The sequence below is a fragment of the Girardinichthys multiradiatus genome, chromosome 18, assembly GCF_021462225.1.
Source record: "Girardinichthys multiradiatus isolate DD_20200921_A chromosome 18, DD_fGirMul_XY1, whole genome shotgun sequence".
Taxonomy (NCBI): domain Eukaryota; kingdom Metazoa; phylum Chordata; class Actinopteri; order Cyprinodontiformes; family Goodeidae; genus Girardinichthys; species Girardinichthys multiradiatus.
Genome location: NC_061810.1, coordinates 33,399,577 through 33,976,292, shown reverse-complemented (window position 1 = coordinate 33,976,292; position 576,716 = coordinate 33,399,577). Strand labels below are relative to the sequence as shown.

The window sequence follows — 576,716 nt, the reverse complement described above, 5'->3', positions numbered from 1 at the left end:
ACAGATGATGTAGGGTGAAGACAGACACATTGTGGTCTCTGCAGATTCTTTGAGCCACTTATTTTAGGATTAAGTAGTCAAATCTCAAATATCTTGTGATTTCTCTCCAAAAAGAGAGAGAAAAAAAGGTGATTACTTTTCCAGCAGGAGCAGCCAGCATCCTGCTGATGCCTGGATAATCGTTTCTCCAGCAGTGCTCTAGTGATTCCAACGGCTCAGCGGTCGCCATGTAACAGTTCAGTACACACCAATCTAACAGAAACCACAGCCTTTTAGTGGCTCTGCTCTACCATAGCTTACAGCATGTGATGCATGACAACCTTACCACATGACCCAAACCAATATGTTGGCCTCAAAAACACCACATGCTTTAAGAATTATCACAAATTATCTCATTTCTTTGCTTGTTTAAATTAATCAGATTTTCCAGGTGTTTCTTATTAGTAACCCATGATGTTTTAGTTTCCCTAGACTGGAAAAAGAACCTAATTTTTCTTGCCACTGTGCATACTCACCGTGCATTAGGGAACTACAGCAAAGGGTGGCATCTTGGTATCAAAGCTCCATAACTTCTATTAGATGTCATTTAAATGCTAATGAGTTTTTTAGGAGTGATTCAGGAAAAAAACCTGTCTACTCTACCATCATCAACATAAACATGTTGAGGTTGCTAAACTATTAGGACTTTAATTAGAAATGTATTTTTTTAGTCAGATGAGATTAGGATTGAGCTTTCCAGCAAAACAAGAAAAACATTCAAAGTATGTTTGGTATGAAACAAAAGACGAACATGTAAAAAAGTATGGTGGAAGACCTGTGATGTTATGGGCCTGTTTTTCTTCCAAAGGTCCTAGAAGCCTTGTTAGGGTTCATGGCTGCATTGCCTCTTGAGGATACCAGGACTTATTTATTAACACTCTCTACCATAGACCTCAAAATAGTTAATCACTTGGCTTGTCAGTAACATAATGATATGAAACATTTGGCCAAATAAACAGAACATTTTCACGAGACACACGGTCGACTTTCTTTATTGGTTGTCACATGCCTCACACCTACATCTAATAGAAAACCTGTTTTTCCCTGCTGAGTAAATCTACTTAAATAACAGCTGTACTTTTCTTAATTTTTCAGAGTGACATTAGGCCCCAGCAGTAAGATGAATTTACTTGAAGGACTTTACACATCATTATCTGAGTTGCCAACACATATGTCCACATCTGTGAGTATTTTAACCCATTAGTTCCCAAAGTTGAGGTCAGCTGCCCACTGTGGGTCATGAAACACAAATCCAAGGATTGTGAGATGACTTAAAGAAGTCAGACATGTTTTAAAAATAATTACTCATAGAATATTCTTGATATTATTCTTAGAAGACATAAAGAACAGTCGACGTAAACCATTAAAATAACATAATGGCTTTTTCTAAAACAATACAACCTAAAATATGATCATTATAGTGTCTAATGAGATTATATTTTGATAAACAAACTCAAAATAACGAAAAAGTAGAACATTAAATTTAAACTAAAACATAAGGTCATTATACGGAGGCCTTAGTCCTCGACGCGGCTGTTCCGGGTTCGAGTTCCGGACCTGGCAACATTTGCCGCATGTCTTTAGATCTCTCTTCATTCCCATTTCCTGTCTATCTACTGTCAAATAATACTGGAAAAATAAAGGCCACTAGTGCCGCAAAAAAAATCTTAAAAAACAAACAAAACATAAGGTCACTGTAGCACTTCAGTACAGCAATGTTTCTCTGTTACATTCCAGCTGTAGTAATTTCCTATTGTTTTATGAGTATATACCCTTTAAACCTTTAAACCTATGTCACACAGCAAACAGAAGTTAATTACATCAGACTTAAACAACATCTATGATAACTAATTTAAACCATGATCTCTGAGACCTTAACAGGTTGTTATGAATCAACAATAATGGCAACAGTGCAGTATTTTTAAATATTTGGTTCCTTAAAGTGACCCTAGTTTACCAACATCTTCTGTTGGTAGGGAAACTAAAAGCTCCTCCTGAGCAACACATGCTGGACTATGCTGGGAAATAATTTTTATACCTGTGCTTCTGCAAAGAATTAGACACTCACTGCCATTTAGTCACTAACAAGTCTTTCATTTCTTGATAAATTGACGTCTGAGGTGGTCTATGCCTCCATACAGTCGTTCTTTCCTATAAAAAAATGTCAGATTTCCTGACATTTCCTGTGAAGAATAACAACTGTCACGCTGGAAGTTAGGGGTATTTATGTAACTTGCAATTCTGTGTAAGGGGAATCTTTAATCATGGGATGACAGACAGAAACCAATTCATATTCATACTGTGAGATTGGGGTTTGTCCAGCTGTAATGTTCATTGTAGTTTATACTGAATGAAATGTCGGAATTAACATGAGGATTAAAACTTTCCATCTTCCAGAGGTTCGTAACAAGTGCATTCTGAATGTTTCCCCATTTTAATAGTCCATCAAGTACAAAAACTTTGATACAATTTAATAAAGATACGTTTTTAGACATATACCAATTTTCTTTTTTGAATTGAGTTTTAGGGTGTCACGACATAACATGTTAATATGGATGTACAGTAGCAATACTACCAACAACTGAAAACATTTCAATACAATAGGGCCATGGTTCTCAAACTGTGGTGCAAGTGCCACTGGTGGTACTTGGGGTGCCATTTGTGGTACTCTGAGGAAATATTGGAATTAACAATTGACAAGGTAAATAAGAAGCACATTAGCTGTAACATAGATCTAATCAACCACAACAACCAACAGAATGAAATGTCAAGATTATCTTTCCTCCTAATAGATACTGCTCAAAGGGAAAGTGCGGTGGAAAATGGTTTAAGAGCCCTTAACTGCACTAGAAAAATTCAGGAGTCTACTTGTGCTGCCTCCCATTTACCTCTAAAGTCATGATGTATTTATCCACGTTCTACATCCAAGTCCAAAAACCATGAGGATTTGCCATTTGTTGCACTCATTGGCCAGGCTGATTGCCATTAGCAATGCAAGCTAATTACAATGTAGTATTTTTCAGCTTTTTATGCATTCCAACAATAATGGAACATTTTCACAAATAGAGGCTGTATATGTGCTAATGAGTTACAAACTGCCACAATACAACACAACAATGCTTTTTGTCTTATTATTTAATATGGTGCTTTGTATTTGTCCTTGGAAGTCACGATTTTTGAATGTCCAACAAAGTTAAGCTGTTATTCCCGGAGCCACACAGAGTTCAATATCCATTATGGCTGCTACTACATTTAAAGCGTAGTGACAGTCCTAGCAATAAGCTATTTATATCTAACTGTTCATACTGACATAGACATAGAAGCAGACATAGTTCCTTCAGTGTTGTAATTCACAAAATTGAAAGAAATATATGTTGTTGTTATTGGTCTTTTATTAATCACAGACAAACAAGGTTCTACTGTTTTAATTGTAATATCATTGTGCAGCATTTGGCACGATGGACCACAACATTCTTATCTGTCAACTGAAGCATTGTGTTGAGATTAATGAGAACAGTCTGCAATGGTTTATCATTCTTAAATGGCCGGACCCTTTAGTGTTACACCAGGACGCTCTATATCCTCTACAGTTTATCTGTGGAATCCCACAAGGATTCATTCTTGGTTTACTGCTGTTCTTCCTAAACATGTTCCCCTTTGGTTCAATTTTAAAGAAACACTTGATTTTATTGGATGTTTAGCTGATGATTCCCAGATCTGTCTTCCCCTGTAAAAAACACACACTGCAGCCCCGAGAATGCCTTACGACTTTAAACCATAGACACCCCATTACTTTCTAAACCTATATGACCCTCTGACCATGCCTCCCACAGTTATAATCCTCTTCGATGGGAAAAATTAAAACCATAAACGGGAGGAGTCAATTAGAAGAATCAATGAGGCTCAAAATGAGAAATGTCTGAAGCCCAGCAGGTTTCATTGGACAGAACGAAAATAGACGGCAGACTCTATTTCTTCTCAGAAATAGTTTACAGCAACCTTGGTGCCACCACAGATGTGGCATGAAAAAGTATTTGCCCCTGACAGTCACATCTTACTGTTTCAGCTCATAAAACAAATTCTAATATCAGAGAGAGATAATGTGTGTAAAAATAAAAGCAGTTTTCAAATTGTAATCTCATTTATTAAGAGAAACAAAACTTAGTCAGACCAACCTGGCCCTATGTGAAACCTAATAAGTGGCTTCGCCACTTTTGGTGGCAATAATGGCCAAGCATTTCTAATAGCTGACAATGAGTTGTTCACATGTCTTTGGGTGAATTGTGGCCTATTTGTCTTTGCAGAATTGGTTAATTCAGACACACGGTAGGGTTTTTGAGCTTTAACAGCCAGTTTAAGATAGTCTCATTTGGATTTATGTCCAGCCTTTGACTTTACCAAAACATTAATGTTTTTTTTTTTTCTTTCAGAAGTGGTATTGCTGGTGGACTTTGGATCAGTGTTATTTTTTGAAAGGCTGCAGATGTATCAGAATGCATGCCTACCTAAAAATACCACTTTTGTCTCACTAGTCCACAGAATATTTTCCCAAAGGTTTTGGGGTCAGCATTTCACCGTGGAACTCTCCCATAGAAGACATTTTTTTCTTAGTCTCTTTCTTTTGGTTGAGTGATGAAAACCCATCTTGGCTGAGGCAAGTAAGGCCTGCACTACTCTAGATGTTGTTCTTAGTTCTTTTATGACGTCCTGGTTGAGTCAATGATGTGTTGGAGTAATTTTGGTAGGCCTGCCACTCCTGAAAAGTTCACCACAGTTCCATCCTTTTCCCCTCTCCTTTTGAGGATATTATCTTGATATGGTTCTAAATTCTTAATTTCAAATCCTGACAAACTCATAGAAGTGTCTTTTTGTTACCCCTTTCAAAATGATAAATGTCAATGCCTTTGTTTCTTATGTTCTTGAATTACTTAGCATAATAATTGTAGCATAATGTGTTGCTTTTTGATATGCCTTAGCCTACTTCTTGCTGTCTATTTTAAGGATCAAATACACTTTAAAACTGGTGAGATCCCAGTATGTGAGATAAAAGTTAAAGGATTCCTTGAGCACACATAGCTCTCAACACATGTATAACTGTTTACCGTTGTTAGTGATTAACAGTAAGATTAATTAACCTGCAAACGTGTTTCTCTGAGAAGACCACAAGCACTCTTCATCCTTGTCTCTTTGGAGTCTACACCAATCAGAGGTCTAAATCTCTCCCGAAGGCACACTGACGCAAATTGCATTGTTACTTTGCAAATTTGTTCAAGCAATCAACTCAATCTCACTTGAGGTACCAATCTGACAACAGGAATGATTAGAATCCTGGCCGGCTCGGTGCCTGTCGCCAGAGACCAGGATGAGCGAGGAATTACAATGAAGTCTGAAATTGCGTGTTATTGTTACCTCCCTGTGTTCCTGTCCTCTTCTCTCCACCCACTTTTTTTCGTGCCTATGTCTGTCCCCTCTGTTCTGTCCTTACAGATGTGGTAACAAGGTGTGACTGTTAGAGACAGAGCCAAAAGGCCAATTTTCTTGGATGGGAGACCAGAATAGCTCCCATCCCGTCTTTTATTACAGAGCAGCCCTGCCGTCACTCAAATGGGAAAAGTCTTGATTTAAGAGATGAAATAGCCAAACTAAGATCAGGTAGAAAAGAATTAGAGTTGATGGCCTTTTTTAATAACAGATGTGGGCACAGCGTGGTTTAAAAGAGCACATATATGCAAGGAGTTTTGGCAAGACCGGCGGATTTGTCAGATTTTCTTCAGGGTTGGACAAAATACATTAAAATGACCCCAGGAATAGTGGTGAAACTCAGAGGGCAGAGGAAGGCAGCTCTTGGCTTGCTTCATATTTATCAGCCTCTTCTGGCACACCCGCATTCAAGAGAGGGGGTAGTGGGGGTGAAATGACCTGACGGGAGCAGGCGGAGGAGAAGCTGGCTGTTGATTTTCATTTCAGCGCTCCCATCTCCCAGCAGGATTGTCTGAGACGTAGATAAATACTGCCAGCTCTGCGATTTATAAGCTTTGCAATAGACACAATTTCACCCATTACCTGACTGATTCAAAAGTCCAACACGCTTCAGTCCCCTGCATACAGAGTGCCACCATTTCTGCAGTTTTCTTTTTATTCTGGTAACTCTCTAATTCTGTGCTGTCAACATCAACGAAGGGAAAATGACTTTGAAAGATAAAAAAACAATCTTCACATTTCAAAACTGGTGTGCTCAACATTGCTGCACACTTTTAGGAAAATGTGCAATTGCAAGATTATTGTTGAAAATTGCAATAATCATATTGGTTGGGGTTAACCCACATTTTCCACAGTCTTTCTTTCCATCTTCAGGATGTCTTCACTACTCTATGTGAGCTTCAGGATCAGGGCACTAAAATATAATATCCATCCATCCATCCATCCGTCCGACCAACCGACTACTTTGTACAGATTTTTGGATCAAAGCAGATGTTTGCCCAAAAAAGACCCAGTTATACAGGTTATTAACAAAATGCTATTCATAAAAATCTACAAGCTTCCAAGGATGCCTGCGTGGAGCCCTGAATTTTGTGACTGTGTACCTCCTATTTATCAAGTACAAATCAGTTCAAACCATTTAAGTGCCTTGTTTGGAGCCCCTGATTATCTGAGATTGAGATCCCTAATTCTTTATAATAAGATGGAAATGAGTACATATTGTTCCAGGTATAGAAAAGCATTTCCAAACAGAAAGAAAGTCAGGGTGAAGTGAAACAGGTGTCAAGCAGGAGGTGTGCTTTAGTTCAGCATCATTTGTGCAAAACAAATCAAGCTTCAATAATTTCATTCTCTGACAGGAGCTCCATTTTTCTCTCCACAGTTTTGTCCCCACTGTTAAGTTAAAAGGTCATCTCACTAAAATCAAACAAATAATCTTTTCTCGCTTACTTCTAGAGCCCCCCCAAGCAGATGCATTGACTTAAATTTGATAAAATATTAGCTGCTTAGTTATCATCCTCCATCACTACAAAAGTTAAGTAAAAATGTTTTTTTTAAGTTAGTCAAACTTTTAAATTTCTTTCTGAAGCAAAATCCTGGCAAAAGTAGGACAGATTGAGCCCCTGACCTTTATGAATTCATCTATTTTGTTAATCTCTAAATATTTCGTCCATTTTGGGGTTATTGATTGGCTAATCTTTCCCTTTGTGTAGCTGTGTTCTAATCTAAAGCCAACTATAATCTGATAAACACTTTAGCCTGTGTATCCAGATAAAGATGATTTATTCAACCTTATTTTATCTTTTCAGAGTTAGTCTACAAAGAAAAAGCACTTCAAGATTAATTTTGGTTTACAAGACGCAGGCTGTATACTAATATTTAGGCAGGCTGTATATTTGTTGAATTCTGAACAATTCTACATTCCCTCGGAAATATTTTATTTTTATTTTGGGATTGATTATTCAGAACAGGCAGATGAGAAAAATGGGAAAGTAGTTGTCTCACATTAAAAAAGATGCGCTGCACTCTCAATGGTAATTCATAAAATGTGTAAAAAAAAGAACGCTTAAAATAAATTCATCTTTAATTGCAGTAACATAATCTCACATTGAAAAATATAGGTAAATACAGGCATTTAACTGAGATGATTTATTTAGTGGGAAAAAAGTGGCATGAAAGCAGCAACTGAAAGTTTCCTTAACATTATGAGTACCTCAGGTGCAAAAAATTACCACAGCCCCCCACGAGGTTTAACACAATTGCTGCTCCCATAATTAGTGGCACCCCTTATCCTGTAAGACAAATGTAATTGAAATATTTTTAAACTTGTACTTTGCCTTTTAAAGGTAATCTTTGTTAAGGAATTTTAATTGTTAATCCATGAGCTTCTGTCACCCTGGGGTGTAAATAGTAAATATGATATGACACAGATGATCTTTTCTCTAGCTACTCTCCAAACTGGGAAAGTGCAGAGAACATGCTATTTAAATAAAGCAGAAAAGAGTTATTCTAGATGACCAAAACTTTTTCCTCTTTTGCTTTTACACACATATGATCTGAAGTGACACTCCACTCTTTATCTATAGGGTTTATCATGATGCTCTTCTGGGAAGGCCACAACATTGAGGAGAGTGCTTATGGAAATTTGAAATTTTCCAAAATGTCTCGATATGCTGAAAAATGAAGAGGGGCTTTCACTGGAACACCTAACTTTACCAGGAATACTAATGTTGTGGATGCACCAGGTTTTGAATTTGGACACGGATTCCCTCTAATTTTAGCTGAGAATTTGAGCTATGAAGATGAACAGAGATTTAAAGCATGATCATGTTGATTTCATTCTGTATTTTGTGCTAAAGAACAGGAGCCTCCATATTATCTCCAGGCTATTTTGTTTTCGGAAGTATAAAAAAATCCATCTTTGTTTTTATCCAAAGTCAAATTACTCTTTCAAGGCCTGGCAGTCATATAAGTTAATTGTTCTGGATGGTTGGGTCACTTCCACGCAGTCCATCCAATTTCCATTTAAATTGAGCTATCGGAGCGCGACAGAGGCGACACTCTGCTTTGCTCGGTTACAGACAACAGCCGACGCTGCTGGATGTGGAGGAAAACCTGTTTACAGATCATACAGGGGACTCAAGTGGCTCGCAACAAATGAAATGCGAGCACACACCTTGGTGGTTCTCTCAACAGGCCTTTAAAAGGGACAGAAAACAAGCCTTGTATAGCTGAAGCGGTCAAGTGTGTATACATTACTGCCCAGCTGGTCTCCCGGAGGTTGGTGCTGTCACCTGAACAATAGAGGAGGACAGCTCAGGAGGGATGCTCTGAGATTGATCCTAACCTATAAATATGGGTGCCTCAAAAAACAGTCAACAAAATATCCCACTGGAATCTTAGTAAGCCGTTGTTTTTCCTGAATTGGCTTTTTTTTTCTTACTAGAGATTATAAAATCGAAGCGGTGCATTTAATTTCAAAGACAACAAAAAATCAAGCATTCTATTAGAGTCACACAGATACGTCCAAACATTAGAGCCTTTGATTTAAATGTCACAATCAGAGTGCAATAATGAACTCACAAGACCCTTCTCTGTCAAGCTCTTTTCCTATAAATCTGAAGATGACATTTTTGCTCTTTATCTGTGAATTTACATGAGAGGTGGGAGTGTCATGAGACACATTTATTCTGACAAGTGGCAGTTCAAGCTTCATCTTTCCCTGAAACTCTTTTTTTTTTTTGTCATCACACTTAATATTGATGTTAAGGGCTGTCCTCCTCAGTCTGTGAATAAATCACAAAAAGAAAGATGAAAAGTAGGTGAATATAAATGCATTAAATGAGATGAAGAAAGAGAGAAAAGACCAATAATTGGCACTAAGTCATTCACCAACTGGTGCAAGTAATATGTTAGTGACAAAATTCATGAAAATCTCACTAAACAGGATTATTAGTAGTGGAATATGACACATAGCATGTGATTTTAGAATAAAACGCTGCATGGTTCCCATATATAATTTAAACCCTGTTTCTAAAGATGCACTGATCCTAGATTTTGTGGCCGATACTTATTTTGTAAATATTTTAGCTGATTCTAATTTTAAGATCTATGAATGGCGACTTTTTTGTCCTCTCTGGGTGAAATGAAAATAAAACTTACTTTAAGTAATATAATTAAAATTGTCTTTTTAGTTTCTCAAAAAGAGCCAATGGTAACAGAGCTATCTAAAAAAATCACAATATATTCACAATATATATAATCAACTCCTGTACAAGACAGATATACAAGGGTTGGACAATGAAACTGAAACACCTGTCATTTTAGTGTGGGAGGCTTCATGGCTAAATTGGACCAGCCTGGTAGCCAGTCTTCATTGATTGCACATTGCACCAGTAAGAGCAGAGTGTGAAGGTTCAATTAGCACGGTAAGAGCACAGTTTTGCTCAAAATATTGAAATGCACACAACATTATGGGTGACATACCAGAGTTCAAAAGAGGACAAATTGTTGGTGCGCGTCTTGCTGGCGCATCTGTGACCAAGACAGCAAGTCTTTGTGATGTATCAAGAGCCACGGTATCCAGGGTAATGTCAGCATACCACCAAAAAGGACGAACCACATCCAACAGGATTAACTGTGGACGCAAGAGGAAGCTGTCTGAAAGGGATGTTCGGGTGCTAACCCAGATTGTATCCAAAAAACATAAAACCACGGCTGCCCAAATCACTGCAGAATTAAATGTGCACCTGAACTCTCCTGTTTCCACCAGAACTGTCCATTGGGAGCTCCACAGGGTCAATATACACGGCCGGGCTGCTATAGCCAAACCTTTGGTCACTCATGCCAATGCCAAACGTCAGTTTCAATGATGGAAGGAGCGCAAATCTTGGGCTGTGGACAATGTGAAACATGTATTGTTCTCTGATGAGTCCACCTTTACTGTTTTCCCCACATCCGGGAGAGTTACGGTGTGCAGAAGCCCCAAAGAAGCGTACCACCCAGACTGTTGCATGCCCAGAATGAAGCATGGGGGTGGATCAGTGATGGTTTGGGCTGCCATATCATGGCATTCCCTTGGCCCAATCCTTGTGCTAGATGGGCATGTCACTGGCAAGGACTACCGAACCATTCTTGAGGACCATGTGCATCCAATGGTTCAAACATTGTATCCTGAAGGTGGTGCCGTGTATCAGGATGACAATGCACCAATACACACAGCAAGACTGGTGAAAGATTGGTTTGATGAACATGAAAGTGAAGTTGAACATCTCCCATGGCCTGCACAGTCACCAGATCTAAATATTATTGAGCCACTTTGGGGTGTTTTGGAGGAGCGAGTCAGGAAACGTTTTCCTCCACCAGTATCACGTAGTGACCTGGCCACAATCCTGCAAGAAGAATGACTTAAAATCCCTCTGACCACTGTGCAGGACTTGTATATGTCATTCCCAAGACGAATTGATGCTGTATTGGCCGCAAAAGGAGCCCCTACACCATACTAATAAATTATTGTGATTTAAAACCAGGTGTTTCAGTTTCATTGTCCAACCCCTGTAGTTCACCAATTATGTTTTTGCACACCTTAAAATGTAGAAGTTCACCATATCACAAGATTTTCATATTGGCTTAGAAGATTCTTACCTCTATTGTGCTTCACAAAAACACCTCTCTAACATTAAGTGTTCTTCCCTCATTATCAACTTCCAAACTGAAGAGTGATGCTATTATTCACAACCTGTTAGCATTTCGAAGCGTTGTGTTTCTTGATTTGAAAAAGGTCTAATTAAAAGTCTCTGAATGGTTGATCAGAGATCAGCTAATCTTTTGCTTGACCAGCTCTGATTATGGTGAACAGCCTATTTCTTGGTGCATCTATACTATTTCTCAAATGGAAGATTCAAGTGAAAATAGTATACACTTCTAAAAATTTTCATCAGATACAAATTGCTACACAGAATTACCAAAAAAAAAGCATTTTCTCCTTTTTACAGTAAATTGAGTATATTGTTTTTCAAACTTGTAACTGGATGTAAACAAAGTAACAAAGTGATTGTCCCTTCAGATACCAGACACAAACATGTTGTGTTTTTGGCTGAAGCTGGACCAAACCCATCCTAGCCTGCATACTTGAGAGCTCTGTTCAATCAAATCACCTCTGAAGTAGCAAGTTTATCACAGCATGGTGTTAAAAAGTCTCACGCAGAGTGAAAATCAAAAGAAATCACACAAGGCACGAGAAGCATTGTGAGGAGTCACTGACAAAGAAATGGTACTGTACTAAATTTGCTAAACCATTAGATTACAATTGAGACAGAGTTGGGAGTCTGGGCATGCTGATGGTCCCATGTCATTGGTGTATCGCATCCCAATTGTCCTGAATGCAAGAGGAAATTCAGAGCATACAGCTGTTGAGGCTGGTCTTTAAAGTGAAACTAAACCTGATGTGGAAGCATACTCTACCCCCAGACAAATATAACAAAATGTCACCAAAGTGGATATCGCCAAGTCTGGGGATGAGCGGAGAGGGTTAAGCGGGGTTGGGGGGGTTTGGGGGTTGATTTAGCTACTCTTTAATTTGATATATTAAAACATGGAGAGTGACCAGAGAGACGCTGGTAATTTAACCACGGATCGGTCTTTTCAGGTCTGTGGAGGATATTTCACCCCAATCATCACTGGAGGTTTAGGGAGACTTTGTGGAGCCCAGCGGGCCTGAGCCTTATTAGTTCGAGCTGCTGGCTCAAGGCGCTGACTCAGCGATCCCACCTAATTTATAAAACACTTAAGCTAATAACTATGGAATTTGATATGACTAAACAATATAAGAAACTAAATTTAATGCTTTGCTGACTAAAAAGTAATAAAATGCTAACCCGAGAAACGCTATCACTGAATGCTTGTTATTTCAACTCCTGACTCGCCACGGGGCGTCTGAGTGAGATGGTTTCATTCCCAAAAGCGGGGCTGTGGCGTAGACATCGACCAAACTTTACCGTTTGTAACCAACAGGAAAATTCAACTGCAGTAGCCACCCTCCAACCCAAAGAGGTCAGCAATAGTATGGTTTTAGGTCTAATATTCATGAATTAAACAAGTTTAGATGCAAATGTCAAAATTTGCACAGTAACATAAAGATAGCACCCTTAAGGCCCAGTTTCAGGAAGGCTTAGACATGAACCTTGAATTTTGTTGATGGAGTTCAGTTTTATGCATTCTCCCCATGGACCTTTCCAGAGTAGAAGAGAGCCCAGCCTCTCTCGAGGAGATGGGTTCCAGAGCCCACACTGTGCGTGGAGGTGAGCCCGACTATTCCTGGTCGATATCTCTTGACCTCTTGCACAAGCTCAGGCTCCTTCCCCCCCAGCGAGGTGACATTCCATGTCCCTAGAGCCAGCCTGAGCATCCGGAGATCGGGCCGCCGAGGTCTCTACCCCGGTCCGCCGCCCGATCCTCTTTGCACCGTTCCCTCATGGTTCCCCCTGCAGGTGGTGGGCCCACTGGGGGATGGCCTTGCGTCTTTCATTCGAGCTTGGGAATCCGGCCACCAGGCGCTCTCCGACGAGTCCTGCCTCCAGGGTGGGACCCTGGCTCCACCGTACGGGGCGATGTCACATGCCTCAATTGTGAGGTCCTCATGAAGGTGTCTTGGGTCCTCATGAAGGGTTCTTGACCGGAAAAGGATGGCTTGTCCTCTTAAGGTTGGAAGGGAGTTCCTGCCTCAAGTGGAGGAGTTCAAGTATCTTGGGGTCTTGTTCACAAGTGAGGGGAGAATTGAGCGGGAGATTGACAGACGGATCAGTGTGGCTGCCACAGTAATGGGGACGCTGTGCCTGTCCTTTGTGGTGAAGAGAGAGCTGAGCTGAAAAGCAACGCTCTCGATTTACCGGTTGGTCTACGTTCCTACCCTCACCTATGGCCATGAACTTTGGGTCATGACCAAAAGAACGAGATTCCGGATACTAGTGGATGAAATCAGCTTCCTCCGTAGGGTGGCAGGGCACTCCCTCAGAGATAGGGTGAGGAGCTCAGAGTAGAGCCGCTGGTCCTCCACATCGAGAGGAGCCAGTTGAGGTGGCTCGGGCATCTATACCAGATGCCTCCTGGACGCCTTCCTCAGGAGGTGTTCCAGGCACGTCCCACCAGGGGTAGGCACAGGGGACAGCCCAGGACACACTGGAGGGACTATGTCTCTCGGCTGTCTGGGAATGCCTTGGGCTCCCCCCCGGAGGAGCTGGAGGAGGAGTCTGGGAAGAGGGACGTCTGGGTTTCTCTACTGAGTCTGCTGCCCCCGCGACCTGGTCCTGGATGAAGCGGAAGACGATGAGTACGAGTACGAGTTCAGTTCTGTCAGGTTCCATCGAGTCACTGTTATGCTGGAAGTGACTTTGGTTTATCTCCAAAAACATTTATCCATTGTAGGATTTATCAATTTTCACACTATATGTCTTCTACAGGGGATGCACGGTGGCACAGTTGGTAGCACTGTTGCCTTGCAGCAAGACAGTCCTGGGTTCTTTCGGGGGTCTTTCTGCATGGAGTTTGCATGTTCTCCCCGTACATGCGTGGGTTCTCACTGGGTACTCTGGCTTCCTCCCACAGTCCAAAGACATGTTTGTGTGTTGCCCTGCAATGGACTGGCGACCTGTCCAAGGTGTACCCTGCCTCATGCCCATAGACTGCTGGAGATAGGCACCAGCTTCCCCGCGACCCACTATGGAATAAGCGGTAGAAAATGACTGACTGACTGTCTTCTACAGGCATGCAGACTTTAACTCACATTACATAATAACCTGCTCGTCATCAGTCCATGCATCCCGGTTATGTCCCCATCCCAAAGGAAGCCATCTTTATTCTGGTATCGGTCCTATGGCAGAGGTATCCAACCCCAGTCCTCAAGGGCCTGAGTCCTGCATGTTTTAGATGTTTCCTTGCTCTAACACACCTGAATCAAATGACTGAATTACCTGCTCAGCATGTCATCAAGTTCTGAGTGGCATGGTAATTAACCATTCATTCTATTCAGATGTGCCAGACCAAGGAAAGATCTGAAACATGCAGGACAGCGGCCATTGAGGGCTGATTTTGGACATAATTGGACTATGGTGAAACTGGTAATCCAGATGATACCGGTCATTGAAGCAAGAAATATCTGGTGCTAATAGCAGTTTAAAACTTAAGTCTGTCTAGGATGGGGTACTTGTTTTGATTATTTGATTTGAATTATTTTATAGTCTTATTCTGGTTGTGCAGTCTGCTCAGTTCACTTCCTGCTTCCGTTCGTTCACCTGTTTCCAAGATCCCATTTTCTCACCCGTATCTCTTTATTCATTGTCTTTCTCAGTGTATCCTTGTTAGCCGCCACCTTATTGTAGTTCTGGAATTTCAGCATGGATACATTTCTTGTTTCCCGAGTTATTGGTTAGTAGTTTTATTTTTCTATATCTGCTTGTGCAGCAAATATTTCTTTAATTTAATTCAACAAGCACAAACGGAAGCCACTTATATTCAATTCAAATTCAATTCAAAAATACTTTATTAATCCCAAAGGGAAATTAAATGTTGTTGTAGCTCATTATGAAGGTTTCCTGAAAGAGCCGTTGTAGATGCTGATGGCTGTGGGCAGGAAGGATCTCCTGTAGCGCTCCGTCTTACAGCAGATCTGAAGAAGCCTCTGACTGAAGACACTCTGTTGTTGTAGGACAGTCTCATGAAGAGGATGCTCAGGGTTCTCCATAATGGTCTTCATTTTATGAAGAATCTGTCTTTCCACAATGATCTCCAGAGGTTCCAGAGGAGTCCCCAGAACAGAGCCAGCCTTTTTTATCAGCTTGTTGAGCTTTTTTAAGTCCCTGGCTCTGATGCTGCTACCCCAGCAGATGATGGCAGAAGAGATCACACTTTCCACAACAGACTTATAGAAGATATGCAGCATCTTGCTGCATCATATATCATGGTGTTTTGTATATATTAGACTACTCCTTTTAATAAATTTACAATGTTACCCCTATCAAAGTCTGTCTTGTGCTGTCTGATGTATCTATGCAGCATCCTCGGTGGTCAGACACTGACTTACAGGCAACTGCCTGCAACACAGTTGTTGGACATCTGGTGTCCATTCTAGAAGTAACAGTTCCTAGCAAATTAAATCAGCTACATATCTGTTGCTGCTCTCCATGTGGAGGAAATGACTTCCATTTTCCTTCTTATTTATTTATTCTTTTTCCAGTGCAAGACAAAAGTGGTACAGAAGAGACTTGCTGTAGCTTGTTTGGATATAAAAATTGTAATGTAACAGAAAACATCTTTCATGTGATTTTATTTTTGTTAATGAGGAGTTATAAATATATTGTCATAATACATTTCCTAGACAATGCCTGCAAACCTTAAGCCTCTTCTCAAAACAAATTGAGAAAACAGAAAAAATTGTTTTATTTGTGTCTGAATCAGGAGCCCAGGGTACATTTTCGTTTAAAATATTTTGATATGTAAGGCTGTTTTCGTTTTATAATACTGTTGGAATAAGTCAGACATTATACAAAATGCTTCTGAATGATTAAATATGTTTTTTCTGTGTTTAGTTATTTTATCACATTAAATATGAATCATAATAGTTTTTGTTTTCTAAAATTAGCATATTTTACTTCACAGAAGAAAAGGCAGCTTAATGTTTGCTGAAGTCCCCATACTTTGCTCTGTGACATGAGTGACACAGTAATCCATTAGAAAACCAATCTTTAGTTTTATTTACCTCAGCTGGCTGCTTCATTTTTCTTTTAAGATGTCATGTTTGCTGACCATGTGTGCTGTTGATCGGCTTTGGTGACTTGCATCTGTCACACCCCCACACTCAGGCCAGCCCAACTTCTCATAAAACCTGCACCCATCTGGGTCATCGATTTGTTCCCATCTAGAAATGAGCCCCCTGTCACACATATTGTTTCTAGATTGAAAAGGAGTAGGGCAACGTCTATTGTAAATCACAAACTCCTATTAACCAGAGTGATCCCTTCTCTCTTTCTCAATGAGTCAAACCACTATCTTGGTTTTATTTACAGGATTTTCTTTTCTGCCTCAGCAGGAGAGACCCTACATCACTGTTTCTAGCATGAGAGAACAGACATGTGATTACAGAGTCAGGTACAAAAACATTTAACCGATGGGAGGGGTTCAGTGACCCTTGATTCTGGCATCTTCTCCCAGGTCAGGGTGGGAAAATAGGGGTCACAGAACACACAAACACATATATTTTGAAGACACTTAATGATCCAGGAAAGGAAGGAGGGTCACACACTGCTGGGATCATGTTTAATGTTTTTGATGTTTTCTTTTTAATCGATACTCCCAAAACAAATACATGTTTTAATAGAAGCTGGCCAAGCACATGAGCAGCAGATGGAGAATGTTCCAGAGTGGCAGGATGAGGAAACCTGCTTGGCTTAGGATTATTCTTCCAACCAGTTCCAGAGGAATATCCCTTGAAAGGGGGTGCAACAATATTTAAATGAAGTAGTTATATTTCTCTTAATCATCACAATTTACTACAAGTAGTTATGCATGCTTAAAAGCTTATACATTACATTTTTATTCTGCTGAACTGTATATTGCATTACGAAGTATTTTCATTCCTACTTGTTATGTAATAACACACCTATAGCATTAATATTACCAAAGAAAAGAAATTGATGAATTTTAGCCACCAATATACAGTGTATTAAGCAACACATGCAAAATTTCCCAGCACAGCTTTTTTGGATCAATTGCACATTTAAACAGCTCTTGAAACAAAAAAAAGCTGAATCCCATTTCAACCTTCTCCTCAACCTATCAGCCTTACTCCTCATGAGGTTTTGTGTTGAGGTGGGTGTTTGGTTAAAACTATCCAGCCTCTGTCCCAATAGCAGAAACCTGGCTAGCATTTGGGGTAGTTTTCCAGGCTTCACTGCTTGGAATTGTCCACAAACATTTTGGTTTTAAATGGTTTATGCAATCTGTCTCAGATATTTCTGGCTCCCACAAACCTTTTGTAAATTGTGATTTTTCTGGTGCCATTGGCCCAAAATTCAGAGTACATTTTACTAAATTTTGAACATTTCCTTTAATACACCACACTCTGCTGTGGTTTTGTATCATTGCCATTGAGAATTGCAAATGCTTGTGAGAGTAAAATGATTAAGATTCATGGTTTTATACATAAAAAAATGAAATTGGTTTCAGAATATCTTCTCTATATTTCATATTTGCCTGTTTATTCAAATCTATCTTCAAGTCAGCCTGTTACACCTCGATTTGCACAAAACTGAATCAGATCTCGCACATTAACAGTTTCCATTGAGCTGACCTTGACTTAAACACAGAGAGCCTGAGGCGGTGGGCTGAAGGCTGGACTCCCCTAAGCTTCCCCCTCCCCCAAAGACTCCCTGCTGTTTGACTGAAAAGAAAAAAAAAGTACATGCCAGGATGCCTCTTTTGCTTTGTGCTCTGATCTTCACACAGGTTGCTAAAACAAAGCCCTCATTAATATTTACAGCTTCTCTGATGGGACGGGATCAATGGAGAGAGGTGAACGAGATGGGAGAGTGCGCCTGAATAATCACCTGCTACTCTCAGGCCTTTGCCTTCTCTTTTTCTCTAACGTTCAGAGATGTTTAGATTACGAATACAGTAAGGAAGCAACAAATGGAATTCTGATGAAGCATAGAAAGCTGTTCGGATTATGTTATTTAATCAGTTTTCTTTTAGTGTAATGTTTTCATATCCCTTGAACCTTTTCACATTTTGGCTCATTACAACCACCACCATCAATATGTTTCATTGGTATTTTATGTGACCGACCAACAAAAAGAAGAAACTGAGAAATGGAAGTACATTGATACAAACGTGCCACATTAGGTTTGGTTTGGCAATGAATAACTACTAATAAGTGCCAAGGGCAATTATTAACAAAGTTAGTAATTGTAATCAATATTACCAAGTCAAAGCCACCTGATTATCAGGAAATAACAGCCAAACAGCTATCAGTCTCGGTCAGTTATTGCTTTTAAATACCTGCCTGCTGAGGTGTGGTATTATAGAACTATACAAATAAAAAGGGAAAATGAAACATTATTTTGCCAAAATTTATATTTTAACATTAATTTGCAGAGTAAAAAATCAATAACCTTATGGACAACTGACCTTTTAATATTTTGTTGATTAGCCCTCACTGGCTTATTGAATGGAGTTATGGACCCCTAAGATGGTGGCAAGAAACATTTATGGACAAGATGGTGATATGATGAACATAGACTCACAATTTGGCTCACAAATGGACAGATTAGATGATGTCACATCTGGTATAGCAGTTTAGCTAATACAAATAAAATAGCAGTTGCCCCTTTTAAATTTCACATGCACCTTTTTAAATATCATTAATACAAATACGTATGAGGGCTGGTGGCGAGTTAAGGCTGATCGGACTATGCAGGCATGTTATTTTGCAGGTTAGAGAGGAGGAGATTGGAGAACACAGATTAAATGGAACAGGTTCACGTCACCGAACCATCAGTGTTTAAACCACTTATTGAAAACAGTTTGTCTTAACTTTAAAGCACCACCCAAAACAAATTTGTAGCATCAAGTCTAGGTAGCCTGCTAGCGCTCATATAGTTTAGCACCACAAAGCAAAACACAATGAAATAAACAATATTTAAATTGTTTTATAAACTAATGTTCTGGGAGGGGATAAACTAGAGCATGTTGGCAGCATGCCGAGTTGGGATGAGTGTCTGCTCAGAGCTGCGGTTTTTAATCCATCTTCTTCAGGCAGTGGGGAAAAACTAGTCTTATTTTTGGTCGGGGTACAGTCACCAGTAATGCATCCACAGACCGTACTTAACTCTTAAATTCAAGGTTTTTTTCTTCGAAGATCTAGACTTTAACTCAGTCAGCGAGATCAAAGATGTTTATGCACATTTCCCCCCAATGCAACCTGTGGTGGTTGCAGGCAAAGAGAAAGCAATGCTGCCACACATAGTTTTGTAGATCTATGATGGGGATTCCGGCTGTGACTCCTCCTACCTGGGAGCTGTGCAAGAGGATGGATTGATGCTGTGCATTCTGGGATTCAGAGATATTAACAGTCTATTTTGTTCTATGTATTGTAGTCATTTTTCTTCCAATCATGGCTGGACCCCAACCTTCATTTTAAGTATTAAAACAAAAAGAAAGAAAAGGATAGGACAGAATAGAGCTTGTTAGAAATTAGTTATCATCCCTGTACAATGTGGTGTGATAAATGTGAAAGGATCAATTCCAGATTTTAATGGCTCGCTGTGTGTGATTGTCCTGTATGCCATTACGTCAGTGACAACATAGCTGCAGATTATCTGCAACTCCTTTTCTGTGATCACTTCTTCAGAGTGGTTCCAACCTTTATCTTTAATCTTACCTTGGTCTTGCATTGCAGAAAGGTGTTTGTCATTAATCTGGTGGCTTGGGTTTTGGCTGGTTGTCAGAAACCTTGTACCATTTTTCTTCCACTTTACAAATATGCACTACTTGGTGTCAAGCTAACACATAAAATCCCAACAAACTGGTTTTAAGGTAACATATGTAAAAACGTTCAAGGACTATAAAAAGTTTTTTCAATGCACTGTATGTGAAAATAAACTTTTGCAGTTATGTCTGCTTCAGACCTGATTATACTGCTTCTCTTGACTTTCATGTGCCCAAATGTCTTCTATTTTTCCAGCTCAACTGTTTGAGAAGAGTGTTGGGTGTGGATTTGTAACAGGGTACTTGTGTCTTCATTGGCGGGGCCAGCACGGTGGAATTTTAAGCTTCAATTCCAACATTCTGATATGGTCTGCATCTCCTGTAGGTGAGCACACTGCCCTGTGAACTATAAGCAAATCAGATAGGCAGCATGCCTGCTACCCCTCTTGACTGACACAAGCCCTGCAGAGCGATCTTAAACTGCAGGAGTGAGCTATTAATCATTAGTGTTTTTCCTTTTGCTTTTTCCTGCTGTTGAAAAAGTAGAGGGGAGACCTGATCTCGGTGATGAATGCCCTCACTTCTTCACATTTCAAAAGTACAGTTTATCCATGAGGAATGGAGCTACTTGTGCACGGGCGGAAGGGAAATTGCCTTTTTCTTTGACCTGCAGCCAAGGGTGAGAAAGTGAATAGAAAGCGATATGAGAGCGTCTGCCCACTGAAATGATGAATACTGTGCAAATTAGAAGAGGCCTTTCAATCTTGACTGCTTATACTTTTCACATTCACCGCTCTAAATCATTTTCTATCCTTTGCTCCACTGCTCACTCCTCTTTTTTTCTGAGTCATTCTACTCTTTTTGTCAGTTTTTATATCCTCGCTCTATCTGTAGTGTCTGCATACTGCACGGGTGCGCGGGTTGACAGTTTCAGCTCGGGGAGGTCAGGAAGGCGAGGGCAGCATTTGCAGAATGTGGGACAGAAAGCTGAGGCAGCACAGCTTTTAGTGAAAACAGCATGCAGTAGGAATCAGGAGGTCGCAGAGAACCACAGAATCACGACCTTCATTCGTGCATAGGGAAAAAAATGGACTTTTATGCGTTTTTTTTGTGATTCTCTGCATATGTGTGTACACTGTGCCATGTGGTGTAAATAAGATCCCATCATGCATTATTATTAAAAAACAGAGTATTACAGAGAAATGCTAAAAAAGCAAAAACATTCATCATCTTTGCCAATATGTCATGCCAAGTATTTGAAGTAATGATAAAGAGTTAAATAATGATTGTTTATTTCAGCTGCAGACATCCTGTGGACATTGTTTTTGTTTGCATAATTAATCTGAGCACATTTTTTATCTTGCTGCTCATCCTGCTGCTGGTAAATGATGAATGTCTGGCTCATAAAAATGCTCAGAAATGCAGCAAAACCCCCAAACTGCAGAAGAAGCCTAACACAAAGCCAGTGTGACTTAGAAGGGATGTGAGCAGAATAAGAAAACTGAAGACAGACTGGTGGTAAAAATACAAATGCACTTTTTCTAACCAAGCTCATTCTTTTGTCCTGCCGGATTGACGCTGAAATCAATCTGAGAGAAAGGATTAGCCATGTTTTGTAAACCACTGTGGTTTAAAGGATTCCGTGTAACTGTGTCTTAAAAAACTATTCATACCCGTTGAACTTTTTCATAATGTGTCACATCAAAACCACTGACTTTAATATATTTTATTGGAGTTGCGTGCAGTATCCAAACATAGTAATGTATGATTGTGAAAGGACATAGATGATGATGTAGATTATAAAAATCTTGAAAACTTTTTTCACAAATGGAAATTGGCAGTGTTGCATGCATTTTTATTCAGTATCTTTTACTCGGACACCCTGAAATAAATTCCCATGCAACCAATGGGTCTATGAAAGCCTCTGAGGTTTGTTAGAACATTAGCAACATCATGAAGACAAATGCAGATAGGTCCAGCATATAAGCATTGGCTAATAAATCAATGTCCCTGGCTTTAACCAGAGCACTGCCCAAATCATCATCTGAACATGCAAAGAGTATGGCACAACTACAAACCCATCAAAACATGGTCATCCAAGTGCAGCGGTGGTGAAGAGGTTAAATGCGCAACCCAGATTCAGAGGCTTCAGTCTTCGACACAGTTGTTGCAGGTTCGACTCTGGGCCCAGGTGACCTTTGCAGCATGTCTTGCCCCTTCCTCCACCTCTTGCCTGTCCGTTTACTGTTGAAAAAATGAGAAAAAAAGGCCACTAGTGCTGCAAAAACCTAAAAAAGGGGATGTTCATCCACTTAAACTCAAAGGTTGAATAGGCACAGTATTAATCAGAGAAGCAGTCAACAGTCCCGTGGTGACTTTGGAGGAGCTGCAGAGATCCACAGCTCAGGTGGGAGAACTATTAGTCGGTTCCTCCACAAATCTGATCTTTATGGAAAACTGGGACAAAGAAAGTGAATGTTGAAAGAAAGCCAGAAGAAGTCCTCTTTGGACTCTAAAATCCTAAATTAGCGATTACAGTTTTTATTTTGAAACCGGAATATTGCAGCTTTGGATACAGGGTTAGGGTTAGCAGCAAAGAGAGGTGAGTGAGTGACTGAAATATGACAGATTGGCACAATCTTATTCAAATCAAGATTGCCCAACCTGTTGGGGGTTATTCAAGATGTAAAGGGAAAAACCCTGGGGAGACCGGTGAGCAGATGATCCTTAGGAGCTTGTAGAGCAAGCAGTAAAATTTCGCATATGAGTGACTACTCAGGTGGGTAACACTGAATTAAGAAAGATGGAGCCGGTTGAAACTTCTTTGATTGTACAGTAACAGATGAAGCATGGTTGAAGAAATGGTCCTGGTTCGGGTTACATGGGTTCCGTTGTTTGACATGTTCAGAACTCCGTCAGGCAGAGATGAGTCAGATGAGGGTCAAAAATTATTAAAACGGAGTTTGTAAGGATTACCAAGAAGGGGAAGGCAAAGAGCAAGGGTTCAAGTGGCCTAAACCTCGTAGGGTTCTCAGTGACTAGACTAGATTTAAAATGCTGGATTCTGTTTGCATGAAGCTTCAGATAATCTGACACCTGTGCTGTGGCTGGAAGGGGCTTTTATCCTGGAAAGGACAGGCAGAGATACGTAGATAGCCATAAGTGAGCATGTTTAAGCGATTCAGTAGTCATGGGTAAGGAGTGCATTGAGAAATGGAAAACCATTCCCAGAAACAGTCAAAGCATGACATTAAGAATCTAGTACAAGTCTTGAAAGTTGCTCTTCACAGATATTCTCCACCCATTGTGACTGAGCTTGAGCTATTTTGCATTTTGGATCTTGCAAGAATGATGGAAAGAAAATTTGTGTTGGTCTGTCACATAAAATACAATGGAGTTTGTGGTTGTGATGTGACAAAATGTGAAAAAGTTTAAGTGTATGAGTAGTTTTGCACGGCACTTAAAATATAGCTGTTTAAAGCATTAAAGCTTAAAGTTTTATTCTATAATTTTGTGATGACTGACACCAACGTAACCCACGTAGCGTAATTCAAATATTTCCTAAACTCAGTTTTCACACCTAAACGAGTCTTAACCCACATGCTCCATGCCTAACTCCATGCCTTGGAGAGCAAGCATTTATCCCACAGATCATTCAACATTGAATCAGTTTGCCAGCTACAAGTTATCTAACTCTGAATCTTCTTGCTGAGCCAAAACTAATTAGTGCAAATGTTAGACAAGTGTAAAATACTACCTTATCTAAAGAACTAGTAGTTTTAGGGTGCAATTATTTTTCTCTTCTTATGAGAATATTTCAAAATTATGCACAGATCAGAGTTCAGACAAAAACCAACATTAAAGTTAATATAACATTTTTTTATAATGAATCATCTAATCAAAGATTTGCAGTTTGTAGACATTCTGAGCTGGGCTGTCAGCAGATCCCAGAGGCTAAAGTCATGGAAGACTGGTTTGTCTGTAACTAGACAAGAAAAGCAACGTGTACCTGTTTATATTGTCTGCATCTGCTTACTTTCCCTTGAGGTTCATTCCAGTGCCTGTGGGTACATCACTTAATTTGAAGGATGCAATTAAAACAGTGTGAGATGTTTTTTTTTTACAACCGTGGCTTTATTACAGCAACACTAAAAGATAATTTCATACAATAAAAGGACAAATAAAGAGTTTGAGTCTTCTTCACCATGCATGCCAAACAACCTTCTTTGGCACACAAAAAGAGACCTTTAGACCATCGTCTGCATAGTAAAGCGAACCATTGTGGTCCATTTACTGACAAAGCTACCTGAGAAACAAATTAAACATGTAGATGGAATGATCCAATTTAACCATTAGTCGGTTCACATTTGGTACTGATGGATATGTTTAGGATTTGATTTTTGTGGAGCTGGCACATCCAGAAAAGGCACCAGATGGCAGATGTCATATTGAGTTGAACAATTGTGCTTCAGGAAGCTGCTGGATCTGCAGTACCATCCCACAGTCAAAACAGTGAGTGAAGGTCACCGGACCTCTATGTCCAGTAACCTTCACTCACTGTTTTGATGATATGAAGATGCATCAGACATTCCCAGCAAATGGTGGTTTGATAGCAGTCTAATGTAGGTAATTACAGGCACCCATGAGGTGGAGTGGTTGTATTGTTTATTCCCCAGATGTGGTTCATATTCTAGACAACACAGCTAATTATTAGATACTAACAGTGCATTGAATTATTTCCCATACAGATTTCTTCTGTTTGTCACACTTACATGGTTGGGCCACAGCTTAGTCTTTTTACGCCACTGGGAAGGATTGTTTTAATTCATTCACATTCAAGCAGTTCTGATAGCTTTAACACTTAAATAAAATCATCACTTGAAAAATGCTTTTTATATCCATCCAGCTTATCATTGTCTGGTATTACAATTTATATGATAATCTAAGACATTCAAGTTTCATAAAAAACAAAAACTGAAGAAAACTAAAGAGGGAGTCATGCGTTTCAGAGCACTGTATGAGTTGCATCATATATTCTCTGGTTTGAACATTAGGCAACAGTGACATCTGTACACTCCACATGCTGGCTACGGTACAACCATTTGATGTCATGCAAAACCATAATGCAACCCCTATCAAACTCAGACAACGAGACAATGAGTTAGAAATTATGTGGTGTACCACAAATTCACAAAGTCTTGCTTCAATAAAGGTAAATGTATTATTGGTTGGATGTGTTATACTTTTTTGGTTGGCGTTTTTTATTTTTAATGGACATTAGGATAACCTTTAATAATATGTGGATGATAACATGATTTGTTATGGAGAAGAAGCTGAATGGCCAACTACTGTGGTGGCAGCTCTGGACTGAAAGATGAATTCGTTGTTAGAATTATGAATCTGAGAATATTTAATATTAATATTTTATCAAATAATATTTCGGTCTGTTAAGGGTTGTCCTGTGAATACCAGCCCACTGGGCCTTACTGGGCTTTTCAAAATTGAAATGTGTGAGCCAAGCTCTGACATTATTGAACAGCAAAACTCTGCACACACATGGAATGAATTCACACAATTTCTTAAAATACAAGAATTTATTAACAAAAATAAAGTGGAACATATTTCAATCAACAAACTCTTTACTATGCTAAAACAATCCAACTAAACCACCAAGCAGAATTAAAGAATAACGAAGACTAATGGGCTATGTACAATATAAACAAGTTGACCAAAGATGATTGAGAACCATGACCAAAAGAGTGATGCAACATTACCATGCAATGTTTATGTTTGACAATCAAGTATTATCTTGAAAAATCTGGAAATGAAGTTAAGTTAGTCTTGGAACTAACTTAGACAATAATTGGCATACCTTTAGACAATCATTCACAATGCAAGATCAGGTAAAATATTATTTTAATAAAATAATGTTTTAAATAATGATCTGCTGAATAAAACCAACCTTCTGGATGACCATTTCTCAACGGTGTCTAATTAGCTGCCTTTATTTATTGAAATAATATTTGGAGAATTATTAATGGAGTATTTTGGAAAAGAGCCAAATCTTTCTGGAGAAATGGGGCTTAATGGTGTTTACTTAGTTATCAAATCTAGTAAATTATGTTTAGGGACTAGTATTCACTAGCTTGAAAACGAACAACCTTTCTGTTAAATACTCTTTAGTAGCAAGCACATGTTCTTACCAGTTAGCAGTTGAGCTTACAAAAGGAGCCAATAGCTTAGCACCAGAATCAACACTTACCTTTAAAATACCAGGGTTTAATAAAAGGGTTAAAATGCATAAGCGCGAACGGCACGTTATGATCAATGTTCTGTTTAAAATCACCCTTTAAATAAAGTTTGCCTTAACTTTAAAAACATACAAAGAACACAAACAGGGCACGTGTGCTGCAGATAGCCTGCTAGCCCTAAGGTAGCTGAGTTCACACAAACACAAAACTTCATAAAATGAAAAACGTTTAGATCATTTCATCCTAACTGTTAATCTGCCCAAACCTAACCTCATGAACTGTGGTAAGGAATGTTGTCCAAAAGACGATGAAGTTTGAAGAAGGTATCCACAGTGAACAAAGGGTTGGCTCCGGAGCTGTAGCTGGGCTACCCGTCCTGTCCGCTGACCACACTGCACGGTGGTGCGGTCTCTGTAGGGAACTTCTCTGGGACAGTTTGCTTCTGCAGGTCTCAGAGAGAAAGTAAGCAATGCTTACACCTTAATTTCCCCGTTCATGAATGAAAATACCAGATACACAGACAGTATTTCATTCGTACTTATCTTTGCATATGATCGATGATCGTATGGCTTCCTTGGATCCAGTTGAAGAGTTTATGTCTGTTTGCCAGCAAAGAGACATCAGCGCGCTTGTCTCCCCTGTCCGGTCTCTTACGAAGGCCCTGTGGAAGAGGGCGGATGTAGCAACAACTGTGCTTTTATTTGGGTAGTGGCGTCACAGGAAGTCCGCAGTTATCCCGTTTCCTGGCTGTGCCGGAAGAAGGTTAATGCACTTTATTTTGAAAAGTTCCAGAAGAGTTCGTACCGGAGTTTATTGTTGAAATCCATGGCTGTGGGTCCCAACATCATTGATATATTCTAAGCAAGGGAAATTCAGTTTTATCCCGTTATATATTATTTTAATAGGCGCAGTACATCAACTTATAAATAAAATACTTCTTACGTGTTCCTTGTCTATGAAGCATTCTTTCTGTTTGGTTACTGTCTCTGTGTTGACTGATGGTCCACTCTTAATGACACACCTCATGCCCTCTGGTATGAGTCCTGGCAGGTTAATACATTAAGATATACAGGGGTTGGACAATGAAACTGAAACACCTGTCATTTTAGTGTGGGAGGTTTCATGGCTAAATTGGACCAGCCTGGTAGCCAGTCTTCATTGATTGCACATTGCAGCAGTAAGAGCAGAGTGTGAAGGTTCACTTAGCAGGGTAAGGGCACAGTTTTGCTCAAAATATTGAAATGCACACAACATTATGGATGACATACCAGAGTTCTGTTAGGTTTATGATTATTGATTGATTAATCTTGATCAATAATTATAATTACAAATCATAATCTGACAAAATCAATTTCTTAACCAAAAATCCTCATTTATGAATCAAGACCAGAGATGTTTCTGGTGTAGTAATTGTGGCTCAACGCCTCTGACAATTACAACCGTTAAATACTCCGTAATAATTGATAACTATTGCCGGAGATGTCACTGTTTAATCGACCATTTCTGCCGAAACGTGTGGAACTTGAACCTTTTTTTGACCGACACATCACTTTTTGCACACAATGAAACACAAAACGCTCTCTCTTTATCTATGTGAATATTTATTAATTTTCACCTACTCAACATGCAAAATTCTACAAACACAGGGGTAACACATCTAAATAAGCAAAAATCAACAAACGGTAGTGGGTATGTATTGAATCAACCAGCAGTTTATGGCACTACAGACGAAGGAAAAATGAGAATCTGAGTGGTCGTGTGGTGGCGAGTGGTGGGGGTTGGAGCGCAGCTCCGATTGTCCTTTATGATCTTCTGATCATAAAACTTCCCCCTAACTCCTGAGCACAAAGGATTCTAACTTTTGGCGGCAAGCTAGCACAGTGAGATTGAAGACAAAGGGGAAAAATGGAGAATTTTACCATGAGGTCGTTTTAACAGTCCAGTCTTGCAACGCACCCGCGTTGACTCTCAGATAGTAAAACATAAACAGCTCTGGGAACGCGGCGGATCCCGACATCAACATAACACATCAAAGTTTCAATAAACAAGGTTACATGCACATATTATTCAGAACACATGAGATCCTAACCAGCGATTCTGATCGCTTCTACAACCTCTGACCCTGCCCAGACCTTCTAATAAAGAAATAAAAGATTAAATAAAAAAAAAAAAGGGTTTTACTTGGTGTCGTCTTCTTCCTGAGCGAGGGAATTCGAGCGAGGAAAAGTGGGGGTAAGTTAATTGTGCGTCCACAATCAACTTCAGGGAAAGCGGTCAGTCTTCGTCCTTTGGTCTTCTTGACAAAAAGGAAAAATATGATCTGACCATCAAAGTCGACTTGGAAATGAAACACGGTAGCGGTTCGTCTCTCCGAAACTCCGTGTTCTCAGTTACGTGTTTAACTCACGTCTTCGATCGGCAAAGTGAAATCTCTGGCCTTCTTAGTCCAAAAACCTCAGTTATGAATTGTTCATTGTCCAACGAGAGAGAATGAATGAAACTCTGCAAAGAGCTCTTCTCTTGAATTGGCGCACTTCAGTCGCTAGTCCGGTTTCTAGCAGAAGGCAAGTTTTCAAACATGAGCGCCTTCCTATATAGCGTCCTGAGACGTCAGACTTGGGACGCCCAGTCATATCAGTCGCAATGCTCGATGGGATATGTAGGAGCGGGCTGTCCTGGGTACAAAATGGCCGATGCCATTGGAGGGGCACAGTGACGTCCAACAACGTGCAGATAATCCAATACTCAGCAAACAAGTGGTCCAACAGTTCAAAAGAGGACAAATTGTTGGTGCACGTCTTGCTGGCGCATCTGTGACCAAGACAGCAAGACTTTGTGATGTATGGCTTCTCCACACCGTAACTCTCCCGGATGTGGGGAAAACAGTAAAGGCGGACTCATCAGAGAACAATACATGTTTCACATTGTCCGCAGCCCAAGATTTGCGCTCCTTGCACCATTGAAACCGACGTTTGGCATTGGCATGAGTGACCAAAGGTTTGGCTATAGCATCCGGCCGTGTATATTGACCCTGTGGAGCTCCCGACAGACAGTTCTGGTGGAAACAGGAGAGTTGAGGTGCATATTGAATTCTGCCATGATTTGGGCAGCCGTGGTTTTATGTTTTTTGGATACAATCCGGGTTAGCACCCGAACATCCCTTTCAGACAGCTTCCTCTTGCGTCCACAGTTAATCCTGTTGGATGTGGTTCGTCCTTCTTGGTGGTATGCTGACATTACCCTGGACACCGTGGCTCTTGATACATCACAAAGACTTGCTGTCTTGGTCACAGATGCACCAGCAAGACGCGCACCAACAATTTGTCCTCTTTTGAACTCTGGTATGTCACCCATAATGTTGTGTGCATTTCAATATTTTGAGCAAAACTGTGCTCTTACCCTGCTAATTGAACCTTCACACTCTGCTCTTACTGGTGCAATGTGCAATCAATGAAGACTGGCTACCAGGCTGGTCCAATTTAGCCATGAAACCTCCCACACTAAAATGACAGGTGTTTCAGTTTCATTGTCCAACCCCTGTATATGTCATTTCCAAGACAAATTGATGCTGTATTGGCTGCAAAAGGAGGCCCTACACCATACTAATATTCTCTCATAACCCTGTCCTGTCTGACCATTTCTTAATAACCTTTGAGTTTAATTTAACCGAGTACTCCACACCTGAAAGAAAATTTCATTATAGTAGATCATTATCAGGCGATGCTGTAACAACCTTTAAAGAATCTGTTCCACTTTTAATTTCCTCATTATCACTGAAAAGCACAGTGGAGGGCAATAATTCTGTTTCTGCCCCTTCACAAATTGATTCTTTTGTTCATAGTGTTTCTTCATCATTGCGTGATGCATTAGACAATGCAGCCCCCTTGAAAAAGAAGGTAATCATTAATAGGAGGCTAGCTCCTTGGTTTAATTCAGAGCTGCGTACTTTAAAGCACAATGTTAGAAAATTGGAGAGAAAATGGCGCTCTACACACCTAGAGGATTCCTACTTAATCTGGAAAAATAGTCTACTGTTGTACAAAAAGACACTTCGCCAAGCTAGAACAGCTTATTTCTCATCATTAATAGAAGAGAACAAGAATAATCCTAGGTTTCTCTTTAGTACAGTTGCTAAACTTACACAGAGTCATAGCTCTGTTGAGCCATCCATTCCCTTAGCTCTTAGCAGTCATGACTTTATGGGATTCTTCTTAAATAAAATTGATTCTATTTAAAAGAAAATCTTTGACATACTACCGAAGATGATTACTTCATCCTCAGCAAGTGAGACAACATTGGAAATAACTGCAGAACCTGATTTGTGTTTGGACTGTTTTGATCCTGTGGAGCTTCCTAAGTTATCAGAAATATTAGCTTCATCTAAACCTTCAACTTGTATATTAGACCCAATCCCAACCAAATTATTTAAGGAAGTGTTCCCTCTGATTACCAGTCCCATTTTAGATATGATTAATCTATCTTTAGTAAATGGATATGTACCACAGGCTTTTAAGTTAGCTGTAATTAAACCTTTACTTAAGAAACCTTCGCTTGATCGAGATGACTTGAAAAATTACAGACCTATATCCAATCTTCCATTCTTATCTAAAATTCTTGAGAAAATTGTTGCTATTCAAATGTGTGAGCATTTATACAGCAATGACCTGTTTGAAGAGTTTCAGTCAGGTTTCAGAGCTCATCATAGCACTGAAACAGCTCTGCTGAAAGTCACTAATGATATTCTTATGGCCTCAGATAATGGACTTGTGTCTGTTCTGGTTCTGTTAGATCTCAGTGCTGCATTTGATACAGTCAATCACAAAATTCTCTTAGAAAGGCTGGAATATGCTGTAGGGATCAGGGGAACAGCGCTAGGCTGGTTTAAATCTTATCTGTCTGACAGATTCCAGTTTGTTCATGTAAATGATAAATCATCTTTAAACTCCAGGGTTAATTGTGGAGTACCACAGGGCTCAGTACTTGGGCCAATTCTCTTTACTATATATATGCTTCTAATAGGTCAAATTATTAGGCAGCATGGGATACATTTTCACTGTTACGCTGATGATACTCAGCTTTACTTATCCATAAATCCTGATTAGCCCAACCAGTTAGATAGACTACAAGCATGTTTTGAAGATATAAAAACTTGGATGACGTTAAATGTTTTGCTTCTAAATTCAGACAAGACAGAAGTTGTCGTCTTTGGACCGGAGTCTTTAAAAAAGAAACTGCTTAGTCAATCACTTAACCTGGATGGCATTAAATTGACCTCTGATAATAAAGTAAAAAACCTTGGTGTTATTTTTGACCAGGACATGTCATTTAAATCCCATATTAAACAGGTTTCTAGGATTTCCTTCTTTCATCTCCAGAACATTGCCAAAATTAGAAATATCCTATCTAGGAGTGACGCTGAAAAACTAGTCCATGCATTTGTTACTTCAAGGCTGGACTATTGTAATTCGTTACTATCAGAATGTCCACAAAATGCAGTTAAAAGCCTTCAGCTGATTCAAAATGCTGCAGCAAGAGTTCTGATGAAAATTAAAAAGAGAGATCATATTTCTCCTATTTTAGCTTCCCTTCATTGGCTCCCTGTTAAGTCCAGAATATAATTTAAAATTCTCCTCCTCACATATAAAGCCCTTAATGATCTAGCTCCATCATACATCAGAGATCTGATTGGTCCATATGTTCCTAACAGAGCACTTCGTTCTCAGACTGCAGGTTTACTGGTGGTTCCTAGAGTCTCTGGAAGTAGAATGGGAGGCAGATCCTTTAGTTATCAGGCTCCTCTCCTGTGGAACCAGCTCCCAGTTTTAGTCCATGAGTCAGACACCCTGTCTACTTTTAAGGCTAGGCTTAAAACTTTCCTTTTTGATAAAGCTTATAGTTAGAGTGGCTTAGTTTATCCTGAGCTATCTTCCTTATTTTTTTACCTCCGTCTTCTTCCCTCCCTGTTGGTTGGAGTAAAGGGGAGTCAGGTTTAGCCTAAACCGGCTCAGTTATGGTTGGGGTGCAAACACACCCTCCATTTCTGCTACCTGTATGACCCCTTCTCTTTTCCAATGGTTATAATCAGTCTGACAGAGGGAGGTATCCCAAACATTGTGGTTTTTAGTATAACAATGACCATCAGTGGGACCCTTTGTGAGGTGCCTTGAGACAACATTGTTGTAAATAAGCGCCGCTTAACTAAATAATCTGAACTGAAACTATCTGTGTAGTTATGCTGCTATAGGCTTAGGTTGCTGGAGGACATAACGACCACTTTCACCCTCTTCGCTACATTCTCACACTACTCTCCAATTTTGCAATGTTTGCTGTTATTTCAGCTTTTAACCTTGTTCTCTCTTTTCTCTTCCTAGAAGCTACACCTGGCCTGGCTCTGTGTCTGCCTGTGACACCTTTCTGGAGAGGGGAATCGTCCGAGCTTCTGCTGGCAACAACTTAATGCTCACCCTCTACCGATGATCCACATGGCCTGGCCCTGTCTTTCAGTGTTTAACCCTTTCTCTCTCCTAGACATTGAAATTGACTGAGCTTTTACTGTAACTAATTATATGTGCTCTCTTTCAGACTCTAACCTTGAAAACTGGCTCAGAGTTTATCTGTTCTTTCTTTCTAGGTGAAACGACTAAAGGAGCTACATCCATTAACATTTACTTTTCATTCCCATAGAAAGTACTCCTAGATCAGTGCTTCTGTGTTCTCTTTGTGTCTCTGGTCTGTTCTCTCAAACCCCCAGTTGGTCGTGGCAGATGGCCGCTCACACTGAGCCTGGTTCTGCTGGAGGTTTCTTCCTGTTAAAAGGGAGTTTTTCCTCTCCACTGTCGCTACATCAGTATGAGGGATTGCTGCAAAGTCAACGCCAGTGACTGTCCACTGTCTCTACATGCTCATCTGGGAGGAGGGAATGCTGCAAGTCACTGACTGGATGCAATCTGCTGGGTTTCCTTAGATAGAAAAACTTTTTATCCAATTTGAATAAATAACTGAATCCGACTGCACTGTTCAATTGTTAGGATTAATTGGAGTGTATGTACCTGACTGTTGTGAAGTGCCTTGAGACAACATGTGTTGTGAATTGGCGCTATATAAATAAAACTGAATTGAATTGAACTAATAAATTATTGTGGTCTACAACCAGGTGTTTCGGTTTCATTGTCCTACCCCTGTACATTGTTGGTGTTGCTTGGTGCTTTACTATTTGTGTCAGGAGGTATTTTGAAATGCATATCTATTTGAATAAATAATGTTAAATAGCATTCGATTAAAGTGAATTTGTGTTAAAAATATTAAACTATGTTGCAAGATTATATCTGATTTGCATCTCAACCGCTGGTTCTTAAACATGTTAAAAGGTACTTAGAAAATTATTTGATTGGGCCAGACCAGCAAAAATACATTGCAGCTTGCCAGCCATGCTTTGTCTCTCTGCAGATATTTGGATTTGAAGCTGTAGGACTATCTCAGGTGTTTTAACAAGCTCTGCATTCCACCTCTGAATCTGAGCAAACTGGTTGCTTAGCAGAACATCTCCCAAAGCAAAACGTCCTCTATGTGGAATGCAGCTCTAGTTAATTTGAAAAAGGTTTATGTTGTAATATTTTTGTAGCTTTGATTAAGGAGAATTAAATCCTCGTCTGAACAAATGTGAACCAAGATCTAACAGAAGCACTTGACACAACAACAGAGATCATCGCTCAACAGAAGAAACCTGGAGAGTCACTTTTATTCATACTGTCCTTCAAAGGTAAGTAAAGTCTGATTATTTTAGTGTACTTCAGGGTAACTTTTCAAAAAATACATTGATAAGACAGAAAGTTTACAGTCCGAAAGAAATGCTTCCAGCTTTAGAGTTATATCAGGTAGGAGTTTTACTAAGTTATACTTAGTTTTTAATTTCGTTAATGAAAGGAATTGTTCTGGAGATGAAAAGCTGATGTAGGAAGAAGCTGATTTTTCTTGTAATTAACGGCACCATGATGTTCAAACAAAGTAGAACTACCTTTATACTGCCTATTTAAATATATTGCTGTGTTGTCATAAAGAAAAGTCATTTGGGTCACTGTGTGTAAAGCAAAGTTTTTACAGTCTTTGCAAACAGATAACAGAACGACAGATTAGTTGTTAGTGTGTCATTCTAAAACGCTGCACCATCATTGGTCTTGAGGCCCAAGTTAAGCTGAAAAGGCAACAATGACTAATTTGTTTCAGACTGTGCAGAATAAGAATATTGCATCCAGTGACATTTGAAAGGACAGTGTTTTGTGTTCATCTGGCTGTTCTCAACAACAGCAGTGAGAAATGATGCTCAGTCGGACTGTCTGCTGGGTGACCTCTTCCTTGGGAAAAGCTGCTCCTCTTCTGCATTGTATATGATTTGTTCAGGGACAATGAGAGCTTGATGGTGATTTATGGTCAGCCGGGGAGCAACTGTGCTGAAAAAAAATTATTTTAAAAACATATTGCAGAATTACATATATACTATGAACTTAACATGTAGTTTTAGGAGATTTGAAGTCTCACTTTGTGTTTCTTAGTTTCTAAAACAGTTTCATTTATCACCTGAATGAACTTTGTCTCATCTGCAGCTGAGCTTTTCCAATCGTACATTTATGAGATACAGTCCTTATTAAGGACTAGATCCAGACTACCTCAACCTTAACCCCTTCTGTGTTTGCTAAGCACTCTTGTGTTGTGGTTTTGCACGTCTGAGCCCTGTAGTGTAGCGACACACCCGCAGGGACAGCAGACATGAGGTTAATGCAATTCACTGCAGGAAAAAACAAAAATTGGAGCCTGTTTTGGCACTGGTAAAGAATGTGCAGTGACGAGCATGGATAGCAGATGGCGGAGAACCTGTAATTATAATTCTCTGGTGAAAAATGTGCCACTATTGGAATGAGGTGCTGCTGCCGTTACACTGATTGCCAAAGTGTCTGTAGTTTTGGCAAACGGTTCAAAAGTCCTGTGTTTCTTTTAGATTGCAGTTTTTTGTTGTGGATTTCAGCTATTGAGGACAGGCTGTTTAATGTGGCCAGACTGCAGCAGCATTGGTGTCTGCCAGCGTGTCTCTAAAAGGGTAATTACCTGCTCGATCGCAAACAGAATGAATATGGACAAAGAACTGAATTTAAATGGGATGAGTCTGTAATGGATCCCAAATGGGAAGCAGGGGCCTGAGCTCTGCCCTGGAGGGACTCACCTGTGATTTAGCCCCTTTCCCTCTGTATGTGACAAGGGGGCATTTTGGCATCATTCCCCCCTTACCCCATCCCCCACCCCATGCACCTCCATGACCCTGAATGCTCCCTCTTCCGTAGGAGGGTGCATAATTGTCTAATTAAATAGTAAAAAACAGCCCTAGCGTAGCTCATTAAGGACATTGCTCCATCAGCTCCTGCCTGTCTTTTTCTTTTGTGAAGGACTCCTCAACTCATCCTGGCAGCGAAGGTCAAACACAAAAGTATGTTCCCGACAGATTGTTTTGCACCACAAAGAATGGCAAGACAGGTAAGGCAACAAAAAAATATATTTGAATATTTTAAAAAAATCTCTTCCATCTGGGTAAATTGGTCATTTTGATAAAATGACTAACAAACACAGCGAGCAATAGGAGTCAAAGGCAAAGAGAAGATTCAAAGCGGTAAATTATGTTTCTACCCTGAAAATCAAGTAAATCCTGTCATGATTTTGTTTTGATGAGGTGTGATCCTCTGAGTCATTGTAACAGTACCAGGTTTCTGTCGATTTTAAACGAGGATGCTGTTAGGATTATGAATCTGAGAATATTATTTAATATTAATAATTTTATATTTAATATTTTATCAAATAATATTTCGGTCTGTTAAGGGTTGTCCTGTGAATACCAGCCCAGTAAGGCGATGGTATTTGGACAAAATAGAAAGGTGTGAGATGAGCTCTGACATTATCGAACAGCATAAACTCTGCACACACATGGAATGAATTCACACAATTTCTTAAAATACAAGAATTTATTAACAAAAATAAGTCAACTCAAAGTCAAACATATTTCAATCAACAAACTCTTTACTATGCTAAAACAATCCAACTAAACTACCAAGCAGAATTAAAGAATAACGAAGACTCATGGGCTATGTACATTATAAACAAGTTGATTAAATATGATTGAAAACCATGATCGAAAGACTCATGCAATATTACCATGCAATGTTTATGTTTGAGAACCAAGGATTATCTTGAAGAATCTGGAAGTGACGTGAAGTTAGTCTTGGAACTAACTTAGACAACCATTCACAATGCAAGATCAGATAAAATATTATTTTAATAAAATAATGTTTTAAGAATGATCTGCTGAATAAAACCAACCTTCTGGATGACTAATTCTCAATGGGGTCTCATTAGCTGCCATTATTTATTCAAATAATATTTAAAGAAATATTATTAAAGGAAATGGTAAAATATTTAAGGGAATATTTTGGAAAAGAGCCAAATCTTTCGGGAGAAATGGGGCTTAATGGTGTTTACTTAGTTATCAAATTTAGTAAAATGATGTTAGGGACACATTTACTGGATTGAAAACTAAACCTTTCTGGGTAAATATTATTTGGCAGCAAGCACGTGTCCTTCGCTGTTAGCAATTAAGCTAACAAAGGAGGCTGATAGCTTAGCACCAGAATCAAACACACACCTTTAACAATACCATCAATAAAAGGGTTAAAATGCAAAAGCGGGGAGGGCGCATTATGGCCGATCTTCTGTGTTTAAAATCACCCTTTAAATAAAGTTTGTCTTAAGTTTAAAAACCCACAAACACAGAACACAACCTGAGCACGTGGGCTGCAGATATTCTGCTAGCACCAAGATAGCTGAGTTCAACACAAAACCAAACTTCATAACATGGAAAAACATTTAGATTATTTCATTCTAAATCACTTCTATCTCTCTGCCCAAACACTTCACCTCATGAACTGTGGACTGTGGTGAGGAACGTTGTCCAGGGCAGCGAAGTTTGAATAAACTTCCACAGTCTTTAAACGGTTAGCTACAGCTAACCTCCTTAGCTGTGGGGAGTGGCGTCCGTTCTGTCGACCGGCCAAAACTGCACGTTACCACGGTGATGCAGTCTCGGTTGTCCTTCCTTCAGACTGGAAAAACCGCTTCACTTGGCTTGTAGAGACAGCTAGGGTTGCCAACTCCTTGATAAATAAATAAGGGACACCTCCTGGTAGGGCTATCCAACTCCACTGTCTGCACCTCTAGCGGCCTGGTGATTTTTTTCACCCTTTTTTTTTGTGTGAAATTACTTTGGAAACATTGGACTCGAACCCAAGTTTAATTCGATGCATGTTTTTGACTGATACAAATATCCATGGAAAAATAATTATTCAGCAATTTATAAAATAATTTATTCTTTTTGCAAAATAAAATTACTAGACCAAAACAAATATCCTTCTAAAATAAATAAACCACTATTGAAAAGCCCTCCGTCCTGCTTAACTTAAAACAATATAAAAAAGCATAACAGTATAATGCAAAACATTTTCGTAATAGTGCATTTAGTGCAAACAAAAAGTCTGTAGAAAAGTTGTAAACATAAATACTTGTGCCTTAAAGGCCATGACTGTACAGTTGTGGTGAAAAAAATATTGAACTAGTGAACTAAAAAATGCAGTGCTGAATTATGTAGAAACAACCTATTTTTTCCATTTATATTTCATTTGAGCTCTTGCTGCTCCAAGGAGTTGTTTGTTTTTCAGGACTACAGAGTAAAACTCTGAGCAGGACATTTCATAAATTAGACTGACAATTAGCTCACTTCTCATTAATTCAGTAGAACATTTGTTCCTCACATCAGTCCACTTATTTTTCATGATGGAGAAAATATTTTCCACAAACCCACTAGAAGAAGGGATGCTGAGGACAAAGGGTACAATAGCCTGGATGTTGGGGATGTCAGCTGCCCGAAGAACTTGCATCCACCTCTCTGCTGTTCCACTGGACTGACACTTCGCCTTTTCCCGAGAGACTGTAGTGAGGCACTCTAGTAGGCAGTTTGCAGGAACACATTCCTCATAAAGCCTATCTATCTATCTATCTATCTATCTATCTATCTATCTATCTATCTATCTATCTATCTATCTATCTATCTATCTATCTATCTATCTATCTATCTATCTATCTATCTATCTATCTATCTATCTATCTATCTATCTATCTATCTATCTATCTATCTATCTATCTATCTATCTATCTATCTATCTATCTATCTATCTAAATAAATAAATAAATAAATAAATACGGGACGATTCCATTTTTCAAGGGACGGTTGGCAACTCTAGAGACAGCGTCTCTACTGGGACTTCTCTGGGACAGTTTGCTTCTGCAGGCCTCAGAGAGAAAGTAAGCATTGCTTATACCTTAATTTACCCCTTTTTATGAATGAATACAGGATTCTTTCAACAGTAATTCATCAGTACTTAACTTGTGCATATGATCATGTGATCTTATGACACCCTTGGTCCAGTTGAAGAATTTATGTCTGTTTGCCGGCAAAGAGACATTAGCGCGCTCGTCTCTCCGGCCAGCCTCACAGTGGAGTCCCGGGTGGAAGAGAAAGACTTGTGGGGGTTTTATGTGGACAGTGGCATTATGGGAAGTTCGCTGTTACCCCAAATTCCAAAGCTATGCCGGAAGTAGGTTAATGCAATTTATTTTGAAAGTTCCAGAAAAGTCTGTACCGCATTTCCCTTATGTAGCTCATGGCTGTGGGTCCCAACAATGCTAAATGATCTTTGCTTTGTGAACTTTGTGCAGTGTGATGATTACATTGTGGAGGACCAACTCAGATACGGTGATCCAGTTCAGAAGTGTAAATTTGCTCACTACATAAACATCACATTATTTCGAGGTTTTCAATGATTGTTTTAAATCATTGTTTAAATCATTGATTGGTTGCATCAGGATGGAAATATTATACAAATTCAATTAGGAAAATAAGAGTGCATAGGCTTGAATGTATTGTAATTTTCCATCATTTATAGTGATAGACTTATTCACTCATCCACCAATGTTGGGGTTATTTTCAGAGATAGACCTCTTAAACTATAAATAATTGGTTGGTTTTCTGCTGAAGAACTGACTTTTGAGCATAGTCTTTTGATGCGTGTTTGGGTTCATTGTCCTGTTGGAATATCCAGTTGTGTACAAGTTCCAGTCATCTGGCCCAACTTCACGATTAAAGTAAAAGAAACTTATTAGTATGTCCAGAAATGGCCTAGGCTTTGGCCTGTCACACACTGGAAGATGCTGGAACACCAGTCTGTCTGTCCACAGGGATGCACGTTTTACATTGACCTGTACTAATGGAGTGCTGGGAAAACAAAATAAGTGCATGCTCCAAAACAAACCCCTTCTAGGCCAGCTGAAATTTGCAGCTGCTCACAATGACAAGCCACAGTGGTAAGACAAGGCAAATGCTGAGTTATGTGGCCACAACGATCATACGTAAGGAGTCAAGGTGTGGCATAGCAAAGTCAAATCTACTAACACTGCATCAACTGTGCAAGAAGCCAAGTCTGGTATGCAATATTGTTTTAATCTTGATGTGATCAGCATGCATACAGGGAGTTTTTGTAAAAACAAAGCTTTTCTTTTTTTCTTTTTTTTTTCTTGTATGGATAAAATCTTGCATTCTGCAGTTGTTTGTAGTACAATTGCACACAGCTGTGCCCAATCATATGGAAATTGTTTGTGTAATATTGTGGTGTGCATTTAAGATCATGAAGCTCTGTGCATTAGAATAAATATTGTTACCCTCATGCTGCTAAAAAATTTACACCCTGACAAACATCTCACCAGCTGATGGTAATTTAACCTTTCCAGTTCCAATTACATCTCTTCCTGCATCCCTTCCCATAGGCTGTCCTCATATTTATATGAGCCATGAATATTTCATAGGCTTGGTGTTAGAGGTGAACATATGTCTTATCCTAAATATTGGGCCCTGCAGTTGCTTGTGTCAGAAAACCAGTTTGTCAGTTCTTCATGAAAATTGTCCCCCGTGTCTCAAACATCACATGCTCAGCTTGACAACTAATCTTATCATAACTTCAAACTTATAGATTTGGTGTCATGTTCCTTAGTATCTGAGTAGATTTTGCTTGGCTGTCTTTAGAGATATCAAATGTGACAGCTTCATACTATAGATTCTTAACTACACCTGAGTAGTATTGCTGCATTGGATTGTAATATGGTCAAAGAAAGTGTGTCATCTAATCAAGTTAATACATACTCTGCTTTACGAGCTAGAATGTTAAACCCAAAACTTTTATTTACTGACTAAGTTTTTCCTGTTTTTTTTTACCTTAGTTCTTGTCTGGAATTGCTCCCCAGTCTCTCTGGTTGCATGGAAAGATGGACTCCATCTGTGGAGCTGATGGTGTAGGGGTTAAGCGCACGACCACATATGGAGGCTACAGTCCTCGAAGCGGCCGTCCCAGGTTCGAGTCCCAGACCTGGCAACATTTGCCGAATGTCTCCCCCTCTTTCCTGTCTGCCTACTGTCTAAAAATAAAATAAAGGCCACTAGTGCTGAAAAAATATCTTTAAAAAAAATATATATATCTCAAATAGGACATCATGTATAACAAGTTGCACATGGTGCTAATGCAAGCAATCTAGCTTTCTAGGCCTTATGTTAATTATCCTCCAGTTGAAACAATTACAGATAGGAACCAAACACCAACTGGTACATACATTATTCCAGGCTTAAAGACTAAAATTAATGTCATACAAAATACTTGCTACAAAATATCAAATGTAAAGTGTGAAAGCTACATTATGTTTAGAGGTGGTTAAATGAGCCTTTACGTTTTTGTGAATAATGAATAATTATGAATAATTAATAATTTATCGCACAAATGGCAGTATTTAGCTACTTAGAAACAATAACGACAGAGAGCACAGTTCAGGATTCATATTTCTAATTAAACTTGGAAGCTGTGGTTAGTTCATGTGATCCTACAGCAATAATAAGAGTACACTGCTCGAGTTACCGAGCTGGTTCAAAGAGCAGCTCAAGTTAGAGTTGGAAAGATTAAAGAGGTGGTGCCCTGCATATCTTTACAGTATAGTATGTTCATTATTCAACATTTAATCATCTCATTCAACCTGAAGTTGAATAATGAAGTGTAAGGGGAGATCTTTTTTTTTGTTCTTCTTGCAAAGAAAAAAAGCCATGAATTCTGTAGCCTGAGGAGAAAAATCTGCTCTGACGTCTGCTGGGATGGGTTCCTCTGTGTTCCCTGACGAGGGTTTATCATTTTATTATTTAGGATGTGTACAGACACCAAATTTGGCTGATATTACTTACCAAATATGATGCCTAGGGCAGTTGATATTCCCTCTTGCAGAGCCACCTTGTACCTCTTTTTGAGTACTCAAACTATTTAACAAAGTTGTTTTTAAAAATTAGAATTTCAATTTTGAACTTTACCTCAAATATTCAAACCATACCTTTTTGTGTTTATGCTTAGCAAAATACTATCTTGTAGCACATCGGAAAATGCAACCTTATATTTTAATATATGTATTTAGTGGTTGAAAAAACCCTTGTTAAAATATTATTTTGAACAAAATCACTGGTGGCACAGTTGTTGATGCCCCTGCTATCAATACTTGGCACAGCCCCTTCGGCTAATAACACAGTACTCCTATAACATTTACCAGGGTTGTTGCATGCAGGGTGAGGTATATTTGCACAATCTCTGTAAATCATCCAAAGTCCTGGGTCCTCACTGAGAGGGCCCTGGGAAAAGCCTGATTATGTGTCTGAAGCATTTCTGTGCTGATTTAGCCACATGATTTTGGGTTCTGCTGAAAGACCCATTTTCAATTTACTGGTAGAGTCCACCAGATTTTGATTGAAGATGCTCAGGTATTTGATGGAATCCATGATGCAATGCACTCTTACAAGGTTCCCAGGATTTTGGACCTATCAAACTTTTGGTTCATGCCAAATCCCCTTGGAGTAAGGAGAGCCGTTTCATTCAAAATTAAGTTAATAGATAAATACTACTATTGATAAATTATTAATAAATATTCCATGAAATAAATAAATAAATTTCCCCATGAAATAAAACAAAATAATTATGTTAAAAGAAATTTGTATCTTGTTTTATTTAATTTATTTCAATATTTATTTAATTTACTTAAAGATTTATTTATTTCATAATGCAGTTTTATTTTGTGACACTTTTATTTTGTAAAGCTACTTTACATATTTCAGTGACTTTTACTTTTTAACCCCGTTTTTCATTTTAAGCTCTTTTTATTACATGTTCTTATATTCAAATGAGGGGGCAGAGTTTTATCTGTGGGGCAGTGCAGGGACAGCAGGGCCGAGCTCAATTTGTGGCTGTGGTCGGCAGAAGCATGCCGCTGCCTACCTGAAGACAGCATGCCGGAGGGAGCCAGGGGATTCTGCGAGGATGCCAGACCGGCCGTAAAAGCCTGCCACGGCGGTTGCCTCTGTTTTTGTGGAAGCTGTTTGTGCAATAAGTCTTCGTCATCCTTTCAACACGTCATACGCACACATAGTGCTCTTTATTTCCAATCTCAAGTAAATACAGCCACCTCATGCTATGGGTCTAACCCTGTTTATTAAATAAAAACCAATAAAGACATCATTATTTAAAAGTAACAGGCTATAACAATAATGACATCCCATTTGCCGATAATCAGCATTGGATTCCACAAAAACAGCGGTAACTGCCGTGGCAGGCTTCTACGGCCGGTCTCCCTGGCTCCCTCCGGCATGCTGTGGCACTGGCGGCAGCAGCATGCCACTGTCACGAATTGAGCTCGGCCCTGCTGTCCCTGCACCACCCAGCAGATAAAACTCCGCCCCCTCATTTGAATATAAGATCATGAAATAAAAACAGCTTAAAATGAAAAACGGGGTTAAAAAGTAAAAGTCGCCGAAATATGTAAAGTAGCTTTACAAAATACAAGTGTCACAAAATAAAACGACATTATGAAATAAATGAACAAATCTTTAAATAAATTAAATAAATCTTGAAATGGATTAAATAAAATAAGATGAAAAATTATTTTAACATAATTCTTTTGTTTTGTTTCATGGGGATATTTATTAATAATTTATCAATAGAAGTATTTATTTAATTTTGAATGAAACGGCTCTCCATATTGGAGGGCTTGTAGTTCAAAAACTCAATCCTGGTTTCATCTAATCAAAGCATGTGGTGATAGTAGGAACAAAAAAGCTTTTCTTACTCACCCCTTCCAAAATACCAGTAGAAATGATAATATAGTCTAAGGATTGTTATGGAGGCATGGTGACTCCGAGAGGCCACTCTTTGCCGTAGTTCGGTCGGTCGGTCGGTCTGTCTGTCTGTCTGTCTGTCTGTCTGTCTGTCTGTCTGTCTGTCTGTCTGTCTGTCTGTCTGTCTGTCTGTCTGTCTGTCTGTCTGTCTGTCTGTCTGTCTGTCTGTCACCTAGAAGACAGCTTCTACACCTGCAGATATAACAGCAATGTTACCGAAAAGTGCACAGGACTAATGAATGCAAGATGTATTTAGTGATAACCGCGGCTTAATACTCAAAATCTGTATATCTGTTAACATCTGAATCCAAATACCTGTGGGTGTATTGTGAGCATGCTTGTGTATATAAGGTTTCTCCATAAAAATATGCAATAGTGAGTGTGATTAGCTACAGACATCCAAAGGCCCGCCAGAGCACAGGAACCCCAGGAGGAACAACAGCGGGACTACCGCAACCCCCCCCCCCCCTACATGTGTGTGTCATAAAAATCTTATAAGTGAGAGTGTCTAAGTTGTACATTAAAATTGGGGCACAGGCTACCCCACTCCAAAAAAGAGCCGACCAGCTGGCCCAGCACAACAAGAATACACCACACAAAGGAGGGCACATGACCAACATGCCCAACCACCGTTGAACCCACTCTGCAGAGCCAACAGACCGCCCAGTCCTGATGCCCCCAGCCTGGCACCGGATCACAGCCATAAAAAGGCCAGCGGAGCAACAAAACACGCCTCACACCAACACAGAGCCGGCCAATAAGCCACACCCGACCCAAAACGACAGGCCCACCCAAATATAAACCACCAGCCAACATATGCACATTCACCCCTCCATAGACAAACAAACCGAAACCGCCAGCGACAGCCAGGCAACCAAACAGACCCCTCGATGCACCATCCCGCCCACCACTGTGCCCAAGGGAAGGATGCCGACCCAGTAAGCCAAAGGGTGGCACAGAAAGGCCGCAGCCCACACCGCAATGAAGCTGCCCCCCACCCCACCAGCCAAAGAGAAACGATAGAGTCAAGGCAAGCTGTAACTCCCCCTCAGCCAACGCCACAGCGACACCACACATCCTTCCATACATCCGTAGGAACATGGCCAGAGTCCTCTAATGGTGAGCTGTAAGCTTGTATCTCCCTCACCGTCTTCTTCAATGTGTATGATGCCAAGATGAATATGGGACCTCACCTAGTGTATTGGCTAAAACAAGTGGGCCTCTGTGTCATGTCATATTTATACCCCAGAGAGATAAAAAGCTAGAAAATGCAAATAAGAAGTTTGTTGACAGTCTGATGTACTTAGTGAAGTGTAAATAAAAAAAAAATCTGATATTTGAAGGCAATTGTTAGAAGTGAGAATGATTTGTTGAGTTCTATTTTTTTCCTCTCACAGAATAAATATCCTCAAATTAAAGGTTAAAGACCAATGTTATGCTAATGCAGTGAGACATAAATGTAAGGCTGGTGCCATATAATTTGAACTCATTTCTAGGCATCTGTAAAATATGAAAATGTTTTGGAGACTGCACAATGTGATTATAAACTACTTGTACACTTCCAGAGTTAGTTGAATATCCCAAGACTTAACCCTTTTAGCCTGGTCAGGATGCAGATTAATGCATAGAGGCCAATAGAGGGAGCCCAATAGCTATTTGTCTTTCAGCTGAGACACTGCAAGTAGGTTCTACTGTTTGTTGGAAAAACAGCTTTATTAATTAAAGTCAGTTTAGTCAGAAATTGTCCAAGTTAAATGGAGGTGAGCTTTCATAAGAGATCTGCGCTGTCATACACTGTCTAAAATCTGCTTCCTGGCCTTTGCAAGAAGGAGCAAAAACCCCACATGGAGAGCTCTGAGAAGCTGGTCTGTACTGGCAGGTGTGATGAAAGAGGCTCAGAGTACACAGCTGTGATCTGTCACGTTTTGAAGGTGATTTAGGTTTCAGAGGCTTCCAGAGGTTTTTTTTATTTTTTTAAGCTTCCGTGGTAACCTGTCAGCTGCTTCAGCTCCAGAAACTGAGACCACACATCTCTGGGGACCAGCAGGCTTTTCTATTACACTCCAGTGTGAGCTGTGTTTGCAGGAGTAGTTATCCCACCAGGCTGTTATGCTCTGCTGGTGTCCTAGACTCTATGGTACACTCTTGTCATGAGGTGGCTCTTTGAATATTCAGTGAAGATTAATGAGATTGTAAGTAGATTGTGACAGATAATTTAGAGGTAATGAGATTCAGATATTTAATTTGCATTGTGGACAACAGGATTTTTTAGCAGATAGCTACAATGTACACACAGTCTAATGCTTTCAGTTCCCCTCCTGAATATTACAGCTTTATAATGATCTGATCCACATAGCTGGGGATGATGGATGGACTTCATATTTTTTATTAAGTCAAGAATTTGTATTTTTCTTGTAATGACTTGCAGTGTTTCCCCCTCTGCTTGGAGGCCACCGAGGTCTGCAGTAAAACTGCAGAGTTCTTATTTCCCTCTGAAATTGCTCAGGAATATTCTTTAATAAATATTGAATGAAAGAGGAATTCAATCAATTCATTACACTGTAAGTAATATGTGAACGTGTTCATTAGGAGGTCCCTCAGTATCTGTGTTTAATATTCTTTGTTTACAGTGGTGGGTCGCATATGGGGACATTCATGAATATGGAGCAGGTAGCCTCGTCGCACAGTTGCTCATCTTGTATTCTGCACACAAACATGCTAAACAAAACTCCAGTCAGATGCATAACTATAGTTTTTATTTATAAGCATATTATAAACTTCATGTAATTACATAGACAAAGGATATTGGTGTTAAAATGTCTTGCCAGTTGGTGAAATAAAACCTCATTGTCTTTGTGATGCAGGGGCTTGGTTACAGTCTCTGAAGTCACACAAAGACAGTCTCCGGAGGGGGAAAAATGCAGCCTGCAACGCATAGGTGGTGATGAACACATTGGAGGTGAGCATCTTTCTGCATGCTTTTTTCCTCATCCCCAAGTGTAGATATTATGTGTACAGCTGTGGCTTGAAAGAGTGGAAAGGGGGATAAGGAGGAGGTGTCTGAACCAGGAGAAGAGGCATGGGCTCTGCCCCAGAGCATTTGGCACAAAGGGGCCCTCTCCTATTATGCATGCTGACTGCATCTGTGGGAGATAAGGTTTGGTCCAGAGAGATAAGGTCAGGTTTTGCTAATAAAACACATGCTAAATGTTTGCATAGAAACCTCCCCTCTGCTTCATATTTTTTATTCTGAAGCATTTCATTCCCCTCTTAATATCACTTCATTATCAATCCAATCTTATGTCTTTGTACCTATATGATTACACAGAGGAGCATAATTTCCCTATATCAGATTATTCAACTGCAGCTGCAGAGATGCGTGACAGTCAAGATCATCCAAGGACATACAGTGCCTCATATAAAAGGTTATGCCAAGCTCATATCTTTTTGAACCTTTCACATTTTCACTTTACAACCTAAAAGTCAGTGTGGTAAATCAAATGTAATTAGTGAATAATTGTGAAGTGGGAGGATATAGTTTTCATTTTATTTTACAAATTACAATCTGAAAAGTCCAGTGTGCATTTAAATTCACCTCATTCAAGTAAATACCTAGAACCATCTTTGTTGGTTCTAAAGCAGTTTTTAGGTTGGATTTATGTCTAAATCAGGAGTCCCCAAAGAAAATAGCAGGAGGTCCACTCCCTCCCTCATCCAAACTTTTTAGAGTCCGAACATATGTAATCATGAGACAAAAATATTTTCCTTCATCTTTAACATTTATTTAACACAAGAGTTTTTTTAATCTCATATGCCCATGTACAGAGCCCGTGAAGGGGCATAGGATTTTTTGTTTTGTTTTTCTTTTGCGTTCCACACGCAATACTTTTTGCGTGTGGAACGCAAAAATATTGCGAGCAAATGCAAAAGAATTGTGTGGGGATGCAAAAGAAAAAAAAATCCCTCCATGTCTTTTTGTGGGCTCCATGCCGTATAATTGAGCTGGGTTTATGCAACTTGGTATAATTCTGCTCTCCTTGTTGTGCTTGTGCCAGGCAGGGCAATTTGTTTAGCCTTTTCCTCAAGTTGTTGTTCTTTTCCATGTTAAAATGTTTCTGCCACAGCTTCCATGCACTCTATGATCATTTCCCAGTCAGTGAAAGGCTTTTTGTGTTTTCCCAAAATCCATTGTGCTCACAGTGAACACACGTATGCTCGCTGTTGCGCTGTAAGAGACTGTATACTTCTGTCCATTCATCTTTAAATGTATGATTTTCATATTCCACTTTACGTATTTTTGAAGAAGCCATCTTCTTTTATTCACTCATCTGTGCACCACCAGGCTACTGTACTATCAGCAAGCATGAGCTTCCACGCTAGTAACTTAGCAACCCACGTTGAAGGACCCGAATGTCTTCTTTGTCATTTTCTGGCGGTTGGCGCACAACAATGTGACGCATTACCGCCACCAGCTGGCTTGGAGTGTGGACCAGAATGCTGTTGACCCACATAGCTGTCCATCGCACCTGTTCAAAAGTGAGACGTGGCAGCCAGCAGGAATAAAATGTTTATATTTACATAGTAAACAAGAAAATGCTTTGTGGTTAGGGTAGAAGCAGCAGCCCTGACTGAAGCAGCTCATTGCCTGACTTGCATCACGTGCAGCCTGGGGCCAGACACTCTGCAGGGCTATACCATATTAACACGAGATGCAGAGCAAGTGAAGTTAGATAATGTTGGACAACATCCAGTAATATATAAATGTTTATAAACAGGTTGGGTCCGGATTGGACGGCACGTGGGTCTGGATCCAGTCCCTGGTCGGCTAATCCATGACCTCTGGTCTAGACTTTTGACTGGGCCATTCTAACAATATGCTTTGATCTATACCATTCCTTTTTAGCTCAGGCTGTATGTTGAAGGTTGTTGTACGGCTGAAAGACCAGTCTCCTTCCCCAGTTTTAATCCTTTTGCAACCTCTAGACAGTTTTTTGTTAAAAGGTTGCCCCATATTTATCCCTATCCCTGCTAGCAAACAAAAATCTCTACAGCATGAACATCACTGTGTTTCTCTGTGTGGATGGTGTGTTCAGGACCTTATAGATTGCTTGGTTTCCTCCACATGTAGCATTTAGCATATAGGTCAATATCTTCATTGTCTCACATGGCCATAACACCCTCTTCAGTGTATGGCTTGTGGCAAACTGCAAACAGGACTTCTTATGACTTGTTTTTAACAAGGACTTTCTACTTGCCACTCTCCCATAAAAGCCAGATTTGTGGAGTGGTTGGCTAATACCTGTCAAGACAACACATTCTCCCAGGATTCTGCTAGGATCTCTGAAGCTAATTAAGAGTTACCACAGGCCTCTAAGCTACTTCTCTGATAAATGTTCTCCTTGCCTGGTTTGTCAGTTTGAGTGCACCGACGATGTCTTGGTAGGTTTGCAGTTGTAATCATTCCATTTTTGGACGATTTACTGAACAGGTCAGGATATTGTTTTACAATCTAGATATGCTTTAAACTCTACACTTTTATCCCTGACCTGTTTGTTGTGTTCCTTGGTCCTCACGATGAAACCTCTAAGGCTTTCCAAGTATTTATACTGAGAATAAAATACACGCAGGTGGACTCAGTGGCTACTGAAGGCAAGTGGCTGCATTTTATTTTATTTAGGGATTTTGGGGGAACGGGGTCTGAATGTAAATGCATGCCACATCTTTGAGATTTTTTATTATTTAAAACCTTTAAAAAAAAAAAAAGATTTTCCATATGTCACTTAGTGCTGGTCTGTCACCCCTTTGTACTGAGGTATGGATACTTTTTGCTGGACACTATATTACATCATACAGGAGATGCAGCCTTCAGTGTGTGCATGACTGAGATCATCCAAGGACATGTAAAAGGGATCTCAAGTTTATTAGGAACAGTTTTTATGAAATATGGCATCAGAGCTAGTAGTGTTCCCTCTTGGAGCATAGCTGAACCATTGTTTATATCCCAGAGTTTTAAGTGTAGCTGGGAGGCACAGCACCATGAATCTGCTCAGGTGACTGTTTCAGTATGTGCGGATACAAAACGGGATTGTCTCTCCTCCCCGCTGGCTCTCCCAGCCGGCTCTGGACGCAGCTCTGTGCCAGATGACAGCTTGACAGCTGTTTCCAATGACTTGAGGGAAAAAAAAGCCATTGATACACTCCCTTCAGCTGGACTCATTTGGGATGAGATGGAAAGTGGCCAAGTACCCTCTTCACTGGGACAGAGACGTGGACAGTGGAAAAAGGTCATCACCAGAGACAGGGGAAGGAAGAGAAGTGTAGCTTGAAATGACATGGGCAATATTTCAGCTATAAATTAATTTAAACCTTTTACTGTTTCCTAAAATGAACACTCAGGCTTTTTAATATCCTCTACCCAGAAAAGGGAAGCTTCATATTTAATGAAATTGGATTTTAGACCTATATTAAACTAAACTGACTCACTCCACCAATATGGTAAAAAAGCTTAAGTGATTTAGCTTTAGAATGCAAAATAAATGACCTGATTACAGCCATATCTTATACAAGTATGACTCAGATAATTCAAACCATGAATATTGTTTTATATTGATCAAATGTTTGTAGCGCAGGGGCTGGGATTTAACTAGCTGAGCTGTGACACCATGAGTGCAGAGTGTTGCTGAGTCAATAAAGTTGTATATGCAATGCCTGGTGTTGGAGAATTGTCGTTACACCCGTTACGCAAGTAAGGAGCTGCACAACCCATCTCTATTTTCTTAACTGACTGTTCTTGAGAGACCCTTACTGCTTGTCATCACTAATGCATCATCGCTGATGGATAATGAAGTGTTCAGTGAATGAAATGGTGAGGTTATGGATCAGTTATTATTATTGAGCCTTTATTTAACCAGATAAAAAACCCATTGAGACCAAGACCTGTTGACGGTGGACAAGACAGATGGGCAAAAATAACAAAATAAACACTCAAATATGTAAAGTGTAGGCAATGTGACAAAAAAGGTGCAGGTGCTTTTGCAACAGTAACAATATAAAATTTAAAAACAATAACAATCGAGATTTTAAACATGTACTGTTTGAAGGATTTCCATTGTCTGTTTCTTAAGATGGAGTGAAAGGCTTTCAGTGAAACAAGTTCTGACAGTTTAAGTTTAGGTTGGTGGATATTTCAAGCAGGGAGGTCAGAGAAACTGAAAGCTCTCTTAACCGTTTCAGTTTGAACATGAGGATGCAAAATGTAATTTGAGCACAAGGCATATCAATTCAATTCAATTCAATTTTCAATTCAGTTTTATTTATATAGCGCCAATTCACAACACATGCTGTCTCAAGGCACTTCACAACAGTCAGGTACAAATATTCCTATTAATCCTAACCATTGAACAGTGCAGTTGGAGTTAGCTTTTTATTCAAATTGGATAAAAAGTTTTTCTATCTAAGGAAACCCAGCAGATTGCATCCAGTCAGTGACTTGCAGCATTCCCTCCTCCCGGATGAGCATGTAGAGACAGTGGACAGTCACTGGCGTTGACTTTGCAGCAATCCCTCATACTGAGCATGCATGTAGCGACAGCGGAGAGAAAAAACTCCCTTTTAACAGGAAGAAACCTCCAGCAGAACCAGGCTCAGTGTGAGCGGCCATCTGCCACAACCGACTGGGGGTTTGAGAGAACAGAGCAGAGACACAAAAAGAACACAGAAGCACTGATCCAGGAGTACTTTCTATGGGAAGGAAAAGTAAATGTTAATGGATGCTGGGGGAGTGGCCTAGTAGTTAGAGCAGGAGGTTTGTGTTCCAGAGGGGACACAAGGGGCAGGGTTCGTATCCCACAGATTGCCACTCTGGGTCCCTAAGCAAGACCCTTAGCCCCAGAATGCTCCCCGGGCGCTGCACAACGGCAGCCCACTGCTCCCTATAAGGGATGGGTTAAATGCAGAGGGTCTAATTTCCCCTCAGGGATCAATAAAGTATCAATTATTATTATTATGTAGCTCCTTTAGTCGTTTAGCTTTTATCACTGGCGGCTACAACCAGTGATAAACCTCAGAGCACAGTGGTACAGTGGAGTCGAGGACTGAAGACAACTGGTTAAAGCACACGTTAACGCAACATCGCCACAATCATGTACAGGCAATAGAGTAACGTTCAAGCTCTGAAGGAAAAACATGACTTGTTTCTGTAATAGAACCCAAGTTTCAACCATAATAATTTGGAGATAAAATTTTTATTTATGCTGACGATTCTGCAATTTAAAAACATTTGACATGTTTGCACCCAGATCATTAATGTAGACCATGAACAAGATGATTCCTACAATTGAGCCTTGAGGTACACCTTTTCTGACCTCAGAGGTGGAACTAACTTCAGCTATCTGAACACACTGCATCCTACTTGCCAAATATTTTGCAAACCAAGAGGCAGCTTGTTTGGAGATGGTATTGTTGGAAATAATTTACAACAGACTATGAACCACAGTGTAAAATACCTTGAATAGGTCAATAAACAGAGCAGCACAAATCCTATGCCTCTATCTAGATGGATATACAGTATATATACAGGGGTTGGACAATGAAACTGAAACACCTATCATTTTAGTGTGGGAGGTTTCATGGCTAAATTGGACCAACCTGGTAGCCAGTCTTCATTAATTGCACATTGCACCAGTAAGAGCAGAGTGTGAAGGTTCAATTAGCAGGGTAAGAGCACAGTTTTGCTCAAAATATTGAAATGCACACAACATTATGGGTGACATACCAGAGTTCAAAAGAGGACAAATTGTTGGTGCACGTCTTGCTGGTGCATCTGTGACCAAGACAGCAAGTCTTTGTGATGTATCAAGAGCCACGGTATCCAGGGTAATGTCAGCATACCACCAAGAAGGACGAACCACATCCAACAGGATTAACTGTGGACGCAAGAGGAAGCTGTCTGAAAGGGATGTTCGGGTGCTAACCCGGATTGTATCCAAAAAACATAAAACCACAGCTGCCCAAATCATGGCAGAATTCAATGTGCACCTCAACTCTCCTGTTTCCACCAGAACTGTCCGTCGGGAGCTCCACAGGGTCAATATACACGGCCTGGCTGCTATAGCCAAACCATTGGTCACTCGTGCCAGTGCCAAACGTCGGTTTCAATGGTGCAAGGAGCGCAAATCTTGGGCTGCGGACAATGTGAAACATGTATTGTTCTCTTACTGTTTTCCCCACATCCGGGAGAGTTACGGTGTGGAGAAGCCCCAAAGAAGCGTACCACCCAGACTATTGCATGCCCAGAGTGAAGCATGGGGTGGATCAGTGATGGTTTGTGCTGCCATATCATGGCATTCCCTTGGCCCAATACTTGTGCTAGATGGGCGCGTCACTGCCAAGGACTACAGAACCATTCTTGAGGACCATGTGCATCCAATGGTTCAAACATTGTATCCTGAAGGCGGTGCCGTGTATCAGGATGACAATGCACCAATACACACAGCAAGACTGGTGAAATATTGGTTTGATGAACATGAAAGTGAAGTTGAACATCTCCCATGGCCTGCACAGTCACCAGATCTAAATATTATTGAGCCACTTTGGGGTGTTTTGGAGGAGCGAGTCAGGAAACGTTTTCCTCCACCAGTATCACATAGTGACCTGGCCACTATCCTGCAAGAAGAATGGCTTAAAATCCCCTCTGACCACTGTGCAGGACTTGTATATATCATTCCCAAGACGAATTGATGCTGTATTGGCCGCAAAAGGAGGCTCTACACCATACTAATAAATTATTGTGGTCTAAAACCAGGTGTTTCAGTTTCATTGTCCAGCCCCTGTATATATATATATATATATATATATATATATATATATATATATATATATATATATATATACATACACAGTATATATATATATATATATATATATATACAAAACAAATACACACTCCATCATCCCTCTTTTTAATTTCTCAAAAGTTTATATATTTATAGTTGATGTTGGTATGATGTGAGCAATGGAAGCAAAAGTCAAATTCCTTGTTTGTGCACACAAATTTGGTCAATAAAGCTGATTCTGAGTTTGAACATATCTATCATGCTGATAGCCACCTTCCTTCTAGAAGTGCTGCAATTGCTTCTGGATACTCTGCCTTATACCAGTTCAATGCAAATATAATCCCATAGTAAATGGAAGCTGTAAAGAGAGGATGCAATAGATGAAAATTTAGATCCATTTATGTGAGCATTTTGTTAACATATCTATGATAGCTGGAAGGGCAGAGATGACACCCGAAAGCGTTACCTCAGCAGTGAAAGTCATCAAGAAAAATTATTATGCTGAATATACTAATAACAAGACAAGCTCGTAACATGTCATGCAGTTTAAATCACTGGTTCAAGAGATCTGTTGTAGACTACAATCAATAGTTCTCCCATGCTGCTTCAAACATTGATCGTCTCCTTTGAGATTTAATTAGTTCCTGAATATGTTCAGTGTAACATGAGTATTGCGGTATAGCTATCGAATAGTGGGATGACCTATACTGCAGTTGCCCAGGGATCAATTATGAATGTTGTAATTTCCTATTGATGTAATTGATGGATTTGTCCAATTATACTGGAGAAAGTGGTCAGCTTTTTTCTCCCTGCAGCTCAATGGGCAGCCAAACAGTAGAGCCATCATCAGAGGAACAATAAGCAAACTGTATGTACAACAACAAGTTGGCTTTTTGTCTTTGTTTGTTACATATGGACTTAAAATATTAATTATAGTGGCTTATATAGGCTCAACTTATACACAGAATGTGTAAGTGTATAACAAATGCAATACAATGTTGTTTTTACCAAATACAATCAAATATAGTATTCTTAACTCTATCAGAATGTTTCCTTTCCATCCTACCTCTTTAAAGTTGTGGCTTTAAGAAAAAGAAAAAAGACATATATCATCATTATGACAACTATTCCTCATCAGTAGGCATCGGGCTTGTAGTCCTTATTGGTTGAATTTATTTCAAGGTCCTTAATCAAGAAATAAAAACATCTGAAAAAAAATGCCGTGCACAAAGCTGCTATAAGCTACAGAGGACTAATTTATGTTACAGTTGGAAGAACAGTAGACAAAAGTAGAGATGGCAAAATCTCTAGCTAAATTTTAAGTTCATTAAGTGAAGATTTATATGAATTTATCCAGCGAAGACATCAAGAAAACTGTTGTTTAATTCACCAAATTGATGAATAACAATAGATTAATCCAAAACATAAAAATTCTGGTGGCACTCATTGACACGTTGCCATCGCTTCTCCTGTTCTGACCAGCATTGTTACTCTTATGCCCGAAAGCATTCATCTGATTTCTCCAAACTGTCAACAGAATACTTTATTTTAAGAAACAAGAGAGACTGTGCAAGTCTCATTTTTGTCTACATAACCAAAATGTAGTTTTCTTGAGGGTTTAAGTTGAACTTTCAGCTTTCACTTTGCTGTTAGATTTTTTTAGAATGAGAACTTGTTTTTCTATCAAGTCAGTTCAGTTGTAGGGTTATCTTGGCAGGCTGAAAGATAAATTATTATTGTATTTTAATTCTATAGCTTAAATGCTGGTTATTCTCAATAATTTATATTCTTTTATATTCATAATGGAAACCCCAAATAAATGGAGGGCGTAGGAGGTACTATATGAAATATTCTGCTTTAGAATAATGCAGCAACATTATCTGCGCTCTGTACACAGATGCAACAAAAACAAAGACATTAAAGTGTGTCTTGGCATATTGCATTAAGTGGAAGTGACTGCTCTCTTGGAAGCAAACCCATAATCCATGCAGAGTGCAACTTCTCTTTAAAGTCCTTTGGTGTTTGCAGCAAGATGCTGCATATCTTCTATAAGTCTGTTGTGGAAAGTGTGATCTCTTCTGCCATCATCTGCTGGGGAAGCAGCATCAGAGCCAGGGATTTAAAAAAGCTCAACAAGCTGATAAAGAAGGCTGGCTCTGTTATGGGGAGTCCTCTGGAACCTCTGGAGATCATTGTGGAAAGATGGATTCTTCATAAAATGAAGAACATTATGGAGAACCCTGAGCATCCTCTTCATGAGACTGTCCTACAACAACAGAGTGTCTTCAGTCAGAGGCTTCTTCAGATCTGCTGTAAGACGAAGCGCTACAGGAGATCCTTCCTGCCCACAGCCATCAGTATCTACAACGGCTCGTTGAAGAAACCTTCATAATGAGCTACAACATTTAATTTCCCTTTGGGATTGATAAAGTATTTTTGAATTTGAATTGAATTAACTGAGAGAGCCTTGCAAGTCAAAATCTTGACCTGCAAGGCTAGTGAACATATGTCCTTAAGTTTCACCTGCATATTGTTGCAATCTTACTGCTGTAGAGGATTTTTGGGTTAGCCTTTTTGAATACAGTGTTCTCCAGTTATTTTTACCACTGGTAAAAATGTGTAGAGAACCTTAAAATAACGCTATCTTTTAATATAATAACACAACCCTACACTGTCAGAAAATCAAATTTTTTTTAATTTTGGCATATGTGCATTTAGTGTTAGAATAAGTTGCTTTTCTAAAATATTTGTGCCAAACCACTGCAACCTTTATGTCCAATAAAATAAATACATCCACAGCATTTTGGTGGTTTTTACATTTTACTTTAAGTTGATCAGGGTAATAACTTTGAATATACTTTCTGTTTCTCTGAGCTATGAATAAGATATGGCACAGTTGGCCATATCTGTTGGTCACTTTTCAAAGGGTAGAGGCTAAGTAAGGGGAGGTATCACTCAAGGAAGGCAGATGTAAGATAATCTTCATTTAACAGGAAATGGTTTAAAGAAAATAGTAAGAAACCTAAATTTAACTATATCTGCAGTGAGAGCAATAATACAATTTTACTGAAGTGATGTTTTTAACTTTTTGTTATGATGCATTTACTGATGGGGAAAAAAGATGTGATTTTTTTTTTTTTGGCTGGCCAATCACAGAACAGGGATGGTTGAGTTTACATTTTTTTGTTTAAATTTAACCGTTAAAGGTTAATTTTGGCTTGATGATGCCAGATCATTTTAATGGAAAGAAGTCTCCATTATGGTACTGGTCAAATGTTAAAACATATTTAAAATCAACATTTCTAAGTACAGTTTATTATTGCTGCATTTCTTGTATGTTTTGGACACTCTATACCTGCCAGTTTAAACACTTCACACAACTTCATTTCCAAAAGTCTCATCAACATGACCACATGTGCATGCAACAGTATGGTCTTTGTAAATAATTGCATCTATATAAGTAATACTTTGAAAAAAAAAACTTGTACTATTTGTGCGTTCAAGAGTTTGTTCAGCACCAATTAGCAATGATTCCATGGTCAAAGCATATTAGGGGTAAAAAGTAAAATATTTACATAATTTAAATATGTATTTAGTAGAACAGCCACCAGAGGAATGTAAAACCGATGCAGAGTTTTTGGCTTAATTACATTGCGTGAAACTGCTCCCATAACTCTGGCATTATGGAAACCCATTCTGATTGTTGTCCCAGAGCTAATTAAAATCACACTGGGGAGGGGGTTACCTAAAAAGTGATGACAATTCAGTAAATTAAATGAAAGATAAGTTTTACCTTACAATGTGTTCAGACAAATCGTATGAAATGTCTGGCTTAAAACAACTGTGCTGTTAAGTTTTGTTTACTTGTATTTTTGCATAACATCTTTCAGCTAATTAAAATTTCAAAGTGAGAACTTTAAATTAATTTGTAAAAAATTTGTATTTCTCTTTGAAAACCTGTAGCCATTCTTTTCATTACATTATTTAATTAGTTCATTCACTTGTTTATACTATATTTCTTATGGTGAGCCACATCTGTCTTATGCAAGAAAGCTGCTCAGTGCACATTGAGGCTCTTTCTACATCACCACAACTTTGCAGTGAGCAGCAATCTGCTGCTGCAGATCCTCAGATCTATTTTTAGGAACGCCGTCTTTTATATACTGGTTATATCAAAAGGGCGCTCAGACATCCCTCTTATAAATGAAGTCTTATGGCAAAGACTAGTGGGTCATATCTGTACACGTCATTATTTTTAAAGTCTAATTAGTTTAAATGCAAAGTAATATGTAAAATCAAAGTTCCAAAAAGAGAAATTAACATACCCTTTAGTACCTTTTTGGCAATTCATGACAATTGTTGGTGAAGGAGGCATTATGATGCCGTTTGCTGTAGCAAAAATCTTAATGCTGTAACTCACCAATTACATTTTGGATGCAGCTATATCTCCTATTCTCTTGCCTCTTGCTTTGCTTCACAACGAGAGAGATTTTGATTCTGCAAGCAAACCTTGATATGCTGCTCCAACATCTTTTAACAAGCTTAACAAAGTTGTTATGATTAAACAAAACATTAACTAAACTGTAGATATCTTTCATTATTCCTTTATTATTTTCTTAAAATATCTGATATGAACACATAATGCTACAATCTTTGCTGAACTTCAATCTCATTTCTGCTGTTATCATGCCGTGTGGTTTGCTTAGCATGTTTACTCTCATCGTAACATTTTTTAGTGCACTTCAAGTTAATCGTGTGCAGACAGAACTGTCAGAAAACTGTTATTCTGGCTGATGTAATCAGACACACCAATAACAGTTTTTTTTTTAAACAAGATTACATGTGTAGTACAAGTACAGCTTATAAAATTAGAATATTGTTAAAAAGTTCTATATTCTTTCCTCACTCATTTAAACTCATATTATTTATACACTATAAATTAATAATTTAGATGATTATGGCTTATAGATAATAAAAACAAAATGTTATCTCTCAGAAAATTTGAATATTGTGAAGGAGTTTGATATTTAAAACTCATGGTGTCACACCCTCATCTACTAATGAACTCAAAACACCTACAAAACACCTACAAAACACCTGTTTTCTGAGCCTCCAAATTGTCGTAGGCTACACAATCATGTGAAAGACTTCTGACTTGACAGACGTCCAGAAGACAGTCACCCTCCACGAGGAGGTTAAGCCATAAAAGGTCGTTGCTAAAGAAGCTGGTTGTTCAGAGTGCTGTCTCCAAGCATATTCAGACCTCACCAGAGCCACGGGCTGATTTCCTCCATGCCACGCCGCATTGATGCAGTAATTTAGGCAAAAGAAGGCCCAACCAAGTATTAAGTGATGAAAAGAAACATACTTTTCAGAACTTCACATTTCTGTTTAAAATATCCTTTTTTCATTAATTTTGTGTAATATTGTAAATTTCTGACTGCATTTTGAGTTTTCATTATCCGTAAGTTCTAATCATCAAAATTACAAGAAATAAAGGCTTGAAATATTTCATTGTCCAATGAATCTGTGTGAGTTTCACCCTATAAAAAGAGTGACAAAAAATACTTAACTTTTTCTCTGCATATGTATGCAGAGTTGATTGTTTTGAGAATGCCAGTGCTCGAATCGCTCTTTCATCTTGTTCTGCCCAGTGATAAAAGTTGAAAATAGTTCATAACTTAGTAATAAAAAAATTTAATTGTTCATTTGTAATAATTCATGTAAAAAGAAAAAGGATGCATATGCAGCCAGCGTCATGTATTTTATTTTGAAGGTGAATTCTTAGGTTGCAATGCATTATGGGTAGCAGAAGCAGTAGGTAGTTGGGAAGACGCTTTATGGAGAAAATACCTGTCTATCAACGAGCAAACTTCGCCTCCTGTGTCATAAATCTTCATTTACACCTTCGAAAGCAATGGCTGTAAGTTTAATCTATGTTCTGTTTAACATTATATGTGTTATTAGAGCTAACTTAGAGATCGTTTGTGAATGTGTTTGTACCAGGAATTAGCCTTATCCCAAGAGCTAGGTTTGCTTCATTTTGAATAGCAATGAGGTTAACGATCTAATTAGCATATAAAATATCGCTAAAATGACTGTTTCTTATTAGCAACAGCTAAGGTTAATTTTTATGCATGTTTTCTTTCACCAGTAGCTTATTAGGTGCGTTTATTCTACATAACAAAGAACTGATGCATATTTTGCTTTCTGTTTACTTTGTAGTTTAACTCTTCCCTTTTCATGGAGCTCTTTAAGCAACAATTGTAAAGAATTGTAAGCTGTCAAGAAGACGTAATAAAGGAGCAAGACGCTCGGTTTCCTGGCTCATGAAAATTGAGTTTGGCTTGCTGTTAATCTGCGTTAACACACACAGCGTATCCAACACGTGGTGATAACAGTACAGTGAAAAGCCATATCAGCAGTTGGTGGAACATAAAACTCATGCCACAGGGATGGACAACGCTCAAGAAGAAAAGGCAGCAGAAATAGCAAATTCTGAAGCTGAAGCATCATCAAAAGCAAGCTTTAGATCCAAACGTTCTGGCTCCAAGCACTCTTCCTTCAAGTCATCTTCAAAGTCCAGCATAATGGAAGCTGCCGTTTTTGCACGAGCCTCTGCTGAAGCCACAAATGCTAAAGCAGCTTACACTAAAAAACAATTAGAAATTAAAAAGCAACAGGCAAATCTAGAACTGGATTTAAAGATGCTGGAGATAGAAAAGGAAACTGCAGCTGCTGCAGCAAGAGCAGAGGTTTTAGAAGCTGCTGTAGCTGCCAAACAAGACAAGCAAGAAAGTGTAAAGAGTGCAGTCCCGCCACAAGTCATCAGACAACGAACTATGGAGTATGTGCAACACCAAACCCAGCTAAATTCACATTCATCTAAAGGAGAAACACCTCTGGACAAACCAGCACCAAAACCACGATCATTCGCTCCGAGGAAATCTGAGCAAACTCCCTCTCCACCAGCGCTCAGGAAAATGTATGTAAAAGATGAACTTCTTGACACACTCAGAGATAATGTAACAGTTACCATGCTCCCCAGAACAGTTATCATCCTATGATTGACTTTGCTAGGTTCCTTGCACGTAGAGAGTTGATCACAACAGGACTCTTTAAATTTGATGACACTCCTGAAAATTTCAGAGCATGGCAGTCATCATTCTTGAATGCAGCTGAAGACATCGATCTCACATATAACCAGGAGTTGGATCTCCTAGTAAAGTGGCTTGGTAAAAAGTCCTCCAAACATGTCAAAAGAATCAGAGCTGTTTATACCACTAACCCCAAAGCTGCCCTCCAGTTGTCATGGGACAGGTTAGAAGAGTGTTATGCTACACCAGACGTTGTAGAAAATGCTTTGTTTAAAAAACTGGATAGCTTCCCTCGCCTTACAAATAGAGATAATGTAAAACTCAGGGAGCTAGGAGATTTGCTCCTCGAGCTGCAGGTCGTCAAAGGTGAAGCTTATCTCCCAGGCCTCGCTTACCTCGACACACCACGAGGTGTTAAACCCATAGTGGAAAAGTTACCTCCAAGTTTGCAAGAGAAATGGCTTCATACAGGTTCGAAATACAAACAAAAATATCAGATGTCATTTCCTCCCTTCTCATATTTTGTGAAGTTTGTCCAAGAGGAAGCAAAGGCGAGAAATGATCCAAGTTTTGTGATATGCAGCAACCAACCTTTCAACAAAGGTGAGAGACCACCATTTAAACAAAATAGCTACAAAACTCCTCTAACTGTGAACAGAACAGAGGTCAATACAACTGCTCCTTCTAGTGCCAAAGAGGATGATCTGACACGTTACTGCCCCGTTCACAAGAAAACACATCCTCTAGCCAAATGTAGAGCTTTCCGGATCAAACCACTGCAGGAAAGACGTAACATACTCAAGGAACACAGACGGTGTTTTCGCTGTTGTTCTCACACACACACGATAAAGGACTGTGCCATAAAACTCAGTTGCGAGGAGTGCCGAAGCGAAAAACATTGTTCCGCCATGCATCCTGATGAGGTTCAACAACCCCGGCCAGAAAACACACCGGAACCACAGCCCCAGACCCAAGGCAACACACAACCTGAGGTAACGTCACGGTGCACTGAGATCTGCGGTGAAGGCTGTCCCCCACGTTCTTGCTCTAAGGTATGTTTAGTTCGAGTTTTCCCTAAAGGTCAACCAGAACGGGCTGTCAAGATGTATGCGATCCTTGACGATCAGAGTAATTGCTCACTGGCTCGTCCCGAATTCTTCGAACTATTTGGAATAAAGTGAAGTCCTCTGACATACCATATGAGAACATGTGCTGGTTTAACTCAAATGCTCAGCAGGAAAGCAGTGGGATTCCAAATAGAGCCAGCAGGTGGAGGTCCTCAACTAGACCTCCCTCCTCTCATTGAATGTGACAAGATAGTGTTTAATAGAAATGAAATACCGACGCCTGAAGTAGCTTTGGCCCACGCTCATTTGAAAAACCTTGCTCCTCTCATACCGAAGTATGATCCAGATGCTGAAATAGCAGTGTTACTGGGGCGAGACATCATACAAGTCCACAAAGCACGTAAACAAGTAAATGGACCCCCAACGCTCCTTTTGCCCAGTGCCTGGATCTGGGTTGGGTAATTGTGGGGGAAGTATGCCTCAACGCTCATATGCCAACTGTCAATGTCTATAAAACGCACATACTCTCCAACGGACGTCCATCTTGCTTCTCCCCTTGTCCTAACAGCATACACATTAAAGAAAAACCATGCTATGGCGGGGAGCACAAGAACAGCTTTGTTAAATATAGCTCAAAACCTCATGCAGCAGAAGAAAAGCTCGGAGAGAAAGTTTTTGAGTGCACAGAGAATGATAACCAGCGCGCCCTGTCTTTCGAGGATGAGGCATTTCTAAGGATAATGGAAAAGGAAGTTCACCAGGATGAAAGTAACAACTGGATCGCTCCTTTACCTTTCAAGTCCCCTCGCTTGCCACTCCCGAATACCAGAGATCAAGCACTGTCTAGACTCGGTTCACTGAGATGCAACTTAATCAATAAACCTCAAATGAAAGAGCAGTTCTTGGAGTTTATGGACAAGCTGTTTAAGAACAATCATGCAGAGATCACTCCACCCATTGTCAGCAACACTGATTGCTGGTATCTGCCCATTTTTGGGGTATATCACCCCCAGAAGCCTGGTCAGATACGCATAGCTTTTGACTCTAGTGCAGAGCAGTCTGGCGTGTCGCTCAACTCAGTACTGCTAACGGGCCCAGATCTCAATAATACCCTCCTTGGTGTGCTGATTCGGTTTAGGAAAGAGCTCATCGCAGCCACTGCTGACATTCAGCAAATGTTTTATGGGTTCCTAGTCGCACCAGACCACAGAGATTATTTGAGATTTTTGTGGCATAGGAACAACGACTTGTCAAAGGAGGTGCAGGAGTACCGTATGCGAGTGCATATTTTTGGTAACAGCCCATCACCGGCGGTAGCCATCTATTGTCTACGAAGAGCCATCCAGAAAGGCGAGGCAAGGTTTGGAACCGACACGAGACACTTCGTGGAGAGACATTTCTATGTGGATGACGGATTGATTTTGCTTCCCACTGAATCAGCAGCCATTGATCTGCACATGCGCATCCTTAGCTGAGTCCAACCTCAAGCTCCACAAAATCGCCTCAAACAGTGTCTCAGTTATGCAAGCCTTCAAGCCAGAAGATCTGGCCTCTGGCATCAAAGACTTGAGTCTTGATGATGACACTTTACCAGATCAGAGGAGTTTGGGAATGTGCTGGGACATAAACACTGACTCATTTACCTTCAGGGTAGCTGTCAATGACAAACCCTACACCGACCGTGGGGTTCTCTCAGTAATTAACAGCATCTTTGACCCCTTGGGACTAGCATCTCCAGTAACAATAAAAGGCAGATATTTGCTATGTGAAATGTGAAATAGAGTTGAAGACTGGGATGCTCCTCTTCCTCATGACAAAATGGGCGCATGGGAAACATGGAAACTATCCCTCCAAGATCTGAGTAACCTCAGAGTGTCACGCTGCTATGTACCAGCCTCACTTTCCAAATCCACATACACTGAATTTTGTGTCTTTTGTGACGCTTCAAGTTGGGCTATTGCAGCAGTAGCATACTTGAAAACAGTCAATGCAGAGGGACAATGTGAAGTTGGATTTGTGCTTGGGAAAGCAAAGCTTTCACCACAACCAGAACCTACAATACCTCGCATGGAACTCTGTGGAGCAGTTCTAGCTGTGGAGATCGCAGAGCTCATTCTAGAAGAACTTGGCCACAAACCAAACACTGTCAAATTCTACTGTGACAGCAGAGTGGTTCTTGGATATGTTTGCAACAATTCAAAGCGCTTTTATGTCTATGTACATAATCGAGTTCACTGAATACGCCAGTCTACATCCCCTGAACAGTGGCATTATATCACCTCAGAGCAGAACCCAGCCGATCTAGCAACCAGGTCAATACCTGGATCCTAGCTCATAGACACTATGTGGTTTAAGGGACCAGACTTTCTTTACAAACTACCTGAACAGGAGACACATGAATCATATGAGTTGATCGTACCTGAAGTGGATGCTGAAGTCCGACAAGTTGCTACTTTCACTACACAGACTAGGGAGAAAGGACTCACGCCAGAGCGCTTCCAACCCTTCTCAAACTGGAACTCACTGGGTATGTGCCATTGCCTTCTTAATTCATCAAGCTCGTTCTCACTCGTCAGGCAACTCGTCAAACCCTTCATGCAGGGGCTGGCATGAATGTAGAAATCTGCGCACTCCGAAAGAACTGGATGCTGCCAGAAATCTCATTCTCCAGTCTGTTCAGAAGGATGCCTTTCCTGATGAATATGCTGCTTTCCAAGCCAATCAATCTGTCCACAGCTCAAGCTCCATCGTAACTCTTGATCCTTACATGGATGAAGGCCTCATCAAAGTAGGAGGTCGCCTCAAACAGGCTTCATTGGACACAGCATTCAAGAATCCAATCGTTCTCCCAAGCAACCATCACGTGTCAAAGTTGCTTGTCCTGCACTATCATGCTAAGGTCGTGCATCAAGGAAGGCAGTTCACAGAAAGTGCAGTTAGGCAAGCTGGATTGTGGGTTGTAGGATGCAAAAGACTGGTCTCGTCTGTTATCCACCATTGTATAACTTGCAGGAAACTCAGGGGGAAATTAGTGTCTCAAAAAATGGCAGATTTCCCACCTAAGAGACTCAACACATGTCCTCCATTTTCATACGTTGGGTAGGATGTGTTCAGCCCCTGGCCAGTGATCACTCGACGTACACGAGGTGGTGCAGCACAAAGCAAGAGGTGGGCAATACTTTTTACATGTATGACCACAAGAGGTGTACATATTGAAGTTATTGAATCCATGGACGCTTGCGGCTGCATAAATGCAATACGCAGGTTCTTTGCAATACGAGGACCAGCAAAACAACTACGATCAGATAGGGGCACCAACTTCATTGCAGCAAGCGTGGAGCTTGGCATGACACACTCAAGCGAGAACCCTCCAAACATTGTCAAGTATCTTCACGCCAACAGTTGCACCTGGGAGTTCAATCCCCCACATGCCTCCCACATGGGGGGTGTCTGGGAAAGGATGATTGGGGTAACACGCAGAATACTGGATTCTATGCTCTTGCTAAATAAACACATCCGTCTGACACATGAAGTGCTGTGTACCCTAATGGCTGAAGTATCATCTATAATCAATGCAAGGCCCTTGGTTCCTATTTCGACAGATCCTGCCCCACCATTCCTACTATGTCCTGCAATGATATTGACCCAAAAACAACATGTTCCTTCTCCACCAGGAGATTTTTGTGGAAAAGACATGCTCAAAAGCCAGTGGAAATATGTGCAGGCACTCTCCAATGAATTTTGGAATCGCTGGAGGAACGAATACCTCAACACCCTCCAATCAAGACGCAAGTGGCATAGAACACACCGCAATCTTCAGCCAGGTGATATTGTGTTGCTGAAACAAAATCAAGTACACAGAAATCAATGGACAATGGCCATCATCACGACTACTTTTCCAAGCACCGACGGCAAAGTCAGGAAGGTGGAAGTGAGGACATCCTCTCAGCGCATCTCAAATACTTATTTGCGCCCCATTTCAGATGTTGTTATGCTCTTAGAGAATGAAGTGGCTGATAACAGGTAGTGACATTAGCAATGCCAGGCGGGGAGTGTTCTGCCCAGTGATAAAAGTTGGAAATAGTTCATAACTTAGTAATAAAAAAGCAACAATTGTAAAGAATTGTAAGCTGTCAAGAAGATGTAATAAAGGAGCAAGACGCTCGGTTTCCTGGCTCATGAAAATTGAGTTTGGCTTGTTGTTAATCTGCGTTAACATACACAGCGTATCCAACACGTGGTGATAACAGTACACATCTATTGTTTTTATACAAGCGCCATATCGGGATGTTATTCATAGGACAATACTTAACAGATCAAAAGTTAATTAAATGACTTAAGCATATTATTGCACAACAGAGTACAAACCTAGCTCATTCCCAAAGTAACTTGGTGTTACAGTACTAGTGAAAAACATTACTAAAATTCAGACACACTGACAATCACAAAGGAGACTGTGGCAACAGTAAAAAAAAAAGTTTTGAATTGTACAGAAAATAATGATTCTTGTGCTTGACAAAAAAACATTTAGAAATCTGGTTTGTGGAGTTTTTTTGTCAATCAAACCTGATATGTAATAAAACCATAACCAGTCATTATGTGTGATCAGTTATCAGGGTGCAAAGGCTGTTTAAAGATAAATAAAAAACTACTTCCAGTTTGTAGATTTCCTACAAAAATGGCATGCACTTTACACACTTTTTATTTGTATTTTCCAGTTCCGCAAACATTTCCTGTGACGGTAATTGCTCTGAAATTTCTCTACTCTTGTCCTCAAATTGATCACATCAGACTTACCTCTGCTATTGTGGGCTTGCACAATTGTTGTAATTTCAGCCTCTGGAAAACCCATCTTTCCTAAGCCGCTGCTCTTGTTGAATTGCACTTTACGCTGTAGATTGGTGCTTATAGCTGCCTCACAGGCTGGCGTCCACACAAAGCCACCAATGGGGCCCTTTGATGTTTGCCTCAGAGGATCAAAGATGTTAGCGAGCAGACCTGCCAGGTGCATCGCTCTTTCATCTTACTTACATATCAGTCTGCTGCTACCTATTCCCTGTAAAGCGACACAACAATGTGTCCCATTCAGGCAGCATCCATAATTCACACCGAGACTTCCTCGATTTCAAATAGTCCAATCGGGATGCTCTAAGTGATTAGAACAGGGCTGGAAAAGCAGTGGAGGACATTGTCTCTTTGTGCATACTCACTTGTCATTCTGTCCTTAGATTTGATCTTAATCCTTTGACCTCAAAGGAAAAGAAAGGAGAGATCACGGTTTCTTGAAGTCATAAATATTTGAATCCCCGTGACTGTCTTTGATTGCTTGCTCTTTTCTGCAGCAGCAAGTGTAAATGTTAGATTTGTGTGGCTTTCATTTCCAACTCAAGTCCGCTCTGATTGTTCAGACTATATCAGGTTTTAAGCATTTTTTCCCCTTATGTTACCAAGCAGCTTTTGCTGCTCCTATTAACAAAGATTGGTTTAAAACCAAACCACTCCCTCTTTCCTGTTTGCTTTTCAAACATGGAAATTCTCACAGGACACCTAAGTGGGGTAAATATACCATGTCTCTGTTTACATTTCATATTGTAATCCATCCCTATATGTATCTGTCTGCCTCACCGTCATCTTCTCCTCTCCCCACACGGCTTATAGATAGATCCCAAGTTGCTAAGGCTCAGATCCCTGATGCTTTGATCTCTGTGTAAGCGGATGACGTTTTCATGCATAATCACTGTATTGATTTTTGTCCCCTCTCCTCTTCCTTTCGAATTGATCTGGAAACTAATTGTGCCCTTTTCTCTCTCAGCAGCATTTCGCTGGGATCGTTTCAAAACTACCAATCTTGTTAAAGAGAACCTAAGCAATCTTACAGTTTAGCAGGAAAAAGAGAGCCTCTTAAATAGCAATTAAAATCACACATTTTATTTTAAGTGTCCCATTTGTGGCCATTGTAATTGAGTAAACAACAGTGGGTTTTACATTTTCACCAAGAAAAATGAACATCAGCTAAGGGCACTATTACTGTTACAGTATTTGTTTCAGTCGTGTGAATATTGTTAGGCCTGCTAGATTAAGAAGCTTGTTTTTTTTTTTTTGGGGAAAATCTTGATTATTTATTTTGCTGGATAATAGTGGGACATATTCTTCTGGTTTTTACCGATAACGCACAGAATAAATCATTTTGGTCCTGGTATAAATCTTAAACACTGATCATACAGATATTTCCAGGGTTCTAGTTGTATATGTCCCCTCACATGTTTCTTTAGTTTTAGCTTTCTTGTCACACTTAAATGTTTCTAATCAAAAATCTAATTTTAATGTCAGACAAATGTTATCAGGGGAAATACATAAAACAATACAAAACAAGCAGTTTTTAAATGATAATTTAATTTAAAAGGTAAAAAAGCTAACCACCCAGGACCTATGTGAAAAAATAATTGCCTCCCTAAACCTAATAACTGGTTGGGCCTCCTGTAGCTTGTTGGGAGTTATGATTATTGATTGATTAATCTTGATCAATAATTATAATTAAAAATCACAATTTGACAAAATCAATTTCTTAACCAAAATCCTCATTTCTGAATCGAGACCAGAGATGTTTCTGGTGTTGTAATTGTGGCTCAACACCTTTGACAATTACAACCGTTAAATACTCCGTAATAATTAATAACTATTACCAGAGATGTCACTGTTTAATCGACCGTTTCTGCCGAAACGTGTGGAACTTTAACCTTATCTTGACTGACGAATAACTCTTGCACAAAATAAACACAGAACGCCTTCTGTTATCATCTATGTGAATATTTATTAAGTCACCTACTCAACATGCAAAGTTCTACATAAAAGGGGTAAAATATCTAACTAAGCAAAATAAAGCAAAACAGTAGTGGGTGTGTATTGAATCAACCAGCAGTTATGACAAAAATGAGAATATGACGAAGGGGTGTAGGGTGAGTGGAGGGTGGGGTGCAGCTCCAACTGTAACTCAGTTATATTCAGTCATTAAACCTCCCCCAACTCCTGAGCACACAAAGAGTTATAAAACTTTTGGCGGCAAGCTAGCAAGCAGTGAGGTTGAGGACAGAAAAATGGGGAATTTCACCATGAGGTTATTTTAGCAGTCCAGTCTCACAGCGCACCTGCGCTGACTCTCAGGTGGTAAAATACCCCACAAAACACACACAGAGCTGGGAGCACAGCGGCTTCAGACATCAACACAGCACATCAAAGTTTCAATAACAAGGTTACATGCACATATCATTCAGAACACATTAGATTCTAACTAGCGAATCTCATCGCACTAAGACCTCCTACTCTGCCCAGGCTTTCTAAGAAAGAAATAAAATAAAGGATGGGTATTACTTGTTGTCGGCTTTCTTCTGAGCGGGGTCGAGCAAGGAAGGGAAAAAGGGGGGTGAAGCGTTGTTATGCGTCCGCAGTTAAACTCCAAGAAGCGGTCAGTCTTCGTCCTTTGGCCTCCTTGGCGAAAAAGGGAAAAACGTGATCTGACCATCAAAGTCGACTTAGGATGAAACACGGTGGCGGTTTGTCTCCTCGAACTCTGTGTTTTTAGTTACGTGTTAAACTCACGTCTTCGATCGGCAAAGTGAAATTTCTGGCCTTCTTTGTCCAGAAACCTCAGTTATGAATTGTTCGTTGGCCAACAAGAGAGAATAAATGAAATCCACTCGGGACTCTTCTCCAGGTGATGCTTCAGATGTTGGTGATCGGGTCACGATCTCCAGCTGAAGGCGGGGGTTCAAAATGGAGGCCCTGTTATATAGCATCTTGTGACGTCAGACTTGGGACGCCACGTCATATCAGTCGTAGCGTTCGACCGGGTATGTAGGAGCGGACTGTCCTGGATACAAAATGGCTGATGCCGTTGGAAAGGCATAGTGACGTCCGACAACCTGCACATGGTCCAATATTCAGCAAACAAGTGGTCCAACAAGCTGTAACTGCCATCAAGGTTTTGCAACATCTAGCAATGAGTCTATTGCATCACTGTGGGATAATTCATACGATGTAGAGGGCATTTGGAGCATAGATGGCCTGTTTGAGCACATACCAATGCATTTCAATTGGATTTCAGTCCAGACTTTGACTAGGCCAATCCAAAAACCTTAATTTCTTGTTTTATTTTTGAGCCATGTAGAGGTGAACTTGCTGGAGTGCTTCAAAATATTTTTTCTGCTCCATAACCAAACTGTGCTTGAGCGTAACATCACAAACCGATTGCCCATTATTCTCCTTCAGGATTTTATAGAGAGACTAATTTGTGGTTCTATGAGTTGTAGCAAGTTGTCTAGTTCCTGAAGAAGTAAAACAGCCAAGATCATCACACATTCACCACATTTGAATATCGGTATGATGTTTTTTCTGAAATGCCGCGCTAGTTTTACGCCAGATGAAACAGGACACACGTTCCAAACAAATCTGCTTTGGTGCTTTGGTCACAATATTTTTACAAACAGTTGGGGTATTTTCCAAAATGTTTTGTAGATAAATCTGAAACAAGCAATTGTTTTTGGTCAGTAGTGGTTTTGTCCTTGGAACATTTTCATGGATGCTACTTTTGCCCAGTCTCTCTCTTCTTGTTGAATCATCAACACTGATCTTATCTGTGGCCTTCAGTGCTTTAGATGTTGTTCTTTTGTGACTTCCTGGATGAGCCAGTGGTGTGCTTTTGAAGTAATTTTGGTGGGATGGCACTTCTAGGTAGGCTAACTGCAGTTTTATGTTATGTACATTTGTGGATGATGGTTTGCTGGAGTCCCCAAGCTCTTAGAAATGGCCGTTGTCCTTGATTTGTCTTAGTTTTATTATTTACAGGTCAGGTGGTCATCAAACCTCGGTGTGGTTAGTGAAATTAAACTTGGCTTACTAAAAAATGTGGTTAATCAGAGATCAGTGAGGCAGTTACTTTTTCTCAAAGAGCCTGGTTTGTTTTGATAGCTTTTTAATCTAAATAAAAGCAATCATAATTTGAAATGTGCATTTTGTATTGACTGTGGTTATCTTAGTCTTGTATTAAAATGTGTTCTGAAACTTAATTAAGTGTAAGGGGGGCTTTTTTCATATACAATACTGTCAAGAAGCACTGTATGTTTATGGAAAGTTACATCTTCGTAAATAGCTGTTAAAGAAAATTTGGCCTGGTTTGACAAATGCACAAAATTGGTGAACATTTCCTTCTAGTTGAGTGGTGATCACCACCCACTGATCTCAGAGAACTTTTTAAAGACCTTATTACAAATTCTTAATAAATCTTATTAAATTTTACCACCCAACTGCCACAATATTGTAATCAACCTTTTCCTAGATTTGCAGTTACCATTAAGAGTCCACTAGTTTATCTCCTCATCTTAGTATAATAATCAGAATCTGTGCAATAGACTCCCAGATTTATCTGCATGTCACACTGACACATGAAAAAAAAATGTATTCACCGCTGACTGTGACTGATGGCTGCCGTCTGCATAAGAAATCTCAATAATATAAAAAAGACAAGAAAATGAGGTGTGCTTCAAGTCATTTATTTCTGGGGACAGCCTTGCTGCTGTATCCCATCACTGCCCATGAGGCCCTTTCACCCTTAACAAACAGATCCCATTTCAGCAGAGCAGAGATTGATGGAGGGGCCCCTGTCTGCATTTTGTCAGGTGTTTGATGGAGTCTTTGAATGTAAGAAGTATCCAGGATCAGGAGCATGAATTCAGATGGAGAAGGGCAGAACAAAGAGGACTCATCCTCGCCTAAGGGGCACTATAATTCACCACTGTCACCACTTTGATCACTGTTGCAGAAAGAATCACCAGGAATCCCCTTGGTTATTTCACGAAACATAATAACAGTAAAACACAGACTGAGAACTTTGAAGTAGGAGATTACATACAGAGTCAAGAAAGACATAATGCTCTACAACACGTACATCTCACAAGTATTTACAGAACTTAGAAACTAATATTTGAGCTCAGGTATCCAAGGTAACAACGTCCTACATATGCAGAGGGATCGATGGTGTTGTTTTTGAAAAGTGCAAATCACTATGCTCCTCTTTCAGGTGTTGGCAGGTTCTAAAGACAAAGTTGGGAAGATGTGAACACAATGTTTATTTCATTCTGGACAGTTGCTTTTATTGTTGTAGTGGTTGAAAAAAGTCAGAAAGTTGTTGAGCAGTGGTGAGTGAACCTAAATTTTAAACCGTTTTCTGTCATTCAATGAAATGACTTTCAAATGATTTTCATGTTAATCTCTAGAAGATGATTAAAATCTCAAAGAATTCAATTTCATCTTTAAGACTGTGATGCAGCTTTCCTGCTCTTTGCATTTCCAAACTTGATAGCTGCTAATAAAATATAGTTTAGCGTCATTGCAACATGCGACTTACTTTCAATGGTTTTGCGGTCTCCAACATGTTTCAGATTTAATCTAAACTTAAACGGATTCAACCCTGTATCATGATGCAGTTCGGTTCACTTTTTGTAGGTTAAAAACAGTGCAATTTGTTTTGATTTAATGTGGAGAGACAAAACAAAGAAACTATACAATTCAGATGAATATACCTAAATAATTAGCTTAATACTCCAACAACATTTGAACAAACAGGTCTTGTCTATCAATTGTGTAAAACCTGGTTACAATGAACAAAAACAAAGGCTTAGTGCAGAATTATAAAACCTTTTAGGCTGCATATTTGATTAACACTCATTAAGTAACTCAGCAGTGAGCAGTACAATGTATCTTCGATATCATAAACAATAACACAAAAGTTAGTTCAGTTTCTTTTCTAACTTCTTGTTTACAATTTATTAAATATGCAATGCTGCTGCAAATTAGCACCATGAACTTTTATAAAAGTGAACTGTAATGACAGTGAGGCAGTTCAGCTGTGCTCAACATTTTGTCCGTAGACCCTTCTGAAATATGGAGGAGGCAAAAAACAAACAAACAAAAAAACATGTAAGAGGTTTTGACAGCCCCTTTCAGTAACACAATAAGGTTTGGTATCTTTAATAAAGGCGATGGCGTATGAACTATCTTGAAATTCGCTAAGCTGTCACACAGAAGGGCAGGAACAAAGCTGCTCACCACTTTTTAAAATCCTCGTTCAAGACGAGTCTGAAGCTGCGGCAGGTAAAAGTTACCGACAGGCCTCCACATTCATATTGTTGGGACCTACAGCCATGGATTTCAACATTAAACTCCGAAGGGGGAAGGGGAGTAGCAGAGGACTTCCCACAATGACAATGACCGCATATAAGCCCCCACCTTTCCACAAGTCTTTCTCTTCCACACCGATGACCATCGGGATAGGAGGGAACAAAGCGCGCTGATAAATTTGACTGGATCCAAAGCCATATGATCATCGATCATATGCAAAGTTAAGTAGAAAGAAATACTGTATGTGTATCCGGTATTTTCATTCATGAACGGGGAAATTAAGGTGTAAGAGTTGCTTACCTTTCTCTCCGAAGCCCCGCAGAAGCAAAACTGTGTCGCAGAGATCCCCGGCAGAGAAGCTGTTTCTACAAGCCGAGTCTGAAGGAAGTTACTATGGCCTGCACAACCGTGTTACGGTAACGAACAGCTGGTTGACGGACCGAACGAGCCGCCCAGCTCTCCGGAGCTAACTCTTTTGTTCACAGAGCGAACGCAGAGGTTAGCTACCGAACTAACCGCTTGTTGACTGTGGATACCTCCTTCAAACTTCACCCTTGGACAACATTCCCTCACCATGGTCAGAGGTTACGTTTGGGCAGATTAACAGATAGGTTTAGGATGAAATGATCTAAACGTTTACATGTTATGAAGTTTGGTTTTGTGAAACTCGGCTATCTTTGTGCTAGCATGCTATCTGTAGCACACAGGCCGGTTTGTGTTCTTTGTATGTTTTAAAGTTAAGATAAACTTTACTTGAAGGGTGATTTTAAACAGAAGATCGCTCATAGCGCGCCGTCCGCGCATATGCATTTTAACCCTTTTGTTAACCCTGGTATTTTAAAGGGATGTGTTGATTCTGGTGCTAAGCTATCCGCTTCTTTGTTAGCTCAACGGCTAGCCAGTAAGAACACGTGGTAGCACTAAGTAAACACCATTAAGTCCATTTCTCCAGAACGATTTGGCTCTTTTCCAAAATACTCTTTTTTTAAATATTTCTTCGAATATTATTTCAATAACTAAAGGCAGCTAATTAGACACCGTTGTGAAATGGTCATCCAGAAGGTTGGTTTTATTCAACAGATCATTATTTAAAACATTATTTTATTAAAATAATATTTTATCTGATCTTGCAGTGTGAAGGGTTGTCTAGATGTTGCTGATTATTGCCTAAGTTAGTTGAACATAGTCCATTAGTCTTCGTCATTCTTTAATTCTGCTTGGTAGTTTAGTTGGATTGTTTTAGCATAGTAAAGAAATGTGTTTGACTTTGAGTTGACTTATTTTTGTTAATAAATTCTTGTATTTTAAGAAATTGTGTGAATTCATTCTATATATGTTCAGAGTTTATGCTGTTCAATAATGTCAGAGCTCGTCTCACACCTTTCTATTTTGTCCTAATACCATCGCCTTACTGGGCTGGTATTCACAGGACAACCCTTAACAGACCGAAATATTATTTGATAAAATATTAAAATATTAATATTAATTATTAAATAATATTCTCAGATTCATATTTACAACAATATCATGTTGTTATTTTAAGTGTGTCAAAAGGGTAGTTGTGTTAATTTATAGTTGGCTGGCATTTGCATTTTTATCACCTCTTCCATCTTTACCTCGTTTTCTCAGTCTCTGCCTATATATCAAAGGTTTAACCCCCAACATCAAATATTTGGGTAGAGCTTGTTTCTCAATAACAGTGTAGAGTATTTCATTATTGAACAGTTCGAGTTATATCAATGCAAGGATATGAAAACTAATGCATCTAGATTTAATCCTCAATCGTGCACCTTTTCACAGCTGTACTACTGATGCACATCTTGCACACGAGCGTCCACGGTTAAACTTAACTTCCCTACTGGGCACACGTTACTCACCTGACACAGTTTGAATGCCTAGGATTTATAATTAAATGCCTATTTAAATTGAATTACTGTTATTCAATTCCTGGAAGCAAATTTAACAGCCTTAATTACACCAACTACACAACTTTTTGGACATCCGTACAGCCACAACTAGTCCTGTTCTTCTGCCGCAATCAAGCAAATCTTCAGCCTTTTGTACATCATCATTACCAGAGACTGTTGAATTGACTTGGTTTGAAAGGCATGAAGCTCAAGTTGGTCTCAATTGTAGCTCAAGATTCAGAAAACGGCTGAAGCGCAATTTCACCATTTTTCCCTATTTTGATCATATTTAGCTAGCTGTGCTAGTTTAAAAACTACAATACCTAGACTAGAGTATTCTACACTAATAACAAAATCTTTTAAACCCTGTTTGTGATTTTTGAACCCTTTATTTGATTTATGAAAGTTCACTTGGTGCTTAGTACTTTTTTTTGCATCTGGACCACATTAAAACTGGTCCAGCTCAAAAACGTTTCAAAGCTGGACGAGACTATTCTTCACAAATAGCACACACTTGTCTATTTGCTTGTATATTATTGAGCTGTTGAACATGGGATATTCAGACATCTTGGCCTAGTACCAAGGATGAACCTTGCTTATGGAGGGGTAGAATTTAATTGAATTTAAGTGTTTAACCCAAAGTATACCCTTCTGGGTTTTATAGACCTCTAAATTTGTTTAAGCCATGTTTAAGCCTGGCAGTAAAAGTTTGAAATCAGCAATGAGTGTAGAAGCAATTTTTGAAGGTCTCATCTGAAAAAAGAATATCCATACATGTCACTGATTTGTAAAGTGGGTATACATATTTTTCACCATTTTTCTCTGTCTATAAAGTTGCACTGTATGTCATATAAACCATCAATACGAGCCCTCAAATAGGTATTTAGAAATAGCACACTACTTGTTAGTAGTGTGCTACTCGACAATCTCCGAACCCGGTGGTGGACACCGGCAGTAAGGGACGCTGTCAAGCTGAAGAAGGAGTTCTATCGGCTGTGGTTGGCTTGTGGGACTCCTGAGGCGGCTGACGGGTACCAAACTTGGGCCTGGGAGGAGTTCGGTGAGGCCATGGAGAAGGAGTACCGGTTGGCCTCGAAGCGATTCTGGCAAACCGTCCGGCGCCTCAGGAGGGGGAAGCAGTGCTTCGCCAACACTGTTTACAGTGGGGGTGGGAGGCTGCTGACCTCGACTGGGGATATTATCAGCCGGTGGAAGGAGTACTTCGAGGATCTCCTTAATCTTGCCACCACGCATTCCCTGGTGGAAACAGAGGCTGGGGACTCGGGTTTGGACTCTTTCATCACCCAGGCTGAAGTCACCGAGGTGGTTAAAAAGCTCTGTGGTGGCAGGGCTTCGGGGATGGATGAGATCCGCCCTGAGTACCTCAAATCTCTGGCTGTTGTGGGGCTGTCATGGTCGACACGCCTCTTCAACATTGCGTTGCGGTCGGGGACAGTGCCTCTGGACTGGCAGACTGGGGTGGTGGTCCCCCTTCATAAGAAGGGTGACCAGAGGGTGTTTTCCAACTACAGGGGGATCACACTCCTGAGGAGAGTCCGGCCGATAGTTGAACCTCGGCTTTAGGAGGAGCAGTGTGGTTTTCGTCCCGGCCGTGAAACACTGGACCAGCTCTATACCCTCTACAGGGTACTTGAAGGTTCATGGGAGTTTGCCCAACCGGTCCACATGTGTTTTGTGGACCTGGAGAAAGCATTCGACTGTGTCCCTCATGATGCCCCACTGGGGGGTGCTCCAGGAGTATGGAATCGGGGGCCCTTTATTAGGGGAGATCCGGTCCCTGTACAAGTGGAAAAGAAGTTTGGTCCGCATTGCCGGCACTAAGTCGGACCTGTTCCTGGTGCATGTTGGACTCCAGCAGCTCAGCCCTTTGTCACAGGTCCTGTTCATAACTTTTATGGACAAGATTTCTAGGTATAGCCAAGGGCTGGAGGTGTGGTGAAGAGAGAGCTGAGCCGAAGAGCGAAGCTCTCGATTTACCGGACAGTCTACGTTCCTACCCTCACCTATGGCCATGAACTTTGGGTCATGACCGAAAGAACAAGATCCCGGATACAAGTGGCTGAAATGAGCATCCTCCGTAGGGCGGCCGGGCACTCCCTTAGAGATGGGGTGAGGAGCTCGGCAATCTGGGAGGGGTTCGGAATAGAGCCGCTCTCCTCCACATCTAGAGGAGCCAGTTGAGATGGCTTGGGCATCCATACCGGATGGCTCCTGGACGCCTTCCTCGGGAGGTGTTCCAGGCACGTCCCACGTCTCTCGGCTGGCCTAGGAACGCCTTTGGCTTCCCCCAGAGGAGCTGGAGGAGGTGTTTGGGGAGAGGGACGTTTGGGTGTCTGCTGTCTGCTGCCCCCGCGACCCGGTCCTGGATAAAGCGGAAGACGACGAGTACGAGTACACTACTAACAAACAGCTAATTAATTTTACTGATTCTGTGGCAGGTGGGGGCTACCTTCAAGAAGACTTGCACCCCAGCTACAAGAAATATTACACTCTATGGCTAAATACATAAAATATTTAAACATTTCAGTTTCTTTTTTTCCAAATATGATGTTACATGTATGTTTGTCATGCATTTTAGAATAAAATCGAAACTTCCTTTAGTGTCCCACAGTGGGGAAATTCAGGTGTTCCAGCAGCAAAGGGGGAGGCAAATGAAATCATGCATACACACACAAGGTAAAAAATGTAAAAAACAAACACAAAACTAAGACTATGACATTGTACAGTAAGGGAGAGGTTTACAACATAGAAAAAATACTGTACATTTATTAAAATTGTGTACTCAGATTAAGAGAAATGTGCAACTTGGTAGGGTGACTTAAAAATGTACAAAACGTGCATGAATAATTGTGCATAAAAAACAGACAATTTACAATAAATGGAAAAACTGTGCAAATAACACCTGGGATATATAACCTGCTGGGAGGAAGGATCTGCAATAACGCTCCTTTGTTCACCTAGGATGCAGCTGTCTGACACTGAAGGAGCTCTCCCGTTCTGCAACAGCTTTCTGCATGGAGTGGGAGACATTGTCTAACAGTGATGTTATTTTTGCACTCACCACTTTCACTGGGCCAAGGGGGCATCATAGGACACCACTGGCCTTTCTGATGAGCTTATCTAACAACTTCCAGTCAGCTGTAGATAAGCTGCAGCTCCAACAAACTACACCATAGAAGATGGCTGATGCCACCAGAGAGTCAAAAAGGTCTTTAGCAGTGCCCCTTGCACTCCAAAAGATATCAGTCGTAGCAGGTAGTGTGATCTGACCCTTTGTGTAAGTAGCATCAGTGTTGTGACTCCACTCCAGTTTATTGTTCAGGTGAACACCCAGGTACTTATAAGAATACACCTCATACACCACATGTCAATGTTAGTTCCCTGGATATTCTATGGTGTCAGTGTGGTGGGTCTACGCTTCTGGAAATTCACCACCGGCTCCCTGGTTTTCCCTGCGTTGATCGAAAGGTAGTTCTGCTGGCAGTCAATAAAGTACTGTCAACTGTATGGAGTCTGATTCTTCCTCACCAGTGTACTGGTGGCAGTCATCAAAGAACTTTTATAGATGGCAACCTGGGTAATTAATGGAGAACTCAAGGCACTGCAGTGCCTTTGGTGAACAGGAACGGTGCCAGCACAGTTTCCTGTGGGGGCCCCGGTACTGCAGACTAGAGGGTGACACGGGAGTGGATTTTCTCTCCTGTCCCATCCCGCTCCCACAGAACAATGTCTTGTCCCATCCCAATCCCAGGCCAGCATAACGAAAAAAATCCTGTCCCGTCCCACTCCTGGTAAATTGACTCCCACTCCCGTCCCGCTCCCATTCAGAACGACTCCCACTCCTGTGCCACTCCCATTTTTGTTTTCTTCATTTAGTCTTTTGGCAATTTGTTTCTTTGAAGGACCAGTTAGGTCCCTGTTTTTAGCTGTAGTAAAGGCCAGTTAAAGTAAAAAGAATAATAATGAAGAAATAATAAAATATTAAACAAGGAAACAGACCATGCCTATCTTAGTTGAATAAACAAAATGTACATAGTTGTATTTTACTTATTTATTAAGTGACTGTTTCCTTTGAACAATGACATTACTTTTATGTTTCAAGTTGCTGAAATGAAAGAAAAATGCACCTAGCAAGAGAACTGTACTTGTTGAACAAAATTGCAAAAAGGCATTACCTTCACAATTTAGAAACTGTACCTCAATGGTTCACAGCCCTGGTCCTCCCCTTCCCTGCAAGTTTTAGATGTTTGTCTGCTCCAGAACACCTGATTTAAATTCTGACATGACCTCCTGTTGGATGGGTGCAAAAACTTGTTATCACTCATGTAAAAACTTTGTGTTGCAAGGCACCTGCACTATGCCTTCCTCCCTGTGTGTGTGAGATCATTGTTATCTCTGTGTGAACCAGCCTCCTTTCTGTCTCACACACATACACCCTGTCTGAACTGTCTGTTGAACTGTGCATATAAATAAAGAGATAGGGTGTCAAAAACTTGGTAGTTTCACTGCAAAGTGGGCTACCCTTGCTGCAAGTAACTATGACTGTATCGTTCTTGCCTCTGAGTTGACTAAATAATACCTAACATTTATTGGTCCTTCGAAGCCGGATTAATTCAATAACCTTATTTCTCTTTGCTTTAACAGTGACTCTGGGATCCGTGGGGGAAGCCTGACGTCGAGCGAAGCACCGCTGCACAGCCTCCATTAGCCGGAGTGGCTGAAAGTCCCGGTGTGTGTGAATTCACACCTGGCCAGTGGGTTATCGCCTTCCTCGGCGCGGGTGACTCTCACAGGATCCAGAGAGTCACCAAGAAGTCAACTCCGAGGTGAGACAGTTTTAAAATACAGTTCATAGGAAAAGTACTTAACAGTCGTTGGTAGTGCGTCGCCGGTAAGGACGCTGCATTAGGATGGTTTTATTCCACCGTGAAAGGAATAGTGACAAATTTGGTACAATCCCGCCGTGAAGGGGATTAAAGAAAACGACTGAGGATTATTCCCCTGCGAGGGAATAGAGTAAGCGCTATATAAATAAAAGAAGAAAAGTACTTAAAAGTCGTTGGTAGTGCGTCGCCGGTAAGGATGCTGCATTGGGAAGGTTTTATTCCACCGTGAAAGGAATAGTGACAAATTAAGGTAGGGCCCCGCCAAGAAGGGGGCCAAATAAAACGACTAAGGGTTATTCCCCTGCGAGGGAATAGAATAAGCGCTATAAAAGTAAAAAGAACGGAGTAAATTGAGCTCATAAAATAACACCAAGTTAACTTAGAAAAATTACAAGGTACCTGAAACTAACTGTGTGACTGTGTTGTGTGTGTATGGAGGACTAAGCATTTTAATAGAATCATAGCAGGATTCTGCTAGTCCTGTGTTTTCTTTTGCCCAGATTAAAACTACGTACTGGTGACTTTGGAGATTCAGGTCGGATTTCATTCCAGAAAATTAACACCGCTGCGAATTAGTCGCAGTAGAAGGGCGTGTTAATGTCCTCTCCTTAAAGTCTCATGCCAGTGACCTTTTATCTGGGACATTTATACTACAATTAAACTAACATAAAACATAATGGGGAAGAAACAAAGTAAACTAATTGACTTAGAAGGGGAGGTAAAGTTTATGGAGAACTATGTAAAAGGAGCAGGTATGATCTGTCATAGATGGAATAAAAAATAAAAAACATGGGTTTTTGGGCAAATTAGATACAAAGGATGTCTTAAAATTACAAGGGGATCTAAAATTAGAAATAATGAAAACTAAAAAGAGAAAAATAACAAAGAACAATGGGGAAGGGACAGAGAAAAAGCCCTGATTTAACAGAAATATGTACACGATGGCATAAAAATACGGATTTTCAGGTAACTTAATTATCACTGAAATCCTAAAACTACACGGGGATCTTAAACTGGAGATTATGCATTCAAAAGATTCAAGAGACAATAAAAAACCTTGCCAGATTATAATTTCAAAGGGGACCTTTCAGTCCCTGAGTGCACACAGTTGATAAACAGATTAAAACAAAAAGATGAATTAAAAAAACAACAAGAGCAGCTTTTAACTGACATAACCATAATACTGATGCCTTAAGAAAAGCACAGAAAAAAACTTTCAGCTTAACTGAAAACAAATAAAGGGGTGCGGACTGCCACCCATCCCAGGTTAGAATACCAAGGTAGCCCCAAATTATAAAGACTAAGAGGTGGTTTTAGAGGACGTGGTAAAATAAGTTAAAGAGGATGTGACAATGTGGACAACATGGAAACTGTCCAACTGGACAACCCAGTGAACAATGACTAGAGAAGAGAGAACAGAATGTTGTTAAAGACGTAATCTGAGAGTAAAACATTTTGTAGGCAAGCATTAGTGAGAAACAGGTGCTTTAAAAATCATTCTATGGTGTTATACTACCAACAATATCATGATAAAATGCAAAAGATTAATTTTACAGGGAAATAATTCCATATTTGGCTCAGATTGTGTGCATTCTTGATTTTTCCTCTTTGAGAGAAGTTAAATTTCAGCTCTGTGAAACGACCTTGACAAAGAGATGCAGCTGCCTGAAAATAAAAAGATAAAACTTCTGCAAACAGCAGAAGCCTGTCTCTGCTGAAAGGTCTGAAAAACAAAAAACAAAATTGTAACTCTACCCTGCATGTGTCAAACTCAAGGTCCGCGGGCCAAAACCGGACCCCAGAAGTTTAGTGATTCTCTAGAAGTAGAGCCTTTTAATATGGTGATTGTGTGCTTGAATGTTATTTTGTCAATCAATAAGCAGTTTTGTCTACATTCTGCCACAATCTGCCTTTTGAAAATGTTTTGAATCTTGCTCTTTATGTATAAAAAAAAAAAAAAGAAAAGAAAAATTGGCTAAAGTCTGCAGACACAAAATGAACTTGGATTGAAGCTCTAACTATGTTTATTTAATCTGAGATCCTCTCCAAATGCAACAGCATATGTCAGTCTACATGAGATACTAACTTCACCTACTGATATAATATAAAGATCTGATTGAATATGTGAAACAAACAATGATGAAAGTTTTTCAACAGGTGATGCTCATCCAGGAGGAAGACAGTGTTCCTAGGAAATGCAGCTCATTCATTAACAATCAATTTTTCTCCTATAGGTGGAAGTTTTGCTGACTAATCATAGGCTGGATCTATGAAACATTATGTGCACAGACCAAATGACCAAGGTTCAGACTGACTTATGAACCTCACTGACCTGACAGTGATAACATGACACCCAACAGACAACACCTTTAAGGTGGACCCCACTAAGACCACCTTATTGATTCTTGGTGTATAAAAAAGAATTGAAGCGTTCAAAACAGACCTAGTGGAAACAAAAAGGGTTATGAGGAAACAATGTGCATTTTAAGAATAATAGAAGTCAAATTATGTTCAAATTTTTGCAAAGAAAATTACTCTGACAGAGAAACAAGTAAGTAGTGTGTGAATGTGTGTGAATGGGAATGACTGATTTCATTGTAATGCATCTTTGAGGGACGTTAAAAGCGCTAATAAAGGTCTGATGTTCTGATGATCTTTGCCAAATTTATATCTTGATAAGGTTTCCAGAATCTTTTTCGAAAAATTATATGGAGATGGCAAAGGTTCTATCTGTATTGAAAATACTGATAACCATAAGAAAGTTCATAGACCCGTCTTCAATTTTTCACAATTCTTTTACAAACAGGGTATTTAAACTTTCATGTGGCCAAATGTCTGTGTTTGACTTTCTGTTTTTGTGAAATAAATGTCTGTTTCATGTTATGTAAAAATTAGAGTCCTCAACATTACCATAATAATATTAGGTCAGTTCTCTATGGTAAAACGAAAAGATTTTAACAGATGTTTAGACTTTTTCCAGTCAGGTTCAAAATGATTGAATTAGACTCAAACTTAACATAAGATGAAATTAACCTTAACACAATTACTGGACTGGACTGAAATAGAGAAAACTTGAGTTAATTGAAACAAACTTGAGTTACTTGAACTAAATACAAAGCTGACTGAAACTGTATGTTGTATCTATAAAACTGGGTAAGATAAACTAAGATTATAAGATATAATATGCCCTTCATTTTTTGTGTTCATCAGTGAGTGAGTGAGTTTTTATTTTTTATTTTTAATAAGAACTAAACCAAGCATTATTTATAATAATAGCAACTACCAAAAATATTGATCTCATTTTTAAATGTAATAAGGACTTACTTTATAAAATATGATAAAAAAGAATAATAAGAATTTGGAAAAACAGAGGCTTTAAACCTCTGCAGGAACAGCACTGACACTGTCAAAAGTGGATCCTAATACAGGAATCTGGAAGCTCACTCTAGGGTAGACAGTCAAAGTTCATCCAAGGACACATTTACATGAGGAAGAGGGACAAATACAGGGCTTAGCTGAGAGCAAAGAGAGCAACATGCATTCTGCCTTAGCTGCTGTCCCACCTGAATTGTGGTCCCAATCATCAACTGATGTAGGACTTATAAAGGGGTTCCCACCATACAAGGTTAAACTAATATCTGAAAAAAGGCCATTAGTCCGCCAATACCCCTTAAAGCCAGAAGCTGAAGAAGGTATTAAGTCAGTAATACAAGATATGTTGAAGTCAGAAATATTAAGAGAAGCACCTGACGCTACATGCAAGGCATATCACACTGACATCGCTATTATTATCACAGCCAAACATAACTCTAAAAAGATGTGCCCTTTAAATCCAAGTACTCTAATACCTACTGCAGAAGATGGAAAACCACATTCTTATAAAGCAAAAGTTGAAGAAGACACAAAACCCAGACAAGACATTTCTCAAACCCTTATACCAGATTCATGTGTTGTGTTCGTAGATGGCTCAGCATCTAAAGATGAATATGGAAAGAATAGAGTTGGTTATGCATTAACAACCATCGACAGAATAATATAAGCTAAATCTCTACCCAATACATGCTCAGCCCAAACAGCAGAATTATATGCTGTAGTAAGAGCATGTGAATTACATGAGGGACAAATACTTACTATATACACAGACAGCCAATACGTTTTCGGATCAGTACATCACCATGCTAAGATTTGGCAAAATAGAGGTTTTAAAACATCATCAGGGACAGAACTAACTCATTTCAACCTATTAAAGAGAAAATGTCAGATCTGCTATTTATAGACACAGACGTGCTGAAAGACGCCCAACAGTCAGCACCCAAGACAGAAATAAAGGCCTGGCTAAAGAGAGCAGCCCAAAAAAAAGATGACATCTATCAGATAGAAGATAAACCAATCCTCCCAAAAAATGTATAGAACACAGCGGCTACAGTGACACATTGGGAAGACCCACGTGTCAAGGGGGGAATATGTCACATCTGGTAAAGCATTAATGCTACACTATAAAATTTTCTGACTATGCAAATAATTTTTGCAGATCATGCATAATTTGTTGCAAACACGGGGGAAGAAATATTGCCTAGTTGCAATAGATGAACCTAGTGACACATTTCTTCCCCACATATGGTATCCTACAGATTATAAGGTCAGATAATGAAACTCATTTTGTAAATAAATTAATAGAACTAAGTTCTAAAGCATTAGGGTTTCAGTTAAAGATTAAGGAAAACAATGGAAGAAACAGGGAGGCCATGACCCGAATGCCTATCCCTGGTTAATTATGGATGAGAATAACTCCAAATCAAACTGGTCTTACTCCATTTGCCACCTACTGTACATCATTGTATAACTCCACCCACTATGTTCTGAGCCTGAGATCACGTGGCACCAAGTTGCTGATGTGAATTTGTATTCTCAAAGAAATAGTACATGGCAGACCGTTTTCTCTGCCCTCTGACATGAATGAAATAGAGAAAGCACAACAGGAAACTTCATTAGCTGAGTGGATGAATAAAATGTTGCAGACAAAAGACACACAAATGTCCAGTGGTCTGCCGATAATCTCTGCTCCTATCCCACAGAATGACCTGAGGCCTGGAGACCTGGTCCTGATTAAGACACTCCACAGGAAGGATTGGAGCACTCCTCGGTGGAAAGGGCCGTTTCAAATACTCCTGACAACGCCCACAGCTCTGAAAATAGCAGAGAGGCCTTCCTGGATCCATAAAAGCCACTGTAAGCCAGTTTTGCCGTTACAGGAGCCAAACCAACCGACGGGGTAGCAGAGGAAGTCCGGGTTCAAAGGAGTTGGAGGACCCCTATGGCCCAGCGTCTCAAACCGGTGAAGAAAACAGCTGATCTGCGCCCAATTATAAAATGGCTCTCTGTAACATGTGGACAGGACTGATAAGCCTGAGCTTAATTCTGGTAGCAGGACTCTTTCTCTATCTAAAGCAGGATCCACAGGAGGTGATACCGCACCAGAAGAGATGGACATCAAACGGGACCCATCTCAGACCACTGACGGAAGAACATGACGCACATCCATTCCTACAGAATTTCTGGTATTGTTCATGGTGGCATATGCAACACTGAACTAGGTAGAAATGCACGAAAATGAAGGGGACGATTATGATGACATGTTGTAAATAAATCACATCAAAAGCCTGAGTGTACTCATACATTGTATTTCATAAAATGACCTTACAGCAGAAAATCGAAAGAAGTTGTTGCTTAAGTGAAATGAGAAAAAGTACAATGATGACATAAACAGGGCAGATTTTTTAATTCTTTTATTTTTATGATTTCAAGTATTATTCTTTTATTTTTATGATTTCAAGTATTAATCAACATTTAACTTTTAATGGTCGCCGAGGGCGGCGGGGCCGTATGAGTATTTCCCACAAAATATAATCTGTTTACCGTCCGTGGGTTTTCGCTCATACAAAGTATTTTTCTTACTCGTTTTTATATTAAATGTTTTTACTTGTGATAAAAGGAGGGACTGTTGGATGGGTGCAAAAACTTGTTATCACTCATGTAAAAACTTTGTGTTGCAAGGCACCTGCACTATGCCTTCCTCCCTGTGTGTGTGAGATCATTGTTATCTCTGTGTGAACCAGCCTCCTTTCTGTCTCACACACATACACCCTGTCTGAACTGTCTGTTGAACTGTGCATATAAATAAAGAGATAGGGTGTCAAAAACTTTGTAGTTTCACTGCAAAGTGGGCTACCCTTGCTGCAAGTAACTGACTGTATCGTTCTTACCTCTGAGTTGACTAAATAATACCTAACACCTCCTATACAGGCATCAAGAATGGAGGGTCAAACTGGACAAAATTAATACAATAAAATCATCATTAAATAAATAAATGTTGTGAATGTCCCATAAGTGAAGTAAATGTAACATGAAAGAAATGTAACATTAAATGTGCCATTAAATTAAAGGTACCATTTATTTATTTAATACCTCATTAGAAACAATAAATGTACCATTATATCATGAAATGGACTATAATGCAATTAAATATGCCACTGAATAATTAAGTATAATTTTAAAGACGACATGACGTAATTAGTGGTACACTTAATATTTAATGATGTATTAAATAAATTGTACATTTAATGGTACATTCAAATTTTTTTTTTCACAACATATTTATTTAATATCTTCCCTTGATGAAGACTTTCTACGAGGTCCGCGAAGGGGGCAAGGGGGATTTTTTCTCTTTTTTGTGTCCCCACGCAATAGTCTTTGCGTTATTTCGCAATACTTTGTGGGATAGTTTCCAAACCAGATAACTGCAAAAATGAAACAAACACTACACCCGTTTTGAGATTTATTGAGTTTTATTTTGAAATCAACCTTAAATAAAATTATCTTCAATCAGACTAAAAGACAGTTTTTATCCACAAGCTGTCAAACTACTGAACTCTGGACCATAAAACTGCACGAAACCACATCTGTGACACTTTATTTCCTTATTACTGCTGCATGATGTGTACCTTTTTTTTGTACGCCATTAGTGTTTTTGTTTTTATCGTGATTTGAACGGTTCTTCTAATCCTAAGCATTTAATCGCATTGTTTACTGCGTGTTAACCTGCATATGACAAATAAACCATATCAATGACATATCAGTGTTTGTTTTATGAGCAGTTTATCATCTGTGCTGTTGCTCCAAAATGCCGAACGCAAAAGTATTGCGTGGAGACGCAAAAGTAATAAATTTCCCCATGTCCCCTCACGGGCTTCCGTACCTTACCTCTTAAATCTTTAGAGCACATGCAGCAATTTTGTTAGTCAGATGAGACTTGACACATGTGATGGTACTTTTGGTTTGATGAATGAAGAGATGCAGGGCTGATTTAATCCAGAATCTGTCTTACAAGTGTCCCTCAATCACTGGTGAACTTGATTACAACTAAACACGTTTTACAAGCAGCAGACTGCGTGTTAAAACCGCTACATTCAACTCTCCTGAAGTTCGGTCATATTTGTGACTTTCCTGTCAGCTCTATGAGTTTAATAGATACGTCCTTACTTCTGACTTTACGTTACAAATCCAATTTTACCATGTCCAGTTCTCCACCTGCGTTTGCTCCCTCCATCCTGAACGCAGGTGGAAAACATCGAGCAGAAGCACTGTTGGCTTGTGGGTCGTGTAGTTCGTTTGACTCACATTAAAGTATAGGCTTCTTGGAAAAGAACTACACAATGGCGGCGTCGATTCAAGTTTTTTTTTCTTAAAGTTTATAACAAAGTCTCCGTTTTACATTTCCAAAGACAATTGATCCAAGTTTATTTTCCCTCCTATTAGTTAGCTCCCGCTCCCGTCTGCTCCCGTTCATTTTTTATCCTGTACCGTCCCAATCACGGGATCTTTACTGATGCTGTCTCCCGTCCCGCGGGTTTCCCGTGGGAATCCCGTGACCCGTGGGACTCCCGAAAAAATGTCAGCCTCTACTGCAGACCAGCCTGTCAGAGACACAGCCTTGGGTACTCACATACTGCAGATGGCCAATGAGATAATCCATTATCCACTGGGAGAAGTGGTGCTCTACTCCTGATAGCTCCAGCTTGTTCCTCAGAAGTCCTGGGGGATAGTATTAAAAGAACTGGACAAATCAAAGAAGATGATCCTCACAGTGCTTCTCCAGGTGGATCAGAGTGCAGGAGGTAAATAATGGCATCATCCACCCCAAAGCGAGGCTGGTAGGCGAACCTCAGCCGATCCATGAATATCTCATCAGGGGGCAAAGATGGTTGAGGACCAACCTCTCAAGGGTTTTCATCAGATGCAAGGTTATTTCTACCTGCCCTTACCTGCTGTGATTCTACAAATGTGTGGTTTTCGGCACTGGTACCACACAGGAGGTCTTCCAGACTTGTGGTACTTTCCCCAGCATCAGGCTCTGTTAAACATGTACCCTATGATTCCACACAGTTGCTTTACGCAGCCGGTCAGAGGCCTGGAGCTGATGCCATCCAGACCTGCAGCCTTACGCACCAATTTAAAATTTTAAAAACACAGCTGACTGTACAAGTTGAAAAACAGTTTTGTTGCCTTGAATCTCAGAACATGCATTTGTTAGGCTGAGACATCTGGATTTTTCTAACAAATTAATTTATTTACCTGAATCTAACAACTTGTGTAATGCATTAATAGTTACCTAAAAACAGCAGTCTGCTGCAGAAAAGTAGGACTTTATTATTTTTGTCACCTTATGAATTTTATAACCTTGAATGTCTTTGAGGAAGTAATATTTGAAAGTGTGATGCTAACAGCGTCATTGAGTGTTGTCATTCAGACTAGGTACAATAAACACTTGGGTATTATCTTGGCATCCAGTATTTGCTTGCAGACATGGGAAGATAAAATGTATTTTACAGTCCCAGTAAATCAAGGAAAGCAGAGCTTTGAGGGCACTGACGGTGGAGAACTGCATACACTTGCTCTCCAAGTAATGTGGAGATAGATTCAAGCGGATTAATCACTGGTGTTAGAATTCATTTCTAGTTTTGCGAGCAAACGGCACAATCCATACGAGCTCTGCTTTATCTCGACAGGTTCAGTTAGGATTAATAGTTTCTTGTCCTCAATACATCAGCATTATGCAGAATCACTGGATTTTGAGCTTTCTAGAGAGCTGCAAACATGTCAGGTGATAAGAACTTGTGACAGTGTAACTCATTTAGTTTCAACAAACTCCCTGTATTTGTACTTTATAAGCTTCATTTTACTGAAAGATAAAGAATAGTAGAAACTGAGGTTTTAAAAACTAAAGCAGATAACTGGTAACTTGGTAATTAAAGTTTTATACAACTGTACCTAGAAAATATGTATATAAATAAGGCTCCAGATGGTCAATTTGGCTGTCATTTAAGGTTTAAAATTATAGCCCAGTAAAAAGATGATCATTTAAACAACAATGGTGAATAAAACAGCGTATGGTTTGCCAAAAAACCCAAAGAACAAAAGCCCGAAAAAACAATTGTAAGCAGATGGGACATATGAGGCAGGAACAGACATAACTGATGGTTAACAGTGGAAGAAGTAAGTTAACATCTGCCTGAAAGCAGATGGCAGAAGTATTACACACTGATTTAAATTTAAAATGTGTTGAATGTTGTCATAGTAATTGTATGTGGCTTGTTTTTGTATCCAAATGTATTGAGCAATCTTGTTGAGCCACATGTTGAGACTGAAAATAACATTTAATATTTTCCTAAACTTCAGATATACAATGCTGGTCACAGATCATCTTTTAATGTAGGAGTTCAGCTCAGATGATATACGTAATCATAGATCTAGTTTTTATCACAACACTCGAATGCAAAAATGAGTTTTGTCATAATTGCACAACTGGAAATCAAATCCCTACACCTTTGTTTGATAATCCAGGCTAAGGATGTGCCAAATGGACATTTTTTTAGTCCATAGCTTTTGAATTTTAGTAAAACAGCACACTACATTTTGTCAATATTACACTTCTTTCACCAACAATCCTGGAGAGTTTCTATTTTTCTTCCTACTTTTATTGACAGTGACAGCTGGATTTCAGCAAGGCAGTCTCAGTATACTACCCCAACATAGGCACACATAAAGCTTCATTATTTCTTTTGTAAGATACATTTGATTTCAAACACACAGCTACAGCCTTCAATGAACCTGCATCTTGCTAACATTTGTTGTGAGAGGTTGTTTTACTTCACTCCCCATTTGGATACAATTGTTTACCCGTGCTTCAACATGTTTTAAGGCAGTTCCAGTTAATTGTGTATGGACTACTGCTTCAGAAACATAGTGCTTTGTTTTCAAGATTTTAAAACCTCATAGTTGTGGCACTGTCTGTGCAACTTTCTCTTCTACCTCAAGAGCTGTGTGGGGATATCTGTCCACAGAGTGCAAAGCAGGTCACATGACACAGACAGAGATCCCCTGCAACTTCCCATTTTCATTGTGATAGTAATGGGAGAAGAAAAACTTTGTGGAAAACAGATTCAGTTGACATATGAGGTATAATGCAGCTTTGCAATCCTAACATATAAAAATAAGCAATGATTGTTAAAAAATTGGAAATTTAGATAGTGGCTGTGTGTCTTGCAGAGGGTGTGGCTGACAGTTGACCAACAACAGCTTTTAGGAGTTTAGTTCTGTCAGGGACTTCTGATACTGATCATTTATGTACTGTTTGGATTGGGACATCCTTCCAATTAGCTTATTAGGAGCACCGGTAAACAAACATCTGGAATTTTAAACTGAGATTTAGGGACACTGCTAAAGTTGACCATCAAACTGGCTGAATTAAAAAAATCTGCACTATAAGAGATACTACAATGATTTAATATACCCCCCTCCACCCAACAGATGAATAGTGTTAAGTCTAAGTTTCCTTTTGAGATTTTCAAAGTGATAAACTTTGATTAAAACTGTGAATCTGTTGTTGATACTTCACAGCTGTTTTAATGAACAAGTTAATCTTAATGTTCTGGCTAACTGTTGTACATCAAAGTGGGCCTACATTTTTAGTTGAGTTAGTTCCATCCACAGTCAGTCCTTTATTTAATAAATTAAACATGATTTTATTGTTAATTTTAGAAATATCTTTCACAGTGTTTTATTAAGGAGGATCAATAGTCTGTTGTGGCATTCTTGAAAGAGAAAAAAGCTCTGTGGTCTTTTAGAAAAGCAAGCTGCAGTCTTGTTTAAATTATTTATACCTCATTGTAAGAGTCCATTTCTTTGCAACTGGGCAAGTTACCTGCTTTAAGTTTGGATTATTTACAAGTATAGGTATTTGTGATGCATATTAACATACTGCAGTTGGCCCAGAGCTTATTTTAATGGATTTATTTTCAATGCCTGAACAAACAGCATGCCAATTGGTGAGTTACATCAAAAGAAATATAAAGGCTAGCAGTTACCACCAGCAGCTTAGCACAAAAGTTCTCATTTTCTGATGATTTTTCTGCACTTTGAAGCAGGTAAAAATGGGCCGTTATATTTAGTAAATTTAGCATAGTATCAAATTATTTACACAGTTTTTAAAGCAAATATGTTAGACAGTTGCTTTAACTTCAAAGAAAAAATATTTCTACAGCTGTTAAAGTTTCCTTCTTTCTTATTATTTTTAACATCTCTTTATTTTGATTTTGACAAAATAAAACAATTACACAATTATACCTTTTCAATGTTCTCATCTTTTTTAAGTAACACTGGGACCATAACAAGCTAGTATTGGCTGTTTATGCCATCTGCTTTGGGTAGCAAGCCTGCAGTCTGCTGCTTTACACACATGCTGTTCAGTACTGGTCTGCTCTTTTTATTTTTACCATAATTCAATTCAATTCAATTCAATTCAATTCAAAGATACTTTATTGATCCCCGAGGGGAAATTAGAATTCCAGTACAACCCATCCAAACATACATCATGACACAAGACAAGGGAGACGGGTCACCGAGGCTTTGCTGCCGACTCACAGGCACTGCCCTTGTTAGATGAGAAAAGAGGCCACATTAGGTAAGTAGAGGGAAAAAAAAAATCATATTTCACACTTTATCCTTAGCAGGATACAGTTTGAGATTGCAAAAAACCTCAGCACAAAGAAGCAACAAGATTACAAAACAACATCATGCTGGGAACGGTGAAGGTGGTGTGAGGGGTGCATATGTTTATCTTGAGCATGTGTGTGTGTGCGAGTGAGTGTGTGCAAGTAAGTCCATGAAGCTCTGTCACAGAGGCCATTGTCCTTGATGGTTCGTTGGAATGTTCATCAACCGGCCACAAAGTTCTGAGCAGGTCCACAGGTGTCCTCAGGGAAGGGAGGGGGGCAGAGGGAGCAGAGCGTCATGTTTACATAACTTCCAGGAGAGGTTGAAGATAGTCAGCCATCAAGGCCGCGCAGGGGAGCCAGATTCAGAAAAACAATAATTATTTGGGTTAGGCTGACTCTTAATTTTCCGTCAGCCTTGAGAGTCTCACTGGTGCTTCTCAAAGGCAAATCCAAACAGCCAAATTCCTGGTCTTTCTGCCAGATCCAAGCGAACAACTTTCTCCAAGATTTATCCCATTTCCCCCCTGAGTCCAGGAACCGCAACCTGCCTGCGATCCTGTATAGGGATCACATCCAGTCTGCGATTCAGCTCACGTAACATCTCAGTCTGAGTGTTGATCGCTCTGAAGATCCCATCACACATGCCAGGCAGCCTTACAATGGCCAGAACAGCTGCTGACATTCTCCAAATTTCTCGATATGCCAGGTAACCGCTGACCCTAAAAAGCAGAAATCCTGATATCAAACATCCAATTATATACACATCTTCCACATCCTCGACTGACATTATCGACAAACACACAATCCTCCACTTCTGCCAGGAGTCCATCGTGTATCCAGAGAAAAATGTCCCGTCTGGGCAAACGGGCTCTCCGGACCCCTGTCTTCTCGTCGAGAAAATTTGATCAATTGCATTGAGAGACCAGCTGACCAAATCCATATTTTGGAAGAATTTGGAAGATGTGCAAAAAGAGGCTCCAAAAAGACAAGACACAGAGCTGAAGCAGGGCAGATATGGGAGGGGTGCGGAGACAGAGAAAAAGCGTCCACCTCCACCGAGAGCAGGAAATAAGAGATAATGATAATAATGATGGGTGCCATTCTTTAGTTACAACAAAATAAGTTTATTTCCTGAAGGCAAAGAACAAGTGTTGAAGCCTCCATTCTGCCGGCTCACCGGCAGTGTTCACTAACAGAAAACTCCAGTCATTTCAGAACTTTATCTCTAATCTTGTTGAAAGGACATTAAATTGTATGAATGCTTTGAAGCAAAATTTTGGTGGTTGTGAAATGGTAACATTTTAAAACCTTGACATACTTTTTTACTGGTAACTGTTATAGAGGGAATTGACAATCATCGTAGCTGAGCTGATGGGATCTGTACTCAGGAAATAACCCTTCTGTAAGATAATTGGGTATTTTGGAGTTCCAGGGGTTACAGGGTGATATTTTAACATGCACTCAGTTTGCCATTTACTCAGATAATTTGATGAAAATTCCAGGTTCATATTCCTAAAAAACAAGGAAGACTGGATTATTAATCATCTATGTTAATTGTTGGACATGCAACTTGGGTAGTTGCATTGGGAAATTCCACGGCTCTAGCTGATAACTACCATCAGGACTTTCTTCCTTACAACGCTCTAAAATCACAGGCATGGAACCAGTATGTTGAAAAGATGTGAAGTGATGGACAGGAGGCCAAAAAGGATGTTCAAAACACTATAAAGTGTTTTGTACATCTAAATCTTGCGTTTACCTAGTGTGTCTTGCAAAGTATTAGAACTTTTCCACATTTTGTCTGGTCACAACCATTAATGTGAATGTAGTTTATTTGTATTTACCTGAATGTATTTGAATTTTAAATGAGGGTCCAACACAAAGTAGTGTAATTGTTGATCGGGAAACAATGTATGGTTTAAAAAAATCATTTTTTGCAAATAAAAGTTTAAAAACTGTGGTATGAATGTGTATTCAGGCCCTTTTACTCAGATACCCTTAAATAAATTAATAAAAGCAACCAATTACCTTCAGAAGTCACTTATCTGGCAAATGGTCAACCTGTGTGTGATGTAATCTCTGTATAAATACAACTGTTAACAGATTTTATTTGTTAAGATTCCACATAACAACTAGTTTCTACTTTTTGTTGGTGTGTTGCATAGGATTTCAATATAATCAAAAGGTTCAGTTGTACTGAGACAAGAAGGGAAAAAATGAGGGTGTATGAATAATTTTGCAATATATTCCATGTCTGTAGGTCCTTAATAACTCAACTGTTAGTAATTAAGACTGCATTGCAGTTGTTTGTGTTTGCTACCATGCATTTTTAATTTTCTATGAAAAACATAATAGCTTCAAAATACTGTAGACAGGCTGCAGTGAGTAGGATTTCTCTCATTTTGTTTTCTGGCTTGGCTCCCTCTCTCTGCTCTCTTTCCTCAGTTAACCTTTCACACTCTATAAGGCACTATAACATTTGGCTCTCGTTCCACTGTGTCCAGTCTGTCTGCCAGCATGACAATTTTAATGATTTTGTACTTAATCTGTGGGAGAATTCAGTAAACCGTATGCTGACTAGAAAAGGTCACATAAATTCAGTGTTATTGGAAAAGGTTCAGGGGTTTAAGAAATATTGCTTCCCTTCCTCTTTGCTCTTCAGGGCCAAAACCGTACTGTTCTTCTTTCTTCGCCTTCACCGACTCAATGGATGGGGTTTGTGATGACATTAATCATGTTATTTGAGTGCTTGGGTGCTATGCAGTCATTTTTCATATCAAGCAGGTTTAGTCTGTAAAAATCGTACAACTATAGAATATTTTTGGGGAGTCTAGTTGCCAATATACAAACCCTCTACCAGCAAAACAACCCAGGCACTGGGCCCTCCAAACTTGCAGTGTGCATTTCAGATTTTTCATAATGATATAATTTAAAATTTTACAGGCTTTCTATCATTATTTCTCACTCAGGTCAGCAGTTATTAAATCTGGTATTATAAAGCAGATGCCTACTAATGCACTATATTTACTTTTATTATGGTTTCTAACCAGAAAATTCTACTTATTTTGTGTTTTCTCAGATTGCTTTTTATTTTAAAGGTGGAACTACCAAATTACCATTTTCAACAATAAATTGTTTTAGTGTTTTTTTTAATTTAGTTTCAGAAAAACATTTCTCATAGGTTAAAGTTGTTTGTTAGCCTGTTTAAGAAACACAAATTGCAATAATTTCATGCAGCTTGAACTTGTGACATTTTGTCACATTACAACAAATATATTTATTTTATTTGATCTTTGATGATACATGATAATTGTAAAATGGAAAGAGATGCAATGTTTAAAAATATGCAACGTGAAAATCTGAACACTGTAGCATACATTTGTGTTTGGCCATATTTATTCTGATACACATAAAAATGATTCAAACCAATCAAATGCTTTTAGACGTCAATGAATTACTAAAGTCCATGAGTGTAATTTGAAGTCAGTATGAATACAGCTGTTCTGTAAAGGCATTAGATGTTTGTTAGGAAACCACCAAGCAGGTCAGGGATGAAGTTATGAAGAAGTTTAAAGTAAAGTTAGTTTAAAAGCAAAATCCTAAGCTTTGATCACCTCATGGAGCTCTTTGGTTATCTGAAAATGGAAACAAGTTTGACAGAAATACAAACCTACTAGGACATGGATGTCTGCTTAAAAAACAGTCCAGACCACCAAAACATAAATCAGAGAAGCAGCCAAGAAGCACATGGTAACTCTGGAGGACTTGGAGAGATCCAAAGCTCAAGTGGGAGAATGTGGAGTGAACTATCATTGATTATGCACTCTACAGACATTATTGAAAGAGTGGTAAGAAGAAAGCTGTCATTAAAAGACAGCCATAATAAGGTACATTTGCAGTCTGCTTCAAGCCATGCAGGGGGAAAAATGAATATGTGGAAGAAGGTGCTCAAGTCAACTGACACCAAACAAATCATAATTGTTTGTCATATGTGGAAAACAAAATAGGTGGAACAAAACTAATGGAACACATCACTCTGAACACCACAACCCCACCTAAACCAGAGTGTTGGCAGGATCATACAGTGGAAACTTCAAATTCCATTTAAAAAATCATTTTTAATCTTGCAGGGAATTAAATGTTGTTGTAACTCATATTATACATGTTGCTTTAAAGAGTTGTAGATGCTGGTGGCTGTGGGCAGGAAGGTTCTCCTGTAGTGATCTGTCATACAGCTGATCTGAAGAAGCCTCTGAAGATACTGTTGTTGTACCACAGTCTGAGGAAAAGGATGTGCAAAGTTGTCCTTAATGTTTATTTTATGAAGAATCCTTCTTTATAAAATAGATTTCACTCTCCACAACAGACTTGTAGAAGATATGCAGCATCTTGCTGCAAACTGAAGACCTAAACTTCATCAAGAAGTACAGTCTGCTTTGCCCTTTCTTGTAGACAGCTTCACTGTTGCATCTCCAGTCAAATGTGTTGTCTAGGTGAACACTGAGGTATTTATACTCCACCACCTCCATTTTTTCTCCCATGTTGGAAATAATGGTTGACCTATTCCTGTTTTTCCTGAAAACTAAAATAATCTACTTTGTTTTATTCACGCTCAAAATGAGATGATTGTTTCTAAACCATGCCACAACGTCCACCAGCTCCCTATACTCAGCTTCTGAGAGTACAGTCCCCTGTGGTGCTCCTGTGCCGCTGACTGCCTGCTTAGAGAACCCTCCAGTCTCTCTAACTGTGGTCTGTTTGTCAGGTAGTGTTTGAACCAGGAGATTGAGGCCTCCATCTGAGTCTTCTGGAGTTTCTGACAAAGCAAATCAGGTTGAATTATGTTAAATGCACTGGAGAAATCAAAGAGCATGATCCTCACAGTGCTGCTGGCTTTGTCCAGATGACAGTGGGTTTGTTGAAGCAGGTGTATAATGGCATCTTCAACTTCAACTCCACCGCGATAAGTAAATTGAAGGGGGTCCTGATAGTTTATTGTTTGCTTATTCAGGTGGGTCAGCATGAGTCTCTCTAGGACCTTCATAATGTGGGATGTCAGGGCAACAGGTCTATAGTCATTGTGGACTGATGGGTGAGTTTTCTTGGGTATCAGAACTAGACAGGAGGTCTTTCACAAGACTGGTATCTTCTCCTGGGTTAGGCTAAGGTTGAAGAGTTGCTACAGAAGCTCACAGAGCTGATCTGCACAGGCCTTTAGAACTCTAGGGCTGACCTGATCTGGACCTGCAGCCTTACTCCAGTTAGGTCTCTCCAGCTGCCTCTTTACCTGATGTCTAGAGAGACACAAAGATGGAAAGGGTAGCCAAAGGCAGCATCAGCATCCTCTGATTTGGTTGAAGGCAAACATGTAGAAGCAGAAGGGTCCATGGCTGACGTGGAAGAAATACAGCTGAGGTGTTTCAGGACAGCTGTGGGTCCTGTGGGTCAAAGGTGGGTGGGACGTCGGTTTGACTGTGAGCAGGAGAGGAGGATGCTAAGCTTGTTTCTGAACTGAACCTATTGAAGAATGTGTTTAGTTTATTGGTTCTGACCAGACATCCATTGGTCCGATTTTCCTTCTGCTTAAAGCCTGTAATCCTCTTCACCATGACCAAATATCTTTTTGTTTTTACTGGAGCTTGCTCTCCAGCTTCTTCTTGTACACCTCTTTGCTGTCTATTCTCTTGATTTTAAGTTGCTTCTGTAACTCCTCAATAATTCCCTGTCTCCCTCTCTGAAGGCTCTCTTTTCTTGTTTACCAGTTCCTTCAGGTCACTGGTGATCCAGGGTTTGTCAATGGGGAATCATCTCACTGTTTTGGTGGGGATGGTGTTATCCACACAGGCGTTTATATAGTTAGTCACACACTCAGTCATGGCAATTATGTCCTAAGACCATCTCCTCACAGTTCTCTTCATTACTTACAGCTGTAATTGCAGCACAGGTCTACAAAGTATTGACTTAAGGGGACTGAATACACGTGCACATCCGTGTTTAAGACTTTTTGTTATTTCGATAAAAATGTAAAAAAAAAAAAAAAAAAAAATTGTTTGAGGGATGTGATATAAAAAGAAAGTTCAAGGGGTTTGAACAGTTTTGCAAGGCTATCTGTATTTGGTCTAATGCTTCATAACATTTTTACACTGGAATTACCTTGAAGTTTCCAAACAATAGCTGGCTCTGAAGGTTGGAAATTGAGTATGGCTGCCATGTGTGAAAAATAATGTTTAAGTTTATGGAATAAACAGTTTCTTTGCTCTTCTGACAATTTGTATAGTACCATAAAATGCCTGGAAGTAAACCAGTTTGTACAATATTTGAATGCATAAAATGCTGAGAAACACATTCTTTTAAATTTGAGATGCTGTTGAGAACCAGCCTGATCTAGCAACACAATTAGCAAATCATTCTGGTTTTTCAACTTGCAGCTGGAACATGGTTAAGTTTGGAGTGCTGCTTTATCCAATGTTAGCACCAGCTTTTGGGGTCAGGGGAACACAGATAAACACTCTCAGCTTCCCAGGATTCCCTGTCAGTAATATGGTGTTTTTTCTGCCCTATCTGGTGCAGTCTTAGATGGTTTAAAGTCCAGAAACATTAATTGGACTGCTAAGTTTTTTTAGATTAAAGACATTCAGATTTTTACTTCAGACAAAACACACATTGTGGTTTTCTTCATACTGTCTGCAGGTAGGGGTTGTGATGATGCTGTCCTGCATGCATTTAACATCAGATAAAGGCACTTTACTGTTCCCGACTGCTCTTACAATCCCATAATGCATCTATATGATCAATAGGACTCTTGCCTTCACTCTTTCCCTCTGCCTTCCCTAATAATCAGCAGTGTGATTTGATCAGAGCCCCTTGCCTGTCCGGTTCTCCTCTCATGTCATGCAGAAACAAAGTATTTGCTCTGTCATTTCTGACAGTCCTGTGACAGCAGGGCAGAGAAGGGTGGTGGGTGGTGGTGGGGGGGTCCCCACAGTGTTATTAATGTCTGAAACTGAGAACTTAGACCTCCAAACCACTGCTTTGTGCACCTCCCACCCCCTGGCTCTTTTTAGAAAACTCTCAGATAAAGAGGATAGAAGATTAAGTGCCTCAGCTCAGCCTGCCACAGGAGTTTTACAGCCAGATGTCATTTCAGTATCAGCTCTTTTACTATGCACACATTTTTATTTACAAGGATGGCTCTAAAGCCACAGGGCATAAACAAACAGTGCCAATGGTCACCAATCATCATTCAATGGGAGACCCTTCACCCTTGCTTGAAATAATTTTCTGTGCTTTGGTAAGAGCATCTGCAGGCCAGATTTCAGACTGCGTGCATCTATAAAAGTGAATGATGCTTAGTTTTTCTGGAGAAGAAGGGAAGGATCCCTCGGTCAAAAGCGGCTCTTAAAATACTGTCAATCATCCAAGCACGAAGCACGCTGGACTTGGCTGCTCTTCCTCTGACGTCGCCACCAGGGAGCGTTTGTTTGCAGCTCACAGACAGTTCAAGGGTAAATTATGTACATCATCAAATATTAATAACAAAATTATCACTTACTGCTTTTGGCACGGTATTGAGAGGTGCACAGGAGGTTAGTTTTTAAAGAAATATTTATTACATTTGAAAAGGCTATGTGATTAGAAAATAGCAGCTTTACTCCTTTAAGGTAGTCATTTTAGAGCCAAGTTAATGAGAGCTGGTTAATGGAAGAACGTTTCACTTAAGGAGCACAGTGTAATTATTTGATTTGTGAGGAGCTGGAAAACTCTTACCTCCAAAAGGGCTTCATCACAAAGTTTTTTTTAAATCAGCTGAGTTTGTTCTCTAAACTGGAATTTTAAAATTCCAAGTCGGAAACTCCATCTGGAAGATACTCTGAAGTTAGAGGTTTCAAATGGGAAAACTTTGAAATCCAATATAGCTTTCTTGAGTACATAATGTGATGATAGCCAATGTAATAAACAGTTTTTTCAGATGGTACTCTACAAGCTTAGGTATTGAACAGGTTTTGGCTATGCCTTGCATGAATGGCACCCCGAGCAACTATCACTACCAGAGTTGAATTGTATTACAATGACTGTTTGTCATCATGATGTTGCACACACTACATTTGGTTTCTCTCTGAACTTTCCCATCCATACATGTCGGTAAAATGAGCTAACTCCAGCTTCCATGTTTGTCTGTCTTTATTTAAAGCTGCCATCAAGGAAGCACTTGCAGTCCGCAATTCCCAGACCACAGCTCTGACAGAGATGCACATGTTCTTCTGTCAAAGGTTGCTTTTGATTAATTACCCTTTTTTTTAGAGGTTAATAATGTGTTCATGCTAGTGTAGCTTCATAATAATTATCAAACATCTCTCAAGCTGAACTATTGGTCTTTTCAAAACATAAATAAACTTAAATTACTTCCAACATCTCCTTGTCTTACTCTTGAGCTAGCATAAGACATTTCTGATTCTTCAAAATAAAAGCACTTCCTGTTTGATTCATTGAGATATTTGGCATTACTAGGTGTTTAACTATTTCTACTACTTTGAATGTGCAAATTTCAAAGAAAAGAATAATTAAGTTGTCTTGAAGATCCCAAAGCTTGGTTGGTTCTAAATTTGTTGGGCTTCAATGAAAGCAAAACAGAGGTTATTTTATTTAGACCCAATAGTATTTCATGCAACCTGCTTATTAATTTTGGTTGCCTCGGGTCATACATCAAACAGCATGTAAAACATTTAGGAGTAATTAAGGACTCAGATTTGAAATTTAATAAATAAACCAGTTCGGCTGCAAAAACGTTTCTTAGCTTAAGCCAGTTTTGTCAAGGCATAACTTGGAGAGAATAATACATGCCTTTATTTCAACTCCTATCAACTATTGCAATGCACTTTATACTGCTGTCAGTCAAGCCTCCCTTTCATGTCTTTCTGCTAGTTCAAAATGCTGCTTCCCATCTTTTAACTGGTACACACAGACATGGACACATCTCGCTTATCTGTTCCTCCCTTCATTGGCTCCCTGTACATCATGTAATTAATTTTAAAATCCTGATGTTGGCTTATAAATGCCTAAATGGTTTTGCTCCTCTGTACACCCCTTCTTGTTGACAGACTCTTTGTTGTCTCTGTTCTATTTTGTGCATGTTTTTAAATATCTGTTTTTATCTTTTAGGGCTGAAACAATCTATGGAGCCAAATGCATTAACAAAATGTTAATTCATTTAAAATTTCAGATTTAACAGTTTAAAATGAATTTTGGTCACTTTTTGCTGAGACATCTTTTGAAAATGAAATGTTAAACATTATTTTATGAATCATTTTAATTAATATACAAATTGAGCAGTCTTGAAAAAGAAGAAAATGAAAACAGTTTGGATGATTTATTTTTTATTTTATTTATAGAGTCAAAAAATGCAGCTTAATTTTGATAATGAAAAAGCATTTTATTAATACATTTTAATTTGAATATTGGGACACATTTGCTTCTATATTAATCAGATTAATCGTGATTAATCTATTATTGAAATCATCATCAACTTATTTAGTTATCGAATAATCGTTAACTGGAGTACACAGATTTTAAAACCTGTCATTTGCTCAAAGAACAACCCAGCCAGAGCAATAATTTGGCCAAAATTATACAATAAATATACATTTTGCATTTAAGATGCAAAACCTTCTACTATTATTATTAGTACCATTAGCATCTTTTGCTATATGATTATTAATCCAAAAATAAGTCGACAAATTAATCGATTAGCAAAATAATCGTTAGTTGCAGCCCTAACGTCTTTTATCCAACTTATTTTTGTACAGCACTTTGGGCAAGCTTGCTGTTTTTAAATGAGCTTTGTACATAAATTGGATTTGGATAATTGCATTACAGGTAAAGAATATACCTTAATTTTCAAATACATTCACAGCAGGTATTAAAAGCTTTGTCCCATGCTGAATTGAATATTCTGAAAAAAAAAAAAGATGTTAAATGTTCATGTGTTGAATTAGGCTTAAGGATAATGATTTTATCACAGAAACTACAGCAATGGATTGTTATAGGCAGACTAGACGACAAGCAGTCAGTGAGTAAATGTTGATTTTAATCATCAGGATTTTACTTTAAAAAAATGACTTGTGAACATCTCTGCCCTGTCCTGTTTAACCTGCTACCACAACCCTGGATAACGCATTTGCTTAAAAGATCTGTGTTTAACAGTTGACTGTCATTCAGAGGAGACCATAAAATTAGATAAATTAAAACTTTATCCAGAGATTTTCTGTAAAACAAACCAGAACTGTTTCCTGGGTATCAGACTTCATTTTACAATGCAGGTATCCTTTATTTTAGCATGTAAACCAGACAAGTTTAATAATCCGAAATGAAAAGACCACATCTAATCACTGCACATTCAGAGGCATTGTGATAGCTTTGTTTTTGTTCTTGTTGAAGTTTCATGGATAATCTCCTTGAGTCTGTAATCCAGCTTTTGGAGCAGACAGAAATGCCTCTCGGTTCATTCTCATGCTGACGGCATCGAACGCAGAGAGGAGGATTAGCTGTTTGCTACAAGTCTGAAAAATCCCAAAATAGGCTAAAGGGGAAAAGCGCTCTTATTTATAATTTTCTAGCCCTTCAGAAAAAAACTCAAGTGTCTGCGGGACTTTTAGCTGACAAGACGTCCACTGCATGATGGCACAGTTTGTCATTCTTTAATTAAGCTAAGTGAATGTGTTTCATGTCCACAGGCATAATGACATGCAGAGGTAAAAGGTTGAGATGCGGTTTGTCTGTAAGGTTGGGCCAGCAAGTCGTGTCTCCAACTGTGATCATTCACTGGAATAAGGAGTTGAGCTCTTGGGTGCAGAGAGACAGAATAAAACATTTTTGCCACACAAATAAAATAGTTTGCGTGGTTTAATGAGAGACTGTCAGTCAAATAAATTAAATAATTGCTACTGCTTAATTAAAATTATTCGTTGCTGATTTCCTGGGATAGGTTGTTTTTGTTCCTGCCATGTTAAAATAGATTTCCACTCAGAAACGGCCATGCTGTAATCAATCGAATTAACTTAATCATACTAAATGAATAACCCTTTTCATTAAAACACACTGTGTAGCACCCTCTGTAGGAACAGAAAAAAATTATATTTAAGCTTCTACTTCTGCTTTCTAAAACATTTATCAAGGAATGAGTAAATAATAACAAAAAAGTAATAGAGCCAACTATATATTTTAAAACTATACACAGTGCTTTGCAAAAATATTTATCAACATTTTACACATTCTGTCAGAATTCTGTCTTTTATAAAAGAGGGATGTGAAGAAAGCCAAATTTGTAGAGTGCATAACTAATTAGTGTTTTAACAGTGTCCCACCTGAGTTTTGGATTTCTGCAGCTCCACCAGAGTTACCATTGGCAGCCTTTTATAATTAATCCTGTTTGAAGCCTTCTCCAAAGCTTTATCTCTAAACTCTCTGGTGTTTCTTGCTTCTCTTAATGCTTTTAGTTCATTAATGTTCTCTAACAATCCTCTGAGACCCTCTGGGAAAAGCTGCATTTATAAGAGATTATACAAAACTGAGGTGTAAGTCTTTACAATTTATGAAGGTAACTGGTTTCACTGGACTTTATTTTGGGGTATCAGAGTAAAGGGCGGAGGCCACATTTCTTTATTTTGTAAAATATTTTGAATGGTCATTTTCCTTCCATTTCAAAGTTATTCACCACTATTTGTCAGTTTACAACGTAATATCTGGCTAAATTAACCTGAAGTTTGTAGTTGAAATGTGACAAAAGTTTGTGGAGTGAGAATGCTTTTGCAAGCCACTGCATATAAGTAAGTAAGTAAAATTTATTTATATAGCACTTATCACAGATAAAAATCACAAAGTGCTTCACAACAAAAAATAAAAAAATAAAATATAAGTACAACAATACCAAAAAGTAGAATACAATATAACATTTTAATTAAATTAAAAGCTTGACTGTATAAAAATGTCTTCAGCTGCTTTTTAAAAGAGTCAATGGAGTCTGTACAGCGTAAAGACAATGGAAGAGAAATCCACAACCTTGGTGCCACAGCCCCAAAAGCCCGATCCCCAAGAGTTTTGAAACGAGTGCGAGGGACCAACAGTAACCTTTGACCTGATGATCTAAGAGCTCAGGATGAAGATAGAATATGGTTTCAACAGGTCAGAGATATACTGGGGGGCTTGGCCATGTAAGGCCCTAAAGGTTAAAACTAAAATTTTAAAATGAAATCTAAAATTTACTGGCAACCAATGAAGAGAGGCCAAAACTGGAGTGATATGAGATCTTCTATTGGTGCCAGTTAAGAGTCTTGCTGCAGCATTCTGCACTGTTTGAAGGCGATCCAAAGCTGATTTGTTAAAACAAGTAATAAGACCATTACAATAATACAAACGGGAAGAGATAAAAGCATGAATAATCATCTCAAGCTCAGCCTTTGACACCAGTAATCTGAGTTTTGAGATATTCCTTAAATGATAAAAACAATTCCGAACCAACTGTTTGGAGTGATGCTCGAGGAACATTGAACTGTCAAAAATGACAACTAAATTTCTGAGGCTTGATTGCACAGAAGGGCCCAAGAAGCTGATATGTCGCCTAATTTCCAAAACCATGTGGTCAGGAGCAATAATCAGTGTTTTGGTTTTATCAGTAATTAACTGGAGGAAGTTGTCGTTTAACCATTGCTTGATTTCTGTCAGGCAATTACTTAAGCTGGACAATTTATAAAACTCAGAGGCTTTGAAAGGGCAATATAGCTGAATATAATCAGCATAGAGATGATAAAAAATATCATTGTAATGTCTTATAAATTGGCCTAGTGGAAATATATAAAGTGAAAAGAGAATTGGACCCAAAACAGATCCCTGAGGTACCCCACAAGACAAAACTGTTGTTTCAGACATCACTTGATTCATATGAACAGTAAAAGATCTCTCAGATAAATATGACACGAACCATTCTAAAACAACACCAGTAATCCCAAACAGATCCCTAAGCCTGTTCATCATGATACTGTAATCGATAGTATCAAAAGCAGAGGTGAGATCTAATAAAACCAAAACTATGAACTCTCCAGAGTCTGCTGCCATCAAAATGTCACTAGATACTTTAAGTAACGCAGTTTCAGTGGAGTGCAATTTTCGAAAACCAGACTGGAAAGTATCCATAACATAATTTTCTTCCAAGAAATGGTTAAGTTGTTCTGCTACCGTTTTTACCAAAATCTTTGACACAAAAGGCATTTTGGATATTGGTCTGTAACTGTTTGGAAGAGAAGGGACCAAATTAGGTTTCTTTAAAATTGGCTCAACAACAGCTTGTTTAAAGAAGCTGTGAACTGAGCCAGTTTGAATAGAAGTGTTTATCATCTCCACTATACAGAGGCCAATAGAGTCAAACACACTTATAAACAATGAAGTGGGAAGGATATCGAGGTGGCTTGAAGTCAGTTTCATACGATCAAGCAAAGCACTGATGTCCTGTAAGGCAACAGGAGCAAAAGAAGACCAGGTGTCAGAAGTAAGCAAATTGCAAGAATAATACTGAGAACATGATGGAGAAATAGTTGACCTGATGGCAGCAACCTTGTTCACAAAATAATTCAAAAACTTATTGCACTCAGACTTTGTATAGACTGGTGCATGAGGAATATCAGGAGAGACAATTTTCTTAATTGTGTCAAACAAGACTTTTGGATTTTTCTTTTCTGAAACTATAAGCTTTGCAAAGTACTCTATTCTTGCATTTTTCAACATGTCATTTAATAAGAAAATACAGTCCTTAAGATATAACCTGTGAACCTCAAGCTTGTAAGCCTTCCATAACCGTTCTAACTTGCGACAATATCTTCTAAAATTCCGAATATTTTTGTTCATCCAAGGGCAACAATTTGAAGATTGGGCCCTGCTTTGTTTTAAAGGTGCCACGATGTCTAAAATAGAATTACACTGATTGTTAAAGGACAAAACAAGTGAGTCCTCATCACTGTGAGGCATGTTTGCATCAAACAGGGCAGAGAAACTTTCAGGAGTGTCCTGGTGTATAATCCGCCTTTGCATTTTCAATTTAGGAGGCAAAGGATCCAGAAACAACAACAGATTAAAATATATGCAGCTATGGTCGCTCACGTGTACAGATACATCATTTATATTTAAACCCAGGGAAAAAACAAGGTCTAATGTGTGGCCCTTTATATGTGTGGAACCAGAAACATGTTGCCTAAAGTTAAAAGTCTCAGAAATAGTGATGAGATCTGCAGCCGTGTTACAGGATGCATCATCAATATGAAGGTTATAATCTCCCAATACAGGTCCTTCTCAAAATATTAGCATATTGTGATAAAGTTCATTATTTTCCATAATGTCATGATGAAAATTTAACATTCATATATTTTAGATTCATTGCACACTAACTGAAATATTTCAGGTCTTTTATTGTCTTAATACGGATGATTTTGGCATACAGCTCATGAAAACCCAAAATTCCTATCTCACAAAATTAGCATATCATTAAAAGGGTCTCTAAACGAGCTATGAACCTAATCATCTGAATCAACGAGTTAACTCTAAACACCTGCAAAAGACTCCTGAGGCCTTTAAAACTCCCAGCCTGGTTCATCACTCAAAACCCCAATCATGGGTAAGACTGCCGACCTGAATGCTGTCCAGAAGGCCACTATTGACACCCTCAAGCAAGAGAGTAAGACACAGAAAGAAATGTCTGAACGAATAGGCTGTTCCCAGAGTGCTATATCAAGGCACCTCAGTGGGAAGTCTGTGGGAAGGAAAAAGTGTGGCACAAAACGCTGCACAACGAGAAGAGGTGACCGGACCCTGAGGAAGATTGTGGAGAAGGGCCGATTCCAGACCTTGGGGGACCTGCGGAAGCAGTGGACTGAGTCTGGAGTAGAAACATCCAGAGCCACCGTGCACAGGCGTGTGCAGGAAATGGGCTACAGGTGCCACATTCCCCAGGTCAAGCCACTTTTGAACCAGAAACAGCGGCAGAAGCACCTGACCTGGGCTACAGAGAAGCAGCACTGGACTGTTGCTCAGTGGTCCAAAGTACTTTTTTCAGATGAAAGCAAATTCTGCATGTCATTCGGAAATCAAGGTGCCAGAGTCTGGAGGAAGACTGGGGAGAAGGAAATGCCAAAATGCCAGAAGTCCATTGTCGAGTACCCACAGTCAGTGATGGTCTGGGGTGCCGTGTCAGCTGCTGGTGTTGGTCCACTGTGTTTTATCAAGGGCAGGGTCAATGCAGCTAGCTATCAGGAGATTTTGGAGCACTTCATGCTTCCATCTGCTGAAAAGCTTTATGGAGATGAAGATTTCATTTTTCAGCACGACCTGGCACCTGCTCACAGTGCCAAAACCACTGGCAAATGGTTTACGGACCATGGTATCACTGTGCTCAATTGGCCTGCCAACTCTCCTGACCTGAACCCCATAGAGAATCTGTGGGATATTGTGAAGAGAACGTTGAGAGACTCAAGACCCAACACTCTGGATGAGCTAAAGGCCGCTATCGAAGCATCCTGGGCCTCCATAAGACCTCAGCAGTGCCACAGGCTGATTGCCTCCATGCCACGCCGCATTGAAGCAGTCATTTCTGCAAAAGAATTCCCGACCAAGTATTGAGTGCATAACTGTACATGACTATTTGAAGGTTGACGTTTTTTGTATTAAAAACACTTTTCTTTTATTGGTCGGATGAAATATGCTAATTTTGTGAGATAGGAATTTTGGGTTTTCATGAGCTGTATGCCAAAATCATCCGTATTAAGACAATAAAAGACCTGAAATATTTCAGTTAGTGTACAATGAATCTAAAATATATGAATGTTAAATTTTCATCATTACATTATGGAAAATAATGAACTTTATCACAATATGCTAATATTTTGAGAAGGACCTGTATTACAACCTTCTCCAGTTTGATTATGGATGACAGCGGATTGTTAAATTAAAAAGGCTCTGGCAATGCCAGGAGGGCAGTAGATTAAGATACAATAAAAGTTTTTCAATGCCGGGACAGCGCCACCACCAGCAGAATGGAGGACAGACGATGGACACCAGGCGAGCACACCAACGCTGAGCCATGGAACCCGGGCCACAGACGGCGGGGCCGGGTCAACGCCAAATGACTGGAGAGGAACTGGTCGCATGCATCGGGTGTCTCTCCACAGCCAAGAAGCTAGCCTCCGGTATCTACTCCGCTTCACCTGGACGCCGGCCATGGTTCCCCTCCTCCGCTTCTTGGGGCGAAGAGTCCCGTGAGTTGTACACTGTAGCAGGCACTCAGGTGCGGAACACACAAGGGGAGGTGGAAAAACTTTCCTGAAGTTGTCCCAGCTGTCACAGTAGCTGTCCATTGAATCCTTAATATATAGCAGTGTGCCCCGATCACAAATTCGAGCAGCAGACACATTATAGGACAAAATTGTAAAAAGAGCATTGCAAACAACAATGAGCAGCAATGTACGACTGCTCCAACAAGAGACAAGAGTGGCAAGGCCAAACACAGGCGTCATCTTTAGTTTCAGGTGTGGTGTAGAATGTCTAAACCCTGTAAAACGTCTAAACCCTGACTGAGATATCTTTGATACATTAAAACATTTATGTGTGTATGTATTAGTGATTAAGCTGTCTGAAACTGAAAAAGAAAGCTTGAGAAAGATGATATTGTAAAAAGATTACTCAAAACTGAGCCTTGGATGTGACCGTTTTCAAAAGTCAGTCTACTATGCAAACCAACCCAAAATGAAACTTTTTAATTGCTTACATCTTTATTTTAGCCAAACCAGTTTGAGGGAAAATCCTTGCTTGGGGATGAATACAGAAATAGATCGCACAGTGCCTTTTCAGCCAGCTTGAGATGCCAAAGCAAGCACTGTTTAATTTCTGTGTTGCAGCTTTAATTGACATGAAAGTGTCTGCAATTTTTATGTGTTCTCCACTGTGTAAATTTTTTATTATTTGTCCTGACCTTTTTCAGGCACCCAGTGGTTTGTTTTCTTTTGTCAGACGGTATCCAAGGTTGCCTTGTTTTTCTGTAATCCCTCTGCCTATGAAGTTGTTGACCACAAACCCTAATGAAGCTTCATGTCACAGCTGGAGAGAAGAAAAGACTTTGAGGGCTGCATTTTATTTGCCTTGTTATTTTCTTCCATGTTTGACTCCCTTTTGTTAGGAATTTTCAATTTTTTTTGTAGTTTCCCTTCTTTACCACTTTAAGGTGGATAATTAAATACTTTAATTAGGGATGTTCCAATCAAGAGTTTTTCCCTAATATGGGTGTTTATCAGATCGCATTTCTCTATTAAAGCGAACAGCAGTCGGTTCAGATAACATACCTTGTAGGTTATGGCAAAAAGTTTTACCCAGGTCGGGTAACACTATATTGGCTCTTGAGGGGAGGATGTATTGTGGTCCCAGCAGCTGAAACAGGCAACAAAAACTTAGATTCTCCACTACAATGATGTAAACCACAGCGGTCAAGTCAGTCATCTGTTCTTGTTATGTTTTTTGTGATTTTGCAGTCCTTGTTGTGTGTGTTTTCCTACCTCACTTGCTTTCAGACTTAGCTGGGTGAATTTACATATTCAGCCATTTGGCTAAAGAGCGTAATACTGCACACAGTTCAGCACTGCTTTTATCCTAATTACTATTCAATAAGTTGTTTCTTCAGGAATAAAAGGTACTCCATGTAATCAGGGTGAAATAAACTGATTTAGACCGATGAAGTCCTAAAACCACTTTTAATTTTTAATTTGACCCGCTGAACTTCTCTTCCCAAATTAGTAGGAGTCGCTCCAGAGAATTTAACACCACTCCACCGCAGTATTGGCAACAGTAGCCCTCCAGGAGCTCATACTAAATTTTACTTTTATCTCTTATCTGAATGGGCAGAATTTTGGCAATGCAAACATTTTTATATAAATATTTTCTACATATCCTAAACAATGGCAAATGTCAGATAAAACATAAATCACAACTGCTATATTAGTGGAGCATAAAAGTCACCTTTGGAGTGTGTCTGCAGAAACTTTATCCCTTGGGGTCCTCGGACTTGATAAAGCATTATAAGTGCGTGTAATTTACCATTTATTATATGTATCTGATGCATCGGATTATTTGAAGGCAGGGAAAACGGTGTTATGTTATAGTCGGAACAGTTTCCTAAACTGTAACCAAAAATCTCATCTGGAGCGATGAATTGTGCTGGTTGTTTACCAGGCTTAATAACAGCATTTCGTTTTGGAACAAACTGCATGCTACTATGCCTACAGTCTATTCTTTTCTACTTTGAGATAAGAGGGATAAAGACTAAAATATGTTCCTTCACAACCAGTTCTTTCAAGAAATGGATAGACCATAAGTCGCACACTTTCTTCTTTTCTCTATGACTGCCTCGCTGTGTCTTCATCTCTTCGCCAATCCTAGCTTTCTCAGTCTTTCACCCTTTGTCTGGCCTGACTCCAGATGAGTTTGTGCTCCAGGCGCTCAGTCTAAAGTTATTTGAACTTTGCAAAAAAGCAGGAAGTTATCAAAAATAGGTGGTCTGCCAAAAAAAAAAGAAAAAAACACAACTTCAGAGAGAATGTGTGAGCTATGAATTGTCTTCAATCAAGCTGTGACACGGAGCTAGATGAAGGTTTGTGTTGTAGAATTTCCTAAGAAGGAGGGCAAACAGCTACCTACGGCAGAGTTTGACAGCAGAAAAACTGAAAGCCGCAGAGGGGCTCATTTGAAGATGGTGGTCTGTGAGGGTGAATACAACTCAGAGGTTCTGAGAGAAGTTATCTAGTGGAGTCTATATTGAGAGTATCTCAGACACGCCGAGCACTGTCCTACAGATTATTAATATGTGACCCGTGAATCAGGGAATAAAGCTCAGAGGCTATATTGACATTTCTATGGTTCACATCTGCTGGTGAAACCTACTGCAATTCTTAGGCGAGTTTAACTTCTGACATGAAGTTAAAAATAAACTCCCTTCAAGAATTCAACCTTGTCAGCCAGTTTATTGGATGTGGTGAGTCACATTGCATATTTGTAGTTACAAAGGTTTATAAAAACAATTTTTCCTGAATTATTTTTGAGAAATAAACCAGACAGACCTGTCAGATTATGAGTGTTATGGAAATTTTTAGGTGCATTACTTACAGTTCCACAATTTTCAAATGGCAAACGGCCATTTAGGAGAGAGTTAAATATTCAGTAGTTAAACATGTAAGGAAGAAAACATCTACATTTTTGAAAAACAAAATCTATGCAACTTTATAAAACATTAAGTTATTTTTAATAGGAATTCTTTTGAGAAAACACCTAAAACAAACCTTGTTGGTGGAAATTTATTTTAGATATTCTACATTCACTTCAAAATAATTACATTTTCCTCTATAATATGGTATAATCACCATTTGGTTAGTCCAAAACAAAATTGCAAATTTATCACATTATTTGTGTATGCCCAATTTAATTTCTTCTAATAAAATTAGATAGCTGTACCAAACAAGTCTCTCTTTCTGTACAAACAATTAATGAGATGTTATGCATGCATTTGCAGAAATCCACCTCATATTTCGGTATATTTATGTAAATTACAGTCAGAGCAAATGGCACTGCATTCTCAAAGACCACAGCTGTTTACTTTGCACAGATTATGTGGGACAAAATATGGTTTGCTTAAAGCTGATTGGGGATGAAAAAAACCAAATAAAAAAAGAAAAATCTCACAGAAATTAGAAAAAAAAGTCTGAACTGGATGAAGGATGTTATTAAAATAAAACCAAAACAAAGGAAAATAAAGCACTTAAAATGAGACCCAAGTGTTCATTTGACAAACCAACAATCATCCCAACCTCTGACATCATTTCTCTTGTGAAGTCAGAGGTTTGTTGTTCGAAGCAGTTTGTCGAGAAGTACTCAGATTACAACTGACTGTGCTTGTTGGGACCAGCCCATCTGTCCCTCGTCAGTTTTCCAGCTCTGATCCTCTTTGCTTCAGGAAAGCAGTGCAGACTAACGGCTGCTGCTGTAGTATTGCTGCCACCACCAGCAATGCACTGTTTCACCATATTAACGCTGTTTTTAATGCAATTTGGCTTCTACCTGAACCGTTTATCATTGACGCTCACACAAAGAATGACCAGAGGCTTCCCCTTTGACGTCATTTCTGGGTGACTTTGAACTTGCAAAACTTTTTACATCGAAATATGCCTATTCTGTGTCGCAATAGTCTTTTATCACATCCTAATGTCATGTCAATTACTGCCCAATTCTTTCAATATAAGGACGTTTTCTTTCAATTTCTGCATTTGTGGGAAGAGCGTGTCACAGGCACTTTAAAGATACTTTATATTTGAAATGAGCAGGTAATGTGATTCAGATTTTTCTACTTTGAACAAAGATGTCTGGGCAAATGATGTTTTAGTGAACTGGATTTGAACAGTACTACTATAGATCAACTCTGAGTGAATTGATCACATGTGCTGGAGATGATTGGCATGTTTTTTTTTTGTGTATATTTAGTGAAATTTGCTTTGTGTATGCAGTGTAGAAAGAGATTGCACTGATATGTGAGTTTCTTTGCCATTTTTGTAAATCCGTCATTGTAAAGACTTCTCCTTAAGACCTGAATATAACAATATCATTAAGGACTCACATCCAAACACAGTAATTATTTGTAAATGTGATAAATTTACTTCTCACAAGCATTTGTTCATATTTTTCTATGATGTTTCATTTATCCTCTATCCACTAACAGTAGAATAGAGCGTAAGGATTAAAAGTATCTTTGTCTGCGTTTGAGAGTTCTTGCTCAACAACTTTCATAATCACTTGTGTAAAACCCCAATCTCAGCTATGGTTGGTGATTAAAGACTTTTGTGACTATAAAATGAGCTATTTGTGGAGACGACAAATAGGGAACGTGTGCATCAGTGTGTCTCAGTGCTACATTAGGGGGATAATCAGGATTATGCTAGCCCACAAAACAGTAAATAAAGGGAAAAATGTTTTAGCAAATGGAAACATCCAGTTAGTTTAGAATACACATAACTTCAGCATGCATTTCGGGGGCAAGTATCAGTGAAATATATTGTGCTCATTCTGCCTTTTGTGGAGATGCACAGCTTGGAGAAAGATCAGCTGTTGCCTCAGGAGCTGTAGTTATTGCATATTTATTAAACAAATAATTAATATGAATGTGTGAGTGGCTGCTGCCCCGCTTTTTCATTCCACCGCTGCATCTCTGTTTCCTGGCAGCGATCCAAAGGAGTTCGATAAATGCTCAGACTTTAGTGTGATGGCAGACAGAGTGGGATGTAGGCTGGATTTATTAGACAGAATTAACATCCATGGATACATTTAAAGTGCTTGGAGCGTGAAGCTAGAAGTTTGGTTTCATTAAAAAAGGCCTTTATGTGATGGAAGACTAAGGTTACGTCCACGAGAAGGCTGGGAAATATTCAATAAGCCTCAGGCAACTTCAGCATCTCTCTGTCACCTCATTTTGGGTGGTGGCTCCAGGGTATGATTCCTCTCTGCTTTGCTTTTTTGCTGCGCAGGAGCTGCAAATGTATACCGTGACGGGATAGGATATAAATATGCATGCGGGTTAACTGATGTGCAACTGTCTAATTGCAGGGGGAGGGAGCCTGAAAATCTAATGCTTCTTAGGGAAAAAGTAGACACCTAGGCAGCTTCTTGCTTTGTCCAGATTTTTAGACTTTTAATATTGCCAAGCAAACACCTACAAATGACACGATCTGTTAAAAATAGAGTTTTGTGTGAGAGGCGTATCACAGCAGAGTCTTCCTGTTATACATAGCAAGGGACCCGGCTGTGCGTGGATCACTATCCCAACATGAAGGAAGTGGAGGCAGCGCTGGGAGTGCAAGCAGAAGCGGGGATGTAGGGCCAGTGGGTTAGCTTGGCTACGGAAGCGGACACACAAACTACCACTTCCCAGTCTCTCCCATGCCAATATGAGACCCTCACCAATAAAACAGACAAACTGAGGCATCTGGAGGCTTTGGAAACTTCACCAGAGACTGCTGTGTTCTACTACTCACCAAAACATGGCTACACCCATTCATTCCAAACTAGCATGCTATTTAACATGGCTCCTTGATAGAACCAGTGACCCTGGTAAGAAAGAACCTACACCACATATAGGCAAGTCAGACCACATCTCTCTGCAACTTGTACACCTGCATATACCCCCTATGAAAATCTACCCTTACCACCATTAAAATGGTCAAAATTTGGCAAGATGGTGCCTCTCAGCATTTTCAGGCCTGCTTTAACAGCACTGAATTGGACATCTTCGAGGATAAGAACCTGAATGTATTTATGGACACAGTACTGTAGATTGCCTGTTTGCTGCAATCTATCAGATGTTTCGTCTCTACCAGTGAATGTGCCAGAGCCATTTATCGTCATTGGTGGCCCATGGTACCTGAAAGTTTGAACTAGGACACCCTATAGTTCTCTTTCCTTTGCTCTCTGCTGTGCTACAACCCTTCCACCACATCTCCTTCCCCACAGCGGAGCCCGCTGTAAATGCACAGGCTAGTAAGCAGAGTCATCGTTGACGGCGGATAAACAGCTATGGCACATTCACTGGTAGGAATGAAACATAAATGATATGCTTTACATTGACTATGATTTGCCCATACCATTAGCACAGCTACAGCACATCGGCAATCTTGAGCTAGAATGACAGTACATGCTGTGGGGGAGAAGGTGTCAGCAGCTTGTACACGGATGTAATTGACACTGCTAAGACTCCTGGCTCTGATTGGTTGGTTCTGACCGGGAACAGTGTATTTATGCAAATGGGCAGTGGGAAGAGCCAGAGGGTTTTTTTTTTTCACAGATTGTCTGTCCATATTATACTGTCAGGACATAGTTTTAACATATATGTTAAAATACATTTAACAAAAGTTACCTAATGCAGCTTTAAAGCCAGTGATGGGGCTCTCTGCAGCACAGCCTGTGCCAACCTGAACAGAGGCATCAGGAAGGCTAAGGAGGACTTCATGAGGAGCATCGATAACCACCTAAATAGCAACAACAGCAGACAGGGATGGATGGAGGTCCAGCATCTCACCAACAGCAAACCTGGCATCAGAGCTGGTGTGGCTGACGCTGCACTGGCAGAAGAGCTTGAGCTCTTCTTTGCTTGGTTGAAGACTGAGTCACCAGGAAAAGCCACACCAACATCTGCGACCAAGAGCAACTTCATCCTTTTGGTAAGGGAGTACTAGGTGAGGCCCATGCTGAGCCATGTTGACACATGTAACACATCGGGCTCTGATGATGTCTCTGGACGGGTGCTGAAAGACTGTGCGGACCCGCTTGCTGGGATTTTCACTAAAATCTTTAACCTGTCCCTGACACAGTCTGCCGTTCCATCGAGGTGGAACAGCTGATGGTGTGGTGCAGAGAAATTAACTTGCTCCTGAACACGTATAAAACCAAGGAGCTAATCATAGACTTTAGGAGAAACAAAACGATCTTTTAGCCTCATTGGTGTGACCTGTGTGGAAATGGTCAAGGACCTATGTTTCCTGGGGGGTCCACATAGAGGAGGAACTGGTCTGGAAAAGGAATAACACACAGATGGTAAAGAAGACTTTTTGAGAATCCTCAGGAAAAATAACAGCAACCAGAGATCCTTTTACTGCTCCATTAGGAAGAGCATCCTTACATACTGCCTCTGGACATGGTTTGTCAGCTGTACGGTGAAAAACACGAAACAGCTCCAGAGGGTCACCAAGATCACGGAGAACATAACTGGGTAACCTCTAACTTCAATGGAGGACTTTCATGGCTCTAACTGTCTCAGGAGTAAGAAGAACATCCTAAAGAACTGATCCCACCTTCGCCATTCTCTGAGCTACTGGTGTCAAGACAGGTGGTACAGGGCCATCAAGGCAAGAACAAACAGACTGAAAAAAAGTTTTTAACCAGCCGCTCTTAGAGCTATAAAATAAAAAAGCCATGTCATGTGTCACTCTGAAATAATGCGCAACATCTGTTAAGGTGTAATTGTCATCTCCACTGTTACTGTGCAATATCTACTACCACTGGAAATATCCATGGTCTGGTACTCTCTTTTATACATATATTTATGCTGCTACATATTTACGTTTTTCTGGGCTTTCTTTTCTCTTTTTCTAGACTTTGGAGGTCTGCATGATATTAATTCATTAGGTTTTTATATCTGCACTGAAAGGCTTGCACCTTACGTTTTGTTGTACTTGTTACAGTGACAATAACGAGTCAGAATCTTTAAATCTTTCAACATTTATTATTATTTTTTTTTACTTTCTAAATTTTAATGTACTTTTATACCACCCACCTATTTTACCAACATTCATTAAATTACATTTGTAGTAGCTTTTGTTGTCCTTAAATTTATGCATCCCTGCCTCTGCCAATTAGGTTTTAAGCAAATGTGATTATGAAGAATAAATGCTAATGTTTGGCTCCACTAGAGGGTGGCACGTCAGTTTACCTAAGGCAAGTCTTTCAAACTTCGGGGGAGAAAACAGAATAAAACAAATTTTCAAGTATATGCTTTTAATTTTGAATGTTTGCATAAGAACTGGAGCATTTCAGATTGAAAATTCCCTCAAAGTGCAGTAACCATAAAATCCCTTTAATTAGGCCATCTGACAATTTCCTGGTGTCTTCAAATACACCGGACCTAAAAAGCCACTGAGTCACCTTTTTTATACAATTGTTTCGATTTAACTAGTACAGTGCAGCACTGTTAAATGTTTCTTCTGTTTTCACATTTTATACACTTAAAGTGAAATAAATTTTAGGATCAGACAAAGAAAACCCAGGTAAATCAAAAATGTAGTTTTAAAATTCTTTTATTTATTAAAGGATAAAAGACTTCCGTATCACCCTCACCCTAAAGAGAGAGAGTTATCACCCCCCTTTGTAAGTCAAAAACTGTGTGGAATGTTATAAATCCATTTTTAAAGCTTTGGGGCTATAGTAAAACCACGGCCAGAGCCATTATTCAGAAATGAAGAAAACATGGACAACTGCTAACTATCCCAGGAGGGTCACAAAAGAACCCAGAACAACATCTAAACGACTGCAGACTTCAACTGGCTTGATTAAGATCAGTGTTCATGATAAAATAATAGTCGACTGAGTGAAAATGACATACATGGAAGAGTATTAGGGCCGCAAAAAAAAAAAAAAATAAAGAAGTCAGATTTTTTACTAGGGCTGCACGTTGGCGCAGTTGGTAGCACTGTTGCCTTGCAGGAAGAAGGTCCTGGGTTCGATTCCCAGCTGGGGGTCTTTCTGCATGGAGTTTGCATGTTCTCCCTGTGCATGCGTGGGTTCTCCGGGTACTCCGGATTCCTCCCACAGTCCAAAGACATGCCTGTTAGGTTAATTGGTCACTCTAAATTGCCCTTAGGTGTATGAATGAGTGTGTGCATGGTTGTTTGTGTGTTGCCCTGTGATGGACTGGCGACCTGTCCAGGGTGAACCCTGCCTCTCACCCATAGACTGCTGGAAATAGGCACCAGCTTCCCCGCGACCCACTATGGAATAAGCGGTAGAAACTGACTGACTGATGTTTTACTCAGAATTCTGACTTTAATCTCAGAATTCTGACTTTTTTTTCAGAGTTCTGACTTTAATCTCAGAATTCTGACTTTAATCTCAGAATTCTGACTTTTTTCTCAGAGTTCTGACTTTTTTCTCAGAGTTCTACCTTTTTTTCTCAGAATTCTGACTTTAATCTCAGAATTCTGACTTTAATCTTAGAATTCTGACTTATTTCTCAGAGTTCTGACTTTAATCTCAGAATTCTACCTCTTTTCTCAGAATTCTGACTTTAATCTCAGAATTCTGACTTTTTTCTCAGAGTTCTGATTTTAATCTCAGAATTCTGACTTTAATCTCAGAATTCTGACTTTTTTCTCAGAGTTCTGACTTTAATCTCAGAATTCTGACTTTAATCTCAGAATTCTGACATTTTTCTCAGAGTTCTGACTTTAATCTCAGAATTCTACCTTTAATGCAGGTGAGCACCTGGAAGCATCTGGGTGCGACCAGCTTCATCGCCTGAGATGTGAGTTGTGCAGGGGAACGTCCAACAATCTTGGGGAACATGTCAGATTTAAGTGATGTTTTACGTGGCCGAGGCGTTCCCGAAGATGCCATTTCATTATTGGAAGAGCAGAAGGTGAGTAAAACAACAGAGTTAATATAGTGTCCAAAACGGTTGTCATCAGACTATAATAAGTGTTCGAACTCTAAAGAGAATTTGTAAAAGACTTGGGCTGTTCAGAAGGAAGAATCAGTCAGACCTGGAAGAAGTGATGGTCTTTGTCCAACAAGAAATCACGACCAGTGGTCAGATGCAAGGTTATCGTTGGCTACATCTTCGTGCAGTTCAGTGTGGAATTGTGGTGTCACAAGATACTGTAAGACGCATAATTAAATTTGTTGACCCACAAGGTGTGGAACTGAGACGAGCTCAACGATTGAGAAGACGTCAGTACAACTGCAAAGGACCAAATGCACTTTGGCACATGGATGGCTACGATAAACTAAAACTCTATGGCATTGCTATTAGTGGCTGCATAGACGGTTTTAGCCGCTATGTTTTATGGATGGAGGCTTATGTCACAAACAATGACCCTAATTTGATTGCAAGTTATTTTCTGAAAACAGTTTCATGCATCAATGGATGTCCAGAGAGGATACGTACTGACAGAGGCACAGAAAATAGATGTGTCGAACAAATGCAGATGTTTCTGCGGAGGAACCACACAGACAGTTTTGCAGGGGATAAAAGTTTCATTTATGGAAGAAGTACAGCCAACCATCGCATAGAAGGGTGGTGGGCTACCCTCCGCAAACAGAGTGCACAGTTTTGGATGAGCTTATTTCAAACCTTTTAGGATGATGGTCACTTCACCGGAGACTTTTTGGACAAAAATCTTATCCAATTCTACTTTCTTAATCTTATTCAGGTAAAAGGGTGTACACATGCACTGTAATGTCTGTTTCAAAAGTTGAACATGTAAATGTTCTGGTAGTGTTTTTAGAAATATCAAAAGGTCTTTTGTGAATAAAATGAGTTTATTTTCATTTTAATAATTTGATGGAATTTATTTTGTCATTAGACATAACTACACCTTTCTCTTCACATGTGCATGGACCAAATTGGTTTTTATTGCCAAATGTTTTAAATTAGTAGGGAATCTGTTTCCCAGTGCTCCCTTGGGTCTGGTTTCAGAAAGCATTTTTATCAGTAAGTTAATGCTACATATAAAATTAGGGATCATACAGTTTAAAGTGTTGCACCTCTCTGTGTGCATGTGCTGTTTGCTGAAAGTGCTATTTTGTTGTTGTGCTTGGTATTAGAGGTCACTTTCTTTTTGTATTAATTACTTAATAAGCCCCAACCTTGGGAAAAGTTATTGTTTCATTATCTGTTTTATACATTTACACTTTGCTGTTTTTATGCAGGATGAACTTGATGACGTTGTGCACACATGGAACTCACACAAAATCAGGCCAAGTGGTGGTGCATCATCGGGTCGACCAGTAGTGATATAATGTTTTCCAGAGATGCACAGGGCTGAGGATAGACTGAAACCTGTTTTCATGGATGAGATCACTGTGTGCATGGAAGAGTGTACACCAAAAGGCCAATATCCCTGCAATGAAACAATATTTGAACTTTGTTGTCTGCTTATGGTAGAAAATGAATGGAATGCCCCAAGAGATCCACTTGTTGCTGCTGATCTGTATATAAGGTTAAGAGAAAAACTACTCCAAAGTGTTTAAGAAATTTCTGTAGTCAAAAAGAGAAAAAACAGTGTTTCTGTTTATCTTGATTATGTGAGTAGTTGTCATGTCTTACAGGAACCCTATATGCAGGTATTCTTGCTTTGTATCAAATGAAAGACATTTTTGGGGCAAGCAAACATGCAATTCTTTACGTCATTCTGTCAGAATATTAATGGTTATTACTGGTATAATGTAAATGCAGTGTTTTGATATGAGTTCAGCTTAGTCTTTCAGCTACCATTGTACTGATCAAAGTAGAAAAATGTTTGGTTGACATCTTGTCCCAATATATAGTTTTTTTTTTACTTTTACACTCAGTCATTTGAAGTAGCAATGCTCATTTCTTACTTGTCAAAGCTAGATATTGTGATGTGATCATCAGTTATGTAACAAATTCTTCTAACTAGCTATGCTTTCAGCTGCATAAACAAATGTATTTTTTCGTCTAACACAATTCTGTATTGTTAAATGAAATCCAATGACAATGTATATGTGAAATGTGAATGTAATGGCAGTACGAGTACAGCAAAAAGGATATTATAAAATTTGTAAACCTGCCTTCCATTAAATATAAACATCACTGTTTTGTTGCCAAGCATTTGTGAAGTATAAACTCACTAGCTATCCGTTGCATTCTGTTGCCAACTTTTTTTCTTACTATTCATGACTGGCAATCCAGATCGGTATTTGTAAGCCTTGTGTGTATCAGCAAATTACCCATGCATTAACTCGGGGAGGAGGGGCAAGTCCAGCCCTCGAGAGCTACTGTCCTTCATCTTTTAGGTGGATCCCTTCTCCATCATACCTGAATAAAATGAATAGCGTGTTATCAAGCCTCTTCAGGGCTTCCCAGGGCATCCCTGCACCTATGTGACAGAACAGTGCCCAAAAGAAGTTCCAAGTTATTGTCCCATCAAGTCTGAAACCATTTGCAATTATCAAATGTGTATCTAACTATTTCTAATGACATGTTAAAGACAAATAAATGGCATTCAGCACTATTACTGAGTTCTTCTGAATTCCATTCTTTTCATTTTCTCACAAATTATTTACCTTAGGGTTATTCATTATCCTGTAAAGTTAAATATTTCTCTCAATTAAATTAGTTGATCACAGTCTTTAATTTGGTCAATGAAAGCCCAGCCACATGTTAAATTTTTCTTTCCTTTACAGCCAACACATATTAAAAGCTGGAGGTAAGGGGATAGATTTGACGCCTGTTCAAATGGTTAAGGAGCTAGATCAACATATTAAAAACCATGATAGAATTTTATTTTAAAGTAACATTTCATTAGCAAAATTTTACAAGAAACATTTTCTTGCTAATCCCAACAACATGGCAATTAGAATGAGCCAACCTTTAAAAACAGAATCTAGATCTAATACAACCCTGTGTTATACATCAGTGACTTAGTGTAAAAAATTAACACTATTGCTCTTGTGGTATCAAAAATAACAAGAGTCATCTAGGGTGTAGAGATAAAACAAGTGCTAATTGTTGAGGAAATGCAGAAACAAAAATTGGATATCTTCTGTTCACCGATCACTACACTGCATTGTATACTTTCTATTTATAACATTAGAAACCAGTACATTTCTTCAAAAAAGACTGAATCCATTATGCAGTGGATTATTGGTGGATGAGAAACACACATGCTTAGAATCAATATGACATTTAGAAAATACTGGAAAATATATAAATATATTTTCTGTAACTTTCAATTGTACTTTAACAGAAAATACAAACAATTTAAACCTCAGCCTAACTTAGCTAACAATTGCATAAGCTATAAAGAAACACTGTCAGACATGACTAATTCAAATATGTAAAATTGTACAGATAACATTTACAATGTAACAATGTTTGAGTTTTAGTCCAGACCCAATAACAAAATATCTGGATTAATAAGTCTGACTCCTTACTTACAAGAGTATTTGATTTAGCTAAACTGCCACAAAACATGAGGCACTAAAGAAGCTTCATTACATTTTCTTTAGATCTCTTGAAATAATTTTTCTTGTTGCTGCTATAGGTTTCTTTCATGCAGCAGGAGAATTCAGATCTGGTGAAGACAGCTCTGGATATAGTAATAAACAGTGTACTCATTCTTTTTTTTTTAACTTTTTTTTTTTACCACTTCATTTTGTCGTGTGAAACTAGGAATGTTAAAAGAAACTGGAATAATTTCAGTCAAAACTGGTCTTCTGACATAAATGGACAATTACTCAGATTTTTTTTAAACAGGCGTGATTTTCATAAGTTCAAAATACATATTCTTTATGTCTCTTTGCAGCTCTGCTCTAGTCTGCATGAACCATTCAAATGTAGTGGATTGCAGTAGCTGTCTAAACAATGTCCATTACCCAGACATTGCTTTCAAGAATGGCATTAAATTCAGAACGGAAGTCTGGGAAATTTTCATAGCTGTCAGCTATTTACAGAATACTTCCACATGTGTGACCCACTGGTCTTCTTGAGAATGCCGTCATATCTTGAAATTCCACAAAAATACTGTTTGTTACTATAAGATCAGATCCAGTGCAGAATTGCATAAATTTCTGAAGTTTAATGTCATCCAGCTCTTTGATGAATCTTTTGAGATTATTTCCCACATCTTTTTGCTTTGGAGACAAATCCTCAGCAAATTTCAGCAGTTGGCAGACTTTTTTTGATGTTGGTTGCAGGTCTGAGAACAACTTGATCAGTGCCTCTGGACTGAGGGAAATATGTGGATAGATGATCTCTATCCAGCAGTTAATGACGAACATTGGTTTTTGGACAAGCTCTTTGTGTGCTATTTCATCAAGGATTGTAGGAAGAGTCTTGGCAGTTATTCTTTTTCTGCAGCCATAACTGTCAAGAACCTCCACAAGATCATCTTGGTCAACAGCAGAAAAATTATTGACTGCTTCCCTCAAAACCTCACATTCTTGGCTGCTGACAAACTGTAGAAAATGTGCTTTAAGATTGCTGTAAACGCTACTGAAAAGCACTTGCTCAAGAAAAGGGATTGCAAGTTTATTTGGAAAATACTGACAGTCTTGGTAACCTTTCAAAAGTATTCATCTAACTGCCTTCCATTTTTCAGCAGGAAAATCATGGCGAATGAAGGGCACTTTAACTGTTGTACCGAGGGTGCATCGCTCATAGAATTCATTCCAGAAGCAGGTGAGAACATCTCTTAGTATCCCTGAGCCACTGCCTGCTTCTTCTGTGTTGTCTGGAAGTATGCGCTTCACATTCAGTGTTTTTCTCATAATATCTGAATCAGAGAAAGCAGTAATAATGTCATGTAAACTGTTAGTATGATGTACAGTGATTGTTATTACATCATCTGGATTAGCTGGAGTGAGGGGTACAAGAAAACCCTCATAGATTTATGTGTCTTCTGTATCTTCCTCAGCATTAAGAATGGGACCAAAAGTTATTTCTGAATCATCTGAAGGTTCTAAACCAGGGTGGGCCTCAACAGAAGAACTCCTGACTTCCCACGTTTGCAATGGATTAATTTCACTGCTACTGCTTTCCAAGACAAATATGACTTCGGATGTCTCGCTGTCATCTTCTTCAGGAACTTTTGGCTTTGTTGCAATGTAGAAGCGTAACATTATCAGCCTCGCTGCTTCATACATATTGCCAATCGTCAGGCAGGTGTCATCAGTAAGGTGGTTCTGTTTAAAGTCCCAAACCTTAAACTCAAAATCTGTCTCAGGACCCTTAGGAGACATGCCATCAGGAAAAAAAAAGTTTATTTGCTTCATGAAGAATATCTTTTAATTCAGCATCAGTGGCCATTTGAATTTTTCTAGTCCCACCTCCCTGTTTCGCTCTCACCTGTTTGGTTATTTTTCCATCACTATGTATCCCATCCTATCTCAATATTTTGTGTTGCTTTTTGCTTCTTTGTCTGTCTTGTTCTTTCTTGCGAGGTGTTTTCCTTTGGACTTTCCTTTTTGGTTTTCATTTTCTCACGAAGCTTCTGCAGAAATTGAAGAGGGCAATTCGGTCTCCATAGGAAGGGATGTAATTTGCCAGAGTGGCATCATCCATCAGAGCTATGACATCCCAATCAATCTGCACAAAAACAGACAGAAAACACAATAATTTTTTTCAAAGTCTTCCCTGCAAATCAGTGTTAAGATCACCCTTATGCCAATAGGAAAATACTGACTTTAAATAGCATAAAAGCTATATACTGTTTTAGGGAGACATACAATGGTGAAAGAAGGAGCTAAAGCATAGCCTTTCAGTAAATGGACCATCCTCTACTTTATTTAAAAATGAAAGGATTGGATTGATTATCATATCGGTACAATAACACATATTCATTACAGTCTAATAAAGGGTATTATACACATAGAACACACAATGAAACATTGTAAATCATTATTTGGAACAGCAATTGGATCATCCATCCATCCATCCATCCATCCATCCATCCATACATACATACATACATAGCTCAGAGTATAAAATGTAATTTAAGTCTTGAGCAGGCACATAAAACAGAGAGCAGGAAAATTATTTTGTGATTCTGACATTTTAACAGTTTGTATATTTTTCCGACATTGTACCACTAACATAGCCTATGTATAGTTATTTGCACAACATTAGTTGGTGCTAGTGAATGGTTTGAGAGGATCTTTAGTCAACCACAATCAGAACAGCACTCGGGGATCGGCAGCTGTTTATGCAAGCCATCCATTTTCCTGATTAATATATATAAACATGTATTTCACCTTCAATTTCATTCAAGTTTCTTTCTGCTGTATGAAAAGTTACTCAATTGAACGCATCAAATACATTTCTCATGTTGGCAGGTGATTAGCGGCTATAATTCAACTACTGGTTAATTTCCTTGGAAAACATTCAACACAAAGAATAATAAAATAAAACACAACCAACACTTTTGGGATAATTCCAGCAATCAGCAGCTAATAACCCTATATTCAATGCGTGTGATGTAACATTGTGGAACACGTTTATTCCTCCTAATGATGTAAACCAACAAACATGCTAACAGCTGGTTCCGTTTTGGACACTAAACTAACTCTGTTGTTTTACTCACCTTCTGCTCTTCCAATAATGAAATGGCATCTTCGGGAACCCCTCAGCCACGTAAAAAGTCACTTAAATCTGACATGTTCCCCAAGATTGCTGGACATTCCCCTGCACGACTCACATCTCAGGCGATGAAGCTGGTTGCACCCAGATGCTTCCAGGTGCTCACCTGCATTAAAGTTAGAATTCTGAGAAAAAAAGTCAGAATTCTGAGAAAAAAGTGTTGAAGTACCCCTTTAACGGGGTCTTCTGCGCGTTCGTTTTATTCACCGTAACCTAGAGGAATTCACTACACATTAGAATAAATCACACGGAGACAGCTGTATGTCATTCAAATACCTGGACACAGGGAGAAGAGAGAGCTCATGTGGTCAGGACACACCGAGATTTCTTCTACTCTCTCTCACTGGGCTCATTTCTTTTATTAAAACACACACGAAAATGGGCAGCGCCCTTGTTTACAATATTTTCTACACATAGTCACGTACACACTTTTCCGGCTTACCATATTTAGACAGGTATTGTCCCACAGCTGCATCCCGTATCTACTGATATAAGCAGGGAGTAACTCAGTCGGTTGTACTATCTCTAATTTTCATACACATGCAGTTCTCAGTAATTTTCCACTTTCACCATACCCCTGAGAGAAATACTTCCGCAGGCCACACAATGTCTTATACTAACACATGTTACACATTTTATTTCCCACACTGGTTTTGAACATAGTAATGATGCACACACATATATTTCCACAAAAGTCAGAATTCTGAAATTAATGTCAGAATTCTGAGATCAAAGTCAGAATTCAGAAAAAAATCTGAATTTTGTTTTTTTAGTGGCCCTAATACTCTTCCGTAAGAGTTCCAGGTGAAAACGACTGCTAAACAAAAAGATGTTAGCAGCCTGTTTCACCTATGCCAAAGAACATCCACAATCCCCAAGATTTTTGAGAAAATATTCTGACAACTGATCTCAATGAATTTGCCATAAAAACAACACAACACACACACTGAGGCATGATCGGGAGGAATGGCCTCCCCGATCTGAATCCGAGTGGTGTTTTGTTATTGGACTTCTGTGCTAGTCACGGATTGTCCATAACGAACACCATGTTCAAACATAAGGGTGTCCATCAGTGCACTTGGCACCAGGACACCCTAGGCAGGAGGTCGATGATCGACTTTGTTGTTGTATCATCAGACCTCCGGCCGCATGTTTTGGACACTCGGGTGAAGAGAGGGGCTGAGCTGTCCACTGATCATCACCTGGTGGTTGAGCTGGAGGAGGAGAAAGCCGGACAGACTCGGCAGGCCCAAGCGCATAGTGAGGGTCTGCTGGGAACGCCTGGCGGAGCCCTCGGCCAGGGATGTATTCAACTCCCACCTCCGGGAGAGCTTCGACCAGATCCCGGGGGATGTTGGAGACATAGAGTCCGAGTGGACCATGTTCTCTGCATCTATTGTCGATGCTGCTGCCCATAGCTGCGGCCGTAAGGTCTGCGGTGCCTGTCGTGGCGGCAATCCCAGAACCCGGTGGTGGACACCGGCAGTAAGGGATGCTGTTAAGCTGAAGAAGGAGTCCTATCGGCTGTGGTTGGCTTGTGGGACTCCTGAGGCGGCTGACGGGTACCGTGAGGCCAAGCGTGCTGCGGCCCGGGCTGTGGCAGAGGCAAAAACTCGGGCCTGGGAAGAGTTCGGTGAGGCCATGGAGAAGGACTACCGGTTGGCCTCGAAGCGATTCTGGCAAACCGTCCGGCGCCTCAGGAGGGGGAAGCAGTGCTTTGCCAACACTGTTTATAGTGGGGGCGGGAGACTGCTGACCTCGACTGAGGACATTATCGGGCGGTGGAAGGAGTACTTCGAGGATCTCCTCAATCCTGCCATCACGCATTCCGTGGTGGAAACAGAGGCTGGGGACTCGGGGTTGGACTCTTTCATCACCCAGGCTGAAGTCACCGAGGTGGTTAAAAAGCTCCACGGTGGCAAGGCTTCGGGGGTGGATGAGATCCGCCCTGAGTACCTCAAGTGTCTGGATGTTGTAGGGCTGTCATGGTTGACACGCCTCTTCAACATTGCGTGGCGGTCGGGGACAGTGCCTCTGGACTGGCAGACTGGGGTGGTGGTCCCCCTTTATAAGAAGGGGGACCGGAGGGTGTGTTCCAACTACAGGGGGATCACACTCCTCAGCCTCCCTGGTAAGGCCTACGCCAGGGTATTGGAGAGGAGAGTCCGACCGATAGTCGAACCTCGGCTTCAGGAGGAACAGTGTGGTTTTCGTCCCAGCCGTGGAACACTGGACCAGCTCTATACCCTCTACAGGGTGCTCGAGGGTTCATGGGAGTTTGCCCAACCGGTTCACATGTGTATTGTGGACCTGGAGAAGGCATTCGACTGTGTCCCTCGTGATGCCCTGTGGGGGGTGCTCCAGGAGTATGGAATCGGGGGCCCTTTATTAGGGGCCATCCGGTCCCTGTACGAGCGGAGCAGGAGTTTGGTCCGCATTGCCGGCACTAAGTCGGACCTGTTCCCAGTGCATGTTGGACTCCGGCAGGGCTGCCCTTTGTCGCCGGTCCTGTTCATAACTTTTATGGACAGGATTTCTAGACGCAGCCAAGGGCCGGAAGGGGTCTGGTCTGGGGACCAGTGGATTTTGTCTCTTCTTTTTGCGGATGACGTGGTCCTGCTGGCCCCCTCTAGCCAAGACCTACAGCATGCGCTATGGCGGTTCGCAGCCGAGTGTGAAGCGGCTGGGATGAGGATCAGCTCCTCCAAGTCCGAGGCCATGGTACTCGACCGGAAAAGGGTGGCTTGTCCTCTTCAGGTTGGAGGGGAGTTCCTGCCTCAAGTGGAGGAGTTTAAGTATCTCGGGGTCTTGTTCACGAGTGAGGGAAGAATGGAGCGGGAGATCGACAGACGGATTGGTGCAGCTGCCACAGTAATGGGGGCGCTGTGCCGGTCCATTGTGGTGAGGAGAGAGCTGAGCCGAAAAGCAAAGCTCTCAATTTACCGGTCGGTCTACGTTCCTACCCTCACTTATGGCCATGAACTTTGGGTCATGACCGAAAGAACGAGATCACGGATACAACCGGCTGAAATGAGCTTCCTCCGTAGGGTGGCCGGGCACTCCCTTAGAGATAGGATGAGGAGCTAGGCCATCCGGGAGGAGCTCGGAGTAGAGCCGCTGCTCCTCCACATTGAGAGGAGCCAGTTGAGGTGGCTCGGGCATCTATACCGGATGCCTCCTGGACGCCTTCCTCGGGAGGTGTTCCAGGCACGTCCCACCGGGAGGAGGCCCAGGGGACGGCCCAGGACACGCTGGAGGGACTATGTCTCTCGGCTGGCCTGGGAACGCCTTGGGCTCCCCCTGGAGGAGCTGGAGGAGGTGTCTGGAAAGAGGGACGTCTGGGCGTCTCTGCTGAGTCTGCTGCCCCCGCGACCCGGTCCTGGATAAGCGGAAGACGACGAACGAACGAACAACACAACAATCCAGTAAAAAGAGCATCTTGCTGAAAGTCCACTATGGTGGTGTTAGTGTCAGTGTCCTGGGCTGCTTTCCTGCTTCTATAAGAAAATCCTAAAGAATGTCCAACTATCAGTTTAAAACTTTAAATTCAAGTGCACTTGAAATTAAACTAGACTAAATGAAGGTGTTGGAGTGGCCTACTTAAAGTCCAGACTGAAATCTGTTTAAAATCTTTTAGCATGGCTTTAAACAGGCTGCTCATGCTCAAATACCCTCCAGTGTAGTTGGATTAAAACAATTCTGAGAAGATGAGTTGGTAAAGATTCCTCTACAGTTACATAAAATGCATTTTGCCAGTTATTGAAGCAGCCTAATACCAGTTACTGGCAAGGGTGGCACAAACAGTTATTATATTTAGGGGGCATTATTTTATCACTTAGTGTTTGGATTATAATAGTTGACTGAAGCTTTTGAATTCAATAGCTATTTTCTCTTAATAAATGAAATAATAATTTTAAGCTGCATTTTTTTTCCCGTGGGATATCTTCATCTGAAAGTAAAATTTACTTGATATGAAACGTGTTACAAAAAGTGACAACTGAAGAAATCTATAAGGGGCAAATAGTTTTCACATCACATCTGTAATTCTTTTTGACCCATTTTTTATGATTCCTTTTAAAAGGACACTTTCAGGTTAAAAGAGCTGGAAGCAGAGGTCTGCTGATGAGATGACAGGCATCCAGTGAAGGTCAGGTTGTTTCTGATGGACAGGCAGAATGATAGCTGACACTTTTTGAACAAAGGTCAGACTGTCAGATCACTCCATCAGATCCCAGTCCACTGATATCACCTGTAATAATTGCTGACACATAATAGGATGGATGTTCGAATACAAATGTTTAAAGCCATTTTGCTTTGAATAACCTTTATAAAATCCATCAATGTTAGCAGTTTTAAATAAGGCTGTACAAATGTTTACAGGCTTTTATTTGTGCACACAGTCCGACACTCTAAGTTCAGCATGTCAAAATTCAGTTTCGACCTCCAAACATTTTCAATTCAGGTCATCATAGGCAAAATGCAAAAGGAGTTCTTGTTGACACATTTTTCTTTGTATTCCTGCGTGTCATTACAGATTTATTTGTGTACCACCGAAGAATAAAAACATGTTACAGAAATTAATAATTTAAAATTTTTGCTGGAAAGGCTCCACAATATATAAGGAAGCTAGGTTTAGATGTGTGACATTACAGATTAGCATTGCTGGATCCAAAATAGCTCAATTATCAGTCTGCTCCTGTACAGCATCCAAAGCCATAATTTGTCCCAATCCATCAGCACAAAGCTTTCATTAATATTGTGGGTTTCAGAATTACAAAAGGTTTAAATAGATCAGGTTACAGAATTATAAAAGAAAATAAAAAATCATGGCAGCTTTAGATTTTTTGCCTTGTGGAGGTTTTGTTGAGCATTAGGTATAAAATAATAAAAACAGTTTGCTGTCAATGGAAATTAGTCACATAAATTATGTATGTGGCCTGGCAAAATTTACAAAGTTTATTATAGTTTAGTTTAGGAACAGGTCGGTGACCTATTTCAAACGGCGAGGAAGTGCATCCCGCCATCTAGGCGCCACAGATTCAGTGGCTCTATCCCCTAGTTCTGCCTCTGGTATGAGGGGTAACCAGTAAACCCTGATCAGCTGAGCTCAAAGACCTACTGGGATCCCTCAGGTCAGCTGCTAGAGGGGCAAAGATGATGAACCCTCAAAAGGTCTGTGTGAAGAAACAAGAACTTTATACTGGTTTCTGAATCTGGGGGCCAGTAACAGGACTGCATATAGCAGTTATAGCTGTTTGGGGCTTTATCTTCTACATAAACGCTTGTAAGTGTAGGCAGTGAGCCAGTGGAAAACAGAATAGACATATTAATGAAAACATAAATCTTAGGAGTAGCTCCTCCTGTTCAGGATATATTTTGTGTAATAGGCACTTGACTTTTAGTACTAAGTTCAGTAGGTGTCTATTCCATGTTTATTCTATATTTTTGTTTAAATCTGTGTATCTAAATTAAAATACCAACGTTAGGTCTAGCTATGGATTACAACATTTAAAGGCCACTTAGATCTTTTCTGGGATTTTCAGAATAAATCACAGTAACCTACTCCTAACTCACCCCAGGAACAGAAGGACAGTGGACTTCTCGTGATGCCACTTTTAAAAAAAAAACCCTGCGTTACAACAAAAAGACCTCTTCCACACAGGTCCCCAGCTGAGCGTGAAGGAGACACAGCGCATGCCTCTTGCTGGCAAGCAGACATAACTCTTCAACTTGGATCTAGAGTGACTACGATCACATGCAACAAAGTTAAGTAATAATTTGCTGTTTGAGTATCCGGCATTCATTCATATAAAGGGTGCAATAAGACAAGCTTGACCTGGCTTTTCTTCTGAGGCCTCCAGAAGCAGCCCTAATCGAAGCGGATTCCCCCACGGCCTAGAAAAGAAGGCCTGGGCCACATCGCATGCCTTCCTGCGTGTACGTCCAGGCAGCGAGAGCTATACCCTGCCACATTGTGGCCACTCAAGGAGCCAAACGTGCCTTTGTCGTACGGTTCGGCCGGGCCAGCTAAAAGCCCTTCCCCACAGCTATGGAGGTTAGCTGCAAGCTAACTCTTTGTTTACCCACACGTGGATGTTTCCTTCAACCCCCAGGACAACTCCTCTTGAGCACGGTTCACGTAAGAGGTAGTGTTTGGACAGAGAAGATTAGTTTAGAGTTAAATAATCGAAATGTCCGTTTAATGACATTTGTTTTGTTTTGTGTTTTGAGTACTCAGCTACAGTAAGTGCTAGCAGACTAACACTTGGCTAATGATGTATTCTGTATTGTTTTTTTTTTTAATTAAGACAAACTTTATTTAAAGGGTGGTTTTTAAACACAGATCGGCCATAACACGCCGTCCACGCTGATGCATTTCAACCCTTTTATTAGTGGTATTTTAAAGGGATGTGTTTGATTTTGGTAACCAGCTATAAGCTTCTTTTGTTAGCTCCAACCGCTAATGGCTAAGAACATGTGTTCGCCCACTTTATGAGTCAGCTGAAGCTCATTTACCCAGAAAAGTTGTTAGTTTCCAATCTAGGAAATAATATTTCCCCAAATAATATTTTACTAAACGTGATCACTAATTAAACACAAGACCCATTTATCCAAAAGGTTTGTTTATTCTATTCAAAATAATATTTTCATACATATTATTTTAATAAATAAAGGAAGCTAATTAAACACCGTTGAGAATGAGTCATCCAGAAGGTTGGTTTTATTCAGCAAATCATTCTTTAAAATGTTTAATCTGATCTTGCATTGTGGTTCTCAAACATAAATAACATGCATGGTAATGTTGCATCACTCTTTCGGTCTTGGTTTTCAACCATCTTTGATTCACTTGGTATATTGTACATAGCCCATTAGTCTTCCTTATTCTTTCATTTTGCTTGGTAGTTGGGTTGTTTTAGCATAGTAAAGAGTTTGTTGATTGAAATATGTTTGACTTTGAGTTGACTAATTTTTGTTAATAAATTCTTGTATTTTAAGAAATTGTGTGAATTCATTCTGTGTGTGTGCAGAGTTTTGCTGTTCAATAATGTCAGAGCTTGGCTCATCCCTTTCAATTTTGTCCTATTACCACTGCCTTATTGGGCTGGTATTCACAGGACAACCCTTAACATGCCGAATAAAATAATAAAATGTAATAAAATATTAAAGTAGTTATATTAAATATTAAAGATATATTCATATTCACCAAACAATGTCATGCATAGTATTGTAACTATAATAATTTGGGAACAATTGTTGATTTTTTGTTTAAAATAAATTAGATAATGTTAAGTAATTGTTTCAATATTTGAGTTTTTTTTGTTCATGTTGCTGTTAAACAGTTTTTTTTGTTTTTGTTTTTTTTACCTGTTTTTAAATGCTATACTGTGAGAATCTAATACTGGCTCATCCCTTCTGGAGGTGTCCCTATAACATTGAGTGAAAAAAATTCCAGTGGCTCACAACTTGTTCTTCTCAGAAAGTATCACCTCATCTTGCAGAAACTTGTTTAATCACCTATGGGAATAACATGAAAGCAATAAAGCAATAGTATTTGTTTTGCAGTGACTCCTGGGATCTTACGCTTTAAAATTTAATTGAAATCATCCTTCAGTTGTTCAAGACGACAGTTTTAATTCACAGAAATGAGGTAGATTGGCCTTGACCTTGCTTCGCTCTGACGTGAATCACTGCCTTTCAAGGTGCCTTCAATCAACCTGGTTTTCTCCCAACCATACTTATTCCTCTTTCCAGATATTGAAGAGCTTCTTCCTTTACCTTCCTGCTCCCTTTGTCCTTTAAAATCCACAGAGAGAGAAAAGAAAATCTGTGTAAACAGTAGTTCAGTCAACAGATCAGCACCTCTCTGTGTTCCGACTGACCAGTGATATTGATTGCATAATGCTTTGTTCACTGAGCTGTTTCCCTCGCTTTGTTGCCACTAACTGATGTTGAACACAGAGCTAGTCACTTTTATCGTTCACTGGGAAAAAGAAAAAACAGTAAGGTAGTGCAATTATGAGAAGAAGAAGCAGTGGAAGCTGTAAGATGGATTTTTGTGCTGGGACTCTTGACTTAAAAATTCTTCTTTTCACAGGCTTTACTGAAGTGTGAAATAAAGTGCATTTTACTTGATTAGAAACTTATTTCATTTGCTAGAACCGCTGTGGGGTTTATAAAAATATAGACATAGAAACTAAATTCAACAGCCTAAGTCACATTCACACTATTTTCCTCTGTAATTGATATTAATTGCTTGTCAGCTGCCTTGCATTTAATTCTTCATGCTTGATTGCTCTGTGGACTAACTGGAAACTTTACTGCCGAGCGGAGATTCGCCTACTGAAGCAGATTTTATTTTAAGTGCATGCTAAAAAAAAAAATCAGTATGCAGATGACAATCAATAACATTAATATCGATGTATATTTTATCAAGTAAAACTTTAGGCAGCTGCTGCAAAAACACATGCAAGCATTGTTCAATTGTTTGTGTTAAATAGCACAACTGCCTGAATGATAAAACTTTCTGAGCAGTTTAGAAAGCCATTGCTGGCATAAAGTGGCATTAAAATGTTTTGATTAAGTATTTATTTTCCCTGGAGTTCTGTGTGACCGTTTTCATATTAAGCCTGTGGAAGGCCAGATGAGAGTGAGACAGAAAGCAGTTTTTTTTAAAGATAAAAGCCAAAACAGAAGGGGGTGGGGAGAGATCCTTTCTTATGGAGAGGAGGGGCTTTCTGTCAGTCTGAGGGTCCCCTGGCTTCACCTCAGGCAGAGATGCTGCATTAAGGCTTGCCCTTTCTCAGTATTAAACACTGCTGTCAGTAAAAAAATAAAAAATCACTTACCAGTGTGTTCTCTGCTACACTTGAGTCCATGTTTTACCCAATAACTTGTGAAAAAAAAATAAAAGGATAAGAAAATGTAAACAGTATTAGTAAAGCTGAAGTGAGCAGCTTTAGTGCAGACGGCCCTCTTGGAAGGCTTGCAGCCTAATCCAATCTGCTGAACTGCCATCTATGCCTCAGCTTTTGATTCCCAGACTGTAAGACTTATTCCTGCTGGAGCCATGGAGAGGGTCAATGAATTAATTTTAGAGCATGGAGGAATTGGAAAGCTTTAGCTGTTAGTCTTAAACCTTACATTTACAACAAGCTTTATTCAGACATTACATTACCTCTTTTATTACATGTAAAAAAAAGATAGGATACTAAGCATAACAATGTTATGACATTCTACACTTCATGTTTTGTTGTATTTTGATAAATTTCTTCCGGATTATCTAATATAAGTAGTTCCTTATTTTAAAACTGACCAAACTGGATTGATCGCTGAGAGGAAAACCAAAAAAAAGTGTTCCTTGGCATTTACCTGCTAGATTTTACTGTCTTAATGTTATTTGAATGCAGTCTGTTTCTCAATTCTAAAAAACTTGTCTGTGGGGGAGACACTTCTGTCAATGTATCTTTGCATCGTTTAGTTGTGTAATAACAGCTTTTTGTTTACAAGCCACCTCAGTGTTTCCAGTGTCCTATGTAGTCATACAGTTATATAGTGTATTTTAAACCCTGTTGATGTGTATTTCATGTTACTATTACACTGCTTTGCAAAGGTATTTATACCTCTTAAACTTTCTCATGTTCCCAAGTACAGTCAGGCTGAATGAAGAGCATCTGTAAAAATTAATGAAGTCTATGAACTGATTTTCAATTGAGTTTATCTGGACTTCGACTGGAACATTTAAACACATGGATGTTCTTTGATCTAAACCATCCTATTGTAGCGCTGGCTATCTGGTGGTCACTTTAACTAGGTTTTCTTCCAGGATTGCTCTGTATTTAGCTCCTTCCATATTACCATCAACTCTCGCCAGCCTCCCTGTCCCTGTTGGGGAGAAAAGCATCCCCATGGCACAATGTTTCATCATGGGAAAGATATGATCAGTGTAATGTGCCGTATTAGTTTTCTGCCACAAAGCATTTTGCATGTAGGAAACAATGTTGAATTTTACTCTCATCTCACTAGAGAACCTTCTTTAAAAAGATTTGCTGTATCCCCTTGCGGCAAACTTTTATTGCCACTATGACTAGATTTGTAGAGCGCACAAATCTTTATGGATGAATCTCCTCTTCACTAATTCTATCCCTGCAAGCCCTGCAATTATCAAGGGTTTTGCCTAGACTGTTATTTTATGTGGAAAGGGAAGGTCTTGGCAGGTTTGCAATGGGGCCATACTTTTTTCATTTTTTGATAATGGATTTAAAAGTTCTCTGTGACACGTTAGAAACTTGGTATATTGTTTTAGAACCCAAAGGAAGAGCCAGAAGGTTGCTGAAAACCACCTGGTTTACATGGCCCACAAACCTGACATCCCTCCCCGCTGGTGGTGGACTCATGTACTTGGTTCTGTCATATTGTTTAAGGCCAACTTGACCCACATGCAGAAAAACACGATTAAACAGAGAAACGTTTAAGAAAACTTTATTTTCAGGCTCAGGTGCAGGAAACAGAAGTAGCAGAGAGACTGCAAGGGAAAACAGACACATGTAAGAACCACTACTGAAATTCTCAAATATACTCTATAGAGAAAGCTTACATTGGGTAGGGTTAAGTCCGCCAGGGAGAGAGGTTGTGATCTTGGTGAGCGGCGGGCTATGCAACACTGCCCGTTATGGTGGAGGGTGGACAGGGTTCGCTTGAAGCTGTGAGGACAACGTCAGATCTGGCTGCCAGCGGAACAAAACAAGAATCCAGAGTCCTTAAAAACTGTTGGTAAGTTCCTTCTGATATCTCTCATGAACGAGGCTTGATCAACCTGAGACAAAAACAAACATTAGTCAAGGTACAAAACCAGAATCTTCTCAGATAAAAAAACTCCATGAATTGGCCAGGTTAAATACCACGAAGAGGCAAAACACTCAGGCGTCGAAGTACTGGCTCGCCTCCTTCTTATAGTCCTCCAGCTGATGACACTCATGCGAAACACCTGACCACCCAGAACTCAGCTCCTAACGCCCCTACTGGTGGAAGAGGGTTAGTAGCAGGCAAAAATGACCAGGATCTGACAGGTTCTTGTTACTCCTGTCACTCTTTTGGGCCTAGTCTCTACCAATAAGCTCTCGCCAGCGAGCTACCTGCCAGAGCTGGCTCCAGGATGGTACCCCGGTGTCCCCTAAAGGGCTCAGACAATAAAACTTTTGTAGAATAGACATTTGCATGTCATCTTGAACCATGCTAAGCACAGCCTGGAGGAAAATAATGCATACTAGAAGCATGTCACCTGAGACAAAACTAGAGTTCTATTGCCTATAGAGACCATATTTGCCAGTTTGCATTGTGGGAATGTGTTAGTGCACCTGGAACTGGGAATTACTTCAAGGTGGAAGTCAGTATTAAACAAATAAGAATATGCAACGATTCTGAGAGAAAACCAAAAGCAATCAGCAGCAAAACAGGCTGTGGGTCATCACTTTATCTTCCAAAACAACAGCGACCCAAAACATGTTGCTCCCAGTGTAGTACGTTCTCTGGAAAACCAAAGTGTATTGACTGGTCTGCACAATGTTGGACTTGAATCCCATAGAAAATCTGTGGGGTGAACTAAAGACAAACATCCATGCATTATATGTAATAGGCTTGAAAAAAAATAAGCTCTAGATTCCTTGCGAGAATTGTTGAAAAGCACAGTACAAAACTGCAGACAGTTACCCAGCAAATAGACTCTAGCAGGCTTTGCTTTGGTAAAAGACAAAGAAAATAGGACCTGACATGTACAGGGGTTAGACAATGAAACTGAAACACCTGGTTTTAGACCACAATAATTTATTAGTATGGTGTAGGGCCTCCTTTTGCGGCCAATACAGCGTCAATTTGTCTTGGGAATGACATATACAAGTCCTGCACAGTGGTCAGAGGGATTTTAAGCCATTCTTCTTGCAGGATAGTGGCCAGGTCACTACGTGATACTGGTGGAGGAAAACGTTTCCTGACTCGCTCCTCCAAAACACCCCAAAGAGGCTCAATAATATTTAGATCTGGTGACTGTGCAGGCCATGGGAGATGCTCAACTTCACTTTCATGTTCATCAAACCAATCTTTCACCAGTCTTGCTGTGTGTATTGGTGCATTGTCATCTTGATACACAGCACCGCCTTCAGGATACAATGTTTGAACCATTGGATGCACATGGTCCTCAAGAATGGTTCGGTAGTCCTTGGCAAAGGGAATGCCATGATATGGCAGCCCAAACCATCACTGATCCACCCCCATGCTTCACTCTGGGCATGCAACAGTCTGGGTGGTGTGCTTCTTTGGGGCTTCTCCACACCGTAACTCTCCCAGATGTGGGGAAAACAGTAAAGGTGGACTCATCAGAGATCAATACATGTTTCACATTGTCCACAGCCCAAGATTTGTGCTCCTTGCACCATTGAAACCGACATTTGGCATTGGCATGAGTGACCCAAGGTTTGGCTATAGCAGCCTGGCCGTGTATACAGGTCCTTCTCAAAATATTAGCATATTGTGATAAAGTTCATTATTTTCCATAATGTCATGATGAAAATTTAACATTCATATATTTTAGATTAATTGCACACTAACTGAAATATTTCAGGTCTTTTATTGTCTTAATACGGATGATTTTGGTATACAGCTCATGAAAACCCAAAATTCCTATCTCACAAAATTAGCATATCATTAAAAGGGTCTCTAAACAAGCTATGAACCTAATCATCTGAATCAACGAGTTAACTCTAAACACCTGCAAAAGATTCCTGAGGCCTTTAAAACTCCCAGCCTGGTTCATCACTCAAAACCCCAATCATGGGTAAGACTGCCGACCTGACTGCTGTCCAGAAGGCCACTATTAACACCCACAAGCAAGAGGGTAAGACACAGAAAGAAATTTCTGAACGAATAGGCTGTTCCCCGAGTGCTGTATCAAGGCACCTCAGTGGGAAGTCTGTGGGAAGGAAAAAGTGTGGCAGAAAACGCTGCACAACGAGAAGAGGTGACCGGACCCTGAGAAAGATTGTGGAGAAGAGCCGATTCCAGACCTTGGGGGACCTGCGGAAGCAGTGGACTGAGTCTGGAGTAGAAACATCCACAGCCACCGTCCACAGGCGTGTGCAGGAAATGGGCTACAGGTGCCGCATTCCCCAGGTCAAGCCACTTTTGAACCAGAAACAGCAGCAGAAGCGCCTGACATGGGCTACAGAGAAGCAGCACTGGACTGTTGCTCAGTGGTCCAAAGTACTTTTTTCGCATGAAAGCAAATTCTGCATGTCATTCGGAAATCAAGGTGCCAGAGTCTGGAGGAAGACTGGGGAGAAGGAAATGCCAAAATGCAGAAAGTCCAGTGTCAAGTACCCACAGTCAGTGATGGTCTGGGGTGCCGTGTCAGCTGCTGGTGTTGGTCCACTGTGTTTTATCAAGGGCAGGGTCAATGCAGCTAGCTATCAGGAGATTTTGGAGCACTTCATGCTTCCATCTGCTGAAAAGCTTTATGGAGATGAAGATTTCATTTTTCAGCACGACCTGGCACCTGCTCACAGTGCCAAAACCACTGATAAATGGTTTACTGACCATGGTATCACTGTGCTCAATTGGCCTGCCAACTCTCCTGACCTGAACCCCATAGAGAATCTGTGGGATATTGTGAAGAGAACGTTGAGAGACTCAAGACCCAACACTCTGGATGAGCTAAAGGGCGCTATCGAAGCATCCTGGGCCTCCATAAGACCTCAGCAGTGCCACAGGCTGATTGCCTCCATGCCACGCCGCATTGAAGCAGTCATTTCTGCCAAAGGATTCCCGACCAAGTATTGAGTGCATAACTGTACATGATTATTTGAAGGTTGACGTTTTTTGTATTAAAAACACTTTTCTTTTATTGGTCGGATGAAATATGCTAATTTTGTGAGATAGGAATTTTGGGTTTTTATGAGCTGTATGCCAAAATCATCCGTATTAAGACAATAAAAGACCTGAAATATTTCAGTTAGTGTGCAATGAATCTAAAATATATGAATGTTAAATTTTCATCATGACATTATGGAAAATAATGAACTTTATCACAATATGCTAATATTTTGAGAAGGACCTGTATTGACCCTGTGGAGCTCCCGACGGACAGTTCTGGTGGAAACAGGAGAGTTGAGGTGCACATTTAATTCTGCCATGATTTGGGCAGCCGTGGTTTTGTTTTTTGGATACAATCCGGGTTAGCACCCGAACATCCCTTTCAGACAGCTTCTTCTTACGTCCACAGTTAATCCTGTTGGATGTGGTTGGTCCTTCTTGGTGGTATGCTGACATTACCCTGGATACCATGGCTCTTGATACATCACAAAGTCTTGCTGTCTTGGTCACAGATGCGCCAGCAAGACGTGTACCAACAATTTGTCCTCTTTTGAACTCTGGTATTTCACCCATAATGTTGTGTGCATTTCAATATTTTGAGCAAAACTGTGCTCTTACCCTGCTAATTGAACCTTCACACTCTGCTCTTAGTGGTGCAATGTGCAATCAATGAAGACTGGCTACCAGGCTGGTCCAATTTAGCCATGAAACCTCCCACACTAAAATGACAGGTGTTTCAGTTTCATTGTCCAACCCCTGTATTTACCATGCCAGTATTTTGGTGGAAAAACAATTGTCTAAATGTCTTTAGTCTTTTTAGATAAACTGCCATTGGTTTTTGACTACTGTCGATAAGCATTTGAGTATTGTTATCTCTTCAGTAGGCATTTTTCTGCTACTGTGCTCTTGTCTTGGCTCTTGAGGTTTTCGCTGTATTAATTACACAAGATGGATTTTCCTGTCTAACTGTTTTTGCTACAAAGTGTGGTTTTAGTTACAGCTATTTGTTTACTATGCTGTCATGTTCAGAGACCGGAGATTTCTTTGAGTAGATCAAAAAAAAATTTGTAAAACTTTTAAAGTCCAAAATTATTTTCCCTGTCTTCAGCTAGTGATAATGGGGGCAAGAGTGTGAATTAAAGGTTAGCACTGTAGTCAAGCTGCAAAACCTCCTTGTGCTGTTGTACACATATCATTTCCTGTCACCATAAAATAAAACTAAATAAACAAAAATATGACAGATGTTTCTTTAAGTCTTTTGGCACACCAAACCAAGAAAGACACTGTCCAAAGGCTCCTTTTTGAATGGTAGTAACCAGTAGGCAATTTATACATCTACACTGCAGCAAAGGTCATAACTAAAAATACATGACTAAATAAAATGAGCAGAATGACAAATGTGCTTCTTGTTTATAAACTGAGTCATCCTTCTATTTAAGACATCTCTGCGTTTAGAAAAACTCTAAAGTTATAAGTAATATCTGATTCTATTTGTGCTCAGAGGATATTTTAACAAAACAATTAGTGATGTGAGCTTCTTTTACATTAAAAGGAAGAGAAACCATACATTGTTCATCTGACTGATAATCAGCTTCTCTCACAGTCCAGCTGGGGCAGAGTGGTCCCTATAGAGTGGGAGCTTAGTAAACCTTAAGGTCTCTGAAAGCTTTGGTACTACTTCATCTGCAGAAACAAAGTAAAGCCACTTGCTACCGTGTATACAGTTGTGGACCTTACTGGGGCTTCAAATGTACAGGTCCTTCTCAAAAAATTAGCATATTGTGATAAAGTTCATTATTTTCCATAATGTCATGATGAAAATTTAACATTCATATATTTTAGATTCATTGCACACTAACTGAAATATTTCAAGTCTTTTATTGTCTTAATACGGATGATTTTGGCATACAGCTCATGAAAACCCAAAATTCCTATCTCACAAAATTAGCATATTTCATCCGACCAATAAAAGAAAAGTGTTTTTAATACAAAAAACGTCAACCTTCAAATAATCATGTACAGTTATGCACTCAATACTTGGTCGGGAATCCTTTTGCAGAAATGACTGCTTCAATGCGGCGTGGCATGGAGGCAATCAGCCTGTGGCACTGCTGAGGTCTTATGGAGGCCCAGGATGCTTCGATAGCGGCCTTTAGCTCATCCAGAGTGTTGGGTCTTGAGTCTCTCAACGTTCTCTTCACAATATCCCACAGATTCTCTATGGGGTTCAGGTCAGGAGAGTTGGCAGGCCAATTGAGCACAGTGATACCATGGTCAGTAAACCATTTATCAGTGGTTTTGGCACTGTGAGCAGGTGCCAGGTCGTGCTGAAAAATGAAATCTTCATCTCCATAAAGCTTTTCAGCAGATGGAAGCATGAAGTGCTCCAAAATCTCCTGATAGCTAGCTGCATTGACCCTGCCCTTGATAAAACACAGTGGACCAACACCAGCAGCTGACACGGCACCCCAGACCATCACTGACTGTGCGTACTTGACACTGGACTTCTGGCATTTTGGCATTTCCTTCTCCCCAGTCTTCCTCCAGACTCTGGCACCTTGATTTCCGAATGACATGCAGAATTTGCTTTCATCTGAAAAAAGTACTTTGGACCACTGAGCAACAGTCCAGTGCTGCTTCTCTGTAGCCCAGGTCTGGGGAATGCGGCACCTGTAGCCCATTTCCTGCACACGCCTGTGCACGGTGGCTCTGGATGTTTCTACTCCAGACTCAGTCCACTGCTTCCGCAGGTCCCCCAAGGTCTGGAATCGGCCCTTCTCCACAATCTTCCTCAGGGTCCGGTCACCTCTTCTCGTTGTGCAGCGTTTTCTGCCACACTTTTTCCTTCCCACAGACTTCCCACTGAGGTGCCTTGATACAGCACTCTGGGAACAGCCTATTTGTTCAGAAATTTCTTTCTGTGTCTTACCCTCTTGCTTGAGGGTGTCAATAGTGGCCTTCTGGACAGCAGTCAGGTCGGCAGTCTTACCCATGATTGGGGTTTTGAGTGATGAACCAGGCTGGGAGTTTTAAAGGCCTCAGGAATCTTTTGCAGGTGTTTAGAGTTAACTCGTTGATTCAGATGATTAGGTTCATAGCTCGTTTAGAGACCCTTTTAATGATATGCTAATTTTGTGAGATAGGAATTTTGGGTTTTCATGAGCTGTATGCCAAAATCATCCGTATTAAGACAATAAAAGACATGAAATATTTCAGTTAGTGTGCAATGAATCTAAAATATATGAATGTTAAATTTTCATCATGACATTATGGAAAATAATGAACTTTATCACAATATGCTAATTTTTTGAGAAGGACCTGTACATCTTCCATTCAATTATCATCCCATATGGCCATTGGTGTTTAGGCTGCCACTGCAATGAAGAAAAATCTCACTTTTAAGAACTTCAAAGCCAGTTTGAACTGTGCAATCTCCCCATAGCAACCACAGCTCAAAAGACTGGTTGCAGGGACTGCCAATTAGGAGTTCCAACAAGCCCCATTAGATCTAAAAAAAAAAAGAGACTGTTTTAAAAGGGCGACACAGAAGAAAGTGCTGTTTTATGAAGGGTATAAAAACATTTTATGCCATGAGACTATAATGCACTATATCAATGATCTTTTTTGCTTTAGTGTCAGTTTGCAAAGGAGAAACTATTATTTTAAGCAGAGTTACTCACCTGCGAGATCTCAGATGTTGAGGCTTAGTGTCAATTGATGATACCTTATAATGAACTCTTTCAGAGTGCCCTTCAACAATGGTCATTCCAATCATAGCTGCAGAATGTAGTAAGTATTGCCAAGGGGCAACAGCACAAACTACAGGGGTTGGACAATGAAACTGAAACACCTGTCATTTTAGCATGGGAGGTTACATGGCTAAATTGGACCAGCCTAGTAGCCAGTCTTCATTGATTGCACATTGCACCAGTAAGAGCAGAGTGTGAAGGTTCAATTAGCAGGGTAAGAGCACAGTTTTGCTCAAAATATTGAAATGCACACAACATTATGGGTGACATACCAGAGTTCAAAAGAGGACAAATTGTTGGTGCACGTCTTGCTGGCGCATCTATGACCAAGACAGCAAGTCTTTGAGATGTATCAAGAGCCACGATATCCAGGGTAATGTCAGCATACCACCAAGAAGGACGAACCACATCCAACAGGATTAACTGTGGACGCAAGAGGAAGTTGTCTGAAAGGGATGTTCGGGTGCTAACCCGGATTGTATCCAAAAAACATAAAACCACGGCTGCCCAAATCACGGCATAATTAATGTGCACCTCAACTCTCCTGTTTCCACCAGAACGTTCTGTCGGGAGCTCCACAGGGTCAATATACACGGCGGGCTGCTATAGCCAAACCTTTGGTCACTCATGCCAATGCCAAACGTCGGTTTCAATGGTGCAAGGAGTGCAAATCTTGGGCTGTGGACAATGTGAAACATGTATTGTTCTCTGATGAGTCCACCTTTACTGTTTTCCCCACATCCGGGAGAGTTACGGTGTGGAGAAGCCCCAAATAAGCGTACCACCCAGACTGTTGCATGCCCAGAGTGAAGCATGGGTGTGGATCAGTGATGGTTTGGGCTGCCATATCATGGCATTCCCTTGGCCCAATACTTTTGCAAGATGGGCGCGTCACTGCCAAGGACTACCGAACCATTCTTGAGGACCATGTGCATCCAATGGTTCAAACATTGTATCCTGAAGGCAGTGCCGTGTATCAGGATGACAATGCACCAATACACACAGCAAGACTGGTGAAAGATTGGTTTGATGAACATGAAAGTGAAGTTGAACATCTCCCATGGCCTGCACAGTCACCAGATCTAAATATTATTGAGCCACTTTGGGGTGTTTTGGAGGAGCGAGTCAGGAAACGTTTTCCTCCACCAGTATCACGTAGTGACCTGGCCACTATCCTGCAAGAAGAATGGCTTAAAATCCCTCTGACCACTGTGCAGGACTTGTATATGTCATTCCCAAGACGAATTGACGCTGTATTGGCCGCAAAAGGAGCCCCTACACCATACTAATAAATTGTTGTGGTGTAAAACCAGGTGTTTCAGTTTCATTGTCCAACCCCTGTAGATGTGCCATACTTACATAGAAAAAGGTTTAACATCACCTTGGAGTGTTTTACAGCTTTATTGTACCTTTAAGAGGGCATTAAGTTTCTTGTTCTGAAGCACAAATAGTCACAAATCACAAGGTGTTTGGTAAAGTTACAATCATTGACTGAAATTCATATTTTGATTCAGGTCTTAACCCTTTCCCAGTTAATTCAAACTAAAATCTAGTGAAAGTTTAAAGGCACAAAATGAGATGTTTATAGTCTGTGGAAAAAGTTTTTTTTTATGTAGGCTAAGTATGACAACTCTGGGTCAATTTGCGTCTTTGCCAATTAAAACATCTATTTCATGCCAACTCACTCACATATTGTACTTTCCTACTTCCATTTTGTTCATGTAGTAAAAATATTTTCTACCCTTTCTTTAAACTATGGAATTTCAGTTTATTGTGGTATCCATAAAATATACAAATAATTGTAAAAATGTTAACATTTTGCATATAATTTAATTTAATAGTATAATATTTCTGGTACACCTTAATCCAGCTGGGTTATATCCTGACCTAGATTTGAACTACTTGATTCTAATGAACTATGAGAGATTCCATATTTAAATAAAAAGCCAGTCAATACATGAACCGTACAAAATCTTACTTTTGGCGACACAAAAATTTGAATAAGAAAAGTAAAACATTTTGAAAACTACACAAGTACAAAGGCACAACATGATCAGCACTCTGAAAATTCAGTTCATCAATTGATAGAGTTCATTAATAATCTTCCCAAACCAACAAGTAATCAAAAACTATTTTACTGTTTTAAGTATTATAACAGCGATCCTAATTTTAAAGAGACCTGTAGGGGGGTGATAATACTGACAATTCAAGAGAACACTGACTGAAAAATTAAAGGAGACTTATAATTTTGCTCCATTCTCATAGATTCCCTATATATTAATTTGATCAGAAATGTTTAAGAGGCTATTTTTCACCCACCTCTTCCTGAAAAGATGTATGTATTAAAAGTTTCTTAACCTTAGCAATGATTCTTGTTGTCAAGCTCCAGTTAACTGAATCACCTTTTCAGAGTGCTACTAATGACCTAATTATGTGATTCAGGTGTGTTGACGCAGAGATTCATCTAAAGGTTGCAGGACACTGGGCCTCGAGGACTGGAGTTAGACACCAGTGATATAAAATATTATGTAACAATGGGACATTTCAACATAATCTTAGCTATACAAGTAATGGGTTTCTAGATTTGCCTGATAGATAATTATGACGTGCTAAGTAGAACCCGACCACAGAAAGTAAAAATTCATGTACCAGCCACATTACAAGAAGGTTACATCTTATTTCAACACATTCTTACAAAGTAATATTTACAGAGATGGGATAAAAAATAACTTTCTTTCAGTGTTTTTTTTATATTACTTTTTCTGAGTAGTGCAGGAATTGGATAGATGTTCTCATCTTGCTCACTAAAGAATGAAAAACCTCACTGCCTTCCTGTCAATAGTCTGATGGCATTTTGTTTCTTCTCAGCTTTTAATGTTTCTGTCTGGGACTCTTGACTTCTCATTTGATCCCTGGACCAGTGTGGTTATCATATCATTGACTTCACTCTTATTGGATTTTGCTCAACTGACTGTAATATTTTTTTTTTGTCAGAAGTGTCAGAGCACCTTCACAATGGCATGCCATTGGATTCCCATACTTTCTGCAGTGGTCAATTCTGATAAATTATTGGCCTGTACCTGTGACCTGAAAATTTATGTAGTTGAGGAGGCTGAAATTAAAGCAGGATAGTGTTACTTTTCTGGTGTTGGAAACAATCTAATTTACTGCAGACGTATGTAACAAAAATGTCTTTAAAAATTGAGATACACCAATTAGAACTTTGAGATATAATAAAAAATTAAATTAATAATATATTTAGAAATATTTTTTCCTGCCTTTCTGGCATGAGTAGTCATTAACTATTTCAACATAATGATGCATGTGTGAAACAAAATTATCAGAGTTCAGATTTTAGTATATTATATTATCTATTAGCATATTTTTGCAGCTAGCTTTCCTAAAGCCACAGCCTCCTTTTGTATTCCCAAGAGATTGTAGATCTTTATCTTTAATTTTAAAATATCCAAAGGTTTTGCAACCATTCAAAATCCACCATTTTAAATAATTGTGTTTGAGAGCTCAAGAGGATAAACCAAAGCACTTTTGCTGTGCTCAATTCAGCCTCCATGTTATCTGCTGAAAGTAATCCTCTCTCAAGTGCAACCTGAATGAACAACAAACTTGTCTTGACTATTGTTGCCTAGATAACGCCTAGATAAGGAAAGAAGATATTGGTTGTCATGAAAGTCAATTGCAATTACTAAATGACAACATCACCTGAGCTGCATTATGGGTCATGTGCATTTAAATGAAATGATTGCTGTAGGAGAAAGGATAATCACATGGGAGAGAAAAAAAAATGAGTAAAAACATACCAAATACCTACATATGACCTTTGTTGTGTAGGTTTTGTTTATGTGCAATGGTCAGAATTCAAATTTCATTAAAACGTGATCTAAAGTGGGTAAAGTCTGTATATTAAACTTTGTTTAACATAAGAACCAATAAGAAGTCAAGGTAAAAAAATTAACATTTAAAACTTTTTTTTGTAAAAAATAGCTTAGCAGAGATGCGCATACAGTGATCATGGTGGTTAAGTGATTGATGCTATGTGAGATAAACTCACATAGCATGGAGGCTGAATTGAGCACATGTGAGATAGACTCAGTAATTTATTGTAGCATAGCGATTCATTTTAGACAAAAGGTTTCCTGGTTTCCAGGTAGGAGTCAGCCAGCGACAGCTTTATACATCCACAATTCATTGCCAGTTTGGTGTGGGGGTGTGAACATATCCTGCTCTGATTGCTGCCGTGAGAGACTCTTGCATGAGGACTGTGTCAAAGAGAAGTGTTTTGGGAAAGCAAAGATGCCCAGAGTGGTACACACAAATCATTGATAAAGAATGATACATTCTTTCAAGTCAGTTGCCAACGTCTCCAATAACACCAGGAAAAGTGCTACTTTTGCTTATAATCAAAGTTTAAAGGAGATATTCACACAGGGTATGCATGCTTGCATAAAGTAAAAAAAAACATTGCTAACTTGGCAACACTATCTCCCTGTCTTGAAGCCTGAAAGAACGACTTATACAACTTATTTCTGTATTTGTACCTTTACTATCACGTTGTAAGAATTATGCCTGAATTGATTTTCATAAAGATCGCATCAAGCAGCCTCCTCTTTGTTCACAAAAAAAATATAATTTATGTTGATCAAAAGAGGCTGACGTCATTAACAAGAGGTAGCACTCCAAAGTAACTACTTGGCTTTGCCAAAGATGGTTACTTGTTCAGAACATTTGAAAAGATCAACAGTGCATATTTTTACATTGTTAAGGAGTTTTATGTCATGATAAAGAAAAGGCTACATTCTACTGCCAACAGTGATTAGTTCATAAGCCATTCCAACTGTTAAACAATTAAATTTGATACTAAATCAAAGTGCTGTAATAACTTGTCAAAAGAGAGATAACCAAGAAATGTACAAGCATTGTAATATTAATAATTCATTAACATAAAAATGAATCTATTGTATATTATATTTAAAGTACAGTATTACAGACAAAATGGAAAAATTCCATGGTATATCATTCTATCCTCTAAATTTTATTCAGAATGACCCAAGTAAGTTTTAGAATGTGTGAAAAAAATGTGTGTTGGCAAAAGCTGAAGGTTTTTGGGTTGGGAGCATTTAATGATCCCCCTTTTTATAGAACATCAGTTAAAAAATACAATGAAGAACCCAGGACAGAGTAACTTTAAAGGTGAAAGGACTTTAAATATTGTTGAGTTGGATGTAGAAAATTTTAGAAATACTCACTGAAACTATTTTAAAATTAAACAAGTTTTGTTTTTTGACATTTGTCCAACTTGTCTTCTTTAAAGTGTATTGGAAGCCTATTAATTTGGCTACACACAGCCTGTGTAAGGGTTTTATATTTCTCCTTGTGCTAAAGCATTTTACACATCAATTAATAAAATGTTAGAGAGATAACCAGCACTGTGCCTGTTGATTAACTGTCTGATCGGGTTTACATCTGCTCCTGCGGGTGTTCCCAACCACTTTTCTTGAAGCCTCTACTTACATCTAGAAAAAAGGTGGTGCTTCTTTTTTTCCATTAGAACTATGCTGATTCAGATGGATGCGCATATCCTGGTTGACCATCCACGGATAACTTAGTAATTTTCCAGGACATTGTCTAATAGGGATCTTGGTCTTACATCCTTTTGTCCAGTGGTGAGTTGTCAGGATATTTGTGGCATCAAGTTAAAGGCTTCTGTTTAGTTGTGCAAGGTCTTTGAGTCTCCAACAGTTATGCAGAAAGAGTTAAGTGACCGAAAAAAGTTTGATGTGCCTGAGTGCAACAGTGTGTCAGTTGTTGTTCTACAACTTTTTGTTTGTTTTTTTGAAAATGTTTCTTAGACACCCAATCAATCTGAAGGCAGATGAGCTCCTTACACTTACTCACTGGCCATTTCATTGGGTATAACTGTACAACTTCAGCCAATCACAAGTCAATACACTTGGCCATCTAGACATTATAAAAATGATACGAAAGTTTAAACCGAGCTTCAGAATGCAGAAGAAAGGTGAATTAAATGACTTTGAATGTAGCATGGTTGTCAGTGCCAGATGGGCTGGTCTGAAGAGAATGCAAAAGCTGGTTGAAGATGATACAAAGCAACAGTAGCTCAAATAAATACGTGTTACAACCAAGGTGTGCAGGAAACACAACATATTAAACCTTGAAGTAGATGGGCTACAGCAGCAGAAGAGAGCTCCCGGCTGCCACTCCCACTGGCTAAGAAAAACAAACTAAGGCTACAAGCTCACCAATATTGCAGCATCACAGATCTGAAAATGTTGCCTGGTCCGATAATGTTGCTTGGTCCGATAAGTCTATTTAATTTAATTTGGCCAATATAGCATGAAAGCATAGATCTATCCTGCCTTACATCAACAGTTCAGACCACTATTGACATGCGTGGTGTAATGATGTGGGGGAAAATGTTTTTTTGACATACCTTTAAACGTTTAGTACCAACTGAGCAACTGTTAAATGCCTAAGACTACTTGGGTATTTTGGATGACCATGTGCGCTTGATTCTATCATTTCAATATGGACCAAAATCTCTGAGGAATGTTTTCGACACCTTGCTGAAAGTACTGTATACCATGAAGAAGTAAAGCAGTGTTGAAGCCACAAGGGCATCTACCAAAATTCTAGAAAGATGCGCCTTAAAAAGTGACTGATGAATGTATCTTCTTCTGTCTTCTTGGTGGTTGTTGACACTCTGTGGGTAAAGATGCTCAGAGCCACTAGGGTTAAGCTTATTCAGCTTTAATGCAGAGTACGACGGATTCGCATCTGTTATAAATAGTAGTAATTCTATGGCGTTTTGAGTTTTCTCTGAATTACTTCTCATTAAATGGATTCATGTTGCACGTGAACTTTCATCAGTAAGCAATAATGGGAATTAAGCAAAGCCTCAAGTCAGATTTTTTTCTTAAGGAGTTTGTAATAGTTATTGAAGTTGCTAAATTAACACTTTTAGAGCTATTCTAAACACAACTAAACAAATGTTGAAAGTCAATTGAAGTTTATGGAAAAAAGCCTTAGATGCGCAGACTACAAAAATGATCCACAACTAAAAATGATAGTCCAGTGTGAAACAAGAGTGACACTTGTTCAGATTTTATTTTATTTCTGAAGACAGGTGCAATTACATCTTTGACCATTTAAAGATCTAAACCTATTTACATTTGCATGTGAAAACTGTACCTGTATGTCAAGCACTAAAAGGTTTTGTTACAGAAACATTCACCCATATTTCTCTCCACCACTACACCCACCATGATGCATGTACAAAGACTCTGTATGCAACAATGTTTTGATCTCTTTACTGATGCTAATTCAAGTCAAATGCTGTAAAAACAACTATTTGTCAAGAAACAGTCTTTTACTATTGACCCTCTTGCCTTTTTAAAGTTCCTGATAAAGAAATTCTCCACAAAGACAGTATCAGTGATTGATGGGAGGGGGTAATAAGTTGTTGTGGTCACATTCTGCATCCAATTAGCAATGATCTATTTTTGGTGCATGCTGTTTAAATGGCTGCAGTGGGTAGGAGATGATTCGCTCTTATATCATCTGTCTCCCTAATCATGTGTACCTCTCGTGAGCGGTGTATGAAATGATGTTCTGTACCTACCTCACCCAGTTGTTGGGGAAGTCATCATTAACATGCAGAGAGTTTACGAGCGTCCAATTGCAGGGGCAGGTAGTTAGCATGAATCATCATTAAATATGTGTGTATATATATATATATATATATATATATATATATATATATATATATATATATATATATATATGTCACACTGGGTCATGTTTGCCAATCAGATTGTAGCTGGTTACCAAGCAGGCTGAGCAAATTGCCTTCTTTAAGACTGGCATCATGCAGCTCAATAGAGATAAACTATTCTGCAAATACCTTCTTGGGGCATCACTTTTGTAATATTGAACCACTCCATTCTCTGTTAATTGCCTCAGTGTAAGGTTAATTGGGTTGTATTGGAGCCAGGAAATCCAGTTAGCTTGTTTTTTTTTAAATTCCTTCTCCATCAACCCATTGATTCCCTTAGTTTGGATCACAAAGTATTTTTTTTTACAAACAAAATCAAGCAAGACAAAGTGGTTGTGATAGCTGTAATTGGTAGAGACAAGTCTAGAAGACAGTTTCTTTTGCCGCTTGAATTAAGAGCCCTCTTAATGCTACCAGTTTTGAGACAAAGCCCCACTGGGTTAAACCAGGGGTGTTCAAAGGGCGGCCCGGGGAACATTTGAAGTCCTCGAAGTGATTTTGTGCAGCCTTTGGCTGCAATACAAATATGGCTCCAGGTTGTACTCGCAAAATACTCATCTTTTATCGACCATGTTCTATTTGCTTTTAATTCAGTTTCATAGTAAACAGGACTACAAACATCCAGTGACTTTTACTCAAGTCAGCGCTTGGTGCACCAATAGAGTGTCCCATATCCTGTTCTTGCTGCTGAGAATAAACACAAAACATCCAAGGCAAACTTGTGAGATGTTATGTTTCAGATCTACAATGCTTTACAGCTCCCTTTTCTACAGAAATCAGACTTCTTTATTTTATTAAAATATTTTGTTTGTAGTTGTGCAGGCAAAACAGAAACATTTTGCCAAAGAAAATTAGAATTTTGAATTAAAAAAGAAAAACATCAAATTTTGTGGCCCTCAATTACTTTCACCCTGACAGTTTTAGCCCACACGACAAAATGTTTGGACACCACCAGGTTAAACGTTAAGCTGCAGAAAGGCTCTGCATCAAATTGCTGATTGGAATTTCGTAGCCCCATTTCATACCCAAACGTTGCCATTTTGTCCCTTCTTACTCACATTTTGTAACTGTAAACCATGGCTTATATTTTTCATTAGAGTTCAGTATAATCTAAATTATTGCGAAATAATTATATATATACTTAAATATCGAGTGTAATTTAATTCAAATATGTTATCTAAAACCCTTGTATCACTCTATTCTTATTTATTTTTGTTCTTGGGCATTCTTGAGCCAGTTGACTCATATAAAATGAAATGAATTATGACCCTTGATCAAACCCAAATTATTCCAAGCAACCACCTGCTCTGAGTCTTATAACCACATTTAATTACAGTACACTGAATAGAATATAGAAAACTATTACTATTTTTTTTCTAATGATAAGTGTTACATTGAAACAAAAAGTGGTTTGTAAATATTTTTTATTTCCACCATATAAAGCTTAAATTAAATGTGAACGCAAACAGAGATTTCAATGAAATATTCAATTACATCAGTTTCAGCTGTCATTTATCTTTGTACTCTTATACTGCTGTCATTATTTATGTTTTTTTTTCCTGCATAATTTACATGGTGCACCTTTGTTTTTTTGATTTTGTCGTGCTTATTTCTTTTGCAATTCTCATGGAAGAAATGGAGCTGCTGCTTATCTTGGTGAGCCAAACATTTAGCTTGTTTTGCTTTTCTATGGTCTGAGTTCCGATTTCTTTGAAAATCTATTGTTTGAGGGCTTTTTTTTAGGTGGACACTTAATTTGAAAAGACAGATTAGAGCATAAGGATGAATTTATTCTCTCCCAATATATTTCTGTTTGTCTCATCCCTGAACGTCTTGGAGAACGTTGCACAAACATTGTATATCTCAAGCAATCTGAAAAAGGTGAACAGTTCAAATGAGATGTCTGTATATATACAGCGACAGGGCTTTGCAGGGACCCTGACAGATAGATTCAAATGTGGAACAAAGGCCACAAGGGCTGATGGATGGAAAGATGAATGGACTGATAGATGAATGGAGGACTGTGGAAAAGAAGACAGGAGTGATAAATGGGTTGAAGATGGATGTGGTAGCCTTTCAGATACAAAGAGTACCTGACTGTCAAACCTTTTTAAGATGACAAAATCTCTCCCAAGATATTAGGTCAACATTGCAGCATGAAAAAAGCATGTATTTGCACAATATCAATGTCTCACGAAGGATTATGTCTTTATTTGATGGATTTCATTGTTGCTAATATCTGGTGGTTTTCTGGTCCACTGCAGAGGGGGCAAGGCTGAGTTTGCTGTGTGCGGGAAATGTCAGTGATGATTAGCATAAGAAGAGGGAAGGGCAGGTCACCCCATGCATATTCCACACTACATTGGCTGAAAAGTATTAATAATAAAACAACACAATAAGGAGCTTGGTTTCTAACTCACTGCAGAGCCATTGCAAATCAATTGTTTTCTTCTGTATGTGTGAAATATTTATACCTCTCACCTTGCAGTGCCTCATTTAAAGAGCTGTTTTATGTATATTTATTCCTAATGGTGACTCTCTCTACATTGACTTCATAAAGATGCTAAAAGTATTCAGAAGCAGACTTTCCTTTCTACTGTTTCTTCTCAAAGCACCTCCCACCACTCGCTTTTCACCATTTTCTCTCCATATCTGACTGCAGTGTTGTCGCAGTGAGTCTGTGTGTTGGAGAAGCATGCATGTGCATACTAACGCGAGCCGTGCCGTGATATCCCCACTATGCCAACATCGAGCGCCTGCTGCCCGCGCTCCGGATCCGTTTAAAGGAATGAGCGTTGAGTTGTTACTAAAGTTGATAGAGACAGATGGCTGTTGTTGTTTACATGTTTAACTAAATCACCAGTCAATCCGCTGTGACAGCCAGCGGAAAGTTGGTAGAGCTAAGGCAGAAAATAACAGAGTGAAGGTAAACTGATAGCTGTGAAACATCTGCAGCAAACAACTGGTGAGATGATTCATCACTGCCTGGGAGTCTAGAATCATTATGTTTAATGTATCTGAAAGATAAATGGGCTGCTCATTTTCAAGTTTACCTAACAGTCCATCGAAGCTCACATACAGTGAATGGGTTCAGTTCTCTTGTCTGGTTTACGTCACAAAGCAGATACGGACATGACCATTCGTCTTCACTTGGTGACTTATAGGTTCAAAGTAATTGAATGTCAACTTTGAATGCTAATGTATACACCAGACATTGTAGTAATGTAGCAATTCTTTGTCTACAATTCGAAGTGCTCAGGGGTGACGACTTGTTCAGTGCTGGTCATCTTTAGGTGTCTGTCAGTTGTATTATTGTGTATTGATTACAGCGTTTGGTGAAGATAACCTCACTGTCACTAGGATGGCTCTGTGGAGAATATGCAGAGTAGTTTCCCGCTCATGTGGAAGGGGAAAACATTAGGTATGCTCAAAATGAAATATTTTGTCCCAGCGCAGAACTCATAATAAATTGATATTTCCCACTCTCTCGTTCTGCTCTGTCAGAGTTGACATTGATATTCATGCATCACAGCGGGCTCCATGTCAATTTCCAAGAGTTATTCAAATCTGCTCTGAATGGAGCACAAACCCTTCAGTAGCATTGACTGTGAGGATGATTGTGTGTCCTGTTTGAAGAGAAAATTAAAAGAGCAATACACCAGGGGGATCTTTTCTCATTCAGCTGGATGTTTGTGCACATCTTACAGTGATTTCATCCAAATGAGGTATTTTCTTTGTCTTTTCTTTATCTGAGAAAAAATATATGGATTCGTGAACTCACATGGGACACTAAGCATTAAACATAAAAGCACAGACATAGACTTGCAATATCCATTTGAGGGGGATCCTATTACAATCCTTGCCCTTGTGGCCTTAACCTTCACCCTTGTTGCTATACGTAAACTTAACCTTTATCCTGCATGAAGCGATTTGTAATTCTGAACATGTTGAAGTCCTACAGCTTAGAACAACGGTCAAGAAATGCAATATTCAGAATGTTATGACTGATATTTAACTGTGAAAGTTTTGTAAAGATTTCAAATGCTATTACCGATTTTTGCTGATTCTGATTTCTCTTTAAAAATGATTGAAATTATAACTACACTGATATTAGTCCTTCATTGAATTATACTATTGTATAATTTATTAATAGAACATTCTTATATTTATCAATCAATTTATTGATCGGAACCTTTAACCTTCCCAGGAAACAATCACAATAGCACGTTTAAAAAACAGTTAAATTTACTCATCCATTCATTTTGTCCTTGTTTGTAACTAACTCACAAAGAAAGGGTGTAATGAATGAACATTCAGCTATCTAATATATGTTATGTATAATATTATATGTGTTATGCTCTAATTGTCATCCAGACTTCATTAGACTTTAATTAAACTTTTTATGAGAAGATACCCACCTAATCTGATTTCTTAACTCATCTAGGGAAAAGGGTTTATTTCTTCAACATCTGATTTTGTCCAATTCAGGATAAGCAAAGTAACAACAGATCTTCCCACCTCATGTCCATTTGGAAACATCAGTTTGGATCTCAGGCTCTCAGCAGTTAAACAAGTTATGTTGAAGACAGACAAATAGGTCAAGCGGACACTAATGAACTAAGTAAACTAAGTAATATCAGAACTCATTCAGGAATTTTGATTTAAAAGGCTGGTTAACTCTTTGCTGAAAACCTTTGACTAAACTTTGCCAAAGAAGGATTTTTCCACAAAAGTCCTCCGAAAAATTTCTAAAGTCCTCATCTTATGAAAAGAATACTTAAAAATACCTTAGACATCGAAATTACTGTCATATAATCATTAATAATTGAAGCAAGAAAAATAATTACAGAAAGCAATTCAACTATGTAGTTTTTTCAATTTAAAAGTAAACTTAGTATGTGTGCATGGAATAAAGTTCTGGATGACCGTTTAACAGAAATTCAAGGTTTTTAGCATTTTGCTCGACAAATAACATTCTATTCAGGCTAAGACACTGGACTTAACAGTCTGTTTGACCTGAGGGACAAAAGGCTTACAATGTCAAACCATTGAGGGTCATATATGTTACATTGTAGAGACGATGTGACACCACAGTTTCCTTGAGTATTCCCTAGAGAATATAAATTCTTAAATCCTTAAAAGCTTTCCAACCTATCCAAAACCTACATATTTTATGACAGAGGTTAAAGGGTTAAAGGCATAAACAGAGGAATTTTGCTGTATTTCATTCAGCTTTTCTTTTATCAACTGAATTCTTGCTCTTTCTCCTCTCGCACATTGAATAAACCACAGACACGTTTTAACATATTGAAAATTCAGGTGCCTTTTAAATAGCTTCTTAATTTTTTCTGCTTCCTCTGAACGCATTTAACACCTCTCCGATATTAGAAATAGCTAACTTTGAATCTTCTTCACTTAGTAATACTGTTCCCAACGAAGGGTGTTGTTGTGCTTTATGACCTGGTACCTGTAATGCATGATGCATTCACTGATCTAAATAAGATCGAATTTTTGAGTTTGTCACTGGCTAGTAACGGGTTGGGGCTGACAAGGATTTCAGTCAACAGCTGATTTTGCTGTGGTACTCCAGTTTTTCCCCTTGGCAATATAGTTTGATTCTTTGTCATTTCATGAAAGCCAGTGTGCCATACACAAATAAACATACTAGAGCAACAGCAACAAAGAAAACTAAGACCTCTTTAAATATGCTGCTGACGCTTTACCATCCAAAATCATATGAAAACTCCCTTGCTGTTCCATCATCCTTTCTGACCCCAGGTGCCCACCCGATGCCTGACCTTTAAAGAGTCCAGCTGTTACCCCCTCATAGGATGTGACTGAAGAGGCGGGTCTCCCGGACATCGATTAATTGAAGAAGCATTAATCAAACCAAAGGATTATGCCTAACATTAAGAAGGTTTCTTTTCTATAGTAAACCAATTATACTTTTAATGGGATGAGAAGGTTAACTGGTTGCTTAAACCGTTGATGTGTCTGGAGAGGTGAAAAAGAAGAAGAATGGTGGCGGAGGAGTTGGCGAGAATGCTGAAGGCATGGAGGAGTGTAATATGGATTCATGAACGAGTTCAAATAGAGAAAAGGGAGTGAAAAACATAAAATGATATTACAGGCCATTAAAGTTAATTGGGGAAATTGTAGTAAAAGGTCCATGGTAAGATGGGTGTGTGATGCTGCCTTTGCTTCTTCCGTACAATAGCACTTTCCCTTCATGCTGCATTGAGCATTGAAGGAAGAGGAGAGGAGGTGTAAAAAACTAATTCTGATAAAGACATTTTTTCTTTCATGCTTTAATGATTTTGATGATTTTGACCGCTACTCTGATCTCAGACTTAATGACCCTTTCGAGTTTTAGGGGAGGTGTCTAAATTAGACATGTGAAGACAAACATTCATTCTTTTTTTTTTTCACATGTCTTGTCTTGGCATTTCAGGCATACCATATTGAGAAGCTGGATGCCTACACGTGCCAAGGAGATTTGCTCCACAAAACGGATATCCAAAGAAAAAGCATAATTTCGTGATTACCTTTATTAAATCGAGACTGGATCCAGCGTCAAAGTAGACAAGCCACATTAATTTAATATTAACCTGTGTTTGTATGACCTTCAAACATTTGGATTACCTGTGTGTTGGTGAGTTTCTGGATGGGTGAGTGTATGTGTAGAAATAAATATGTTTGTGTTGAGTTGGTGTATGTGAGCAGCCAGAAAGACAGGGAGGGATACCCCAAACAGCCCTAGCGACCCACAGTCAGCCGGACACATCCCCGGGTGCCATGAACCACCTGACAAAAGCCAAACTTTCTGGGACATAGCCATAGCACCCAGACAAACAACACCCCACCACGGAGAGGCAGCCAGATTCATCGTCTTCACATCTCAAGACCCTTCTGATGTGTGGTGTTGCATATGTTTAGGCGAAGGGGATGGGCACCAAGGCACCAGCATGAATCCCCCTGAAGCCAGCTCTCCTAATGGCCCCTTCTCATTCTTTATCGCTACCCCACATCTTAAAATCATAACAGTACTGGGATAACAATTACAGCACATAAAGCTCACCATTTTAATGACACCTTTTGTTTATGGGGCTTAATCTGGAGTTTATGAGCTGTAAACAACATGATCACTGAATTCCTTTCTTATTGATTCACCCTCAATATTACAATGCCAAAGTAGTTTTTCCACATCAATAAAACCATTAGTCTTAAAAGTTGACATTTGACAGTAACACAATCTTGTCATCCTTGTCCAAGACTATAGCATTTCATACTTAAATCTTCAGTTTAAATATAAAATAAAAAGTTGCTGTTGTTCTTTTATCAAAATAATATATTGTATCGTGTCTTTTGAATGCTTGTTTGTCTTTATTTCAAACATATTCACACTCATGTATCAAGATACATATTTACATGAACATTTGTTCAAAAAGAAGGTAGGGATGAGTATAAACTTATTTAACCCTTCTTTTTATATATTACCTACTTTACACATTGTTCTTAACTGAAAAAAAAAAACACTAAAAAAGAAAACAACAATAAAAAACACGTCAATACAGATACCTGAACATAATTTCTAAGAATCAAAAAATCAATAAAATACGTTTATCCAAATAACATGATTTATTTAAAAAAAAGAAAAACAAAATAAAACAAGGCACATTTGTATTTTGTATTTTTAAACACTCCTTTACAGTCCCAGTTTAAACTGCTCCTCTCCATTCTTATATGTATTTAGAATTTGTACTTTATATTTTCTTTTGAACTGGCTTATGTTTTTATTTTGTTTCAGCTCTCCTGTTAGACTGTTCCATAATTTAACCCCTGCTATTGAATTGTTTTTTAAAGTCATTCTATCAGCATGGATTTTTAAATTCGATTTCCCTCTTAAATTATATCCTCTGTCCCTCTATGCGAACAATTTCATAATTTATTTTTAGGAAATAAATTTTTTCTCGCTTTGAACATAATTGTGCTGTTTTAAATTGAACCAAATTATAGTTCCCATTTTTATAAAAAGTTAATTTGTGGTCTTTGTAACCTAACTGATTAATTAATTTAATTGCCCTTTTCTGTATTGCAGTTGTTATTTGGATATTATGTTTGTAGGTGTTTTCACACACTTCTGTACAGTAACTCAAATATATTAAAAGTAATTTACAACACAATGTATAAAGAGATTCCTGATTGAGGATATGCTCAGATTTCCACAGGATGGCTAGTCTTTGAGCCAACTTCCACGAAACATCCTTGATGTCTTGTTTCCAGAAGATTTCATGGTCTAAAGTCACACCAAGAAATTGAATTAACCCTTTTAATATTTACATTATTAATATATATTTGCTTCTATATTTTTCTTATGTTTTCCAAATAGCATATATTTTGTTTAATCTAAATTTAATGATAGTTTGATGATAGTTTAATGTTAGTGATCACCTCCAAAACCTGCTGCAAATCCATTCCAAAACAAAAACCACTTGTCATCTGCAAACAGAACAAACTTTTTTCAGTTGACACCCCACAAATGTCATTAGTATACATTAGAAACACTTTCAGACCTAAAGCTGATCCTTCAGGTACCCCACATGCCATACTTATGAGTCTTGACTTATGTTGATCTTTTGAACAAATAGTTTTCTGTTAGTTATATTGCTCCTTAACCATTCCAACTTCACGCCTCTGAAACCATGCTTATCCAGCTTTCTTAACAGTGTATCATAGTTGACAGTTTCAAATGCTTTTTTTAGATCTAAAAACACTCCCAAGTGCATACCTCTTGTTATCTATAGATTTTTTCTTCTACCAAGTTCATCAGTGCCAAAGCTTTTGATTAATTGGATCAATTATTCTTAAACACATATTGACTGTCTGTCAGCAGCTCGTGTCTCTCAACAAAGTTGTCAAATTGTTTATGAAATAGTTTTTCTGGTATTTTTGAGAAGTGGGAAAATACCGATATCGGCCAATCATTATTAAGTTTATGCTTGTCTCCTGATTTTTAAATGGGAACAACTTTAGCTTTTTTTATTTTATTTGGAAAAACATCTTTTTAAAAGGACAGGTAAAAAATATACATTAAAGGTTTTACAGACCTGATTACAGCTGATGGTAGAGTCATTGGGCCTGGTGGTAGAAGCTCCTGGACCCGGTGGCGGTAACTCCTGACCCTGGTCGTGGCAGCTCCCGAGTCTGGCAGTAGAAGCTCCCAGGCCTGGCAGTGGAAGCAGTTGCTCCCAGGTTTGGTGCGGAAGCACCTGGGCCTGGTGGCGGCAGCCCCCGACCTTTTTCTTTGGTTTAACAGATGTAGCTAAGAGCGTCATAACTTCACTCCTCCTTTCAGCTAGACACAAGTTTTGTATGTATTGTGGCCCAATAAAAGCCTATACAAATAGAAAAGGAGACATCTAGGTAATGACCCCTGTGACATTCCACAATTCAGAGGTGGTAAGAGAAAGCTGGTGTCACCAATTGTGACTGTAAACATTCAGTTGGATAACTGAGATAAACACAGTGTCATGATTCCCCTGTGTTAGGTTTTTGAGTTTCCTTGTCTGTTTCTCTACGCTTCCCTGTTTATTTTCTTTAGTTGCTGTTATTTCAATTTATCCCATTGTTTACTATTTTTTGTATTCATGTACATTTGGAGTTGCATTAGATTCCTTCCAGTGTTTCTGTGTTTCTGCCCAACTGTGTTCATTAGCCTCCCTCCTTCAGGTGGGAGGCTCCTTTTTTTAGATACTTGACTTACCATGTGGCTCCCACATTCTTGTCGGCATGTTGATCCTACAAAACACCACCTAAACATGACACCAAGAAGCAACTACAGAAATCCCAATTCATTTTTCTCAAGGGGTCAGTGATTATGCCATCATTACTACGATCAAAAGCAATGGTCTACCCCGAGGAGCTGTCTGTCCTGTGTACTTGATTACTTGACTTGACTGAAACCTGAATGAAATTTGTCAGATGTTAAGTTGTTTTACACACACACACTCAAGAACAGCTTGTGGCAAGTTGTTCACTGCTGACTAAAACTGAACATCATCCAGCAGAATATAACAACACTGTGTTAGATGTTGGTCTAATGGTGAAATAATTTATTTAGGCAATAACATGTAATCTAAAAGACTAGTGTAGTTTCAGATATCCTCCAATGTTTAAAAAATTTACAATTGGGTCAGTCACATTTAATATTGTTAGGTTCCAATATAAAAAAAAAAAAGTTTTTATTAAGAAGAAAATACTTTTTCTTTAGTTGTTTGAGTTTTTATCTGCAGTCTTCTGAGGATTCTCCTGCTTATTTTTTAGCAGTAAAAGTGGGGCTGAATAACATTGTTTGAGAAAACATTCAGCTACATGAAGGGTCTTTTCTTGCCAAAGATTGATAGGCACTTCTTAAATAAACTATGTGCAGATCTAAGATTATAATTTATGTATGCTTTGCAAAAAAAAAAAAAAAAACTCTTCTCTTTAAGCTGTTTTGCATTTTTTGCCCTTAGACTAACTATATACTTAAGGGAAAGAAACTAAATAATGTTCCTCTAGCATTAAAGATTTTCAGCCTATATCTGTCATTCCACTGTCCTTAAAAATGCACTTTACAGTTGATGGAAACAAACCTAGGAATTTAAACGGACAAATCTAGAAGATGCCAGTTTCTCCTTGCAGGGGCTGTAACTTGTAAGCCAAGATTTTAAAAGATAACAGCCTGAGAATGATGTGTCCCAGCTAGCTAAACCTTTCAGTCGACAAAAGCTATGTCACTGAATAATACATAAATTCATATTACAATAATATATCATGTTTAGTAATAATTGTGTTCTATTTTCCATTTTATGTCCTGGTTCACATGAGAGCAGACCTATTTTAAGGACTGAAAGAACAGCTTCAATCATACCTCCGTATGGAAATAACATCATTACTAAAAGTTAAATTTGGCTCAGTTTTGGAACTATCTCTTAACGTGTCAAGCTACTTGGCTTGACAGGTAAGATTTATTGTTTTAATTTTGACCGTGTGTGTACTTTTAGCTGTAATTAATCCATCATGTTATACGATGGTTGAGATACAGTGGGAGAAAGGTGTGAAGTTGTTTTCTGCAGGTCAGTTTTAAGTCGCCCAGGTAACAGCTCTACTGTCCAGCCTTCTTGTCTAAGCACACTGCATTCCTTATGCTCTCACCCAGCCAAGCTGCCCTCTCTGCAGCTGGGAATGCAGTTCCTTCTTTGCAATGTGCCACCAACTATCCTCCATACAACCCCAAACACCATCCTTATCTCCATCAAAAACTGGAAACAAATCGTAATTTTGGCAAAAATAAACACAGCTTTCTTGGAGCAAGAGAGACTGTTGCAAACATGCATGGAGTCGTATTTTTTTTTAAGTTTCTTGTTACAGTTTGTCACTGTGTACAGCAGATTAACCCCCACTACTAGATGTCCCTTTCTCCACTGGTCACAGCAGAAGATGGCAGGCAATTCACTCAGCAGGTTGCTGTAATGGTGCAAAAAATACTTATAGTTGTTTATTGTTCTTTGCTTGCATTAATCTTTTGGGTTTAGTTGTACTTTATGGGTTTATCATCTAATAAGTAAATATTAATACTGAGGGCTATATACAGTTTGTTTGACATGAAGACTGTGACAGTTATATACTTCCCCACATGGAGATGAGCTACTAAAGGTGGATTCAGAGCAGCAGATTGTCTTGCTTTTTATAACAGAAACCCAGGTCAAAGCGTCTGCCTGATGTTTGAAAGGCTTGTCATCAATTAATGTTACATTTGGTTATTTTCAGCTTGAAGTGATTTTTATTTCTCCAAGCATTAAATGAAATTATAACCAGCAGGTAGTTTGTGCAGCAGTTTAGAGACAGTCACAGCAGAAACGTCTTGTTTTGTTGTTGACATTTAGAAGGTTTATTTTTAACTCCTATGTTCAGTCACAGAAATATGATTGATCATAGTAACAGAGGCATATTGAACAGAGAAAATAATAAAACAGAAAGTGCTCATAAGTTTATCCATTCAACAGTCAAACTCGAAGGCTGAAACTATTTTTGTTTGTGAGACATTTTGATTATTTTTATGACACGATTAAAAATAGTGAAAATTAAAGCCAAACATATTTGGTACTAGGTACTCCTCGAGTACGCAGCCTATTTTGAATCTAAAAAAGCATTTTTTTTAATTGATATTAATATACATCTTGAATTGTTTAAAATATAAATACATTCTGACATTGTTTTTATAGCATTAAAGAACCAACACATTTCTTTTGTCAGATTGTTAGCACATAGAACACAGACAACCTTTACAAGAAACAGATATATGTACAGTAAAGTGTTAAGTGTATTTGCACATTTATTGAAACAAAATAAAGTACAAAATATTGTAAAAGAGCAGAAAGAACCTTTTTAATAGAGATTGCATAAAAAAACACATAGAATAGCTGCTAAAACTACCAAGTCCTACTGACTTTATAATTGAAAAATACACTGATTTCTAAATGGTTTTTGTTCAAAATTGTTAAGAACCCTTATGGAGGAGCTCAGGAACCACATGTGGCTCTGGAGTTATAGGTTGCAGACTGCTGAGCGAGTCCTTGGTGGCATAATCCCCAATTTAAAAAAAATTGCCCAAATCCCCTAATTTAAAGGAATTAGACGCATAGTCTGCTGTAAATTGATTGGGAAGCAGCCAGGGTTGTGAAGGTTGTTGAATCATAGTGGCTTGATATCGTCTTGCTCACCTTGACTCTTAGTCCTCAGACCAAAGTCCTTTTGTAGAATGAGCTAAAAATAAGACAGGATCAAGAGATCTGGATCTCAATCTAGAGAAAGACAAAGACTCAAAGAACCCTCACTCTGTATGCTCTGACATTATGAAATTTAATGGGAGAAAACTGAGTGCTGTTAGTACAGGTTAGTAGTAGTAGTAGGGGCTGTGCTGCCAATGACTGTAGCATCACTGAGTTTATAAAAAAAGAATAAGAGAAAAACAAATTGTACTCAAATTAAAAGTACACGGTTTTACAGAAAGTGTGGTGCACACTAGGGCACACTATATTTATTATTCCTATTCCTATTTAGGGACTATTTTAGAGCTAGACATTAATGATGAAAACTGAACGGGATTTTTTTTTTGTCAAGCAAACTATATTTTAAGCATAAATTATGAAATCAGCTAAGAATTAACTAAATCATCTTTTAACTTAATAGCAAAGGGATTTTAACCTTTTTGTCTTTTGGTACTGAAACTGTAATTGTTTTATGCAGCACAAAGAAGGAAAAAACTGTCCTGCACTAGTGCATTTGTCTGACTTTGATTAAGATGTCAAAAAGTACGAGATATTTTGTTCCCGTGTTGATTTATTTTACTAATTAAAACGTTCAACATACAGTGATGTGCATTATTACATATTGGCATACTAAATCAATTTTACAGCATTTAGTTGATTTTTTTTTACCACTCCTTGTCCATGACTAATGATCAATGGGCTCTAACAACACAATATTCACTTCCTTTGAGACAGTGAGCACTTTCATGTTACAGAAGCAACTGTCACTCTAACAGAGATGTAGAGACGCAGGCTGCCCACACTGACTGACCCCCCACCTTGTTTTGGTCAGGCTCACTGATCTTCTGCATACATTAACCTACAGGCAGATTAAACTCCAACTGTCCCACTGGACCTTTATTATTGCTATGGACAGTTTATTTTGAACCAGAAATAAGTAACACCACAACAACAAACAAAACAAAAATCAGAACAAAAGCAAAGGCAATCACCTTACTGTTGGGTGTTTCAGTAATGATATTCAGGCAGTCTGTTTAGGCAAGAATTCGGAGTCACAGCAGAAATAGTGCAGCAGAGAACTTCACCATGAAATGGTTTTGGAGTAGTAATGTTCCTTGCACAGGCAGTGCAAATCTATTATGTATCTCTGCCCCCAGAGGAGGCTGCATCTGTCCCTGTATGTTTGATAAAACATACAAGGAGAGGTGCGTAAAGCACAAGCCACAGTACACGCTGAACAAACAATGGCACAGCTGGACTCAGATGGACAGCTCTGCTCACATAAAGATAAGGCCACGCTGACCTTGAAGTTGTTGTTTACTTTTGTGTGTTTGCCATCTTCACACAGAGCTGGAGGTTAGTTTCTTAAGTGCCGATTGTCCTCCTGTATGCCTCAGGCTGGTGGAAGTATAGAAATCAGGCAGAAGGCAGAGAGGTGGCTGACTGTGTAACCCCGGGCTTTTCTTGCCACCTGTCTAGACATCGGGGAGATAACATGCACACATTTAATCCACGCTGGAGGAGATGGATTTTAACACCTGAGTCCGACTGTTTATCTGTGCACATGTCTGCCTCCCCCTACTACTAAATGTGTGCATTTAACTCAGGAGCAGTTACAGTTTGCATTAAAAAATAACACATTGCCCCTCTTTGCTGTTTGGCAGTGTTTTGTGACCGCTGGTGAAGGAAAAAAAAACATCTTTTCAAAATGATATGTCCTACAGCCACTGCATTATTTTCACTCGCATCTAACAATTTATACAGAATCACCTCCCTCAGGTGTTAAAGATCTGCTTGTACAAATTTAAGTCATTCTTTCAGTTATTCCACTTTGCTGGAGGGTGTTCAGTTGATAGATTGTCTCAACTGTCAGCAGACAGAAAAGCCTTGCCACTGGTTATTTAGTTTTAAATTGTCAGTGTAAGTTATGGACTCTGGTTTTATTTATTACATTGCAAATATTCATTATAAAGGATTTAAGTTGGAATCATTTGGTATAAGTAAAGTTTTAGATTTGAGCTGTACCTGAATGATGGTGTTGGATTGACAGACAAGATGTCCGGATTTTAATATCTAATTAGGACCCAACCATAATTAGATTATAATAGCATTAGCATTAGTTTTTGTCTGTAGAAATGATCATCCAAGTTATTTAATTTTCATGTCTTAAGATTCCACGGAAAGGTTTTATAAACAAAGAGTAAGGCCAATGACCTCAATATAGCTGTTGGCTTGGATTTGACGTGCATACCACTTTCCTCACCTGTTGGTACTCCTGGTAAATATGTTTGAAAAAGCCTTAATCATTTTGTATTGTAACAGCATAATCAAGCATAGTGATAACACATATATTTCACATTATTGTGACTGACAACTTCTCACACAGAATGTGAAACAGGGAGAACAAAGAGAGCTATTAGTCCATCCATCTCTGTATAGCTAGCCATGGACTAGAGCTGATTTTGTCTGGTAAACCATTGCTGTTTTCTTTTTATTTTAATTTTCCTGCTGGTATTTCAGAGGCTTTTTGAAGCAAGTTAAATTAGTTTTTCAGAGCCTCTAAAATAGAATCAGGCTCACAGCTTTCCAGATTCTCCATATTACTTTAAAGTGGGCATGAGGTACTTTTTCTACATATTTATCTTCTGTTTTATGCCAGTGCTCTTTGCCAAAAAATAAAATGTTGGTTAAAACAAAAAAGGCTTTTCCTGACATCAGCCCCAAACAACTGGTTGACATATAGCAGCACCTAATTGTTGTTATAAAGACTTGGTGACCAAAGATACTATAGTTTGCTGCAATTCTCTGACAATGACCTATTGAGATTTTTTATTTACCTCCCTTACTATCCTTCTCATTTTGCATGGTGCAACTGCGATGCTCATCTAACCTTGTTTTCGGCACCATTCTATTATATTGTTGCTTTGACTGTATAGTATATGATGGTGGTCAGAGGGCTCGGTGGTGCCTGTGTATGGCAGCCTCACTTCTTTCAGTCTATCCCAGGGCAGCTGTGGCTACATTGTAGCCACTGTCATTTATGAATGTGTGTATGAATTGGTGGATTGTAGTGTAAAGTGCTTTGGGGTCTCTGGGGACTTGATAAAGCGCTATACAAGTGCAGGTCATAACCATTTACAATATATAGGCAGGCTTAGGTGAGAAGCTTTTTTCTTTTGGATATTTCTTCTCAAGATTAACATATATCTGCCTATATCTGCTATTGTCTTTCCCATTTTGAAGAGTTCCTAAAAGATATTTGTCTTTGTATCAGATTTTATGTCGGCAAATACCCCAGAGACAAAACACGTCTTTAAAAAACACAAAACATATCCAGAATACAAGAAAAATGCTTCAGTTACATTTATCGAAGAGGTGTTTTTAGGAATGTGGTGATTGTGGGATCAGACATGTTTTATCTCATTAAATAAATGTACTGAAATTTGGGCGTGACCCATATACTGAGGCTGCCGTCCTCGACACAGCTCTCCCTTGCTCCGAGTCCAGACCCCAGCGACCTGTGCTGCATGTCTTCCCCCTCTCTTTGACCCATTTGCTGTGTAGTTACTTTTGAAAAACAAAATGTAAAGGTCATGAGGGCTGCAAACAAAATAAAACAAAAACAAAGAAAAAAAGAATACTGAAAATCAAAGGTTGATTTTTGTTTTTTTTCCTTCAATTTGTAGTTTTAGATTATGCTTCTGCAAATAAAATATAATCTGTAATAATTACTTTAAATCTCAGTGATTTTTACAAGATTGAAATAATGTCTTTATGGTTTGACTCCCTCCAAGGTTGATCACAAAACGGATACCATTTAATAATAAAATATCAAATCTAATCTGTGTTGCTTCTTCAAAGCAATATTCAGCAGGTTTGATGATTGCTTTATGAGCCTAAAGTTGGAGAACCAGACCCTTTATTGGCAATACCAAGAACTATAAAAGGCAAGAATGAGGAAAATTATCCCAAATAATGCATAGCTAAGCATATAATTGTGACAAATTGGTGTTTAAAACCTGACTGTTTTTTTAGTTTGGTAAATGCAACTTAATCTAAAAGCTTTTGTCTTTGAACCAAATAATACAACACTGCAAAATATTAGCAATACCAGGTTCATGTTCCATGCAAAAAGCGAGTGCCTAGGATCTTCAGATTGAATCGTCTTATTTAAATTTATGGGTGACAAAGTGTTTGGAAGTTTGGAAGTTTTAAGAATTCATGCCTTACTGGCAAACATTCCCAAATTGAACAAACACACTTATATTTTACTCAAAGTTTAATAAATAATGTTCAACCTTCACCAAGGCCTTACCTTTACTTTGATGTTTATTTCCCAATCCTGTGGGGTATATCTCTACCAGTTTTGAACATTTAGAGACTGATGTTTGTGCTTATTCTTCTTTGCAAACTAGCTCAAGACCAGTTTCATTAGTGCCAGTGAACACCAGTTATACCACAAATCTCAAAATCAGTTCACTTTTATTGGGCTATTCTAACACATAAATATGCTTTGATCTAAACTATGTTTTTCTCGCTCTGGCAATATGTTTAGGGTTGATGTCCTGTTGAAAGTTGAAGGTCCGCCCCAGCCTAAAGTCCTTTTCAGGTTCTATCAGTTTTTCCTTATGTATCTCCTTATATTTAGCTCCATCAATCTTAGTATTTTCTTACTTCTGGCTTTCGTTTGAAGAAAAGCATCCCCACTGGATGTTCCTGCCACCTCCATGTTTTGCAATGTGGAAGAAGTGATCAGGGTAAAATGCAGTATTGGTTTTACTCACCATTTACCTATACCGTTTTGTATTTAGGCTGAAAGTTGGATTCTGGTCTCATTTGACCAGATCACTATCTTCCACATGTTTGCTGTGTCCTCCATAGAGGCTTGTAGTAAACTTTAAATGCAACTTATTTTGTCTTTCTTTTCCCAATAGCTTTCTTCTTGTGTTTTTGGTTAATAGACAGATACATGTTTCTTAAAGATTTAACTGTTTTTTTTACTTTGTTGGATCCACTTTTGGTATCCATCACTGTGTGGTTCAAGGGGTTCGGGTACTTTTGCAAGACACCGTTTTTATTAAATAAGCAGCAGTGATTTTTTTTCCTATGATCCAATGTTCCGTTCAATTAGAACCAGTAAAACCTAATCAGCTGATACATGCATACCCATCTGGCTTTGAATTGAGTCCCTTGAGTGAAGATGCTCATCCTGTGTGAAGTCTGATGGAGATTTCTGCCACCTGTTTGGCCCTCATCTCTTCAGTGCTCAGTGAGGCACAAGATGAAACGCTTTACATGTTAGTGATCCTCCTACCCCTGCTCATCATTCTTCAAAATACCCCATCCCATCACCCCAGTAATCTGCTAAGCAAAATGAGCAATGCCCTAATCTTTTTCTGTCACCTCCTTAAAAGCCAAGACACGCTTTATTTCAATTTGTTGATGACAGTGATGTGACATGAGACGACCCTCCCCCATCATCCCCACAAGACATCGAAAGAATGGACAAATGAGCTTTGTTTAAGCTAAAAATGTATTCACAACACCGGCAGATGGCTGAGAAGTCCAGCACCAATTTAATGTTCTGTTTAGTTTTCATTAAGTGAGCTCACACAAAGCCTCAGATGATAAATGTCTTAGATAAGTGCTCAAAATCCCAATTAAATATATGCACCATATTGTAAATCGTGTTAGGTCTCACCACCAAATCAATGAATTACGGTGTTACAATCAGTTCCATGGCTGCAGGTGTATAAAGATTGGTGTAGAGAAACTTGACTGGCCTGCACCGAGTCCTGAATTCAACCTTCATGAACACCTTTGGGATGAATTATAGTGGAGGCTGCAATTCCAGTTTTCTCATGTAACTATGAACTCACTCTTAAACCTTGTGGAATATGTTTAAAGAGTTTTAAAAAAATTGTTATTGCTGGCAAAGGTGGATCCATCAACAAAATGCACCTAATAGATTAAGAATAGGATGTAATCAAAGTTCATGTATATGTAAAAGTAGACAAATACTTTTGGCAATATAGTTTATCCTTTGATGTTGTATATGTAACAGCCTAATAAACATTTTGTTTTATAAAATAATCAAATTACAAGAAACAAACAAAACAATAAAACATCTATAAAGTACCATGACTCCAGTGGGACAAAAACAGAGCAAAATGACCACAAGAAGAATCAAGAAGGGACATTGAGGAGCCACAAAAGCAAACCAAACAAACAAACAAGGAAATAATGATGCAAAAAAGGAGGAACAGAGGAGAAAGAATGGCCAAGAGGTTCAGGAAATCATAACAATGACAGAGATAAAATTAAATGTAAATTTAGAACTGAGGAACATGAAAGGACTAAACTGTTGTAAAAAAAGATGCTTATAATATGAGGACGAAAGGTTTGCCACATTTTTTAGGACACATCGATTTGGAAAATATATTTTTATGCAGGATGCATGATTTAGTTATTAGCTTTAAAACTTTTGAAAAGTTAGATGCATAGGGATATGAGGGATCTAAACATTCTATAAATGAAGTAGAGGGGTCTCGTTTTTGTAGCCTCGTAACAACTGTGCGGCTCTCATAGCTAACCTTAAAGTTATCAAATTTTTCCTCTTATTTGTTTTTTTTTTTTTTGTCAGAGACCTGAATTTATCTATAAACACTGTGGAGGTAATATGGTTTTAAATTTCCTTTCTTTGCTTTCTGTCTACTTCTGCAATGTCTTTGGGCATTTGGTGTTACATTCTAGGAATAGCTGAGGTTTTAAAAACCCAAGTCAGCAGCCTCATCCTTTAAATATTTTTTCACATGCAAAGCTGCTTATTATACATGTTAAAAATGAAGTTTTTGTAAAAATTATTTCACCCATATGTCTGGCCCTGAATTAAAAAAAGCAATTGGTTTCATTTATCAGAACTGGATTTTGGTGCAAAAGTGATTGCAAGACAAGTTCGACACATGATTCCTGAACAGTTTGTATGCTGCTCAATTCCAACATAAAAAAAACCCACATTTACATCATTTACATTTTATGTCCCTATTTATTCAAAGTTTCAATGGACTTCCCAACAAAATTACAAATAAATTAATTACGGATAGTAAAAAAGACATCTTGTTAATTTTAAAGTAACAGCATCTCAACAGAGGATTATTGTTTACTAAAGGGGTGGGGAAAAAAAACTAAATCCAAAATATAGTTTTTCTCACAAAGTTTCACACAATGTTTTGTAATATCTTATTTTTATATATTTGCCAAATATAAATAATATACAGTACATTATACACTGCTGTCTGCAATGAGGAACATAGACTCACCTCTGGTTGCTGGATTCTTGAAGATCCAGGTGAAATTGAAGCTTGACCTGCTCACTGATTAATTCGGCTAATAATCATCAGACCATTTGGGAGAACTCTCAGGCAGATGTGGATACTTAAATATGAAATAAATGGAAAAAGGAATGCAAAGTCAGTACAAAAATAACATACCTTGTCCTGACAGTTAAATAATGTGACGTTCACATTCTTGATTCCAACATACATGCACTACTTAGAACTTGATTACATCAAAAGCAACATACTTACTTTAAAGACATAAGAGAACTTGATGTTATCTAAAATCCCTTTCATCTCGCCACTTTAGACCTGCATAACATGTTTTCTTTATTGACCAGTGTACATGGCAAGATAGGAAACGATGGGGCTGGAGCTTAAATTGCGGTTTTATAGTTTAGTATGGTGCCATGATGACATTTCTTTAAATATTAAATCGACTTGATAGCCACTGATCACTCTGAATAAACATTTCCAGGAAAACATCACCTCTTTTGCACAATTGCAGAAGACCGATCATTTAAGTCTTCCTACACTAGTTTTATGATCTTTCTATATTTAATGTTTTTAAATGGTGAGCAATTAATTGCTCAAACAGTTATCATTTATACAGTAAAATCGATTTAAGTACAACAGCAAACCTCCTGAAAGACATTGACAGCTGAGTTAAAAATTAAAAGCTAAAATGTTTTCCTTTTTTCTGTATCTGGTGTTCTGTCAAATCAGTTGGCAAAAATCCAGTTTTAAAAATTTTTGCTTCCCCCAAAAATGTTGTCTATTGCAATGACGATTCACTTGAAATTCTGCGCTGCCGAACGTAATTTTAACGTGGCACAGCTTGATTTATTTTTTGCTGCACCACATGCCCCCACTGACAAAATTGTATACATGATGTGTAGAGCCAGATTGGGAATTGTGTGAATCCTACGCTCCTGTTTAAACAGACACCCCCAAATGAGAATAAAAAATACCTTATACTTATTTTTCTGCCATATGCAGACTTTAAAAGAAAGCCTTTTTGAACATTTAGAATTTAGAGTTTACTGTGTTTTTTTCACTCATTTGGTGATGAGTTTTATAAGATATCATAAAATACTCCTAAGAGTAAATACTCATGCTCCTTAAGAGAGTGTTTGAGATTTTATGTAACAGCAGAAAAAAAATCTATATATATTTGAATCTGAAATTTTCCTCTAGTGTGAATTTGTTGAGATGTGGAACTCTTGGCAATATATACTGTATAAATGCCACTTTTTTGTGACATGTAATTTGAAATAATCCAGTTGGAGCTGCAGAGAGCTCAGAGGATTTGCATTTTAATTATACATTTTGATTCACTTGGCTTGATGACTTTCATTCTCTGGCAGCAGGTTAATTGTCTGAGCTCAGTTCCACAAGAATCTGGACTCATTACTCATGTGAATAATGTAATGAGGTTTTGCCATCTTAGAGCATTGACCACTTTCCCAAGACAACAGATGTTTTACATTATATCAGTACTTTGGGAGATTTCTCAACTTATGTTGTAATCTCTAAATCTGTGACTGTATTGGTAAAATAGAGAAATGTTGATTGTTTAGGAAAGAAACTGTCTGGAGAGTAGGAACATGTAGTCAAGGATTTCACCTTCTGCTCATTGTGGAGGTTTCTCGGTGATTTGCATCCATTGACTTCCATGCATGGCCAGTCAGCTCAGCTAACCCTGCTCTGCTTGGACCTGGTCCACTGGGAACCCTGATGCAGACAGAGAGAGAGTTGGTGTGGGTTTTCAAAGGAAGGATGCTGCAGGGATGGGTTGTGCATTGGAAATCATTGTGGCTTGCAGTTCCCAGCGGAGCAGAGCGGCACTCATTTGTAAACATTGTGGGTGTGAAAGGATGAGGATAGAGCATGACATAAAGATTTGTTGTTGTGATTTGTTTTCAGGAAAAATACCCTTTTTGCAATTCCTCTCTTATCTATACATACTTGGGACAAAATACTGATTAGAAACCTTCAATATTTAGTCAAATCTTCACACATCTTTAACTAAACTACAGTTTAGATCATTTTACTTGCCCCAATCTACAAATGAAAAAACTTGTTGAATTTGTTTAACTTTGTCTACTTAAAATCAAAATTTCCGTCTTAACTAAATAATGTAATGAAAAACTGTTGCTTTTAAAATATGATTCCAGTTAATTAGGCAGTAGCTAAAGTATTGACAAATCAATAACTGATTTTCATTTGACCATGCATTTTTAAACATTATATATTTTTACTTTGTGACTGACATGAGCTCAGCTTTCTTAAGTTAGTGGCAGTTTTTAGTAAACTGAAGGTTATTAATCTGAATCTGAATCTAAACTGATGGACGTCCATCTGCTTTCCCCTAACATTTAAGCTCCCTTTGGATGTCACAGGTTTCTTAAACATTTTTCCTATCCAAAATCCCCTACCTTTCCACAATAAAACTTTCACAGTTGTCAGTTCTTATCCAATTTCAAAACATTAATCGCAGAGTTTTCTACAGTGTTAAGGGAAGATCGAACAAACAGATAAATAGATTGATGCACACAGCAAGGCATGCATGGAGGATATATGGATGGATTGTTGGATGGACAGACAAACGATGGATGGATGGATGGACAAACCATTATTAGCTGGGTGCATGGATGGATGGATTATAGAAAAACCGATTGACAGATGTATGGATAGGTGAATAGACAGATGGATAAATGGATTAAAGTTTTAGACAATTGTTTATGGAATAAAGTTTTTCCATACACAATACTATTTTCTTTCTTCATACTTAACCAGGCCTAAAAATTGCAGACTTTCCCATGCTGCAATGGGACATTGGGTGGTGTGCCTAACCTATTTAATTTGGTTTTGTCATCAGATAATCTGGATGTCAACCAAGCAATTATTTGTTTCAATAGACAATCTGAACCAGCCGATTATAAGATTTGAAATTAAGGAAGAATTGAAGTTATGCTCAAGGAAACTTTGTGTATTAATTATTAAAAAGATAAGCCAAAATATTTATTTTGAATTTCACTCTTCATAACCAAAATCCAGTGTTTCTATAAATAAATCTCTCTCTCTTTTTTTTTTTTTAGGCCAGTGATTTCCATACATTGATATTCTGCTTTTTGCTTCTGGTACTCCTCTGATGTGCAGTTCAGTTTCAAACATCTAAAATGTTTTCTTCACTGGCCATCAGACAAGTTTTAAATGTCACTTTAGAACCTCCTTTCTTCAGATATATCAACATTTCTTCCTCATTTGTTGTCACATAAGAAATAGTCTGTTCCTTGGTTCTCATTGTGTGGTAGTAGCTGATTTGTAACAGGAGGGGTTCACAAAAGGGGCCGGATGAGACCCCATCTGGACAGAGCCTACATCCTGCCAACTCTCACCCCAGTGGCTAGGGACACTCTCCACTCATCAGCTCCCATCAAAGTGTGGCTGCCCACTATCAAACCCTAAGTGGGCTGGCATTTCTTTGAATCCCTCATCTCATTACTGAAATGAGTGATTCAAAGAAATCTAGGAGCTCCTCAGTCATTCAACTGCCCACAGGTCCCAGTCCATCCGCTTTTTATACCCAGTGAGCTTTGTAAATTCAGCTATGATGTGATAAAAATAAGACAGGATAGGCACAAATGGTAGACCAAATGGTTTGGGAAGGCTTCCCAAGGGTTATACAGAATGGGAACTTCCCTGTGGGATGCCATAACGATTTTGTTCTTGTGTCCACAACGTGGATAGGAACCGTGTTGTAATTCCTTAAATCTGTTAAACCATTAATATTTCTGTATTTATAATTGTATTTGGTGTAAATAGTTTAAAAAACACTAATTATCTGCACCAGCTTAATCATCTTTAAAATATATGTAATTTGTATTTTTAATAATTTATTTAGTTTTGACTAAATTCGATACTCATACAGTATCACAAAAATGGATCCCTTGAAATGTTTGTGTATTTTTGTTTTTATCTTTAAGATAGTATTCAGGAGTTGTAAGTCATTTTTAGAATAGGTTCTGTGACATTTCCCACAGTGCTGTTTCCCCTTTTTTTCTGCCTTTTGGCAGTGACCAGATATGAGCTGGCATGAGATCCGCATCATAATCTTGAGTGAAAACACACCAGTTTTCTTGTATCACTGTGTTAACATAAAGATAAAAAAAGCAAACATTTTATTTCCAAGGAAGACACAATTATTCATAGTGTTGCTAAAATGTAACATATTGGTTACTACCATTACAATTTCAGAGCAACCTTAACACTGAAGCATTTATCTGGCATCTCAACTGCAGGAATGTGGTAAAGGAGGATTCTAGAGGGCTTTATTCTGTAAAATTCCAAAACCTTTCATACTTTTGATACCAGTAAAAGGCTTATGTCATAACAAAAGTTGAACGTTCTGCATGGAGTTTGCATGTTCTCCCCATGCATGCGTGGGTTCTCACCGGGTATTCCGGCTTCCTCCCACAGTCCGAAGACATGCCTGTTGGGTTAATTGGTCTCTATAAATTGCCCTTAGGTGTATGAATGAGTGTGTGCATGGTTTTTTGTGTGTTGCCCTGCGATGGACTGGCGACCTGTCCAGGGTTTACCCCGCCTCCCGCCATTAGACTGCTGGAGATAGGCACCAGCTTCTGTGCGACCCACTATGGAAGAAGCAGCATAGAAAATGACTGAAAATTCTACCAAATCAACTACTTCAACTTAGAAGAAATGATACATCAACTAAACTCCTCCTGCTGCTGTTTCAATATTTTACCTACAGCTTTCTCTAAGCTGTGGGTAGCCCATAGCTAAAAGCAAAGTTGTGTTTTAACAGCTGAAAATGTTCTTAACAATGGCCAGCTGCTTTGACATCTTCCAGTAAGGTTTCCATGCTCACCCCAGTACTGAGACTGCCCTTGTCAATGACATCCACATAAATGCAGACCATGGAAGAACCACAGTACTGGTATTTTTGGACCTCAGTGCAGCATTTGACACTGTTGATCACAGTATATATTACTAGAGCGACTAAATAACTTTGTCTGGCTTTCTCTACAGCACTTGGCTGGCTTGAGTCTTACTTGAAGTACAAGGACTTTATTGTGTCAATAGATACATTTACATCAGAGTTGACAAAAATTATCTGTGGGTTTCCCCAAGGTTCCATTTTGGGACCCCTCCTATTCAATGTCTAGATGCCACCCCTAGCTCAGATCATAAAAAACAACAATATAAGTTACCATAACTACACAGATGACACACAGCTCTGCATTACAATGTGACTTACAGATGACTATGAACCTATTCAAGTGTTAGATAGAGGCATAGAACAAATCAATGTGTGGATATGCCATAATTTTCTTAGTTGAATGAAAAACAAAACTGAAGTAATTATTTTTGGAACAAAGGAGAAGCAATCACGAGTCAGCACACAGCTTCAGTTACTACAGCTAGAAACAACTGATCAAGAACGAAATCTGGGTGTAGGGATGGACTCAGACCTGAACCTCCAGAGGCACAATCACTAAGTCCGCCTTCTATCACCTGATTCATCCCAATCTGTGTTCCCCAGAGTAGAAATTTTGAGTATTATTGCATTTCAAAGTCACCAAAATGACTGGAACTCATCATTGGCTTAGATCTATTTTAATAAGTAATCAGCCTACCTTTAATTAAGTCTTATAATTTCATGGACCCAAAATCTATGGCTTACGGGCTTCAGGAGTCCAGGAACCACAAGTTGAATACTACTGCATTGAACAATGGTGTTAACTTTCTGCAGAGATTGAAGGATTGGCTAAATATATTGTTTCTGCTTGGACCATAATCAGATTTAAAATTATTAGTTCACAGCTCCTAATTTACCTCAGATCATATTTGCTTCGAACACAGTTCATAAGAAGCTTCAGACAAACATTATGCTAAAAAACAAAAAACAAAACAAAAACCAGATCTGTTTTAAAATAAAGAAAAAGCATGCTTAAAAAACTTGGTACTGTGGTGGAAAATAACTCCACGGTTCTGAAGGCCTTTTCATGCAGAGTCTTTTAGGAAGCATGAGATTAGTTTAATTTTTGTGTGGTACCACTGTCCAATCAGATTCTTTCTAAATAACCCAATTTTTTCATACTCATTTTAAAGGTTTGTTTTTACCAAGGGAAATGTGTTTAACAAAACCAATTACTCTCAAAAGTTTTAAAAGTTTTAGCTGGTGATATCTTAGAAAACAACAAGTGTTTTAATATTTCTATGCAACACAGAACTGATCAGGTGTCCTTTCCTTCTCCAAAGGGAGAAAAAAGAACCTGCAGAACCAAACCTTTCATAGTTTTTGTCAGGACCTGATATAAGGTACAGTGTAAATCATGAATCAGAAGAGGGAAGCATGAATCAGAAGAGGGAAGAAAAAAACACTAATATAACCTCTTCCCAGCAGCTGCTGTGAAAAACAACGAATTTGTACTTTCCACAAGCGTCAGTTAACACTTGCGGACAAAAACTGCACCAAACTGTAAATACTGTGTCAGAAACTGTATGAAGACCACCTGCAGTAGAACTAAGCCTGTTTTAATGAGGTCTCTACCCATTAGATTTATGGAATACAAAATCTGACAACAGAAAATAATATCTGAAGGAGAAACCCATCAGGTTTTACGCATTCGCTGGGTTTTAAAAATGCTCCTTCATGAGATCTGTCCTGAGAATAACATAGAAACACTTGGTTACTGCTGAGTTTTGGAGATGTTGTAACTTCCTCTGCTTTTTAATAACTTTTAATAACTAGAATAATTGACCCTGAATATTCCACGACGAAAGAGAACTTGTTTCTCTAAAAGAATTAACTGGAAAGTATCAAATGAGTTAAGTTATCACCCTTTTAAAGATACTTTTCTAACCCTAAAATAATATTTTAACCCGCTATATCTGTCAACGTCAAGCAAGCGTCACATGAGCAGCGGTTAATAAGCGTTCTTCATTGCAGAAAATAGGAAAAGATTTATGCAAATGTGTGTGTGTTTGTACATTACCCCCATCAGTTTCTAAATCGCTCCAGAGTCAGACTGTCATGGCACACAGTCCTCTATCAGTCCAAAAAACAACCAGGCCCTTCCCCGGTCTGTTGGTGAGACATTCAATCATTCTTTGTCCACTTTAACTTCTCCAGGAGGGAGAAAGAAGAAACTTTGCTCCGGTTTCTCTTCTGCCCGCATAAGATGCTTTCAATATAAATCCAGTGTATCGCTCTTCTGGCTCTTGCAAACAACATGGATCGTTGTCCATCTCAGTGGGTCCAGACTTCTTCTGAGTTTCGTTTTTTTTTTTTTTCCTTGTAGAAAGTCACACTGCGATTTTCAACATGCAGGAAAGCAGATCTCTCTCTTTCAGGCCTTGCTGGAGAAGCGTCTCTGGTGGAGTAGCCATGGAGAAGGGCAGGTTCCTAAGGTCCAGACTCAAAAACGCAGATGTTGAACTTAAATCCCATATATGTGTGTATTTGTGTGTGAGAGAGACAGAAGAAAAGTTTAGTATAGGTTCAGATTTTGTACAAATACATATTATCAGTCAGTCAGTCAGTTGTCCCCTTGCCTGTCACTTCCTTCCACAACATGAACTATACTCCTTTCTAAAACAACTTTCTTTTCGCATCTCTAATGTCCCTTTTCAATTTTACCTTCTTTTCCGACTGATCGCAATATTTAAGACAAACAAAACTTCCTTCAGGAAAGTTTTAACTCTTTAACCCCTTAATTGATGCACTCTGTGCTTTTTAATATTCTTCTTATGTTTTTTTTATTTATTTTTCCATCAACTGTTTTACTTGAAACTTTTTAAACTATTTAACTTATTTACACTCAAACTTCCACGCTGTGAAAAACCAAACTTATCTTCCAAATTAAAGCACATTTAACACAAGCATCCCCACTTTTTCCTTTCATTATTTTATAAATCAGAGTATGAAGAAGGAGACACCCCTGATGCCTCAAGGTTCCGGAACCATTTTTTTTACCTGTTCAGCGGCACGTCTGCCCACTGGCTTTTCTCCTTTATGAGGTGTAGAAAATTGCTAAAAACCACCCGCAAAACCCTGTGTTTTGCTTTATCTTATTGTTACCAATAAGAACCTCCCTGCAATTCCTTTTGCAGGGTAACCGGGCCCTCAGCTGATGTCCTCCCTCTCGCAACTCTGGAACCTAATTAATTAGTTAGGAGATGATGGTTAATGTGTAATAAAAATAATAATATACATTATATCATACAGAGCAACTTCTCACCCAGATATATTTGAAGACAAATTGTTCGGATCTAATCAGCCAGAAGCCGCAGGCGGACATGAGGACTCCCCTCCGTAAAATGGAAGTGGACTGAGGACAACGTCTCCAGGCTGGCCAGGCGTCCGTGTCCCATCCTGCGGTCTCCTCTGGCACGTTAGATCCTGTTCGTGACGCTAAAATTGTTGTGGAATTTTCTTATCAAAGTGGGTAGAAGTTGACTCATAACAAGAGAAAATCCGGACTTTGTCTTATAAGTTTTATTCAAAGGCATTCAGCGTTTGAAGACCCTGACACTGAGGTTAGTCAGTGAAACAGAGCCCCGATCAACATTTACACACAGTATTTATACCAGAACATGACAGTGTTATCTCAACTGCAAAGAGTTTTAGAAATATGGCCCCTAGACCCTCCCCGGGTCAGAGTTAACAAAGTTATTTATGAGGGCACCCATCTACCTTCCCTTGAAATATACACTTCAGGAAGTGTTAACCATAAAACTCTCCAGCATTTGAATTTAGAGTCCATCTGCTCTAAATAACAGAACACTAAGAAAACACAGAGGTCAGAGGTGAGAGGTAGATGGAAGGTCACCTGTGGGTGATAAAAGACAGAATCAAATGAGAGAGGTGAAGGGAATATCAGAGCACTTTGAAATAATTTTCCATTACAAACGTTTCCAGGATTAAAGGTCTAATTGCCCAACAGGATCTTGAAAAACTCATCCGTGCGTTTATCTTTAGTCAAATTGATTACTGCAACAGTGTCTTCACAGGTCTGCCTAAACATTCGACCAGACATCTGCAGCTGATCTAGAATGCTGGTGCTCATGTTGTCACAAAAAATAAGAAAGATCACATCACCTCAGTCCTTACACAGTATCTGAGAATAGATTTTAAAATACTTCTGTTATTTTATAATTCACTGAATGGCTTAGCACTTAAGTACATAATAGATTTGTAGTTGTATCAACCTTCCAGACCACTTAGGAGAAGCAGCATTCAGTTATTTTGCTTTACTAATCTGGAACAAAAAAAAAAAAAACAGCAAAGATGCTGAATCCCTGAGTTCTATTAAGTCAAAGTTAAAAAGCCATTTGTTTAGATTTGCTGTTGATTGTTCTATGTAAAGCATTAACTAAAACATATTGGTAAAAGTTTCTGCTGGGCATAAAGATTAATTAGGATTTTCTTTGAACAAACAGCATAAAGGACCTCCATGTCCACATTGAAAAGCAGTTCACTGTAAAAGACCTCTCTACGACAGACTGTGGCTGAGCTGGGCTCTCCTAACAGTAGTTAGGGAGAATGTTGCAGATGTAAACAAGTTTTAAAGGAATATTCCCCCATAACCCACACCCGTAATGGGTCGAGAAGAAGTCAAAGGAGTTGCCTTGTCGCATGGGAGAAACATTTGTAAAAATATATGAACCAACAAACACGGCGCATCAGTGATTGACCTAACACATTTGATTTTCTGACAGGGGGCTCATTCAGTCCTAAAAAATTTAAATTCATTAATTATAGTCTGTAGTTCAACTTTTCTTTCCTTTTTTTGGTTTTTTGTCATTGCAAAGTACTTTTTTCATCACGTAAAGCACTTTGAATTGTCTTGTTGCTGAAATGAGCTATATAAATAAAGTTGCTTCGCCTTACAGATATCTATTTGTAGTAATAAGAATAATACTATTCCCTAATTTAATATTTCTAATTTAAGTATTTCTTAAGTGTAGCCTTAACCTGTTAAGCCCTAAGGGTTTTAGAAGCAATTTCCACCTGAAATTACATACCTGAAATAAATCACGTATAGCTCCACAGTTCTAAGGTCTACATGCAAACGTTTGGTGCCTGTGTAAAGGTAAGACATAAAAGCTATATTTAGGTGAAAGCACCATTGCAACTGTTACTATACCTGATTTATTTGTGATTAAACAAAACAAAAAAAGATGAAACACAGTTCACGCAGCTAAGCCCTTTATCTTGTTCTGCTCTTGTTGTTGATGCCATGTAATGGCATTAGTTCAAGTCAAGTCAAGTTTATTTATATAGGACTTTTCAGCAACAAGGCACTCAAAGCGCAAGTTCAGGTTCAAACACTTGATACACTTAGGGCCTGATCCTCAAAAGGTTTGTGTGAACTAAACTGCACACAAACCTGTTTGCGTCAGCAAAGCTGATCTACAGACGCGGTGATAATCGGATTGCGTGTGCAAAATCAACGGACATGCGGCCGCAATATGCAAAACATATTATAATGACCCGAACGCGCAAATTCATAGGAGGAGGATATGCAAATGTCATCCCTTACCACCTTTCAAAGCCTGAAAAGGTATACGGGCTCAATTGTTGCGTGTGGATTTAGCACGTTTGAAATGCAAGTGCTAACTCGGACGCAAAAATGTCTGGTGTCACTTTGGCCAGAAGGAAGCATAGATAGAATGACAGATGCCAGGGAGAGAGAATCGTCTGTACAGGTGCTAACAGATTTGGGTTGTCAAAAATAAAAATATTAAAAATAGATGAGAATATACAATTATATGTAGGATTATCTAAGCTCTGTTTTGGAGCCAATCACAAACAAAAGCCATGATATTTCTTCTATGGTAAAACTCCTTGCAACACTTCATTCAACATCATTCCAGCATAACATCGCTGTCAGTGCTCATCTGCTGAATGTGCACAAACCTGATCATGGCAAAATGCGCACATAACTGATTAACGCGCGCACAGCCTGTAATCGCACATCATGCAAAAGACCCACTGTGCTTTGATGTTGAAAATGTAATTAATATGAAAGAACTAAAGACAATATAAGGCAGATTAAATCCTTCATTTGCAAACTGGACGCTAAAATCACTTCTAAGCAGGTGAAAAATCACCATTTGAAGGCAGCATTATTGACAATAACGTTATGTCATTGCAGGGCAATCGGAGCTGGATCGGTTTGATAACGTTATTTAAATGTGAACATATGCCAGGGGAAGGTTTTATTTATGTAGTAAAAAAAATATTTTCTGTCACCAAAAAACTATTTAAACAATCAAACACTTTGTATATTATTAAAATAATGGCAAAACAAACAAAACGAATTTATTAAAATCATTGGAAAATAATTTATTTTTATGTAAATAAATGTTTGATTTAACTTTTTGCGGGACAGTTATGTGACGCTATGTTTTAAAATTAGCAAAACTATAACATACAGATTGCCAACTCCTAAATAAATCTATTTTTATGTTGCTAATATTTTGTACAAGCTTAAATATTGTCGCTGTTTATGATAAACTCCGAACTCTTCAAACCTACTCTCAAAAAAAAAAAAGAACCCAGTGAGTCTACGAAAAGAATTAATAGATCAAGGGTGAATATTTAATTAACAGACATATTTGTCCTTTATATTAGTGAAGCATGGGGGTGGATCAGTGATGTTTGGGCTGCCATATCATGGCATTCCCTTGGCCCAATACTTGTGTTAGATGGGCGCGTCACTGCCAAGGACTACCGAACCATTCTTGAGGACGATGTGCATCCAATGGTTCAAACATTGTATCCTGAAGGCAGTGCCGTGTATCAGGATGACAATGCACCAATACACACAGCAAGACTGGTGAAAGATTGGTTTGATGAACATGAAAGTGAAGTTGAACACCTCCCATGGCCTGCACAGACACCAGATCTAAATATTATTGAGCCACTTTGGGGTGTTTTGGAGGAGCGAGTCAGGAAACGTTTTCCTCCACCAGTATCACGTAGTGACCTGGCCACTATCCTGCAAGAAGAATGGCTTAAAATCTCTCCGACCACTGTGCAGGACTTGTATATGTCATTCCCAAGACAAATTGACGCTCTATTGGCCGCAAAAGGAGGCCCTACACCATACTAATAAATTATTGTGATCTAAAACCAGGTGTTTCAGTTTCATTGTCCAACTCCTGTAGCACTGTGTGAGGAGTTAGGTTCTTTAGAAGTTACCCTCTTACTGGAAGGTGTCAGTGATGGTCTGCTGAGTTGCAGTGGTTATCATGATTATGTGGGCCATACCATAACATTTATGTATTCAACCATATTTTCATTGGTCTTATAATATTCAGGTTTACTGCGAAACTAAATTTTGGGTTTACATTAACTGTAAACCATAATTCATAGGGAAATGCTTGAAATATGCACTGCTCAAAAAAATAAAGAGAACACTCAAATAACACATCCTAGATCTGAATGAATGAAATATTCTCATTGAATACTGTGTTCTGCACAAAGTTGAATGTGCTGACAACAAAATCGCACAAAAATCAACAAGGGAAGTCACATTTATTAACCAATGGAGGCCTGGATTTGGAGTCACACACAAAATTAAAGTGGAAAAACACACTACAGACTGATCCAACTTTGATGTGATGTCCTTAAAACAAGTCAAAATGAGGCTCAGTATTGTGCGTGGCCTCCATGTGCCTGTATGACCTCCCTACAACGCCTAGGCATGCTCCTCATGGGACGGCGGAAGGTCTCCTGAGGGATCTCCTCCCAGACTGAGGGATCTCCTCCCAGACCTGGACTAAAGCAACTCCTGGACAGTCTGTGGTGCAACGTGACGTTGGTGGATGGAGCGAGACATGATGTCCCAGATGTGCTCAATCAGATTCAGGTCGGGGGAACGGGCGGGCCAGTCCACCGCTTCAATGTCTTCATCTTGCAGGAACTACTGACACACTCCAACCACATTAGGTCTAGCATTGTCCTGCATTAGGAGCAACCCCGGGCCAACAGGACCAGCATATGGTCTCACAAGGGGTCTGAGGATCTCATCTCGGTACCTAATGGCAGTCAAGCTACCATGCGGTCCTCCAAAGAAATGCCACCCCACACCATTACTGACCCACTGTCAAACCGGTCAAGCTGAAGGATGTTGCAGTCAGCAGATTGCTCTCCATGGTGTTTCCAGACTCTGTCACGTCTGTCACATGTGCTCAGTGTGAACCTGCTTTCATCTGTGAAGAGCACAGGGCACATGGATTGGCGAATTTGCCAATCCTGATGTTCTCTGGCAAATGGCAAGCGTCCTGCACGGTGTTGGGCTGTGAGCACAACCTCCATTTGTGGACGTCGGGCCCTCAAACCATCCTCATAGAGTCGGGATAATTTCAAGATGGCGCCGCAGATGGTCGCCTCGGCGTGTTGGTGCGCATTGTTTTGTTTTGTTTTTTGCTTTAAAACGGTCTTCTGTGATGGTACCCGGAGCTCTCTCACCAGAGAAGAACTCATGAACATCAGGGCTACTACACCAGAGGAGTTATTTCCCACTTTTCTGCCTACTGCTCTGGAATTTTTGGACATTCTGGTCAAAGGTGCGCTCACCTTTGTTCACGAGGTGAAACGCCAGAAGAGAGGGAAACGGGCTGGGGTGCTGGTACGTCTTCGCCAGCGTGGACTACGAACACCGTTACCTGGAATATTTCTCTCTAACGTGCGCTCACTTCCCAACAAAATTGAGGACAACTGCTGTTGGGGAAAAACAGGGACTTTTATTCATCGGCAGTTTTGTGCTTCACGGAGACGTGGATGTGTGGATTAATACCGGACTCTGCGCTGCAGCTGGCAGGATTCCAGCTCTACAGAGCGGACAGAGACACGGAACTCTCCGGCAAAGCGAAAGGTGGAGGAATCTGTTTTTACCTCAACAGTGGTTGGTGCAACAACGTGACAGTGATTCAGCAGCACTGTTCTCCAGACCTGGAAGCCTTCATCATAAACTGTAAGCCTTTCTATTCCCCCCGTGAGTTCGCTTCGTTCATCCTGGTCGGCCGCAAGCTAACGTGCAGGTCGCACAGCGCATGCTCGCCAACCAGATACTGAGTGTGGAGCAGACCAACCCGGACTCCTTAGTAATCGTCGTTGGCGACTTTAACAAAGGTAATCTCACCCACGAACTCCCCAAATATAGACAGTTTATTAAATGTCCGACCAGAGAGGACAACATTCTGGATCACTGTTACACCACCATCAGAGACGCTTATCACGCCGTCCCACGTGCTGCACTGGGCCAATCCGATCACATCATGGTCCACCTGATTCCTGCATACAGGCAGAAACTAAAGCTCTGCAAACCTGTTGTGAGGACGACAAGGAAGTGGAGCAGTGAGGCTGTGGAGAATCTCCAGGCGTGTTTAGGCTGTACAGACTGGGATGTGTTCAGGACTACTACCAACAGTCTGGACGAGTACACAGAGGCTGTGACTTCCTACATCAGCTTCTGTGAGGACAGCTGTGTACCATCATGCACCAGGGTGAGTTACAACAATGACAAACCCTGGTTCACAGCTAAACTCAGAAGGTTAAGACTGGATAAGGAAGAGGCCTTCAGGAGTGGGGACAAGGCAGTGAAAGAGGCCAAACGACTGTACTCTGAGAAGCTCCAAAACCAGTTCTCAGCCAACGACTCTGCGTCTGTCTGGAAATGGCTCAAGCAAATCACCAACTACAAGCCGAAAGCCCCCCACTCCATCAACGACCGACGCCTCGCCAACGACCTGAACGAGTTCTACTGCCGCTTTGAAAGACAAAGGGACATTCCTGCAACAATCTCCCACGACGCCCCCCAACAGCTGCAGCCACAATCCACCACCCCCACCTCCACAACCTCAAGGGGGCCTTGGCACCTCCAACCCCCACCCTGAAGTTCCCCCCCACCAGCCCCCTACCCACGCCGAGGACGGCTCTTTCCATCCAGGAGAGGGACGTCAACAAACTCTTCAGGAGACAGAACCCCCGGAAAGCTGCTGGTCCGGATTCTGTCTCACCAGCCAGCCTGAAGCACTGCGCTGATCAGCTGTCTCCAGTCTTCACAGACATTTTTAACACCTCACTGGAGACATGTCATGTGCCAGCCTGCTTCAGGTCCTCCACCATCGTCCCTGTTCCCAAGAAGCCAAGGACCACAGGGCTTAATGACTTCAGACCCGTCGCCCTGACCTCTGTGGTGATGAAGTCCTTTGAGTGCCTTGTGCTCTCACACCTAAAAGACATCACCGACCCCCTCCTGGACCCCCTGCAGTTTGCCTACAGAGCCAACAGGTCTGTAGATGATGCAGTCAACCTAGCCCTTCACTTCATCCTCCGGCACCTGGACTCCACAGGAACCTATGCCAGGATCCTGTTTGTGGATTTCAGCTCTGCCTTCAACACCATCATCCCAGTTCTGCTACAGGAGAAGCTCTCCCAGCTGAGTGTGCCCGACTCCACCTGCAGGTGGATCACTGACTTCCTGTCTGACAGGAAGCAGCGCGTGAGGCTGGGGAAGCACGTCTCTGACTCCCTGACCATCAGCACCGGTTCCCCCCAAGGCTGTGTTCTCTCTCCTCTGCTCTTCTCCCTGTACACCAACAGTTGCACCTCCAGTCACCAGTCTGTCAAGATTCTGAAGTTTGCGGACGACACCACCCTGATCGGACTCATCTCTGATGGTGACGAGTCTGCGTACAGATGGGAGGTGGACCATCTGTTGGACTGGTGCAGCCAGAACAACCTTGAGCTCAACGCTCTAAAGACAGTAGAGATGGTTGTGGACTTCAGGCAGAACCCAGCCCCACCTGCCCCCATCACCCTCTGTGACTCCACAATTGACACTGTGGAATCTTTCCGCTTCCTGGGAACCATCATCTCCCAGGATCTCAAGTGGGAGCCAAACATCAGCTCCCTCATCAAGAAAGCCCAGCAGAGGATGTTCTTCCTGCGGCAGCTGAAGAAATTAAACCTGCCAAAGACTATGATGGTGCACTTCTACACAGCCATCATTGAGTCCATCCTCACCTCCTCCATCACCATCTGGTACGCCGCTGCTACAGCCAAGGATAAGGGCAGGCTGCAATGTGTCATTCGGTCTGCTGAGAAGGTGATTGGCTGCAGTCTACTGTCGCTCCAGGAACTGTACACCTCCAGGACCCTGAAGCGGGAAGGGAAGATTCTGGCCGATCCCTCCCACCCCGGTCACTGACTCTTTGAGACTCTCCCCTCTGGCAGGAGGCTGCGGTCCATCTGGACCAAAACCTCACGCCACAGGAAAAATGTTTTCCCATCTGCCACCAGCCTGGTTAACAAAGCCCGGAAACCACCCTGACACTCTCCTTTTCCCCCACACCCCCCTTTTTTGTTGACAGGACACCTGTAACCTGTAACTCTATGCGTTACATTAACACTCAGCATGGACTCCTGCTTTACTTGCACTGCCATACTTGCACAATGATCACCTGCACTGTTGTATTGCTCTTGCATCTTATACTGCTCTATATTTACTCTCACTCACTTAAAACTGTGCACATATATTTATATTATATTGTAGATATGTTTATACTGTTTAATTTGCACTGTATTGCACCGACTACGCCAAAACAAATTCCTTGTATGTCCAAAAACGTACTTGGCAATAAAGCTTTTCTGATTTCTGATTCTGATTTCTAACCGTTTGTGCAGACACATGCACATTTGTGGCCTGCTGGAGATCATTTTGCAGGGCTCTGGCAGAGCTCCTCCAATTCCTCCTTGCACAAAGGTGGAGGTAGCGGTCCTGCTGCTGGGTTGTTGCCCTCCTACAGCCTCCTCCACATCTCCTGGTGCACTGGCCTGTCAGCGGGTAGCGCCTCCAGGCTTTGGACACTACGATGACAGACACAGAAAACCTTCTTGCCACAGCTCGCATTGATGTGCCATCCTGGAGAAGCTGCACTATCTGAGCCACTTGTGTGGGTTGTAGAGTCCGTCTCATGCTACCACGAGTATGAAAGCACCACCAATATTCAAAAGTGACCAAAACATCAGTCAGAAAGCATAGATACTGAGAAGTCGTCTGTGGTCCCCACCTGCAGAACCACTCCTTTATTGAGTGTTTCTTGCTAATCGCCAAATATGTCCCCCTGTTGTCTATTCCATTTGCACAACAACATGTGAAATTGATTGTCCATCAGTGTTGCTTCCTAAGTGGATAATTTGATTTCACAGAAGTTTGATTTAATTGGAGTTATATTGTGTTGTTTGAGTGTTCCCTTTATTTTTTTGAGCAATGTATACAGGTCCTTCTCAAAACATTAGCATATTGTGATAAAGTTCATTATTTTCCATAATGTCATGATGAAAATTTAACATTCATATATTTTAGATTCATTGCACACTAACTGAAATATTTCAGGTCTTTCATTGTCTTAATACGGATGATTTTGGCATACAGCTCATGAAAACCCAAAATTCCTATCTCACAAAATTAGCATATCATTAAAAGGCTCTCTAAACGAGCTATGAACCTAATCATCTGAATCAACGAGTTAACTCTAAACACCTGCAAAAGATTCCTGAGGCCTTTAAAACTCCCAGCCTGGTTCATCACTCCAAACCCCAATCATGGGTAAGACTGCCGACCTGACTGCTGTCCAGAAGGCCACTATTGACACCCTCAAGCAAGAGGGTAAGACACAGAAAGAAATTTCTGAACGAATAGGCTGTTCCCAGAGTGCTGTATCAAGGCACCTCAGTGGGAAGTCTGTGGGAAGGAAAAAGTGTGGCAGAAAACGCTGCACAACGAGAAGAGGTGACCGGACCCTGAGGAAGATTGTGGAGAAGGGCCGATTCCAGACCTTGGGGGACCTGCGGAACCAGTGGACTGAGTCTGGAGTAGAAACATCCAGAGCCACCATGCACAGGCGTGTGCAGGAAATGGGCTACAGGTGCCACATTCCCCAGTCCTGGGTTACAGAGAAGCAGCACTGGACTGTTGCTCATTGGTCCAAAGTACTTTTTTCGGATGAAAGCAAATTCTGCATGTCATTCGGAAATCAAGGTGCCAGAGTCTGGAGGAAGACTGGGGAGAAGGAAATGCCAAAATGCCAGAAGTCCAGTGTCAAGTACCCACAGTCAGTGATGGTCTGGGGTGCCGTGTCAGCTGCTGGTGTTGGTCCACTGTGTTTTATCAAGGGCAGGGTCAATGCAGCTAGCTATCAGGAGATTTTGGAGCACTTCATGCTTCCATCTGCTGAAAAGCTTTATGGAGATGAAGATTTCATTTTTCAGCACGACCTGGCACCTGCTCACAGTGCCAAAACCACTGGTAAATGGTTTACTGACCATGGTATCACTGTGCTCAATTGGCCTGCCAACTCTCCTGACCTGAACCCCATAGAGAATCTGTGGGATATTGTGAAGAGAACGTTGAGAGACTCAAGACCCAACACTCTGGATGAGCTAAAGGCCGCTATCGAAGCATCCTGGGCCTCCATAAGACCTCAGTGCCACAGGCTGATTGCCTCCATGCCACGCCGCATTGAAGCAGTCATTTCTGCAAAAGGATTCCCGACCAAGTATTGAGTGCATAACTGTACATGATTATTTGAAGGTTGACGTTTTTTGTATTAAAAACACTTTTCTTTTATTGGTCGGATGAAATATGCTAATTTTGTGAGATAGGAATTTTGGGTTTTCATGAGCTGTATGCCACAATCATCCGTATTAAGACAATAAAAGACCTGAAATATTTCAGTTAGTGTGCAATGAATCTAACATATATGAATGTAAAATTTTCATCATGACATTATGGAAAATAATGAACTTTATCACAATATGCTAATATTTTGAGAAGGACCTGTATTACTGTGTGTATAATGAATCTGTATAATCTGAGTTTGTTTTTAATGAAAAAATCTTCATGCTATTCTACTTTATGGAAATACATAAATAATAATATCACATCCTGACATTTTGCTCTTGTGAGCAAAAGCCTTGGTAACTCTTAAAGTTAAGAGTTATGTAGAGGTTATGCCTGAGGTAAAACATTGCAAAACAAATTCAACACACTCTGGTGACACTTTCACTGTGCTGGTTTTTGAATAAAGTCAATATCGGTAATTGCTCATTGAGTTTGAGAGCATCTCTGAGGTTCAGTTTATCTTTCAACTCAAGCACAAAAGGGAGACTGTGGGTAGAGTAGTCATCGTTCAGTTGGTAAGTTTGATTCCAGCTTCCACATGTTGATGTGCCCCTGGGTATGGCACTTAACCCCATGTTGCCTACCAATCTGTGTATCAGTGTATGAGTTCGAGTGTAAAGTGGGTGAGTCTGTTTGACTAAAAAAGTTCTGCATAAATTCAGTGCATTTACCATTTCTACTTATTCTTTCCCAAAGGGACCTGTTTAAAAAAGTTAACAAGAGACAAAGTAATTGGGCTGATGAGACTAGAGAAACATGTAAAACATGACCCTGCTAGAGACTGACTAGAAAGTACTGTTGGAGTACAAAAAAAACCAAAAAACTTTAAAAGGTCTCATATTTCATCCATTTTCCAAAAAAATACATGATGGTAATTTGAGAGCAATGAAGTCACAATAGAAAAGTTTTATCATCCCTGTTATCTCTCAGATATATGACTCTTCTACTGAGAGAAGGTAACCCCAGTCTTTGTTCTTCTCCCTTGAGACTTGTCTTTCAGCACAGTAGGCAGAGACAGACCTATTGTCATCCTGAATAATACGGAAAAGGCAAAAGCTTTGTTTCCAACATAAAAAACTGAAATTTATCAGACTGAATGAACAGCTGAAGTTGACCCAATTGTGCCAATACCACATCTTTCATCATCTCTATTGAAACACACATTTCAAAGAATTATGAGGACCTTATTGATAACTTTATAACAAAGGTTCCAGCCTTTACAATTCCTCATCCAGAAAACTGAGATAAACACGTGTGGAGCTTCTGTTCAGGCTAATCAGCCTCTTCAGCATCTGCTCTAGTGTCATTACCTTCTTCAGATTAATTCAGCTGTCATGAAGTTACCGCTCTGTTATTGGCTATAATTGGACCTTGTCTCCTTCATTCAAACCTCTTATAAAAATATTTTGTTTTATTCATACGCTTGGAGGAAATGAAGTGTCTAAATGGAGTCGTTAGGGCCCATTAAAGCTGAAGTGTGGTGGTACACCTCCTGCACAGGATCAATCTTTTTTGTTTCATCTTCTCAATGTTGAAGCTGATTTTAGGAGAAGAGCCATGTGACTCTGATGTTCTTTTACAACAACAAAAAAAAATCTATGTTTTTGCACAAGACTGGATTACATGAAAACATTTTCAATTCAATTCAGTTTTATTTATATTGCACCAATTCACAACACATGTTGTCTCAAGGCACTTCACAACAGTCAGGTACATACATTCCAATTAATCCTAACCATTGAACGGTGCAGTCAAAGTTAGATATTTATTCAAATTGGATAAAAAGTTTTTCTGTCTAAGGAAATCCAGCAGATTGCATCCAGTCAGAGACTTGCAGCATTCCCTCCTCCCGGATGAGCATGTAGAGACAGTGGACAGTCACTGGCGTTGACTTTGCAGCAATCCCTCATACTGAGCATGCATGTAGCGACAGTGGAGAGGAAAAACTCCCTTTTAACAGGAAGAAACCTCCAGCAGAACCAGGCTCAGTGTGAGCGGCCATCTGCCACGACCGACTGGGGGTTTGAGTGAACAGAGCAGAGACACAAAGAGAACAAAGATGCACTGATCCAGGTGTACTTTCTATGGGAAGGAAAAGTAAATGTTAATGGATGTAGCTCCTTTAGTTGTTTCACCTAGAAAGAAAGAACAGATAAACTCTGAGCCAGTTTTCAAGGTTAGAATCCGAATGAGAGCACATATAATTAGTTACAGTAAAAGCTCAGTCAATCGCCATGTCTAGGAGAGAGAAAGGGTTAAACACTGAAAGACAGCGCCATGTGGATCATCGGTAGAGGGTGAGCATTAAGTTGTTGCCAGCAGAAGCTCGGACGATTCCCCTCTCCAGAAAGGTGCCACTGGTAGACACAGAGCCAGGCCAAGTGTAGCTTCTAGAAAGTGAAAAGAGAGAACAAAGTTAAAAGCTGAAATAACAGTAAATAATGCAAAATTGGAGAGTAGTGTGAGAATGTAGCACAGAGGCTGAAAGTGGTCATTATGTCCTCCAGCAGCCTAAGCCTATAGCAACATAACTACACAGAAAGTTTCAGTTCAGATTATTTAGTTAAACGGCGCTTATTTTCAACAATGTCGTCTCAAGGCACCCCACAAAGGGTTCCAATGATGGTCATTGTTATACTAAAAATCACAATTATAATTATAACCATTGGAAAAGAGAAGGGGTCATACAGGTAGCAGAAATGGAGGGTGTGTTTGCACCTCAACCATAACTGAGCCGGTTTAGGCTAAACCTGACTCCCCCTTACTCCAACCAACAGGGAGGGAGGAAGGCTCCCTATCCCTCCCTGATAACCTAAGCCACTCTAACTATAAGCTTTATCAAAAAGGAAAGTTTTAAGCCTAGCCTTAAAAGTAGACAGGATGTCTGCCTCATGGACTAAAACTGGGAGCTGGTTCCACAGGAGAGGAGCCTGATAACTAAAGGATCTGCCTCCCATTCTACTTCTACAGACTCTAGGAACTACAGTGGCCAGGGGGTGCAAAACACTTTTACAATTACCGAAACAAATTTACATTTCAGAAAACAAATTTACATTTCAGAAATCACTTTTACATTTCAGAAAACAAATTTACATTTCAGAAAATCAACCGGAAAGGGAATGTACCAACGCCGAGGACCCGGAAGTCAGCCTCAGGGGCTGCATCCTTCGAAGGCCGTATTTGTAGGCCGATTACGTTACAGGGCGGCGATGAAGGCTGTCCCAATTCATGAATCATTCCGAGACTCCCTCAAATGCGGCTGACAAATGTGTCCTTATTTTGCACCGATTTGAAGGATGGGTCGTGAGTATCCTTTGCGGCCCATCATTTCCCATCATTCATTGCGGGTCGAAGTGGATTGGTCAAGCAGGGGAAGCCATGGTGGACCATAGCAGCAAAATCTGTGAGTAAATTGTGGAAAATTACACTTTCTTTGACACAAATGAACTTCTACAATGTTTTTAGTGCAGGAATATAACTATGTAGACGTGAAATATCTGCTTGATTTATCTAGACATCGCTTAATTTCAAACGTGCTCCGACGTGTTCGGAGTTTTCTGTTCCCGGCGTTGTAACTGGCTCGCCTCGCCAGCCCTACCGGCGGTGAGGCGAGCTAGCCCGGTAGAGATCTGACCGGACTCCCAGCACTAAGCTCCCGCTGGCAGTCATCACAGTGAACGTTTAACACAAGTGATTTCTAACAGTTTATGTTATTATTTTAATTGTTACTGAAAATCGATTTAACATTTCAGGTGATATTAAGGTTAACCAGAATAAATGGACAGTTTTATGTAATCCAACTGTATCGCTGGACAGTGTGATTGAGAATAAATAAGCTTTTCAATATAAATTTTTAATGAAGAAATGTGCTATATGTTTTAAAAGTTTATTTATAATTCAGTTAGCATTATAATTTCTGATTCCAGGTAAACCCGACGAGGAATACACTTCCAAATGTAAGTGAATCTCAGTAAAGAAGTTAAAAAGCATAGAAATATTTAAATATTTTCTTCAAATTAGAACAAATGTAAAATTAAAAAAGGCTTTATTTTTGCTCTGATATGTTTTTTTTTGGTATTTTCATATTTTCATATTTTTTTTTTAGGTACAAAGGAGCAGACGGGCCAGTTTATTAAGCTCAGAGGTGAGAACCACCACCTTTTTAATGGAGCTAAAAACTCAGCCACCGTGGCTTAGAGGTACAATAACAACATTCTTTGCAGTCAGTTTCTGTCCAGTTTCAATAACTCCTATCTGTCTAACTTTCATAAATATCCATCCAGTGATTAACATACTTCTTTCGGTTTAGGACAATTCTGGAGAAGATGGACCAACAGGGGAAGGTTACCAACTTTGCAGGCCAAAACAATGTGGGAGAATTTGAAAAAAAAAAAGAATTTAGAGTATGTTCAGAAGTTCTCATGTCACACACAAATAAAAAATATTTCTCAACGTCTTATTGGTTTCTCTGTTTAGTCAACTCTTCTTTTATTCCTTCTAACTTTAGGATTGTAAGTATCCAGGGTCAGGAGAGGGAGTCAGTGAAAAGCCCACTGCTGCTACTTGGCCCTGGTTTGGATGAGGTGTTGGGACAGAGGCCTTCCACAACACCTCCTGTCCTGACTGCCTCCATCCCTGAGGACCCTCCAGGGCCAAGCGGAGCGGTGGGCAACCAGATGGAGAAGGAAGACAGTGAGCCAGCAGGAAGGGGTCAGAAAAGAAAGAGGAACAGAGATGATGGATTTGATCAGGGAGGACATGAGGGCACAGAGAATGGACAGACTGTTTTCCAAAGAATGGTACCAAAATAAGGTGCTACATAAGAAATATTAAGTTTTGTTCAGATTGTTTCTTAAAGTTTTAAGGTGTTCTAATAAATTTCAAAATTGTTTTTGTCACTAATGTTATTTACATTTGATCTAACAATACATCAACTTCATTTAAAGTTATAAACAGAATTTATCATGAAAAATACAAACAGCATTTTAAACAGAATGGGGGAAGAAAACATTCAAACAGATCAAGATTACAAGACAAAAGGCATAAAATAAAACTATGTACAAATATTTACAATGGCGACAGCAGGATCAACCTGAGTGACTGGTTCCTGGAAAAACCTCTTCAACATAACAAAGAGGCAGATGTCTTTCTGAACAGAAAGTCTGGTGGTGTGGCTAAATCTTTCACAAGGTCAGAGACTTGGATGGGATGCTGCAACTGAGACCTGTGGTTTGTTTTTCTGGATGGTGAGTAAAGCATCACACAGGTGGTCTGCAGATGTTTGTGATGCCTCTCTCTGCTGTCCACGGTATCGTCCATCAAGTGGGTTTAAAGGGCTGGCTGAATTGATGGCTGCCACATCACTAAGAGGTAATCGGAAAAGTGCAGAATTAGAAGATGGTGCTCACAAAATATTACAATTAGTTATACCCCTCAAAAATTAATCACATCTATAATATTATACTTGGCTGACACAGTAGTCATGTTCTGGTGGTACCTCCTCCAGGGCAGACACCTCAGCTGAAAGCTGGTCCAGCCAGAGAGCAACACTGACTGCCTCAGTCCAAACCTCACCCTCATCTACAGCCTCCTCTGGGTCATCCTCTGGGGCCATGACATCCCCAGCACCAAGGCAGATGTTGTGCAGGATGGCGCATGCTGTTATGACCTGAAAACAATTTAAAAGAGGGTGCATATATGTGTATGTGTATATATTATGTATAATGTATATATAAAATGGATCTAGGTTAAAACGTACGTGAGATACAAAGGTGTCGTGTACCTCCAGCGCTTGCAGGAAGATGGCCCTGAATCTGGTTTTCATCATTCCAAAAACACGCTCTATAATAGAGCGTGTTTTTGGAATGATGGCTGTTAAAGCGCTGGGCTCCCACACCTTGTCTTGTCCTCTTATAGGGAGTGATGAGGGGGAGTGGATATTGGAGGCATGGGTACCCTCCATCAGCAAGGATAAAATGCCCTGGAGGAGGATAAACTGTACAGCGGTCTGTGGCGGAGCACCCTAGAGTCATGCACTGACCCAGGCCAGCCCACATACGTGTCAATAAAATAGCTCTCAGAAACTACTTGCAGGAATATGGAAGGGAAGAGTTTTCTGTTCCTGTAGCACTGACCATCAGGGCTGCTTGGACACCTGAAGCGGATATGGCAGCCGTCACTTGCACCCACAGCTTTAAGAAAAACTCTGTGGCGTCCAGCCCTGCAAACTCACGGGACACTGCCTTAAGTCCTCAGGGGTCTTTAGAAGGTAGATGACCTGGTGACGAATAGCCGCGATCTCCTCTGTAACTCTGTGGACGATGCGATGGACAGTAGAGCGAGGCATCCCAAACACTCTGCAGACCACTCTGTAGGATGTGCCACTTGCCAGCCACAAAAGAAAAACCAAGGTCTCAATAGTAGCACCCCATCCATGTTGCCGATCCTGGTGCAAAAGATTAAGCAGCACTGCCAGAGACTCCCTGCTCAGCCAAAAATCAGGCCTGGTGTCCTCCTGGTTGAAGAAGCAATCAGGACTGGGACACTCAGGTTGATCCTGCAGTAAAGGGGTCTGGTCTAGAAAAGGGAATAATGGAGATGGAAAAACACATTATTTTTAAGGCATGCTTCTGGATATTTTAAGTGATCAAAGCAAGTAGATACTAATACACCAAAAACACTGCATTATTATATAATTATCTAAGAACAGCCAGAGGGGATCAAATACTTTATAATTCCCATCTATCTTAAAATTGAAAGTTGTTGTTTTTATATATATATATATGTATAATATGTGGACATACATTAGCCATAAAGTTGCTATCTCTTTGTTTATTGGCTAGTTAAATTAAACATCTTTTTTACCTGAACATGATTGTCTCTGGATTGTACCTGGAATCAGAAATTATAATGGTAACTGAATTATAAATAAACTTTTAAAACATATAGGACATTTCTTCATTAAAAATTAATATTGAAAAGCTTATTTATTCTCAACCACACTGTCCAGCGATACAGTTGGATTACATAAAACTGTCCATTTATTCTGGTTAACCTTAATATCACCTGAAATGTTAAATCGATTTTCAGTAACAATTAAAATAATAACATAAACTGTTAGAAATCACTTGTGTTAAACGTTCACTGTGATGACTGCCAGCGGGAGCTAAGTGCCGGGAGTCCGGTCAGATCTCTACCGGGCTAGCTCGCCTCACCGCCGGTAGGGCTGGCGAGGCGAGCCAGTTACTACGCCAGGAGCGGAAAACTCTGAACACGTCGGAGCACGTTTGAAATTAAGCGATGTCTAGATAAATCAGGCAGATATTTCACGTCTACATAGTTATATTCCTGCACTAAAAACATTGTAGAAGTTAATTTGTGTCACAGAAAGTGTAATTTTCCACAATTTACTCACAGCTTTTGCTGCTATGGTCCACCATGGCTTCCCCTGCTTGACCAAACCGCTTCGACCCGCAATGAATGATGGGAAATGATGGGCCGCGAAGGATACTCACAACCCATCCTTCAAATCGGGCAAAATAAGGACACATTTGTCAGCCGCATTTGAGGGAGTCTCGGAATGATTCATGAATTGGGACAGCCTTCGTCGCCGCCCTGTAACGTAAACGGCCTACCAATACGGCCTTCGAAGGATGCAGCCTTTGAGGCTGACTTCCGGGTCCTCAGCGTTGGTACATTCCCTTTCCGGTTGATTTTCTGAAATGTAAATTTGTTTTCTGAAATGTAAATTTGTTTTCTGAAATGTAAATTTGTTTTCTGAAATGTAAATTTGTTTTCTGAAATGTAAATTTGTTTTCTGAAATGTAAATTTGTTTTCTGAAATGTAAATTTGTTTTCTGAAATGTAAATTTGTTTCGCATCTTGTTAAATTGTTTTCTGAAATGTAAATTTGTTTTCTGAAATGTAAATTTGTTTCGGTACTTGTAAAAGTGTTATGCAACCCCCGGCCACCGTAGGGAACCACCAGTAAACCTGCAGTCTGAGAACGAAGTGCCCTGTTAGGAACATATGGAACAATCAGATCTCTGATGTATGATGGAGCTAGATCATTAAGGGCTTTATATGTGAGGGGGAAAATTTTAAATTCTATCCTGGATTTAACAGGGAGCCAATGAAGGGAAGCTAAAATAGGAGAAATACGATCTCTCTTTTTAATTTTCATCAGAACTCTTGCTGCAGCATTTTGAATCAGCTGAAGGCCTTTAACAGCATTTTGTGGAGATCCTGATAGTAAAGAATTACAATAGTCCAGCCTTGAAGTAACAAATGCATGGACTAGTTTTTCAGCGTCACTCTTGGATGGGATATTTCTAATTTTGGCAATGTTCCGGAGATGAAAGAAGGAAATCCCAGAAACCTGTTTAATATGGGATTTAAATGACATGTCCTGGTCAAAAGTAACACCAAGGTTTTTTACTTTATTACCGGAGGTCAATTTAATGCCATCTAGGTTAAGTGATTGACTGTGATTTTGTTACTTTTCCTCCAGGTAATTCTTTCTTTGGTGTCCTGGTTAATTGAATTCATCACCATACATGTACTTATACTCCGTTTCCTCTGCCTACTAGCTTTTTCATTTTATAAAAGAAATGTGAAGGATCAAACCTAGCAGAAAAAAAGCATTGTAAAAACTGCCTTTCGCATGATTATTGCATGAGCTATGCCAGAATTTAATCAGAAATGGTCCTGAAGACAACAACTGCTGTGATCTTTTACATTTTTTCTTTTGATAGAGCCTTGAAGAGGAAGCATATTTCTTGTGTGCATAAAATATTACTGAACATGCACATGTAAAAATAAAAAATATATATTTTTTGCATGTATTTGTATTTAATAAATACATCAAAAGAAGGGTCAGACTTTGGCATAAAGAACAGGACAGCATAGATCCGATCCAACTTTGTCTTAACAGTTCAGGCTGGTGGAGGTGGTGTCATGCTGTGAGGAAAATGTTTATTACATTTGGGCCCCTTAGGACCAACTGAGCATTGTTTAAAAACCACAGTTTACAGTATTGTTGCTGAGTATATCCACCCCTTAATGACCACAGTGTACCCATTTTCTGAGTGGTGTTAACTGCAGTAGTTCAAAGTATAAAATGGGAGTGCTATGCAAATGTCACCGCACTGACTCAGTATTAACCTTTATTTGTGCTATACTATGCAGAGGCCCTGTCTGCGCTGATGAAGATTTACTTGCCTCCAAATGCTGAACTCTTGAACTGCTAGTAAGCTATCCTACTTGATACTCTGATTAATTTAGAAAACAAGAATCTGACCTAATGGCAGAACTTTGGTTAACTTTAGTTAACTTTTGTTACTTGATGGTTAAATATGGGAAACAAATAAAATCAGTCCATGAATTCATGGCAAAAGTACATACCCTGTCTTGAAGCCGTAGCATACTGTGATATCCTTCAGCTCAATACACATACACTATGCAAAACACAGGCACATCAAAATTTAAACACTCCAGATGTTACCGGAGTTGATTTTACATTAAAAATACACTTTATTTCCTAATGCTTAAACTGAAATAAAATTAGCTATTTGATATGGAAACATACATGGCAAGATGGGAATACGTGCAACTCAAGGTAATATGGTGATCACCAAATGTATACTGTAATATGTGTGCTGATAGTTTAATACAATATAAACTGTCAGAAGTGCAAAAGAAATTGCAAAAAAAAAAAAAAAAAAGTTTTTTCTTGCAAAAGTTACATTTATGTATGACCTTCAGGCTGTTTCAGGTATTCTAACTTTCCTAGCAGCAATTCTAACTTCATAGCGCATCTACTGCATTTCATGTTTCTAGTGTGGAGCTTGGAAATCTTAACTTCTAAGGACAAATTGAATGCTGCATTAGATCCAGGGTTGTAATGCACAAAATACCAAAATATGTTGAATCCATGTTTACATGGGCTGTGTATAAAACTAAATGCAAAAAAAGTGTTAAAGACAACAAAATAGAGCTAAATTGAGCTGAAAAAAAAAATACCTCAAAAGGCTTAATGAGGGTTTTAGCATTGTGATCTTCTTGTATTTTGATCCATCACAGATGTTTCTTTAGACATTCACTGAACAGTTGTGAGAAAGAGCCATGGCATATTGTATATCTTTTTAAGTTTAGTATTTACAGCATTCTTTTCTGAGAGATCAGCATTCTTTATATAGTACTAATCTGTCAGGTTCAGCTATGGTATTCACTTTGAAGTCAGAGTGTTGACAAGTGACCTAGGTGACTTTACCATTGGCTATTATCAATCACCTTCATCTAGGGTGAATTAATTCCAGATTAGTGCGTGGGTTGGTAATTAGATTTCATGAGCAGGGAGTTAAGAGGCTGTAGCAGAGCTTTGTGAAGCTGCACTGTGCTATGAAGGAAGTGTGATTTAGCTGGAAGATAAGCACCAGGGGGACCTTCAGTTCTAAGGATGGTGACTATGTGCAAAAAAGGTTGTTGAGAGAGTATTGTATTGATTTCTCAGTGGAGAGGAAGAGAGTCAGGTGATAAACTTGGTTTACTTAAGTTAATAATCAATACAAATTTCAACTCTTCCCTAGGAAATACACATCAATTACCTGAAACACAGGGGAAGACTTAGAGTTGATAATTACATCTCACACAAACAGGTCGAGGAATGGACAGACTGACTGCACCATCAACCTGTCAAGTGGGGTTATACCAATCAGCATGTTTAGAAGGCATCTAAATGCTCGTTACTGCAGATACGTGCCAGTGAGTCCGGTCATTTCCCCTTCAGTCAGCTTGACCTTTCCCTGTGTGACTTTAAAAGGCTGTGTAAGCCAAAAGCATCACTCAAATGGGTGAGAGAAGCATGAGCATAGCTTGTTTGTTTCTGGGCTGTATTCTCTGCTTTGATTAGGAAGTTTATGGAGTGATGACCTGTTTCAACTATTGCAGGACTCAGCAGTCTGAAGTCATCTCAAGGTTGCATTTCTGGATAAATTAATGAGCTATCAGTTGCACTGATAAATAAAATCCCCTTCAGCAGTGGGAGTGAGAGTCCTCTGTGCAGACATTTACTGTTGTTAAAGAAAAAAAAATGTAACTGGGAAACAGCTGCAGCTGGTTGTGAAATGAATAGCTGAACTGCATTTCTTGCAATATTCAGAAATATTTCATATGGCCAACAGTATTTGTATTACTGATCATGTGTAACCAGAAATACCTTATCCACTCTGTCAGAAACTTTATCTTCATTTGATTCATGATCAGTATTTGTTACAGTTTCAGCCACATTTATGACACACTTGTTAACTATTTTGGAAAATCCTAACTTTAAATTTAGTACATATAATGTTCAGAAATAGTTTTAAAATGTTCTTGGTGGCACAATTTTTAATTTTTCCAATTGTCATTACAACCTTGTATTTTCAACAACTCTCAAGGTTTAAGCACATGATGCTGGCAATTTTTAATTGTGTTTTGGCACACTCTCTCTAGATCGTCCAGAATTCTGATTGCTCTCCCATGTCCTCTTCTGTTGACCTCACCACACTTTTTTTTATACAATTTGTGTATGTGAACCGACGCTGTTTTCATTCTGATATCCTATTTTTAAAAACTTGAATTGCTCCTTTTGAGTCATGATGTGTGTTGAGGTAGGACCCAAATGCAGAGTGTAGTGGAGTAGATGAAAATAGGTTTAATAATAAACAGACTTACAAGACGACCAGGTACAGGAACAGGGGCAGGTGTGAGACAAGGGCAGGAGGATAACAGGAGTGTGGGATCAAAGGACATGGAGTCAGGCAGCAAACAGGGTAGTTTCCGGAAGGAACCAGTGGAGAGTAATGACAACTAGAGAGTATAAATGCTGAGGAAGAGTGGAGAATGAACGAAGGGAGCTAATCAGAAGGGAATGAGAAGCAGCTAGTGGAAGAGAGACTGCAGGGACTGAGGCAGAGTGACTAATTAACACAGACGAGATGGAGGGAGGTAACAGAAAACATCTAAGTGAAAAGAATAAAGTAAACAATAAAACTACCAAAATAACCTAAACAGGGAGAAAACAGATCAACAAGGAAACACAAACTAAAACATCTAACCTAGGAATCCAGGGAAGTAACAAACAACTAAACAACAGAATTAGTCTAATAAACTTGAATGAACTGAAATAAAGCAAGTGAAGTACATGGCAGTGCAGAGAAATCAAGTAGAAAATAACACAGGCATATTATGACACTTTTGTGGGTGAAGATTTGTGTTTTTGGTAGATTGTTCCCTTTAGTGTTCAATACTGTGCAGCTGGAAGGATTTTTGCTGACACACTTTTACTTTTGGACATTTGTTATGATGCATAACCGTAGCAAGCAGTATTTTTTTTTTACAACCGGGAGCTGTTGATTAACATGTCAAAAGCTCCTATTCATTAATTACAACCCCAAATCTCAGATGAGTTGAAAAGGAGGCGTCATGGATGTGGAGTAGGAACAGAGAGAAGAGGAGGAAGTTGAAACCTTCTTTTCCTCCAGTTATGATGGGCAATATAAGATCATTGGAAAACAAGTTGGATGAACTCCATGCCCTTACAAGTACCCAGCTATAGTATAAGGAATGCAGATCATATTTCCAACTCCAGCATCTTTCTGCCTGGATTTCTGACCATATGAGCAGAAAAGGGGTTTAAAGGGGAGTGGCAAAAGCAAATGAGGTGGATAAGCAGTGCTTGTGAAGAACAGATGGTGTAATCCAGGCCATATTACCATGAAGTGACTCTGGAGCCTAGATATTAAACTGTTAGCAGACATTATTTTTTATATTTACCCAGAAGGTTCACTAGTGTCATTTTGGCAACAGTTTGTTCCACCATCAGCTGTTGCAGAGACTGCATGTGTGCATGTGATATCATCAGCTCAGTTGCTGCTAATCTACAGACACAATACCCCGAATGCATTTGTGGCAATATCTGGTGAATTTAATCGCCCTCACTCTCTGCTACACTTCCAAAATTTCCACAGTTTGTCATCTGCTCTACCAGAGATAACAAAACATTGGATTTGTTTTATGCAAATGTCAAGGACTCGTACATCTCTAAAGCAAGACCTCCTTTAGGCAAATCAGATCACAATCTTGTTTTTGTCTGCTTCAAATATTAACCCCTTGTTTAGAGGCAACCTGTAATAAAGAGAACTGTGAGAAGATGGTCACAGGAAGCTGGAGATGCCCTCTGAGGTTGTTTTGAGGCTACAGACTGGGATGCACCATGCACCTTACATGGAGAGGACATCAGTGCCATGTGTGACCAACTATATAAACTTCTGTGTGGTTAACACCATCCCCACCAGGATGGTGAGATGCTTCCCCAATACCACCAGTGACCTGAAGGAATTGCTCAACAAGACAAATGGAGCCTTTAGAGAGGGAGACAGAGAATTGAGGAATATACACAAGCAACTTAAAGTCAAGATAAGAAACAGCAAGGAGCTGTACAAGAAGACGATGGAGAGCAAGCACCAGCAAAACAATATCCAAGATGTATGGTCAGGGATGAAGAAGATCACAGGCTTCAAGCAGAAGGAAAATTGGACATATGTGCGGTATATATACTGTGGCTCAGTAGGTTGTGGGTTCGATTCCAGCTTCCTCCTGCCATATGTTGATGTGCCCCTGGGCAAGGCACTTAACCTCAAGTTGCTTACCGATCTGCGTATGGGTGTATGAATGTGTGAGCGTTGGTGATTTTGGTGATTGGGTGAATGTGGCTCTAGTGTATGACTGGAAAAGCGCTATATAAGTTCAGTCCATTTACCATTTATATATAAACGCACGATATACACAATTCACTGTATGTTTAATTTGATGCACAGACTTAGGCACAACAATGGAATAAACATGTTAAACAAATTTTAGTATTTAAAACTTTATTTATATAGCACCTTTAAACATAAAAATCACAGACATCAATTTTGTACGGGGGACAATCAGCTGGTCTTACTCACAGGACCTCAGAGCCTTATTAGGAGTGTTGGGAATTAATAGATCAGAGATGTAGATTGGTTTCAGTCTATGCAGCACTCTCCAAGTCAAAAGTAGGATTTTGAAATGCACTCGAAAATAAACCAGAGGTCACTGACGCTGCATTAGCAGTGGAGTCACATGACACAATTTTGATGATCTAGTGAAGAGCCTAGAAGCAGCAGTTTGTACTGCAACCGGTCTGGGGAGGTAAGACATGTAGAGAACATTGCAATAATCCAAATGAGATTAAAGAAAAGCAAAAATTAAGATCTCAGGACAAGACAAAATAAGGTTATGTTTGCTGAAGTTTCGCAAATGATGGAAACAATATTTTAATGTATTGCGAGCAAAAGAAAGTGTAGGAGCCTTCCTTCTAGTGTGCAGCAACAAGTTGGAGAGAGGCAACTCTTAATGACTTTATACTCTAAACAAATGCAAATAGTCTTTGGTCAGTCCATCACTTTCTCCGGCATCTCACTAAAAGGACTTTAAACCGTAAGAATAGTGTGATAATTATTTCTGACTTTTAAGACGATTACCTTTTTAAAACTTAGCTTACTTTGACAACAGTAATCGGCCAATGCCTATCTTTTACCATAAGTCTAGTTCTTAACTCTTTTCTTTTTAAATGTGCTGGGATTCATTTAGCAAAATACCTAGAATTGATTTTGCTGGTAGAGTCCGATTGTGTTTTAAGCCTTTTTTCCAGAATCACACTTGACCTGGACCTTGCAACACCTGAATGAATACTCATTCTCACTGTAAACGGTTTGAGTGGACTCTTCAAACCCATTAGCCGAGGTTGCTTTGTAATTGCAGGCTGATTACTGCCCTCCGAAGCAGATGCCTTGAGCTTCATTGGGATAAACATGGCCCTTACGGGGTTCAGCTAGTCCTATGTAAAAGGACCTGCCTGGCATTGGTAAAACACTTTGAAGAGAGCTAATTAGCCTCTCTGACAACAGCATAATAGGGAAAAATAGACAAAAGGAATTCTTTTCCAATCCATGTCCAATTCTATAGGACATTGAGAGTGCACCACTTAAGTACTGATGTTGACAGCAACATAGCTCAGTATATTATGCTGGTTGTTTTCACAGAAACTTTACCTTTATATTTTACTACTTCATGAAAAAGAAACATTAGAGCCCACTACCTGTTCTGTTCCAAAGCCCACAATAATTACAAATTGACAAGTAGAGAGTAGAATAAAAGAACCATTTCTAACGGATGGAGTGGGACACAGCAAGAGATAGAGACAGCAGGACATAAATGAGTAGCTCGTACCACCGTGCAGCTTTCCCCTCCAGCCACAGCTGCTTTATACACTGAATCTTTTTATGTACAAGTGCCGACAGTCCTCGCCTGAGAGCTGGACTCACAAAAAGCCCTCAGAGCTCCGGGCCTGTGGAGAGGTGACACAATCAATAGCCTCTCTCCGCACAAATTCGTCATGCTGGTTTTGTCGATGTGGATGGCTTTATCTTCTACCTTTACAGTACAGCTCGATGCAACTTTGCAGACATAATTTTCAAAGAACCAGTACCAAAAATAGAGGACAAAAGGACAATGATCAAATGGTTTCAAAGAGATTGTTTTGCCTGTCTGCAGAAATCCATCTCTGAAAGTTCACACCTCAGAGTCTCAACAAAATTAGAAAATACAGCAAGAAACCAGAGAGGACACGGATTCTGATTATTCTCTTTGTATGAGCGTGGTGAAAATTTATTCATGCTTCAGTTACTCTGGAGACTCCAAAGATTTTGAAGATATTTACAGGTTCTAATGGAAAATTTTGATTATCGTTTTTTTTAAATTCACTCTTGCAACTTCTCATAAACACACTAGTTATTCTTACACAAAACCTTCTTCAAGTACGTTTACTACTTAAAATAGCATAACACATATTGTTTCAGCTTGACTCTACTAACCCTAACAGTTGCTCTTAACACAAGCAACAGATGATGGATGATAAACATGGACCGGGAGCTGCATTTTTAGAAAGCAGATGGGTAAATCTTTCTCAACAGGTTTGTCTGTAAAATGTATGAAGGTGTGACAATCTTCTGTTTTCAGTTTTGAACTTCTAATGAATTTATATGGTGCTTTTCTAGTCATACAGACCACTCAAAGCGCTGTGCATCAGTTTGTGCACAAGGCATCACAACAATTAAGCTGTTTTTACATATTTTTTCTTTCCACGTCTGTTTCATTTTAACGGAAAATGAGTCAAAATATACTTCAAATGTAAGATAAAGAAGGTATTAACTATGAAGAAAGAGTAAAAGGTGACATAACTCGAGTTGTAATTGTTTTGAGAAACCTTTCGAGCTTAGCACTGCTCAAACCATGTTCAGGATTTTTTACATTTACATTTCTTTAATGTTGACAGTATTCACCCCTACTGGTACAGCATTTGTATTACATTTTAAATTTGAATCCCAGAGGCCATGTAGATGTGGATTTGTTTTAATGGAGGAACAATTATCCTTTCAAATAAAGATTAGAGGGCCTGCATTTCCATCTTGTCAGATTAAATGCTGCATGACATCACTGTCTAAATGTTAAGGCATGTTTTATAATATGTGTATGTAAACTGTGCTTTGTGTACACTTGGTGTCATGCCGCCTACTTCAGTTAAAGCATTATCTGGTTTTTCAACTTTAACAGAAACAAAAGGATTCATTGTTTGGTTCAGAAAAAAAAAGAATCTGTCTCCATCTCTTGCTGTGTCCTACTCCATCTGTTAGAAATTGTTCTATTGGTAACTTTTATAACTACTTGGTTTGATAATTGAATGCCATAGCACTTATTCTCATATGGTAGCTAAATATTGAATCGGTACCCTCTTTGTGATTTCAGCTGAATACTCAAGAATTTATGCTATATTCGGTATTCAGATCAGGTCTGAATCTTTGCAGGGGGCAACTGGAAGGAGTAAGTATTGTCTTTTAAAATACAATAATATATCACACTTTTTATTCAGTTGCTTTGGTTTTTCATAAGACATTATTGTGGGATGTGATTATGGATCCTTTTTGTAACTATTCATCAAGGGTGTTTTGATACTTGACAAGAAGAATATTATTCTTTTAACAATATTCTTATTTAAAAAGCTTAATTAAGAAGTTTAAATAAGAATATTCCTGTAAATAAGCATGATTCATTAGTCTTAGATGGTGGCCTAGTGATTAGAGACCAGGGCATTTGTGCAGGACCGCAATGGTTGCTGGTTCAGAACTATCACTCTGACCCTTAACCCTATAATGCTTCCTAGGCGCCACTCGCGTGTGCAGCCCACTGCTCCTTGAAAGAAAAAGGCATCATTTAGGATTCAATGTTTTTACAGCCTGAAATTTAGGACTTCAACTTAAGTGGTTAAGTTGAAGTCCTAAACTTTAAAATGCTCTGAAGTTTGATGCCTTAGAGTTTTGACTTCTGCCAACTTTAAAATAATTTTTTTTTTACCTTTTCTTTTTTTTTTTTTTACAGTGTGTTAGGATTTCTCCCACTCTTCTTCACTCAGCTGCAGCTACTGTTGTCTCGTCTTTTGCTGTTCTGTTCATTCATAAAATTTTTGTTTATTTGCATTTGGGTATACTAAAACAACATGCATCCCAGCCGTATTTTTTTACCTGGGCACAGCAAATGTTGACAACACTAGTAACGTTTCGTTCCACAAAGCAAACCTTTGTCACGGCAAGGATCAGCCCAGTCCAAGGAGGTGCGCTTGACTCTTCTACTATTCTCTCTGTAATGTTAACAGCAGCGCGAACAGCTACTGTAACATCTGCTGTTGTGTGTAACATTCCCGGGGGCGTCTGGTCAACCTCTACAAGAAGTTAGCGCCAGGACTGCTAGCTAAATACTAATGTCTACAGACAATCCTTTGAACTGCGAGTGACTAGCTCGGTTATAAAATATCTAATAAGCTAATTATAATGATGTATAAGATTAGCATAACATCAATGATCTGTTTAAATACTCTACTAAATACTTAAATGTATATATATTGTATTTCCTGTCCTCTGAGGAGAACAACACCAACCATGCATACAGGTGAGGTTAATACAGGTAATGAGTGGAGAACAGGAGGGCTTCAGAAGAACTAACAGGCCTGTGAGAGATTCTTACTGGTTGTTATATGATCAAATACTTATGTGATGCAATAAAATGCTAATTAATTACTTAAGAATAACACAATGTGATTTTCTTGTACTTTTTTATTTTATTTAGTTACTTACCTTTAAAGAGCACCTATGATAAAAATTAAAGACTTCTACATGCTTTGCAAGTGGGAAAACCTGCAAAATTGGCAGTGTATCAAATACTTGTTCTCCCCACTGTAAATAAGTGTATGAATTAAACATGGTCTGATCTTTTATTCATAATTTTCTTGTCTTTAAATATATTTTTAAGATTCAGAGATTTGTTTTTATTATTTTATGGTCCAATTACAACTCAAAAAGACAAGTCTAAGGAAAAGGATACTATGAATCTGAAAACAGTCTGTAGAACAGTAAATGCGTCCTTCTGCCACTGACTAATCAATAACTCTCAATTAAACTCTTTACAGGTTTAACTGGATTAATAAAACATCTTACTATATACTGACACAAGTCATTTAATGGAGTGGGCATCAGCATTAAGGGTAGCTCTAACTGAGCTGTCTGGCACCATGAGACCTTATCTCTCTGCCAAACTGAGTACATCAGTGCTGCATGAACTCCAGATATCAGAAAAAGATCCAGCAATTGCAAAAACAAAGAAATGAAAATAGGGGTGTGCGGTAGTCCCGTTGGTAGTCCTCCCGGGGTTCTGTTGTTCTGAGGGGCCTTTGGATGTCTGTGGCTTAGATATCCGTGTCTGTCGTGGGTCCTAGGGGCAGATCTGTGGCTCCTCACACCCGTTATTGAATATTCTTATGGAGAAACCTTGTATACATATGCATGCTTACACTTACACCCATATTTAGATTCAGGTGTTTGCAGATAGTTTGCGAGTGTGAAGCGGCAGGGATGAAAATCAGCTCCTCCAAGTCCGAGGCCATGGTTCTCGACCGGAAAAGGGTGGCTTGTCCTCTTCAGGTTGGAGGGGAGTTCCTGCCTCAAGTGGAGGAGTTTAAGTATCTCGGGGTCTTGTTCACGAGTCAGGGAAGAATGGAGCGGGAGATCGACAGACGGATCGGTGTGGCTGCCGCTGTAATGGGGGCGCTGTGCCGGTCTGCTGTGGTGAAGAGAGAGCTGAGCCGAAAAGCGAAGCTCTCGATTTACCGGTCGGTCTACGTTCCTACCCTCACCTATGGACATGAACTTTGGGTCATGACCGAAAGAACGAGATTCCGGATATAAGCGGCTGAAATCAGCTTCCTCCGTAGGGTGGCCGGGCACTCCTTTAGAGATAGGGAGAGGAGCTCGGCCATCCGGGAGGGGCTCGAAGTAGAGCCGCTGCTCCTCCACATTGAGAGGAGTCAGTTGAGGTGGCTCGGGCATCTATACCGGATGCCTCCTGGACGCTTTCCTTGGGAGGTGTTCCAGGCACGTCCCACCAGGATGAGGCCCAGGGGACGACCCAGGACACGCTGGAGGGACTATGTTTCTCGGCTGGCCTGGGAACGCCTTGGGCTTCCCCCGGAGGAGCTGGAGTAGGTGTCTGGGGAGAGGGACGTCTGGACGTCTCTGCTGAGTTTGCTGCCCCCGCGACCCGGTCCCGGATAAAGCGGAAGACGACGAGTACGAGTACGAGTACGAGTGTTTGCAGATACACAGATATACTCTATATTGAGCTGTGGTTGCCGCTAAATACATATTGCATTCATTAGTACCGTGTACTTTTCAGTAACATTGTTTTTGCTATATATCGGCAGGTGTAGAAGCAGTCCTGTATTCTTTTCTACTTCTCTCCATTTTACGTTTTTGCCCCACCTCTCTCTCTTCCCCGCCTCTTTTTTTCCCTCTTGTTTCTGTCTCAGTCTCTATTGCATTTGAAATAATGTTTCTAATAATGTTTTTTACATATATTTATCAAGTGGAGTATTATAGAGTTAGCCGTAATGCTCGACTTGTGAAAGTAAATCAGTTGGGCTTCTTCTTGGCATTCAAACAACAATTTTGAGTGCTACAAAATTTAACCTTTTCCTAGTATATGAATTTTCTGAGGCACTGAACTTCAGGTGTTCATTTGTAAGGAATGATCATCCAAATTACAACAAAGCCTTGAAAGATTTCACTATATAAATCAATATAACATGAGTTGTACTTTCTGAAATGAGTAACAAAAAATATTGAACTTTTTGATGATATTGTAATCTTTTTTAGATTCACCTATATTTCATGTGAATGGACTGCAAGGGTGATATTGCTTCATCTGTTTTATTTAATATCCACAGATAAAGGCAATCTTAGGTCTCAGGCCTTACATTTTGCATTCATTGCTTGGAATCCTGCAGATGGAAATATAAATGATTATAATACGCTATTCTGTGGTAGAATGTAAAAGATACATAATCCTAACAGTAATGCTTGTAAGTAATTTACTAGCAGCAGGAGAACAGATATAGCCAAAATCTTGAAGGATTATGTTAATGCATAAATGTATAAATGTACAAATCCTTGACTGCATCAGAAATAGTCTTTTTATCAATATTGTTAAAAAAAAATAATCTCCATAAAATTTAGTACCTTTCACTTCCATTCCTGCTTCACAGAATTCAATAATATATAATGTGTTCTCTGTTTTGTTAGATCTTTATGCAATTATGCAAGATAACCATTTAAATTGTATATATATATATATATATATATATATATATATATATATTGTAAGAATTATGATTATTGATTAATTAATATTTATCGAGAATGATGATTTAAAATCTTACTTTGAAATTTTTTTTTATTTCTTAACCAAAAAATCATTACTTACGAAAAGAAATCAGAGATGTCCTCTGGTGTTGTGATTGTGGGCTCAAAGCTCTTTAATAATTACAATTAGCTAATCATCATTAATAATTGATAAATTATTAACCAAAACCACAAAAACTGCTTCCCTGAAGGTGGGGGAACTTCGACCTTGTTTAGACAGATAAATCACTCTTGCGTGAAATAAACACAAACGCTTCTCTTAATTATTTAAAAGAAGATTTTTTTGAAGCCAAATAATTCTGATATACCATTATTCTGGTCCAAAAACCTTCACCTAACAAACAAACATTTTCTACACAAAGGGGATGAAAATGACTACCTAAAAATAACAATAAAAGAAAAATATATGCGCATTTAGTGTCTATGAAGATCAAACCAGCAATTGTATGGACAAAATGTGCAATTTGGGTTAAATGGCAAGAGAAACCCTCCTGGGGTGTTGATGTCTCGATTGCAGTGATCAGCTGGTAAAACGGTAGGGCCACGCCCCTTTAGCCGTACAGCTGATTGCCCCAAATCTCCAACAAAGAGTCATAAAACTCTGAGGTGGAAACTCGTCTCCTTGGAAATAAAACCTCTGTGGGTTTTCACCTGCGCCGGGTATCGGCGTGGTCTTCGATCGGTATATGAATCTTCTGACCTTCTTGTATCAGACAGATTTCCAGCTTTCAAGCTCTTCCGGGAATGGCCATGTGGAGCAAAGTTCGCCTGCAAGCTTTGTCTCACCAGATATGCGCCTCCATTGCGTCGTCCCATGAGACACGCGGGAAATGGCAACAAAACCTTATTTTCGGTGGATTTATAATCCCAGTGATGTCAGAGCTGCGATTTCAGTTGAGCTGCGCACGTCAAACTGTGCGACCAAAATGGATGACTCCAACAATATATATAGAAAGGCAAAACATATAAATATAGTGTGGCCTTTACTGAGCAGTCATTCTTGTCTTTTTGACCAGGATGTCTTTATTGTTGAGCAAACCCTGATTTCTTAGATCTACAAAAGATTATCTGCATGGGTTATAGTACAGATTTCCCCCCCAAAAATAGGAAAAGATCATAAAATTAAACAGTACACCAACAGGTATCGAGGTGCAAGTCTAGTCAAGTCTAGTCAAGGGATCTACTAAAAATGCTGTAATCAGGATACCACTCTGATACTCGGCACTAGATTGGGACTTGGGATCGGATCAATTCAATTCAATTCAATTCAAAATTCAATTCAAAAATACTTTATTAATCCCAAAGGGAAATTAAATGTTGTTATAGCTCATATTATGAAGGTTTCCTCAAAGAGCCGTTGTAGATGCTGATGGCTGTGGGCAGGAAGGATCTCCTGTAGCCCACATGTACTGTATTCCCCAGTATGTCAAACTCGAGTTCAGTTTTCTTTCTCAGTAACTGTTGGCAAAACCTTTATTTGCCATCATTCCACTTGATCCCTTTCAAATTGCAAACAATCCTATATTTGTGCCTGGCAATTTCACAGTTTTCACAGGTAAATAAAAGAATTGATGATGATCTGCATGAGATTATATAATAAAATTATTACTAATTTAAATCATTTAAATTTAATTGAAATCAAAAAACATTTTTATGATTTGCTCCTTTATTTATTTATTTAAATATTTATTTATAATAACCAAAGGTTTATTTATTTGATGCATATCCCATGTCTAGTCTAGTTCCTCAGTAAGTTGACCCTCTATGGAGAACAGTAACTTCATTTTACTAAAGGCCTGCTCCCCTGCACTCACAGGCAGAGAAAATATGCAGCCTGAATCTGTCCCACCAGTCCAGGGCAGGCAGCCACTCCTGCATCACTCTAATATACAAGCCTGGTACGTCCTCCTCCTGTCAGTTAGAGAGACTGTCACCTGAGCAACCATACTCAGGTTCGCCATCCTTCTCTTCTGTCATATTCAGATTGCAGCTGGACCTCTCCTATCTGTGTCCTCTGCTCTGTTTCTATCAGAGGATTGTTTCGCTTTTTTATGCAAGCTAATGGACGTTAAAATTAGAGCTAGTCACTTAGGTAATGTTACAAGGCTTGTAAACTTTAATGACAGTGCTGTTTCTTAATTTGCTCTTAAATGATGTGGAGCTTCCTCACCCTCTGCACTTCTTTAGGCTTTACCGTCACCTTTTCAAGATATGTAATAAAATCCCTCAAGCATTTGCTTTTTGCTTATTTTTTTCTGTACACAAGATTTAAACAGATTGGACATTTTACACTCAACTGGAGTAGGCAGTCAGAAGTTGTCATTGGCAAAATCATTTTGTGTTGGGGGTGAGGGTGTTCCAGACACTATTCCAAGGATAAAAAAAAAAAAAAAAAAAAAACTCAAATGGTTTTTATGTAACTTAAATATTAGGGCAGCATCTCTTTCACAAAAAGTCCTATTTTGAAAAATTATTCTTTTCAATGATTTCATGGTGGGCGAGCCAATCCCCCCACCTATCCCACCATGGGCATGGAACAATCCTAGTGGTCTCTTCCAATATCGACAGACGTGCCTAAAAAAACCTTTTCTTTTTTTTTAGTTCTTTGAAGTTTTTGTTTTGTCTAATCTTTCTGGCCTGGATGCAGGGTTCGTGTCTCACTGGGCTTCTACACAATATTGATGTCGTCCTTTTATTTACCTTTTTCTGACCACTTTGGCTCTGTGTGTCTAATCACTCTGTTGCTGGAAGGTTGGATGCATGCTAAAGTCAACTGGTTACAGAATGACCAATGTTTGTTTTTTTCCAAAAATTTTACATGGTGTAAAAATTGCCTTCTCAGGCCTGGTTTTAAACATCTTATTATAGATCCCCCAAAGGTGAATCGGTCAAAGGTTGCTGCATTGTTCTGGGTTTCCTTAAACCCAAACAAACAGGAGAAAAAACCTTTTGGTCATCAGTTCTATGGCCAGAGAAAATATAAAGTTTTATGACTTGGGTGTGATATTTTTCCTTAATTATATGTAACTGGAAGTTTGAATTATCAAAACCACCCTCTTCAAACTTCTTTGGAATTAAAATAAGTTTATTTAGTTTCATTTTCCTGTAGTTAGAAAATTCATTATCCTCTTTCAACTATGTGGATCTCTACAGGCAGTGACATGTTGATGAGTGTTCTCTTAAATTATCCTTAGGGAAAAAAAAAACTAATAAGTTGAGAAGAGGTGGATGTCTTTAACAAGTGTCAGACTGCTGCAGGTGTGCCTGCTTTTTTCCCCATGGTAAGCTCACAATCCTCTGTCCAGGGAAGATATTGGAAAAATGCAAATGCAAATCATCTGCTTCCAAACAATTCCACTTGGGAGATCTGTCAGTAAATGAATAAGAGGCAGGGAGACTGTGAGGGTCTGTGCATCTACATGGTATACAAAACAGCCAAATTTGATGGAAATAAAACAGAATTAAGGAAATGGACATGGAAAATATGGGCTTTGGTTCACCATAACCTGGTTGACTTTGTTGTGTATGTGTGTCAGCTTTTACAGTGTGTACGTGTTCCCATTGCAAGAACTAAATGCTATTTGAATCAGTCCACCTGGGACCCTGATCCCATTCTGATTCCATGCCGCTGCCATCCACAGCTCAGGTGTTACACGAATGTTATTTATTTCCAAACAGACAGAGATCCAAATCAAGATGAGATGCTGTGAATGAGGGAATACTGAGTGAAAATGCAGTAAATGCTAAAGAGGGCTGCTCCGTATTACCTGCGTGGAATTCAGTAAAACTCTGCTGCTGTAGCACCATATTCAGAAAAACCACAGAATCCTTGGAAAAACATGCCAGACTTTACATGACAAACAGATACAGTTTATATACAAACATATATATTTTGGTCAATGTAATCTTATTGTCATATTAAAGTCTTTTACAAACATTACAATTGGTCTTGGTTATAAAACACTGCAGGCAAGTTCAGTTTAGTATGCCAGTTGGTATAAAGATTTCTATTTAAGGAGACCCAGGTGATTGCTTTGAGTCAATAACTTTGTAGCAGAATCTCGTTCTCAACAAGATTGTAACAACAGTGGACAGTTGACTGGATCGAGTGGTTACTTTTCAGCAATACTACGTACATTCTCAGCATGTGGGATTGCTGCAAAGTTAGCAACACCACAGTGGTAAGGAAAACTTTGTTTTAACAGGTAGAAAGCTCCAGCAGGCTCAGTGTGAGGAGCTAATATCTGCAACTCAGTGGGGTTTGAAAATGCTGGACTAATGTACATATTCATTAATCAAAGGATGCCAATGGCAATGCTGTGCCAGACATTCAAGTATGTAAGATATATATTGGCAGTTGTTTTTAGACCTACTACTAAGGTGGGTAAATCTAAAAGGATCAGAAAATGCACGTCTTTAATAAGAACCCAGAGGAACATCTCTATTCCGGGCTGTCATCATTGCCTTTCTAATTTATGTTTTTCTTTCTGGTTGCTTGTTTTTGCAGTAGGCTTGTAAAAAAAAAAATTTTTACTGTTTTTTTTTATTACTGTTTTTTTTTTTTTTTTTTACAAATTGAATCTTTTGGTTTTCTATAGATTTAAAACATCCAAACTCTACAAAATGAGCAAAATCAAGCAAATCCAATCACTACAGGATACTACTCTGATGTTGGAATGCATCACACTCCCTCAATAGCAATTTATCATTAACCTTATTGAGCGTGATAATCCAGACTTTAACACCATTTCATTAAGATGAATGGCATTCTTAGTGTATATCAGACACATGTCACACATTGCGTACTAGGCAGTATCCCAAATTAAAGCTTATAAAAGCAGAGGTAATCTAACCCCCTGGGGTTAAGAACTGCCTCTTAGGTCTTTCTATCTTACAAGCATTGTTGCATTGAAATGTGCAGCTCAGTGTTTGCAACCTGCAGTCACAGATGTTAAGCTGGCAGGGTGGATGGGGAAACAGGAAAGGAAAGGGAAGTAATTCAGAGGTGTTTTGGAGAATGTTGTAAATATGATGCTACTATGTGAACAACTGTGACATTATATGTCACAAGTCAACCATACATATGCCTATGTGTTAGTATTCAACATCTTCCACTTTCTATTAGTTGAAAAATCTGTGCGTTACTGTAATGCCTCAACAGCCTCCACATCTGTGGACAGATGTATCAGCTGTTAGATTAATGAACCTCACAGTCCTTACAACAAGATCTGTCAAACATAATGACATTAACATGACACAGGAGCGTGTAGCAGTTGCCAGACAGGGTGTACTGCATGGAGCAATTTGATCTTAAAATGTGGTTCCTAGCTGAAGCTGTGTTTACACCTGACCTTTAAACACAAATTCCTCGGAGGTGCTGAAATCACACATTCTTTTGCTTTGTCATGAGTAATTATATAGCTGTAATAATGTGATTTATGATGCTCTGCTTAGCATATGTATAAAAAAATAGTGTCCTGGGTTTATGATTAATTTCAGTATTTGTTACAAATTTATATGTTCCAGATAGGCAGTTAATTGATTAATAAGTGTGTAGATTCAGGCTCAGGTGAATGGTCATGTGTGTGAAATTTGCAGAGGCTGTGAAATGTATTCTTCCAGTTACTGTAAATGAGATGTGCTCCATCACATGTATGACAGAAGAATTATGGAGAATGAATTCGTCTTTGCCCGTATCATCCTTTATTCATCCTCTATAATGCAACTGAGAATAAAAAAGGCTGGCCGCTGAGAAGCTTTGGCCTTCTGCTTGCAGCGTCCCCCTTGTGTGCAAAGCTGCTGACCTTGGGAAAAGTCTGGATGAGAACTGATGGCAAAAAGGATTTTTCCCCCTTTCATTCATTTTCTGTCTCTTTGTTCAGTTTTTGGTGTTTTATAATTGCTGTATAACAATTTTTTTCATTATAAATTTATTGTGTTCTTGCCTTTTGACAAACTTTATATATTTCTGATCCTCAAAAACATTTTAATATTGGACAAAGCTAGCCAGAGTAAATACAAGAAAAGCATTTCAAATTGTGATTTTATTTAAGGTAGAAAAACAGGCCATTAGATCCTTCATTGTTCCTAAATTAAAACAATTCGTCAAAGAAGATTGGGTCAAGGTTCTTTACATTGATGTAAAAGACTCATTGCCAATTACCATCAGCTGTTAATGGCAGTTGTCCCCATGGTGGCACCATAACCTTTCAGGTTTAGTGGTCAATCACTTTTTAGCACAGACCAAGGTTGGTTGGGAATTATTTCTTTCTCTTATTTAATAAAATTGGAAAACTGCCTTTTCTATCTACTCAGGTGATCTTTATTTAACTGTTGTTCAGAGGGAGCACAAACAAATTTAAAGAGCATTAGTTTGACCTGAACATCCTCAGGTTTTGTTTCTAGCAATAAAAAAGTGATGCACACAAAATCAAGAATGACCATATAAACAAAGACAAGAGGACACTATTATTTGAAAGATGCATACAGGACAAATCCACGAATACAAAACCTCTAATAAATTGATACATTTATTTTAGACTTGTGTTTTATGTATAAAGGTAAACCACAGTGCAGCTTCTTAAGAATGCAATGCATCAATTTTTTTATTGGCCTTTAAGTAAAGCCAATCAGGTAGTCATTAAGTTTAGAAATTCCCATTATGCATTTGGTTTCTAATTTGGATAAAATCTGTCAGGAAACACCAGTGAAGTGTCAGAACACCACCTCAGTTTTGGGTAGTTCCTTCTCTTGAGGCCAAGATTAGCATTGTTTGATAATCCCAGGAAATTATTTTAAATAGAAAGAGCTCTATTTTTTTGGTGTGGGAGAAGTTGACTTATTTTTATACTCACATTAACAAATTTTACCCATGGATCTTTGGGGAAAGTAATAGTGCTCATTCCATTCTTTTCTGCATTACTTATAAAGAACTCCACATTATTTCAACATATTCTCAGTAGAAAAGTTTTTTTTCATAAATAACCAAAATATTTTCTGTTTACAGCCATAGGCAGACACCCGGGCAGTAATTAAGTGAATTATTCTACCGCAACGGGCATTTTTGGTATAACAGTACTGTTTAAATTCAAGCTAATTTGTCATCTTTTAAAGCACACATTAAATTTGTTTGGTTGAAATTAGTGAGATCCCTCTGTGCTACATTGTTTCCAATATGATGCTGACTGCTGAAAAGCAATTTGAGCGTAGTAAAAAAAACATCAGGCCTCTTTTACTTCGGCACACAGTAATAAAGTGCTAGGTGGGCAGGTCTGTGTCTTGCTGAGTTAAGATAAAGAAGCTTTGGAGCAGAAGATGTAATTAGCCATATTTACCGCCGCCAGCATTGCAACTAAAGCACACAATCACTGACTTTGTCACAACTCAGTAATTATACCTTACCCCTCATTACACTCCCCTCACTCCAAGTTATTCTTTAGCTCAAAACAAAATGCAGACATGAAGGAAGGTACAGCAGGTGAGTTCTGCCATGCTTTTGAATATCAGACTCATTTGTATTGATAGGAAACTCACCTGCTGCCTCTGTCAATGCTTCTTTACAGAAATGGACTATGGAGATCTGCTTCACCAAAATTATGTTCTGGTGCCTGGAAATTAAGTAGGTTGCATAAAGAGGATTCAGAAAGTGATCTCAGTGAATTTATCACAGCACAATAGAAACTGCACAGTACAGGGAAATGTAAAAAAACAATCAATTTGTGAATGAAAGCTCATTCTAATGTTGCCCAAAACTACTTAGTATGAAGTTATTATTTTTTATACAAAGCAGGTTGCTTTGTCAACTGTTGTCAGGCAAACAGGATGAAAAGTAATTAACATGAATGTGGAGATCAAGATGCTGTGGCCATTTCAATACAAGCAATGAAACATGATATAACTTCAAATGCAAATAAAGAAACTTGGAATAAAGAAAATTGGAAAGGTAAAAACAAAGTTATGTAATCCCTATATCTTAGTGAAATCAGTGAGAATTATTGACACCGTCTCTAAATTACAAAGTAATTATTCACATGATAGTGATGGCTTAGATATGTTCATTGTTAAAAAGAGTATACATTGTGTTTGCAGACCAATTAATTTTATACTTAGTTTGTCTTTCAATACTGGTGTCTTTTCAAATAAAATGAAGGTGGCTAAGATTATCTCTCTTGAAATCTGGTGATAAGCACAGTCTTAACAATTACAGGCCTATATTTTTGTTCTCTCAGTTTTCAAGAAAACGATCAAAAAAGATCCTTGGTAAATGACAATCAGTTTGGTTTTAGAAGCACTCGCTCAACAGCTTTGGCATTAATGAAAATCACATAGGACATTACAACAGAATTTAAAAACAAAAATTATACAGTTGGAGTTTTTACTGTCCTGAAATAGGCTTTCAGTACTACTGATCACAGTATACTGATATCTAAATTGCAAACACATGGAATTACAGGTATAGTTTTAAACTGGTTTATTAGTTATTTAGAAAATAGACAACAATATGTCGGATATATAGGCTGTGAATCCAAATTAAGAACAATTTTATGTGGAATCCCTCAAGACTCTGTCCTGGGGCCTAAACTATTTATGTTCTATATGAACAAAGTCTGTGATGTATAAAATAAATTGTGTTTTGCTCTCTTTGCAGCTGATACAAATTGTTTTGTGTATGGGAGGAACTTAGAATTTTTAATGAACACATTAAATGTAAGTAAAACAAAGTTTATGTTGTTCACATATCAAAAATGCCCTGAAAATATCAACCTCAGTTTAAATGGCAAAAGTATTGAGAGGGTGTCAGAATTAAAATTTTTAGGAGTATTCATAGATGAGAAATTGATATCAAAGTCCCACATATCACATGTAAAAAGAACTTTTGTAAACATTGTGCGGTATTGAGCAAGTCAAATATATGTTATACAATAAAGCAATGAGAATACATAATTTATTTTTTTGATTTTGCCATATTTGGTGTACTGTTAGGAGGTGTGGGGTAATACATATGCTACTAATGTAATGTCTTTATGGCAATAAGAATAAGTAATAACTCGTTTCCAAAAAAGTATACCACAGAATTGTCAGGAATATTAAAATTGAGGTATCTGGTGGTATTACAAACATTATTTGTTCTGCACAGAGCAAAAAATGGCCTGTTACCATTGGGTCTGCAAACCCTTTTTTATTGTGAAAAGTGAGACATGTTGAAGGAAAGGCAACTTTAAACATCCTTTTGCAAAGACCACACTCAAACAAATGCGTGTTTCTGTGGCTGGAGTCAAACAATGGAACTGCCTTCACCAAAATTATGTTCTGGTGCCTGAAAATTAAGTAGGCTGCATAAAGAGGATTCAGAAAGTGGTCTCAGTGAATTTATCACAAATCAATAGAAACTGTAGAGTACAGTGAAATGTAAAAAAAACAATCAATTTGTGAATGAAAGGATTTAAAATGCTGCTCAAATATTCTTCAATTTAAGTACAAACAGGACATTTTTAAATCATATGAAAAGGAATGTGAACATTTATATTGGGTCTCAAGTACTTTTTTGTACACAAGCAAATAGATAAGGCCGTCTGATTTGAATTCTTCATTTTTGAAATATGAATAGAGTAGGAGTTAATAAGAATTGTTCATCTACCTACTAATATACGGTAATCTTCTTGCTCTATTATGAGCAAAAGGGCAAAAAGCTAGATTATTATCTGCAATTAGTATTTAATGAATATGTTTAGGACTCCAAAAAGCCAATAAATAAAGAATAGTTCTTTTATCAAATGTGTTAAAACATTAAATATGGTGAAATACAAGTGTGAATACTGAGTGAGAAAATGGACAAATATAATGTTCTGTAGCCTTAAAAGTTTAGCAAAAATGGGACAGTTTATATGGAGCACACAGATGGATCTGCTGCAGAACTTGTTTGTTCATTTCACCACGTCTACATTGTAATCCAATTCTGAACAGAACACCAGACTCTGTTCTTTTCCACAAACTGCACACTTTTACATCTGTCATTTTGGCAGAGATGTGTTTATGGTGAAGCTTTCATACATTTGGTTCCTTTGGACTTTGTAGTTTACTGCAGATACATTTATTTACACAAAAAAGGAGGAGAAGCTGGAAGATGATCAGAGAAGGGGATGAGCATGTATTGAATATTTTGCAGAATTCTCTAACAATTAATGTAAGTCTGGGCATTTATATAAAAGGGACTTAATACTGTATCAACATCTAAATCATTTGACACTACTAAGTGTTTCTATATTTAATACACTTTAGTCCAGGTCTTGACATTTTAACCTGTACATCAGATACTGGTCTTCATACATTTCTACTCTCAAGTAAGTAATTATCTGCAATATTATGCTAATTATCCACCCAAAACAAGGCATGCAGAGGTACGGTGATTAATTGCTTTTTCGAAGTAAGTGGGTTAGGATAACCTAAGATAACCTTTGTATGTAAATCAGAATCAATTGTCCATCCAAACTGCCCTCTCGTAATACATGTAGGATGTCCAAAGCTCCACAAGACAGAGAAATATGAAATAATAAAGTAAGACATGCTGCTCAGCATTACCATATAGATAACCAGTACTGTTTCACTCAATAGGAGAGTTGGAGATCAATAGGTAAGTGTGTATTCCAAGTGTGAAGCACAGAAAGAGCTGTTTTACTTTGCCAGGAAAAACTGAAAACTGGAAGGAGACAGAAATCACAAGTGAAGGGACACACAAATAAAAATCAAACACTAATTTAATTTTAGCACTGCTCTCTTTCAGGTGGTTGAGTCATTGTTTTCTTCTCCTCACCAACTGGGTTGCATCAGCCAAGGCATTCACTCATTTTGAGAGCCACTTTCCAAAGGGTGATTGGATAACCTTTCTGCAGCACACCTTGGGCTAAATTGTAGTGCATGTTTATGGTAGCAGATCTGCTGTTCAGGCCAAGACCCATAAAACACATAATCCTTTATACTGACACATCCGATTGCAGAGAACTTGTCAAATGTTTCTTCAATCTATAAAATGTGCTCCGAGGGATTTTACGCTGGAGTCAGCATGGATGAATGATTACTATTTACAATAAGCTGACCCACTAGTAGAAAAAGTCATACTGTAAAACCAGGAGAAAAAAAGGATCCTAAACAAGCCACCCTTATCTGGTCGAGAACAATGACCTCGGACTTAGACCAGATAATTGTCATCCCTACCGCCATCGACTATTAACCACCCTAGTGCATGCTGTAGGTCTTGACTGAAGAGAGCCAGCAGAACCTTGTCATACACATAAAGCAGAGACTAAATCTGCTGGTCCCTAAATCGGACGCCCTCCTGCCTTTGGCTGCGCTTAGACATCCTGTCCATGAAAGTTATGAACAGGACAGGTGACAAAGGGCAACCATGCCGAAGTACAACATGCAAAGAGAACAGGTCTGACTTAACTCCGGCAATGTGAATCAGACTCATGCAGCCCCAGCTACAGGTGGCCGCAACGGGTACTCCGCTCCGCTGTTCGGCATGTAGACTGAAACCCCAATCCAAAGTCACAGGAATGTGATCCTCTTATTCACTGGGGTAAACCCCAATACTAAGCTGAGCTAAGGGGCGACAAGCAAACCCACCTAAGCATGCCACCTCTCCCCGCAGCCACTCCAGAGTAGGTGAATCTCAAGGAGCTGGGCTCCAGAGTCCAGGCTGTGCATGGAGCTGCAGCATTGTTAACCTCCAACATGTAAGACCATATTTTCTTACAGTGCACTGAAAACACTTCCAATAGACTTTGCATGCAAGTTTGCAACATTAGGGATTATGACAGAAATCAGGCCATGTTTAAAACATAAGGCATATAACTTTTGGAATTTATTAAACTGCAACAAATAAAACAATGCTACACTGCAACAATTAAACTTATCTGACAGATTGGATGCAGGAGACAGTGTGGCAAAAATGTTTCATGAGTAAAATGTGTCTTGTTATATCCTCATTAACTTTAAACCCTAACCCCACCTCCCTAACCCTAAACCTAACCCTAACCAATCACTACTAGCACATTCAGGTGGATTACAGAGCCAGAGGGGTTGATAGAGAGCCAGTCAAAAACAAAAAACATAACCTTTTCTTATGTGCAGGGGAACATACTGATTGTTTAGTTGCAGCTGTAAATGATCCATCTTAGTTGTTGTTTTATGCATATAGCTCTGCCTAGTTAGTGGCTCTGTTGCCCACCCTCCATCTTCAAGTACAACATAATATATTTGTACTCACCTGATCAGCTGGCTGTCTCTTTGCCCGTTGGCCATGCAGCTCTTTCTTGATGAGAAGATGCTCATAATCTTCAGTACAGAAAAACTGATCCACTCTGAACTTCCCTAAATTCCAACTTTCTTTGTAACATTCAAATAAACTTTCCCTGCGCAGTTATAGACAATTTATGAAATGTATATTAAATTCCATCAGATAAGAAAGTAACCACATTACATAGATTTTTACAGCTCAGCATGCTTCTAAGGAAAGAATATCCCATTTCATGAAGACTCCTAAAGTGCAACATGTGACACACAACACAGCAATCACTTTTGCCTAAACAGACTGGTCTATGCATCTTTCAGCAGCTCAGCAGGGGAGTCACCTTCCTATATCTATGGCTGAAACATGTATGGCTGTGCCCCCTACTGTGTCTAAATAACGTTTTGCGTGTTCATCAGGACAACCTGTGAATTCACTGTTTTAATCCTCATGAATGTCTTAATGATTGCTACTTGTGGGACTCTTCCTTTCTGTCACGATTGCAGGAAGCCATTGTAGAGTTATATACATCAGCTTTGGAAACCTTTAATTTGTGTTAAGCTTAATCTGTAAGATTTTGCTTTCATATTCTCATTAAAAAAAAAATAAATAAATAAAAACTGTTCAACTCTTAACCCTCTACAGAAAATCTTAGAAATTTTTACCTAGGCTTTCCTAGCCAATAATGATTTGTGGTTTGCTTTAAAGTCTGACCCATAATTCCAATTTGTACGTAATAACTATAACTCATAAATAAAAATGTGCCGACATTTTGTTTTGTAAAAGACGTCATCTTCCATTTATCCATTGTCTATACCCGGTTGTCTTTGTAAGGTTGTGGGAGAGCTGGTGCTTATCTGCTTTGTTTAAAACTCAAAGGTAGTAAATCAAAATACATTATGTTAGCAACAAACAGACCCAAAATGGTGCAATAAATGCATCAAACAAGTGTTGATTTTAGTGTTTAATGAATAGGAGAAATACAAATTGACTCTTTCAGTATTTGACCCGCCGATCAATGATCATAAGCAATAAAAGAAAAATTGGCCGACTCTGAACTTCTCTTTTAAAATTAGTTTTCATTCTTTAGTCTTTGGTCAGAAAATAAATTATAAAAAGGATTTATTTTTTATTTCCACAGTTCTGCCTTTATTAAAATGTCACATTTGTAAGTCAGTCAATGTTATCTCGTCCTTTTTAAATAACATAATTTCCTTTTTGTCCTAGCTATCTGTAAAAGAAAGTACCTCCTAGCTTGTTGCTTTCAGTAAGAAAAAGAAAATCCGGATTCCTTTTAAGTCTTTTTATCAGGATATGATCACTATCGCTAATATCGCTAACAGTTTAGTTTTTGGTTAAAACAAATGGCCAAGTCTCCATATATTTTTCTTCTTTCTAATCCATCTGTTAAAAAGGCAGAATGATGAACAATTAGCTGTGTTTGATCTTAAATTAGAAGGTGTTGTCAGTGTTGCTGAAATAACAAAACAAATGTTATGATTTTTTGATTTCAGCATCAGTTTAACTACTCGTACATGTACTCGTCGTCTTCCGCTTTATCCAGGACCTGGTCGTGGGGGCAGCAGACTCAGCAGAGACGCCCAGACGTCCCTCTCCCCAGACACCTCCTCCAGCTCCTCCGGGGGGAGCCCAAGACGCTCCCAGGCCAGCCGAGAGACATAGTCCCTCCAGCGTGTCCTGGGCCGTCCCCTGGGCCTCCTCCCAGTGGGACATGCCTGGAACACCTCCCGACGAAGGCGTCCAGGAGGCATCCAGTATAGATACCCGAGCCTCCTCAACTGGCTCCTCTCGATGTGGAGGAGCAGCGGCTGTACTCTGAGCCCCTCCCGGATGGCCGAGCTCCTCACCCTATCTCTAAGGGAGTGCCCGGCCACCCTACAGAGGAAGATAATTTCAGCCGCTTGTATCTGGGATCTCGTTCTTTCGGTCATGACCCAAAGTTCATGGCCATAGGTGAGGGTAGGAACGTAAACCGACCGGTAAATCGAGTTTAACTAAATATTATTTATTTCTAAATGGACATAAATGTTCAAAATATCCCAGTAAGGTTTTTTGTGTTAGGAAGAGTTATTGTGATATGGACACAAACAATATTTTGATTAATAGTTGCTAAAATATGGGCCGCAAAAGGTAAATCAGACTGAACAAAAAGTTTTTGTTAATGTCTTAAAGGACAGAGCCCTCCGTCTGAGGTTATTTATTCACACACTCGGCCATGTTGATTAGTAGACAAAAGGATGCAGCTCAATTTACCTCTCATTAGGATCCTAATGCTTTCTATTAAATACATCACCATGTCCCAATTAGAAAGCACCGAGACCATACATCATTTTAATTGATATCCACCTCGAGCCACATGGGCTCCCCATATTCCAACAACATTCTCAAAATCATCTTAGCATGCAGGGCGGAGAAGTGGAGCCTCTTTTATTGGAGCACACTCATTGGTGTTGTATTGTGGTGTGTGGGCGGTTTTGATTGTATATATCTTGATTTTTGCATTTGTGAGCTATGGGACGTTGGAGAATAGCAGTGTAGCTTCTCATTATAAACCCTGCATTTCCCATGATACCGATGCTTTCTGTTTATTGAATGGTAATGTATTAGGAGATGCTGATGTATTCTGAACCCTTGCACTTTGCTAAAACAATCACATTTAATAAGCTATTGCAGAGTGCAGCTAGGACATAGGATTGGATACATTTTAAATAATGTAAATCAGGATATTAGTAGTATGCCGTAATATATGATTTTATAGGGTACTGCAACAGAAGAACCAGTATTTGACATATGATTCTAGATGCTTGAATAAAAATTTTATGTTGATTATCAGCCATGCAGAGCTGTTATTAGAGGAAAAATATCCAAACCCTTCAGCTCAACATAATGTCCAAATATCTTTTAACCCTTTTTTTTTTACATCTTACATGATTATTATTACATATTTGGTGATCAATAGTGACCAATGATGCCTAAAAAACATGTTTTTGTTTCATATTAACTGAATCCTTCAAAAACATAAGATTCCCAACATTTATGGACTACAATTGCATTAACCAGCAACATTTAATTCAATTCAAAATTAATCCAAAAGGAAAATTAAATATTGTTGTAGCTTATAATTATACAGGTTATTTAAAGAGCTGTTGTAGATACTTATGTCTTTGGGCAGGAATGTCATTTGATGCACTTTTTTAGTTTAATCAGAATTAGATTAAGGTTAGGGACACAATAAAATAAGCAAGATATTCTTGTAAAATTCAGTAAAAATTGAATTCAGTACAAATCAGAAGAAAAACAGAAACCACTATCGGTCAGGAATAACCTCATCGGTGCATCTCTATAGTAGATCTATGAATTGTTTTCAAAACCAAAATTATCGCTATGCGTTTTAATATTAGCTTTACTTACAATGTAAGAAACAACCTGAAATGAGTTCTTCTAAAGCAAGACAGAAAAATAAAGACAATAAACTCTACAAATAAGTTAGAAAATTTATCAGCATCTTTGCACCTTCCTGGATGGACTCGGATTGCATTGTGTGGTCATCAGGACCGAAACTGATAAAGGGACTGTCGATCAATAACCATTTCTTATCATGATCCTTCATCTTTTCTCTATCGAGGACCAAAAGCTCTTTTCACAAGTGATTCTACCGATAACCACCTGTTCAGGTCCAAACTGGTTGAATCTTTTCCTCTCCTCACTGCTGGCTGGTATTAAAGCTAAGCGACAGTGCATTATATCTCACAAGGCTGCCACGTAAACAGCAGGAGGGGAGATGGTCAGTGTTTATTATCTGCTCTTGCCTTATCACTTCTCTTCCTGTATCTGTATCTTCCTGCAACTGTACTTGTGCATCTGTTCGGAGTTCAGATTCTTTACAGGATTGTAAGTACTTTCCATTGATCGGGTATGAGGGAAATGTTGGAATACTAATGGGCCTGTGCTCAGCAGACAATGATATTTACTTGGAAAATCACAGCAAAGCAGAACAAACATGTCACTTTTGTTTGAAGTAGGGGAACTGAGGAATGAGAAGGACCAAACAAATCATGTAAAGAATGACAAGATGTTTGACTTCATCTCCTCCTATCATTGGATGTTGGCTGCTTCTACATTTTTCCTGCGAACTTCAAAACACACTAATTAGTCAGACAAATTGCTTAAACTCTACAGAGATGGGCATGAGGGAATTTGCATCTCCTTGTTCATTATGTTTTATTTACCTAACAAGCAGTGCTTTGTTCATTATAAAAAATAAAAAATAAACTTGCCCTGACCTTTCCTCATCCACACAAATTATTGTTTCACAAAAATCCTTTTAATGCATTCTTGTGTTTTTTGCTGTTTAGATAAAACCCCTAACCACTGTTTTAAGGCTGGAAGCTGCATGATAACTTAAGCCTGAGTTGGAAATGATGTTATCTGGTATTATGATTCCTTCAGTGACAGGTATTTTTTTCAATAAGTCATACTAAAAATAATTTTTTTCCAAGTAGCATTCAGATAACATTTGAGAGATTCAGTGTAAGTATATATGCAACATTGCTTAGCAACATTTCTTGTAGAACATCCATACAAAACCAGTTTTTTGGTCTCAATTTATGTTGAAATAAGTGACCTTATTGCATTTGACATAAACTGTATTACTGCAATTAACAAACTTAAATAAGTTAAGTATCACCAAGGCAAGGCAAGTTTATTTATAAAGCACACTTCAGCAAAAAGACCATTTATAGTGCTTTACATGATAAAAAAAATTTACATTGCAGTGGCTTGATGAAAGAAAGTAAAAAAAAAAAAAAAGTAAAGAAATGAGAAGTTGCACTACAGACTAAAATCAATGAATGAACTCAATGCTTTAAGGCCCATATTTTTTTTAGTATAAAACCAGTTTCTCCTTGGGGAGGAGGCAACTCCTTAGAACTGTTCTGACCCATTATGGGTGATAATGGGTGAATATTCCTTATAAAACTGGTCCATGTCTGGACCAAGAGTCAGAGACTTCCTGTTGCTCTTTAACTTCCTCCTAACCTCTTCTAGGAGAGCCCAGCTCAACAACACTGTGCTGTGGAGGGGTCTTTTACAGTGAACTGCTTCACACTGTGGACAGTGATGTCCTTCATGCTGTCTGTTCCAAGGTGGAAAATTCTAATTACCATTTATCCCCAGCGGAAACTTGTACCAATATGTTTTAGTTACTAGTTTAAATAGATCAAAAGAGGATCAAATCTATGGGGTTTTAACTTTGATTTAAAAGAAGCAGGGATTGAGCATTTTTGAAGTTTTTTGAAGTTTTTTCCAGATTCATGGAGCATAAGAACTGAATGCTGCTTCTCCATGTTTGGTTCTGACTCTGGGGATGCAGAGTAGACTTGAACCAGAGTGGCACCAGTGGCACCAATTGTATGGCATCCTCACTTATGTCAGTCTGCCCCAGGGCAGCTGTAGCTACAATGTAGCCTACCACTGTCAGTGTGTGAATGGGTGGATGACCGATTGTAGTGTAAAGCGCTTTGGGGCCCTCAGACTTGATAAAGCACTATAGGAGTGTAGGCAATTCACCATTTACCATACAAGGAGCCAGTGTTGCAACTTTAGAATTGAAGTTCTTAGTTGTTTTTTACAGTGCATTGATATTTTTCAAATATAGAACAAACTGAAGAAATCAAACTGTATTTAGGTTATCTTTATTTCCCATCACAGTATTAATTGCTTCTCAATGATGAGAAACTATAATTAAAAGTGAGAATAAATGTTTTATGTTTTAACAGGAAAAGTCTTTGTGAGATGGATTTGGTAATACTTTGCTTCACATTTGGGTTATGGATGGAACCTGTTCTCAGTAGATCCAAACTTAGATGGCATATTAATATACCTTTTTTCTGTGTATTACCTCCTCAACAAAGTGCCGCTACACCACTGGCTTCTGAAATGGGAATTGGTTGGATAAGTGGGAAGGCAGCAGGTGTATTACTTGGGAGCCAGGGGCCAGGAGGTAAGGGAAAAGACGACTCATGCATTAGATTACAAATGCATTGAGCTTGTCAAAAAATGCACCTGCTTATTGCTTGACATTAATTTGTTTGGACATGGGTTATAATTCAATTCCATTTAAGAATTAACTTCCAGGACAAAAAGCTATTAGCTGGCTAGAGGCTGATCAGTAGAAAATTCCCCATTGCTGCTCTGGCCATCCAATGTGAATGGTAAAACCTTCATGCACAACTATGAAATACAACTCCCTATTAATTTTGTGCACCATGGAGCCATAATAATAATCCAATCTATACTTTAAAGAAGATTCTGACACAACAGAATTGAGTCCAATTCCCAATACCTGCTATGCCTTATGCTTTGCTGCCTTTAATGAGAATGGTATGACAACTACAAAGTAATGCATTTAGGACACAGGTGTACCTAATTTTTTCTGCATATAGGATGGAACATCATCACCAAACTTTTGCAAAACCTATTAACCCACATTTTCGGAAACTGGAAAGAATAGGTGAAGTATAAAAACAGGAAAGCACAGCAATTATAGATCCAGTCAAACCAAATTAAAAAAGTAAAAAATATTCAGTTTTTTTTAAGTAAGTTATTAATTGATGCTTACATTTTGTGAAAGAAACTATTGTGATGGCTGCCATCATAAACAACGGGTAGAATCATAGAATACAAGTTAATTGCATCTTTTAACATATTGGATTATTTTATTATAATCGTTTGTTGTAAACTAATGTATAGTATTTTATTTTACTGCATTGCATATTATTGCCATCCCAATATATCGCATCATATGTTGTTTGGTATCAGATTGTATGATACTGTTTCATATTTTTTTATTCTTGTATAGATTATAATTGTGTAGTGTCTCAGATGTACCTTGTATATCTGAGATGGTGATCTGATGAAGAAGACTGTTTCTTGTGAGACAACAAACATCATCCATGCATATATATTGTTCCTGTGTTTTTGCAGAGGTCTGCATTCTCTTCTCTGGACATATTATGCTTGTTTTAATGATCCACCTAAGTGTTTCCAGTGCTAATTCAGGGCTCCTGCTATAGCTAGCTGTTTTTCAAAGTTTTATGAAGGAACAGCAAAATACTGGCTTATTTTTTTACAGACATGAACTAACACAGCAGTATTTTTATTGTTTATTTTACTGCAGTGATGTTGGTTATTAAGAGTGGTGCACTGCTGCCAGTCATGCTTACTGCATGACTTGCCATTCTTATGGGGCATATTTACTATCAGGGGAGTGAAGCACTATCGGAAGTTGTCTGTGGGAGTGTCTGTTTCTGTCTGTGAAATTCTAATTCTGCATGTTCAGTTGATTAAGGTTTGTGCCTTGCTTTGGGGGAAAAATCTGCTTTGGTAGACATTATAATTGGGTATTGTTTCTTTGCCATAAAAATACATGTATATCAAATGGGTGCCATATGTCTTATTCCCGTATATTACTTCATCTCACTCTATGCCACACGTAATGCACTGATGAAGATTCACTTACCTCGGCATGCTCTATGCTTGAAACTGAACGTTAAACAGATGGATTGATGTACTTACTGAATAATTGAGATTATAATTATTTGAGCACTTGGGGACACTCAGTGAGCAATGACATTTCAAAACAAAATGTTTGTTTGTGCTGCTACCATTTTCAAGATAGTGATTAAAGTTACCACAGGTCTTGAAAGGTCAATCATTAAATAAATTGAGAAATAAATATTCTTTGTATAATTTATGGCCTTGAAGATTAATGTTGTTGGCCATTTAACGATAAATGTTTGCAGTTTGGTTAACTGAAAATAAAATAAAAACAATAATAATAATTTCCCATTTTACAAAATAAACAAATCTGGTTAGCATTTCCTCAAGTTTCTGTCATGATATCTTACTGTACCAGTCCTTCCTTAAAGGTAACCTATTATACTATACTTCATTTGAAACATTTGGGACAAGTCTATGGGCTATACAAAACATGTTAATTACATTTTTCGCACAAAGTTATTCTCACATAATGTGATTTGACCTCCTCAGTTCCCCCTGTTTTGAGCTCCTTTCAGAATAAGCTGTTTTAGCCCTCTGTTACTAAACCAGCTGCAAAAGCTGCACAATTATCACTTACAATTGAAAAACATAATCTAAAAACTTTCTTACCTTTGTAATATTCTCTTCAAAAACCTTCCTGGTTCAGGACACATCGTCTTAATTGGACAAAGGTAAAAGTCACTCAGTCTGCGTCACACGTCTTCATCTTTTAACAGCTGGTGACTGGTGGGACTGACGTTGACGTGTTTAGTATAATATGATTCTACTGGCTCTTTGGATTAAAAGGAGGGTCATTTGTGCAATTTGGACCAACCAAACTCGACCTATTGCTCTGCGTAAACCTACTTGTCAGTAAATGTACTTCAGTTGGATTGAAAGAGAATAGTTTCTCCGTGTTATATTAAAAATGGAAATTAAATGTGGGTAATTAAAAAAAAGATTATGCTAAAACAATGTTAGACATTAAGGAAAATTTTTTTTATAGGTTTTGCAAGTTAAAACACCAACTTCTGTAAATGGTGCCAACATGTGCCATACTGTGCCAATGGGCCAAATGCCTAGGTATGTCTTTACTAAAAGCTCCCTAACTTTGCTTTAGTTTTCCTCAGCTTTATGAATCTTTGCACAGGTAAGTGGATTTACGATTTTAAAAAGTTTCTGGTGAGGAAAGAAAATCTTTTTTCTGTGTTCCTTTCTCATTATTTCTGGAACAATAGCAGCTATTGTAATATTTACACTTCTGATGGAATCGTGGAAGTGTTGGATTAATTTGATACTAAGATTATTTAAATAGTTTGCAGTTGCTGTGAAAAACCAAGTTAAATTTGGGCATATTATTTCGAGCACAAACTTCACAAAAACCCCTTGGGGTTTAAGTAGTTGAAGATATTTTATTTAGATGTACTGTTTTGTTATGGAAATACTGGTTTTGTCATATTACTTGCTTTGTTATACTCCCTCTATATTCTCATGTTCTTTATATTTTCAAATTTATCAATGTTAAATCTATAATTTGAATGCATTATGATTTGATAAGATAGACCAATATAAAGGCAAAGTTTAATAGGATTCAATATTTGTTACCAATAAAAAAAAAAAAATGCGACATGTATTTGTGTTGAACCCCTTTCATCTGGTACCCCTAAATAAAATTAAATGTAACCATCAACCTTTCATAATCAGAAAAGCTTTATTGCCAAGTACGTTTTTGGACATACAAGGAATTTGTTTTGGCGTAGTCGGTGCAATACAATACAAATTAAACAGTATAAACATATCTACAATATAATATAAATATATGTGCACAGTTTTAAGTGAGTGAGAGTAAGTGTAGAGCAGTATGTAGAGCAGTATAAGATGCGAGAGCGGTACAACAGTGCAGGTGATCAGTGTGCAAGTATGGCAGTGCGAGTAAAGCAGGAGTCCAAGCTGAGCGTTAATGTAACGCATAGAGTTGCAGGTTACAGGTGTCCTGTCAGCAAAAAAAGAAGGGAGTGTGGGGGAAAGGGAGAGTGTCAGGGTGGTTTCCGGGCTTTGTTAACCAGGCTGGTGGCAGATGGGAAAAAACTGTTCTTGTGGCGTGAGGTTTTGGTCCGGATGGACCGCAGCCTCCTGCCAGAGGGGAGAGTCTCAAAGAGTCTGTGGCTGGGGTGGGAGGGATCAGCCAGAATCTTCCCTGCCTGCTTCAGGGTCCTGGAGGTGTACAGTTCCTGGAGCGACAGTAGACTGCAGCCAATCACCTTCTCAGCAGACCGAATGACACATTGCAGCCTGCCCTTATCCTTGGCTGTAGCAGCGGCGTACCAGATGGTGATGGAGGAGGTGAGGATGGACTCAATGATGGCTGTGTAGAAGTGCACCATCATAGTCTTTGGCAGGTTGAATTTCTTCAGCTGCCGCAGGAAGAACATCCTCTGCTGGGCTTTCTTGATGAGGGAGCTGATGTTTGGCTCCCACTTGAGATCCTGGGAGATGATGGTTCCCAGGAAGCGGAAAGATTCCACAGTGTCAGTTGTGGAATCACAGAGGGGTAATCCATCTAGAGGTAATCCATCTAGAACATGAGCACACCTGTGTGCAACTTAACCTCAGTTTAAACACAGCTCTTCTGTGAAGGTCTCAGAGGTTTGTAAGAAAACAGGTGAACAATGAGCATCAGGAAAACCAAGGAACACAGCAGACAGGTCAGAGATAAAGTTGTAAAGTTTAAAGCAATGTAAGGTTAAAAACATTGGAACTATTCAACTTCTTGTAAGCATTAAACATCTCATGGATTACCTGAAAGGAAAATAAGTATTGGACAATTGCAAACCTAGGACATGGCCATCTGGGCCATGTGTTGGCTTGGCAATGAGAGCATTAATCAGAGAAGCAGCCTAGAGGCAAAGCTCTAGATGAGCTGCAGAGATCCACACCTCAGGTGGGAGAACTTGTCAACAAGGTAATTAATGGTTGTGATGTCCACAAATCTGTCCTATGGAAGACAGGCAAGAAGAAAGCTGTTGTTGAAAGTCAAAAGAAGTTATATCTGCAGTTTGCCACAAGCTATGTAGTGGATACAGCAAACAGGTGGAAGAAAGTGAACTGATCAGATATGATCAAAATTAACAGTGTTAGTTTTCCTAACACTGAACACCATCCTTGAACCTTATCAACCCAAACGTAAAACATGATGGTGGCGATCATACATCGGAAGATGAGTCGAAATATATACAGGGCAATGCTGGAAAAGACTTGACACTTGGATAGAGGTTCACCTTTCAGCATGACATTGACAATAAAATCTCAGTCAGCGCTATGATCAAAGCATATTAATGTGATAAAATGACCCAGTCAAGGTCTAGACATAAAGTCAAGGGAAAATCTTTGGCAAGACTTGACTGAATGACTTAAAACAGCTGTTTACAGTTGCTCTCCATTCAATCTGAATGAGCTTAAGCTATTTTGTAAAGAAGAATCCACAACGATTTCAGTCCCTGGAGGTGCACAGTTGATTGTAATACCCCAAAAGACTTTATTGACTTTTTTAATTTAAAAAAAGAGAACCATGCATTATTTTCCTTCCACTTCACAATTATGTACTGTTGAGCTGCCAAAATCCCAAAACATATACACTGAAATTTGTGATTAATAAGGAATGAAATGGGTTGCTGTTCAGGGTGTGTAAATACTTTAGAAGGCACTGTGTCTGTGCCAGGTTCTCGATATTAAGTATCAGCATGTGGAATTTTTGGGCTTGAATAACAGCACGGTATTTTTGTTTGTTTGTGCTGAACATGTGGCTGTCTTTGTGGACACATGACATGTTGGGCTTTTCTACAAGTTAATATGAAAGTAAGCCGATCCCCTATCTGCTCCTGCTTTCTTCCCATCTGTTGGTTCTCTTGCTAACACACACAAAATATACACACGGAAAACTTCCAAACTCCTGTTGCAAGTTAATTAAACAGAAAAGCCTTTAGTTTTGGATTTATTATGCCATTAAGCATCTTTGAAATTTAGATCTTAATATGCAGGTGGCAGATTGGGTTTATGGATTATCATCCTCATGCAACTTAAAATAACAGATTTTAGTCAGATCTCAGGTAAAGGTTGTGTTTGAATCTGTGAAAAAGGTAATGTTACACACATTGCTTTCTACTAGCTACTTCAGCACTCATTCAGGCGCAGTGGTTTATATTTAGTAGTCACACTATTCCAGCTCTTTCCCAGAATTCCTGAACAGATACTGTATGAATACAATTATTTATGTCTGCAATATTTCTATATTATACTGCAGAAATACCCAAATTACACTGGGATTTTCTCTTCCAGCAACACCTGCATTCTTGAACAAATAATGAATATAAGATTATTAAGTGTTATTCTCGTGTTCAGGATTAATCTGTGACCTCTTTGTGTATCATTGCTTTTTTCTTCTCATATGATTTACAATTTGCAGATGTAGGCGCACATCCTGCATATCAAGCATGGCTGCTGACTCCTCAATTTTCTTCCTCATCCAGGCACTGCAAGTGAATGCAAATGGATATGAACTTCAACTGATTTTCAATGTCATATTGCTTAAACAACAAAAACATGACACTGGTTAAAAAAGTGAGGTTGTATACATGCAAGAATTTAAACATAGGGGTTTGTGATCATTCTACTAATACTATTTTTCTTGATTTCAGGGCTCCACTTTGCAGAGATTTTATATTAGTCTATTGTCTTTGATCTAAACCATGTCACTGTAGCTCTGCCTGTATGTTTAGAGACACTGTATTTCTAGAAGGCATACCTCCGTCCAAGTCCTTTGAGTCCTCTTTTCCAGGATTGCTCTCTATTTAGCCTTATCTAGTATCCTTATAGCATGATGCTGCCACCACTATATGTAGGCCTAACCATGGTGATCATTTCTTTAAGTGTGAAATAAAGTACTTAGACTGTTAAGGTCTAATGTTGTTTATTCCCCACCAAACAAGCACAGAAGTATATTACACCTTTAATTTATTTGTTCAATACAAAAGCAAGTGCAATGCTTTTTTACCATTAGGACCTTCTCTAAATGAGTCAAACATGTAAACCTGAATATGTAGACTGGTTAAACTTCGACTGAAGTTTTTATCCATTGTTCACAGATTCTTTACATCACAGTTTTAATTTAAGCCTTTACCCTGTTTGTAAAAACAAATAAACTAGTAGCAGGTGACAAAAAAGGGTCTTGCCCAAGTCACCTTGGAACTATTAATAAAAAAAATCTTTAGCCATCCAGGTGACCATGCAATTAATTTGGACTATTTTCTTTGTTGAATAAATGCCACTTACCAGCAAGTTATTACACTGTTCATGCTTTAAAAAAATGCAATTGTCTAATTGAATCCTGATGTCCATTTGTCATGTAAACTACCAAACAAAGACCTTGAAATCAATAAGTCTAAAATATGATGAGTTATAAGTATTGGCCTTTAGTTATAAAGCAAACATGTAGTTCTCAATATTGCTTTCTTTGGATGATGAATTTGAGAGTTAAATTAGGATTGATCCTTGTTCTGCACTCCCTCTGGACATGCCCTGTTCCCCTCTCTGGGCCAGAAACCCTTGAAGATGCATGGCAGGATGAGAGGTAATCTGAATATCTGTTCAGCCCCTTTCAAAGAGTCTGCCTGTGCAATAATTGAAAGGAGAAGAGGTCATATTCATATTTACTCTTTTAGAAAAACATGGGATTTTGAAGAAACATGAGAATGAGCAAGTACAAGTACTCCTTTTTCTCTTCAAGCAAAACACAAGCCCAGAATTTCAAGATTCTGGGCTTGTTTTACATCAATGAAAATGTTTAAAATTGACAAGTTGAAAAAAAAAAACAGAAAAAACCCCCCACCACCTGCTGTTTTTGTATTTATCCTATTCAGGACTCAAATACATAAAGGTTGGCTGTTTACTTATTGTATTATTTTTAAGTCTAACATACGGTCTAAACAGTCTAGATTTGATTTACAGAGAATTGAAGAAAGTGGATAGATTAAACTATTTATCTGCATATTGTTAAGGTAAATGCTGCTGCGTTTTAAAGTCCTATTTTCATGGTTTACATTGCTGTATCCAACCATATGAATGGAAAGTTGAGTTATAGGAAGAAGTGCACAGGCAATATACATTTTTCAGCCTTCAGATTGTGAAGCTCATTCAAGAACTTGGGAGATTACCATTGGTGGACTGCAGCTGGTGGCGGAGCTTCAAGAGCCACCACAGCAGAGTTGTACAGGAAAGAGGCTCCAACTGTTGTTTTCCATGTCTTAAGCCACTCCTGAACCAGAGGCAACCGGAAGTGTCTTACTTGGTTAAAGAACTGGGCTATTACTCGGTGCGTTTTTAGATTAAAGTCAATTTTGTCTTTGAATGGTCCCATTGTCTCAAGGAAGACTCCAGAGGCACAGAATAGAAGATTATCATAATAAATAATGCTTATATCACTTTTTTGTATAGTTCATCTTTGTAATACCTATTTATATATTTTTTAATGGGTTACTAAAACAAGTAAACATTTTTATGGAATTCTGATTTATTGAGATGAACAAATATATTCTGTCTAAGACTCTGGCTCTTTTGGACCCCCTCTGGTGATCTGGTGGCAACAGCTGAGCTTGCTTGTGCCTTGGGTCAGCTGTTACAAAGGACTCAATTTTACCAACCCCTGGACTGTTGCGTTATTTTAAGCTATCAAGCTATAGGCAACATGGATCTTCTGCATTTGAGTATCAATGAAGGATAATCATAAAAGAAAGCAAACGATTATTCTTCTCAGTCTTAAATACATCAATTTCTTTATAGGTTTTTATACTGCAATCTAAGAAGTCGAACCGTAAAAACGGGTCACATGTGGCAAAACTGTAATTCGCAAAACGTTGAATGGTTTGTGGCTCATTGAAACCGAATCCTTTATGTGGGCAAAAAGATTGATTCTGGTGCCACAGTTTTCGCGCAGCGTTAGGACCCAGGGAGGCTGACACTGCTGCTCTCTGCAAAAGCAGCATGGACACATTTGTATGCGCCTGGCTCTCCACTCTCCCTCGCTGCACTAACCGCACCGTAGTCCACATTACCGCATAGGATATATTTTATTTTCTACCAAAGGATAAGACTTATCAAATGACTTTGCTTTTGTCTGAATTAACAATGGTGCATCCTTAAAGAGCGGGCATCTAGCATCCGCTCACGCCGCTCTGTCACTAGTTGAAGACTCCTCGTATCTTCTAGCTGGTGTCGTTCTTATCCAAGCGCGCAGCGAACAAAAGTTTTACCGAGCCGCCTGTATGGAGCTGTTCTGCTTTTAGGGAGACTTGTTTGAAGCTTTGCATCATTTTGGAGAGGTAAGTACGATTTCCATTCTCTGTAAGGGAGTACTCTTAGGTGTAGAAGCGCTCACAGCTTGCAGATAAACGGCGTATGCATGTGCAGTTTATTCAGTATGATTCATACACAATGAGCTGCATCTTATCCAACTCCAGATAAAATAAATATGGGATATACGTAAATGTTTGTATCATTGCGCAAAGTACAGCTTCTGCTACATTTATAACTCTTTTTACTTGCTATTAAATCCAAATGTTTCATTTTATGGAGAAATCAAACATGTTTATCCCGTATACATTTTCGCAGCTTTCATGGTTTGCGTGAATGAAAGTGTGCGTTACTTGTCAAAGCAGCCTGTTACTGACAGACTGACAGGACGCTCGCTCTGCTTTCCCAGAGCTGTTCTTTCTCCGTGGTGCTGAAAGTTTCCCAGCTGGCCACATGGCTTGACGCATCCGCATCGAAGAAGAAGGAGAAAGGAACGAGGCTTAGATGTGCACACAAGCTGTCGTTTCTACAGGCAGACATTTGGGCTTTGAATAGCTAAACGTTGCGAGTTTTCTTTTTGTCACTAAATCTGTTAGAAGTGAACAACCCTCTGTTTGCGCGTTGATTTCCAGAACTTATGCGAGATCCCAGCCGGTATCACACGGAGAACAAAATTTGTTGTGTTATGAATTAATAAATTGTCTCTGTGCAGTTTCACCATTTATGCTATCCAAAGTATCATAAAGATACATGTTTCTTAGTTCCCCTGTTGTCTACCTTTGCTTTGATGGATTCCAGAAACAAAGCAGATACGCAATAGTTTTGGTTTTACAAATACATCAACTTAACAAAGCATCCTACATACAACTGATTGTAACTGTCATCCACTTACAGAAAACTTGCTTTATGTAATTATATAAAAATTACATGGTTACTTCGACAATCTGAACGTCGGAAGATATATAGGTAAGGATGTTATAGACAGGTGTCGAGCTGTCCACCTCTCCTCTGTAGCATTGCTTCTTGTTTCCTTTCCTTACTGAGCTAGACCAACTGCTCCTTACAGCAAATGGCAGATGCCATTTGCACAATAAGGCACCTCTCAAAGAAACACAGGTCATTTTTTCTATTTTCTGAAAGTGATGAAAGAGTAAATGTGGCACCACCAAGGGTGAGACAGGAAGGCAAACACTATATATTTGCTGGCAACCCTGCTGCTCCTCAGACCCCACCCCCGCCACACTATTTTTTTTATGCCAAACATCATTTCTCAACATGTTTTTTTTTTCTTTATTTATGCACATATTTATTTATGTATTTTCTTTGTCACAGTGTGCCACTTTTAAATATCAGTCAATCATTCCAAGCTTTGCCACTCACCCCCCTATATATGACTAAGATCTTATTAAACCTCTGAAACTCTATTTTGGTTTAGTGTCTGCCTTGAAGTGACAGCCATGCGGCCACCCCTTTAAAAGGCTTTTTAGAGGCAGATGTATAAAAATGGTGGGATATTCAAGTAAACTGGATCTTACGTGATCCATGTCTGTTTTACATATACATTGTTGGGTTATGTAAGTCTTGCAGATCTATTGTTGTTTGGTTTTACAGAAAAATAACGAAATGCAGATTATTATTCTTAATAATTCTTATGCCTGGTTCTGTCGGCTTTTGCAGATAGATTTGCTCTCAAATAGTCACTGGCCTGTTAGAGTATTCCAAAGTAATAACAAATTAATTTCAAAAACTGATGTAGTGATCAGGGTTTACCCTTATGTATGGAGAACAGAGCAACAAAGCACTGTCCCTCTCTCACTTGTTGCTGCACATTGCTTGTCAGCTTTACATTGCTTGTCAACTGGCAGAAAGGCTTCTTAAAGCCTTCTTGGCTAACCAAGCAGACAGCCTGATCCATTAACCAGCTAATATGAGTTTGTTATAGCTGTGCAACCCTATAAAGACTGGGGCCCGTATTCACAATGATTCTCAGAGAAATCCTATCTTAGCCTAATAATTCCTGACAAGAATCAGAATCAGAATCAGAATCAGAAAATATTTATTGCCAAGTACGTTTTTGGACATACAAGGAATTTGTTTTGGCGTAGTCAGTGCAAAACAATACAAATTAAAAAGTATAAACATATCTACAATATAATATAAATATATGTGCACAGTTTTAAGTGAGTGAGAGTAAGTATAGAGCAGTATAAGATGCAAGAGCAATACAACAGTGCAGATGATCATTGTGCAAGTAAAGCAGTGCAAGTAAAGCAGGAGTCCAAGCTGAGCGTTAATGTAACGCATAGAGTTACAGTTTACAAGTGTCCTGTCAGCAAAAAAAAGGGGGTGGGGGGAAGGGGGGAGGGGTGGGGGAAAGGGGGAGTGTCAGTGTGGTTTCCGGGCTTTGTTAACAAGGCTGGTGGCAGATGGGAAAAAACTGTTCTTGTGGCGTGAGGTTTTGGTCCGGATGGACCGCAGCCTCCTGCCAGAGGGGAGAGTCTCAAAGAGTCAGTGACCGGGGTGGGAGGGATCAGCCAGAATCTTCCCTTCCCGCTTCAGGGTCCTGGAGGTGTACAGTTCCTGGAGCGACAGTAGACTGCAGCCAATCACCTTCTCAGCAGACCGAATGACACATTGCAGCCTGCCCTTATCCTTGGCTGTAGCAGCGGCGTACCAGATGGTGATGGAGGAGGTGAGGATGGACTCAATGATGGCTGTGTAGAAGTGCACCATCGTAGTCTTTGGCAGGTTTAATTTCTTCAGCTGCCGCAGGAAGAACATCCTCTGCTGGGCTTTCTTGATGAGGGAGCTGATGTTTGGCTCCCACTTGAGATCCTGGGAGATGATGGTTCCCAGGAAGCGGAAAGATTCCACAGTGTCAATTGTGGAGTCACAGAGGGTGATGGGGGCAGGTGGGGCTGGGTTCTGCCTGAAGTCCACAACCATCTCTACTGTCTTTAGAGCGTTGAGCTCAAGGTTGTTCTGGCTGCACCAGTCCAACAGATGGTCCACCTCACATCTGTACGCAGACTCGTCACCATCAGAGATGAGTCCGATCAGGGTGGTGTCGTCCGCAAACTTCAGAATCTTGACAGACTGGTGACTGGAGGTGCAGCTGTTGGTGTACAGGGAGAAGAGCAGAGGAGAGAGAACACAGCCTTGGGGGGAACCGGTGCTGATGGTCAGGGAGTCAGAGACGTGCTTCCCCAGCCTCACGCGCTGCTTCCTGTCAGACAGGAAGTCAGTGATCCACCTGCAGGTGGAGTCGGGCACACTCAGCTGGGAGAGCTTCTCCTGTAGCAGAACTGGGACGATGGTGTTGAAGGCAGAGCTGAAATCCACAAACAGGATCCTGGCATAGGTTCCTGTGGAGTCCAGGTGCCGGAAGATGAAGTGAAGGGCTAGGTTGACTGCATCATCTACAGACCTGTTGGCTCTGTAGGCAAACTGCAGGGGGTCCAGGAGGGGGTCGGTGATGTCTTTTAGGTGTGAGAGCACAAGGCGCTCAAAGGACTTCATCACCACAGAGGTCAGGGCGACGGGTCTGAAGTCATTAAGCCCTGTGGTCCTTGGCTTCTTGGGAACAGGGACGATGGTGGAGGACTTGAAGCAGGCTGGCACATGACATGTCTCCAGTGAGGTGTTAAAAATGTCTGTGAAGACTGGAGACAGCTGATCAGCGCAGTGCTTCAGGCTGGCTGGTGAGACAGAATCCGGACCAGCAGCTTTCCGGGGGTTCTGTCTCCTGAAGAGTTTGTTTACGTCCCTCTCCTGGATGGAAAGAGCCGTCCTCGGCGTGGGTAGGGGGCTGGTGGGGGGGAACTTCAGGGTGGGGGTTGGAGGTGCCAAGGCCCCTCTTGAGGTTGGAGAGATGGGGGTGGTGGATTGTGGCTGCAGCTGTTGGGGGGCGTCGTGGGGGATGGTTGCAGGACGGTCCCTTTGTCTTTCAAAGCGGCAGTAGAACTTGTTCAGGTTGTTGGCGAGGCGTCGGTCGTTGATGGAGTGGGGGGCTTTCGGCTTGTAGTTGGTGATTTGCTTGAGCCCTTTCCAGACAGATGCAGAGTCATTGGCTGAGAACTGGTTTTGGAGCTTCTCAGAGTACAGTCGTTTGGCCTCTTTCACTGCCTTGCCAAACTTGTACTTCACCTCTCTGTATATGTCTTTGTCCCCACTCCTGAAGGCCTCTTCCTTATCCAGTCTTAACCTTCTGAGTTTAGCTGTGAACCAGGGTTTGTCGTTGTTGTAACTCACCCTGGTGCATGATGGTACACAGCTGTCCTCACAGAAGCTGATGTAGGAAGTCACAGCCTCTGTGTACTCGTCCAGACTGTTGGTAGTAGTCCTGAACACATCCCAGTCTGTACAGCCTAAACACGCCTGGAGATTCTCCACAGCCTCACTGCTCCACTTCCTTGTCGTCCTCACAACAGGTTTGCAGAGCTTTAGTTTCTGCCTGTATGCAGGAATCAGGTGGACCATGATGTGGTCGGATTGGCCCAGTGCAGCACGTGGGACGGCGTGATAAGCGTCTCTGATGGTGGTGTAACAGTGATTCAGAACGTTGTCCTCTCTGGTCGGACATTTTATAAACTGTCTATATTTGCGGAGTTCGTGGGTGAAATTACCTTTGTTAAAGTCACCAGCGACGATTACTAAGGAGTCCGGGTTGGTCCGCTCCACACTCAGTATCTGGTCGGCGAGCATGCGCTCTGCGACCTGCACGTTAGCTTGCGGCGGGATGTAAACACCGACCAGGATGAACGAAGCGAACTCACGGGGGGAATAGAAAGGCTTACAGTTTATGATGAAGGATTCCAGGTCTGGAGAACAGTGCTGCTGAATCACTGTCACGTCGTTGCACCAACCACTGTTGAGGTAAAAACAGATTCCTCCACCTTTCGCTTTGCCGGAGAGTTCCGTGTCTCTGTCCGCTCTGTAGAGCTGGAATCCTGCCAGCTGCAGCGCAGAGTCCGGTATTAATCCACACAGCCACGTCTCTGTGAAGCACAAAACTGCTGATGAATAAAAGTCCCTGTTTTTCCCCAACAGCAGTTGTAGTTCCTCAATTTTGTTGGGAAGTGAGCGCACGTTAGAGAGAAATATTCCAGGTAACGGTGTTCGTAGTCCACGCTGGCGAAGTCGTACCAGCACCCCAGCCCGTTTCCCTCTCTTCCGGCGTTTCACCGCGTGAACAAAGGTGAGCGCACCTTTGACCAGAATGTCCAAAAATTCCAGAGCAGTAGGCAGAAAAGTGGGAAATAACTCCTCTGGTGTAGTAGCCCTGATGTTCATGAGTTCTTCTCTGGTGAGAGAGCTCCGGGTACCATCACAGAAGACCGTTTTAAAGCAAAAAACAAAACAAAACAATGCGCACCAACACGCCGAGGCGACCATCTGCGGCGCCATCTTGGAAGACTCCTAGCTTAAGAGTGATTCAGTTTGTTGCTGAGGGCGACTCTGAGCGAAGAGACGACAAAACTTATTATCTTATTGAGGAGGTGTGGTTGATCCCGTTGCTAGGTATGATGTTGTCTTCTAAGAGCTGTGATTGGTTCCTGCAAAAAAAGCAAAAACACAAACCCATGCTCTCCTAGTGATCAATGGAGATAAATTACCCAATGATAGAATTTAAACTGGATTCAGAAATGTACAAATCATGATGATAACAAACAAAACGGAGAAAAAAAAAAAAAAAAAAAACTGAGAAAACCAAACTGAACAGAGAAGCAGAGCCTGCTGGTGGAGGAGAAGAGAGGAATGTTGACAGGTAGATTTCTCTCCTTTCAGCAACAGCTTGGAATGTGAGCAGCTCTGGTACTTGCTGCAATCAAAAGATAGAGATGGGATTGCAGCACACCGGAGAACTTCTCCACAGACGGGGAGCGTTGTAGATGACCATTTAGGCTTAGCCTGCTGACATCATCATGTACAATATAGCAAATACTTACTCACTTCATTTACACCTTTGTTTTATGTATATAGTAATTATCTTCTTGTAGTTGTCTAGAGTTTGTGCAACCATATATATATATATATATATATATATATATATATATATATATATATATATTACCTTACTGTGCACCTTTAATCTGTCTTGCCACTGAACACTGAAATTATTTAATTTTGCCCTAGGGGGATAATAAAGTTAATCTTATCTCTATATTAATAATTGTATGGTTGTTATAGAAGGTTTTGTGCTCATTTATTCGACTGTTTAGGGGGTGGATCCCCGCATGATTGAGCCGGTAGCACTTTATTAATTTGCTGTTATTTATAGTTCAGAGAATATCTCTCCTTTCTCTCAGTCTTTCCAGCATCTTGCCTGCTTAAAACACTCTTAGGCTCACTAAAAGTCCTCCTCACCACTTTTAATATTTCCCCATGTTAGGAGCTCTCTTAAGGCCTAAGGTGCTTCATGAATACCTTTTATCTTACCGAGGGAAAATTCTAAGAAAAGTCTTTGAATTCAAGAAAATCAAAGATCTTTCCAGGAATGACGTCACTAGGAGTTACTTTTAGTCTTCTTTTTAGGATTGTTTGTGAATACAGGCCCAGAACTGCAAAGCTTTTGACCTATATTTACATAAAGTAGTTAAGAAAAGCTACTGCTAATTATAGTGGTAGTTTTCATTATTCATCAAAATAAAAAGTATATGTAACATATAATATTTAATAAATATAATAATCTGTGTAATCTTTTCTTTTTAAAAAAAAAATAAACATTAACCTTCATGTAACTGGTGAAAATTAGCTCTAAAAAAGGATCAAATAAAGCTCTGCAGAAATTGAGAAATTCAGTATATGGTCAAGAGGGAAAAAACAAAAGCTCTAAAAAGTGGCTTTATCTGCTTGTTTATTAGTTGAATACATGACTTTGCCCTCTGCAAGCTGCGGGTCACATGTCTGTAGTTGTCTCAGTAAGTCTCTCTAATCCAGCGAAGAAGACCAGATATGCCTTCATGGCAAATATGGGGCTTATCAGCAGACTTGGAAATTTCTGTGTGGCAGTCTAAAGCAGAACATTAATAGATTTCACCTAACAGGATCATTGTGATATTTGGGAAGTGAGAAAACAGAAAACAAGGGAGGACATTAATACCTGGCAAGCTAAACCAACAACACTAACTAATGTGCGAATAATGAATTGTTGAGAGAGACATAGGCTTTGGCACTTGAATCCCTCAGAACTGCATTGCAAAATTAAGGTTGTGCTTACAGTTGCTATTTCTATTTGGAAAATATTCTTGCTTATTTGTATTCACTGGTAAAGAGACCGAAAGAGATCTAAGATAAAAACTGCACTTTTCTAGCACAGGAAGCATTTCTGTCCAGACACTTGAAAAAACATAATAACCTCTTGTCAGGTGAAAATGATAAAGGAAGTTGCCATCCCTCTCCTTCATCTTCCTGCACCCTAAAGCAGCCTGAACGCCCCTAGGCTGATGAGGATTGATTTTCATTTTATTGTTTTTATTTTTCATTCCTCTGTCAAAACTCATGAAAACCAGTGTCCTGCAAGGCTGCTTGATTGAAAAACTCCAGTTACCCCCACGTTATCTGTCTGTGGCATCTCCCCACAGAGCCCTGAGGCTGTGGCTCCTACATCATGGAGATCCTGTTCCTTCTGACACCCGACCTCACATGCAAAAGGTCGAGTCATCATCAGGTCTCATCATTTCCACATGACGCTGTCATTTTGGTGCCCTGTGGATGGCATGTCAGTCACCCATGGTGCCAAGTCAATTAGTCATGTCTAAGGGAAAACAATGAACCTTTTCTCATGGGATTTTTAAATCCATATAAAAGGTACACTGCCAAAGGATAACAGTTTTAAATGTTCCTTTATAGGTCCCTACAAAAATATAATTACAAAATGAACCCTTAAGATTTTTTAAAATTTTTCAAAATTTCCCAAAAGATTTTGGAAGAAAGCAAACAGTTTTATTGATGTGAGTTTGTCTTAATGCCGTGAGAAGGCAAGCAGATTTAGGCATCAACAACTGGGAATGCAACAAAGATGGAATTCAGTCAGCAGCGTGAGAAGGGTAGATGGTATGATATGATTGCCTCTCAAGAAAATCAAGTGTTCTGTAAATAAAACACAGTTTGGAGCACCATGTGGAGTGTGGTGCCGGTAAATACCTGGGGGATGGCTGAACAAAAATCTGTCAGAATGTGCTCGCATCCATGTGCAAAGAACTACTTCCTGGTAGGCTTATTTACAGCGCCTTGCAAAAGTATCTGTACCCTTTTCAAATTCTGTGCTGCAATCTTTTTAGACACCTTATACACATTCAAACTACGCTTCAAGAGGGCTGGGTATAAATATGCACCACATTTTTAAAGACTTTTATGAAAACCATGTATCATTACTTTGTGTTGGTCTTTCACGTAAAATACTGAACAAATGTGTTGAAGTTTGTGGTTGTAAGGTGACAAAATCTGAAAAAAAAGCTCTGCTCACTGACTCTGATTGTGACATTTTACATATACTCTCAGTAGGCACAGTTATGTAGTTGCTCTTTAATTATTTAGGCCCCAGTGCAAATTATGTTATTACCAAAACTAAATTGTGCAGAAGTTTGCAATAAACAAATTACATAAGAATAGTTAATATAGTTCAAAAAAATAAAACCTTTTATCCAAATTCAACAAGAAGTCCTGCTTTCAATTACTACTGCAGTCTTGACATTTTTCAAACCCCTAAATATTATTTTATTATTTTATTTATGAGGAGCAATCATTTGCAAAAAATAAGTGTCATGGGTAAACCTGATGCAACCAGTGGAAGTCTGGATTAGTTGCATCAGATATGCTTGAGATAGAACATCTGAAATACCTGGACTGTTGATGGTGATGTTTCATTGCCTTTCAGAAATAATGTTACATGTAAGTATAGAGAAACGTCTAATACGTTCACAGAAGAGATCATGGCTAAGAAAAGGTATACAAAAAAGCAAACACCCTGAATGTTTCCAGAGCTACAGTTGAAAGCATAGATCAGTTAAAGGAACACTGGCTATCCCAACTGGACAGCGTAGAAAGAGGAAGCTTTCAATGGCTGCCACCAGATTTCTGTAAAGGCAAGTAGTCAAAAACACTCAAAAGACTGCAAGAGATCTGCAGTAAAACTTGGTGGCAACATCTGGTGATATTTCAGTTGCTACAAAAGGGCTCACATTAAAGGGGCTGAAGGGCTCCATGCCCTACCAACAGGATGCAAACAGTTAGTGATCAAAAAGTGCAATGGATCTGTGGTTTGTCTTTTGAAGAAAAAATTAAGCATATAATGAAAGTACACCATGCCTACAGCAAGCATAGTGGTGGCTCACTGGGGCTGCTTTGCTTCCTCTGGCACTGGAAACCTGCAATATGTGGTGGCCAAGATGGATTCATTCAAAAGGAAATCTTTGGGGATGATGTATAGATGTATAGATGTATTAAAATTCTCTTGTGGTACTGTAAAAATAATACAAAATATTTGCAGCAAGTCTTAAGAGAGAAAGGATGCTCTGCTAGATATCAAAGATCCTTGTCATAAAAGTGATTGAAAAATTCTGAGACTGCTGTAGTCATAAAAGTGACATTTTGTTAATAGAAATACTTGTAATATAACTTTTGATAAGCTAATTAAATTGTGTTTTGCAAATAGCTGTAATTTGTTATTTTGGCAGTAAACCTAATACAGGTCCTGCTGAAAATATTAGCATATTGTGATAAAGTTCATTATTTTCCATAATGTCATGATGAAAATTTAACATTCATATATTTTAGATTCATTGCACACTAACTGAAATATTTCAGGTCTTTTATTGTCTTAATACGGATGATTTTGGCATACAGCTCATGAAAACCCAAAATTCCTATCTCACAAAATTAGCATATCATTAAAAGGGTCTCTAAACGAGCTATGAACCTAATCATCTGAATCAACGAGTTAACTCTAAACACCTGCAAAAGATTCCTGAGGCCTTTAAAACTCCCAGTCTGGTTCATCACTCAAAACCCCAATCATGGGTAAGACTGCCGACCTGACTGCTGTCCAGAAGGCCACTATTGACACCCTCAACCAAGAGGGTAAGACACAGAAAGAAATTTCTGAACGAATAGGCTGTTCCCAGAGTTCTGTATCAAGGCACCTCAGTGGGAAGTCTGTGGGAAGGAAAACGTGTGGCAGAAAACACTGCACAACGAGAAGAGGTGACCGGACCCTGAGGAAGATTGTGGAGAAGGGCCGATTCCAGACCTTGGGGGACTTGCGGAAGCAGTGGACTGAGTCTGGTGTAGAAACATCCAGAGCCACTGTGCACAGGCATGTGCAGGAAATGGGCTACAGGTGCCGCATTCCCCAGGTCAAGCCACTTTTGAAGCAGAAACAGCGGCAGAAGTGCCTGACCTGGGCTACAGAGAAGCAGCACTGGACTGTTGCTCAGTGGTCCAAAGTACTTTTTTCAGATGAAAGCAAATTCTGCATGTCATTTGGAAATCAAGGTGCCAGAGTCTAGAGGAAGACTGGGAAGAAGGAAATGCCAAAATGCCAGAAGTCCAGTGTCAAGTACCCACAGTCAGTGATGGTCTGGGGTGCCGTGTCAGCTGCTGGTGTTGGTCCACTGTGTTTTATCAAGGGCAGGGTCAATGCAGCTAGCTATCAGGAGATTTTGGAGCACTTCATGCTTCCATCTGATGAAAAGCTTTATGGAGATGAAGATTTCATTTTTCAGCACGACCTGGCACCTGCTCACAGTGCCAAAACCACTGGTAAATGGTTTACTGACCATGGTCTCACTGTGCTCAATTGGCCTGCCAACTCTCCTGACCTGAACCCCATAGAGAATCTGTGGGATATTGTGAAGAGAACATTGAGAGACTCAAGACCCAACACTCTGGATGAGCTAAAGGCCGCTATCGAAGCATCCTGGGCCTCCATAAGACCTCAGCAGTGCCACAGGCTGATTGCCTCCATGCCACGCCGCATTGAAGCAGTCATTTCTGCCAAAGGATTCCCGACCAAGTATTGAGTGCATAACTGTACATGATTATTTGAAGGTTGACGTCTTTTGTATTAAAAACACTTTTCTTTTATTGGTCGGATGAAATATGCTAATTTTGTGAGATAGGAATTTTGGGTTTTCATGAGCTGTATGCCACAATCATCCGTATTAAGACAATAAAAGACCTGAAATATTTCAGTTAGTGTGCAATGAATCTAAAATATATGAATGTTAAATTTTCATCATTACATTATGGAAAATAATGAACTTTATCACAATATGCTAATATTTTGAGAAGGACCTGTATGTAGGGAGGGTTGACTAATTTGAGGTCCAACTGCACATGAGGGATGTTGTATTTTTTGCTCTCATTTATTTATGGCTGGGCTACTTTGGTTTGTATTTCCTGTTAGAAGTAACTGTCATTTAAGAAGCATTGTGTAATACCAAATTGATGTAAAGCTCCATAAAGTGTGAAATTGAAGAGATAGCAAATGTAGCAGAGAGTGTGCTCAATGATTTGTCTCTAAATGTGTGTACTCCAAAACCACAGTGATGTAACCCACACAAAGCATGATCCCTATTACTGATTGGTGTTCACATTCTCAATTCTGGGTTTCACTGTAGCGGTATTTAAAAAAAAAAAAAGGATCCACACCATTGCTGCTTGCCACTTTGTGTCGGAGGAAATGCCTAAAGGAATACAGATGTTCTCTTCAAAGGTTTATATTGTTCACCTGCTTGAAGTTGCTTTATCCCTCTCCATCAAATGATAAATGCTTGATCTGTCAGTGAGCTCAGCATGAACCAGTCTTACATTGAACTGTTCAGTGTCTAATGTAATTGCTCAGAACACCATTCTGTGGATGCAAAGAGCTTTCATTGCTCACTTTTAGCTTCGGCAGGACCAACATTCGGCTGCCTGCATATTAACAGGGACTAGACAATGTGAGCACATTACATATTGCATTCTACTCACTGGCTGCCTGTTTCTTCTAGAATTGTTTTGCTAATTGGTTTTTAAATGGTCTCGCACCTCCTTATCTTTTTGAGCGCCTACATAGTTACTGTCCTTATAGAGCCCCGAGATCTGAAGATGAAATGCTCTTAGTGGTTCCTGGCACTCGACTTGTGACTAAGGGAGACATAGGCATTGAGCTTGATGACAGAAAAGAAACACTACACATCACCCGTGGTGAAACACAATCAGCATGCTGTGGGGACGTATGCAGGTGCAGAGAACCCAATTAGAGTTGATAGGGAAAAGGATGGAGCTAAATACAGGGCCACCCTGAAGGTAAACCTATTGGAACCTTCAAAAGACTTGAGACTTGGAGTTGAGGTTCACCTTTCAGCAGGAAAACTCTAAACATACACCAGATATACAATAGAATTTAAAACAAGAGATGCAGTCTCTCAATTTTCCTGTAGAATACAGGAAAAATAAAGAAATACTATGAATATAGCTCATACTTGGCTCTTTTTTTAAAAGCATAATTTAGATGAGGTATTACTTTAAGTGTGTATTATCTATACAGCTTTACATGCACGACTTAGTGTAACGTAACGGAAGTATTTCCAAGTGCAGCAGGAGAATTCATCACCCTGCACTGCTCTGTGCCATATCTTGATTTCTCTGGCCCCTAGTGTGCAGCAGCACACTCTTATTGTGATAAACCTCCGCATAAGAACCCAGGCACATTCTAAATCAATGGCACCCACTCTACCCAGCATTTGGCAGGGTTTCTGTGGTCTATTATTTTGTGTTTCCTCTTGTGGTAAAGTGCTGCATTATTTAGCAGGGTTTTAAACTCACATAACAGCTTGGATCCCAGTGGGAGGCACTGGGTTGTTTTTCATATTTGAGGTTCTTAAGGTGTATTTTACACTGAGGTGTCCTGTACTTGAACGGAGTTGGAAATGCTGAGCTGAGATGGCAAAGGGCTGTTGACAAGCAATATTTTTCATCCATAGGATGTCTTCTTTTCTTCCATGGACTCATCCACTAACTCTACTCTCCTTCCTTTTAGTCTGATCAATAGTTGCAATAACTGCTTCAGTTGTGGTTCAGAAAGAGAATCCCTTAATCTCCATTTTAGGCAGCATTTCTCTTATCTGTTATTTCTGTTAAAGTCACAAATCAAAACTGATTTTTTTCTTATTGTTCTTACTGCTTGTCCAAAAAAAGTCACAACCTCGATTTAACAAGGCCTACGCAGTGGCACAGTTGCTAACACTGTTGCCTTGCAGCAAGAATAACCTGAATTCGAATCTCGAATGTAATCAATGCTGTAATCAAAGCAGTCAAACTAAGCCTGTGACTAATTTTGGGACGGGCAATGTAAAACTGTCCATTAACATCACAAAACTAATGTGATATTGTCACTTTTGCTTTGTTTTTCTCAGGCTGTATCTTTAAACATAGGGTCAAAGTTTGTGCACACTCAGCACTAACCTACTGTTTGATGTCAATACCTGGTTCCATAAGGCATCGGGAAGAGTACACACTCAGCTGATTTTTGATTGCCTGTTTGAGCCGCAGATGTGTGATTTGGTTTAATTTTTCACTGGATTTAGATTTACTCTCTAATTGTGCATGTATGCACATCAATTAGCATGGTGTGTTTCTAAACTTCCATCTGTCTTTGTGAGCCTTGCATGTGCGATGTGGTGCAGCATGTAACAGAGGCAGGGTCATCACTATGCAGCACATCATTGTGTCTGGGCCCTCGGCAGAGACAAAGGCAGTATACACCCTCTTTGAGGCAGCTGAGCACAAAGCCTAACATGTGTGTATGTGTGCGTGTGCATCACTTTATTGTTGATGCAAGGTAAAAAAAAAAAAGGTACATGGAATAATCTGTGCAATAGATGCGTTGTTCTTTCTCATGGACCACTCAAAATCAATGGTCATTATGTTTCCTGAATGGATGTGTTAGGACTCCCTTTCTCCTTGTGTGTGTACACATCCTGCAGTAGTTGTGCCTTACTAATGATGGGCTCGGCGTGGCCCTGGGACATCGTTTGTCCCCTTTAATTACCTGGGGGTAGTGATTGTTATTCATGGGAGGGGCAGGGGAATAGTCGTCTACATGCCCCCCTTCCCTGAGGCCCGCATCTCTGACCATTGATGTGGGAGGATGTGCAGAAAACAGATGCTACCCCATGATTTCTGAGTGTTTGTACTAATGATGAGCTCCACTAGGCTATCGTATGAGCCTTTAATGTAGGTTCACCCTGATTTAGAGTCAGATTTTATGGATGCTGTAGCAGTTTCCGGTTCTGTTTATCACCAGTGGGTATGCTAACTCTGCATTGGCTTTATGTTTTTTCATGCCTCCTTGTTAAGTTAAGGAGGGAAGTGGCTTATGTTAAGTTCAGACCACAGAGCTGTGAATACATTGATGTCCATTCTGCCGGAAAACCATTGATCGCTGTTTCTTCTTTGCAATTTAAAGACAAACTTGTGGAGAATTACACTTGTTTTCAATATTTTTTATCATGGTTTAGAGATCTATTTGCCTATGCTTAAATCATGCAATGCATAAGGCAAACAAGTAAACATCCAGTGCTTTAGAAATGCCTCCTGGGATTGCATGGTTGCGTTGATATACAGTATCTAGTACAAGTATTATTGCCCTGTGAAAATGGCTCCTGCTTAGTCAGATTGGATGGAGAGCATCAGTGAACAATTATCAAGTCTTGCTACAAAATCCTGATCGGATCTACGCCTGGACCTTGATCGGGGCATTCTAACACATTACGTTTTGTTCTGAACCATTCCATTGAAGCTCTGGCTGTATGTTTAAAGACATTGACTTGATGGAAGGTGAACCTCCGCTCCGGTGTAAAGTCTTTGCAGTGTTTAACTGGTTTTCTTCCAATATTGCCCTGCATTTAAGGCCCATTAATTGTCACAGCAGGGTGTTTAGGTGGTGTGTTCAAGGTGATCCGCAGTGTTTGCTTTTCTACAACACATAGTGTTTAGGCCAAAATATGTAGGCATGAAGGCTGCAAAATTAAAGAGCACCTTCTTTTCTGTGCTTCCTGTGTTCCCTACCAGGGTTGTATAAGCTACAAATGAGTCAATAAAGACTCTCTGCTGCTTTTCCATTGGCCTCTTGACTACCTTTCTGTTTATTGTTATCCTTGCCAGGCCTGCCAGTTTAGGGGAAAACCCATATTTTGTTAGGTTTGCAAAGGTTTCATACCCTTTTTGTGAATTGAACAGTGCTCTGTGGGATGTTCAAATGTTGGGATATTGTTTTATAACCTAACTCTCCTTTAAACCTCTCCACAAATGTATCCCTAACCTGTTTGGTGTGTTTCTTTGTCATGATGGCGTTTTGAATTAATGTTCTGGTAAACCCCTGAGGGTTTCACAGAACAGCTATGTCTGTACTGAGATTACATTATACACATGTGAGGTGTGTTTATGGATTGGATTTTGTTTAGATTCAGAGTTATTTGGCGAACATCATAAAAATGCATAATTAATTTTGCACTTCAAAAAATAGACTTTTTGTGTGCTTTGCAAGCGCAAAAACATCCTCATATTGCGACCCCTTTTAACTCATTATCACAGAATTGTCACCAAGACACACAGTGACTAATATTGAGAATGACGTGCAGAAGGGGCTGTATTTAAGTGTTGGATGGGATGTGTCCCACAGGCTGGCTTTAATTCCCACAGATGTCCATCAGAGCCCTTGTCCCCTGAAACTCTGACAGAAGGAGCTATTATTTTCTCATCACCCTGGTGGCTAGTGTCTCCCGGGAGTGGCTGCACCATGTTACTGACAGGTCCATAAACACGGTCGGCCCCTGGGTGACTGAGTGAGAGCTCACTGTGGTGACGCCCTTGTCCCACCTTTCTCCCTGCTCTCTTTTCTTGCCACACTTCTCATATCTGTGCATCTTTCTATTGTAACCTGCTTCACCCTTAGCCTCCCCAAATAACAGCGGCTAATATGTAGGGTCAGAGGTCGTCTGTATCAAGGTGAGTTCTGCTCTTGCTTCTGAATTCCATCTGCTGAACAAAAATCAACAGCCCTCCAAAACCATTCTTCTTTCTTCGTCAATTTTCCTTATCAAAACAAATTTTTCTATTATTTTATAAGCTTTTGAGGCATTTAATCACTTTGTTTAATTTAGCATGATAAAACATTGCAGATACTGCATGGGCTGCCACAGTCTGCTTCTATGTCAGCAAGTCTCACTCCAGTATAACTAAGACAGATGACTATGCCCAGTTTGCTCTCCCAGTGGGGTTAGGAAGTGTTTGTGCTCCCAAGATACTTTACTCCGATCCTTATAAAGGTTTTGTCAAGGCTTTGCTGCTTATTGTAATGAACTATTCAGGATGAGCCAAAAGAGACATCTATCTACATCAGGAAGAATCAGACGGAGTGTGATACTGTTTTTTTCTTAGTTATCTTTTAAATTGTCACAAACCGTGGCAGACATTTGGAAAATTGTTCCATTTTCTTGTTAGACAGCTGGAAAAGCCAAAAGATTTGTCAGTGTAATGCTCTTAGTGTAACTAACTGGATGATGGGAGTTGTAAATCCATGATTTGATAAATTTTTCATGTTGCTGTGCTGTGCTCTGGAAATAAAGCTCTCTGTGAAGAACAAACATGCTCAAAACGGAGAGCTTTGATGATGACAGAGCATGAAATATAACACATCAGTCCTAGGTAATCCCATTCAAAAATGATTAGTTGACATACATATACACACTCTAGAGTATTTTTCCCACCATATGAAAATGTTGATTCATACAGTAGTTAAATAATCCTGAGATGTAACAGCTTCTACTTAGAAAGTTGCATTGCATGATGCTGCTAAGCTTCACTGTTAACTGTCAACTCACGAAATTTTACCCTGGTAGCTTTACAAGCTTTAATAACTTAAGAACAGTCATTGCTGATATCAACTCCCACTTTGTTACTAGACTGAAATTAGAGGTGAACACTGTAGAATGTGCGGACAGAACTTACAGGAAGTCGCCCTCCTGCTTTATAAATTTAGTACTTTGCTTTGAACATTGCAATAATGACTTCATCTGTAGAGCAGAACACGACACAGACCGATAACTACTTCAGCTGATCCACTCTCTCTTGCATTGTTAATTATATTTTATGGTATGAAAAACACATGCACACACATAAAAAATATGTAAAAAGCATAAATTCATAGGATACACCGACAACATGAATCTAAAGATGAGTTTTGTTAACTGTGATTAAAATCAATAAAATGCCTTGATCAGGACCTGATTGGGACATCCCAACTGCTAAGTCTAAAAGAGTGTTGTATAAGTTTTAATTGTCTGCTATTCACAGGGAACGTACAAAATATAGCTAATAGATGCTTAAAGAGATGAACACTACTTCTAGTCTAGAGTCTAGTTCTGCTGGAGATTTGTTTGGTAAAACATTTTCATCCTCCCCATTGTCAACCTGAGCTGGCTCAGAATTACGGAGGGCACTGAAGTAAGGATTTAATGCATTCTGGTGGTTCCTGTAGAATAACATATCTTTACTTATTAAATGAATTTAAATTAAGTGGACTGACTTAAACTGAATTTATTTCTAGTTGGTCTAGATGCATTAATAAAGATTAAGCTTTCGATGAGAAATAAAAACTATATTTAGCTGTAATCAATGTGATTTTATTTTGTAGACTGTTTGTGAGAATTTCCTAATCTTCACATTGCAGGAAAATAACTATAGAGCAGAGTTAGACATTGGCTGGCCTTCGGGAAAAAATAAGTTTAAGAAAATCAAAGCTAATCTACCTTATTGATCCATTAAAATTGTTTCCTGTATTTCTTCTCTAATATTGCTTCCATTTAGCCCTGCTGGACCACATTAGACCTCTGTCAGTGTAATTATTCTGTGCTACAAGGCAAACATTATCCTTCTTCTACATGTAATGAGCTCCATAAATAGAAAGACCTGCTGTTCCTTGCTCTATGTTTTTTGAGTGCTTTTTATTAATCTTTTTCATCACTTTATCTTGAAATGTCTTACCGGAAAAACATATTTTATCTATTAGGACCCCAAAATGATAAAAATGCATTAAACAGAAAAGCATTTCAGAAGAATTTGAGAAGATGTCATGCAGAGAATGTGTACTAAGGTACAGGAGTTGGACAATGAAACTGAAACACCTGGTTTTAGACCACAATAATTTATTAGTATGGTGTAGGGCCTCCTTTGCGGCCAATACAACGTCAATTCGTCTTGGGAATGAAATATACAAGTCCTGCACAGTGGTCAGAGGGATTTTAAGCCATTCTTCTTGCTGGATAGTGGCCAGGTCACTACGTGATACTGGTGGAGGAAAACCTTTCCTGACTCGCTCCTCCAAAACACCCCGAAGTGGCTCAATAATATTTAGATCTGGTGACAGTGCAGGCCATGGGAGATGTTCAACTTCACTTTCATGTTCATCAAACCAATCTTTCAACAGTCCTGCTGTGTGTATTGGTGCATTGTCATCCTGATACACGGCACCGCCTTCAGGATACAATGTTTGAACCACTGGATGCACATGGTCCTCAAGAATGGTTCGGTAGTCCTTGGCAGTGACGCGACCATCTAGCACAAGTATTGGGCCAAGGGATTGCCAGGATATGGCAGCCCAAACCATCACTGATCCACCCCCATGCTTCACTCTGGGCATGCAACAGTCTGGGTGGTACGCTTCTTTGGGGCTTCTCCACACCGTAACTCTCCTGGATATGGGGAAAACAGGGGGGGGGGGGGGGGGGGGGGGGTTAAAAAAGGACACACTAAAATAATTAAACTGACTTGTTTATCTACTCACTCCTCCGCTAAAAAGTAGCTATTTTCAGGCTTTAAATGATCAAACATATGCAACAACCAACATGGGGCCTTCTGTACTATTCTACTTTGTTGTTTAAGTGTACAATAGATCATCAGCTTAAGTTAGCATAACTATTTCATGCTTTTTTATCTGGAATTCAAACTAACCTAAACCTAATCTTGTATTAAAAAGTAGTTCAAATGACATAAGTGCTCAGGAGAAAAAAAAGGTCATGTTTTAAAGTCTTCAGAATGGACAATAGGGATTATAATAATCCATTTAAAAGATAGTAATACAGATGCATTTGGAGATTTTTTATCTTTGTTTAAAGAAAACAAATATTAAGTTTAATTTCCCTTTGGGATTAATAAAGTATTTTGAATTGAATTGAATTGAAAGAGAAGGGAAGAGAAAACACTAATACTAAACAGTACAAATAGTAGATTTGCCTTAACAATAAATACATAGTCATTAGAAAGGTGACAAAATTAATGTTGTTATTGTTTGTGGAATATATTATTATTTATTTAATGATTGTAAAAAGTTTAAAAGGTCATTCTTATTTAAATACCTATTAGAAAAAAATGTATAACTATAAATAGGCTCAAGGCATTTAATAACGAGGGGGCTTTGCCTTACTGAACATAAAACTGTTGCAAATACTTAACTTAAACATACGTAAACAAAACAAGGAAAATGTGAAAATAATTATTTTTCCCTTAGTGCTGCTGTCTAAGATTCAAACATCCTGGTTATACATGGGGTGCAGAGTGCAGGGGTTTAAATTCATGACCAGATTATTGTGAAATGCACTGAAAAACCATGCCTGGGTAACTTACACAAGATAAAATGTCAAGACTGGGTCAGAAAGTACTGAGACGGAATTAAAATTTTTTATAGAAAATTTGAGAGGCTCTTCATACAACAGAAGGATGTCTTGATTATTAATGGAAACACGGCATCTCTCTAGGTCAGGTAGTGGAATGGTGGTGAAAGGACACTGGTTTGAGTGTTGTCCTTATCTAGTTTAATGTTTTTGTGCTTGAATTATTGCATGAAAATCATTCACACAATTCTGCAAGATGAATAGGACAGAGGTATAAAAAGGAGCTTGTATTGTTCATTAAAGTTGTGATGTCATGAAGGACAATGCTTCTATATGATTCCACAAATACTTTTGCTCTCATTCACACAATTGCAGCTCACTGGATATTTAAAATATGTCCACTCATTGTTTTTTAAATCCAAGAGAATGTTGTCTGTGAAAATCCCAATACCTCAATAATTTCTAAAACATCCAACAACCATGCCATGTTGGTGTAGCACCAACAATCATACCATGTTGGTGTAGCCCCAACAACCATGCCATGTTCAAAGCTTTTTTAATCCCCTTCTGAAGCTTGGTTTGAACTTCACGAAGTTGTCTTCATCAAGTGATACAATCATGTTCTGATTCTGATTGTGCGATACAGTTTCTCTTAAAATTTGCAAATTACATAGGTCCGCTAATAAGCTATTTTTAAGACGGGAATGTATTGGACACTGAATTGTATGTTCATATGGCACACAGAATATGCACTCAATATTTGTAGGGGTGTCCTTTTGCATAAATTACTGCATCAGTGCAGCGTAGAATGGAGGTGGTCAGTCTGTGGCTGTGCTGAAGTGTAAAGTATGTTACTTTAATTATGGCTCTCAGCTTATCTGCATTATTGGACCATTATTGGTACCCTTTTCTACTACACTTTTTCCATCCACTCAACTCTATTAATGTGCTTGGATAAAGCAGCTAAGTCCTCCTTGTGGAGAATGTCAGTGAGTGTCGGCTGCACCTCTGTCAAGTCAGCAGTCTTTCTAATTGTTGTGAAGATTAAATACAATAACATAACATTTCTATATTTAAAAACAAATTCCTTTTTATTGGTTTTAAGTAATTTTCTGAGAAACTGAATTTTGGGATAGCAGGACATCAGTTACATCTGAATAGTCTGTATTCTATTACCTCAGATTTACACTTTTCCTTTCCGATTTCATTAATGGCATTAATGACAAAGACTCCTTGCTAACTATGCTTTGTTGTAATTGGCCAATTTGTTATTAAACAAGTTTTTTAGAGCTTCTAGGAGAAAAGTATTTGTGTCTTTTATGAACACTTTTTCAGTGGTAAAAAAATAAAAGTTTAACACATTTGTATTCTTCAAGAGACATTTAAAAAGCTAAAAAAACTTTTTTTTCTTGTTTTTTTCTGGGTTTTAATTGGCTGTGGGAGATGGAGGCTGGGATTTCTGGTTGTCAATGTGTGAATACTCTAATTAACTGGAACCTTGCAGCATTGTAATCTCTGGATTTTGGGGTATCATAATGTATTAACTTTAATTAAGCTCATGTGCTACGGTAGGTAATTAGATGAATGTGCTTATTTGTGATCTGGATAATAGGAATACATTTTACACATGCTGAAATCAGGGGCTCTTGCTAATTACAGAGTGTGTGATAGCTGTAATTGGTGATTGGTAGTCTGAATGTGAACCATACACTATAGCTGCTGCTGCTGCTGTTGCTACTATCTGTGCACCCGGCTTTGGCTAATGTGATGAAATCCTCATGGAGAGATGATGTGCTCTGCTGAAGGCTGACAGTCCCAAGGAGAAGGGTTCGCTGTGTCGAAGGCTTGTTGAACCACATACATGTTCAGGACCAGTGCTTCTGTCTGTCAGCAACAAGACACTTCAAACCCACAGTGTTTTCATTATCTACCTGTTTTCTCCCTCACTCTCTCCTTCTCTGCAGAGATTGCTGCTGTGGTTTGTCTTCTCTATAGTTTCATGTCTCATATCACAAATTTGATCTTTGGCTGTTGTGTATGAAAGCATGAAAGTCTACCACAATGGTTTGTTACAGCCAGTGGTTTGGATGCTACTGGGGAGAAGAAGCAGTGTTTTGTTTTCACAGATCAGATTTTAAATAAGAAAGAGATCCAATATTTAAAAGTTTTTCTGGTTACAGATGTTTGTGAAACTGTTAAAGTTTGAAAGTGTGCAATGTTTACAGCAACCTGTTTTCATAAACACAATATAAAAGTTGCGCACTTCTTTAATTTAAAATAATAAGGGGTCCAGGAAAAGTAGAGTATTTGTTTAGATGCATTTTGCAAACCTTCTGCTAGATGTTCTTAAATCCCACACTGATATTAAGAATAAATGGAACAAAATATTCTATGTCTGAAAAACAATTTGCTCCACCATATACCTGTGAGGTGAGTGCAAATGGCAATTCAGAGATCTAAAGTAGGATAGTTGTGGTTATTATTTCTCTGTATCTACAAACAAAAATGGATGAATTAAATACAAAATATGCATAGAATTTAAAAACCAAAAGAAATAAATAATTATTTAAACAAGAAAAGAAGTGTATCCCTGTTAGCAAAAGATCGCTGTGCAAATTATTAACAGCAATTAGGGAAAATAATTGTGCCAACCGGTACAAAAAAAGTGTTTTCCCACTGTGAATAAATTTACTCAAATATCGGATTTTCCAATGTAAGATTAGGCTACTGCTAAAAAAAGGACTCATTTTAAGGCTTTTTTTTTGCATTTTTACAAGGGGGCTCAGACATTTTTACCACACCTGCTCAATTTTCTGCTCGATTTCCTTTGTCCTTAAGCTACTTAGGCTAAATTAAGAAGTTGTATCCAAGGATCTACATGTCCATTGACCTAACCATTCACCCTAACTTGTATTTCTCAATAAAAGTAAAGGGAACAGCTGCTCATAATTATAACCACCCTAAGTCTTATCAATTGTCTACGCTTGTCAGTGTAATAGAAAAATCTTCATGTTAGTCCTTTCTTTACGTACTTTTTCTACTGCTTCCCCATCTCCTTTCAGGGACAGCAGAACACATTTAAAATATCACTGACACTCAGACCACAATGATGCCATATTACAACCTATATATAAATAAGACATAAAGGACACCCTATAGATTAAAAATGACTCAGCCACTGTTCTTCATATACACACTTATTCGTCCTAAAGAACTGGTTGTGCCTACCATGGTGCTAGATGAAATCTTGAGCAATTCTTAGAAGATTATTATTCACATCAAAATGATGATCAAATTGTTGCATCACCAACCTCAAACGTTTTCAGAGGGCCGAGGAATCGGAAGACTTCTCTGACAGGAGAAAGCTTTAACATTTTTGGCATTTTGGAAGTTACCTTATTGTGTTGTGTCACATTTATTACCACTGCTAGAGATGACACCACAATTACAAGGGTCTGAAAAACAAAAACATAAACAGTTTAGGCTAAAATCTTTTTCAAAAGTACAACAGGGAAAGAGTGGGCAGTGTCTGTTTAAAAACAAGGCAAAAATGGTAAACTTTCAAAGCAGCGCTGAAACGGATCTTTTTAGCTGGCTGAGTGACATGAAACTCTCACAGAATCACTCATTAGAAGTAAATAGGCAGACTGGCTGGATGAAGCAGCAGATATGGAGCTTTATGGAAGATTTGCCAAAAACGTCCTAGTTGGCTAAAGTGCCAGTCGTTTGGTTTTCTTCTTTTACTAAAACATCACTGATTTTCTCAACTTCATTGTTATTTAAAGGCTGAATATTAATCAAAGTTATAAATTGTTTATTTGACACCTTGTGAGGAAGCAGTATACAGTGCTTTGTGAAAGTACTTGGCCCCCTTGAACAGGTCAACCTCTTGCCACATTTCAGGCTTCAAACATAAAGATATAAAATTCAAATTGTTTTTGAAGAATCAACAAGTGGGACACAATCGTAAAGTAGAATGAAATTTATTGGATGTGTCAAACTTGTTTACCAAATAAAAAACTGATAAGTGGGGCGTGCAATATTATTCGGCCCCCTTGCGTTAATACTTTGTAGCGCCACCCTTTGCAGAAATTACAGCTACAAGTCTCTTGGGGTTTGTCTCTATCAGTTCTGCACATCGAGAGACTGAAATTCTTGCCCATTCTTCCTTGCAAAACAGCTGGAGCTCAGTGAGGTTGGATGGAGAGCGTTCGTGAACAGCAGTCTTCAGCTCTTTCCACAGATTCTTGATTGGATTCAGGACTGGACTTTGACTTGGCCATTCCAACACCTGGATACGTTTATTTGTGAACCATTCCATTGTAGATTTGGCTTTATGTTTGGATCATTGTCTTGTTGGAAGATAAATCTCCGTCCCAGTCTCAGGTCTCTTGCAGACTCCAACCGGTTTTCTTCCAGAATGGTCATGCATTTGGCCCCATCCATCTTACCATCAATTTTGACCATCTTCCCTGTCCCTGCTGACAAAAAGCCGGCCCAAACCATGATGCTGCCACCACCATGTTTGACAGTGGGGATGGTGTGTTCAGGGCGATGAGCTGTGTTGCTTTTACGCCAAACATATCGTTTTGCATTGTGGCCAAACAGTTCAATTTTGGTTTCATCTGACCAGAGCACCTTCTTCCATGTTTGGTGTGTCTCCCAGGTGGCTTGTGGCAAACTTTAAACGAGACTTTTTATGGATATCATTGAGAAATGGCTTTCTTCTTGCCACTCTTCCATAAAGGCCAGATTTGTGCAGTGTACAACTGATTGTTGTCCTATGGACAGACTCTCCCACCTCAGCTGTAGATCTCTGCAGTTCATCCAGAGTGATCATGGGCCTCTTGGCTGCATCTCTGACCAGTCTTCTCCTTGTTCGAGATGAAAGTTTAGAGGGACGGCCGGGTCTTGGTAGATTTGCAGTGGTCTGATACTCCTTCCATTTCAATATGATTGCTTGCACAGTGCTCATTGGGATGTTTAAAGCTTGGGAAATCTTTTTGTATCCAAATCCGGCTTTAAACTTCTCCACAACAGTATCTCGGACCTGCCTGGTGTGTTCCTTGGTCTTCATGATGCTCTCTGCGCTTTGAACAGAACCCTGAGACTATCACAGAGCAGGTGCATTTATACGGAGACTTGATTACACACAGGTGGATTCTATTTATCATCATCAGTCATTTGGGACAACATTGGATCATTCAGAGATCCTCACTGAACCTCTGGAGTGAGTTTGCTGCACTGAAAGTAAAGTGGCCGAATAATATTGCACGCCCCACTTTTCAGTTTTTTATTAGTTAAAAACGTTTGACACATCCAATAAATTTCATTCCACTTCACGATTGTGTCCCACTTGTTATTGATTCTTCACAAAAAATTTTAATTTTATATGTTTATGTTTGAAGCCTGAAATGTGGCAAAAGGTTTAAAAGTTCTAGGGGGCCGAAAACCTTCGCAAGGCACTGTATATTCAATGGGATGTTGAAACATAACTTATTCCACACAAATATGTAAAATTACTTGTTTTGTCGCTTTCAATAGGCACATTGGCATTTTAGAAATCAATAAATGTGGTTATTAATGTCATTATTATTTATTGTTGCATTACATTGTTGAAAGAGGGGGTAGCCTACAGGGATTACCATATCCATAAAATAATTTATTTAGCCTGCAGTCAAAGTAAGATCCAAATGCACAGCAGAACCCAAGGTTTCCCAGCAGAACATTGCTCAAAGCTTCCAGCTGCCTCTACTGGCTCACTTTCTTTATGTTGTGAATCCTGGTGTCATGTGTTCCCAAAGTGCATGTGGCAAACACAATTTTTACATGATCTAAATCAGACAATTGGAGCTCTTCTACGTTAACCCCACAGTCCTTGTGATAGAAAGGGAATGTGATTCATCAAACCTAGCTACCTTCTTCCTTTGCTCTTTGGTTCATTTCCCAATCTCACAGGTCTATTGTTGGTGTTCTTAGTGGTGGACAGGTCACTCAGCATAGACACCCTAAATGGCTTTTGGCTATGTTCAACAAACTGCAGTGCAGTGTGTATTCTGTCACATTTCTATCAATATATCATAAAATTCTTCATCTACTTCAACTACAGTAGCTTATCGTCTGGTGACCCAGCTTTTACTCTTCATGTGCATCATCGAGCCTTTGCTGCGCATTAAACAAACAAGTAATCTTTTTCTTCCCTGGATCACTTTTGATAGATATTGACCACTGCAAATAAGTAACGTCTCATAAGTGTTGTAGTTTTGGAGATACATTGTCCCTTGTCAAACTCATACAAATACTTATGTTTGCTCATTTTTACAGTTTATAATACATCAACTTTACGAACAAACTGCTCACTCCCTACCTAATATACCCCATACAGTAAAAGGTTGAATGAAGAAGAGATGATCAGTGTTATTCACTTTCCCTGTCAGTAGTCACAATGTTATGCCATATTGCTGTACAGTATTGCTGAGTGTACTGTGCATGTCAAAGATGTTATAGCTTCAGATGTCGCGATTATGAATATGAATTTATTATTTAAGAGCAATACTTTAATATTTATTGAATAATATTTTGGTCGGTTAAGGGTTGTCCTGTAAATACCAGCCCAATAAGGCGATGGTATTAGGACAAAATTGAAAGGGATGAGCCAAGCTCTGGTATTATTGAACAGCAAAACTCCGTACATGCACCGAATGAATTCACACAATTTCTTAAAATACAAGAATTTATTAACAAAAATAAGTCAACTCAGAGTCAAACATATTTCAATCAACAAAATATATGCTATGCTAAAACAACCCAACTAAACCACCAAGCAGAATGACAGAATAAGGAAGACCAATGGGCTATGTACAAAATAAACAAGTGAATCAAAGTTGGTTGAAAACCATGATTGAAAGAGTGATGCAATGTTATCATGCAATGTTCATAGTTAGAACCAATGATTATTTTGAAGAATCTAGAAATGAATTTAAGTTAGTCTTGGAACCAACTTAGGCAATAACTGGAATACCTTTAAACTACCATTCACAATGCAAGATCAGATAAAACTTTATTTCGATAAAATAACATTTTAAAGAATTATTTGCTGAATAAAACCAAGCTCCTGGATGACTAATTCTCAACGGTGTTTAATCAACTGCCTTTGTTTATTAAAATAATGTTTAAGGAAATATTATTTTGAATAAGAGCCAAACCTTTTGGATAAATGGGTCTTAATGGTGTTTAATTAGTGATCACATTTAGTAAAATAATATTTAAGGAAATATTACTTCCTAGAGTGGAAACTAACAACTTTCCTGGGTAAATGATCTTCAGCTGACTCATAAAGTGGGCAAGCACATGTTCTTAGCCGTTAGCGGTTGGAGCTAACAAAAGAAGCTTATAGCTGGTTACCAGAATGAAACACATCTGGCAAGAGACACACTGGTGAGATAGTATAGGTAACCTGTATGTTCATTTTGGTTCAGTTTACTTAAGAACCGTGGAAAAGTGGTTTGGTTTGTTTCTCCTGGAGAGGTGCCAAGGGGTTCTTGGAGTTTCCCAGGATTGTCTCCCCATCCGTGCAGGTAGACTCCGATGGCTGTGGAGACTGGGTCCACGCCTAGTCGTGCTGGCGGGGGTTTTGGATCCGGTTTCACTGGATGGTCAGCTGTCTCTAATAATTGTGGAGGTTGGGCGCAATCTTGCGGAAGGCAACCACCATCTCTCTCCTCGGGTTCCATCCTGCATGTTGACTCCAACCTTTACCATCAGGCTTACCTTTGGGCATCACGTGATGGTCAGGTCGTCTGTTCGACCGGAAGTGGTCCAGCAACTTTGACTGAGGCTGGTACTCAGTACCACCCCCCTGGTCCAGCTGACCACACCTACATTGTTCCCTTAACCTGTTCTTAACATGGGTTCTGTTTGAAGGCATTTCTCTGCCTTCTAACACAAGACTGTCTTCTTCTGTGTGCACCTGTAAAACTCTAGCCTCACCTTCTGATCCATTAGTAGGGCGTGCATCTGAGCGTATTTACGGATCTCTTGCACGATGAGGGTTTTTGTTCTACAGTACATAGTAATGTCGTATCGCACACTTTCATGAAGGTTGTGGAGTAATGATTTAAAAGCATGTTCCTCCTCTATGCTGGGAGCATTACCATCTTGGAAGTAAGCGGCTCTCAGGCGCTGGTAATACTCTCTGGGTGCTTCGCTTTTCTTTTGCTGGATAGCCAAAGCACCAAGTGTTGTGGAGGCCCGGTCCGTGTACACAGAATATTCTTCCCTTAAAGCTTCACAGAGGGTTGAATAACGGTCTCGGACTGCAGGGGGCAGGCTCTCCATGAAAATATGGACGCACCTGGATGTTGTCTTCCAGAAGAGCTTCAGCTTTTCCTGTGCTGATGGGCAGCACAGGTCTAAAAGGCAGCGTTTGACTTCCCTAAGATAATCATCAATGTTTGATTCTTCATTATTAGGGTCAAAACGCTCTATGCCTTGGGCAAGAGACTCAAGTGGGCGTGTGCACGATCCACTCTCAGGGATTGGTGCTGGCCCATCTGAGTCATCATCTGAAGGTTCTCTCAGGGTGTTGCACATGTGGCTCACCTTCAGAGGTTTCAGCCTGTGAGACAGGATTTATCTCAACCCCCCATTCCTCTGGGGATGGGGGTGTGTACTGGCTACACTCAGCTACCTGCAACCTCCTGGCTGCTTCCAACCTATCTTCCACTTCTAACAGTTCACACCTAGTTGCCTCTGCTGTCTGCAAAGTATTATTCAGCATTAACTGTAGTTTAAAACGCTGGTCAACTTCAAACCTGACCCTTCGCTGATATAAAAGAGTGAGCTGTCCTAACACATCGGCCACCTGTGTGTCTTTTGGTGGGTTCTTAATGACCATGAGCAACTCCTGAATCCTTGCTTCGCATTGCTCAATGCTATAATCATTAAGAGCTTTACGCTCCTCTGATGACAATAAAATCAAAGCTCCAATTGCTTCCTGTGTCTGCATTTCTGTGGGGGCCTCCTGACTCACATCTCCAGCTGCAGTCTGGGATGTTTTCTCCATCTTTGGCCTAAATGCACAACAAACAATGGCAACGCAAAACAAACAAAGCTGTTCAGCTATGAATGACCACTAAAATTACCAGTAGTGACAATTAGCAGTAACACAAACAGACTAAGCTGTTTAGTTTTGAATGATCGCTATAAACTCAATTAGCAGCAACACACACAGACTAAGCACTCAGCTAGCTGTATGATTCATATATATTTATATATATCTTGCAAATTAATGGGTTTTGCTTAAAATGGGCACACAGGTTTGACCGTCCAAACTGTGGATTACCCAAGTCTATGCTTTAATGTAATTAATCAAGCAAAACACACACAAAACATTTTGAAACAAAACCCAAATTTTAAAATGAAATTTAAAAGTGGGATAAATAAACTAAAACATTCCAACGCTATTCTTAGCTTCAAATGCATGTTAGTGATGTATACTGTGGGTCATTTACTTTCTTGCAAGACCTACCGAGTTAGACAACTAAAGTTAGTTATGCGAGTCTGGTTAATACATGCTTCACACACACAAGAAAACCCAGCAAAAATGCATACATTTCAGAGAAGAAGTGGCAATGAATAATCAATAACTTGATTTTAGCTCAAGCTATGTCCTTTGATCATCGGTAATGGGATCATCTACCTGTGTTAATAAAACTAATCAAATTAGTTAAATTCTGTGGCAGCAACTGTAATTCTCACTAGTGACCACAAGATGGAACTAAACGCCTGTCTGCAGCGGAGAAAATCCTGCTGCAACTGCAATTCACTCAATGGCCATCAGACGGTAGTGTTGCTTCCTCCCTGACTGGGAGAGGATGCCTCCTACTGTGCCAGGAATTTTTGGTTGTTCTGGCAACAAGCTGACTGCACTACAGCTCTAAGCCAGCAGGGGCTGCTTTGACAAGCTGGCAATTTACGTTGAATTTCACCATAAACTACACAAAACGTCCACCTTGCGTCTCCAAAGCACCTTAGAAAAACTATTATTACTATTAGGAGTATATTATTACTTCTCTGCAGTAGAATTGAGCCAATATTAGTCAAGATACAGGGGTTGGACAATGAAACTGAAACACCTGTCATTTTAGTGTGGGAGGTTTAATGGCTAAATTGGACCAGCCTGGTAGCCAGTCTTCATCGATTGCACATTGCAGCATTAAGAGCAGAGTGGGAAGGTTCAATTAGCAGGGTAAGACCATAGTTTTGCTCAAAATATTGAAATGCACACAACATTATGGGTGACATACCAGAGTTCAAAAGAGGACAAATTGTTGGTGCACGTCTTGCTGGCACATCTGTGACCAAGACAGCAAGTCTTTGTGATGTATCAAGAGCCACGGTATCCAGGGTAATGTCAGCATACCACCAAGGACGAACCACATCCAACAGGATTAACTGTGGATGCAAGAAAAAGCTGTCTGAAAGGGATGTTTGGGTGCTAACCCGGATAGTATCCAAAAAACATAAAACCAAGGCTGCTCAAATCACGGCAGAATTAAATGTGCACCTCTCCTGTTTCCACCAGAACTGTCCGTCGGGAGCCCCACAGGGTCAATATACACGGCCGGGCTGCTATAGCCAAACCTTTGGTCATTCATGCCAATGCCAAACGTCGGTTTCAATGGTGCAAGGAGCGCAAATCTTGGGCTGTGGACAATGTGAAACATGTATTGTTCTCTGATGAGTCCACCTTTACAGTTTTCCCCACATCCGGGAGGGTTACGGTGTGGCGAAGCCCCAAAGAAGCGTACCACCCAGACTGTTGCATGTCCAGAGTGAAGCATGGGGGTGGATCAGTGATGGTTTGGGCTGCCATATCATGGCATTCCCTTGGCCCAATACTTGTGCTAGATGGGCGCGTCACTGCCAAGGACTACCGAACCATTCTTGAGGACCATGTGCACCCAATGGTTCAAACATTGTATCCTGAAGGCGGTGCCGTGTATCATGATGACAATGCACCAATACACACAGCAAGACTGGTGAAAGATTGGTTTGATGAACATGAAAGTGAAGTTGAACATCTCCCATGGCCTGCACAGTCTAAATATTGTTGAGCCACTTTGGGGTGTTTTGGAGGAGCGAGTCAGGAAACGTTTCCTCCACCAGTATCACGTAGTGACCTGGCCACTATCCTGCAAGAAGAATGCCTTAAAATCCCTCTGACCACTGTGCAGGACTTGTATATGTCATTCCCAAGACGAATTGACGTTGTATTGGCCGCAAAAGGAGGCCCTACACCATACTAATAAATTGTTGTGGTGTAAAACCAGGTGTTTCAGTTTCATTGTCCAACCCCTGTACATCCTCCAGCTTACAACTGCAAAATTTTACCAAATCTCACAACAGAGTTTCCAAGATATCACAAATGTGTTACTTCATGCAACAGTGGTATCTGTCATTTTAAGGCCCATCAAGGAACACCAATTACGTAAGGATTAGGATTATTGATTAATTAATATTCATCAAGAATTATAATTTAAAATCTTAATTTGAAAAAAAATTTAATTTCTTAACCAAAAATCATTACTTACGAATAGAAATCAGACATGTCCTCTGGTGTTGTGATTATGGGCTCAAAGCTCTTTAATAATTACAAATTATTAACCAAAACCACCAAATGTCGGTTCATACAACCACTTCACCGAAGGTGGGGGAACTTTGACCTTGTTTTGACAGATAAATCACTCTTGCATGAAATAAACACAAACGCTTCTCTTAATTATATATATGAAAATTTATTGAAGCCGAATAATCCTGATATACCATTATTCTGGTCCAAAACCATCACCTAACTAACAAGCACTATTCTTCACAAAGGGAATAACAATGACTACCTAACAATAATAATAAAACAAAAACATATATGCGCATTTAGTGTCTATGAAGATCAAACCAGCAGTTTTATGGACAAAATGTGTAATTTGGGTAAAATGGAAAGAGAAGTCCTCCTATTGTGCTGATGTATTGATCGCAGCGATCAGTTGATAAAACGGTGGGGCCACGCCCCTTTAGCCACAACCAGCTGATCGCCCCAAATCTTGACAAAGGGTCATAAAACTCTGAGGCGGGAACTCAGTGGAAAATTTCCAGCAATAAAACTGGAACAAAGAGTGGTCGGGCGAGGCCCAGACTGCAGTTGCTTTGAATGAAAAACTTTTAAAAGTCCAACTTCTAACTCCTGGCTTATTTGAGATCAGCCAGACAAAACATGATCACACACAATTCAGCAGCAAATCAAAACACAGCTCAGCATAACATAATTCAATCGGTATTGCATGCAACAAGTTAATACCTGAGATTAACTACTGGTGATCCTACATCACCTTAACTGCCTCATCCTGCCCAGACCTCTAAATGCACCTATCCGGTTTAACATGAAAAGAACGAAATTACTTTGACGATGATTACTGCTCTCCACCGGTCGAGGATGGATCAGGCCTGAAGAAAAATGAGGGGAAGGGGACCACGCGTCCATGATCAAATTAAAGAAAAAAACGTCAATTTCTCATCCGTCCAGGAGGGGAAAAGATAAACCATTAGTCGACTGCATTACACAAGGAGGAAAACTCATCTCCTTGGACATAGAACCTCTGTGGGTTTCCACCTGCGCCGGGTGTCAGCGTGGTCTTCAATCGGTGAATAAATCCTCTGATCTTCTCGTATCAGACAGATTTCCAGCTTTCAAGCTCTTCCGGGAATGGCCTTGTGGAGCAAAAGTTTGCCTGCAAGCTTTTGTCTCTCCAGATATGCGCCTCCGATGCGCTGTCCTGTGAGACAGGCGGGAAATGGCAACGAAACTCTGCATCTCAGCCAGTTTATGCTCCCAGTGACGTCAGAGCTGCGACTTCTGTTGAGCTGCGTGTGTCAAAATGTGCGACCAAAATGGAAGGCCCCAAAAAATGTCTGCCTTATTCCTCACTTGCAGTTATTACCTCTGCCAAAGAGCCTTTGTTTGAGCTATCTTTTTCACTTATTGCGTTGATTGTTCACTGTAAGTAAAAACCAAAGCTAGCTTGAGAAGATGTGGAACATTTTTCCCAAAAATGAGAAAATTTAACATTATACCGCTCTCCAAACCTTGTTGTTTGTCCTCTATCTTGGCCTGATACAAAATCTTTAATATATATTTTTAAATGGTATAACATAAATGAGAGTGTGTGCTGTTTGTTCAATAGAACAGATTGCAGCTCCTACACAGATTTAGCTCCTATATGTGCAAAATCATATGCCTGTTAACACAAACTTGCCAGTTTACTTGAAAAGATAGATAGAACATTATAATGCACTAGTAACACTGAAAAAAGTAAGTCAGATTTACACAAAAAACGAAACACTTAGCACTGAAAAGGCAGCTGATGATGTGCCAGTGGCCCATTTTCAAACCTACTCCCATAGTCATGTTGTCTTCTGTGTGCCTGTGTGGTTGTAAATTCTGTTTATTCAGCTCCAGGCGTTCTCTGACAGCTGTGCTGAAACTAGCTCTACAAAGTGAGAAAAAGGCTTGTGAAGTCTAAAACAGCCCCACACAACCAACATTCAGAAAATTCTTACAGCGCAAAGCAGCAGTCTGACTGCAATTAGACATCACATTTCTAAGATTGAAAACAATATCCTTTTATGATCTTTACACATACTGTAAAGACAGCGGATGCACAAAAGGAACACCAAACCTCTGTGGAAGCCTTGATCCATTTATAAGTTATAACACAGAGCAGATCGAAATTTATGAGGCCATATGGGATTCGAAAGGAAATCGCCAGCCACTGTCACTTACAGTGAATGAAGCTTCTAGCTCTCCTGTCCCCGGGAAAGTGCATCTGAAACACACTATTAACTTTCCCTTTGCTGATGTCACTTTTTATTGCCCTGTGGTTTCAGCTTTTTACAAGTTGGCAGACCATGCTGTGCTGCTTTCTAAAGCCAAAGAGGTGCTTCTTTCAGAGCACAGAAATACAATGACGGAGATGTAGAGACACTATTCTGAGGATTTAATTTGCCAGAGTGAGTTGGTAAAGTGTAGACCTATGATGATTAAAGTAAAAAATATATATATAGTGAAGTAGCTATGGGAAAGTCAAGTTTAAGACTTCTTTTTATGATGTTTTAGGATTTTATTGTTATTCCTGTAACTGTGCTTTTAAGCAAGAGTATGTAAAAATACTTTGTGAAAATGTTTCACCGTTTTGTTATTATGTGTGGTGAAGATAATCATAATACAAATACTTCCCAATAATACTGAGAGTAAACATAAAGAATGACTTCCAATTTACTGTCGCTGTGAATTAGTAACTAATAGGAATAATTGCCTTATGAAGGAAGTTCCTTTATTAAGAATTAACTCACACGTGTGTTTTTGGCATACAGTGTCTTGAAAAAGTATTCATACATTTTTTCAAGTTACAGCTACAAACCTCAGTGTATTTATTATGGTTTTGTGTCATAGACCGATAGAAACTAGTGTAGGAAAAAAAGGACTTGGTTTTTATTTTATTTTTATTTTACAAATAAAGACCTGTGTGGTGTGATTTGATCATAACAGAAATACAAATGTTCTGTGAGGGCCTCAGAGGATTGTTAGACAACATTAGCTAACAAACCTCTTCATGAAGACCAAGAGAAATTCCACACATGTCAAGGATAAAGCCATGGGGTTTGTTTCAGACATGGTTGGGCTTTAAAACAATATCCTAAGCTTTGAACCTGTCAGAGAGGACTAGTCAACACCCTATCTCACAATTATTGCAGCACAACTGTAAACCTACAAGGAGATGGCCAACAATCTAAGCTGGCACCTATTAGAAGAAGCAGCCAAGATACCCATGGAAACTCTGGATGAGTTTCAGAGGTCCACAGCTCAGGTGTGAATATCTGTCAATGGAACTATTATTAGTTGAGAACTCTGCAAATCGGGCCTTTGTGGTAACAGTGACACAAAGAAAACCAAAAGACATTTAGCTTGCCACATATCATGAAAGGAACATGGCAACAAGAAGGTGCTCTGGACAGATGAGACCAATGTTCAGCTTTTGTCTGAACACAATGAAAGCATTGTGTGGTGGAAACCAACACTGCATACCACTCTGAACACACCATCACAATTGTAAAACATGCTGGAGGCAACATCATTCTGTAGGGATGCTTTTCTTCAGCAGGCATTGGGAAGATGATCAGAGTTAATGTGAAGATGGATGTAGCTAAATGCAGTGCAACACTGCAAGAAATAAAATCGTTCTGGTTAAGGTCATTGCTATGTTAGAAAATGAGGAAATGTTTCAGGTATATGAATACTTTTCAAGGGAATGTAATCTGGTGACATATAAAGGTTACACGTCTCACCTCTTGCTAATGAGATATTATTAATGACCAGTGATTGCAGCACGCAGGCTTAAAATCAGCTATCAAGGGACCTGCATGCTTTACATATGGCAGAGTATTAAACTGTGTACAGCTTTTTGTGCCGGGTGCCAAGAAATGGCATTTGAACATGTGCTTGCCCCATTGTGTACGCATAATTAACATTGCATGATCTACCTGCTTACAAAGCAACTTTTGTAATTAGAGTTATGATTGCAGCAAGATAATGACAGCGATTCTACAGCTGATAATGACGATGTTGCTCTTGGCAGTTACTGCTTTGAATCTGTGGCAGACTTGTGACATATGGGACACAAAAGGACACACTAGCCAGGCGGTCAGCCTTTGTTCTCACTCAGGCAGACCCAATCACTGCAGACAATTTGCGTTGTAAGCCTTCAAAATGAAGCTGACACAGGAAAAATGGCCCAGACACATGAGAATGGGAGCTTGATGTAAAAACCTCAGCTTTGTGTACACTCATGGACTGTTCATGTGACCTTCATGGTGCTTTCAGAATGTTTCTTGAAAATTAACAGAAATTTCAGTCATGCTTCTCGTTTTAACAAACCTTGAATATCGTCATTAATCTTCAAAGTTATTTAGAAAACAAAACAATTGGATTCTATTTTATAAAAATCTTTTTTTTTATATATGTCTGGTTTATAAAAGTATGAAACTGTGCTTTATACATACATTGGAGTATTTATACACATACAAGAAGGTTTCAGCAATGTAGCTACTTGTGCAGTCATTGTGGACAGGTCAAACATGCAGCCTATGGCCTAATCCATCATCCCCTCAGCAAAGTAGCTGCAAGCCATGAACTTGGCTTGTGCATAATACATAATCAGCTTTTAATTTATCACAGATCATGTTCATATGAAGATAAATCAGTGTCTGGAGACATCATGTGATCCAGCTTGCCTTCACAGACACATTAAATTGCTTTGAGCTTTAAATATACAGGTTATTGCTGTTTTTATTTTCTTCTTTTATGCAGGGTACTGTGTCAAATTATCCATAGAATTTGATCTTTTTTACATTGTGCAATACGACTTGTGGACGTAACATGACACATGTCGTAAAATGGCCATGTATCCTGTTCCTAGCACTTCGCAGTTACCCACTACTTTATGTTGTATCAAAAGAAATCCCCACAAAACACATTGTTGCTTGGAGTTGTACTGTGACAAAATATGAACATTTAAATAGATATACAGGTATGTATAAGGGACATGGTCATGTAATGTTTCCAACATTACATGAAGAAACATTTATTTTATGTTACATTTCAGCAATTTTCTATCCATAACAAATCATAAAAATATTGGACAAACTTTGCACCATTAAAAACAATTATACTTACCAGTCCGTAGTATGGTAGGGCAGCAATGCTTGTCTTTCCCTGTGGAGTATGATGTTTATTATTTTATTATAATGAAGTTAAGGTCCATCTCAATTTTCAATACTTAATCCAATGTTGGCACTACTATTCTCTTCCTAGAAGCTACACCTGGCCTGACTCTATGTCTGCCTGTGACACCTTTCTGGAGAGGGGAATCGCCCGAGCTTCTGCTGGCAACAACTTAATGCTCACCCTCTACCGATGATCTACATGATTCAGATCCGATCTTGTAATCTTAGTATTTTATTTGATTTAAAGTCATTGTAATGAAATACCAGAGTGCTGGAGAGAGTCGATTTTACTCCAGTTTTACAGAATATAGAGTAATGCAACAATGCATTACTTGAATGATTTATAATCTTTAATATTTAGCATGCCCCTTTAGTCTTTGAATCCACAACATAAAAAGAAATGCATTCTTATGTTCTTGTATTGCAAATTAAAGTTACCCTCGCAACAATTAGCATAACCTACAGATATTCTGACATGCTTCTATAATGCTCTCAACTCAAGTATGAGGACATTTGCAGATAAATTCCAAATTCTGAGAGAAATTAAGTGCGCTATTGGGAGTAACACATATCTGGGCTGTATGACAGACATAAAAATATTCCCTTAATATCTTCTATTAAACAACCCACAGCACCAGCACGTGCTCGCCAGCTGACATTCTGACGGAGGCGGCATGTGATCCTTCTCAAATATGTTCTGTTCAGAGGCATCTGTACTTCTGAAACATTTTTTACAGCAGAAGTCATTAATCTGCTCTGTCTCGCTGCATTTCAGCACGACAAGTCCAATGTGAGCTGAAGGTCCCGACTGAGGTGCATTAATTAAAGTGCCGCATCACTGCACTCCCGATTTGTGTTCCCCTTTAGTTGCCTACTTATCCTTAAATTTCGATTGTCAATGAGGCTGTGTAGTATGCATCGGGGGCAGAGAGCACGCAAAACAGTAAAGTAGGGATTAGAGTGGAGGCTTCAAAGAAATAACAACTCCAATTAAATGTCCCTTAAGTTACCTTCAAACCAGCATTATTTTCAAGCATATGGAGTAAGTTAACTTTTTCATCAGGAAAGAAAAAGTCCTTTGTAGATACGGAATCTTTATTGTGGAACATGTAATATTGCCAGCACTCTTATCTGTGCAGTTTGGTTTAAAAAGCTGGGTCATGTTAAAAAGTCACAATGAAAACCCCGCATTTTTTGAATGGCATTGCTCTGGGTTACTATGTGTTCAGAAATCAATTTGTGGACAGTGACTGTAGTGCTGATGGTCAATTGTGGGACTTGGTCACTGAGCCAGCAGCAATGGTTCTTGTCACCATCTGATTAATTGCCATGAATCCATTCAGCAGTCAGTGAGTCCGATGAAGAGAGACAATGAGGGCCTTTCAGTCCTTTCGAGCTGAATTGGTAGTAAACTCAGAAGAAACAAGTATTTTAAAACATCTCCTTTCTTTCAATGTAAGCGGGCTAAATAATGAGATTCCTGAAATAGTCATTGATTGGATCATGAGGCATCTTCACATAAGTGTTTGGTTTCCTGCAGGAAGGGTAACAATGCATCTTTCTTTATCTCTAATCTGTCTATTCATTAATCAAATGGCATTCTATGATGCTATGAATTATGGATTTAGCTCCATGCTCACGTTAGGGTTGAAAAGGCCATTTCACTGCCATTCATCCCAAATTCCAAAGCCAAAGACCCCTGGCGCCCAGTTGTTTCACCCAGTTCCTGACAAGTAATTGGATATTTTTAAGACTGCCAGAAAATAATGCTGCAGTGTTCATCTGATACAATTATCAGGTAAACCCAGGTAAGCTACTCCACCACATCTCCAGGATAGTCTTTCGAATGAATGTCTTGAAATCTTATGCTATAACAACAGGGACCTTTTTATCAGGCATTACCGAGGAATACGCTCATCATCATTCCATGTAAACTGGGCAAATGCAGCACATAATTCTTCTGTTGTGCTGTGACTCTGAAGGAACAAGGTGATAATGCACATACAGCAATGTGGTCCCCTCAGTTGAGATCTGATTTTGGCTTTTCCAGAGCTCTCCTAATTGTTAAACTAGGAAATGAAAAGGGTTGTAAAGTGGCCACTGTCTATCTATAGATAGATAAAAATGTAGGGAAATGCAAATTGGCATAAACCCGGCTTCTTTTTCCTGCAACGCTATTACAAAAAGGTGTGCAAGATAAGAAGGAAGGATGACACAGAGCCATTGAGCTGGTTGTTAGAAGTCAAACATACAGTACCTTTGAAAAGTATTCGTACCCCTTAAGCTTTTCTAAATTTTTTGTATTACAACAACCAACTTCTTTAAATATTTTTTGATACTATTTGACAAAGAAACACAAAATTGTGCATACTTGTGCAGTGGAAGCAAAATATTACATGACCTCTGAAAAGTATGCCTTGATATTCAGCGATGCTCAAGTCAATTCAATGGAGAACTACCTTTTACTGCAACCACAGTTGCAAGTCTTTTTGGGGTATTTTTCTACCCGTTCTTCTTTGTGCAATAGGTCAGTCTGCTATAGATAGCATCTTGTGAATATCAGATTGTGAATGGGATTTACAGGGGTTGGACAATGAAACTGAAACACCTGGTTTTAGACCACAATAATTTATTAGTATGGTGTAGGTCCTCCTTTTGCGGCCAATACAACGTCAATTCGTCTTGGGAATGACATATACAAGTCCTGTACAGTGGTCAGAGGGATTTTAAGCCATTCTTCTTGCAGGATAGTGGCCAGGTCACTACGTGATACTGGTGGAGGAAAATGTTTCCTGACTCGCTCCTCCAAAACACCCCAAAGGGTAATAATATTTAGATCTGGTGACTGTGCAGGCCATGGGAGATGTTCAACTTCACTTTCATGTTCATCAAACCAATCTTTCACCAGTCTTGCTGTGTGTATTGGTGCATTGTCATCCTGATACAGGGCACTGCCTTCAGGATACAATGTTTGAACCACTGGATGCACATGGTCCTCAAGAATGGTTCGGTAGTCCTTGGCAGTGACGCGCCCATCTAGCACAAGTATTTGGCCAAGGGAATGCCATGATATGGCACCCCAAACCATCACTGATCCACCCCCATGCTTCACTCTGGGCATGCAACAGTCTGGGTGGTACGCTTCTTTGGGGCTTCTCCACACCGTAACTCTCCCGGATGTGGGGAAAACAGTAAAGGTGGACTCATAAGAGAACAATACATGTTTCACATTGTCCACAGCCCAAGATTTGCGCTCCTTGCACCATTGAAACCGACGTTTGGCATTGGCATGAGTGACCAAAGGTTTGGCTATAGTAGCCTGGCCGTGTATATTGACCCTGTGCAGCTCCTGACGGACAGTTCTGGTGGAAACAGGAGAGTTGAGGTGCACATTTAATTCTGCCGTGATTTGGCAGCCTTGGTTTTATGTTTTTTGGATACAATCCGGGTTAGCACCCGAACATCCCTTTCAGACAGCTTCCTCTTGCGTCCACAGTTAATCCTGTTGGATGTGGTTCATCCTTCTTGGTGGTATGCTGACATTACCCTGGATACTGTGGCTCTTGATACATCACAAAGACTTGCTGTCTTGGTCACAGATGCGCCAGCAAGACGTGCACCAACAATTTGTCCTCTTTTGAACTCTGGTATGTCACCATTAATGTTGTGTGCATTTCAATATTTTGAGCAAAACTGTGCTCTTACCCTGCTAATTGAACCTTCACACTCTGCTCTTACTGGTGCAATGTGCAATCAATGAAGACTGGCTACCAGGCTGGTCCAATTTAGCCATGAAACCTCCCACACTAAAATGACAGGTGTTTCAGTTTCATTGTCCAACCCTTGTAGGTCTGCACTTTGACTGGGCATGAATATGCTTTGATCCCCATCATTCCATTGCAAGTTTGGTTTTATCTTTAAAGTCGTCATCCTGCTAGAAGGTAAACGTCCACCTGAAAAAAGCCTCTTTCAGGTTTTTTTCTATTTATCTTCATCTATCTTCCCTTAAACTCTGACTAGCTGCCCTATTTCTGCTGAAGGAAAGCATCCTGTTGTAACCATCATGTTTCACCATGGGTATGGTGTGTTCAGGATGATTTGCAGTGTTAGCTTTTTACTGTCAAAGTGTTTTGCATGTAGACCACAGCCCCTACTTCCACATTTTTGCTGTGTCTCTTTCATGGCTTATGACAAATTGTAAACAAAACATATTATGTTCCCCCTCAGCAGTAGTTTTCTTCTTACATAAAGGCCAGATTTATTGAGTGCATGACTAATAGTTATTGTGTCAATAAATTATCTTACCTGGAGTGTGAATCTCTAGTTTCTCCTCTGTTATTATGGGCATCATTGAATGTCTAAATAATGCTCTTCTTTATTAGGTTTGACATTGTCATACCTAGTCATTTTTGGAGGTGATGGATTAAACCTTATCTTGCTTTAAATTTCACAAATATCTGTCCCCCTTAAATATTTCTTTTGCTTTTTTTTTGTCAAACTTAAATGTTTCATATCATCAAACAAAATGTAATATTGGATAGCCTGAGTGAATGCAAAACCAATTATCAAATGATGATTTCATTCATTAAGGAAAAAATCTTTCCAAACCATCTTGGCCCTATGTGAAAAAGTAGATGTGCCACCCTTAGCAGCAACAACTGACCTCAGTGGTTTGCGATAACTGGAAATTCTTCTGCAGGAGAATGTCAACACAGTACTGAGTCTGCCCTATCAAAAGTGCAAAATTGAATTATTTTATTACTGGACTCTAAAAAACCTTTGCTGCTGGTGATGCTAGATCTCACAGCAGCTTTTGATACTGTCCTCTAGTGGTTAAAGTCTTATTGGACAGAAAGGACATCTAATGTGATGATTAATGAATTTTCATCCTCCATTATTTCTCTGACCACTTGTATGCCTCAAGTCTCAATCCTCGGACCTGTCCTGTTCTCACTGTATATGTTGCCACTGCGTTCAGTCATAGCCAAACACTACCTCCTGTTTCATTTTTCTGCAGATGATCAACAGGTCTATTCCATAATTGTCCACAACAACACAAGTGCATTTGACTCCATATTGAATGGTTTAAAGACATTAGGGAGTGGCTTTCACAATTTGTTTTTGCACCTGAATGAAAGTAAAAAATTTATTTTGTTTGGGTCTAACATATTTCCAAATTTCATTCCAGATCATCTTGATACTTTTGTTCCTTACTGTAGACCTTTGGTGAGGAATTTTGGAGTAATGTTTGACATGTGTTTGAAATTTAACAAATAAATTGATTGTGTTGTAAGAACCAGCTTTTTTCAGCTGACTTCTGGCTAAAGTTGAACCCTTTGAGTCCAGAGGACCTTGAAAAAGATTTTCATGCTTTCATCAGCTTTATGTTGGAATAAGTCAGGGTTCCCTCAATTGGCTCCAATTGGTGCAGAATGTTGCTGCTCACCTGTTGACTATCACTAAGAGACACAGTCACATTACTGTACTTTACTCCCTTTAGTGGCTTCCAGTACATTTATAGTTGATTTTAAGCTTTTAATGTTTGTTTATAAAGTTGTAAGTGGCATTGCACCTTTTTATCTATGTGACCTTTTACAAGCACATTATCCAGCCAGAGTTCATCGGTCCGCCGACCAACATCTCCTGGAAGTCCCCAAGTCAAAGTCCAAACAATACATTTGAATTGCGGACCATCTTTTTTAAAACTAAGCTAAAACGTATTTGTTTAGAACTGCTTTTAGCATATAACAGCATTGTGACAATCTTTTTTGCATGTTTTTAATGATGTTGTCAATGTTGTCAAATTGTTTTTATTTGTCTCTATTCTACTTTGGATTTTTATTCTTGCTATAATGGAAAGCACTTTTGCTCAGTAGTGACTGTTGTAAAGTGCTCTACAAAAAAAATGTGACTGATTGATTTATTGAGGATTATTTGGCAGAGAGCAAAATTTATGATTCCTTCAGTCATGGCAAGTTTTGTCCACAGAATATTTTCGCAAAAGTGTTCCCATTTTTAAAGGAAACTAACTGACAGAAAAAGTAAGCAGAGACTCGCATCTTTTTCACACTTCACAAGTCCACATGAATTAAAAGCTAAAGTAATAAAACTTTTGTCTCTTTTGGACAACAAGAAGATCCAAACTAAAAATAATTTTGGCCCTCATATAGAGTAAAATAAATTTGAGTTTTTTAAACAATTATTAATTCATTTTCAACCTGGTATGGCCTCTCCTTATCCTATTTACAAAGGAAATACTGTCCAATAACCACTCAGCACGTAAATTCACATAAGGCTGTTTTAACATCAGTTTACAGCTGTTTCAAGTGGAAAGCACAAACAGCAAAACTGATCTGACAGAAGCTTCAGATCATGTGCTACCTTTGGCTTATAACAACAACAAAATCAACCTGCTATTGTTATTTATCTCAAGTGTTATTAAAGTCACATGTTAAAAAGGTTAGCAAACATCCTCAGACACTGAAATTTCATTTAAACATTAACTAATTCATTTGAACATTTCTTTATTCTTTTATGTTGGATCAGCTGATTGTGGTGCATCGGTAGAGCGGTCCCATTTTCTTTGCATTTGATTGACAGCAGTGGGAGGTCCCCCACAAGCAGGGAGCAGGGGGCGGGGTTGTTGTTGATATTTTCAGAATTTTTCTTTTGAACACAGCGCATAAGATAAGGGCTGCAGTCAGGATGGCACATTATTGCTATTATTTATTCCTATTCAGTTTTTTTTCTGTGTTTGTAAATTGTCGCGGCAGCACCCCCTTCAGCAGTTGGAGCCCTAGGCAGTCGACTATGTGGCCTATGCCATAAACCGGCCCTACTGCAAAATAGTCATTTCTTTTTTTTTTTATTATTGCATGTGTTGCTCTTTTTAGCCCTGAATGAGCCACATTAAATGTTCTTCATCTGTGCAGATGGAAGAGTCATGTAGACTCAGTCATTGTGCTGTGCCTTGGAATTTATGACAAAGCAAGTCCATCATACTTGTGATGAAGCATAGTCAATTCAAGGAGTGTGTCATGCCTGAGGAAAGGGCTGCAAAGTGAAAATTACATTGCACAGCTGTGTTGGAGGGGAAGTCTGAAAAGAGTGAAACACAGAAAAAGACTGGGAGACGTATAGGTGCAGGGGCTGTCGGTTTTGCTGGATGTAATCAAACAAGGGTGAACAGGTTGCTCCACAGATGGCTGATCCAGAGAATCCTCCAATTTATTTCCCTGCTATAGACAGTCTCTGTCACTGTGTGCAGGTGATGACTGCATGGTGTCATTGTCTTGCACACAACACTAAACACTGATGCTTTTGTCTCCCTTGTCTGATATCAGTTTGAGAGGCGTTTGTTGTGTGCACGTGTCTAATGTTTTAATCTCTGCCAGCTAGAGTTGCAAGTCTAATATCAAACCAGATGATAGTGGTTTTGAAAAAAAAATGCTAATGCTGATGAAAAGAGCTTAGCTAAACAAATAAAACAAATACATTTAAAATTAGAAATATTCCACTCACTCAATTCATAAGACATTATAGTGATGAGGAAGATAGTGACAATAAATGCTGGCACCTAAAACCTCACTAAACAACCAAAACCATTTACAATATTGTTTAAGAAAAGTCGACTTAACTAGAATTTCATTTAACATGTGTATGTAAAGTATTGTTTAACCCTCAGTTTTACTACTTTGTGCAGCCTCCTTTAGCTTTTATAACGTCCAAAATTTCCCTAAATGTTTAAATGCTTTTGACACCTCTCGATTGGAATTGTTGCCAATTCTTTATGTGCAAAAGCCTCTTGCCCAGTTATATTTGATGTGTTTTGTGATAAGCTGCCTTCCTTTAATCCCTAAAGATTTTCAGCCTGAATTAATTCTGCTTACTGAGAACTCCACTGTTGCTGTTCTCTAGGACATTTTAGGATCTTTTTGGTGTGATTGGGTTGTTGTCTTGCTAGGAAATTGAGTGCTCACTGAGGTTTTGTTTTCAATAGAAACCATCATCTTTCTGTTTAAAATAACCTCATTTTCCTGGGAATCCATTAATCTAGTTACCAGTCAAGATTGACAGTTCCTGACGTAGAAGAAACATTACATCATTATTGACCCACCTCAGTGCTGGACAATGGGCTTGTCCTAGTCTTTTACATGCCAGACATAGTGCTGGTCCAAATGTCCAAATATGTTCCAGTGTTGTTTTATCAGTCAACTGAGCTTTCAAAACTGTAGTCTTATCCAGTTTCTCTTGGAATTTTATTCGACTTTTGATCTTCCTCAAATGAATAGCGGAGTGCATCTTGGAGTCCAGTCATGAAGTCCTTGTTTATTCAGGCCATGCCTTAGTGTTGCCACTGAAGTACTTGGACCAGGTCGTATCAGGTAATCCCTGTAGGTGTCTTTCAGTCACATGGGGACTTCTCTTATTCCAGACTTTGTAATTAAATGACTTTAGTTTACCATCAGCACTGGGGGGTTCTCTCTCCATTCCTCTTCCCTCTGTACACAAATGACTGCACCTCAGTGGACCCATCTGTGAAACCCGTGAAGTTTGCAGATGACACCACTGTTATTGGTATGAGCCAGGACAATGACGAGTCTGGATACACAAAGGAGGTGGATCAGCTGGTCTACTGATGTAGTTAGAACCAGCTGTGGAGATGAAGGTGGACTTTTGGAGGACACACCCCACACTCTTTCCCCCCACCATCCTCAACAACACTGTGGATCACTTCTGGCTCCTGGGAACCACACTTTCTGTCCTCACACATAGACACTGTTCGGAAGAAGGCCCAGGAGAGACTGTACATCCTGCTGCAACTCAAAACGTACAACCTTCCACAGGAGCTGCTGATCATCTTCTGCGCTGCCATTATTCAGCCAGTCCTGTGTTTCTGTGGTTTGGCTCATCCACAAAACAGGACAGGTCCAAACTACAATGAACAATTAGGGCTGCAGAGATCATCATCAGGGCTGACCTTCCCTCACAACCTGTAGATATCTAGGGCCAGGAAAAGGGCAGCTAATATATCTACAGACCCCACACATCTTGGATACAAATTGTTTAGGTCTTTAGTTTCAGGCGCCACAGAGAAAGTTTCTTCCCGCATGCTTTCTCATTGATGAACACTTAATAGACAGCATGCCCAGATCAATGTCATCAATATTTACTAATTCAGTCATGTCTTTTTCTTTTCTAAAAATCATGTATATTTACATATTTTCAAAAAACGTTTTTGCTGTTTCCCTATTTACATATTTATATTTAAAATCACTCCATTGAGAGCAAAGTGGGACCATGTCAGATTCCTTGTTCGTGTGCAGAAACCCGGCGAAACAAGTTGATTCTGATTAAAAAAACACGTGCTCTCTTCCACAGTTAGAGAGATTTGCATCTCCCATAAGTTTTTTGATGTGATGAAATAGCCTCCGGTCTACGGTTTTGGTAGAAGCTCCTCCGCCTTCCAATGAATGCAACTCACCTTCAAAAGCTTAATGTTTTGAGCTTTTTCATGCAACACAGCTAAGGATAAGTAGAGGAGCATTACAGAGTCCACAAAGGCTTAAATATGAGTCAACACTACTTTAGGCCATAAAAACTAAGACAGCTTTAAAACCATCAATATTTTATAGGGATTAAAAACCTGTGATATCAGTATCTCTACAAAATATACTGTTACACACAAATACAACACCATACATTTTCTGTGTAATTGTATTTTTCACTCAACTCATAAAATAACTCATCCAAAGTTAAAAAAGATTTTAAAAAAAACTTCTGCATGCAACAATATATCAATGGGTGGTTTGCAAAACATAAAGAAATAAGACCTGAATAAACTCTAATCTTAAGTGTTATGCCTCACCTTAACAAAAGGTGAAAATCAGTAAACAAATACCTGTTTAAGTCATGAGCAAGCATTGTTATATCCCTTACAAGGTTGGACCTATAGAAAGAAACATAATATGGTTATAACAGCTGAATAATGAACTCTTGTGGCATTAAGTTGATCAAATGCCATATTGACAGGTGTGGTAAGGCGTATTCGTCACTTCCTGTTTTCGCTGTTGCACTCGGTAGATTGTTTGGTGTGTGAAGGCTCTCTCATTTGATCTGATTTCTCTCTACTGTGATACCTCTTACTTGTTCTAATACACAATACACAACACATACTTTCTGTTGCTGCTCTTAACGTTTGGGGACTCTGTGTTTTACACGTTTTTTTCTAGTAGTGGTAAGGGGTCGCTAACTTAGCATTAGCTTTAGCTCCACAATGGCTACCCATTCTGCTGTTTCTCTCTCTGAGTCTCCTCCTCTCTTCTGCTCTCTGTGTCAGATGTTCAGTTACTCTTCCGCCTCCTTTAGTGATAATGATACGTGTAATAAATGTAGCATTTTTGTAGCTCTGGAGGCGAGGGTGTCGGAATTGGAGGCCCGGCTCCGCGCTGTTGAAAAACCAGCAGATAGCCGAGGCCCCTTAGCCAGCGCTACCACTGAGGGTAGCTCCCTGTAGCAGTCCTTCAGCAGAGCCCGCGCAGCCGGGGCCTCAGGCCTGCTGGGTGATGGTGCATAGAAAGCATAGTCCTAGATCCCAGCCCACAGGTCACCACCAACCCGTCTGCGTTTCTAACAGATTTTCCCCGCTCAGCGACACACCCGCTGAGAAGCCAACTCTGGTAATTGGCAGCTCCATAGTCAGAAACGTGGCACTAGAGACACCAGCGACCATAGTGAAATGTCTGCCAGGGGCCAGAACAGGCAACATCAAATCCTACCTGAAACTGCTGGCTAAGGATAGGCGTAAATACAGTAAGATTGTAATTCACGCTGGCGGTAATGACACCCGGTTACGTCAATCGGAGGTCACCAAAGTTAGTGTTGCTTCGGTGTGTACGTTTGCCAAAACAATGTCGGACTCCGTAATTTTTTCTGGTCCCCTCCCCGATCTGACCTGTGACGACATGTTTAGCTGCATGCTGTCATTCAACTGCTGGCTGTCTAGGTGGTGTCCAGAAAACAATGTGGGTTACATTGATAACTGGCGAACACTTTGGGGAACACCTGGTCTGATCCGGAGAGATGGCATCCATCCCACTTTGGATGGAGCAGCTCTTCTTTCTAGGAATCTGGCCGAATTCATTAGTTCTCCCAACCTCTGACAACCCAGGGTTCAGACCAGGAAGCAGGGTCGTAGTTTAACACTCCTCTCTGCAGCTTCTGTACTGCTACCCACCCATTACCCTGTTAAGACAGTGTCTCGCCCATGGCCAAAATTGAATAGATTAAAAAATAATCTAAAACAAGGAAATCAGGAAAATCTAATAAAAATAAACACAACTCAGACTAAAAAGAAAAATAAACAATTAAATGTGGCTTACTGCACATAAGATCTCTCTCTTCAAAGACTTTGCTAGTTAGTGACCTGATTTGTGACAATCAGATTGATTTATTTTGCCTCACAGAAACCTGGCTGCAGCAAGAGGATTATGTTACTATAAATGAGTCAACTCCTACTAATTATTAAAATTTTCACATTCCTCGAAATACTGAGCAAAGAGGAGGAGTAGCAACCATCCTTCAGTCCGATTTATTGACTAGTCCCAGACCAATCAATAACTACAACTCTTTTGAATATTTAATCCTTAGTTTTCCTCATCCAAATTGCAAAGCACTAAAGGCACTTCTGTTTGTTGTCTTGTACTGTCCACCAGGCCCTTACTCTCAATTTTTAGATCAGTTTTCAGACCTTTTATCTGATTTATTGTTAAATACAGATAAGGTTATTATAGTGGGGGATTTTAACATTCATGTTGACACTGAAAGTGATAGATTAAATATAGCCTTTAATGCTATTTTAGACTCAATTGGCTTTGCTTAAAACATTAACAAACCTACCCACCTTTGTCTTCATTCTCTGGACCTTGTGCTGAGATATGGCATTGAGTGTAAAGACATAACAATATTTTCTCATAACCCTGTCCTGTCTGACCATTTTTTAATAACTTTTGAGTTTGATTCAACCGAGTACTCCACACCTGAAAGAAAATTTCATTATAGTAGATCATTATCAGACAATGCTGTAACAACCTTTAAAGAATCTGTTCCACTTTTGATTTCCTTTATCACAGAAAAACACAGTGGAGGGCATTAATTTTGTTTCTGCCCCTTCACAAATCGATTCTCTTGTTCATAGTGTTACTTCATCATTGCGTGGTGCATTAGACAATGCAGCCCCCTTGAAAAAGAAGGTAATTATTCATAGGAGGCTAGCTCCCTGGTTTAATTCAGAGCTACATACTTTAAAGCACAATGTTAGAAAATTGGAGAGAAAATGGCGCTCTACACACCAAGAGGATTCCTACTTAATCTGGAAAAATAGCCTACTGTTGTAAAAAAAGACACTTCACCAAGGTAGAACAGCTTATTTCTCATCATTAATAGAAGAGAACAAGAATAATACTAGGTTTCTCTTTCATACTGTTGCTAAACTTACACAGAGTCATAGCTCTGTTGAGCCATCCATTCCCTTATCTCTCAGCAGTCATGACTTTATGGGATTCTTCCAAAATAAAATTGATTCTATTAAAAATATAATCTTTGACATACTCCTGAAGATGATTACTTCATCCTCAGCAAGTGAGACAACATTGGAAGTAACTGTAGAGCCTGATCTGTGTTTGGACTGTTTTGATCCTGTGGAGCTTCCTGAGTTATCAAAAATATTAGCTTCATCTAAACCTTCAACTTTTATGCTAGACCCAATCCCAACCAAATTATTTAAGGAAGTGTTCCCTCTGATTACCAGCCCCATTTTAGGTATGATTAACCTTTCCTTAGTAAATGGATATGTACCACAAGCTTTTAAGGTAGCTGTAATTAAACCTTTGCTTAAGAAACCTTCGCTTGATCGAGATGACTTGAAAAATTACAGACCTATATCCAATCTTTCATTCTTATCTAAAATTCTTGAGAAAATAGTTGCTAATCAAATGTGTGAGCATTTACACAGCAATGACCTGTTTGAAGAGTTTCAGTCAGGCTTCAGAGCTCATCATAGCACTGAAACAGCTCTGCTGAAAGTCACTAATGATATTCTTACGGCCTCAGATAGTGGACTTGTGTCTGTACTTGTCCTGTTAGAGCTCAGTGCTACATTTGATACAGTCGATCACAATATTCTCTTAGAAAGGCTGGAATATGCTGTAGGGATCAGGGGAACAGCACTACGCTGGTTTAAATCTTATTTGTCTGATAGATTCCAGTTTGTTCATGTAAATGATAAATCATCTTTAAACTCCAGGGTTAATTGTGGAGTCCCACAGGGTTTAGTACTTGGGCCAATTCTCTTTACTATGTACAGGTCCTTCTCAAAATATTAGCATATTGTGATAAAGTTCATTATTTTCCATAATGTCATGATGAAAATTTAACATTCATATATTTTAGATTCATTGCACACTAACTGAAATATTTCAGGTCTTTTATTGTCTTAATACGGATGATTTTGTCATACAGCTCATGAAAACCCAAAATTCCTATCTCACAAAATTAGCATATCATTAAAAGGGTCTCTAAACGAGCTATGAACCTGATCATCTGAATCAACGAGTTAACTCTAAACACCTGCAAAAGATTGCTGAGGCCTTTAAAACTCCCAGCCTGGTTCATCACTCAAAACCCCAATCATGGGTAAGACTGCCGACCTGACTGCTGTCCAGAAGGCCACTATTGACACCCTCAACCAAGAGGGTAAGACACAGAAAGAAATTTCTGAACGAATAGGCTGTTCCCAGAGTGCTGTATCAAGGCACCTCAGTGGGAAGTCTGTGGGAAGGAAAAAGTGTGGCAGAAAACGCTGCACAACGAGAAGAGGTGACCGGACCCTGAGGAAGATTGTGGAGAAGGGCCGATTCCAGACCTTGGGGGACCTGCGGAAGCAGTGGACTGAGTCTGGAGTAGAAACATCCAGAGCCACCGTGCACAAGCGTGTGCAGGAAATGGGCTACAGGTTCCGCCTTCCCCAGGTCAAGCCACTTTTGAACCAGAAACAGCAGCAGAAGCGCCTGACCTGGGCTACAGAGAAGCAGCACTGGACTGTTGCTCAGTGGTCCAAAGTACTTTTTTCAGATGAAAGCAAATTCTGCTTGTCATTCAGAAATCAAGGTGCCAGAGTCTGGAGGAAGACTGGGGAGAAGGAAATGCCAAAATGCCAGAAGTCCAGTGTCAAGTACCCACAGTCAGTGATGGTCTGGGGTGCCGTGTCAGCTGCTGGTGTTGGTCCACTGTGTTTTATCAAGGGCAGGGTCAATGCAGCTAGCTATCAGGAGATTTTGGAGCACTTCATGCTTCCATTTGCTGAAAAGCTTTATGGAGATGAAGATTTCATTTTTCAGCACGACCTGGCACCTGCTCACAATGCCAAAACCACTGGTAAATGGTTTACTGACCATGGTATCACTGTGCTCAATTGGCCTGCCAACTCTCCTGACCTGAACCCCATAGAGAATCTGTGGGATATTGTGAAGAGAACATTGAGAGACTCAAGACCCAACACTCTGGATGAGCTAAAGGCCGCTATCGAAGCATCCTGGGCCTCCATAAGACCTCAGCAGTGCCACAGGCTGATTGCCTCCATGCCACGCCGCATTGAAGCAGTCATTTCTGCAAAAGGATTCCCGACCAAGTATTGAGTGCATAACTGTACATGATTATTTGAAGGTTGACGTTTTTTGTATTAAAAACACTTTTCTTTTATTGGTCGGATGAAATATGCTAATTTTGTGAGATAGGAATTTTGGGTTTTCATGAGCTATATGCCAAAATCATCCATATTAAGACAATAAAAGACCTGAAATATTTCAGTTAGTGTGCAATGAATCTAAAATATATGAATGTTAAATTTTCATCATGACATTATGGAAAATAATGAACTTTATCACAATATGCTAATATTTTGAGAAGGACCTGTATATGCTTCCAATATGTCAAATTATCAGGCAGCATAGAATAAATTTTCACTGTTACGCTGATGACACTCAGCTTTACTTATCCATGAATCCTGATGAGCCCAAGTATGATTGAAGACATAAAAACTTGGATGACTTTCAATTTTCTGCTTCTAAATTCAGACAAGACAGAAGTTAAAAAGAGAGATCATATTTCCCCTACTTTAGCTTCCCTTCATTGGCTCCCTGTTAAATCCAGAGTAGAATTTAAAATTCTCCTCTTCACATACAAAGCCCTTAATGATTTAGCTCCATCATACATCAGATATCTGATTGTTCCATATATTCCTAACAGAGCACTTTGTTCTCAGACTGCAGGTTTACTGGTGGTTCCTAGAGTCTCTAGAAGTAGAATGGGCGGCAGATCTTTTAGTTATCAGGCTCCTCTCCTGTGGAACCAGCTCCCAGTTTTAGTCCGTGAGGCCGACACCCTGTCTACTTTTAAGGCTAGGCTTAAAATTTTCCTTTTTGATAAAGCTTATAGTTAGAGTGGCTAAGGTTATCCTGAGCCTCCTGTTAAAAGGGACTTTTTCCTCTCCACTGTCGCTACATGCATGCTCAGTATGAGGGATTGCTGCAAAGTCAACGCCAGTGACTGGCCACTGTCTCTACATGCTCATCTGGGAGGAGGGAATGCTGCAAGTCACTGACTGGATGCAATCTGCTGGGTTTCCTTAGACAGAAAATCTTTTTATCCAATTTGAATAAATAACTGAATCTGATTGCGCTGTTCAATGATTAGGATTAATTGAAATGTATGTACCTGACTTTCATGAAGTGCCTTGAGACGACATGTGTTGTGAATTGGCGCTATATAAATAAACTGAATTGAATTGAATAGATAAAACCTAGGCATGTTGGTGTTATTTTAAACCCCAGCAAAGCCTCACAAGCACTACCTAATTGTTTTCTTTTTCTTTTCCCTAGTTTTACATCAAGTAATGCCAGGACAGTGAGCACCGTAATGCGTGGCGCTTGGCTGGGGTCCACCCCCATCTTAATAATGGTTTTGCTTCAACTGGCTCAGGCCGAAGATGCTCCTTTAGCCCCAGGTAAGATATTTTATGTTCTTTTCTACCCGGCATGTCCTCCCATTAGTGAAGACTGTGCTGTGCTCCATTTTCATGATTTGTCAGTATCTAGCAGCCTGTGTAATTCTCTGGCTATGTTTTAGACCAATGCAGATTGGGACTCATTGTTGAACTGTTAATTGATCAAAGTGTATAAAGCCATTTAACAAAAACTGCAAAATTTTTATGTAGCTCAAAACCGAAGTTTTTGTATTACTATTGACAAAATATTTTCCGGGACATCCAGATTTCTCAAGATGTTCCAGATTATTTGTAAAATATTGTTTATATCCTGAGGCTTTTGACAATAGATAAAAAAAACAAAAAAAAAAACTATATTTTATACTGTTTTTTATATTTGAGACTGCTGCAAGCCCTATGTGGTCTAAACAGAAAGCATGTCGATTATGCTATGTTTTTAACTTTTTGTACAATTTCACCCACCTCCGCCCCTGCTCCCAGCATTTTAAAGGATTTGGCTTATAATACACCAGAAATATTTAGTTTGATCAGAATGGTAAACATAAAAATATAACCGTTAAAATATAACCGTTATTTTTGTACAGATTAGTATTTTTATTCATGCCCCGCCCCCATGATTTTGACAGCTATGTACTCATGGCAGGTGTTTTGTTGTGTTGGGGACTTGGCAATTACTCAAACAAAGAATATATTTTAATAGAAGCCATGTTGTTTTACTAACATCTAGGTTTAGGTTAAAAACTTTCATTAGTTTGCAATATTTAAACTTAAGTTAATACTGTGTAAATCCCCCAAACTGTTATGTAAAATTACTTTAAAGCAGTGGCCTTCGACTCTTTTTTTAAATCCATGGTCCTGATTTAAACCTTTCAATCATAGATGTGACTGTATGTCTAGGATCACTGTTTTTCTCAAATGTGTACGTCCAACCCAGTCTTCTTGTTATTCTGCCTGATTTGCGGAGGCCATGATTCCTGTAAACAATTCTCTCCAATTTAGCTGTGCAACTCTGCTGCTCTTCCACAGTTACAATGGGCTTCTTCGCTGCTACTTCCATGAATTATCTACTTGCCAGGCCTGTCGGTTCAGGTTGATTGCCATTTCCTGGTAGTTTTGCAGTTTTCCCATACTTTTTCCTTTTTCAAATGATCAATTGAACATTGTTCTAAGAAACTTGGTATATTGTTTACGACCATACCAAGCTTTACACTTTGAAGTAAGAAACTTCGCACATCATTCCTGACCTATGTGCTGTGTTCCTTGGTCTTCATGATGCTGTTTGCTCACTAATAGTTTCTAACAAATCTTTGAGGTCTTCACAGAACAGGTGTATTTATACTGAGATTAAATTACATACTATTTACTAATTAGGTGATGTCTGACTGGTATTTGTTGCACTGGATTTTTTTAGGAGTCTGGGTCTGAATACAATTGCAAGCAACTGGTTTGCTTGAAAACATCCATTATACATCATCAACTCCAACATACCAATAAGTTATCTGCTACCTCTTAAAGATGCTGACACATTCCTTGCAGGGTTATCTCACAAAATCTGACGACATTGTTATCAATGTAGTAATAGTTTTGAACCCATTAGGACAAAAAATGTGCCCAACAACAAAGTCTCAAATAAGCGTATTGCATACGTCTTATGCAAATATTTTTGGTTTTAAATATGCAAAAAACTTTATTTTTATCTAGCTTTACCAGCATGCCTGTTGACTGTGATTTGGGGAGTCTAAGTTACATCTCTCCTAATAAACTTAATAAGTAGGGGGGATAATTAAGTCAGTATTCCATAGACATTGTAAGTCTGTTTGTATGTTTAAAAAGTTTTTAATCTTTTCATTTCATTTTGATTCTTTTTTTTTAAATAGCTTTTATTTATGTTTATATTAATTTAATCTTTTTCAGGTCTTAATTACTCATTAAGATTTCAGTTAATTTGCATGACTCCTATCTTTACCTGATAACCTCTCCTTCTACCTGGCTGAAATAACAGAGAGACCTGCACTGTGTTTTTTTATAATAATGCTATTTGACAGTCACCATAGTTACGCCATGTTGCCATCACTCTGTTTCCATCTAGTCCTAATCAGGCAAGAGGAGAGGTTCCTGCAGTACTGCTTAGAGGAGCTGCTTTCTTATTCTAGCTTGTCTGCTTCTTTGTATTACCTTTCACCTTTCATTCAATTTCTTTTCCTGGCATCCATTCATGCCACCAACTCCTTTATTTCTGTATTATTTTCTTGCCAGCACTATCTGCAACGCAATTTACCTGTCAAGCACAAGGTGATTCGTTGCCCCCTATTTTCAGATGTACCAGTATGCTTGTTGTATGTCTGTGTGTGAATACACAATGACTACTCTTGATAACATAATTAGCATCTGTTGATTAGTAATTTCTCTAGCATCTATCATTTAAATAGAAGCAGTTCCTATAACAACACGATACTTGGCATCAACAACCACTAAAGGTCTTTTTTTTCCTAACTCGATCATGTATTGTCAGAACATTTGAATTTCTTCTGTATTTAAGGCACCTGCTGCCTGAAGCAGTATGTTCAGCCTCTGAGAAAATTCAGCCCAACCAGAGAGGGTTGTCAGATCTTAGGTGTGTACTGTACTTTCAGCATGTGTCATCATAGTAAAGAAGGAATTTCATAAATACCTGGATTCAAAGGAGCTGGATTTGAAAAGTGACATTTCTCTTATTGTCTGTCAGAGAAAAACAAATATAAAAGTTTCAGTTTGATTTGCATGTCTTTCTATAAGTCACGACTGACATTTTCTTTTAGATATTCTCTGTTCTAAAAGTAAATGCCTTTTTTCTTTTCTTTTATAAATGCCATTTTATCCTTTTCTTTCTTGACTTTTTATTGCTGGGTGTGGAGGTTGTGGTCTACAAAGTCAATCCTCTCAGAATTATAAGTTATGTGCCACTTTCCTGAGTGCAGATTCACTTACACTCACATTGGTCTATTAGAATTTATGTTTGTAGTAGGTCATTTTTCAGTTAATAAAACATGATCAATACTTGAGAAGGAAGTTGCAATATCTGTTGCAGTATATGTGGCTAATAATAGGAAACTCAGAATGGTGGATTAATATGCCGGGTGCTTCACTCAGTCTTAACTCTTTTAGGAGGCAAAGGATATCTTGAGCAGCTTTTGTGCTCCATCCTTGTCTGTATATAATGTAATTAGGTGAAGTCTTGAGCGGATGCCAACGTTTTGACAGCGCTTAGAGTTTAATATACAGACACATAACAAAGTGAATTTGAACCGGCTCTACTTTTCTGTTAGACAACAAACAACAAACAAGCTTAAGTATAAACAGTGTAGGCATGTCTTAACATTTACAGTATCATACTTACCACGCATTGACTTTTCAAGGTAGTGCCATTTTTCCTGGTTTACAATGTTTAAAAGAGCATATAGTTTTGTTTTGTATAAACTTTGAAAATAAAATCCTGGTTTTTATTTATGGAAACACAGCTGGTATTTTCTTTAACCTGGGGGGTCAATAAAAGTGGGAACCAATACATCCAAGCTTACAAGACAAGGCAATACACAGTATTGATTTGTGGGAATACCAGATTGCAGCAACATTATTTTTACCAGTTATCAATCACAAAACTGTGTTTAAAAAAAAAAATCAGTAATCATTGTAGAATTATTTGTAGTTTTGCTGTGGTTTTCATGTATGTCTCATTCTAAAGTGGTCCTAATGCCAAAAAGGAAACACTGAAAATGCACAATCTTTTTGTTTTCACAAATACAACAAACATTTCATAAATATAGGGCTGGATAAGCAATAGTTCTCAAACTTGTATCACCTCAATAAATGTTTTCCGAGTACTAACAGTATAGATTGTGACATCTCGTTACTCCTCTCGGTAATCCTTTAACCCTCTTTTTTTTTATTCTTCACTATATGTTGAGACTTCCACTGTGTTGGAAATTTTATATTTTTAGCTTTGTCTTGTAAGATGTTAACCTGAAATAAAGTTTAGCTTTTAAATTGAGAGGATGAAATATAATGACATTTCCTGTTTATTTTAACATCAACTAGAATGTACAAATCAGATGCCAACTTTAGCATCAGTATCATCTAATGGTTAGCCAATACTGATATTTTCACGGTCCTTACAAACCACTTATCTTATCTTATTTTGATTTGCCAACTCTGTCAAAACAACAGAGCTACTCAAGAACTACTTCATTGATGATTTGTTGCTATATGTATCAAACCCAGTCTCATCTATTTTGGTTCTAATAATAATAGTAATAATAATAATAATAATAAAATTATTCCATAAAGTGCTGTGTACTTGCCTTTACAACCAGGCGTCTCATTCCATGCTCAACCTCTTTCACATAACAGCTGGCTTAGGGAAGTTTTGACTCACATTAAACTTGAAAAAATACCCTTGCGGGTTCTTGCAAGACATTTAACAAGATCTGGTAACCTTCTTAGAATATTAAGACAGAACAATTATCCATTTAGAAAGTAATTTGAAGCCCCTCAGGTCACACAATTGCCTTTTTTGTCTTGTTTATGCACCACTTTGTTTTTTTTATTTTTTATGTTAGGAAGCCAGGGGGTTACAGCATAGTTCAGGCTTGTATTGCCTGTTAATCCAAAGATATTTTTTACTGATCTAGACTTATTATCTGCAATATGCTTTTTCTTCTGTATGTAAACAAAATGTTAGGAAAATATTTATTTAAAAAAAACTACTTCCTTTCTTACTTTTAAGCATAGATACAACAGGATGTGAAGCTGATATACACTCACCATCATATTTTGGGGCTCATAATAATAGCTTATATTTACTTTGCAACACCAACTCACATGCTGAGAATTGGATAGTGCTACCTGAGACAGTCTTTACTTTGACAAGAAATATTGTGGTGTTTTAATATAGAAAGATCACGTTACACCCATATCAGATAATGCTATAAACGTCATAGATTTTATCCTCTATTATTTGTTGGCACTTTCATTACATCAAAATTTAATATTCATAGCTTTGTTTCATAAAAGATAAATTGTTTTTATCAAACGACCCTTTATTGTTCATTGGCAATACTACCCATTCACTTGATTGTTTTGACAGCTAAACTCCATAACACAAGAATATCTTTGTCACACTGAGACAAATTCAATTTAAAGTGATGGGAAATACTCCTTCTCCATAACATCCAATTTGACTGTGTGTTTTGTTTGAGTGTCTCACTTAAAAAAGTTCATAACACCTTCTCTCTCCACAGTAAAATTGTTCCTCTACGTATGCTGGCTGCCTCAGCTCATGTTTCACTTCTGGCCCCCCTTCTTAACTTTATATTAAGTATTCAGCTTGCATACCACCCTGAGGGTGATTAAATATGTGGTTAATACAGCACCATGAGAGTATTGAATTACACTGGAGCCACACTGACCTTTTTAAATTACAGAACCAATTGTGCAAGACGGCAGTGGAAGTTTATAACAAGTACTGCAAAGATCGAGCCAAGAGGAGAATGGATCTGTTGCTGCTGTCCTGCTGACGCTTTCCTTATTAGTGTTCTGCTATATAAGCAACCTATTTGACACTCAGGCTTCTCTACCGTTCTCTTAGACTAGGGCTCGTTTGAATGCACTTTTTTCCTTATATAGGTTTTGTGTACAAAACCCATTAGGTTATTCTTATAGATGAGCTGACCACCCTGCACACACACACTAATTTGACATTTAATGAAACTCGTATCATTATTGACGCACAGTGGAGCCTCACTCAATAAATCTTGATCAGTGGCCATTTTCTCAAATGCTTCCTAGTAAGCATATTAGGTCTGCTGATATCTGAAGGTCGCCTCCATTCCTTGATATAAGCTGAAGCCAAAAAAATGAAGCAGACTGCTTTAGTATCAAGCACACAGGTCCATGGAGCAATTGCCATTTTTCAGAGATAGTTGTAATCATCTTCAATCCCCATCGAGAGAATTCAAAGCCCGCCTGGCATCAGTGCAGCAATCTTTGCTTGGCAGAGGGCAGGAAAAGCTTTTTGCCAATGAAAAAGTCAGAATGAAATACCAGGACATGAAATACTCAGTATGTGTCTCTCTTGCCAACTTTCAGAAGTGATTCCTGATAGCTTTTTACAGCACTTTGCAGAATCCCCAGTAATTGTATTTTGGTGAAAAATCCTCATTTCACCACTTTTGCTCTTCTTTCTCAGGGGAGAATGTGGTGTTATTGAGGAAGAGAGAAGATTGAAGATGTGGCATTTTATGTAATGAATTTCCCATGACAGAATGTTTATTTTAGGTGGAATGATACAATTTTGTGACATCAGTCTTTCCATTAATACATATTGAACAGCTTTGTCAAAGGAATGCTTTTACCTACCCTGTCCTCTAAGTACTGCTATACTGATTTATCAAAGCAAAACAGTTTTCATCTTGTCAGTTGTAAATACAGTAGTTATTTATGCTTAGTCTGCATTTTCCTAAGTGCTAAATTAAGATTTGACAAAACATGACAGAGCATGTGAGAAGATTCCCTGAACTTGCAACATTTTTTGATGTTTTATAAGGCCAACAGTAGATTTTTTTCTACCTGTTTGATCAGATTGTAAAATGTTGGAATTTTCTGAAACATTGCATGTATTCTTTCCGATTGACCGTGAACAACTGATACCGTAAACACTGATATATATATATATAATGTATTCATATATATATATATATATATATATATATATATATATATATATATACACACACAACCAGAAAAGTGAAGCCATATCTGTAATTCTAGGTGAGGCATTCTGAAAGACTCATTGATTGTTGGATTTATGTCTGTAGTAATTTTCCTTAGATTCTCTATATGTGTGTCCTTGTTGCAGCATTTTGATACATTCTTCCCATTGGACTGCTTCTATTTACCCTCCAGAACTTTCCTCCTTCCTGTGTCCTTACTATTTTTGTGACTGTACGCAAGTACAGTACCTTGCAAATATATGCATTCACCCTGAACACAGATCTCACAGTGTTTTAAGGATTTTATGTGATAAACCAATACCAAGTAAAACATAATTGTTAAGTTTAATAACAATAACGTATAATGTGCATTTGTATTCAGCCCCCTGAATCAATACTTGTTTGCACCACCCTTTTTAGCCAATTATAGCCACAAGTCTCTACCTGCTTTGCACATCTAGAAACTGATATTTCTGTACATTCTTTGTATGTAGGCCAGAAAGGTCAATGTTGGTCTCATTTGGCCAAAGCATTTTCTTCCACTGTTTCCTCTTGATGCCCTTTCATAAAGGCCAGTCTGCAACTAATATGTTCTGTCAAAATACTTTGCTGTTCTGAGGTTCCCTGCAGCTCCTCCAGAGTTACCATGAGCTTCTTGGGCTTTGTGCTTCCCTAACTAAAGCTGTCGTTGCCAGACTTTCAGTTTAGGTGTAAGTTCATGTGTTGATACATTTGCATTTGTTATTTTTTCCATTTTCAGACAATGGTTTAAGCACTGTTCTGTGAGATGTTGAAAAATTAGGGTATTGTTTTACAACATATTACCCCTTTCTCCACACCTTTATGCCTGACCTCTTGAATGTGTCTGTGATTAAATTACACGCATGTGGATTTCATTTACTAATTAGGTGAACTGTGTTGGCAACTGGTTACACTATATTCTATTTAAGGCTATCAGAGTAAATGGGGCTGAATCTGAATCCGTGCCATTTTTTTCAGGTTTTAATTTGTAAAACATTTTTAAAGAATGTTTTATTTTCCTCCCACTTCACAATTATGCGGCACTTTGTGGTGTCTATCTAACAGCCTTATAGGGCTGTTAGATAGACCAGCTAAGGCCAGCTATAGACCAGCTGTTAGATAAGCTAAAGCAGTGATTCTAATGTGACAAAAAATTATTTCAAGAAGCAACATGTTTGTGTTTAATTGAACATGAGTCATGTTAATGTATTCTTATTAAGAATTGTTTTGTTTTTAATACCGGTTTATCAGTTTGGAATCAATCATATTTCCAATCATGCACAGTAAATGTTAAACTTATTGTTGTGCTGTGACATATTTGTCATGTGAATGTATCATTTTCTCCTTTAACTTTGTAAGGTTTCCATTAGGTAAATATAACAGTTTGTGTGTCATCTTAGTTTTTTTCTCATTTTTCTTTGTTTTTTTCCTAACAAAAAAGGACAAACACCAGTTTCTATGAAATATGACCATATTGTTGGAAACATGTGACACACTTCTTTCCTGGGGCACAGATGCCAGTGCTTATCATCTTCCTGTCTCTTGTTCAGTCTAAAGTGTACTAGCTAGTGTTCTCTCATCATATACCACCCTCAGGGTCTTATTTAATGATGAAAAAACAAAATCTGAGCATTTTGTTCATGTTTTTGATGTTGATTTTGTCTTGTTTTGTTTCTTTAGAGGTTTGTGACAGTCTTTTTATGAAGTCAGAACAAATTATTTTAAAAACAAACAATACATATTTTGCTTAAAGGTATGCCATTTGTATGTCCTCATCTTCATTCCTTCATTTCATGCATTGGGCCATATTGTTTAATGTGTGTAGTTTGGTTTCACCTTAAATTTTAAGTCCTTTTAAAGGAAAGTAATTTACATGCACCCCCAAAGCTTTGAAGCTCTAATTCTTCCAGTGACGATTCACTTAGTTGTTAGATTATTATGCAGAATGATTAGATCTGTATAAACAGTGCCTTGAAAAAGTGGAAGGAATATGATATGATTTTCTAAATTTCACAATAGCTATGATAAAACCTGGTAGTATATATATATATATATATATATATATATATATATATATATATATATATATATATATACACTCACACATACATACTTGTACATACAGATGTTCAGCTTTCAGCAGGACTGAATACAAGTGAATCCCACACTTTTCAGACTTTTATGAATAGCATGGTGAATTGCCACCAGTGCAGAACTCAATCAACATAACGGTAGGCATGTTTAAGAGCATTTGCATGCAAGGTTAGTTGAGGACCTTTCGACAAAAGCCTTGTGAGAAGAAGCGCACTAAATAAATGACTTTTATTCACAATCTCAAGGACAGACAAATATTCTTGAGGAATTACAAGGATTAAGTGCAGAAGACAGATGCATTTTCTCTTATGAAACTGTGGTGAGGTCCTAAATTACAACATACAGATGAGAAGAAGGAAACCAGGTGTGATCATCTACAAGCACTCATGAATGACTCAGCATCAATAAGGATTTAAAACGAGACTGAAATCCAGCATGCCAATGCAAACCACAGAGTTTACAAAGAAGGCTCCACACTGCTAATATTGACTTTCTACAGAAACATGTTTTAATTGGTAATAAAAGTCTAATTTGTTTTTGTAGATCACCAACACATGTCTATAGAAAATATAAATTGTTGATTCCAAAAAACATTTTTGTGTCACTTCCAAATCTATTAACTATAATTGTAAAACCCAGATTTCTCATTATCTAAAAAACAAGGGTGAAACCCTGAGCAAAAAACTAACAAAAACACATTTGTTGCATTTCTACAGGTTTAACATTTACATGTACATATCACCAAAAATGTGTAGTTTCAAATCTAAAAATAAGAATTTGTGAGATGGGACAGAAAGTATACATGTGATTATCAATATCTATTTCTAATATGTTTTTCTTGTACAAAGCATAAATATTGAACTCGTGATCATTGCTAATAATGTGAAATCAAGGTAGAAAAGTGAAAACACAATGGAAACCATTCTGCAAGCTGATACAGATTACCTGATTTGTGACCTCTTTGAATGTCACCTAGAGCTGAAATGATTCATAGGCCATTCATGTATTGGGCTCACAAAAAAAAAAAATCCTTAAGGAAGGACTTAATGATTTTTGTAATTCAGACGGGCTGCTCACAGTTTTTTAGTTGGGCAAACTTTACTGTCAAACATCATGCTTGTAGGTGGTCGAAAGGACCAAACAGTTTTTTCTTACTACTAAACCTACCGTTTTTATAAAATGTATTATGAATATCATTTGGATGTATAAAATTGATTGTGAACCTGCAAATATTTGGTAAACAATACATGTATTGATGTAGATGTCTTTGGGGTAGGTACTCGTTCAGAGCTTAATTATATAACTCAGATGAAGGAAACTGACTCTATGTTAAACCTTAAGATGCCTAAAGATTTAAGATATCAGCCACCTCGTTTACTTTTAACTAAAAATAATTCAGCTTCAATTGGTGCAATTGAAGTGATGGCGACAGCACCAGGAGTTAAGCTGCCCTCACGCTGTTTCTCTTGTTGGCACATATAGTATGCTTGCATGTATAAAATTGTGTTTTGTGTAGGTAGAGAAAAATTGGACACTTTTTGGAAAACATCAATCTCAGTTATTTTTATGAAGTATATGAGTGGCCTATGAGGTGCCCCTGTTTTGTATATTTTATATTTTTGATGCAAAATTTAGAGTGTGACAGTGTCATCTACTTTGTTTTCTTTTTCCGTACTTAATGGCACCTAAAAATATTGATGTGAAAGTAGTCAAATAATAATTACGTGAATTAATCAGAAAATAGGTTGTGGTGCCATGCTGTTTAAGTCACTTCAAGCATTCAGCATGCTGGGGTGAGTGGATCTTCATATGTGCAGACAAAACTTTTAAGTAGCATAGCATGAGCTTTAGTAACACAGCTATCATGTCATTACTGCATTATTTGTGTAGCACTTACAAAAATATATTTCCACTTGCACCAATTCAAAATTGTTGCGCTGTTGCCTTGTCTAAAAACATTCGTAGCAACTACTTTGTAAGTGATGGGGGTTTTATGGTGCACATTGTTTTCAGATAGGATCCTGTCAGACCTCATTTTTCCTGCTATGAGTATCGATGTAGGCAAACTTGTATTGCTGTGTGATATGATGAGCTGTGCATGCAGCAGGGTTAAATGATTTCCACAGAGACATGACACAGACACCTCTGCATCTCTTTACCTCTTTCCTCAATCTGGCCATCACACACACACACACACACACACACACACACACACACACACACACACACACACACACGTATCCATCCCCCATTCCATTGAGCCACAGCAAGCCTCTCATGGGGATTGTGCTTTGGGGATGTGAGAGAGTGTCATCTCACAAATGAATTTCTCCTCACATCCCTCTCTCCATTAAAGAACCCGTTTGTACTCCTGCAGCAGCACACCACACTCCCCTGTAGCTTTTGTACTCTCACACAGCACTACTTATTTATAACAGCATCTCACAAAACTGAGTACATCCCTCAAATTTTTGTAAATATTGTATTATATCTTTACACACAACAATAATGCAGATATGATGTAAGGTGGTCGGTGTACAACTTTTATAGCAGTGTAAATTTGCTGTTTCCTCCAACTAACTCAACACACATTAATGCCCACACAGCTGGCAACAAAGTGAGTACACCCCTAAGTGAAAATGTACAAAATGTGCCCAATTAGCCACTTTGCCTCCATGTTGCTTTGCTCTCACACTCTCTGATACTGGTCAAGTTCAACATAGCACCTCATGGCAAAGAACTCTCTGGATCTGAAAAAAAGGAATTGTCACTCCACATAAAGATTGACAGAAGACTGTCAACACCCTGAAACTTAGCTGCAGCATGGTGGCCAAAACCACACAGCAGTTTAACAGGACAGGTTCTACTCAAGACTAGGCCTCACCATGGTAGACTGAAGAAGTTGAGTGCACGTGATCAACGTCATATCCAGAGGTTGTCTTTTGAAAATAGAACTAGGAGTGCTACAAAGCATTGTCGCAGATGTTGAAGGGGTGGGGGGTCACCTTTTTAGTACTCAGACCATATGCCGCACTCTGCAACAAATTCTTCCTAGAAGGAAGCCTCTTCTAAAGATGAGGCACAAGAAAGCTCCTTAAACAGTTTGCTGAAGGCAAGAACACTACGGGAACCATGTCCTGTGGTCTGAAGAGACCAAGATGAACGTATTTGGTTCAGATGGTCTTAAGTGTGTCTGGTAGCAACCAGGTGAGGAGTAAAAAGACAAGTGTGTATTGCCTATTGTCAAGCATAGTGGTGGGAGTGTCATGTTTGGGGCTGCATGAATGCTGTCAGCTGTGGGGAGCTACACTTCATTAAGGGAACCATGAATGCCAACATATTTTGTGACATTCTGAAGCAGAGCCTATTCCCCTAACTTTGGAAACTGGGCTACATGGTAGTATTCCAACATGATGATGACCCAAAACACACCTCCAAGATGACTGCTGCCTTGCTAAGAAAACTGACGGTAAAGGTGCTGGACTGGCCACGCATGTCTCCAGACCTAAACCCTAATGGGCATCTGTGGGACATCCTCAAATGGAAGGTAGAGAAGCTCAAGGCCTCTAACATCCACCAGCTCCATGATATCTTCCTGGAGGAGTAGAAGAGGATTCCAGGGGTAAACTGTGAAGCTCTAGTAAACTCGATGGCCTTACTGGCCTTGGAGTTAAGGCAGTCCTGGAAAATAATGGTGGCCACAAAAAAAATATTGACACTTTGAACATAATTTGGACATTTTTGTTTAGTAGCATAATTACTTTTGTTGCCAGCAGTAATGGCTGTGTGTTGAATTATTTTAAGAGACAGAAAACTATACTTTTATACAGCTGTACTCTGACTGCTTTACATTGTATCAAAGTGTCATATCTTCAGTGTTGTCCCATTAAAAGATATAAAACATTTTTTGCAAAAAAAGTGAGCTGTGTACTTACTTTTGTGAGATACTGTACTTGTGCTGTTTTTTCTGACTACCTGTATCTAATGAACACAACAGTAAGACTTATTATTTCTTGTCATAAAAAGCATTATCTTTTATGTGTTTAGCTTAGTGCATGTAGACATGTTATCCTTCTTAATTTACTCAGGTTTGCAAACAAGATTGTTGATTTTGCTTTATTTTAACCTTTTTTCTGCTGTTGCTTATCCTGAGGAGTACAATAATCTTGAGTAGACAAACCCAAACCTCATTCAGTCCCTATTAGAAATGCAGTGACAAATTGTCCGGTAAATGTAATTGGCAGATTTAACGGTTGACCAACTTTAAATGGTGGTTGGTCTCTCAGTAAACTCAGTATATCTAAGCAACATACGGTCTGCTGACAACACTCTTCAGTGTAGAAGGTGTTATTGCAGGGAGAAGATTCAACTAGTTTTGGAATCCATGTTGTGTTAAAAAAAGATGAAAAGCCAAAGGAAATAGTATCTTCTTTTATTCTATTTAAAAACGGGAAGCAGAACATATTGCAGCAACATTGCTCTGTTTTATCCTTTTATGAATCCAATTCTGTCTGTCATGGAACTCACTGGATTCACAGATGTTTGCAGCCTTTGCACATCTTCCAGTTAAGGTAAAGATCAACTATACCTACAGTGGCTGGAATTACCTTTCGTTGATTTTAACCTTTTCTGAGCAATTCATACTTTTTTCAGCATATAACTTTTTACCTGAGTGGAAAAACAATGAGATGCAACCCACCCCTCCAACCACATAAGGCTTGAGCTCTATCTTTACATTCTATTGAATTTCAGCTTTAAAGGCTCTGCAGTGCAACTGGGTATTCTTTGCATTTAGCCTAAATGGCCTTTGTAAAGTACTGAATTGTTAGCTCAATTTCCCATGCATGCTCATTTTTTCCATTTCCCATTTGAGAAAAGATATTGGAGATGGTCCTCCTGTTCTGGCAAGTAGCCATTTTAAATGAAGGCTATTTCAGCTCTTTCAATTATCAATCAGACTGAAGAGTGACTCTCCAATGGGTGCCTCAATGCAAGCCTGTAATTGTTAGTGTCCCCTTCTGCCCAGTGCAAGCGCCAGTGTTTTGCATGTGAATGGATCTTGAAAGAAGACGTGATAGCTGAATTAATACTCAAACTTTCTTTTGTCTCCATCACTTTGGCTTCTGCTATCAAGAGACATGAAAGCGCAGACGTGCGGACAATCGGTGAGGAAGAGGATGAAGAAGAGTTATTTTTTTTTTGTTTCACTTTTTTAAGTTCTTTCTCAGTAAAAACTGAAATACATGGGCATTTAGGCCCAACTGTTAAAGTCTTCCTTAAGTTATCTGTTCATTGCCTCTTCAAAAAGTCAAACTGATTTTATTATTCTTGCAAAAAGAAGAATATTAAAAAACCCAAATGACAGCTTGATTGTGGGGAAAGTAATATTGTATTTTTTGAGGACCATATGATAACATATGTATTCAATTTAATTTAATTGTACCAAACTGTTACTGGACTCTACTTTGACTCTATGAAATCCGATCGGAATCCAACTATAAGATCGTATAGTGTTGGAAATGATTTGAATTGGATTTCTATTCAACATATAAATATAAATCACACTGGTCTGTTCTATAAAGTGCCTCGAGATCACATTTGTTGTAATTTGGTACCATAAAATAAACTGAATTGAACCAATAACAGGATTTCTTTGATAATCTTAAAGCTTAGAGAAATATTCATGACTGAATAAAATGCATTAAAATGAAATAAAAATGTTTTTTTACTAACTTAAATGCTGGAGATTTAATTGAATCCAAAATACATGTAAAGCAAAATTGAAGACTACATTTAAAACACAAATATGTTGAAAATTTGTTACATGTACTTTTTAATAATCTATTCTTTGGCTTCTGAATACATATAAACACCAGTCGTGTCAATGCATTCAAAAAGCACCAGATCTAGAAATAGTGTGTTGTACCTATGAGTTGAAAACTCAAGTGGGAGGCAAAAAATCATTGGAAGAAATATAAAGATTGCGTAAAATGGATAGCTCTGAAGAGAGATCCTGTGAAAATATCTGTAGTACTGTAGTTACCTTACCTGTAGACTGATGTGAGATAACTATAGGTTTGTAGAAAAATAAATGGATCCTCAAAGATGTGTAAGACAACAGTTGGTCAGACAGATCCACTGTTTTGAGTAGTTACATGGATTTTGTTCAGCTTAGAAGACAGAGAACCAGGCTGAATGTGGTTCTGTAGCAGAGTTAGCAACGGTTTTACTTGAGTGAAGTGGTTGGGTGGTCTCTCAACTTTGATCACACCAAAGTCGAATTGGAGACAAAGAAAAAATGCAGTTAAAGAAAGTCTTGAATGATGCTGAGCACCACGAGGCAAGGAGGAAAACTAAATAAAATATTGCCTGGAATCTAATCGAACTCTAAAGTATAATTTTTTGTTGGAACAGAATCTCAATTTGTCAAATTGGGCTTCTTGTTTCTGTTTGTTTCTCATTCCATCAGTCCATCCCTCTTTGAGTATGGTTTGAGTTAACTCAAAGAAGTCATCACATCGTGATATCTGATGCTGTACTTGTCCCCCCAACAGGGGAGGATGTGTAGAAGTGTTTGCCTTGTTGTATTACATAACACTTAGGAATAGTTTTTATTGAAACTCGTTTTAAGTTTTGAGAGACTGTTTGAAAATGCTAGATGACAATATCTTTTTGCCTGGAAACCAAAGAGAAGAGAAAACCTATAAACCGTGCCGAATTCTAAACTAGCAGAAAAATATCATTACAGTAATATTTGAGTGCTGGCATGCATCTAAATAACCAGGTTATCAAAGTAGCTTCAGGGATTATAACCCTGGATGGATTTGAACAAAATCTGTGTAGTAAAACAAAATGTTAGCCTAATATAAAGTAGCATTTAAGATCTTCTGCAGGAGTCTATTTCAAAGTATGACATGCTTGCAAAACATTTAGATATCTGAAGGTCCTTAGCTGCTACAGTAGGAGCTTCTCCAAGTTTCTGTAAAGAAGTTTGTCAGGATGCTTCATCATTTTAAGGCTCCTTACCTCTCCATTGTCTGAAATGATAGTAGCAGTATGACTGCCAAGCTGATAGTAGCCAGTTATAAAACATTGGCATCCATTGTGTTTTAAGGAAATGAAATGGTACTTTTTATGAGTTTTTCTTATCTCCTCTTAATGTTGTCTGTACGGCCTCCTAGCATGTCCTCTGTAAGGACTCATAGTTCCAACGTGCTATAATCTGTTGTAAACAATATTTTGGATAAGCATACTGAGCCAGCATGGAAAGGCAAGGTTACTCTTTGGAGGTAATGATAAGTGAGCTTGAAGATAAGAAAAAAAGATTCCAATTTTAGTTTAGGGCAGATGGTAGCAAAACAGTGTTTCTATATTACTCTGTGTTTGTCCTGCTGAATGATTACTGTCTGTCCCCGTACTCTAATATGCACTTTATAACATTACACTTTTCTCGCCTGGATGAAAGGATGTACACTGGGCAGGTGGTCGTTGCAGCAGCAACGCCTCTGTTTGATGGGCAACAAGAGATTTCCCTGCACTGATGATCATGTCCCTGCAATAGCGCCTGACACCGTATACAGCCCCATTCTCTCTAATGTTCACGACAGTCGCATGCTGCTTCAATTAACAAAAGTGACGCTGCTGTTGCTCCAGAGTAACGTCTTTTTATCAGTAATTTTCATTTAGAAACCCACACTTTACTGGAAAGCTCACACAGAGAACGACATTAAGGTGCTGAAACTTCTTAATGAGTGCTTAAATGTGGCCACTAGAAATTAGCCCACTGTCAGCACTAAAAGATGTGTACTAAGACTGTGGGAAATTAATTTGGAACAAAAAGCCAGAAGAATGAAGATTACCTTCCCTTATCTCTGATGTGCACTTTGCAGCGAGAAGGTTGACATTGGTTTTATTACTGCGCAGCACTGATGACAAGCCAGATGAGCGAAAGTGCTGACAGGAGGGAACGAGTGGGTGATCAGTCATTGGCTGGTTGCCCATCACAGGCGCTCAAGGATGCTGAGAGGACGTTGGCCTCTGTCATATGAATGCCTGAGTAAGGAGACCTATGACACGGTCCATGGGGGATGAAAGAACACAATCTAAAACATAACAAATAAAGACAACCATCAGTTCAGTAAATATGTTTCCACATCTCAGTCTACACATTCCACAGTCAGCACACATTTGTTTGAACTGACAGCTTGGTGGCGATGATGATGGTGCTGATGTCAGTAGAAGTCTGATTGCATTCAGGTGACTCATGTCAAGTGTCAGTTTTTCAGCTTTTTTCCTTTTCTTTCAGTATCTGCTATTGAGTCCATATGTTGACACCCCCCCCACCACAACCACCACCACCACCCCCAACCCCATGTCAGTGTCTGTGCATGTCTCATATGAATGTCATGAGTCTAAGAACCGTTCTGATAGTAAGAGAGCTCAGAAATAAGTTGTTTTTTGATACATTGTATTACCTATGTCTGTCACACCTTCAGGCTTTGCTGCACAAGCAGCAGTGTGATCAGCATTCACCTTTATCAGCCTTGTGGATTTGCCTGAACGACATGTAGCTTGAAGGTTACAGTAACCCAACAGGAGCGTAATTCAAATAGGTTATATGTATTTTTCACAGCCATTTTATTGCCTTACTGCTACACAGTTTCAAGGCCTCATTGACTTTGATTGCAAACAAATAAAAAATGTTTGAGAATATCTTTTTAAACATTGAGTTATTCTTGGCAAGATTGCTGACATAACTGGCTTTAGGGAAGCTAACACAAATATACAGATTGCCACAAATGTACACAATTTCAGTGCAAAGACATGTAAGATAACTGACTATTCCAGTGCTTTTCCTGATATGTTCACATATCTAAATATGTTTTTTATGCATGTGGGTCCAAACATGAAGCAAGACAGCACCTTTTGTGAAAGTCCTGTCACTTAAAAGAAGTATGCATTTTAAAATATTGTGCCCTACAACATATATAGCAATTAACTTTGTGGTGTTTCTGTTGTTTCACTTGTTAAATTTCCCACTCTTGAAAATCTTCTGACCATCTGGGGATGTAAATTCCATAGCTTGTGCAAGTTCTATGAGTCCCATCTTTATTATCTAAATTACCCCAAACTCAGATCCAAATCATGTCAGCCACTTCAAGCATTTGGTACACAGAAGAATCAGTCTTCTTCGGTGCAAACAGAGCATCTGCATGGCTTGGATTTAGATTAAGTGATTTTGTTATTATTGGGTCTTTGCTCCAACAATTATTTTGAACTCACTTAAACATTGTAGGAGTAGTATGTATGTATGTACAGTACATTCTGTATGTATTGATATTGATTGTGTAAAATTTACAGTAAGCTACTGTGTACAGGTGTCTTTTGCCATCGTGTCACAGTTTTGTCTTTTAATCTTTGCCTTCTTAATAGATTAAAAAGACAGAAAATATTAAAACCTAAAATAAGTAAATACATTTAAAAATAGATCATTAATAAATAAAGTTGAAAATTGTGATGGATAATAAATAAAGAAGCTAATTAAATTAGATATATACATTTATGTCTCATTGAATAATTTAATTACTCTATATATTCTTAATTATTGCAGGATTTGGCCTCCATAGTTTAGTTCTAAGACATGTTTAAAAATACAACTCTCTGGTTTATTTTATTCATCTATCCACCCAACAATTTTTCTTTACTCTTTCAACCCTATTGGAGCTAGTTCCTGTCTCCAGCAGTCATTGGGTTGGAGGGGTATACTCTGACAGGTTGGAACATGTCCAACATGGAGAACATAAGAGGAATTTAGATAATCTAAATAACAGCGTGTGAAGAAAATACCTAGTATTACCTTTCAAGTACCTGTAGTGAACCCACTCAGGTATAGGGAGAACATAAATCCCACACATAAAAGGTCAGGACTATCTATTTTTGAGGCAGCAGTGCTAACCACTGGGGATTCAGACTACTCAATATTTTTTTCACCCATGACTAAAAGAATAAAGTTTCAGCTAGAAGATAATTTAGAAACTTGTGCACTTGTGTGTTTTAAGGAACTACACCTGAATTTATTTTTGTCTAGTTAAGAAAAAAGATTTTTACACAATGTATCATGAACTAAAAGATGTTCTTTAGATAATAACAATTGATAATTGATTGCGCAATCGAGCAAGTCCAGGCTTTTTTTAGTAGGAATAAGCAGTGAACTGGGGACAACATGGGACGACTGTTCTCTGCCAATGGCCCAATGAGGGGCGGAGCCTTTGCTAAGCAACAGCTCCTCTAGCGTATGCTCGACAGAGTATGAAAACAGAACAACATGGCTGCCGAAGTACGAGGGAAGGTAGCGATACCTCCACTGCCTAAAATATAATTTACCCGAGATGTAACCATTTTTATGTCAAAGAAAACTAAGTCCCTCGATGAAGCCTTGTTTCCTCCGGAGGACCGTGCACGAGCTTGAGCCGCATATTTAGTCTCCTGCATGTTGACTGGGAAGAGACCAGGAAGAAGAGAAGGAGGGTTTTTGGGGACGGGGCTTGCATCTAAAAATAAACTGTTCTTCTCACTCATGGTTCAAATGTGCAGCAACTATAGGTTGCTGAGGTCTAAGGTGTCCTGATACATTTGTGTGTAATGACGAGAAGACTTTGACGGTATACATTCATTCATTCATTTATTAATTCATTTATCTTTACTTAGGAAACATAGAAAGTCTTCAAAGGTTACATTGTGCATTGTGTAGTCCTCTTGACAGATTTGTGAGGGCATGAAACTTGAAGGCGGCACAAAGCAGCCTCATCAGTGTCTGCAACATAATTATCTTGGACTTCTGCAATCACTGTTTTGGCAGAAATTAATTACCTTCAGTGTCCTTTATCACTATGACAATGGAGGGAGATTTGAAGTTGACAGTGTAGACTTCATTACTGCTCATTTCCATATGAAAAACAGTGCTGAGGAGATCTTCAACTTGCCTACTTACCTTTAGCCCTCTTATAAATTGCAGTGTGAGACACATGTACAGTCAGTTATGCACAGTTTCCATTTGAGTCACTCAGTCATACTAAAGACCAACACATTACCATAAATGACTGCTCTTGACAGTGTCTCAGTTTTTTTTCTGTCTGCGATTCAGTATCAGATTATATGTATTATGAGCTGAAGGAGGTGGAAAGGGAAAGTATTATTTTTAGGACTGCTTTTCAATGAGATACTTGGAATGAAATAGATAGAACTTCTTGTAAATTGTGGCCAGGTGATGGACCATGTCTTATCAAATGGGCATGCAGAAGACCTTTCTGTGTTGGGTGATTAATTTTGTTGTCAGGAATCAATCATCGACTTATATTTTGCCGTCTCCTCACAGTTCTTATTTCTTTATCATCATCACTCACGCCAGTGAATGGAAATTGTAGCTCATCCTTGTAAGGCATCCATACTTAAATGACTCAACTAATCACTTAATCATTGGTACATTTGGAGATAAGTGTGTCAAGTGTAGTTGAATGTCTTTACCTGTTACTGATTGGAGTTAAAATTAAAAAATAACCTGAGAATGTAGATTTTCTGCCATTATTTTCCTTCTTGATGCTCTTTGAGTATCCTGAGGTGAATAAAATGATGTAAATGCCTGTACAGCCACAGGAAAGCACTGTAGACATTTTAGCATGCTGAGAACATCCACCCTGGTAGAAAGTGTCCTCTTTGTGTGCTGACATGGCCATTCTGTGCATGTCTGAGGGAGAGGCCAAGGTGCTGAGCTCATGTATCCTGACCCAACAAGCAACAGCAACAGCCAGCAGAGCATAGTGATAAGAACAGAACCCTCCAATGCTCACTCAACAGTGTCAGAGTGCCAGTCTGAACTAGGGAGAGCCAAAATGCACATTTAAGCAGATATTTGGTGTGCATTGGTACATATAGGTTTTCACATTTTATCAAATTACAATTTTAAAGCTGAATGTTATTTAGTAAGATTTTGTGTGGTAATTACACAATGTACACGCATGATAGAAAATCCTAAAACTGTGATGGCCCCCCAGAGCTCATGTTGAACTCTGCATTAAAGCTCCAAATCATCTGGGGTATGTCTCTACTAGCTTTGCACATGTAGAAACTGAAACCTGTATTCAACGTTATATACCATATTAAGATTGAGCTTAAATTGCACAGACCTGAACATTTTTAATAATTAGGTGACATCGAAAGGCAATTGGCTTCTTTGGATACTATTTAGTAATTTAGGCTCAATATGAATATGCTCTGTGTTCCGCAAACTAACACCACACCTACCCCTGGTCTCACTTTGGATCTTCATTTAATGAGTCAAATGTTTCTGGTCTAGTTTTGAGTATTGATGTCATGATCTTACACTTTTACTCACTAGTCTTATTTTAAGGCATGTTATCAGTTATTGGCCTTTGGAAGGAGAAAGTTATTGATTACCAGTATTGATTAAAAACAGTTATTGTGCATCTTTAGTGGAATACAAATTCATGACACACTATTCAGATTTGTATTTGGAAAAAAATTGTGAAGTCTCATTTTCTTTTCACTTCTCAATTATAAGTTATTTTGTTTTGATCTATTACACAAAATAACAGTAAAATATGCTTATATATGACTGTAACATGAAAAAAGATGAAAAGTTCAAAGGAAAATGAACACTTTTGCAACAGATTGCAATTTAAAAACAAATTGGAAGTGGGATTTTCTTACTGCGATGAAATCAATTACAAGTGAATTATTTGGAAGGATAAATAAATCTTAAATTGTTCAGTCTTTCATCAGTCTAGATTTGTCATCTGCAAGCAGTGTTTCAGTGAACCTCAATAGCTGCAGGCATAACAAAGGGTCAAAGTTTTGTCCTGACAATGGCATATTCCTCACCGATAAAATAGGGTTTGTTTAAAAGCAATTTTCTCTTGAGATTTCTTTAAGCGTGTAGCAGTGGAAATATCCTGTGACAGCAATAGTGAGGAATGACAGAACAGCATCCAGAGTCGCAATTACACGCTTTAATGAGACCTTTATTTGGTAGATTTAACACCTGTCTTATAATTTGTTTAGGAGCAGTATAAAAAGGTGGTGAAATCTCTTTCAGCAAAGCTCACAGCTTTACCTAAAGAGTAACGTGAAAATCTTTCTCTCGTTTCAAAGGTGTGTGTGTACAGGGTCTAGTAAGTACTGATTGCTCTTGGATGGAGGTGCAGGGTTATGTCAAGGTGACCATGTCAGTGGGTTGTTGGGGGGCACCCTCATGCAGATCATTGCTTATTTATACATCTGATTTCTCTGTTCAATTGGTTTTGGTGCCCCTGTGACATAGGATTAAGGCAAAATTCCCCAAAGAAGCATCTTAATCGATAAAGTGGTAGCTGACACAGCAGTCCCGGGGTGGGGTTTAAGTAAGGAGCTGACAGAGCTCCTGCCTGTTGTTCTCAGCACATCTGACATGCTGTCAAACAGAAGCCCCCTCTGCTTTTACCAAATCCGGACTGAACACATCTGCAGGAAAGATTTACAATAGTTTAACACCATTTCTCCTTTTAAAGAATGATGACTTAAAAGTTTTCTAATCCTTTATTCAACATTTCTTGGTGTATATTTTTACTCACACTTATCTGTAGGAGCTTTCATTGTTTCTTCCACTACTGTGAGTTTGTAAAACCGGTCAGTTTCAAAGTCTGTTTGCTGACTGCATAAAGAGAAGCATGCTACTTTAATATTGATTTGCCATTGCTTTTAGTGCTGACAAATGTTTTCTGGGAGAAAAATGGGTCAATGAGGGGAAATTTGAATCTGTTCAATCATGTGTAGATTTCAGAACAATCTAACATAGTAACTCAAACAGTTATTTTTCTTTTTTATTTTAAGTATATGCCAACCTTCTTCTTGGTGTTTTTACCTGTTCTTTTCAAAGTTGTTACACATACTTTAACATAATCTCTCTTTGTTAAATATTGAAACCTAATTAAAAATGTTGACTGATTATGTCCAATAATATTTATTATGTTCTTATTTTACTTTTAGGTATTATAATTTTAATAAACAATGTGCAATACGCATAGAGAGAAAGTATATATGTATGAATGTTATGTTAATTTTTCTGGACCTTAGATTTAAACAGCACCCAGTGCTTGCATCCAAGATAAATGTCCTTTGGACAATAAATTTAAACTAATCTAATTTCAATACACCACAAAGTTGGTGTTTCTCTTTCATACAATTCCAAATCTATTTAAGAACGTCAGCTGACAAACTTCTAATTCATTATTTAAAGGTTTTTTGTTTTTTACTATACCTAGCTGCCTCATTCGTTTCTTGTCAGTCGTGGAATACTTGCAAACACACCTGGATTCACTTTGTCTTGCAGCAGGCTCTGCATAGTAACAAAAGAAATGGGATGCAAAAAAAAAACTGCAAAACATGAACATTGAGTTTATATTGTTGGGTGTAAAGAAAGGAGGAAGGTACTATATTCATGTTTAAAGTGAGACGATAAATGAACATTATTATTAATGGAGCCCCACCAAGAGAGGTATATATGGCTGGACCTCACCTTCGTTCATACTTTGCAATCAACAAACACCTGCCTTTGAGGGGAAATGTTGCAAATCAGTCCAGATAAGGTTGGAACTAAAAGTTTGTTTACAGCTTTTGTTCAGTCCCAAGTAGATCATTGTTTAATGTCACCAAGCTGAGCTGCACTTTTTGTTCGTTTATGTAAAAGACCGCTTTTTAAGTGTATAGTTCTTGAAAAAAGGTTAGCACTATTCCTGAACACAATTGTGTAAATATGTTTTTGCACAAGACACGAGGCAGGGTTGTCAGTCCATTGCATGGCCAAAACAGAGGCAAACAATCATCTACACTGATGGCAAGCTGCAGTTCCTGGAGTTGGTAGTCCACAAGAGGAAGCCAAAAAAAAAAAAGAGGTCTAAAACTGTGAAATAAGTACAACAATGCTAACCAATTTAGCCAGTGTTTAATTCTGAAATTATTGGTTAGATTGTCAGGTTTCACACTTTTGTATAAGAAGTATTAATCAAGGTTTTTTTTAATCTATAATAAAAAGCCTGCAAAGACTGAAAAGGAAAATCCGCAAAGCAGAAGCATACACTTTGCAGTGCTTTGAAACTGCTTTATTATTGCATGCAAGCTTCAAATGGGCTTCAAACCCGCTCAGTTTTCGTTGCATACCCTGGCCAGGCCCTCTTTAGCTAACTCTGCTGAGTACTGCAGCTGTCACACATACTAATTTAGTAGTGACAATCCATCACCTAAAAAAGGTCCCATGGCTTTTAGTAAATTAACGAATATTAACACTTCTATCCACACTGAGCCCACCCCCACAATACCTTTCCTGCCATCCTCCCTTTGAACAATGATGAAGGAATGGTGAGATGAACGTTTATTGTTCACTACTATTGACCTGCAGATTCAGTGATTTATCTTCCTTTTATATTAGGATTGGTTTTTTTCTGTAAGTGAGGAGGTTTCATGATCACTGGTGCCACTCAAATTGCCCCAGAGTGACTATAGGTTCAGCAGCTTCCAACTTGATTTATCCGTTTGAAGAGGAAATTAAAGAAAGCCAGGAAGAAGTGACGTTCTAGTTCATTCATCAAAATAAAGGCCAGTTTACCCTTGGAACAGAAGTAATTCCACAAAGCCTTAAGTGCATTATTCTAAAAAAACATGTTCATCTGATGTTCCACTCATTTGTACACATCTGAGACAAAGACATGGGCAGATGCTGTCCTTACCTTCCAGGCAAGTAGTTTTAACCTGTGCACCATGTCTAGAGCCCTAACTTAAACATATGATTTGATTTACCTCGAGGTGGAGGGCGTAGGGAAGGCTACATCTCTTTATACCCAATTAAGCTTGCTACAGGAGGTAGATGGTCTCGACTGAAAGCCCCTCTCCCTCTGTGCCCCATTAGAGCACTGAGAAGCCTGGAGAAGCCTGAATCCCTGGTGGACTAAAGCCGTGACCTAGAGCCAAGGAGAGGCACTCCAGCTTCACACCTAAATATACAGACGTGACAACCGTATAAGAAGTTGCAGCAGTCCAAGACAGATAGTAGGGGGTGTTGAAATGGGTTTGTGTGTGTGATTGTGCATTTGTCAGGAGAGCTGAGAGGTTATGGTTTGTTTACTTTAAGAAAAAAAGTGAGTATGTGAGTAAAACAAGGAGACAGGGGCATAACAGCAATTTATAGACAGAAGCATTCCTGAAAATGAAAAAAACAAAAACAAAGCTTAACAGAAAGTTGAATTGCTCTCTTAGTAGTCATCCAGTGTCATCTATTTTTATGTATTACTGCCTACTATAGAAATCAGTCATGGGCACATGCTGTGTGTACAGCTGATTTGTGTATTTGTTGTACTTTTATCAGTGGGTTGGCCAGCACCACCTCTGTTTGGTTGTCACATATATATCCAAATCATGACAAATGCTCCAGCGTGCTTACCCAGTGGTTTTTGCATCGGCCATAATTCATTGTTCCCCAGCTTTCCAGCCATCTGGGATAGGCTATCCCAAACCTGGAACAAAGTTGGTGCTGCTGGCGTGCTTCAGTGGCGCTGACCAATCTGTCCTTGCCTTCAGGCAGGTATTTCGATCCTCAACTGTCTCAGGATCAATGACCATGTAGACAAGAGAGAGGAATATACTTTTACCCACCGTAAACTCTGACAAGTCTGCAGGTTTGTTTGCTCTCTATCAGGCATTGTAATAGGTCTTGATTTCTATATTATTATTTGTTGTTCAAGTGCATAACATCAATTCCCCAGCCCCATTTCACAAAAGGAGCAGGTTTTTGCATTAAGTAGGGCAGAGTGTGGCACAACCTAACACTTTACTGTATGAAAAAATAAGAAATAAATGCAGTTTTTTTATCTGAATAACTTATCTTGTTTGTCATGAACAAACACTAAAAATATTTTAGCAACCTACTGTAGGTGGGGGAAGTTGTAACAGACTTAGTTTGGGCTGTTACGTCTGCTAATATTGTGCCTGAATGTAATCCATCTACAGATGCTATAGAAGGCTCTATGTTCGACCAAGACAAACAAAATCATGAAGGTTATCTATTTTGTTTCCTTTGTATTAAAGTAACTAATCATCATAAGGTTCCATACTAAATGTAATGTTAAAATTATGAATGTTAAACACTTTTTATCCAATGAAATTATTATATGTGTGAAATAGCTGGAATGTGCAGAACAGTGCTCAGGAGATTTCTTGTTTTACTTGAAAATGAAATTGCACATCTGTAAAACATTTTGGTGTCAAAGAAGAAGGAACTCCCTTTAACTCATTGGCTGTATAAAAGCTCTTATGTTACTTCAAAATTAGCTCTCGCATGGCTTACTGGTTTATTTGACATGAAAAGTTAGTTTCTGAGTACGAGACTGGACCTTACTGTAGAAAAAAAGCTTCCATCAGAGCTAGAAACTGGACCCCAAATGTTACGAGGACCTGGACAGAGTCTGAAACTGCGTTTTTGATCATGTTGGGGTTTTTTTGTATTGTAGGCTATACCCAAGATGGTCTATTTTTTATGCGAAGTTTCTGCAATGAGTTGTTTTCCATGCAAGCCTCTGACATGCTCAACATCACTTCGAATTGAACAAAGTGAGGAACCTATGGATATCCTAAAGGACAACACTAGGATAGACCAGGTCTGCTTGCCTTTTATGATTGCCCTTCTGGCGGACCACTCTTGGAGTTGAAGTGATTATCGCTCTAGCCGAGAGAGGGGCTAATGTGGCAGAACCCCTTGTTGTGACCAACAGTAGACACAATCTTTTCATGTTTTATCCTTGAAGATTTGATACAGTTAGCTTGAGTCTTTGGGACCATCTAATTAGACTTCCTTTTGACATCTGAGATTCAAACAAATAAATAAGACATTTTTGGGATTTAATCAGCTATATGGAAAAATAGCTTATTTTTATATCTCTCAGTTAAGTGTGTAGTTTATATTTAGTTGTTTTTGTTGTTTGTTTGCTTTGTTTATTAGTAAAATACTAGAGGTTTTTTTGTTTTGTTATTTTTAGTTTAGTCCATCATTAATAAGCAGAGGTCAAGTCTTGGCTGATCGAAGTCATTCATTGAGAAATGACTATGTTTGGCTCCTACCAGGGTGCAGATATACCCTGTAATTATGCAGAACTAACCAGATCAGAAAGTCACTCATACAGCACTATCAGTTATAAGTTTTGTTTTACGTTTAATTATTATGTAACTGTGTGTATGTTGTGAGTGTTACTCTTTTCATTTGCTGTATTTTGATATTCTACTGCTTGCTGAAAAACTATTTGCTGCTCAGCTATAATAACACTTTAAACCTTCTTCCTTATGACTGCAGTTGTCAAGAACTAAATGAGACGGTATAATTCATGCTTCAGATTAAATGTAATTCATTAAAGCTATGACACTGATTTGAATTTGATAACCAATGAAGATGGTCGAGTTTTAGACATTAGTCATTTGAAGTAGCTAACACTCATGTTTGTTTTTTTTTTTTTTTTCAGCCATCTCTAGCTATATTTATCCATTGATGTGTATTAATATCCATGATTATGTTCTTTCAGTTTTATTCATAGGAATTATTCTATTCCTTCATTTTCCTCCAGCTCACTTTTTTTTTTTGATTTTGATCTTATTTAGTTAAAAAACAATTGTTAGAAATAATTTATGCTTTAATTGTTCAACACTTTAGACACTAGGTTGTAACACCATGTATAACGATCCACAGAGTGATAAATCTTCATCAAGTTCTAGCTTGCATTTAATGTGATGGATATGTTCAATTTTTGAGGCAATGAGAGTTCTTAACATAGCACGAAACCCGATCAAACATAAAGCTTGGTTTTTGAGACAAAATATACTTTAGCTATGCTAAAAGACTCTTTCCCTATAATCTCCATAGGTGGAAGTGTAAACTGTCTGAAAATGTGCAGAGCTTTTATTCAGGCACTGTTTCAACACCACAAGAGGTACACTCCATGTCACCCTCAACTTCATAAATGGCCACTGTTTAAGTCTACTATCCTCTTCTTTTCATCAATAAGGGCTCTTCATTACAGTTGAATCTTTCAAACTTGCCAAGAAATATCCCCTTTAAAGAATTTAGAATCTCCTCAATTTTTGGGGGCGACATTTCAGAGCATAAAATTAAGTGTGAGGTTTTAAATGTCAAGCAAATGGTTCAGCAGTTGTACTTTGGAGGCTTGAATTTACTGTCTCCCCGGGACACATTTAATTCATGGTGAGTGCTGGATTACAAGAGCTCACTTTTTAAATTAGGTCAGTGATACTTTTAAGTGCAGGAGAGGCAGGTAATTCATTAAGATACATGCACATATTTGCTAGTAAACACTGAAAATGTGGTTTGAAGATATTTTCTAATTACGAAGAGAAGATTCTGTCATGTGGTATACCAGTAATATGCTTCATGTATCCATCAGTGTTTTACTACATTGTGGCAAAAAGTGTTCAGTGATTCATCTGCTCTTCAGATTGAAACTGAATGACTCAGTATCCCTTCTTGAGTTTTATCTTAGTCTCTTTAAAGACAGATAATTGGAAGGGTTGAAACCTGTTTGGAAATTACCTTTCAAAAAAGATATAAGCTACAAGCACTACTGAAGAACAACTCAAGAGCACACTACATAAAGCTGGGGACATTTTAGTCGCTTTCAGAAGACATTATCAATCATAGATCTTGATGTGTTGATCATGCCTTGGTGTTATTGTCTTATGTAAGGTCTAATTCAGAATGAGGGGATTCAAGTTGAACCACCGCTGCTACACATGTGAACTTTAAAGGGAGAGAGTGACAGAACCAAGTTTGGGAGTTGGTTCAGAATTAGGGGAAGAAGCAACACTCCTGTTGGGACCCAGCCATGGGGTTACAAAATGAAAGGCCAGTATGAACTTTTCTGGAACTTTCAAAATAAATCGCATTAACCTACTTCCAGCACAACCAGGAAAAGTGGTAACATCGGACTTCCTGTGACGTCACTGTCCAAATAAAAACACCGCTTTTGCAACAAGCTAACCCTCTTCCACATGGGTCCCCAGAAGAACTGGACGGAGGGACACAGCGCGCTAATGTCTCTTTGCTGGCAAACAAACATAACTCTTCAAACTGGATCCAAGAGTGTCATACGATCACGCGATCATATGCACTAAGTTAAGTAGAAATGAATTGCTGTTTGTGTATCCGGTATTCATTCATGAACGGGGTAATTAAGGTACAAGCGTTGCCTGACTTTTCTCTCTGAGGTCTACAGAAGCAAACTGTGTTCCAGAGACTTCCCAGCAGAGACCCTGTCTCTACAACGTCGAGTGGAGCAGTTTTACCGGTCTGAAGGAAGGACAACGGGACCGCATCACCGTGGTCACAGCTGTAATGTGCAGTTTGGCCGGCCGACAGAGTGAGCCGCCCTTCCCCACAGCTACGGAGGTTAGCTACAACTAACCCTTTGTTCACTGTGGAGGCTTTCTTCAAACTTCGTCGCCCTGGACAACTTTTCCTCAGCACGGTTCATGTAAGAGGTTAGATTTGGGCAGAGAGAAGTAATTTAGAATGAAATAATCTAAACATTTTTCGTTTTATGACGTTTGGTTTTGTTAGTGTTGAAAACTCAGCACATGTGCTCAGGTTGTGTGTTCTGTGTTTGTGTTTTTAAAGTTAAGACAAACTTTATTTAAAGGGTGATTTTAAACACAGAAGATCGGCCATAACGCGTCGTCCACATTTATGCATTTTAACCCTTTTCTTAATGGTATTTTAAAGGTATGTGTTTGATTTTGATGATAAGCTATAAGCTTCTTTTGTTAGCTTTAACCGCTAACAGCTAAGAACACGTGCTTGCCTGCTAAAGATTATTTACCAAAAAAGGTTGTTAGTTTTCAATCTAGAAAATAATATTTCCCTAAATATTATTTTACTAAACTTGAAAACTAATTAAACACCATTAAGCCCAATTTCTCCAGAAAGATTTGGTTCTTATTCAAAATATTTCCTTAAATATTATTTTACTATTTCCTTAATATTTCTTTAAACATTATTTTAATAAATAAAGACAACTAATTAAACACCATTGAGAATTGGTCATCCAGAAGGTTGGTTGTATTCAGCAAATCATTCTTAAAATGTTATTTTATAAAAATAATATTTTATCTGTGGCAATTGCTCTAAGACTGCAAAGGAAGCTCAGCTTCCCCTAAAATGTCAAAAAATAAGTGATCAAATATATACTGTTGTGTGTACATGTGATTGACTAAATATGCGCTACAACGCGCTCAACTTTTGTTCAGAATCAGCTTCTTATCACTGGTAACAACGCGGCTTTCCTCTTACTTATTCCCGCAACTTCACAGTGCTTTAAACAGTGAGTTCAATAGCGAAGCAAAATGCTGGGCTTTGTCCCGCCCATTGGACGCTCAGCGTCTCTGAGGGTCTATGGGGCAGTGGGCTGGCCTCGACTAGCCCGGACGCTCAGCTTCTGCATGATGATTGGATGATCTGTCTGAGGCTGAATCCCTTTTTCATTGACAATTAAATCAGCAAATCAGCGATCTTGAAATTGAGCTTCCCCCTACTTGAAAGACCAGCAACCGCCACTGGTCTGAACGTATGCCAATTATTGCTTAAGTTAGTTCCAAGACTAACTTAACTTCACTTTAAGATTCTTCAAGATAATCCTTTGTTCTCAAATATAAATAAAATTGTATGGTAATGTTGTATCACTCTTTTGGTCATGGTTTTCAATCATATTTAATCAACTTGTTTATATTGTACATAGCCCATTAGTCTTCCTTATTATGTAATTCTGCCTGGTAGTTTAGTTGGATTGTTACCCTGGTAAAGAGTTTGTTGATTGAAATATCTTTGACTTTGAGTTTACTTATTTTTGTTAATAAATTCTTGTATTTTAAGAAATTGTGTGAATTAATTTCCTTAGATATTATTTTACTAAACGTGATCACTAATTAAACACCATTAAGACCCATTTATCCAAAAGGTTTGGTTCTTATTCAAAATAATATTTCCTTAAATATTATTTTAATAAACAAAGGCAGCTAATTAAACACCGATGAGAATTAGTCATCCAGGAGCTTGGTTTTATTCAGCCAATAATTCTTTAAAATGTTGTTTTATCAAAATAATGTTTTATCTGATCTTGCATTGTGAATGGTAGTTTAAAGGTACACCAATTATTGCCTAAGTTGGTTCCAAGACTAACTTAAATTCATTTCTACATTCTTCAAGATAATCCTTGGTTCTAACTATGAACATTGTATCACTCTTTCGGTCATGGTTTTCAACCATCTTTGATTCAATTGTTTATATTGTACATAGTCCATTAGTCTTCTTTCTTCTTTCATTCTGCTTGGTAGTTTAGTTGGGTTGTTTTAGCATAGTAAATAGTTAGTTGATTGAAATACGTTTGACTCTGAGTTGACTTGTTTTTGTTAATAAATTATTGTATTATAACAAATTGTGTGAATTCATTCTGTGTATGTACGGAGTTTTGCTGTTCAATAATGTCAGAGCTTGGCTCATCCTTTTCGATTTTGTCCTAATGCCACCGCCTTATTGGGCTGGTATTCACAGGACAACCCTTAACACACCAAAATATTATTTAATAACATATACAAATATTAATATTAAATAATATATTCATAATTACAACAGTCCTGTACATTCAACAATGCAGATTTCACAATGCCTGCCTTATTTATGTAAGCATTAGACTGAGTAGAGTACTATATAGAGTAAATGTTTCACAAAGTACAAACTGTGCTCTATTGAATATCAGTGTAAAGCATGTGTTTATGCTCGTCTATTTCTATAGCAGCTATTGTCAAACATTAAAAATACTCCCTTCTGAGTTTGCATAAATACAATAAAGGTTTTATAAATCTGAATCTGTTTTAAGTGTAGAATTAGACAGTTCAGGTTTGTGATTTTGACTAACAGTTGAACCTTGTTAGCAGCTAAAGCTTAGCCAGTCATGGTATTCTGACAGCATTCAACCAGATAGCACTTCAGGAGACAGACTATATTTTGATTAGAAGTAAGGTGAGATTTCATGCAGTAAGATCGACCAGTAAGCACACTGTCATAAGATGAGGTCAACTCAAGTGTTTGTCTGTGTACAGCATAATTGGAAATCAGGCCTGCAGCTTGTAACAATGAATACCTTAATAAATTGGGTAGCTAGAGTCTGATATGTGTGAAAGGAAGTTGAGGAAATTCATGAAGCAGAGTCACAAAGACAAGTGAACAGACCTAGGAACAAAAAGATAAAGAGAAAGAAATGGTCATTTTAAAAGTGAGTGACAGTAACATGGAGGAAGAAACTTTGGACGTATCTGATACTTTAAGAGCAATTAAGATATTGTGAATTGGAGAAACTCCCAGAACATCCAAAGTGCTTTTCTTTGCATTATTGCTTGCCCTAATGTAAGTGTGAAAAAGAGGCAGAGGAAAAACAAAGAGAGCAATGTGGGTGCGTGGGTAGGTTGTGTGGGTGAGTGAATCTGAAGCTTTATTACCAGCCTATATTGCAGCCCAAATTACGAATCTTGGTGCATTTATTCCTGCCTCTAGACATTAGTTCAACCCCACGTTTGAGGCAAATCGTCCTGTAATGATATTGCTTATTGCAAATAAGGAAAGTGATGGAAGGTAATGAATGAGGCGGAGGTACAATCCGATAAGGCGGCATCTAACTAAGTGGGTCTCTCCTCAACCTTCAGCTCGTCGACCCCGTCTCCCACTGCTTAGACCATTATTCAAACCGTAACAAGGCGATTCATTTAGCCTGTCAGAGAGCAAAATTAGATTGTCGCTTGAGCGACCATTGAGCAAAACATAAAGATGTTTTTCACACCAAACATACAGCATTTACATAATTTTAACTCGGGGTTGGGATAGCAATAATAACTTATGATAAAAGTGTCATTAGGGGCAAGAATGTGCAGGAAACAGGAGATGCTCCACTCAAGATTGGTATGGGAGCTCTCTGTGGTGCTTAAAATGTCAGGGGACACAGAATAATGAGACTAACTGTGTGATAGCGACATACCTGAATGACTATGTACTTACTGGTGTGTGCGCCTGCATTCTCCAGTGTCAGTACATTTATGAGTCTATGTTTACTATTTTGAAGGTCGAAATCTCTGGTCTTTATCGGCCATCAACCATGTTTCCTTACAACACTATGCTTAGTGTTGAGATAAAATTGATGTGGGAATATCAACAGATTGATCAGTGAAATTGTACTCAAACTTCATACATATTTGAAGTTATTTTACCAATAGGATTTGTATCACAAAGTCATTGGATAATATGGCATATACTATTAGGAGAGTTACTTTTATCATGGTGAATAGATTTGGAAGCAGATTGTCCTTTTTAAAGTTTATATGTAGAAAAAGAGAAATGGCTGATAAAATCTCTTTATAATTTTTATTTTTAAATATTGCATTTCTTTTAATATACTTTTTACAACGTTTCCTTTTTCAATTGTCTTCCAGCTTGCAGATCACAATAATTACATCCTAGGTTTATGACTCTAATTGAAAAACATATACAAAAGAAGCACAAAGTAGGCGAATGCTACTTTTGGAACAAGGACATCAACACATAACATGATGTCCAACCAAGACAAGTAGTGGTACCAAAATTCTCTGCTCAAATTTTTATTTTAATTGTAAGGGCTTAACTATGTTATGGCAACGTTGCTATTACAGTTACATTTCTCACTACAATATGTTGTTACTTTAAGATAATCCTGCACATGTGGTGGATGAAACAAAACTTAAAATACCGACACACAGTACAATCAGACAGCAGAAGTAGTCAAAAACTCTCATTCATTTGGCTAAAACACTAAGAAAAAAAAGTTTCAACTGAATGTGATCATCATGGGAAAATACACCAGACTATTATTTTAAGAGAGCGTTATTGATTTAACAACATCAATACATGTTTTGTAGAAAATCCTCAATTTCGTTGTACCCCCCAGTACAATGACAATAAAGATTATTCTATTCTAGATACAGAGGACATAAAAAATGTTAAAACCACTATAAGACAAAGCATTTGCTTACCTGATGAGCTGTATGCTCACAGACAGCTGCTGTCAACTCAATAGTTGGCTGTTTACTCCCTGTTCAAGCTGTCATAGTAGTAGCCATAGTATTGTGTTGTGTTCCCATAATAGGACCTAGGGTTATTCCTTCCATTAAAATTTAGGATTCCATTTGCCTAAGCCTAAGGAAAACAGTGTTTTCAACAAAGCTTCTGATGGGCCCCCTTTCACCTGTTTACTTCAACAGAGCTCGTGCTGCATAGATGACTGTCTAGAGCATGTGAATCTGCTCCTTTTTTTCATTCTTTAAAAAGGTCTTCTTTTGTCAGGTAAATTGCCATTTGATGACCGTGATGATTACTTGATGATGTTTTTAGAGAGGTTACGTCACCTATATATATATATATGGTGTGTATATAATATACATATAAGCACTAACTGGCCAATTTATTAGGTACACTTTGCTAGTACCGGGTTGGACCCCTTTTGTCTTCAGAACTGCCTTAATCCTTCGTGGCATAGATTCAACAAGGTACTGGTAACATTCCTTAGAGAGTTTGGTCCATATTGACAAGATAGCATCACACAGATGCTGCAGATTTGTCAGCTGCATATCCATGATACGAATATCTTGTTCCACCACATCCCAAAGGTGCTCTATTGGATTGGGATCTGGTGACTGTTGAGGCCATTTGAGTCCAGTGAACTCATTGTCATGTTCAAGAAACCAGTCTGAGATGATTCGTGCTTTATGACATGGCGCATTATCCTGATGGAAGTAACCATCCGAAAATGGGTACACTGTGGTCATAAAGGGATGGACATGGTCAGCAACAATACTCAGGTAGGCTGTGGCGTTGAACGATGATTGGTACTAAAGGGCCGAAAACACACCACTCCCCCACACCATTACACCACCACCACCAGCCTGAACCGTTGAAAGAAGGCGGGATGGATCCATGCTTTCATGTTCTTGATGCCAAATTCTGACCCTACCATCTAAATGTCGCAGCAGAAATTGAGACTCATCAGATCAGGCAGCGTTTTTCCAATCTTCTATTGTCCTATTTAGTGAGCCTGTGCAAATTGTAGTCTCAGTTTCCTGTTCTAAGCTGACAGGAGTGGGACCCGGTGTGGTCTTCTGCTGCTGTAGCCCATCCGCTTCAAGATTGGACATGTTTGGCGTTCAGAGATGCTCTTCCGCATACCTTGGTTATCACGAGTGGTTATTTGAGTTATTGTTGCTATTCTATCAGCTCAAACTAGTCTGGCCATTTTTGTTTGACCTCTGGCATCAACAAGGCATTTGCACCCACAGAACCACCGCTCACTGGATATTTTCTCTTTTTCGGACCATTCTCTGTAAACCCTAGAGATGGTAGTGCGGGAAAATCCCAGTAGATCAGCAGTTTCTGAAATACTCAGACCAGCCTGTCTGGCACCAACGACCATGTCACGTTCAAAGTCACTTAAATCACCTTTCTTCCCCTTTCTGGTGCTCGGTTTGAACTGCAGCAAATTGTCTTGACCATGTCTACATGCCTAAATGCATTGAGTTGCTGTCATGTGATTGGCTGATTAACGAGCAGTTGGACAAGTGTACCTAATAAAGTGGCCGGATTCAGATTTGTTCTACTGGAAAATATGGCATGTAGAGAGGTAGAAGAAATTAGCTGCCAACTATGTAACCATTAAAGAAGTAATTGTCCCATCTGACCTACAGTCCCTGATAACCATTCCCAGATTGAAAAGACTGCACGGTGGTCGAGAGGTGCAAACGCACAGCAAATGGCTAAACACGCAACAAACCCATAAATGCACTGCAAACACATAAATGATGAAAACTCCAAAACACAGAAACACAAAAAACAAATGCAACAGAGAAACGTTGCAAAAGCAATATGCTCCAATCACTGTAAATAGAGAAGCAAAAACCTACAACCAATAAAATAAATGCAAAAGAAAAATAGAATAGAAAACAAATAGCAAGTTAAGAAAATGGAGTGCACCAAACCACTGGGGGGAGTCGACCACTAATTTTACTAATATGCTTCTGTTGTATAATACTGAAAAAATTACAACCATTTGTTTAAAAAAGAAATAAAGGAAAACGTACCTTGTCTTTCTTCCATCCGGGTTTCTTCTGGGCATCCCATTAATGTCTTTACTAAGGGTCTGGTCTGTTGGTTGTTAAATCCCCCTTTTAGTCGGGCATCCTTCTGTTTTCTGTGGAGACTTTGCAGCTTTTCTGAACTTTTTGCTGTTTATACTATTTGCAGCATTTTTGCTGTGCATTTGTTTTGTTGGTTATAGGTCTTTGGCTTGTCTCTGTTTCCTGTGATTGCAACATTTTTCTTTTGAATTATCACCTAATCTTTTGCTCAGGTCCCTCCACAGATTCTCTATCAGATTCATGTTGGGGCTATGGCTGGGCCACTTCAAAACACTAATATTACCACCAGTCCTGTAATTTTAATAATAATTTAAGATTATTTAAAATTTAAATCTATCTGGGGTATAAATAATGTTGGACTGAATGGTCAGGAATGCTACAACTTTTTGTACCTACAGCTTTCGCAGGCTCAGAATCTGAGGGGAAAAACCCAGATTCAATCTGCAAAATAATGTGAATGAGCTATTATAGTTTTCCAAGCAGTGTACAAGAAGACAAAATAGGCCGTGATTTGGCAAAAGTGGCCTTGCCAGATGCAAAGTCAGAATAAAATATTAAATTTTGTAAGTTGTAGACCAACAACAAACTCAGGAGGCTGAGATTAGTATGGACTACTGATATATTTTAAATGCTGTCATTATGTTGATACGAAGGAACCAGGGAACAATTGTCAGAAGAAACATGTTGATAACAGACTGGGACCACTCTAACCTAATGGTCACTCCTCTTATTTCAGTTATTGTATTTTGTTCCAAAATACAGTGTTAAATAGTGGTATTTAGAAATGTCATTGCTTTTTAAAATATGAACTTCTAACACACTTTTCCCCCTCCTAAAAATATCTTTTACCTTTGCATTTTCAAGACATTTAACTAGCAACTGTTGCCCAACACCAGATGCAATGGATCAGAAATGACTCAGAGAGCATTGGGATCAGGTTTTAAATCTTTTATATGTCTGTATGTATGCAGGTATATGTCTGCAATTATGTATATTTTACCAAGACAGTAAAGGTTGCAGGTGTTCTTGCAAAGATTTTCCACTCCTTCACTCTTCCTTGCTGTTCAACCTAAAAGCTTCAGTGTGGGATTGACTTGGTGCAACTGAACCCAATCAAACACAGTCTCGAGCTGTGTCAGACTGATCTTTCGTCTGAAACGAGGCTTTATTGGAAAAGTCACAGCTTTTTGTAGAGAGGGTGTCAATTTTAATACAAAGTCAAGATGGCAGTTGTGCAGAATCCATATTTAATAGTGGCAAACGGAGCAAACACAATTGAGGAAAATCAATAGTGCTTTCGTGTTTGATCATACATCACCTTTCTCTGAAGTACTGCTTACCTCTGTCCTTTTGTCTCCTTGACAAAAGGCCGTCGATCTCTAGCCATGAATTATAAACAAATACACAAACAATTCCACTTCTCTTCGTTGTTTGTGGACAAACACTTATCTGAAGCTGTGTGCACATACAGTAAATAACTCCAAATGTGTGGCATTAAGTCTGATAGTCCGAAGGCAAGGAAAAAGTCTGCTTCTACACCATTGTGAATGCTCTCTTCCTCTATGTCATTACAAACGAAACAAGCAGCTGTGAAAGAAGGTAGAAAATAGGTTGCCTTGCAGAAGTATTCACACCCCTCTTTTACTTTTTGTCATGTTACAGTCATAAACTTCTGCATAGTTTATTGGAACTGTAATGTGATAAACAAACACAAAGTAGTGCATCATTGTGAAATGAAGCTCTGAGTGCACGGTTTTCAACTATTTAATACTTTATAGAACTACCTTTCACTGCAAGTCTACAAGTTGGGCTATAACTCCTCCAGGTTTGCATATCTTGAGACTGAAATATCTGCCCATTCTTCTTTGCAAAATAGCTTCATTTCAGGCAGATTGGATGGAGATTATTTGTGAACATCCATTTTGAAGCCTTGCCACACATTCAGAATTAGATTTACGCCTGAAGTTTGACCGGGTCATTGTAACATTATGGTTTGATCTACACCATTCTATTGTAGCTCAAGTTGTATTTGATGTATTATTGAGTCTTTTGCTTCCTTTGGCAGGTTTCCTCTTTACATCCTCAGACCAGCCTCTTTGTTCCTACATGAAAAACATCATTCCCACAGCATTATGCTGCTGCCACCATTTATCTCCGTGAATATGGTGTTTTCAGGATATGCAGTGTTAATCTTCTGCCACACATGGCGTTTTGCCCGCAGAATAAAATATTTAATTTTAATTTCATCTGATCGAAGCACCTTCTTCCACGTTTGCTGTGAATCTCTGCAGCTACTCCCGGGTTACCATAGGCTGCCTTTGTGACCAGTGCTCTCCTCATTCAGCATGTCCAGTTTAGTGAATGACCATGTCTTGAAAGATTTGCAGTAGTATTATTATTTCTAATTTCAAATGAACAGTGCTCCGTGATATATCCAAAGCTTAGAAAATAGTTTTAGGCTTGCTGTTTAATGCATGATGCTGTTTTTTCACTAATGTTGTCAATGTTGTACAGAACAGCTGGATTTATAAGATATTACATTTCCTGCAGGTAGACTCTACCTGCTAATTAGGCGATGTCTGAAGGCAGTTGGTTGCACTTAGATTTTATTGCGTTGTACTAGAGGAAAGGGGGATGAATACAAATAAACACTACGTTTTAGATTTTTAGTTGTAAAACTTAAAAAATATATAGTTTATTTCTGTGTTCGTCCATGACACAAATGGCTTGACATTTTTGTTTTAACTTATTAATGTGTAAATATAATATGATACCATATTGTTATACTGTTGACTTGTTTTGAGTGGAAGCACTTGACTGCTGAGGCCAAGATGACATAGACTCGGTACTTGTTTGTCAGGCAACTTGTTCAGCAGATGGGCCTTTCGCACTGACAGCTATGGCACAGAGCGAAGGTGAAGGATGGCTGAAAAAGGACGTAGGAAGGGCACTCACATGATGACCTGTCGAATCCTGTCACCTGCCTTTTTCTGTCTTTCTTTTTATTCCCTATTCCACTCTCGTGTTCTGCTGCAAAGACCCGCAGGTTTTATGCATCATTTGGTAATTAAGGGTCTTAATAATGGATCTTTTGTATATCCAAGCCTATGTTCAGAGTACAGGTAACTGGTGTGAGCACTCCTCATGAGACAGATTTTGGACAAAGGAGTTTTGTCTCAGATTGTGTTTTCCTTTACCCCTTGCGTCTTTGACAGTACCATGCACAAGTATTTATTCCCCTTTAGCATTTTTATTCTAAAACCTCAAACGTCATTTAATTGGGATTTTGTGCAACAGATTAACTCAAAGTCAAACAGTACATACTCGTGAAGTGAATGGAAGGGGTTTTATATTTCTTGTTTTTTCTTTTGGTTATTTTATTTACCAAAAACTCCAAGTCTGCCCAGCTTTCCTGTCCCTGCTGAAAACAACGATCCCCTTAGGTATTTTACATCTTCTGCTTTACTACTTTGTGTGTAACCCTATCAGATAAAATCCCAATGAAATATATTCACATCTGTGGTTGTTGCATGATGCAATGTAAAACAATTTGAGGGTTATGACTACTTTGCAAGACCCTTTATCTAGCCGATGTGTGCACACAGTATACAGTTATTACTAACACCAAAGATATAGAGTGGATCACTCTGTCATTATTACCCTAACAAGCAAATACTGTACTAAAACATTCTACGTAATGCCAGTGTTCATAGATTTGCCGATAGAGGCAACGTGTAGCAAGACTATTTTCTGGGACCCTGCATTAAGATTCAGGCAGGAGAAACACATTCCAGCACTAGCAGGGAGGTGATTGACATGCAGGGCTATATAGTAATGTAAAAAATGTGCTTCTGATCACTGTTCACTCAGGCAGTGAAGCATGCTGGAAAATACCAAGCCTGCAGCGAGCTCCATGCCCCCATCAATGGGCAATGTGTCCCACCACCAACCCCAGTTCTCAATCTGGTGTATGAGTACCCCCCGCTCCTCCGTCCCTCTCCCACTGCCTTGGCACACACACTCTGGTAAGCACTGAAATTCAATCAGATGCTTAATTACATCTTAACATGGGTTCCTACCAGCTGGCTTTATTCCCCTGTTTCTGATTAAAGGGATTAGAAAAATGAAATTTAACAGTGGATTTACATATTTTTCTAAAAGGGGGACCGACACATCTCTGTGCCTGTCAGACCACTGTTTGCCACTTCCCTGTTGTGGATACTAAATAAGAAGGGAAAACAGGCATAACGTCCAGCTCCTCCAGGTCTGCACAGCAGGTTGAAATAATTTTAACAGATAGTAGCTCAGATCTTTATCTGACTCTCATACAAGTATTCATATAGACATTTAGATGAATAGATCACACGAAAAACAAACACAAGAGGTACACACGAATGGGTTCTGTTTTTCATTAAGCACATTTCATGTCGCTGGAGACTAAACACTTTCTGTGGCTCGTCGTGTTTGTCTGATGAATAGTGTACAGCAGAACCGGGTGGCTTTGGGCTCCTTCCTAATGGGGCCAAGTAGACCCACTATCCAAGCTGCGCAAAGAAAATGGGCCCATTAATCACAGAGCCACCACCATCATCTCCATATGATTATTCTCCTCATGTGTTGGCTGACTCCATGCTGAACGGGAATTATTTGTGACATCCTGTGCTATCTTGTGCTCTTTCATCTAATTTTTTTTCTCCTCCTCTCGAAATAACTCGCAGCCTCACTATTCAACTTAATCTCCTGTCTTCTGTCACATTAGATATACCCTGAGAGAAGATAGGGTTATACTTCCACTGTTTATTATTTCACTATTAAGAAATGATTCTGCTTAAAACTTAATCTGTGAAGTAACAAGATAGGAGAGGCTTATTGTGCTGTCAATTTAAAAGAAAAAAGTGCAAAAAGAGATAATGTAAGGCAGATTATGGGATCTGACGAGGAAATGAAGAGTAAAAAGACTATTTAATACATTATAGAGCATGTACTTTAAACATGCATGTGTTTACTTTGACCAGTTATAGAAAAACAATCCTTTGCTGCCGTTTTGCTTTCACTTTGGGAGCAAAATGAATCAAACATTTAACATTTTGCTTTTGATGAAGGCCACTTTTAATTAGTCCCATTGAAACGGTGTGAGGAGGCTCTAAAGTGTAGCGTGAACATTTACAACTGTGTTTTCTGTTGCCCCGTGAGGTTCACAATATGAGGCTCTACTGCCCCCTTTTGGAATCGGAGAGAATATCACTGAAGGCATGGAGGTTATTGACAATACAGGTGCATCTCAATAAGTTGGAATATCGCTGAAAAAATTTACATCAGTAATTTAACTAAGAGTTAAATCAATATATTGTATGGATTCATGACACAAAGTGATATATATCAAGTGTTCAATTCGTTTAATTTTGGTGTTTGTGCCTCATAGCTCTGTAAAACCTAAAATAGCATTCAGAACTTTATAGTATTACATAAAACCATTTTTTACACATAAATCATTAGGAAGACTGCTGACCTGAAAAGAAAGCAGACAGTCAGTCAAGACTATGTGAGGATGATTGTTTGTCAGAGGTATGGATCATCATTGACACGCTCCACAAGGAGGGTAGGCCATGAAAGGTTATTGCCAAGAATCAACCTGTAATAGAGTGCTAAATCCAAGCATATAAATTTAATGTTGAGTGGAAGGAAAAAGTGTGGTAAAAAAGGTGCACAAGCAATAGGGAGAACCTCAGCCTTAAGAAGATTGTGAAGCAAAAGCAAAGCCCTTTTAAATGTGTAGAATAGATTCACATGGCATGAAGCTCCATGTTCATAAAACTATACATTTGAACACACTTCAAAAAAAGTTGTGCTTCAATTGCAGGTGTTATTTTTTGGAATTTCTATTAATTAACTGGAAACATCTAAAACCCTGTAGAGATTTAAAATTGTAAAAAGAAAAAAAATAATCTTACAGAAGTGCTTGGAGTGTTTTGTTGTTTGTTTGCAAATGTAATAATTTCATGCCGTTATCAAGTAATTACATTGGCAAACAAAATTGTGTTTAATTTTTAATAAAATTTAAATTTTGACTGTGCAAATTGCTAACTGATTGCTTTTTGTGCTTAGTGTGTCATGTATAATATTTAAAATGCATTTTTAAAAGATACCCCATAAATAGTGGAAGAAATGCTTTAGCCCACACTTTTTCAGTCACTTCAGGTTTATGTTTGATGATTTGAATGTTTAATTTCTTATATTTTGTAAAATGACCAAAACAAATTAGAGGAAGTGAAATTAAATGAACTTTCTGAACTGAATGGAAACAGTCCTGGAGTTCAGAATTATTCTACAAAATGTGATTTTGAAAGAATAAACTTCCCCAGAAATAAATCATTAATTCAGTCAGTCTCAAGATGTTGTTTGGAGATATAGTTTGGTTCACAGTGCCCCCGTGTGATCATGAAAGGTAGGTACCATTTCCTTTCTGGTTAACAGAACACCAGGTGCTAACGTTTGTTTCAAAAGTACTTGCAGCTGTTTTTTTTTTATTTATTTATTTTTTTTTTTTGGTTTATGTGAAACACAGAACCTTGGTTTACCTAGCAGATGTTGACTAGACAATTTAGGAAACAATTTACATAACACAGGGTGAATTTTAAAATGTTTTTGTAGAAAAATCAGCTTCTCGGTTGCAGTTATTTAATGTACCTATTTGTGCAGCAAAAGGTGATTGAAAGAGAAGACAGACTTATCCTAGTATACACAGTACCAGTCAAAAGTTTAGACAAACCTTCTCTTTCAATGGTCTGTTTTAAAAAAAATTATTAATAACCCCTGGGAACTCTTTCAAGACAGTTGCAAAACCATCTCAGGTGACTTCCTCATGAAGCTCATCGAGAATGCCAAGAGGGAGCACAGCAGTAATCAAATCAAATGGATGCCATAATATAAAAGATGAGAAGCCATTTAATGACAAAAGTGTGTCCAAACCTTTGACTGGCAGTTTATATTATGAATCCACACGTACACATAGAAACATTTGAACATCTTAAATCTAGAGATAGATGTTTAATAGATTTTTTTGCATAGTCATGTCTGTCCTAAAGTGGAAGACTAATACAAAAATAAACCATATACATTTTCTTTTCTATTTTTAAATGAACTGCAATGAGAAAGAGAGGGAGAGAGAAAACTTGATGGGACAAGGAAATCATAAAAACAAACCCTGCAAATTTAAGACATTTAAAGACCCTGCTGCAGCCCTGCCCAATGTTAGCTTTATATTTTAATGACTTATTGAAGAAGCCATAAAAAAATAACTATAAGTAAAAGAAAAAATAAATTATTGATGTCTTCTTGCCTGCAAACAGTACAGTTATTGGATTGCGTCTCAGATATGATATAGACTGTTATTTAGTAGGGCTGCCTTAAAAACTCTTATCTTCTCACCTAATCCTCTGAAGAAACTTCCCAAAGTTTAATCATGTTAAGCTGTATGTAAATGGTTTATTCCATCACTTAGTGAAGAAAGTGATCTTGTTGCAGAAGAGTATCTGATTCACAGATCTAATCTGAAGGGATCTAATTAAAATGTTACTTTAACACATTAACCCTGCTTTTCAGCAGGAGTGTGTTATCCCTGATAAGATACTGAGGTTGCTCAACCTTTCATTTATTAAATCCAACAACGCCTCCTGCTGGATGGTTGGTGACACTGCGAAGACTGACCTCCACAGCACCCTTTAAACATCTGCACCTGTTATGAGGTTTGTATGACTCTGTTCTTAATGTTCTAACACCTTTTATATGACACCAGATGTTTCACCTGGTTCTCATTAGCCAGATCACTGCACAAATACTGCAACATAAGGCTATACAGGGACACATTTAACCAGAGGCACAAGTAATTAAGAAATGCAGCTCTACGTTTATAACACTCCCCATAAACTAGGACAGGGCACATTCACACAGAGATAGGTTTTGGTGTTTAGCGCTGATTTTGTTCAGGGAAAAGCCAGTGCCAGTGTGTTTATATTTAAATGGTGTTGTGTGGAAGGAGCAACTTTAAATTGTTCCATGCAAGGTGTGGATCACACCCTGTAAAATATTCTCAAAACCCTGCAGCCATTTGCCTGAGCTCGGAATCAGAAGAAATTAGTTTGTTGAAACACACACCTACTTTAAGTCAGAAGTTTTTAGCATTTGTTTGCAAGTTTAGTTTAGTTTTTATTTTTTGAAAAGTTATAGGTTGTCTTTTTTCAGAAATCAAATCTGGGGACATTTCGAGCTCAGAGATTAAAAGAATTGAATGTTATCAAGATTTAATGAAAACATTAGTACACAGTTACAGTTTCATTTATTTTAAAATATTTATTCATAATTAAACTATAAAAATCAAGTGTAATAGCAGGAAAGTCTATCCGCACTGCTGAACATTTTCTAAGAATAATAAAACAAGTAATTAGCAGTAGTATTGTCTCTTCTATCCTCTCCTACTTTTTTGAAACAATAACACTCTTCTGCTCTTTCCCTGCTCTTAGCTTTACTCTTGTTTCTGTCAGTCTATTTTCCTTCTTCTCTCTAACTTCCAATTTTCCTCTGCTCTTTCACTCTTTTTTTTTCTAACAGTCTTTCTATTTTCCTCCTTTTTCCTCTCTATCCGACATTCACTATTCTAAAACAGAGATTTAATATGATCACAATCCCGTCCAAAAACATTAGAATGTTTTTGGACATGCTTTTGGAATGTATAATTTGTTTCAAATACCCTTTAGTAGTTGGTCATTTTTAGATGAGAAATTAGGATAATCCTAATATAATTTTATAAATATTAACATTTATTAACATTAACTATTTTCCTCAGTTGATGAAATATCAAAATTGCTATATTTAGCAAAAAAAAAGAAATATATATATATATATATTTATTTTTCCTTTTTTTTTTTACAACAGAAGAAATGCACATTTAACCACCTGATTATCTGTCCCTCCTCATCATTCTCAGTTCTTACCTCATTCAGCTTCCCTGTTTCTGACTCCTGTCACTTTCCGCTTGAGTTCACAAATCACTATAATAAATTAGCAACTCATAATTAACTCAGAAAAATATAAACTAAAGGTCACCAATCAAGTCTAAAACGTCTTACAAATCCTTGTTGATATTATAGCTCAACTGTGCTCTCATCTTGCATCTTGTTGTTCTGCTCGTTCATAAATGCTTGGTTTATTTGCATTTGGGTCCTCATCTTTAGTAAAACAAAACACATCCAAGCCTTTTTTTTTTTTTTACCTGGGCGCAGTGAATTTTGACAACACTAGTAATGTTTCCTACCACGAACCAAACCTTCATCATAGCAAGGATCAGCCCAGTCCAAGGCAGCAAGCTCAGCTCTTTTTCTTCTGTCTGTAACGTCAATAGCAGTGCAACCAACTACCAACAGCTGTTGTTGCACGCAATATGCTCACTAGTGCTTTCTACCCCTGCCTACCACATTAACAGTCTAGACACATTTCCGGGGACAGCTTTAGCCGGGGACAGGTCATCTAAAACAGGGACTGTCCCCGGAAATCGGGGACGTCTGGTAATCTAAAATGCAGTAATATTCAAGTAATCCCAAATTGGACTCTAGCGCTTTATCCCAAGTTTTGCTGACATGACGCTAGGTGTGGCCAGACCGCACAGATGACTTGAATGACGTACCTGTCATCTGCTGGCGTAATGTGGCACAGAAAACACAAAAACAACAACTGGAAGCTAGACGTCCTATTGCATGAGACACACAAATGAAAACTAAGCATATAATCCATATAAATTCAGTAATTTTTGTTAGTTTTGTGAACACTCATTACAGCTACAGTTAGTTTTCCTTTTTTTGTAAAGTCTTGTTTTTATTTTTATTTCAGCTAACAAAAATGTTTTTTCACTTCTAGTTCTCCTTAATGATAAACTTTTTCTCTACAACTGTAGCAAAACATTTCAAATGTATAAGAGATAACTACATGGATTTCAGGAAGATATTTGCAACACTAAATACAATAAGTGGTTTTCTGAAAACTGGCTTGGCCTTGTTTAGTTTTAAATGATCTTTTGTGTTGTAAAAGCCATACAGTGCACTATATTCATATGTTCTTCCTGTCCCGAAGATGTTTCCTGCATAACTGCTGCTTTTTCCACTGTAAATGAGCCCAGTCTTACTAAGTAGCCCCATCATGTCAGTATGTGCAGCACAATCTATGCCATTGCTATTGTGCCAGTCCACATCAGAGGTAAGGGACATATCACCATCTATTGTTCAACATTGTTGGTAAATAATGAATGAAATAAACTATTTGGCACAATTCATCTTGACTTGGAGGTCTTTGGAGTCGAACTTTGGCTCAAGCATTTAAGGTTGAATCTTTTGCTTTTTAAATGCAACTTGAATGCTTCTGAATATGTCAGAATCTGTCAAAACCTGCTTGACTTTTTAAGTCTGTTCTACTGCTTGACTCTTTTGCCTCTCATGGTGCCATGGATCCAAAAACACACAAAGCAGACTGAGCTCTTTTTTTTTCTCCAGTGTGCTTTTCAACCTCTTGGAGCTAATTAGAGCTAATTGGCTAATTGAATACCTTCCCTTTTTAGTTGTATATGATATACTCAGATTAACAATCTACCTAATTTAGAATCTGCTTGGCACACAGACAGACAGACAGACAGACAGACAGACAGACAGACAGACAGACAGACAGACAGACAGACAGACAGACAGACAGACAGACAGACAGACAGACAGACAGACAGACAGACAGGATGTCTTATACAAATAGATAAGATGTCTTATACAGCGGTGAGATGAGAAAGACTGTGTCCTGATAGATTACAGATGCTTTGTGTGCAAACCAGGGTCAGACAAGTGGGAGAGAAAAGTAGACTAAGCAATTTAGAATGAGAGTTTGCTTTTACATGTCTAAGGAATAGGGACTATACAAGGAAAGCCAGTTTACATAGAAAACATGACGCATGTATTGCAAGAAAGATTTAGATCCAAATGCTAAGAGTTCAAGAGTAGCCAAGGTCCAGATGGCCCTGCAGCCCCAGTAGCTGTAAATCACAGGGTGCTGTGCCACCAGGAGCAGGCTGGATACTCTGTGCAAGGTGAGAGCACTGACAGCAGCCATTAGAGAGAATGAAACCAGGAGAGTGGGGTTGAGGGTGCAGAGGCAAATGGCAGTCATCCAGACAGAGATCCAGTACTTATTCAGCTGTTTTTTAATCATCTGTTAATAAATTTATTAAATATTCCCCACCTTTCTCTTAAAGTCGAAGAAACACATAGAATTCTGTTTAGACTGAAAGTTTGTAGCTATAGTGCAATGGCACTACATTTTTACCCAAGTTATTGTAGGTTATTATATTTATTTTTCCCTCCTCACATTAACCTTCAGCTGTGTCCCCTCTGTGGTTTTTCATTGATTGGAGGGTGTGTGTGTGTGTGTGTGTGTGTGTGTGTGTGTGTGTGTGTGTGTGTGTTCTGGGGGTGGGGGGCTGGCAGTAGGCCCTTGGATGGAGAGAAGGCTGGAACTGTGCAGGGTACAGTGGTGTTGATTGAGTGGAACACCATAACCCAGCCCTGCCATGAATCCAGGGTCTGGTTCAGTTTATCATCCTCCATACATGCTGAACATAACTCACTCAGAAACAAGAGGAAAAATAACTGTAACTCTGCTCTTTACACCTGGGTAGAAAAGAAAAATTCTTCATTGCGTTTACAGCCTAAGATGTCACTGTGCTATAGGATTTACTTTGGGTGGACACCCCCAGAACTTTGAATGGATTCTGATTTCTGTTTGCATACTTGAGGTTAAAGTGGTCATGACATATGAATTTCTCAGAACCCTGGTGAGCAGGTTGAAGAGAATCTGTCATCACACTGTACAGCCAGACTCACTCCTGATGGCAGATTTATGCCCCGTCTGCCTTCTGCCAAAGCATTATCATTAAAATTCCTACTAATCACACTGACAGGGTGATTTGTGCATTACAAAATTTTAATAAACATAGCAACAGTTATCCTTCCTGAAATTCAGCTTACAGGAAGTCTCTGCATTGGCTTAGGAATTGATTTTAGGGTGCTTTAATGATTTTGAAAGTCATTAATGGTCTTAGACCCACTTATTTGTCAGATCTGCTTTTCCTTTATATGCCATCCAGATTCCATAGATTCTTTGAAAAAGGTATTTTGGTAATAACCATGGTGAAAATGAAAATCCATTGTGTGACACGATTTTCCTCTTAAAGCCCTTGCCCAAGGTAAAACCTTTCTACAGATCTGGGGGATTTGTAGCAAAGAGCACCGATGTTTTGAAAACAGTTATTAGATGTACAGTTAGGACTAAAGGTATTTAGGCCATTTAGGTTTAAAGTACTCTTTATTTTTTCAACAAGCTTCTCTGACCTGAAGTAGTAATAATATTTTTTAGTGGCCTAGCCAGAGTCCTGCCTTGAAACTGATAAAGAATCGTTTGTCCTTCTCTCCCTTGTTCATTTATGCCCGACCTCTCCCTCCTTCCTGCTTTTTTAATTTTTTTATTTTCGTATCCGTCTCTGCATCCAATGCGGTTGAAATGATACCAAAGCACTTTCTAAAAAAGTTTATTTGTATTTCAAGCAGAGCATCATAGCCTTAGCCATAATGCTCCACTTGTGAAAGTAAATCTGTTGGGCTTCCTCTTGGCACTCAGACAACTATTCTGACTGCTACTCTGCCAGATAGAGCAAAGTTAATTTTTTTTTATTAATTAATAAAAAATTATTTTGACATGCTACAAACTGTACACTGCTTTACATGAATTTATCATATTTTGAAAAATATCAGTAATTTCCTATCAGAAAGAAACTTCTTGGCTGAGTGAAAATAATTAATTTACCAGGGGTTTGAATACTTTTGCCTTAATTGTATCTTTTTGGCTGTGTGCGAATATCTATATGAATGGGTGGATGACTGAATGTAGTGTGAAGTGTTTTGGGATCTCTGGGGACTTGATAAAGACTTGATACAAGTACAGGCCAATGACCGTTAATGCCATTTATTCCTAAATTCCTTGTTTTATCTGTAGTTTTATTGCAATTTAATAATCTTCTTCAATATCCTTTGTTTTTTTTTAGTTTACTTCTATTTATCTATTTATTCTATTAGATTATCTCTATTTTTTGTTGTTTTTTTTTTTTTTGCTGTTCTTTATGAACATTGTGCTAAAAGATAACCTGAGACTAAAGCCAATAGTTGATTTGCTGTTGCTGTATGTTTGAGTGCATGTTTGAGGGGCTCAAAGTTGGACAGAGCCCCCCACTTACTCCTGAATCTCTTGTTGTGCTCCAAACTGGGTAGTCATGTCCAGTTCCCTCGCCTGTTTCTCTCTGCTGGATGTCTTTGTACCATCCATCTACCATGCTGTCACTTCCAACTGGCAGAATGATGAGAGGTCAGAACAGAAGCAGCATAAGCACCATACTGACTTGGAAGAGAAAGATGAACAAAATATAACTGGTTATTCAATTGTCAGAAAAAAACATTTTACAGTGGCAAAATATTTTGCATGCTAACAATAAAGAAACAATAAATAAAATTATCAAACATCTCTGGTAAAGGTGTATAAACAGCCTTAAAATAACTTTGTAGTATAATCACACTGAAAAAACAAAAAACAAATCATCAGTGGCACACTTTTTGACAACTACTGTTAATACTTTGTTCCAGTTCCATTTGCCCATACGCACAGCACTTAGTCTTCTCTGACATTTCACAGGGCTGGATTATACAGTGAAAGGAAGCTTTGACCATTTCTCTTTGTTGGATGTTTTATAGTGTCAATAGGTGGCCATGCAAGAAGGTGCATTTTGTCTCTGGTGAATCAGCCCCACTAAATCTTTATTTAAACCCAAATTGTATTTGTAGGAGTACATAATATACCCCACTTAAACAAGGTTCTCTGAAGTGTACAAAAGAGGCCAACAACATCACAAATCTTCCACTATACTAAACACTGGACATGAGTTGTTCTTTTAAATACCCATATGGAGCTCATCTTAGTCTCATCTGACCAAAGCAAATGGTTCCAGTAAGTCCTGGTAAAGTTTAGCAGGCTTCACATGTTATGTGATCAACATAAAAATTAACAGACAGTGTTTGTCTTTTTAACAAATTTTTAATAGATTCTTAGGAGTACCAATAATTGTGCCACTGGTGATTTTTGTTGTTTTGTATATTAACAAAGTTATTTATTAATGCAGAATTGTATTTCTTAAAGGGTAAGTTTAAATGTTTTTCTCCTACATGTAAGGGAGTGTTTATCAATACTAACTGAACAGAACCTCAACCCAAAAAATCTGAACTAACTCTTTAATGTACTCAAATTCAATTCAATTCAATTCAGTTTATTTATATAGCGCTAATTCACAACAAATGTTGTCTCAAGGCACTTCACAACAGTCAGGTACATACATTCCAATTAATCCAAATCATTGAACAGTGCAGTCAGAGTTAGTTATTTATTCAAATTGGATAAAAAGTTTTTCTCTCTAAGGAAACCCAGCAGATTGCATCCAGTCAGTGACTTGCAGCATTCCCTCCTCCTGGATGAGCATGTAGAGACAGTGGACAGTCACTGGCGTTGACTTTGCGGCAATCCCTCATACTGAACATGCATGTAGCGACAGTGGAGAGGAAAAACTCCCTTTTAACAGGAAGAATCCTGCAGCAGAACCAGAACCAGGCTCAGTGTGAGCGGCCATCTGCCACAACTGACTGGGGGTTTGAGAGAACAGAGCAGAGACACAAAAAGAACACAGAAGCACTGATCCAGAAGTACTTTCTATGGGAAGGAAAAGTAAATGTTAATGGATGTAGCTCCTTTAGTCGTTTCACCTAGAAAGAAAGAACAGTTAAACTCTGAGCCAGTTTTCAAGGTTAGAGTCTGAAAGAGAGCACATAAGAGTTTGTTATAGTTAAGCTCAGTTAATTTCCATGTCTAGGAGAGAGAAAGGGTTAAACACTAAAAACAGGGCTATGTGGATCATCGGTAGATGGTGAGCATTAAGCCAGCAGAAGCTCGGACGATTCCCCTCTCCAGAAAAGTGTCACAGGTAGACACAGAGCCAGGCCAGGTGTAGCTTCTAGGAAGAGAACAGATAGAACAAAGTTAAAAGCTGAAATAACAGCAAATAATGCAAAATTGGAGAGTAGTGTGAGAATGTAGCGAAGAGGGTGAAAGTGGTCATTATGTCCTCCAGCAGCCTAAGCCTATAGCAGCATAACTACAGAGATAGTTTCAGTTCAGATTATTTAGTTAAACGGCGCTTATTTACAACAATGTCGTCTCAAGGCACCCCACAAAGGGTCCCACTGATGGTCATTGTTATACTAAAAACCACAACGATTGGGATACCTCTCTCTGTCAGACTAATTATAACCACTGGAAAAGAGAGGAGGTCATACAGGTAGCAGAAATGGAGGGTGTACAGAAATGAAGGCCCTAAGGTTTTTTCCACTTCAGGGCCTTTTGTTAGAGACATTGTCAGAACCAATCTATTGTCAGGTGTTGTCCCTGAAAATTGTAAACATGCAGTTTTCCAACTTCTAATTAAAAAAACATTCTCTTTTGATATTATATTTCTAGCTACTGACTCTGGTGATTGTGTTGTTATTGAGCTTTTAGATTTACACAACAGCTGCATTTGATAAAGTGGATCACAAATTCTGCCCCAGAGGGCTCAATTTTAGCCCCCCTTCTCTTTTTTTGCTCCCACTTGGTTCCATACTAAAAAAACATGGTTTGTCTTACCACTGACAATTAGACGACACTCAGATCTAACAAAGAAAAATGTGTTTTGTGTTACATCACTGGTAGAATGTCTTGACCTGCCTAAAGCTCAATGAAAGGAAAACTCAAGTAAAGGTTTTTGGAAGCACAGCTGAAACACTTCGCATAGATATTGGATCCTTGGGCTGACTATACTAAGACAACCATCACTAATCTTGGGGTTAGAGTGGACAAGGAGCTTCAGTTTGATTTTCAGAACAGGGCAGTTGGAAGAAAATGTTTAGGCAGTTGGCTAAAAAGCTCTGTGGTACTTAACATTATCTACCTAAAGATCTTGAGCATCAATATTGTCTGAATAGACAACTCACACGTTTGGATATCTAAACAAACACTATTGAATCTAAAAGTCCCTTTAAGGTGCAAGAGTGGGAATGGATGACATGATTCACTAGGCTGCTATGGTGTGAAGCTAAATACATGGATTTTATATTGCAGCTGTGATATACTGAATGTTGTGTTGCTAGTTGCCTCATAACCAGATGTATTTCTTGCTGTTGCAAACTTAAGGTTTATATCTTGTTTACAGGCTGCAAAACAACAAAGATGTACAGAGCCTTGCAAAAACCTTAAAGGTTTTTTAACAAATTACAACCAAAACTTTAATGTTTTTTTTTAAATAATATTTCATGTGAAACACCAACATATAATTGTGAAGTGGAAAGAAACGATGCCTGGTTTTCAGAATATATTAGTGGTGGCAGCATCATGCTGTGGGGATGATTTTCTTTAGTAGGGACAGGGAAGCTAGGAAGATGGATGGAGCTAAATACAGGGCATTCGTGGAGCAAGACCTATTAGAGGCTGAAAAAGACCAGACTGGGGGAGAGCTTCAACTTCCAGCAGGACAACAGCCCAAGGTGTAGAACTATAGCTCTACGTTTTGGGTTGTGGCCCAGTCAAAGTCAAGACTTCAATTCAGTTCAGATGCTATGGCAAGAATTGATGTTCACAGATGCTTTTTGTCTAATCCGACCAAGTTTGAGCTATTTTAAATGTTTTTGATATTCAGTTATTGAAAACTACATAATTTCCTTCCACGCCTTTATGCTCTACTTTGTGGAGGTATACTGCTTCACATCACTACAAAATTGTTAGTTTGTGGGTGTAAAGGGACAAAATGTGAGAAATTCAACAGGGATAAATAATCATGCAATGCACTATATTATGTTTTGAAAATTGATTTCCATGCATATCCATTATTATGTTTATATTTTGCAACAGATATACTGTATATGTTATCCTGAAGAATCAAAGATGAGGCTACCTGTGGACAGTTTCAAAATTCTGTCATCCGGCATGCAATTTGCATTACATTGTCTAAAAGTCTTTGCAGCTGGCATTTGCAGTGACATTTAGTATGTAGTAAGATTGTTACATTGGCATCCTGAGGGTCTGAAGTAGCTTGTCCTTTCTGCTGTGGTTATTAATCCAGAGGCCTAATCACCAGAGAGCTCTTTTAATCAGATTTCCATCAGTGGCTAACGTAACACAATTAATTACATCTCCGGTTGCAACGTCGTTAAAAACTACTTCGTCAGGTTTACATAATTGAGAAATAGGCATCCTTTTGTAAGTCATTTTTCACATATTTAAATAAAATAAGAACAATAGGGTGAATGGACCTAATCCAAAATATGAGACAGCAAGAAAATTACAAATTTTTGAGGTTATTCCAAAAACGTATAAATAGCCAAGACTTAAACCCGTCAAGGAGGTCTGCCAACAGCAACACCGATGGATCTGGAGAAATATCCGCCAAATAATGGTTGTGTTATAGATTCAGCAAAAATCTCCTGTTGCCTCTGCATGTGTATTTTTCAGATGATAAAAAGGTTTTTATAGTCTACAATGGGAAATTATTTTCAAGTTAAGGTGAGGAATGCTGAGAGTATCTTACCAAGGAGTACTGAATTGTGAAATCGAATCTAGTTTTACTAGTTTGAATGTGCAGACCTACGCGACCTATGCAACAATTTGTATTTCTGTTGAATTTTAAAGAACATATGTCAAATATATTTGCTTCGTAAAATAAGCATGTACACTTTAAAGAGCCACTGTTAATTATCATAGCTTACGTAATCTGTGCCTTGTAAAATTGCCTAGACTGTAAAATGAATGTTCACAGACGCTCTCTATTTGATCTTACTAAGCTTGAGCTATTTTGCAAAGAATTAACAAAAATATTCTGTTTTTAGTCTAATATTGAGTTTGGATCATGACAAAACGTGAAATGCTGAAGCTGTGTAAACACTCGAATGTGTATGTTTGGACAACATTTCCCACCTTGTGATTGCATTTCACTTAACAACCACGAAGGACACATGAAAGAGACATTAGGAGTGTGCAGAGAGGGAGAGGTGCTGCTGACACCCTCAGTTTCCCACGTTAACCTGCACTCACCTGCCTCCTGACAGCTGGGGCAGCTTGAGGAAACGAGCTGTGTAACTCAAAACCCAGACTTGCTGAGCTTGTTTTTTTTACAAAAATAGTCTTTGTGTGGTGTGTTAGATTTTGTGTACCTGTGAGCATTGTGGGTTTAAGCACTGCAGGAAGTGAATATGATAGGGTACAATACCTTAATTACAGAAATCTAATGACAAGATAGCTGATTATTTATCTTTTGTTACAGATTTTCTACAATGTGAGTCTTGAATGAGAGTTTTACCTAACTTTTTGTGAAAAATTAAAAGCTTTGTTAAATTTAACTGCGTCCAAATCAACTTAGCTTCCTAACTGTAAATGCTTTGTCTGTCTCCTTAGATTTGGTTTATTCCATTGCGGGTAATACTTTTTGATGTGTGACACACATTTCACACACCTAGCTAAGGTGCTGATTATACTTGCCCATACAGGATGTGGCAGTTGGTGTTTTGCATGCAGGTACATCAGTTGATGTACATCAGTTTTAAAATCTGTTATTACCAGGCATTAGAACACTGGAACACCGAAATATGTCAGCAACAAGCAAAACACATGTTACAACTAGCTCAGATATACTAGAAATCATGGAGCACTATATACATTTTATTAGGTACACCTTGTTAGTACCAGGTTGGACCTCATTTTGTTTTCAGAGCTCTCTTAATTCTTTATGGAATAGGTCCAACAAGGAGTCAGAAATATTTCTAAAACTCGTACTCGTCGTCTTCCGCTTTATCCGGGACCGGGTTGCGGTGCTGGATAAAACTCAAAAACATTTTGAGTTATATTGATATGATAGAATTTGCTGCATATTATTTGACTGCACATCCATGAAGCACTTTTTGGGGGACCAATTCAGTAGAGTGAACTCATTCTTATGTTCAAGAAACCAGTTTGAAATGATGTAAGCTTTGTGATATTGTGCATTGTTTAGCTAGAAGTAGCCATCAGAACATGGGTACACTATAGTCATAAAGGGATGGACGTGGTCAGCAACAATATCCTACCTCAGTATACCAGCAGCCTAAAGTGTTAGTACAAGGCTAGATGAATCTTATGTTGTTTAGACCAAATTCTCACCCTGTCATCTGAATGCCGCAGCTGAAATTGAAGTTCATTGGACCAGACAACTTTTTAATCTGTTATTGTTCAGTTTTAGTGAGTCTGAGAAATTTGCAGCCATTCGTAGTGGACAGGAGTGGCATCCAGTGGGGTCTTCTGCTGTTTCAGGCAATCTGTTTCAAAGGTGCGTTTAAAGAAGGTATTCCTCATACCTTGGTTGTTCAAACTGCTATTGCCTTTCTAACATCTCAAACCAGTTTACCCATTTTCCTCTGACACTAACGTGACATGTTTATCCACACAGCTGCTGCTTATTGGATATTTTCTCTTTTTAAGATGTAGTTGTGCATGGAAATCATAGTAGATCAGCAGTTTCTCAAAGTCTCTTAAATTATCTTTCCTCCCCCTTCTGATTCTTGGTTTGAACTTCAGCAAGTCATATTCACAACATCTAAATCCTTAAATTCAATGAGTTGCAGCCATGTCATCGGTTGTTTTGCTTAGCATGCAATTGAACTGATTTACCAAAAGTGGCCCACGAGTGCATGTTCAAAAGCACAAGAGCCCTTGCAATTGAGAAATTGCCATTCACACCCCTCCACGGTTCTCTCATTTAGTTTCTCTCTTCATATTCTCCCTACCCCATGCTTTAGTTGCTCTCTTTCTTTCCCTCAGGCACTCTGTTGACAAACTCAAGGCTGCTCTGTCATGAACCATCTCTTTGATTTATGCTGTCTTTTTACATTAACACTGCCTCGTGTCATCTGAGCCATGTGGTAGGTAGAGGAAGTGAGGGAGGGTGGGAGGTGACACACATGCACATATACACTCTTTCTAATTCAGTAACTGCCAAAGCACCAGTGACAAGAGTGACCAGACCAACTTCTGCTTTGCATCAGGGAAAATTACTTATACCTACCTGTGCTGTATCTTTTGCGTGGAGGTTACTTTTCAGTGCAGTTTGAGTCTCTGTCGGATATCAACTGAACTAACTCTGAGAGACACTGAAGACGAGCAAGACTGCAGGAGAAGGGAAAAGATCAATACTTCAGTCTCCCAGAAATCCAAGCTTACTTTTTCCTGAACCAAAGCTGTAATGTTTGCTCCCTCTCACAAGGAGGAGGTGAGTTTGCCTTGAATCAGACCCACGCATGGCCGCCAGACACCTGACCCAGAGCAAACGCTCCGGAGGGAAGCCGACGAGGACATGTTGTTGTTTTGAATCACGCCGGACAGCTGAGTGAGGCATGACCGTGCATGGAACAACTCTCCTTGTGGCCCTCGGCTCTCTTCTGTAGCCCTAAATGGGAGCTTCAGAGGCGGGTATGGCTGGCACGCGAATGCCCCTGCTCCTGCTGGTGGTGGCGGTGGAGGTGCTGACTGGCGGCTGTGTGCCAGGGGATGGCTCAGGGAAGCAGAAGGGAGGGTGGAGGTGGAAAGGTGACAGGAGCAGTGAGTAACTAATCTCTACACCCATATTTTTCTTCTTCTTTTGTTTTTTATTCTTTTATTCTTTATCTTAGATTTTACTTTTCCATGTTTGTCTACACTGTTTCTTTTAATGCTCTGAACCTGAGCCAAGATCCCAGAAGCATTAAACTTTATGTTCTAGTTTGATTATTCCGGTTGCAGTTAAAGTCTTGGCTCATTTCTCTGTGACAGGCACCTGGATATGGGAGTGAGGTAAATCATTTATATGAGACCAACAGCCTTGGCGTGTGTTGGCATTTTAAGGAGGTATCAATATGTGTGTGACTGCAAAATTGCATCTCTGCTTTTAGACATGATGCAGGTTGCATTTTACACTTTATTATCCATTTCCTATGTTGTCTCCTTCCCCCAGCATCGCTAATATGCCTATATGAAAATCTTTCTGGGTCTTACTCGCAGTCATCAACAGATCAGAGCTGGGTTGTAAATAGCTACTTAAGGAGATGGGGCTGCCCATTTCCTCGGTGTAAGAGCTCAGTGTAGCTCTCTCAGTTCATTACATATGCTGACACATGAGTGCATGCATGATGGGAGGAAAAAGCAGCGAGCTGTGGTTGCTTCAGGATATTGCTGCTATCCTCAGTCTTTGGCTGCCGGCTAATGGGATTGTTTGGCATGCCAGAACTGCTTGGAGCTAAGTGATGAAATGGGGGAGGTTGTCCCTTTGTGTCTGTCCCCTCTTTGGAGGTTAACAGGAGATGCTATCTTGATACTGTTCCAAGATTAAATGACTGGGATGGGGTGGAAACGACACTGGGGAACAGCCTCTTTCCTTTCAAAGGAGACACAACCTGCTCTCAGGGTGACATGAAAAGTGATCTGTTGTACAGTATTAGGCAGGAATGTCAACACAGCTTTGGTTCCATGTTTAGCTATAGATTTTAAAAACTGTATCATACAACAGATGTCCCAGGTACAGAGTTTCTGGTATGATATTATTTGAATGTGCAGTGCCTTAAAGAAGTGTTTATAACTGTTTGAACTTTTTACCTTTTTTTACCGTTACAACCAAAAAGATCAATGGATATTTTGGGGATTTTAAGTAATAGACATACACAAATGACATTCAATTGTGAAGTGAAAGGAACATTTTTTTACAAATAAAAGTTGGATTACTGCATTTGTATTTTCCCCTTTTCTCTGATTCCCCTAAGTAAGACCTTTGCCATTAATTGTCATCAGAAATCACCTAATGTGTGAACAAAATCCACCTGTGCATAACTAAAAATTAACATGAGTAAGTGTAAGCCTCAGTTTGTTAGAGACCAAGGAACACAGCAGATAGCTAAAGGATAAAGTTGCGGAAGAATATAAATCCATGTTACACTATAAAACAATATCCAATATCGACGTTACAACTATTAGTTGTGCGACCACAACTGTTTTTCTAATTGAAGAGCAGGAAACGCAGCAAATGTGAGAGAAGATGCTCTGGTTAGATGAGACTAAAATTTTAGTTTTCAGTATACATTGAACCCTGTGGCAGAAAACTAATTCTGCATGTTTTCCTGAAACAACATTCTTATGGTGAAATAAAGTGGCAGTGTCAAGTCTTTCATCAGCTGGAACAGGGAATCTGATCAGATGGCTGGAGATAAACACAGAGTAATCCTGTAAGAAAACATGTTCAAAATAAAAAAATACCTGGGACTGGGGCAGAAGTTGATCTTCCAAGATGAAAACAACCCCAGACATACCTCGAGAGCTAAAGTAGAATGGTTGAAATCAAAGCACATTCATTTGTTAGAACTGTCCAGTCAAATGCAGACCTAAATCCGACTGAAAATGTATGGCATTGTGGATTACCCTCAACCCATTGATTAGATTATTTAATTGTGTCAGCTATATTAATTAGCTTAATCTATGACCCAGGCTTTGTTTCCAGATCCATATTTTATAGTTGGTACATTCCAAACTGAGCTCAGCATTCAATAGGGGGATGAACACACCTCTTTCATGCTCTGTAGTTATTAACATAACTACATGACAGAGAGGTGTATCGCCTCTCTGTCATGTAGTTATATTAATAACTACATGACAGAGAGATGTACCGCCTCTCTCTCAATCAGATTTATTGACTTTCTGTTATTTTACAGTTGGACCTCCTTGTCTCATAAGGAGCTTATAAAGTTGAAATGCTAAAGTACAACCAGAATCGATTTTTGAAGTAGAAATGAGAAGCTTTTCTTTCTACCCTACAGTGTTCTGAAATAAAAATCTGATTACAGTATTAACGTTTAATGTCCAATGAAACAAGTTTCATCTAAACTTTGCTGCTCAGTTTCACTCTTAGAGCAACCAAAACTCTAGTTTTGTGTTGTTTTTTAAAAAACTAATGCTCTTATTCCAGGTACATTATTTAAATAATTTAAACCAAGATAATAATGGTGTTTGAAGATTTCTACTTTCCACTAAGAGAAACTAAGTGTAGGGGTCGCAGTTTGAAAAAGATAAAAGTGTTATGGCAACAAACTTACAAAGATGGACCACATCTGTAACTACTTTGCATCAGTTGAAACAAACTAGAACTGATCCAACACAATAAAACAGATGATAAAATCTTGGCTACCTCAGTGATCTATGCTTGGATAAGCTGATCTGTGCCTGGTGTAGTAGATGAACTACTGAAGTGCAACATTTATAAAAGTTTCATTCAGATTTTAACAGAAGAGTATCAGAAAACAACAAATCATGGTTTGTTGTTTATTCAATTCAATTCAGTTTCAATTCAGTTTATTTATATAACGCCAATTCACAACACATGTTGTCTCAAGGCACTTCACAAAAGTCAGGTACATACATTCCAATTAATCCTAACCATTGAACAGTGCAGTCAGATTCAGTTATTTATTCAAATTGGATAAAAAGTTTTTCTGTCTAAGGAAACCCAGCAGATTGCATCAAGTCAGTGACTTGTAGCATTCACTCCTCTTGGATGAGCTTGTAGCTACAGTGGACAGTCACTGGCGTTGACTTTGCAGCAATCCCTCATACTGAGCATGCATGTAGCGACAGTGGAGAGGAAAAACTCCCTTTTAACAGGAAGAAACCTCCAGCAGAACCAGGCTCAGTGTGAGCCGCCGTCTGCCACAACCGACTGGGGGTTTGAGAGAATAGAGCAGAGACACAAAAAGAACAGTTGTGTGGAAAAATGGCACATCCTGTGTTTTTTTTACTTATTTGGATATAGGTATATTTAATAACAATTAACAATACTGACAAATTCCAATAATAGGTATAGATAAACTATAAAACTGAGTAAAATCCATTTTACAATAACAGAAAATGACATAAAATGCAATTTGATGAGAACATTATTACTGATTACATTTAAGGTTTGCCCTCGTTTAGTCTGTTGTGCTCCTGACTGTTGAAGGGAGAGTGAACACCTTGATGAGATAGAAAAACTTCTAAATAGATCTTCAGAAAGAAGATTGTTGCAGCTTATGAGTCCGGTAAGAAATTTAAAGTCTCAAAACCATCTGAAATCAACCATCTCACTATATCGAAAATTGTCTATAGGTGAAGACAAAACAACTAACAACTGTCAAAAAAAAATCACTCTAAAAACAAACAGCAAGATACCAAAAGAAGTGTCCATAACCTTAAAATATCATCAATGGATCTACAGCAGGCTCTTGCTACTGTTGATATAAACAAATGCATGACTGTAAAGTTAGAAAGAGAATGCACAAGTGTGACCTTCGTGGGAGGTGTGCAAGAAGGAAACCTTTGCTTTCTCAGAAAAAGATGTAGGCCAGAGTTAGGTTTGTCAGAGAGAATGTAGACAAAGACCAGAAGCCTCTGGAACAATGTTGGTTGGACAGACTAGTCTAAAACTGAATTATTTTGACACTAAAACAAATTACATATCTTGCTGAAACCAATTACAGCCTTCCAGGAATATAACCTCCTACAACTCTTTTAGCATAGAAGTGGAAGTTTTATTGTTTGGATTCACTTTCCTTCAGCGGGGCTTGTCAACCTCACCATCCTATAATCCACCACGAATTCTACTCTGTATCAGAAGGTGCTTGCGGAAATGTGAAAGCATTTGTATTAAAATTTAAAGGCAAAACAGAACCATCCCTTGCAACATGACAAATACCCAAAACATACTTGTTAATATAGGAAGCACTGGCTGTGGGTTAAGTAATGGAAAGTCCAGCGATAAGGTAATGCCGGGATATTAATCTCATTAAGATACTGTAGAGTGACATGACTGTTCACACAGAAAACCCCTCAAATATCACAGCTGAAAGTGGGATTTGGGGAAAACGTTCCCCAAACCAATGTCTGGTAGATGGCTGTAAGAGGTATCTCACAAACGTTATTTGAACCAAAGAGAGTAAGACTAGCTTTTAGGAGTTTAGGAGTTTCCTCAGATATAAAACTTATTCTGTTTATATGTTCTGTATAAACTGTAAAAGGAAGTTAAATATTTGTGCTTACCTGTAATTAAATCGCTTTATTTTCCAGAGATTAATTAAAATATATTACACAACAATACAGAACAATAGAATACAGTGAACATTTTGGCAACTGATCATTTCATGGGGTCCCCTACTTTTCTTCTCGTCACTATCTAGATGAATACATGCATAGTACTCAGGATTTTAACTTGGTCTGCTAAATAACATTTTCCTTTGCATCAAGAAGATGACTCCAATTTGTGTCACTTACCATGAAAACAATTTCTAGGTCTTGTGCCCAAGTACAAGCTCAGGGATGACGGCAGGCAGGCAGGCAACTGAAGCTTTTAGGAGGATTTAAATCACAACACTAACTTGTAGTTTATAATTACCACGGTTTTGGTGTGTCTTTAGAAACAAAGACCAGAGTGGAGGATTCTCAAATCTGTTGGCAAACTTAAAGTGGACCATTGTTCCTGTGATGAGTGACACAAATTTGTTAATCTTGGAGACCTGACACAAAACTAAACTTGACTTTATTTAAATATAACAGCCAGTATAACACCAATAAATAACTGATAAACTGGTGTGGATGGAGGCAACAGTCTTAATCTAGAGATTGATGATGTTTCATATGTAACAGGTGCTTCTCGTCAGCATGAAGAGCACACTGATGGCTCCACCTCACACCACCTGTAAACATGTAAACAGACAGAATGAAAGGGAAGACAACACATTGGAGAGAGGGGAGAAAAAGATACCTAATTTCTAAGCAGTAACCCCTTCTCTGATTGTTGAGAATATCCGGTTTCACTTGCGTACGGAAAATGTGGTGGAGTGGCAAAATGATTGGCTTTAGAGAACCTGTCACCAATGGTCGGTATAACAGAGTTACCTTGTGACTTGTTTAGTCCTGTGACAAAATGAAGGGCCACATGACTCCTGGGCATGATGGAAACTGACAGGGGCTGCAACAAACCTGCTGGAGGTTGGCAGGTTGACTTATTCATAGCACAGATCATACAGGCTCTAACAACAGCCTGGATGTCAGCATCAAGTGACAGCCACTAAAAGTGCCTCTTGACAATGGAGAGAGTACGGTTTATACCTGGTTGACGAGCAAGATGTGACAAGTGGCGCCATTGGAGGACCTCTGAGCGGGTAGTTGCAGGCATGAATCGTCAATTGGGGAGGACCAGTGCTAGAATGGGGCTCAGTTTGCTGAGCCTCCCGATTCTTGGACTCTGTTTCTCAAGAGATGGCACCAATAAGACATGATGAGGAAAGAATGGGATCTGCTTACCTGATTACACCCTCAGGAGCATGTTGCCAGGAAAGGGATTCTGGTTCATTGTTCCTTGCACCAGGCCAGAAAGTGACAGTTAAATTGAACCGACTGAAAAATAAGGCACACCTGGCTTGTTGAGGGTTCAATCTCCTTGCTGACAGGATGCCTTAGACCTCTGTAATCTATGCATTGATGGAGGTTACCATCTTTCTTAATAATCAATTATTAATTCATTAATAAAGAAGAACCCTGCTGCTACTGGTAATGAGGAGGGTCGGATTATGCAGGCTGCCGTAGAGTCATTATTGTAACTCGTCATAGTCATAATCAGGGTTCGACAAACTATACAGACAACTCTTAGGAAGTGTGGCACCAGGTAATAGGTCTATATTGCAGTCATATAATCTGTGTGGGGGCATAAACAGAGCTTGCTCTTTACTGAAATGGCTGCAAGATCATGGTATTCAATTGGGACCTTGGAGAAAACTGGGGACTTACGGGTCTCTGTGGCCTTACTGACTTCTAGTGAAGATAATGCAGTTGGTAATACAATAGTTACTGAAAAAAAATTTACAGGAAGCCCAGTCAATATGGGGATCATGCTGGACTAACCAAGGTTGACTGATAATTACTGTGGACTAAAAGGATGAAGTTATTTTGAAACTAATCTCTTTCTGTGATTTCCAGACAGACAAAGGGCGAATGGGGGTCATGCAATATGTGACACGTGTCTAAACATTGCTATTAAGTGCATGGGCGATTAATTGTTCTTTAAGTATGATCTTGGGGATGTTTTAATATATGGCCAAGTCTACATCTATAGAGTAATCCTCTTCAGAGTCCACTAAACCAAAAACGTCCTCTGAGCGGTGTTTTAGACTTTGGAGATTGCACCTGTAACTATTCCCACAGCTAATGATAAACCTTGTCCTTTGGTCTCACTCACAAGCCATCCAGAGGGGTGCCTGTGCTCCTCTGGAGTTAGTTTGGCTTGACCAATAACCATGGGCTCCTCCTTTGCTTCAGCTGATCCACTAGAGGGAATTAATGGATGGGAAAGGGTTTGAGAGAGCAGAGCATACAATTTATTTATGCTCTGCTCTCAATTGCATTCACGCATGTAGCTATCCAACTTGATAGCTACATGCGTGAATGCATTGAGTTGCTGCCATTTGATTGGCTGATTAGAAATTTGCGTTAACGAGCAGTTGGACAGGTCTACCTAATAAAGTGGCCGGTGAGTGTAGCTGTTATATATTTCACATCATCATACATACTCTGGTTGTTTTTGTTACTGCTTTTTACTATATTTCTTTTGCATACACCTTGGCCAGTATATGCACCAAAATCAAAAGTAAACACAAGCATAAGTTTTATGTTGCCATGGACATTTATGGATATGAGATCAGTTATGAATTTCCATTTTCTGTATTTTATTTAAAACTTTTCTCCTCCTGTCCACATGTCATAGGCCTTACTTTTACAAGACCATTTTGACTAAAGTAGACATCTCAGAATTGGTCTAGTTGTATTGTTTCCAGCAGATGCTAACCCCCCACAAAATTACAACATAATTTGTCATTCTTACATTAAAATCATAGTATTCATGCATAAAAAAACAAGATTAGCTGAATGTGAAAATCAATGACTTTGGCCTATTGTCCCAAATTTTTTTTTGTTCTGAACTAACCTTATTTTGGTGATGGATGAGGTGGATTATATGATTTACAGCCAGTGTGCTCAGGCGATTCAAAATGGAAGACACCCATTGCTTCCTAAATTCAAAAGCTTAAGATATTGACAGTGTAGATTTGTGTTTTTGTAAAATATCCATCCATCGTCCATACCCGCTTGTCCGTCTAGGGTCGGGGGGTTGGCTGTGGTGATTGGGGAGGCTGGTGCATATCTCCAGCTGTCATATCCACATTTATTTCAATGGAGGGTACCGTAGTATGTACTTATTGTGTTTGGCCTTTAAAACAATAACTCAAAGCCTATAATTGTTGTCACCACCTTTATGCTCTGTGTTTTAGTGCACTACACCGTAAATAGTAATTTGCTTTGGGGTATTAACTTATATCCTTTAGATGGCAACAGCAGCACAAAACCCTGATGTGGTTTAAGGGAAGGAATGAGTAGTAATGAACATCATGTGGTTTGGGTCAGAGGCCAGAAGGAATCCAGAAAGTCTTAGCCACAGACACACAGTCATCAGAAACCCAGTCCAAACCAGTAGAAGCTCACAAGCATGTAGAACAATTATTATAGATGCCCCGCTGTGTGTCAGGAATGCAAGATATTTTAAATAAGCCTCATGAGTATGACGTCTTAATCTTTTTTCCAGCTTCCACATGTATGATTTTCCCTTATTTACCTTTTTTTTTCTAATTCCAATATTAAACATACTAAAAAATAACCTGTTTTTGTTCTCACTCACCCATTATGAATTAATGGCTAGAAATGGTAATGTGCAGAGGTACAGAGATATTTTATTTGTGTGTGTGTGTGTCTCAAACCTTGGCAGTTTGTCTTTTGAAAGCTCTTGAAGGTAATTTTAATTAGCTGCAAGTCTCAATTACCGCTTGTCACACAAGGTCAGGGATAGGACTAAAGGAAGGTCAGCCAGTTATATAAAGTTAAGAGGTGGAGAAGTCATTTTCAGTAATAATTGAAAATTCATCACCACTGACTGATTTGAAATTAGGGTTCCTAAATTAATCAGTGCTGATGGAAAAACAAGCTTTATTAAGCGATGTTTTTAGTTTCATATTGTGCTAGATCCACTAACGAGCTAAGATTGTTTGGTGTTTTGTTTTGCTCTGTGAGCGCTCATGCACACCAAGTCACTGTGCAAAGCTTTTGTCTTTCTAAAGCTCCTGTCACACTTTTTCTGATCTTGACATGTCAGCATATCTAATAATGCTAAACATAAAATAAATAAAGTGTGATTTTGTCACAACTATTAGATATGTGTGTCACTTTTGATGCACTTGTTTGTAGTGGGATTAAAAGAAGTAAAATTCACAGTAAGAAGGTATGTTACTGTTTTCGTGATGTCAGGGTTTTTTTTTCTCCATAACTGACCGCCTAAAAATCTGAGGATGAAAGAATTTTCTAAGCACAATGTATAAATTCTCCCAGGAGGACATATTATTAGATGAAATAATCATAAAAGGTCAATCTTTTTCATGATTAGTTATATAAATAGTTTGCAGCCGAGTGTGAAGCGGCTGGAAAAAGGATCAGTACCTCCAACCCCGAGGTCAGGGTTCTCCAACGGAAAAGGGTGGTTTGCCCTCTTCAGGTTGGAGGGGAGTTCCTGCCTCAAGTAGAGGAGTTAAAGTATGTTGGGGTCTTGTTCACAAGTGAGGGAAGAATGGAGTTGGAGATTGACAGATGGATCAGTGCGGCTGCCGCGGTAATGAAAACGCTACACCGGTCCGTTGTGGTGAAGAGAGAGCTGAGCCCAAAAGTGAAACTCACGATTTACCGCTTGGTCTATGCTCCTATCCACACCTATGGGCATGAACTTTGGGTCATGACTGAAAGAATGACATCCCGGATACAAGCGGTTGAAATGAGCTTCCTCCGCAGGGTGACCGGGCACTCCCTTGGAGATAGGGTGAGGAGCTCGGCCATCCGGGAGGGGCTTGGAGTAGAGCCGCTGCTCCTCCACATCGAGAGGTCAGTTGAGGTGTCTGGGGCATCTGTATTGGATGTCTCCTGGACGCCTTCTTCGGGAGGTGTTCCATGCATGTCCCACCGGGAGGAGGCCAAGGGGACAACCCAGGACACCCTGGAAGGACTATGTCTCTCGGCTGGCCTGGGAATGCCTTGGGCTCCCCCCAGAAGACCTGGAGGCGGTGTCTGGGGAGAGGGACGTCTGCCCCTGCGACCCGATCCCGGATGAGGTGGAAGACGACGAGTATAAGTGTATAAATAGGTCAGTTATAGCAACTTAAGGTATTCAGCGTGGGAATGTTGGTAAATCTTTATCAGTTCAGAATCAGAATCAGAAAAGCTTTATTGCCAAGTACATTTTTGGACATACAAGGAATTTGTTTTGGCGTAGTCGGTGCAATACAATACAATACAATTTTTATATGAACTTTGGACTTCACACCTGGTATCCATCGCTTTTTCATTTGTGCATGAAAGTGTTTCCTTTTCTATGAACTTTGAATGGATAATATTAATGAGAACTGTTACAAATAGGGGATGCAATGGATGCAAAGTGCAGTAGTGGTCACAAATTCATATACACACGTGATGTACACAAATACCTATTATTACGTATTTTTTTGGGCTGTTAATCATTCATTTAAACTGGTTTCTATCCTTGGTGGAATAATGGAACAACATGAATACATTTAAAATAAAAACATTTGGCGTACACATTTGAATTATGTTTTTTTTTCTGTAATCCAAACACATTAAATATTTCAGGCTCAAATAAATAAATATATAGCCATTAATATTCAGAGAAAGCACACATTTATATGTTGCCATCATTAAGCTGGTCAGGGACAACCAGTAACAAGAGAGACTGAAGAAGATTGAAAAAATATATAATTTAATTCACAAAAAGTGTCAAAAATGTCCATAAATTTTTCATATGGACCCATAGATGAGGTCAACATAACAGACCTCAACTTGGGCAATAACATGACAGTATAAACATATCTACAATATAATATAAATATATGTGCACAGTTTTAAGTGAGTGAGAGTAAATGTAGAGCAGTATAGGATGCGAGAGCAGTACAACAGTGCAGGTGATCAGTGTGCAATTATGGCAGTGCAAGTAAAGCAGGAGTCCAAGCTGAGCGTTAATGTAACGCATAGAATTGCAGGTTACAGTTGTCCTGTCAACAAAAAAAGGGGGGGGGGGTGTGGGGGAACGGGAGAGTGTCAGTGTGGTTTCCAGGCTTTGTTAACAAGGCTGGTGGCAGATGGTAAAAAACTGTTCTTGTGGCGTGAGGTTTTGGTCCGGATGGACCGCAGGCTCCTGCCAGAGGGGAGAGTTTCAGAGTCTGTGACCGGGGTGGGAGGGGTTCAAATGGAATGTCTGCATAGCGTAGCATGAGATTAAGTAATATTATTGGGTCACTGCTGCTATATTTGTGTTTTAAAATTAGGGACAGTCTAAAACACTATTCTGTAATTTTTTTTTCTTTAAATTTGAGATAGGACATTTTCTGTTATTGTTCAGGAAACCCCTGAGGCAAAGCAAGGAAAAATCCCAACACATCAGACAGTCTGCTGTTCTGAAGCAGCAAAGTCTTCCATCCAACCACAGTTAATAGCTTGCAAGCTGTTTACCATCCCTGACAAAAACCTGCTTGGGTCTGTTTTCCCCTTACTTCACTGATGAAGTGGTAATTATAGGAGAGACCACACACCTCTGGAGAGCAGAATAACTTGACGCTGAAGTCACTGTTGTTTTGCCACTTTTCCATATTGTTGCTGAGCTGAGAGCTCATAGCACTTATATAGGTAGACGTTTATGAGCAAAGCTTTGAGTATGGGTGTTAGAACTGCTGTACAGTATGCATCAGCAACATTGTTGCTTTGCTTGTTGAATTTTGATCAATTAAATTTTATTGCACGGAAAAAGTTGTGCTAATGTATTTTTTTATACTTCTCATCCAACTTTAAAACAACAGGGTGAGTTTATTTTTAAATTCCCTCAAAGCTTATTACTGTTCTGCTCTGCTGTCTGGATTGCTGCAATGGAGCCAGTTACACTTCGGTGCGATCACCATCCAGCTGTGTCAGTATTTGGACATCCTTGGTGAGGGTCTGTAAGTCAGCATCCCCTGGCAGCTGAGACAGCTTCACAAAAAGTTTAGTGCTTTGCAAAAGTATTTATATATGGTGGTGTAGTCACTACACCACCAAGCACTTTTGGATATTATTTGGATTTTATGTGACAGACCAACACAAAGTAACACATATTTGTGAAATTAAAGGAAAGGGATCATGATGGGCTTCAAGGTTTTTTTAATAGATAAAAATCTGAACATTATGGCATTGATTTCTTTCTGCAATCTATGCGTGTTGTTTATGCCTCCCTATTGAAAGGTCTAGACATGAAATGGGGTATTAAAAGTCATTCCACTAATATTATGCCCCTGATCCACCTCAGGAGGTAGTAACAAGATCATAACCACTATGAACTGTTAGGGGTAGTACAGGATTGCAGAATGAGTGAGACATAGTGATGTGATACAAAGCAAAGACAGCTGAAGAAGCAGCAGGAGTCTGCAGTTCGCAGTAAGAGCAGACAAACCGCATGATCTTGCAGAGTCCTTCTTTTCTAAGGAATATTGTATTGTGCTCAGCTTTTACTCCACAACCTTATCTTTGACATATTTGCTGTGCTCCTTGCTCTTGATTATTGGACTGTAATTATACTGACACCAAGTTGCACACAGAGTCTGTTTACTAATGACTTCTCAAGGCAATTTGTGCACTATGTTTTATTTAGGGATATCAGAGCAAAGGAGGCTGAATACAAATACATGTTGCATTTTTCAGTTAATCAAAGAAATAGTAAATTGTAAACAGGTTATACTTTTCCTTCTACTTCAGAGTCATGGATTACTTTGTGTTGGTCTGTTAACTAAAATCACATTAAAATACATTGAAGTTTGTGATTGTTGCGTGATAACACTTGAAAAGGCTCAAACGTGTGAATACTTTTGATGGCACAGTAACTGTGGCAGTCCTGTAACATCTTGACTGAATTTTGAAAGGCTACAATTTTTTAATATTATAATGCAGCATGACAAAAAGCAACAACTTTACACTCAACAAGATTTACATTAATCAGTGCTGAAGGGTCTCATCACTTTAAGTGAACATTTTTAATTAATTTGCTAATTGGAAATCTTCAGTGAGGAATGATTGCTATTTTTATTCTTATTTCAAATAGTTTTTGTGTTAATATTACACAGGGTGACACAGATTGATTTTTACAATATCACTGTAAGCAGGATATTGTAAAAGAGCTCAGAAACTGTTGCAGACCACACGAAGGCACTGTTGCACATATTACCACTAAATGTCTGACACTTTGGAAAGCATCCTCGCCCGTGTGAGTCCTCGTGGCTGTGCGGTTCGTTTCATGAATGATTTCCAGAGCTGTGGATTTGTGGCCAGTAATCAGTCTTGTCAGGTATTAGTAATACCTTTAACAGTCTCAACGTTTTGGATGTAAGATTCTCTAAATGTTTTTCCACCTGATTTAAAAATTCTCCATAAGAAATACCAGGCATCAATACATTTTGCTGATTTTGCTTGGTGCAGGGCTGACAGAACAGAGAGCTGTGCAAGAGAGACAGTTTTGAGAGTCACACTTTGTTCCTCACTGCATTTCTCATGTTCGTAGAGTTATGACCTTCTTCTTACAACCTCTGGCCCTCCGGTGTCTCAGCATTCCCATGTGTCATGTGACACTACTTCTTTCCAGCCAGCAAAACCATCAAAAGCTAGGCCTGAGGCATTCCTTCAGGGAGTTTATTTAACACTTACTCTGCACACATATTACGTATTGTAATATAAAGCTAGAAGTTAGAAAAAACTAATAAAAAACAGTTTTCCTGTTAAGATTATGGAGACAGAAAAGTTCATATTTTTCCATTTTGAACAATTTTTGTAGATTGATATCTTGAGAAAATAGCCTAAGTTCTGATGGTCCTACAAGAGGCTTTTCTTGATGCAATTTTCATATGAACTTTGGACTTCACACCTGGTATCCATCGCTTTTTCATTTGTGCATGAAAGTGTTTCCTTTTCTATGAACTTTGAATGGATAATATTAATGAGAACTGTTACAAATAGGGGATGCAATGGATGCAAAGTGCAGTAGTGGTCACAAATTCATATACACACATGATGTACACAAATACCTATTATTACGTATTATTTTGGGCTGTTAATCATTCATTTAAACTGGTTTCTATCCTTGGTGGAATAATGGAACAACATGAATACATTTAAATAAAAAATTTGGCGTACACATTTGAATTATGTTTTTTTTTCTGTAATCCAAACACATTAAATACTTCAGGCTCAAATAAATAAATATATAGCCATTAATATTCAGAGAAAGCACACATTTATATGTTGCCATCATTAAGCTGGTCAGGGACAACCAGTAACAAGAGAGACTGAAGAAGATTGAAAAAATATATAATTTAATTCACAAAAAGTGTCAAAAATGTCCATACATTTTTCATATGGACCCATAGATGGGGTCAACATAACAGACCTCAACTTGGGCAATAACATGACAGAAACATAAATAGTGCCTGTTCAGACCTGTCTCGACATAAAAGGGGAACTGCAAATTACAAATCAAAACTAAACTTTTTACTGAAAGAATATAATGCTTGGAACAGTTCTAAATATGAACCTATGGAAAAGAAACTACATAATTTAAGTGCTTTATGATCAAATGTACATTCAGACGACAAGGTGCAACCCGTTTAAGTAACACTTTTTAAGAAGATCTGACAGGCATCACTTCATGTGCTGGTGAGGATACTTTAAGGTAACTGGTAACTCAGAAAAATTTATCTGTTGCACATCATTAAAGAAAGTTAAGGTGAGGAAGAAGATTTGCCTTGCAAACAAGAGAGATCAGCATCTGTGGGTATGCACCTTCTGAGTCTATGTTGATATTATACTTGCTTCACTCTGGAAGCCGACACTGGTGCTCCAGCATCTTGCAATTTATAATAAACTTGAACCTTTGTGGTTGGTGTGTTGTTCTTAAACATTAGGACCAATTTTTTTTCATCTAAAGGGTAATGACTTGGGTCTTTGACTGGCAGAAACAACTGGGTGTTCCAACAGGTCAATGATCCCAAAAACATATCAAAACTGGTTTTCGAAGAACAAAGCCCTGACCTCAATCTAAATGAAAATTTGTGAACAATCTTTAAAAGTGGGTCTATGCTAGAAAGCAAGACTTAAAGTTCATCCAATTCTGATGAGAAGAGTGGTCAAATATCCAGCTTGAAATATGCCAATATTTAGCTTGTGTCTATAAAAAATGTGTTTTTACTTTGGGACATTTCAGCAAAACTATGTGGGTTTGCAGATATATGTATGTACTTGATCCTTAAACCTATAAAATCTCTGAGCATATTTTTCCACGAAAATTAGCTTTGCAAATGTGTAATGAAATACTGTGAAATGTTTATCATCACAGTAATATGTAATTATGTCGTCATCGGAATACCCTGGGGCAAGTTCTCAGGTGCAAACAAGCTTTGATTTAATGAAGTAATGGTTTGATAAATTGCAGGCAAAGGAATATTGTATTAAAGGTGTTTTTAGGACATAATTTCAGTGATTTTATGTTGCACAATACAGATTAGTTCCCTTTTTTGTGGGAAAATGTTGGACATTTATTCATTTACCAAACTCTTGCGTACACATTTAAAAACAAGAAGAGTTTACTTGAATTCCAGAGGATAAATGTAAGACTAAACTTGTCACATACAGCAGACAGTCTGTTATGACATTATAAATCCTAATCCAGCCTTCTTCTTTAAGTATTTTGACTCAAAACCTGCCTCAGGTAATATGTCTGCATTTTTCTCCTGCAAGGCCGTTTTGCTTTTGACACTTAATGAATTTCTTTTGACATTTTAACCAATTGTTTGTCTTTCTTTTTACACAACATAACCTTCCTGTCAATGCCAAAGGTTCTCAATCAAGTCCATGAATGGGTTTAATCTCAGATGGCTTAAACGCTACTTCTCCTAAATTCCTTTCCAATGACCTATTGGGTGGCTGATACTCTTGAAAACTGCCTGGGTGTTACTATCCAATGTGATGTGGCCCAAAATCAAACCCCTGCCACACTATGCTGACATCTGTAAAATGTTATTACAAAAAGAGCAGGATCTTTCATTTTAGTCATTGTGGTCTTACCAGCTCTTTCTCATAAATCTTGACAAAAACAACTAGAATCCTGACTGCTACAGAAGCTGTTGGTGCTTATCTGATTGTAGATTCTGCAGAGAAGCTGGCTGCACGCGTGCAGTGCTGTTACCACTCATCTTCCCTTCCCAGAGCTCTATTTTCATCTCTTTTAATCAGAACCCAGCCTACTGAGAGCATGAGTTGGTTTATCTGCACTCTCTCATTGGGCTGTGAATGGTTTAGTAAATTAGCATACATGTTTCTGTCTGAGGAGCACCAATCCATGATGGAATGAGTGTTTACGCATACAGACGGGAGGTGAGGCTGCTGACAAGAGATAGTGCTTGTTGTTTGTTCAGTTTGCTTAGCTTTAGATCAGAAGGCGACTAAATTATAACACCAGCAGACAAATTAAAAAAATTTAAAATAATCCTCACTTTCAAGATATTACTAAATATCTATGTGTGAGATAGGCAGTACTACAAGGTACAAGATGAAAAAAAAACCTGCCAAACGATGTTCTTCAACAGTTTTAAAGCATATTACGAACAAGTAAATGCTTGTCAGCATCAGGAGCTATTTGGCAAACATAATCGTAGAGTCTGCTGTTTTATTCTCTTTCCTCACCTTGTTTGCAGAATAACACAGTTTGTGAATACAAACAAATGAATAGGTGTGCTTAGTATGGGCTGAAAGCTTTGTGTCATAACACCAAAGTCTGATATTTTGCTCCTTTTTGATCTTTAATTAAAAAATCCCATCTTTCATCTTGACTTACAGTAATGCCACAAACAACTGTGAGGCATTTCACAGTCTTTGAGGCGAGTGGTGAACAGAGAATTATAAACAGCTATTAAGTCTTCACCTCTCCGTTTACCTGAACCTCCCTGCCATTGACTTTAGAAAATTAAAATTTGAGGTCAAATATTGTGATCGAAAACAGTTATAGTTAGAGATGCACCAAGGAGAGTTTTGTGGCAAGTTTTCCTGGTTTTGTAAAAGCTCTGACTGGCTCATCTGATTTTAGCTGATTCAGATTTTTTGTTAAAAAACTATATGATATAAAACAGCTTTGAAAAAAGATTCAAGCTTTCTTGTTGTGAGCAGTCACTAATTATTTATACTAAGAGCAGAGCTGATGATATTCTGCATGCATGTGTAAGTGAGCAATCACTTGAAAATATTTTACAGCAAAGCCAAAATGATTACATGGTTTATTATCCTATAAAGATTATAAAGGTTTGCACTGCTAGCATTACAAACACAGTAGTCTCGGTGTGTATTCCCAAGAGAATGTACACCCTGACAGAGGTTGAACTCTGAACAAGATAAAATTGAGCTTTGGTGTACTCCGTTTGGCGTTCTCAGTATGTGCTGAAAGGTTTGCTCTCTCTTGCTCTCTTGCAGCTGGAATTAATTACAGACATGTCTCAACATGTCATGCAATGACAGTTGTCTTTTAAATTCCTTCTTGCTTCTTTGTGCTTCTGTAAATTACATTTTTAGACACTCTATTGATCCTAGAAATAGCTTTGGTGCATTTTCTGACTGGAAAAAGATAAAAAATTTTAAGGTGTCTGATTCCATTCAACAGCCTGTTTATCTGTGCATCTCTAGTTATAACTGAATTTGGAAACTTAAGTAAATCCCCATGGTTGGACATTTTTAAGCTTCAAGCATCTTTGGATTATGCTACTGAGTTGAAAAAGTATTTTTTTTTTCCAAGTGTGGTCTTTATGTTTTGAAAAAATATATATGATTTTTGGAGCAAATGGGTATGCACAGATTTTGTGGTCTGTCTTTCACTTAGCATCTTTGTTTATACCACATTCCTAATGAAGCAAATAAAATAGAAGCAAGAGGTAATTCTAATTTGGCATTATTATGCTTGAACATTTTTATAAATGGCTTTCAGTGCTATTATATTGTAGCAGTAGGCATACAGTTTTTTCTTATAGAATTTTGTCAAATTTATAGAATCTGTTTCCTCTTGATTATTGAAAGAATACAAGGTTGAAATGCCATTACTGACTCAATCAGCCCACACATACAAATAAATATCATGATTCTCGTGTGAAGCGTTTGGAAGAAGCAGATTTCAGAGCAAGATGAAATCATAGAGGGTCTGATGGATGCAGTGCTGAGGATTTTGACATGCTGGCTCTGAGTCACAACCATGATCATGGGATACAGGAGCAAATTATAACACAACAAACAAGTAACAAACTAAGTAAGCTAACTACTAATATTACCTGGTTACAACCTTTTAATATAACCTAATATCAGAAATCCTAAACTATTGATTTAGGGAAAATCTATAAATTATTTTCTCTCTTTACCTTAGGTTTTAATTTGTTTTTGTGCTTAGAACAAAACGCATTATACCATTAGCATACTGAGGATTGCCTTTGCCATTAGACTCTTCATATGCTCTAAATTTGATCAGGTTGATTTTCTAATTCCTGTTACATTATTTAAAGGTATAAGAATAAGATGTTAAAGGAAAGCTTCTCAGAAGTTTTTTTTTTAGTTCATAGTGCTCACTGAGCATAAAACTGCACTGAAAGCAGCTGCAGCAGTTATAGTGTGAGCTGCTTACTGGTTGTGTTCCTGCTTGGAAGTGACAGACTGCCCAGAAGTTCACTCTAGCAACCATGCAATATTTAGCACCCTCACTGCCAATCAGTGGAATTTGTCCTGAAGCTGTCTCACTGTTTTTGTTTTTGTGGTTGGCTGCTGATCCCCCTCCAACCAGATCTATCAGCATGCAAATTGACACTTTTTCCCTTGACATTTGCAGTTTTATTTAACCGCAAAAACCAATCAACCAATTAAAAAAATGAATCACATTCCAACTTTGAGGAATGGCGTGCCTATATTTGCTGTGGGTGTTGCAACCAACAAAATAATGTTTGGGAAGAGATAAAGCACACTAAACTGCAGTATAACTGTCAACACCAAAATCTGTTTGCATTCATTTGCTCACAAATTGGCAAGTTAGATCAAATTGGAAGTATGTCTATTATTTCAATGATAATCCCCTAGGTGGAGTTGTGAAACTTTGACTGGAAAAGGACACTGGATGATTATGTGAAGAATATCAGCAACTGAGTACACTTTTTATTTCAGTTCACCAAGGAGAACTGACAGTATAAATTCTGGATTTTGTCAGACAAGGCAAGAATTTAACCAGTCCCTGAAAACATAAAGATTGTGAGAAACAAAAAAGCCCTATCCTGTCCTTTCTTTTTCATCGCAATTTCCCAGCAATGCTTATATAAACTACTGAAAAAATGTCATCAGCAGTCCACAGTGCTCTATGTGTTGTGGCAACCAGTTCAGCTGCATGTGCATGTAGGATAGTGAAAGTAAGCCCCTGCTTTGTGTTGAATCTGCCATGTTTGAACTTTTAAATTTAAATAAATATTTACAGTTTAATGGTGTCACAAACTAGATTTCAAGATTTATCTGTGAGAGGTCTTCATGTTCTTTGGCTCACATTATGCTGACAATCATATGATATAAATTTCAACCTGCAGTATATATAATTTGAAAAATCTAAAATAAAACATACACTTTAATTAAAATGTTTTATCAGGTTCTTTATTTGCTGCCAACCCTAACTGCTTCTAAGAATGAAGTAGAAAAGTAATGATACACAGCAGGGAATTAGGTGGAAAAGTACAAATTCTGCAAAAACTTTGCAAACTGCAGAAAAATTGGATTCAAGAAGCAGATTGAATTAATACATGCCGACACAAACATAACTATCAAGTAAAGCAGATAGGGGCCATTTGCACCATCAGGTTGCAGACATTCTCTCTGCAAAGAAAAAACATATTACCGTTTTAAATCATCATTTCAATTAACCCGGAATTTACAAGGCATGGCGTTGTATTTAGCCAATTACAGCTGACTGAAAGAATCATGTTTGAAATTTTGACGACACATTATAAAGTTGGCAATATGATGCATCCCTTTAATATGCTGACTTCTTTAGATTTAATTTATTAAAGTTTTGTTTAGTATTCTCAACGTTAGATGCATCTGTTTGAATGTTCCAGAATGACAAAGAGATGGAAAACTCCAGAGTTGATCACTTAAGTGAGCTTTGAATTTAGTTTTAGAGTCCATGTGCTTTAGATTGATAATCTGCCTGTTGTTTATAAGGTTGTTCGTGTACCTCAGTAATTCTTGGAATAAAGCTAAAGTTCATAAAAGACTTAACAGGGAGTAAGTATAGGGCTAGGCTGCATGACCTAAAATGTTGCATATATAGAAGTGCTGTAGGGCATTGAATGTCATGATATTTTTGTGATAGAGTATTCTAAGCTTTTTTTGATTTTGAGCTTAAGTGAACAATTTAATCCAACAGTGTTGCATTTATTTGTATTTTCTAAAACACAAACTACTCCTTTAGTCTGTTTTTGTCTATGTGTAACTTGACATAGGCAATGTATATAGATTTCTGTGTTTGAACGCAAGTCTGCACTGCTGTTCCTGTTGAAAAATATCTACTTAAATGATGGATCCACTAAAACTTGTAAGGGATTTCTTATTCAATTCAGCTTTATTCAGTTTATTTATATAGTGCCAATTCACAACACATGTCATCTCAAGGCACTTCACAAAAGTCAGGTAAATACATTTCAATTAATCCTAACCATTGCACAGTACAGTCAGATTCAGTTATTTATTCAAATTGGATAAAAAGTTTTTCTATCTAAGAAAACCCAGCAGATTGCATCGAGTCAGAGACTTGTAGCAGTCACTCCTCCTGGATGAGCATGTAGAGACAGTGGACAGTCACTGGCGTTGACTTTGCAGCAATCCCTCATACTGAGCATGCATGTAGCGACAGTGGAGAGGAAAAACTCCCTTTTAACAGGAAGAAACCTCCAGCAGAACCAGGCTCAGTGTGAGAGGCCATCTGCCACGACCGACTGGGGGTTTGAGAGAACAGAGCAGATACACAAAGAGTACAAAGAAGCACTGATCTAGGAGTCCTTTCTATGGGAAGGAAAAGTAAATGTTAGTGGATGTAGCTCCTTTTGTCGTTTCATCTAGAAAGAAAGAGCAGATAAACTCTGAGCCAGTTTTCAAGGTTAGAGTCTGAAAGAGAGCACATACAATTAGTTACAGTAAAAGCACAGTCAACTGCTATATCTAGGAGAGAAAGGGTTAAAGTGGATCATCAGGGCCAAGTGGATCATCTGTAGAAGGGGAGCATTAAGATGTTGCCCGCAGAAGGTTGGACGATGCCCCTCTCTAGAAAAGTGTCACAGGTAGACACAGAGTCAGGCCAGGTGTAGCTTCTAGGAAGAGAAAAGAGAGAGAACATAAAGTTAGAAGCTGAAATAACAGTAAATAATGCAAAATGGGAGAGTAGTGTGAGAATGTAGCGAAGAGGGTGAAAGTGGTCGTTATATCTTCCAGCAGCCTAAGCCTATAGTAGCATAACTACAGAGATAGTTTCAGTTTATTTATTTATATAGCACTTATTTACAACAATGTAATCTCAAGGCACCCCACAAAGGGTCCGGAACGGCGCGGGGCCGCTGGGTAGGCCAGACCAAACCACCGAGTGCCAGAGCCCGGCCACTCCAGAACGGGCCACGTGTAGGGGCACTAAGTAAAATAATAAACTGATAAAGTTTGTCCATCTAGAGCCCACTGATGGCCATTGTTATACTAAAAATCACAAGGATTGGGGGTACCTCTCTCTGTCAGACTGATTATAACCATTGGAAAAGAGAAGGGGTCACACAGGTAGCAGAAATGGAGGGTGTGTTTGCACCTCAACCATAACTGAGCCGGTTTAGGCTAAACCTGACTACCCCTTACCCCTTAAAAAATAAGGATGATAGCTCAGGATAACCTAAGCAACTCTAACTATATACTTTATCAAAAAGGAAAGTTTTAAACCTAGCCTTAAAAGTAGACAGGGTGTCTGCCTCACGGACCAAAACCGGTAGCTGGTTCCATAGGAGAGGAGCCTGATAACTAAATGATCTGCAGTCTGAGAACGAAGTGCCCTGTTAGGAACATATAGACCAATCAGATTTCTGATGTATGATGGAGCTAGATCATTAAGGGCTTTATATGTGAGGAGGAGAAGTTTAAATTCTATTCTGGATTTAACAGGGAGCCAATGAAGGGAAGCTAAAATAGGAGAAATATGATCTATCTTTTTAATTTCCATCAGAACTCTTGCTGCAGCATTTTGAATCAGCTGAAGGCTTTTAACTGCATTTTGTGGACATCCTGATAGTAAAGAATTACAATAGTCCAGCCTTGACTGGTCCATGCATCAAATGCATGGACTAGTTTTTTAGTGTCACTCCTGGACAGGATATTTCTAATTTTGACAATGTTCCGGAGGTGAAAGAAGGAAATCCTGGAAACCTGTTTAAGTGACATGCAATCATTAAAAAAAAAGGTTTGGCAACTTAGCTTATAGATGCATAACATTTTTCTGTCAGTATATGGACAATAATAGAATTTATAAATATTTCTGACTTATTTGAATGTTAATGTTGAGTAATACACTTTTTCCTTATTTACACAGCAGACACTGTGTGTAAAATGAAATTTAATGACCCTGGATCAATTTGCCGTTAGCATGTGTTTTAAAGATTGTTTTAAAGTTTATAGAGACAGAACGCACTTTGACTCTAAGATGTTCTAAGCTTTGCCTTGGTAAGATTTTTGCCTCATGCACTAAATGCTTACTAAGTAGATAAGTACTTTTAAAAGGAGTGAATATAACTTCATCCAAAAAATAAAAAGAATGCAATCAAAATATATGATATCAGTTGTAAAAATAAATGAAGCAGACGATCAATTCTACATTTGTTTTGTCTGTCCTAGACAGTGTTAAAATTATGTTAAGCATGCAATTTGCCCTGTAAACCTTGCAAGTTCATATGTAAAAGCCAAAACATCAAATAATATATACAGTATGAAATTGTATAAATTGAGGAGGCATTTATGTTAGTTATTATCTTCTTGAGGCCTGACAGAAAACTGATGTTGGAGAACATTTCCCAGGAATATAATTCTTCCTGGATCTATGGAATTGCTTGAGGTCTATGTCTCTTGATCAGAGTGTATAAATCAGAATCAGAAAAGCTTTATTGCCAAGTACGTTTTTGGACATACAAGGATTTTGTTTTGGCGTAGTCGGTGCAATAAAATACAAATTAAACAGTATAAACATATCTACTATATAATATAAATATATGTGCACAGTTTTAAGTGAGTGAGAATAAATGTAGAGCAGTATAGGATGCCAGAGCAGTACAACAGTGCAGGTGATCATTGTGCAAGTATGGCAGTGCAAGTAAAGCAGGAGTCGAAGCTGGGCGTTATTGTAACGCATAGAGTTACAGGTTACAGGTGTCCTGTCAGCAAAAAAAAGAGGGGGCGAAAGGGAGAGTGTCAGGGTGTGTCAGGAAATGACACTAGTCGTACAGCATATAATCAGATATAATTGCTAACAGGCTCCAGCATCATCAATGTCATGATTTCAGACTCATCCACCAATTTGTGCTTCCTGGGTCATGGTGGGCTTGCCAATACCAAGATAACAATGAAAACGACAATAAACATTTTTATTTTCTTCCTTCATATCCTAAACATTAGTCACTACATAAACAATAATTCTGTTTTGTTTTTTTATTTTATGCAAGCTTTTAATTGTTTGCTCAATTTAGACAGTTTCAGTTTCTCCAAACAGCAATTTCAACTTGATTTAACTGTTTTACAGTATACATACAGAACACCAAAGCCTGCAGAGCGCACTTTGATTGTTTTTCCCCAATCATGGGGACCCCCAATCAGGGCCCTCATGATTGGGGAGTTATTTTTCCCCAAATCATGAGTGTCTCTCATGAACAAAAAGACACTCTCTCTGTTTGAGGAAAACTCATGAGGGCACAGGGAAGAAGAATGGGGCCAAGCCTGCTATTGTATCTCTTAATAAGTAGTCAGTTATTTGCACATGTGTCATACTAATTAACCAGCAGGGGACCCTGGTGTTGGGTGAGTTCTTGAGGCTGGAAAGGAAATATTGAGGTAACATTTTGGTCGTGGTTGTCTTGACGCCCCAGGGGCAGCTGGGGACACCACCTGTTAATGAACTCTGAAGTAGTCTCTAATTGGACCTCTGACTGCAGACCACCCAGGGAATCAGACAGAGTCCACAAAAAGACAGAAAGTGCACAGCTGATGAGGCTTGACGGCAAACAGTAACTCATGAACCTGATGAAAAAAGCTGATTATCATGATAAAATTGTCAATTTTCTTTGTACAGTTGTACAACAAAAATGTCATCCAAACATTCATACAATTTCATAAACTGTAACATTTTAGACAATATGATGAAAGTTAAAAACAGAAATGATGTTAAAACAACTAAAGTCTAATCAAACTTTGGCATTTATAACTAAAGACTCTGGAATTTTTCAAAAATATTATCTATTTTCATATAAAATCAGTCATATGGATTGTAAATGTTTTCAGCATTATACACCCTTTTTGTCCCAACAAACTGCAAACACTGGAACCTTTAATATCTGAGTGATTCCAGTGAGCCATCGATGTCAGTGTATCTCAGTGCTGATGTGATTGTCTGTGTTAAAGATGTCAAGCATGATTTCATCTCATGTGTGCATCATCACATTTTGTTTGTGTGTGATGCTCATTAAAGGAATAGTTCACACAAGGTTCTGTTAAAATATTATAAAGTGGTCATATGTATAGTTGTACATAACTCTCAAGGTGGCATAAATTGAGATTAGTTGGTTGTAGAAGCTGCAGCTAATTGACAGAGGTAGAGGGGCTGGCACCAAAGCAGACTACCATGTTAAAAGAACTCCAATCTCATCACGGTTTTCTAATCTAATTATCAATGATCATACCGTCAAATTCTCTGTAAATAACAATTTAATGAAAACATCACACAGTTTAAAGGTTCTTAAAATAGCAATAACCTTAACTACTGCAACATTTTTTAGATTTAAGTTGTTTTATAACAACAGAAGATCCACTTTGGTCTTGACCCCTCTATGACAGCAGTTAGCTTTAGCCTTCAGGACCAACTAATCCTCTGCGTTATTATACAGATCTGTCTAATGCAAATATAATTCTGATTTAAATATTCATGAATAGTGTTTGCATTAAACTCTTATTATGTTTTTAGATTAGATTTGTTTGTTTTGGTCTTGTCTCCTCTCTGATTGATAGTTAGCTTCAGGCTTCAGGACCAACTAATTTGGATTCATACCAAATTTAGATGCCAAGAGAGTTATTTAGTGTGGGCAATATCCTAACTTTTCATTAACCTTCCAACAGAAACTCCTGAAAAATCCTGAACTATTCCTTTAACCTGCATGCATATCTTTGTGTGATTTTTAGTCTCTGGTCTCCTGCAGCGTTGACAGTCAAATGCTGCTCTGTGGGTAAACAGATTAATTGAAAAGAGCTAGATAATAAGTTTTGCTCAACATGAAGCCATTTTATTGTCAATTTAATTGCAGCACCACAAACACACAGACAGCATAATCACTGCATGTGTGATGTTTTTTGCTTTTTACTATTATTAATGTTTTTAATATGTCTTTATGTTTAAAAAAAAAACCTGCTCCACTCTTACTGTTAATTTTCTAACGGAGACAGGAGCCGATAAAATAATGGGTCACCTTCCTCTTTACACTTTAGTAATCTAAAGTATTCTCCAATGAACAATTCTGTCTGGCCGTCTGCTATTTATCCAAAGTGAAGCCAGATCTAATTTGTAAAACAGATCCTTTGGACAGACTGCCAGTCACTCAGCCGAAGGGGCCAGATGATTAAGATTCGTCTTATCTTCCCCACCCTAACCACCCAGCCCCATATTAACCCACTGTCAGCGGTACACAATGAGAATGGGCATGGCTCAGTCTGATTTATTTCACGCAGAGCTCTCATAAGGGCACAGTTGGCCTCCTGTGTCCTCGATGAGCTGCACACGCCCAGACCTTTGTGGCTCTTTCTTTATCCCTCTTCCCCCCTCACTGTCCCACCCTGACACCGCCTGTCTCACATACTCAACCTGTCAATCTGAAGACAGCAAAAGCACAAAGATAAAGCCTGAATCAAAAGGAACTGATTGGCAATTATTGCTGCATCACTATATTAGCATCATGAGTGTGTGCACAGTGTGTGTGTGCAGAAAGGTTGGCATTGTCAATCATGTAGAGTGTGCTCTGGCCCCCCTCCCCCTGTCCTGCCTACATTTGGGGGTTATTTGGGGTGCAGCCACTTCTGGCTATTGATATGGTCGAGATGACTCTGTTTAACACTCAGAGTCCCACACATGATCAACATAGGAGAACCTCACGCTGAGCCCAGAGACAGGATTACATTTACACATTAATCTGGTGGATTTTAATGCATAAACTGATTAAATTAGCCATTTTTTCCCCAAAAAAGTTTAAGGATTGCAGATGCCAGGCTTATTTCTGGAGATGGGTTTGTTTGGATATCTAAGACTTGGGGTACAAAAATGGAGCCTGGTACTCCTGAGCATGTTTGCTTTCTGCCTTGATGGAAACACAGGACTGGAGGTTTGGACCATGGGTGTAGAGAGTGGGCAGAATGTGTCCAGCTTTTCAGTCCCTGTGGTGTTATTGTTGACAGAGACTGGAGTCACTCAGGACGGCGCAAGCGAAGGAGCAACAGAAGCTCCTGCATCCGAAAATGAAGACGACAACTCTTTGGGCTACACAGGTACTTGCCACTGCTTTGCATGTTGCTTGGAGAAAAAAGCAAACTTAAAGAAGCATAGCTTTTTTTCTTGAAAGACATATGCTGAATCCAAACGTTTGTGCTCAACTTATTTAAACTGATGGCGTGTCACATTATTGTTTTTTGTCACATCTGCTTTAACATCTGTCATATGCATTTATATCTACTTTTACATGGAGGTGTATATTTTTCAAGCTAACTTCATTTTACGGACTTCAGTCTTAAGCAAACCTAAACTTGATTTAAATTCCCCCCTAAAAGTCCTGTGAACACTTTTATGTATCAATGTTTGATACAACTTGAATCATTAAATGTAGGTGGTATGATGGATTAAACCATCTGCTTTCATTGTAAACCTTATCTTGCATATTTTTAAAGATGATAAAAAAGCTTTAATGTTATTTTCTTTTTGAATGTTGATGGGTTGTGTGTTTCATTTTAAAACTTAAAGTTTTAGAAGGCAGCCATTTCCTGCATTGTGTTGAAACAAATGGTAAAATAGCAGTAGACAGTATATGATACATCTATTTCCTTCTAGTTCAGCTTTTAAGATTTTCTCTTTTTAGAAAGTTAATTTTGGGAAAGGTTTTAGCAGTTATGTAAATGTTTTTCAAATAGAAAATCTCTGTTGAGAAAAGATTAGCTGAAAACAGGTTTACCCAAAATAATCACTGGTTCAAATGCAGTGTCTTGTGAAAGTATGCTTATGCTTCAAACTTTTCCACATTTTTTCATGTTACAAATGCATTGGGATTTTATCTTACAGGCAAACACAAAGTAGTACATAACTATGAAGTAGGGCGAAAACTATACATTTTCAAATTTATTTAAAAATAAATACTTAGTGTGATTATTATTAGGTTCAGTCCCCCTTATTCTGATTTCTCTAAAATGTATTCCATTGCAAACAACTGACTTCACAAGTCACCAAATTAGTAAATAAAGTCTAGCTGCTCTGTAAAGGCCTCAGAGGTTCATAACATAAGTAAACAAACAGCCCCATGAAAACCAAGGGAAACAGCAAACATGTCTGGAATAAAGCTGTGGATAAGTTTAAAGAATTCAGTTAGAAAATAATAGCCCAAGCTTTGAACATCTCACAGAGTGCTGTTCAATCCATCCTCTGAGAGCACTGAACAGAGATACAGCAAGCAGGCCTATGGAGGTCCTTCAGAGATCCAGAGCTCAGATGGGAGAATCTGTCAACAGGACATGTATAAGTGGTGCAATCCACAAATTTTATGGCCTATGCAAAAGTGGTTGTCGAAAGAAAGATATAAGACATACCATTTGCATGTTGCCAGAAGACACAGCAAACACGTTAAAGAAGGTACTCTACTTAGATGAGACCAAAATTATACTTTTTGGCCTTCATGCAAAAAAATGTTAAAAAAAAACACACCATCCCCAAGGTAAAACATGTTGTGGAGATGATTGTTTTGCTCTACTGCAACAGAGAAGCTGGTCAGTGTTGATGGGAATATGAATGGAGAGGCTGCAAAAGATTTGAGACGGAGTAGAAAGGTACCTCAAAAGGTGCCTTATTTGTAAACAAATTGAAAACCATGTATTTTCATTCCCTTTCATAATTATGCATTGCTTTGTGTTGGTCTATCACATATAATTACCACAACATACATTGAAATCTGTGGTTGTGAAGTAACAAAGAATTTAGTTGGTATGGATATCTTCGGAAACACTGACGATGTTTCATTCTAGACTTGAAAGGTCTAGATTGCTCCCATTTTTTGCATGAGATAACAGTGAATGATAAATATGGAAAGCATAAAAATGCAGTATTTGGGTTTTCATTTCTAAGAATTTCTCACTTTTGAAAGTTAATTTTGAGAAAGGCTTAGCAATTCTGAAGATGTGTCTTTGTGGATAAGTGTCTATAGGAAAAAGATGAGCTGAAAATAGGCTATCACCCTAAAGAAACAATGGCACACATTCATGTGCACACAAAGGAACTAAGCCTGGAGATGACTGCTGATGACGTTTTTTTTATTGAGAGTTTCTGGCCTCTTTCCATGACAATAAAAGGGGAAGGTATTTTATCACAATGAGGAAGTCTACATCACAGTGTGATTTACTGGACCTCACACCGCCCCTGAAAGAAAGGAGCAATTTAAATGAACACAAAACACTTATGAGGGCCAGTTATTTGTAATTGCTTGAGTGCGTTAAGTTGTTGTTGAAACTTTGAAGATAACCAACGAAACAGCTCCCTTTCCTATTATCTCACATTTGTTAGCAATACTTAAAATGTTTTTTAAAGGTTTTAGCTACCAAAAAAACCCTGATCACATTAACCATTTAAATTTAAACCCTTAAAAATGAAAAATATTTATAAATTCAATCAAATTTGATTCAGCAAAACCTGGCATGTGGACTATGAATTCCACAACAAAATTATTTAATTTCATTAGCCTCAAAAGTTTCTAAACATGTCTGTTCAAAATATTTGAACGTTCTTTCTTTCTGCAGTAGTACATCTAACAAATGTGCTGCTGCATTTGAAAGCTTTGCATCATTAGCCCACTTCCTTGCTTCCTTGTATCACTATTAACTGACAAGAAATACAGCTTCTAAGTCATGAGACTCTTTTGTAAAAATATTTTTTTTGTGTGTGTGGTCATTTTTAATTTTTAGATTTCCTTGTAGATATTAGCTCTTATTATTTTTTTTACAATCTTGAATAAGGTTCTCAAAGAAAAAAACATAATTTCTGCCTTACTGCCTGTTCATTTTAAGAACCATAAATTTGTCCACTGGATATTGCCAGGAGTGTATTTTTAATCTGACCATTTAATCCCATCTGTGCATGAAAATGAAGGCAAACGACCCGCCCTTTTCAGTGAATTGGAAATGAGACTAATGTGCCCTAATACATTTGGCCTGCATTTGTTAGGCTGATATGGGCTGCAGCCAAAGGCTCCGTTTTAAACCAGCATGATTTGCTTGTTGGAATGTGAGGGTAATCTTTACAGCTGATAGTTAAATCATTTAGGTTTCTTAATTATTATTCAGTTTGTGTCCATGGTTAAAGATATACATCTCTTTATAAAAAGGCATTATGTATCTCATTCCACTCTCCTGCATGACTTTTTGTTGTGTTCTTTTTGGGCATCATTTTCATTCTGAAACTAAAAACATTCGGCTCAGTTTTGGGAATAATCTTGTAATTACTTTATACCCCTTGCCTGGGACTAATACTGCCCACAGTGAATGTTATAAGGTATCAAATGCTGACCTAACGTTTACACCACATTAAAAGGGTTTTTATTGGTCCCTCTACATACTGACTCTGAGCAAGTTCTTAATTGTTTCCCGATATCAAAGAACTCTGCACAGAATTTCCCATTCATAATAAATGAGAGTGACCCATGTGAGCATGGTAGATTAGCGAGGCATGCGCACATTTTTACACTTACACTTTGCCTGCTGCCTCTTGGCACGCAGACACACAGAGAGGAGACAGCTCTCTGGTTCTTCTGCCTCAACATGAAAGGCTAAGTATGACTTCAGAGAGCACATCAGCACCCATATCCTCCCTCTTCCCTGACAGCTACCATCGCGCTTGTGACAGATCACAAAGGTTGGTAACTTCAGAGAGCTGCTGTATTTGTCAGGTTATGGAAATAACGATATAGGGAGGAAGAGAGAGAACCGAAGGTTGCCGTGCTGTCATTACTGATTGGCTCCAGAATGGAGGGGTCCAGGCTGCTGTATTACAGTGTTTTATCCTCTCTAAAAGCAGTTACCCCAGAATGTCTGAACAAACCATTCACTGAGAAGAAGGACGGTCAAAGAAGGGATGTGAGAAAATCAAGATTTATTGTAAGGCCACATATGTATATAGGTCATTTTGGAAGTATGTATAACCTTTCTCAGAACTTTTCATGTTTTCTCATGTTACAACAACAGCTATTGTATTGAAATTTTATGGGATTAACCCACAAGTTCTACCAAGTCCTTTACTAATAAAACTTAGAAAGCAAGTATGGCTTGCATTTGAATTCATATCCTGAGTCTATACTTTTTATGGCCAACTTTTATTATAATTATAGGTAAAAGTCTTTTTGGATATATCTATATTTTCTGTGACAACTAGAGCCTGCAATTATAGCCAGTTTCTCTTTGCAAAATACCTTAAGCTCAGTCTGATTGAACATAAATTGTTTGTAAACATCAGTTTCTAAGTTTTATTAATGGGTGCTCAAGTGGATTTAGGTCTGGACCTTGACTGGTCCATGCTAACACATGAATGTGCTATGATCTTTACATCGTAGCCCTGGCTGCAGGTTTAGGGGTATTGACCCGCTGAAAAGTGGACCTCCGTCGTAGTCTTTTGCAGCCTCTGACAAGTTTTCCTCTGGTATGGCACGTTTATTCCAACAGCTTAGCACTGATACCTGTGAACAAGCCTCTTCTGTTCAAAACCCCACTGGAAGATGTTTTCTGGCATATTTTCATGATGTTCTTTGTTTATATCTAATATTGATCTCTGACCTCATTCTACTTCGATTCCTGCAGGCCAAAACAGCTTAATTCTAACCACTGCAAAATCCTGTGCAGTCATGTTCTCAAGTTGTGCAAACAACTGTTTTACGTTCACTTTTCATGTCTACTCATCATTTCAGAAGCTGCAACAGTTAAACCATAGCCGGGGATTTACAGCCGACTGTATAACAACAACAGCTATTGTATTGAAATTTTATGGGATTAACCCACAAGTTCTACCAAGTCCTTTACTGATAAAACTTAGAAAGCAAGTATGGCTTGCATGTGGATTCATATCCTGAGTCCATACTTTTTATGGCCAACTTTTATACTTTTATTATAATTATAGGTAAACGTATTTTTGGATATATATATATATTATAATTTACTGAGTTTCTTTGTCTGATCAAGTTTCAAGAGGCAATTAAACTAAACATTAAATAGATTTTGTCTTTCTCATAGTATCCACTATCCAGTATATGCACAAAAACAACAAAGATTTATTTTATATGTTGTTTAAAATTCCAGTCAGTTTTGCTTGCTATAACCTGATTACTGTAGCAAAGGTCAAATGGTGATGCGACAGTTTAGTGTGCAGCATTTTATATTGTTTATACAGTTTACTTTGTCCTCTGATGTTTTATGCACCAAATATTTCAGAATTAAAGAGATGTTAAACAGAGGCTTTTCAAAGGAGTCATGAAGAATTAGATATTCACTTTATGAGAGATACAAAGAGTTGCAAGTTCTCATTGTTTCTTCCTGACTCCTTGATGCTTCTAGTGTTAACTATGCAATTATTTACTGACTCCAGGTGTTAACGGACCAGAAATGTACCTTGAGCATGACCTTTTTAATAAATTCTTGTCTTTATATTATTGGGCTTTATTGTGTGAAGGTGTGGTGAATACACTATGGTCTTTGTCTGGATTTTTAGCACTGACAGCTTTACCATAAATGAGATTGAGAGCTCTGTTCTCCCGTCACTATTTGCTATCATTGCAAGGCTCTTACATGTGGCCTTGAGCTTCCATGGTGAATACCAATTTCCTTGACAGTGTCACCCTTATTTATATCGCCTAGTAGACAGAGTACCAGAAGTGTCACATCTCCATGTGACTCATTTCATTTGCTTTGTCTTAGTGCTGAGGTAGGAAAAAAATCATGATTCAAGAAGCAAAAAGATTCCTGCAGTTTTAGCCAGATGCGCTCTCACAGATAATCTCTGTGTAGCTACAGAATTCATTTCCCACATCAACAGCAGAGACAGATCTGAAGCAGTGCCTCCAGGAGAGATTCACTGGAGATACAATTAGATATAACTATGCCCTACATGCAGCTTTTTTTTAGCTTCAGCATTGCAGAGGTCAGTGGAGGATTTTTTCACCATCCAATCTCTTTTCATCTCTCTAATCTGCCCCACTTTATCGTAGCCATATCCAAGGGAGTTGGTCTGTTCACCATTCTTGTCAGGGCAGCAAATGGAGTAATGTGGTCAAGAGCCACTGGAGCATGGTGTATGGCTTGTGATCGTCAAAATTACAAAGACTGTGTTCTGAGAATTAAGTTAGAATGTTCAGACTCACATCTCCAGTGTCTTAGTGATAATGGAGAAAACTATCGGATAGGGTTGAATTATTAAGGGAAATTAATCAGCTGCCTTTTAAAACACGCTTAATTTCCTAGAAAAAGGGTAGGTTTTTCAATGTAAATGGATTATATACACTGCTCAAAAAAATAAAGGGAACACTTAAACAACACAATATAACTCCAAGTAAATCAAACGTCTGTGAAATCAAACTGTCCACTTAGGAAGCAACACTGATTGACAATCAATTTCACATGTTGTTGTGCAAATGGAATAGACAACAGGGGGAAATCTTTGGCGATTAGCAAGACACACTCAATAAAGGAGTGGTTCTGCAGGTGGGGACCACAGACCACTTCTCAGTACCTATGCCTTCTGGCTGATGTTTTGGTCACTTTTGAATGTTGGTGGTGCTTTCACACTCGTGGCAGCATGAGACGGACTCTACAACCCACACAAGTGGCTCAGGTAGTGCAGCTCATCCAGGATGGCACATCAATGCGAGCTGTCGCAAGAAGGTTTGCTGTGTCTGTCAGCGTAGTGTCCAGAGCCTGGAGGCGCTACCAGGAGACAGGCCAGTACACCAGGAGACGTGGAAGAGGCCGTAGGAGGGCAACAACCCAGCAGCAGGACCACTACCTCTGCCTTTGTGCAAGGAGGAACAGGAGGAGCACTGGCAGAGCCCTGCAAAATTATCTCCAGCAGGCCACAAATGTGCATGTGTCTGCACAAACGGTTAGAAACCGCCTCCATGACAATGGTATGAGGGCCTGACGTCCACAAATGGGGGTTGTGCTCACAACCCAACACCGTGCAGGACGCTTGGCATTTGCCAGAGAACACCAGGATTGGCAAATTCGCCACTGGTGCTCTGTTCTTTTCACAGATGAAAACAGGTTCTCACTGAGCACATGTGACAGACGTGACAGAGTCTGGAGACACTGTGGAGAGCGATCTGCTGCCTGCAACATCCTTCAGCATGACCGGTTTGGCAGTGGGTCAGTAATGGTGTGGGGTGGCATTTCTTTGGAGGGCCGCACGGCCAGAGGTAGCTTGACTGCCATTAGGTACCGAGATGATATCCTCAGACCCCTTGTGAGACCATATGCTGGTCCTGTTGGCCCTGGGTTGCTCCTATTGCAGGACAATGCTAGACCTCATGTGGCTGGAGTGTGTCAGCAGTTCCTGCAAGATGAAGACATTGAAGCTATGGACTGGCCCGCCCATTCCCCTGACCTGAATCTGATTGAGCACATATGGGACATCATGTCTTGCTCCGTCCACCAATGTCACGTTGCTCCACTGACTGTCCAGGAGTTGGGGGATGCTTTAGTCCAGGTCTGGGAGGAGATCCCTCAGGAGACCATCCACCATCTCATCAGGAGCATGCCCAGGCATTGTAGGGAGGTCATACAGGCACGTGGAGGCCACACACAATACTGAGCCTCATTTTGACTTGTTTTAAGGAAATTACATCAAAGTTGGATCAGCCTGTAGTGTGTTTTTCCACTTTAATTTTGTGTGTGACTCCAAATCCAGACCTCCATTGGTGAATAAATTTTATTTCCATTAATGATTTTTGTGTGATTTTGTTGTCAGCACATTCAACCTTGTACAGAACAAAGTATTCAATGAGAATATTTCATTCATTCAGATCTAGGATGTGTTATTTGAGTGTTCCCTTTATTTTTTTGAGCAGTGTAGTTTGTTAAGTAACATATGAGGAAGTGCAGAACAGAAGGATAAGAAAAGCATACCTGTTACGAGCTGTAGCAAATTGGCATTCTTCTTTAAACTATATTGATATACTTTAATAATCAGTTTTATTACATATCAGAAGTCTATCAACAATCTGTTCTGATAAATGTTTCTCAGGGAAAAATTGCATCACACATTTAAAGAAGCAAAGTGGTTAAGTTATCAAAAATAAACTTTATTGCATCATTCTATTTAATTATACAAAATAACACCTGTGAATGTGATAATTTGAGTTTGAGCACATTACTATAGTTACTGTTAGTAGAGCTGCACAGCTGTTTAGGGTTTACATGAGGTCTTGCTTTATACAAGCTGTAAGAATTTCTCTGCAATCTCATTATCTCATCAAGACCATATTTTTCCCTATAACTCTGAAGTTCTCTAAACAAAAAATGTCTTCATTTATATTTCTTTTAACTGATGATTTAAATGGTAAATGGACTGAACTTATATAGCGCTTTTCCAGTCATACAGACCGCTCAAACACTAGAGCCACATTCACCCAATCGCACTCACGCTCACACATTCATACACCGATATGCAGATTGGTAGGCAACTTGAGGTTAAGTGCCTTGCCCAGGGGCACATCAACATATGGCAGGAGGAAGCTGGAATCAAACCCACAACCTTCTGATAGCAAGACAACTACTCTTCCCACTGAGCCACAGTCGTTCACTTGCACAGATGCCCTCGCCTTCAGATCATTTAGCTATCTTTATGAGCAAACATAAAAATCCCCTGTAACCTCACTAACAAACCTTACCTGTTCAAATGACTGTAATAACTGTCAGCCAGAACTGATGGCTCGATGATCTGTGAAACTATTGCTTGTTTTATTACTGATAATGTGATTCATGCACAGACATGTTTTATATATAAGTTCTGCCTGAGCCAGTGTTAGGTCTGTTTGTCTAAGTTTCTGTGCTGAAAAGAGGGGGACTGTGTGGGGACTCAACAACGTCTCAGCAGGGCTCAACATCTGAGGGTGAAAAAGGAAATATCATGAGGTGGGGGAATATAAATCTGGGCAGCACCTGCTCTCTTGACTCTGGCACGTGGTGTGAGGTCAGCAGCGCTAGATATCCCATCGATCATATTTATTTTATTCATCGCAGCACCCATTTGTTTTAGCAGCTGATGGTTCTGGGAAAAGAAAAGGAAAAAAGAGTTTAGTTTTCTTTGTATCTGAGACAGAGAATATTTGGCCTGTCGTTGACTTTTTTTCTTCTCAGGATCATCAAACAGAATAGTCACTGATGTTGGCTTTGAAGTGCCACTCGACTACAACTATGATGTTGTATAGTTTTATATTCACTGAAGTGTTAATAGTGTTCAATTATTTCTTATGGTAATGGTAAATGGACTGACCAATAAAGTGCTTTTACACTAAAGCCACTTTTATCCAGCTGCAACCACAGCACACACACATTCATACACCGATAGCCATTTTGACAGGCAACTTGGGGCTAAGTGCCTTGCACAAAGGCACATTGACATGTGGCAGGGAGAAATCTGGAATAGAACTTTCCAGTCACAAGACGTCGACTCTATCCATTGAGCTATAATCACCCTAAAATAACTTTAATTGGCTTTTTGTTGGTCATAAATGTTAATGTCTATTCTGTCCTTTTATGTTTTAGATTGATTTCTGATTCAACTAATAGCAAAATATCCACCAATAAAAAGATTGAGTAAGCAGAAAGAATGGTGCTAGTGAAATTATTTTCTAAAGTTTTTCTAACAAAACAACAATTTGATCAGGGAAGTACCTTGATTTGTTTAGCCACTATAGCATTGGGATTTTAGTGATTATTTGGCCTATTATCACTTTGTTTCAGTGTTAATTATTTCCCTTCTTGACAGATAAAAAATTACACTGAAAACAAAAAAGTGCAATTCTAGAACATGAGTCATAATTATTTTGGTTTTCTCCAAATAGTATCAGATAATTCCCAATGGCTTTCTTGTCTGTATACTATACAGAGAATTTATAAATCATTTTTTGTGTTTCCTTTAAATGCTAATTAGAATAGAATGCAAAGAATAGAATAGAAAAGAACAATAATATATTTGCATAGTGAGAGGTAGAAGTATATACATTCACCTAAAGATAAGTACGTAAAATAATTTTATTTACAATCTGTGCTTTTATATAGTTCTTCAAATAACCAACTATTTACAAGAATGTGGAAAATTGTGCAAACAATGTCAGAGATGTTAACAACCTTTTGGGTTTGTTGGGTGCAGTGATGTTTATAGTCTTACAACTGATGGGACTGATGGCACTCCTGACTGATATGATAGCACTCCTTTGTGCACTTAGGATGCAGCAGCCTGTCACTAAAAGGAGCTCTCCACTTCTGCAACAGTGACAAGCATGGTGTGGGAGACATTGTCCTAGAGTGAAGTTATATTTTCTAGATTTTGTTTCATCTTAAATTGCCTGCACAGGATTAAGGGGCCATCAAATGATAAACCTGGCCTTCCTGATCAGCTTAACCAACCAATAAAAATTTGTTGTTTTCGATCCAACTAAGAAAACGTAAACTAAAAAATATATTTTCTTAGAATTTGTTAGGTTATATTTCTCATTGTGGGTATGTTAGCAGTAATAGTTTGTAGAGGGCATTGCCAAAAGGCCAATCACAGGCCCAGAGAGATTTTTTATGCTTCATAGTTTGTTGGAGTCTGATTATGCACAGTGTGTTGTTGATTAAAACAACCACAACATCTGGTTTGAACACAAACACCCTGAGAAAGTTGCAAAACTTTCCATGGTGATGCTCCACTCCTTAGAACTTTGTTGCTTCCTTTAGATGATCACTTGCAGTATGTAAAAGTTTTTTTTACTCTAGTTGCATTGTCCATCTTGTGTGTTGCTTAATAACTGACCAGTAATCGATGATTGACTGTCAAGATTCAATTGTAGTTTTTAGTTTTATATGGTTTAAATTAAAAACTTAGTTTATACTTAAAGAAAATTCAGACTGTACATCTTAAAATCTACTCTTTCTCTTGAATTTAATTGCCATGTTACTGTCTGAGGTCCAGCAGTAAGTGGAACAAAAGGAACTCTTGGCTTAATTGCACTGAGCCCTATTGTCAGTTAAAGCAAAATAGGTCACAGTAAAACTGATAAAGCTTGGAATACATCGCTGTTTGTCTTATATCTATTGTGTCTTATAAGCATGACGAGGAGAGACGTTGGGCATTTCACTAAAGCTGCTACAATAATACGATCTTTGCTGAAATCTTAGTTGTGTGTTAGCTATACCTTAAAACTGCACTTTATTCCTCATGTTAAATGCTTGTGGCTTTCTGCAGAATTTGTTCTATCTTTCCATATGGTGCAAACCTCCATGTGGAATTGTTTGAACAGAAGCAACAAATAAACATCTTTTCTGCAAAAGTAGAGAACATTGATATGAACCTCCTGACTGTCTGTTGGAGCATGCATTCCAACATCTGACTGCATTTTGATGTTTCTGCCAGGATGTTATGTGAAAGAAGGGTTATTTTAATCAGCCTCCACAGGCCATGTCCGGGCTGACGCTAAACAGATGCTAATGTGAGGCCCATTAAAAGACACAGGGAAAGAGAGATTCAGTATGTGCAAGCAGGCGGAACAGCAACAGCCTGTTTATTACTGCTTGAGGCATCCTGCAAAGCACCCCAGCTTTCTTTATTTTTGTACCCCTCTTCACCCACTCTCCCGTGAACGCTCCATCTTTACAGCAGTTTTGAGATGCAACAGGGCGTTCCCTAAAGAGTTTGGTGAATTGTCTTTCACTTTATTGTTTATCATGAGAACTAAACAGAAAGGTTATTTTAAGAAAAAATATTCTCACACTCATGTTTATGTTTTGTCACATATTGCTTTGCATCCTGCTCTGTATTGTGCCCTCTGGCATATTCTGTTTAATAGCACCAACCCCATTTTATGAATACCTATTTGGGATGTTTAAGTAGGTATTTAAACTTTATAAAGTAATTTTAACAGAAACATGGTTACAAAGAACAGTACAAGAACAGAACAAAAAAATATAAGACAAATTAAAAGACTGGCACCTCAAGGAAAATGTTTTAACTGCTTTTAAAAGGCATCCACAGAATACAAAAACCCTTCCTGAGTTTTTAATTTAGTACAAGAAACCACAAACAGATTTTGACACTGTGATAACAGTCATCTGGCTGCAGAAGGTTGAGTCATGTTTAAATGTCACCGCCTAACTGAAATGATATTCATCCCTTTATGACTCAGGGAACACTGAGGTGATATTTTCCTAATTAACTTGAGGAAATGCAGATTAGAAATCTTAAGTAAAAGAAAACACAGTTGAAAAAATATTTAGTTTGTGGATCAAAGCCCAATCAGTGGGAATGGGGAATCAGATATTACACCAAGATTAGGCTTTTGAGCAAAAAGAATATGTGTTTTAGATTGGAGTAAAAAGTATTGTCCTAGTTAAAACAATTCCATGTTTTTCTGCTATTTAAAGGTTAACTTTGACCTTCAACAGAACAGAAGTGGAGTTTTTAGAAATTGGCAAATTGTTGTTTTTAAATAGGCCAAATATTGCCAGTGAAGCTCACAACATGATTATTTATATGAAAGTTTATGTTTGCAAAGCTGTTTTGCTTGAGTCTTTGATTTTTCTGAGTTTGAATGGTTCATATTTTCTGGATACGGGTCCCTCACTGATACATTTTTGGGTTGCAATGTACAGCTGAAGAGGAAAACTAATTGTCCATCGTGGAAAGGAACTGTCTGACAGCTACTGAGGTTTATGTCATAGATGCTCCAAAAATATGGCAAGACTCCACTTAGTGTCCACTGAAATGTGTCAGGGTCCAGATATGGCAGGCTTTAGTTAGACAGCAGTTTATTGGATTTAGCTCCCTATATTTTTGTCAGTGGTTAGATTTTAGATGTCATATTCATGGCAGTTATTTATTAACCTTACCCATCACTGAGGTATTAGTATTCTTGATGCTTACAAAAGACAAAACACTTTAGACATTATACACTGAGTGTGCACCTTGAGTGTAAATTCTGTGACTCTTTCTCCAATATCCAAAGATTTCCCTCTAAAAAACACAGCGTAAATCTAAATTGGAACTACAAACTCAGAGAGTGCAGGTGTCACTGTCAGAGTGAGAAGTAAATGATTTTGGTGTATTCTCTTCTTTCTTTTTAGCCTTCTAAATCTTGGCAAAGCTTCCATTAAGGGATTTTAACTAATACATTTGGTTTTAACCAAATGTATTACCTCTGTTAGCATAATGAGCATTCCAGACACTAGCAGCAGTTTCTCTGTGCATTCATTTGATTGCAATAATTCTGACCTAGTTTCAATGTCTTTTAACCAGCTAAAAATATTATCAGATTATAAATGCTGCATAGCAGATAAAAGTTGGAAGCTCTTCACTTTGACTCTGGAAGCTCCTTAGTGTTCCTCTGTAGAGCTCCAAGTTTTCACCTTAGTTATTATTGCTGATGCGTCAGATTGAAGATGGTAATTTAACTGGTAATTTAATCTTAATCCGTTATGAAGATGTGATAACAATTGCGCTAAGTGCAAAGCTGGATCCCAGCTTAGAACTCAAACATACAGTACCTGGTTCTACCTCTCTATCCAAGGTGACTCAAACATAAATGTCTGTTTCCAACTTGTATATTCTTGAGAGAAAAATTGTTAAATCACAAATTGCAACACTTTTCTGAGGTTAGAAAATTTGTTTCTGTTTACTGGGAATGGGATAGTGGTATTTTCTTTTAATAGATAGCATATTTTTCTGAGGAAATGTTTTGTTTCATGCCATCCTGCTAAGTAGGATGGAAATGAAAGCCATGAAATAGACTTAGTGGAGGAAAAAAGGTAATGTGAACTGCTTTGCCTTACCCCTGCTTGGCTTTCACCCCATCACCTCTACACCAAGGGGGCTGAGGTATTGTGAGTATGCCAGTATGTCTGAAAGGAGGCCCAGCATGTTGTCTGCTGGAACCCCACCCTCCCCCTATCCTTTTGTGTGCACACAAACATCATAAGAAAAGACTGAACATCCACAAACTCCCTTCGAATTTTAAAAAGAGACTTATCACCAATAAATAGGCCGGGAAGATGAGAGGCAGTCACTCCATTGAGTGATAGGATGGTGGAGAGGCGAGGAGATTGAACTTCAGCATCCTTGTGTGTAGGACTGCCCCTACTACAATCCCACTGGGCAACATGGAACAAACGGTACCAGTGGTTTTAAGAGGATGGTGAAATCTGCGGGCGTTTATCTACTTAGTAGATCTCAAGAGCATTGGAGAGAAGAACTGGTGGGAAATGCAGCAATATTTGCTTTTTGAAAAGATCTTCTGGTTAAGTTGTTCTTATTTTCCACTTTTAAAGGAATACTTTAACTAGAACTGTGGAACTGTGGAATCTACTTTACCCTTCTTTGCGTTAGGAGTTACTGAACTGGAAAAAAAAACTGTTTTCTTTATATGCACATCTAAACAGCTCTGACTGTGTAGTACACACACATCACCATGCAGGTTGTGTGTTTGCTAGTGGTGCTGTTTGCAATGCTTGTTATGCTCGGAGTTCCTAAAGATCATAAAGATCCCCACAGGCACCACAGTCTCAACGGCTCACAGAAGACTCAGTGGTGTAAGTGGCTGCATAATCAACTTCACCAAAACCACCAAACCTTGAGGCATTCCCATAAATGCAGCCAGGTCTTCCTCAGTAAGTACAGACGCATTGTATTACCTTACAATCATCAAAATTGTGAGAGAAAAAAAACTTCCTTGGAGCAGTTTTCTTTTAATTCTTATACATTCTAAATTCATGGAAGTTGTTTCGCACTCAAATTCATTGGAGGTGATGTTACGAGCTTGCTTCCCCATTGTTGGGTGTCATTTCTCTTGTAACTGTTGGTCTGTTCAAGGTTGCAGAGGGAAGATCAGGACAGAGAGTTCACTGTTTGCAGAACTTAGTAAGGGCTACATAAGCAGCCTAGAGATTCCTGGGAAAGTATGGAATTTGATTTGAATATTTGTATTTCAAGATTTTATCTTATCTTGTTCTCTAAATGTTCCATCCATCCATCATCTGTCCATTACTCCATCATTCATCCATCCACTTAATATCATCTCTCCATTTGTCCGTCAATCCATTTGTCCACTATCGATCGGTCCAAATGAGTAGAATATTTTTTTTTTGTCTGTTTTTTTTTGTTGTTGTTGTGCACTTTAGTTCAGGAAATGCTGCATCACACATTTAAAATGCTATCATATAGCAATAAGCTGCACTTCCACATACCATCCAAGGCTGATAGATCTAAAAGTGGACTTTGCTGATAATTGCTTCAATTGTACCACTTTCAGCTACAGGCTGGAGGAAACACAACTATTCATTTGGTGGTATTGAGCTAAGGACCCACTTTGCAGATCCAGGGCTATAAAGGCTTTCAGGAAAATCAGGTACATGAGCACCAAGTGTGAATAGAGCATGTAGAACTGTATTGTAATGCACATTTGGACGAAAGGGAAATAAAAACGTGCTGAGAATTGAAAGACCTGTTTCTCTCTGTGCTTTGTGTGAGCTGAGCTGCATTTTCTTCTTCAGCCTTCTGCAAGTTAAAAAAGTGGGAGTATTACTTCTTTGTTCTGTTAGGCATTGATGGTAACACTTTAACTTTAAAGCAAATACCATTTAATAATAAGGTAAAAGTTTAATATTTACAGTTCAAAATATCTATATTACATTGATAAAGATATATTATGCACTAAATGATGAATGCCATCTGCAAGGGCTCTAAAACAGATTTCAACATCGTATATTAAGAATAGCGGGGAACACATCATATACACACATTATCTTAATGTATTATTGACACAATCTTTGTTTGTCATTTATATCTCACATTTAAAGACTTGTCTCGAAGATTAAGCTTTAATTAGGTTTCTTTTGCATAAATACATTTTGTTTCTCACTCAAATAGAAGATACACTCGGTTTCTTCAATCTTTTTGGATCTTGGTGATTTGCTCTTTGTGAATACACCCACTCAGTATCTACAAAACGTTGAATATCTGGGAGTGAAATCATGTAGATCACTGTTCTGCTAAATGGTCAGCTTTGTGCTGTGCTTTGCTTTTTTCACATCTCGTCACACTACAATGACAAATTTCATTGTATTTTATGTGATAGACCAACTCAACGTAGAGCATAAATGCGAAGCAGAAGGAAAATGATACATGGTTCTAAAAACGTTTGACGAATAAAAACCTTAAAAGATCATTATGCATAGGTATTCAGCTCCCTTTAATCAGATTGACCCCAAATGAAACATTGAACATTGCCATGAACAATAAATAAACCATGGTAGTGCAGCAATATGCAGGAGCAAAAAATCTGGTCACAGTTAATAGAAAGATTAATGCAGCTAAATAACAGACAATTCTGGAAGGAAACCTATTAGAGGCTGCATAAGACTTGAGACTGGAGTGGAGGTTCACCTTCCATAAATACAAGAACTCAAAACATACAGCTAGAGCTAGAACGGACAAAAGGTCTGCAAAACTGCTAAAGATACACCCCTGCTAGTTAAGCTAAAGGTGGTTCTACAAATTATTGACTTAAGAGAATGAAAATAAATACAAGCCATAGAACTTTGTTTGTCACCAAAAACTTACTTCTACTTTGTCATTGTGCCCCATCATGTGTTGGTTTGTCACATAAAATCTGTAGAAAATTTCTAGAAGTGTGTGACTGTAACAATGACAAAATGAGAAAGGATTAAGGGTATTTAATGTTTTTTTCTGCTTGGTCTGTTACCTTCTTATCTGTTTGTTTATTTGTGCAAATACTACACAGTATGATCTGCACTCTGCAGGGATTTTTACAAATGTTTATCCCAACAGAATTAGATAAAATCTGGTTTAATATGCAGCCCCTATTTTTTGGATTAATTAAAAAAAGACCTGAAACTGACAGAACTGGAGGGCACAGAGAACTCTGATCCCATTTCTGAGATTTAACTCGGCAGCTCTGATACTGAGTGTTACTGCTACTCTGGTTAAGCACATGGCTTGGCTGTTCACATGCATGTGCTGAATATTAGTCCCAGTGATTTTGTGTTGAGTTGAATATTTATACGAATAAATTAATCAATGAATGAACGAATAAAAAGCGTTTGCAGCAAAAAGATTAGTTAATGAATTAGTTCAGCTACCTCCCACTGGAGGGCGCTGTTTAAAAACAAATGCTTAGTGGAGCAGAGACTGCAGCTTTCTGCTGAAACCATTTGGAAGATTTTTTCTTGTTTCCTTTTAGCCACTCCTGTTTTCTCAACAATTTGGCTTAAAACATCACATTCATAAAAAAATATATATACTCTGATTTTAAAAGTGAGTAATTTTCATAAGCTTTGTTATTGCATTACAGTGAAATCCACTTTACTTGGTCTGAGGTGAAACTAACATCAGAGGTTTATTTGTTAGGGGATTTCCAAAAAAAAAAAATAATAATAATAATAATAAATGTCACAAAAACTAATTAAAACAGATTTCTATGGAAATTTGTCACACAAATTATTTTTTTTATTAACCAACTGATTGAAGCTTGAAAATGTAGACTGCAGGGCAATAATGATCATATTTAGTGGGCTCCTCTCAGTGGATTATCCTAAAATACAAGAATACAATCAACATATTTGAAGAAGTTATAAACCAAAAGTCAAAAGTTTTTATCTCTCAAATTGCTTCAAATAAACAAGATTTTGAATGAAAATACATTAATCAAATGTGGTATTTTATTTCTGTCAGATATTTGACATCTAAAGTCAGGTTTAAGATTGTATGGAATTTAAACGTGACTAAAAATACCACAGAGTCACGGTATTTGTATTAAAAACATAAATGTAGATAATCTCATTGCTCTTATTTAAAACAAACATAACACTTCCTACTTCTGCTAAAACAACAAATATGACAGTATCTTAATTTTTTAATTTGTTATCATTTTGATCCAACCAACAAAGTATTTTCTAAAACATAAATGTGATTATGGTGTACAATATTCTCCCTTCTTGACCTGCTCAGTGTAGGATACAGCTAGGGTTGTGATATTAACTAGTCAGGTTATCTGCTCAGGTAGCCAGTTTGCAGTTGGCTTGACAACAGTACCTTTAAAACAGGATCATACTTTGACACAATGATCATCTATGTCTGCAAACTAAAATACGTCAAATGGCCAAGTTTACTATTTTGTAAGAAAGTGTAGAAGCTTCATTCAGCCTGCTAACTGGCAGTGCACAGTAACAGGCTAAGGAAGGGCAGCACAATCTTACTCTCTCCTTAAGTTTAAGAAAACTGATCATTCTGGCACTTTCTTTGGTATCTCATGAAACATGAGTTGAAAATGTAGGAACGGTACAACAGAAGCTTTTTAGTGGTTTTAAAACCACAACTCTCTGAAATCTTTGTACATCTTGATATCGCATAACAGGTCCATACTTAATTGGAAATAACCTAATTTCCAATGTCAAAACACCACTGAACCATAACATCACAAACTATAATGTTTCAATATATTAGTAACTTGTGAGCTCTTAAAAGATAGAAGATCTTAAAAGGTCTTAAAAGATGTTCTCACTGATATTTCAGTGGAAAAGTTCAGAGACGTCGGAAAGTAAAAATAAATAGAGATGTGTAAACAAATAATGAGTCTTTATTGTTGGCACTCTCTGCTTTCCGAGGAATACAGTAGAGTTCCTGGTGCGCAGCTTGTGGTACGCTCTGTGTTCAATGGGATCCAGGCGGGAAGAGGTTAATTTTCCTCTCATACTCTGGTCTACTGAGGGGGTAGAAAGACGCTTTACCAACTGACGGAGCACTCCGCTTTCTCTGAATGAAATGCTGTGAGTGTGAATCCGGATGCCCTCCTCTCTCAGCTGAGGTTCACACCAGGATCCACCCGTCCTCAGCGGTGTAGCAGCGGAGGTGAAACGGGGGAAAGTGATGGAAAAGTTGTGCTGATTCCGCGTCCGGTCCGGTGGATGAGAGAGAAAGAGAGAGAGAAAGAACGGAAAAGTTTCCGATCCAGAAGTGACAGATCCAAAACTGGACTCAAACAATGTGACTGGGGACTATAGATTGCTTTACTCGGTTTGGATTTATAAACTTATGCTTTGGATTTATACGCTTGTTTTGTTCCTGTAGAAAAAAAAAACAAAAAAAAAAAAACAGGTGAATGACCTTAGTGAGATCGCCTGGCTGATCAGCGACGGGATGAATCCAAAGGATACTAGTTCTGCTTAGAAACTCATGCATAGTTATAATTCACTTGGGTTGAACTTTGTGTACAGAACATGCGCTGAAACATCGGATTGTTAAGTGCTTTTGTGTCGTTTTCTAGGTTTGTTGCACTTTTATAAAAGAAAAACTAAAGCAAACTTCGTTTTGCTTTTGGATTCACAGACTCTGCTTGTCATGAAGGAGTGGATGCCTAGCTTGATTTATTAAATCATTTGGATTACTTGAGAGCATTTCTTATAGGAGAGACGCTGAATGATGTCTCCAACTTCAATTGGATTTGTATTTCTCTTAGCTTATCTCCATGTGTGCTCAGGTAAGTAAGTTTTTAAATCCTTCTTAATCACTCGATTTTTCCCGTGATCAGCTTGATTGGTGAGGAGCAGATTTACTGAAATTCTGATAAAAGTTTGGGTCCTACGGTTGAAGCATAAATTATTTTAATGTGGTGTTTGGATTAATAACTATCTTTCAAAGAACTAGCTGCACATTTTCCTCTTCGCTGTGATATGGTCATTTTAAGGGATAAAGCAAAATTGGTCAAAATAAGAATTAAAAAAAGGAAAAATATCAGTACTGGCCAAGAAAAGCCAGCCTGATCCATGCATTTCGGCATTAGATTTTGGTCTTTGCTGTGAAAGTTTGCTACAGATCAAACGTAACACACACAAACAAGACGTGTAATATGTGACTTTTCTTATATGAATATTGTGTTTTTATACCATATCTTACACTTCTGATAAGTTTATAAGTTCTCTGAAAAGAAAACTGCAGATTTGTCTCTTGACTATAAGAGGGTCAACGTTGTGTGTAAAAGGATAGTCCAGTTTAAAGCTGAGTACACTAAAAGTCACACATAAAGTGGTGAGGTCATATGGGATCAGTGACGAGAGTAGCTATCATCGGTCATAAAGACATCATAAGCCCCATTGGGAACTGGTTTTCCAAGTAGGACTTGATTCTTCCCTGGTAAACAATCATAGCTGAATGCATCATTTTTAAAGCTAAAAAAGCTGCAGTATTTCTAATGACAGATTGTAGTTGTTATTTGGCCCTTTTATACAAAATTATTTGCTTTGTCCCAGGTTTATTTGAAAACATGCTATTGAACTCCCTTTAAGTGAACTGCCAGCTTTCTTTTTTTCCTGATGCTGCTTGAACTGTTTCCTCACACATTTTTTCTCTCTCTCACCAATCGCATAGATATCTTTTAAGTGTCCAGACAGAGCTAGCTGGGGTTTTCCAGGTCAGTTGCTTTAGAATTGAGAAATGAACCATCTCAGACATGGTTGAAAAGGTGGTTTATAAACGTATTATTTTGTGCAAAAGTAGCTAGATCAATGGAATATGTTCGGCCTTGAACAATGAACCTAACATAACATCTTAAAATGGTTTATTTCTCAGCATTGCTGTCTTTGCCAGCTTATTGCACTAGACACCGGGGTCCAGGTGTTCTACATTTCTGCTTCAGTACTTTGGCCAACCTGTAATTACCTGAGTAACAGTTTAATTATTTTCAGGTTTAAACCTGAAAGACTGTTTTGTCACACTGTCCCACAGTTGTTGTTTGTTGAATTCCCGTTCACACCTGAATATCCGCTAACAGAATTTAGCAGAACAGCCTTTTATATCCACACCCTGAGGATGCACCGATCGGCTTTGTTTCTGGTTTTTTTGTTTTTGTTTTTCAAAGTCTGATCATTTTCACCAATTCCATTGTTTTCCCTAAAGATTATAAAACATAAAAAAAATTAAAAAAAAGTGCTGCTAGGTCATTGAAAAGCGTACTTTTGAATTCAGCGGAATATTAAGAAATTTGTTTTTGTTTATTTCAAACATATTCATATTCACATTCATACACCTTGATACACATTTACATAACCATTTGTTTGAAAAGGAGGTAGGCAGAAGTATAAACTTAATTATTAAAAAAATTACAAGATTATCACCGTTTATGCGTCAAAGCATGTGCCTATAACCTATATTTAATTTTTAACAAACTCAAAAAACAGCATAAAAGTACATGGGAAAAAATGTATTATATATTTTTTTCAGCATTTTACCTGCAGATCACGAATTAAAGCCGATGGTGGGGAAAATGGCAAATTGCAATCTTTATAAGATCGATGGGTGCACCTCTACATTTTACTTGTTTTGTTTTTTTGACAGTGGAAAATCTGCGTTTGCTTTCTGTACGACAGCAGATAAGTCAAGTTCAAAAAAGCATTTAATCATTGAAATGGTGTAAAGTCTAAACTTGAAACAGGGTCAAAGGTTATTGTTCAGATCTAGATTGTGGTTCCATTTGCTCAACCCTCAGCCAGCTCCTGAACCCAACCTGTTCTAAGGGTTGTTTTATTTTTTTCTTTTCTTTGTTTTTTCTGGAGAGGGAGTGAGATGTTGGTTCTTATAGAGATCAACTAGACAGCAGAGGCCCGCAAAGTCTAGAGATCTCACCAACTGTTGAAAGATAGCATCTGAAAGCAACAGCTGACATGCCTTCATAGAAAATACAGTTTCATTTCTACCGGCTTCTTACACGCCACTAATTCTGAAATCAGCAAAAATAAGTCTTCTTTCTGCTGTAAGAACTTCCACACAGAAGAATGTTGTTAGCACAGCCTGGCCAAACATGAAATTGGTGTATTCCGCTTACCAGCCGCTTCTTTGACGCATCTCTACTAAAAACTGGTCTATAATTACAAAATAGCATCAGAATGATTGTAAAGAGAAGATTTTGATCAAATTTATCCTTTTTACTAGTTTAAAGCCCAACTTTGATGCAAGTATTGACTTTTGAGTAAACTTTAGATTTAGTTATTATTCCCACTCTACTTTCGAGGTTGCAAAAATGAACACTTTATACTATTTTAATCTGTGAAAAAGAGTAAAATAAGATGGCCTTTGCCCTATCAAACTCGGAATAACTTGCTCATTGCTTTGCTCTGTCTGACATGTAAATTGATACCTTCATCTGTCAGGTCTCACCCTGTTATCTTGCATCTGTCCTCCTTCTATACACTAAATGCATGTTATCTCCTCTCTAAGTGCTCATCAAGCCTCACACTCCCCACACAGATACCATTCAGGTAGGAGGTGGCTACAGTCAGCAGGATAACCTGGATTATTCTCAAAAGATAATAGTTGTTAAGATGATAGATAGATATTAACAGGGATTGTAAAACTTTCAAGCAAAAATGGGGATTACAGTTTCCTCTAAAGTTTGACTGAATATAGGCAGCACAACAAAGCATGTAAGGGTGAGTTTGTGCTCAAGCTAATAAAAGCATGGGCAATGGGAGTGGTGCCCTGGTAATCAGCCACAGCCACAGCATTGCAAAGACGTGCAGGTCATGACAAATTGACTCACAAATGGTCTTACATCACACTGACATGACAAGACGCAACTGGCTCCACAGCCAATTAAAGACCATAGCCCACAGGTGAGACCCATCTCTGTCTCGACCTCTCACATCTCTTAATAACAAACTCCTGAAGTCAATTTCATTCCCTCAACCTTGCTATGGCTCCTAATCATAGTGATTTTTGATGTTTGCTCCTCAGACCTGATGCCATCAAGCAAATTCTGTGTCTTCTGAAACACTGAAACATAATGAGCACAACTCTATTGTGCTGTGTCAACTCCTTCCTTTTCCCACTTGTGTGATGTGACAGCTATATCTCCATAACTTCCACTAATGCGCATTAATCAGATCCTAATCCAAATGAAACAGGCTTTCACACCTTAAAATCCAGGATTAGATGGACTTTGGCTTAGTAAAACGACAGGGAGGAATGCAGGAGGGGTAATCAGTGTCTCTTTTTTCCATTCATGAGAACTTCAGCTAAGTTCTTAATGACTGACAAGATAAACATTTCAAGGCAGTTTGTTTGAGGGCAGATAAATTAGGCTGCGATGCTTAATGATCTCCTTTCCTCCAGCTGCTCTTCTCTTAATGACCTAAAAGTGCCGCCTAATTGGATTAATTTACAAATCCAACTGACGTCATTACTTTGTAATTTACCGTTGCTGCCGCTTGGAATGAAATGCCCATCTGCAAGGAGAAGCAGAGGAATAGGATTATTCTATAAAACTGAGGATATCTCCTTGTGTCCTTGGCATATTAGATATTAACTGTTAGATCTCAATGGTATTCAGTGCAGATGACGTAAGTTAAGGGATATTTGTTAAATTGCTTGAGTATGATATTATGATTTGGTATTTTTTGTAACCTATGCAAATACATTCAATGTATTTTATTGGGATTTTACATCACAGACCAAGACATACTGCTTGATTGTTAAGGGGAAGAAAATGAATATATACAGTAGTTTTTAAACTTGTGCAGTGTAGTTTACAGTCTCCTTGAGTCAAAACTTTGTAAAACCACCTTTTTCTGCAATTACATGTGCAAATCCTCTGCAACGAGTTTGAAATTTCTGCCAATTTGTTTGGAGCGTACCTCAGGCATAGTCAGATGGCATGGAGAGGGTTTGTAAACAACAATTTACAACTACAAGTGGTCAACGATTTATGATTCTGTTTAGGTCTGGACTTTGGGTGGGACATTCAGAAACTAGAATATGCATTGACCTTTAGGGTTTAGATTTGTTAATTTTTTTTTTTTTCTAGAATTACCCTGTATTTATCTCCATACATCTTTCTTTCAACTCTAACCAGATTTCCTCCCTTCCCTTTATTCCCACACCATGATGCTGCCACAAACACAACCAGGTTTCAGTGTGTGTGAGGTCTTTCCCTGTATTCCCTGGTTTTCTGAATTTTCACAAATACAAATCTAAAAACTGTGCAGTGTTTTTGTATTTACCGTGCAGCCCATTCCAACTTGAGTTGGAATGGGCTGCACGGTATCAGTGCAGTGCAGTGCTTTGTAATGGCCTATCACATACAATCGGAAGTTTGTTGTTACCATGACAAACATTGAAAAAATTCCAAGGGTATTAATATTTTTGCAAGGCACTGTATCACCAAATAGACTCCAGGAGCTTTGGAGCATATTTTTATTAAATGATTCCATTCTGAGCTTGAAGACTGAAGCCTGGAAGCAGATCCAGAATGTTATTGCCCTCGTGGGCCAATATGGTTAATGAATCTTGTCCTGACAGTTGACATGGAGGACAAACACTCCCTGTTGCCACTTGGTGTTGAAGTGATGAATGGTTGTCACCTCACAGAATGAAAGGTGCTGTCTGGTTTATGTCTCAGATCAAAAATTGGTATGCTTTGGATTCCTGCAGCTATGTTTTAATAAGTGCTAGAAGTTTGATTTTTTTAATCAGAAACCTCTTAATTTGTAAATTATGTCTGCATGCTTGCTTGGATTAGGGTCAGTCAAATTTTAGTTTCCAAATTGACAACAGGGATATAGATGTGATCAAGAAGAAAAGACAGATATGGGGATTTGTCTGTGTAGGCTGGCAAAAATGGCTTAAAGAATCCTCTTACCATCCCCCCTCAGTTTTTTCTTTTTCGGCCCAATTTTTAAGACTTGCCTTTTTTGTGACTGGTCAGTGTGAAGTCTTTCTTAAAGCTAGTGGGGATGGGCATGGGGTAACTGCATTGTGGGCTCTGGAAGGGATGGGATGGAGGAGGGGAGGAGAATGGGTGTGTGTGTGAGGAACATTGCGGGGAGGAGTACGGCTGCACAAAGGCTACCCTGGGGTGTAGGAGGGGGATGGAGGGAGGACGGAGAAGAGGACAGAAGAGTCAAACACACCGTGATACACCAGCTCTGGGAATACTTTTGATCTGCCTTCTGTGCTCGCATTGCATATTCTCAGTGGTCCCTTGTGGCGCTGAATGTGCTGATTAGGATGATAGGGGTGAAAAAAAGTGTGAGGCAGGAGTGCTGGATTTTTTTTCTTTATAAAGGAGGACATCTGGGGATAGGTGATGTTGTGCTGAGTAAATAAAAGATGCTGGAGAGCTATGGTGTGGCATGGAGTTTTGGAGTCATTCGGCCAATACTCCTTGTATCTAAATTTTGCATGCCCAAAATCTCCCAGAGGGCTTTCTTTTGGGTGTGTGGTGGTGGAGTTATGCTACCGATGGGTGTTTGCTCTTGCCATGTGCATTTCAAAAAGGTTCAGACCTCCCTCTCTTTCATTTTCTTCACTGGGGAAACTGAGGGATGGCATTCAGGACAGCCTTTCCCTGCATCCTTCTTTTCATTCTCTCCCCTTGAGCTCAGGCCTCCTCCCTGACTCTCTGACCGTTCTATTACCTTCTCATTTAAAGGCCTGTATACACTTTTGAAATGCTAAACTCCCTTTTTTTCTTATAACCGACAGTGAAAAACACCATTGAAGAGCTCTGAAGAATAAATTAAATTGGTAATTAAAAGAGAGACTGCTAATTAGTTGATTACTTTATTTGGTTCCTCCCACTCTGAGCTGACTGTCACAGTTAAAATTCCGTAAAGCGAAAAAGCTCTCTGGTCCAATCAGACATTACTCCCCGTTTAATTTATTTGTTTTTTATTTTACATAAATTAATGCAATGCAGTTCATGTTTTTGAAATCTAAAGCTGCTTTTATCCAGAACTACATAAGCTACTCAATCTGGCAGTCTGAGTCAATGCCTTTCGCTACAGTTAAAGCTGCAGGTTTTTTGGAGTATGTATATATCTACCAATGTTGTACCTCCAGAGACTGTTATTTTTGTTGATTTCTCTTTGTTAAATAGCTCAAAATGTATTGATTGGAAAGAAAGCTTCATTGAACATCAGTTTTGAAGTCTTCCAATGAATACTCGGTTTGTTTTTGGTCTAGACTATTTTTAGTCAGTGATTTTCTTTATGTAATAAGATCTTTTTGCATGGGCGACCTGGTCAAGGTAGCAGCAGCATATTTAAGAGAGTAGTAAATTACATAAAATGTACCTAGAAAAACCTGCACACAGTCAACTTGTAATCTGGATATTTCACCAGGACTACATTTATTCAAGGTTACCCTGTTTTGCAGGTGCAAGTAAGATTGAAGTTTGCTTCAGGCTTCAAGTGCCAAATAACACAAATGGTTTTCTTTCTAAGTGAAGTTGTTACTCTTGAATCTACAATTTTTAAAATACCCACTGTTTGACAGTTGTGATTTACTTTTCTTTCCCAAAGGAATGACAGGTAGAAAGGAATTTTACCCAGAAAGACTATGTATTAAAATACATACGAGTGACTAACGCAACAAGCGTGGAGTCGAGACTGTTTTACATTAGTGAGTAGCAGACATCGATGAGTGAAAAAAAACTCAGTTATTAAAATTTGTTTGGCATGATTTACACCATTCAACATGCAAAAACAATAAGGAGATGCATTCATATAAAGTATGTCTCCCTAATAATTAACAATGGAGCTTAGTCCATTTAACATTACACTAAAGAAAAGCATCACTTATTTTTCATAAAACCTTAAAAAAAAGCTTGATCTTTTTCATGAGAAAATGAACACTCTCTGTAAAATATGATTTGTTGTCTATTACAAATTCAGAATATTGAAAAGTAGACCCCAACTCTATTTGATGAACATTATTTGCTCCAGGTTTTTCAGATAATGCCAACTTTGTTTTTTATGGAGTGTTTTCATTTTCTCATCGTAACAGTGCTTTTCTTGTGCTTTGTCAAAGGTATGATGGAGACAACACAAAATTTGCAAGAGTAGATCAAAAGCACTAGCTTACTTTGTCATCAGCATAGAAGTAAAAACTGTGTTCTAAATGCATTGTCCTAGGTTATTTATACTCCTGTATAAAGAAAAAAATAATGGATTTTCAATGAGTCAAAGGTAGAATTATCTACCTCAATCATCAATGTGCTATCTACAAGACAATTTGCCTTACTTTTGACTGGGTCATTCTAATACATGTGTGAGGTTTTATTTAAACTATTCCATTGTAGCTATGGCTGCATGTTAGTAGTTGTTCCTGGTCAAGACAATCAATCCCACAACATTAGACGGCCACCACCATGTTTACAGAGAAGGGAGCCTTTAACCGTATCTTTTTATCTTCCCTCTTTGAGCTCATGCCCCCCCCCCCCCCCCTTCCTTTCTGATCGCTGTTTTACCTTCTCAATTAAAGTCCTGCATACACTTTTGAAATGCTAACCCCCATTTTTCTTCTAACTGACAGAGGAAAATGTCATTAAAAAGCTGTGAGGAATAAATTAAATTAGCAATTAAAAGAGACTGCTAATTAGATGATTAATGTATTTGGTTTCTCCCACTCGGAGCTGTGCTGTTGTAGTTATAATCCCATAAAGTGACAAAGTTCTTTGGTTCAGTAAAATACTAGTCCCTGTGTGTTTGTTTTTGCATAAATTATTGAAATGTTGTTTCTTCATTTTTGAAATTCTCGTTTAGAAGCTGTTCTCATCCAGAGCTACATCAGCAACTCAATCTAGCAGTTCTGGGTGTTGCTGCGGTGGAGGGGCTAATTCTGTCACACAAAAGACGGTGATAAAAGTAGGAGGGTTATGCTTCTATTTAAGAAGAAGCACTGAAAAACATAATTAATGAGAAGGTGACCTTGAATTTCACCATTATATGAGTGCTTACAGAGCTAGTCCCACCAATCCACTGTAACCATGGAGAGGAGGGAGGTTTCACTTAACTGGGTGATTTTCCTTTCTTTTTCAGTTTTCAACATGCAAATACATGGCTGCTCTGAGTTTGGAGATCAAGTTTAATCCTGCTGTATTATCAGGTTTACATACTCTGCAAATTGCTGACATGTTAAATCTGGTGTCACAACTGGAACAAACATATGAATGCAGAATGTTTATGATGGTATTTATTGTTGATACATTTCTATTAATTAAACATTAAGAATGGCACAGTTACTGTTTTATCAAAACAATTTAAATATTCATGTATTACAAGCATTTTTAAACTCACTTGATTTTAAAAGGGTTTTCTATCTTTTCTGTAAATTTTTCAGTTTCACCCTGCTATACAGTCCTCCCTCTTCTGCAGTCTCTCTCTTCTTCCATCCACTGTTCTCCCTTGCCACACAGTGAAAGCTCTAATTGAATAACATCTCTAGTCACCGCCTGAAAGACAAGTTCCCCGAGCTCTTAAGACAAGATTGCTTTTGCATTTTGCAGCATCTGTCAGCAAGTCCTAATCATAAGCTTCATATTGCAAACCATTAACATTTCACTTTAGTTCAAATCCTCAGCTCTTTTTTTCTGTACTTTCACTTCTCCGTAATCTTACCTTTGTTAGTTCAGAATACACTGTTACAAAAAGCATCCAGTAATCTTTTTGTTTCCCTACTTCATGTCTTCTTCCTGCTGCATTCAGCCTTGACAGCCCATGTTTATGTTGTCTTGGGCCCTGCCCTGTGCTTTAGTGAATATAACTGTCCTTGACATGTCTAAATGTGTATATGACTTTTTGCAGTACCTTAATAGTATTCATCCTCTTGAACTTTTTCACATTTTGTCTCATTACAACCACAAAGCTCAGCGTATTTTATCGGGCTTTGATATGGCAGACAAACACCAAGGTAGTGCTAATTGTAAAGTGAAAGGTAAATAAAGTTTTTAAAATATTTTATGAATACAAATCTGAAAAGTGTGGCATGCATTTGTATTCCGCCCACTTAGTTATCACATAGGACATTTTAATCTAAATCATCCTACCATAGCTCTGGCTCAGTTTTTATCCTGCTGGAAGATGAACCTGTGCTCCAGACTGAAGATTTATATCACCTTTTTTTCCAGTTTGGTCTTGTATTTAGGTCCATCTAGCTTTTTATTAACTCTGAAGAGAAACATGCTCAAAACCTGTCACCACCATGTTCCAATGCGTGTTTGTTTTCAGCTGCAAATTGCATTTTGTTTGTAGAACAAAAAGTTGACTTCATGTCCCATTAGACCAGAGCACCTTCTTCCACATGTTCACGTCTGGTGTAAAACTACAAACATGACTACCTAACCCTGTTTTAAACTTCTCTGCAACTTTCTGCAACTGGATCCTTTAACCTATTTGATGTGTTCTTTGTCCTTCATGATGCTGAAACCAATGAGGCTTTCATAGAAAAGCGGTATAAACTACACACAGGTGGAATCTATTTACTAATTATGTAACACAGCTAAATTAAATGGATTGGATTTAGTGGTATCAGAGTGAATTAATATTTTTCAGAATTTAATTAGTAAAAGACTGAGAACATTTTACAATTTTTCCCTAAAATTCACAATTCTGCATTGCTTTTTGTGAGTTTATCATATAAAGTATGAGGTTGTAATGTTAGAAACTGTGCTTTTGGAAAGCTTTAAAAAAATATATATATATATATGGCAGTATCATGGTGTGGGAATGGTTTTCTTTAACAGGAATCACAAAGCTGGTCAGACTCACTAAAAAGACAAACTGAGGTAAATACAGAGCAACGCTGAAAGAAAACTTTATGCTCCACTTTGTTGCTCTGTTCTTACATGTTTGTAGCATCACACAATGTGAAAAACTTTAAGGGTATGAACACTTACAAAGCTCTGTATGTCCTTTTGCTGCTGGATATTTTTTATTTCATGTGGGGCTTTTTTTCAGTGTGTTATTTGCCTCTTTTCTAAGAGTGACCTAAGGAATCGGAAAGATTTACTGCAACCCATATGTTCAGCATAAAAATTATAAATCTTTTGGCCACTGCTTAGTTTATCACTTTCAATTGGAGAAGTTAGGTAAAATCAATGGAATTCAGTATCCCTGGAAAGAATAGTTGAGGTTATTTCCACTAATAAAATATTTTGGAAAACAGTTGGAGATCGGAATATTTCCTCTCTTGCATTCATCATCATAATACCCTAATCTTCCTTCCATCTCTGTCTCCTACTCAAATATCCCAAAAGCACTTAGACAGCTATAGGTGTTTCTGCTGTGGCGTGTTGACAACAAGCTTATGGGAAATAAGGGACTCAGATAACTTCACCCCACAGCAAAGCAGTTTGATTTGCACCGTGGAAGGACAGTATTTTTAATATAGTTTTTTTGAAATATTGTGTACCTGCACAGCTGGTATGTGTTAGATGGCAGGATTTAGTAAGTGGCTGCTGGAAAGGAGACAGGCCAGTGAGCTGTTGTCTGCAAAAGGAAATTTCTTTTTGATGCCAGACTGGGCACAGACTTTCTCCCTGTGGATGTCTAGAAAAAGACTTCTTGGCAGACTTTGCCCGGTCATTAATTTTTGACCAAATATTTACCGTGCATCTCATGGCAAGCCTTGCATCCCATTTGTATTTTTCCAAGCCAGGTTTTGAATAGTTTGGGGCAATTTATGTTCCATTTGGCTGAACGTGGGCTGTGCAAACTCAGCAGGCCAATGCTGAAGTCATTTTGCCACATGCCTCCATTGACTCTTAACCTCGATCACTTTAATAATACCTCCATATTTACAACATGTGAGCCCCTCTTGCAATCACTTACTCGGGCTTGCAAATGTTGGCACTGCAATGGTTTGTGATCCATGCTTACCTCTTGTAACCTAAAGGGCACAAGAAGAATACTTGCCAAGTTAGAACTCCCAGACGGTATATAAAACACCCCTCCAACACCCAGCTGTCTAAAGGTTAGCTTTATCATGTATTTGGCAGAGCATTTAGAATACCCTACATAAACATTTAAGGTCATCAGCTCTGCTACGAGACTTTGCAATATAAAGCTGCTCCAACTGTAGACCCATATCATGCCAGCAATCAAATAAATAACATTTAAAAAGCATTAGGTATTTTTTGGCCATGCCTGTCCTATCCATTTTGGCACCCTTTCAGAGTTGTTCTTTCTCTTGGCAGCAAGCCCAAACGTCGCACTCTGTGTGGTTGGACTGTGCCTGCCCAGTGTGCTGCAAATCCCTCTTCCTCCTCACTCCACTCCAGCTCTCACTCCTGCTCAGCATTCCCTCTGCTCCGTGCCACCTAACACAGCCCCTCATAGTCTGTCACAGACAGCCTGTGCAGAAACTTGTCTTGTGCAAAGAATAGAACATCTTATTGTAATACACTCTTACAAAGGTTTTAAGGTGTCTTGAAATGTTTCTGTTTTTTTGTGTTAAAATCACAAACTTTCGTGTGTTTTATTTGAATTTTTTTTTAAAGAATCACACCAAACTATTCATATATGTTAAATAGAAGGAAAAATTACAGGGTTTTCCAATTCTTTCACACATGAGTCTATAAAGGTTGGAGCACATTTGTATTCAGTACCCCTGAGTTAATTGGAATTAGGTATGGGTTATGAGAAGGACACTCTGCCACATGCATGTGCTTTGATCCAAGGCATTTGGTTGTAGCTCATGCTGCATGTTTATGGTCATTGTCTTGCTAGAAAGTCTTTGTTTTTCACACCATACAATATAAGCCAGAATATTCAATTAGGGTCTCAATTTACCAGAGCATCTTCTTGTACATGGTTGTTGTGTCCCCTTCTTGGCGTGTTTCAAACAGTGAAAGGGAGTTCTGATGGCTTTCTTTCAACAATGACTTTTGTTCTTCGTTACTCTTCATTTGGCAGCAGATTTGTGAAATGCACAACTAACAGGAGTCCAGTTGATAGATTCTTCAACCTGAGATGTGGATCTCTGCACCTCTGACAGGGTTACAACATAGGCCTCTTGCCTGCTTCTATGATTAAAGCTGACCTTGTCCAGCCTGCCAGTTCAGATGGATTGCCATACAATGAAATATTTTCACTTGTGCCATTTTCTTTCCAATTTCAAAGCTTTTGACATTGTTTCCTAACACAGTTGTATTTATGCTGAGCCAAAGTTACACACATGGACACTATTTAATAATTATGTAAAATCTGAAGACAATTAGTCAAACTAGACTTTATTTGGAGACTTTATCAGAATAAGGGGGCCTGAATAGAAATGTGTGCCACACTTCATCACCATTACTTAAATTTCTACAAAATCGTGTTAAGGTTTCTTGTTGTTTAATTGGACTAAATATAAAAAAGTTGAAGAGGTAGGAATGCTTTTGCAAGGTAGTGTATTTTTCAAGTTATAAACTGCACAGACATAAGTTTGTAAATTATGGTAGGCATGGTCATATTAAAATCGTATAGATTCCAATTTGTATTAAAAATGCTAAATAATAAAATACCATAAAACCTTCAAAATTCCTGAGGGGAAATAAATCAATGAGATTCACTTTCTCAGATTTAAAAAAAATGTGTTTATGGTCTCCTTCTAAAACATTTATGTATTTTTCACGTCGCACTGGTCAAACCTCATTAAAAAGCAGGAAAGCTGGAAAACAAAAACAAGAGGTAATTGCCGACTCTTACTCCCTTGTGCTTCATTTCTGTAATCCCCACTCTATACAAAAACTCAGTTATTCTATGTGCTGAAGCAAGAAGGTCCCAGCCTGTCATCTGGGCTCTATATTAATTACAGCCCTTTGTCCTACAGTTTCTGCTCCACTAACTGAGTGACATCTTTGACATCGGTGTTCACAAGAAGTCTAGGCAAGGTTTTCTTCCCAGGTTGACACTGGGAATATGCAGGGTCAGCCCGAGGAGTCTTCGAGTCTGTGAAAGTTGCATACAACCCGCATATTGTGAAAAGATTGATAAATAACCGACAGACTGACACACACGCACAGAGACAGATTGACTCTTCACTAGCATCCACCCTGCTCCATTCAGCCCATCTGCAAGATCTCCAGAGCCACTTTGACAGGCAGCAGCTTCCTAACAAGCTTTGCTGTCTTTCCCACCACAGATTCCCTCCGTGTCCCAGAGAACTGATAAGATACAGAGAAGGAATTGGATTTATCCTGCAGGAATGATTCCTGGCCTCATGACCTGCTGCAGAGTTTGACAGATTTTGTTTGTTTCTAATGACACTTACTGCAACAGATTGGTGTCAGGAAAAGCTGCATTTCATCCACAATGGCCCCTTCAGTTTGTGTTAAAACTGTGTAGTATATTTTACTTCTTGCTTATATTTATTTACATATGCTATTTTTCTGCTGGGATTGTGACATTTCTGTCTTTAAAAATAACGTAGAGATTTTAAGGTATTTGTTTGGTTCTTTGAGGAGTAGAGAGTTAGTAGTGCATAATTGTGAAGTGTGGTGTGCAATTCCTTTTACTCTGTTACCCCTTTAATGAAACCCAGTATGACCAGTTGGAGGAACTGCAGAGATACTCAGTCGGAAGATTCTGTTGACAAAATAGCTATTAGTCGTGGTCTCAACAAATCTGACCCTTGTGAAAGAGAGGAATGAAGAAAGACATTGTTCAAAGAATGCGAGAACAGCCAGAAGAAATCCATTTAAATGTTGGTCTCCTCTGATAAGATGAACACACCATTCCCAGCGTGAAACATTGTCGATACAATATCACAAAAAAATGTGGGCATGTTTTTCTTTTTTCTTAACACTTCTTGATAGATGACTCTTTGTGCTGGTCTATCACACAAAATCCCAATAAATTACACTCAAGTTTATGATTGTAATGCAACAGTGTGTGAAAAGGTTGAAGGCGTGTGAATACTATTGAAAGACACTATATATGTTAATAATAGAGTATAACAATTCACCCATTACCAAGATTTGATTAAATATTTACAAGAAATAGGAAAAAAGGATGTCCCTGTTCTTAGGTGTTTATGAGTTTAAATGCCTCTTTATCATGCGACCATGCTGTCTTCCAAATGTACATGTGTTTTGGAAAGGCCTGCAGGAGATCTGCAAATACTGCTTCCATTGTCTTAGATTCCTATTGGAGCTCAATCACAAGATTGGCCCTAGCCTCCAAGAGGAGCCCTCTCCTGCAGTGTCTATTTCCCACCTCTGCCTGTTTTGCCGGGGGAGTGCCAGGGATGTTTTTCCCAGCTGACAGGGTCAGGAACTCATGCTTGTGCTCCAGGCCTAAAGATCTTGCCTGGTGTATGTACTGATGAGCCATTACTGTGAATGTTCCACAGCCTTGGAGCTCTCCGTGTGTTTTTGACCATTGGCCCTAAGTAAAAGAAGGAGAGTCCTTTATGCTATCATCAGCAGAACTGTTGTCTCTTTATTACAGATGACGAATGAGCTGTAGGATGATCAAAGGCAGTAATTGTAATAAAGCAATTCTGACTGATGTCAAGAGTGCATTAGATCCTGTTTGTAAAACTTGAAAACTAGAGCAAGGTTTTTATAAGTAAGCAAGTTATATATTATATGTTGTGCAGCAGTTCTTTTCCTGTTTGGGTTTATGACATTTTTAAAGGGAAGTTAAAGGTGCAGTCAGTTGAATAATAAACTTAATGTCTCACTGTTTTCAGTCTTGACATGTTGTTGTGAATATGTACAGTATGTGTGTATTGGGATGAAGGATGTAAAATTCATAGTTCTTCTGCATCATCTTCTTCTCATAGTTAGATTGCCTGGTGAAAGTTCTGTGACCTGTACACTCTCTACTAGTGCCCCCAAGTGGTCAAATAATTATTATCTAAATAATAAAAATGTTGGTGCAGCTGCTGTCAGAGAAATTCAAAATGCCAAGATGAGTCAGTCTTCATTAGCCCAGACGTAGTGTGTTATTATTTGGTCACTTTGCAAGATTGCTGCTTTTTATGGTGCTCATCACACAGAATGTTTTACATGCCCAAAAATCTGTGGCAGCCTGGTGTTTTTGGAGATTAACTTACATATGTTGCACTACCAGATGTGCAGGAAAGTAACATTATTATAAAAGTAACAACCTGCAGGTGGTGGGCCCCCAGTGGGCCTGAGCTTGTGCGGGAGGTTGAGAGATATCAACTAGAAATAGTCGGGCTTGCCTCCACGCACAGCATGGGCTCTGAAACCCATCTCCTTGAGAGGGGCTGGACTCTCTTCTTTGGAGTGGCCCACGGGGAGAGGCGGCGGGCTGGGGTGGGTTTGCTTGTTGCCCCCCAGCTCAGCCGTCTCGTTTTGGGGTTTACCCCAGTGGATGAGAGGGTCGCATCCCTGCGCCTTCGGGTTGGGGACAGGTCTCTGACTGTCGTTTCGGCCTACGGGCCGAGCAGTAGTGCAGGGTACCCGGTCTTCTCGGCATCCCTGTTGGGGGTGCTGGATAGTGCCCCTCCCAGGGAGGACTTCAAAGCCCACGTGGGAAACGACAGTGACACTCAGAGAGTGAGGGTCTGCTGGGAGGAATGGCCTCCCCCCGATCTGAATCCGAGTGGTGCTTTATTATTGGACTTCTGTGCTAGTCACGGATTGTCCATAATGAACACCATGTTCAAACATAAGGGTGTCCATCAGTGCACTTGGCACCAGGACACCCTAGGCAGGAGGTCAATGATCGACTTTGTTGTCGTATCATCAGACCTTCTGCTGCATGTTTTGGACAGTCGGGTGAAAAGAGGGGCTGAGCTGTCAACTGATCACCACCTGGTGGTGAGTTGGATCCGCTGGAGGAGGAGAAAGCCGGACAGACTTGGCAGGCCCAAGCGCATAGTGAGGGTCTGCTGGGAACGTCTGGCGGAGCCCTTGGCAAGGGATGTATTCAACTCCCACCTCCGGGAGAGCTTTGACCAGATTCCGGGAGATGTTGGAGGCATAGAGTCCGAGTGGACCATGTTCTCTGCATCTATTGTTGATGCTGCTGCCCATAGCTGTGGCCATAAGGTCACGGCGGCACTCTCGGAACCTGGTGGTGGACACCGGCAGTAAGAGACGCTGTCAAGCTGAAGAAGGAGTCCTATTGGCTGCGGTTGGCTTGTGGGACTCCTGAGGCGGCTGACGGGTACCGTGAGCGATTTACCGGTCGGTCTACGTTCCTACCCTCACCTGTGGCCATGAACTTTGGGTCATGACCGAAAGAACGAGATCCCTGATACAAGCGGCTGAAATGAGCTTCCTCCGTAGGGTGGCCGGGCATTCCCTTAGAGATAGGGTGAGGAGCTTGGCCATCCGGGAGGGGCTCGGAGTAGAGCCACTGCTCCTCCACATCGAGTGGAGCCAGTTGAGGTGGCTCGGGCATCTATACCGGATACTTCTTGGACGCCTTCCTTGGGAGGTGTACCAGGCACGTCCCACCGGGAGGGGGCCCAGGGGACGGCCCAGGACACTCTGGAGGGACTAGTCTCTCGGCTGGCCTGGGAACGCTTTGGGCTCCCCCCGGAGGAGCTGGAGGAGGTGTCTGGGGAGAGGGACGTCTGGGTGTCTCTGCTGAGTCTGCTGCCCCCGCGACCCGGTCCCGGATAAGTGGAAGAGAAGACCACGAGTATAATTATTTTTCTAAGGCAGTGTAGCGCTTGGTTTTTCCAAGTTGTTGTTATAAGACAACAATACTTTCTTAATAAATCACACATAAAGTCATTTACCTGTTTGTTTGTTGTTTTTATGGCTGTAACTTGCTCTATGGCATGCAGTCCAACCGCTTAATTTAAAATCCTGCTTTGCTTTACTGGTGTGCTGCTGTTAAAGAAAAACAAGGATTTTAATTTTGTTTGTTTTTGCTATTCACGTTTTTAGTTTTTCTTCGTTTTACAATAATAACAAAAAAAGAAAACAACAACAACTTTGCAGTGCTACTGATAGTAAACTAGACTTAGATATAGATTTGTATGGGATATTATTACAAAAGAAACACATCTTGGTTTTTGAAACATGAGCAAACACTGTATTTATCAGTAGAATTCACATAAATGTGCTTGTTGCACAGAATATTCTGCTTTTTGTCACATTCTGCTCTTTATAGAGTAATACTAATAACCTGATATTAGCTTTTTAGGCAGACTATGTGCTTTGATAGCCAGCTTACAGTCGACCGCTTAAGCTGCTCTTTGTTTGCCTACTGCAGTGGTAGAAAAATGTCATTTTAATTTTGTGACCAGAAATATTTCCAAACAGACAAATTTGTCTTTGTCGTAAACTGGGGAATTTTCAGAGCCTTTTGTTCAACCAGCTGACCAGCAGAAGGCAGCAATAGGTGGGGGAGGGGCAACAAAGAAATTAGCCCACTCGGGCACCTTCTGTGATATCCTTTTGAAAAGACCTTACAGCACAGGAATGCTGTGATGGACAATAGTGGGTTTGAGATGGCAAGTTTTTAAAACTTTGATATACTTTGATACCTCTCATTGTGCCCATGCCTGAGCCCACCCGAATATTCTCAGTTACTATAACAAAAAAGGAGATAAACATTTAAAAAACGTTGAGTCAAGATGCTGTGATGTGTACAAACTTAAAGGTAATAACAGTGTCTTTGACTTGAAAATGCACAAATTTGAACATAGGTACCACTTTAAGTAAGGTGATATCTCTTCTCAAGTATTGCTGTAACATAAGTGAAGATAACAATACACTGATTTGTTTGGTAAATGGAGACAAAGAAATGAGGAGAGAAAGAGGCCATAAAGCTATCCATCACCCCCCTTTATCACCCCACCTCCGCGTCTCCACATACACTCGCACACAGGGCTCTAATCCTGGGTCTTAGGAGTGTAAGCGATAGCCTTGTGTAACATTAAAAACAAGTTTGATCTGATCCAACTGGCAAAGTCATTCATGCACCACATTCCGGGGTGGGATTGTGCAGTTGAACCGCTAAAGATTTGGTCTCGTTTACCTGCTTGTGTCATCTGATCAGCAGTAGTACAGTACTTGCCTTTTCTCTGTGTTTCCATCTCTTCCTGTTATCTTTGCACCCCTCTCGCCGTTATCTTGTGTAATTCAGTAGAAAGGGTTGCCTTTTCTTTTGGATTCAATCATTAAATTGGCCAGCCATGTCCTGAGCAGGCATGGCTCCAGCCTTCGCCTGGCTACCCCGAGTGACACACCCTCTGCTCTTATCTCTGCCATAAATCCGCCTTAATTCCCTAATCACAGATTAATGGGGCTGTAGATAGGGAGTGCCCTTCTGTGCTTGGCCTCCTTTATCACAAATCCATATTCCATATCTGTGCCATTGCGTACCTGGACTTCTGATGTGGGTAGTTTTGATGTGTCATACTCTTGTAACACCTGATAACTATAGACTGTCTCTGGGACCTTGACCACCCTTATTGGAGGAATTAAACTTTATCAGTCTTTAACTCCTAATTAGTATAAAGCTTTGGATTTGTTCTGTTGCAGGAATTATAGTGAACTGTGCAACATTGTGATGCTGTTTTATCATTTAAGGAAACAGACACATTATCTTGTCTGTTTCCCTACCTCAGGGGGCTGCGTTGACAACAGATCTAAATTGCTTTACTGTCCTCTTCCCCTGTGAGTTCTTCTGGATAAAGGGCATGTGCCTGGCTCCCTTCTTCTCCCTCGCACATTGCCAAGATAGTAGCCATGGAAAAAAGCTCTGGGAAACAGTGACACATTTATTTTTAAGTCATGGAAATCACTGGACTGTAACTGATTACTGCTACTAGGTAATTGTTTTTAGTCGGTTTTCTTTATTACTTTCAGCTTCTCTCCAGCTTTACGTCAGTTCTATCTGTATGTCTGTATGCATTGAGTGGACAGTAATTAGGTTTCTAAATTTTGCACACATTTTTCTGCCTGTTTGGGTATATAGGCTTTTAACGGAGTAAGGCAGGAGTGCTGTGTTTAAGGAATGCTTCTGTGTTGGAAAAGTAACCCTGTCTAGCTTTTTGTGGTCCTGAGGCTGCCGAGAGTCAAGGATGCTACAGGGTCATCTTCCCTGCTTTCAGTCAGAGGCGTTGGATTGATTGCAAACTCCCACACATGAAAAAAACAAAACACATATTCTTATACCTAGTTGCCTTTTCTAATGGTTTACTTAGTCTGACAGTAAACATTGCCTGTGAAATTCCATGTGCTCCCAAATTAAATTTACATTAAATATTTCTTATGCACATTAAATGAAGGTCCTCATTTCATGAATGTACTGAGGCCATGTTTCAGTAAAATCCATTCATGCTGTTTGCATTGCAAAATCAGAATATCTATTTTAGCCAATATGGATTATGCTTAAAGAACTATAATTTACTGAATTCAGATGTTTTATTTTAAGCCTTCCTTTCATGAGAGTTCCTTAATTATTTATATTCAGATCAGGGAGAGTGAGTCACTTTAAAAAAATATATATTTAACTATTTTAGAACAAGGACATAATTATTACATACCTTTGTGACTGGCACATGTTGTTCAGCTAGCATTACAAAAACAGATGTCTCTTTGTTTATTTTGTATAGTACATAATTTTAAGCCCTTGGTTTGAAGTGGGAAATTTCCAAAAGGCTGCATCGTTTCCAAATCTAATATGCTCAATGATAGAAGCTGGATGTTCAAAAGAATAAAAAAGTAGCTCTATTTAGCCTTAATGTTACCTGCTGATAGTCTTGGTCTCGCTGTCCCTATCTCGTATATTTTCAGTTTTTGTAAAGCTTTGACATGGTGACACTGATTTTAGGTAATTGTTATTTTAATAAAGCTTTTAATATACAAGAGGATAAAAGAGAAGAGGCGACTATACACTTCTTGAGGAAGAAAGGACGTATACAACAGGATTTTGCTATTTTTAAACAAAGACAAATTAATTGTCTTTTAAATTGTCCTTAGTATTTTAAATTAGCTGTACAAGCCGTTAACGCCGCTAGCGTGGATAGCACTATTAAAACAACTGACTTCATGTATTTTCCTTGGAGACGTTACATCATGGATATCCATCTCCCTCCAGTCCTCATGGGCCAATATGCTGCAACTTTAAGATATATCCCTGGTCCATTGCATCTTAATCAAATGACTGAATTAACCTACTCAGCATACATTCAATATCTCCAGAGTCCTGCTTATGACCTAATTATTTAATTCACGTTTGATAAAGCAGAAACAAACCTAAGGTTTGTAGGACACCAACACTTTAGAAGTTTGAGAGGCCTGTTCTAGATCCTTAACTTTAAAATTGGAAAAAAATTCAAATTGTTAGAACACATTTGATGTTCTGCAATTAGCCTTTGTGTTTTTTGCTGAAAGTCTCTGCCTCTCCAAGCCTGATTGAACTCTCTTGCTACTTTTACTTGGATTTTATTTGTTTAATTTTATTTGTTTTAAAATCTCATGTTTTTGTTCATTTATTTTAATCACTTTTGATATTTTGCCTAATAGCTTCCCCAGCAAATTGTTGTTACTGCAGATACCTGGTAGATTTTAGTATGATTGTTATGATTTGGGGTTGTTTGGTTTTTGGTTGCGGGTTTTCCTCTTAGGTTTCTCACAGTCTTTGTCTTCTAGTCAGTCTTCTAGACAGTTTTTGTCTTCTAGTTCATGTTTTGTCAAATTAGGTTTTTGGATCTGGTTATGCTTTAGTTTCATGTTTTTCTAGTTATGTTTCTATTAGTTTGCATCCTTGAATTCCTATTTTGCTCCAGTCACGTTGTGTTCTCTCCTGTCTGTCAATTAACTTTATTTGGTTCACCTGCACTAAGCAAATCAGCCTCCTTGTTTCACCTTGTTCTTGTTCTATATATACACCTCTGTTATTTTCATTCCTTGCGGAAACATTTCGGATCATATCACCCTGTTTTCAGCCAGTAGTTACGGATCATGCTATGCCTGTCTTGCCTGCCTGTTTATTGTTTTGTCTCTGCCTCCTCTTACGAGCGAGTTTGTGTTTTTCTTATGATTAAAACCTTGTACTTACCGTCATGCTGCCTGTCCGTCTGCATTCCGGGGTCCTCCGCTACACAAGCTGTGACAATGATGATCTTAAAATGTTTGGATATTTGAGTTTATGACCTGCCAGTGATTGATCACTGGTCATTGCAGATCAAGGTGAAAACCTGCCAGTTACATGCACCAGCTGGTTTCTCATTTTATCTCCCAGTTTGCATAGTAAATTAACCTCTTATCTATTTGTGTATCACATTGAGGAAGCATGCTTGTCTTTTAAAGTTTATTGGCAGATCAGGATCTCATGTGGCCAGATGAAAATCAAGTTTGGCACCAAAACACAAATGAAATGATAAAAACTTGATTGCCTTAGTTTTAATATGCAAATAATACCTTCTGATCTGATGGCAAGAGGGTGCCTTTGGCTTGCTATGAACCATCATAAATCTCTTTATAATGATATTTTTATCTGGGTCTGGAGGGTTGTAGGAACCCGGATTTCTGATGTGAACAAAGGCCTGGAGGCCCTCAAGCATTGAACAGGTTGATCAGTGTCTCAGTCTGGACCCTTGGGTGGGTCACAAACATCAACGTTTTTGTGTTATTTGTTACTGTTAGGGCTTGTTCATTCAAAAGATTTGTTTTTTGTAGATGTAAAGTCTATGAGAACTGTTGTTTTTTAATTGCACGAGGCTTTCAAAAGCATAGTTGAAGTTTGTGAATTTTTATGTGTGTCCATGAGTAGGGGAAAAAAGAAACACAGAAGCTCACTGGCAAGTGTGAGGGTTAAGGCAGAAGGAGAATCTGGCCTTAGGCACCAATCGATCAGATCCTTGCAGTAGAAGTCCCAGCTTCCCTTTGGTAAGGCTGTGTGTTGCATTAGCTCATCTCACATTCTCTGTCTGGAAACAAAGGGAGGGGGGGTGAAAATAGGAGAGAGGGTGTTTGAAGGCAGTAGAGGAGAAGGAAGGGCAACGCTTTAAAAAAAGAAAAAGTGCTGGGATGGGTGGGTTAGATGACTCAAAGTAATGAGAGCAAGAGACTGAACAGCTTGATTCAAGAGTGAAGTGTGCACTCCTTTCTTGTTTCAGTTTTAGGTTCGGCCTTCTGTGTGTGCAGTAGTTGAAGGAATGAAATCAGTTATCATCTTAGAGTGCTTTCACCTATAGATTGGAGCATCGGGGTGTTTGTTCTGGGGTGGAATAATCCCTACCTCTGAGTGTGTCTGTTTCCCAATGGTGAGAGGTAATGGAGCTGAAGTAATGGAGCTCATTCCAAGTATCTGTTTGAATCAGCATGGCAAAGGCTCCACACATGCACATATACACAACAGGGATAGGGTTAGGGTTGTATTTACATTGCTGATAATTTATTTCCCACCTATTCTCAGCAGCTTTTCCATAAACAAACATTATTCCACTGTACACTGTATACTAAGTTTGCATGTTAGTCATGCAAATCCACTGTAATCATCTGCAGTGAACACTCAACAAAGCATTTATCATTGATTGCACTGTTGTTCTCTCACTATGCCACATCTAAATAGTAAAATAAAAATGTTTGGCCTGCATGTAAAACCCTATGCATGGTGAAAAACTAATTCTGGAAACCATCCTGAATGCTACAGCCCTATGGTGAAACATGGTGTGGGCAGAATGATACTGTGAGGTTAATTTTCTGCAACAGGGACTGGGATGCTGGTCAGAGTTGATGGGAAGATGGGTAGATCTAAATACATGAGAGAAAATTTTTAGAGGCTGCAAACAACTTGGGACTAGGAGCTCTATATGAGCAATTTATGACCTTAGTCAAACTAAATACAATTTGCTTACAGCTGGAAAAGCTAAATCATCCTTTATTAAGACAGCATATTGTTTTTTTGTAAATATCTACCATAGGATTTTTACATTTTAGTTTTTAAATGACATGGGCTATTAGTTTCATTCTGCTGTGGAAGTTCTATTAAATATTACATGGAAACACAAAGAAAGACTGCCAAAAGTGGAAATATAATTTTTTATGACATTTATATTTCAAAACATTGCTTATTTCTTTATAATTATTACCTTGTAGGGTTTAAAGCGCCACTAGGAGCTCCAGATTTGCAGATGCCTGAACTGGGGTACCACCTCATTTTTCAGCACGTCAGTGACCCTTAACATACAGTCAAAGCTACAACAGAACTCTTGCGGTTTACTTTATAATCTGATTTTGCATGTTAGTCATGCTGATCCAGTGTAATCATCCACAGTAAACACGCTGTGATCAAACACAGCGTTCATCGTTACACAGTTCTCCTGGTGGGTCACATCTAAATAGTTAATGGTTCCACTATAAAAGCCCAAACTTCAAACTGTTTCAAATTAGAGAGGAGCTGTCTAACCCGGGGAGGGTAATGTAGAGCAGATAGAACCCATGCTCTTCATAGTCCTCTTTAATAAAACATTCTAGATGTATTGCTGGGTAAAGGGCAGTGACACTTGGGGTAGTTGTTGCAGTAGTAATGGAGGGTTAACTCAGCTCTGCCTGAACAGTAGGATTAGCCTTGTTAGCATTAAGTCTATTAGTTCAAAGGTTTGCATGATGAGAGCTACAGGATACTTTGTTTAATTGTGCTTGAGGCAGCTCCAAATGCCAGAAAACATGGATGTGTAGTTTGAAAAAACTTTACAAAACAGATGAAATAATTAATCTAACCAGGGGTCTGATATGTTTCTACCTAATTTTCAATCTGTTTCAGATATAATTTTTACCCCTGCCAACTGTTAGTCATGTATTACTTAATTTCAAAAATATAGGGTTCCATGAGCAACATAAAAACCTAAATTTATTTAAAATTAATTTCTTTAAAACAGAGAACTGGGTATGTCCTAGTTTTAAATGCCACCTAAACAACAATGCAACTTAAACATTTTATAACTAGTACCACCTCAGTAAATCCAATTTAAAACTAGAACATGGTTCTATGGGTAATGTAAAAAAAGCATGGCGGCATAAATTCATATTTTTCCAAATGAATAATTTGGAAGAAAAAAAGGCTTTTGAACGCTGAGATTAATTAAAATATCAGAAAAAGGTTTGAGTAGTAGTAAAAATACATTAGGTTGAGAAGATGCATATATTTAATGGAAAAACTGGTAAGAATGAATGTATGTCTTATAATTACATTAATTTATTTTCAAAAAGTATCCCCAGTTTTAGCCTGTTATGACTATGAGCCCACATACTATTAGCCTGACGGTTAAAGGAGTCATGATCAAAATGTCCTCTGCTGGGCTGCTGGATTAATATTTCACCAGCCATAATATACATTTGCATTGCAGTGATTAATCTTCCCACAGAGCTGTCACTAATTATGCTGACTTTACTTAAAAAAATGTAGCGACCAATGGAAGATGCCTTCTCAGCATCTGTTTCTGAAAAAAGTAGGGCGGGGGCTGGGCGGATGGCTCATAAATGAGGTAGTGTGGCAAGTTCACGGGATACTGGGTAAATTAATTGCAGGCCTATGCCTCCAATTAGACCTGACTCCCTTTAATTGGTGCTGAATGGCTTCCAAAGGCCTACGGTGGGCAATATGGTGAGGAGGGATGAGCCCTCTGTCGCTCTCTGACATGCACCGAACTTTTGTGTGGAAGCACAGTGCAAGACCGACCCTTCAGGAATTCACAACAGGAAGCTGATTTACATGTAAATCAGCTTTGATAGCCACAGCTGACTGGTCAGGGAGCAATAGTAATGACCAGAGATGGCACTCGGCTGTTAACTCATTTGACACAGCTGCTGACAATGATTTAGCTTCTCTAGCAATGTGATTTCTGCTCTTGGCTCCCTGTTTGTGAGGAAACTGTGAGGTGTGCCCTTATCTTATCTTATCTTTTGTCTCTTAATTTCCTTTGGCCTTCAAGGTGCATTGTTCTTTTTTCCAGTTCCCTTTCTTGTCTTCTGTTCTTCTTTTGAATCTGAGAAATGACATTTGTTACATAAATTGCACAATTGTTGACCTTTACTGAAGGAACTCGTGCTCTAATTAAAAAGTGATGTTCCAGATTCGTCAGTTGTTATCTCTACTTATTGTATCTTCAAAACCTTCCATTTCACACTACAGATATTTCTCTCTTTGTGTTAACTTAATTACTCAAGATCAGTTCAGTAGACATGCAATAAGTATTGTCCTGTATTTATTCAAACATGCAGTGTATTCCAGGGAAACTGATAGGAAAAAGACACACATACAAGCAGTAAATCTGGAATTGAATGGAGTACTAGTCAAATAGAGCAGAATGTTTACAAATTTTATACTATGCAAAGCCTGAAATAATAATAAGGGCCTTCCAAAAGTATTCATACCAACTGGACTTTTTTCACATTTTGTCACATAACTTTAGACCTCAAGGCATTTGTATTAAGCAGTCTTTACTCCGATACCCCTAAATAAACTACATTGCAACCAGCTGTCTTTAGAAGTTACATAATTAGTAAATAGTCCCTTTGTATGTACTTTAATCAGAGCATAATCACAGCTTTGCAGGACTCAAACGTTTTTCAAAGAATATTTGTGTAGAAACAGCATCATAAAGAACAAGGAACACAGCAGACAAGTCAGGGATGTATGGCACAACTACAGACCTACAAAGACATGGGTGTCCAGCTAAAATTTACAGGTCAGCCAGAGAAAAAATATTTAGACAATGCAGAGCTGCAGACATCGACAGCTCAGGTGGGAGGATCTGTCAATGGGACAGCCATTAGTCATGTACTCCACAAATCTGGCCTTTATGAAAGAGTGGAAAGCAGAAGGGCACGGTTGAAAGAAAACCAAAGTCAGCAAAAGTCTTGTTTGCAGTTTGCCACAAACTATGCAGGAGACACCGCAGACATGTTTCCCCACAGTAAAGTATGGTGGTGACATCTCGTGCTGTGAAAATGCTTTTCTTCAGAAGGCATAGAGAAGCAGGCCAGAGTTGATCAGAAGGTAGATGGAGCTAAATACAGGGTATCCTGGAAGAATATCTTGGAGGCTGCAAAAAAACTTGAGATTTGGCAAAAGCTCACCTTCCAGCAGGACAGCTACCCTAGACATACAGCCAGTGCTACAATGAAATGGTTTTGATCAAAGCATATTCATGTGGTTAGAAAGTTCTAGTCAAAAGTCCAAAACTAAATTCTAAATTGAGAACCTGTCAAAACTGCAAAATCTATATGCAGAGATGCTCTCCATCCAGTCTGACTAAGTTTGAATTATTTTTGCAAAGATGAATGGACAAAAAAGTCAGTCTCTGGATCTGTAAAATTGGTAGCGACATATCTAAAAAGGCTTGCTATGATTGTACTAAAAGTTGCCACTACATAGCATTGACTGAGAGAGGCTGCACAAAAGCAGAAACCATATTTTTGTGATTTTTATTTGTAAACACATTTGAAAATCATGGATCATTTATCTTCTACTTTACACTTCATAGTGTTGTTGTTTTATCACCTAAAACCCCAATAAACTACACTGATGTTTGTCGTTGTAATGTGACAATGTAGAAAAGATAATAGCTATAAATACAGTTGCTAATCCACTGTATGTCTGCTATTGTAAAATGCTAAACTCTCTCTTAAAACCATTCTTCTCAGGCGGGCAAAGCTCCTATTTACAGCAAAATGACCTTGTGAGGATTGTACATTTTTACAGATGTTAGTTTTAACTGTTCCAATTCCTTTTCAGGATCTCGTCTGCGCCAAGAGGACACCCCACCTAGGATTGTAGAGCACCCATCAGACTTGATTGTATCCAAAGGGGAGCCTGCTACTCTCAACTGTAAGGCGGAAGGGCGGCCAGCTCCAACAGTGGAGTGGTACAAAGATGGTGAGCGGGTGGAAACAGACAGGGACAATCCCCGTTCCCAGCGCATGCTGCTGCCCAGCGGCTCTCTTTTCTTTCTTCGCATTGTCCATGGACGACGGAGCAAACCAGATGAAGGTTCCTATGTCTGTGTTGCTCGCAACTACCTGGGAGAAGCAGTGAGCCACAATGCCTCGCTGGAAGTAGCAAGTAAGTGCAGCACGTCTTCTGGTTTCTTTCTCCCTCTCCACTGTGAGTGTGAATAAAGAGTTTGGTTTCAGACAGACCTGAATAGCAGGCTCCAGTTTCTTCCACTGTTCCTGCTCTCAATGTGTTCATTGAGTTGGATAATCTCTCAGGAGATGGGCAGGATGTGTTTGGCCCAGAGGTCTCGACAGGCCTGTGGTGCCTTGGGGGCTAGGTGGTCTGATCATTCCAGGGTGAGTGCTTCTCTAAAGGACCCTTGGTAGGTGGTCAGAAGCTACAATAGGGAACAAAGCCCTTTCTGTTCTGGCACAGCTTCTGTTTTTTGTCCGAGAGATAGATATTAGCTTTTTATTCTGAAGCCATTGCGATTGTTGCATGTGTCTCCAGTCACCTTTGAACACAAAGCTTTGTCACTCATTTTATTGAAGTACCAAAGATGCATATTGTGTCTGATATACTCCACTTCAATGAAAAGTGGATTTAAGCATGTGCACGGTCAACTAGTAAATATTTGATCTTGCACTACATGAATTTTTAAAAATGTCTAAAGTATTGCACAATCTTTGTCTGTTGCATTCAGTGTTGACAAATTTGTTTCAAATGGTTCTTTAGAAGCAGCTTTCATCAGTAAGGTCAGCTCTTTAGACATATTATCTCTTTCTGTCTTGACTGGCTGAGAGTGCGGGCTGAGGAGGACAGCTCAAATATCAACCGCTCCTGAAGCATGCCCAGAGGCTGTCACCAACCCGCTCACTGTAATCTAATCAAGATGGGGAAAGAAAGAGTGGTACGTGTGTGTGTGCTTGACTGCTTTTAGGTGTGAATGACTCTCGAGTGTGGTGGGTGGGGTGGTGTCTTGCTTTTGGACTGTGCAGAGCAAGCCTTCAACGTCCAGGTGCAAGTCGAATGCTTGCTGTACAGTTTGCAATTTCAACTGTAATGGTAAACTCTCTGCTTTCAAATGAGTCAAAACACCTCCACTTGGATTGCTTTTCTGACATTTCCATTTGAGGTGAAGGAATTGTTTGGTTCTTCAGATGATCAGGACAGAGTGGTGTCAACGATGTGTATTGAACTCACAATCTACAGTACCTTAAGCAAAAGCCTTTCTGTCCCTTGAAATGTTCCACGTTTTGTCAGATTTCAACAACAAACTTTAAAACTTTGGTAAATTGAATGATCTTATACAGTGCTTCTCCAGTCACACAGACCACTCAAAGAGCTTTACACTAGAGCTACATTCACTAAATCACACTCACAAACATTCACACATTCATACACAGATACACAGATAAGTAGACAACTTGAAGTTAAGTGCTTTGCCCAGGGGCACATCGACATGTAGCAGGAGGACGCTGAAATCAAACCCACAACATTTGAATTGCAAGACGACTACTTTTCCCACTGAGCCACAGTAGTCTCACTTTAGTGTTTATTCTATGTAACAGAAAAAATAAACCTAAATAGTATATACATTTTTATTGGAAGACAAATTATACATGCATTCCTTTACTTCAAATAAAATTTGGAATAAAATTCTGAAGTCTAATGACTATCCTGTGAAGGCTGGCAAGAAGAAAGCCATTGTAAAAAATAAATAATACAATAAGATGTCTTATTTGTAAATTGGCGCAGGCCATGTAGGCAGATAAGCCAACATGTGAAAGAAGATGCTTTCAATGGACAAGACCAACATGTGTTAGAAAGGTCTAGTCAAAGCACTGGTGTATTGTGGTGGTTGTGGCATCAAAAATGTGTAACTATTTAAAGCACATCATTATAACCACTGTATTTTCCAAGCCAGGGCTAGAATCATGAAAAAATAGTTTTTCACAATGTATTAAAATACAAATTTGGCTTTACACATATTTTATGCTGTTTGTCTATGTGGTGAGATTTTCAGCTTGAAAAAGTTGGCCTTTGGCGGCGCTGGTGGTGTAGGGGCGAAAGCGCAGACCATATACAGAGGCTACAGTCCTCTAATGGCAGCTGTCCCGGGTTCGAGTCCTGGACCCGGCGACATTTACCAAATGTCTACCCCTCTTTCCTGTCTACCTACTGTCAAAATGGAAAAATAAAGGCCCTAGTGCTGAAAAAATATATTTTAAAGAAAAAGTTGACTTTTGGCAAGACTCGGAGCAGAGGACAAAGTACCACTGGCTCAGTCTCAAGTTTGGGCTGCTTATTTTCTGTAAGGTTCAAACATACCAGTAATGACAAACCACTACTCCCTAGCAGTCTCTCTCTCTCCTCTATGCCTAGTGTATGTCTCACACTCACTCACTCTCTGCAGCTTATGCTTAACTACATATAATTATGTTGTCGGAGCAACCAGAATGGAGCCCTGCTCACTAAAAAATAGTAGAAGAAAGGGGAAAAAAATAACAGAAACCCTGAGATTTTTTTTACAAGGCTACACTCAAATCCAGAGTGAGCAAACTACAAGCTATACATCTGTCTTATGAAGCTAGAGGGTTTTGCATTTATCTTAGTTCAAAATGTTTGTCATATAGGTATGCTATGAGAACTTTATAGAGTTCCTTTTAGTTTCAGGTGAAACTCCGAAGAAGTAAATCTTAGGTTTTAAATGGGTTTACTTTGCCTGGCTCTCCCTCTCGGACGTTAACACTTGAAAAGCTAAAAACACAGCTTTTTAAGGAGGTGGTTCTACAGGCCTGGTATTTACAGTTTCACTTACAAGCGATTGTTAATGTAATCCAAGTTTCAACAGGTTCTGTTTTGCAAGGCTACAGAACTAACCCAGTGTGTTTGGTTTATCATTAACTACATGTACAGTTCAGCCCACAATCTCTCTATCTTTGGTCTCTAACCCACAGCCTGGACTAATGCATTAACCATGAATCTTGTTTGCCTTGTTTATTCAAACAATCTTAGGATTGGGTTCTTTTCCTGCTATGTTATTATTATTATTTTTTTAATTAAAGACGTCAACATAATTTAAGGAACTTCCTTTTTACTTGAGGATGTGCAATAAAGAACAAAGAGTAAGACCCAAGAAAGTATGTTTCACAAGTAATGTGTACAAGAGAGAAATTCTAAGGAATGCTTTTGAAGTTTTTATTATAAACACACTTATAAGCCATTTTTAACAACAGTGGGCAAATGTAGGTTCAGTCACTAAAGGCAGCAAAATACATTGCTGCAGGAGACTTTATAAATATTTACAGGACAAATATGGTGGCATAATTATACCAATTTTTTCAACTCTGTTCTGGCTTGTAGGTTATGGTAGTTATATTCAGTTACATGTTCATAATAAAGAAAAATAAAACAGAAGAAATAATAGTGAGCACAAGACCACCAAATGTAGAGCGGTTATAATGTATGGAGTGCCAAACTCACACACACACAATGTCTAACCAAGACAAAAATATTGATCTTTATGTTTCCAGCTTCAATTTGAATTCATAAATGAAGATTTATATGACAATTTATTCAATAAGGAGGTGAGATTTAGGAGAAATGTTATCCAAAGCCTGAAGCTTGGAGGCTTAACAACCCAGAACCCAATGCAGGGATTTAAAAGCGCTTTATATGCATCATAATAGTAAGCGAAGCAGGAGTTATGTAAATCTCACTTTTCTCCACATAATCTGTCAACGATTTTCTCATGAGTTTTTACTGATACTACAGTAATGTAACTGTTAAAATATTATTTTCTCCTGCCAATCAAACTCTATTAGTACCTACTATTTAAGTTTGTTTTACTTCACTGTGTGCTGTTTTGTGTATAAAAACACATTAAAGTTTGTGGTTGTAACTACCCAAAACTGAAAACTTATAAAGGGTGTAAATACTTTACAAGTCATAGCAGATAATAGGAATGTGGCATATTTTTTTAAATCATTCCCAAATTTTTAGCTTTCACGCTAAAGCTCAAAAAAGAGGCCTTTACAGAATTTATTGTTTTGCTTCTCACATTTGTTTAAAGATTACAAACAGTCACACAGGAACAATGTTCTTACTATGCTCTTTACCCAGCAGTCTGCCTGAGGCTCTGAGAGGCTCTATGAATAGCTTGTTTCCCTTTTTCTGGATGTGGAGATAGTAAAGTGAGGTAATGGACGCCACACTGCGCCACTTGAGCATGAGATAACCTCGGAGCTTGATGATGTCTAGTGGCCTGGCTGACTGAACAGTATGGACCACACAAGGTTGGCTGCGGGCCTTCACATCCACACGCAAATGCCTCACACCAGAGGCAGGGTTTACTTTTCACAGCCACTAACAACAGAAGTAAAAGGATGTTTACATGAGTTTGGTCCGCTGCATGTAACTGTCTTCAGCCAAGTTTATATCGGAGTCTCACTGATCTCAATGCCGCTGTAAAATCTCTGTCACCATATGAAGACAGCTGGCTTCAATAACTATGTGACTATTGGAGGGTGGTCGGCATGTCAGATGTCTTGAAGGTGAAGGGGTCTATCCCAGCAGATTTTGTGTCATCAGTTGCGTAGGGAACAGTTGGCCAGCTCAAACCAGTCTCCAGGAAGCATTGCAAGCTCCCACTGCCTGCCAAGCTGTGCATAGTTGGGGTCTTTTTTGCTGAACCCCTTGAGAAATAATAGTTCTCGCCTTCTAGTAGCAGTCTATTTGAAATCATGGAATATTTACAATCCTGACTACTCCAAGGAAGTCTAGCCAAAAGAGTCGAATCTCTGAAAAGAGCTGGAGTTCTCATCACCCATTGACAGCAATGGGGGGTCAGCACTGCATAACTCTACACTTTATCTGACTTCTGGTTAAAATGACTTTAAGCAGTAGGAGTAGTTTAATAGAAAGCTGTAGCAGGGTTTAAAAACCTGCTTACTTTACTTTACTTTAAAACCATATTTTACCCTGATAGTGGTAACTGTCCCCTGCCTACCCAAGAACTGCTAAACTCCAGTAAAAGTGGCATTGACTGCTCTGGCAGCCTTCCAGTTGTGCTCTGTGGCAGTTATTTGTTTCACTGAGGTTCTCAGCAAATTGGTGCAAACAACACACCCAGGGGTCTGCTACATAAGTCAACATCTTGGGCTCCACAGATTCTCCTTGGCCACCACTTCAGCGTGTTTCACATTGGAATGCACACCTCTTCCACAATGTTAAACTCAGGTGGAGTGTGCATGTGTGACTGTTAATGCCATGTTTGTCTCAAGAAGAAGCCTGTGTTTCATTTTGGTGTGAAATGTCTTGCAAGTATGGTGTTGGCTGTAAAACAAATTCCTTTGTGCTAATTTAATATATCATGCTTTATTTTTAGCTATTCTAGTTCTAAAGAGTTATGAGGTGCGTACTATGAGACAAGCCAATTGTAGCCCAGTGTAGTGAACCTTCAAATTACAGTATGTCTGATTAAACTTCCAGAAGCAGCTTTATTTCTTTGAGGAACAAATGCAGGGAAGATTGGTTCAAGACATGCATCTTAATCAGACCACATTTAACACATATGTTTATGCATGCTTTGTGTGGTCTGTTGAACTTAGTATATTTATCAGTTTGGGCTGATTGGTGCAACCCATATAACTATACCAGAGGTGTCTGGGTTAGTTAATGGCCATTTGTTGGGGATAATTTCTATGATAGACCAAAAGTGTAACTATGCAGAACATGTGTTTCTGTTAGCTTGCTGCAAAAGTATGTTGACCATAACTGACCTAAGACATTGCTTTTGTGCCCCACACTCACAGCAGCTCTGCAGAGCAATGTGAAAACATGTTCACATCTCTGTTGGTTGTGTATAAATGTGTGAAATGTCAGAAGATTTTAGAACATGTTTTTGACAAACAGGAAAGCAAAACATCATCCACACACAGCCCTCCCCACCAAAACTAATATTGAGGAAGAAAATACTCACCATAGGAAAGTGTGGAGCATTGCACAAAAGAGCCAGAGCAGAGAAGCAGGGCAGCTCTTTAAGAGTTTTAAGAGCTCTGTGATGTTCTACAGTGAACATTGGCAGTAAGCCTAAAAACAACACATATCCTGTCAAGAAAAAGAAACTAGTTTGAATCGACTGGTTTACATAAGTATGAAGGCTAGAACAGAACACAATGGGTCGGGCATGTCTTCCTATGCTTTGGGAGTGTGTAAGTTATGTATTTTATTCCATCAATCTGTCATTGCATGCACATTGCTTTGCAGAACAATGTCTAATCTAGTGCTTTATGAAAAAAAACCTACCTGAGCAGAATAGGCGGGTGTACAGACTTGGTTAAAGAAGTGCATCAATCACTCTGTGCTCCACCTGTCTCTAATGGATTACATGGCCAGGGGAAACCAGAGGGACCAGCCCTTCAGAGGTACGATAGAGAACTTTTTATCTCTATATATATGAAAACAAGATTAAAGACAAAAAACAGAGCTGTGTACTGTATCATCTACAATGATGAGGTAAAATATCTATTAGTCATCTTACTCAGAATCAGTGCCATGCAAAAGTACTGTATGCATATAACTTTTTGCCATGTTACAACCGTTACAACGTTTGCCCACTCTCCTTTGCAAAATAGCTCAAGCCAAGTCAGATTGGCTGGAGAGCATCTGTGAACAACAATATTCAAGTCTTGGCACAAATTCTCATTGGTAAACTTGCTCTGTCTGTAGCTTCTCTAGAGCTACAATCAGCCTATTAGCTGCTTCTCTGATTAATGCTTTCATGCCTTTCAATAGGACATGGTCATGTTTTGGTAGGTTTGCAGTTGTGCCATACTCTTAACATTTTTGTATAATCGATTGAAGAGTGCTCCATAAAATGTTCAAAGCTTCTTCCTGGTTTTAGCTCTAACCTGTGTAGTGTGTTCCTCGGTCTTTGAGATGCTATTTGTTCACCAATTTTCTGTGACAAACCTTCACACAGCAGTTGTATTTATGTTGAGATTATGCATTGGGTTTGATTTACTGCTGTCAAAATAAAAGTGGGATAGATACTGTGTTTGTAAAAAATTGGCAAACCTTGTATTCTTTTCCTTCCACTTCACAATTTTATCATTTTTTTTTGGTCTATCATATAAAATCCCCAAAAAATACAATGAAATTAGCGGGAATAACATGGCAAAATGTAAAAAACGTTAAGCGAAGTGAATACTTCTGCAAGGCACTGAATGTTTTTTACACTTTGATCTCCACTTTTATGGAACTAGATAATCTAATGTATGTGATCTGGAAAATGCAACTGTTTAACTGTGACATTCTCCTATCCATCTCTGCAGTCATGTAGGAAATGGTTCATCACCATGAACGGGAAAAGAAATGAACTGATTCATGGAGTCCACTTTAACTACTTTGCTGAGCGATTATGCATTACATATTTTAACACTGGCCAGATATCTTAGGACATCTTTGAAAAAGTAGTGCTTTTGCACTCTGCTCTATATCTTTTTGTTGGGAGTTTAGTTTTTTTTTTTTTTCCTTGGTCACATTAGTGAATAGTTTTTTATTTCCCTCCAATCCTTTGAGTGCTTCCAGAGCAGAAAAGGACCATAAGCAGGATGGGTGCTGCATCCTAGGACTGTCAAATATGATATTAATATTATGAAGTGCAGGTCTAGGGCTGATAAGATACACTGTGAGACCTTTATTCGAGTGCTCTAGCCTAGCCACTCAGAATGAGAACTGATAGCAGACTATTTTCCCCTCTCATCCAAAAAAACTTTGTTACAGTGTTTTCTGTACAGAGTCTATGTTCTTCAAATGTTTTAAAATGTTTTGTTTTTGTACTAAATATCTTGGTTTGCTTTGATTGCCTCTTTTAATGCACGTCGTGAGCAGGATGAATGTTGCTCTCTAATCTTCACCTCTTTTGCTGAGAGCTTGATTTTGTTTATGCTGTAAAGTGTAATCTGTTCTGTGCTGTGGCCAAAAAAGACTGCATGAACATGTGTTTATGTGTCTGTGAAGATTGTGCGTGCTGTTCTGGTATCTAGTCATATGACGAGGCTTTCTGCTACATGGGCATACTCTGGTTATTAAAACCCTTGCTTGAAACCTTCCATCGTGCTCCTCCGTCCGAGATGATGGACTTACGGGCATTAACCAGTTTGGTAAGGAGAGTCCAGCACTTCAGAAAAGTAAAACAATTATGTAATTAAGGTGAGTCGATTCATTCCTGAGTGACATACAACAAACTTCTCACCTTTTAGCTACTCTAAATCATAGATGAATGAAGACAGACTCAACAAGTTTGTTCAAAACTTATGTTAAAGTTGCTTTTATATAGCGAAAAAGCTCTAGGTAACAGGATTTCTTAAAATAATCTTAAACCTTAGAACGATTGGAGAGTGTGTGATTGGAGACTGTGTTATATCCTGTGCTAAATGAATCCAACTATCAAAGTAACCTTGGGCAGAATGGAAAAGGTTTAAAAACACGTATTTATTTTATCATTGAAAACTGGAGGTGACAGGAAGGGAAATGACTACGTCTGACATCTAGATCCGAAACAACTCTGATTCCACAGACAATGACATGTCAGTTTTTTTCTCCAAAAGCACAATCATTGTTCAGTATCACAGTATCATAAACATAATATCTAAAGCACCAATACTTCTATCCGGGCTGCAAAAAGAAACTTCCAGCGTCATTCCCCTAGCTTACAATAGGAAAGAACCGTTATTGATTTTAATTTTTGTTTCTCTGCAAAACTGCAATGTGATCAATTGTATGCAGTTAATGTTACGACAACATCAGTCACAATTTGCGCTGCCTTCAAATTATAAACCTTCTGTGATTTCTGCCAAATATATCCAACCTCAGGCTGTTCCATGACAGAGATGGAATTTCAAAACGGTAAAATATAGAACCTTTGCATATTGCCCTCAGCCTTCCTGTTATCTGCTAAAAATCTTGCTCTCGCTTGCTCTCTCACAGCTCAAATGAACAAAAGACATGTATTGACATATTGACATGTTTTGACATGTTTTAAAAATACTTTTTAAGAAAACGAGAGGGTCACCAGCTGATTTTTCGGCACAACCCTTAGTTTGCTTCTGCCTCAACTGGACAGTATATATAACCAGTTTTAGCAGCCAACAAGACTAGAAAAAGTTTTAACAAACAGTCTCCATTTGTTCTATCCCAAATACATATCAGGTAAATTTGTAGGCTACTTTGCTGCTATGTGGGATTTCTTGGGTTATTGAAAGGAAGTCAGGTGTGGCCACAAGCTTATTGTGTTAAAATTGCCTCTCTTGTGTAAAATGTTTCTCAGTGTGTAATATCTTCCAGTGTACAATCGTTATTTTTGTCTTCTCTCTGCTTTTTGTCTACTGCCTTCTTTTTTCAAATGGGTATATTTTCAAAATCTATGCAAATGAGGGAAGAGAAAAGGGAAGAAAGAAACAACTGCAATTCTTTCAGCTTTGTAGCAGGTTACTGAGTGTGCTGCATGACAGGCACCCAGAGATGGTGAAGTAAGCAGTAGACCCAAACAGTAATAATGATCTGCCTTGTGCTTTTAGACTACAAAAGAGACAGTCTTCTTGCTGCTGACTAGGGATAGTCACAACTCTGCCATCAATAGATGACTAACGCAAACAGGGAATTCACCCTGGCATTCCACTAACATTTAATTGTCCTTGGTACCTGAGGTGGTTAATCTGGTCATTAGGGTGCCAATTGGTGGAAAATTAGCTCCTTCTTGATGAGTCACAGAAACAAGGGTGCATCCAAAAATAGGTCAGTATGAGTGAAAATTGATGTCTGCGATTATTTTGTTTTTCTTCTGTAAGCTCCGCATATAATACACTACTCAAAAAAATAAAGGGAACACTCAAATAACACATCCTAGATCTGAATGAATAAAATATTCTCATTGAATACTTTGTTCTGTACAAAGTTGATTGCGCTGACAACAAAATCACACAAAAATCATTAATGGAAATCAAATTTATTAACCAATGAATGCCTGGATTTGGACACACAAAATTAAAGTGGAGACAACACACTACAGGCTGATCCAACTTTGATGTATTGTTCTTAAAACAAGTCAAAATGAGGCTCAGTATTGTGTGTGGCCTCCACGTGCCTGTATGACTTCCCTACAACGCCTGGGCATGCTCCTGACGAGACAGCGGATGGTCCCCTGAGGGATCTCCTCCCAGACAGTCTGTGGTGCAACGTGACGTTGGTGGACGGAGCGAGACATGATGTCCCAGATGGGCTCAATCAGATTCAGGTCTGGGGAACGGGCAGGCCAGTCCATAGCTTCAATGTCTTCATCTTGCAGGAACTGCTGACACATTCCAACCACATTAGGTCTAGCATTGTCCTGCATTAGGAGCATCCCAGGGCCAACAGGACCAGCACATTGTCTCACAAGGGGTCTGAGGATATCATCTCGGTACCTAATGACAGTCAAGCTACCTCTGGCGAGCACATGCGGCCCTCCAAAGAAATGCCACCCCACACCATTGCTGACCCATTGTCAAACCGGTCATGCTGAAGGATGTTGTAGACAGCAGATTGCTCTCCACAGTGTCTCCAGACTCTGTCACGTCTGTCACATGTGCTCAGTGAGAACCTGCTTTAATCTGTGAAGAGCACAGGGCACCAGTGGCGAATTTGCCAATCCTGATGTTCTCTGGCAAATGCCAAGCGTTCTGCACGGTGTTGGGCTGTAAGCACAACCCCCATTTGTGGACGTCGGGCCCTCATACCATCCTCATGGAGTCAGTTTCTAACTGTTTGTGCAGACACATGCACATTTGTGGCCTGCTGGAGGTAATTTTGCAGGACTCCGGCAGTGCTCCTCCTGTTCCTCCTTGCACAAAGGTGGAGGTAGCGATCCTGCTGCTGGGTTGTTGCCTTCCTACGGCCTCCTCCACATCTCCTGGTGTACTGGCCTGTCTCCTGGTAGCGCCTCCAGGCTCTGGACACTACGCTGACAGACACAGCAAACCTTCTTGCCACAGCTCACATTGATGTGCCATCCTGGATGAGCTGCACTACCTGAGCCACTTGTGTGGGTTGTAGAGTCCGTCTCATGCTACCACGAGTGTGAAAGCACCATCAACATTCAAAAGTGACCAAAACATCAGTCAGAAGGCATAGGTACTGAGAAGTGGTCTGTGGTCCCCACCTGCAGAACCACTCCTTTATTGAGTGTGTCTTGCTAATCGCCAAAGATTTCCCCCTGTTGTCTATTCCATTTGCACAACAGCATGTGAAATTGTTTGTCAATCAGTGTTGCTTCCTAAGTGGACAGTTTGATTTCACAGAAGTTTGATTTACTTGGAGTTATATTATGTTGTTTAAGTGTTCCCTTTATTTTTTTGAGCAGTGTATATTCTAACATATTTCTCATTAAACACTTCGATATTCAGGATTCTAGATCATGTTATCTATAGTCGTATAAAGTCATATACTGTTGTGGATGATAAAGCTTACAAAAATTAGAGACACACTGATCAGAATTTTCTAAACAATTTCTGATCTCCAGTTTATGTAAAGCTTTGACATGCTGATACTGATATTCCCAATTCCCCTTTAGGAACTATAACAAGATTTAAGAACAGCACTGAACAACATTTTCTCCTATTCCTCCTGCCATGAGTGGTCAAAAATGATTTAAATCAGGAGCAGAGGATTTGGCATTTTATATTAGCGATTAGCACAGTTAGCATGGCTACTATTATAAAAACAGCAGTCTCTAGCAACATTTCCAAATCCAACATTTTCTGTAAAAAAAGGTTGAGACTTCAAATGTATCCATTTGAGCTCTCTGCTTCTTTCTGTTGCAAAAAATGTTAGAGCATCTTCGCAGAACTCCATTCAGCCTTCCTTTATCTGCTGAAAGTTTTTCTTTCTTGAGACCTGATTGGACTAAATGTTTTGCCATGCCATAGAAAATACAATTTCCAATGATAAATAGGAAAGCAACAAACTTAATTTGATCAGAATTAAAACACCTTATATCTTAAACATGTCTCACTTTATTAGGTCAGCAAATTGTGTTCATGGTTCTCAGGCCCAACTACATGTGTAGTGTAGTAGTACATGTACATCCTCACTGGTGGGTATGTAAACATACACAATACTCTAATAAAGACCATAAGGATACAAGGAGCCAGGCAGAGCAGTGAAAAGAACAGAGACATCCTCACCTCCTCTTTGTTCTTAATTGACCTTTCTAAACAGGGTGTGGCCAGATAACAAAAAGAACTACATGTAACTATATACTGGCAAAGAGCAGGATAAAAGACAGACAGAAGGACATCATGTGTAAAGAAAGAAAAGATGAGGACCCATTCAAAATTCAAGCAGTTCTCTGTGTTGCTGTGGGTAAGTTTGAAATAGCTGACATCTGACTCAGCAGTGAAGTTCTGTATTGGATGGCTATCATGTTGCTGTTAGGCTCGGGGGTGACATCTCTATTCTTCTTTGCAGGACCCTCCCATCCCACCCCCGCCTAGTCTGCTATGGTATCAAATTCTAATCTGTCATGGTTATCCTTCCCCTATTTTGCCGATCAGCTCACAGCAGAAGGTACAAAAAGGCCTCAAGTCTTCTTCAGACTTCCTCACCTCTCTAAATATAGCAAAGGTATTACCCACACTAATGCTGCTTTTCAGCTCCTGTTGACCCACTATTCCTTTTTTGTCCTTGACATACTTATTTAAGAGAGGCCCTTTATGATGTCCTACCTCTTCTTTGGCCTATTACTGATATAACGTGTTTCAATATATGTACCTCAGAACCTGTTTTAGTATCACTCCAAGGATTTTGCTAATAGTAATGATGTGGCAGGTGATTATCTCTGGGGCTGGTCTTTGCACCTAGTTGTTTTTTTCCCTGCCAGTGGAATTAGTTTGGAGTGTCGACTCTGCAGGAGCAGCCCTAAATTAATTTACCCACTGTTTGGAGCTATAATAGCTTATTGATCGTCTTGGGGGATGTAACAAGTAACATGGAAGGGGATAGACAGGCGAGAAAACAAGTTAATCATCTCTCTGTGTGTTGCCTAAGTTTATTAATTATGTTATCCAAGGTTCGCTACTGCCGTTTAGATTTTACTTCAACCCCGAAAGAGTGTGTGCTCTAAAACAGATGGGCCCTTGGTGGACTTGTGAAACCTTTCCTCAGTTGGCCTGTTTTACTCTGCCTGGCACCCTCATAATTCCTCAGGAATGGAAGCTCCCTGGCCGGGGACAAACCTCAATTCACGCTTAACTCCTGGGTTCATTTTAGCTGTTCTGCTCAATGCTGGTCTGCATCTGTTGTCACACTGTTCAGGTAGTCTGAGAAACATCAGCCTGGCCTCCCTGATTCAAACCAAACTCTGACGCAGCTGGTTGAACCATCACACATTCCTTGCACAATTCTTTCCCCTGCTAACTGCTGCTGTGCACTGTGTACAGTATGAACAGGAAGGTTGGCGGGTGTGTTTCTTAGGGGAATTCTGGCCCATTAGCACTGCCCTCATATTCACATGCTCACTACGGCTGGTTACCTGGAAACAGGTCATGTTGTTTTTATTTGACTTGTAGCTGCCTGGTTGCCAAAAAGGATTGAGTTAATGCTCCTTTATTGTAACTCATCCTTGCAAGCCCACCATTAGTTTCAGTTGTTCTAACTGCAATAGTGCTACAACATTTTTTACATTTGTAACTTGACAACCACAAACTTTAATGTATTTTAGTGAGGTTTTATGTCATAAACCAGTTATTTAAAACTTTGTGGCACCTGAGCCAACACTCAAGTGTTATGTAATAGTGGGCCACAGATTTATTTAAATTAATTGTAAAGCATTTAGTTTTTATCTGCTCTTCAATCACATAAACACACAATATTTAATAAAACTAACAAGCAGTCTGGCTTTTTTAGAAAAGGAATACATTCTCCTATGCTTTTTGGGGTCTATTGTTTCTGTCTTGGTCTAGAAAATTGTTGGTCTTTTCTGAGCAACTAGAACTGTCTTTTGAATACGTCACTAGATATTTCTGGTCCTATTACCTAAAAATTACAAAGCATTTGGTTAATAAAACATGAATACATCGTGTTGTATATAACATTTTCCATTTTAAGAAAATTGTAATTTTTCTTCATCTTTTTTAAAAGACCTCGCATCTGTATAAATTTCATCTTAAGAATCATTGTGACCATGGGCCACATAAATATTCTGAGAGCCACAAACGACCTCTGGGCCCACTTTGGGCACCCCATTCCTTGACAAACAAAATTAAGTGGATAACTTTGAGTTTATGGGAAAATGATACATCAGTCTGCATTAATTTTCAAGTCTTGCCACAGCTTCCCAATTGAATTTAGGTTTGGACTTTGTCTAGACAACACAAATATTTTGTAGCTCTGGCTGTATGTTTAGGGTTGTTGTCCTGCTGGGAGGTGAACTTTCGCCACAGATTGTAGCCTTTTTTCAGCCTGTACATTGATTTATTTCAGGATTCCCCTGTATTTAGCTCATTCATCTTCCTATCAAGTCTGATAATTGTTCTTGCCCCCATCCATATAGCATGATGCTGCTACTATACATGATAATGCACTACCATGTTTCACAATGGAAAGAGTGTGTTCAGGGTGATCTAGAGTTTTACATTTTTGCCACACATAACCTTTTGCATGTAAGCCAAAAAGTTCAAGGTTGGTCTCATCTAACCTGAGCATCTTAAGGTGGCGTTAAGGTGGCGGTTCAAGGAGGGGGCCCAGAGTATCTATTTCCATATATTTGCTGAATTGAATACATGGCTTAGGGCAGACTGCAAACAGGACTTCTTATGACTTTCTGGTGTGTTACTTGGCAGTGGTGATGCTGTTTGTTCACTGATATTCCCCAGATCCCCCACATCTGGGGCTCTCATAGAACATCTTTTTTATACTGAGATTAAATTACACACCAGTAGGTTATTTAGAGGTAGCTGAGTAAAGGGGCTAAATACAAATACATAGTACACTTTTTATCTTTGTATCTGTTGAAAAAAACGCTTTACTCAGCATTATGAGGTGACTTGACTATGCTTTATCAGTGTGGTTCACTGGGCCTACAGGGTTGTGTCAACTTATCATGTTGGTTAGTCTTCGGTCAAAAAGTTCCTAAAGCAAAGTTGATCAGTGGGTGGACTTTGCCCCTTTTTTCGCCTGGCTTCCATCAAGGTGACTGCACTGAAATGCTTAAGCAACCAAAAGCAAAATGTGTGCTCAGGGAGAGAAGAGGTGAAGGAGGTAGATCATGTAAACACAGAGACAGAGAAATGTTGACCTCGCACCCTGTCACATACACATGCCATCACTGACCCGATGGCCAAATTCCTAACTGGCAGCAGCCGGAGAAACATCTGGCGAAGCCATCCACTTTAACTACATAAACTGTCTTTAGGTTTCCTCTTCTGCAGATACTGCATTTAAATCACTGTGTTGCCTTGATGAAAGATGAAATGCCTGCACAGAATGTTTTCAGATCAAACGTGCAGACAGACAGATTGGAGGGACAAACAAAGAGATGAATCAGAAAGAAAATTGCGGACAAGCTGCCATTAAGTGTGGGATAAGACAGTTAAAGGAGGAGGCTGCAGTTGGGCAGAGAGACTGTTGGCTCGCAAGGGAAGATAAGGGGACAGGTGGTGTTCTGTTCTCTCTAAGATCTCAGACAGCTGGCAACTTTCTGGCTCTAAGCGTGCTGCAATAGAATGCATATGTGCATGTCTCTGAGAGTGTGTGTGACATTTGTTTATGAGAGCATATGTGTTTATAACTATATGTGCCTGAATTTGATGGTATACCTTTACCAGCTGAAATATTTACAGAAACAAAGTTTTTATCTTGCCTAGTGTTTTCATAGCAGTTAGTGTACTGCATAACCCTAACCCATGAAATTCATGCAAACATGTCGTAAAAAATAAAGTTTCATTTTATTTATATTCTTACATCTGTCTTATTCCTTTAATTTAACTTTTAAGCATGCCACATATACTTAAAATGGCTAACTTTCACTCTTCTTCACTCAGTAGCAGTGTCTTCTCTAGGGAGAGTTATTTTCCGAAAGGTTTGCTAGCAATATGGTGAGTGTACTGGTAAAAAAAACACCAGGAGTTTGAGTTTCTGATCAGCTTGTCACCAGTCAAGGACAATCAAGCTAAAAATCTGCTAGTTCTGGTCCCCAGCTGATGTCTCGATGCATGTCTCCTTGTAATTAGATGCAATCAAATTTAAGTGAATGAAATTTAAATGTTAGTTAACTTGTGCCCTTATTTAGGCTTGAGCTAAAGGATAACTTTTCTAACCCTTCTATTGAATGATGTCAACTGTTATAAGTGACCCTGCTTTGCCAATATTTCTTTGAAGTCATGTGATTCAGTCCATCTTCTCATCTGCAACAGAGCCGTTATCCTGCACCTGATACATGGATGTCTCATCATTCAGTTTATTTCGATTCAGTTTATTTATATAGCGCCAATTCACAACACATGTTGTCTTAAGGAACTTCACAAAAGTCAGGTACATACATTCCAATTAATCCTAATCATTGAACAGTGCAGTCAGATTCAGTTATTTATTCAAATTGGATAAAACGTTTTTCTATCTAAGGAAACCCAGCAGATTGCATCCAGTCAGTGACTTGCAGCATTCAGTCCTCCTGGATGAGCATGTAGAGACAGTGGACAGTCACTGGCGTTGACTTTGCAGCAATCCCTCATACTGAGCATGCATGTAGCGACAGTGGAGAGGAAAAACTCCCTTTTAACAGGAAGAAACCTCCAGGAGAACCAGGCTCAGTGTGAGCGGCCATCTGCCATGACCGACTGGGGGTTTGAGAGAACAGAGCAGAGACACAAAAAGAACACAGAAGCACTGATCCAGCAGTACTTTCTATGGGAAGGAAAAGTAAATGTTAGTAGATGTAGCTCCTTTAGTCGTTTCATCTAGAAAGAAAGAGCAGATAAACTTTGAGGCAGTTTTCAAGGTTAGAGTCTGAAAGAGAGCACATAGAGTTAGTCACAGTAAGAGCTCAGTCAATTGCTATATCTAGGAGAGAGAAAGGGTTAAACACTGAAAGACAGGGCCATGTGGATCATGCCATAGAGGTCTCTCTAAATGGGCTACCTTTTTTATGGTTGGGGTCTTTTCTGTTAGGGTTTACGAGATATTGGACCCCAGAATGCAGACGAGCAGGCATCATGATGGTAAGTGAAAAAAGGTTTAATTACAAAAACTCACACTCAGCAGGAGGCAGGAACAAAACAAACGGGCAGGCAAAACAGGCATGGCATGATCAAAAAGACAAGACTAGGTTTGCGAACAAGACATGAGCATGAGAAATGTTTCTGTGACGACTAACTGAACAGGTGTGTATAAATGGAGCATGGTACAGGTGGAAAACAAAACTGATTAACATGGTGCAGGTGAACTGAATAAACTTAACTGACAGACAGAACAAAACATGGCTGCGGCAAAAACAGAGACTCTAATATACAAACAAAACTTGACAAAACATGAACAAGACTAAAACATGACCAGAAAAATAATAAACAAAAGCATGATTCAAAACATGAGCAGTGAAAAACATATAAGGAAAAAACCTGAAACCAAAAAACCCCAAATCATAACAGAACCCCCCCTCTTAAGGGCAGATACCAGACGCCCTTAAGGGCGTCCAAAATCAACCCAAACAGGGTGGGTGGTTGGAGCCTCGACAGGAGGGATCATAACATTTTTATATGCAAAAAATATGACTGTAATCTAAGTTTAAATGACTTTCTTTCTTCACTTAAATCAACACCTGCCCTTTTCTCAACATATCCATCTTAATTGTAAGTGCATCCCCCCTTCACATTCTACAACTTAAGTTGTTGGGGTCAACAGTTCTTCTAACAAGTTTTTACGTAGTTCAGTAATAGGATCAACTTCTTTTTAAAACAATAACTGTCAGCTTAGTGTGTACAGAAACAGTACCTTGCTAAAGTAATTATCCCCTTTAAACCATTTCACATTTTGTCACGTTACAACTACAGACTTCAACATTCCTGATTGGTATTTTATGTGATAGAGCAACACAAATTGGTACATAACTGTGGAAAGAAATAGTAGAAGGAAAATTAAACATAGGTTTAGCCCCCATTACTGTGATACCACTAATTAAAGTCCAATGCAACGAAATGCTTTCAAACTTCATCTGTTTATTAAATAGAATCCCTCTGTGTATACATGCAGATGTCCTGTGAAGGTCTCAGAGATCAGGTAGAGAACCTGGTAGCCAGGGCATCACAGCATCAACAAACCCAGCATCAACAAACAGCATCATGAAGGCTGAGGAACACACCTGACAGATCAGGGATAAAGTTAAGATTTTTTAAAACGGCACAAATGCAAATCTGCCAATAAATAGAAGTTCCCCCAAACTAGCAAGCCAGGTAATGAAAAAGAGGCAGCTCTGGAGGAGCTGCGGAGATCATCACATCAGGTAAGAAAATATGTTAAAAATATTGTTAGAGAGATATTGGCAAGAAGAGGGCAACAGGTAACAGGTAGTTCCATATTGAAAGAAACTGCCTCTGTGGCAGCTGGGTTTTGCAAATAGCGCTCTGTAGCGGCGACCTGAAGGTGAAAGTCTAAATAGTTTGTTTCCGGGATGTGTGGGTCTGCAGAGATATTAGCTGCCCTTTTCCTGTACAAATCCTGGATGGAGGTAAGGTCAGCCCTGAGTATCCTCTCTGCAGACTTGATTGTTAATTGTAGTTTGGACCTGTACTGTTTTGTGGATGTGCCAAACCACGCAGTAATTGAGGAACACAGGACAGACTGAACAATTGCAGTGTATAAGATGACCAGCGGCTTCTGTGGAAGGTTTTGGACAGCAAACATATGAGAGAAGAGGCTTTGGTCAGATGAGACCAAAACTGAACTCTTTGGCCTGTACTCAGATTGCTGTGTAATAAAAAACTAACACTACCTATCCCCCTAAATACACCACCTTTAAAGCAAAACATTGTGATGGCAGCATCATGCTGTGGGAATGCTTTGCTTCAGCAGGGACAAAGACGCTGGTTGGAGTTCATGGAAATATAAATTAAGCTGCATATTTATGCACTACTTTCTAAACAAAATCCTCATGCAATCATTTTCACGTTGGGCACGTTGCTGGTGGTGTAGGGGTTAAGACAGAGCAGCAATGGTTGTTTAACAAAGACTGAAGGAAAATTAATGTTAGGTCCCCACTTACATTCAGACATAGAAGTTTTTTTTTATAATTCATCTAACCTCAAAGAAGAATTGTGCTGCAGAACTTTTCAAGCTTGAATTGTATTTAAAGAAATATGGTTTCCTTTCATCTCGAACACAATTTCCAAGTATATACATTTTGAAAATCATCTATTATTTGTCCTGACAGTAAAGTTTCAAATAATCCAATAACATTAACTGCAGCATGTAGGGTGCAATGGTGGAGTTTTTCTGACAACAGCATTACAACAGGGTGTGATTGTGTTAAAGATATTGTAGTTATATACAAGTTTCGTTCCAAACTGCTGCCTGGCACACATTTCTTTGAGGTCTTTGCTAATGTGTTTATGTTGCTTCAATTCCTGAGGATTATGTTCAAATTGTTTTTTTTTTTTTGTTTTGCTTGCTTTGTAAAAGCTGACTATGTTTGATGTTGCAAAAATATGAAAAATAACACCATATAATGCAGGATATTCCCAAGAGAGATAAAATGTGTGAAAACATTCAAGGTAAGGGAAAACTAGGCCATGTTCTCACAGACAGCTTGTTTTAGTGTCGTGTTGTCAGAAAAGTGTCATGGGAGAGGAGATCAAGGTGGCTGTCCGCTCATTCCAAACAACCCTCGGAGCCAGTGGCCATTGGCCGCTCATCCCCGAGGACAGGCAAGCAGAGCAAAGAGTAAACCCTTAAAGCAGGTTTTTAAACAAACAGTCTGTTTAGGGGCCTGTGTGTGGCTTTTCTGTTCAGATGCCTCCGTCTCTCTCTCCGCTCCCCTCCGGAGCAGTACCGTTTTGCTGTCTGATTTATCTCTGCAAGTTGAGATAAGACTCTCCCTCAGTCCGTCTGTTAATCCTCTGAGCCACATATGGGAGAGTTGGCACCAGTTTTGCTCGTAGACAAAAGGTTTGCTGGATGGAAATGGTAGACTACACATTAAACTTAAACCCATATTACTTTGACTACCTTTCCAGAGAAATCCACTGAAGCAGAGCAGAAGCATTTTATCCTAACAGGGTTTGTATTGACAAAATCCTTTTAGCAATATTTTGAAGGTACAAAAGTGTGAAGGGTAGGTATTAGCCAGTAAGAGCTGATTTATTATTTTAAATTTGACTCCTAAACTAAAGTAAAAATACAGAAACCTACTACATTTTTAAGTTCTTATTGCTCACTGTTTTATACTTGTATGTCATCGTTTTCTTTATAAAATAGCAAACATATCAGGCTGGTTTTAGCTCTTCAATTAGCTGGACTATCTGCTCAGGTTGCCAACCTGCCTTTGGCCACTTTACTTGCTTGCCGCTGGTGGTTTACACCTGCAGTTAAAAAAGAAGACAACTTTACCTCAGAAAGAGTATTCATCCCCCTTAAGTTTCTGATCCATAACTCTACATTATTTTCAATACAATTACTAGATAATGCCTAGTGAAGCTACTTGATACATTTTGTGAAACTGTTTTGATTAAATGTTTTCCACTTTTTCTTCAAATCAAAGTTTATGAAAGAATGTCTATCTTTGTAAAGCAGTGGTTCTCTAACTTTCCAAAAGCACCACTGTGTATCATTATCTTGACAGACATAAAGCAGCAGTAAAACAGGACTTGGACTTTTAAGTTTGTGTTATGTAATAAAAAGAAAAATTTTACTATCCATTAATGTCACTGCCTGACTGACTGACTGACTGACTGAAGGATGAGGCTTGATTATGTGTTTCTTTGTTATTCAGAAGCTGACATGTTTAAATTAACAATAGGGTCCATGTTTATATTTACCTATTTCTCAGTACCACTAAAGGCAGCCCAAGTATCAATACTGATACTGGTACCACAGTTTGAGAACTATGACTTGAGAGCATTCCTAGGTTGCAACCTTTACAAAACATGACAAAGAATACTTTATCCCTTTTTTTTTAAGAATTGCTATTTATGTTAATTATTGAATATTAAATAACCCTTTGACTGGAGCTGTACCAGACTGTGCAATAAATTACTTTTTTAATACAGTTCCTACTAAAAGATTTGAGGAAAAAAATCAACATATTTTCTTCACAATTTTCTTGCAGTCAATAATTACTGATGTAGGGTACAGAATCAAAGCTGTGTGTGAAAGAGCTGCCCGGTTTGCTATTTAAAATACGAACTTTCACATTTTAAATTGTCCCATCGCATTTTATATTAGCAATCAGAGAAATTAGCATCAGTAAAGCAGTATGTGCATTTCTTCCTTAGAGTACATAGATTATTTTATAATGAAGACAAACAATTACAGTCCCAATGTTAAGCCATGTTAAGACTTAACATCTTATACTGTAATAGGGATTACCACAGTTAGCACAGTTGATGATATTAACTGTTTACATCAGTCTTTTTGGGTATTCCCTAGATAATGTAGACCCTTAAATCTGAGATATCCTGAACGCTACCAGCATTTCCATATCCAGTATTTTTCATGACAGGTTTAAGCTCAAAAGAGTAAAATTAAGAAACTTTGCTGTGCTTCTTTATACCTTCCTGTTATCTGCTGAAGGCTCTCTGTGTCTCTCTCTCCGCTCTCTTGCCGCCTTACTGAAGCACATACATATTGTCAAGTGTTTCCTACAGCTGGGGTATTGTTTTTGAAAAACCTTGCTAATGTTGAAAAATAGCTAACTTTGGATGCTGTTACTTCTTCTCTCAGCAACACCATTTATACTCACCATTCATTCATTTTAAGCTGAAATGATCAATTTCCTGCTCATTTTCTATGTACATTTCTATCAGGAACCTTCATCAGTATCATCATCTGTCGTGTCAGCATTGTTTTAAAACGTTTCGACTTCAGTTGTGTAGATATATATACACTATGAGACAAAAGTTTTAGAAACGCTTTTTACAGTGAATGAACACATATGGAATTATGTAGCAAACAAAAAATTACAAAAGAACTTTACATATGTTTTTTTATTATACATTCCTTGAAGTAACCACCCTATGCTATGTTGACTGAAATATTAAACTTTGGCCATCTCTCATTGCACCTCTGGGAAGTTCTTTCAAGAGTGTTTGGAAAACCATTACAGGTGACCATCTCATGAAGCTCATGGAGGGAATGCCAAGGAACCAAAGCAGTAATCAAAGCAAAGGGTGGCTATTTTCAAGAATCTAAAATATAAAATGTTTTTTCACACTTTTTGACTTCCATATAATTCCATGTTGTTCCATGACAGTTGTGTTGCCTTTGATAAAATCTACAAAGTAATGAAAATAAAGAGACCCATTAAGTGAGAAAGTACAGTATAGATAGATAGATAGATAGATAGATAGATAGATAGATAGATAGATAGATAGATAGATAGATAGATAGATAGATAGATAGATAGATAGATAGATAGATAGATAGATAGATAGATAGATAGATAGATAGATAGATAGATACATACATACATACATACATACATATATATATATATATATATATATATATATATATACAGGGGTTGGACAATGAAACTGAAACACCTGTCATTTTAGTGTGGGAGGTTTCATGGCTAAATTGGACGAGCCTGGTAGCCAGTCTTCATTGATTGCACATTGCACCAGTAAGAGCAGAGTGTGAAGGTTCAATTAGCAGGGTAAGAGCACAGTTTTGCTCAAAATATTGAAATGCACACAACATTATGGGTGACATACCAGTATTCCGAAGAGGACAAATTGTTGGTGCACGTCTTGCTGGTACATCTGTGACCAAGGCATCAAGTCTTTGTGATGTATCAAGAGCCACGGTATCCAGGGTAATGTCAGCATACCACCAAGAAGGATGAACCACATCCAACAGGATTAACTGTGGACGCAAGAGGAAGCTGTCTGAAAGGGATGTTCGGTGCTAACCCGGATTGTATCCAAAAAATATAAAACCACGGCTGCCCAAATCAAGGCATAATTAAATGTGCACCTCAACTCTCCTGTTTCCACCAGAACTGTCCGTCTGGAGCTCCACAGGGTCAATATACACGGCCTGGCTGCTTTAACCTTTGGTCACTCATGCCAATGCCAAACGTCGGTTTCAATGGTGCAAGGAGCGCAAATCTTGGACTGTGGACAATGTGAAACATGTATTGTTCTCTGATGAGTCCACCTTTACTGTTTTCCCCCCATCCGGGAGAGTTACAATGTGGAGAAGCCCCAAAGAAGCGTACCACCCAGACTGTTGCATGCCCAGAGTGAAGCATGGGGGTGGATCAGTGATGGTTTGGGCTGCCATATCATGGCATTCCCTTGGCCCAATACTTGTGCTAGATGGGCGCGTCACTGCTAAGGACTACCGAACCATTCTCGAGGACCATGTGCATCCAATGGTTCAAACATTGTATACTGAAGGCGGTGCCGTGTATCAGGATGACAATGCACCAATACACATAGCAAGACTGGTGAAAGATTGGTTTGATGAACATGAAAGTGAAGTTCAACATCTCCCATGGCCTGCACAGTCACCAGATCTAAATATTATTGAGCCACTTTGGGGTGTTTTGGAGGAACGAGTCAGGAAACGTTTTCCTCCACCAGTATCACGTAGTGACCTGGCCACTATCCTGCAAGAAGAATGGCTTAAAATCCCTCTGACCACTGTGCAGGACTTGTATATGTCATTCCCAAGACGAATTGACGCTGTATTGGCTGCAAAAGGAGGCCCTACACCAGACTAATAAATTATTTTGGTCTAAAACCAGGTATTTCAGTTTTATTGTCCAACCCCTGTAGATATATATAGATAGACAGATATAGTTAAACAAATATTATCTAGCATTAATATTAAGAAACATTTGAATTGGAATGAGAGTCATTTAGCCATCAATTCACTCAGAAAATATGCTGCATCGCCAAACTGCACCAGTTGCCCTCCAGCTGTCCCTTCCCTGTCAGCATTAAACCCTTGATCAGACTCCAACAAAGTGTCGTCACATAACTGACAGAAGTACTGGCATAGAAATAATGAAATTTTGCTTTGCTACGTGAGTCGCTTAGAGTGGAATTTCACATCGGGCAATGAGTGAAAGGTGAAAGAGGTTAATAGTGTTCAGCTGTAGAGCATAAAACTGGTTGGATGTCATCAACCTAATCAAATGATCTGTGCTATCAAGTCAAGATTGAATGAAATACTTAGCCGTCCCAGCTTCACAAAGAAATTGGCACTTTACCAGCCTCTAGTTATTTATAGATGCTAAAAACTAGATAATCATTCATCCTCACAAACATTTGCATCATGCATGCACACAGGACTGCTGTGGAAGAAAGTAATGCATCACTCTAACATACAGAACCCAAAATGCAATTGACGGTTCAGCTGTTTTTCTTTGATGTAATGCAGGAATATAGTCCTCGAGCAGCACTTGTATGTTCTGGATATCTCTGTCACCTTCGCCAAGGCCCAGTTGCCATCATTTGCAAAGCAGGTTATTACTGTACAGTCTTTCTTTTTTCAGGATAATACTCACAGGACATAAGGGCCACTAACACAACCATCTTCCACTATTTCCACCTCGGTCGAAAACATATGTCATTATAACTGAATATTTAATGAGTAGTAGGAAAAAAGTGGGATAGGATCCCATTTCCAGCCACCACTAATCCATTGGTCTTTAGGGACTTTTTTTCACAGAAGGTGGTCTTGGTGATCGGCCTCAGCTTGCTAGCAACTGTTATCCGTCAGGATGTCAACTGGAGGTCTTCAATCCCCCTGTCCCTTCTGTTTGACCCCTCTCCTCGCACTTTTAATCCAGCAGGTCTTTGTTTATAAACTTTATGCATTCCAACAACCGGTGTAGAAGGAAAGGTGGCTCTGTGAGCAAAGATACTTTATTCCATTTTTTTTCTTTCCTGAGCCCCTCTTCCATATTTGTAGCCAGCTTGGAGACACTCTTTAAGGGCTTTAAAATAATAAGTTGAAGGCTGTCTAATTGAGCCCGGATTGACCCCCGAATGTGACCGTGCCTTCTGGTTTCCATCCATGTGTTTGATTGAAATGGGGAAAATAGACAAGGATCCAACCAATTTATTTATGTTCGGCCATGCCGTTTTGCACAGTGCAGCAGTGTATTAACACTCTTTAGATGTATTCGGCGTGGAGACTCAATAGGAGAATGGAATGTGCAGCACACTGTATTACATTATTACAAGATGAATTTAAATGTATCCACTATAAAGATAGAACATTCAAAAATGGATGGATGGATGAATGGATGGGTAAAGGGTGGAAACACTAATATTTACCCATATTCTGGCATACCTTTTCCGTACTTACTGTTGCGGGTTAAACACATCTGACATGACCACAACTCTATCCATTTATTTACAGTTTTACATCCAGCATGATGTCACTGAGCAACAGCTAAATCTGCAGGCTTGTATTAGACCTAAGCCACTGTGTAATTAAATATTAGTAAAATCCTTGCTATACTGCTGAGAGTTGACCTAAAAAAAGATCCAAAAGCAAAAAAAAAAAAAAAAAAGCAAATATATAATTGGAATGCGGAACTACCCTTAGGCAACACAGCTGTCCTAATTTAATTATATCATCATACAGCTTTCGTTGAGGTCTCCTCACCTTAAATCTGGCTCTTGAAACTACAATAGATATTTTCAGTTTAGGTTGTTCTGGCAGTGTTTCACAATGCCTTTGCCTCTATAAAATTGGGGCTGGTATGAAATTTTTGTGCAAAGCATATAACTTCATAAATAAAATGTCACAGTTGGTTTTGTTTTGTTTTTGATTTTGTTTTTAGAAAAGGAAATTGGGTCTCTATTTAGTGTGTGGGGAGTTATATCACCATGTTGGTGCACTCTAAGATGACAGTAAATTATGTCCTGCAAAATATTTTAAAATAAGATTTTCTGATTCTTCTGCTGTTTTTTTCCTAATTATTTTTTATCTGTATTTCCATTTTTCCTGTTGGGTGCAAGGTTAACTGTTAAATTGAAATTTAAATCGACCTTTTTTCTTTCTTATATTTATTTTGGTGTTTTTTTGCTGTAGGGCTTTGCCTCCTTGTCATCAAAGCCTAAAAACTTTCTAGGAAAAAGAAAATAATTCTTTAAACTTCTAGATTTCAACCAGATGTTCCCATGTCCTACTGTTGTTGAATAATGCTCTGGGTCAGTGCCTCCCTTTGTCAATTCCCAAAGTGACTTTATATCCACCTGCTATTCCATCCTCTCTTACTTACAACTAGTACCCTTTCTACCCATGTTCCTAAATCATTGGGTATTGTTTTTTTTATCCTTTCTTAAGCTGCGTTCATACTGTTTCCTATCGTACAATGTGAGTTGGAGTATTGAGAAATGTGTGTTTAAAGGAAATTAAGAGAATTTTGTGGAACATCAAATACTGCCATGTCTTTGCAATATGCGTGTTGCTTTTGATCTACTCCCATTCTGAATAGTGTTTTATTTACAGTTTTTAATTGTGTCAAGACGTGATAAGTTACTTTTGGTGTGACATTAACATTCCATTGTATTTTTATTTCATATGAAAGGATCAACTGCCTCTGTGTCAGATAATTATTAGTTAGTGTTGCTGTCCATTTCACTTTTGTTTTCAAGCATCTAGTATGCCGAGGTGAGTGAAATGTCTATAAAATGCAGTGCGATATTAAGTCATGATATTATTGGGTGGTTGTTTCAATATTTGAGACACAGTTTAGTAATTACTGTAGAATTTGTGCACAAATATCCCAAAAAAAATCTGTTATTACATAACACCTTATGAATGATGGGTTTGAAATGTCCAGAAATACTAAAGTATGCAAAATGGAAAATAAAAATGGCCAGCATCCCCTGAATCTCTATGATGAGTCTCTGCTTGTTGAGGGCATCTGTGCAGTTGCCAACATTTATAGCTAAAGAAATATGTAAATGAATTACAAACATGGAAAAGTCTAATTTCTTTTAATAAATGGAGGTTGTTTTCTTTCTGTTTCAGCATCTCACAGGCCTGCCCCCTCAAGCAGAGGTGGAATTGACATTTACCCCTCCTTTAGACAAAGAGCACTAGGAGACTGAATGGGGAGGGAAAGGACAAAATGGCAACTGCAGGGCACAGACCAGATGGATTAATTTGAAAAGCATGGCATTGTAAACCAAATTTAAATTAATCCCTTTTTTGTGTCCCCGATGGAACAATGCTTCCGTTCCTGGGACTCAGAGAGACTTTCACACCAAGGGAGAGTTGGGCATTCACAGCATCCGACACTCTATTCACATCACTGCTCTCAATTACCTGCCACAGAAATACATCATTTCTGGACTCTGGCAAAATTACCTCACATAATTCAAGGTGGAAACCATGAAGTGAATAAATTTGAATATTCATTAAGCATCTCTCGCTTTATAAAACGTGCACCTCCCTCTCTCTCTCTCTCTCTCTATATATATATATATATATATATATATATATATGTGTGTATATTTTATTTATTTTTTTTTCTACATACATTGACTTGCATTTTCAATGCAAAGCAATTGGAGAATTTCCATATAAAATAGTCCTCCTATTCTGGAGACATTTTCAAATTCTTTGGAAAGGGGGCATGACAGTTTACCCTGTGGGCCTAACACAGCTTAACAAAAAATATTGGGTCGAAATCTTCCCTTCTGCTGAGAAAATCTATGAATCCTTTTGCCCTAGCTTTCACCTAAAGTTTTCTTACATCTCCTTTTTATTTAGCTTTGTAAAAAATGCCTCAGTTTTCATTGTTTCTCAATGGCCAGTGATGTTTTATTAGACTTCCTTTTGGCATTTTTATGAGAACAACTGCCTTTAAATTAATATTAGAATTCTTTTTGAAATGCTTAATTCTTTTTCCCTGGGTGTCTGTATGTCTGTGTGTGTGCGCAGCAGAAGGACCTGAATCCTGCTGCTTTTATAATTTGACACAGCCATTTTTTAATTATCTTACAAGCCTGGTCTGTTTTGTCATTCATTGTTTTTCTCTTTTGTTTTTTCTTCAAGCACTTTGTTCCGCAACATTCTAATCCCTGCCTTTTTTTGAACCATTTTACCTTTCCTATTGGGGCAAGATGAAATAATAGTACACTATGTGAGGTTACAACTCTTTTTTTGTCGTTAAACTGGAAACTGAATGTTTAAAAGCTGTTGTGAGCTAAAACATGATTGCGTTCAGCAGGAGCAAGGACAAGTTGAGTACCTAATAGATTTCTGGCCGTCACTCCTGAATTTTTTTTTTCTCTTTACACATCTGTCCCAGAGGCAGTTTGTTGCTAACTGGCTCAGAGGGAAGATTAATGCTGAGTCGAACTTGAACAGAACCCTTTCTCACCAAAAGCTTTGGTGGAGTTTGTACACTCTGCATTTAAACAAAGCCAAACACATGCACACACACATAGACACCTCCAACTTATGAATGTCACACAAACGCAAACACTGCTGGAGTCCTGCTCTGTTGATGGTAGGCTAAATGATCCATAGCGGTGTATATGGAGTGCAGCTCCTCTCATTGGTCACAGACACTTGCTTTTTATTGAACTTACAACATTAAGTCCATCCAAATGTTGACTCATGTTTTATCATCAACGCTGCTGAGGGCAAGACAACTCATTGCCATTTCATTTTGGCCCGATTACACTACATCAGTTATTGTCTCTCTCTATGTTTGTAAGAAATGTCCCAGTCAAGCTTTTAGGCACTGCTGACTCATGTAGGAATAGAGATTTGCCAAAACAAAGTCTAAGACCAATACTGTAAATGCAGTGAAATACCACACTGCATTTATTCTTTATTACATTGTCTATAATAGTTTGGTAATTTTGCTCTACTTAAATCACTTAGTTATAACTTTCCAGAGGCTGCAGTCTCTCCTCTCGTCCTCTTGACAGCAACAGATATTTTGTCCCAACAGATTTGCCATCTATGCATAGTCTTTGGAATGTGCTGGACAACGAGTCTGATGGAGCAACCATCTCACAACTTACAGGACTTTAAAGGGATCTGGTGTCAGATTCAAAATCTTCAAATACCAACATAGATACAGTAGAAGCGAAAATGTCAGTCATCACTGCTAGTGATCCTCCCAAAACATGGGAAGTAGGCTTATATTTTAATTTAGTCATTTCTCTGAAAATCTTTTTTACTTGCACTTTAATGAAAATGCAGATTGCATTTCAATGAGACACACAAACACCACAAGAAAAAATTTGTTTTAGGTGAGGGGTTGACATATGGTCTCCTTTCTTCGAATAGCTCTCATGTATTTAACCTTACGGATTAATCCCACAGTCCTCAGCTGTGGTCCACCTTCACTCCATGGCCATTTTCCAAAGTTTTATCCTAGAGGTGACACCTTAGGCATCTGTCACCACGGCCTATGTGGCATTACACTAAACCTCAAATGGTTTACTCACAGAGCTATTAATAAATGACAGAAAACTAAGATTCCAGTAAAGTGGAATCCACAGACAAAAGAGTAATAGACTTAAAGTATACTGGAAGTATCTGTTGGTGAAACTGAGTGTTTGGAGAGAGAAATGATATGTGTGCCCTTACTGAGCTCTGGTGCTGTGATGAATGGTTCTGTATGGCCTTTTTTACTGCCCTGGGCATTCCACTTGTCTGGGCTGTTTACTGTTACCACACCTCACTTCTCTGTGTGTAATGGTAACCAGCCTCAGTCACACATGGTGCTGTCAATGCCAAGAACATATGCCCCAGTGTAGTTATTCTGTCCCCATTTCAAACCTAATTCACTCCACTGGCCAGATGATTCACATTCCATCTGCATGGCTTCACGGCACGTAGCTCGGGAGATCTGAAGTGTAAGCAAAGCAGTGTTGCAGCTGCAAAAGGAATCATTTAGAACAATTGTGGACATGACAGAGGAGGATTCAGCTGCATTTTAAACCATTAGCTACTGTCTCAGATTCTCCAAGCAGCACAGCTGTATCTTATTTTTTCTCTATGTCAGATAGATTATATGGCTGGTTAAGGTAAGATTTAGAGTCAGTAAATCCACATTAGCTGCAGAAAGGAGAGGTGACCTTTCTAACTGTAATTAGACAGCAAGCCTGCCCCAGCTCACTGCCTTCAAGCCCAGACGCAGAGAGACGACTCCCTTCACAATGTGTGGACATCAGTTGATTGGCTGGGGACAGGTGAGGACCGCAGCATGACCTTCTGTTTGACCATGTGTGAGGATGCCTGTGTGAGTTTGCATGTGTTTCAGTGCTATAGGAGTCCTCGGGCTTCACAGAGGTTGAAGACTCGTTAGTGAATTGTTGATGGTTCTGATGATCTTTGTGCTCTAGAAATCAGCACCTTGAGCATGGATTGTCTTTCTCACCCACAAAATGTCTTTTATTTTAACTTCCTGATTTGGAAAATTTTAATCACTGTGAGGACAAACATTTTATAGTTTTAGATGCCCCATTTCCCCTTATCAGTTTAGAGTGTCAGAACCATATTGTTGTGAATCCCAGTTAAGGTTTGTAGAAATAAAGAAGTCCAGTTTTCACTCACAACTGTAAAATCACCTGAAGTTGAGGTAAAGTGGAGGATTGTTTTGAGTTCAGGCCAAAGAGAGAGACAGAGGAGTAACATTTCCCAGAAAAAGGAGTTCAGTGGATGGTCAAAGCCTCCATTACTGCTGAAATTACTTACTTTTTTGAGCAAGCTTTGTCTGAATTTTTAACTCCCATTGTTGCTATAATACTTGCTCTTCTTGCTACCACATTTAACTGCCTCTGGCTGTTTTTTTAAATTTATTTTGTTATTTATTCCCTTGACGGCCTTTTTGCAAGTTTCACAGCATTGTGCTAGACAGCAAGCCTGCAAAGCTGCTTCTCTCTCCTTTTACGTTCTTCTTCACTTTTCTTTACAAGCTTTTTTCAAAACTAATTGTTTTTTTTTATAGGATTTATCTCAGACGTTTTTAGCTGCAGTTTGGTTTCCTACATGGTCTGGTACAGTGTCTTGAGAAAGTATTTTAGACATTTCGGCAAGTTACAACCACAAACTTGAGAGTATATATATATTTTATTTCATTAGATAGTTTCACACAAAGAAGTCTGTAAGTACTGTACATTAAAGTGTCTGTTAGTAACATGAACAAATGTGAAAATGTGAATACTTGTAATCCATTTCACATTATTTTTTTATTTTTCTGAACCGTTCAGTCCTTCCACACTGTCTAACGTTTACTGTTTTTCTTCAATGTTAAGGACCTAATACTACATTTCTTGGTTCTTCGTGGCATTTAGCCATGCACAGATCGCAACCTGACTGTGCTGGAAGACTAAAACCCTTGTTGAGGTGTTGTTGTGGTTGTTGGCACAGACTATTTCTCAAGGGGCTCCTTCAACTTGTCTCTCCTTCTTTAAGTGCCCCTGGCCCATGGCCCTAAACTCCCACCCCTCATGCCTTTGCCACAAAGCTGCTGTCAGTTCCCAGTCCACATGTGTGAGGCCCTCATGCCCTTTATTTAAGACTCGGGCTCTGCTTAGGCGTCACTGTTCCAGCAACAGATAGGGCACCATAAAAGAGAGGATGTAGGCCTCTATTCAGCTGCCCAGAAAGGCACGGAGGAAGGCTGGGCAGAAAAAGTGATGGAAATAAAGCAAAAACACTCTCCTTGGAACAATCGCTTCTCAGCCTGCTGGCACTGTGTACTGTGAAAGAGGTACCTTTGTGTAAAGCAGTAGAGGGATTATTCACCCACAGATTGCATCCAGTTCATAAGGCTACATAAAAACCAAAAAAATAAAAACATGTGAATATAGTAGTTTGGCTAGCAGCAACAGGGGAGCTCAGCCAGAACCATACACAACAGTCTTTCCTTAGGTCTGTCTCTCTTGCTCCACAGTGCAGGAGCCCAGACACATTAACAAATACAAGCCTCTAATAAAAAACGCCGCCACTGAACAGTGTTCTGCTGGTTCTGCCAGAGGTCCAATAGGGTTTATATGAGGAACAGAGGAGCTACGCCATTCATTCCATTTGACTCTATTCTGGGTCTGTTTTTCTTTTATATGGCTTTTGTTAAATAGTGATGACTCACCGCATACCTTATTGAATTCTCAAATTTAACCCATTCAGCCATTCCCTATGCTTGTTACCTCTTACTTAGTACCTGCTTATTCAGTCTAACAGAGTTATTGTCTTACACATGTACAGAGGATCAGCAGTCTTTGAATGTTTGAAGGTGAGGTAGTCCCTTAAACTATTGTTCACATGATGTGTAGAAAAAATGGAGGTTGTCTTTGTTGTCACTTTAAGCTTGGGTGATAGATAGGATAACTAATGATGCACAGATAAATCAGCTTATGACCTGAAAGTGCTCTATTTTCAGCTTCATCTGTCCTAACCTTTTATCAGTCTGTCGGTAACTCAAAAATGAGTTTTTACCAAACTGTGAAAGCACCATACATAAGTCCTACCACGTTGTGGTGACTACACCACCCTTCCGTTTGGAAGTTGTTACTGGTAAAATAAGAATGAAAGTTGGCTAGTTGGCCAATGAGGTGTTTAAAAATGACATCAGAGGAAGAACAAAGCCTGTCAGAAGCTTTTAAAGTAATTTTTTGGACACATTCATCAGAGAGCTAGACTTCTTCAAGTAGTGGTTTTTTTGTTCTTTTGCCATTTAGTACTTTTGTGGTTTTGGTTGTTTTGGGTTGTTTTCATAGCCCAAATAAATTGGTATGAAAAGTAGTATCCTTCTGTACATACATACTTATATATCTTAAGGACTTTAATCAAATTGGCAAAAGAGCAAATTTACCTGAAACCAACTACAGCAGATAGCAAGAGGGCAGGTTGCTTCTTTAAACATATGGTGGGAAGTTGCTGCTCCAAAAATATCTATTATATTAATGCATGCTCACAACAGGAAGACTATACAGGAATATTCTGGTGGCTGGCAATTATTGTTCTTAAATGGAAATCAGAATTGATAAAAATTAGACACAGCGAATCACAACTTTAGAAAACCAGAATCGGAAACCAGCCAAAAGACCTCTGAACGGTGGATAAGTAATGGTGGATCTCATTGCTGTAAATAGATGTAGAACAAGCAAGAGTCCATCTTACTTGTGAGAGAAAAAGTAGCAGTATTTTGATGATAAAATCAAGCTTAAAGTAATAGGTGAAGGAGGAGAAATCAACATTTTTGCCAAGGCTCAGTTTAGGCAGTATTTTGTGCAATATAGGGCATGGAAGCCTTAAATTAAAATGTCCATCATAGATCCTGGTAAATGTTTGAACATTATATCTATAATGATCAGAATTCTTCCTGTAGTAGTTTAGAATTTCAAATTTCATTACTTCCTAAATCAAGAACATTAAAATTTAAATTAAGGCCCTTCTTATGTTGCTTTGCTTAAAATGCCAACCTTTTTCTGTAGTTTTTATGGTCTGTAGAATAAACAATCCGTATTCACCACATTGTTTCATGTTAAATGCTTTAGTTTGATCTCCTGTACCAGTAGTTATTTATACAAACTTTCCTTGTTGCTTTGTGTTACTTTTATTTAACTAATGCATCTCTCAGGTCACATAGTGTACAGTAAATTGGAATGTATGACATGTAAGGTTAGGGCATGTATTCATTTATCTGTTTGTTTATTAGGATAATTTGATTTCTGCAGTTGGCATTTATGTTTTTGGTTCCAACCCTTCTTTAAGCTCTTATTCTGTAACTGTGGCTTAGCCCTATGTGTTGACTTCACGTGATAACTTTCATGAGGAGAAGGCTACTGACACATGAATGCATTGCTACTAGTTGGGGCCTTGTTGGCCCATATAAATGAGATAGCTAGTATAGAATATGTAGTCTAGAGCAATGTTTCTCAAACACTTTATACCATGTATCTCCATCTTTACAAACTTTCTAAAACAGCACTAGAACAGGACTTGGACTTGTTAGTTATGTTATGTTATACCAATCAAACAAAAACAAAGAGAAAAGAAAAAAAAAAGTTATTTGCTTGACTGCTTTATGGATAGTGTTTTATTACATGTTCCATTTTCCTCAAAATTTTACATTTACATTTTTTAAGTTGGAAAGTGAGAAAGTTTCTTGCCAACTCAAAATCCAATATGACCACCTTCAATATAAAACTAAATTATACTGATAGTTTTCATTAACATTGTCATTTCTGAGAGCCAGGTTCTGACCAACCAATACAGATTTAAGCCAATTCTGATTTTCCCTGTTGAACTGTAAGAAGACAAAACAGCATTGAAAATAACATTTTACCCTTCCTGCTGTGAGTAGTGATTAATTATTTATTTTAGGACATAGGCAACTTCACCTCATGGGTGTAAAATATCGGATTTTTTTCCGATACGCCAGTTGAAAGTTGTCTGATTTCACTCAGTTTAGGGTTGCTGATGGTGTGTGGTTCTGGTTGACCAAGGTCACTGTCTACACTATTTGCTCACATGATTTGATTGCTTTTCATAGTTATTTATCTCAATGAAAAGATTATTTTGCTATTAGTTTTCAAAAATTGGCAGTCCTCTCTGCTGGCTGTGTTATTGGTGGTTAGTTTTTTGTTGGTCCTATGGTTCTTGTGTATTGCAGTAAAAAGATTTAAGCTGAAATGACCCTTACCTGTTGCCAAACAGATGCTCATTCACATGATCTTATCCCTAAATGAAAAGCTAAACTGCAGCACACAAGCCCTTACATGCCAGCAGTCAACAGGGTTTCTGCTCAGCATGTGTGCAGCAACCCACCTTGGCTGTGTCATGTTTTCCATATAAAAGTACCAGTGTGGTGGGCTCCTGCTGGCGGCAGGTTAGGAGCCATGTCCCTCAGCTGTAGATGAGAGCTTAATCGTCTCATTATCTCAGTTGAGTCTGGGTGCAGATGGCATTTTGGTATTGAAGCTGGATGCAGATCCTCTCTCTTTCAACTGTGGTCACACCCTGAGATCCCTTTGACTGCTGTTATTAGATTCATGTGAGTGTGTTTTTGCATGTGTGTGGTGTGTGCCTGTGATGTTTTGCATTTGGATATATTTTCTATATGTTGCTCTCCAGGTGCATCATCAAGGGCTTTGACTATATGAACTTTAGTTATGTGTTTCAAGAAATCTGATCAGAGTTGTAGTGAAAGTTATTCTTTCATTTTTAATTCACAGGATAGATGTTTGGAAACTAATCATTTCTTGCCCTGTGTTCTCAGAGGTGCCTTTGTTCCCCTGATAGTCCTAGGTCATACAAGATATTTACAAGGCTGTCAACAAAACTGACTCTGCCTGTCCATGAAATAACAAACTGTTAAACACATTCTTGTAAATTTTCTACCAAGAGGCTGGGGGCAAAGGCGAGCAAACTGACAACTGGGGCACAGCCCTTGAATTAGTAGCAGCTATTGCACTGACAAAAATCAGAAGCCCCTTCCTCTATTTTCTGTTCTATATACAGCACGTTTACTAAATGACTTGTAGGACCAACTGACGGCATTTACTTTAATGCACTTTTTTAGAGTTTGATTAAAAAAAATCAGATGAAATCAAATGGAATCAAAACTACTTTCCTTATCAAAAAAGTGCATTTTTATTAACATGTATTTGAATTTACAAAAATTGGAATCGGTAGATCAGACCTGAAAATTGTCTGGAAAAACTGTGATTGGTGCATATCGATCTCAAACCTTTTTCTAATTGTTGTAAAATAAATATTTAGAGGACATGCTGTTGGTTTATTAGTTAATAGACCAAAATGGGCTGGAGTTTTGGTTTTAATGCATTTCCTGAATACCTTAATTTGACCTGCCCATAAGAAATCACAACTGACCATAATAAATTTGTCAGTTTCGTTTACTGGCCAATTGATGCATTTATTTATTTTTTACGTATATTAGCATAGTTTAAATCACAAATGTTGTTACCTTAAGTCTGAACTGGAACTAATCTTGAGAAAAATCTAGCTTTTTCTGAAAGAGAATAGAACACATAAACACTGCTGGCTTTTTGCCAATCATTGACAGATGAAAGACTGGTTTGTGTGTGTGTCTTTGACTCTTTGGGCATGTGTGTATGTCTGTGGAGGTCATTCTGGGCTTCCTGTTGACAGCTGCAGGCTGTGGGCAGATTTACTCTGTAGCAGATGCTGCTTTGGGACACATCTCAGTCTTAGGTTTACGTTATACCATTTGGCTGCATCTATTTATGGAGCCGCTTTATAGAATGTGAATGGGTAAACAAAGTAAAGCTACTTTAAATGTTTGCACTGCTTTCGTTGTATGTTTGTAGCCCTGCGTGTGTGATAATAACAGTTGTTCGCTTTAGCTGGACAACCTAATTACCAGACCTGACCAAAGAAGCACAATCGATCTCCCTCGTTGTGTTAAAAAATTCCACAGATTCATTATGGCATTCATTTTCTGGATTATGCTTTTTCTGTGTTTCAGTTCTGCTCAGTGTCTTTAGAATTTCTTGTCACGTATAATTTGTTTCCCAGTGTGATATTTTGTAAAACAGGATAAACCTGGTTATTCTCAGTGATTAAACATGGACACAGCACCAAATGTAGACATGCACGACAATGATTGGTACCACTTTGTGACCTCTTGGGACTGGAAGAATTGTCTGGCTTTTGTCATGTAAGCTTCAAAGTACATTTTTGCACTGGCTGGCGTTAAACCTCACCCAGAGAACCTTTAAATAGATTCACAGACAAATAAAGTTGTTATTGTGTGCTGCGTTAAGAGCCTCCATCATCTAAGCTCTTTTCTTATTTTGGGTCCTGCAACAAATCCGCTGAGTGACTTTTTCAATTTTCCTGTTATGTGTTGGTAGGTCTAACGGCAAGGAACAAACTGAAACAGAGCGCATGCCTAACCAAAATGTCAAACATAGGTTTATCACCAGAGAAAGAGAAAATGAGATGAATTATAAAGTGTTTTTGTGGTAATAAAAAAAAATCAACAGTGTTTTCAACAAATATTCATACCTATTGAATTGTTTTTTATGTTTTGTTGCATTACAACAAATTTAAACTTGTTTAGGGATTTTATACAATTGACAAACATAATCCACCTGAATTGGCAGGCAGGGCAAGGAGAGCTTCTGGAGAAGCTGCAGAGAACCACAGCTCAGGGGGGTGAATACAAAAACTGTTAAATGTACACTCTACAATTCTGGACTTCATGGAGCAGTGACAAGAAAAAAGTCATGTTTAAAGAAAGCCAGCAGATGTCCTGTTTGCAGTTTTAGCTCCAAGTAAGGGACACAGCAAACATGTGGAAGAAGGTGATCTTGTCAGATGAATTCAAATGTGAACTTTTTAGCCTACATAAAAAATGCTTTGTGAGGTGAAAAACCAACACTGGCCAAGACCCTGAACACACCGACCTCACTGTGAAATATTTTGGTAGCAGCATCATGCTGTGGGCTGATCTTCTTTAGCAGGGAATGTCAAGCAGAGTTGTGATTTTACCATTATGTAAGTAAACAGAAATTAACAAGGATGGACAGTGGAATGTGGCTTAATGCACGACAGTTTTGGAAGTGAAAATGTTAATAGCTAGTTTGCGTTAAGCTATCAAATAAAATCCCAATAAAATTCACTGAAGTTTGTCGTTCTTTGCTCATGAAATGTGTTTAAGGGGTATGAACACATTTGTCCTGACACTGTAGGCTAAATGGAAAGCCTCAGACGGATTGAGTAGCAGGTAAAAGGCAGGACGATGTCAAAATGAATTGTTATTCGTACAACTTCTTAAAATGCTTTTCAGAGCTTCCACCACTTTGCTTTCCTTCCTCTTCCAGCAACACACTGAGTCTGCCAAGGTCTGAGCAGGTCAGACGATGCTTTTGCGAAGCAAACCCGGATTCAGTTTCACTGCTCAAACATTTACCGTTCTGTTTGCTATGTATGAGCCTGCAGTTTGACAAAGGCATCTATTGTACCTGGGGGGACATATTTAGGCTTTTCTTCTCCTTCTCAAAGCTTTGGAGTTTCTTTTGGAAGACAGCTACATGACAGATGAAATTCAGCTTTATGTCTCTGACAATTACAAACTCTGTTGTTCGAATGAAACAGTTTTGTGTGCAAAACCTTGTGAAAAAAGAAAATGTGGGAAAGGGAAAAAAACGCTAGTTGAATGCACATTGCTCCAAACCAGCATGACACATGCCAGTATTTGTTTTTTTTTTTTTGCTACTGTCGAGGTTTAATTTTAATCTCCTGGCTTGTTCAACGTTTCCTTTATTCATAGACTTTAGGTTACGATGGCCATCTAACACATTGGTGGTTTCAAATAGCACTGAATGAAAAGAGGAAATCTGAAACATATTTTGTTCCAGGAAAATGTCAGTAAAATGTGCACAGCATGCTCATGCCTTTCACAGCTCAGCCTTTCTTCAGTCCACCTCTCTTTGGGTGGTTAAAAAAACATTTTTCATCCTTATTACTATTACTTTGCTTATATTCATAATATATACACATATCATTTCATTTGTCAATTTAACTAAAATTAGTTTTTACTGTAGTAAACTTATTTTTCCTTTAGGTTAACAGACATACTTTTGAGCTGATGTTATTAAGTTAAAGGTTTTTGACTGTAATTATCAGAATTATGTTATTTCATTGATATTCATATACATACTGACTATTCAGAAGGTCTATTTGCCTATTATTTCAACATCCAAGAGTAAATTTGACTAACCCAGTCTCTTACCAAATGTCCTTTAGTACACAGTATATACTGAATGCAATACATGCAGCATATCAGTGAATCTCGGTTTTCGTAGAGGCTGATATGTTTGTTGTACTGTCGTTCAACTTGGAATGACAGGGCAGGGTGAAATGAGAATTGCACTGTTTCCTGTAAGCCCTGTGGTGGTCAAGCCCTGTGGTGGCTCCTATGTGCCCCTAGGTTGCATGACCCCCTTCAGCATCACTCTGTCATCATAGTACTTACACAGGTTCCCTGCTATGACAGCTGTCCGTTCATCAAACATAGCCCACTTACATATACAAGACCTTAATAACATCGACATGTCTTTGTTGGTAATCTTCAGGATGATGACATTTGGCTCCCACATTAGGTCGTTCTAGAAGCCTTTGACTAAAGATGCAAGAGTTATGTGGAACATTTTCAATCTCGGGTTTTGTAAAGCTTTGACCTCTTAATTTGGCATATTTGCAATTCTCTTTAACAACTATAATTAAGAGTTTCAAAATATGTTTTGCTAGCTTACTTGTCATGAGTGGTTGCCAATTATTTATTAGGAGCAGAAGCAACATTACACCAGGTACTTGAGAGAGGAGTTGCAGTTACAACAAGGATACAATTTTTTTAAATTTAAATAATAAATAATGGAGTTCACTTTTTTAAGTTGTCTTTTATATTTGTGATTCTTGGAATTAGCATTACTAACTGCTAATAGTGGTGTGGTGATACATCCATCTCACAGGAGAAGAGGACACATTATATTTGGTTTACGAGAGACAAGTTGAGATGTTAACAATATCTTGGGAAAAACTAAGACTCCAATTATTTTTGATTTCACAAAGTGTTAATTTTTTAACAGATCACAAACTGTGTTTTAAAGAATCAGTGCAAGATAACTAAAACCCGGTTCAAATAGTCCATATAGTGCACTTTTTTGTTTTTAATTGTCAAATTGTAAGTTTCTTTTTCCACAGAACTGTCTAATTGTAATTTTAAGAGTATCAACTTTGTAGAATTATGACATCCAACAAATCCTAATATTTTAGATTTTTAATTGCGCAATGCAGTTTAGAATCCTTAACAACAGTCAAATACGTCTAAGATAAAATGCTAAAGCAGATGCCAACTATAGGATTGCTAGTGGCTACCTGTTACCTAGTCATGGTATTCTCACATTGCTTACAAATCATTGCATATGCAAACTCTGAAGGACACAGAAACTCTCTCTCACTCACAGGGCTGCAAAAAATGACATCATTGAGTTATAAGCGCCCTGGTTTGGGAAGTTTTGCAGTTTGTTCTTAAAACATGTTCTGGGCAGAACCTTCTTATTGTTTGGTGTTAGAGAGTAGGGGGGGCCTATGAGAACTTCCTAGGAGTTCTGCACTTGAGTTCTTGTGAAATATTAAATGTCTTAGCCAGAAACAATGTTGTTGTTCTTGCAGCTTCAGGTAAATGAACAAATCTAGAGCTATCTCTTGTCTTACTCCAACATGCAAACTTCAAGCATAGATATAACGGGTAAAGTTTAACGTACTCTCATATTTAGGCCCCATAATTACAGCTTGAATTTTAACAGCAAACAGATAACACTTTGCTAGACAGACTTCACTTTGACCAGAGATGTTGTTTCACTTAATTATTGTAAAATCATAACTTCCCTGGTTAACAGCATTTCCTTTTTTCCCTAAAGAATGTAAAGCCTTACCTTAACTTTGAGATGCCTAAAAGGCTCTCGACATTATCAGCTGAAGTCTTACTGTTTGTTTAAAAATAGCAGCCTGCATGAACAGTTTTGAAAAGCAGTTAATAACTTTCCTGTTTAAACAGGTTTGCTGTTGAATGTTTATTTTTATTGTATGTTCTATGGTATATTATTTTATCTTATTTATGGCACTTATTTTAATTCATTATTTTATTGGTTTTCTGTACAGCATTTTGTGATGTTTTGTCTGAGAAAGGCGCTTAACAAATAAACTTTACTTACTTACTATGTTTAAAATACAGTTTACTTTTATTTAGCTTCTTATAATGTTTGTTCTTCTTCAGACATTATTCATAAATGTGTCAATAATACCAGAAATACTTAACTTTCTTATTTTTTTTCCTTAAGTGAGAAATTGCTCCTCAAAGATTGTTGTTGTTAGTGCAGCCCTGCCAGTGTTAAAGAAAAATATAGAATTTTTGTGTTTTTGACCTGCCGGTCAACAGTTAGGCTGATCAAACTGGAAATGTGCCAATTGCAGTCACAGGCAAACTTCTCATTGCATCTCTACATTGGAAGCAATAAAACTAAAATAGAAAAAAAACCTACCCTAAAACACTTTGAACCAAGGTTAATCATTATTCTTTTTGCTAATATTTGAGACTTTAAAATTGGCAAGCTGGGGAGGAAATGAGGTCATCTTTTTAAATGCTGACTTGAAGGTACCATATTGTCACACACTCTACCCTCATTTTATCTCGCATTGGTCTTTTATCAGGGCCAAGCGGCTCTTTTATTGACCTTGTGGGAGAGGTCTTGGTAATGAGCTCACGGCACTTGTTGTCCATTGTTTGTCAAACTGAAGGAATCGATTGGGCTGTGCTGACTCAGTGAGCAGAGGTTAAATGCCCTATTTGACTAATGTATTCTCTCTTACTGATGGTGGTAAGAGAGAGACCTATTAGAATGAATGGCCAACAAGTTGGCGTATATTCTAGAATTTGTCAGACAACATTGTATTGATGAGATATTCTGCCTACGGTTTTGAATACTTATGAACTATTTAGAAGTGGCTCAGTTTTGTCTCCAAGAGTGATGGTGTTTAATCAGCTACAAGGAGTTTTCATAGTGTTGCATCATCAGGTCTTAGTACATATTCACAAATAAAAAAATTAAAAAAACCTAGTTAAATAAAAGGAAACAATATTTATTGGAAGCTCTATATGTAATGAAACAGGAATATGTACAAAATAATAAAACAGCTGTATAATGTTCTATGTGTGTGTATATGTACCCCGTCTGTCGCTCTCCGTTGTATTTGTGCCAGTGTGTTTGTGCCTGAAGATATAGTTTGCAGTATATTCTTCCAGCAACAGTAAGTTTAAGAGTTTTTTGGTTTTGTGATTTCGGTACTCTGGATAATTCCTCCATTAGAAAGTGATCTCACTTTATACCAGAGAAGGGATTCACATGGCTGGATTATTGATTATCTACTTCCCTACTTCACTCAACCCATCTCAATATCCTTACATTCCTCACTCCTTTAACAACATACAGCCGATGAACCCGGAGCTGCTGCCAGTCACAATCAGAAAGGGATTCTCTCCGTCTATCACTTGGCTTGCTAGGCAGAAGATTTTTCCAAAGGCTAACATGAACAAGACATATTCTGTTACGGCCAGGGCAGGAGAAAGAAAAAAAGGGACTGATACTAGATATGAGTGAAATCAAATCTGTTTGACTTGCCTGGCAGCTATGACAATTTTCCATATAGACAGAGAATATGAAGCATGAGTGGATGGCATGCATTGACTCATGGTGCTCTTGACAGATTTACAGGGCTGTCAGTTTTTAAAGTAGTTCTGATTACAAATTGTTTTATTTCCATAGGGATCAGGTTAGGAAATCTGTCAAACTAACATACACAATTACAAAATATTCAATGCAAATAGATTTGAGTATTTTAGTTCATTCGAAGTTCTCAGTTGGTTGCTGATGTTGTTTGTGTCATAAAAACCAGATAATTGCATTGCAAGACATTTTTAACAAATTGCATGTCCAGGACACCTTGGGGAAGAAAGGCAGATAAAAGCAGCAACATAAATGGAACCTCACAATGAAGCAATTTGATTCTACAGCTCTTCCCCTGGCTTATTTAGGAGAAAGGGTATTGCCAATTTAATATGTAAGATTTAAATTGAAAGACTTATTAAATTGAGCTTTTCATTTAATAAGTTTTAAAACAGTTCTAGTCATCTAAATGGGAATTTATTTACCCGATGTTTCATGAACCTATAAACTGTTGTGATGGTATTTAGTGTGTGCTGGAGCTGTACGCTGCCTGTTGTGATCTGAGTGGGATGAGAGTCAGCTACTCTTAAGTCGGAGGCAGAAGGTTCTTAACTGGAAAAAAGTAGATTGCTACTTCAAGGTTGCGGGTTAGTCTATGCCTCAAGCAAAGTAGTTCAAGTGTCCTAGTATCTTGTTCATGGTAGGACGGAGTGAGAGTTTGATGGATAGAACCTCACCTGAAAAAATGCTGAACTTACCTTTTAACGCCTGTTACCTCAAGGTTTGTTTTTGTTTTTTCCTTTTTCCATTTTTGTTATTTCTTGTTTGTTTCGCATATTTTATATATAAATTTGATATGACAAATTTGTTTGATGTTAGTATAAAAATGACTCATTCAAATTAGACTGATAACATGGTGTTTTCCATTCTTTCTCTCAAACATTCTGAGTATGTCCAATATGTTGCTAAATGTGTGCATTGAACGGGCGTACGGCACACAAAGTGCCCTCTCTTAGGTTGTTCTCAGATGTCTGAACCAACATTCAGGCAAGACTGCAAAGGCCTGTGAGTGTTGCTGCACTGTCCAGCTTTGTGTTAGTGTGTATCTGAGAAAATTGAAATTGCATAGTGAGAGATTGTGTTGAGAAAACAATGGCCATAAACAAACCTCGAGCTGAGCTTTCAGAGCAGCTGGTGGTGTGATGTGAGGCTGCGGCGTTTCCACTACCAGTGTGACAGATGTGTCGTAAAACAAAACATGTCGCTTTTAACTTAGCTCAACTAAAACTGGCTTTATTGTCATTTTTGCACATAAATTGCATACAGAAGTGCAAAGTGTCACTCCTACTGACTTAGTTGGAACAATAAAAAGTCAAGATGAACGCAAAAAATGAATTAAAGCCCGAGAATGTAGACAAAACAGTGTAAAAGTGCACAGATTTAGTGCCGTTTGTGTGTCTGAGAGGTTTGTGGGAAGAGACATGGAAATATTGTGGAGGAATAGTTTAGCTCATCACAGCTTTATATAAACTCTGCATCTTTGGTTCTGTGAGCCAAATTACTCTCTGTCTGTCTAAGACTCCTACTTTATCTAACACATTTTACCAGCACATATAGCACATATACAGTGCTTTGCAAAAGTATTTACACTTTTTGAACTTTTGCGTATTTGACCCATTGCAACCACGGACTTACATTGTATTTTATTTACAAATGCATGCAACATTTTTTTAGATTAAATAAATACACTTGTATGTCAATTGTGCACTAACATGGCACCTTTAATGACTAAAATCATCTAGCACTATGACATCTCCTTTGACTTGGCTGCTTTGACTTTAGTCCTACTCAGGCAATCTCTCCTTTATTCCACCCACCAACATGCTGGAAAGCTGGCTGCGCTGCTAATTGGATGGAAGTGCATGCACATGGAATGCTGTGTCCTGCCATAGGCCCTAAGAGGCTGATGCCATGGCTGTGGTGGCTGTTAATGTGAGATGCTGCAGGCTTTATCATCTGGTATCAGTCACTGTGTAATTGGAAAAGCCCCAGTGGTTCATTTCAACAGTCCCATGCCCTGTTATAACCCCACCCACGCTCTAATGGTGGATGAGGCATTCCTGTCCCTTATCCAGACTAAGATTCTTGAGCAGGAGGAAGAGGGGGGAAAGAAAAGAATCAAATGGAGCCACAGGAGGAGGAGTCTGATCTCTTGCTTCCTGTCCCCGATTTGATAGTACCCATCTGGTTCCTGGGTTGCTTACACTTAATGGGACTGCCACAGTTCTTAACTGCTTCTTCCCATTTATGAGGAGTTGAGTTCAGTCTGTAGCAATTACTTTTTACACCACTGTATAATATTTACGTGGGACTGAATTGATGAGGTTTGTTGTTTGGTTTTAAAATCTAAAACAACTTGTACAAAAAAATATGAAATAAATTAAAATATGTTCAAATCTCGTGTTTATATATAATTTTATATAATTTTCTTATATCAAACCCTCTTTACACTTATAAAGATTTTTGTATAGACTAGTTGGCTCTGGAAATATGATTATTGGATGTTGGTTCAACATTTCTTATCTTGTGATTTGGTTTTTAACATGCTTTACTCTTTTGAATGTAATGGTCCATCTTCTTTGGGATGTTTGGTACTCACAATTCTTTAATTTGTACCTGCATAGTGTTTGGTACCCTCATTTAGTATATTATGTAGTTCCATTTTGCCTGTTAAAATGTTCACATTTCTCCTAGAATTTAATATTAAAAAAAGAGTTTTTAATTTTAAAATGTAAAACTATTTAATTCTTCAACAATCCTTCTATAATCTATAACGTATGCTTCATTTTTTAGTAGCACATTCAGATATTTAACCTACTATTACACTAAAACAAACTATATTAACATGTTGTTTTTATTCTTCAATTTCTATCAGTAATCATGTTTATTATATGCCATAGGTATGTATCAAACATGGCAAATGAAATGTACAAAATCCTGGTTTACGAATATGATAAAAGGAAGAGACAAAATGGCTACGCAGGGTATAAAATGGGGATGGGAAATTCTAAGGGGGAAAACTGACCAGACGCTCAGATTGTCTGATATAACCAAAATATTTCTAGGTGACCTCCTGGTGGAAGATACATTTAATTGTTGTCATAAAAGCACATCTCCTAACATCTCCTAACAGAACAAATTACTCTAAATTACTTGAAATCACAATCATCAAAGCAGGTACGCACCGCCCTCTGGAAGGTACAAATTGGTTGGTATTAAATCTGTGTAGAAAACAACTCCTTTTCACACATGGAAAATTCAGGTACAAAGTGACTAAAATAGCAAGTGTCTGAAATGGTGAAGGGGCCACAAAATTCACCAAAGTGTACTTTGATGTTTGTCTTTTTATGTTCATATGTTTTTTTTTTCTTTAAACATGTGCATAAAGGGTGTGCTAGTGCATTTTCTGCATGTGTGTGCTCTATAAAAGGAAGCTTGTGGAGCTAATTAAAACGCCTTGTGTAGGACAGAACCATTCATCTTGGTGATGGGTCCAAGCTGTCACTCCACAGTCCTGTGGGGGAATGAACTGCTGTTTCAGGGATAAAGGACACAACACACACGGCATTTGTCCTTCTCCTGCATCAAAATGTTCAGGTTGGATGTCAGTCTAGTTTTTTACTTTATTGTGTTATACTAAAATATTCAAAGGAGTTTTTTTTCATCTCTTCATTGCCACTATGATAGAAATAAATTCCCTCCTTCCTTCAACCTTCTCTTATAAACAGTGACAAGAGCAGCTAATGCTGCTCTTTGATGGACAGATTAACATATGCAGAACTCTCCCTCTAGGTTTTCTATGCTCAGCAGGGTTTTTGGATCACAGGGCAATTTTATTATCAGTGATGGACCTGACAAAGGCTGCTAGCAATGGAATTTGTAATTGATTTGACTTTTTAGTATGCATATGCTGCATGCCTATCCTTTGGCCTCTCTTCCATGGCTCTTGCCCCTGCTCAATAGGTGAACCCAGGCTCTCTGTCCTCTTGCCCTCTAATTACCACCACAGGCCCAGCAGTGCTGCCAGAACACTGACAGATAAAACATGTAAATCTCAGCTCAGTGTTTGTACCTGTAGTAATGCCTAAGTTGGTTGAAAATCACCTATAACATTTCAATAAATGAGCACATGGAGCTTTTCTTAACGATAATGGATTATAATTGATCAAGCTCTTCTGACCTGAATAGTATTATCTGGGACTGCAAGATGTACCTGTACTTAAATTAAATGTAATCAGCATTAGAGATCCAGTGATCAAAGTCTTGTTTGCCTTGTTGCTTGTTGATTACCCATCCCTAATTTGGTGAAGTTTTAGCATGCTGACGTCAGTTTTAGCTGATTCTGATTTGTCTTCAAGAATTTCAAATAAAGAACAGTTTTTTTCCTTCTTTCATAATAAACTAAAAATTAAACTGTCTTGACAGTTTATATACTAGGTTTGTAGTAAAATATAATCACTTCTAAAAGCAGCCTAAAGTTACAAAGCTGTCTTTTGCTGTGTCTCTAAAGATATAAAACTACAATCATATCATTCAGGTTATGGTAAAGAGTTATCTATAGAAAAAAAAACAAAAAAAAAAAAAAACAATCTCCTTTGCAAGACGTATCCAAGCTTACCATTTTTTCCCGTTTCTGTGCACTATATCTCAGGATATTCAAATAGTTTTTTTTTTTTACAAGATCCCTTTAAAATAAATAACAGTGATACACAACTTAGTACTTTAGAGGGCAAAGATTTGATTTACTATTGTTAAATTGTCAAATCATTAATTTTATGTACAGGAGCCATGAGAAGCATTTCGGTCATTGCCAATCATTACTTATTTATATTAGAAGATGTGGCAACATCACACCATGTTTGTGTTCAAGAGAGCAGTCTATATTACAGGATTTACCTGGTATTTTATAAACAAAAACAATATTATTACAGAGTCGATATTTTAAACTGTCTCTAAGATCCTGTATTAGTGGTTAGTGTGGTTGGCATTGTTATTACTGATTTTAGCATCACCAAATAAGGAAGTCAGTCAGTCTATAACTGATAACATATATTTTAAAAACAGAAGGTAGAAGTGAATGCTTATTAAGTCCCGTTACTATATAACTTATATACACATCATCATATACAGACTATGCTGTCTTATAAATATTTATCCTGGTATAAAAGTATGGAAAACTTCCAAAAAAAAAAAAAACAAGCAAACATTGTCCAGTGTTAGGTGAGTCTTAACTGTGAAAACCTGCCGGGCATTATCCTTTCCTGTAGGTGGATTAACCTGCACAGAATGACCTGTAACTCATTCCTTTTATTACAAGTGTATAAGTGAGATGTTTGTTTATTTATAGTCACTTCTGTTATGACTTAAAGATTTCACCATGCATGACAAGGTCACCGTATGTCTCTCTGCCCCTCACCCTGAAAGGTGCACCCATCGAGCTGCACTACCGCTTTCTCTTTTGTGTTTCTCCATTCAAGATCAAATTACAGTAATTACCTCTTCTTAAAGGTTCTGGTACAATGACTACTGTCTAAATCCTCCAACTCCACTCATGAACAATGAAGCAAAGAAAGTACCTAGGTTTTGAAAGCCAAGATCTTTTGCATTATTAGGTGTGGTTTTAAAAGATCAGCAATGATGCAGGGTCAAAACGTTTCATGGTTTTATCCATGGATTACAAATAATGCCTGTGTGACCACCGCGGTTTCCCTCTGGAAACAGTTGATTTTCTTGCCGAATGTGTACTTGCGCATGTGCTGCAGAGCACCTGCAGAGCATGTAAACCCAACATGGATGTGATTTTTGTTTGGAAGGTAAGGGGTCAGTCCCTGAGGGGGTATATTCCACCGAGACACACAGGGTGCAAGGGGTCACGGGAGAGGGTGGGGAGGCAGGATCCCTCACCTCCATGTGAACCTTAAACTACTGCCAGGAAAACTGAGAAGGAGATAGGGGGGCGAGACTTGAGCTTGAACATTCGTCTGCAGGGCTTCAAAAAATGATAGGGATTTCCTCTGCCTTTCTGTGCATGTCTCACTCTAAGCCCTTATCTTCTATCTGTCTGGCTGCTGTCTTCAAAAAGGGACATACCTTCCAAGTACCTTTTGCCACATCCATACCTTGTAAAAGTAATAACCAGAAATTGAGAACAAAATCAAGAAGTCAAGAGAAAACATTGGAAGGGAAGAAAGTTGGCAAAGTTTCTCTTCAATTCTTTGTCATTCAAATGGGATTTCTTTTAAATCGGAATTTTATAGGAATTTTAATGCTAAAAATACCTTCCATGAACTTAGAAAGTTTTTTTTTTTTTTTTTTTTGCAATGATATCTTTCCTGTATGACACACTTTCTGTTCCAGCTCTGCAGGTGGAAATCCTTTAAATCAACAAATGTTAAAAAGACGTATTCTTAAACAAATCAGAACCATTTTACAAAAATCTTTATTCTAAATTGAAGAATTTTTGTGTTATGGAATATCTGACTTACAGTTCAGGAAGTGAAATGTGTGTAAGGTTTTAATGGAGTGAAGCAGCATGAATCTCTCCACAGGGTTGACCTGATGTCGACAGCACAGAGATATGGGCCTCAGTGGTGTGTGCAGCTGGGTGATGGATGGACACAGCTAGGGTTAGAGCAGGGTCACCCTGTTTGTTTTGTTGTGTTTAGGTGGAGATGTTTGCTGCACTTCATCACCATGCCTCAAAGTCTGAACGGTGGACCACACAACCCACACACCACCCCACCATCTCACACATTCACAAACACACTTAGAATGGCATACACACACTTAGATAAAATGGGTGTGTTGAAAGATACTTAATCACCATTTAGGTAATGTGTGAAGAGTTGTTGTTCCTAGTAACTAATTGGTTCCTCCTTGTTGCAGTTGGCTGGAAAGCTGTGGTGTTCTGCTGCAATTGTCAGTGTGTTCATTGATCATCACAGAATTCTTGAGAATAATTTTAATCCCTAATGTACTTGTGTTCCTCTGTGCAATAATGTTTTATGAAATCAAGTCTCGAGGGGATAAAAAAATGCATTGCTGAAATTGAAATGAGAGGCTTGTAAGCATAGTAGAATAATCCTTTATTTCTGCCAAGGTTGACTTTGTGGCCTCCTCTTTCTTTATTTGCAGCTTGTGATGATCGGTTATCCTCATTCCATTAAAATTCCTAGATTGTTGAAACTCCTAAAAGATAAACAAAGGAACTTTGCTGTACCACAGATGTCTGCAACTAAGTACCTGTCCTGTTATCTGCAAGAAGTCTTTCTTCGCTCACTCTCCTGTAGCCTGAATGAGCTCTTAACATGTGCATGTCCCAAGATGTCAGAAAATGATGATGTGTTTACTGACTGTAAGAAGTTTAGATTTTTTTATGGAAATCATTGATTTTCTTAGCAATCACAACATTCCAGTAACCTCATGATATTTCCATTAGTCTACTTTCCTTTTCACTTTTGTTCTGCTTCCCCCTAACCACTTTTGTTGTGAAAATGAGATTCTGGAGTGCAATAAAATGTTTTACATTATCTCACAAGCTACGTAAGCAAGTGTCCCTGGTCTCAGTAGCAAGGTTGGGACGCCACATGCATGAAAACATGTTCAAGGCCCAGTTAACAGATTTTATCTGGTGCTTGTGCACCCCACTGCCCTGGGCAACAGCCCAAATGGCCCAAATTAAAACTGCCACTGGCTGTCTTTGAAATGTACCACATATTTAAGCTAAGCAGGTAATTAGTTAGCACTTTTCAGGAGGCACTATGAAGTACTACTTTATTCATTGCAACATGTGTGCCCAGTTACCTTTTCCATGCGTTGCCAACAGTTTTTTTTAACCATTATATTATACTAAAACTTTAAATGGATGACTGATGTGTGCCTCCCTCTTCCTCACCCATGCGGCCCACTCATTTTTACTCTTGCCCCATGGGGAAGGATGTCAGCCACAGTTGTAATAAAACTTAATGTCTTCACCTGGAACAAGGGAGATCATTGGGTATTATTCTCACTTTACTGCCACACAGACCCCGAATTACCTCAAAATATGTTAGTAAAGGTCCCTGCAAGCCCTGTAACATTTATCTTCTCACCTTATGTGGCTTGGCTTGGCTTGGCTCCAGCATGTCAGCCATTGCAAATTATTATATAAAGGGTGTTTAGGAAACATTTGAGATTATAGAGAATATATACTCACAATAATTTTAGATGCCATGGTAAGTGATCTCCTCTAACATCTTGTTCAATAGCTCTAATTAAAACAATAACACTGCTTATTACTATACTAGTACTACTATATAACTCTAGTGCTGCAATACTGTACAAGTTTTACATTTGAAATTTATTTGAAATTTCTAATATTTTGCAAAGCTACTGTAAATACTTGTTTTATTATTTACTTCACCTCTTCAATATTGTTGGTCGCTGAATCTCTGTGTATGTATTCAAGGTGGCAGATGTTATAAAAAAAACAAACATTTTTTATATTATTCGGGAGAATTAAAGCATTGCCATCAGATGTTTCTTTTGGAATTGGGTCCCTCTCAAAGCAACCCTCCTTCTGACAGAGATTTGGGGGATTCTAAAAAATCTTAAAAGTCTGAAAGAAAGAGGGGAGGCATTGAAAATACAACACACAAGGAGATTTCTGCAACTACCGCAAATGTGCTCACATCAAAGCGAATATCTATCCTCTCTCACTCTCTTTCATCTTTTATATATTTTCTCCAACAAAACACCTCTTTGAGGCTTCTTTCTCTGCCAGATACATTGATGATAATTAGGTTTACAATATAAAAGCACCAGACAGTTGAGGATGCCCCCCTTTTGAACATTTATTTTTCAAGGGTAACTTTGAGTAACTTTTTCATTTTCTTGGGGGAAAAAGGTACCTGTCTGTGTGTAATTCATTTCTCTTCTCTCTCCCTTTAACTCGCTTGTCTTTCCACAGCTTGTCTGTGTGCCTACTTATTTTAAAGTTCTGGTATGTCATTACCTAGAACGGAGGCGGGTGTCTGGTGTATTTTGCAATATTTAATTTTTCTTACTTTATCTCATATCTACACTGCATTCAGACACTCTTATACGTAATAGACGTGCACATTTCCTTTTCTGCCTCTGGTCTTATGTTAGCATTCTCTTTACTCTCCAGTGCACCTTCAGTGAGGCAGGAAGACACAGCTGCAAGGGAGTCCTATTTACACCAATCTCTCTGCTGTTCACCATGAACAGTTGCATAGCATAAGCCTCATTACATGAAAAGAAGAAGTTAATGCTCTGCAGACTGGAAGAGCATTCCTTCGCACACTTAAATAAGATCCACACATGATGCAGGCGTGGTTTTCCCACTTTTAGTTGGGCATAATTACTATGTAGATAATGACTACCCCATTAATTACAAGGCACATCCAGCATTCTGTATTTGCAGTTTTGTCTTAAAGTGGGCATTGGAAGTTCACAGTTGTTTCTCAAAAGTTTATGTCCTTGTCTAAATGTAAGAGTTCATTCAGATCACTGTGTAATCTTCTTTTTTACACTTGGTGACCAAAATTCCTCTTGAAAACATGGTTCCTAAAGAAGGCTTTGACATTAGGTCCGTATTCACAACACAAACTGTAAAAACCATAAAAATAAAGATAATCAGCTGTAAACATGAGCATGAACTGATGTATGAGCGTGGTTAATGGTTAGCCAAGTAAGGATTTCTGCATGTAATACAATAACTGTACAATATAACTAGGGTGCATTAGCTTGCTAAACAATATACCGTTGCTTTCTTATGGTACTTTCATCACCTTTAATATGTGTTTGTAAACAGCTGTGCTTCAGAATATTTAACAAGATTCAGGGCTTAGCTTGTACAAAAAAATCCAATCAGCTACTGTGTTTGTTATTACTGTGTTCCCCTGATTCACATCTAATAGATATTGTAGTTTTGCATGGCTTGTTAAAACCTGTAGTAAGTAGGATTGGAAAAAAAAAATTCTCTGAGCACACAAAACTGACAACAAAAAAGCAGCGGAGTAAGTAGGAGTAAGTAGGAGCTTCAGTAGTCTTAATCTCTATTATGAATTTAGTTTGAGTGGCTTAGTATGTTTCCCCACAGCAGGCCTTTAAAGGGTTTGTATCACATTAAAATATACATTATATCATAAATTACATTTACCTGTGTTTAGAGAAATATATATATATATAAAAGCGAGTATAAGACAGCCAAGAACACTACAAAAAGATAGTTTAATCCTTCATCATCAATCAGAATGGTCCCATACTGAGCCCTGTGTGCTTCCAAGTCCACACTTTAGCAAATAGCTGCTTGTGACAAACAATACAACTTCAGTTCTGACCAGCACAGTTACTTTAATGTCAACAGTTGTCATGACACCCATTTCTACAAACAAGTGTATTAGAGGAATATTTATATTAATATATCAGAAAGTCATTCAGTGATTATGAAAGTCTAACTTTTCTTCACACATTTAAACCATGTTTTTACTCATAAGAGTAAAAACTGCACTTAAGTAATGTAACTGTTAAAACATTATTTTGAGGACCCCCGGTTGTCATGCAATGCAAAATCCAAAGTTCCATCTGTGGTGGGTTTTCTCACAACCTTAGTTGACTATAAAAAGTAACTTGGGAGTTAAAATAGCATGATGGTAGCTGCAGTCACATGTTCTTTCCTTCATATGGTACAGGCAGGGTAAGAAATGCTTCTTTTAAGTAAAAGACATTTCCTACATGACAAACTTTATGCTCACAAACAGCACTCACACTCAGCTCTGTGGTTTGACTGTTTTCCCCCTACTTAAGCTATTAGTCAGCCAGGTAACTGAGTTGTGTCCTCATCCCTCAGCTTTGGGCTAATTTGAATGTTTTAACCATAAGACTGTTTTTCCCTGAGTTCACCAATGTTTTTTGCAAAAATATTTTAAAACAAAATGCTCCTTCTATTATCTTTCTGTGTTGCCAGCAAGATCCATGGATGTTTTTGATGCATTTCCATTAAAACATTTTTTTTTCAATCGTTTTTTCAAAATTTTAATAAATAGTTTATGTTTAAAACTGGTGGACAGCGATAAGTAAGAAATACAACTCCTATCACCTTTGATTTATTAGCCAGATGAGTAGCCATGAAGTCATTTTCCCCTCCTTTTAAGGGTGTTAAATGATGCATTGTGTGATTGTGTACACACATGTACACAGACTAAAACACTCCATCAAGAATCATTTCTGTCACCCACTGTTGTCCCCCATTGCTCAAGGAGGACAAAGCATTCATTGATTGTGGTCGCCCACAGATTACAATCAAAAAGACACAATGCCCAAGGTCTTCCTTTACCTGAAGGGTGCACAAGACAGATGCTGGGCTATAGAATTCCTAAATCCTTCTCCATTTGGATGCCAAACCGTAGTTTTCCCCATTCTCCATCTTCTGATAACAAATCTTGTTGATAATATTGTGTCCCTTGGGTTCCAGGGAAGATGCTAGAATTATTATAGGTATTTGTTTCTGCATAAATCAAATGGTGTAAGATGATGAATGGCTGGCGGAATGTTTCATGTGGCTATTTATTATGGCATAGCATCACATTGATTTATACTTAATGAGCTTTCAGACTTTGTATAAATTTGTATTGATGTCTTCCCACATCAACACACTAAATAAACTTTGCTCTGCTAATAATTTAGCAAGGACCCATCTGTGGCCCTGCAATAATTCAAATCTTTACCTGGGTGGTTTAAAAAGGAAAGAGCTCATTAATGGCACTTTCTATTACATTATTAACACTATTTGGAAGAAATACATTCAGTTTTATAGCTCCTGGTGTGTAACAAAGCTCCTTATCTAATTCTAGCACAGCACACAGTCAGTGGATATAGAGGATGTATTAGAAAAGTACCAGAAAAACTACCATCTCACAACGTAATTGTGAGATTTCTTAAATGTCACAAACATTTCCAAATCCAGCATGGTCCATAACAGACACAGAATAAAAATTCAAAAGAATCTTGAATTTTGTCAATTCCAACTGGCCAATCAAGCAGAAAACTTATCCTATTCCAGTCACCTGCTTTTATTTCAGATAGTTCTGGAATTGCTCTTTGCTTTGAAAATGCATTGGTGACCTGGAGTTAATCATGCTTAGTTAGAGAGGTAATAATGCTTTTGCCGTTTGCTTCTTTGGTGGAATCATATAATGTTTCCCAGTGCTTTCTGTAAAAAGATTCTGATTTATGGACTGAATGGAATATTATTTGTTTTAGTCCTAGAATTGACACAGGATGTATTTCTTTTTGCAATGACTGAAACCTTGATACAATCTTAAAAGGTTACAGCAAGGTGGTAAAGAATTCCCATTTTTCTAGATCCTTTTAGTCAAAACTTTGCTTGCAGCTAGGACTGCCCTATATTAGGAAGGTTTGCTAGAGTGACATTCTCTTTGAATATAGCAATGTTGATGTTTGTGCTCAACCCACATTTTTCTCATTTCTGTTTTCCTCCTAGACATTTACCATCTCTGTGACTAAGTTCTAAATCAGCTTAGGGCAATAAGGACAGTGAGAGTCCATCCAACTGGCCAAATATATCATTAGCATGCAGATATGAATTCATAGCACTTGAAACATAATATTAATCAATATTACTTGCAAAAGATTCATTGACAGATTTATACAAGCATTGCACACATTGGTATTCCAATGGTGACTGTGATCTGATATATTTTACAGCTCAAATTTTTGTTGTTTTCTGTTTTACAGCACCGTGGTTGTGACTAGAAAATAATGCAAAGCAGACATCGGTGCTAAAAGACCAATGACCCACACCTTTGCTCATTTATTTCCAAATTAATTTTCCAATGTAAAGTTAATTGCTTTGTTTTGTATGTCACTGATTCTCTGTCACTCTTTTTAGCCAGCACACTGGTGTCTCATTGAAGATTCTTGTTAAAGACTGACCACTGATGAAGCATTATGAGCCCTCCCAGGTCAGCCTTAGTGCCCTTTTGACCTTTGTCTGCTTAACTTCAAATTATGATATATGAAAGCACAAAGAACTACTAATGGCTGTGCAAGTATTAAACATCTGCCGTGCTCCTTGATCAAAGGGCTATTTATAACAGGACGTTAAATATGCTTGCAGGAAGTAGTGGTGAGTAAAAGAGGTCAAAAGTCAAGGCAAGCGTGTGAAGTGGACCTGTGGCTAATTATTGGCTTATGAGGGCCTTTGTACTGGGAGCCAGCTGTAGGGTTGGAGTGCTGAAGTCTTTAATATCCTGCTTGCAGTCCCTAAATGTTTTCCTTGTATCTTACAGAAGCATTCCTGCAACACAGAAATGGAGGCAGCCTCTTTGATGATGATTGCACATGTCCTTTGGTCTTGAAAGCAGATGATAATCTGTGATACAGGTTCCTTATACACAAAATGCCACGCTCTTGATTGCAGCAAAGGCCATTTTCTGTCATTACATCACAGTGTGAAGAACAGCAGTCAGGCTTCCAGGTTTTTGCTATTTTTTTTTAAGCGAGTGATCATTGTCTCAAGTTTGGAGTTTTGGCTCCATTTCTGTGGTGTCAGAAATTATACAGCTAGTCTGAAACGACAGGATCTGCTGGTAGGACCTGACTTGGCCGTTGAGTGCTGTGCAGTTCATTTCAAAACCCTTCAATTTGCTGAAACTTAAATGAGACATTGAGAGGTCACTAGACATTCCTGAAGTGATCATTCTGCATTGTCAGGGCATAAATATGAGAGACAAAGTTACCAAATTAAATTAGTTTAAAGCTAGAGCAAAGGTCTATGGGTTTCTGTAAACATTGTCAGTGATTACTGGAATTTAAGGCCTTCTGAGAACTAAGGTGTTTAAATTTCATGGATTCGGAGGATTTCTTTTGTACGTCTTTTGAATTAAAGCCTAAGTTAGTTAAATTATAATTTATTATACTTCTTAAGACTATAAGTGTTTGGTATGTGGTCACTGAACATTTATCTCTAAGTATATTTAGGTTAAATGTTAGTCTAATGAATGCCAAATTAGCTAATATTTTTTAAGTAATCTGAATCTCAGAATAAAAATCAGAGAAGTTAAAATCTCTAAAACCTGAGGAGCTTTTAAATAGCTTAAATACTGTTTGGTTGAACAACTAGTTATGTTCTGAAAGACAGTGAGTCATCAGTCTCTGTAATTTACAAGTAATGATAGATCATTTTTACTTGTCCTAATTATCTTCCCTTTAGCTGTGTGGGGACGTTTGAACTAAAACTCAATTTCTTCACTTGATTATTTAAATTAAATGTCACCAGGGTGTTTTAGATAATGGCAGTCTTAAAATTTTCTTTTTAACCCTGGATATACCAAGCAATCGGCTTGACCAGCCCTGAGTGACCAGTCTGAAACTCAGACTCTGTTTTTTCCCAATTTGTGAATGCAACATGCTATGTGCTACCTGATTGCACTGCTACAACTCTCTTCATTGTGAAAGCTGTGTGTGTGTGTGTGTGTGTGTGTGTGTGTGTGTGTGTGTGCATGCGTGTGTGTGTGTGTGTGTGTGTGTGTGTGTGTGAAGGCCGTAGTTCAAGTAAACTAATGTAGGGACCCCTAAGGTGTTTAAAAATGAAGTGAAAGGAAACATACAATGTGTGAAACGTTTTTTAAAAGGACAGTATTTTTCAGGAGGTATTTCATCTGTTCAATGAAACTTCTGCTGCAGAAAGGTGGAGTTAGATGGGTGCTGTTCATTCTACTCCTGACATTTTTGAGATGCAGAAATGAGCTGTCCACAGGATGTCCTTTCATCCCTTTCTTGGGGATTTTTTCATCTTTGACTAGAAGGAAAATATTTTGAATACCGTTATTTAAAAGCTTTTAAATGACGAATATGTAATAAAATGTAAGTCTTTACATTATAAAATACCTTTTATTCTTATTTTTTAAACCATTGGAAACATATAAATGTTTTGACTGCATGAATGTATAAATTTAGATAGACAATGACAGTAAAAAAAAGTAATCAGCCTATAAAATGCTTGTTTCCTTTAAGGCCACATTTACACTTATAATCTTGAACTTGTATAATGTAATTTGGCAGAAAAGTTAATGTTCAGTTGTAGGCAATCATCGTATCCTTAACCATTATCGTGAAAAGTTTCTTATCTTGATACGAATTTTGATTTATAGTGACAACGAGAAATTATTATTTGTGTCTAGATAATGAAAATCCTAAAAACTGGCAATATTGTAGCATTGGATTAGATTGTTGCATTAACTATTTTCTTCACTGTTTGTTTCATGAGATCGTCAATATAAATAAATCAGAAAACGTGATAAAATGCAGTTACTGTTTGCAGTTTAGTGATGAAAATCAGAATTGTTTATTTAACTGGTGCCCGAAGAAGCCTACTTTAAAATGTATATGTCACAGCCATAAAGCCATACAGTTACCTAAAAAAGACTGCAAATACATTGTAAATGTGTTTTTATCATCACTTTTATCACAATAAATATCACCAAATACTGTGAAATGTTTTATTTCCATATTGCTCACCTCTGTTAAGTAATTTGCATGCAACAAACGAAGGTCATGATCATGAGTTAAAATGGGACAAAGCTCCAAAGTAGCATTTAAATTTTGGGACATTTTTGCTTGACATAAAGTATGGATGGAAATCTGAACTGCTTCATTTTTTCCCCGGAACAGTAACTTAAGTTTAACAAAATGCTCATACACAAGCAATGATTTCTTCTTTTGTTGCATACGTTAAAGGTTTTCTAGGGTAGTACCAGAAAAGCAGGCATGTCTTTTATTGTGAATAGAGTAAAACACACTACAAATTATTTTTGAAATGTGTTTTATTAAACTTTAGGAGGCCAATCAAGTATTTATTTTAAACTCTTACAGAAAATGTAAACTCTGCCTGACAATGTTTTAAAAATACAGTTTGTCTTATGTCTGTATGGGTTGTGTTTTCTCATTTTGTGGATCCATATACAAAGTCTTTACCAGTTGTCTCTCTCCCTTTTTCTCTAATTGGCTGGCTTCCCTCTTTGCTTGCATGCTAGATAATTGGAGATGCAACCCCAACCTTCACCTCCCAATCATCGCCTCTCTCCAGCCTTCTCAGCAATCCTTATACTTCTCATCCCAGTATGAGATTCTCAGCAGATCCATCTTTGACCAGCGGATCAAAGAGAATATCCAATCCAGCCCCGTCCAAACCCATTTCAGCACAACCTGCTGCCTACCTTGCACACAACACTAAATATTGGTGCGGCGTGAAATGAATTTTTATGTCCAGTACAGTATATTTTCACCCAGCCTTTCTCACTACCACCTGAACCTCTAGAGACAAAGTGTAGCATCTCCTTCTGCAAAGCAGGGAGAAGATGGTAATTTATTTTGGTGGTTGTGGGGAGTTGCTGTAATTATTCATGAGTGGTTCAAAATCAAAATACTCTGCTCTGCTCTGCTCTGCTCTGGACCTTAATAATTCATGGTTAACGCTCGTCTTCATTGATATAGAAGGCAGAAGAGTCATTTGTCATTATAGCATGTCTAGTTCTAACTAGTGCCCAAGCGTATTGTTGGTTGGCAGGGTGTAACAGGAGGTAGGGACCAATATGCAGAGGTGGGTGGTTTTGTCACTCTGATGAAACCCCCTCCCTCATCATCTCTAGGAAGGAGGCAGCTTGACTGAGAGGAAAAAATTGTAGTTCTTGACCTTTTGGAAAAGGATCACTGGCTTCAGACTGAGTGATGGTGTCAGTTGCTAGTGTAAAACACCTCTATTAGGAATGCTAGCAATGCTTCAGTGCTTCTAATTATAAAGAATGCAAAACAACAGTCAAGAGAGAGATGGGTGGTTATCTTTGAGTCAGCTACACCCCAGGCTTCCTCACATAGCTACTCTAATTATTTTTGCTTAAAATTCTTGTATTGCAGTGCGTTTTCCTTATACATATATATACATGCCAACCGCTTAATCTTATTCTCAGGATTCTTTGTTTAGAGTGTTTTCAAGGTGCATGGTATGAACCTGCTGCATAAACTTGACAGCCAAATACTGCAGTTGAAGCATCACTCAATAAGCAGCAGACAACAAGGGTTGTATATTCTCCCCACATTTAGACTCACTGATAGAGAGTTTAGACAAGCCTTTGAGTCTTCCAAAGAAAAACAAGTAAAAAAAAGCGTAGATACTCAAAAATGCTTTACGCAGAGAGATATAACCCAGCAGTCAGTGATGAAAGCCAGATGTTTGCAGCCTGATTTAAGTGTGTTGTTATACCCATTAGGAATCCTTGTGAGGCAAAACCTTTGTAACATTATTAGCTGATGTGCATAGCTACTGTCCAGTCAGCGGTGAACGGAAGTTTGGAAAGGAGAAAGAATAGACAGATTGATAGTGGAGGGGTGCCCCTGGAGATTTTATGTCCAAGAGACAGAGGTGTACAGCAGACACACAAGTAGTTTCTTCTAGAAAAGTCAAACAACAATTTTCTCCTTTATTAACAACTAATTACACAAATCAGAATTTGATGTGTCTTTAGCATCTTATATTAGCAATTAGGGCTATTAGCAACCTAGCTCTTATGAAAAGAGACTGACTTAGAGAAAGCTGCCAACATTTCTGCATTCAGCATATTCCACAAACAAACCTGTTTGTTTGTGGAATTTAAGAAAGTTTTACAGCATTTTTGCTGTACTCTGTTCAGCCTTCATGTTATCTTCTGAAGTCTTGCTCTCTCGCAGCCTGAATGAGCTGCACACGTCTTGACAGATCATAGAAAATATTTTCCTTTTAAAAAGGCTAACTATGATTTCTCTGGCATCACATCACAGTACTAAAAAAGCTATCCTTGAGACTTCTTCCCTCAACAATAGCATCAACACTGAAGAGTGTTGTTGTCAGTGCAATCTGGTAGTCCATAGATCAGGGTTTGTGCTAAAAACTGTCTGAATCTGATCACCAGACCTTTTTTCTTTGCATGTCTAATTACAATGACTTAAAAAAAGAGATTATTGACAGAAGAAGGTTTATTCATTAAAATGCCATCATAACAGGATTAGAATTATGCATTGGAAATGTCTTCCATCTTTGTTTTTAAGGTATAATTAACAGATTTAATTTTACTGAAGCAAAAAAAAAAAGTACAGTAAATGTCATATTTGTTATCTCATTCAGTTTTGTTGTCACAAATAAAATATCTCTGTAATGGCAGTCAATGTTTGCGATTTCTCTCAAATGAATGTCCTTGTTCCCATCCTTGTAACCTTGAGTGTAATGGAGGAGGTTAGTCTGAAGCGGAAGTGGGAGTGTTAATTAATTAAAACAAAATAAATTGGAAAAATAAAAATCTCAGGGTTGCTAATGAAATCAATGTGGAATGAATCATGGGAACCTGATGATTGGTAAGTGTCTTGAAATTTTTCATCTTTTCATTTTCTGGATCTCTTTTTCTCATGCTTTGCTTATTTATGTAAATAAAATGTACAGTATAACCTGCCATTTTGGTCAGGTCAATACAACAGCAGTTTCAGAATCCTGTATTTTTTATTTTTATAATTTCCTCACCCTTGCATCCATAATGCTATTTTCCACTGGAAAACCAGCAGTGACCAACAGGGTGTCACAGGATGGGGAGATTAAAATGTGGCCTCAAATGAGATCCAGGTGTGCCCATAATCAATTTCATGGAGCTTGGTTTTGTAAGGCTGCATGCTGAAGGAGACTGTCGTAATTGGGCCACCATTTCAAACAGGTCATGGGGTTACTGCACTCTTTTTTTAAGGATAAACACACACAGGCATATACATTTATACAGGAACTCATACCACAGGTCGCTGAGCACAAATGAGCTGGATTTTTGTGACATTTCCTCAGTACTCACATGTTTCAAGAGCTCACGGCCTTGTTTGTTTATTGTAAACTAAATGCAGCACAAGAGGACTTTGTTCTTACAAAAGTAACATTTTTTTCATAAAGGAAGGCTTTTAACAGTTGCTAGATGAGCTGTTCAGGGTTCAAAGTGTAGAAAAGCTAGTGAGATAAATCTTAAATTTTAACTGTAAATATTGCAGAGGTGCTGTAGTTATAAGTGCGCTGTTGTAGATTATTCCTTTTTCTTTTTCAACTTTGTGTTTTGCAATTGTTCAATTATAAAGAAAAATCATGCAGATGCTGAGTATTAGGAAGAAAATACAGTAATATTTTTGTATTGTTGTACAATACAAGAGCAAAAGCTGTGGATAGGATCACTGTAGATGCAACAGGAAATTGGCTTGTGACTGGAATCAGATGGTTGTCAGTTTGTGAGTACCTGACTGGTGACCACTTGATCAGAAACTTAAATGTCTGATTTTTTTCTGATCAATGAACTCCCCATACCTTTAGTGGTAGCTGGTGAATCTCAGAACAACAATCTTTGGTGTTGAAGTTGCTACTGAAGGAAGAACACTTAGTTTGCTATATTCAGTATCAGTGAGGTAATGCCAGATCGGTTTAGGCCTGGGTTAACAACCATAGGTGCTGGTGACCAACAGGTAAACAGTGGAAATTGGGGTTTTGATTGTCAGCAAAGAAGAAGAGAAGGAAGACATGTTTGTAGGCAGAGAGACAAAAAGAAAGGCACTGAGAATAGGGGCCTTTCAAATGTTAGGACTTTGACAGGAAAAGCTAGAGTTGGCTGACATGATGCAGAGAAGGAAGGTAGACATACTGTATGTTCAAGAGACCAGGTGAAACGATAGCAAGGCTAGATGCTTAGAGGCAGGGTTCACGCTGTTCTACAATGCTGTGGATGAGTAGAGATATGGTGCAGAATATATCTTGAAGGAGGAGTTTGTCAAGAATGTTTTGGATGTGTGTGGCTATCAAGAGCTCAGAGCTTTACTGAAGACTGGTCATTAGCCACATGTTCCAATAGTGTTTCTCAAGTCATATTTACTTTTTACAAGACTTTCCTCCAGGAGCCTACATTGCCAGAAACATGCAAATGATGAGACTGTCAGAGATCTGTTTTCTATTGTTCATGTCAAACTTGTAATTAAAATGACTTTCAAACCAAATGATGTGCTCCAAAGAATAGTTAATTCAATTATAAAATGCTATCTTAATTGCTTTCAATTTCAGTGAGAGTGGAGGAGGAAGACAGTTAAAAGGAAAAGACCAGTACAAGCTTTTATGCCGACTGCACTCAAAAGAAAATCATACATCTTATAGTCTCTTGTTTATATCTGGCCGTAATGAATCCAATTACTCTTTCAACGACTGCCAACACCAGTTGTTATTGTAATTCAGTTATTTTTAATGGATACACTCTCAATAAAAACCTGGGGGGGGGCGGTTCCAGACAAATTGCTGCTCACATGGTAGTCGTAGATTATGTTAATGTGAGTTCCAGAAGGGTTGTCATGTTTTGTGAGGTAGGGAGGTGTTGTATGTTTTCCTGTATAATTGTGGAACCCTTGTGTACTTGCCCCCACTTTTGCCCTCTAATGTGATGCGAAGGAATGCAGCACTGAAGTATGTCACTGTCTGTTAAAATAGCATAGAATTAGACCCTGCTGTAGGACAAGTATGGAATTTTTACCCATCCTGTTGTCTTATTAGTTATGGTTTTACATCGGAATCTTTTGGTTGGATCCCACAAAAGATGACAGTCTAACAGATGGCTTTGAAAGCTCTGTTCAGCATTAGATTAAAGAGATGTGGCTGATTGCCACTCTCCAGTTTTATCGTTTTCATACAAAGGCAATGATGGTAGAGTTGACATTCTAAACTGTCTTCAACATCATATATTAGCAATTAGCATTGTTGGCACAGCTTACCTAAAAAGAAACAGGCTTCCCTCTGCAAAAACTATAGTGCCCTAAACACTTTCTTACTTTTGTTAGGCTTACTCGGACATACTAAAAATGGTCAACTCTAGACTTCCTTCCTTCCCTGAAGAGAGTTTCAAGTTCTGTGGCAAGACGAAGCTTAAGTAGGGTGTGTTCACTGATTGGAAATAGATTGAATATTTGGGTTTCCATCAGGCCATTCACTGTTAAAAGCTGGGTAAGCTAACAACTATCCGTTTACAGTCACTTGCTGCTTTCAAGGTGCATGTGTAAAACACAGTTAACTCAAAGGCCTGATCTCAGAATGCTGGTCTTGAAAACAAGATAAAAAATTTGAAATAGATACGGAAATGGCCGAACAGGCCTAAGGGTCCTGAATGAGTGGTTGCAAAAATGGAAAAATGACCTGCCTACTGAGCAGTTAATACATGAAGAGAGACCATGCTTGGGTAACTAAGACTGCCATTTATTGTAAAATTTGGTTATTATGAATAATAGATTTTGAACAATGGCATCCAACCATTTTAACGTGATGTTCATAATCAGAGAATAAAATGATGGATTGTTTAACTGCAATTAAGCTTGTAGCATGCTGACCTGTGTAGCGTGGATATGTGGCACATCTCTGAACCAAGACCTGCATTGACACTGAAAGTGGACAGGTTAGTTTTTTCTTATATCAGAGTGACTGATACTACTTAGTTTGTGTTTACTCACACTGTCCTTTGACATACTTCCACAAAAACTGGCAGCACAAAAGTTTAGCATGTTTCTGAAACAAGCAAGCAATCAATAGAATAAAAGACAGTTTTGGCAGATGCTAATGAAAAACATTACAAACCCTCCACACATCACTTTCCACTAGCAAAGTATTTGTTTTCACCTTGCAGCAACATTTTACATATATTGTGATGCATTTTCAACTCAAAATGCAAAAATATATTAAATCAACAGAGAAAGTAAGGAAATTTGTTGTAACAATGCTTCTTCACAATAAATCTTATACCATTGCAAAGTCTGTTTATTTCACCCCAAATAGTGCCATATTTATAAAGAAAATGCATTTGTCAGTTAGGCAGCAGTTAAGTATGTGGGCTGCACCAATAAAAAACTTAACAAATTCCCTCTGCCAATTGGAACACAGCTTTTTGTGGAGGCAGAGTGATGGTGGGGGGTAGCATGTCCCTCACTGGAAAAAAACAAGGCTTGTCATCATTGGAGGCACTCTCAATGCAGAGAGATATCAAGTTGAGATTCTGCACTCAGTGATCCCATAACTGTACTCATAGAGACCAAAATCGACACTGCAAGTTAACAATAATTCCCATCCCCCCATAGTCAATGTTTAGAGACAACCACCAAAATTTGACAGTGGAGAGGATGGAATGGCTTGCCTGGAGTCCTAACCTAAACTCTATGAAAAACTTGCATGATCAGCTTGGGTGTTCTGTTTGTGCCAGAATGACCAACACACCCCACATTGACTTAATTGTGACAAATGCTGGATGAAGAATGGGATGCCATCCCATAGCAGTAAATGATCAAGCTGGTGACCAGCATGAGGAGATGGGTGGCTGTGCACGGTTTTCCCATGTATTACTGAGACCTCTGTTTGTTGAATGACTATATTTTGAATTGCCAAGTACTCATGTTTCTTCAAATGCCAATCATCAAATGAAATGCACAATAACAAAAGTGAAATGCAGAATTAGATCTTTAGGATTGGCAAATTTTCCATGGGCACATACATGTACTAGACTCTGCTGCTCATACACCAAATGCATTTTGTTTTGCAAATGAGGCACCATTAAATTAGGAGATAATTTATTGCCAAGAAGCATTGCAACAGCGAATAAATAATTGAGCAGTATTCTTGGACTCTCCCAGATGGTCATAGAACTCACCCTCCCCCTTTACTCACAAGCTTCTGATTGCTGACATCTATGAGATAGGAGCCAGGGATAAAGACTACTGGACACCGAGGAGGTCACCGTATCCAGTTTCATCAAGGAGGATGAATAGATGTGGGGCAACCAAACCGCACACTGCCCCCCAGACCGGCCTAGGGCACTGTGGTCCAGAGAAAAGAGTGGAAGGAGAGCACAAAAGAATGACTGAAGTGCATTCCTGAAAGGAGGAGTGATAGGATTAGATGACAGTGGAGGACAGGGGTCCAGTGGTGGCAGCCAGCAGGATCAAGTTTTTTCTCTGAAAAGCAGACTTGGATAAACAATGACTTTGGCATCTGTCTGGCAGAGAGAAACAGAGACCAGGACCCTTTACTTTTGAGTGCTTGAGGTTCACTGGAATGCCTTTAATGTAACACTGCCTGGGCTGTCAGCAGATACTTTGTCACTCTTCTTGTAGAATGTAAGATGAATCAAACTCTATTGCCATTTCAATTAAAGTACACTCACCTGCTGTAAAGCTCTTTCTTATTGTTGAAAACACTGCATGACAAATTTACAGTGAGCAGCAGAGTGTTGTATCCCAAGATGACCTGTCTTGTCCTCAGGCCATATTCCACATTAGATAAAGACCATCATTCCTCCATTTAACATATGTGGGGTCATAAACATCCACAGTGGAACAAGCACAATCGATGGGGAAGGGGACGTTTGGTTTTCTCAAATATGTTTCTAAAACCTTGTCTTTTTCTCATCCAATAATGTCTATTGTCTTGCCCTGTGAACTACATGTGTTGTTAAACCTTCCTTGGTGGAAAGTCTCTTAATTTGAAGTAAGAAAGGACGTTTTTGTGTTGACAGATTCGAGGTAAAGACCTATCATCAGACTTATTATCAAAACTTGTTAACATAAGCATTGAAGAAGCCTTTAAAATAGTTTTGTGGCTTTAGAGCTTCCTAAAATAAGTCTTTTTCACGTGTAAAAAAAAATTGTATTACACTGATAATCTCCTGTTCACAAGCTAAAATGATATTTTACACCAGAATGAAGTGATTCATTTTGAAAACCCAAAAAACTTAAAAAAACTTAAAGCATATTTAACATGCTTTAAGTTTTGCAACACAAAATTTAACATAAACACTTTTTTAGCCTTAATGATTACCTTAATTTGCACAAAGCCTGGCTGAATGTCTCGCAAAGAATTGTTCCAAAGCTGTCCAATGATTTACTTGACAAATCTCAATCTTAACATTTCTTTTCACTATTTCTGTTTTTCTGTTCTTTTCATATTTGTAAAAAATTGCAGCTAAAAATGAAACCAGGAATGTATAGAAATAATATTTGGGTCTACATCTACTAGTCAAAGGCATACAACATTCATAAACTAAACCAAAAAAAGTAGACTGGGGGACCAAAATCGGATGTTTAGATAATAACAATTACACCCTTCATATCACATACACACAAACACACACTTAAACACATTCAGAGGAAGTGTAGCAAAATAATGCCAGATATAAATCAAGAATATGGTCTAGGAGACATTGGGGGCCAGCCCTCCTTGAGGAAACTCCTGTGCTTATGTTAGGATGTTTAAATGCCATTCTATGGTGGGAAATATCAGAGACAGAGATGTCTATCTACCCAGCCTGCTGTGAGCAAGCAAACGCAGGTCAACTGGTCCCAGTAGCCCAGTCACAGGCCTCCACACCCTGCAATATGTTCCACTATCATGCTTCCCCATTAACGATTGCTGCTTATTTGTTGGTGGGATTCTGGAAGAGAGGGAGCATTTCCCTGGTGTCCATATTCTGTGGGACCGGAAGAGGTTAAATGGTGACCAATTTACTGTGATTTCTGGCCAATTACTTGTTTTCTTATACTACATTAGAGTCTAAATTATCTTTTGAGTAAGGGAAGTCATTGCATACCTTCCGGGGCCTTACTGGAACTTTATTCTCTGCACTCATATTCTGCAATTATTAAACAAGATGGCATATTTTAGGAAATCTATTTTTCAGGTTGCTTTTTAACAAGGATATTTTTGGCACATTGTTTTGTGTACTAAGGTGGATTTGACACGGCAGAAATGAATGTTTGAGTTCTTCTGGAGAGAGAAAAAAAGTTCCTGAAATATAATCACACAGAAATTGCAGGCAAAAAAAGGGGGTGTAGAGGGCAAGAATGTTTTTTTTTCTTGGCTTAAAAATAAAGACAAAATAAAAAGAATATATCAGGGCCACCACAAATTTGACATTGTGAAGGAAATATTACTTTCACACAGGGTATTTGGAATGAAACATTGCTTTTGTGAAACTGTTATTATAAATTATTATAAACTGAGAGTGAGTGGAAATATGACTTCTAGTTCTTACTTTTGCTGAAGAAAATGTACTTTTTTAAATTTGTCAAGACTTCAAGGGAAGCTTGACATCCTGGATCAGATCCATGTGTTTGTGGCCTTTGTGTTTTATTGTGACCTGCCAAGTTGTCTGTGCCAAACATAGAAGCCAGGTTCAAGCCAGAAACTGCTTTCTTATACCAAGCCTTCGGGCCGTAGGTCAGAATGCTGTGTGCTGCAGTTTTTCCCTTTGTTCTGATACACAGACACTTGCACGAAGCACAAGTGGTCAAGCCGACATAGTAGCATACGAAAACACATCAGCACAATGAGTGCTCTCTTGAATGCTTATGCACACAGTGGAGTGGGAAGTCCATTCGGACTTTAATTGTGTTGTTGTATCCATTAGCCCAGGACTCATTATGGGCTTATGCAGGGCGTGGGTGGATGAAGAATCAGGCATGAAGCAGAGACAGGGGGGCTTTGAGTGGACAGATGAGAAGGAGGAGGGCCTCTTCGGTCTGGGCATTCCTACTCTACCTCCTGTAGTGGCCATGGATTGCTTTTACTATAATATTCAAGTTGATCCCCACCTGTGCTTATGAGCCTTTCTAAATAATGCCTTCTGTTAGTTGTGGTGCAAAATTTCTAGTGGATTAATAAAAGACACAGGCTCAGGTAACCCTTGTAAGTCATGCAGGTCCGCCACATTTTAGGCAGAAGAAAAAAAAGGGATGCCTAACAGCAACTGGCACTAACAGATGATGTTAAAAGCAAAACTTCTGAGCTATCCCTTTAAAGCTGGATCTGAATGAGGGTTAGGATTCTGTAAAACAGAAATAATCATTAAGCCAACATGGTAAAATAATATTGTGATTTGTTTGTTTGCTGGATTCATTCTGCTTTATTTCTCATTGCTGGAAGTCTTTTTTTTTGGTTTCAATATTTTCTTGGATTGTATCTTGCTCTGCGGCTGGCATTCTGCTTGTGTCTGTTGGAGCTGCATACCTGACTCCTGTTTTTGTGCTTCAGATGGGAACAAAGCAGAATGTGGAATTCTTGTACTACAGTCATTTCTGTGAAAACCCCAAACTGCAGCCAGAAATGTGTGAATCAACGTGAATTGAGTGAATATTATATTGTTTTATTAATGTAATTAAATCCGTTTAGTTTGGTTTGTTAATGTATTCTGGCTCTCAAAATACAGTTACTTAAAGCAAATTGTGAAAAAAGGATTTATTTTTTACATTGAACTTCTTCATATAATCTTTAGGAAAATTAAAGCCAAACCATTATACTTCTAAGGTAGTGTTAGAGTTACAGTTGGCAATTTGTGTGTCAGTTTACTATCTGACTGTAACCCTTGATCCTAAATGAGTAATTAACCAAATAATATAATCTCATTATACTTCTGTTACTTTATGAAAAGAAGAATGAAAAAAAAAAAAAAAAAACTAACATCAGTAGGAATAATTGCTGCTTTTTCGTGTTCACTAAAGAACAATTTTGATTTTAATTTTTGTATGAGTAACATCTGAATCTCAAACAGGGCCATGCATAGTACCCAAAAGTTTTTGCATTTATAAAACATGAATTAGGTGAAACTGAATTTTGAATATGTTGGAATTGACATTTTTTTCTGTTACTTTTCTTACTAATGATAGTAAACACCAGAAACTTGTACACAAAAAATTCCCTTGTGCTTGCGTGGAAAGCAAAGAGCTACACAGAGTCTATTACTCATGTCTGACGTCCTTTACGGCCATGTCTGTCATCACAAGAGGATGCGCCTCTTTGACTGCTTCAGTCTCCGATGACTCCAACAGTATCACGCCTGGGCAAGCACAGCAAAACTGAGCAATGTATTATCAGAACCGTGCCAGTGATGTGTCATTAAGGATGGTGGGTGAAAAGAGACGGTGACAGATAGAGGGTCAGGAACCGGGACTGCAAGGTTTTTACCCACATGATGATAGAGATGACTCTGGAACATCATATGGGATCCTTGCAGGGTCTACTCCAGTTTGGCTTTTGTTGTAAGCTTGTAAGAAGTGAGGTGTTCAATCTAACACCTGTCATTCACAGACTAGTTTCAAAGGCTCTACTCCAGTTTTTTTTTTTCTAGTTATATTTACTCTGAAGCAACATTTTTATCACTCTAAATGAAAAAAAGAGAAATACTGATTGCTGGGTAGAACATGTAAAACAAGATTAAATCAATAAGCAGAGAGAGGGAACTCTCTGATAGAGATATGATGGGCTAGATTTGAAGAAAATACATCTATCAGCTGCCAATGAATAATTCATAATCTTAACCACTAGGAAATGCATTGCAATAAATTATGTTTTATTTTGCAGGTAGTTAGCACTGACAATGTTTGTTTAATAGTTGACTAAAGCTAAAGGATAAAGAACATGATGTCAGAAATGTCTGTTGTAAATCTAGTGTCTGTTATGTTTTCAGTTTCACACTGAAACAAGTCTCGTACCACCAAGTAAGAATTAATTACTCCAAAACTTACATAAGAAGTCAGATTACAGTTTACAAATACATTTAGGGGCATAGATCTTGATTTTTGGCAACATGTCTTGGGATCTGTTGGAACTAAGATTAAGGTGTCAGGTCATTAATCATCTAATGGGACCCCTACTAATCAAAAGTGTCAAAAATCTTTCTAACAATTTTGGCTTCATGTGTACCTCATGTGAGCACTCGTGTCTGATTTGGAATTGATGGTCAACCAAACCTTGTCCTTAAAAGCACTAGTCGACTCATCTCAAAGTTGTCTCCCAACACAAAGGCCATACACCGAAACCACAGAACGATGTGTGTGATAAAAGAAGGCCCAGGGTATTGAGCTCTCATCCATCGCCACTTCAAAGACCAGCAGAGCCTAGAGGATGGTTTGCCATTGTCTGCTATGCAGGTGTGCTGTCTTCCAGAGGCTCTGGAGGTCCCGGGAAGCTGCACATAGACATTGCTGAGATGCTATCTCTTACTAGTAGAGACAACAAGGTGGAAACTTAGACAGTAGAGATTCAGGGGTTTATTATTCCAATTAGAATTAGCAGAAAAAAAGTTCTGTTTTTGATAAATGTGTCATACATAATACTTACGTCGTGCACAATACTTAGCTGTGCCACTTTTATTCATCATAGGTATTTCATTTTCTTTTGTCTTATGTTTTCCTTTTTTATGCTCTTTTTTCTTCCACTTTAAGATGTTATAAAAATAAGATGACTTCTAGCTTGTGGTTTAGCAGAGGTGTAGTGTGACTTTACCACTGTCCCGCTTGCATACCACCTGCAACAACACAGATGTATTTTTTGTTGTAAAAGTTAGCAGCCTGTAGCTCTAGAGAACCTTACATATATGATGCTCAGCTGAATATAGCAGTGGTTTGTGTGTTGATGTCCCCCATATGGACCGTGTTTCCCAGCAGGTCTCACCCACATGAAGTGAATTGGTCTGAATTATTTTTCCCACAATCTGAACACCCCATCTGCTTCTCCAGAGGGCAACAAGCCCCGGCGCATCCTGGCCTTGATCTGCTTTTTCTCCTTTGTTGAGCACAATGTAGCTTTTTGGGCTGCGTGTCCTCTTATCATCGGTTTGCTGGCATGTTTTGGTCCTGGCAAAAACTAAACACTGGTTTATTTGATGGTGAGCTCAGAGGGAAGGTGGGGGCAATGTTTTATGATAAACTGACATTCTCTTTTCTCAAAGGATATGCAATGAATGGAGGGGACGTTTATCTGTTCACCAAATCTTGATGTCTGAACAAAGATGTTCACTTTGCTGAGAAGATGCTATGGAATATGATGATGCTTTTGAGAGCTTCATGAGCATATTGCTGAATTTTTTGTTTTTCTTTTTGCCAAGGAACAGTTTTAAGGAAGGCTTGATGTTGGCTTTGTTTTACGTCCTACTGCACTGCTCAGTGACTGCAGTCTACCTATTTGGATCAGCATGTATAAATATGTGCAGTAAAATCAATGATATCTATGTTTATTTTAAATAAAGTCAAATACATTTATTCTCATTTTATTGTTTACTAAATAGCACTTCGAACTCATTTACGCAATAATGTGGAGTGCATAATCTTAACAGTGGTTCTACACAGTGGTACTACAGTGGTAGGTAAATTGCTTATGGCAAGAATCTGTGTAGCAGTCTGGTGGTTAGGCTTTTGATGTCAAATCAAATACTTTATTTCCAATTGAAAACCTCACCTGGAATTTTTTCTAGCTGGAAAATGTAAAGCACACAGAATGCTGGATGCTGCCTTATGGCATAGAGAGGGTGTGTTTAGCTTTGCACTATTTTCAGTTCACATCAGTATCTTCTGCAGGGTCCTCTAATCTGCCATGTTGCATCTGGAGTACCATACTTAGATGCATGCTCTTAACCATAGCACAGCAGATGTTGGAAAGATTTTGGAAAGGAGTGATCTTATTTTCAGTTACATTACAAACCCATTCTTGGGCCTGTGACCTGTTCTTTATACCTATGCAGCCAAACAACACAAACTGATTGGTTCTTCATAGGTCCAAATTACACATCTCAATTTCAAAATAACGGCAGTGCAGAAAGTATGAAAAGGCATCCTTGGTGTCTCTGTAGAAACCTGCTCAGCAGAATGGTGCATTTTTACCCACATTGTTTTGGATAGAAGGCCATATGTTCCTTCTCCCTATAGGAAATGTACTTGCAGGACAAAACCTGTTGCTTATACATTCATAAACATCAGTGTATTGTTTAGGATTTTATTTGATAGACCAAAACATGTATAATTATGAATTAAAATCTATTAAGTGCTGTGTTGTGGGGGCATTTCACTAAACTAAATATTTTGAAATTTATAGTCATTGCATGATAAAATGTGAAAATGTTATGAATACTTTCGGTATCATTATGATAGTTCACACTACAATTACATGGCAGTTTGTCTTATTAAACCAATGTGATATAATGGCATTTTTTAGGACAGCTGTATGAGTGGCAGCCTTTTCGTTAGACTAAGCTTTATTTACCTGGGTATTTCATTAAACTTTTGAAATCTGAACATCATAAAAACGTTACCAAAAGAGATGGAGAAAAAAAACTTTGAGCTGCAACTAAGGATGAAATAAATTTAAGAAGCTTAAATCCCCACTCAAAATATGTTTGCAAAAAAAGCACCTTGATACTCCTTTGAGTTTGCCAGACTGTTTTCATGTTGCCAAAATTGAGTTCTGGGAAGCTAGAACTTTGCAGCAGCTTGAAAGAGTAAAAAAAAATAGATTTGTTTTTCTGCTTCAATAAATCTAGCTGATATTTTGGAGTACCTTTAAAGTCCCCATGCTGCTGGGCTTGGTTTTGGAGCAACATAAATCAGCTCACTAGGATGTTTCAGCATGTTAACAGTAGCAAGGTATCCCATAAAACAAAGTAGTAAAAACTTTAAAATGACATTTCTTTTGTCTGTGCCTCATCAGATAAAGAGAAACGGCAGGAGGCTCTAGGACGTAACGCTGTCTTTAGACCTTTCTCTGCGTCAGTTTCACAGGGATTAGTGTAATTTCTGGCACATTTACAGAACTTTTTTCCTTGGCACAAGCAATGCTTAATTTTGCATGTTGAACAAGTTGACAAGTGTAGTGAAAAGCTATAGCACAAATGTTTTGGTATTGATCTTACAGGAGAATTAATTCACACCTTTGGCAAGTGTTGGACATGAAATTTCAGCTCCGTCTCTTCCGGGTGTACTATATCTGACAGCATTTCCTTGCTCTATTCTTTTGGATATCACTTCCCACTGTAACAGATCCCATCTCGGATAGGGTTATGGGCATCTTTTTATCTTCTCATGCCCCATCTGGGAGAGTTTAAGGTCCATGTGGAAACCATTGAAATGGGTACGGCAGCTGATCAGAGAAATATGTGCCTCCTTACAGAACGGCAGCACATGTTTGGATACCAGTACCGTTATTTGCTTTGTCTCACCCTCTTTAACATTCCTGTGCCCTAGAATTGGGTAAGACCCACAACCTCTCCACTTTTACTTAACCTCTGCAACTTCTTCCCTCTGCGCACCTCATCCTCTTTTCCTTCCCTGCTGTCCCACCGCATCTGGTAAAGTGATTGGAGTGGGATCAGCATGGTGGAAATGAAAGTGGCCATGACGAAAGGCTAAGGGATCGGCTGTAACATTATATTTGGATCCTGTTGTGTTTTTTTTTTTTCCTTCCCTATTTCCCTCTGAGCCAGCCCATTTCCCACATACTAGTTTTAGATGAAAGCAAGACTTACATTCATTTTTTATTAATTAGTTAAACATGTATCATAGAACATCCACACACCACATGTGTACTGGCTCTACTTAAACACAAATCAGTCAAATGTAGCCCAAATAAACTTGTAACAAAGTCACTTGGCAGGGTTATAGAGTGTGGATTCATACCCCTTGAACTTTTTCAAACATTGTCATATTACAACCACAAACATAAATTTTATGCAATAAACTAGGACCATACATGTATCAAATTCCCATTGTCATCACAGTTTCAAAGGGTGTAAAATCACAGCTGGAAAGGACTTCTTGAGTGTAATATCTTTTAGGCTATTATATTTCCTGCACTATTCATTGAAGCTCTGCTTGCCAGTAATGTATTTGGCCATGGACTGTCAACTGTGCTTTTAACCCTACATTGGACGCTGTTCTTGGTGGCTGAGAAACTATTGCTATAGGAAAGTGGTGGAGTCATTGTGATAATAGAAATGAAAAAGGCTAAGGAAAATAGGGGTGTTGCCATTGTCATCGAAATATTCAACAGTATTTACATTTTAAGTAAAGAACGTAAGCCACAAGCCATGTAGGGACATACATGTGTAAGATGAGGCTCTGGGCAAATGACAGCAAAATTAAACGTTTAGGACTACATACAAAACCTTATGTGTGAAGAACAAAGGACACTGCATAACAGCCTGAAAAAGTGATTTCCACATGAAACATGAAATGCAAATGTTTGCTCAAAGCATATGTGTGTCACTGTGTGTGTTTTTGTTTTGGTATTTGTCTGGTATTTTGCTGTCTTAAGTATGGTTAGTTTTGAGTCCTTGTTTCCGGTGTTTTATTTTTCTGCTCTGCTCCGTGTTCATGGGTTTGGTGATTATCTTTAGTTATGAAGTTTGTTTTCTGCCTTGTCCTTTGTGTCTCTGTTCTCTCCCATGTGTTCTGGTTCCCTGGGTGTGTTTGCAGTCTGTTCTTCGTCGAGCCCCTCCATGTCCCCGTGTATCCCTATCTGGTTCACCTGCTCCCTCTGCCTCCATGTCACACCTGTTCCCTGTTTCCCTGATTACCTGCACTATTGACCTTCGTCTGTATTTAAGTTCGTCTTTGTCCTTTGTTCCACGCGGTGTCGTTACGTCTCTTTGATGATTCTCTGGATTTTGTCCGCAGTCGATCCTGTTTTCAAATGCTTTATAAACTGGATTATCCTGTCGCCCTGCAACTCGCCTTCATGTGAGTGAACTCTGTAATAAAGGACGAGTTTTGATCCCACTCTGCTTCCTCCGTGCTTGTCTGCCTTTGGTCCAGCCACAAAATATCGCATTATGACAATGTGTTAGAATGACCCAATCAAAGTGTAGACCTAAGTCCAAATTGGACTCTATGGTAAAAAATTAAATTTACATATGCAGTCTGTCTGAGCTTCAACTGTTTTGCAAAAGACAATTGGTAAAATTTCAGTATCTAGATGCGCAAAGCTGGTAGAGACATACCCCAAAAGATAGCTGTAATTTCAGAACATTGACTAAGTTCATAGCTTGTGAAACCACCCACCCCAACCCAGCTAAGAAAAACTATGTTTCACATTGAGCATGGTGTGTTCATGGCAGTTTACAGTTAACTTTCTGCCAGTTCTATTTTTTTTCTCATCTTAGCCGAGGTACCTTCTCATAAGTGCTTTGTTTCTTATATGGCTTGTGGCAAACTGCTAATGTCACTTGTTATGTTTCTTTGAGCATGGCTTTCTTCTTGCTATTCTAACACAAAGGTCAGATTTGTGGAGTGCATGACTTGTGACTTTTGGATTTTATTTCAGGGTATCAGAGCAATGGGGATAATTACTAGGGCATGCCATATTTTGTAATTTGTATTTGTAAAAAAAGATGAAAAACTATGTTTTATTTTCAATCCAATGCATAATCCTGCATTATTTTGTGTTGGTTTATCATGTAATTTATAATATAAAATACATAGGAGATGGTGGCTGTTACTTGACAAAATGAGATGTTCAAGATGTATGAATGTTTTAGACACTGTAAGTATAGCCTACTATGCTGCAGAAGTGGAAGTGGTTCCATATTATCCAGTGGAAGATCCACTTGACCCGGAGCAAGCAGGGGTAGACTTTAAACATCTCATCCCATCCACACCAGGATTCTGTTCCCTTTTCTCTCCTGCAATTTGCACAGCACTGCTATTTAATACCACTGTATCAGTCTCCACTGTTTGTAGATAATATGGCTTTGTTTTGAGAAGATGAGCTAGAGACTGAGGAATGTCCTGTTATCTGGCTGTAGGATCTCAGAATAATAATGGAGTGGAAAAGACCCACAGCAGATGTTTGTGCTCCAAAATGATCCGAGGAGGGCAAGCAATAGGTCAAATGGCCCTCTGCAGGAAAGTGTGCAGTGTTTATGGATTTAATTTGTCCTACAACCAGCTGAGTTAGCTAGCTGTATGTTCCTGTTGCAGGACACCTTCAGTTATTGTTCTCGCTGCACAAATGAGTCTGTGTCAATGCATGTCGCATTCTCTTGGGAGCATTTACAATGACTGTGCCATTCTGACTGGTGCTAATCCATTTATCCATTATGTATCTGCACCTTCTGTCCCTATTTGTTTTTTTCAAGACACAGTTACACAGATGGGCAGGAAAACAAGCATGCATGTTGAACCAGACAACAACATGGATCTCACTTCTGCAGGAAGGAAAACAAGTTGCCTCACATCTATGTTTTCACTCCTATTTAAGGCTGTCATCACTGCTCTAGGTCCCACACTGCTTCTTTGTCATAATAAAAATGAGAAGAAGGGGGTTGAATCTGAAGGAGCAGCAGTGGAGGAGGTTTCAAGGGGGGAGAGCTGATGGACCTCCAAAAGCCAGGAATGTTAATTGGCTGGATTGTTTTAATAAGGTCCTCATCCTTACAGATGCTGCAGGAAGGTTAGCTAGAGGGGCCACACAGACTGAAGGTCAGCTCCCACTGAGATATTGCCAGAAAACAGCAAGTGACACAATGTGAGCTGAGCTGTTTAAAACCTCACAATTATTACCAGCCACAATAAAGATATTTCAAAATAGATGCTCTTGGATTTTTATGGCTGTTTTTGGGGAGGCAAAGGGCTTTAAAATAATAAATGAGCATTCTGTAGTGACAAATGTCTGCTTTTCCACAATAGTTGTATAACATGATGTTACACTGTGGAGACATGACACATCTAGATAAAGCTAAGGCAGTGAAAAGAAGGCAGCAGTGAGTAAGGAAGGAGGCAAAAGTTCATGAAAGGTTACAAAATATTTTTTCACTTACCTCTAGTAGTATCTGATCACACAGACATTTAGTTTTTGGCATTATTTCAGCTACATCTAAGATTTTCTTCTCAACCCCAAAGGTAACTAGTTTTGTTCAGGTCTGAGGACTTAAACAGTATTATGAATCACATACATCATCTCCACTTACACTAAGCAGAATGCAGAATCAGAAATTGCCATTGAATCAACTACTCTAAAGGATTCAGACTAACAAAGAAATGCTTTTTACTTTTGAGTTTTTTATCCTTTTAACACACAGGATTTTTATAGCATGAGGGTAAATTAATTCATGTACAATAAAATATGATACATTTTTATGTGTTTTGTTGTTTCTGTTTTTTGCAAGCCGGAATTAAATGTTTTTATCATAAATTACGAACCAATCTAAAGTGGATATCCAATCTCCAGTTTTTTTTTTGCAAAACCTATCAGCAGCAAAATACATTTTACCAAGACATTTCTCTCTACCATGAGAGGTCATTAATTATTTATTTCTATAACCTAGACAACATCACACTGTGTTTATAAGAGAGCATCTTATATTAATGATTTGCATGACATATGTAGCTAGCATTAGCAAAACAACAGTCTCTGCGTATTCCCTTAGATAATTTGTATAAATTTGAATAAATAACTGAATCTGACTGCACTGCTCAATGGTTAGGATTAATTGGAATGTATGTACCTGACTTTTGTGAAGTGCCTTGAGATGACATGTGTTGTGAATTGGCGCTATATAAATAAACTGAATTGAATTGAATTAATTTAGATCCTTACCTGAACTGTGAGATTTCAAAAAGGACGGCAACATTTCCAAATCCAGTTTTTTTCTGTTTTCTGCTGAAACTCCTGCTCTCTCTCATTTTTCTTCAGCCCAAATGAAACTGGATCAATCTGGGTCAACTTCCCTCAAGAACAGGATCCACATCAAATTAGAAATTAGTCACATGGTGTGTGCATTAATCGTAAAAATGCTAGATTTTTGAGTTTTGGGCTGGCTGGTTGGTCAAGTAAGATTAAACAGAAAAATGTTTGATTCCTGTCACCAGCTGATTTCTCCGCATCTCTAGTATTTATAGGAAATGTTTATCTTTTATAATCCCTTTCTAAATTTTACATTAGGAGTTTTTTTTGTTAAATATTAGGTTATGCTGAAAAGCTATATCTAAAGGACAACATATGTTAAATACAATATTGATATGTTTACATACCGTTAACATTTTCTGAAAATATGTGAGAACAAAGCCACAATTCTTCTGGCAGTGTTGTTTGAGGGACAGACATTAGTGAGAGAGCATAAAGTACATGTATAACTGATTGCAGGTAAGATAATGTTACATCTGCTCTTTTTTGTGTCTGTAGTTAGTTAGCTAACTGCTAGAGGCTGTACTTGAACCAAGGTTTTTGGTTTCTCCTCATCCTAGGAGATTTGAGGTCAAATTGTAGACCAAATTTAAAACAGTGAAAAGAAAACTTTTTCTGGTCAATTAATCTTTTTTTTTTATCTAAAAACTGAAACCAATCAAACCATTGTGGGCTAGGTTGGAGATATTACAAACATCCCACTTTTATAACAGATATTTATGTGTGGAGTGCCGCTGTGTTGCTGTAGCTGTACCTCTTTTCTTGTGAGAGTGTTGCAAATAAAGGTAATTTTTTTTGCTTGTAAAACATTTATTTACCTCTTTCTCCCAGCAATATCTCCTTCATTGTTATTTTACTGCATTAACTGATGCCAAAGCACTGTTTATAAATGGAAACAAAATGTAATTCCATTAATTATGCTTGTGCCTGAATGTGGATTTTATTTTACTTGGCCCTTTACCTAATTAGAAGAGTGTAGCTTTCCTAGTACATGTTTAAGCCTTTCATGTGTAGTCTGAATCTACATGCTGATATTTGAAAAGCTCCTAAATTCAAAGAGGGGGTGTCTGTGTTTTTTAGTCTCTCAATGTAAATGGGATAATTTCAAGCAGATGTTGTTGCACAGTCTGGATTTAGTTGCTGGGTGTTCCTGTCATGGTTTTATGAGATGCTTATTCCTTTATTTGTTGCAACATTCTTAGAGAGAACACAAGTAAGTTGGTCCCTGCATGTTGTGTTTTGTCTCTTAGATTTTAGCCTTTGCAGCTTGAGCACTCAACTCTCTTTGCTTTAGTCCAACTCCCACTCGGCCAGCACTCCAATCAAACAAACACTGTTTATTGAACTATGAGGTGCCAAGCCAGTCACTCACTCAGTCACCCACATATACCTACCTCCCCACTGCCCTCCGTGCCTTTCACTATGTTCACCAAACGCCATCTCTCTCCTCAGGCCTGACGTGAAGAGTTATGACCATTTAAACAAACACAGGCACTCAATGGTCTCTCTGTCTGTTCGGCTGGGGGCTAAATTTCCTTTTAGGTATGTGTGTGTCCATGAGGAAAAACTTGTCTTCCTGTATTGGATAATTGTTTTTGGATAATAGCACTCATGAGGTCCTATGAGGAAACAATTCAACCCCTCTACTCTCTGTAGCTTTTCAGGGGAACCACAAGTACAAACTTGTCCTCTTCTGTGCCAATGCAGCTTGCAGAGCCCTTATGAGTAGGTATAGTATTCCACAAAGATCGTGCCTCGGTTCCCTCATCACACTCAAACCAGCAGATGCTGACTTTCAACAGTTCCCGGGGTGATGCTGTTTATGTTTATGTTTGTTTGTCCCATTAATTATTAGCACATATTAGCGCTTATTCTTCTGATGCTGGTCAAATGACATTTTCACCATCTGATATGGTTTCCACATAAAGTCTTTCCTTCTCAGTTCAACTGTTCAGGTCACCATTATCAAAAATGTTGGTCTCACAAGAATAAAAATTATTTATATTCTTCTTAATAATCAGTTGAAAAATCTATAATTGCTCACCAGCATTTTGCATGTTTTCATTAGTATTTTGATATTTATCTTTGGTGATGGGTTCCAAGTCTTTGAGGTTGGAAGGCCTCCTTGTCATCACCATAATCTTTAGTTTACTCCACAGACTATCAAATTCAAGTTAGGAATCTGGTTGGGAAACTCAAAATGTCAATATAATACACTATATACTTGAGACCTATGCTCTTCTTAAGCATCTACTGGGCAGACTTTAATGCCAGTGTGAAAAGTAATCCCTCTGTTTTATTGTCATATTAAATGTACCCAAATAAATTATGGATGATCTCTCATCTCCAGTTTTTGTAATGTTTTGACCTGCCGAAGCAGGTTTTTTTACAGCCTCCTGCTGTTAGTGGTCATTCATTATTTACACCTCTCCACCTACCTGTCCTGCTTACTGCTGAGTTACTAAAATGCAAAGATGCACCAATATTGTGAGGCAGAATTTTTAAAGTTTGAGTGCATGTAAATTTTGTAGAGCACCATTGCAAAAAGCAAAGTTTGGAACCCTGCTGCTAACATGATTAAATCCAGCATCTTTTCTGGCAGAAGGAGGTTGTAAGCTCAAAAATATAAAACCTTCTATGAGATGCCTTCTTGTTGTCTGCTGAAAAACTTGTTCTCGGTCGCTGTTTCACAGCCTTAATGGAACTGTAAATGATCTGACATTTCTTAGTTGTTTAGAGTTTCACTTTAAACAATTTCCAACATCTCTGTACCTCCTTCTGATTTCCTTTTAAAAAACTCAATACTAATAACTAGTAAGTTAAAGCCTTCCCCGAGTAACAACATCCACATATATAGTGTTGTTGTAGCAACCTGGTAGTGCTTGGATATGAGGCATTTAGTGAGTGTAAGATCATCCATATTTTTTGAGTCAGGGGCTATTAAGCTGAATGTGGACCGATTAAAGTCACCAGGGAATTTGTTGCGACATCTCTAATGTTTAAGTTTGTGGAATGTTGCCAAACTTGATAGAATGTTGATCATGACCACAAGGTTTGCATAAGCCCACCTTTTCATTCTTAAAAATATTTAGTCGGCTGCTTTGATGGACTGAAGGCATTATCTGTTGACCATTGACTACCGGTTTCTTTACAGTCTGTTGAAAGAAGATAACAATCCATCATGACTGTTGGTATTGATAATTATACCACATTTATTGTAATGCAGCCAAAGCATTAATGGAGGAGTGGTACACAAACTACCAATCAAGCATCAATTCTTAATTTTAACTGAGAAATTCTGCTTATCAAAAAAGGAAAATTTACATTTTACTTGGATTACATCTGTTGTGCCACACAGTTTTAACACAATCCTTGTTGATTTCCTTTTAACACGTTTAAATAGCTATATTTTATTTTTAGATACAAAAAAACCAGGTGTGCAGTCATCTTTATTCTCATAGATCTGTGTGTCATTTATTTATATATACAAATTCAGGTTCCAACATGTATTAACGCAGACATCCTGTCTCTGCTCAGTGACATAACAATGCACTGGAGGCGAACAATGATCTCACAGCATCTGGAGCGTGCAGGTGCAGAACCCTAAAGGCCGTCAGGATGATATCTGACATATTTACAAGTATCCACAAGATATTTGGCGGTCAAACAGGCAACTTAGGCTTTCATGTACTTCAAACCAGTGTGGCCCTGCATATGTGACCTCCTATGGAATGTCACCGATTTACCGAGAGCGTCTATTGTCATTAAAATGATTTATGCATACAATATATTAACATATATCCAAAACCATAAACTTAATGACAAAAGAACAAAAGATTTACAAGTGGAATATATTTGAAGGTTTTATGGTGATGTCAACTTTTATTTCAATTCTCTTACTTGTCAGTTTTATTTCTGTGTTATTGCGTGTAAAGCTCAAAAGTATAATCCTCTGTCCAAGACATTATTACATGTAAAGTGTGTTTGCAAGGTGGCCAAGAGCTCAGAACAAAGGGCTGAGAGCCAGAGAAAGACAAGGGAGTTCACTTCATACAGTTTAATCTCTCTGGTGAAGATGGAGAAGGGGAGTTTTTTTTTCAAAGTACTGTTAGAGTCTCACTATATCTTCACACCCTCCAGGAGAACTACACATGTATGCAGTGCAAACAGACATGCTCACTGTGCATACGCCTATGGCAAATTATCCACCTGCAATAGCCTTGCAATGGGCCACCGAGGGTTAACACACCATCGCCATGAGGCTGTCTTTCATGTAAGCTCTTCAGTCTCTGTGAGCTGAGAAACAGGTAGGCTAACGAGGTCACATGTCCAAGGGGAGGGTGAGAAATTTTAAGACAAAGTGCGAGATGCATTGTGGTTGGAGGAAAGGTCCAAATAGTGGATAGGCTAAAGAGGATCAGGATGGAAAAATACCTACAAATAAGGAAGGCTATTTTTCCTATGGCTTAAAAAAAACAGTCATCAATATTTGTCTTATACATTGTTATGGATATGATAAAAAAATTGGATCGGACTATTTTCAGCATGAACATCTGGGTCTGCTGTGGCATTTGATGTTTTTTCAAGGTTCATTGTACCGTGGCTTTGTCCCAACCTAATATGTTCTCAAATTATTTGATTGTATTTCCGTGATATCCTCAAGTTGTTACAGCAATTCAAAGTTGGGCTTGAGATGCCTTAAGGAAACCTGAAGGAGAGACAGAAAAGAAGAAATTAATAGTTTTTCGTTCTCTTGTTGTTCTTCTCTGTAGTTGATTTTGTGATTTCATCAATTACTTTGCTCCCCCTTTTAGGGGTTAGCCTTGTCTTTCATTATTCAAGGAATAAAGCCAAAAGCGATACACATGCTGTCCTCTGTCTCTCTGCTGAGTTGACTCCATGTGCTTTCTGATAAACCTTTAATTCCTTGATGCGTGTGTTTTTGTATCCTTCCATAGATTTGCAGGGAGCTTGTTTTACTTGGTTTAATTTCCTCAGAACAAAGCTCATCTGGTCTTTCCACTCAGACTTCTGTGTGGCATTAGGTCTTCACTTTCATTAATGTTGGAGAGGCAACACTGGAATCTTATTTTAATTTGACATTTAAACATCTGTTTTCAATTTCCTGTAGAAAAGGCTGCATGTGTGTGTGTGTGTGTGTGTGTGTGTGTGTGGACAGAGGATAGCTATGAAGTTGATCAACCTGTGAATTTCCAGAACCAAAAGCGACCTTTTAGGAGAGGGTTTGAATGTAAGAAATGATGGCATCTGAAGTATGTACACTTCTCACAAAAAATAATGGATATTCAGCTCTCGGATGAATTGTCAGGATGAACCTAAAATGCAATACCAGATGAGTCTTTGGTGGTGGTACGGTGTGGGCAGGTGTGTCTAGTAAATACAGAACTGCCATACACTTTGGTAAAGTGACAAGTCCATGGTACCTGAATAACATTATTATTCCAGTCATTGTGCTTCTTCATAACCAACGCAGGCCTAATTTTATGTGCATGGATGACAATACTCCCGCTCACTGAGAGCGCATTATTAGGGAATGGCTGCTGGGGACTGCGGTACCTCAAATGGATTTGCCTGCACTTTACCCAGACCTGAATTCCAACGAAAACCTATAGAATCAACTAAGTTACCATTGAGAGGCACCTAACTCTGTACCGCAGAACCTCAATGACCTGAGATACGCCCTTCAAGAAGAGTGGGACGCCATGCCTAAGCAGACAATAAGTCGAGTTTTGAACAGCGTTAGATGTGGATGTCAAACTGTAACTGATGCACATAACATGTAATTGAGACATTGACATTTTTTTATGGTGGTAAACTCACTACAATTGTTGGTGTCTGTTTCAATAAATTATTTCAGATGAGGAAATCACCGTTGCATGGGTCTATTTGAATGTCCTACTTTCATGATATAATATCAGTGTAGTGTGAACATTTGACATAAATTTAACCCAAAAGCCAAATATGCCTAACTTTTTGTGAGTATTGTATATTCAGTGCAGCATCAGTTTGCTACTGTATTTTCTCAAAGTAATCTAAGGTGCCTGGGAAGTTTAATTAGAGAATATTAATGGACAAACAGCATCATTAAGACCAAGGGACACACTAGAAACATCAAGGACACTTATATGTATCAGTGGAGAGCTGTATTGTTCAATCTAACACTGAAGGAGTCTCACTCAATTACAAAAATAACAAGACAGGGTCTTTCACCTAAACTGACAGGTTGGGCATAGAGAGCATTAATCAGAGAAGCAACGAAGAGGCCCATGGTAACTTTGGAGAACCTGCAGAGATCCACATGTGGGAGAATCTGTTGACAGGACACCTTTTGCTCATGCATTCCACAGATCAAGTTTTGCTCACACCATCCCCATATTAGATCATGTTGATTGCCGCATTGTGCTGTAAAGATGCCTTTCTTTAGCTGGAGCAAGAAAACCTGTCGAATTTAATGGAAAGATGGATGGAGCTAAATACAGGACATTCCTGGAATGAAAATCATATTCATTTGTTGTGTGGCCCAGTCAAATTCCAGGAAAAAGCAATGAAAACTAGGCAGGAATTTCAGTCTAGATGTGCAATGCTGTTAAAAACATAATCCCAACAACTTGAAATTCTACAAATGGACACCGCATTTGCAAGACTTGCATTATTAAAAGAAATCTGAAACGATGTATCATTTTGTACAATCATCCAGTATTTTCAATAGTGTTGATAAAATCTCGATAAAATACATTGAGGTTTGTAGTTGTACGAAATGTGAATAAACTCAAAGTGTTTGTACTGTACAAGCTGCGTTTTGAAAAATATGTTTTTCTTATACAGAGTCACCAGTCTCACAGCATGCCATGTTGATCATGTGAGACAAGAAGTGTTTTGTTCTGACTAAAGAAAAGAGAAAATGTGGTGCAGAACGGATCCCTTTACCTTGACAAAGCAAATTGATATCTGTCCAGGTCCGGATATCCACCCGGTTCCATCCCATCATCAGCATATTTGAGCAAATCCAGGATGGACAAAGAGCCGTCTTCATGCTGGGACCTGTGGCTGTGGCGCATTTCCACATATTAGACTACAAAATCTAAATCTCTGTGTGCACACACACACTGAGTCTAGCTTTCCTGTTAATAGCCCAGGAAATATTATCTGCTAGGGGACAGCTGCAAACTCACATGAGAGACAGAATAGTGGAGTTGGCTCATTATCCTAAACACAGATACAGACCACACCACACACTCTTAGGACAGCACACAGTGTGAGAGCATTTTTTCTTCTCCTTCTCTGAGTCCAAGAAGGGGAACATAAAGGGTGTGCAGGACTTTATGTATGTAAACAGGATCAGCATTAGACAGAGCCAAGAGGACCAGAAGCAAATTATTCTGTTACAGGTTGGATCTGACTAGCAAATGAGTTCAGACCATCCGGATCTAGACCCGTTTGTCTGTCTGGGAGACCGTCTGGCTGCCTCCATCCCAGAGGAATTTGTTTTCCACTACGCAGATGTTCAGGGCTCTCTGCTGTGTTGTACTCAGCTGTGTTTATAACAAAGAAGTGTTGGTTTGCAGGAGAAGAGAGGGCAGGGAGGTGAGGGAGTGAGTGCTGATGAGAAGGGGTTGGAGGTCACAGTGCTGTTGGTGTAAACACTAAAGGATGCCCACCCCCTCTCCCTCAGCCATTTCCTCCTTACAAGTTATATTTTTTCTTTTCCAAAGGGACATTTGCATGTGAATGTTAGCTTAAAGAACAACAGTGAGCCCAGCAAAATGCATTTATTACACTCTACACTGGACCCTGTTCTTTATTTAAAAATTTTAAGTGGATCTCAATCATTGAATGACTTGAGGCAGCGGCATCTTCAATGTTTGGCTCATTTAGCTCCTCAAGACTGCTGACTTTTTTAGTAATCCTCTCCAGAACAGATTTGTTTTACCGACACAGAGTGTTTCTTTAGATGGAATTGATGCTTTAATGGATCAGATGTTTAGTGTTTACATTTGCGTTCCTGAATGACTCGATCCGTTGGTAACCGCAGAGAATGAACTCACCACACAGCTGTGGCGCTGAATACAGGCCCAAAATCTAGGAAGTCCGTCATGAAACTGCATTTAAACTGGTTTTAAAGCACATTGTGAATAGATGTGTGGACATACAGCGTGACCCCTCTCAGCAGATGAGTCATACCATTCTAGTAGAAATCTTTGTTGAAATCTCGTACTATTCTTATGAATTAGCACCTCTTAGGTAGTGAATTTTATTATGCAATAATAGACGGTTTTTCTTTTTCCAAAACAAAATTCTTGTTGTTGAATTGAAAATTGTTTGGTGCACAAAGCACCAAGCAGTGCTTGAGATGGACACAGTAAAAATCTAAAGATTCTAGTCAGGAAGTCCTTGGCTGTCATTAGGTGAGGGGTCCTTCGCTGGGACTGACTTTAATATTTGACTAAAATGACGTATGAGCAATTGGAGGCAACATATAATAATAGTTTAATTTAGTACATTTCTAGTTGTTGTTCTTCTAATGCGACATTCAGAGTTTTCAAATAAGTTATGTCCATTTTTTATTTTTCTTACATAGATTATTACTCAGGTGGGTTGTACAGGTTAAGAGCTTTCATCCGAGCCTCAGCTGTTTCTTTAGTGGTTGATGCAAATAGTGGAGAAGATATTTAAAATACTCTTAATTAAAACAAGTCTCATAATTTTGTTTTTATGCATCTTTTCACAGAACAAGATGTATAACCCAGGTTTAATGTTTTCATGAGAGAAATATCAAGAAATTGTGTACAGACATAGGTTTACAGGGTTGCATCACTTAAAAGCCTTTGGGGTTCTGGAGGAAATAAAGTGAGTACAGCCAAAAAAAGACACATTGCAAATGGAAGCAAATTCCTTTGTACACACTTTGTCTTGGTAAATCTTAAATTTATTTAACTCTGGAGAGACTGTAAGCTGTGCTACGTCCTCAGAAATTGGATTATGACTCTCAGAAAATGTGATATTAATGTGGCATTCTGATGAGGCAGATTAACTGATGACTTGTAGTCATGTTTGTAATATTTCACTGAGGCCCCAAAATTAACTCCAGAATTGCTCAGTTCATCATGTCAGACCAATACAGTATTAGATTGGTATGAATACAGTAGATCTGACATTAAGAAGATACTGACCGTCTTTAGGTTCATTACACAAATCCAAGGCTATGTCACCATTTTTTTAAGAACTGGGGGTTGAAGGCTAATTTAGATCTTTAAGGTTAAATGAGTGCAGGACATATAAATATACAGCGTCAGGGTTGGGGGGTGAATGAAGAAGTGATGATTGAGAACTGATGAGCATCGTATGCTGTATATATGAGGGTTACTTGATTTGCAAATCTATGTGGTTCAGTCAACAAAAACAAAGGTTATGCGCATAAGAAGTGCTGATGAAATTGTCACGGTTATTATATAGCTGAATGACAGACAAATAGAATTTGGAAAAGGATTGTGAATTTTTTCATCAGCAGAAAATTGTTTTAAAATGTATGTTAAAAAAAATCTATGTACCACTCCATATGTAGTATAATAAAAAAGGCTTAAAATTAATTTTCCCCTGCTAGCTTTTGCTGTAAATATAAGTCATGCTCTTGTACCAGAGTCTGGTCATCTGTTAAACAATGACATTTGTTTTTTTTTTTCCTGTATTTCTCTAAATTGTCTTTTCTCTTTACTGTTTCTCGTAGTTCTACGAGATGACTTCAGGCAAAACCCTGCAGATGTGATTGTTGCAGCAGGAGAACCCGCTGTCCTGGAGTGTCAGCCTCCACGTGGTCATCCGGAACCCACCATATCATGGAAAAAAGATGGAGTAAATATCGATGACAGAGATGAGAGGATCACTGTAAGTACATCACCTGTTGCATTGTAGAAATTGATGTAAAAAATGTTTAATCTATAAAGACTGCTTGTTGTAAAATAAATATATATATTTTAATTAGTTTGGAGTTCATGTAAAGCTTTGATCTGTTGATACCTTCCTGACTGATTTCTATTCAAGATTAAGGTCAATAGCTCAAAAGAATAAAAAAGAGCTAGTTTGTTACCCCTGTCTTAATTGCTTCTTATATCTCTGTGGTTTCTTTGACTTCATTTAACACCTTACTGCTACTGAAAATGGCTAACTTTGAGTCTTCTCCCCTAAATAAGTCCTAAACTGAAATGTTTGAATTTTGAAATGTAATGATGTAGGTCACAGTTAGTTCTGTTTCATTAGTCAGGAGGCTTGTATTGATTTGTGAGTCTATTGATAAGTTGGAAATGGAGGAATGACCTAATCAGGTTCAAAAAAGAGAACGTTTTACTCAGAATCTGCTTCTGCTGCAGAATCCAAGCGGCTATTGACAGTCAGCTTTAATTAAAAGACCAGCAAAGCCAGCACCATTTTATCAATCAGCTCCACATGTGTTCTTACTAAAGATCTGAGCAAAACTTTCTTTTTTAAATCCTCATTTCCAAGAATTCTACCAAGCACAGACATGTGCTCCAAAACAGTGAATGATTGCAGTTTTATTCACTGTCTTTACCAAATAACTGTAAACAGTTTGTTAAATGAGAACAGTTATGTTTAATACAGACTACTATACACAGAGCAGCTATTTTCTTTTTTACAAAGAGCCGCTGCAGAAGATTAAGAGACCATGCTTTGCTGCTAAAGAGCAAAACTGAAAGAAATGAGCAAGTAATCTAGTTAAAGAGAAGTATATATTATGCTTGATCTGTCATTGAGTTTTGTCTGCAGATGTAGCCATAATACAGATAAAAGCATTTTGTCACATGGGTTTCTTCATCTTTTATGTTTTACAGAGTTCAAAAAGAAAATGTATGCTGGATATTTGATAATGTATAATATAAAAGAGCATCATGAATCTGGTTTGTCATTGTTTCGGTTTTATTCATTGCCTGATACCAAGGCACCTTTCAAACTGTAACCTCGCATGTTTTGTATTGCTTTTATAGTTTGCTCACACACTGACTGATATTATTCCGTTTAAACACAACATGCTTTTTCTTTTGTTTGATTTATTTTTATCTCACATTTGAAATGCTTTGAATAAAGATTGTGTATACTGTTGCCACCACTGTGCACAACAAATGACACTGAATTGTGCTTTTGTAGCCTGCAGCAGGTTTCAGAATTCTGTGGAACTGAAAACAGGCTTTGAACAGCTGCTGTTGCTCACTATAAACCTCACATCAAACATGCAGCCTTACAGACTGCGCTCCTTAATGACCTCTTTAATCAGCCTGCTAGAAGTCCTGTTTGACCATCTAAAAATGTGTACTACTGTGGTGATGGATAGGTGCCTGGATACTGTCCTCTGGAGGGCCATGTCAACAGAATTGGGACAATCATGGGGCAATGTCCAGAGTTTGTTTATGATACAGTAAACCTGGTAAGTGGATGTGGAAGGGAGGAGAAGGCACAGAGGTCATAATCTTTTTTAATGGGATGAACAGCTGAGATTGTTATGGGGGTCCTTCTTAGCCAGCTTCCATTTTGTTTGGTTCGGTTAACTCTTTCTTGTTGCAACATGCTGAAACGTCTTAACATGGGTTACCCAGTTAAGACAGCTATTTTAATGGTCTGTCAACCGAAGTGTGCATTGGTTTTTCATATGTTTCAATAAATTCCAATGTTTCTCCTGCATAGTCACATCGAGCACTTTGCTGAAATACTAGACTAAAATTAGCATGTTTACCCTTCATTTTGATACGGCTTGTTGAGCATAAACAATTTTGTTTATTATAAAATTGGCCACACAAAATGCAATTAGTAAACTCCCTGGTGGTGTCGCTGACAGAATCAGAGACTGGAGACAAAAAATAGACACCAGTAGTTGAGTTTAATCAAGAACCTCGTTACCGATCAGTAAAAAAAATCTTTATTAGGATATATACATGAAATCTGTTCAGGACAACAAAAGCACCAAAAAGTCAGAATAAATCATTTGTATAGATATGTCTAAAAGATAGATCTCTATTTTCTGTTTTTCAGTTGGCTGTTTGCAAACACCAGTAGCATGGAATGTAGAATGTGTCTGTCAAATGGACTAGTTTTAAAAGGTTTCCCAAAGAGCTTTTAATGGTGAGGTTGTTTCTCTACATCTAGCTGCAGCTAATCATGGCTGTTGCAAAAGCTAGTCTACCAGGAATAACACAGGGGAAAAAAATAAACAAATGAGGAAAATAATATAATTCAGGCACTTAAACCTTGTCAAATATCTGTTTTGCACTCTAGCTTGCCAGCAGCATTGTAAATGGCAGCTGTGCAGCACGTTGTCCTCTTCCTTTTGTGTTATACTGTAGTTGTGGCTAATAAGCTTAAAAAATGAATTGCTGTGTGAATACGAACAAGCAAGATGCTGAATGTGGCGGGGGGGGGGTTACATTATTAGCAATGCCAAATGATGAGACAAACAGCAGCAGTATAGAGCAGTTTCTGTAATGTAGTGACAATTATCAGATTGTTGGCACTTTCGACAGGCTTGTGTGCTGCGAGAACGTATGTAGAGAACGAGTATATATAGGGAAAAAGGAAGAGATCCACTGCATTCTTCTTCTTTAGCCCAGTCTCAGGGTTCCTGCTGGTCTGGCATTTCACACATGCCAGAGGGGGATATGGAAACTGCTACAGGTATGCAGAGATAAGAAAAAGCATAGAATAGACAGCCTTTAAGTTGATCCTCGTGTCAAAGCTCTTTGGATACAACGGTACACCCCCTTTCTGTGCTGTTTGGGCTGCCCTGACCTTGGGCCTTTGTGATTGTCACAGTATTTTAGCTGTTAAGCCTTTCCTCAAACAAACAGTAACATAATGATACTTCAAACCCCTCCAGCACCACGGGGTGCCCTAAATAAGCAGGTTTTCCACAGCCTCTCTGTCTCCTGCTTTACTATTAATTTTTAACACAGGGTGAAGGGCCAAACAATGTTTTAGGACCATAATGTGTCCAGATTTGTCCAGATTAGTTTTAGGCTTATCATGCCAAACTCATGGACATGTGAAGTGCTCTCATGTAGATTAACTGAGACGTCAAAGAATGTAGGCCATTTGAGGACATGAATATGCTTTGACATTAATCATTGATTTAAACCAAGAAAAGCCTCCACACAGCATGATGCTGCCACAACTATTTTCTGCTGTAGAGATGTTGTGTTTAGGTAGATGTGCAGTGTTGGCCTTCTGCCATACATACCATTTTGCATGTACTAGGTCATTAGGTTCAGTTTTGGTTTCATCTGTACAAAGCACCTTGTTCCACATGTTTGCTGTGTCCCCTTCCTGACCTTCTTTGCAGGTAACTGGTAAGCTGCAGGGTAAACTACAATACATAGGAGATGTTTTTTAAAATCCTAGTTAAGTGGCAAGTTAGGAAACAGTATGTCGTCAGGTTTATCATGTTAACCTCTCATAGATATATTAAGTAGCATATTGTTGTATATTTAGGATCTGTGTACCCATGCCAGGTCTTTTGCAATGCCAGGTTTTTGTTTTGTACTGCCCTATAGTTAAATCCATTCATTTTCCAGTCAACTTTGACTATGTACCTGTGCTGAAGAAAAGAATCTGCCAGATGTTCCTGGCACCTTTTTCTCAAAGGTTTGATCTTGGTCTCATCTGACCAAAGTACCTTCTTCCATAAGGTTGCTGTGTTCTCCATGTGGTTTGTGGCTATGCAAGAATGGCAAAAGCTACCCATTGTTGAAAGTTAGCCAAACTTCATGAACATATGAAGAGCTGTGATGTAGATCAACTGAGACATCACAGAATGTGTGGGATTATCCTGGCAACAGGGTTTAACAAGGTAGTCACGGGCAGATCAGACATTTGTGATATAGTGTGTCAGGTTCTCTGTCAGTGCTTCTCTAATGGGTATATCAATTACAAGCTTGCAGGGGGTAGATCTGGTCCTGAAGGCTGATGTGTGCATTTAAAACCTTAAGCTCAATCTGAGCTGAGAGATCACTAGCGTACCATGCTATTGTCTGTGTCTGTACTGACTGCCATGGTTGTCAGCTCAGAGGGCGGCCAAGGGCCCTGTGCCGGGCCCCACATTGCCTTTCTGACTGCCTGAGAACAAAGCATGTCCTCTGGCCTGTAATCAAAGCCCTGGGAAATAACAGACTTGACATTCACCTGGACAAACACTCATTTACTTGCAGGTTTGTGTGGCATTCACTTGCTCTCACTTGCAATTATTTTGACACAGTGGATATAAGACAATCCAAGATGCTTGTTGTTGAAATTGTTCCAAGGTCAATGATAGACCAAAGTGTCCTCAAGTTGTTTGAGATGACTGTTGAAGTGCTTCCAACCCAAAAGTGCCTCAGGTGTTACTTCAGGGACTGTCCAAAAATCTTCTTTTACATGGCTTACCCTGAGGAGGAACGGGCCCACTGGCTGCTAACAATAGGAACAAACAAAAGAAAATCCAGTTGCTGACTCTACAATGACAAATAAAAACAGCTAATAAATGTGTTTTAATCAAATCTTGAAGGTTTTGATTAACATTGGGATGTTACATTTTTGATTGTCTCATCATACCCTTTAAACTTTTCCACATTTTGTCACACACCATTAGGCTGAAGTTTGTGCTGAATTGGAAATACAATCATGCATGGTTTTAAAATTGAGTTACAAATAACCTGAAACCTGAAAATGTGGTGTTCATTTGTATTCTACCTAGTAGAACCACCTTTCACAGCAATATGTTTTGGCATATGTCACTACCAGCTTTCGACATCTAGAGATTTCAATTTGTGTCCAAAATAGATAAACCCCAGTCAGACTGGATGGAACATGTCTCCACCATTGTTTCATATCTTTTGGTACATTCAATACATTCTCCCCCAAGGTTGCCCTTTATTTAGCTCCATCCATCAGCTTTCCGATCCCTGTTGAACATGACGCTGCCACCAAAAGTTACATTTTGGTTTGATCTAACCAGACCATCATCTTCAACATGTTGGTTTTTGTCCTTTCCATGCCCTGTCAGTTTAGGTGGCTTGGAAGGTTTGTAGATTTGTCATACTCTTTTCATTTTGGGATATTGCACTAGTCTGTCCAAAGCTTGGGGTATTGCTTTATAACCTAACTAATCTATAAGCACTCTATTCATTAACTGGGTGATTAAATTGGGCTAAATACAAATGTCACATGTATTGTTTTATTTTTACTTTTTACTTGTAAATAAAAATAAAACCATCTATATCATCTCTACTTTACAGTTATGCTCTACTTTGTATTGGTCTACACTTACAATGCAATAAATATTAATAAATATAAATATTAGTTTGTAGTTGAAATGTGCTTTATTGTGAATATTTTAAAAGGATGTACTTTTAAAAAGCATTTCAACTGAGAGCAATCTAGATCATTTCAAAGTTAATATTGCTGTTGTTTTGTTTTCTTTGTGTCAGGAAGCCTACAGTGTCTGCCAGCTGTAAACAGTGTATTTTTCTCCTCTATTTAGTTTCAAATTACCTTCTTATATCCACTCAGATACGTGGAGGCAAGTTGATGATCACAAACGCCCGCAAGAGTGATGCTGGAAAGTATGTGTGCGTCGGCACAAACATGGTTGGAGAGCGTGAAAGTGAAATTGCTGAGCTTACAGTGCTGGGTAAATCTTTTTTTTCCTCTCTCTTCATTGTAGTATTTCAGATCATTGTCTGGTTTACTCTTCTTTTCAGTTGTGTTCTGTAAAAACAGAATCCAGATGTTTAGTCTCTGCCTTGCAGGGTAAAATGATATCACTGACCTTAGTAGACAATGTGAGATGACTCACAGTCTCACTGTAAACTGGGTCCTGGGTTGGTTATTGCAGCTTCTTGTCTGTGACCAGCTGTACCATATTTGACTATGAGTCACCTTTGACCCAGATACTCATCTGGACCCCCCAGCAGAGCAGAGGTTCCTACTTTCAGCACCAAATGGACTGATAATATATCAGATGTCTTTAGAGCAGCTATAAGGATATCTTAGCTGTTGTACATAGAATGATGTACATAGAATTAGCAGTACGTTTTCAAGTGGCTGTTGGGATGTGTGGACAAGACAAAGTCCAGATGATGGAAGATTACAAACTGTGTGACGTACTAGTATTTTGTTATTTTTTTCTTGGTTTTATCTGGCTTTGCATTTACAATACATTCTTTACTGTGCTGCTTTTTATTTTATAAAATGTCTTTTGTTAATGAAAAGTAGCCCAACCTCCTCATATTTTGGACAAAATTATTATTTTCCATTTAAATAATTTTGTCAACAAAACATGCCAAAAAGTAATCCATGGAAGACAATTCTAAGACTGCTTAGTTTTATTAAATTCCTGTTAACAATAATGTTTTATTGGTGTAGTTGACACAGCAAAAATATTTTTTTATTTTCATGTTAATTAATTAAGTGCTAACGCTGGTAAATTTACCTCTAAATTAATGTTCTGTTCATTTGGAAGAACATAACTTTAAGCGCAGTCTGTCAAAATATTTTTATGCAAATTATTAGATAAACTTCAAGATAATCAGTAAACTGTGTTTTCTATTTGTATAAAGGGAGTAACAGACAGACAGACAGACAGACAGACAGACAGACAGATCGATCTGTAAATCAAAGCTTCATGTTCACTGCTTAATTGAGTTCTTGTTTAATTTCTGTAGAGCGTCCCAGCTTTGTGCGTCGCCCGAGCAGTACGGTGGTCTTAATTGACCAAAGTGTGGAGTTTAGGTGTGAGGCTCGTGGTGACCCAGTACCCACTGTACGCTGGAGGAAAGACGATGGCGACCTGCCCAAAGGACGGTATGACCTATCCAAACAAAAACTCTTATTTGACGCTTTAGTCTGTGCCTTTGGTCATTTTGATATTTGTCGACATTTGATTCAAATCCAGATATGAGATCCGTGAGGACCACACCCTGAAGATTCGACGTGTGATCTCTGCTGATGTAGGCTCCTACACTTGTGTGGCAGAGAACATGGTGGGCAAGGCGGAGGCATCGGCCACGCTCACCGTCCATGGTAGGCAAGATTAGAGTATAGCTATAAGTCAAACGTTTTACACTGTTCTTTTTGCCACATATTCAATTCACAGCCCCTTAGACAACTCTTTTAAATTCATTTCCATTTTGAGTTTTAGTGCAACTTGAATGAAAAGTAATTTATTTAGCCCAGCTACAAAGCAATAGTAGCCTCCAGCTTGGCTACTATAGGGTCATCACTTTAAACTCTTCTCTTTCAATTAGCTGATTGATTTCTAATGAAAAAAAGAATGCTAAAATCTATAGCAGCTGTAGAGCTGTGCGCAGGGGAGCTCAGCAACAATCGATTTCATTTGCCTTATACAAGTGGCATTTCTCCAGAGGACTGTCTTCTATCATGTTTGCAGACTTACAGTACTGTTTGTAATCCCATGGAATATATGTGTGTGTCTCCTGTGACCCTCTCAATTGGACCTCTTATTAACACGGTCGGACTATAAAGCAGCTGGTCACAGAGTGTGAACTTTCAGAAAGAAACCATTCAGGGAAAATGGGGGGTGGGATAACCCCAAAGGTCTCCGGAGACTTGAAGTAACACAGGGGCAATTTAATGCCAAACTAATGGGAATGTTTGGAGTCTGGTGAGACAAGAGGGGAGGGAAGAAGGAGGAAGATTTGAGCACAAAGACTGAGGATTGGAGGGTGTGGATACACTGGAGCGTATGCTGGTGGTTGAGGGTCGGCTCACAATTGATGCGTAACGGGTAGGGAATTTGGGAGCTGGGGGCCATGGTGGGGGTGGGAGGGCTGGCGAGAAATCTCTGCAGTTAGGTCAGTCATATTAATGCCACCACCAGCAGTGTGAACACCAGAAATTGAAAGACATGAGGAAACTATTCTTCTGCCAACCCTCTATATGAAAACACACCTTATTTTTACATGGCCATCCTTTACAATTAATCCCCACTTTGCACTGTTAGACACCAACCTTTAGGCTGGTTTGAGGCATGGGATTAGGTCCACCTGCCAATACCCTCATCAATATATCGCCGTCTCTTATTGCTCCCCGCCACCCCCCCCACCCATTCTTTCCCTTGATTAAAAGTTAGTTAATGAAAAGGAAATGCATTGATGCAAGGCACAATAAGCTGTTCGCCTGACTTTCATATTTGAAATGGTAACCCCCCATCCCCCCCCACAATCTGCAATCCCCCCCCAACTCGCAATCTGGTGAGAGTTAAATAGTGCAAATCCCTGAACTGGCTTTCCTTCAGCCAATAAATTATGCCACAGTTATGAAGAGGAGTGTTAAAAGAATGATGGCATGACAGGAATCATATTGTTTAAATCAGACACTGACTGATGCCTAGAACAATTTCAACTATCTCCTCAGATTGACGTTTATGCAGCCCAGGATGCACAGAGGCCAGCAAGGCTGTGGGTAGTGAGTAGTCCGGCTAATTAAAGGCAAGCAGGCCACAGTCCCACGCTCGGAAATGACATGCTTCTAATTACAGACACAGGCACAGGGATGGAAAGAAAAGCTGGGTAATTGTAGGTCTAAATGGGCCAAACCAGAAGAGACGATGTATAGGTAGTGGGATGTCGCTGTAGTAGTGAATAAATCTGTGATGTGGGGAGCAACAGTTTAGTCTGTCGGTTTAGTGGGCATAGCCGTCAGCCTGCATCAAATCTTAGAGTTGGGCAATGTTGCTTAGCTTTTGCAGTAGAGTAACTGTGCTGCGGAATAAAATAATTCCAAGGTAAAAATGTCTTGCAAAGAGGCCAATAGACTGGTATTTTGTAGGGGTGTAACAATACTTCCAGCTCACTAGACAAGACTCTGAACAATATTCGGCTTACAAAAAGTCAATATTTCATCAATAATTTTGGAAAAACTAAGATTGCCCATTTTTTTCTGTTTTTGTATGTTGTGTTTTAAAGAATTTTTAAATAGTGTAGAATAATCCAGAACCGTTTTAATTAGCCTTTATTCTGCAGTTCTATGCTTTTCTAATTCTAAAGTGTTCCTAAAGCTACACAAGTATAACAAATGTTTCCTCTGTGTTTTCACAAGGAAGAAAGGACAGTGACAGACAAGATACAAATGATTTTTAAGAACTGTGAGAATACCATGACTAGCATCAACTCATAATGACATTGCAGGGCTGATTCAAAATTTATAATTTCTTTTTTTTTTTATTGAGTCTTGAACTGTATTTGATCAGCTCTAGTTAGAAACCTAAAAAAAAAAAACTAATTGGATACTTCTACACAGAATAAAGATTAATACAATGTTTATCCTATTTGTGAAAAAAAATTGTTTTTATGCTTTAAGGGCGTCAGCTACACCTTAACTTTGTAAAAGTAGGAAAACTGGGAATTATAAATCAGATCAAGCAGAGATCACATGTGGGGTTTCTCAAAGTTCCATTTTAAGCACACAAATATTCAATATCTTTATATTGATTACAGCTTTAAAATTACAGTTTGCAATTTGTGAAAACATTACTGGGCCAAAATAATGGGCATTCTTATTTTTCCTCAACAAAATAGCTAAAATATCACCTTGTCTCATGCTTGCATATCCAATATTGTCTCATCATGTCTTTGGAGTTAATTGTATTATTACACTGCTAAATGTCTTTTAAAAAAATGTCAAGGTGCATAGTAGTACTTAGAGCCTTCAGAGCCACACCATTTAGGGGATTCTCGGTCTCTGCTCCCAGGGGGGATTTCTCTCACCTTCTGTGGTCAGATTCTCAGTGAACAAAGACAACACTGTGGAAGTGGTGCCCTGGGCTATTTTTCTTTCAAAGGGTTCTGCTCCCGTAACTAACTCAATCAGTGAATTATTGTTTTACATGCTTGTTTATCAGCCAGCTACAACTCCTCTGGACTAATAAATATATCAAGAAAAATATTCACCTAATTGATTGAACCAACACATAATCGACCAAGTCACTTGCCATATTTATGGCTTCATTGTGAAATCATTAATCTTAGCCACATGAGAATATGGCAAAGAGTTGTGTAAAGAAAGGTGCACAAAATACTGCACAAGATGGATTTTGTTTCGGTATCCGGTGTGGTCAGATAATGTTTACTCTGTTTTTTTTTATTACAATTTATCAGTATATGGTATGTTTATATTAATCCATTGTTTAGACTGCACTGAAGCTGCAGTCGGAAAATCAATGTGTTATTTTCTTTCTCAGCTGGTTCTTTGCTTTCAGCACTGATTTATGTATAGAAAAAGTCTTGAAAAGAATTGTGGTCCCCAGAGCAGTGTTGCTAATAACCCATGTAAAAAGACTGGATGGCGGCTTGGAGCTGGTGCCAGCAGAGTGTGAATAAGGGGAACTTATTTGTCAGCACATGTTGTGCTGTTATTGTGATGATAAATGTTGAAACCTGTTTCAGAGCAAAATATAGAAAATCTGTTAAAAATATAGTAGAAGCTAAATAACTTTCAGAAGGATAGTACCCTAGCACAGACGTTTCGAGAGTGGGGGAGGCAAATCCACTTGGGGGCATTGCAGAGTGTGTGTGTGTTTGTGTGTGTGTGTGTGTGTGTGTGTGTGTGTGTGTGTATGTGTGTGTGTGTTGGGGATGGTGGGGTGGGGGAGTGCTTGTTGGCACAGTATGAATAAACTAAATAAATTAATACCCCATTTTACACAGAGACACATAGAAATTGATAGCCATGTTGAATATTGTTACACAGTAAAAAAAATCTGTTACACTTTCAAAGGTGTTTTGTTGTTTTGTCAAGAGGTAATAGTTTGTTAATGCAACATGTAACTTAATGCAGTTTACTTTTATTTGTTCAAGTTTTAAAAAGAGGCTGAGGTGTGGAATAAACTCCAGTAGATATTGTGAACACAATATGTAGGGGGAGAGAGAAAACTGTCTTATAAAACAAATGGGGGCCCAGCAGAACTAAGTTAGGGAACCACTGCCCTAGCAGATACCATGAAAACCAGAATCTTTTAAAACCACCCATACGAAGGTTGTGAAATGGCAGGTCACTGAACCCCCTTGACTTCTGCTGCATATTTGCTTATGTATTCATCTGACCTGACAATCACATTATCTTTCATGCTATATTGCTTACAGAATGTTGTGAGAGACGCATTTTGTCTTGAGGGGCAGGGTATTTGAAGTATGCTCTTATAATGATCAATGAATTATTGGTGGCCTTGCATTCGTAGCCTGACTCCTAAAGAACGCTGCTGTGCTTGGGATTTTTATGTGCCAACTAGTCTTGTTATTGATAACAAGGTTCCTCCAAAGTCTGGATAAATTTAAACTTGATTAAAACATTTTTTAGGTGTGGATAAGTATCAGAAAAATAAATATTTGCTTCCAGACTTAAATTACCTGTCCTATTGCCAAAATAGGGCAGGTAATTTCCGTCCCTCCGTTCATCCATCCGTTCATCCATCCGTTCATCCATCCATCCATCCATCCATTTATCAGTTGTCAAAAAGGGACTGGGAGCTCTGAGAATTTGAATTTGGAAATGGAAGGAGTTTGGTCATGAAAGATGTGTAGGAACCCTACAATAGAAAATCTCTCTTCATGCTGAAAAACCAACAGGAAGCAATTTAGCCAGTTCAGATTTAAGGATCTCCTTATGCTCCTGGCCTCACTATAATCAGAGCAACTAGGGTAGTTTACCTAATTAAAGACTGAGACACATATGAATGGTTATAAACAGGGGTGTGGGGTGTGTGAGGGTTGCGTATTTGCAGGTGTCCCATGATCATTCGTATCTAGAAGCTCTTGCTCACAGAGAGTCATGAACGTCTTGTTCTAAAAGTGTTTGATGTGAGTTTTATCTGTATTTTAAAGGCCAGCTATGGGCATGGGGAGGAGGAAAGGTTCAGTCATTATTCTGATTGACAGCATTTATGTTTCCGAGTGAGCCGCTGAAGCAGACAGATTAGATTAGGTGAGTGATTGGCCAGAGGGAGATTTATGACCGGCAAGTGACAGTTAACATTCACCTTGTGTTTTTATGGACCTGGAATAAAAATGCAAAACTGTGTTTCAAGATCTAGCATCCCATTGGGGTCTTCAAGAATTTCATTAAGGGTTCATCTTCAGATAGTGCCTGGGTAAAAAGGAAATAAATAAACCACAACGATGCTTAGCCTGAAGTGCCTTGAACCTTTTGTCACCCTATAACCACAAGCGTTAATGTATTTTATTGGGATGTTATGTGATTGACAAAAATAGCACATACTTTTGAAGGAAAAGATAAAGGATACCTGATTATACAATTTTACAAATTAAAAATCTGAAAAGTGTATCATGAAGACATATGAAGTCAGTCATCAGTCAGTCATTCATTTTCTATACTGCTTCTTCCATACTGGGTCGCGCGAAGCTGGTGCCTATCTCCAGCAGTCTGTGGGCGGGAGGCAGGGTACACCCTGGACAGGTCGCCAGTCCATCGCAAGACAACACACAAACAACCATGCACACACTCATTCACACACTGCTGCAAGCCAGTAGTGCTACCAACTGCTCCACCGTGCATAATGTGACATGATGTGAAATTGTTCACGTTACACGAACACCTTTGAAATGGCTTGAACAACATATGTCTTATCTTTGCTTGTGCTACATATTCTTATCTGTGGAATATTTTAATTTGATCTTCTTTAATTGTGTCTTTTTTACTTGAAATGATCCTAACTCAATAAAAAAATAGAATTATTTTCTTTTGTATATGCATTTTAACTGTGTCCTGATCAGCCAAAGTTATACTTCTATATCATGTGGTCCTTAGGGTTTGAATCAAGGATGAAACATGTCTTTATTTCCACTGGATTAATACAAATTGCTTATTTATATCTATGGACATCACACTGACTTTCCTTTGTTGTCATGCTGTTTTTATTATTTGTTTATTCATCCTGGCATTTTGCATTGTTTTTTGTTTCCTTTTTAGTCATGTCTGGTAAGTTGAAATGTCACCCGTCACCTTTTCACCACCCTGAAAGAGACAGGAAGGTGTCACAACCCCCCCTTCATCCTTCACCCATCACCTCTCCACCGTTCAATCAGCAATCATGTTTCTGTTGTCATGGGCAACAGTAACAAAAGGATATTAGTGGGTAAAAAAAATACGCTCATCTTGTGCCTCCAAGGTAAAGCTGCATCATTTCATTCTTTTGTTTTTTTTTCCCCTTTTAAAGAGCTCCTCTCTCTAAGAAAATCACCTGGCACTTATACATAAATTGTGTCTGTTTCTTAGATGACAGTTTTGAGATTGCATTTGTGTATATAATAAACACCTTCCTTTAAAAAATACAAAATGCTTTTTTAGGTTTAAGTGTTTGAGGACATATTTAGAGTATGCTTACCTGTCTTTTGACCTCTGTTCAGACTGTTTGTCCTTTCCTAGGACCCTATTAAACCTGTGTCACCACAGAACTGCATGGTTGTCATTTGGCTATAACAGCACTCTTTATTTGAGCTAGAATTTGTCATTAAGATGCATGAACACAGCATTCTGGTGATGCCTACACTATTGGAAGTTGTCAGCATGGACAGATGGCTCAAATTTATTCCTCATTTCCATGTAAATTTTAATAGTCTATGGCTTTGCACATGCAAATGAGCAGTATGGGAGTAACTATTGTTTTTTTCTTTCTATTTATTATATTTATCACATGCTTACATTTTGGATTCAAGTGCTATACTGTTTAATCTGCACGGCACTCACCATGTAGACAGAAACTAAGCCACAACAAATTTGAATACAAGCAAATTTCTTTTGTCCTCTATTCAAAAAATTCTGGATGTCTGGGGGTTTTGTTGTTATCATTTTGTACTGTAGTGTGCTATGACGTGTTTGCTTTTTCTGTGGTTAACCATTTACATGGCTGTCCTGCAGTGCCCCCAGCATTTGTGGTGAGACCGAGGAACCAGGTGGTTGGAGTTGGCAGGACAGTCACCTTCCAGTGTGAGGCCACTGGGAACCCACAGCCGGCCATTTTCTGGCAGAGGGAAGGCAGTCAGGTAAAGGGAAGGGACAAAACGGAAGCAATTTAGTTCCAAACTCATTTTGAATTCACACTCAAGTTTTCATATATTTTTCACATTACAACCACAAACCTTACTGGTTTGGTTGCACTGGAATTATTTAGTGGTTTAGAGTAAATTGGGTTTATACACTTTTTTATAATATAAAAAACAAAAAAACCAAAAGCCTTTCGTTCACAATTATGTATTACATTATACTGGTCTGTCAAATAAAATCCAATCAAAATATACTGAAGTTTGTGGATGTAACAGAGCAAAATGGGGAAAAGTGTGAATACTTTTATTCAAAGCACTGTATACAGACTTGTAATAGCAATATTAAGTCACCATGGTTCTGTTTTGATCAAAGCTTCTGTTCTGTTTTCCTTATAGAACCTCCTGTTCTCGTATCAACCACCACAGCCCTCCAGCCGATTTTCTGTATCTCAGTCCGGGGATCTGACCATCACAGACGCTGAACGCTCTGACATGGGATATTACAGCTGTCAGGCTCTGAACATCGCAGGCAGTGTGATCACCAAGGCCCTGCTTGAGGTTACTGATGGTAAGCAACTCTTCTTTTAAAGATACTAGCCAAACCTTTCAGTAAAATCAATAAAACTCATTGGTCTAACATTTCATGATTATTTTCACATGCACACCTGCATATGGCAACATCACAAAAGGCACTGGGCAGCTGGTCCAAGTTCTTTTGGCATCTTTCTTGCTGTTCCCTCTTATATACATGTTTATATACATGATTTTTCACAACATTTTTTTAATATGTTTACTTGTATTTGATTCACTTGTAAAAAAAAAAAACAACAACACTAACACATGGAAGCGGTTTGTAAAGATGACTAGGGCACACTGGAACAGCCAGATTTTATAATTAAAGAAAGTTGGTGGTCATTTGAAGCCACATTGTCTGGTGGATGCCTACCATCCCTCCATCTATCCATTTTGGTTTTTTTTATTGATAAACAAAAGGGATATAAACAGATTTTAGGTTCTGAATGACCATGGTACCTGTCACCATTTACTGTAATTTGGCAATCCATAGCACCTTGCCTCATAATGTGGGGTATTCTCAGTTGAACATGTCAGATTGAACTTTTTCTAACTCAAATACAGCACAAATGCTTTAGAATTTGTCATAAGATGCTAATCTGCTGAAAGGTGTCCTAATGCCACCTGATCAGCTTGCCACCTGTTCCTGTGCTTTTTGTGATGCCATTAACCCAAATACACGCAAAGCAGATTTAGATGATTTTTGAAATTGCAAATTATTACAAAACCTTGTGTTGTAAATTCCTTAAGTGGAAATCCTTACTTTTATTACCCAGCTGTGTTACTTCTGGCAGTTTACATCGTTAGCAAAGAAAAAAAAAAAAAAAACACGACTAGGTAGTATCTTTATAGACCGTTTCTACATGTAACAAAGCCTGGGACAGACTTAATAACACAGAAGTTAATATATTGGATATATTGGAATTTTAGATAATCTAAAGCTTGTGAGTATAATACTGTTCATCTGTAATATTGTGGTTGTGCTCTAAAGCGTATTACAATCCATATTGAGGTTTGTGAGGTTTGGTCTGGCCTGTTCAGAGTGTTCCTGTCGGGAGGTTGAGACTCTCTGGTGCCTGTGCATCCAAACCATGGCTTACTTTCCTGCTGCTCTGGCTTCATGCTGGCTAATGTCTCCTTCAGTATTCCATGCTTGGCTTGCTGTTGTCTAATGTTGGAAGACTGCAGCCATGTGGTGAGGTCTGGACTGGCTCCTGTAATTACGCAGCTTAGCCAATTGCTGTCAGCCGTGTGGACGAACGTTGCTTCGCTTCCACCAGTCCCTCAGATATCTGGGCAACTATTACTCTGTCTATGACACACCTAGATTCATCCCCTCATTCACCAAATGTCCCTCCTCATTAAAGGCCTACAGTGGAATGCTCTATCTCTCTGCCTACTCTTCTGTTTCTCATTCAGTCCTGCTCTCTGGATAATAATAACAGTTATTAAAGTGAGCAGGCCACTCTGAGGCCAACACTTCTCCGCAGGCAGATCTGGTAATAACAGGTCATGCTGACAGTGTTTTAGTAATTGTACCATCCCTTATACAAAAGCGAGACAAAGCAGCCACAGATTACACCGCAACACATTTCCAAAGATCTATGTACACATACATACATCATGATATGTTGCCTTACTCTGTGTTTGCTAATAATTCGAGCTTTCCTCAATGAATGTAATTTGCAAGTAAATCAGAAGGGTAGACAGCAATGGTCATCAGTAGGCCTATAAATAATAATAATGACAAGAGGGACAGAGGCAATGTAGGAACATGATGAATCACACACAGGATAGAGCATATAAAATGAAATAAGTTCCTCCATTACATCTTATATTTTTGTGTGTGCTTGCTGGTATTGTTGTGTAAGCACTAAAGTGTTTAAACAATTGAGATCCTACATAATGTATTTTGACCTGTAACTGCTTCTAGAGTGTTTTTTCTATCATTCAAATATCAAAATGTTTACTTCTTTCAGGACATAATGGCTGTGACTTTTATTATGTATAAACTTTACATATTTAATATTGTCTAAACATTTTCTTCCATAAAAATGAATACCAAAAGCTTTTGAATCAATCCAGTAATTTGTGCTCATGGCTTCCTCTGACGTTCAGCTAGAAAAACAATTGAAATGGGTCAGAAAACATAACCAAATCTTTTACTGTTTTTATAAAGTAGCAGCTTGAAATGTATTGAGTTTTTGGTCACATACTCCTTTTTCCTGCCTAAAGCATATGACTTCACTGACATTATCTCAGTTGTGCTCCTACATTTCTAGAGGGATTTCTTCCTAAAATATACGTGAAAATCTAGGTTCAGACCCATTTTTTTGGTTCGGTTTCACTAGCCTAATCCAGGCAGATAAACTCTAAACGCCAGTTTTCAAGGTTAGAGTCTGAAATAAAGCATATAGAGTTAGTTGCAGTAGAAGCTCAGTCAGTAGCTATGTCTAGGAGAGAGAAAGGGTTAAACACTGAAACACAGGGCCAGGCCATGTGGATCATCGGTAGAGGGTGAGCGTTAAGTTGTTGCCAGCAGAAGCTTGGACGATGCCCCCTCCAGAAAGGTGTCACAGGCAGACACAGAGTCAGGCCAGGTGCAGCTTCTAGGAAGAGAAAAGAGAGAGAACATAAAGTTAGAAACTGACATAACAGCAAATAATGCAAAACTGGAGAGTAGTATGAGAATGTAGCAGATAGAGTGAAAGTGGTCATTATGTCCTCCAGCAGCCTAAGCCTATAGCAGCATAACTACAGAGATAGCTCAGGATGACCTAAGCTGCTCTAACTATAAGCTTTATCAAAAAGGAAAGTTTTAAGCCTAGCCTTAAAAGTAGACAGGGTGTCTGCCTCACGGACTAAAACTGGGAGCTGGTTCCACAGGAGAGGAGCATGATAACTAAAGGATCTGCCTCCCATTATACTTCTAGAGACTCTAGGAACCACCAGTAAACCTGCAGTCTGAGAACAAAGTGCTCTGTTAGGAACATATGGACCAATCAGATCTCTGATGTATGATGGAGCTAGATCATTAAGGGCTTTATATGTGAGGAGGAGAGTTTTAAATTCTATTCTGGATTTAACAGGGAGCCAATGAAGGGAAGCTAAAATAGGAGAAATACGATCTCTCTTTTTAATTTTCATCAGAAATCTTGCTGCAGCATTTTGAATCAGCTGAAGGCTTTTAACTGCATTTTGTGGAAATCCTGATAGTAAATAATTACAATAATCCAGTCTTGAAGTAACAAATGCATGGACTAGTTTTTCAGCGTCACTCCCGGATAGGATATTTCTAATTTTGGCAATGTCCCGGAGGTGAAAGAAGGAAATCCTAGAAACCTGTTTAATATGGGATTTAAATTACATGTCCTGGTCAAAAATAACACTAAGGTTTTTTACTTTATTACCATAGGTCAATTTAATGACAACCAGGTTAAGTGATTGACTAAGCAGTTTCTTTTTTAAAGACTCCGGTCCAAAGACGACAACTTCTGTTTTGTCTGGATAGAAGCAGAAAATTAAAAGACATTCCAAGTTTTTATGTCTTCAAGACATGCTTGTAGTCTGACTAACTGGTTGGGCTCATCAGGATTTATGGATAAGTAAAGCTGAGTATCATCAGCGTAACAGTAAAAATGTATGCTATGCTGCCTGATAATTTGACCTATTGGAAGCATATGTATATATATATAGTGAAGCGAATTGGCCCAAGTACTGAACCCTGTGGTTCAATTACTGTTACAATTAACCCTGGAGTTTGAAGATGATTTATCATTTACAAGAACAAACTGGAATCTGTCAGACAAATACGATTTAAACCAACCTAGCACTGTTCCCCTGATCCCTACAGCATATTCCAGTTTTTCTAAGAGAATATTGTGATCGACTGTATCAAATGCAGCACTGAGATCTAACAGAACCAGTACAGACACAAGTCCATTATGTGAGGCCATAAGAATATTAATGACTTTCAGCAGAGCAGAAAACCTTGAAGAAGAATGTCGTGTTACTTCAGTTTGTCAACTTAAACTCAAGCAAAGTTGGGTTCTGCAGCCAGAAAATGATCCTAAGTACACCAGCAACTCAACCCCTAAATGACCTGAAAAAACAAAAAAAATATGTTTTACAGTGGCCTTGTTAGATCTGAACTTAAATCCAATTGATGTGTTATGACATGGCTTCAAACAGGATGTTGATGCTAAAAAACTCTCCAATGTAACTGAATTAAAAATATATACACACACACATATATATATATATATATATATATATATATATATATATATATATATATATATATACATAAACAGTTATTGTGGTCTACTCTGGATTTTAAGCCTTTTAATTAAATATATGCTTTCAATCTTTGCCTGCTTTTGTATGTGTGCCCAATGGTTGAACACCCGTTGTTCACGCAAGCTGTGAAGCTGGGAACAGTTTCAGCATCCTTCTGTTAATAACGTTGTCTGTTCTGACTACATGTATTTAAGCCTTCTTTTTTTGCTTCTTTGTTGTGGGGAGTGGTGTTCCTGATTTCTTGACTGCTAATACTTCGATGCATACCGCGAGGCGTCAGGTTGAAGAAGAAACAAGGATTTTTTATTTTTTGTTCGCTGCTATTATTTAGCTACCATTAACATCTGCTGCTGAATGATTAGAAAATTGCTTTCAGTTCTTAATAATTGAACTAAATTCCTCTCCTACAATCCACACAGTTTTCACATTTTTATATCGCTGCTCGCTGTTTGTTCAGGTCTCACTTTCCTCTACATTTTGTGTTTGCTTTCTCCCAGCTGGATATAATTGACTGAATCCCAGTTTCCTTTTACCTGGCTACACCACATTAGCAGCTTCCACGGCTTCTTGTAATTGCCCATTTTCCAACCTCTCTTCCCCAGTTGTGTCAGACCGCCCGCCACCAGTTATACGACAGGGGCCCTCCAATCAAACGGTGGCTGTGGACGGAACTGTGGTCCTGAGCTGTGTGACATCTGGTAACCCCACACCCACCATCCTGTGGAGGAAGGACAGCGTTTTAGTGTCTACACATGACTCAAGGGTCAAACAGTTGGACACAGGCACACTACAGATACGATATGCAAAGGTAAGACACATGGTTCCAGGTGATGGGAATATTGCAGTGCCTTGTAAAACTATTCATACACTTTTTACTTTTTCAGATTTTTTTACTTAAGAACCACGAGCTTCATATTGTGTTTTACTGTAATTTTAAGTGTCCAGCCTGCCAGTTTAAGTCAATGGCCATGTCTTGGAAGGTTTACTTTCAGAAAATGGATTAAACAATACTCAGTTAAATGTTAAAAACTTAAGATTCTGTTTAATAACTTAAAGCAGCTCTAAGCATCTCCACAACTTTCTCCCTAATCTGTCTGCTGTGTTTTTTGTTCATCATAATGCTGTTTGTTCACTAACAAACTTCTTAGGCCTTTACAGAACAGCTGTGTTTGTACTGACATTCAATCACACACAGGTGGTTTGTAAATAATTAAATAATTAGATGACTTCTGAAGGTAATTGATTGTGTTAGGTTTAATTTAGCTCTATCAGAATAAGAATAAATCACCACCATTTTTATTTGTAAAAAAAAACGTTAAAATCAATCATCCCTTTCACAGTTATACACTATTTTGTGCTGCTCAGTTATATAAAATAGCAATACAATACACTGAAATTTAAAACTATAACATGACAAAATCTGAAAATGTTAATATAAAGTAATATAGTAATATAAGTAATATAAATGCTTTCGCCAGGTAGAGTATAAGATGTTTTTCAAACTTAGTTTTTCTACTATATTCTACTATATATAAGTTACGTTCCAGTAGACTTCAAAGTTGTCCTAGCTCTATCCATAATGAGCTTGGCAAACCCCTGCTGGTTGGTAAATAAAGCATGTGTTTCTGCCAGCAACCAGCTCTCAGTGGGCTGTCAGTCAGTTGTTGAGGGTTTGAAATGGAGTCTGTGAAGTCGAACACTATGTAGCTCCTGTCAGTCAGCAACAACAGTGGGTTTTGTGTGTCATCCCGAGTGTGACCGTGTGCTCGGGCTTCACAGCAGGCCCTGTGATGCCGAGCGTTCTCAGGCAGAGACGAGCAGGGGGTGCTGATGTGTCTTCCAGATTGAGGCATCAAGGGGTCGGAGTTCATGTCAGTTTACTGTGTTCTGATGAATGCTGGCGTGTCTCATCGTGACAAGATTGCAGCGTGATTGGGACGCTATTGCGAGGCAGGCAGGAGGCGATGCATCTGAATCGTTCTCAAGCTGAGGCAGAGGAAACTCTGCAGGCACTTTACATTAATGAACTTGTCATTTTTCCCAGACAACGTTTTAATTAAGATGTTTCTGACACATTGGGTAATTCATTTTCTTAATATGGTGTCATGAGTGTTGTTTTGATAAAATTTTAATAGATTTCCTTCCACGCAAACCAAAAAATACACACCTTGGGGACATTTGGGAAGACATGATTATATGTTGTTATTCAAACTATTTATCTCTTTCTGTTTTTTGCTGTGTGTTTTGCTCACCAGTGTAGCCTTTAGCAGATTATAAATCACCAACAAAGCACAGCAGAGATATTTGTCTTGGAGGCATTCCTTCAGTTAACAGAGTAGATTTCTTAAAAATGCATCAGTGTGAGAACAGTGTTTTCTACTTTGCTAAATAATGTCTGCCTTTGTTTATCTTTTTAGATTTTAGCAGATTGGATATAACAAAAGCTCATCAGTTATGCATGGCTTTGATCCTTGGTTCTGTACTGTATTAAATAATATTTTTGTCATTTTGTTGTGAATTTCAATTTTATTCCAGGTTTTAAGTCTTTTGAAGCCAGTCATAAAAACAACTGCACATTCCAAAATTACTTGTTGAAATAACTGCACATAAAGGTTATTCGAATGTGTCACTACTTTGCCAAGGAGACCCAAACTGTCAATCTTAGACATTAGGGAAATGATTAGGAAGTCACTGGAAGACCCAGATCCACCAAAGCTGAAACTTTCAATGAACTGGAGATCACACCACTGGAACACCAATGGCGACACCATCAATGTAACGTGAACAAAACAATTCCCTTCAAAAGAAAGGTTCAAGGACAGATGAGAAAAAGATGGAGCTATTAAGCCATAGTGAAAGGAAGTATGTTTGGACGCATTATATCTTAGAGCTTAGAACCCTATGACAAATGTTAAGCAATGTGGCGGCAGCTTCATCCTGTGGGGCCACTCTGCTCCCAGTGGTACTTGTCTATTGCACAAAGTGAACAAAATAATGAATGAATAATACCTTCAAATCATTTGCCTTCACCTCCAATCAGCAGCTACATGGTTGAAACTTGGACACAGTTTGGTGTTCAAATAGGACTATGATCCCAAACACACATCAAAACTGGCTTTAGAACTATAAAACAGGCTGACACAATGCCTCTGGAATCTATTGAAAATATATGGACTATGCTTAAAATCTGGGTTTGTAGCAGTAAATCGCTAATTTAAAGGAACTTGACCAAGACAAGAGGGTTGGTCAAATTAACACAATGTTGAGGCTGCTGAAATGCTCATATAAAATTGTAGTTTTGAATTTCAATATAAATAAATTCCAGTACAATACTATTAAGGCACACATTAAATCAGAAAAGATCTCTATTTCAACTAAACGTAAATTCTAATCATCTGGATGATCAGGGTGTAACCACAGACCTAATTGTCACCACATCAGTTGTTCAAAACAGTTGCCTTTATTTTTTGGAACAAAGTGGTATGACACAGAGAAAAAGCCTCTCATTAGTGTGTAAAGCTCTGAATATCTATTCCATTTGACTGGTAATATGCTATTTGGCCTATCCAGCTGCTTTCCCCTACTTTTGCAATAACAGAGATGATACTGTAGTGGCAGCTGCTTGCGACAGACTTTATTTTAATATCTATAGGCAGAAAGTTGATAGATGGTGTGAAAAGAGGTATAAAGAAACTACCAACAGTTGAAACCATTTGAGTAATTTGCATTTAATCACAAAACCTTTCCCCACTTTTTTTCCAGCTTGGGGACACAGGCACCTACACCTGCATCGCTTCTACTCCCAGTGGAGAGGCTTCATGGAAAGCTTATTTAGAAGTTCAAGGTAAAGCAAATCACTACAAAGATTTTTGGCCAAAAATATGTTGTTTAAGATTATTTATTTAAATTGAGAAACAGGGTTGCTTACAAATTTTACCAGTATTTTTCCTTTAATTTCTGTTCTTCACTCAGAATTTGGATCCCCAGTTCAGCCAAACAGACCGACTGACCCAAACTTGATACCTAGTGCTCCTTCAAAACCCGAGGTTACAGATGTTACACGGACCTCCATAACTTTATCCTGGAAACCAAACCTCAATTCTGGAGCCACACCCACCTCCTATATCATAGAGGCCTTCAGGTGAAGTTTATTGATCATATTATATTATTAGATTTTAATCAAATCTAATTTAAATTAAATTATCTCCATTGTGTGTTCGCAGCCATGCATCAGGGAGCAGCTGGCAGACCTTGGCAGAGCATGTGAAAACTGAGTCATTTGTACTGAAGGGCCTAAAGCCCAGTGCAGTCTACCTCTTCTTAGTGCGAGCAGCCAATGCCTATGGGCTCAGTGATCCCAGTCCTATCTCAGATGCAGTGAAAACACAAGGTAGGAACTATCTTCTTCCTGGAGCCAAGGTATTCATACCCAGAATCAGAATCAGGCTTTATTGGCCTAGGTTGTGTGAACAAACAAGGAATATGACTTCGGTTTCACACAGAGGAAAACCAAACTGCTAAGTCGGTACTTTGTAGAATCACCTTTTTGTGTGATTATGTCTCTACCAGCTTTGCATATCTAGACAATGAAATGATTGCCAACTCTTAGTTGAAGCTCAAGTAAATTGGATAGAGATTTTTGGGAATATCAGTTTTCAAGTCTTGCCACAGATTTTCAATTGGATTTAGATCTGGACTATTCTATTACACATGAAAATGCTTTGATCTAAACCATTCCAATCTAGCTTGTATGTTTTGGGTTTGTTGTCCTACTGGTAGATGAACCTACACCCCATTGTCAGGTTATTTGCTACTTCTAACAAGTTAACTTCTAGGATTGTCCGTTCTGAAGAAAAGCTTTAATGACACTGCCATCACCCTGTTCCCCCAGGGGAATGGTGTTCTCAGGGTATTAATTTTAAGCCACACATAGTGTTTTTCATGTAGGCTAAGAAGTAAAAGTTTGGTCTGATCTTACCAAAGCATGTTCCCTGTTTCTGCCCTCTGCATAATGCAGCCAACACTATATTTCACCATGTGTAGTGTTGCTTTTCCTTCACTCAGTGTGGTTGTCGTAATTCACCCTTAACATGTACATCATAATCAGCATTGTTTACAAGGCTTGTGCACACAAACAAGGAATTTGACTTTGGTTCCATTTTGCTCTCAATGAAGACATTTTAAATATATAAAAGGAGGCCTTCACAGAACAGCTGTATTCATACTGAGACAGAATTACACACACGTAGACTGTTTTTACGCCTTGAATTCATTGACTTCTGAAGGCAGTTGGTTGCAGTGGATTTTATTCAATTCTACTTTTCAGATCTTTATTTGCTGGAAATTTTGTTAAATCATGTTCCCCTTCTTTTCACGTGTAGTGAATATTATATTAGTGTTGGTCTCTCATATAAAATCCTAAGAAAATAAGTTGAAGTTTGTATTCTTAATGTGGCAAATGTGGAAAAATGCAAGGCTCAGGTGTACCGTATGTTGGTAAATGTAATAATAAGTTCAAGTTAATTCTGTTTCTATTTTGTTTTTCCACACAGACATCCCTCCCACCAGTCAGGGTGTGGACCATCGACAGATCCAAAGAGAACTTGCAGATGTTGTCATCCACATTCATAACCCCAGCATCCTCTCATCTTCCTCTGTCAGGGTGCAGTGGACAGTGAGTATAAGCTTTCTGCACTAAAAACATTTTGGGCAGCTGTTTTTTCATATAAAATTTGGGACATGAATGGATTTGACATCTTCTCCCTTAAGGTTCCCAGGTGATACTGATATACAGGTACATCTCAAAAAGTTTGAATATTGTAAAAATGTTCAATTATTTTTTTCTCACTCATTTCAGAAAGTAAAATCATATATAGATACATTACATGTAGAGTGAATTATTACAAGCCTTTATTTCATTGAAATGTTGATGGTTATGGCTTATAGAAAACAAAAACCCAAAATGTCATTTTTTATAAAATGAGAATATCACATAACTCCAATTTTTTTAAATGCATTTTTAATGTATTAATGTTATGTAATGGCCATATTATGGTCTACACAATCACAAGGAAGACTGGTGGAGGAGGACTTGACAAATATGCAGAAGACAATCGTTGACACCCTCCACAAGGAGCAATGACCTTTTGTGGCTCACAGGTCATTGTTAAAGATGCTGGTTGTTCATAGATTGCTGTATCTAAGCATATCCATAAAACAAAGTTAAGTGGAAGGAAAAAGTGTGATAGGTAAAGGTGCACCAGCAAGAGGGATAACTGCAGGCTTTTGACGATTGTCAAGCAAAATCCACAGAAAAATTTGGGTGAGCTTCAAAAGGAGTGTACTGAAAATAGTCAGCACACCAAGGGTCACTACGCACAGACGAATCCTGCACATGTGCTAAAAAATTTAAAATTCCTTCTATCAAGCCACTCCTGAACCAGAGACGACATCAAAAGTACATGACCTAAGGAAAAAAAGAAGGGGATTGTTACTCAGTGGTCCAAAGTCCTGTTTTCAGAGTAACGTAAAGTTTGCATTTCACTTGGAGACCAAGGTCCTGGAGTCTGGAGGTAAAGTGGAGAGGGACAGAATCCACACTGCTTAAAGACTAGTGTAAAGTTTCCAGAGTAAGTGATAATGTAAGGTGTTATGTCATCTGATGGTGTCCATTACGTTTTCTAAGGTCCACAGTCAACACTCATATACCAGGAAATTTTAGAGCACTTCGTGCTTCCTTCTGCTGACAAGCTGTATGGAGATGCTAATTTCATTTAATTTCAGCAGGACTTGGCACCTGCCCACACTGCCAAAGGTACCAAAACCTGGTTCAATGACCATGGTGTTCCTGTTCTTGGCCAAATTAGCAAGCAAACCTGCTGACCTGAACCCAATAGAGAATATACAGTACAGACCAAACGTTTCGACACACCTTCTCATTCAAAGAGTTTTCTTTATTTTCATGACTATGAATATTGTAGCTTCACACTGAAGGCATCAAAACTATGAATTAACACATTATGAATTATATACTGAACAAAAAAGTGTGAAACAACTGAAAATATGTCTTTTATTCTAGATTCTTCAAAGTAGCCACCTTTTGCTTTGATTACTGCTACGCACACTCTTGGCATTCTGACACAACACACCTGAATGCTTCAACAGAATGACACAACAGTGTCACCAGCAAAGCACCCCCACACCATCACAAATGCGGTTGGGTCCATCAGTTGTGTTGTGCAGGAGGTGGATACAGTACACATATGATAGTCCTACTGAATAGACTGTTAGAATTTGTATTATGGCAAGAAAAAAGCAGCTAAGTAAAGAAAAACGAGTGGCCATCATTACTTTAAGAAATGAAGGTCAGTCAGTCTGAACAATTGGGAAAACTTTGAAAGTGTCCCCAAGTGCAGTCGCAAAAACCATCAAGTGCTACAAAGAAACTGGCTCACATGAGGACCGCCCCAGGAAAGGAAGACCAAGAGTCACCTCTGCTGCAGACGATAAGTTCATCCGAGTCACCAGCCTCAGAAATCGCAGGTTAACAGCAGCTCAGATTAGAGAACAGGTCAATGCCACACAGAGTTCTAGCAGCAGACACATCTCTAGAACAACTGTTAAGAGGAGACTGTGTGAATCAGGCCTTCAGGGTAAAATAGCTGCTAGGAAACCACTGCTGAGGACAGGAAACAAGCAGAAGAGACTTGTTTGGGCTAAAGAACACAAGGAATGGACATTAGACCAGTGGAAATCTGTGCTTTGGTCTGATGAGTCCAAGTTTGAGATCTTTGGTTCCAAACACCATGTGTTTGTGCAGCGCAGAAGAGGGGAACGGATGGACTCTACATGCCTGGTTCCCGCCGTGAAGCATGGAGGAGGAGGTGTGATGGTGTGGGGTTGCTTCACTGGTGACACTGTTGGGGAATTATTCAAAATTGAAGGCATACTGAACCAGCATGGCTACCACAGCATCTTGCAGTGGCATGCTATTCCATCCGGTTTGCGTTTAGTTGGACCATCATTTATTTTTCAACAGGACAATGACCCCAAACACACCTCCAGGCTGTGTAAGGGCTATTTGACCAAGAAGGAGAGTGATGGGTTGCTGCGCCAGATGACCTGGCCTCCACAGTCACCGGACCTGAACCCAATCGAGATGGTTTGAGCTGGACCGCAGAGTGAAGGCAAAAGGGCCAACAAGTGCTAAGCATCTCTGGGAACTCCTTCAAGACTTTTGGAAAACCATTTCAGGTGACTACCTCTTGAAGCTCATCAACAGAATGCCAAGAGTGCGTAGCAGTAATCAAAGCAAAAGGTGGCTACTTTGAAGAACCTAAAATATAAGACATATTTTCAGTTGTTTCACACTTTTTTGTTCAGTATATAATTCCACATGTGTTAATTCATAGTTTTGATGCCTTCAGTGTGAAGCTACAATATTCATAGTCATGAAAATAAAGACAACTCTTTGAATGAGAAGGTGTGTCCAAACGTTTGGTCTGTACTGTACGGGATAATGTCAAGAGGAAGACGAGAGACACCAGACCCAACAGTGTAGATGACCTGAGGCTGCTATCAAAGCAACCTGGGCTTCTTGAACACCTCAGCAGAACCACAGGCTAATTACGTCTATGCATTGATGCAGTAATTCATGCAAAATGAGCCCAAACCAACTATCGCGTGCATAGAATGAACAAACTTTTCAGAAGCCTGGCATTGCCGTTCACAATATACTTTTTATTGATCTTTTTTAATATTCTAATTTTATCAGACAAATGAATTTAGAGTTTGTGTTATCTGTTTGAGCACTGGTGGTGTAGGGGGTTCAACGTGCGACCCATGTATGGAGGCCTTAGTTCTCGACCCGGCTGCCCCAGGTTCAAGTCCTGGCCCCAATGACATTTGCTGCATGTCTTCCTCTCTCTCTCTGTCCCCATTTCCTGTTTATCTACTGTCAAAAAATAAGCTTAACAGAGCTAGTGTACCAACATGACTCTGCAGCAAACATTCTGTAACAGAGTCTAAATGCTCCCAGTGTCCATCTGGCATTAGCCTAAACCTAATGTCAGAAAATAAGGATCTTCAGCTTTTTTCCACACTAACCACACTAAATCTCTGGGCTCAGCCGTGTTGTAGTACTGAGTAGCAGTTGTGTAGCGTTCCAGTCTGCCCGGTCATATTGGAAACATTTGACTGTTAAATCAATACAACTAAGAGGGAAGAGATAGCCAGCTCATTCTTTTAGGTGGAAATGGCTACCAGATGTTAAACCGGATAGGTAGTGAAGTACAGCTGGGAGCTTATGGTGGTGTTTCTGCCCTGCTACAAACTGAATATGAGGTACTAATGGGCTTCTGTTACTGATCACATACACAATATCACTAAACATCCCAAAGTATACATTGAACTGTTGGGTGAGTCACTTAATAGTAAAAACAATCTCAGTGGTTCCCTACATTTTGACAAAAGGCCACCCCCTCCATTCGCAGGTATTATTAAGTGCCACAGTGAGTGATGAATGGAGCTGAGGAAATGTGAAAATGATTCTGACATGTCAAGACTGATTTAAAACATCAGTACCGTCAGTTACTTTGTCTCGCTGGAATGTTCCAGTAAAACACGTCATGAGCAGTGCTGACATTATCGTTAAGTGACACAGTTTTCTTCGTCTTGTGGCAATACATTTATTCCCAATGTGAATTTTTTTGGCTTTTATATTTTCCTTTTTGCTGCGGTAAATGCTTGCGCAGTTTTCCAGCTAATGAAGACCACCTAAGCTGGGAGCATTTTTTTTTATAGTGGAGGGATAAAGAAATCAGTAAAACCTTTACAAGCCAGCGCTGCTTCCCTTCAAAAGGGACCCATAGGGATATTATCGCTCTAGATTCATCAATTCTGCTGCAACACAATGCAACATTTATTTTGCATTGATTAAACTAACAAAACAATCCCTCCTAATTATACTTTTACATTTTTTTGCTACGTTAGAAGCAGTTTAATATTTTGCTCTATCACACTGTGTTCTTCGTGAACAAATCCTCCTCGATATTTGACTTCAGAAGTCATTACAGAGCAGGACGGGATAAGACAGGCTGCTCTGAGAGTCTGGGCCCTATTTAACCAGCTCCAGACTTGGAGGAACCTTTGGCCAATGACCTCATAATGCGGTTTGCACAAATCACTGCTGCTCCAAATGGCGCATATATGCAGTCAAAAAGAGGAATCCGGATAAACAGATGGACGATGTGATGAATTAGCATTCTTATCCATCCTCTGTCTGGTATATAAGACACACAAATTCATATTTATTCTGTTATGCCACAGTGTTTTGTAATTTTGACATAATGTTAACATGAAACTTTCTCGAATTTGCTACATTAAGACCACAAACTTGATAATAGTTAATGGGATTTTATGTAGTAGACAAACAAAAATATATGCATAACTGTTAAATGGAACAAAAGGTTTTATTAATTTATGTTTTTTACTAAACAATTTGTAACCCTTGGAGTGCTTTTGGATTCAGCTGGAGTCAATCGTTTTTGGCTCAGACAGGTTTAGAACCAAAGGTTGTTGAACAACAATTTGTTACAATCAAAGCTGCAAGTCTATTGGGGTATGCCTTTATCAGCTTTGCAAATCTAGGCAATCAAAATTCTGCCAATACTTTATTACAAAATAGGACTTTGACTGGACCGTTGTAACACATGAACATGCTCTGATCTTTAAAGTTTTTTGTCCTGCTGGAAGATGAACTTCAGCCCCAGTCTCAAGTCTTTTGTAGCTCCTAACAAGATTTATTTCAGTTTAATCCTGTATTTAACTACATCCAGCATCCATGTTCTGGATTATGAAGTATGCCAAAGCATGATGCTGCCATCAGGATTTTTTATTATGGGCAGGGTGTGCACAGTTGTTAGTTTTTTACCATACATGTGGTTTTGCTTGTAAGCCAAAAAGTTCTCATCTGACAACCTTCTGCATGTTTGCTCTACCCCCTTCATAGCTTGTGTTAAACTTTAGGTGGGATTCTTGACTGTCTTCTTGCTGCTTTTCCATAAAGGCCAGATTAGTGGAGTGCACAACAGATTCTCCCACCTGAGCTCTGGATCTCTGCAGCTTCTCCATGGTTACAATGGGCATCTTTGCTGCTTTTCTAGTTAATTTTCTTCTTCTTCCTTGCCTTTTCAGTTTAAGATTGTGCTGGGTACTGTTGGTGTAGGGGGTTTAAGTGCACGGCCATATACTGAGGCTTTAGTCCCTGGCGACATTTGCTGCATGTCTTCCCCTCTTTCGCTGCCCCCATTTCCTGTCTACCTACTGTCAAAAAATTTTGAAAAATAATAAAGGTCACAAGTGCCGCAAAGAAAATCTTAAAGAGATTGAAGAGTGCTTTGCGAGATGTTCAAGTTGATGATGTAGTATTATAAACTTATTTAAAAGGCATTTGATGTTAATAAATGTTATCCACATAAAAGGGACAGAAATCAAATGCAAGCCAAACTTTTAATATTTTCATTTGTGAAAAAAAATTTAAACCATATATCATTTTCCTTCCTCCTCACAATTATGCTCTTCTTTGTTTTGGTCTGCCAAATAAAATGCTAATAAAATACACTGAAGTTTGTGGCTGTAGCAAGACAAATGTGAATATTTTTGGGTTTGAATACCTCTGCAAGGAACTCCATCTTTGTTATCTTTACTAGGTGGAGCAGCAATCCCAGTATGTTCAGGGCTATAAGGTGATGTACAGGCTGTCACCAGAGGGCCAGCGGCGGAGCGAATGGGCAGTGTTTGAAGTCCGTACCCCCGGAGAGGACAGCGCCGTTGTGACACAGCTGCGGAAGGGCGTCACATATGAATTCAAAGTCCGCCCCTTCTTCAATGAGTTTCAAGGAACAGACAGTGATGTTAAAATTGGCAAGACACTGGAGGAAGGTGGGGGGATTGTAAATGCCTTCATGCGAGTGTGCTTTGGTGTTTTTATTAATGTTTACACCATTTCATATGAACAGCTTGCATGTTTGAAAGCATATTGCATCTATTCATGCAGCAGTGAGTGGTGGCAGTGTTATGTTGTGTTCAAATGTGGTGGATTTAGAGCATGCCTGGTTACTGAAGCCCATACACAACACCCCCATGCATGCATGTGTTGTACTAATTTTTCATTGGGTGTGGTTGTAGCAGTCTCTTGAGGTTTGGTTAAAACCCAACTGCAAATTTTCATTTGTCGCCAACAGTTCAAGAGAAGTGTGAGTGCAGAAGGGTTTACTAGAATGTGTGTGTCTTGCATGAGTGGGTGCGTTCTGATCTTTTTCCACTTTTTCTGTCTTTGTTCTGGCTTTTGTTGATAATTGTATTTGGAGCTCTAGACCTGTTTTTTATTCTCATTAGCATACGTTTATCATTTTGTAGGACTACAGTTTGACCAAAGATTTTTATTCATAAGCCACAATTCAAACCACCATCATTACTCCTGCTTGTTTTGAGTAAACAGTTATTAGTTTTTATCACTTACAAAAACACTTTTCAGATAAAAGCATTGTAATTTTCCTGATTAGTCTTTTGTTCTTAGATCTGCCCTAGGCTCACTCAGAGGTAAACCCTGAAAACTAAATTGTACGTGGGAGTAAGACAGCATGCATTAAAGGTGGAAATGTATCATTTTCTTGTGTATCCCCAAAAGCCCCCAGCGCACCTCCTCGAAAGGTAACAGTGACAGAGAGCGGGAGCAACGGGACTGCTGTTGCAATCTCCTGGCAACCCCCTCCAGAAGAGGAGCAGAATGGGGTGGTTCAGGAATACAAGGTAACACACACACACGCGCACACACACACACACACACACACACACACACACACACACACACACACAAATAAATACAGCAAGCATCTCTCAGGTCTGAGCAAATGGGACTTGTTCTGCTGAAACATAATAGAAATGCAAACATGGCTGCAGACAAAAGACAAAGAGATGATACGCTGACAGAGAATGGTAATGCAATTCCTGGTGGAGGTGTACCTTTGTGCACCCATCAGTGCCTCTTCTCTGTGTGGTGAAAGGGTTTGGTTCAGAGAAAAGAAAGGTAAGAAATGAGACTCTAAGGAGTTAGTGGTAATGGTTGTGAAACAGTGCCATCTGGTGGAAATTGTAGAATCTCACAGTTTGTTGAATTTCAAAGGTTAAATTCTCTAACATTCTGTCATTTCCCTTGTAATATAATAAATGATCCTCAAGCTTTCCAGGCTGAGCTCCCCTTCAGAGAAAAACACCTCATAAGTGGTATCCTCTTAACACCTCTAAAAGACTTAGATTACTCAAAATTTAAACTAAATCAATACCTGTAGAGAACCATAAAGTTAAAATGTGCACATAATGTTTAAGAACTCATTATTTTATATTTCTGTTGACTACACTAAAATAAATTTCACTATGTATTTAAAAAATATATATATTAAAGATCATAGTTCAGTCCAGTTATTTGGCAGGAACATCGTTGCCTTTGGGAGCAGTTGATGTCACATTATCACAGTTAGTGACTTAGGGTTTCATTCTTTAAAGAAGCTAGTTCTTAAATACATTTTCCTGGTTCTGGTAGTTATCAAATGTCTTTAAAAGGAACTGTTAAACCCTGTTAAAAAAATCCCTTGAGTCCCCAGGAGTATGTGTGTAGGTAAAGAAATAAAGGGTGTCTTGGCCGAGTATGTGAAAAAAGTTCATTTTAATTTTACAGGTAATTTTTTTCTGATAATAAAGTTTCGAATGATTTCATGCTTTTTGAATCCAGCTCCAAAGCCTTCCCCCCTGCTCATTACTGAGCCCAGTCTCCAGTGGCACTGCCACCTACTACACTTTTTAAGACACAGAAAGTGCTGAGCCTTTGTGCTTCCATTACACATACAGATGAATATATACAATACACACCAAAGGATGTGAGATTATTAACATAGTAAAGTTGTTGGAGGAGGTGAGGAGTAAAGAAAGCAGAATGTCCGAGTTTCAGTTAGTGGAGGTCTTCAGGCCTCATGCTGAACTGAATACCTGCTTCTGTTTGTAACCCTTTCTCTGTTTGTGAGCAGCAGCAGCTGCTGCTGAAATCGTCTTATGGGTATGATTACCAGCCCTCATTTGTTTTTCATTGGTTTAGGGCTACTCCTAGATGTGTTATGTCTACCTAAAGCTGTGTTCTTGCCTGAGAAATGTAATTCTATATCCACTGCATGCCTACATGATGGTAACATCTAAACACTGTCACAAAGGGCTCATAACAGGCCATCAGTTTGAATTTATGTTTGTCTCCGTTATGGCAGATTTGGTGCTTGGGGAATGAGAGCAAGTATCACATTAACCGAACAGTTGATGGGTCAACATTGTCCGTGGTAATTCCCAGTCTGACCCCTGGGATTCGCTACAGCGTTGAAGTAGCAGCCAGCACCAGTGCCGGTCTTGGGGTCAAGAGCGAAACTACTTTCTTTCAGTTTGGTGAGTAGAAATAACCACATATGGTTCTGTCTGCCTTCTCTTAAATGAATACAATATCTCAATACCCCTGCTCTCTAGAGAAATGCAAGGACAAATTGACTGGTGGACTGTAATAAGGCACGAAAGTTAGGTAACCTAGGTGTAAGAGGACAGGAAATCAAAGTTCAAGTATAAAAAAAAAAAAAAACATAAAGCTGACAATCTAATATTTAACTTGTTTAAGCTGTTAGGTAAGCTGCAGTGTATGTGAATGGTAAAGCTTAAAATAGGTCCACTTATTTTTTGTAATTTATGCCAATTAAATGGTTGTAAAAGGTTATTAAAATCTGACACTTATAACTTGCTGAAACTTTCATGAAGCCTGTGTTATCATATTTTCTCACAGTAAAGAAATTGAAATCGGCTAAAATCGGTATGGGCAAGTCAAACATTTTCAAAAATCGGAATTTTACCCCAAACGTCTGATCTGTGCATCTCTAGTTACATGACAATTCCTGTAAGTAAAATAAGCCCAATCACTTAACAAATAATTATAGCATTAACCCATCCATCTTAAATAAAGAGCTTTCGGTATCATGAACTTCTGTCAAGTAAACAGACATCTCTGTAACTCCATTCTTTGTGGTGTGACATGCTCAAGCCTCTACATGCTTCCCTATTCATCATCAACGCCGATGCTTAAAAACTATAATTTGGGTGATTGCTGTTACTCAAACAACGTCAAACTTGCTAGAGACATTTGAATGACAATGTGGCTTTAGAGTTTCTTGTGTGGTGTAAAATGGTTTAAACTGCAGTAGCTGCCAGCTTAATCAGCAAAGGCGCATGAAATTCCTACATGGCCGAGCTGCAGAGCTGGGTGCCGCACCCTTCTCGCTTCGAAGATGTTTTTGCCTTCGCTCAGCTTTAAACATCAAAGAGTGTAATATAGTCTGCACTTGGACACGACATGTCAGCAATGCTAAGAAACACATCATCTCTTGAAACATAATTGTGTCCAAATTGACCAAATAGTTTTGAGAGATTTTGTCACTATTTATTTTTAAACCGCTAAGCTCTCCTCCTACTTCAACAAACACGGAAAAAAGGTACAAATAGTACCATGAGGCAGCAAGAGAGAGAGAGAGAGAAAAAAGCTCCATCTGGTTTTAAATGTGTGATTGAGTGGGCCGGGATGGGAATGAAGAAGCATTCCCTGTGACGGATACAATTTATCTCACTTGAAGAGTTCCTGTGGCGATTGTTGCCATGTTCCAACACTGAAGTGGAACAATGCGCCTCGGGGACCAGCGCTTCACCCAAACGCATTTGTCACACTCTCAAGCTTGCACGCGTCATCCTAAGCCCGGATACCTGTACAATCCCTTGTGGGCTGCTTAGTCACATTGGCACGCTCTGTTCCCTCAAACAGACAGAGTCACAAATTGAGAAGTCAGGCAGCCAAATAGAGAAGCAGACCCAGCGACTTAGACAAACAGAGGGAGATATGGTGGAGTAAAGACAAGACATTGGTTTTTGTTGGGCTTTCAGTGGTTCTTTAAGAGAATGGGCACAGAGTAGCCATTTGCTTTTGTTGAAAACCAAAGGATTACGACGTAACAAGAGCATAAAAAAAGAAAATCAAATTGCCAGAGGGAGGGGCGAGTCAGAGAAGTCTTTCATGTAACATACATGGGGGAGAAGCACAGACAGATGAGAAAAACAGATCAAGAAAAGGGAGGTTGTTGTAAGCGGCTGTACTGACAGCGTCAGTAGAGTGCGTTTCACAGCTTCAAGGCATTTATGCCTCGGTTTTTCACAGTTGTGCTTCTGTTTGCTAATTATTGTGGTGTCTGTGTTTGAGGGTGATGTTTCTGGATTTGTTTATCTGTTTAGGAAATCACCATTGCTTGGTGTAAATTACGCCTCATGGTGTTTTTCCAACTGGTTCCCTCAGATTGAAGCATGCCTGCATAGGCTCTGTTCACCTGCCGTTGTTGACTTGGATTTGCAATGAAAGTCTTTAATATTATACTCATATTTGTTTTTGACAGTACAGTTTAAAATTACCTGATGGGAGAAAAATAATCTCTTTTATCAAGATACACCGATAAGAGTTTTTTGAAAAGCTTTGACCTGCCATTCCTGAGTTTGGCTAATTCTCATTTCTTCTTAAGAACCAAGAGCTGTAAATGAGACAAAATTATCTCAGAGTCATTATTTTAAATTGTTTTCAGTATGTTTCATTAATGATTGGCATGCTTAGCATGGTTAGCATGAACAACAATTAAAATTCTGTCTGCATTCTGAAAAAGAAGAGAAAACTAGATTTGTATCACAAGTTGGAGCTAGGAACCAAGAATGATATTACAAATGAGTTTAGAATGTAAAACAGTGGCATTTAATGTTTGTTTTGCTACTAACTATTGTAGCACCAACTATTGTATTGCTGATAGGTTTTAGCAATGCAAGCTTTTAACTATATGAGTATTTGATGCAAACCGTCAGAAGGGCAAATAATCTATACCAGCAACTTTAACTACATACTGTGTATGCGCAGCCACATTAGAAACTACACTTAGGACTGGTTGGCAAGTTCCAACTTCCAGTTGGAATTCCAACTTCCAATTCCAATTCTGACAGGGAATTTGAAACAAATGACCAAGAGACTCCAACTACTCACTAAGGAAAGTCGCTATTAGATGTCTTGTCACTAGAATTTGCATGGTTTACCTTATCAGTGTAATTGTAATGGTCTCTGTAGGAGAGAAAAACATCATTGGGCATAAATAATGTCAATGGAAAACACCCTAAATATGTTTAGAATTACAAAAAGTATATATTTTCTTGTTACAATTCCTTTTGTTGAAGCTTAGAGCTGGTAAAAGTGACCTTAATGAGATACCCTGGCGAAGTTCCACAATCAGAATTGTCTTTAAAAAACTTTGTCCAACTTATTTAGTGTCTGATACATGTTCAGTCTTGTGTTTTCCGACCAGCTTGAATTGTCCAATTTTGGTAACGCCCTGATCAGTGCATCTCTACTTTGTCATACATTTCTGTTTTTTATGCATTTAATTTAGCATAAATCTCAGACTCTTCCCGTTTGCAATGAACCATTTACATTATGATCAAATGGACTTTTTGAAAAAGTTTTGTCTTGTTCAAATCTCTTCCAATCTTGCCTCACCTCCAGATTCATCTGGGCGAATGACAGAGACAATGGACCAGGAAAACCCCCTCTCCCAGCAGATCTCTGATGTGGTCAAACAGCCTGCCTTTATCGCTGGAATTGGTGCAGCATGTTGGATCATCCTTATGGTCTTCAGTATCTGGTTATACCGGCACCGAAAGAAAAGGAATGGCCTCTCCAGCAGCTATGCAGGCATACGCAAAGGTAGGTACACAAGGATAAGAGTACACTTAAAACACTTAACACTTAAAACTCGAGGCTATGGGTTAGAAAATGTTGGTGATAAGGCATTATTTACTAAACATTCATGTAGTTGTCTACTTCTATGCTGTTTTGATCCTAAATGCTACCAATCTCTCATATGTTCTGTCACAAAAAAGATTTATTGGTAGAGCACAGAAAGTCATATTTTACAGAGTCTCTTTAGGAAGCAACGTGAGCTCCCGCTGATAGTACAGCATGAAGACATCTTTTCACGATTCTGTCATGCTCATTCTGTGAGAGTGTAAAGTGTTTTTTCAGTCAAGTATATTTTCAAGTTCAAAAACTCCCTTTTTCTTTCCAACTCCCATCTGTCAGTGTTGGGAAATAGTGGATGTTTTTGCTCCAATCTCTGTTTATCAAGGACATACTGACATTTTCACATGCCTTCAGTTTCCTTGTCCTTTAGGGGGAGGCCTTTAGATATGGAGGAGGTGGACATGTAGCAAAAAATTTATGCTACTTATCTTTTAAGAATGCAAGGCGATCCAAGTGTCTTCGGGATGCATGTCAAATCCAGAAAACAACAGAAAACACAATGGCTTTATCTTGTTTCTATGAGGTTTTTACCTGATTTAAGTCAAACTGACAGAATTCATGACATGCCTTGCGCTTGCTCATAGCAGCTAAGGTAAAAAGACAGCCATTAGCCTTTTTATCTTAGTCTCAATTATGTGTGAGGTGGCTTAATGTGTGGCCTTGGGCTGTGCAGCTGCTGCTACCTTCTCTGTCCCTACTCCTTGGCTCAGGTTTAATGCTGAACACTGAGTTAGAGGAGATCCATCCTTCAACCTTGGTGCACAAAAAATAGACTGATTTAGCTGCTAGTCTGAGCCTGCTACACAGAAAGCTTATCTATGTCTTCAATCTGCTGCTGCTGGTTGATGGAAAATGTCAGGAAGGCTACATCTCAGCAAGGATTTTGTGAACTTTAATGCACATGTACAGATACTTGTGTGGGCTGTAATGTTTAGAACTGTCGTGCTTTCACTCCTATCTAAAATTACAGCATGCAGTAATGACCTGCGGTCAAGCATGAAAGGAGAATGGCATGTAGAATGAGGTTACCCTTTGTCCCTTTGTGATTCTATATGTTGATGTTTACTCGGATAAGAAAAAAAGAGCTCGAGGGAACGGAAGGCAGGCATGCTCCCATTCTCATCCTCCTCCTCCCTTCTCGTCTCCTTGTGCAGCCAGACCACAAAAGGCCACAGTTTTTGTTAGAATGGGTAACCAAAAATGTTTTCAAAGAGTATAATTGCAACCACATGAATCAACAATATGAAGTTGGAGTGAAAAAGGTTGAATTAGGATGTGTGTGCTGGTGGGGCTGGTGTAGATAAGCTGTCATGAAAAAATTGTTCATTTTTTTCTAGAGATGCACCATTTAGACATTTTTGCCAAATTCTGATCTCTGTTTTTTTATGAAGCTTTGACCTGCCACACATTTTGGTTGATTACAATTGGATATAGATAAAAACATAATTTACCTGTTTTTGCCTTTCTGCCTCGAAAGGTCATTGAGCATTTATATTAAGGGAAAACACAATATTACACAGTGTGTAAAAGAGAGCAGTCTATGTAAAATGACTGATATTTTACCAGACAGACAAAATGACTGAGGAGTTCTCATTTAAAACCAGTCTTCAGCATCTTACATTAGCAATTAGCAAAATTAGAGCAAAAAACAAAGCAACTTTGTTGTACTCCATATAGCCTTCCTGTTAACTACTTTAAGTCTAGTTTTTCCTCTCTCTCACCCAGCCTGAATGGATTGCAGACATGTCTTCAAACATTCCAGAAAATAGTTTTCTTTTAAGAAGGTTTTTATGATATTGAAAACTTCTAACTTTTAATCTTCTTCACTCAGTAACGTCTCTACTGAGGAGAGCTGTTATCAGCGCAACCAGCAAGCACTTTGTGCGTTCAATGATTTGAACAAGATTGGATTTTTCCCAACTGTCATGATACCAGTCAGGACCAGTAGGCTAAAAATCTGCTGATTTCTTTGTGCCAGAGTCAGTTTTAAAACCTTGTGGTGCTAATGTAATGATGAACATTTATATTTGCAAAACACCAAAAACTACTACAAGTAAATGCAGTCATACCTCACATGCAGGTTCATTTAGTTTTGAGATAAGTTATGAGCCATTCCGGGTTCACAATGAGGACCTGATTTTATGTATTTTGGCCACATTTGCATTTTTCACAGACTGTTTTGGGTTGCCCATGTCTCCTCTTCAAACATATTCATCAAAGAGATAAAAGCCACCTGACAGCCGATATCTTCAGACATGTTTAAGCATCAGAAGGAGAGATCAAACATGATAAGATTATTGTGTTTGGAGGATGTTTGCCAGCACAGGTAATCCATGAAGTCATTATGTGAGGATATACAAAATGTCACTGGAGCAGCATTGTTCCTCTTGGACTTCTTGGACAAAACTAAAGTAGGTAACATTTCAAAATTCCCAGATTTAAGATGGTTTGCTGAATAACAGATCTGTGCACTGTTGCATCAACTTCAGTCCTTATAGCATCATTGTTTGCTCCTTGTTTAAACAGCAAAGCAAAAATGATAGCCATTCTCTAGATTTTGTTTATTATTAATCCTTAGCTGGTATGAGTTTCCTACTTGAACACAGACCGTATTTACACAAAAACCTTTAAACAAAGATCTTTAAAATTGTCTACTTGCTTTCATTCAAACCCTTTCTAAGGACTATATACACATAAGACAAAAAAGTCATGGAGCTTCTTTAAAAGAGGTAGGTGTTTTCAACCAAAAGGAAAGTAAAGGGATTACAAGATTATTCCCATTTATTCATCAAATAACCATACATCCCTAACCTTTACCTGACTTTTACAAAGTATTGGTTTCTTTTAGACGTTCTTATTTTTCATGCATTATAAGACAGGAAAGAGCAATATTTTCTAATCATTATTTGAAGATCACTGATCAGAGCAAATCAAGGGAAAACTGCCTGATTTTGATCTCAGGCCAACTGATTACAGACGCTACCCTTTTAGCTTACCGATTGTAGCTTTAAAACCACATCACATTAACAAGAGCAATAGGTGGCATTATTTTATTTTGCTCGTCATTCCAATAAATATTAATAAACAATTTTTGTTTCTTGTAAGGCCAAAAAAAGTGGATTAGAAGCCAGCTGACTAGCAGTGCAGCAGCAACAGGTGAGGGAGGAGCAGTACTAAATTACTCTATGCTCCATACAGCCAGTCTGAACACTGAGTCACTTATTAAAAAGTACTAAACTGAACAGTAAAAGTTTAGCAATTTTGAAACCAGAACTTGGAAAAACCATGGTATATAAGGGTATTTGCGACCGGTAATGGGGACCATGTCTATAAAAGGGTTATTTACATTCTGAAATGGTTAAAATTTTAGCTAGGAGATGTAAGAAAATAGCGGCATATAGTTCCCTTGTGTCACCTACAACTAGCAGGCTTTTGAGAGTGTAGGTCAGGATCTGAACAAGGATTTATCCACATTGGATCAGACTTGTAAGGCTACAAGGCAGGTTCAAAAACACTCACAAAGACTGAGATTACATTCTGAATATTTTTTTGTGGTTTCAAAGCTTGAAAACTAACATTTCTCATCTTTTTCCAACAGTGCCATCTTTTACATTCACTCCAACAGGTAAGCAATTTTATAATAAAATATGCTAACATCTGACATTTCTAATTAGACTCTATAAAGAATCACTGACTGAATGAAGTCAGCACTCAGGGTAAGCCAATAAAACAAACCGATCATTTTCAGAGTTGCTTATAAGGAAAGGTTCTCCTCAGTATTTAGGTTGTGTCTGAACTCTGTGCCAGAGATCAAGACACCACTCTGCTAAGAGGCTATTAAAGCCAGTAGTAACTTGATCAAAGGGGCTGCTTGCAACATTAGATGGGATTTTAGAGAATGACACAGTACTGACACACCATTTAGACAGGCAGTGGACTTAAGGAAGTTATCTGTGAATCAAAGTGACTTGGTGTGAAGCAGATAAAAAGAAAAGCTTTCATTCTATATGAGTTTGTGCTTGTGGTCCTTGCGCAGACTAAAATCCATTGGAAAAAAGTCTTTGTCCAAGGTGTGGCATGGCTGAGTATAGACTAAAGGACACAACAGGGAGAAATGGAAGAAGAGTAAAGAAACAATGTGATACACTGGTTGATCCTGTCTGTGCATACTTTGCTATCTGTAGCTACTGTTGCATTTTTCACTTTTATCTGCCTTGAGGTTTGCAATCATGCACAATCATTTTGCCGCTGCAGGCTTGTTTGTGATCTGTTGGAACAATTTCAAGTCAGATTCATTTCTCACTTGTTTAATAAGGTTTGTCAGTTTTAGAAAAACTGGAATGCGCAGTGTATTATGCTGATTTCAATCTTAGACCAGACAATTATACCTCTTTTGAATATGAAGAACCCCAGCTATACTTTCTGTTAGAGAAAAAGATGGGGAATTAACTCTTCCACCCCTTCACCTCTCAGGGTAGAGATTGTAATTAAAGTTGGAGGTTTATCTCCCTTTCACACACCGGCAGCTCAGAATTCCTTAAAAGTGTTTAACTTGCAGTGCAAGGAGCTTTAAACACGTAGAACCTGAGCTGGAAAACCAAAGAGCTCCACATTTTTGTTCTTCATAAGCCTCTTATGCTGCAACTTCCTCTCCCTGCTGTTCTGACTGCTTCATGTGTGTGACTCGGCTGAAGCGGCGCAAACATACCCACATCCCATCATTGCTGACACTTTTGGCATTTAAAAAATTTAAACCTAATAATAATGGAGTGTGATACCGGACCGGGCCAAATTATTCATGTTCTTTGATGGTTTTTACATTTAGTCATGGTACAACCACAAACGTTAATGTATTTTATTAGGATTTAATCCAATAGATGTACCCAACTTCTAAATAAGGTATTTGTATTTAGCCCCCTTTAGTCTATCACCACTACATTTATTTCATTGCAACCAATCACCTTTAGTACCTCTGTGTAATTAAATCACAACATAAATACAGATGTTGTTTGAAAGTCATAGAAGTTTGTTTAAACTAATGTTTGAAGGAAATTAGTGAATAAACAGCATCATGAAAAATAAGGAGCCCGGCAGACAGGTCAGGGATAAAGCTGTGAGGGAAATTAAAACAGAAGTAGCTTCGAAAACAATATCCCTAGTTTTGAAAATTTCACAAAGTGCCGTTTAATAAATCACCTTAAAGTGGAATAAATATGGCGCTATTGTAAACCTACCAAGACATGGTTGTTCACCTCAACTTAACAGAGAGGGAATGAGGAGCTATTGAGAGATCTTATGAGGGAGGAAGTCCAGAGACCCATAGTAACTCTGAAGAAGCTGCAGAAATCCAAAGCTAAGGTGATAGAATCTAACAAATCAACTATTGCATCCCACAACTTGTTATGGCTTTATGGAAGAGATGTAGTACTAAAGCCATTGTTGAAAGAAAGTCATATTAATCCCAGTTCACTTTACAGTAGGCTTCAAGCCACATTAGGGGCAAAGTAAACACATGGAAGTATGGGCTCTGGTCAGATGATTCCATAATTGAAATTAGTGGCCTATATGCGAAATGTTATGTTTGGAGAAACAACAAACACTGCATATCACTTCAACACAACATTCCCAATGCGAAACATGGGGATGGAAACATCATGGTGTAGGGATACGATTGTTAGGCAGGGAAGCTGTTCAAAGTTGATGGAAAGATGGATGAAGCTAAATACAGGGCAATCCTGGATGAAAACCTGTTGGAAGCTGCAAATGACTTAGGTGGAAGGTATACCTTCACCTAGGGTACACCTTCCAGCAGGAGGACGACACTACCAATTCAGCCAGAACAAAGCAGATGGTTTTAAACATTTTTCAACTCCAGATGTAAATCCAATTAAGAGTCTGCGGCAAGACTTGAAAATGTATATGTAAAGTTGCAAAGAAGAATTGGCTAAACTAATCTGTTTGTAGATTTCTTAAGTTGATGGAGACATGCACTAAATTATTTGCAGCTGTAATTGCACAGGATTGTTTTTTTTCTAATTTAGGAGACTGAATTCAAATGCATCCCATACTTTTTACATTTTATTTGTGAAAAAAAAAATCAAGTAAACCATGCAGTATTTTCCTCCCACGTCACTACCTTGTGTTGGTCTATCACTTAAAATCCCAATAAAATGCTTTAGTTGCATAAAACAATTTTAAAGAAATAGGTATTTACTTTTAAAAGGCAGGCTTTTCTCTGTGAAGGTGTACTGGAAGCTCATTGTTGTCTCTCTTTTCAGTAGCTTATCAGAGGGGTGGGGAAGGCATCAGCAGTGCTGGAAGGTAAGGGTTCGATTTGTGTGTTTCTTTTAGTAAACTACTGCATGACTATATTGTAATTCTTGTCCATGTTTATATTTTAATAAAAAAATATTTTAGTTTTCAAAAAGGAACTTGTGTGTATAGAAGGGTTAGGCATCTGTACTTTTCTTTTACAAACACTAGGGGGAGAGCTGTGCCTTTTCTAAAGCAGCTCATGGCAGGAGATGTTAGTAGGTGCACAAATTGTGGTGTATTTTTACAGGAACAAAGACTCATGCAGCCTTCCAGGAGCCCATCCCTATCACATATGTTGAACAGCCACATCAAACCAGAAGGCTGTGCCATAGTGTCGCCGAACAACTTTAATGGATATGCATGCACATGCTGCAAAACACACCTTTTCAGCATGTGCATGCATGTGTTTCTCATAGAGTGGAATGGCGTATTGTGCATAAACTCACTGACCTAGCAGAATTAGATCCAGGAAAACTCATTTGTATATCCACTACATGACCTTTGGCATGTCGCCATGTAAGTGGCAAATGGTAAATGCAGACAAAAAGAGAAAAAATGAATTCAATTATTACCCGCTTTCTCCTCAGAGTACTTAATGCTGTGCCAAAAATGTGTGTGTGTTGTTCATGTGTTAATGAATAGTTAGTTTGAAGCCATCAACAGTAAATCTATATTCATTACATTACCCAGTTGTATGATCGAACACCGTATGCAGTGAGGCTGTGTCAGCTCTGCATGAAAACAATGGTTGTTCGATATCAACATAGAACCGCTGGGGTGATTGAGGAGCTATTGTTAGATTGTATTTGGCTGTACAAGACAAATGTGTTCATTACCCAAAATGAATCCAAGAAATGAGTCATTTAGGACAGAGTGAGGAGATGTAATTCATTGCTAATTCAGTGCTGGGATATTCAGATGGGGAATCTTTCTGTACAGATTTGAATACCAAAGCAATATATGGCCCTGCTTAAAGTGGACTGTCTTGTCTTTGTATACTGGAGCGAGTCATTTAATGAGCAATAATAGAAAGACAATATGTTGTGTTCTCTTTGTTGACTCAACATTTGGCTAAAGGCTAGGTTGAACAGTAGAGTACTGTTAAGTGATCTAGTATAGGTACAATTTTCCAATTATTTGAGTTGGAAGGAATTACTTCTATTAATTTGCATGATTAAAAACTGGTTTCAAAACTCAAAATTCTGTTTCTCACAAAATTATATTCTTGTGTAATAAAAAAATATAATATTGTTTATTCCGACAGAAATTGTATGCTATGGCCTAAGCAATCATGAAAAAACTGCTGACTTACTAATTGTTCAGCAGACAGTCACCGATACCTTCCACATGTATAAGCAGCAAAAGGTCGTTGCTAAATATACTGGCTGTTTAGAGTGCTGTATTAAAGCATATTAATGGAAAGCTTAGTGGAAAGAAAAGGTCTGGTAAAAAAAAACAAGTCAGCATGGAGAAGCAAAGCCCATTAAAGACTTTGGCGGAGCTTTACAAGGCATGGGCTGCTGATGGAGTTATTGTTTCAAGAGCAATCACATGCATATGTATTCAGGACAAGGGTTGCATTCCTTGTGTTAAGCCATTAACATGGCCATAACATAATAAGTCTGCATCAAAACCCTTTTTTGAAACTAACTTTAGTTTAATTTATTTTCTCAGAAACGTAGAAAATAATACAATACCAATCAGAGAATGTTTGATACAGTAATAATATGCAGTGACCCAAAGATACAAGTAATCTCACAGAAATATGACAGCTGTAGCTTATGTCCTGAATCCCCAAACTTCTTAATGGGCTTTGCTTCAAAATCGTCTCAAACCTGTGGTTATGCCACTTTTGTTTTAACCACACGTTTTCCTTCCACTTAACTCTCCATTAATATCCTTGGATACAGCACTCCCTGAACATCCAGCTCAGATAGGAATTACCTTCCACGGTTTACCCTTCTTGTGGAGGCTGCCAGTCTTACCCATGATTGGTTTGGCCATAGTATAATTTTACTGTATTAACTATCCTTCTGTTAATTGGTCTTATTCTATTTTAATGATAAGCTACATTTTGGGTTTTTATTAGGTTTAAGCTATAACCATTAAAAAACAGAAGCAATGGCTTGAAATGTATCACATTAATGCACAAAAACTACATGTCAATGATTTCCTAAATTGCTGATATTCATCCATACTGTACATGTTTGGTAGAAGCTGAAAAAAAAAACCCAGAAAGACACAGAAGGAAAAAAAAATGTATTTTGCCTTCTGTTTAGCTAAAAAGAAACTTTTCAAAAGAAAGAGATATTATGTGACACTATAGAATCTATTCAGGGTGTACTTGCGGTTCACTGACTGCTCAGGATGTGCATTTCGCAACACTGGGAGTGAATTTTATCTGGCTGTCTAATCCAAGCGGATCGCTAATGCTCACGGGGGCTCAGAGAAAGTGTTCTCGGCTCTGGGCAACTCAAGCACGCACAATCTATTTTGCTGGGCTTGTGTTTTTCCCCCTAATGTGTTCCCTCGGTGCGTGTTTGGCCAAAAGGCAAAAACTACTAAAGCCGGATTTTTTAGTTTTCCACTTCTCAGCTAGATAAATAAACTCCACCATAATCTTCTTTTTCTGCGGGTACTTCAGTTCTCTCAGATGAATGTCGTTGTGGTGTTGGCTTAGTCTGTCACTATTGTTAAACATTTGGTTTTCTTTTAACAGGCCTGGTTTGCTAAACATGGGTGACTCTGCCACTCAGCCCTGGCTGGCTGACACGTGGCCCAACTCCTGCTCCAACCACAATGACTGCAGCATCAACTGCTGCACTGCAGGCAACGGCAACAGCGACAGCAACCTGGCAACATACAGCCGACCAGGTATGTCAACATCAAGCCTGTTGTGTGCAGGGAGCAACAAAAATAAACACTCCTCTCGAGAGGAAACGGTGCAGTCATTGACAAAATAGTTATGGTGATAAGAAATGTGGGCGCTGGGGGAATCTGCTGTAAAAAAAGGAAGTGCAATCTGATATCTAGGTTAGCTCCCTGGAGAGTCGGTGTGTGCAGCTCTGCCTTCTGTAGGTCTCCACAAGAAATAAAACCAGGATAGCAGTGAGCATGTGCTTTGTGCGTTTGATTTATCTGAGGTTAGGGTAGAGCTGTTTTAGGCAGGAAATAAAAGGAGTACACTGAGCAGGGCTTATAGCTCTACTCTGTTGCTAATCAAATTGCTCTGCTGATTTCCATACAGTTGTTATAGCCGGTAATGTAATTTACCCTAAGTGCTCAGTTGTTTAAGAAATGTGCAGCAGGCGAGGAGGTCAGAACTGTTCTGCAGGATAGTGTCCTGTAGCAGGGAAAGTGGAAATGATGGTGGGAGAAGGGGGCATCTGGATCAGCAGAAAGAAGGGGATAGAATTAGGCTGAATCCCATTTCCTAGGGTCATCGCTTCCCCTATAGTAAGGTGCCCCGGAACCTTAATTTAGGCTGCAATTAAAATACTCATTTGAATAATGGAACACTCCTTTAAGAAGTGGATACAGCATCGGTTCAGACATAATATGGCCTGTATGTGTTGTGTAAGCAGTTATCAATCCCGCATACACTATTGTTTATGCCTTTTTAAGGAAAAACAAAAATTTTATCCCAAATAGACCTTGGTGCAATGGTTCTCAAATGCTATGTAAGAATGTCCACCTCAGTACATAGGAAGGTTTCCAAGTACCAACATATTGACATTAGGGATTAGGGATTTTCTGTTTGCTTTGCTATTTCATCATAACAAAGTTTAAAAACTTTTCTTGTCCATTGGCAATGCATGAGTGGTTAAAATATCTGGTATAATTGTAATATTTGTCTTCCCTCTAAAGTTGAAATTTTCAAGTTTGAAGTTGAAAAATCCACAGAACTGGAATTCTAAGCAGGAAAATCAGAATATTCTCACCAACCCTGACTCAAAGTCCTATAGGGCTGCCTTGCATGCAAAATGCTATTTCTATGAACCTTTAAACTGCCTTCATGTTAACGTTGGACTGTTATTTACACAAAGGCCAGTAGTGCACCACCAGTAATCTTTCTATGTGAAACCTGCGCTCATAAGAGAACATGTAAAAAGTGGAAGTTTCTGTAACATCGTATTCACTTAAACCACTATAATTCTTTTGCTTTTTATATTGCTTTACTTTATTTACATTAGGTACTCTGACTACAAAAGCTTTACATTTTTTGTTTCCAGTCTGTGTTTCACAAAACAAATGTTTCAATTCAATTCATTTTGATTTATATAATGCCAATTCACAACATGTTGTCTCAAGGCACTTTACAAAGTCAATTCAATCGAGTCATACAGATTTCAAGTCCCACGTAGCTCTGGCAACATTTGTCGCATGTCTTACCCCCACTCTCTGCCCCATTTGCTGTCTGCCTACTGTCAAAAAACCCTAAAAAATAAAGGCCACTAGTGCCACAAAAAAAAAGTTTTTCTATCTAAGGAAACCCTGCAGATTGTGTCGAGTCAGTCACTTGCAGCATTCACTCCTCCTGGATGAGGAGTTTTATAAAATACTTTAGTAAAAATCAGTTTTAGTCTTGCCTTCTTTATGACTAACTCCAGCCTATAAGTTCAATTAGTCTGAATTTAAACTAAATCACATCGCCATGAGAGTTACATACCACACTGACTGCCTTTTAACAAACCCTGACTTCAAAAATCCTAAATTATGACTCTAATGCTTAGGAATGAAGGAAACTGGGTAAAATAGGATTTAGCCTCTTTCCAGTGATTGCAAAAAATGTAGCAGAAGCTGAAAGGGTTCTTATAGAATTACAGCTATGTTAGTGCTATTTTACTTTGTGCAGCACTATTCTAAAAAAAGTGAGGCTAATTTTGTTCAGATTGCTTTACAAGGCTGCTTTACACTGTTTGGAGAACAGTGACCTTATGGTATAAGGCAGCCAAGAACTTTGGCCTGGATGACAGGGCTTAATGTTAATAGTTTTCAGCCACAACCAACAACCATGTCAGTGGAAACTTGGACTGCAATAAAATGTTTTATGCTCTAAATTATGCTCTAAATTATGCTTGTCGGGGCTATGGTTTTAATAGCTGCACATAATTCCTGTCCAGCTGTTAGACCCAATATACGTCCAGCCACTCAATTGTTTCTCCTGACGTCCATCCCTCTCCCAGCGAGGACTAATAATTCATTTTGCAGACTTTATAGTCAAGTGTAGTTTTTCTTTGTGCTAATCACCCTTCCGAGGTTGAACAAGGTATGCGATGTTTAACAGGGAATAACAGACAAAAGGCAGCCCTCACTCGCCCACATGACACCCTGCTGTATGACACTAAGGAGCTTGCCAGACGCATGCTTTGTGTTTGTGCCAAAACCAAATTCAGAACATTAAGAGGATCACTGACTAGGTGACAGAGCAAAGAAATCAGTGTTAATGTCCCTTTATCTCAGCCATAGGGGCGCTTTCACATGTCAGCCTTTGAAGTGTTGATCTGCTCTGTGCAGCTGAAATGTGAGGCGCATGGCACGAGCCACGTGTACCTATGGCCGACTCTGGTATTTACCGCAAGGCTGGCTCTCAGATCTGCTGGAGGATTTGAATATTTTATGAGCCAGGGAAAATTGGATCTGTCAGTGAAGCTGTGCTTTTACTGCCTGGCTTGTTCCATGTCTTTGATACAGACATGTCTCTCTGTCCTTCTCAATGAGTGAAGGTGCTTCCACTGTCAGATGGGAAAGAACAGAGATGACACCCACACTGAGCCATTGGTAAAACTGAGACTAAGCAAGAAAAGGGCAGCACCACAGGCATCATCTAACTATGGGTTCATCTCAATAAAATCACAGTTTCTTTGAAAATGTATATATTTTAGTAGTTTAATATTAAAAGTGAAGCTTTAACATAGATTCATTACACACATAATGATGTATTGCAACTATGTAATCCTGTTAATTGTTATGATTCTGACTTACAGCTAGTGAAAAATGAAAATTCAGTTTCATAAAAAAAAATCTAGAAAAATAAAAACAAAAAAAGGACTTTTAATACATTAATTTCTACTGAAGATCATGCCCATGTACTGAATATTAAATGTACACAAACGTAGTCGGGACTCTTTTGCATGAATTACTGCATCAATGCAGCATGTGGCTTAGAGGTAATCAGCTTGTGGCTTTGCTGAGGTGTTAAGGAAGTCCAGACTGTTATTTCAGAGACCTTGAGCTCGTCTGCATTGTTGGCTCTGCTGTGTCTTACTCTCCTCTTTACAATACCCCATAGGTTTTCTACGCTGTTTTGATCAGGCATCTGTGTTGGCCAGTAAAGCATAGGGATTCCATGGTCATCAAAGCAGGTGGCACTACTTTTGGCAGAGTGGGCATGTAACAATTCCTGCTGGAAAATGAAATTAGCATCTGCAGAAAGCTTGAGGTTCTCCCGGATTGTGTGGTAGACAGCCAGGCCTAGTTGGAGAAAACACAAAGAACTAATACTATCAAATAACTTGTCTCCCCAAATCATCACTGACTGTGGAGTCTTGCCATTGGATATCAAGCAATTTGAATTGATTTTCCTCCAAAATCTGGAACCTTCACTTCCAAAGGATATACAAAGTTTACTTTCACCCAAAAAAAGAACTTTGGATGACTGAACAACAGCCAAGTCCTTTTGCTTAGTCCAGATAACATACTTCTGACGTCTCAGGTTCAGGAATGCCTTAACATAAGGAAAGTTACAGTTGTAGCCCATGTCCTGGATATGCCTAGGCTTCAAGAGTGGTCGCTCTTGAAGCACTGATTCCCTTTAACTCTTTGATGGGTTATGCTTCTCATAATTGCAGCTGCTTCTACACTGTTTCCTTTTATTTAACTTTCCATTAATATCCTTGGATACAGCACTCTTCAGCAGTCACAATTTGTGGCACACTCTATTTGTGATGGGTGTTAATGATGGTCTGTTGGGCAACTTTTACATCAGCAGTTTTTCCTATGATTGTGTAGCCCATAAAGTATTACAGCTATTTTTAAACTGGTCTTACTGTATGTATAATTAAAAATTTCTGGGAAACAGAATTTCGGGGTGTTCGTTAGCTGCAAGCCATGATGAAAAAAAAACTAATAAATGCTTAAAATATATCACTCTGCAATTTATCTACATGGAATTACTTAAATAAATTAAACTTTTGGATGGTAAACTAAATTATTGAGATGCACCTGTAAATTTGAGAAATCTTTAGCTAACAAAACCGAAACTTCAAACAGAAGTAGTTAGGGTGGACAGTGATTTTTAAAAGGTTTAAAATGTGAATGTGTTGTCCTTAAGAACGATAGGTCTTTCACCCCTATACTAGATCAGACTGTGTCAAATCTTTACCAAGCTGGTTTACTGCAGCTAAGATGATCAGCAGTATAGAAAAGACTGACTTAAATACCCTCCTCATGTTTCCCAGCCGACTGTATCGCCAATTATAACAGCCAGATGGATAACAAGCAGACCAACCTCATGGTGCCAGAGTCAGGAGTCTATGGCGACGTAGACCTGTCCAACAAGATCAATGAAATGAAGACCTTCAACAGCCCGAACCTAAAAGATGGCCGTTTTGTCGGTCCAGGGGGCCAGCCGACACCTTACGCCACCACGCAGCTCATCCAGTCTGCCATCATGGGCAACAACATGAACTCAGACAGAGGGACCGGAGGGAGCGGAGGTGGACTCGGGGGTGGAGGGGAGGTAAATGAGAAACACTGCTGGAAACCTCCCTCAGTCCAGCAAAAACAGGAAATGGGCTCCCAGCTTCAGTACAACATCTTGGAGCAAAACAAACTGAATAAGGGTGAGTGTGTGGAATATCCAGCAGCCAAGGCTGCAGAAGTCATCTTCGAGCCATGATCTTCCTCCACTTGACTTTCCCTACTGTTCTTACCACCTCTGACTGTTTCAGCCTCACTGTGGATGACTGTAGAACAGATCCATGCTCATTCAACCTTTGGCTTTCTCTCAGTCCTTTTCAGTGACCACAGGCATCATCATCCTTTTCTTCCTCTTTTTCTCAAAATCATTCATGTACTACTCCATCATACTTTGTACCTGTCTTTTGCATCTTAATTGGGGCTAGGCTTGCAATGTTGTTTTCATACAATGTCTTTGTATTTTAATGAGGGCAGCTGTTCAGGATTTATCTCATTTGTTTTTAAAGAAAGGCAAAAGGTAAACCAAAGAAATTTGACTCAAACTAAAATCCAATTATTGTACCTCTCTGACAGTGACACCTGTGGTGTTTTTGTTGCATGTGTTTACATTTGTACCTGGAAATAATCAGATGCATGCCGTTTGTCATGTGTAATTCTTTGTACCAAGCCTAATGCATCATATTTTCATTCAGGAGTTAAATTTTCATTTTGGATTAGTTCACAAGACAAATTAGATTTATTTTTTGTGTCTGAAAAATGATGCTAAACTAACTATAAACTGCATTTTCCCTCACCCACAGACCGTTACAGAGGAGGCGACAGTCCAATGCCCGCCACTATCCCCTACAACCAGACTCATGACACCCACACCGGGGGCTCCTACAATAGCTCTGATCGAGGTAGCAGCAGCACCTCCGGTAAGAAGTTTGGATATTTTAAGAGAAGATTGACTGCAGGATGGGTTTTTAGAGGTCAAACATGCTTAACAACCTTGTCTTAGCGTAGGAGTTGGGCACTACTTCCCTAATTTGATACTACAATAAACTTAATTAAATCAATACCGGGAATATGTTTCAAAACTCAGTAGCTTTAACTAAGCCTATATTTATCAGTGGTACATCCATGCTTGCGTATGTCTATTCACCCATCCCCTAAAAATGGTAAATGCCACTGTTGCAGTGTGCAGAGCAGGCCACATGACACAGACTGACTGTAAGCTGCAGCAACCAATACATTCTCCAGTCTATTTCTCTGTTAATGATGTTGCAAAGTGTGAAGAACTTTTAGCTTGTGAGAAAAATCCAGATTCATTACATTAACAAAATATTTGGCACAGCATGTAATACAGTTTAGCAAGCCAAGTTTTTTTTCTTGTAAAACAATGGCTGAAAAAATCTTCACTTGTTGGGGTTTCAGCTGACAAAGTCACAGACAAAAGGCTTATAGATAATGGCAGATGGGTTTGGTCAGAGACTATTTTATCAATCATTTAAAAGTCATTGATTGAGACACCTGTATTTTAATTTTTGTAGGAGTCATTATACTATAATTACTCAATTTTACCAGTTTAGAACAACTATTTTTGCTTAAAGTTAAAGAGTTCAGACTGTGGCGGAATATATGTCAGGCTTTAAATGTGATTATTTACCTGTAACCTTTTGGAAAAATTGGAATAAAGGGAAAATTGCAGTGTAAAGGAGTGATGAAGTAATGCCAGCTCTTCAAAAACGGACAGTAGCTCCATCACAAATTGGCTTTTTTTGCTTTCTGTTACTCATGGATGTTTAAAGGACAGTATATGCAGGGATGTTTTAATTTAGTATTTCTGAATCTTGTATTCCATTCATATTTAGCATTTGCTTATTTGCGCTTGCTTATTTCGCACTAATTCTGTTAAATGGATTTACTTTCCATTCTGGGGCAGCCTAATTGCATCAAGTTTTCAATGTCTGCCTGTGGACAAGGACAAATGATTACACAGTGCAGACCGCATGCAACACTGCCACCTTAATGCCATGTATCCATTCTGATATTACGTTTGAAGTTCAAACCATTAAAAATAGGCCCTTAGTGCTCCTTGCACATCACAGCTCATTGGTTCACAATTTTAATAGCTTGCCTTTAATTTGACCCGTTTCTGGAGCTTTCTTCATACCTTTTCTCTTAATACCAGCTTAGAATTCTCAGAGGAAACAGCTGGGTTTTACTGTATAGCCAACATTTTATTTATCCTTTCTTTCTGGAATGATGTGAGCAAAATAATTGCTCTCTGTGAGCCATGTTAATGTTCATTTTGTTTACTGTCAGTTTCATTCAATGTGTTTTTCTAACACTGATTTTTAGAAGATTTGTTGTGACTGATTAGGTGTTCTTTTTTTTCCTGAGCAGGAAGTCAGGGTCATAAGAAGGGAGTGCGCACCCCCAAACTACCGAAACAAAGCACAATGAATTGGGCTGACCTTCTCCCCCCTCCTCCTGTAAACCCAGCCCCAATGCGGAACACAGAGGACTACTCGCTCTCTATGGAGGAAAGGTAAAAAGACAATCTGATAAAAACAAGTTTGTCAGTCTTTTTATTAAAGAAGCATCATTTAGAGATTTGTGGCAGGCTTGTAATCTCTGTTTTATACAAAACTTATTCTGATTTCTTTTAAAGAGCTACATTTAACAAAGTTTAATTTATTTTTCAAATCTGGGTGGGTTCACCTGTTTGCCAATTCAACAAAAATATCCCTAAGGCAGGTACAAATGGGTGTTCCGGTGATAAATGGCCCTTTAACACCCTAAAAAGACCTGTACTATGGAAAAGTATGAAATGACAGAGGAGCAAATATGCAGTAAACAATGACAGCTTCCATAGTTGCCTTGTATTTGAACAGGGTTTCCATATAGTGCATAAAAGTCTTAATCATTCCAGCTTTAGGTCTTAAAATGTCCCAAATACCTAAAGATTTTCCACACTTAAGTTAATGTATTGCTTCCATATTCCACTTGCCTACTTTTGAGAAAAAATGCAGCATTCATTCACTCATTTTGTTGTTGTTCTGGCTGAGGACCTGGATATTTTGACAGTGTGACAAATCCACAAAGCTTTTGATTCAGGGAATCAGCCTGGTTGGACAGAATTTATGGAAGTACCTTCAGCATTCCCTGTAAAGTCACAACAAAAATGTCTTCTGACAACAGTTTGTTGTTTGTTTGCAAAAAAGTTTTATTCCATTTCCTTCTATCTCATCACAGGATACTGCATTTTTTACAGTGTTAAATCACCATAATTGCCTCTCCGTTTACAGTGTATTTTTTGTTTATTGATGTAATTCAATTTGTCAGTTATATTTTTTGGCAGTTTATTTTGCTCATTTAAAATATATTAGGTTAGTATTAGGTTTAATGAATGAATGAATTAATCATTTTATTACCCAAATTTGATGTAGTTCAATTTGTCAGTTATATTTTTTGGCAGTTTATTTTGCTCATTTAAAATATATTAGGTTAGTATTAGGTTTAATGAATTAATTAATTAATCATTTTATTACCCAAATTTGAGTCTACTTGTCTCAGTAACAACTTTTACACCAAAAACTTTTGTTGTCAGTACAACTTGATAAGACTTAGCCATGACGCATTTACTGATCAGAAAAAGATCCAATTTGTTTTGTTTTCTGTCACGATTTTTCTGTGCATTTCTTGTCTTTTTTAGAATGTTTAATGCATTCATCTTAGGTATTTGCCCTAGGAGTTTTTATTAGAGCTTCACTTACATCAAGTCTTGAGAGGACAGCATGAATATTTAGTACATCTTTTTTAAGCTGCAGTATATAAAAAAGAGTGTTTTCATTGACTGATATGTAGCTAACAAGCATTATTTATGTCTCCTGGCAGCTGTGATCATGACATGCAGTGCCCCATCCCCCCCTCTCACATGTACCTGCAGCCTGATGAGCTGGAGGAGGAAGAGGAGGTGGAGAGGGGTCCGACTCCTCCGGTACGTGGGGCAGCCTCTTCCCCTGCTGCTGTATCCTACAGCCACCAGTCTACTGCCACACTCACCCCCTCTCCCCAGGAGGAGATGCAGCCAATGCTCCAGGAGGCACCAGACAGCCATGAACGCAGGTATGCCTGCGCACCATAAAGCAGTGTATGACGTGATATGTTCCCAAAAGGGAACAGTCAGACTGTGTGATGGTGTTCAGAAAACATTATTTTAAAGATCCATCCAGTATATTTAAAATTCATAGCTGTTTGTCATGATTTAGTCCATTAACTCCAGATTTTGTATATTGCATTGCACTGTCAGCCATTTTTCAAAAGCACACTTTGGCCTTTGGGATGATTTCTTACCTTCAGGGGAGTCATTTGTTACAATTAATTTCCGAACTGGAAGAAAAGTGTTTAAAATAAGCCAGAAGGCTGTCTAAAATAAATTCAGTTTTTATATGTCATGTAGATATATTTTATTAGCAGACATGAAGTTGTAAGCAGCAGCATTCCTATTATTGATGAGGAACATTATAAATATGGAAGCCCTCGTAAGATAGTCTAGCATTTCTAGTGTAAACAGTCAGGTGTTATGTACAGTTCCTAAACAGTTATGCTAATTAGTTTTATTTTAAAACAAAGGAACTTTAGCATCACAATTAACATGGTTAGCATTGTTAACAATTGAATTCACATCTTAAACAATCTTTAGCATATTAGCGATGAGTGTTGATAGCGTTAGCAAGTATTTTAAAACAAAGTCAAAATCAATACCTGACATTACCTTAATTGATTTCCAGAGATTTCCAAAAGGCCACCAACATTCCCAATTACAAATAGTGGAGTTTCTGGCCGTTCACTGGTCAGGGCCTGTCATAATAAAAATCTGCTGAGTCCTCTCACCAACCAATTTCTGGGTGATTCTCTGTTTGAGAGTTTTGACTTTGCATACATCTCATTTTTAATAAAAAAATTTATAAAATTACTCCATGTCTAAATAATACAAATGTTTAATATATGAAGAAATGCTGAAATGAAGAATGCTTTTTTTCACTTATTGAAGACGCCGTGGTGTGAGCCCTCCACCCCCTCCAAGGCCCCACTCCCCCTCTCACACATATGGCTACATCAGCAGCCCCCTGCCTTTGGATACTGACGGTCTGGAAGAAGAGGATATACTGGAAGAAGAAGAGGAGGATGGAGATGAAACGGACGCAGAAGTTGCCAAAATGCACTACCACCACACCCACCCTCACACACACCCTCACCATCCCCAGATGCACGCACGGAGGTTGCTACTACGAGGCCTCGAACAGACGCCTGCATCCAGCATGGGTGACCTGGAGAGCTCGGTGACAGGCTCCATGATCAACGGATGGGGTTCTGCCTCTGAGGAGGATAATGTCTCGTCAGGAAGGTCGAGCGCAGTCAGTTCGTCAGATGGCTCATTCTTTACAGATGCAGACTTTGCTCAAGCGGTTGCTGCAGCTGCAGAGTATTCAGGGCTCAGGGTGGCAAAGTACCCCAATCCACAAGGCCAGGAAATGGGAGGAGTTTCAGGTAAACTCAGCTACTTCGACCATGGCCATAATCGTACAAAATTTAATTTAAGTCTAAAATGCATTGTTCTGTTTCTGTTCTCAGCGCGAAAATGCCAAATAAACCAGTCAGGCCATCGCCCTGGCAGCCCAGTGTCTACAGATAGTAATATGAGTATGGCAGCTATTCACAGGAGGCCTCCTAAAAAGCAAAAACAGCATCCTACAGGATATCCAGGGAGCCAGCGACGTGAGGCCTTTAATGAAGGTACCACAACACAAAACACTTATATTTACCTTGGATAAAAACATAATCCTGGTGCAGTATTTGTTGTTTAAAACAGATTCCTGTCTAAATATTGTATCCTACATAAGTCGCAGAAACATGTATATTGCAGTGCCGGCCACATTTGTTTTATAACTAATCTTCAAATTAATCTAAATTTTTTTGCAGTAGTATAACTTCACGGTCAAAAAATTGGAAAACTCGAACCTTCAATCTAAGTATATTTATTCAGCTAAGGAAGAAAAACCGAATGTTATAAATTGTTGTTACACTTGCTGTCAGTACTTTGTTTAAAACCATTTTGCCAACAGTACAGCACATAATCATCTCTTACAATTTCACCAGTGTTCAGTAGCCAGAGTAAAATAAAACTTATTTCACTGGTTTCCAACAATTGTGACCAGGGGGCATCTATGAGGGACCAAAAATGACAAAATGAAAAAAAAATATTTAAATAAATAAATACACATATAAATGTATAAATAAATAAATAAATAAATAAACATACATATAAATGTATAAATAAATACATACATAAATAAAAATGCATATAAATGTATAAATAAATAAATAAATAAATATGAGAAATAAATACACATAAATATATAAATGAATAAATATAAAAATAAATAAATAGACATATAAATGTATTTATCTATTTATTCATTTATTTTCTCCTTTTTGTGCATTTATACATTTCTGTATTTATTTATTCATTTATTTATACATTTTTTCATATATACATTTATTTATTCATACATTCATTTATTTCTATTTTCATTTATTTCTTCCTACATTTATTTCTGTATTTCTACATTTCCACATTTATTTACTTCTGCTTTTCTGTCTCCGTATGTTAATGAGGTGGGTGGTTCTAACATTTGTCTTCAGCACCATTGGTTAGAATTGTGTGTATGATCCCGATCCTGCTGCTACTGCCTAGACTCCGGTACCGAAGTTCTTTTGGTAGGCACGATGGAGGGTTCTCTTACAGCCATTGCCAATGATTTAAGGTCATTGGCAAATGATATTGACCAAAATGACTATGTCCATTTTCGTTTTGCACGGGTCATGGAGGATTTCAATCAGCTCCAACCTGAGATGGATGTGGAGGTTGACTCCACTATATTGGACAGTCTGGAGGAAGTTGGCCGCCAACTTACTTCGGTAAAGTTAGAAAGATATTCACAGATTCCGCTTTTCCAGATCAATAACTCATCAGCGGAACATTACCTCTACAAAACCAACATCTTTCTGCAACCACAGCAAGGCAGACAGTGAGCATCAATTGTATTTTCCTCCAAACGAGCCTAACACGGCGCTGGGAGACTTGCATTGGCCTCTATGCAGAGATCGCTGCTCTTCAAATGAGCAGGGACTGTCTGCAAATTGCAACACCAGAAAAATATGATGAAGAAATATTCAATAGTCACCAAGGAGAGGTGTATTGTCATTACAATCATTGTATGTGTATGTGATGTCACGTTTTTCATACTACATTTCTTGGATTGGAAATTAATACTTAAAAAAAATTGGAATTTCCCAAAGACTATAGCCTAAATAGCCAAATATTCAGTAAAATATGCATAAAATGGTCACCTGCGAGCTTTTGTCTCTCCAGATATGCGCCTCCATTGCGCGGTCCTGTGAGACACCCGGGAAATGGCCACAAAACTTTCCCCCTGAGCCAATTTTAACTCTCGGTGACGTCAGAGCTGCGACGTCTGTTGAGCTGCACGTCAAAATGTGCAACCAAAATGGATGGTCCCAACACAATACTATTATTAAGGGTATTATTAAGGGTATCCATGAGCAAGAGTTTGTATCTGCTTCTACATGTGCAGTTCTGGTTTTCTCATCCAACTATGAACACACTCCTAAACCTTGTGGAAGATGTTTACAGAATAATTAAAGTTGCTATTGTTGGCAATGGTGGATCCATCAACAAATTGGACCTTATAGGTTAAGAATAGGATGTCATCAAAGTTCACGTACATATAAAAGTAGACAGACAAATACTACACAATTAATTGCCAATTTAGTCAGTCTGCAGAGTTCAGTCACCCTTCAAAGCAACGAGGTTAGATCTTACAGTGAGATGGCTGTTTGACCATTACTTTTTGCACAGTCTCTCTACATCCTCTAGTCCTGGTTCTAACAAGTTTCCTAGGGCCCACAGCAGCACACATCTGCCACCATGATTAACAGTCAGCCTAATTATTTTTTCTTTCAAGCCAACACCACCAGGAATATTTGTGGCCAAAAAAATAAATCTTTGTCTCGTGACCAAAGCACACATTTGCAGTAAACCCCAAGAACAATCTTTGTTTCTGATGGTAGGACAGAAAAATATTTTTTCTGACTGCTCCAAGTCAATTGCTGTCATGAAGACTTGGTGACCCCATGATGCCAGTCTTTACGGCATCTCTCCATCAATTAGCTTGGATTTTTGATTTTTTTTCCATTCCTAACCATCCTACTTACCCCATATAGCATAGTGCCTAAACGATGTGGGCCTCAGTGTTATACCCCAGAGAAACTGAAAGTTATAGGTGACTAATTTAGTTCCTATAAGCAATGATCAACTAAAAATAATAAAATTACAAAAGATTTTAAGTTACATTTCAATGGATTGTTTAGGGTACCCTTAATTATGCTATTGCAATATAAGATATCCGTTTTGAAGGCTTTTTACACATTTTCACCAGAGGAGCAAGTAAATAAGACAAAAAACCACATATCCAATCAGGTCAAATCCAAATTAATGAGTTTATAGAATTACAAAAATTAAGAAGTTTTTACCTATGCTGTCTTTATTACATTTATGAAATTTTGTAAACCCTGGTTGCACTTGGAGTAAACATGAATTTTGTTTGTGTTTCCAGATTCTTTACAGTTTTACCTGTTTTATCCGTTTTTGTTTTGTTTTTTTTTTGACTTGAATATATATTAGATTTCTCCAGTTTCTAAAAATATTTTCAGTAAAATTCACAAACTAATAAAACAACCTTCATCAGTAACTCCGGCTTTTAGTTAGATAACAGGCTGAATCTTCAAGAATAAAGATGGCCTGTTTGTGTCAGTGGCTGTCCCTTGATTCTCTGTAACATGTGGAAGGGGAAAAAGCTGTTTATTATGACATATTTTGGTATGTTGGGAGCCAGAGTGTTTATCATCTTCTCGTGAGTGTTTATGCACATGCATACATGGCACCCCTCCTAATCTGTTTCACTGCTTTAGCAGAGCAGGAGAGTGGTGGGCTGCAGGTCAGGTCCGTAGTGTGAAAGCAGAATTATCCTGTGGGAGTTTTGCCTAGTTTGGCAATGTTAACACTGGGATGGTTCTCCACTCTGGCCCCTAAGGAAATGGATCCGGGTGATCGGTAAGGGCTACCCTTAACTTTAGCAGGTTAAATACTAGAACAGCTTTACTCAGGAGGAATAGCATTAACCTTGTTAACTAAAAGAGCAACTGACTTTTTTTATGGCAGCATTTTTACTTAGACCTTCCAATGGAAAAGGCACTTTTATAATATTTCTTCCTGCTTTGATCTTTTGAAAGGGTCATTTTCTAGGATGTATCTGTATGCTAGTGTTCACACACATTTCCTCTGGTGTGCACAGTGTGTGTAGTCCCAGAGCTGGCTCTCCTCTTAGTGTCAGGTGTCCTTGAGTGTTGGAAGCACTTGACAGGGAGATTTAATATCCAACTCACTGGGAGCCAGACTAGCTATATCACTGCAGAATATCCAGCCCCCCACCAAACCCCCACCTCTTGCCATCATCCGTATATCCCTTCACGTCCTCTGCCCCTCCCTTCATAGTGATCTCTCCATCCCACTGCCCTCCCCTCATGCTCTCCTCTGTCTTTGTTTGAGCAGAGAGGGGTGCAGACTGACAGCTCTGCAGTTCTGTGTATCAGTCCTTTTGCTGATTGCATTTGATCTGAATGGATTGTTTTTCATTTGGAGGTTATTGCCTCCCCTGCCCCCACAAACCACTCACTCAACCTACATAACCCATTTGTGGTCGGGAATACTGCTGCTGAGGTGATAGCAAGGAAAGGTGATTATTGGTATTTAGAACAAGAGGCCATGTTTGTAGAACTTGGACATAAAATACAGGTCCTTCTCAAAAAATTAGCATATTGTGATAAAGTTCATTATTTTCCATAATGTCATGATGAAAATTTAACATTCATATATTTTAGATTCATTGCACACTAACTGAAATATTTCAGGTCTTTTATTGTCTTAATACGGATGATTTTGGCATACAGCTCATGAAAACCCAAAATTCCTATCTCACAAAATTAGCATATTATTAAAAGGGTCTCTAAACGAGCTATGAACCTAATCATCTGAATCGACGAGTTAACTCTAAACACCTGCAAAAGATTCCTGAGGCCTTTAAAACTCCCAGCCTGGTTCATCACTCAAAACCCCAATCATGGGTAAGACTGCCGACCTGACTGCTGTCCAGAAGGCCACTATTGACACCCTCAAGCAAGAGGGTAAGACACAGAAAGATATTTCTGAACAAATAGGCTGTTCCCAGAGTGCTGTATCAAGACACCTCAGTGGGAAGTCTGTGGGAAGGAAAAAGTGTGGCAGAAAACGCTGCACAACGAGAAGAGGTGACCGGACCCTGAGCAAGATTGTGGAGAAGGGCCGATTCCAGACCTTGGGGGACCTGCGGAAGCAGTGGACTGAGTCTGGAGTAGAAACATCCAGAGCCACCGTGCACAGGCGTGTGCAGGAAATGGGCTACAGGTGCCGCATTCCCCAGACCTGGGCTACAGAGAAGCAGCACTGGACTGTTGCTCAGTGGTCCAAAGTACTTTTTTCGGATGAAAGCAAATTCTGCATGTCATTCGGAAATCAAAGTGCCAGAGTCTGGCGGAAGACTGGGGAGAAGGAAATGCCAAAATGCCAGAAGTCCAGTGTCAAGTACCCACAGTCAGTGATGGTCTGGGGTGCCGTGTCAGCTGCTGGTGTTGGTCCACTGTGTTTTATCAAGGGCAGGGTCAATGCAGCTAGCTATCAGGAGATTTTGGAGCACTTCATGCTTCCATCTGCTGAAAAGCTTTATGGAGATGAAGATTTCGTTTTTCAGCACGACCTGGCACCTGCTCACAGTGCCAAAACCACTGGTAAATGGTTTACTGACCATGGTATCACTGTGCTCAATTGGCCTGCCAACTCTCCTGACCTGAACCCCATAGAGAATCTGTGGGATATTGTGAAGAGAACGTTGAGAGACTCAAGACCCAACACTCTGGATGAGCTAAAGGCCGCTATCGAAGCATCCTGGGCCTCCATAAGACCTCAGCAGTGCCACAGGTTGATTGCCTCCATGCCACGCCGCATTGAAGCAGTCATTTCTGCAAAAGGATTCCCGACCAAGTATTGAGTGCATAACTGTACATGATTATTTGAAGGTTGACGTTGTTTGTATTAAAAACACTTTTCTTTTATTGGTCGGATGAAATATGCTAATGTTGTGAGATAGGAATTTTGGGTTTTCATGAGCTGTATGCCAAAATCATCCATATTAAGACAATAAAAGACCTGAAATATTTCAGTTAGTGTGCAATGAATCTAAAATATATGAATGTTAAATTTTCATCATTACATTATAGAAAATAATGAACTTTATCACAATATGCTAATTTTTTGAGAAGGACCTGTATATCATCATGTATAATGGTTCATCGCAGTAAATTAGAATCTCATCAAAAAGTGAAACTCATTATATATTTATTAAATAGAGTGAAATTATTTATGTGTATTTGTGTACATTTTGATGATTATGGCTTACAGCTATTGAAAATCTAAAATGTTAAACCTGAATAAAAACCAAAGAGTATTACAAAAATTATTTTTAACATAAAAGTTAACGTTATGGTCTAAACAATCACGGAGAAACTTCAGACTGGACAGTTGTCCAACAGAGGAATTGCACAAAAGGTGCTCCTTCACAATTACTTCAAACTGTAACTACAAAGTTATGCGAGTGTTTACATAAATTTAGTCAAATAAGTCATCAAGAAAGGAAGACTGTCAACCCCTTTTTGCAAAAGCCCCACTGCCTCCCTGTCTTTGACTTGGTCACTTCACTCATGTTTGCACAGTAGATATGGAAATACCCAAGCCCCGAACCCCATGATTCATAGTGTGTTTGACTCTAATGCCTTTCTCTGCCCACTCTCTGAGCGTAACCCTTTCCTGTCTCTTCTGATCCATCTCAACCTCGCTTGCGTAATTAACCACCAGTCTCACGGATTCATCCTCCTTGGTGAGCTCAGAGACACTTTTCAGACCTGAGCACTGTCCTCCCCAATATTCCCTCATAAATCTAACAGGCACAGCGCTCCACTCTAGTAGTGAGCTATAGCTCACAGACAGTAGCATTGATCGGACTCCAACTGAGGCAGAATTCTGGAGGCATGACAGATATAAAAAAAAAAAGAAAACTGCAGATCCTTTTCTGCTGTATGATATTTACCTCCCTCCTCCCCTCTTTGTTTTCAGAGGGAGTATGTTGAGACAGACAATAATTGAAGAAGTATATTGAAGCTGTCTTTTTCTTTAAACAAGATTATAAAGAAACATCACTTAGTCCAACACCTTTTGGGTTTACAAAAAAAAGATAAAGGTATTAGTTATTCTCTATACTTACCAATGACATTCCCAACGATGCAGTCTCTCCTTTCAATTTTGGTTGACAGCAACAGATATTTTGTCTTAACTGCTATTTCTGCAGGTCCACTTCCAACATGTTGCTCCAACATGAGGTTAGCAACCCAGCACATTGCTTCAAACAAGATAAAATTTGATGACTACTGTTTCAGCTTCTTCTGCGCAGCTCTTTCCAGGTGTCTGTTGACAATGCACAGAGAAGGCTACATGACAGACCGTAAGCAAGACAGAAAACCCCACCCTGACTTGCACTTCTCAACAACGTTGTCCCTGACTTATTTGGAGAGCTCCTTAGTCTTCATGGCGTGATGCCTCTTGCTTAGTGGCGTTGCAGCATCTGAGGTCTTTTCATATACTGACATATATATGACAGACTGCACACAGGTGGACTTCACTAATTATGTGACTTTTGAAGGCAATTGGTTGCAGCAGAACTTTTTTTGGGCTTCACAGCAAAGGGGGTGCACATGCCAATTTTAATTTTTCATCATTTTACTTCACTAAATTAGACTATGTTGTTTATTTATTATTTTAAATCATAGTTTGGAATATAATCAAATGAGTAAAAAGCCAAGGACGGTTAATACATTTGCAAGGCATCATTTAATCAATGAAAAGCTGTTGATTAAAGGGTGATGGGGCTTTTTGTTTGTGTGTTGCTTTGATGGCTGTGTGATGTGTAAGAGGCCAGGGTTGCCCACTCCACAGCTCCCATAAGAATAATGGCTCAAGGGCAGGTGGCATTGATTCATTGACACGGGAAGTTGAGCAAGCACTGACCATCAGACACTCCCCTCTTCTACCTCCTCTCCTGCCTCTTGCTGAAATCCCACAACTTTGCCCTGATATGGCCTCCGTCAATGTCATCTGTTCTGTTTATTGTCTGCTCTTAAGACTTTTTGGTCAGCATGTGTACACACACTGCAGCTGTGTTTGTACATCACCTTGCAGGTGTGAGACAAGTGAGTGACAGATGATACACAAAGAAGTTTCAAGGGTGCACAGTCTTGTACATTTATTGAATAACTGTTTTTTTTTATTGTGTGGTTAATGTGCTGTCATTTCCTCTGTTTATCCACCAGATCTCCCTCCTCCACCCATTCCTCCTCCAGCAGTGCTCAAGTCTCCCACACATCCCTCGAAGGCAGCTCTGGAGGGTCGGGGAGTAATTTCCCCCAAACCAGGAGAAGGTCGAGACAAACGAGGAGGGGGCTATCGGCCTCAGGAAGGCTCAGACCCGAGAACCAGTTCATCTGAACGTAAAGACGCTCAGGACAGACAGAAGACTGCTCATGGTGGAAGAGGGAATAAACTCGAGAGCAGCACTGCCAGCAAGGCACGGCAGAACACAGGTACTACCACACCAACTGTCTTTGACAGAATGTCTTAGTGCTTAAGTGTGTGTTTTGAATCTAAAGTCCAACAATTCTACTCTCTCGGTAGGTTCAGAGGACATTCTGCCGTACAGCCGACCACAATTCCCAACAGTTAACAGCCCCAGAGATCCAAGCTCCTCGAGCTCTATGTCCTCCAGGGGCTCGGGGGGCCGGCGGAGAGGGGAAGGATCACGCAGGAACCCTGGAGACATGGTTGTCAACAACTCTGTAGCCTTCCACCAAGGAGAGGAGGAGCTGGAGGTAAAAGCTTAAATCAAAAAACTTTCATCAAATATAACTAGAGAAGAATAGCTTGAATTCGGACTTCCACCTTACTTAAGTCACAAATTTGTATTGGATTAGCCTGAACAGATTTAAAATAAATGCATAGTTGTTATATATATGTTTTTAAAGGGACGTTTATATGAAAGTAGTTGTGAGTGAAAATCATCTTTAACCAGATAATCTTCCAAAAGTGAGTTTTTGCTGAAAAAAAAGTAAAAGCAGAGAATAAGTAAAGTGGAGCAAATCTAAAGAGTAAAGAATTATGAATGAAAAAACAGATTGCAGTGTAAAATCTGATACAAAAAGGTTTTGCCTGAAGTGATGTCAAAAATCCAATACTTTCCTCCAGATGAGTTTTTTTTAAAGAGAAATCTCTGCTCAGTAGTTTCAGTAAGCACAATTTTCAAACACTTTGTGGACCAGTAAACCAATATTGTTACATTTCTGGTCTTGCATAAGAGTTGGGCCAAAAAAAAAAACACCATGCAAAACCCACCACGTGCAAATTGAATAGGCTTAGTCTGTGCTTTTTATCTTGATTTAATAATACTTTTAGCTTTAGACTCTGTCTCTGCTGCTGTTACACTTGTGAGTTCAAACTCCAACCACACACTAGTGGCTCTGAAACATTATTCCTTCTGCTAGAGCATATGAAATATGTGCCTGTGAGTATTTAAATATATTTTAGATTTTATGTTAAGCTTGTACCAGTATTTGCTTCAGTTAGTAAAATTTATTTTAATAGCAACCTTCACAAAGCCAAAACCACAATTTTTTATATAACAATGTCCTGCAGTGTATGGTTGTGCATGTATACATGTCTAATCTGGCCATTTATCTGTGTCTAAAGTTTTGGTGTTTTTATGTAGCAGCTTTTTCTTGCTTTTTTGATTTGCCAAACTATGCATAAACTATTAGGGAGGGTGGAATAACAACCATAGATGTCTGTGCTTATATGATTTTGTGATCATGTTTCTGTATTTTGTTTAGCAACAATGCATTTGATTAATAATCATGACAATAATTAATATTAGTAGTACTACCAACCATCAATGTCTGAAAACATACATGTAAATATATTTCACAGTTAAAGATGTAGAAACACCATCTTACCTTTCTGTATTAATGTCACTAACTAATATTTGACATAGCAATTGACATTTATTTTTATTGATATCGTATCTCACAAAAGCAAAGTTGGTAGAAAACAGAAATATAATCACTAAATCATAAAATTTGAAACTTGAGTTTCAACTTTGTTTAATCACCTACAGAGTCGGCAGTCCGAAGAGGACAGTACCATTACATTAACCTAAAAACAGTTGAGTTGGCACTTGTGTTGGGGAAATCTCATTTTCTCCAGGTTAACTCAGTTTTTTTCTTAACTCTTCTGGTAGCATTAAGCCTCTTAGCCTAAATTTACACAGCAGGGAAAAGGGACCCAAATCTGAATTTTTTGTTTATATATGTGAGACAGAACTCATTTTTTCATGACAGTTTGTGCAGCACAATAATTTTCTTTAAATCTGACCCAGACCACTTTTATATGTGGTCCTAAATCATATACACATTTTTCAAAGCGACTTTAACCTGGACAGGCATGTTTAATTTCATCAAACTTTTACAAGACACACACATACAGTACAGTATGTAGCCATGTTTTCATGAAATTTAGTATTTCAGTATCTAGTCATAGAATTTTGCATTAATATGAAACTGTAATAAGCTAATATTGGCTAGAGAAATTACTCAGTATCTTTTTTCCTTCCCAGATGCTAGAGAGCTGAAGAAGACCAGATGGAAAAAAAAAGGAACTGTTAAAAGTTTTCCCAGGAGTGGAGCACCATTTTTTTCTCTTACAATTTTAAATATCTCAGTATTTCACCATCACGTTGGGCGCCATTATACTGTATACATCATATGTGTTTCTTTTCATCTGGAATACAGACCAATACCCCCCCCCCCCCCCCCCCCCCCCTAAATTATCATTTCTTTGCCCGTTTTTATTTTATAAGTGTGAAGTTTAAAGGCTGATGCATTGAAAAACAAATTACGCAATGGTATAATTATGTTGAATTCCAATGCAATATGCAGCGAAATCCTGCTCTAGACATTGATATGACTCAACTTGCCTTGACAAGAACATCGGAGAACCCACACAGTGAGATATTAGTGTAACAAAACAGCTGCATACAGGAAGGGGTAAACTGTCTGTAAATATACTGGTCTATGTAATGTCTTCTTGTTTTGCCCATTGTGGTACCTCAAAATGGTCTTCCTTGTTTTTTTTTTTTTTGAAGATCTAATTTTATTATGCCAGTAAATAAAATTATTTGATCATTTCCATCCATGTTGTAAATTGCTATATTATTTAGCTGCCCCCCAAAAAAGTGCCACTTTGGGATTGTTTTGTTTGTTCGTTTTGTGTAATGCACTGTTGCGTTCTGTGTTGTCATCAATGTTAAATTGTTTTACTTTGGTTTTAAAAGCACAATCACTAAACTTTATTTTAAACCATTCTATCTATTAACCTTTTTCGTCTTACTTGGAGGAAAAGAAAACAGAAAGAGACTAGTTAATCCTGATGATGATGTTGGTAAGGTTTGCTGTTTACGAAGGCTGTGTTTGAAACGAGAATCCCCACATTTGGATTGTCTCCCTCTCCAGTTCTGATGCTAGCTCAAGTGCTACACACAGTTAATGTGAGTCATAGCTGCAATGTAAATATCTTTTTCACAATGACCATAAGTTCAGCTATTGCACATTAATCAAAATTGTTGTGTTGCCTACGAATGCACTTAAATGAATGTCAAATACAGGAAACATGTCACTTTGGAATCTGGAGAGGCTTTAATTGGGCAAGCAGAGTCTCTTCTTCATATGAAGGGGCTGATTGAACCCTGTTTCAAGAAGAAAGGGTGCTGTTGTTTATTCATAGGACATCTGCAAACATTTGTTTCGTAAGGTAAAAAACAAAAAATGAATAAAAACCTCAAACTAAAAATGTTCTTTTTGTTTTGTTAATTTGTTTACAGAGTAAGAGATTATGTATTGCTCAGTAAATGCCACAAGAAGATCAAACGAGTTGCTTCATCATACTGTACTTTGCTACTGTCATATACCATTCAGACAAACGCAACCCAAAGACCAAGTGTTTCCTCATCCAATGTCCACCAAACAACCCTGTTTTTCATTTACCATTTATACATTCCAACCCCTAACACAATCTCCAAGGAAGAGAAAAATGCAGACCCCCACACCACTTTTCTCACTTACCTTGATTCCTCTTTCAACATCACCAACTATGTCCTCTCCTGGTCCAGATCTTCCATCTCCAACAGACAGAAGTTTAGCAGCTCCAACTCCTCTCTGTGTCAGATAGTTAGTCAGACCACATCCATTACCGTGGACAACACTCCAGTTGCTATGTTGACCTAAATTTACACCAAATCCATAACTCCCCCAACCCACTTCATTCTCACCAACTACTTCCTGGAAATACAAATTGTGGATGCCAAACTAAAATATTTATGACATGTTAATATTTGAAGTGAATTTTCTCCCTATCCATGTTGTAAATTGCTATATTATTCCCCCCAGCAGCTCCCCCCGGCAGCTAAATGTGCTTTTATTTTCCACCTCATTTGAGAACCATTATAACATCTATATGCACTAGCTCTTGGAACTATCTTCCACAGAAGCGACACAGAACTATCCATATTCAAATCACTTTTAATGCTTGACTGATCTGCAGTAAGATATTAGGAAACCCTGCCGTATCACGAAGGATGGTGGATGTCACGATAACTATATATGCTTTCAATACCTGAGGACTTAGTGTTAATGTCTGTTTTTGGCTTGTTGCAAACACCCCAGATAGTGAGTAGTAACTATCTTTGACAATACAACTGGGACAGCAACAGTCTACTCTTTTATGCATGAACACTGACATTTTGAACTTAGAGGTTCTGTGTACAATGCACTTACATTGCAATAAAACTGTACAAAACTGATTATTTTTTACTTATAAAACATTG

At 38.8% G+C, this 576,716-nt stretch overlaps 1 protein-coding gene and 2 long non-coding RNA genes across 8 annotated transcripts; 1 reads left to right on the top strand and 2 right to left on the bottom strand.

The window, feature by feature from the left end:
- Positions 1–135,069: 135,069 nt before the first annotated feature.
- On the bottom strand, positions 135,070–135,660 carry LOC124883592. Its single transcript, XR_007042243.1, has 3 exons — positions 135,505–135,660; positions 135,201–135,419; positions 135,070–135,128 (listed from the first exon to the last, which is right to left on the bottom strand). It is a non-coding gene; the product is annotated as an uncharacterized LOC124883592 (long non-coding RNA).
- Positions 135,661–236,721: 101,061 nt separating this feature from the next.
- robo1 (roundabout, axon guidance receptor, homolog 1 (Drosophila)) lies at positions 236,722–574,647 on the top strand. 6 transcript variants are annotated; one of them, XM_047390958.1, is made up of 32 exons: positions 236,722–236,988; positions 289,386–289,510; positions 372,811–372,900; positions 419,347–419,673; positions 507,347–507,504; positions 513,166–513,286; positions 514,320–514,458; positions 514,550–514,677; positions 520,600–520,608; positions 521,548–521,672; positions 522,069–522,240; positions 527,147–527,352; positions 530,307–530,388; positions 530,517–530,685; positions 530,768–530,934; positions 532,097–532,218; positions 538,253–538,484; positions 539,233–539,354; positions 540,857–541,028; positions 544,204–544,404; positions 548,099–548,125; positions 550,782–550,821; positions 553,535–553,689; positions 558,276–558,659; positions 559,317–559,433; positions 560,905–561,049; positions 562,399–562,629; positions 563,558–564,054; positions 564,139–564,300; positions 572,101–572,370; positions 572,462–572,655; positions 574,452–574,647. In XM_047390958.1, the coding sequence occupies exons 2-32, from the start codon at positions 289,423–289,425 to the stop codon at positions 574,464–574,466; spliced, it is 5,067 nt and encodes a 1,688-aa protein (XP_047246914.1). In that variant the 5' UTR covers positions 236,722–236,988; positions 289,386–289,422; the 3' UTR covers positions 574,467–574,647. The 6 variants fall into 6 exon arrangements, with proteins under 6 accessions (XP_047246914.1, XP_047246912.1, XP_047246915.1 ...); XM_047390956.1 differs by having other exon boundaries at positions 550,779–550,821; XM_047390957.1 differs by lacking the exon at positions 236,722–236,988 and adding an exon at positions 277,297–277,391 and having other exon boundaries at positions 550,779–550,821.
- LOC124883710 lies at positions 502,186–504,750 on the bottom strand. The gene is made up of 2 exons (XR_007042277.1): positions 504,550–504,750; positions 502,186–502,309 (listed from the first exon to the last, which is right to left on the bottom strand). It is a non-coding gene; the product is annotated as an uncharacterized LOC124883710 (long non-coding RNA).
- Positions 574,648–576,716: the final 2,069 nt, after the last annotated feature.

Bases quoted from the DNA above. Each gene is read 5' to 3' on its own strand.
- robo1 (XM_047390956.1), top strand. From the start codon at position 289,423: ATGCGTGGCGCTTGGCTGGGGTCCACCCCCATCTTAATAATGGTTTTG. The intron at 539,355-540,856 runs GTAACACACACA...CCGTTATGGCAG, and splicing joins GGGTGGTTCAGGAATACAAG to ATTTGGTGCTTGGGGAATGA. The intron at 548,126-550,778 runs GTAAGCAATTTT...CTCTCTTTTCAG, and splicing joins TTTTACATTCACTCCAACAG to TAGCTTATCAGAGGGGTGGG.